The 478,928-nt window shown below is 39.9% G+C and overlaps 2 protein-coding genes and 1 pseudogene across 4 annotated transcripts; 2 read left to right on the forward strand and 1 right to left on the reverse strand.

Annotated features, from left to right (window-relative positions):
* The first annotated feature begins 41,880 nt into the window (after positions 1–41,880).
* HHLA2 (HERV-H LTR-associating 2) lies at positions 41,881–185,549 on the forward strand. 3 transcript variants are annotated; one of them, XM_049857807.1, is made up of 9 exons: positions 41,881–41,956; positions 146,702–146,834; positions 151,989–152,079; positions 155,288–155,641; positions 156,674–156,940; positions 166,874–167,191; positions 171,454–171,576; positions 184,187–184,242; positions 185,026–185,549. In XM_049857807.1, exons 3-9 carry the CDS (start codon positions 152,016–152,018, stop codon positions 185,071–185,073), a joined length of 1,230 nt encoding a protein of 409 aa, XP_049713764.1. In that variant the 5' UTR covers positions 41,881–41,956; positions 146,702–146,834; positions 151,989–152,015; the 3' UTR covers positions 185,074–185,549. The 3 variants fall into 3 exon arrangements, with proteins under 3 accessions (XP_049713764.1, XP_049713762.1, XP_049713765.1); XM_049857805.1 differs by lacking the exon at positions 41,881–41,956 and adding an exon at positions 42,158–42,339; XM_049857808.1 differs by lacking the exon at positions 41,881–41,956 and adding an exon at positions 145,633–145,677.
* Positions 70,014–150,668, forward strand: LOC126061385 (60S ribosomal protein L4-like; annotated as a pseudogene).
* Positions 185,550–188,865: 3,316 nt separating the features above from the next.
* Positions 188,866–397,255, reverse strand: MYH15 (myosin heavy chain 15). The gene is given in 60 exon segments (XM_049857882.1): positions 188,866–189,328; positions 191,085–191,161; positions 191,163–191,182; positions 196,297–196,357; positions 202,224–202,500; positions 202,972–203,066; positions 204,578–204,702; positions 208,817–208,940; positions 208,942–209,014; positions 210,712–210,892; positions 217,217–217,240; positions 220,181–220,282; positions 222,732–222,856; positions 225,252–225,414; positions 225,416–225,602; positions 229,163–229,263; positions 229,265–229,350; positions 230,683–230,822; positions 233,897–234,009; positions 244,470–244,536; positions 244,538–244,607; positions 244,610–244,635; positions 244,637–244,666; positions 244,668–244,828; positions 246,840–246,930; positions 250,058–250,132; positions 250,134–250,201; positions 252,873–252,943; positions 252,946–253,036; positions 254,502–254,582; positions 254,584–254,742; positions 258,137–258,255; positions 258,258–258,388; positions 263,633–263,735; positions 263,738–263,758; positions 265,015–265,027; positions 269,280–269,403; positions 270,484–270,509; positions 270,511–270,602; positions 273,708–273,795; positions 274,644–274,695; positions 287,807–287,907; positions 287,910–287,968; positions 288,962–289,145; positions 310,138–310,302; positions 310,734–310,782; positions 310,784–310,869; positions 316,113–316,214; positions 333,259–333,272; positions 337,266–337,404; positions 338,655–338,674; positions 338,677–338,757; positions 377,571–377,632; positions 385,059–385,121; positions 386,880–386,907; positions 387,542–387,697; positions 388,738–388,740; positions 389,111–389,250; positions 396,300–396,375; positions 397,222–397,255. Coding segments are annotated over 60 exon segments (5,562 nt in total). The 3' UTR covers positions 188,866–189,161.
* Positions 397,256–478,928: the final 81,673 nt, after the last annotated feature.

Raw genomic sequence — 478,928 nt, forward strand, 5'->3', positions numbered from 1 at the left:
GCACAGCACCAAGAGATCAGGCCTGGGGCACTGTGCGCCGGGCTCCACAACTGGCTGCTGCTTCCACGCAATCTTTCACTCCCCTGTCATTCAGGTCGATTCCTTAGTTCTGTGTTTGATGGTCAGAGTTCATAGGTTATCACGTATGTAATAGATTCACTTGTTTTTTCGGGTCTTTGTTGCAAGAGGGTTCAGTGGAAGCATCTGCCTAGTCAGCCATCTTGGCCCCGCTCCAGAGAGTATTTTATAAATAGAATTGATCTTCTAGTTTCTATAATAGAAAACAAAATTGGAATCAACTAACACATCCACTGGCACATACTTAATATTCTATTAGATAGATAGGCTCTAATTTAGTTAACATTGAAAAAGATGTTTGAAGATATTTAACAACATGGAAAAATGCTTATGTAGTTAAAAAGTATGCTTGAAAATTGTGCAAACTGCATATTATCAGTGCTGTAAAAATATATGAAAAATGAAAGATTGATCATCATTTTAACACAAATTCTTTTGTCATGGTGATTGTATTATCTGTGTTCCTTTTTAATTTTCCAAAGTCTCTATAATCATATACTACTCTAAAAATTAGGGGACATTATTAAACCATTTTTTAAAATCATATGTATACTTGTATCAGTGGTTGTCTATCTAGTTGGGGTCCTCTATCACTTTTGTACCTTGCCCTAGAATCTGTTCCACTTCCAAGACGGTCAGGAAGTGCAATCACTCCATTTGCCAAAACAAAACAGAGAGCCATAAATAGTCACAAAAATCACTAATACACTGCTTTCTGGCTACCTCGTATACAGCTCACTGTCCTTCCTGCAGGCAAAATATATTCACCCTTTTGCAAGGGACATAACCTAAAAGTCACTTCCAGTCAGGGCATCAAGCTCAAAGCCCAGGATCTCTGAGTGATAAATGGAACTCTTTATATGAGGTCAGGGTATGATTCTTCTCTATCTGGAAATCTGTGAATTAAAATGACAAGTTATTAGCTTCCCATGCACCTGATATACATTGGAGGAATAGGGGAAGGACACCTGCAATAAACAACTCCCTCCAGAAAGGAGAAGAAGGGATACTTGGGAGTCCATGTAATGTAGTGATTTCAAAATCTCCCTGGAAACCTGCTGTGAGGGGAGGTTTACTTTGAGAATGGGGATCAACTCTGCTTCCTGAAAAGGACTTCCCAGTCCATTGTTCTCCAAGACTTTGCCTTCATCCTTGGGGAGTTTATTACTTTTCCATTATTCTCTTTAACCACATCTGAGGAAGACATTGGAGAATATGCCCTCCTCAGGGATTGAGAAGTTTTCTCAGCCTGTGATTTTGGGTCCAAATGTCATTTTAAGTTGCAAATGGTGACCAAATTTTGGCCTAGTCTTGTGATTCTTTGGACTTCAACTACAAGTATAATTAGCTTCTCATCAGATGCCAATCACAAGCATGTACAAATAGTCACACCTACAATCATTTTCCAGATTGGGCTCCTTTCAACTAATCGCCCTCCTTGAGCCTACCTTTGTCTCTTTGCACTGAGCTGTTTTGTCCTCTTGAAAGGATACATGGCGTGTTATAATCCTAACTGGATCTTTACTTCAGATAGCTAAGTCTATTCAGAGGTTTTAAGCTTTGTCCTTGCCCTTGATTTGATGAATGGATGAATTGCTGTAAGGCTGAATTCTATTCAGCCTTTCTTTCTCAAAGGCCGTCTCATTTTTGTCTTTAACTAGTTGAGAATGAGAAGCAGAGTCTTTCCCAACCACAGAAGTCCTAAACTTTCTGGACTCTCTCTTTTCCCTTTCATTCTTGGTTGAAAGCCAGCCACTTCTTCTTGAATGAATCAATTTCTCGCTTGTTGTCGATATAACTGATGGCAACTAACATTTTCTTACCTCTTTCCTTACAGGTGCAAGTTCATCAAGAACATACATTCTCAGAGGTGAAGCCAACATGGCACTATGGACAAAAGCACCACGCTGTCCCTCTATGGTGAAGACCCGAAAAACTAAGTAAAACAGAGACAAATGCCAACCCTGGAACCCTAAGCATCAAATAAAGAGATAAAGAACTCAATCAAGCACCAAATGGAATGAGAAACTGACAGGGAATAGAGAGTGAGGAGAGATACAAGCTCAGGTCCGTTATCAGTTAATGCAGCACAGATTTGCCATTTTGGACTCCTGCTGGAGATCGTCAGACAAGGAGTACAGGAAAATACCTTCATGGAGCTCCCAGCAGGAAACAGAGCACATGGTAAACAGCGATACACACTTTCCCACCCCCCACTCTTCTTCCCCTTGCTTGGACTCTGCCATTACCCGGTGGGCCATGGTCGCTTGGCCAGGAGGTGTCAGCTCTAGGCTGCATGGTTTCACCACCTCCCCCATATTTGCTGGCTCCTTCAGTGCCATTTCTTTGTTGCTGATGTTGTTTTTGGCTTCTTTTGGTTTCTTCCCTGTCTCTCACCTCATTCCCCTACTTTCTCTTGAAAACCTGGCTCCATATGCCATCTTCGCTTCTCCTCGACAGGCTGTGAAGCACCTTTCAACTGGGGAACTGCTTCCCTAGTCTGAGCCACCATGCTGGTGGGACCCCTGGAGCCTTTCTTTTGTTTGTTTTGTTTTTTCCTTTCTGTTTTTCTTCATTTCTTGGTTTCTTGTCTCTCTCTACTTACCTTTTTTCCCGTCTTTTGAATACCTGGCGCTGTGTGCCATCTCCACCCCTTCTAGCAAGGCTGTACTGCACGCCTTGAGAGCCATTTCTCTGGTCTGCACAGCTGCACCAGTGGGATCCCTGGGGGCTTTTCTTTTTTCCTTTTTGTTTCTCTTTATTTCTAGTTTCTCATCTCTATCTATTTACTGTCTTTTCCTGTCTCCTGAATATCTGGTGCTATCTGCTATCTCCGCCCCTTATAGGCAGGTCATACTGCATGGCTTGGGATCCACTTCCCCAGTCTGCCCAGCACGTTGGCAGGATCCCTGGGAACATGTCTTTTCTTTCTTTTTTTTAAATTAATATTTTATTTTATTATCTATTCTTTTGCTTTTTTTCATTTCTCAGTTTCTCATCTCTCTCCACCTTGCTTTCTTTCCTGTCTCCTGAATACCTGGTGCTGTGTGCTGTCTCTGCCCCTTCAGAGCAGCTGTGCCCCAAGGCTTGGGAGCCACTTTGCTGATCAACAATGAGATCCCTGGGGGCATTTCTTTTTTCCTTCTTCCCTTAGTTTTCTTTTCTCTTTTTTCCTTTTTGTTTTTCTTCATTACTCAGTTTCTCATCTCTCTCTACTGTGCTTCTTCTCCTGTCTCCTGAATACCTGGTGCTGTGTGCCGTCTCCATCCCTTCTAGATGGGATGTGCCCCAAGGCCTGGGAGCCATTTTCCCAGTCACTGGTGGGATTCCTGGGGCAGTTTAAAATTATTTATTTATTTCCCTTTTTTCTTTTTCTTGATTTCTCAGTTTCTTATCTCTCCACTCCAATGGCAGAATCCCTCAGTACTTTTTTTTTTGCTCCTGTTTCTCATTCCCCTCTCTCCTCTTTCCCATACCAAAATTAGCTCCACACCTTACAACCTCTCCCCTCCCTCCTGCTTATCTGCATTGTGCACTGAACATTGCACCCCCCAAATAGTACAAACACAGCCTCCTGGGACCTGCCTTGCACTGACCCCCAGCTCACACTGTTGGCCCCAGTATGTGCCACAAACAACCTATCCCAGCCCCTTACCCTTCATCTGGACCTGCCCTGCTGCACCAGAGCCGAGTGACTGGCCCTTTCCATTAGACAAGGAGGTGAAAAGTATCATTTCCACAGCTGAGCAAAGAACAAAGAATGCAAAGCCTGCCTGCTCAGGCATAACAAAATAAAACAAAAAAAGCAGAATGAGATGAATAAATCTGCAATAAATAAATGAAGACAATAACTACTGAATGTCTCGAAGACAGCAGACAATATCATAACATAAAAAAAACAGGGGGGGATGGTTCCAGTAGATGTCCAAAATAAAACACCAGATCACTTTCCAGTAGAAGAAAAGGCACTAAAACTAAAAAAAAACTACCTGATTTAAAAAAAAAAAAAAAATTGCAAGTGATTGGATTTCTAGAACAGGGGAGAAAACAGAAAATGCAGAGAGGATCACTGAAGAATTACTGACAGAAAACTTTCTAATATCATGAAAGATGAAAAGCTGACCATCCAAGAAGCTTAATGAAACCCCAAAATAAAATCACCAATGCATATCACACTCACTAAAACCATAGGCAAAGAATGAATCCTGAGAGCATCTTGAAAAAAATGAAAAGTCACAGACAGAGGAAAACAATAAGACTAAGCTCTGATTACTCAGCATAAACCATGCAGGGAAGAAGGCAATGGGATGACATATATAAAATCTTGAAAGAAAAAAACTAAAAACAAAAAACTGCCAACCAAGAATAATATATTCTGGAAACTCTAGTTCAAATATGATGGTGAAATTAGGACAATTCCAGATAAACGGAAATTAAGGGAATATGTAAAAACCAAACTTACAAGAATTATTAAAGGAAGTCCTTTGGTTTGAGAGAAATAACATCAGATAACAGCCTGAATCTAGGACGCGAGACTGCACCAGCCAGATACCACCCTAGGAAATGAACTTCCAAGGAGTATTCAAAACCAAAAGATTTACAACAGGGAACCAAAGTGGTTAATCTGTAAATGACAACAACATCAAAATAATAAAAGAGGGAATAAACAGTGTAGATACAGAACTTTCTAATAGAGAGGAAGGCAAGGTGATACCAAGTAATAAAAGACTGATTCAAACCTAGGAAGATAAGGGTAAATTTCAAGGTAACCACAAAGAAAGTTAACAAAAGTACTCATCAAAATAAAGAAGCAAAACATGAAGTCTTAGTAAAAAGAAAATCTACAAAAATAAACAAAATGAAAAACAAATTCACAAACAAAAGGAACTCAGCACCGGAGAGTAAAAGGAACAACAACAACAAAAAAAAGTCAGCACTGCAAAAAAAAAAAAAAAAAAGAGCACTACAAAATGACAGCAATAAACTTACATCTATCAATAATTGCTCTGAATGTAAATGACCTAGATGCACCCATACAGAGACACAGAGTAACGGAATGGATTAAAAAAAAGCTGGATCCATCAATATGCTGTCTATAAGAGTCATGCCTTAGAAACAAGGCATAAATTTATTAAAAATCAAAGGATGGAAAAATGTATGAACCAAACAGCTACCAAAAAAGAGCAGGAGTGGCAATACTAATCTCAGTTAAAATAGACTTTAAAACAAAATCCACCATAAAAGACAAAGAAGGGTACTATATAATGATTAAAGGGACAATCCATCATGAAGACATAATCATAATAAATATCTAAGCACCAATGACAGGGCTCCAAAATACATAAAACGAACTCTAACAGCACTGAAAAGAGAAATTGACAGTTCCACAATAATAGTAGGAGATTTCAACACACCACCCTCGGTAAAAGACAGAACATCTAGAAAGAAACTCAACAAAGATACAGAAGAGCTAAAGGACACAGTCAGCCAACATGAACTCATAGACATATATAGAACACTCCATTCAGCAGCTGCAAAGTACCCATTCTTTTCGAATGCACATGGAACTTTCTCCAGAATAGACCATATCTTAGGCCACAAAGCAGACCTCAACAAAATCAAAACATTGAGATAATACAAAGTGTCGTCTCTGACCACAACACCATCAAAGTAGCAATTAACAACAGGAAGAGCAAGGGAAAAAAAAAAAAAAAAAAAACAATTACATGGAAACTGAATAAAACCCTGCTTAAAACACACTGGGTAATAGAAGAAGTCAAACATAGAATAAAAAATTCCTAGAATCAAATGACAGTGAAAACACATCATATTAAAACCTTTGGAACACAGCAAAGGCAGTGCTCACAGGTCAATTTATAGTAATAGATGCACTCATCAAAAAAGAAGAAAGGGACAAAATCAAAACATTAGCTACACAACTTGAATGAATAGAAAGAGAACAGGAAAAGAAGCCCACAGCCACCTGAAGAAAGGAAATAATAAAGGTCAGAGCAGATATTAATGAAATAAAGACTAGAGAAACACTAGAAAGAATCAACAAAACCAAAAGTTAGTTCTTTGAATGGATCCACAAAATAGCCAAACCACTGGCCAAACTGATAAAAGAAAAACAGAAGAGGATGCAGATAACCCAAATGAGAAATGAAATGGACATTACAACAGATCTAACTGAATTAAAAAGGATCATAATAGAGTATTATGAAAAACAATACTGCAGCAAATTTGAAAACTTAGAGGAAATGGACAAATTTCTAGAAACATGCTACCTACCCAAACTAACCAAAAATGAAATTGAAAATCTGAACAGACCCAGAACAAAAGAAGAGATTGAAAAAGTAATAAAAAGAATTCCCAACAACAACAAAAAAAAGCTCTGGCCCAGACGGCTTCACTGGAGAATTCTACCAAACATTCAGAGAAGAGCTTATGTCAGTACTACTCAAACTATTTCAGAACGTAGAAAAGGAAAGTATACTTCTGAATAAATGCTATGAAGTCAGCATAACCCTGATACCAAAACCAGGCAAAGGCACTACAAAAAAAGAAAATTACGGAGTAATATCTCTCATGAATACAGATGCAAAAATTCTCAACAAAATTCTAGCCAATAGAATTCAGCATGATATAAAAAATAATATACCATGACCAAGTGGGACTCATACCAGGTATGCAAAGATGGTTCAACATTAGAAAATCAATCAGCATAAACTATGCCACATAAATAGAACAAGAGAAAAGAATCACGTGATCATCTCAATCGATGCAGAAAAGGCTTTTGACAAAGTTCAACACCCATTCCTGATAAAAACTCTCAATAAAATAGGTATAGAAGGGAAATTTCCTCAACATAATGAAGGACATCTATACAAAACCAACAGCTAACATAATTTTTAATGGAGAGAGGCTGAAAATATTCCCCTTGGGAACAAGAACAAGGATGCCCTTTATTACCACTCCTATTTAACATTGTGCAGGAAGTCTTAGCTAGAGCAATAAGGCAAGAAAAAGAAATAAAGGCCATCCAAATTGGTAATGAAAAATAAAACTGTCCCTATTTGCAGATGATGTGATGCTACACATAGAAAACCCAAAAGACTCCATGAGAAAGCTACTGGAACCAATAGAAATATTCAGCAGAGTAGCAGGTTATAAGATAAACATACAAAAATCAGTTGGATTCTTATATACCAATGAATAGAATGATGAAAAGGAAATCAGGAAAACAATACCATTTATAAAAAAAAAAAAAAAAAAATTTTACCTCCTAAAAAAATAAAATGCTTAGGAATAAATCTAACCAGGGACGTACAAGACCTATTCAAAGAAAACTACATAACACCACTGCTAGAAACCAAAAGAGATCTACATAAATGGAAAAACATACCATGTTCATGGATAGGTAGACTTGACATTGTGAAAATGACAATTCTACCCAAAGCAATCTACAAATACAACGCAATTCTGATCCAAATACCAACAACCTTCTTTAAAGAGATGGAAAAAACTAATCATTAACTTTATATGGAAAGGAAAGAAGACCCAGATAATTAAAGCACTATTGAAGAAGAATAAAGTAGGTGGACTCACACTACCTGACCTTGGAAACTACTATACAGATACAGTAGTCAAAACAGCCTGGTACTGGTACAGCAACAGATACACTGATCAATGAAACAGAATTGAGAACCCAGATGTAAATCCATCCTCTGGTCACCAGATCTTCGATGAGGGCCCAAAGTTCATCAGATGGGGGAAAAGAATCTTTTTAACAAATAGTGCTGGCAAAACTGAATGTCTATCTGCAAAAAAAATGAAATAGGACCCATACTTCACATCATACATAAAAACTAATTAAAAATGGATCAAAGGCCTAAATATAAAACCAAAAACTATAAATATCAAAGAAGAAAAAATAGGATCAGTGCTACAGGCCCTAATATATGTCATTAACAGGATACAAACCATAACTAACAACACAAACACTCCAGAAGATAAGCTAGATAACTGGAATTTTCCTAAAATTAAATGCTTATGCTCATTAAAAGACTTCAACAAAAGAGTAAAAAGAGAACCTACAGACCGGGAAAAAATTTTTGGCTATTACAAATCAGACAAAGTTCTAATCTCTAAAATCTACAGGAAAATCCAACACCTCTACAACAAAAAGACAAATAATCCAATTAAAAAATGGGCAAACGAAATGAACAGACATTTAGCCAAAGAAGACATTCAAGTGGCTGACAGACATACAAGGAAATGCTCTTGAACACTAGCCATTACAGAAATGCAAATCAAAACCACAATGAGATACCATCTCTCCTTGGCATTACTGACATGCATCAAAAAAACAGAAAATAACAAATGTTGGAGAGTTACAGGGAGATTGGAACTTTGGAACTCTTATGCACTGCTGGTGGGAATGCAAAATGGCATAGCCATTTTGGAAAATGATATGGCACCTCCTTAGAAAGATAGAAATACCATTTGATCCAGCAAACCCACTCCTAGGAATATATCCTAGAGAAATAAGAGCTGTCATGTGAATAGACATATGCACGCTCATGTTCCTTGAAGCATTATTCACAATAGCAAAATGATGGAAACAACCCAGATGCCCGTCAACAGATGAATGGATAAACAAATGATGGTACATACACACATTGGAGTACTACTCAATGGTAAAGAACAACGATGAATCTGTGAAGCATCTCACAACATGGATGAATCTGGAGTGCATCATCCTGAGTGAAATAAGTCAATCATGAAAGGACAAATATTGTATGAGACCACTACTATAAAAACTCATTAAAATGTTTACACACAGAAATAAACAATCTTTGATGGCTACAAGGGAGGGGACATGTGGGAATGGAAAAACACTAAATAGACAATAGATAAGTGGTAACTTTGATGAAGGGTAAGACAGTACACAATACTGGGGAAGCCAGCACAACTCGTACAAGGGAAAGTCATGGAAGCTCCATAGTCATATCCAAACTCTCTGAGGGACTGAATTACTAGGCTGAGGGCTGTGGGGACCATGGACACAGGGAACAGCTATCTCAATTAGTATAACATAGTTTATAAAGACGGAAACCCTGGTGGCGTAGTGGTTAAGTGCTACAGCTGCTAATCAAAGGATCAGCAGTTCAAACCCACCAGGCGCTCCTTGGAAACTCTATGGGGCAGTTCTACTCTGTAGAACTATAGGGTCGCTATGAGTCGGAATCCACTCAACAGCACTGGGTTTGTTTTTTTTTTGGTCTTAGTTTATAAAGAAAATGTTCCACATTCTACTTTGGTGAGTAGCCTCTGGGGTCATAAAAGCCTGTGAGAGGCCACCTAAGATACTCTACTGGTCTCACCCTTTCAGGAGCAAAGAAGAATGAAGAAAACTGAAAATACAAGGGAAAGATCAGTCTAAAGGACTAATGGATCACAACTACCACAGCCTCCATCAGAATGAGCCCAGTACAACTAGATGATGCCTGGCTACCACCACTGACTTCTCTGACAGGAATCACACTAGAGGGTTCCAGACAGAGCTGGAGAAAAATGTAGAAGAAAATTCTAAGTCACAAAAAAGGATCAGACTTACCGGCCTGACAGAGACTGGAGAAACCGTGAGGGTATGGCCCCCAGACACCCTTTTAGCTCAGTAATGAAGTCACTCCTGAGGTTCATCCTTCAGCCAGATTGTTGTTGTTGTTAGGTGCCGTCGAGTCGGTTCTGACTCATAGCGACTCTATGCACAACAGGATGAAACACTGCCGGGTCCTGCGCCATCCTTACAATCGTTGTTATGCTTGAGCTCATTGTTGCAGCCACTGTGTCAATCCACCTCATTGAGGGTCTTCCTCTTTTCTGTTGACCCTGTACTCTGCCAAGCATGATGTCCTTCTCCAGGGACTGATCCGTCCTGACAACATGTCCAAAGTATGTAAGATGCAGTCTCGCCACCCTTGCTTCTAAGGAGCATTCTAGTTGTACTTCTCCTAAGACAGATTTGTTCGTTCTTTTGACAGTCCATGGTATATTCAATATTGTTCTCCAACACCACAATTCAAAGGCGTCAATTCTTCTTCGGTCTTCCTTTTTCATTGTCCAGCTTTCACATGCATATGATGCAATTGAAAATACCATGGCTTGGGTCAGTTGCACCTTAGTCTTCAGGGTGACATCTTTGCTCTTCAACACTTTGAAGAGGTCCTTTGCAGCAGATTTACCCAATGCAATGTGTCTTTTGATTTCCTGACTGCTGCTTTCATGGCTGTTGATTGTGGATCCAAGTAAAATGAAATCCTTGACAACTTCAATCTTTTCTCCATTTATCATGATGTTGCTCACTGGTCCAGTTGTGAGGATTTTTGTTTTCTTTATGTTGAGGTGTAATCCATACTGAAGGCTGTGGTCTTTGATCTTCATTAGTAAGTGCTTCAAGTCCTCTTCACTTTCAGCAAGCAAGGTTGTGTCATCTGCATAACGCAGGTTGTTAATGATTGTTCCTCCAAATCTTGATGCCCCGTTCTTCTTCATATAGTCCAGCTTCTCGTACTATTTGTTCAGCTTACAGATTAAATAGGTATGGTGAAAGAATACAACCCTGACGCATACCTTTCCTGACTTTAAACCAATCAGTATCCCCTTGTTCTGTCTGAACAACTGCCTCTTGATCTATGTAGAGGTTCCCCAGGAGCACAGTTAAGAGTTCTGGAATTTCCATTCTTCGCAATGTTATCCATAGTTTGTTATGGTCCACACAGTCAAATGCCTTTGCATAATCAACAAAACACAGGTAAACATCCTTCTGGTATTCTCTGCTTTCAGCCAGGATCCATCTGACATCAGCAATGATGTCCCTGGTTCCACGTCCTTTTATGAAACCAGCCTGAATTTCTCACACCTCCCTGTCGATATACTGCTGCAGCCATTTTTGAATGATCTTCAGCAAAATTTTGTTTGCTTGTGATATTAATGATGTTGTTCTATAATTTCCACATTTGGTTGAATCACCTTTCTTGGGAATAGGCATAAATATGGATCTCTTCCAATCAGTTGGCCAGGAAGCTGTCTTCCATATTTCTTGGCATAGATGAGTGAGCACCTCCAGCACTGAATCTGTTTGTTGAAACATCTCAATTGACATTCCATCAATTCCTGGAGCCTTGTTTTTCGCCAATGCCTTCAGGGCAGCTTGGACTTCTTCCTTCAGTACCATCAGTTCCTGATCATATGCCACCTCTTGAAATGGTTGAATATCGATTAATTCTTTTTGGTATAATGACTGTGTATTCCTTCCACCTTCTTTTGATGTTTCCTGTGTCATTTAATATTTTCCCTGTGGAATCCTTCACTATTGCAACTCGAGGCTTGAATTTTTTCTTCAGTTCTTTCAGCTTGAGAAACGCCGAGCGTGTTCTCCCCTTTTGGTTTTCCATCTCCAGCTGTTTGCATGTATCATTATAATACTTTATTTTTTCTTCTCAAGACGCCCTTTGAAATCTTCTGTTCAGTTCTTTTACTTCATCAATTCTTCCTTTTGCTTTAGCTGCTTGACGCTCAAGAGCAAGTTTCAGAGTCTCCTCTGACATCCACCTTGGTCTTTTCTTTCTTTCCTGTCTTTTCAGTGACCTCTTGCTACCTTCATGAATGATGTCCTTGATGTCATTCCACAACTCGTCTGGTCTTCAGTCACTAGTGTTCAATGTGTCAAATCTATTTTTGAGATGGTCTCTAAATTCAGGTGGGATATACTCAAGGTCATATTTTGGCTCTCGTGGACTTGCTCTGATTTTCTTCACTTTCAGCTTGAACTTGCATATGAGCAATTGATGGTCTGACCACAGTCGGCCCCTGGCCTTGTTCTGACTGATGATATTGAGCTTTTCCATCGTCTCTTTCCACAGATGTAGTCAATTCGATTTCTGTGTGTTCCCTCTGGCAAGGTCCATGTGTATAGTCGCCATTTATGTTGGTGAAAGAAGGTATTTGCAATGAAGAAGTCATTGGTCTTGCAAAATTCTATCATTCGATCTACAGCATTGTTTCTATCACCAAGGCCATATTTTCCAACTACTGATCCTTCTTCTTTGTTTCCAACTTTCGGATTCCAGTAGCCAGTAATTATCAATGCATCTTGATTGCATGTTCGATCAATTTCAGACTGCAGCAACTGATAAAAATCTTCTATTTCTTCATCTTTGGCCCTAGTGGTTGGTGCATAAATTTGAATAATATTCGTATTAACTGGTCGTCCTTGTAGGCGTATGGATATTGTCCTATCACTGACAATGTTGTACTTCAGGATAGATCTTGAAACGTTCTTTTTGACGATGAATGCCACACCATTCTTCTTCAAGTTGTCATTCCCAGCATAGTAGACTATATGATTGTCCAATTCAAAATGGGCAATACCAGTCCATTTCAGCTCACTAATGCCTAGGATATTGATGTTTATGCATTCCATTTCATTTTTGATGATTTCCAATTTTCCTAGATTCATACTTCATACATTCTAGGTTCCGATTCTTAATGGATATTTATTTACAGCTGTTTCTTCTCATTTTGAGTCGTGCCACATCAGCAAATGAAGGTCCTGAAAGCTTTATTCCATCCACATCATTAAGGTCAACTCTGCTTTGAGGAGGCAGCTCTTCCCCAGTCATCTTTTGAGTGCCTTCCAACCTGGGGGGCTCATCTTCCAGCACTATATCAGACAGTGTTCCACTGCTATTCATAAGGTTTTCGCTGGCTAATGCTTTTCAGAAGTAGACTGCTGGGTCCTTCTTCCTAGTCTGTCTTAGTCTGGAAGCTTAGCTGAAACCTGTCCTCCATGGGTGACTCTGCTGGTATCTGAATACTGGTGGCATATTTTCCAGCATCACAGCAACACACAAGGCCCCACAGTACAACAAACTGACAGACACATGCGGAAGCCAAAGATTAGACAGGCCCATAAAACAAAACAAGACTAAAGGGGCTCAACAGCTCAGGGGCAAGGACTGCAAGGCAGGAGGGGACAGGAAAGCCGGTAATAGGGAACCCAAGGTTGAGAAGGGAAAGTGTTGACATATTGTGTGGTTGTTAACCAATGTCATAAAACAATATGCATAAAAAAAAATGCATAGTAACTGTTTAATGAGAATGTGACCCCAATAATCCCCAGCATGTTTTCTCCTTTTTCAAAATGGGTGACTGAGAGCTTGACATAACTAATGCCATGATAAACCTATAAGTTGTTCTTCCTCTGCCTGCCTCCTTCACATACCTCTGTTAATCACTTTATTTTGACCAAATGTTAATGGCTTTGTTCTTTGTTTTAAACTAATACAAATAACCTTTTTTTCTCTCCAGACTACCTGTGGCATACAATCCCCACAGGAAAGTTAGAGCCCAGGTATCAGATGTATATATCTTTAGCCTAAAAAAAAAAAAAAAGTCTGACAAGAGACTACAAAGACACTTCTAACCCTTGTAGAATGTGATATAAACTCTAATGTAAAATTGCCCTTTGGGACTCCATAGACAGCCTGTGTTGCCGCTGGGTCCCTGGTGATGTACACATCTCCTTAATAAACTTTCTCACTGTTTCTGACTTGGAGTATGTTTCATTGGCTCGACTGCTCCAGAGCACGGACCCTAATCAGGTAACAAGAAGCTAGTTTGTTCTGTAAGCCTTCATCTAAAGTACAATAAAAATAAATATGTAAATAAAAAAGAACATACAGTCTCTACTGTCCGAAGTATCACATGCCTTAACTTTACCAAATGTTTCACCACTGTATAACGTGGGTTGTTTTTCTTCTAGCCTCTAAAATTTATTTACTTGCTATCTAGTCCCTAGGCCGATGCCAAATAACTTGGGATTTTTGTTACAGTGACACTGCCCTTTCTAAGTACTTATTTCCATCATGATCCCAGAAGTCTTCTCTTCAAGACAGATGATTAATACAGTATGTAACTGTTATGGTAACATGGACCATGATTTTGCCATGGTCTTTATTAGGGTTCTACTAAAACATATCTCAAAACTTCATCCAAATAACACAGGTGTAGAGGACAGTGGTGGTTCAGTGCTGAAATTCTTATCTTCCATGCAGAGACCCAGGTTTGATTCCCAGTCCGTGCTCCTCAAGCACAGCCATCACCCATCTGTCAGTGGAGGCTTGTATGTTGCTGTGATCCTTAACAGGCTAATTTTCAAACCAATTGTGATGAAGCCAGATCCATCAAAAGACATATCAAAGATTCCTTGATTAGGAAATAAATTAATACTAGGTACAAGAAAAAAATTTGGAAAGTTAAATCTGACCGTTGGAAACATTTAGACTTTTAATATATATCAAAAAGGATGATTATAAAGAAAATTTCAACATGATTATATACCTGCTCCTTGTAATTCTTGATGCTAGGATCTGTAGGACAAAGACGTCCTCAAATCTTGAGCTAATATCTATATAGGGTTATTTAGCTCTGTTGATACTTTATTTTTCTGGCCTAAGAAGTAGAAGCAATCATGAGCACTTTTGGAACAGTTGAACTCTGTGAATTATAGCTCTTGCACAGTAATCCTGGCGAAGGGCCTCTTACTCTGAGAAATCCTAGTACATATATGCCTTTGTTCTTCACCTTCTCCTGAAAGTCTTACTGAGCTTTTGGCCTGGTACCTTTTCACTCTACAGGCAGGCACATGTCAGAGCAGAGTTGTACAGAGCTTACGTCAGACTGGCATGTGGTGTAATCTAGGCTAGGCCTTAGGGAGTCCCCAGGCCAAGATAGACGGGAACCCAAAGGCTGGAGTATGACTACCAAGAGAGGGCGCACAGCAACTTTGTCGTTCTATTTTCTAAATCCCTACTCAGTTTGCTTCAACTAATCCCTTTAGTAATTGTTCCTTTGCTAATCTTTTACAGTTAACTTGATCATGTTGTTGTTAGTTGTGGTTGAGTAGGTTCCGACCCATGGAGACCCCATGCGTGCAGAGTAGATCTGCTCCATAGGTTTTCAAGGCTGTGATTTCCAGGCCTGTCTTCTGAGGTGCCTCTGGGTGGGTTTGAACTGCCAACCTTCAGTAGTAATGAAGCTCTTAACTGTACCACCCAGGGACCAATAACTTGGCCATATCTCTCTGGAAATAGTATCTGTTAGGATCTAATATGAAAGAGATTGCAGAGCTCCCTGGGATTTTCGAAAAGGCTTCTTAATGAAAGGACCATACATTGAAGTGTGGACATTATTAAGGGTTAACAAGCAAGTCCTATTTGGGGATTTAAGAACTAGTTGCCATGGGGTGCTATTTCCATCCATAGGCTAGGGTAAAACATGTTATTACTTGGGCCCGGTAAAAAGCTGGAACCACAGAAGACAACTTAGTAGGAGGCAGTGTCATAAAAAGATGCCGCCTAGGAGATCAGAGGGTTATCTGTATAACAATCACTGTGCCATGGAATAAAGCCTGGTTGCATGCCCTCTGTGCTGAAAGCCAACTACTAGGGCACAGGCAGCTGCAGTCAAAGCTAAGTGAATGGTATCCCAGATCAACTCAGGGAAAAGGCAGAAGAGGCCTGGAGAGACCTCTTTGAATGGGAATAGGATTAAATCACTCTTGCATTTGGCCCAAAGTACTGGAGTAGACTACATTTTCTTCAGCTGAGCAAAGGGAATAAATTATTGAGGAACAGATTTTCCCAAAAAGCACTTGACTGGACTCTATAAGTTCAGGGTTGCTTCTGATCTACTATGCTTTCTTAGTGCACATTGAGGATAAATTTAAGCATTCAGTAACACCTATGTTAGTCTAGATTCTCCAAGAAGCAGATACCATGACAGAATTCAACATGCAAGGATTTTTATTAGGGAAAATAGCTATGCGAAGGGAAATAGGGAAGGAACTGAGGACAGATGGGAGAGCTCTCAAACTGAGATGCAAATACAACCCTGAATGAAGGGGAGAGAGAGAGAGAAGTCTACGTAGAAGCATCCGAGACTCTTGTGCAGTCTAAGGAAGGTTGCTAAGGCACTGGTAAGTCTTCAAGCCAAATCTGACTGTCAGGGGAGTCCCAGAATCTCTAAGAAATTGATTTATTTTAATATCTCTTCCATTCTCAGTCACTGGCTGGGAGAAGCTTGTGGAAGGCATGGCCTCCATACAAATGCAGTGCAGGATTTCACAGTGCAGCACTTGGAGTCTGGTTAATTACATTCCCTGTAGTTGGATGTCTGTAATACCTCATTTTTATGTCAAAAGCCAATCATAGAAAATCATCACAGTCCATGATACTATGGATTAAACAATGAAGAACCTAAATAGATGCCCTTTCACCTCTAATATCCATCTCGCAAACCATATCCCAAATGTTCATCCTTTTATATCCCTTAGGAAGGCTGGTAGATAATTCCACTGCAGGTTCACCATTCAGATACTCCTAGAGAAGCAGAACAAATTCAGCTTTACTTAACCTTGTCATGATGCTGAGGTGAGAATGTTCAGTTACTCCAAGAGTGGCCCCAGTGGCCCTAGCAGGCCAGGACCAAAGCTTAAAGTCAGAGCCCAGAAACCAAAGGAAGGCAAACATTTTCCGTAACCTGTCCCAAGGTACCAAAAACCCTCATCCGCCAACTCGATTCTGACTCATAGCAACCATACAGGACAGAGTAGAACTGCCTCATATAGTTTCCAAGGAGCGGTTGGTGGATTTGAACTGCCAACTTTTTTGGTTAGCAGCTGAGCTTTTAACCACTGTACCACCAGGGTTCTATTCCAAAGCATAGAGGTGGTTTATTATACTACTTTGTTGTTCGTTGCCACTGAGCCAATTCTGACTTGGGTTACAAAAATGTGCTGTCAGTCTAAAAAGCCTGTACAGTTGTCTAGGAGAACAGAGATGTTGTCTCAGTACATTACATTTGACAGCGTCTCTGTTTGCCCCAGGGACTTCTAGAGCTTTAGCTGCCCCGGTCAGCTTTTGTCTACTACAGCTGGTCGTTGAAATATCCACCTTGCATAGGGAGGAAAGGCTTTGTTGGTTTCCTGACAAAAGCATTTTCCAGAAACCTTCACTGAGGAAGAAGTTGCATTGTGTCAAGGGATAAAACCCTTCATTGCTGACTGCAGGAAGAGTTATACTGGTCAGGTATTGTCTCATTTTTTTCTAGTGTTGTGTTGATTACAAAGGTGGGGATGGGTTGACATGAGCTTTAGAAACATGTTTTGTGTTGGTTGGAGGCAGGAGTGGGTTGATGTCAGAACTGTGCCCACTGGAACGAGTCTACCAAAGGTGCAGATGGTCTGAGGCTGGAGCCAGTCTACTGCAGATGCAGATGGCAGGAGGCAGTCACCATTTGGCTGGCTTTGACAGGCATCTTCTCTGAAGCAAGTTGTCACTGATCGATTAGTCAGGTTTAAAGCTTGTTCTGACAGTTATTTGTTACCACTTGTGATTATTAAGTTGTGTGTCAACTTGTCTGGGTCATGATTTTCAGAGGTTTGGCAGTTATGATGTAGTTTGGCAGTCATATAATGATATAACCACCTCCATGATGAGATCTGCTATGAGCAGCCAATCAGTTGAAAGGGAGTTTCCTTGGGGGTGTGGCTTGCATCAAATATATGTGGACTTTCTGGCAAAGCTCACTGGCTTTTGCTCTGCTCTGGATGTTGCATTCAGCTTGTCATCATCTGACCTTCTGTTCTTGGAACTTAGGCCAGCAGCTTGCTGTATTACCTGCTGATCTTAGATTCCTCAGCATTTGCAATCACGAGTAAGCAGTCTGCCTTCTGACCTGTGGGTCTTGGGTTCATCAGCCCCTACAGCTATGTTGGTCAGGAGAAGCCTCCAGCCTGATGCCTAACACCTGACCCATCGACTTGATACTTACCAGCCTCTACAACCACGTGAGCCATTTCCCTGAGATAAGTTTCTCTGTATATATGTATAATGTATGGCTGGAATAATTATCCTCAGGAGTCTGTCTAACCAGGCTTAGAATGAAGGCGTGGTGTGCTGAGTCTGTTAAAGAACCACACGTTTGGAATAGACTAATTGATAGGCCCTTAAAACAGCATTGATTCTGGGTTCTTATTGAAGAGCCTGTTTCTCCCATAGGAAAAAAATCTAGGAGTTGCATAAATTATGAGATCAGTCTGTAGATATGGTTTATCTGATTAATATCATGATAAACATTTACAGTTACATTCCAAGAATAGTGTATCTCCCACTTCCAGCACAAGGGAATTTTTCTTCATTTATATATTGTCTACAAAGAGTGTAATTATTAGTACGGTTAGGGTAACATAACATTAAAAAAATATTAATGTACCAGAAGTAGCTTGGGAAAGCTGAAACATAGCAGTTCCTAGTAGGGAGCCCTGGTGGTGTAGTGGTTAAGAGCCACACCTGCTAACCAAGAATGTCAGCAGTTTGAATCCACCAGCTGCTCCTTGGAAACCCTATGGGACAGTTCTACTCTGTCCTATGAGGTGTTCATCAGTCAGAATCGGCTCCACGGCAATGGTTTTTTTTTAGTAGTTAAGCCTGGACTTAGGCAAGCTGTTTTCAGTATGTCCAAAGTATAAACCTTAAACCAATAAAGAAGAAAATATGAACAAAATAAATAAACAGAAGTATGTAGGAGACAGTGTGACAATGAACGGTTATCAACATCTGTTCAGGTAGTTTTGGGAAGAAGTGTCTACTTCATGCAGTAGCCTGCTTCCTCTGAGGATCTTGAAGCAGCAATAGACTTATATCGGTCAGGATCTCTGGAGAATGTCATTTAAAGGTCTCCAATGGTTGTAACTTTCCATTGCTGTTAAGAATCTTTCCACTTTTCTAGAGGATTGGGATTAATAAGGACAGCGAAGCTTCTGAATAAAGCCTTGCACAATTCATAAATAATTGCCCCAGGAAAAGGGGCAATCACTGGATAGGATAGATAAGTTAAGATGGCCTAGCTTGAAATCATGAAGTCTTAGAGACGCTCCCTCTCTTTTTTTTTAATTATGCTGCTATCATTGCTATGGCTTTTTAATATGTGATTGCTATTGTTTAAATCCTTCTAGAAAATAAACATGCCATTACTACTACATATTTACCTAAGGAGGCAGGCAATTTTATAAAATGTATTTGACAACAAGCAATCTTACTCACAGTTTCAACCTGTCTCATCTTTACAGATTTTCCAACATTATGTTAGTTACAATGAATAAGGAAGATTGAAGAAGAATTACGGTGTTGGCTAAGAATACTGAACATACCATGAACTGCCAGAAGAACAAACAAATCTGTCCTGGAAAAAGTACGTCAAGAATGCCCATTAGGAGCAAGGATGGCAAGACTTCATCTCACATAATTTGGACATTATCAGAATGGAACAGTCCCTGGAAAAGGACAATATGCTCGGTAGAGTAGAGGGTCAGTGAAAAAGAGGAAGACCTTCAACAAGATGGACTGACACAGTGGCTGCAACAATGGGCTCAAGCATCGAAACAATTGTGAGGATGGCACAGGACCAGGCAGTGTTTCATTCTGTTGTACATAGGGTTGCTATGAGTTGTAACTGACTCGATGGTACCTAACAGCAACTACAACATGTTAGTTACAGATGAGGGATGAACTAGGTAGGATCCACTGCTGTCGAGTCGATTCCAACTCATAGTGACTCTACAGGACAGAGCAGAACTGCCGCATAGAGTTTCCAAGGAGCACCTGGCAGATTTGAACTGCTGACCTTTTGGTTAGCAGCTGTAGCACTTAACCTCTATGCCACCAGGGTTACCATGAACTAGGTATATCCTGTCTTATTCTATAAACGTTTCCCCATCAGTGTTTAGTATCAAAGCCGATTGTATCATCAAGAATTTTATCAAGGCCCATTTAACTTATCTGGTGACACCAGGCATCCTTCCTAGCTTTGACAGATCTAATCTTTATGAATTTTAAAACCTAGTGATTCTCATTGTTTATTTTCACAATTGAACACCTAATTTTATACTTGTATTAGGGACTTCTTGAACTTTTCCATGGATTTTTCTTTCTGTACTGTAAAGGGTCTTGGCATAAAGACTTTGGTCAAAGCAACCTGTTTATCGCAGTGACCTGCTATTGGTGTGTTTTTTACCGTGGTCCTCCATCTCAATGACAGCAACTTTCTTGGGTAGAAAACCTTTGTGTTTCTATAGTATTTCAAAGTCATAAACTACTTAAAACAATGACAGTGAATATATATATGAGTGTATATATAAGATTACCTTTGTATTTATTGACAATTTAACATTTCCTGGAGAAGGCCAATAATCATGAAGATGGCATACGACTGGGCAACACTTTACAGAATGTTGCCACAAATCATAGCTGACGCAACAGCAACTAAGAACAACAGACAAGGCCACAAGTTCAGCCACTCTATTTTATGTGACTTATGATGAGAGACTACAGTCTGTAAGGGAGCCTGGGATAGTTATCGCATATCCATCCTGGCATTATTCCTTGTCACCATTAAGATAAGACCAATCAATTAAATTAAAAAAGTCAGAATTTGGTATGGGCATGTCCAAAAGATCTATTCTAGGTTGGACACATCTCGGAGTGTAGGGGAAAAAAAAAAAAAATCATGAGATTCTCCTTCGTTAGGTAAAGGTAATTAAGTTGCTGAATAAAGAATTTTAGATCAGTGGATAATAATATGAAGAGGACAAAATAACAATATTTCACAATTAGACCATCCTTAACAGAAAATGCTGGGTGTTTTTTTTCGTTAACAGTAGGAATTTTACTGCTTGTGTTACCATTAGGTGAGTGTGTCACTTCAAGTCCTTTGGGAAAACAGATGTCAAGAAGAAGTTAGAAATGCAAGAGCTTTATTGGAAGCAAAGCCTGTGAAATGTAAAAGGAAGAGGGAGGAGCAGACTATTAAAGTGTCAGAGTGTGAAGCAGGCCTGACATTTGTGGAAGGAGAGAAAGAAGGAAGGAGAGTAGAGGAGGAGGCACCTCAAACTAAAGTGCAACTCAGAAAAAGTCATTTGATCATCCCAGTAGGGAGCTCCAGAGCAAAGATTACCCATTTACAGGATCCCACACTTGGACAAATGCAAGGTCCTAGTACCAGAGCTCTGCTCAGTCACTGGGTAGAAGTTGTCTGGGGATACTGTGTTCTTGACTGTGGCAAATCCCAAATGGGAAGCAGTTGGAAATTGTCAGCTGACTGCACTACTTCTGGTAGGCTTTTTTCTTTAAGGAATAGCTATATGGAAATTGTTGCCACAGTTCACATTTGGACAGTGGAGATCCATTTTTCTATACACTTTCAGAGAGCAGCTCCTCCAGGGTTCCTGTGGGTCTGTTTTCCTGAGGGGGCGGTCTTAGAAGTGAGAGGTTAATGGGAATAACTATAGCTCTGTCGATTGAGTTGGTCTTGTGGCTGCAGTTGATATGGTGAGTACTATCCAGTTGTCCAGATCTTTTTGACAGAGGCGAAATCCCAAGGCAAAGCTGTAAATGAATTTGTCTGTTCCGTGCAAAGGTTTCTGATTCTCATTCCTCACTGGGATAGAAAAGAAAGCATTTACTAAATCAGTGGTTGCATGTCTATACTGGAGGCTTTGTTGATCTATTCCAACAATGATAGCACATCTAGCACAATGGCTGTACAGGGGCTACTAATTAGTCAAGCCTGCAGTAGTTTTCAGTCATTCTCCAGGGTGCATTCAATTTCTTCAGGGCCAGAGTGGTGAGTTAAATGGAGATATGAGAAGAACCACCACTCTTGCATCCTTTATATGTGTAAAGGTAGTATTAGTCTCTACTAAAGGGACCCTGGTAGTACAATGGTTAAGTGACTGGCTGACAACCTAAAGTTGGGTGGTTTGAACCCACCCAGTGGCCTTGTGGGAGACAGACCTGGTGATCTGCTTCCTTAAAGATTACAGCCAAGAAAACCCTGTAGAGCACTTTTACTCTGTCACATGGGGTTGCTATGAGTTGGAATCAATTGATGGCAATTTTTTTTTTTTTTTTTAAGTTTCTGGTATTTAAGCACCACCACCTGGCCTTTATTGTCCGTTATTATCCCATTGCTATTTGTGAGCCAAACACCGAGATCACCTCCCTACTGTCAGTCCTTGCCTGAAAAGGAGAGCGATCACTGAACTTCTTAGAGATTCTGGTGCCACTCTCTCCAGTGCAATCCTAATGGCCTTCTTGAATGGTGCATTTTTTGGGCCTTCTCATGGAACATAATCCTTTGGTGCATCTCCTGGCCTCATGTAATATATCCATTCCAGCAAGTCCACTTCCCTAAGCATTTTAATCCATTTCTCCACTGTCTACCTCAGAAACTCCAGCAATTTTACTTTACTCAGTGTGGGCCAAAACTTCCCCATGTATCTAAGAGCCACTCTAGAAGCATGATCACTACAACTGCAGGGTCCTTGCCCGGTTATTCAGTCCCATATCCCAAGAAAGTACTCCCAAGTCAATGACCTCTTGTTTACCCAGCCTGTCATCCTTGATCAAGCACCCTCAAAATCCATTACCATGGTTATTCCCGCTAGTAAAAACTAGCTAATTCTTACAGTTCCCTTGGGATCTAATCTCTTTCTTACCTTAAGAAGCCCACCTTGTTGACTTGTACTGGGGTTTAATCCCAGTTATCTGGCTTCCTTTCCTATCAACTGGGACAGTCCTTTCCTAGTGGAAGTGCCTGGCATGGAAGCCCTTGGGAGCAAAGGAAGTATTGGGAGCAGAGTGTGGCTTCCTTAGGTACTGCAGTCTGGGTAGTGAGAGCTGTCTGTTGCTCCCAAGAGAGCAGGCCCCTGTCAGCACTTCCTGTAGTGTGTGTGTGTGTGTGTGTGTGTGTGTCTAGGGAAGGTGCTACTGAATGTATTTGTTAGGCCATGGACAGCTCACTTAATACAGCCAAGTTATAGTTGATGTCGGTGAGAAACTAGTTTGGCAGTTTCTGTCAGGATCCATTCATATGCTTTGACCCAGAGCCAAAAAAACAATATGGCAGCATCTCCTGAGGTGTATACTTGATGCCTTGGGAGGAAGAGGCGTCTGAAGTGTCTTCTTGCATGAAGTAAATGTTAACCCTTGATAGAGAGGCATGGTCTCCCTCTCTAGGTTCTAGTTTGGAGTGTCTACAGAATCATTCTTTAGAGATAGTCAACCAGGTGTCCCCCTATTAGACTTCCCCAAACTGGGCCTTGTCCTCAGCATAGCAGAGCCTGTCTGGGCTGAGCTTTCAATTGTCTTTGAAACTTCCCAATCTTAATTACCAGATTTGGAGAGTGTTGCTCAGCTGTGTCTGCTCTCCCCAAGAGGACAAGGACCTCTTTGTCCTTAGTTTTCAAGTTTGTAAGCGTCCAAACCAGTTGCCCTCGAGTCGATTCTGACTTGTCTCAGAATAAACTGTGTTCATAAGGTTTTTAATACTTGATTTTTCAGAAGTAGATTGCTGGGCCTTTCTTCTGAGGCATCTCTGGGTGGACTCAAACCTCCAGCCTTTTGGGTACTAGCCAGCTGTCTCACCGTTTGCATCATCCAGGGACTACCTTGAACTGTCCAGATTTTTGCATTTTCTCTCTGTAGTTCATCAATGTAACTTACCAATAAACAGCCAATTCTACTTTCCTTGTATGTACTGTACCCCTTATCTTTTAAATACATAAAGCATTTCTCTGGCAAAGGTTTGTTACTCCATCAGAATGTTTTCCCTGTGAAATTTGTAGCAAACGGGCCTCCACCTTGTGCTAAGGAGTATCCTTGTCCCACATACCCCTCAGGATCGTGTCCTCCTTGCCAGTGGGCAGTGATGGCCAGTCTTCAAATCTCATTTTATTGCCTGCTTTCTTGGACCACTCTGTGTTAGCTTGGGTCTTCCAGAAGCAGTCACCAACACAGAGATAAAACTGAAAGCATCTTTATTGGTGAAATGTGAAGGGGAAAATGAGTGAGAACAGGTAAGGAAAGCCTTCAGACTGTGATGCAGGTCTGACACCTATAAAAGAAGGAAGAGAAGAAAGGGAGATTGGATAGGAAGAACCTCACACTGGGGTGTAGCTTTGAGAGTCTCCTCAGCCTGGCAGGAAGCTCTAGAGAAAAGATTGCTTATCATAGGTGTCTTTCATTGGTTAGAAGCAACCAGACGGTAGCATCTGTGGTTCTAAGTGATTGGCTAGGAGCTGCCTGAGGAGGGATGTCCTTGGCTCAAACAGAGACAGATCCTGAAGGTGCTGCAGCTAGAGGCTGTCAGTGGACTACACTTTCCACTACAAGTTCTGCCTTAAAGAGAGATCTGGACAATGCACTTTCCTACTTTTATGATGCCAAATTAGGTGTGGGCTAGAGGCTAGGCATTACTTCTTTTATCTTAGATTCTTCATCTGGGATCATTTCCTTTCTGTTTGAAGAACTTTCCTTAGAGTTTACTTTGAAGTTCTTCTGGGTGTAAAAAAAAAAAAAAAAGAATTAATGCCTTTTTTCCTCAAGAATATCTCCAGGTATGGAATGCAAAGTTACTTTTTCTCCCCACTTTAAATATATATTTTCACTGTCTTCTGCCCTCCATAATTCTGTTAAGAATTGAGCCATCATTCTAAGGGCATTTATTTTACAGATTATCTCTCATTTCTCTCTGGCTACTTTTACAACCTGTCTTTCTTCAACATTTATGATGTGTTTCTGTGAAGTTTTATTTTTGCTTTTACTGCATTGGTTTTTAGGATTCATGAATTTTTAATTATTGTGAAAAATTCACATCCACTATTTTTGTGTGCTTCTGGCATTCCAGTTAGACATATGTTAGATTTTTCATTATATCTCCATGTCTCCTACTTTCTCTTTTATATTATATAAATCCTCCTGGGGTGCATTTTAGAAAATTTCTTTAAATTAGTCTTCTAATTTCGACAGAGCAAAAATAAAATTATCAACTTTTTAATTCATACTCTGAATTTTACTTTTTATATACTGTATTCTTCATTTCTATATATTTATTTGATTGTTTTAGTCTTCTGATTGTTATTTATGATCTCTTATCCATAGCTTCTTTTAAAGTGTTCATTTCTTTAAACATATTTGCATTTTATTCTGAATAATTCCAATATTTGAAATCTTTGAGGGTCTATTTCTGTGGGTTTTTTACTCATGATTATGTTTTCCTTATTATCTTGTGATTTGTATTTTGTTATGTGTATGGGGATGCTAAGGAGCCCTGGTAGCTCAGTGGTTAAGTGTTTGGCTGCTAACCAAAAGGTCAGCGGTTAGAACTCACCAACTGCCTAGAAAAAACCTGACCATCTGCTCCCATAAAGATTACAGCTCAGAAAACCCTATGGGGCAGTTCTACTCTGTCACATGGTGTTGCTAGGAGTTGGAATTGATTCACTGGCAATGGGTTTTACAGAGATGCTGAATTTCCTTGGAGACTTACTGGTGAAATCTTCGAGCTCTGGGTGGTCATTAAGTCCCTCAGAACAAATGGACATTTGGTTTCTCTCAGTAGCCTGAAAGCACGACTAGTTTGGGACAACTTCAAATTTAATTTTGTGCTTGGGGTTTTCTTGAACCATACAGGTAACTTAAATTCAGAGAGCAAAACTGTGTGAGGACTACTTTATGCTTTTTTTTTAGTCTTAGGAAAAAAATTCTATTCTTTTCCCCCTGCTTAGCACCCAGTTTGAGAAGGCATGTTTCCTTGATGTCATCTTTTGTGGAAGTGTTCTTTTCTTTTTTTATTTCTTGTATCATGAAGGGGTCAAAATTTTATGCAGGGATCTCCTAGTAGATTTTCCAACTGCATTTAATTCATAGGATTTAATTCTTCTTCATATTATCTCTCAAAAAAGAAGTTTAAAAATCTTCCGAGTTCAGCAGAAACTGATAGATCAAGAACTTGATTCGATACCTGCTTCTTTCCAGGGCTTCAGGTTTTAAATATTTTGAAAATTTTTCATATTTCTCACTGTTATCAAGTGCCCAGTGACACTGTAAGTTCTTTGTTTTTTTTTTTTTTTTTCAGTATGTATTTTATATACCCATCCTCTTAGATCCAGATCCAGCTGGGAGGGCTTGTTCAGCATATTGAACTCACCAAACTTCTGGGAAGGTAAATATTGAAACCTCCTTATCTGTTATGTTTTTCATGAAATCCCAATATTTTCAATGATTTCCTACTGGAAAGTAAGATTACATATTTTGATAGCTGGATATTTTAAATAAAACCAACTTTCAAGAAAAATCTAACTCACCAAAAGTACTCCTATGAGTAAATTCCCTGTTGAGAAGGAAAAAAGTCAGCATAGTTCAAGTTGGAAGCAAGAACCTGACTTTGTTGCCAAGGCTTTTTTTTTTTCTTCTTTCTTTTGTAAGTCAATTTACTGATTTACTGCTTGCCTTTTTTTTTGTTATCTGATACAACCATGATGTTAACAACATATACATCCCTTTCTGGTATTCTCATTTCTGTGATTCTGTTCTACTTCTAAAATCCCCATGTCTCTTTCTGTGGATTCTCTCTATTATACTCCCTTCCAGTCTCCACAGAGTTAAAATTCTAGGCTCTGCTTTTGATTGCTCTTGAGTTAAGGCACCATTCGAGTCATTGGAAAGTAGAAATATTCACTTCTAAGATTCCCATTTAAAGTATTTTTCTTGTTAAAGAGGAAGGACTGAGAATTTTCCACGGACTCTTGCAAGACCACAGCACCAATTGTTCCTCTTCATCTCTTACTAAATCCACCTGTCCCACAAATGGCTGCTAAACAGTGACCCCAGTCTTGCTGTCTCTACATCTTGCCCTTTGATTAACACAACCTCAGTTTCCCCATATCTTTCAAGAATTTGAACAATGAAGTTTGGTGCTTCTTCCTCAATCTAGCCTGCAAAATATTCCCTGTACTGCTCCCCCCCCAGAAGACTCAATCTGAGCACTCATCATATTGCAACATTATAGATGAATGTCAGAGCTAATGTCTTTTCTTTTTTGTTTTTCCACCTTCCACACCCCTTTTATTCAATAAATACGTATAGTTACTAGGCAATGACCTAGGTACTAGGGCAACAAAGGTGAATAATATGACCCATGTCCTCAAGGAGGCCTTTTGAATAGGTTATATAGAGAAGTAAACAGTTCCCTTGTGACCTGAGACATTCTTCACATCCCCTGGTAGCCAAGGAGAAATCCAATCCAAGGTCTAGGTAAACTTGGCCTCTACGGAATGAACAGGAAAGGTTTTCTAGGGAGAAAAGAATATGAGAGTATATCTGAATCATTCAGAGATGGCAAGCATATGTTTCTGGGAGTTTGTTCTATAACATCCAGAGATAAAATACATTCCCACAGAAAAAGACATCTGATTTTCACATAAAATAGTCTGGTCTTAAGGAATACTGTCTTTTAACTCCCCTTCAAAGTAGGGAAGCAGTCTCTAGTGAATTTCCACCATCTTCCAGAAAAACAAAACAAAAAACAAGAAAAATAGGTATTGAAAGTTAGATAGAATCATTTATTGTGCTTAAGGATAACTAAACATTTTAGAGACCACCGAGTGGCTATCAAATCACCATATGTGGAGTTCCTCAGAAGGCATGAGAGAATCCTCACCTTCAGGTCACTTTGACTTGTTAGACTCCGAAGTTGAGCCAGTTCACCTCAGGGTTATGACTGTATATCTTACAGTTGTCAGCAGCTCCAAAACTTTGAACTATTTACTAACTTTAGGAGCCTGTGGTTGTGCTCTTCACTGTTACTCCAGTTGCTGTGCAATCAATTCTGACTCATGACAACCTTATGTGTGTCAGAGTAGAACTGTGCTTCATAGGGTTTTCATGGCTGTGACCTTTTGGAAGCAGATCACCAGGGCTTTCTCTCGAGGTACCTCTGCGTGGGTTTGAACCTCCAATTTTTCAGTTAGCAGCTGAGCTCTTCATTGTTATCCAAACCAAAATCAAACCCAGTGCTGTCAAGCTGATTCTGGCTCATAGCGACCCTATAGGACAGAGTAGAACTGCCCCATAGAGTTTCCAAGGAGCGCCTGGCGGATTTGAACTGCTGACCCTTTGGTTAGCAGCTGTAGCACTTAACCACTACACCACCAGAGTTTCCTCATTGTTATCGAGGTCTAAAATTAATTCACTCAATAAATTATAATGCTTCTGAATGTTATAGTTTAGATTTGCTTCTGCATAGCTCTCATCTAAGAATTTAAAGTAGGAGAAATAAGGCTCTGTATCTCTCCGTTACACTAGTCATGTCCTATGTTGCTGTTTTTTAGTAAAGGAAAGCCTGATGTGTGACTCTACTAGAATGGTGTCTTAAGTTTCCCTGATGGTGGCTCTAACTCCTTTACAACACAGTCCTTGGTTCTGCTAACAACTGTCTTGTCCTCTGTTAGTGTCCTTCCTGCTGGCCACACTATTATTCTGCACCACCCTGCTGTGATTTTCACCTTCAATTTCATTGGGAAACTGGGAATAAATACAAAGAGAGACTGTGAGAATGGCATGATGTTATTACAGTAGCATGCCTTATTTTATTTATTTTTCATAAAAGGTGTAGGTATTGTTCAAAAGACAGCATTTGCTTCATACATGTCAGGTACCATTCCCATTTTGTTACTGAAGAAATGGCCTCGTTACTGAGGACTGGGCCAAAGACACATTGTAAGAATCACAATAATATAGGAGAAACTTGTATTTGAGTAGGCATTTGAGTGCCTACAATATGCTAGGGGCTTTGCTAAAGAAATCACATTGCCTATATAGAGCAAAATTGCTAGTTCCAAGTGGGAAAGTCAGGAATAGTCCTAATGGTTGTTATGGATTGAATTGTGTTTCCCAAAAATGTGTGTCAACTTGGCTAGGCCATGATTCCCAATATTGTATGGTTGTCCTCCATTTTGTGATCTGATGTATTTATCCCATGCACTGTAAATCCTGATCTCTATGATGTTAATGAGACAAGATTAGAGGCAGTTATGTTAATGAGACAGGACTCAATCTACAGGATGAGATTGTGTCTTGAGTCAATCTCTTTTGAGATATAAAAAAGAGAAGTGAACAGAGAGGAGAGGGGCCTCATACCATCAAGAAAGAAGAGCCAGGAGCATAGTGCGTCCTTTGGACCAGAAGTCCTTGAGCTAACAAACTCCTAGACCAGGGGAATATTGACGACAAGGGCCTTCCTCCAGAGCCAACAGAAAGCCTTCCCCTGGAGCTGGCATCCTGAATTCACACTTCTAGCCTCCTAAACTGTGAGAGAATAAATTTCTCTTTGTTAAAGCCATCTACTTGTGGTACTTCTGTTATACCAGCACTAGATGACTAAGACAATGGTACTGAGCAGTTCTGCAGGTCTGGAAAACATTGAGTCTCCGAGGAAGTAAAGGATTCAGAAGAAGTCTTGAAGACACACTTGAAGGGTCAGGAAACTGGTAGCATTGCTCCGTGTCAAAGAAAGGGAATCCAGTATGTCAGTGTTTACAATAGGCCCACTACCTTATTCTTGTTTAATCTTTCGCACTGCCCTACGGGTCAGGTTTTTGCACAGCTCACAGATGAGGGAACAGTGATATAAAAAGGTTAGGTAACTGTCTTAGACACCTAGTGCTGCTATAACAGAAATACCACAAGTGGGTGGCTTTAACAAAGAGAAATTTATTGCCTCATGGTAAAGTAGGCTAAAAGTCCAAATTCAAGGCATCAGCTCCAGCGGAAAGCTTTCTCTGTTGGCTCTGGAGGAAGGTCCTTGTCCTCAACCTTCCCATGGTTGAGGATCTTCTCAGGCACAGGAGCCCCAGGTCCATAGGACGTACTCTGCTCCTGGTGCAGCTTTCTTGGTGGTATAACATCCCCCAACTCTCTGCTTGCTTCCCTTTCCTTTTATCTCTTGAGAGATAAAAGCTGGTGCAGGCCACACCACAGGGAAACTCCCTTTACCTTGATCTGGGCATTGACTTGGGTAAGAGCGGTGTTACAATCCGACCCTAATCCTCTCAACATAAAATTACAATCACAAAATGGAGGACAACCACACAATACTGGGAATCATGGCCTGACCAAGTTGATACACACATTTTTTGGGGGGACATAATTCAGTCCATGACAGGTAACTAACTAAGATCAAATAGCTGTTTAAAAGTGACAGTAAAGGACTTTTCTTCCAGGAAGATCAAGTAGAAGCATTTGTCCCTATTCCTTCCATTTAATACAACTAAAAACCTGGACATTGAGTGTAAAACACAAGCATCTGAAAGGTGGAGGAAAGGCCAATAGGCTAGGGACTCTAGTACCTAAGAAACAACAGTGTAGTATGTTCCCTGGGTTTTCTTTTGGCCTCATATATCCCATACTTGGAGACGAAGATGACAGTAACCAGGAAATGCCAATAGGTGTAGACAAAAATAACCCGAGCTAAAGCCTTCTCTCTCTACTAGAAGACAAGGGAAGGGGCAGCCTAGCAAGACAGAAAACTTTCAACAGTTGCCTCTCTACTCCAGCCATACAGCACAGAAAAACTGTGGTGGAGATTGGACAACGTAGACTTCCAGCTTCTCAAAGTGGTAAGAAAGTGCCACACCCTCTTGTTGGGATGATGTCAGAGCAGTCTGAGCAGGGAGCTGGGAATTTTATCTCCCAGGTGATAGTGAGACCCCCTCCTTTCCACACAATGTCAATCAATGGAAACCACATGAGGAGTGTGTACTTTCAGCCCTACCTGGTAGTATAAAACAGCCTCTTTTTGTCCCCTGCCAGAGCTGTGTCAGAAAAAAGCAGCTAAAATAAAACATAAAAATAAAGATCTGGAGTCTCACAAATTAAAAACATTTGCTCTGGAAAATGCTCTGTTAATTCGAGGAAAAGGCAAGCTACGGTTTGGGACAAATATTTGCAAACCACGTATCTGACAAAAGACTTGTATCCAGAATATATCAAGGACTCTCAAAACTCAACAGTAAAAAAAAAATCCAGTTGGAAAAGTGGACAAAAGACATGAACATACATTTTACACAAGCAGATATACAGATAGTAAATAAGCACACGAAAAGGTGTTCAACATCATTGGGTATTAGGGAATGCAAATTAAAACCACAGTGAGGTATTACTAGACACCTATAAGAATGGTTAAAATGAAAAAAAAAATTGTGACAACACGAAATGTTTCTGAGGATGTGGAGAAACTGAATCAAGCATGCTTTGTTGATGGGAAGGTACAGCCACTCTGGAAAACAGTTTGGAAATTTCTTAAACACCTAAACCCCCCAGTAATTGTCTCCTGGGTATTTATCCCAGAGAAATAAAAATTACATTCATACAAGAACCGGTACATGTATGTTCATGGCAGCTTTATTTGCAATAACCAAAACTGGAAAACTGGAAACAACCCTGATGTTTAATAGTTAAACAAATGGTGGTACTTCCAAACCACTGAATATTATATCACAATAAAAAGAAACAAAGAACTTGGCTGAACTGGCAAAGAATTGTACTGAGTGAAAAAGCCAATCCCAAAAGGTTACACACTGTGTAATTTCATTTACATAACATTCTTCCAATGACAAAACTAATACAATAACTTATAGACAGCTTGGAGACAACAGTCAATATTAAGCCACATAAAGAAAAAGACGATGATAGCTTCAACAAGCTCGCAAAACAAAGAATCACAGGATCTTCTGGATGAAGGTGCCTTCCAGGAATTACCAGTTGCAGAATTCAAAAGATTATTTTGAATATATATTTTGAAAAAATATATATATTTCTATATATATAGAAATCTCCAAGAAATCAGGAAGGAGATCAGGCATATGCAGAACAAGCCAAGGAACACACAGATAAAACAGTTGAAGAAATTTTATTCAAGAACATAATGAAAATTTAATAAGCTGCAAGAATCCACAGAAAGACAGCAATCAGAAATTCAGAAGACTAACAATAAAATTACAGAATTAGACAACTCGGTAGAATGTCAGAGGAGCAGAATCAAGCAAGTGGAAGGAAGAATTGGTGACCCTGAAGAAAAAGCACTTGGCATCAATATAGCTGAAGAAAAATCAGATAAAAGAATTTTAAAAAATGAAGAAAACTTAACAATCAAAATTGATAAACCATTGATCAAACCGACAAAAGAAAAACCGGAAAAAAAGCAAATAACCAGAATAAGAAATGAGATGGGCGATATTAAAATGGACTCAATTGATATTAAAGAATCATATCAGATTACTATGAAAAATTGTACTCTAACAAATTTGAAAACCTAGGAGAAATGGATGAATTCCTAGAAATGCACTACCTACCTAAACTAACACAAACAGTGGTAGAACAACTAAATAGACCCATAACAAAAGAAGAGATTGAAAAGGTAATCAAAAACTCCCCCCCCCCCCCAAAAAAAAGCCCTGGTCTAGATGGCTTCACTGCAGAGTTCTACTAAACTTTCAGAGAAGAATTAACACAGCTACGACTAAAGGTATTTCAGAACATAGAAAAGGACGGAATACTCTCAAACTCATTCTATGAAGCCAGCATAACCCTGATACGAACATCAGGTAAAGATACCACAAAAAAAGAAAATTAAAGACCTATACCCCTTATGAACTTAGATGCAAAATCATCAAAAAATTCTAGCCAATAGAATTCAACAAAGTATCAAAAAAATAATTCACCATGACCAAGTGGGATTCATACCAGCTGTGCAGCGATGGTTCAACATTAGAAAAACGATTAACCTTATCCATCATAGAAATAAGACAAAAGACAAGAACCACATGATTCTATCAAGCGATGCAGAAAGGGCATTTGACAAAGTTCAACACCCATTCATGATAAAAATTCTCAGCAAAATAGGAATAGAAGGAAAATTCCTCAACATAAGCTAACGGCCAACATCATCGTAAATGGAGAGAGCCTGAAAGCATTCCCCTTGAGATCGGGAACCAGACAAAAAAAAAAAACTTGAGATCAGGAACCAGACAAGGATGCCCTTTATCACCACTCTTATTCAACGTTGTGCTGAAAGTCCCAGCCAGAGCAATTAGGCTGGATAAAGAAATAAAGGCCATCCAGATTGGTAAGGAAGAAGTAAAAGTATATCTATTTGCAGTTGACATGATCTTATACAGAGAAATCCTAAAGAATCCTCAAGAAAACTACTGAAACTAATAGAAGAGTTCAGCAGAGTATCGGGATACAAGATAAACATACAAGAATCAGTTGGATTCCTCTACACCAACAAAAAGAAGATCAAAGAGGAAATTACCAAATCAATACCAGTTACGGTAGCCACGAAGAAGATAAAATACTTAGGAATAAATCGTACCAGAGATGTAAAAGACCTATACATAGAAAACCACAAAACACTAGTGGAAGAAACCAGAAGAGACATACAGAAGTAGAAAAACATACTTTGCTCATGGATAGGAAGACTTAACATTGTAAAAATATCTATTCTACCCAAAGCAATCTATAGATACAAAGCAATTCCAATCCAAATTTCAACAACATTTTTTTAATGACATGGAGAAACAAATCGCCAAATTCATATAAAAGGGGAAGAGGCCCTGGATTATAAAGCATTACTGAAAAAGAAGAGCAAAGTGAGAGGCCTCACTCTACCCGATTTTAGAACCTATTATACCGCCACAGTAGTCAAAATAGCCTGGTATTGGTACAAAAACAGATACATGGACCAATGGAACAGAATTGAGAATCCAGACATAAATCCAACCACATATGAGGAGTTGATATTTGACAAAGGCCCCAAATCAGTTAAATGGGGGAAAAGACAGTTAAAGATAACAAATGGTGTTGGCATAACTGGATATCCATCTGCAAAAAATGAAACAAGACCCATACCTCACACCACACACAAAAGCTAACTCAAAATGGATCAAAGACCTAAATATAAAATCTAAAATGATAAAGATCATGGAAGAAAAAATAGGGACAACGTTAGGAACCCTAATACATGGTATAAACAGTATAAAAACATTACTAACAATGCAGAAGAGAAACCAGATAACTGGGCACTCCTAAAAATCAAGCACCTATGCTCAAGAAAGGCTTCACCAAAAGAGTAAAAAGATTACCTACACACTGGGAAAAAATTTTCAGCTATGACATTTCTGATCAGAATCTTGTTTCTAAAATCTACATGATACTGTAAAAACTCCATTCAAAAAAGACAAATAACCCAATTAGAAAACGGGCAAAAATATGACAGGCACTTCACTAAAGAAGGCATTCAGGTAATTAACAGATACATGAGGAAATGCTCATGATCATTAGCCATTAGAGAAATGCAGATCAAAACTACAATGAGATTCCATCTCACTCCAACAAGGCTGACATTAATCGAAAAAACAGAAAATAATAAATGTTGGAGAGGTTGTGGAAAGACTGGAACACTTCTACACTGCTGGTGAGAATGTAAAATGGTACAACCACTTTAGAAATCGATTTGGCACTTCCTTAAAAAACTAGAAATAGAACTACCATACAATCCAGCAATCCCACGCCTTGAAATATATCCTAGAGAATAAGAGCCTTTACATGAACAGATATATGCACACCCATGTTCATTGCAGCACTGTTTACAATAGCAAAAAGATGGAAGCAACCAGGGTGCCCATCAATCAATGATTGGATAAATAAATTATGGTATATTCACACAATGGAATATTATGCATCGATAAAGAACAATGATGAATCTGTGAAACATTTCATAACATGGAGGAACCTGGAAGGCATTATGCTCAGTGAAATTAGCTGCAAAAGGACAAATGTTGTGTAAGACCACTATTATAAGAACTCAAGAAATAGTTTAAACAGAGAAGAAAATATTCTTTGATGGTTATGAGATGGAGGAGGGAGGGAGAGAGGGAGAGGGGTTTTCACTAATTAGACGGTAGAAAAGAACTATTTTAGGTGAAGGGAAAGACAACACACAATACAGGAGATGTCAGCACAACTGGATTAAACTAAAAGCAAAGAAGTTTCCTGAATAAACTGAATGCTTTGAAGGCCAGCGTAGCAGGGGTAGGGGTTTGGGGACCATGGTTTCAGGGGACTTCTAAGTCAATTAGCATTATAAAATCTATTAAGAAAACATACTGCATCCCACTTTGGAGAGCGACATCTGGGGTCTTAAATGTAGCAAGCAGCCATCTAAGATGTATCAATAGGTCTCAACCCAGCTAGAGCAAAGGAGAATGAAAAACACCAAAGACACAGGGTAAGTATGAGCCCAAGAGGCAGAAAAGGCCACATAATGCAGAGACTACATTAGCCTGAGACCAGAAGAACTAGATGGTGTCTGGCTACAACCAAGGACTGTCCTAACGGGGAACACAACAGAGAACCCCCGAGGGAGCAGGAGAGCAGTGGGATGCAGACCCCAAATCCTCGTAAAAAGACCAGACTTAATGATGTGACTGAGACTAGAATGATCCCAAAGGCCATGTTCCTCAGACCTGCTGTTAGCCCAAGACAGGGACCGTTCCCAAAGCCAACTCTTCAGACACGGGTTGGACTGAACTATGGCATAGACAATGATACTGGTGAAGAATGAGCTTCTTGGATCAAGTAGACACTTGAGACTATGTTGTCATCTCCTGTCTGAAGGGGAGATGAGAGGGTAGAGAGGGTCAGAAGCTGGCAGAATGGATACGAAAACAGAGTGGAGGTAAGGGGTGTGCTGTCTCATTATGGGGAGAGCAATTAGGAGTATATAATAAGGTGTTTATAAATTTTTGTATGAGAGTCTAACTTGGTTTGTAAACTTTCACTTAAAGCTCAATAAAGTTAAAAAACAAAACAAAACTGAGCCTTAGGTTGAAATGTAGGTCTCTCTCTAAAAGCGTACTCTCAAAACTGACCCAAACTTTTGACTCAGTCCCTTGGTAGACATCCAATTCTGAGGCTGCGTCACACACCCAAACTCTAAACTCAGACTTAGGCCATTGGCGTGAGGTCTGACCTAGAATCTTAATGATGGTGTATCCCAAAGTAACATTTTGCCTGAGGATTTTCTGATTTTTTTTTTAATTGTGCATCAAGACTTTCTGCTTTCTTTCACACAGAAATGACCTACCTCACAGACTCAGAATTTAGGAGAGGGAGTCACCTTAAACGTGGTTGCTTTCATATGTAAGTAAAAACGCCTCACCAATCTCAAATGTAATTAAAGCCACACAATATCCTGTGACTTTCCAAAAGTTGTACTGCATAATTTTGAGTGCGATCACTTCATAGCGATTAGGAATATATTGTTTTTAAATAAATACTTTTGGTACCTCACAGCCCCTAAATGCAAGCCAGCAATGTTGGACTTAATTTGAAAAATAGTAATCTGAACTGAATAGTAATTTGTTGTCACGCTTAAAAAAAAAAGACAAGACACTGTTGAACTTGGATGTTTCTGTTTCTTAAGTAGTAAGAGATTTTCATAAGAAATTTTCATAGGTAATTTTCAGTTGGCGAGTCTATTGCTATATATGCTGACTTTAGAAATTAACCTCCTCATAAAATCCAATCCCACTTTGCTATTTTGACATTTCATTTGTCTGAAAGTATTCATTAACATTTCACATAATTGCCCTGTTTGCAGAGCAAGTATATAATTTCCTACAGAGTGAAGACTTCACGATGCGTATCCAGTAAAGTCCACTCTGTCTGCCACTAGTTGATGCTGCTGCCTTACCACGGGCTTGAAAAAGCTGTTCCGGTGGTCCCGTTGAAAGCTGTTGGCCATCTCCATCATTAAAAGGTGACCACATATCTTGGCCGTTAATAATGTCCACCATTTTTCATGCATTGCTGTCATTGATCTCTTGAACTCCTGGCTTTTGTCTGAATATATACCAATAGTGTTTATTGCCAGGTCAAAATACAGGATTTAAAGCAAATTGATTACTGTCATAATTTTGTCTCTACCAAGATAGTCATGTATGAACAATTTTGATAATAATATTAGAGAATATGAAAGGCCATGATTATGTACCTAAGAGAACTTATATTTTAGTGAAACGTGAAGTCAAGGGATGGGCTTATCTAAAAAAGATATTTTGTTTTCTGACCAAACAATACGTTGCAGAGCTTCAAGAGGAATATTTTTAAATCAAATATACACATTTTCTTTTCCTGAGGAATTAACAGCAATTATGGTAACAGTTTTCATTTTACCATTTTTTTCCAGCTGAGGTGACCTGTTCTTATTTTTTATACTCCAGCAAGCTACAAATTAAATGCTCGTTAATAATTTTATCAAGTTGTTAATCGTATGGATAATTAACTATATGAACAACAAGCCCATTGAATAGCAACTGATACAACTTTATAGCTATCTCTATTTTGTGTTCTGAAAGAAATGGATTAATTGTCCACGCTATATAGACCATATATATGTCCTTTAGGAAAGCCATGGAATGGACGCAATCTGTTGCTCCACAGCGATGGGCCTTCCAGCCAATATACCTAAGATCCGGAAGCTGAGTTTTCATTTCCTCACATTTGTAACTGAACGCACTGCATCTCAATCTTTAGTGACAAGCAATCAGAGCAATGTTTACATTCGGGCTGCCTAATTTCTTGTATCTGTCAAATATTATGAAATGATTCTTGTTGACTCTTAAATCAGAAGCTGCGTGACCAGCTGATCTGATACGCTGCATAAACTGAATAGAATTGCTCCCTTTGGACTTTGTTAATACCTAGACTAGTCCTCTTCGAATCAAGAATATTTTAATATTCACAGTTGTTTTTCTTCTTAAACTTAAGCTAGTATGATGCTGATCATGATATAGTACATCCATTCAGGGGGCTTCATTTACTTTTTCTCAATCTCCTTGTTGTACCAGAACCAAACAATTATGAATGACCATGTTCCTTCTTTATAAAATTCTCGAAAGACAAGTCCCTTTATTAAAGCATATATGAACTATGACTGGTAAATAACGACATTATCACTATTACAAGACTTCACTCTAATAAAGACATCATTCTGCTTTCTCCATTCAGTGAGGCTGTTTACAATAAATCATCAATTTATCTAAAATAAATAAGGAGCCATAAGAATAAAAACTTGACCTCTCTTTAAGATGACACAGAATGAAAATGAGCCAGCTGGTGCTATATAGAAGCTTTATAGAACGACCTCAGAAGAGTCACTAGGTAAAGATAGCTACTTCCAGTTCTCTCAAGTCATCTGTAGAAGGGCAACTCATAGATTTCTCTCTTCATATTTACATACGTATCCTTCTTCTTAAACAAATGCTACCTTAAAGGTAGCCACTATTTCTGATCATTAAGCAACTAATATGTGCAAGGCATTACATAAAGAGACTATATCTGGTATTTAAATATTAGATCATACAGCCTTTGTTCTGTCTGCAATTGTAAATGAAAAAAAAAGCTAAGTATTGGGTTTTAGGTCTGGTAATGAATAGGGTAGTAAAAAGAATGGAGGAGAAAATCGAAAGAATGTGTTTTTAACTTAGGTTTCGCCTAAAATTACAGCTCAAGACAAATCTTTTATTTAAGGGGTTTATTCTGGAAATCAAACCCAGGGAATAGGGAAAGTGACCCACACTTTTGGAGGGAAATCCAATCCAAAAGTGTGCGATTGAACTGATTATCACTGTGAGTAACTGGGACTCAGTCCTGGTGGGGACGCTCTAAGAACCATGTGGGGAACCCTTCAGAACTGTCGACCAGACACAGAAGAGGGAAGCAACCTAACCCTCATTAGTTAAAAGTAACACCGTAGGGTGTTAACATTCTTGCCTTTAAGAGTCTCCATGGGAAGCAGAGAATCCCTGGGACAAGAAGCAAGGCAGCTACACTGTGCACAACTAGTTGACTCAGTAGCAGCCAGAGCAAAAACATGGGCTGAGAAGATATGAGAGGGGTAGGGCGGAAGTCTACTGTGATGCCCAACTTTGACATTTATTCGTTAGGTGCATCTCTTGTTCAATCTTAGCACCTGTTTCCTCAACCTATAAAGAGGCAGGGAGATACCTAAGCTGCCTGTTTCCCAGAGTGATTGTTGAGGATGTTGTAAAAGCACTTCACAGTAACATAAATAACTTACTACAGAACTGAACGTAGCTGAGACTGTTCTAAAAGTGCGTGGAAAACAACGATGGAACAAGAAGGAAGACATACATAAATAACAAGCATCACAGTTATTATCTTGGAAAATAAATGTGAATTGAACAGATCAAATTATCTACTAGCTGTTATTTTAAGAGATTGTTTCTTACTAGAAATAAATAAATGTTGATTCAACTGATTTAGTAAATGCCTAATATATGAAGTCTCCCTTTCAGATCAATTTAGGATCGTCTACATTTTAATTATACCTGTCCACTCCTAAGCTTTAAAGTTCAAGTTCACTTTCTTCTGGAATGTTTCGACTATTGAAAGACTCCGGTTCGAATATTAATTTCAACCCTATTTGATCTCCAAGGATTAAGCAAGTAGGTACTCTCACATCCTTAAGTTACGTGACACTTATACTTCTATTTCTTCAGAACTTTTGCAAATTTAATAAATGCTAAATGCCAAAATTATTTTAAATTCTTCTCTGAGCCTTTGTGAGGTGCATATGCAGGACAGATATTATCAGGGTTAACAATATTCCATATACCCTCTTTCCTCCCAGCAACTTGAAGGCATTATAGAGGAAATTTGCAGAGGAGCCAAAATGGTATTTGAAGGGGAAATAGATCCCAGAAGAGTACCAACTGAGGCTGCATGCAGTGGCCATACAGGGTTCCCTAACGTAGGATCCTCATGGCTTATCCTACTTCCTTCCAGGTCGCCCTTTCCTGGAGCAGCGATGACAAATACATTGCAAGGGAAAAGTAAATAACTTAAAGCTGTTGATCTAGACTTCAATAGTGCCATACATTTTGTAGTAACTTTCTGTATGACATAAACCTCAGAGCAACTCTTATCTATTAGCCTTTGATATTCTTAAAAGCCCTAATTCTAATTTTACCTTTGGCTTAAACCATCTCTCTGTCTACATATTTCATCCTAAAACTTCAAAAACCTTCAAAGAATATCTAGTTGTTGTATTTCAAGCATCTGTGAAAGTCCGTTCTCCCCACGCACATGCTTTAGGATTTTAGGTATTTCCTTAAATTAACATTAGAGTGGCTGTGTGTACCAGAAGCTACGGGGCTCAGGGATTCAGAAGTAAAAGCTGGGGTTGCCTATAGCTTTTAAGTAAGTCCCCGTTTTATTTCATTTCATATAATGGATCTTATTAAACAATGATAAAAGTTGACATGGGTAACTTTGGGAATGCTGGAGGGGGATCAGAGGCATCTGACCTAGTTTCTGGTGGGTACAGAAGGCTTGTTGCAGATGACTTCTTGGTAGAATTTTAAGTACAAGTAGGAATTGGAAGAAGAGCAAGAATGAGATGGGGGAAAAGGAGATAGGAGTTCCCCAAATGTACCCTCTCCTCTTCGCTAAGTATCTCTGTGTGATGAGGAGATAAAGTGGATGCAGAGACTAGCATACAAAGGCTAGAAAGCTAGGGAGAGCCATGTTATCAAGGGATTTGTGTGTGTGCTGAGGCTGGAATGTGGCCTTTGATCCAGGCAGAAGGGTCTTGTTTATTGACTTCATGAAGAATCATTTTGTCCACTTTGTAACTTTTGTTCCCATGCATTCAACAATCAAATACTGATCACCTACTATGTGCTCCCTGGTATACATAATGCTTACAAATTCTTATAAAGCATACAGAGATGAGTAAAGCATGGTTCTCGTCTTAGGCTAGGTTCTCTAGAGAAGCAAAACCAGTGATGCATATGTATATATAAGGAACCCTGCTGGTGCAGTGGTTAAGAGTTTGGCTGTTAACCAAAAGACTGGCAGTCTGAATCTACCAGCTGCTCCGTAGAAACCCTATGGGGCAGTTCTACTCAACAGTAATGGCTTTGGTTTTGTGTATATATATACACAGAGAGAAAGAGACATTTATTTCAAGGAAATGACTCATGTGGTTATAGAGGCTGGTAAATCCCCAGTCTAAGTCATTTGTCAGGCTGGAGGTTTCTCCTGACTCATGTAGCTGCAGGGGCTAATGAACACAAGATCGGCAGGTCAGATCAGCCGCTGCAGAGGCTGACGAATCAAAGATCGGCAGGCAATATGGCAGACAGCTGGTTCAAGCCTCAAGAGCCGGAGGAGAAGATGATGATGAGCCAGATTCAAGATCCAACGCAAACCAGCGAGCTTTGCCAGAATGTCCATGTATACATATTGGATGCAAGCCACAACCTTGAAGAAACTTCACTTACAACTGGCTGGCTGATCACATCAGATCACACCATGGAGGATGACTACATCACTACATAACTGCCAAACCACCGAGAATCATGGCCCAGCCAAACTGACAACACAACCTTAACCATCACTGTCCGTTATCTATCTTATGAGTGTGTGTGTGTGTGTGTGTGTATGTGTGTGTGAGAGAGAGAGATTGAGAAATAAATTGAGATGGGGGAATGGAGAGATTGGGAGACAACAAAAGGGAGGGATTGGGAAAGAGAAATTGATAGGGTGGAACCACCCCCAAATTGTAACAGCGATCAGTAATATGATAGCATAAAGGAGAGACCGTTAAGGTCTCCCTGGAGAGTTCAGGGAAGTCTTTACAGAGAAGGCTTTTCTTTGAAGCTTTTCATGTTTGTTAAGCTTGGTGTTCTAGCAACCAGACGGCAAAGAGAATTGTAGGTGTGGATAACCTTTGACTTTGTGTAGGGTTATGGTTCTTTTTTCATGAAATTGTCAGCACCCACTAAAACCAACTACACGGTTTTCTTTACCACTCTGCAGGAAACCAGGTGGGTCTGTTGTGGACATAGAGCCATCCCACCCCAGGCAGCTGTCTGCATCCTGCTGATGGTGAGGAGTGGTTTAGATAGCATAGAAACCAGAGCACACTGCTCTCAGAGACCTACACTTAGCTGCTCTCTTACGTAATCTGTAAGCGGATAACCTGATTTCTGAACTCTTAAATTCTCTACTCACCTGAGCTGGGTGGGGTTGAGTTGGGAGGAGAGTGAACTGGGTGACATCACTGATTGTCTTTGGTCAATAATTAAATATACCCTAGACTTTACTCCCTGAGAATCATACAGCATTCCTCAGCCTTTCATTTCACACCTGAATTCAATGTTCATTCTGTGGATTACTCAGCATTTGACTACAAGGCATGGATTTCTAGGTAAGGCAAGAATTTTTTCTAAGCTGTTTACAGAGAACTTAAAATCAGGAATGAATGAATCAAACATGTATGGTTTTTTTTACTTGATGCTTTATTTTTCTATTGGAAAAACATTGTGATTGCTAATTTGAATTGATTCAGTGCAAATATGTATAGTGCATTTGCATAAACCAAATGCCGAATAAAAGGTTGTCTTCAAGGATAATGCTGAACAACTTAAAGTAAAAGAACTTACCAAGTGTGATAAAATGCAAAAAAGGAAAGTCCTAATATTTTGACAAGACAATAAAGGAGGGATGAGGAATGATGTTCTTTGATAGGTATTTGGAGATCTTAAGTCTGGGGGGAATAGCCTTCCTTAGAATCATTCATCTCGTTGTACCAACTCTACTTGTTCTCTGCATTAAGGATGCACTTTTGCCTATCTGTGAATTTGTTAGGACTTGGTACTGGTTTTTCTATCAGAAGAATCATATCTTTGAATTCTAAAATAAGAAAGTGAAAACTCTTCTAGAAATTTCCACTGTCACAAGAGAAAGTCATTAAGTTTATCTCATTTTTAATGACTAAGAAAGAATTCAGCAAGTTAGTATTTAGTTCCTATTGGATTTCTATTGCTTAGGTCTTTAAAGAAAAAAACAACAACCAAAAAAAGTAATTCAGATTTTCTGTGTTGCCGGTACCTGACAAAGCAAACTTGAGTTTCCTCATTTCCCAGAAACTTGGAGGAAATAACTGTCCAGAATAGTACACTGGTGTCATCCTCCATATTTAAAAGTGTATTTTAAGAAAAATTACAATATGTAGAGTAGTCAAGATCATAGCCTCCAGTTAGATAATTCTTGGTGTGAATACCAGCTCTACCGTTAACCAGTTGTGTATTTTTCTCTGAGCCTTAGTCTCCTAACCTGTAAAATGGGATAGACAGGATTTTCTAGGTTTTCTATGAAGATTACACAAAAAGCAATTAAAGTGCTTAGTAAGGTACCTGGCATGTAGAAAGTGTTCAATAAATATTGGCTATTATTTCAGAATATAGACGTAAAACGCAGTTTCCTATATCATAATACTGAGTGTCCTAAGACTTTGATAATTTTTAAAGTAAATTGAAGGCCTTGGATGAAGTTTCCACCCACATTCAGAATACGGCCCACCAGCATGCTCTGTCAGGTGGCCTGCATCTGGAAAGGAACTGTCTCCTGGATTTAGTTTTTCTCCAGGCACAGAGAAGACCACAGCTGCCTGAATATTCTGATTAGTAACAGGGCACCCCAGGCAGCTCCTCCCTCCTCTGGTAAGTAATCAGGTGACAGTTCTGTAATAAGGCAGTAAAGAAGGTGTTTTTCCTACTGAGGCTGTCAAATCAGCTAAATTCCCAGAGACACACCCAGGAGTAGAGACTTTGCCCTCTCTTTCATGAAGCCTTCTTGGAGGCTTTGAATGAATCTGTGTAACTGACCTTAAACGCCACAACACACGAAACTTTCTTCTCCCTAGTGGGAATGTATATTTCACTCCCCCTCCCCACCCTGTTCTAAGAGGGTACCCAAGGAACCTTGGTGGTGCAATGGTTAAGCACTTGGCTGCTAACTGAAAGTTTGACGGTTCCAACCCACTAGCCACACCACTTTTGTAAAGATTACAGCTTTGGAAACCCTCTGGGGCAATTCTACTCTGTCCTATAGGGTTGCTTTAAGTTGGAATCAATGGCAACAGGCAAGAGGCTAGCGAGCAGTGACCCAGGGACTTTCAAAGGGCCCAGTTATTTTCTGATTTATGTTAAGACCTGGGAAGACCAACTTGTCTGCTCAGGAGAACCCCATGTCCTTCTTGGAATTCTCCCAGGTGAGACTGGCCCTGGGTGTGCAGTCTCCAGGGCTCTTTCCTGGGCTTGCCTAGAACAGAAAGCTAGGGCCCAAGTCCATTCCACTTAATTGGTGCTATAAACACATGATCTTACCCTAAAAACCCTGCTATTCTGGTTGTCTTTAACTCTGGGTTACATTCCAACAAAATACTGTCTTCATAACATACATACACCTTTCGTTGGTATTTGGCTGTGGAATTTGTGTTCAAAATTCCTCTAATTTAGCTCAAATTAGGAGGCATTGGTGGTTCAGTGGTAGAATCCTCACATTCCGTGACTGAGAGCCAGGTCCGATTCTTGGCCGATGCCCCTCATGTGCAGCCACCACCCACCTGTCAGTAGAGGTTTATGCGTTGTTACGAAGCTGAATGGGTTTCAGGTGAGCTTCCAGACAAAGACAGGCTAGGAAGAAAGGGCTGGTGATCTACTTCTGAAAATCAGCCAATGAAAACCCTGTGGATCACGATGAGCTGATCTTTAACTGGTAATGGGATTGTGCTGGGCAGCGTTTTCTTCCTTGTGCGTGGGTTGCCATGAATTGCGGGCGGACTCGATGGCAGCTAACAACAACAAGGTTCCTGGCACATACTGTAGGGTTTGCACTCTCTGATCTTCACAGATAGGCATATTTCTTTCCATTGAGCATAGACTTAAACACTTGGACGCTTTCCTTTCTCTGGCTGCTCACCCCCAGCAGCCTCCGCGATGCTGCGCTCTGTCGCCTTCCTCTCTGCTGGAGAAGAGGGTGCAGCAGCCGTTGGAGCTTCGTGTTATCTTTCTTTCAGCTTCAGAGTTGTTCTCTGTAAACGCTGTTAAACGCCCTCCAGGGAAGCTCTTTCTCATTCTGATTAATGGGGATTGTTCTGTCTTCACGCTGGATCTCGGAATCTTCTAATCTGTAATTGTACATCGCTCCTTATCGGCCATTTAGACTTCAAGCTATTAATCCATAACAGTCGAGCTATTATGATACAAACAGAAGATACGGAAACGTATGTTCACACCGTTATTATTTTTCTTTATTGGTTTCTGTTTCAGATGGAACACCTAGTCCAGCAGCCACCTAGGCTCTTCTGTACACACCTTGTTTGAGAACTAGCGTCCTTTCTGTTTAAACTGACCTTGTTGTTTTTAGGTGCTGTCCAGTCAGTCCCGACTCATAGTGACCCTGTATAAAACAGAATGAAACACTGCCTGGGCCTGTACCATCCTCACAATCATTGTTATGTTTGAGCCCATCGTTGCAGCCACTGTGCCAATCCATTTCATTGAGGCTCTTCCTCTTTTTCAATGACCCTCTACTTTACCAAGCATAAAGTCCTTCTCCAGGGACTGGTCCCTCCTGATACGCAAGGGTATCAGGTATAAGCCTTGCTTCTAAGGAGCATTCTGGTTGTACTTCTTCCAAGACAGATTTGGTCATTCTTCTGGCAGTCTGGGGTATATTCAATATTCTTTGCCAACACCACAATTCTTCCACATTCATTGTTCAGTTTTTACATGCATATGAGGTGATTGGAAATACCATGGCTTGGCTCAGGTGTCCTTTAGTCTTCAATGTGACTTTCTTGCCTTTTAACTCTTCAAAGAGGTCTTTTGCAGCCGATTTGCCCAATGCAATGTGTCCTTTGATTTCTTGACTGCTGTTTCCATGGGTGTTGATTGTGGATCCAAGTAAAATGAAATTCTTGACAACTTCAGTATTTTCTCTGTTTATCATGATGTTGCTTATTGATCACCATTACTTGTGAGGATTTTCATTTTCTTTATGTTGAGGTGTAATCCATACATATGGTCACTACAAGTCGCAACTGATTTGACAGCACCTGACAACAACAACATGGTTTAACTGGGTACTCCACTTCATGCCACCTTATCCCACCCAATTCCCCAACTCCTGCCACAGTCTACATTCAAAACATTTTTAAAAACATCCTGTGTAACTGCCTTCCTACTCCAGACGTGTAAACCTTTCTCCACCCGAGTGGAAATGAATATTCCTCTCTAAGAGGCTACTCAGAAGCAGCCCAATGATTGTCAAAGAGCCCAGTTATTTTCTGATTCATGTTAAGTCCTGGGAAGACCAACATGCCTACTCACGAGAACACCACATCCTTCTCAGACTTCTCCCAGGTGAGACTGACCCTGGGAGTCTTAAACATCCTTACATAGACTAATTTATATATTCTTTGAACTCTTCATCTAGTCATCTATTCTCTAAAAAGTTTATTAAATCCTTTTTTAATCAGTGCTGTATTAAAAAACAAAACACTTAATGATCCTATAATTACGTGAGCAATCTTTACCATAACTTTTGATGATGTCATTGCAAAAATCCCCTGCAGCTGTGTTTCTAAGTGACACAGGAAACAAGCTGAAATATATAGCAAAGCTGTCACACTAAAACAATTAAAAATGCTAATTAACAAAAGGCCAAGATGCCCCTTTTTATTAGTAAGAAGTTAAAATACATAATGTTGGTGATCTTGTGGTATGGCAAGTATTTCCAAACATGTCTTGCAGCAATGCATATGATAAAAACTCTTTTGAAAGCTATTTCTCACTAACTATTTTATAGAGCCGATATAGTCCACAAGTCAATTTCAAATTCATACAATGCGAAGATACCAGTACAAAAAGCACCCTATTTCCAGACCTAGTAGGCTACTGGAGAGATCATCTCTTCGTGGATATATGGGAATGAGTTCTGAGGGCCAAGATTCTAGGCTGTTAACTTTTTTCCCTGATATTTGTTATTTACCTGTGGAACTGGTCTAAAAAATGTATATTTTTATTCCCAAGGCTTTAGCTCCATTCTGACTATAAGGCAAAAAGCCTTTGGTAACTTCTGTAACTTTATCTGGTAATCATTTGAAAGAGGATCTGATTTCTGAGTTCCAAGGCTTTTTTTTAACAGCTAAAGCTTATTGTATGTATATTATATGCCAGGCAGTGTTCTAAGTACTTTTATATAAAAAAGTACTTTTATACACATTAATTTATTGAATTTGCCAAACCACCCGAGAGGTCGTATCCCCATTTCTGTCCAACATCAGAGAGCTAAGTATCACAGCCAGGATCTGTGCCCAGGTAGTCTGATTCCTGATCACTCTTGCTCCACAAGACCAATTACAGCATGCTTATATCCTTTCTGGAGTCCATTGGTGGTACAAATGGTTAACATGATTAGCTACTAACCGTAAAGTAGGAAGTACAAGTCCCTGCAGAGATGCCTCACAAGAAAGGCCTAGAAATCAACTTCTGAAAAATCAAGCCATTGAAAACACTTTGGAGCACATATGTGAGCTTAGAAGTAGATGCTGCCCCATTAAGCCTTCAGATGAGACTGCCCTGGCCAATATCTTGAGTGCAACTGCGTGAGAGAACTTGAGCCAGAGGTGCCCAGCTAAGTTGTATCTGGATTGCTCGTCCACACAAAAAAATGTGAGCTAAGTATTTTTTGTTTCAAGTCACCACATTTTGGGGTAATTTTTGACACAGCAACAGATAACTAATACGCTAAGTGTACAATGTCTCTGAATTACACTCTAGGGTACAGTGATGTAATGAAAGGGAGGTCCATCCACAAAGGATAGGGTACAGTGATGTAATGAAAGGGAGGTCCATCCACAAAGGATAGGGTACAGTGATGTAATGAAAGGGAGGTCCATCCACAAAGGATAGGGTACAGTGATGTAATGAAAGGGAGGTCCATCCACAAAGGATAGGGTACAGTGATGTAATGAAAGGGAGGTCCATCCACAAAGGATAGGGTACAGTGATGTAATGAAAGGGAGGTCCATCCACAAAGGATAGGGTACAGTGATGTAATGAAAGGGAGGTCCATCCACAAAGGATAGGGTACAGTGATGTAATGAAAGGGAGGTCCATCCACAAAGGATAGGGTACAGTGATGTAATGAAAGGGAGGTCCATCCACAAAGGATAGGGTACAGTGATGTAATGAAAGGGAGGTCCATCCACAAAGGATAGGGTACAGTGATGTAATGAAAGGGAGGTCCATCCACAAAGGATAGGGTACAGTGATGTAATGAAAGGGAGGTCCATCCACAAAGGATAGGGTACAGTGATGTAATGAAAGGGAGGTCCATCCACAAAGGATAGGGTACAGTGATGTAATGAAAGGGAGGTCCATCCACAAAGGATAGGGTACAGTGATGTAATGAAAGGGAGGTCCATCCACAAAGGATAGGGTACAGTGATGTAATGAAAGGGAGGTCCATCCACAAAGGATAGGGTACAGTGATGTAATGAAAGGGAGGTCCATCCACAAAGGATAGGGTACAGTGATGTAATGAAAGGGAGGTCCATCCACAAAGGATAGGGTACAGTGATGTAATGAAAGGGAGGTCCATCCACAAAGGATAGGGTACAGTGATGTAATGAAAGGGAGGTCCATCCACAAAGGATAGGGTACAGTGATGTAATGAAAGGGAGGTCCATCCACAAAGGATAGGGTACAGTGATGTAATGAAAGGGAGGTCCATCCACAAAGGATAGGGTACAGTGATGTAATGAAAGGGAGGTCCATCCACAAAGGATAGGGTACAGTGATGTAATGAAAGGGAGGTCCATCCACAAAGGATAGGGTACAGTGATGTAATGAAAGGGAGGTCCATCCACAAAGGATAGGGTACAGTGATGTAATGAAAGGGAGGTCCATCCACAAAGGAGTACAAAAACTTTACCCATGACAAAGGTATGAAGAAAAAGGCTATACACAAATTGTTTATAGTTCAGAAGAGTTGAGCTTTCATTTTAGCTAAGAGTTTACAATCTGAGGGAATTCTAGAAAAGACTCATTACCAAATGTCCACTATCAAAAGAGAACTATCCATTCCCAGCTAGCTAACACAAGAACAATGGTTATCTGGGGGTAAAAAGGCTGGATATCAACCCACTCCAAGACTAACTTCTCCAGGGATATCTGTATATCTTAAGAAAATTAGCACCTAAATTTATCATTAACAATGTGCATTTTGTTTTAAAGACAGCCTATGGGAACAGCTTTGAGGATTTGACAGGCACTCCATAATTACAACTGCAAAGCAAGTTCTTTCTACATCTTGTGTTATTTAATTTAGACCTAGGAATTGGGGCTCCTCACTCCACGTGGGCCTTCATTTCGCCCTTGGCCAGTTCTGTCACTTTTAGCTTGACACACTATTTCTTAAATAGGAAGATGCAAGCAGAGGAAGAACTCCACTCTCTGTTAGCTGTGAATCACGTGCTGAGCAGTAGGGCCTACGCTTCCTTCAGTACAAACTCCAAATATGACTTACAAAGTCCTCTCTTCTCTTTAGCCTTCACTCAAACTGGAATTTTTCTTTACTAATATTTTAACAGTAACCTTTGTGCCTATCCTAATTTTGAAATTATTCTTGAGAATTTCTTTCTGACTTTAGTAATTCTCTTTTTAAAATCTGAGTTTAGAGAAATGAAGTCAGAGTTTTATTTAGCTTTTCCATCCTTTTCCTTCTTTTAGGGGATTATCTCTGATACTATGGTTTGTATTGAATTTGAGAGACTCCATCTATTGTACCATTTTTCATTTTAGGGTCTTTTGCCACAAAATAGTAACTAAATCCTTGGAAATGCTTAGAAGTCATTTTTTCCCCCTAAAGTCTGCAGCAAATGTCTATCTGTACCTAATATTTCTTTCCAAATAACGTGACTGCATTTTATAAGTCTCCCCAATAAACAGCCATGCTGTTCTTCCTCTTGTCTTGAATTTGTAAATAAACCAGGAGAGTGGCAGTGTACTGTGATTGGTTTAAGGACTGGCGCCATGTGTACCCTGTGAGGTAGTAGTTAGAACATTAGGTTTCCATCCTGTCAATCAAAGGTCCCAATATCTGAGTTTAAGCTCTTGTAGAGCAGAGGCTTTTAATGTTTGTAGCCACGTCCTCTAGACAATTCTTGATAAACAGTGGTAGATAGTTGGGAATGAATGGCTCCCTTTTTATAGTGGAAGTTTAGTAGTGAGACTTTTCGAGGACTCCCTCGGGTCATAAATTCCTAGCTTAAAAGAAAGATGAACTCTTCTGAACGATAAACAGTTTGCGTATAGCCTTTTTCTTTATACTTTTGTCATGCGTAAAGTTTTTGTACTCCATTGTGGATGGATCTTCCTTTCACTACATTACTGTACCCTAAAATATAATTCAGAGAATTGTACACTTATACCATATTAGTTATTTATTGCTGTGCAACAAATTACCCCAAAATGTAGTAACTTAAAACATAAAGCACTTAGCTCACTGTTTTTTTTTTTGTGAGTCAGGAATCCGGATACAATTTAGCTGAGTACCTCTGGCTCAAGGCTTCTCATGGGTTGTGGTCAGGTTGTTGGCCAGGGCTGCAGTCTCATCTAAAGGCTTGATGGGGCAGCATCTACTTCTAAGCTCACACATGTGGTTGTTGGAAGGATTCAGTTCCTTGTGGAGCATGGGACCGAGAGCCTTCATTCCTCTCTGGCTGTGGGCAAGAGGCCTCCCTCAGTTCCATGCCAGGTGGGCCTCTCCTTAGGGTATCTCACAATATGCCAGCTAGCTTCCCTCAGAGCAAGAGAGTAAGTGGATGTCCAACATGGAAGAGAGTCTTTTTGTAACCTAGTCACAGAGGTGACATTCCATCCTTTCTGCTGTATTCTGTTTGTTAGAAGTGAGTCACTAGGTCCAACTCATATTCAAGGGAACTGATTACGCAAGGTGTCAGTACTAGGAGGCAGATCACTGTGGCCTTCTTTGAGGTTCCGTGCATGTGAGTGTGTAAAGAAAAATTATTAATCATCCAAGGGCTTAATCTAAAAAGTTATAAGAGAACCAACCATAATAAGTGCTACAATAAAAGTAATGATATTGCTATGGGAGTGTAAGGAAAGTAGTTTGGGGGAGGATCTCAGAAAACTTTGTAGAAGATATGGCACTTATGTGTGGGATTTGAAAGATTGAAAAGGCTTTGGCAGGTGGGTGTTGGCATAAAGGACATCCCAGGTAGAGGAGGCAGCATGGACTAAGCACAAGGCACAACAAGGGGACAGATAAGGGACTGTGACAAGTTTTGAGGAGTGTGTAAAGAAGGAGAAGAAGGTAGACATTTTTTAAAGATAGCCTGGGATCAGATTATGAATATTTTAAATTTTGGTTTGAGGCGTTTGTGTTCTATGAGCATCATGAACCCACTGAGTACTTGAGGAGGGGGAAACGCAGATCAACCATGTGCCTGGGCCTTATTCTCTCTTTGCGACACGGAGTATGGAGTCAGTAGCAGTTGCTTAATAGTTAGGTCTTGCCACTTACTATGAAATTGGAATGAATTGTTTAATTCCTTATGCCACAGTCTACTCAGCTATAAAATGGACATCACAGTATGTACTTTACAGGGTTGTTGTAAGGATGGAATAAAGGAACGTTTACAAAATACTTAGCAAATTATCTACCATATTATTGAGTGAATTTTATTAAATATAAAGTAAACCACAAGAGAGCTTCTTATATGGGATGATGCAAGGGGTCTTTCTTATTGCTTAAACTGTCTACGCTTTGGCAGCACAAACAAGAGAGCTCTGTAAGATTTTGTTGCTGGCTTTATTTAGTTTATGTTTCCAGGTCTGAGTGTTTACCAGGAGGGCAAAAGCATCCAGAAAACACATTTCAGCTAAGACGCGTGGTTGAAATGGTCACATCTGCACATGTCCAAAAGCTGATTAGCTGCTCAGCCTCTTGAGAATGCTCGCAGCGTGGAGTAGAGGAAGACAGGCTTTGGAATGGGGCTCAAGTCCACTGCTTAACTCTCTTCGTGATTTTGAGCAATTTACTTACTCTCTGAACCTCCATTTTCTCATTTTACATGAGGATCAAATAGAGACTTAAATGAAGACTATTAGAGCTTATAACTAATTACCCAAGCTTTTAACATCTTTTCAAAGATGTATCTCCATAGAGAAGGCCCTTTTAACTCCTCATCTTTTTAAGGCTTCTAGGTGTTCTAATTGAGGTTATTTTTTTTTTTCTTCTTCTTCTGTATTATAGTTTATACCCCATTAACCCAGCCAGCTACAGAAGAGGGTAGGATTTCTGAGAGGGGAAAATCTCACTTATTCTTTCATGGCTTTTCCCAAAGAAAGAAAATAATCTGTAATTGATAAGTTTATTATAATAATATTTTGGATTCTGCCTACTTAGAATCTTATTTCTCCTTTTATTGTTTTACCCTTTGGTCAGTGTAGTAAAATACCTCAACTGCCACCTCCCTTCTCACACTGAGCTAGCAATATTTAATAGATCCAAGACTACTTGTTTCTCCAAACTTGTTCTTATCTAACTTTTTATGTCTCATCTCTTTAGATTAGAAAGATGGCTATCAGAAACATACTTCTGCTGCCTGGTCCAATTTAAAATCAGCATCTATGGAGGACGGGTATGAACTGGCATATGGTGTATGTAGAGCATGGGAAATATTACCCACTTTACTAGAGTTGGTGTCTGGTGAGAAATACAGAGGCTCAACCTAGAAAATAGGTGAGAAATGTGCCTCTTAAACCAGACCTATGTGGATGGTTACATAGAATACAGGAGAATAACGTCTTCCTCCTGTTTCTTGACTAGGGCTTGTGGTACTATTGGAGGAAGGGGACAAATCAATGGCTTCTACAGCATCATTTCAAAGAAGTTGTTGAGAGCTTCTTGCCCTATCCAGGTAGTTCTGAGAATTCTTACCTGTTCCTTTCCTTTTGAACACAGGAATGCTTTCCTGGGGTTTGCCTCAAGATTAACTGAAAAGAATCCCTGTCTCACACAATACTTTCCTGACACTTTCTCAGTTTCCTTAGTAATTGTGGGTCCATACCCAGCATGCAAATCTTCAGGATCATGGAAAGTGATCGTAATCTTTGATAACGGTCTAGTTTTTCAGCTTCAGAATGGGTACTTCTACTTTAATGAGTAATGGATAGTTTTTTCCAGACCTGGTGTTAAGCCATGAGCATGTTTTGCAGTATGGGAATGCTGGCTGTAGAAATGAGACCACTCTTCTCTCTTTGGCATCAAGACTGTGTAGCTCATTAAGACAAAAACAACCCAGGTTTTCTTGAAGAATTGTCAAGTTGTTATCAACAAGAGCCCATTTGTTTCAGTGACTCAGGTTTTGTTTAAATGCTGGTGATGACTAGATTGATCTCCAGTTCCGGATTGAAGATGGTACAGGCTAGGGAGTTTAAGGAAGAGGTGTGGGGAGCTTCCCTTCTTCTACTCTCTGTAAGAGGATACATGCTTAATGGCCTTGATGGAAATCATTTCTTTTTAATCTCCTCTTGGAATTCAAAATAATAAACACTAATGTTAATTTCAGGATACATTCCTTAAGTATACTATTTGACAACCCCTTTTTTTATCTTTGGTTGTATTCGTGCTAACTGGGAATAGTAGGCCTTTCTACCACATTTTTACTTTCTTGGGACAATAGAAAATCCAAAGCCTTACTGAAATCTAGAAGTGTTCTACCCAGTGTTCTTTCCTTCTTCGCAAGGCTAGTCTGGCTGTGAGAATCTAAATTTCTTCTAAAGTAACCATAGTAGTTGTGAAGCATTGTTCTTAGATAATTACAAATCAACAGATTGTATTACCCACCTAATTACAAGTAAGCAAAGCTGTGGCTCTGTAGTCGTAGTCATCAAGATCAACTTTAAAATAGGGAAAACAAACCTATCCTTTTACATGTTTGTTTTGTTTTGTTTTGTTAATTAAACTCAAAGAGTTTAAACCTTTTTTGGAAAAAAATGTTTTGAAATATATAATGTTTGAAGTATGTAATGACTTAGATAAAAATGGGAGCAGTTGATGGAGTCAGGGCTTGGAAATCTTAAGACTGCTAGTGTAGGAGGGGAGTAAGGAGAGGAAAATCAGAATGATAGGAGGTTGTGGTCAAGGTAGGATACTTTGAGTTTGGGGAGAATTCTAGGTGATAAAGACAGGGATTCATCTGTGTACATGTTTGGCTGAGTGGAGGAAAGGTGACCAGTTTTGGAGTTCTTGACATTTTTCTCACTAGTGTGTTGGATCCACCATCCACATGGGCGTCAAAATCACCCAGAATGTCATTAACTTTGGGGATGGAGAGGAAGACTGAGTTTTGGTGCTAGCCTCAAAATCCATGGGAGCTAATCAGCACTTCATAGATAACAGGTGAAGGGGGGTCATAGGAAGCCAAGGTAGATGACCTGTGACACAAGGGATTTGTTAAAAAGTATTTCATACCTATAAAAGATGTAAAGAATACTATAATGTAACCATATATGCCCCATTCAGTTTAAATACAATTGATATTCCCTAGGTACCCTCCCGTGTAGGAGCAAGGGTTACTTTAGAATAAATTTAGATTCTCACAGTGAGATATCCAAACCAAACCCATTGCCCTTGAGTCGATTCGGACTCGTAGTGACCCTACAGGACAGAGTAGAATTGCTCCGTATGGTTTCCAAGGAGTGCCTGGTAGATTTGAATGACCGACCTTTTGGTTAGCAGCCATGGCTCTTAGCCACTACACCACCAGGGTGATTTAGAAGTCCTAAATAAATAGAAAGGAGCCCTGGTGGTACAGTGGTTAAGTGCTTGGCTGCGAACCAAAAAGTCAGCCGTTCAAACCCACCAGATGCTTCCCAGGAGAAACATGGGGCAGTCTGCTTCCATAAAGATTACAACCTTGGAAACCCCAGGGGGCAGTTCTAGCTTGCCCTGTAGGGCCACTAGGAGTCAGAATTGACTTGATGGTAATAGGTTTTAGGGTTTAAATATATAGAAGTGATGGTTTAGAAAGAGCATTAGGTAGAAGACACAAGAAGATTGGCAGCTTAATGCCCAGAGTCCAATGTGGATAGAGGATTAAGAAAGAAGAAAAGGAAATGGTGCCTTTGGGCAAGAATTAGGTTTCAATTGACTCTGGAAGGTAGAGGAAATCTGAGTAGGTTATTGGGTAAAGGGCACTTTATTGTGGAATGGCATCTTCAGACCACTTAGTGAAGAGGAGCGGAAGAGGTAGGAGGCTGGGTCCGGGAAGAAGCTGCACAGAACAGGAGTATGTGAGAAGATAAATAAGCACTTGTTCACAGCATGAAGTGTCTGCCTTCACAGAGATGCAAGCACTGTGGGAAGGAACAGCTCAGGACTTTCAAGGATAACCCTGTTGTAGGATTTCAGTGTATTTGGCTGTGTCTTAGGAAGGATTTTACCACAAGCAGACCCTGAGCCAAAGATTCAGGTGCAAGTGATTTATTAAGATAGTGCTCCTAGGGGAAACTAGTCGGTGAGTGGGGGAAGCCAGAGAGATGGGTGGGATGGGGACATAACCCAGCTGGGCCAGTGACAGGCAGAAAGTTGTTTGCTGGCACGGTTGTGAAACAAGCTTCTCTCCTCAGCAAGAGGTGCTGGCGAACTCCCTGCTCTTTCCTTCTGGGCTTGATGGTGTGTGGATGTCAAGTCCAGGACTTGCGAAGACATTTTGTTACTACCAGGGAAGCCAGATTGTATATGAAGCAAACCCAGAGGAAGCAAAACAGAGACCTGGGTCCTGGTGTCATTATGTCCTGGATCGAGCAGTGCCTGAGGGTCTTAGAACCTTCAGTGATGTTACTCAGAAAATTTCCTTTCTTGTCTAAGCCAAAATTTTTATTGTGCTTTGGATGAAAGGAAATCCTGGTGGCACAGTGGTTAAGAGCCAAGTCTGCTAACCAAGAGGTTGGCAATTTGAATCCACCAGGTGCTCCTTGGAAGCCCTATGGGGCAGTTCTACTCTGTCCTATAGGTTTACTATGAGTCGGAATCGACTCGATGGCAATGGGTTTAGTGTTTTTTTTGTTTGTTTGTTTTAGGTGAAACTTTACAGAGCAAATTAGTTTCCCATTTAATAGTTTGTACATAAAGTGTTCCATAATGTTGGTTGCATACCCCTCAATGCGTCAGCGCTCTCCCCATTTCTTCCCTGGGTTTCCCATTTCCTTTCCTCTGGATTTTCTACCTCTTCTTGCCTTCTCATCTTTGCTTTTGGGCAAATTCTGTCCTTTTTAAAAAAATTTTATTGTGCTTTAGACATAGGTTTACAGAGCAAACTAGCTTCTTATTAAACTGTTAGTACACATATTGTTTTATGACATTGGTTAACAACCCCACGACATATCAACACTCTTCCTTCTTGACCTTGTGTTCCTTATTACCAGCATTCCTGTCCCCTCCTGCCTTCTAGTTCTTGCCGTGGGCTGGTGTTACCCTTTAGTCTCATTTTGTTTTATGGGCCTGTCTAATCTTTGGCTGAAGCGTAAACCTCAAAAGTGGCTTCATTACTGAGCTAAAAGGGTGTCTGGGGGCCATACTTTCAGGGTTTCTCCAGTCTCTGTCAGGCTAGTAAGTCTGGCCTTTTTTTGTCAGTTTGTGAATTTTGTTTTACATTTTTCTCCAGCTCTGTCTGGGACCCTCTATTGTGATTCCTGTCAGAGCAGTCAGTGGTGGTAGCTGGGCACCATCTAATTGTACTGGACTCAGTCTGGTGGAGGCCATGGTAGATGTGGTCCATCAGTCTTTTGGACTAATCCTTCCCTTGTGTCTTTAGTTGTCTTCATTCTCGCTTGTGAAGGGTTGAGACCAGTGAAGTAGCTTAGATGGCAGCTCACAGGCTTTTAAGACCCCAGATGCTACTTAGCAAAGTAGAATGTAGAACATTTTCTTTATAAAATATGTTATGCCAATTGAGCTAGATACTTCCCAACACCATGGTCCCCACAGCTCTCAGCCCAGTAGTTCGGTCCATCAGGAAATCAACCTTTGTCCTTCTGATCTCATGTAATTGATTGTTCTAAGAAACATTTTCCTTTTGGGTAGACTAATGTTTATTTGATGGGCCTGTCTATTGTTAGTAAGCCAAGAGTTTTTTTTTTTTTTTTTCATTTTTATTGCTTGCAACAGAATTTTAAAGTCTTAGATACTTCAAGAATTCTATCATATTTATCTAACTGTGCTTTAATCTTGGAATTGAGAATTAAAAAAAGACTAAAGACATTAAAATGTTTAGATTTACCTTGTAATATACAGCTGAGATATTTCATAGCATTACATTTAAATAAAAGGACATTACCTTTCACATTGGAAAGGAAAGGCAGGTAAGGCAGTGTTATATAAATATCTCTTAATTTGTATACACCCACTTCTCACTTATCATGGTTAGGTTCCAAAGACCAGGTCATTATGCAAAATTGGTGTTATGCAAAAGTGGAGGATGACCACATCACGTCACAAAATGGAGGATGGAGGGTGACTACATAATTACATGCTGCCAAACTATGTCATTACATTACTGCCAAATTACATCATTACATAACTGACAAAATACTGAGAATAAAGGCCCAGCCAAGTTGACCCATAACCTTAACCATCACAGTGAGCTTTACTCTCACCTTGCACCTTGGTGTTTGTTACTGCCAGACATACATCATTTATGCACAAAATAGTTGGATAGCAGATTTTTTACTATTGTCGTAAATGCAAAATATAGGATAACGAGATAGTTGATAAGTGAAGAGTAAGTGTATTCAGGTCCTGGCATTAGTCTTTTTAAAATTTGAGTGTAAAGAACTCTTTAGGGCAATTTTCCACGTTGAATTTAGCTTTTTATTTTATATGCAAAAACAACTTTAAGTCCTAAGACTGCTTCATTTCTAATTCTTGTACATTCTTCTGCTTTTAGTGTTGTATGCTCAAAGTTCTGTAAACTGTCTTTTAAGAGCTTTCTACGTCTTTTGTTCACTGTCCTTTCGTCTTGCCTGTGAATTCTAGAGTCATGAATGCAGAAATAGAGGATTGAATTCCAAGTCTACTCCCTCTTATTTTTTCACTCTTATTCATCTCCTCTTAGAGGATTCCAAGCAAATTTGTTGTTTCTGAGGCATTTGCTTTCCTCTGTTGTTAACTTTTTCCTGTTTCTTTTTTTTTCTTATCGTACCTCCTATTCAACTCAAAACTCTTTCCCATGTTTTTCTACCATCACAACCTGAACTATGCTGTATTTCCTTCCCCTACTCCAATTATTTCAAGTCTCCTTGTCTCTCTCTCTCTCTCTCAATAATATTTTGTTGTGTTTTTGGTGAAATTTTACACAGCAACTTAGGTTCCCTTTTGACAATTTCCACACAAATTACCAATGACATCAGTGACATTTTTCACTTTGTGTTAACATTCTCGTTAATAGTGTTCTGGTTATTCGATTTTCAGTGCTTTGGTTCCCTTGCCCCCTTATCTTCTTATCTTTGCTTTGAATTAAATGTTGACCTTTTGGACTCACACAGGGTTTTTTTTTTTAGTAGAGCATCGATCTAATGGGTAATATCCTTTGTTTTGTGTGTCACTCTGCGTTTCTGTTAAAAGGTGATCCTAGGGCAAAGCTTTGGTTCAAGGTTTAAGGAACATCTCAGGGCAATAGTCTCAGGGACTCCTCTGGTCTCAGGTGGTCCAGTTATTCTGGCCAATTTTTAAAATTTGAGTTTTGTTCTGCATTTTCTCCCAATCTAACCAGGATTATCTATTGTACCCCCGGTCAGGTAGGTCAGTCGTAGTAGCTGGGAACCATCTACCAGGTCTCAGGGTAGTTGAGGTCATGGCTCGTGTAGGCTTTCAGCCTTGTATGCTTGTTTCTTCTCTGTGATTTTGGTTATTTTCTTACACTTTTGCTCCTGATAAAAACCAGTAGTTGTATCCTAGATGGCTGTTTGCAAGCTTTTCAGACCCCAGGTGCTACTCGCTTCACTAGGATGTAGAACTTGAACTTTGTGAGCTATATTATGCCAGTTGACTGAGTTCCATGAAAGCATGGTCTTAAGCTTTCAAATCTGGAAGGCTGATCTGGGAAGTTGTTTGGTTATGTCTGAGGAACGTCTGTAGTTGTGTCTTCAATGAATATATGCATCTGTCTACTGTATTTACCCCTACGAATCTGTCAGTTTGTTGTACTGTGGGGACTTGTGTATTGCTGTGATGCTGAAAGCTGTGCCACCAGTCTTCAAATACCAGCAGGGTCACCTATGGCAGACAGGCTTCAGCTGAGCTTCCAGACTAAGACAGACTAGGAAGAAGGACCTGGCAGTCTACTTCTGAAAAGAATTAGCCAGTGAAAACCTTATGAATAGCAGTGGAACAATGTCTGATATAGTGCCAGAAAATGAGCCCCTCAGGTTGGCAGGGACTCAAAATATGACTGGGGAAGAATTGCCTCTTCAAGTACAGTAGCCCTTAATGATGTAGATAAAGTCAAGCTTTTGAGACCTTCATTTGCTGATGTGGCATAACTCAAAATGAGAAGAAACATCTGCAAACATCCATTAATAACTGGAATGTGGAATGTACAAAGTATGAATCTAAGAAAATCAAAAATAGTAAAAAATGAAATGGAATGCATAAACATCAATATCCTATGCATTAGTGAGCTGAAATGAACTGGTATTAGCCATTTTGAATGGGATAAACATATGGTCCACTATGCCAGGAATGACAATTTGAAAAGGAATGAAAAAGTTGGAAACGAAGAGGGAGGATCCATAGTTAGAAAATATGGCCTTGGTGACAGAAATGATGCCAGAGAATGCATGATAGAATTTTACAATACCAATGACTTCTTCATTGCAAATATCTTTTTTCAACAACATGAACGGTAACTATACATGTGGACCTCACCAGAAGAAGTACACAGAAATCAAATCCTCTACATTGTGGAAAGAGATAATAGAAAAGCTCAATATCATCAGTCAGAAGAAGGCCAGGGGCCAACTGTAGAACAGACCATCAATTGCTCCTGTACAAGTTCAAGTTGAAGCTTAATAAAATTAGAACACGTCCACGAGAGCCAAAGTATGACCTTGAGAATATCACACCTGCATTTAGAGAACATCTCAAGAATAGATTTGATGCCTTGAACACTAATGATCAAAGACCAGATGAGTTGTGGAATGACCATACCTGAAGAAAGCAAGAGGTCATTAAAAGTATAGGAAAGAAAGAAAAGTCCAAAATGGATGTCAGAAGAGACTCTGAAATTTGCTCTTGAACACTGAGTAACTAAAGGAAATGGAAGAAATGAAGAAGTAAAAGAGCTGAACAGAAGATTTCAAAGGGCAGTGTGAGAAGACAAAGTATTATAATGACATGTCCAAAGACCTGGAGTTAGAAAACCAAAAGGGAAGAACACATTCAGCGTTTCTCAAGCTGAAAGAACTGAAGAAAAAATTCAACCCTTGAGCTGCAATATTTAAGGATTTTTACAGAGAAAACATTAAACAATGCAGGAAGCATCAAAAGAAGATGAAGGGAATACACAGAGTCACTATACCAAAAAGAATTGCCCAACATTCATCCATTTCAGGAGGTAGCATATGTTCAGGAACTGATGGTACTGAAAGAAGAGGGCCAAGCTGCACTGAAGGCATTGGTGAAAAACAAGTCTCCAGGAATTGATGTAATACCAGTTGAGATGTTTCAACAAAAGGATGCAGTGCTGGAAGCACTCACTCATCTCTGCTAAGAAATTTGGAAGACAGCTACCTGACCAGCGGACTGTAAGAGATACATATTTGTGCTTGTTCCCAAGAAAGGTGATTCAACTGAATGTGGAAATTATCAAAAAGTATCATTAATATCACACGCAAGTAAAATTTTGCTGAAGATCATTCAAAAGTGGCTGCAGCAGTATATCAACAGGGAACTGGCAGAAATTCAAGCCGGATTCATAAGAGGATGTGAAACTAGGGATATCATCGCTGATGTCAGATGGATACTGGCTGAAAGCAGAAGATAGCAGAAGATGTTTAAAACCCAAACCAAACCAAACCCAGTGCCGTTGAGTCAATTCCGACTCATAGCAACCCTATACCTGTATCTTATTGACTGTGCAAAGGAATTCCACTGTGTGGATCATAACAAATTATGGATAACATTACAAAGAATGGGAATTCCTGAACACTTAATAGGAACCTATACACAGATCAAGAGGCAGTCGTTCGAACAGAACAAGGGGATACTGCGTGGTTTAAAGTCAGGAAATGTGTGCATCAGGATTGCATCCATTCACCATACTTATTCAATTTGTATGCTGAGCAAATAATACGAGAAGCTGGACTATATGAAGAAGAATGGGGCAACAGGATTGGAGGATGACTCATTGACAACCCGCATTATGCAGATGACACAACTTGCTTGCTGAAAGTGAAGAGGAATTGAAGCCCTTACTGATGCAGATCAAAGACCACAGCCTTCATTATGGATTACACCTCAACATAAAAAAACAAAAATCCTCACAACTGGACCAATAAGCGGCAATAGCAGCATCATGATAAAGAGAGAAAAGATTGAAGTTGTCAAGAACTTCATACTTCTTGGATCCACAATCAACACCCAAGGATGCAGCAGTCAGGAAATCAAATGACACATTGCATTTGGCAAAACTGCTGCAAAAGACCTCTTTAAAGTATTAAAAAGCAAAGATGTCACATTGAAGACTAAGGTACACCTGACCGAAGCCATGGTGTTTTCAGTCACCTCATATGCATGTGAAAGCTGGACAAGGAACAAGGAAGACCAAAGAAGTATTGACTCCTTTGAATTGTAGTGTTGGCAAAGAATATTGAATATACCGTGGACTGCCAAAAGAATGAACAAATCTGTCTTGGAAAGCACAGCCAGAATGCTCCTTAGAAGCAAGGATGGCAAAAGTACGTCTCACATACTTGGGACATGTTATCAGGAGGGATCAGTCCCTGGAGAAGGACATCGTGCCTGGCAAAGTAGAGGGTCAGTGAAAAAAAGGGAGACCCTCAATGAGGTGGATGGACACAGTGGCTGCAACAATGGGCTCAAGCATAAAAATGATTGTGAGGATGGCACAGGACAGGGCAGTGTTTTGTTCTGTTTTACATAGGGTTGCTGTGAGTCAGAACCAACTTGATGGCACCTAACAACAACTGTATCTACACATACACATAGATTCTTCTGTCCTCACATATGTGTACACCTAGACCTACCTGTATATGTAGATGGCTATACCCATCTGTATGTGTTCCTAGACTTGTTTTTTGTTCTTTGTTGAAGTTGTTGCCCTCTTCTATATGTCAAAGTCTTTGGTACAAGCATCCTTTTCTCATGAGTGCTTCTCAACAGCATCATTTACTTTGATCATGCTGTGCTTACTACACCCGTATTTGGTGCCACTTTTTTCCGTCACCAGCATTTAAACAAAACCTGAGTCACTGAAACAAATGGGCTCTTGTTGATAACGACTTGACAATTCTTCAAGAAAATCTGGGTTGTTTTTGTCTTAATGAGCTACACAATTCCCCAATCTTCTGTTTATCTGGAAAAGTGTGCTAATTTCACCTTCATATTTGAGAGACAGTTTTGCTGGCTATATGATTCTTGGCCGGCAGTTTTTTTCCTTCCATGCTTTATATAAGTCATCCAATTGCCTTCTTCCCTGAATGGTTTCTGCTGAATAATCTGAGTTTATTCCTATTGACTGTCCTCTGTAGGTTACTTTTCGTTCATCCCTAGCTGCTCTTTAAATTCTCTCTTTATCTTTGGTTTTGTCAAGTTTGATGATAATATGTCTTGGTGACTTTCTTTTAAAATCTACCTTATGTAGAATCCGATGAACATCTTGGATTGATATCTTCTCATCTTTCATGGTATCAGGGAAGATTTCTGCCAACAAATCTTCAACAATTCTCTTTGTATTTTCTGTTATCCCTCTCTGTTCTGGTACTTCAATCACTCATAGGTTATTTATCTTGATAGAGTCCCACATGATTCTCAAGGTCTCTTCATTTTTTTTTAATTCTTTTATCTGATTTTTCTTCAAATATATTGGTGCCAGGTGCTTTATCTTCAAAGTCATCTATTCTGCCTTCCATTTGCTCAACTCTGCTCCTCTGACTTTCTATTAAAAAAAATATATATATTGCGTTGTCTAATTCTATAATTTTATTGTTAATCTTCTGAGTTTCTGATTGCTGTCTCTCTGTGGATTCTTATATTAAATTTTTCATTATGTTCTTGAATAACCTTTTTAATTTCTTCAACTGTTTTATCTGTGTGTTCCTTGGCTTGTTCTGTGTATTGCCTGATCTCCTTCCTAATCTTGTTCCTGATATCTTGAAGAGTTCTATATATTAATCTTTTGAATTTTGCATCTGGTAATTCCAGGAAGGCACCTTCATCCAGAAGACCTGTTGATTATTTGTTATGAGAGGTTGTTGAGGTGATCATGGTCCATTTCTTTATGTGACTTGACATTGACTGTTGTCTCTGAGCCATCCTTAAGTTATCGTATTAGATTACCTTATGTTTAATTACTGTATCTTAGCTTCTTGCTTTGTTTTGTTTTGATATGCCCAAATGGGTTGCTTGAGTGAGCTAGCTTGATTATTTTTGCCTTTGAAGCTCTGATGTCCTGTCACCAGATGGCTAGAGCTGTTATCAGGTATATCAGTCTGGGAGTCCATTTACTTTTCTTATATGAGTTCAGCTCAGGTGTCCAGGTAGCTGATCATCAAGTGTGTGGTACAGGCTGTGTCCTACAGTCTTAGAGGGGCAGGGGTGTTTGGTGTCAGTACTGGTATCTGGTTGTAGCAGGGTGTCATGTTCTGAAAAAGGGAGAGGTCTGAGAACCATCCCCCAAATGTCTGTGAGGAATGCACATCCCTGTTCCCTGGAGCGTATACGTGGGTGGGTTCTGCAGATGGACCATGGGCACCCATTGCTTTTGGTCGTAAGGACTGGGAGGTACCAGTTATCCTTGGACCTCTGTCATGCATGGCTGGGCGACCTGAGTGGAGCCACCAGTCTTTATGCCCCTTATGTAAGTAGGTGAGGGCCCTGTTTAAAAGACAAAGCAGTATCAAATATCACACACCCACCTCTCCACTGCACAGCTGAAATGATTTTAGTCTGCTAACAAGTGCCTATTCTCCTGAAATAGGCCCCCACAGGCCCATGCGTGGGGGGAGGGAACTTATTCAAAGTCCATGGATCATTTATGCCTGGACAGGAGCTGCTTCTGTCCTGAGCTCCCCTAGTGGAACTGGCAAATTATCTTTTACCCCAGTTGTGAATTTATTCCTACTCCAAGGCTGGAAGGATGGCTTAGGGTGCTCAACAGGGCCTATCTCAGGCCCAGGGAAATCAACAGCCACCGAAGCCAGCTTGGGGGCTGGGGGGCACGGTAAAACATACACAAGCACTAAGATTTGCCAAGAGCACCGTTCTTCTCTGGTTCCAGGGGTGCCAGTAGGCTGTGTGGCTGGCTGCTTCTCCCTGAGGAAATTGCAACCAAATGCTACTACCAGCCCTCAGCAGCTGCTCCCGGGAATGATGTCTGAGGGATCCTGGGGATTCATGTCCAGTAACTCCTCTCCACTTTCGAACCATCTCTCCCTCTGCCTGCCACTCCATCCATTTTCTAACTTTGCCTTTGATGTTCAGGGCTCCTAGCTTGTCATAAATATAATCATTTCACTTATTTTTTTCAGGTCTTTTTTTTGTTGTTGTAAGAGGGATCGCAGGAAGTGTCTGGCTATTCTGCCATCTTGGCCCCACCTCTGGGTTTATATATTTGACTTAAAAAAATAGTGGGACATTGCTGTATTTGTGTTGAAACCCATATATACATTAACTATATTGTTGAGAATAGATTGAAACTAATTTGGCCATTTTACAACCAGCAGATAGACATCTATTGTCTCCAATGTTTAGATTATGTGGGAGAATGTTCACAGTCTATTAGGTGATTAATCTCAGCCTGACTTCTGCCATGCATACTATGATAGTGACAAAAATACTCAGTTCTCCTGCTACGAGGAGCATAATTGACTGAGAATGCCAGCTGTTGCCCCTCTGGATCTATTGCCCCATTTCTTTGGGTTATAATCGAATGCTAACATTTATTTTACTGATCACGGTTTCCTGCTGGCCTTTGGGAGCTTTTTGAGGTTAATTCTTGTGTCATTTTGACATACCCCCACTTTTCTTTTTTTAGAACTTTCTTATTTTCGCCTCTTTGCCACTACCCACATTTATATTCTTATGTCATTCATCCTTACCTAGACTAAACCAAAACCAAACCTGTTGCCGTCGAGTCATTTTGACTCATAGAGACCCTGTAGGACAGAGTAGAATTTCCCTGCAGAACTTCCAAGCAGTACCTGGTGGATTCAAACTGCTGACTTTTTGGTTAACAGCTGTAACACTTAACTGCTATGCCACCAGGGTTTCCCTTTACTAAGACTAGAGCCAATATATTTTTATGGATAGAAAGTTCAGGTAAATAATCAAAATATATGATTTTATCCCCAGTTTAAAATGTATTCATAAGAAAAGTGTTACATGGATAAAAATCAGTTATACATTTTATAAATTGCCTTCGTAGAAAAAAATACCTGAAGTACGCAAAATTCATCAAAACTGTCTTGTGTTATTTTCATCAATCATATTCTGTTGGAGTTAACAGCATATTGTTCCCCCCTTACTTGTTGGAAAAAATCAGCTGCTTAGTTGTTTAATTTGTTTTGAAATTTCTTGGCAAGTCAGAGTAATTCATTTGAATTATCAAGAGAAAGCATGTAGTATAATGGTCTAAATTCTGATTCTCAAAAGTTATTAATCACTGAAAATGATCTGCATCCCACATTCATATTGGCAGCGAGAATGAATTTGGTTGTTATGATTATGGGTTTGATTTCTCATCTCAGTAGGTACAGAACTTGATGTCCTCTGGGTCATCTCAAGATGATTTGAAAGCTTAAGAGACCATTTAAAATTGGGGTTACAGAAAGATATGAGTAGTTAGCATATTTATTATAAATATTTGACTCTATGTCATTTGTCTCAGTATGTAAGTTCCTTGAGGGCAGAATTTTTTTTTTTTTTTTAATCCTACATTTAACAAGCATACTCAATCATCACTTTTTTTTTTGGAACAAATGAAGTTTTAGTAACTGTGTGTTAATATGCCCACACACAAATACTGTTTCTTATATAAGCTTTTACCATTTACCAGAATGTACACAACTATATAGGCTAGGCTCAGTAAAGGGTTATAGTTTTATAGATCATCCAGTTTGTGTTAAAGTGGTATAGAACTGAGAATACCTACAGCATTCTATTGTTTATTTTTCTCACTTTACCAAATAGAAATGCGTGTGTCTGTGTGTGGCATATACACTCTGAATATTGTCCCACTCATAGTAAGCCTACATTTTCCCCCCAGCTCTTTGATTTGCAAGTGGTAGAGAACAACACCTGGGAGGATTGTCTTTATGTGTATCTTCATAAGCCTGTAATCACTTTGGAAAGCCCCTTGGGATAGCCATGGTCGAACCTGTCTCTTGAGTATCCCAAATACTGACACAAATTGACAAACAATAATTAAACACACGCTTAAGTGTGCCAACTAAATTTGGGCCTATGGTTAAATGCTACTTATGTTATTGAGTGCATGGTGAAGCATATAAAGTGATGGCTAACATTTTGAAAATATTGATTTAATCTCCAGCAGGTCAGTGTTACTCATTCAGATACATGAAGGAGAAAATAAAAAGTCAAGCAAAGGAAGGGTTCTGTCAAGTCAGTTTCGGCCAACGTCATGAATAGAATGGAACATAATCTTAATGCTACCTTCCAGATTCCTCAACTCTTTCTTATTCCTTTGCTTAGCCCTAATCTGCGGCTGGGAATAGGGATTAGGAAGAGTGTAACTTTCAGGGTTGGTATTTTCTACAGTTTGAGATCTAGGAACTGTTCTAGAAAAACTACACGTTATAAACTTGATTATACTAACTGGGATGCAGCATAAATTTGAGTACTTGTATTTTAATCTAAAGAGATATCTATGTCCCCAAACTAGTTTATGCCATATAATAGCAGAGAAAATGGATCCAACCCAACTGTTTGGGTAAGCACATAACTTGCTTGGTATTAGCAGATGTACGCAGATGTACAGCATCTGCCTTTTGGCTATTTTTTCACTTTCTGCCTTTACCCTATCTGCTGGGTTTCACAACAAGTTCCATTTCTAAGGCCTTTGTATCCTTTGGCTTCTTTGTAGGTTTGGCCAATGGAAGGTACAGGAAAAAAAAATGGAGTGTAGGGCAGAGGCTAGGTTATTCCCTTCCTATTCCACCTCTCGAGGTATCCTGGCAAAGAATACACCACATCTGCATCATTTCAGTGGGATGCAGCCCTTCTTCCTCTGGTCCCAGGCTGAGCGGTTGTAGCAGCTTCTTATTAGTGTTAATCACTGGATTGCCTCATTCTCCCATGTTGTTTCTCAACTCTCCCATGAAAAGAGCTGGCCAATTTTCTAGAATTAATTGATTCTTTTAAAAAGACGTATGGTTGTTCCTATTTCTTGACTGAGCCTTGTAGACTACTAGTTATGCCAATGGAAAGGTCTCAGTCTGAGCTGATTCCTAATGATTCCCACCCAGATCTCCTTTTTGGGACAGGTGCACCCAAACCTCAGCTGCTGTGAGTGTTGTCTGTGGCTCATGTATGCACTTTTCTCCAGAGGATTGTCCTTGCCCAGAGATGCCTGTGAGGCAGTGCTGCCCCTCCTGGAGGTGTTCCGTGACCAACAATTACTGTTTGGGGATACAAGCAGCTGGCCCACTGCCTCGTGGAGGAACTGATTGACAGTGCCATTCATGCTTCAGTCCTCTCCATGCCAATTACAAGAGATACGACTTCAGCTAAACCCATCTTGGCTTGGCTTCTTCCCCTTCCCCATCCTGTTTCCTTCACTTTCTTACAGCTTTCTCTTGAGAGAAAGCCCTCAGTAAATAAATCCCCATCTCAAGCTCTTTTCTAGGGAACCTAGCCTAAGGGGGTATATTTTACAGAAAGAATAGGGAGAACCTAATAATAATTTTATATATTAATATATTATGATTATTACAATTATTAATAATATTAATAAGGTGGAATGGTTAAACAGAGGTTGTAGACAGAGCTTTAATTACAGTTCCAAATAGCTAAGGTAGTGGTGGTGAGAATGAAAGAAGCAAAAGCCAAGTGTCTTTAGGAATGTATTGTTGTTGGAGGACTCAAAGTTTTAATATCTAGGAGCAAAAGTACTGGCCTTACCCAAATTAAGAAAGATTAGAGAGGCTAGATCTCATAGCAAAAATATGATATTGTGCCCTGACCAGTTGAGTCTGAAGCCCCAAGAGTTTTCAAGAGGAAAAATATTCAGGGATGATTAGAAGTGCAAGCCTAAGACTAGAAATATAAACTCTGAGAGACAATTATACTGTGTAGTATATATGTGAAGGCCTGTGTTGTTCAAACCCTACATATTCCAAAAAAAAGTTTGGCCCTTGCCAAGCTCCTGGGAATAATCTCTAAGCCTTTGGAATATCCTGCCTGATAAGAGTGTGGTTTTGTTTTTTTTTTTTTACCTGCGGTCTTGGACTATGCCAAATAGTTTATGCTAACAATATGTTTTATGGTAGTGTTCTTGGGCCACATGGTATCATCTTGACTTCTAGAGACACTGGAAACTGAGTGACTAAGGTCAGACCCCCAATAAAAATCCTGAACATCCAGGTTCCAGTGAGTTTCACCTGTTTAGCCACACATTATTGCTGGGAGAATTAAGTGCTGTTCATAAGACGTCCTTGGGAGAGCACAAGTAGAAGGTTACTCCCGGTCTCTCCTGAATCTGCCCTATGTACCTTTTACCTTTGCTGATTTAAATCTGTATTCTTCTGCTGTAGTGAACCGTAACCATGAATATAACAGCTTTCCTGATTTTTGTGAGCTCTTCTAGTGAATCATTGAAACTGAGGGTGAAGACAGTTCCTTTTTTTCAGTTGTAAGTACAGTAAGACTGGCAAAAGCCAGAGCATGTGTAAGGCAGAAACATGTCAGAGAGGGAAAACCTAAATATTTTCCACTAATAGAGAGCAATAGAAAAGTGGTAAGACTGCACCCTGTCAAAGACAGAAGAATTTCAAGACCTGGAAAAATAAGGCAGCCCCATCAAGTTCTGGGTCCCATAGTTTCACCCCAATATGTAAGCTCTCCTTTTTAGAAAAAACTCTTGTCTCCCCAGTGCTGATTAATAGGTTTTTAGTACAATATTACTTTTTACTAGTGGACGTATTAGTGACACCTCCATATGGTATGCCATTTGACCTTCAGTTGGTGAAAACATGTCACAAGATTTGCCTCTGCCATTTCCTCGTTAACCTGGGATAAAATGGTACAACTTGATGCCTAACAAGCAAAGCACTGAAAGTGAAATTGTTTAGCACCTTTTAACAGTGGTCACTCAGAAGATCCATAATATGCTCATTAACCTTATCACAGAAATGAAAATGAAGACTACATCTTGGATCAATAGGGGTGCAGGGTGGAAGGATGAAACCTTGAAAATGACCAGCTCAGCTCTGCTTTCAGGGAAACTCAGGCTACAGCAAGGCCTATGCAGGTGGTTCTCAATGTAGAGAACAGGATTGCAGTTCAGTGGTTGCAAGACCAGGAGAGAGGGAGGAAGGTCCACACAGACATGCATTAGGGATTAGGTCAGATCATCTGGGGACTAGCTCAACCTGTGGGACCTAAGGAGGAACATTAGGAAATGTGTTTCAGAACTGTTCACCAAGGGGAGGGACTTCTCCCCTTGGACATTACCTCCTGCGCATTTCTGGGTTCTTCGCGCATGTAGGAGAACTCTTGCGGCTCAGTGGTGTGGTCTCAGGCAAGGCGATGCGTGCTGCACTTGTGGAAAGCTGGCTGAAACCTTCACAGAGCAGACTGGTGCAGCATGGCTGGGGTGAGAGGTGAGCTGAACGGATGAAGTTGTGCTCATCAGTTGCCTGACACAGGCTACTCCGTGTGGCCGAAGCATAGCCGCAGGGTGGCAGAAGGACTTACTTGGAGTGGTATCTAGCTCTTTCCACACAGAAAGTAGTCTCTCTGACCTGGGGCAAATCAGTCGCATTTTCCTAATGTGGAAACTGAAGCTGAGAGCATTTAGGAACTGCCCTCTTGTTACCCCTTTACAGGGTTATAGTGACTTCACGGGAGCTCCTGCCTTCTCTCTCTCCCCAAAGCCCACTTAAATCCTCCTTATTTCGCAAGGCACAATTCAATTATTATTTTTAAGGGACTATGGATGGCTTCATAGAAAAGGTATCATTTTCTCTCTGCTTCCACTGTTCCCAGCTTGAGGCCGGCACACCCCTGTTGTGGTGTAATCAACTGTATATACCTTCACTTCTGCTGTACTAGACCGTGTGGGTCACAGGTCGCGTTTTATCTTTGTGCCCACAACACGTAGCAACTTGGCAATCAAACTGTTGTACCAACAAGTGCCTATGAAAATATACAGAGAAAGATATTAAAGGGAGGGAAAGCAGAGGAGCTGGAGGCAGTAGTCAGAGAACTGTATTTCACTTTCTGGTGCATACGTGTTCTCTTGTCAACTCCAGCAAAGCAAAACCGTGGCTCTATATTGTTTTTCTTTTTCAAAGAAAGCTTTTCCTCATCCTCACATTAGGCTTGCCTTTTGTCATCTGGTGGATCCCTGCCCCTTTTGAATCTGTTCTTGAAATGTTTCTCAATTTTTACATAGGGTAAGAATATCGTTGGGGACTGTGGGAAGTCAGCAAGGGAAGAGGAGGAGTGTGTCTTGGCCTCAGGTTTCATTCTTGGCCACAGCGCCTTTGTCCTTGTCTTCTGCAACTTCCCCCTGTCTGAAGAACAGTTGGGCAGACAATAGAAGGCAAGGGGGGGTGGGGAGGGTGAACAAATATTTGACTACTTACAAAGAATTAGGCATTTTGATTCATCAGGTTGTTGTAAGGATTAAAAAGACTCTGTGTACTTACCTTACCACCCTCTTACAGGTGAGGAACCAGATTAAAGGTTCTCATTTTATCAAAGTTATGTAACTAGTAAATTTTGGAGCTGGGAGTCAAAACCAGGCCTGATTCTGGACCCTGTGCTCTACCTCCACCTGCCTCTTGCTACAATGCCTACTGGTGTTGTACTATTTGGTATTGTACTACCTGGTATTGAGAAGGCTCAGTGTCCCTACTGTACAAGGAGACAGCTACTCTGAGTTGGGATTTTCTGCCCTACTTACCTAAGTACAAAAGTCACTGTGTCTACCAAGCAAGATGCCAGGCTTCATGCCAGACCTTCTCTCAGCTCTTCAGAAGAACGAACACCTTTGTTTTCCCAGATGGGCTGAAAATGATGCTTTTGTACTCACGCTAAGTCTTTCCTCAGAGACTCACCCTGAGAAATTAGATAAAATTAAAGGTGGTTCATCAAGTGTGTGCCGGTGGTAACTTCTCTGGCCTCCCTGCCCTCAGGAGAGCCTTAGGATCAAATTTTAGCCCAGGGTCTTCCATAAGAGTGTCATGCAGACTGATTGCCTATGCTCTGAGCTTGGAAACAACACTGGCAATTGGGGGATCTTCAAAGATGTCAGAGAGAAGGTGGTCCGTGTAGCACAGAATTGGAGCGGGGGGAGAGTAATAGTCTCTTGTAGCTTAAGCGTGTGCCCAGGGTATGTGTCAGCGAGCCATCCTGGAGCAGTTAACATCTGCTTTGCGCTTGACTCTTCCTCGGCTGATGCTTCCAGCTACCAGTATTCCCCACAGAGGCTGCAGGTGCACAGATGCTGTGGCTGTGCAGGAAAGGTCTCGGTCCTTGCTACCACTCACCTATTGTGTGGACTTTGGCAAACTCCAGCCAGAGGTTAAAAGTCTTACCTATCTGTTATGTGATAGGATAAGGGTGGCTAGCTTTCCAGGAGGCTTCTACTTTGACGATTCTAATCTGTTTGGGTAGGGCTGTGAAATAAACTATGGTAATTTTATTGTATGGCAGAACTTTTCTTTGTAGAAACGCAGGGGTTTTCTCTCTGAAATAAAACTATCCCAGATATGACAGGTGTCCTACTCCTTAAATGGGTAGTTAAACCAATTAGGGGTTATTAGCACCTATATATTTTGTGTTATATCCTCTTTATTAGAAATTAATGAAGAATTTGAAGTTTAATTGATATTTAGCCCAGTTTTAGGTACTATTTACCAAACTAGGTATAGCTAATCTGATCCGTTTTGAGTGTTAAGAGCAGACCTGCATAGGTGGTTTTCATGGCAGAAAAAAGTCTTGATGCTTCTTCAAAATCTTTGCAAAGTACCTCAGCTGACAGCTGGCTTTTCTTGATATTTTTAAAGGGCATATAATAATCATAAATAGAAGTGTATGTGGTAGTTTTCTTAAGGATGGTTGTTTGCTTTTAAAGTAGAATGCTATACCGTGCATTTTCCTTTCCTTTGATTTTCAAACATCTACCTATCCCTTAAAACCACGTCCATTCAAAAGCCTGATCTATTTAGGTGGTTTGCATGTGGTTGATGTTTATTTGGGTAATCTGAGGTACCAGAAGAGGAATATATTTAATCACCTAACCTTTAAGTAAGGCACATTTGAAATGTCAGCATTTTATTTCAGGAACAGGTGAGATATTGCATTATACGGCTTTTATTTATTTATTTACACCCCCCATCTCTCTGAAAAGGAATTTGAAACAGCTTAGAACAGCTTATGAAAAAGGGTAAAATAATAAGAACAACGAAAAAAAAGAAGCTGAAAGATGAACACAGTAAATACTCCAGCCAGAAGAGTCAACACAGTTGCTGTGACAGAGTATAAACCTGTCTCTAAGATTCTTGGAAACAGCAAGGTGAAAAACAAATTATATAATCTTTAATAGTCAAAAGAAGGGAATAGGTTTTTCTGCTTCAAAGCTCAGATCTCTCACAGAGAACATTATATAACGGACGTTGACTTAATCCATTCAACATATATGAGTACCTGGGATATAGTCAGATAGTGTGTCAGGTGCTGGAGGCAAAGCTATACAGGTGTGATCGCTACCAAGAGGGCAGTGGTGGGTCAGTGGGAGAATTCTCACCTTCCAGGGGGGAGACACAGGTTGGATTCCAGGCCAATGAGCCTCGTGCAGCCACCACCCGTCTGGCAGTGAAAGCTGTGTGGTGCTGTGACGCTAAACAGGTTTTAGAGGAACTTTCAGACTGAGATGGACTAGGAAGAAACGCCTGGTGATCTACTTCTGAAAATCAGCCAGTGAAAACCCCATGAATCGTAATGGTCCAATCTGCAACTGACCAGGCAGCACTTGGTCCCACTGTGCATGGGGTCACCGTGAGTCGGGGGCCAACTCAGTGACTTGCTGCATGAAGCTAGAAGCTAGGATTAAATATTAAACCTATTGATGTATAACCAATTATACTTTTCTTTTTGTATCATTTATTGAAACACCACTTCCTGGGTTTGCTCGAATGTCTCTGACTCAGAATCCTGCCCTAATTCACTCATCTGAGACATGGGCGATGATAGGCACCACCCAGGGTAAAAGAACAGGAGGAGAAGGGGCGGGGCCTGCTGGAGAACTTGAGAGCCAGCCTGTCTGGGAGGAAACCTGTGCGGAAGGGGACTGCAAAGGCATTCGGGGAACAGGACGGCTAGGTCAGCAGCTCCCCAGTGCCTGTCTGTGACTAAGCTGTACTTTATCAAAGTCACAATGAGGGTATAAGTAGACAGTTTTTATTTCTTGAGAAATATTGGCCTTTTATTTTAAAATTTTTGTTAATACATTGCATACTTTAAATCTATTGTTTTTCAGATAAAACTTGGCAATCCTCTGTCAATTTCCTAAATACCTTTTGTTGTTGTTTTTGTTTAAATTTAACTACTCCATGAAATCCAAAAAGCTGAGAAGCCTCAACAAAGTGGAAGGCAATTTTACTGACTGAAGAGACATGCAGACAGTAAGGGTTTAGAGCTGAAGCATGATTTCGTGACGGGAATGCCACACAGGACTAAGGTAACATCTTCTAGACACCTAAGTCATGGCTGCCCTGGACAATCATTCAGGCTAAACAATGTACTAGGGCATCCATCTCAGGGCTGAAACCAGTCCTGGCTCCCAAATGGTATAGGGCAGGTCTGCCTGGAGGAAGGAGAGCCTTTTTTTTTTTTTTAATTATTTCATAGGGAAATACTGTGTAGCTGGAGGTAACACACATTGTCTGCTTGCTGTCTAGCTTGATTGGTGTAGGACTGGATATGTGGCATGCAACTAAAACCTCTGTGGCATTCTCTCATCCAGATTTTTTTGTTTTTTAATGGATAGGAAGAAAAGTTGCCATTGAATTGATTTCAACTCATGGTGACCTCCTGTGTGTCAGATTAGAACTGTGCTCCATAGGGTTTTCAATGGCTGGTTTTTGGAAACAGATTGCCAGGACTTTCTTCTGAGGAGAATTGAACCTCCAACCTTTAGTTTGGCAGCTGAGCATGTTAATTGTTTGATCACCCAAGAACAATGGATAGAACTGTTCTACAATACCCTTTAGGAGGAGTAGAGAGTACTAGCTGTTGCTGATTAAAGATGGATCCATATGTTTTAGAAGTTAAGCTGGCAAGTGGGTTTTTTCCTAAGACCTCATTATAAAGCAAACAGTACATGGTTCTGGCCAAAAGCTTTCCAGAGAGGGTATAGCCTATCACTGTCAATACCAAACAACCAAGGCTGACTAACATGGTCTCCTAAACGTGCCTACTCGAATGCATTAACTTCAAAATGCATCCATGGGTTTCAGGATAAATTGACGTGTTCTTTGGGGTTCTTTTTTAGGTGATCAGTTATGTTGGAGACTGTGTTGAAAGTGATGGCTTTGCTGGCTTAGTCTAATTCCTGGCAATAAGCAATTACCCAAACTATTCCGCCCCCCCCATCGTGTTTTTCTTTATATTATACCAATTCATGTTTATTGTAGAAAAATTACAAAATACAGATAAGAAATCACCTGTACACCTATCAGGTAAAGAAATGCTAATATTTTTTTCATGCTGTCAAATCTTTTATTCGTGTCTGTGTATTTTTAACTAAGATGTCAGTTCTGGTGATTCTGTCTCTTACAGTCTATCTCAGATCAGCTTGTAATAACATCAAAGTCACATAGGAAAGTTAGTACACACCCCAAGATTCCTGTAATCTCTCAGTGACTCATATTTTTCTTTGTCAACCTTGGTTCATATTTCCCACTTCACCTTGTGATGTTTCCTTGTTCCCCTGGGCACACAGCTCCTTCTCCTTCATTCTCCCAGCACACACACACTCTCACTCACAAGGCAACTTTAGGTCCCCTGGCCACTCACACTCTTTTCTTTCTGCTGTCTTCACCCACCCCAAAGCGTTTATTTCTTATTCACATGCCCTAGGAAAATGTCTTGATAAGAGAGTAGGAGGGGTGATTGATTTATAACCTAAGGACCAGGTAGGAAGGAGATAACATCACTAAAAGGAATTCTAGTGCCAGCTAGTAAAATATTATTTAAACCCCACTATTTTGGTATTTTTTATATATATAATATATTTGAAAACCCTGGTGGCGTAGTGGTTAAGTGCTACGGCTGCTAACCAAAGGGTCGTCACTTTGAATCCACCAGGTGCTCCTTGGAAACTCTATGGGGCAGTTCTACTCTGTCCTGTAGGGTCACTATGAGTCAGAATCGACTCGACGGCACTGGTTTTTTTTAATATAATATATTGAGGGAAACCCTGGTGGTGTAGTGGTTAAGAGCTATGGCTGCTAATCAAAACATCAGTTCGAATCCATCAGGTGCTCCTCGAAAACTGTATGGGGCAGTTCTACTCTGTCCTATAGGGTAGCTATGAGCTGAAATTGACTTGGTGGCAAAGGTTTTTTTTTTTTTTTCAGTTTGTATATATATATTGGAGCTCTGTGGTGCCTTGGTTAAGAACTTGGCTGCCAGCTAAAAGGTCAACAGTTTGAATCCACCATCCGCTCCTTGGAAACCCTGTGGGGCAGTTGTACTCTGTCCTACAGGGTCACTATGAGTCATAAACGACTTGATGGCAACGGGTTTTTATAGAATGTATTGCAGGAGAAAGATGTGGCAGTCTGCGTCCATAAAGATTTATAGCCTTTGGGGGAATTTCCACTCTGTCCTGTAAGTCACAATGAGTTGGAATCAACTCTCTGGCAGTGGGTTGTGTATATAATGTATTAGGAGCCCTGGTGCCATGGTAGTTAAAGTGCTCGGCTACTAACTGAAAGGTTGGAGGTTTCAACCCACCAGCTGCTCTGCAGGAGAAAGATGTGGCAGTCTGCTTCCATAAAGATTACAGATTTGGAAACCTTATTGCACAGTTCTACTGTGTCCTGTTGGGTTGCTATGAGTTGGAATTGACTTGATGACAGTGGGGTGTTGGTGGATATACAATGTATTTGACTTAAAAAAAAAAAAAAAAGAATGGGATCATGTTATGTTTATGTTGAAATCCATGTACACACTTTCCTACATCGTTAAGAATAGATTTAAGCTAATTCTGTCATTTTACAACCATCAGGTTCTTTTTTATAGACATCTATTGTCTCCAATGATTGGATTATAGGGGGGCATGTTCACAATCTATTAGGTGGTTAATCTCAGCCTGAATTCAGCCACATGCTATGGTAGCCACAAAAATACTCAGGCCTCCTGCTATAGGAGCATAATTGACAGTGCCAGCTGTTTCTCTGCTGAATCTACCACTTCATTTGCACTGAGGCTGTGCTTCCCATGGCTGCACCTAGCCTGTAGCTGAAGTCTCTTAGGGAATTAATGCAGGTCCTTTCCTGCAACATGCGTGACTCCTTGGGGAGGGGGTTACTTTGGTTTAAGGATTCCCCATTGGTCTGGATGAAATTTTCTTGGAATCTCACTGTAATCCAAGACTCTTCCTACCAAACCCTCCTTCTTTCCCTCTCTCCTTCACAAGTGTAAGAACTTCATCACAGCCTGAAGGTTCTTCCTGCCTTTTCCTCATTTTTCCTTCATGGATACTTCCCTCAATAAATCTCTTGCAATAATCCTGTTTTGGCATTGGAAGGACCACAAATAACACATATACACACATTTAGTAAGTGACCATAAAGAATCATAAAACTGGTTCATGCAAGCTCAGTGAAGGCCTTGGTAGAGTCTAAATTTTTGCATGACAAGTTTGCTAGAGGCAGACACTAAAACATTCTAGTGCTAACTACTCTTGTGGGTATAGGCTTCTATTATACCCTTGTTCAAGCAAGAATAGGTGTGCTTGTAAATTTCACCAGTGAAGAAATATTTTGAACATCTCTTCTGTTAGCTAGCAAATCCTTCTTAAGTACAGACTCCTTGAGTGTATGCTCTCAACAAATACTAACCACCACAGGCAAGCAGATTAAACCAGTGAGTACACACATCACATGGTCTATGCTTAAGTATTTTAAAGTAAACTACAGTGTAATGTGAACTTTCTCATGTCAGTAAACAGCATCATATCAAATGACTACATAAAGGTCAAGTGCATGGGTATCCCACTTATTTTAAAAAATCCTTTATGGCTGGGTGATTTAGTTTTCTAATTTTTAACTGTTAGTTTCTAATTTAGCAATTTCTTTCTGTATGATTTGTACATTGTCCAATTTTTCAGATAATATTTTCTTAGAAGTAGAATTATTGGGTCAAAAATTATCCCCAAGTTTTTGGCTATTCATTGTCAAAAAGTCTTCCAGGAAGTGTGTTTCAGGGGATCAGAGCAAAGATGGTGGCCTAGTCACACACACCATAAGGTCTCCCTGCACCAAAGACTCCAAAAAAAACAGCAAAACAGAAGCAGATTACAATCTTAGGGCCCTGAATATCAAAAAAGGTCTAGGAACTGAACTGAACACTGGAAGGAAAAAGAAAGTGAAAGCAGCAAAAGGAGAGTGACACAGAACAGAGGAATTTAGCCAGCTGTTCCGCCCCAATGCAGCCAAATTAGGATAAAGCCAGCAGTGACCCCAGGTGAAGAAAACAAGGCAAATTCATGACTTTCCCGAAAGGAACAGAGAACCTCTATAGACACACATGGAAAGAAGCAGAGACAGGGAGGGTGCCAGGATCCAGAAGTGGAGATCCTCAGGAACAGGGGCCCTCGCCCTCAGAGATGAGTGGCACTCATGAGACAGTGGACCCGTGGAGTGCTGGTGGGAGCTCTCCCACCCAACCCATCCCCAGGTGGCCCCCTTCCTCACACTCAAGACAGGACAGGTTCTGCTTGCTGGCTGCAGTGAAATCGAGGTGCCCTGGCATGCCCATATCCTAGCAGGAAGAACACACTCCCCCCCACCCCATCCTCCTGATCAGAGGCAGCCGGAGGTCCCAACTCCGACCACCTTGCCTGTCTAAGGGACCACAACTCAAACCTATCCTCTTCCCCCCTACCCAACCTGAACCTGTCCACTCTCCCCCCGTGGCCACCTGATGAGCAAGACTAGGCACACCCCCATGTGTGTGCCGACCTGCCACTTACTCCTTCCCCCAAGGGTCTGGTAGATGGCAGCAGCAGTTGGACAGTAAGAGTTTGCCCTCCACTCTCTCCTCCTTCCCCTTTCCTGGCATGAGGTGACACTTCTGTGCATGCATGTGCCCGGTGTGACTCCATCCCTTAACCCACCCAGTGAGGGGCAGAGGAGCCACAACTGTGCACGCGTCTATCCACAGCCCCTTCTTCCCTCCCCTCAACCTGACTTGAGGCAGCACCTCTACAAGTGCATCCGCCAGGTTGGACTCCATCCCTTAGCCCACCTAGTGAGGGGCAGAGGAGACATGACTGTGCACACATCCTCCCACAACCTCTTCCTTGCTTCCCTTGCCTGATGTGAGGCAGCACCTCTGTGCATGCATCTACCAGGTTCAACTCCAACTCTTATCCCACCCAGTGAGGAGTAGAAGAGATGCAACTGTGCGTACATCCCTCTGTGGTCCCTTCCTCCCTTCCCTCACCTGACATGAGGCAGCACCACTGTGCACACATCCACCAGATGCGATCCCATCCCTTAACCCACCCAGCAAAGGGTAAAGGAGCTAAGACTATGTGCACAGCCCCCACTCCAGGCCCTTTCCTTCCTCTTCTTGCCCAATACAGGGCAGAAGAGGAGTGAGTGTGTGCATATTCACCACTGCACCTTCCTCCGTCTTCCCACCACTGACAAACAGTTGCGGTGTGACTGAGCAAACATCTGCCTGCTGTTCCTTCCTCCTACCCATGCCAAGGAGGAGGTGGAGGTAGATCAACTGAGTGAATGTCTGCCCACTGCCCCCACCACCACTTACACCCCCCAACCAACAAGAGGTGTCTAGTATGCCCCTACTCACCCACCATACCACCCTACACCAGCCACTCTACCTGCACAGACAGCATCATTCCCCCCTCCTGCAATACTGAACAGAAGACAGGTGGAGGCCAAAGCCTGACCAACCCACCCTCAGCTGCCCCACAAAACCAGTAAATAGAAACCTAAGCTCCCACACCTACCTGCCACTCCACTTGACCAAGTACAGGTCAGGAGCACTACAGCACAGCCAGTCCAGTGACCAGAGCACTAATCCAGCCACACCTGCTAGGAATCACCAAAACAAAAAACAAAACAAAAAAGGACACAGCAAACAATTATACAAATATAAAACAAATACAATAACTTCTTAATGTACCAGAGACAACAGACAATAGCAAACCAGCTAAAGAAGCTGTGCAAAATGGCCCCAACAAGTGACTGTAATAAAGAACCAGAAATCTTCCCTGAGGAAGAAAGGGTAATGGAGCATCCTGACAAAGAATTCAAAAGGCTTATGCATAGGGTCCTCAAAAGAATCAAAGAAAACACAGACAAAACTAAGGAAAACACAGACAAAACACTAGAAGAATTCAGGAAAACAATACAAGAACAAAATGTCAAAGTAAATAGACAAATGGAAACCATACAGAAACAACAACTAGAAATCCAGAAGCTTAACAATAAAATTGCAAAAATTGACAACTCAATGGAAAGTTATAGGTGTAGAATTGAAACAATGAAAGACAGGATAAACAGAATCCCTTGACACTAATCTGTTTGAGGAACAATTAAAAAAAAAAAAAAAAGAATAAAGAAAGCCTAGGAGCCCTGGTGGTGCAGTGGTTAAGAGCTAGAGCTGCTAACTAAAAAGTTGGCAGTTCAAAACTACCAGTCACTCTTTGGAAACCCTGTGGGGCAGTCTACTCTGTCCTAAAGGGTCTCTATGGGTCGAAATCAACTCAATGGCAACAAGTTTTTTGGTTTTAAGAGTTACATGGGACGCCATCAGGAGGAATAACTTATGTGTGATTGAAATTCCAGAAGGGGAGGAGTCAACAAAAAGCACAGAGAGAATCGAAGATATGCTGACAGAAAACTTCCATAATATCATGAAAGATGAGAAGATAACCATACGAGAAACACAACAAATCCCATACAGGATAGCTCCCAAAAGAACACCACCAAGACATATCATAATCAAACTTTCCAAAACCAAAGACTAGGAAAGAGTCCTGAAAGCAGCTTAGGAAAACTGAAAGCTCACCTACAAATGTGCATCAATAAGGCTAAGTTCTGCTTACATGGCAGAAACCATGCAGGAAAGAAGACAATATGATAATATATATAAAACTTTGAATGGAAAAAAAAAAAAAAAACTGCCAACCAAAATTATACATCCAGGAAAACTATCCCTCAAATATAATGGTGAAATTAGCATTTCCAGATAAACAGAAATTAAAATAATTTGTAAAAACCAGATCAACTTAACAAGAAATATTACAGGCAGTCCTTCAGACAGAAAACTAACAACACACCAGACAACAACCTGAGATTAAAACACACGACAACATCAGACAGATATCAACCCATAGAAAGAACTCTTGAAAATAAAATGAAACTAAAATATGTAACACAGGGAATGAAAGACATCAATTTCTACCTGACAACCACTTCAAAACATAAAGGAGGAATAAAAGCTGTAAGTTTAGAACTTCCATGTGGAGAGGAAGTCAAGGTGATATCAAGAAATAAATTTAGGAAGATAAAGGTAAATTTCAGGGTAACCACAAAAAAGTCAACAAACCTACTCATCAAAATATAAAAGAAGAAAATCATAAGGATTCAGTACACACGAAGCCAAAAGCAATGAAGGAAATGAAAAGACAAGTCACACATACACACACACGAAAACTTCAGCATGCAAAATGAAGCAGAACAAAGAAACTGTCAACACCACACACACACACACACACACATACAAAAAAAGCAGAAGAAAATGAGAGCAATAAACTCATGCCTATCAATAATCACACTCAAGGTAAATGGGCTAAATGCACCAGTAAAGAGAAGGAGAGTGGCAGAATGGATTAAAAAAATGACCCATCAATATGCTGTCTGCAAAAGACACACCTTAGACACAAAGATATAAATAAACTAAAACTTAAAGTATGGAAAAAGATATATCAAGCAAACAATAACCAAAAAAGAGCAACGGTGGCAATATTAATGTCTGATAAAATAGATTTTAAAGCAAAACACACTATAAAAGATAAAGAAGGACATTATACAATGATTAAAGGCTTAACCCACCAAGAGGACATAACCATAATAAATATATATGCACTCAATGGCAGAGCTCCAAAATACATAAAATGAACTTTAACAGCACTGAAAAGAGAAACAGATATTTACACAAAATACTAGGAGACTTCAACACACCACTCTTGGTGAAGGACACAACAACTAGAAAGAAAGTCAACAAACACACAGAAGATCTAAATACCACAATCGACCAACTTGACCTCATAGATATATACAGAGAACTTCTCCCAACAGAGGCAAAGTACACATTCTTCTCCAACATTCATGGATCATTCTCCAGAACAGACCACACTAAACCACACTAGGCCTCAGCAAATTAAAAAAATCAAAATAATGCAAAGTCTCTTCTCTGATCACAATTCTATAAAAGTAAAGATCAATAACAGGAAGAGGAAGGAAAAAAGGTAATAAATGGAAACTAAATACGCACTGCTTAAAAACTACTGGGTAATAGAAGAAATCAGGATAGAATAAAAAAATTCCTAGAATCAAATGAGGATGAAAATACAACATACCAAAACCTTTGGAACACAGCAAGAGCAGTGCTCAGAGGTCATTGTATAACAAACTTTCACATCAAAAAAAGAACAAAAATCAAAACATTAATCCTACAACTCGAACAGTTAGAAAAAGAGCAGCAAAAGAAGCCTGCACTTGCCAGAAGAAATGCAACCATGAAAATTAGAGCAGAAATAAATGAAACAGAGAATAGAAAAACAATAGAAAGAATCAACAAAACTAGAAGCTGTTTTTTTGAAAGGATTAATAAAATCAATAAACCACTGGCAAAAGAAAAACAGGAGAAGATGCAAACAACCCAAATAAGAAAAGAGATTGGTGACATTACAACAGGACCAAATGAAATATAAAAGGATCATAACAGAGCACTATAAAAAATTGTATTCCAACAAATTTGATAAATCTAGAGGAAATAGACAAATTTCTAGAAACATACCACCTACCTAAATTAAAACAAACTGAGGTAGGGAACTTGAACAAACCCATAACAAAAGAAGAAATTAAGGGTTCATAAAACACTCCCAACAACAAAAAGCCCTAGTCCAGACAGCTTCACTGGAGAATTCTGCCAAACATTCAAAGAAGAGTTGACACCGTTTCTACTCAAGCTATTCCAGAACATAGAAAAGGGAAGAATATCCCCAAATTCATTCTATGTGCCAGCACGACCCTAATAACAAAGCCAGGCAAAGACATAGTCTGAGTCATCTCGTGCTGCTATAGCAGAAACACCGCAAGTGGATGGCTTTAAGAAGGAGAAATTCATTCTCTCACAGCCTAGCAGGCTAGAAGTCCAAATTCAGGGTGTCAGCTCCAGGTGAAGTCTTTTTCTCTCTGTCAGCGCTGGAGTAGTCTTTCTTGTCAATCTTTGCCTGGACTAGGAGCTTCTCTGAGCAGGAATCCCGGGTCAAAAGGACACACGCTGTTCCTGGTGCCTCTTTCTTGGTGGTATGAAGTCCCCAACTCTGCTTGCTTCCCTTTCCTTTTCATCTCTTGAGAGATAAAAGGTGGTACAGGCCACACCCTGGGGAAACTCCCTTTACATTAGATCAGGGATGTGACCTGGGATGTGATTGGTACAGGTGTTGCAATCCCACCCTAATCCTCTTTAACATAAAATTACAATCATAAAATGGAGAACAACCACAGAATACTGCAAATCATGGCCTAACCAAATTGATACACACATTTTTTGGGGGGACAAAATTCAATCCATGACAAACATCATTAAAAAAGAAAAGTACAGACCAACAGCCCTCATGAATATAGATACAAAAATTCTCAACAAAATCCTAGCCAATAGAATTCAACAGCATATCAAAAAGTAATACATCACAACCAAGTTGGATTCATACCAGGCAGGCAAGGTTGGCACAACATTAGAAAATCAATCAAGGTAATCCACCACATAAATAAAGGAAAAGAATCACATGATCATCTCAATCGATGCAGAAAAGCCATTTGATAAAGCCCAACATCCATTCCTGATAAAAACTCTCAGCAAAATTGGAATAGAAGGGAAATTCCTCAACATATTTAAAGGGAATTTATACAAAACCAACAGCCAACATTGTCCTCGACAGAGAGAATCTGAAAGCATTTCCCTTGAAAATGGGAACTAGACAAGGATGTCACCACTCTTTATCACCTCTCTTATTCAACATTGTATTGGAAGTCCCGGTGAGAGCAATAAGGTAAGAAAAAGAAATAAAGGGCATCCAAGTTGGTAAGGAAGAGATAAAACTATTCCTATTTGCAGACGATATGATTTTATATATAGAAAACCCCAAAGAATCCTCAAGAAAACTACTGGTATTAATAGATTTCAGTAAAGTAACAGGATACAAGATTAACACACAAAAATCAGTTAGATTCCTCTACAACAACAAAGAGAACCGTGTAAAAGAAATTGGAATAACAATACCATTTAAAATAGCCCCCCAAAAGATAGAATGCTTAGGAAAAATCTAACCATGGACATAAAAGACTTATAAAATAAAACTAAAAACACTACTGCAAGAAATCAAAAGAGACCTACATAAATGGAAAAATATACCATGCTCTTGAACAGGAAAACTTAACATTGTGAAAATGTCAATACTACCCAAAGCAATATACAGATATAATACAATCGCAATACAATCCCAACAGCATTCTTCAATGAGATGGAAAAACTAAACACTACTTTATATGGAAGGGAAAGAAGCCCTGAACAAGTAAAGCTTTATTTAAAAAAGGAGTTTGTTTCAATTAACATTCCAAACATTACTGTTTCAGTAGGCTTATTTCTCCACCTCCCACCTGCCACGACTGTCATACTGTGGTGGTTTATGTGTTATAAGGCTGGAAGCCATGCTACCACCAGTATTTCAAACACCAGCAGGGTCACACGCATAGCGGACAGGTTTCAGCATAGCTTCCAGACTAAAACAGACTAGGAAGAAGAACCTGGCAAAGTGCTTCTGAAAAAATTGACCAGTGAAAACCTTATGAATAGAACAGAACATTGTGTAGTATAGTGCCAGAGGATGAGCCTCTCATGTTAGAAGATACTCAAAATACAACTGGGGAAGAGCTGCTTCCTGAAAGTAGAGTTGGCCTTAATGACGTGGATGGCATAAAGCTTTGGGGACCCTCATTTGCTGAGGTGGCCCAACTCAAAATGAGAAGAAACAGCTGCAAACATCCATTAATAATCAAAACATGGAAAGTACAAAGTATGAATCTAGGAAACTTGGAAGTCATCAAAAATGAAATGGAGAGATGAGCCAAGATGGTAGAATAGATGCTTTGTGAGGTCCCTCTTAAAACAAAGACCTGAAAAAACAAGTGAATCAGATATATACAATATTTTAGGAACCCTAAGTATCGAAGGCAGAGCTGAAGAATTGGACTGAGTGACAAATGGAAGGAGAGACAATTCAAAAACAGTGGAAAAGGGGAATTACGGATCACTGGATCGCCAGCGTCATGCTAGCTGAATCTCCACAGCACACACGTATCGAGACAAGTGGCAACATCCTGAGCTGAAACTCATCCCATCTGGTGCAGCTAAGCAGCAGTGAATCTGCACACACCTCCAGAACCAAACAGGAGTGATACGAGACTGGCAAAAGTTAAGTACAAGCTCCCAGCCCAACGTACACATACCATACCCCTTCCCCAACCAGAGCACCGTGGCTTAGGAGTACTCCCTTCTCCTCATTCATCCCCGTCCCTGCTCCAGCACCAGACCAGTGGCACTCAACACTGCCATGCCCCAAATCACAGCCTGGTCTGGTCTGGAGGTGCCTGCCCCTTGGCCCAGCCTCTAGTGTAGGAGGTCCATGGACTTGAAGTATCCCTCACCCCACTGGTCACCTCACCAGTGCCTTGCTGGCCAACCTGCACAGCCCACCTCCATTAGGACAAAACAGGCAGGGCTCCAGCTGAAGCCCATTTTCACCTGCAGCAACCAAGTGGGAGCTGCAGATTTGTGGCCTTGGACACTGCCCCGCCCCTTAAGAAGGGTACTCACCCACCCAAAGTGGGGGTCTGAGGACTGGCGGTACAACCCAATTCATCTGGTCACTAACAACAGGGGCCTGAGAATCAGTGTGGCCCCCCTAACTGCCTCAGCTGACAGTACCAGGCACCCAAGGACCAGCTCCACTACTGCCCCCACTACATGCCCTAGTGAACAGGGGCACATCCCCCAACTGGGCACCCAGGGGTAGCTGACATCCCCCTGCCTTGGTCCCCAAGTTCTCCCCACTGCAACCAAAGAAACGTGCCTACTCCAAACCCCACCATGCAGCCCTGTCTGCCCAAGACTGTAGGTGAGAGTTGCCACACCACACACTCAGTGGCAAATGACCTAGGCACTTGCACCCCAACAAACTGGCAAGCAGTGGAGCACACACACAACACCCAATACAACAACCAGGGAGAACACCCCCAGTACCCACGGCCAGGTGACCAGCAGAGCATATTCATTTCCTCAGCAAAAATGCCACCTACATCTTTAGCAGCCCTGCAAAAGCAGTGAACAGACTCCTGGGCTCACACGCCTAGTAGCTGCTCTGTCCATCTGGAGACAGGAGGTGAGAGCTTCAACGAAGCCAGATTAACCACCAGAATAGCACACTTGCCCCGCCTATTTGGACATATCAAAACAAAACAAAAATTCAGGACACAGTAAACAAAAATAAAATAAATATAATAACTTACTGATACCTCAGAGACAATAGTCAATATCGAATCACATACAGAAGCTGGAAGAGATGGCTCTAGCAAGTGAGCAAAATAAAGAACCAGAAAACCTTCCAGAGGAAGATAAAACAATGGAAATACCAGATAAAGAATTCAAAAGACTAATATACAGAGCTCTCCAAGAGATCAAGAAGGAGATCGGGCAAAACACAGAGCAAACTAAGGAACACACAGACAAAGCAATAGAATGATTTAGGAAAACAACACAATAACAAATGACAAATTACAGACTAAAAAGGCTTTTAGAAGCCATACAAAAACAGCAACTAGAAATCTAAAAGATTAACAATAAAATTTCAGAATTAGACAACTCAATAGAAAACTATAGGAGCAGAATTGAGACAATGGAAGTCAGAACTAGTAAGGTTGATGATAAAGCCTTTGGCACCAATTAGTTTGAAGAAAAATCAGAAAAAAGAATGAAGGAAGCCTAAGAATTATGTGGGATACCATCAAGAGGAAAAACGTATGCGTGATCGGAGTACCAGAATGGGGAGGGGAGGGGCTCACAGAAAACACAGAGAGAATTGTTGAAGATTTGCTGACAGAAAATGTCCCTAATAACGTGAAAGATATCTATCCAAGAAGCTCAATGAACATCATACAGGATAGACCCCAAAAGAAAGTCACCAAGACATATATCATAATCAAATTTGCCAAAACCAAAGAATCCTGAAAATAGCTAGGTACAAACAAAAAGCCACCTACAAAGGAGAACCAGTAAGACTAAGCTCTGATTACTCAAGAGAAACCACGTAGGCAAGGAGACAATGGGATGACATATATAAAGCCTTGAAAGTAAAAAATTGCTAGCCAAGAATTATATATCCAGCAAAATTGTTTCTCAAATATTATGGCAAAATTAGGCCATTTCCAGATGAACAGAAATTAAGGGAATATATAAAAACCAGACCAAAATTAGAAGAAATATTAAAGGGAGGCATCTGTTTAGAGAACCAACACCAGACTACAATCCAAGACTAGGATACAAGACAGCTCAAACAAATAAATGCGGACAGGGAATTCACAAAAACAAAAGAAAGCTGAAAGACTGAAAGACTGAAAATGGCAACCAGAGACATCAACATGTAGATGACAACAACATCAAAACAAAAAAGAGAGAATAAATGGTGTATTAAAAAAACTTCCATATGAGGAGGAAGTCAAGGTGATGCCAAGAAATAAAAGACTGGTTTAAACTTAGAAAAGTAAAGGTAAATTTCAAGGTAAACACAAAGGAAGCCATCAAACCTACCCATAAAAACAAACTAACAAAAAAAACAAAAACAAAAAAAAAAAACACTCAGCAAACACAAAATCAACAATAATGAAAGAGATGAAAAGAAAATACATAAACAAAAAGAACTCAGCGTGGAAAATTAAGAAACAAAGAAACTGTCAACACCACACACACACACACAAAACCAAAATGACAACAGTAAACTCATAAACCTATCAATAATTACACTGAATGTAAATGGCCTAAATGTGCCAGTAAAGAGACAGAGAGTGGCAAAATGGATAAAAGAAACCCCAGTCCATCTATAGGTTGTCTACAAGAGACACACCTTGCACACAAAGACATAAACTGAAACTCAAAGAATGGAAAAATATATATATATCAAAAAAGAGCAGGAGTGGCAATATTAATCTCTGATTAATCCACCACAAAGGATAAGGAAGGACACTATATAACGACTAAAGGGTCAATACACCAGAAGGACATAACCATAATAAATATATACATACCCAAAGACAGGGCTCCTAAATACATAAAACAAACTCTAACAGCATTGAAAAGAGAACTAGACAGTTCCACAATAATAGGACCAGACTTCAACACACCACTTTTGATGAAAGACAGACATCTAGAAAGAAATTCAATAAAGATACAGAAGATCAAATTGCCACAATCAAACAACTTGACCTCAAGACATATACAGACACTCCACCCAATAGTAGGAAAGTATACATTCTTTTCCAACCTGCATGGAATAGTTTCCAGAATAGATCACATTTTAGGCCATAAAGCAAGCCATAACACAATCCAAAACATCAAAATAATGCAAAACATCTTCTTTGATCATAATTGCATAAAAGTAGAAATAAATAACAGAAACAGCAAGGAAAAAAAAATCAAATACATGGAAACTAAATAATACCTTGCTTAAAAACTATGGGGTAATAGAAAAAGTCAAGGAAGGAATAAAAAAAAAATCAAAAGAGAATGAAAACACATCTTACCAAAACTTTTGGGACACAGCAAAAGCAGTGCTTAGAGGTCAATTTGTAGCAATAAATGCACATACCAAAAAGAAAAAGGACTAAAATCAAAACATTAACCCTGCAACTTAAACAAACAGGAAGAAAGTAACAAAAGGAGCCCTCAGGAACAGAAGAAATGAAATAAAGATTACAGCAGGAAGAAAATGAAATAGAGGACATAAAAACAATAGAATCAACAAGACCAAAAGGAATACTCCTGAACTCATTCTATGAATACAGCATAATCTTGATACCAAGCCAGGCAAAGACACCACAAAAGAAAAGAAAAGAAAAGAAAAACTACAGACCAATATCCCTCATGAACATGAAAAAACAAAAATCCAAACCTGCTGCCATCAAGCCAATTCCCACTCATAAGGACAGACAAAAACTGCCCCATAGGGTTTCCAGGGATTGGCTGGTGGATTTGAACTGCCAATATTTGACTAGCAGCAGAACTCTTAACCACTATGCCACCAGGGCTCTCTCATGGGCAAAGAAGCAAAAAAATTCCCAAAGAAATTCTAGTCAATGGAATTTAACAGCATATAAAAAAAAAAAAAAAAAAATCATGACCAAGTGGGATTCATACCAGGTATGCAGGGATGGTTCAACATTAGAAAATCAATCGACATAATCCACCACATAAATGAAACAAAGGAAGAAAATCACATGATCATATCAATTGATGCAGAAAAAGCACTTGACAAAGTCCAACACCCATTCCTGATAAAAACTCTTAGCAAAATAGGAATAGAACGGAAATTCTTCAACACAATAAAGGGCATATATACAAAACCAAGAGCCAACATCATTCTAAACAAAGAGAGAATGAAAGCATTCCCCTTGAGAATGGAAACCAGGTAAGAATGCCCTTTACCACTACTCTTATTCAATATTGTGCTGGAAGTCCTAGCCAGAGCAATAAGGCAAGAAAAAGAAATAGAGGGTATCCAAATTGGTAAGCAAAGAAAGAGGTAAAATTATCCCTATTTCCAGATGACACAATCTTATATACAGAAAACCCCAAAGAATCCACAAGAAAGGTAATGGAACTAATAGAAGATTTCAGCAAAGCTGCAGGATATACAATTAACATACAAAAAACAGTTGGATTCTTCTACACCAACGAAGAGAAATTCAAAAAGGAAATCACCAAATTGATATCATTTACAATAGCCCCCAAGAAGATAAAGTACCTAGGAACAAATCTAACCAGGGACATAAAAGGCCTGTACAGAAGAAAACTACAAAACACTGCTGCAAAAAAATCAAAAGAGACCTACATAAGTGGAAAAACACACCATGCTCATGGATAGGAAGACTCAACATTGTGAAAATGCCGATACAACCCAATGTGATTTGCAGATACAATGCAATAATGATCCAAATTCCAACAACATTCTTTAAGGAGATACAGAAGCAAACAATCAACTTTATGTGGAAGGGGAAGAACCCCCAGATAAACAAAGGATTGCTGAAGAAGAAAAAAGTGGAGGCCTTACATTTTCTGATTTTAGAATCTATTATACAACTAGGGTAATCAAAGCAGGCTGGTACTGGTACAACAACAGACACATAGATCAATGGAACGGAATTGAGAGCTCAGATGTAGATCTATCCATCTATGAGCAGTTGATATTTGACAAAAGGCCAAAGTCTGTTAACTGGGGAAAAGACAGTCTCTTTAACAAATAGTGTTGGCATAATTGGATGTACGTTTGTAAAAAAAAAAAGAAACAGGATGCATACCTTATACCATACACAATAACTAACTCAAACTATATCAAAGACCTAAATCTAAAATCATAAAGATCATGCTAGGGGCCCTAATACATGGCATAAATGGTATACAAGCCATAACTAGCAATGCATAACCACCAGAAGACAAACTAGATAACCGAGTGCTCCTAAAAATTAAACACTTAATGCTCATCAAAAGTCTTCACCAAAAGAGTAAAAAGAGAATCTACAGACTGGGAAAAAAAGTTGGCTTCGACATATCTGACAAGGGCCTAACCTCTAAAACCTACAAAATACTTCAATACCTCAATAACAAAAAGACAAAAATTCCATTAAAAAATGGACAAAGGATATGAACAGACACTTCAGCAAAGAAGACATTCAACTGGCTAACAGACACATGAAGAAATGCTCGCGATCACTAACCATTCCAAACAACAACAACCAAAAAAACCATTGCCATGGAATCAATTCTGACTTTTAGTGAACCTATAGGACAGAGTAGAAGGTGGATTCACGCTGCTGACCGTTTGGTTAGCAGCCATTGCTCTTAACCACTATGTCACCAGGGCTCCCACTAGCCATTAGAGAAATGCACATCAAAACTACAATGAGGTACCATCTCATTCTGACAATTCTGGCACTAATCCAAAAAAAAACACAAAGTAAGTATTGGAGAGGTTGTGGGGAGATTGAAATTCTTATGCACTGCTGCTGGGAATGTAAAATGGTACAAACACTTTGGAAAATGATACGGCACCTCCTTAAAAACTAGAAATAGAGATATCATATGATCCAGCAATCCCACTCCTAGGAATACACCCTAGAGAATTAAGAGCCATCACATGAATAGACATATGCACACTCATGTTCATTGCAGCACTATTCACAATAACAAAAAGATGGAAACAATCTAAACGCCCATCAACAGATAAATGGATAAAAAAAAATTATGGTACAAACACACAATGAAATACTACACAATGATAAAAAAACAATGATGAATCCATGAAGTGTCTCACAACATGGATGAATCTGGATGGCATTATGCTGAGTGAAACAAGTCAGTCACAAAAGGACAAGTGTATGAGATCACTATTATAAGACCTCAAGAAAAGGTCTACATGCAGAAAAAAGCATTCTTTGATGGGGGGGGGGGAATCACTAACTAGATGGTAGACACATGTCAACTTTGGTGAAGGGAAAGACAACACACAATATAGGGGAAGTCAGCACAACTGGACCAAAGCAAAAGCAGAGAAGTTTCTTAGACACATCCAAATACTTTTTTAGGGACCTAATTGCTGAGATTGTGGGCTGGGTACTGTAGTCGTGGGGGCCATCTAGGTCAGTTGGTATAACATAGTTCGTAAACAAAATGTTCTACATCTCACTTTGGCTAATAGTGTCTGGGGTCTTAAAAGCTTTCGAGCTGCCTTCTAAAACAAATCTGTTGGTCCCGTCTCGTCCAGAGCAAAGGAGAATGAAGAAAACCAAATACACAGGAAAATATTAGCCCAAAGGACTAAAGGACCACATGAACCACAGCCTCCACCAGCCTGAGCCTAGAAGAACTGTATGGTACCCAGATTCCACTACCAACTGCTCTTACAGAAATCACAACACAGAGTCCAAAAAGAATGGGAGAAAAATGTAGAACAGAATTAAAGTTCATGAAAAAAGACCAGACTTACTGGTCTGACAGAGACTAGAGGAACCTTCAAGAATATGGCCCATGGACACTCTGCTAACTCAGAACTGAAACTACTCCGAAAGCCCACTTTTCAAAGATTGTTGTTTTTAGGTGCTATTGAGTCGGTTCCGACCCATAGCAAACCCACTTACAACAGAACGGGACACTGCCTGCTCCTGCGCCATCCTCACAATCACTGTTATGCTTGAGACAATTGTTGGAGCCACTGTGTAAAGCTATCTTGTTGCCGGTCTTCCTCTTTTTGCTGACCCTCTACTTTGCCAAGCGTGATGTCCTTCTCCAGAGACTGATCCCTCCTCATAACATGTCCAAAGTATGTGAGACATAGTCTTGTCATCTTTGCTTCTAGGGGACATTCTGGTTGTACTTTTTTCAAGACAGATCGTCCATTCTTTGGCAGTCCATAGTATATTCAATATCCTTTGCTAACACCACAATTCAAGGGCGTGGATTCTTCTTCGGTCTCCCTTATTCATTGTCCAGCTTTCCCATGCATATGAAGCGACTGAAAACACCATGGCTCGGGTCAGGTCCACCTTAGTCTTCAAGGTGACATCTTTGTTTTTTGTTTTTTTTTTAACACTTTTAAGAGGTCTTTTGCAGCAGAGTTACCCAATGCAATGCGTCTTTTGATTTCTTGACTGCTGCTTCCATGAGCGTTGATTGTGGATCAAAGTAAAATGAAATCCTTGACAACTTCAATCTTTTGTCCGTTTATCATGATGTTGCTTATTAGTCAAGTTGCTTATTGATCCAGTTGTGAGGATTTTTGTTTTCTTTGTGTTGAGGTGCAATCCATACTGAAGGTTGTAGTCTTTGATCTTCATCAGTGTTTCAAGTCCTGTTCAACAAGCAAGGTTGTATCATTCTGCACAACGAAGGTTGTTAATGAGTCTTCCTCCAATCTTGACACCCCGTTCTCCCTCATATAGTCCAGCTTCTTGGATTATTTGCTCAGCATACAGATTGAATAAGTATGGTAAACGGATACAACACTGATGCACACCTTTTTTCTGACTTTAAACCATGCAGTATCTCCTTGTTCAGTTTGAGCAACTGACTCTTAGCATAGTTAGTAAAACTATGCTAAGTTAGTAAAAGGTAAACATCTTTTTGCTATTCTCTGCTTTCAGCCAGGATCTATCTGACATCAGCAGTGATATATCTGGTTTCACATTTTTTTCTGAATCCACTTTCAGTCTCTGGAAGTTCCCTGTGGATGTACTGCTGCAACTGCTTCTGTATGATCTTCAGCAAAATTTTACTTGGGTGTGGTATTTTAATGATATTGTTCTCTAATTTTCATATTCAGTTGGATCACCTTTCTTTGGAATATGCGTAAATACAGATCTCTTCCTGTCGGTTGGCCAGGTAGCTGTCTTCCAAATTCTTGGCATAGATGAGTGAGCACTTCCAGTACTCATTCGTTTGTTGAAACATCTCAGTTGGTATTCTGTCAATTCCTGGAGCTTTGTTTTTCACCAGTGCCTTCGCTGCAGCTTGGACCTCTTCTTTCCTGACCGTCAGTTCCTGACCATGTGCTACCTCCTGAAATAGTTGAATGTAGACCAATTCTTTTTGGTATTCTGACCCTGTGAATGCCTTCTATCTTCTTTTGATGCTTCCTACGTCATTTCATATTTTTCCTGTAGAATCCTTCAATATCACAACTCCAGGCTTAAATTTTTCCTTCAGTTCTTTCAGCTTGAAAAATGCCAAGCATATTCTTCCCTTTTGGTTTTCTATCTGCAGGTCTTTGCAGATGTCATTATAATACTTTAGTTTGTCTTCTGAAATCTTCTGTTCAGCTCTTATACTTCATCATTTCTTCTGTTTGGTTTACCTACTTGATATTTAAAAGCAAGTTTCAGAGTCTTTTCTGACACTCATTTTGGTCTTTTCTTTCTTTCCTGACTTTTTAATAACCTCTTGTTTTCTTCATGTGTGATGTCCTTGATGTCATTCTACAACTTGTCTGGTTTTCAGTCATTAGTGTTCAAATCTATTCTTGAGGTGGTCTCTAAATTCAGGTTGGATATACTCAAGGTCATACTTTGGCTCTCGTGGACTTGTTTTAATTTTCTTCAGATTCAACTTGAACTTGCATAGGAGCAATTGGTGGCCTGTTCTGCAGTTGGTCCCTGGTCTTGTTCTGACTGATGTTATTGAGCTTTTGTATCATCTCTTTCTATAGATGTAGTCACTTTGATTCTTGGGTATTCAATCTAGTGAGGTCCATGTGTATGGTCATCATTTATGTTGTTGAAAACAGGTGTCGCAATGAAGAAGAGAAATAGCGTTGCATTCATAGTCAAAAATAACATTTTAAGATCTATCCTGAAGTGCAATGTAGTCAATGATAGGGTAATATCCATACACCTACAAGGAAGACTAGTTAATACAAATATTATTCAAATTTATGCACCAACCACAAATGCCAAAGATGAAAATATTGAAGATTTTTACCTTCTGCAGTCTGAAATTGATTGAACATGCAATCAAAATGCATAGATAATTACTGGTGATTGGAATACAAAAGTTGGAAACAAAGAAGAATAGGTAGTTGAAAAATATGGCCTTTGGCGATAAAAATGATGTCAGAGATTGCATGATAGAATTTTGCAAGACAAAGATTAGACAGGCCTATAAAACAAAAAACAACACACGTGTGGAATGTGATTTTAGCTCAATCAAATAAATGCGACCAAATGGGCAACTTCTGTCCAAAACCAAGAGGAGAAAGCAGAATGGGACAGGAACTGGATGAATGGACACAGGGGACCTGGAGTGGAAAGGGGGAGCATGCTGTTACATTGTGAGGAGTGCAATCAATATCATAAAAGAATATGTGCATAATTTTTTGAATGAGAAATTAACTTCAGCTGTAAAATTTCACCTAGAGCACAATAATTTTTTTTTTTTTTTTTTAAAGAATACAATGATAACTAATACCTTTTGGTGCTGCTACCTTGAATCATACCAAAAGGCCAGCAGCTTAAGTCCCCATTGCTTTTGTGTGCTATAAGCTACAAAATGTTATATACTAACAAAGGCAAATAACATCTTAACATTATTGTGAAGATAGTTTTGACATCCGTGACCCAGGAGCTCAAAGATCCAGGGCTTTGAATGATTTTATTCCGGTTTGAACCCCTGCTGAAAACTTGCATTTCTAACAAGTTCCCAGGTGATGCTAATACTGCTGGTCGATGACGAATTCTGAAAATCACTAGTAGAGCAGTGGTTCTCAAATTTATTATACATGAGAATCACCTAGGGATTTGTTAAAATGCAGATTCTAACTCAGTATATCTGGGGTGGAAAAGTCCTGCAAAGATCACACTATGAGAACCACAGCTTAATCCAGTCAGGCTTTGAGCTGATTTGATTGGGCTGCAGTCTTTGTGAAGGCTGGTACATTTCATGTTTACCCTTATTCCTAGGGTGTCACCCCTCAGGGGCCCTAGCTTAATGTCCGGGCTATTTTTCAGGATGCCTTCAGCAGCTTTTGAATTGGCAAATGCCTTGCTGATGTCATGTATCACCAAACATTGGACTCATCTCTCTGGGCCTCCCTTTACCCTGGGATCTTGACTGATTGCAAAAATGAATGCAATTCTTCATCCACAATTTTTACAATGTGATTTTGCAACTCCTCCCATCAAGAAGAGAAGTATAGGAAGACATTTAGAGAAACAGAAGAAAAAAAAAGAGAGAGAAAAGAAGCGGCAACCACAGTAAACACTATAGCATATACAACCCTACAGCAACGTAAAAACAAATAATAACCCACGAGCAGAGACATAGGCAGATATGGATGCTGAACAGAAGAAGGAGGGCATATAGGAGTATGGCCACATACATGTATAGGTTAGGCTGTGGATATTCTTACACACATATTTGTATGTACAGAATGTATATTCGTATATATAATAGAGCACAAAGAGGGCATAGTCATAGAGGCTTCCTAGGCACATTCAAACACCTCGAGGGACTGAGTGACTGGGACTGAGGGCTGGGGACCATCATCTTGATGGGCATCTAAGTCAATTGGCATAATACAGTTCATAAAGAAAATGTTCTACATCCTACTTTGGTAAGTAGCATGTGGGGTCTTAAAAGCTATCGGATGGCCATGTGAGATACATCTACTGGTCCCATCCCATCAGGTGCATAGGAGAATGGAGAAAAACAAAGACACAAGGGAAATATTAGTCCAAAGGGCTAATGGGCCACATGAACCACAGGCTTCACCAGCCTGAGCACAGAATAACCAGATGGGGCCTGGCTACTACCACCGATGGTTCTGACAGGGAACACAGTAGAGGATCCTGGACAGAATGGGAGAAAAATGTAGAACAAAATTGCAATCCACAAAGAAGACCAGACTTACTGGGCTGAAAGAGACTGGGGAAACCACAGAGATTATGGCCCCGAGATACCCTTCTAACTCAGAATTGATGCCACTCCTGACATTCACCTTTCAGCCAAAGTTTATACAAGCCTATAAAACAAACAATAATAAGTGTGGAATGTACTTCTTAGATTAATCAAGTATACAAGGCCAAATGGGCAACACCTGCCTGAAAGCAAAGACGAGAAGTCAGGAAGGGATGGGAAAACTGGAAGAATGGATACTGGGAACTTGGAGTGGAAAGGGGGAGACTGCAACACATTGTGAGGAGTGCAACCAATGTCACAAAGCAATTTGTGTATAAAATTTTTGAATAAGAAACTAATCTTCTCTGTAAACTTTCACCTAAAGCACAATTTTTTTAAAAAAAAAAAAAGATGAAATGGACTGCGTAAAGATCAATATCCTAGGCGTTAGTGGACTGAAATTGCCATTTTCAATAAGACAATCATGTGGCCCATTATACCAGGAATGACAAATTAAAGACAAATGGTGTCTAATTTATCGTCAAAAATAACATTTCAAGGTCCATCCTGAAGTACAATGCTGTCAGTGATAGGATGATATCCATACACCTATAGGGAAGACCAGTTAATATGACTAGTATTCAAATTTATGCACCAACCACTAAGGCCAAAGTTGAGGTAATTGAAGATTTTTACCAACTTCTGCAGTCTGAAATTGATCAAACATGCAGTCAAGATGCACTGATAATTACTGGTGATTGGAATGTGAGAGTTAGAAGCAAAGAAGAAGGATTCGTGGTTGGAAAATATGGTTTTGGTTATAGAAACGATGCCAGAGATCAAAGGATAGAATTCTGAAAGACCAATGACTTCTTCACTGCAAATACTTTCCTTTAACAACATAAACGATGACTATAATGTGGATCTCGCAAGATGGAATATACAGGAATCAAATCTACTACATCTGTGAAAAGAGATGATGGAGAAGGCCAACATCATCAGTCAGAACAAGTCTAGGGGCTGACTTTGGAACAGACCATCAACTGCTCACGTGCAAGTTCACCTTGAAGCTGGAGAAAATTAAAACAAGTCTGTGACAGCCAAAATATGACTTTAAGTATATCCCAACTGAATTTAGAGACCATCTCAAGAATAAATTTGACACATTGAACATTAATGACTGAAAACCAGGCAAAGATGTGGAATGACATCAAGGACATCATACCTGAAGAAAGCACAAAATTATTAAAAAGACAATAGAGAAAGAAAAGGCCAAAATGGACGTCAGAAGAGACTCCGAAACTTGCTCTTGAACGTAGAATAGCTAAAGTGAACAGAAGAAATGATGATGAAAAAGAGTTGAAAAGAAAATTTCAAAGGGTAGCTCAAGAAGACAGTGAAATATTATAATGAAATGTGCAAAGACCTGGAATTAGAAAACCAAAAGGGAAGAAGATGCTCAGCATTTCTCAAGCTGAAAGAACTGAAGAAAAAATTCAAGCCTCAAGTTGCAATACTGAAGGATTCTACAGAGAAAATATTAAACGATGGCGGAAGCATCAAAAGAAGACGGAAGGAATACAGAGTCATTGTACCAAACAAAAAGGATTGGTTGGCTTTCAACAATTTCAGGAGGGTGCATGTGATCAAGAACCTGTGGTACTAAAGGAAGGTGGTTCAAGCTGCACTGAAGGCAATGGTGAAAAACAAGGCTCCAGGAATTGACGGAATACCAGCTGAGATGTTTCAACGAGTGGATGCAGCACTAGAGGTGCTCAGTGGTCTATGTCAAGAAATTTGGAAGACAGCCTCCTGGCCAACCAACTAGAAGAGATCCAGATGTGTGCCCATTTCAAAGCAAGGTGATCCAGTAGAATGCAGAATTTATCAAACAATATTATTAATATCACACACAAGTAAAGTTTTGCCAAAGAGCATTCAAAAGCGGTTACAGCGGTACGACAACAGGGAACTGCCAGTTCAAGCCTGATTCAAAACAGGATGTGGAATGAGGGATATCGTTACTGATGTCAGATGGCCCTTGACGAAAGCAGAGAGTACCAGAAAGATGTTTACTTGTGTTTTATTGACTATGCAAAGACACTGACTGTGTGAATCATAACAAATTATGGATAACATTATGAAGACTGGGAATTCCAGAACACTTAATTGTGCTCATAAGGAACCTGTGCATAGATCAAGAGGCAGTCTTTCGAACAGCACAAGGGAATACTGCATGGTTTCGAGTCAGGAAAGGTGTGTGTCAGGGTTGTATTCTTTCACCATACTTATTCAATATGTATGCTGAGCAAATAACCCGAGAAGCTGGAATATATAAGAAAAAGACTGTAACAAAGCAGTGGGGATCTTGGTTAAACAGCCAACAGGTGTTTGTCTGTGGAGACTTACACGCTACAACCCAGCCTAATTTTCAGCTGGCATCTTTGAATATCTCTTCTTCTTCTTTTTTTTTTTAATCCACTTAGGAATTTCTTCACTTCTTTCCTATTCTGGAACTCGTGTTTTCTATTTGTCTTCCTCTTTCTTTGTTTATATTCTCATTTTTTAAGTTGTTTTATTACTATTATATATATAAAACAAAACACTTGACAATTCAACATTTTTACAGATATAATTCAGTGACATTGATTAGAGTTATCATGTTGTACAATCATCACAGCTGTTTCCAAAATATTCCTCGTGCATGAATAGTCTCACTGCCCCCAACAGACTTCCCCCTCCCGCTCCTTCCCCGCCTACAGACTACTAACACACATTCGCCTATTTCATGAAATGGGATCCTGAAATATTTGTCCTTTTGTGACTGACTTATTTCATTTAGTATGACGTTTTCAAGATTCATTCACACTGTCACAAGTCAGTGATTCATTTCTCTTTATGGCCGAATGATAGCCCCTTGTATGTATATATCAGAGTTTGTTTACCCACTCATCTGTTGATGGACATTTAGGTTGTTTCCAGGTTTGAGTTATTGTGAGCAGCTCTGCGGTGAACATTGGCGTTCACGTTCCATTCGCATTTCTACTTTTAATCCCTTTGGGGTATATACCCGGAATTGGGATTGCTGAGTCCTATGGTAGTTTTATGTTTAACTTTTAGAGGAACCCTCAAATTGTTTTCTATTGCATTATACCATTTTGCATTCCCACCAGCAATGGATGAGGGTTTACATTTTCCTGTTGGTGGAGCACATTTTCCAGTAGCTTCTTGAGAAAAGGAGGGAGGGTAATAAATTCACTTTGAGACCATGCATATCTGAAAATGGCATTCTACTCATACAAGATTTGGGAGTCTAACTATAATTCTAGTTCAGAAGTGATTTTACTTTCGAATTCTGGACATTTCTCCATTTTTTTCTTGCTTGCTGTGATGCTGTTGCAAAGTCTGAAGCTGTTATGATTCCTATTCCTTTCCTACCTGCTTTTCTTTTTGGAAGTTGAAGGAATCTTCTTCCCCTGTGTTCTGAAATTTCTAAATACAGTGGCTTTGTGTTGGCATTTCTATTCACTTTATCCGTTCAATAGGCTTTTAATGGCGTCCCTGGGTGGTGCAAACGGTAAATGCTTGGCTGCTAACCTAAAGGTTGGAGGTTTGAGTCCACCCAGAGGCACCTGAGAAGAAAGTGTTGGCAATCTATTTCGGATAAATCGCCTATTGAAAATCCTATAGAGCACAGTTCTCCTCGGACACACATGGTGTCGCTGTGAGTTGGAATGGACTTGAAGGCAACAGGCTCCAGCTTTTCTCAGTATAACAGTTCACTTACTACGGTTCTGGGACATTTTCTCAAATAAATTGGTTTTGCTTCCTACTCTGTCCCCCCCCCCGCCCCTTTTTCTAGACTTTTTGGATTTGTCCTCTAACTTTAACTCTTTTTTTCCTGCTTTCTGTCTCTTTGTGTTTTTGGTCTACTTCCTAGAAAACGCCGTCCATCTTATTTTCTAAGCCTTCTAAAGAGTTCATTTCTGTTGTTCTGCTGTTTTCAATTGCAAGATCTCTTTTTCTGCTCTTTTATTATTATTTTTTTATAGCATCGTTTATGGATGTGACATTTTAACTCTTTGAAGAGAGTTTTATTTCATATGGTTTGTTGATGTCCCCCTTGTATTATCTATTTACCAAACTTTTTTTTTTTTGATAGGGAAGGTTGGTTTTGTTTTAATTTCTATCTTATAGCTTTCTTCAGGCACCTGGTAATCCTTGAATGCCTGCTTAATATTAAGTATGTTGCTGTTGTTATGTGGCATCTAGTCGATTCCAACTCATAGCTACCCTATAGGACAGAGTAGAACTGCCCCCATAGGGTTTCCAAGGAGTGCCTGGTCGATTCCAACTGCTAACCTTTTGATTGGCAGCCCAGCCCTTAAACATTGCCCCACGAGGCCTCCAAATATTAGGTATGTGGGAACTAAAAAGCTCATCAGAGGCTCTAAGGGTTTGGACTGGGGGCCATGCTTGTCAGCTGGGTTCGTTGTGGGGTGATGATCTAGGCTAGGGGTGGGGAGGGTCCGTGTCATCCATGTTATTATGAATCAGATCGCTTAGTCCCAAGTTTACCCTCGCTCTGATCTCCTCCTGGATCATCAGTCCAGAGATCTCTGTTGTTAGTCTCTTCGGAACAAGCCTCCAGATTTTCCCCAGAGTGGGAAGGGGCGGTTGCTCAGCAAATGGAGTACAGAAAGGAATCTGGGGGATCTAATTCTATAATAATGTAACAGAGTCTGACTCCATGTTTTGATGTTTGACTGCTGACAGCTTTCAGGTCCCAACTCCTCCTTCTCTCCCGCCTTATACTATCTAGGCAAGCTGATAATAAAACCAATCTTCTCCTTCCTTGGCACCAGCTGAAGTTCAAATCACTCTGGGGGTGCATTCTTCCCCAGTTCTACCCTCTAAATGCAATAAAGAACAGGGCTGCTCACTCCTGCTCTTTTTCAACACTCAATCAATTACACATCAGCTTAGATGCTTTCCTGCTCTACCCAGAAATCCCCATGATGAAAGTAATAAAATTTTTCCAAACCTCTTGGTGTGTATCAAGGAGCTGAGCTAAGCAAGTTGAACTGAGCTGTGAGATGGTCGAGCAGCCAGTTGGAACAGCTGGCCAAAATGAAAGTAACAGTCAAGACTTTAGTTTTTTACTGCAATCCTATAGGACGGAGTAAAACTGCCCCATAGGGTTTCCAAGGTGCACCTGGTGGATTCAAACTGCTGACATTTTGGTTAACAGCTCTAGCTCTTAACCACTTGCCACCAGGGTTTCCGTGATAGTATAAGCAAGGTTAAACCCAGAGAACAGGATCCTTCCTGTTCCATATATCCCCAGGAATGGCATCCAGATGAGGGTCAAGTCGATCAGTGCAGAGGTAGGGACCCGGTTCACTGCCAAGGGTGCCCTGAACACAAGGGCTCCTGCAGTTTTATGGCCCCTGGGGCTGGGGGTAGAAGGAGAGGGAGGGCTAGGCCTGAAAAAGTACCAAGTACTGTGTCAGAGTGAGGAAAAGTGTCTGCAAGCCCCTTTCCTCTGATAATGAGGCTTCAGCAGAGGCACCTGAGGAAGACCTCTGCCGAAGGCCTAGATAAAGGTGCCCCTGTATGGAGGCACCTGGGCTAGGAATGCAGCTACGTGAGAGAGACCCAGACGTGTGAGAGAGCATGGCCCAGTTGGGGGCATGGGGCTGACTCCTTCATCCCTGACTTACACCCTTCAGAAGCTACAGTACACCAAGTCTGGTTGGGAAGGGTGGCTTTCCCTTGTGGCCTGCCAGGAAAGGCTTTGTAATTGCCTACAGTCAGGCCTGAGAAATCACACATAGGTTTTTAGCCAGGTGCCAGATGTCTCGGTTGTGTGAGGTGTCATCAGTCTGGACACTCCACCTATTAATTGGGAGGGTGTCTATCCATCTGCTTTGGATGACTACAAGAAATAGCTTTCACATAAGACTTTCTTATCTTAGTCCCTGAAACTTAGACTCTGAAACTTTCTCTTGAATATCAAGTAGCTAAACCAAATGGAAGAAATGAGGAAGTAAAAGAGCTGAACAGATCATTTCAAGGGGCAACTAGAGAAGACAAAGTATTATAATGACATGTGCCAAGACCTGGAGTTAGAAAAATCAAAAGAGAAGAACACATTCAGCATTTCTCAAGCTGAAAGAACTAAGGAAAAAATTTAAGCCTAGAGTTGAAATAGCGAGGGATTCTATCGGCAAAATACTAAACGATGCAGGAAGTATCAAAAGAAGATAGAAGGAATACACGTGGTCACTGTACCAAAAAGAATTGGTCGATTTTCAGCCATTTCAGGAGGTAGAGTATGATCAAGAACAGATGGTACCGAAGGAAGAAGTCCAAAGTGCACTGAGGGCATTGGCAAAAAACAAGTCTCCAGGAATTGATGGAATACCAACTGAGATGTTTCAACAAATGGATGAAGCACTGGAAGCGCTCACTTGTCTATGCCAGGGAATTTGGAAGACAGCTCCCTGGTCAACTGACTGGAAAAGATCCATATTTGTACCCATTCCAAAGAAAGGTGATCCAACAGAATGTGGAAATTATTAAACAATAACACTAATATCACATGCAAGTGAAATTTTGCTGAAGATCATTCAAAAGTGGTTGCAGCAGTACAGCAACATGGAATGGGTAGAAATTCAAGTCAAATTCAGAAGAGGATGTGAAATGAGGGATATCATTGCTGATGTCAGATGGATGTTGGCTGAAAGTAGAGACTACCAGAAACATGTTTAAGTGTGTTTTATTGACTATGCAAAGGCATTCAACTGTGTGGATCATAACAAATTATGGATAGCATGTGAAGAATGAGAATTCCAGAACACTTAATTGTGCTCATGAGGAATGTGTACATAGATGGGAAGGCAGTTGTTCAAATAGAACAAGGGGATATTGTGTGGTTTAAAGTCAGGAAAGGCGTCAGGGTTGTATCCTTTCACCATATTTATTCAATCTGTATACTGAGCAAATAATCTCAGAAGCTGGACTATCTGAAGAAGAATGGGGCATCAGGTTTGGAGGAAGACTCATTAACAACCTATGCTATGCAGATGACACAACCTTGCCTGCTGAGAGTGAAGAGGACTTAAAGCACTTACTGATGAAGAGTGTTATCCGATTGGGGTCTGTGCCTTGGAGCAGTAGAGCCAATGAAATGTATTCCAAGTCAGAATGAGAAAGAAAATTTACTAGGAGTGACACCAACAGAGGAGACCCAACAACAACTCAGGCTGTCCTTTATGGAGTCACCCAAAAGCAATTTTTACATCAGAGCAAGGATTACCTAATGGATTTAAGCACGTAGCCCAAAGATGGTCATATACATCACAAAACAACTACAAAAAACTTTATTAAATTAAGGAGATGCATTTCGGACATCTGGACTCTAATCTATATGTTTGTAACAGGCTGAAAAACTTACGTAAGAATCTCTCAGCTAGTGGAACTGGCCTGCCCAGTCCACTCTGTCTAAGATAAAGAGCAAGAAAGAAAGTTGCAGAACAAAAGTGCCAGGCAGCCTCTCTAGCTGCCATTTCTCAAGAGAACAAAGAAGATGAGAGAGGCCAAGGCCATAGGGCCTGAGAGGGCTCTGCACCCCTTTGGAAAGAGACCGGTATAGCCAATGGAATACAAAAATGCTTATAGGTCACTTAGAGTATCATTATGGCATTAGTTATGTCAAGCTCTAAATCACCCATTTTGAAAAGGAGAAAACATGTTGTGAAGTATTACAAGATCAAAGACTACAGCCTTCGGTATGAATTACACCTCAACATATAGAAAACAAAAATCCTCACGACTGGACTAATAAGCAACATCATGAGGGCTGTGGGGACCATAGTCTCAAGGAATATCTAGCTCAACTGACATAAAATAATTTATAAAGAAATTGTTCTACATTCTACTTTGGTGAGTAGTGTCTGGGGTCTTAAAAGCTTACGATCAGCCATCTAAGATATTTCAATGTTCTCACCCCTTTGGGAGCAAGAGATAATGAAGAAAACTAAATATACAAGGGAAAGATTAGTCCAAAGGACTAATGGACCATAACTACCATGGCTTCCACCAGAGTGAGTCCAGTACTACTAGATGGTGCCCAGCTACCACCAGTGACTGCTCTGACAGGGATCAAAATAGAGGTCCCAGACAGAGCTGGAGAAAAACGTTGAACAAAGTTCTAACTCAAAAAGACCAGACTCAGTGGCCTGACAGAGACTGGAGAAGCCCCGAGAGTGTGGCCCCCAGATATCCTTTTAGCTCAGTAATGAAGTCACTCCCGAGGTAAACAAAATGAGATTAAAGGAGCACACCAGCCCAGGGACAAAGACTAGAAGGCAGGAGGGGACAGGAAAGCTGGTAATAGGGAACCCAAGGTGGAGAAGGGAGAGTGCTGACATGTCCTGGGGTTGTTAACCAATGTCATAAAACAATACATGTACTAACTGTTTAATGAGAAGCTAGTTTGTTCTGTAAACCTTCATCTAAAAAATAATAAAAAAAAAAAATCGAAGTCATCAAGGATTTCATTCTACTCGGATCCACAATAAACACTCATGGAAGCAGCAGTCAAGAAATCAAAAGATGCATTGCATTGGGCAAATATGCTGCAAAAGTCCTTTTAAAAGTGTTAGAAAGCAAAGAGGTCAACTGGAAGACTAAGATGCACCTGAACCAAGCTGTGGTGTTTTCAGTTGTCTTATATGCTTGGGAAAGCTGGACAATGAATAAGGAAGACTGAAGAAAAATTGACACCTTTCAGTTGTGACGTTGGTGAAGGATATCGAATACACCGTGCACTGCCAAAAGAACGAACAAATCTGTCTTGGAAGAAGTACCACCGGAATGCTCCTTAGAAGTAAGAATGGCAAGACTTCATATGACATGCTTTGGACATGTTATGAGGAGCGACCAGTTCTTAGAGAAGGACAACGTGCTTGGTAAAGTGGAGGGTCAGCAAAAAAGGGAAGACCCTCGACTAGATGGACTGACACACCAGCTACAACAATGGGCTCAAGCGTAGCAAGGTTTGTGAGGGTGGCACAGGACCAGGCAGTGTTTCAGTCTTTTGTCCATAGGGTCGCTATGAGTTGGAATCGACTTGACGGCACCTAACAACATCTTAGTCCCCTTTTACCACCATTTCCAAAGGCAGTTCTCATAACCTTTTGAGCATTCTGTGGTATAAATTAGTTGGCTCTTATTTTTTCCAGTATTAACTAGAGACTGAGGGCAGTGGTGGTTCAGTGTAGAATCCTCATCTTCCATATGGGACACTGGGTTCAGTTGCTGGTGCAGCCACCACCCGCCACTGGAGGCTTGTGTGTTACAATGATGCCAAATAAGTTTCACTGGAGCTTCCAGACTAAGACACACTGGAAAGAAAGGCCTGGTGATCAATTTCTGAAAAAATCACTGAAATGAAAACCCTGTGGATTGCAGTGGCTGGATCTGTTGTGCTTGAGTTCACCATGAGCCCAGGGCCAACTTGACGACAGGCAGTAACAACAAGCTAGAGGTTAGTTTCCTTGAGTCTGCTGAGTTATTACTTGCCCATTTTAACTCTAGCTTTCAAAATTTTGCTGATTTTTTTCTCTGTCCTGGTTTTTTTTGCTATGTCTCTCTGTCTTAAAAAAAAAAGCGTTTAGAAGCATATGTTCAAACTGCTGTCTTAACCCGGAAGTCCTGTGTAGATTAACTTCTTCACATCTTTTCAACAATGTGTATTATCTTTCCATTTATTGTTAAATTCCTGAAATACATCCTGCATTAAGTTCTAACTGCTCTAAGCCCTCGGGTTTTCCAGATTACTGGATTCCAATATAGCCCACTGTTCATATGACTAAAAGCCTGAAATGAATTTCCCGACTTGTGGCAGATTCTTCAGTTCATCATTCGGTGTACCCTAAGTTTGCTTCCTGTTTTTCGCAGCACTCCACTGCAGTGCAGTCAGAAAGCCTTCTACCAACATTCTAGAAGGAGACCGAAATGAAAATGAATTATCTACACCTCTCTCCACTCCGTTTGTATGAGGGAAATGGAAAGACAATCAATTGATGAGCATCTGTTTAGAATAAAAGCCACTCATCTGTTCTTCTTGGCTATGCAAATTCGATCCACCTTTTGAACAAATTTAGTAATGACTTATAATTCTTGGTTATATGTACCAGATTTAAGTTAGGGTTTCAAGATGGTGTTATTTACGGAAAACTGATTTCATCAAATGGTGCCCCTACTTTGTTTTCCTAGTTGATTTATAGGCTGGTGAAACTTCTTTTTATTATTAGAGAGTATATTTCAGAGGGTTGTTTTCACAGTAAAAGCATATAGGTAAAAATTAGCCCTCCCCCCACCCCCATACATGCTAGAGTCCCAGTCTCTCTAGAGGCCGTGTGCCAGGTTAAATTTATTGTATATGTCTTGAAAAACTACCTGTGCAAATACATACGTGAGTATGTGAGCTTTCTAAGTACCAATTAGGGCAATTTTTTATCTCTGCTGTTCTGTATCTTATCTTATTTAACCATATATTTCTGAAGATTGGAAACCCTGGTGGTGTAGTGGTTAAGTGCTACGGCTGCTAACCAAAGGGTCGGCAGGTCGAATTCGCCAGGTGCTCCTTGGTAACTCTATGGGGCAGTTCTACTCTGTCCTAGAGGGTCGCTATAAGTCGGAATCGACTCGACGGCACTGGGTTTGGTTTTTTTGTTTTTTTCTGAAGATTGTACAGTATCGGTATATTTAAATCTTCCTCAATTTTCTTTTAATTTTTGAAGCTAGAATAAAGACCCATGCACAAAATGAATATAGCTAAATGAATCAGCAGAAAACCAAAATTTACCCAGGTAAACTGAGAAACAGCACATTACCCACCTCCCACGAAGCCCTCTCCTACCCCTCCAAGTCATTGCATTTTCTCTCTCGCCCAAAGGAAACCACCACCTAACATTTATGGTTAACTTTTCTGGGCTTTCTTTATGGTCTTACTACCTAAGTATGCATCCCTGAACACTATAGTTCAGTTTTACGTGCTTTAGAATTTTTGGTAACTGGAATCATGAAGTATGAACTCTTTTGCGTCTGGCTTCTAACCATATACCACTTTGACCAGGGCTTTCTATTTTCTTTTTTTTTTCCCCTCAAAATTTACTTCTTTCTGGGTTTTATTGCAAATTTAATATTATATTTTCCCCTCTATTAGCTTGGAACACTCTCTTTTAAAGTTATTTTGGTAGTAAGAGTTCATGACATACATCTTTGGTTTTCAAAGTCTAATGTTAATTGGTATTTTACTTTCTCCATGGACAATTCAAGGACGTTAGAACATTACAACTCCTTTTAGCCCCTCTCAAGTTTTTTTTAGGGTCCATGTTGTGAACAGGTGTCAGGCTTACTTACAGAAATTGATTTGGTGAGAGATGATGCTGTTGAAGTGAACTTAGACATCCGGTATTATATTATTCAAGGAAATGACAAATTTTGGAATTATGCATGGGAAACAGTTAGAAGCGACACTTTTGACTTTGCCCAGTGATTAGAAATTTGAAAATCCATGAAGTATGTGTCACTTTGGTATGCTGCTGGGTGCTAGGGAGAAACTCACAATAGGACTTGTTACAGGGTTGAGGAGACTGCCTGAAGGGCTTCCTGATTTGGGTAAATTACTGCTGTGGCTGAGAATCTGGAGGCGGCAGAGTTGTGGGTGAAGCGTGGCTGGCGTCTGTACAGACTCCACTGTGTCACGAGCAGCTGGTGTGGAGAAACTGCATTTTAGAACTCAGAATCTTTACGTGATTTGTGCAGGGGTTTGTCCTCAAGGTGACTGCTCTGGCTGCTGTTGCAGGAAGACTTGGCTCAGTAGCCAAAGGGCATCTGATCAGCTAAGTGAGGAAGGAAAAGGCCGTGCACTATAGGGAAAATTTACCCAGAAGTAAGTAGCTCTTTTAGTGAAATTCCTATATTCTCAGTATGGTAAGGCTGCCCTGGGAGAAAATGCCATAAGAGCTTCGTCAGAAACACAGGTAAACAGAACTTCTTTTCCAGGGAACCTGAAAAGCGTGACCCAACACCTAATTCCGGACTAGCTAACATGACCTTGAAATAAAGATGCTATAAAAACGGAAATGACCACAGTGAGGCTGAAACCGATTCTGCAGAGGACTTGTATTAGTCAGGGCCTGGTTGCAGGTGACAGGAACCAGATACAAACCATCTCAAGCACAACCATCAAAAGGGGACAAGAGGAGTAAATGACTGTCTTGGGCCTGACCATATTGCATATAAGTATAAATGTACCCTGGCTGGAAGGATGAGAGAGGGACAAAAGGTTGGAGGTTCAAGTCCAGCCAGAGGTGCCTCTGAAGAGGCTTGGTGATCTACTGCTGAAAAATAAGTCGTTGAAAAAAAGCACAGTTTTACTCTGACACACATGGGGTTGTCAACAACAGCTGATAAACTTGCTTTGGAAGGCTCTCAGCTTAAAGGATCGATATATAGAAAGATAAGCAGATAAATAAATAGGTAGGTAGATGATAGATAGATAATAAACAATAAACAAATAAAAAAGGAATGTAGGGCTGATGATTCTAGGAACAACAGAAAAAACAAAACAAAACAAAAAAACCCAGTGCCCTGGAGTCGATTCCGACTCATAGCGACCCTATAGGATGGAGTAGAACTGCCCCATAGAGTTTCCAAGGAGCCCCTGGAGGATTCGAACTGCCAACCCTTTGGTTAGCAGCTGTAGCAATTAACCACTACGCCACCAGGGTTTCAGGAACAACAGAGGTGGCGTTAATTCAGGCCTGACCAGGTCCAGAGGCCAAAAAGATGAGACTGCTCCCTTGCACTATCCAACCTGCCTCTGGCTTGTGCTGCCCTTTTCATGGGCTCATTAACTCCTTCTATAAGTACTTCTCCCATGTTGCTAGGAAAGAGGGACCCAAACATCTTACATTACTCCCAGAGTAGCTAGGCCCGAGTCAGGTTTTGTACCAACTATCTATTGCAGCTTATCAAATTGCCCCCAAACAGCAGCTTAAAACCACAAACCCTCATCATCTCACACAGCTTCTGAGGGTCAGGAATTTGGGCACAGCTTATCTGGATGGTTCTAGCTCAGGATCTCTCATGGGATTGCAGTTATCTAAGGGGGCTGGGCAGGGACAGATGATCCAGTAAGCAAGGTAAGCCCAGGCCGACTTGTGCTTACTTAGTAATCTGTAATGAACAATTTCATGTGGGTTTCGCTACATCTCTGATGTGGTGAGAAAACATAAAATTGTTCACTACAGATGATCTGGTAAACAAAGCAAGCATGGTGCTTACCTGTCTGTCAGATCACCTGGCCCTGGGGTTGGAGGAAGTGCTTCCAAGCTCATTTATGTGGGTGCTGATAAAAGCTTCACAACCTTGCCATGTGGGTCTCTCCACAGGGCTGCTTGTATATGGCAACTGGCTTTTCCCCAGAGTGGGTGATCAGAGAGCAAGAAAAGTCAAAATGGAACCCATGGTGCTTTTTGTAACCTAATCTCAGAAGCTCATATCATTTGTGCAGTATTCCGTTCGTCATGGAGACCAACCCTGGTACAATGTAGGAGGGAACTACACCAGGATCTGAGTACCAGAAGGTGGCAGGGATCATTGATTGTCATCTTGGAGGCTAGCTAACACAGGCGCTGTGGTGGACAGAATTTTTAGAGGGCCTCCAAGATTCTTGTACCTCCGTGTACACATTCAGTGTAATTCCCTCCCCTTGGCTGTGGGCTGGACCTGTGAGTATAACTCACTCCCTTGAGTGAATTACATTATATGGCAAAAATGCAGGGATTTTGCAGATATAATTAAGGCCCCAAATCAGTTGACTTTGAGTTAATCAAAAAGGAGATTATTCTGGTGTGCCTGACAGAATCAGGCAAATCCTTTAAACTAGGATCTAGACGCCAGAGACTCAAGCAGCAGACACTTTTCTATTGTACTTGAAGAAGCAAACTGCCATATGGAGTGGGCCACATGACAAGGAACAGTAGGTGGCCTTGAGGAAAGTGAGAGCCTTTGCTAAAACGCAGTGAGGGTGATGCTGCTGGTCCATGGATCAAACTTTGAGGAGCAATACTCTAAAGAGTATTTTGAGGACTATTGGGAAAATTTAACTATATATTAGACAATATAGCAATGTTTGATTTCTTCAGCGTGGTAATGGTGTTGATCCAAGGTTGAATCAAGGATCACATTGCATTTAATTACCAGTGTTTTCTTTACTCTTTAACGTCTCTAAACTAGAATAGTCCATGTGTTTTCTATTTTTTTTTTTTTCCTGTCTCCCTCTGGTCCCTTCCTCCTTATCTCCCTTCTATCTCTCCCAGGAAAAACAATGTGAAGTTTGAAAACCTTTCCATGCTTTTGAAACTAACCACAGAAAAACTGTTTAAGGGCTTACTGAGTGTTTTAAACAAGATTTAGAGGAGTGTCATGGTAAACTAGGTCACTAGGAGTTGACTGAGGTTTCATGAAAAAAAGCCACTTCTGTGGACCTTGAAGTCATCAACATTGATGGCAAGGAACGTACTCGTGGGATAGCAGGGTGCATTTGGGAATACAAGTTAGTCAGTTTTCTCTAGAGCAGCTATTTCGAGAAACAAAGGCTATCAGTTTTGAATGGTAAGTTGGAGCTAACCAAGGACTTTGATTCATAAACGATCAGAAATCTTACTTAAAAATAATTTCCTGACTTTAATAAACTCCTAAAATAATGTAGGATACTTGACTGTGTATAGCTAAATTACCGTTGAGTTGTAGGACTAGTGAGTTTAAATTTTAAGTGTTTTTCCTGCCAGTCTTCTTTTTTTTTTTTACTTTAAGGAATTATTTTAAAATCCTGACATGCATTATAGGTTTCATTGGATATTACTTTATGAGTATTTTTCCATAGCATTAAATATCCATCTAGCACTTTAAACCACCTCATAAATAATGTGCATTTACATAAAAAAAATATTGTCATTGCAGTCGAGTTCATTCTGAGTCATAGTGATTGTATACGACAGAATAGAACTGCCCCCATAGGATTTCCAGGGCTATAAATCTTAACAGAAGCAGACTGCCCATCTTTCTCCTGTTGTGTGGCTGGCGAGTTCAAACTGCTGACCTTTCGGTTAGCAGCTGAGCGCTTAACCACTGCGTCACCAGGGCTCCCGTGCATTAAAAAAATAACCGTGCATTTACACACCACAATTTTACTTTTTCCCCTATTATTAGAGATTTCAGTTGCTTCCAGTTTTTAACCATTAAAAACAATACTGCAGTAAAAATCCTTATCTATACACTTATTATATTTCTATTTTTTTAAGAGTCCTAGGAGTAGGGTTACTGGGTCAGAATTTACAATAGACACAAACTGGGGTGTGAGCCCAGCTCACATCAGTTTCCTCAGTGAGTCTGGCCGTGTCATTACTCTGTCCTTGTTGCCAATCGTTCTGCTCCAAGAATAGGGAATCTGAATTCAATCTGGACTAAAAAGATCTGGAAACCTAACCGTATAGGTTTCCTAGAGCTTCTGTAACAAAACACCACAAACTGGGAGGCTTATATGAACAGAGATTTATTGTCTCACAATTCTGGAAGTTATAAGTCCAAATAAGTTTTTTGGCTGGGTCATGACCCCTCTGATCCCTTCTTATCTCTACTGGCTTCTGGTAGCCGCAGGCGGTCTGGGGCTGGCAGCTTCGGCATAGCTCCAACTCTGCCTCCATCATTACGTGCCCTCTTCTTCCTGTCTGTCTGTGTCTTTTCCCCTCTTCTATAAGGACACCACTCAGATTGGATCAAAACCCATGCTACTCCAGCATGACCTCATGTTAATGTAACTGATGACATCTTCAAAGACCCTGTTTCCAAACAATGTCACATTCACATGTACCAGGAGTTAGGACTACAATACATCTTTTGTAGACACAACTCAGTTTATACCTAACCAAAAAAACCAAACCCGTTGCCATCGAGTTGCTTCCGAGTCATAGTGACCCTGTAGAACAGAGTAAAACTGCCCCATAGGGTTTCCAAGGAGAGGCTGGTAGATTCGAACTGCCGATCTTTTGTTCAGCAGCCATAGCTCTTAACAACTGTGCCACCATACTACTGACTGAATACGGAGGCAGAAAATAGTGAGGTCAATTTAGGAAGGGACCCGGTGCAAAGACCTCAAAGTTCTGCAACTGGATTTGGCATTATACTTGTCCTGCTCCTGTCCTTCCTAAAACTGGGTCAGACATCTCTTCCTGAAGTCACGTGAGCAATCTCAGACTGCTTCCAATAAACTCCATGATTTGCTTGTTATTCTGAGTTCATTTCTATTCCTACTAAAAACAAACAAAACAAAAACAAAGCACCCTAACTGGCACCAGTGACGGGCTGCATACAGCAGACACTTAGGGAAAGATAATATTTGGAATTAGCCATTGGACATCAGTGGAGAAAAATGCCCCTGGGAGGGATATGTAAAAGCTCATATTAAGGAAAGGTCAAATAGCTAATCAAACTCTTACGCAAAGGCAGCTGAGATCTTGCACCCCTTGGAGTGACACTCTGTCTGTCTGGGTAGCTATGGCCAAAAATAAAGACAATGAAGGTTCATGAGGCCATGGGGTAAGGATATCCTCCTGACCGTTTTCCATTACTTCCATTTAAAGGACTGCTAGTATAAACCTCAAAATTTCTGGTTCAGTGCATGGAATAAAATTTAGGCTTTTACATAATATCACTAAAATCGTTTTACTTGTAGCTGTCAAGGTGGTATTATGCTCATTCTAAAATAAAATGAGATTTAAGGTGGGGTAAGCACTTGTCCAAAACCCGGCCAGCTTCTTGGGTGTGGGGTCGCACAGGGCCCCTGCTATCACTGAGTTGAAATTCTCAGTAATTTTTGAACAGGGGCCTTGCGTTTTTATTTTGCACTGGGCTCCACAAATTATGTAGCTGGCTCTGGTCCAAGTCCACACAGCCAAGATTCAAACCAAGGTAACCTCACTCCACAGCCTTGGTTTTTAACAGCCCTTTACAGTTTCTGCTAAAAACTGCCAATCGTCCTTTATAGGGAGACCCTCACCTGTAGAGTTGCCAGCTTTAGGAAATAAAATTAAAAATTTGATTTGAATTTCAGGTAAACAATAGATTATTTTCTTCCCCCCTTTTTAGCTTTTAAAAAGCAAACCATTACTGAATGCGACCTTCACTAGGTGATATTGAATCTTTCCTCCTCCATTATGCTTGGGTCTTTCTGGCTCTCAAAGGGTGCAAAAACTAGAAATATAAGTCTGGATCTATATGTGTGTGCCTGGCCCACCTACCTCTCACTCTGTTCCAGTCCAGGGCCTAGAAGAATCTGCTGTCCCATAAGAAATTGATTGCTGAGGCAGGCTCTAGAATCCTTTAAATATGTACCTCACTAACTGTTCTCCATAGACTAGGACCACTGGTGATAGGGATGAAATGAAAATGGAATTCCTGTGGAAATGTAAAACAATACAACAATTGTGGAAAACTGTACGGTGATTCCTCAAAAAACTAAAAATAGAACTACCCTGTGACCCAGAAATTCCTGTTCTAGGTATATGCCCTAAACCAAAAAACCAAAACTGATGATTTTGAGTTGACTCTAACTCATAGGGACCCTTGGGACCTAAAAGTAGTGACACAAGCAGATGCATGTACACCTACCTGTGTTCACTGCAGCACTATTTATAATAGCAAAAATATAGAAACAACCTTAAGTGCCCATCAACAGTTGAATGGATAAACAAAATGTGATATACACATGTAATGGAATACTATTCAGCCATGAAGAGAAATGAAGTGCTGATATATGCTACACCGTGGTTGCAGCTCAGAGTCATTATGTTAAGTGAAATAAGTCAATCACAAAATGACAAATACTTTATTACCTTCGTATACGAAAAGACAAGAATAACTAAATATATAGACACCAATGGCCTTCAGTGGTTATCTGAGGAGGGAAGGAGGAAGGAGAGGGAATTTGGGAAGTAGTGAGTTTGTGTTTATGGTGATAGGAAAATTGGTATTAATTAAAAGTAATTGAAAAGTAGTTCTGTTGGTTCAAAGGTACAGGGTTATGGCTTCGGGCAAATATGCTGTCAATTGGCCTAATATTGTTTTTAGAATTACTATTTCACTCCCTAGTTCAGTGAGTAGTGCCTGGAGACTTAAAAACTTGTGAATGGCCATTCAGTATACAACAATTGGTCTTATTTACCTGGAGCAACAGAGGAAGAAGGAGACCCAGGAAGTGGAGAAGAACTGGACTGCAGGTCTAAGTGCCTCCATGAACTACCGCCTCCTTAGCTGTGAGACCAGAAGAACTGGATGATGCTTAGTTACCATTCCCGAACATTCTCATCAAAGAATCAATAGATGAATCTTGATCAAAAGGGGAAGAATGTGGAACAGAATTTCAAATTCTTACAGAATCCAGACTTACTGGGCCTGTTTGGAACCCCCGAATCTATCGCTCTGAGAAAATCTTCAAACCATGAAACAAAATTATCCCCTGAAGCCATCTTTAAACTAAAGAACTCTTTACTTAAATTAGTAAAAAATGTTCAACATGAGTATTGTACTCTTTTAAAAAACTATCTATGTGAGATCAAATTGTCAACAGTAACTCTAAAGCACAGATGAGAAGTTCAGGGGGTAGGAAATCTAAGCCAATGGTGATGAAGTTACATGGGTGAAGATAGCAAGAATGGCGACACAGAGTGAAGAGTGTAGTGAGTGTTATGGAACTGTACATGCAGAAACTGATGAGTGAGTGTGTTTTGCTGTGTATATTTTCACTAAAATTAAAGAAAAAAAAAAAGTAATTCCTAAACTCAGCAAAGTTAGGAGGGGCCATGCAATTGCAGATTCCAAATGAATATGGTCATTGCAGTGCAAAGGCAGTGCAGTAATTAGGGCTCTGGAATCAGTTAGACATGCAGAGATATCTGGCTTAGACTAATTACTGAATCTTCAGGAATTAAATTTACGAGCCAGCTCTAAGGCCTGGCTGTGTTTTATTTTTGTTTTATACATATAAAACAAAACTTTCATTCACCAACTAGCATCAGTATTTTGTACCGGCCAAACCAAAGAACTGGGTGGGAATATGGTATAAATCTCCACACATACATCTTTCAAGCCTTTTAAAACATACTAGGGATGTGCTATTGCTTTTGATTAAATATTTTGAAAGCACGAGACATGCAAATAGCTGCCACTTGGATCTTATTACTATAAAAGCCTCTAAACAAGAGGTCAAGTAACTAAGTTTTGAACTCTGAAAGTTGCCAAGGATGGTCATGTCTGACATAGTCACAGAAAAATTGTGTTAATTATAGCTCCACAGGGACTAGTGTGAGTCAACTTAGCTGACCCAAGAAAATAGCATCCACTTCAAGTATTTACAGGAGGGATTTAGTGCAGGAAACCAGGCGATAGAGGAGCTTGGAATTCAAATAGAAGGTAGTGAGGAACCCAGACAAAGGTAAGAAGTCACTAGAGTTCTAGAAGGAAGTGATGCTATGGGATGCCAGACATTGGGGTCACCTCCTGGTAACTGGACGCCTGGCAGGTCTTCCTGTCAAGAACTTGAGCCATGAGAGAGGTGGAGCTGGTGCCAGGAAAGCTGCTCAGTATTTCATAATTTAATCAGGTCGTGATTCTCACTGCATCTGCCGTTCCATATGTTGGTTCCTCATTGGAGCAAATTCATGCAGTATCTGAGGCAGATCCTGATATTGATTGGTGCCTGTGGCAAATCCTAATAGATGAATTGCAATAAAAGATCCTAGGTTTCGCTCTACCAAGTAACTACAGACAGTTCCCAGGTTCCAAATGAGATCCTTTCCCGTGCTTTAAGTCTTTAAGGCGAATTTGTAGGTAAGTCAGAACAGGTGCATAAGGTTTTTATTTAGACTTACTTTCATGCAAGAAAGGGGCCCTGCTAGTACAGTGGTTAAGAGCTATGGTTGCTAACCAAACGGTTGGCAGTTCAAATCCACCAGCTGCTCCTTGGAAACCCTATGGGGTGATTCTACTCTGTCCTGTAGGGTCACTATGAGTCATAATCGACTTGATGGCAACAGGTTTGGTATTTGGCTTTTAGTGCAAGAAAAGGCTCAAAGCCTTTTCAATGATTTAAAAAGCTGAATGTGTAGCAAGTAAAGGTGATTGGAATAAAGAATTTGTTGTGCGTAGGGGCTAAGTCCATCGTTTCAAAGTGAGGGCAAATTTACATAACATTAAAGGGCAAATACAAGTTGTCCCTAAGTCAGATATTTGTAACCTGGAAACTGTCTGTATTCTTTTCTGTAATTGTGTGTAGGTGAATCAGATAGCACACAGTTAATGAAGAAAATGCCTGAGTTTTAGATTCTCTGATCAGGGATCCAGTATCAACAGCAAAGTAAGAGCACTGCTGAGTATGCCTGGCAGCATTCCATCAGCCCCAGATGAACAAAGAAGTTGCACGAGCAAACTGCTTGCATGTGTCTTAGTCTACCACGCTACTCTTCTATCCTCAACCTATGCTATGGCCTCATGGTGAGTTCCTTTAACAAAACTTTGGGTACTAAAGATGGCTTGCAGGTTGATGGCTGCCACCAACAGTAAGTAGACCCTATTGCATTAGAGTCCTAACAGGTGTAGCTCTGAAGGACAGTGGAGGAGGAAGAGCCTCCCGTTAGGTGGGATGTTGAGTAGTGCATCTCACTGTAACTTTGTCTAAATGAAGATGAGGTCTACAGTTAGGCTTTTTACCAGTTCTTGTACATGTTGTACATGTTGGTCAGGGGCATGGTAGGATGACTGGAGGATTGAGAAAGGGGATGTAAGCCTGGCACATTCAGAATGGATCTGGAGCAGGATACAGTTCATGAGGCCACCAGATGAGGCTGAGCTGACGTGACTGACGTCATTACCCATCCATGTGATTTACAGCCTCTTCTGCAGCCATGGGAGTATGGATAGAGGCTCTGTATAGGCCCCACTAAGTAGCCTTTTGCTCATCAAAGCAGACCAACTACTGTCATAGCTGGGTGCTCAATTTGACAGCCTTAGATATCAACCTGTGTCTCTGATATGGCATCATACCTACAGAAGGCAAGTCAGGTCTTGCTGGATATGTTTTGTTGTAGTAAGTATATATATAACAAAACATTTACCACTTCAACATTTTTTACTTGTACGACTCAGTGACATTAATCGTGTTCACCATGTTGTGCAACGATCCCCATTATCCAAGTTTTCCTATCACCCCTCAATGAAGCTCAGTGCCCCTGAGCAATGACTGCCTATTACTCCCTCCTTCCCATCTTTAGTAATCACTAATAAACATTTGCCTATTCTATATATTTCGTAACAATGGGACCATACAATATTTGTCCTTTTGTGACTGACTTATTTCACTCAGTATAATGTCTTCAAGATTCATTCATGTTTTAGCATGTATCAGAACTCCATTTTTCTTCTTCTGAAGAATAATACCCCATTGTATGTATGTGCCATATTTTGTTTATCCACTCAACCACTGAGAGACATTTAGGTTATTTCCATCTTTTGGCTATTACGAAAAGTGCTGCAACGAACACTGGAGTGCAAGTATCTGTGTATTATATTTGTTTCCATTTTAGAAGGGGACAGAGTTACCCTTTTGCTCTTCTTGCTGGCCATGTCTCTACCAGAACTATCAACTGTGAACTTACTCTATGCATCATACACCATCTTGTTATTCCATCCAAATTGTCTGTGAAGGGTGTTCCTTGATCAGAAACAAAGTATTAAGGCAACCGTCTAATTCCCATGTAACTCATTGTTTTATGTTCCCTATTAATGAAGCAACTTACTTTACTAAATGGTGGAATGGCCTCTTAAAGACTTAGCACTGCAATCACTCAGGGGATCTTCTTCTACCTGATGACTGAGCTCCTTTGAATAAAGCTGTTTAGGCTCTGAACCAATTCAATGATCAAAATAAGACACTGTTTCCCCATAGTTAAAACACTTGGGTTTAGGAACCAAGTAATGAGAAGAGACTGATGTCTCTAACCATTATACCTAATTAACCTGTTCTGAAAAGCGTTAGTCACTATTTCCACAACTGTGGGCTCTCTTTTAGTACCCAAAGGAAGAATGCTTTCATTATGAGATATAGTATTGTTCTACTGAATTGGAAGCTAAAACTGGTATTCAGTCTTTTCACAATGGGGTAAAAATGACAGGAAAGTGAGGTACTGTGTTGTCTGGGGTGACTGACCTTGCCTATTAAAGGGGAATGTGGCTACTGATGGACAACTGGATCTAGGAAGAATACGATAGGAGATTGGTGGACCCCTTTGTTGTTTCGATGTGCCCAGTGGGAAAGGCTAATGAAAGACTACTTTCCCTTTATGGGCAAGACCACTAAGAACTGAAACAGCTCAGGAGTCAAGGTTCAAGTTACCCACTGGGGAAATAGCTGAGGGGCTGGCAGAAGGTAAGGAGATCACAGAATGAGTAATAGAAAAGGGAAGATGTAAATACCACCTGGCTTAGGAAAAAAGTGGCAGAAAGAAAGACTGTTTTCTTGCTTGCTGTGTGACAACTTAAACAAAAGTTCTTTCTCTCTATAGTAGGTTGGTGGCAAAATACATCTTCTGGGCAATATATAAAAACAAAATTTGAGGAGGTATAAATATCATCTTGAGCAATGCTACTGTGAATTGTTTATTACTGGCTCATGATGAGAGAAGCATAGAAATAGAGTGTAAGTATTTAAAATTACTCTGTTAAATTGGTATCAAAATTATGCCTATTGAATCTAATAATAAAATATAGAGGCTTGCATTTTAAGTTAATTTTTCTAGCAATTCATTTTTATTGTATTTTCCTGATGAATTCGTATCTGACAGGTGGGGGGGATCAACTGGCTCTTTAATACAGACAGTTTGAGAAGCACTGATTGTAATGAGCGGTGCCCTGTGATACCTGTTATTATTCCTGGATGCAGTAGCTGTGTGCAATTTTGAACTGTTTCTTACTATGAATGAGGTGAGGGAGCTTGCCATTGTTCATAGGGTATTAGGGTGGTGAAAGGTGGAGGCATCTTTAGTTATAGGGGAACCTGTGTGTGTGTGTATAAGTATGTAAGCTGGGCAGCCAAAGATGAATGTATATAAACGTACCCATGAGTTGACTGCCCAGCTTATATCTTTGTGATCCTCTTTCTGTTCTCCCAATCACTGGATCTTACAGGCATGACTGACTTTCCCAAGGGTAGAAGTACCTAACCAAAGCTTGGTCTATTCAGGAAATTTGAAAAGTAGAACAGAGACCTACCCAGGTGGAAGTTTGTTGGAACTGAATCACTGTATTGTAGAACCCAAGTATCCAGGGTTCCTGAAGTTGACTTTCCTGGAATTGTCTGGGCCCCTGCACTTTTTGAAACTTGGCTGTGCTTCCTTCAACTTTTGGAGTTATTCCGTTTCTTTCTAATCAGTTTCCTCTTAAAACCAAAGTTAACTCGTTGCCATAGGGTCTATTCCAACTCATAGTGACCCTGTAGGACATAAGGTCTCCAAGGAGCGAGCGGCTGGTAGGTTTGAACTGCCAACCTTTTGGTTAGCAGCCAAGCTCTTAACAATTGAATCACTAGGACTCCAGTTTCCTCTTACAATTCTTTTTGTCATTTGTCACTAAATTTACCTTAAATGAGAAAAAGTGTCTTGTAGTTTTATAGGCATTTAATAAATATTGCCATATTGCTTTCCAGAAAGTTACATATCAATTTACACCACCACTAATGATATGAGTGTCTGTCTCCAAGTATCTCTCCAGGCTTTGAATAGAGTATGTATTCAAATATTATTATATGTAAATGTATATATATAAAATATTTGCCATTCTGCAAATATGTTTGGAAATGGAACCTTATTTAATATTTTTCATACCTTTAAAAACTATTGAATATGTTGGTAGATGGGGTGACAGGATATTTTTGTATGCAATTATAGAAACCAAATTCAAAAAAACTTAAGGAAAAAAGGGATTTTGCTAGAACACATAAAATGGAAAGGTACTGGGGTAGTTTATAGAATTCAGTTAAGAGGTATGAAAACCAAGGACATAAGGAAATTCTTATTGGCAGGAACTTCTGTTCTCTCTGGTGCACCTGCCTACTTGCCATCATGAACTTGCCCTCAGCCTATCTGTTAGCTTCTTATCTTAGCTCAATTTCCTTCTGTAGACCAGTTCTTTTTTCATGTGGCTGGAATTATTGCTGCCAACAGTTCAAAGTTCATATTACCAAAACCTAAGAGCCTAGACAAAAAGATCTCCTCACTTAATGTCCAGTAGTGCTCTGACCCTCCTTGGATCCATGCCATGATTAGCCACACCTGAATTATTAACCTCTCCTTGGTTGAAATGGTAGGTCAGGGCACATTGTGATTGATGGTGATTAAGAGTTTTTCTAAACCATAAACATAAGAAAATAGAGGTAAATTTCAAGATAACCACAAAGAAAGTTAACAAAACCTACTCATCAAAATACAGAAGAAAAACATAAAGTCTCAGTAAACACAAAATCTACAAAAATGAAAGAAAAAAAAAGTCCACAAACAAAAGAAATTCAGCACAGGAGAGTAAGAGGAACAAAGAAAATGCCACCACCACTAAAGAAAAAAGCACTACAAAACGACAGTAATAAACACACACCTGTCAATAATCCCACTGATCGTAATGGCTTACATGCACCCCTAAAGAGAAAGAGTAACAGAATGGATAAAAACAGGACCCATCAATAAGCTGTCTACAAGAGGCACACCTTAGAAACAAAGACATGAATACATTAAAAACCAAAGGATGGGGAAAAAAATGTATCAAGTGAACAGCCATGAAAAAAGAGCAGAAGTGGCAATACTAATAATCTCTGGTAAAACAGACTTTAAAACAAAATCTACCATAAAAACAAGGAAGAACATTATATAATGATTAAAGGAACAATCCACCATGAGGACACAACCATAATAAATATCTATGCACCCAATGACAGGGTTCCAAAATACATAAAACAAACTCAAACACCACTGAAAATAGAAGTTGATAGTTCCACAATAATAGTAGGAGACTTCGATACACGACTATTGATAAACAACAGAATATGTAGAAAGAAACTCAACAAAGGTACAGAAAATCTAAAGGCCACAATCAACCAACTTGACCTGATAGACATGTACGGAACACTCCACCCAATAGCTGCAAAGTACACATTCTTTGCCAACACACAGGGAAAATTCCTCAGAATAGACCACATCTTAGGCCACAAAGCAATCCTCAACAAAATCCAAAACATTAAGATAATAAAAAGCATCTTCTCTGATCACAACACCAAAAGCAGAAATTAATAACATGAAGAGCAAGGAAAAAAAAATCAAATATATAGAAAGTGAATAACACAATGCTTAAAAACTGCTGGGTAATAGAAGAAATTAAAGATGGAAAAAAAAAATTCCTAGAATCAAATGGGAATGAAAACATACCATAACAAAACATCTGGAACACTTTAAAGGCAGTGCTCAGAGGTCAATTTATAGCAACAGATGGACGCATCAAAAAAGAAGAAAGGGAAAAAGTCAATTAGCTATACAACTCAAACAAATAGAAAGAAAACAGAAAAAGGAGCCCACAGCCACCAGAAGAAAGGAAATAATAAAGATCAGAGCAGAAATAAATGAAACGAAGAACAGAAAAGCAATAAAAAGAATCAACAAAATCAAAAGTTGGTTCTTTGAACAAAATCAACAAACTATTGGCCAAACAGACAAAAGAAAATAGGAGAGGACACAAATAACCCAAATAAGAAACAAAATGGTGGACATGACAACATACCCATCTGAAATAAAAAGGATCATAACAGAGTACTATGAAAAACTATACTCTAACAAATTTGAGAACCTAAAGAAAATGGACAAATTTCTACAAACGCACTGCCAACCTAAACTAACACAAACTGAGGCCGAAAATCTGAACACACCCATAACAAAAGAAGAGATTGAAAAAAAAAAACAAAAAACCTTCCAACAACTAAAAAAAGCCCTCACTTAGATGGCTTCACTGGAGAATTCTACCAAACATTCAGAGAAGAGCTTGTACCAGAACTACTCAAACTATTTCAGAACATAAAAAAGAAAAGGATACTTCCGAATTCATTCTATGAAAGCCAGCATAACCCTGATACTAAAACCAGGCAAAGACACCACACAAAAAGAAAATTACAGACCAATATCTGTCATAAATATAGATGCAAAAATTCTCAACAAAATTCTAGCCAACAGAATTCAGCATCATATTAAAAAGATAATACACCCTGAAAAAGTGGGATTCATACCAGATATGCAAGGATGGTTCAACATTAGAAAATCAATCAGAGTGGAGTCAAGATGGTAGAATACACAGACACTTACGGCGAGCCCTCTTTACAACAAAGACCCCAAAACACGAGTGAAATGAGTAAATTTATGACAAGCTAGAAGCCCTGAACATCAAAGGCAAGCTTAGAAAATGAACTGAGGGGCAGGGTGAGGAAGAGACAGTTCAGGAGCAGAGAGGAGTTACCAGACCTGAATCGTGGGGAGCCCTCAGGCACCATTCCTGGGAGCGGTGGCAGCTGGCTAGTACTAGCATTCAGCCGCAGTTTACTCTGGGAGACACAGACAGCCACACAGCCTACTCACACCTCCAGAACCAGAGAATAATGGCGCTCTTGGCAAAAGTACTTGTGTGTATTTTACCGTCCCTCACCCCCGCCCCCCTGCTTCCAAGTCAGCTTCAGCAGCTGAATTCCCCAGGCCTGAGATAGGCCATGCTGAGTGCCTAGAGCCATCCTCCCGGCCTTGATGAAGGAATTAATTTGCAATTAGGGGAAAAGATAATTTGCCAGATCCACTAACCGGGGGAGCTCAGGACAAAAGCGGCTCCTGTCCAGGCATAAATGGTCCATGGACTTTGAGTACCTTTCCCTCTGCATGGACCTGTGTGGGCCTATTTCAGAAGAATAGGCCCTTGTTGGCAGACTCCAACATTTTCAGCTGTGGGCGGAAAGGAGGGTATTTGATGTTTGACATTGCTTTGCTTATTAAGTAGGGTCCTCATCTACCCACATCAGGGGCGTAAGGACTGGTAGCTCCACTCAGATGACACAGCCACCTGCGACAGGGGTCCAGGATAACTGGTACCTCCCAGTCCTTACAACCAAAAACATTAGGTTCCCATGGTCCATCTGCAGAACCCACTGACCTGTACACTCTAGGGAATAGGGACATGCTTTCCTCAGAGATACGGGGGGATGATTCTCAGCCCCCTGCCTTGTTCAGAGTGTGACCACATGCTGCAACCCCATACCGATACCCACACCAATTACCCCTTCCCCTCTAAGACTGTAGGACAGAGCCTGTACCAAACAGTTGATGATTAGCTACCTGGACACCAGAGCTGAATTCATACGAGAAAAGCGAGTGGACTCCCAGACTGATATATCCGATAACAGCTCTAGCCATCTAGGCACAAGACGTCAGAGCTCCAAAGGCGAAGATAGTCAAGCTAGCTCACTCAAGCAACCCATATGAACATATCAAAACAAAACAAAGCAAAAAGCTACAGCATGGTAAAACCCCCAGTGCCGTCGAGTCGATTCTGACTCATAGCGACCCTATAGGACAGAGTAGAAGCAAACATAAAATAAACTAATACAATAACTTATAGATGGCTTGGAGAAAACGGTCAATATCAAGTAATATAAAGAAACAGACCATGATCACCTCAACAAGCTCTCAGAACAAAAAATCCAGGGATCTTCTAGGTGAAAGTGCATTCCTGGAATTACCAGAGGCAGAATAAAAAAGATTAATATACAGAACCCTCCAAGACATCAGGAAGGAAATGAGGGAATACTCAGAACAAGCCAAGGGACACACAGATGAAGCAATTGAAGAAATCAAAAAGATTATTCAGGAACATAATGAAAAATTTAATAAGCTGGAAAAATCCATAGACGGCAAACAGAAATTCAGAATATTAACAATAAAATTACAGAAGTAGACAACTCAATAGAAAGTCAGAGAAGCAAATTTGAGCAAGTGTATGGCAGAATTTCTGAACTTGAAGGTAAAGAGCTTGACACTAATATATTTGAAGAAAAATAAGATGAAATAATTAAAAAAAAAAAAAGGAACCTTAAGAATCATGTGGGGCTCTATCAAGAGAAATAACATACGAGTGATTGGAGTACCAGAACAGGTAGGGTTAACAGAAAATACAGAGAGAATTGTTGAAGATTTGTTGGCAGAAAACTTCCCTGATATCATGAAAGATGAGAAGATATCTATCCAAGATGTTCATCGGACTCCACACAAGGCAGATGTTAAAAGAAAGTCACCAAGACATATTATCATCAAACTTGCCAAAAGCAAAGATAGAGAATTTTAAGAGCTGGTAGGGATAAATGAAAAGTCACCTACAAAGGAGAGCCAATAAGAATAAGCTCGGACTATTTGGCAGAAATCATGCAGGCAAGAAGGCAATGGGATGACTTACTTAAAAAATTGAAGGAAAAAATTTGCCAGCCAAGAATCATATATCCAGCAAAACTGTCTCTCAAATATGAAGGTGAAATTAGGACATTTCCAGGTAAACACAAGTTTAGGGAATTCATAAAAACCAAACCAAAACTACAAGAAATACTAAAGGGAGTTCTTTGGTTATAAAATCAATAATATCAGGTGTCAACCCAAGACTAGAACACTGGGCAGAGCAATCAGAAGTCAACCAAGACAGGGAAATAAAAAAAAAAATTAAGATTAAAAAAAAAAAAAATCCTCAAATTAGGGTAACAGTGATGATATTACATAAAAGAAGATGACATTAAAACAATAAAAAAGAGACTAAGAAATGCAGTTACAGATCTTCTATATGGAGAGGAAGATAAGGCGATACAAAGAAATAAAAGTTAGGTTTAAATTTAGAAAAATAGGGGTAAATAATGTAACCACAAAGGGGACACACTATCCTACTCATCAAAATAAAATACAAGAAAAAAAATAGAGACTCAGTAGAAATAAAATAAAAAACAACGAATATAAGGAAAGGACAATATATAAAGATAATCTACCCAGCACATAAAATTAAGTGGGAAAAAGAAACTGTCAACAACACACAAAAAAAGACATCAAAATGAGAGCACTAAATTCATATCTATCCATAATTATGCAGTATGTAAATGGCTAAATGCACCAATAAAGAGACAGAGAGTGGCACAATGGATTAGAAAACACTATCCATCTATATGCTGCCTACAAGAAACACACCTTAGACTTAAAAACACAAACAAACTAAAACTCAAAGGATGGAAAAAATATATCAAGCAAACAACAATCAAAAAAGAGCAGGAGTGGCAATATTAATTTCTGACAAAATAGACTTTAAACTTAAATCCATCATAAAGGATAAGGAAGGACACTATATAATGATTAAAGGGGCAATATACAAAGAGATATAACCATATTAAATATTTATGCACCCAACGACAGGCTGCAAGATACATAAAACAAACTCTATCAGCATTGAAAAGTGAGATAGGCAGCTCCACAATTATAGTAGGAGACTTCAACGCACCGCTTTTGGTGAAGGACAGGAAATCCAGAAAGAAGCTCAGTAAACACACAGAACATCTAAATGCCACAATAAACCAATTTGGCCTCATAGACATATACAGAACACTCCACCCAACAGCAACGAAGTATACTTTCTTTTCTAGTGCGCACGGAACATTCTCTAGAATAGACCACATATTAGGTCACAAAGCAAGCCTTAGCAGAATCCAAAACATTGAAATATTACACAGCATCTTCTGTGATCACAAGGCCATAAAAGTGGAAATCAATAACAGAAAAAGCAGGGAAAAGAATCAAACACTCGGAAACTGAACAATACCCAGCTCAAAAAAGACTGGATTATAGAAGACATTAGAGGTGAAGATGATGGAATAAAGAAATTTATAGAATCCAATGAGAATGAAAACACTTCCTATCAGAATCTTTGGGAAACAGCAAAAGCAGTGTTCAGAGGTCAATTTATATCAATAAACTCACACATACAAAAAGAAGAAAGGGCCAAAATCGAAGAATTATCTCTATAACTTGAATAGAAAGAGAAAAACGAAAGAAACCCTCAGGCACCAGAAGAAAACAAATAATAAAAATTAGAACAGAACTAAATGAAAAAGAATACAGAAAAACAATTGATAGAATTAACAAAATGAAGCAAATAACCCAAGTAAGAAATGAGATGGGTGATATTACAACATACCCAATTGAAATGAAAAGAATCATATCAGATTACTATGAAAAATTGTATTCTAACAAATTTGAAAACCTAGAAGAAATGAATGAATTCCAAGAAACACACTACCTACCTAAACTAACACAAACAGAGATAGAACAACTAAATAGACCCACAAAAAAGGAGAGATTGAAAAGGTAATCAAAAAACTCCCAACAACAACAAAAAAAGCCCTGGCATGGACACCTTCACTGCAGAGTTCTACCAAACTTTCAGAGAAGAATTAACACCACTATTACTAAAGGTATTTCAGAGCAAAAGGACAGATTACTCCAAAACTCATTCTATGAAGCCGGCATATCCCTGATACCAAAACCAGGTAAAGACACCACAAAAAAAAAAGAAAAGAAAATTACAGACCTATATCCCTCATAAACACAAACACAAAAATCCTCAATAAAATTCTAGCTAATAGAATTCAACAACATATCAAAAAAATAATTTACCATGACCAAGTGGGATTCATACCAGGTATGCAGGGATGGTTCAACATTAGAAAAACAATTAATGTAATTTTTATTACATAAATAAAAGACAAGAACTGCATGATCTTATCAATTCATGCAGAAAATGCATTTGACAAATTCCAACACCATTCATGATAAAAACTCTCAGCAAAATAGGAATAGAAGGAAAATTTCTCAACACAGTAAAGGGTATTTATACAAAGCAAGAGCCAGCATAATCCTAAATGGAGAGACCCTGAAAGCATTCCCCTTGAGATCGGGAACCAGACAAGGATGCCCTTTGTCACCACTCCTATTCAACATTGTGCTGGAGGCCCTAGTCAGAGCAATTAGGCAAGATAAAGAAATAAAGGGCATCCAGATTGGCAAGGAAGAAGTAAAAGAATCTCTATTTGCAGATGACATGATCTTATACACAGAAAACCCTAAGGGATCCTCAAGAAAACTACTGAAACTGATAGAAGGGTTCAGCAGAGTATCGGGATACAAGGTCAACATACAAAAATCAGTTGGATTCCTCTACACCAACAAAAAGAACATCGAAGAGGAAATCACCAAATCAATACCATTTACAGTAGCCCCCAAGAAAAACTACTTAGGAATAAATCTTACCAGAGTTGTAAAAGATTTATACAAAGAAAACTACAAAACACTTCTGTAAAAAACCGAAAGATACCTACATAAGTGGAGAAGCATACCTTGCTCATGGATAGGAAGACAATGTTATAAAAATATCTATTCTGCCAAAAGTGATCTATAGATTTAATGCAATCCCGATCCAAATTCCAACATTGTTTAATGAGATGGAGAAACAAATTACCAAGTTCATATGGAAGGGAAAGAGGCCCCGTATAAGTAAAGCATCACTGAAAAAGAAGAACAAAGTGGGAGGCCTTACTCTACCTGATTTTAGAACCTATTATACTGCCACAGTAGTCAAAACAGCCTGGTACTGGTACAACAAGAGATACATAGACCAATGGAACAGAATTGAGAATCCAGACATTAAACCATCCACATATGAGCAGTTGATATTTGACAAAGGCCCCAAAACAGTTAAATGGGGGAAAAGACAGTTTTTTTAACGAGTGGTGCTGGCATAACTGGGTGTCTGTCTGCAAAAAATGAAACAAGACGTATACCTCACTCCATGCACAAAAACAAGCTCAAAATGGATCAAAGACCTAAATATAAAATCTAAAACAATAAAGATCATGAAAGAAAAAAGAGGGACAACTTTAGGAGCCCTAATACATGGCATAAACAGTATATAAAACATTACTAACAATGCAGAAGATAAACTAGATAACTGGGTGCTCCTAAAAATCTATACTCATCCAAAGACTTCACCAAAAGGGTAAAAACATTACCTATAGATTGGGAAAAAGTTTTTAGCTATAACATTTCCCATCAGCACCTGATCTCTAAAATCTACATGATACCGCAAAAACTCCACTACAAAAAGACAAAGAACCCAATTAAAAAATGGGCAAGAGATATGAACAGACACTTCACTAAAGAAGACATTCAGGTAGACAACAGATACATGAGGAAATGCTCACAATCATTAGCCATTATAGAAATGCAAATCAAAACTACAATGAGATTTCATTTCACTCCAAAGAAGCTGGCATTAATCCAAAAAATACAAAATAATAAATGTTGGAGAGGCTGTGGAGAGACTGGAACACTTATACACTGCTGGTGGGAATGTAAAATGGTACAAACACTTTGGAAATCAATTTGGCGCTTCCTTAAAAAGCTAGAAATAGGAGGCGGAGCCAAGATGGCGGACTAGGCAGACGCTACCTCGGATCCCTCTTACAACAAAGACACGGAAAAACAAGTGAATCGATCACATACATAACAATCTACGAACCCTGAACAACAAACACAGATTTAGAGACGGAGAACGAACTAATACGGGGAAGCAGCGATTGTTTCCAGAGCCTGGAGCCAGCATACCAGTCAGGTACGGCACAAGCACAGAGACCTGCTCCACCCCCCTGAACTAACCCCGGGAGGGGGACTAGCCGGTTCCACGGGCGGCGTGGGACGCAGCCGTTAGGAGAAGTCCCCGGGAGGCAGTGACTGATCTTGGAGCAGAAAGAGCAGCACCCGAGCCGGGGAACCGTCCCACAGGGATTTGGACTGCACGCAGGTACGCCATAAACACGGAGAGTTGCTCCACCCCCTGAACTAACCCCGGGAAGGTGACCATCCGGGTCGCGCGGGCGGCGTGGGACGCAGCCGGTAGGAGAAGTCCCCGGGAGGCAGCGACTGGTATTGGAGCGGGGAGAACAGCGTTCCAGCCGGGACACTCGGTCGCGGCACAAGCACGGGGAGCTACTCCACCCATCTGAACTAACCCCGGGAGGGGGCCCACCTGGTTCACGGGGGCGGCACGGCCACGCGGCTGGAGGGACGAGAAGTCCCCGGGAGGCAGCGACTGATTTTGGAGTCGAGAGTGCACCGTCCCAGTAGGGGAGCCTTGACGCTGGGCGTGGGGCTGGAAGCGGAGGATCTGACCGTGACTCCAGCGGGCCAGACCCCCCGGGGGCAATCTCCACACAGACAGCACACATAGGCGATGCGCCCGCGGGAATCTCAGATATAATAGTCTTTCCAAGCAAGACAAGCAACTCTGGCTATATTCTGAGGTGCTACTCTCCTATCTCTCTCTTCCCTCCCCCACCCTCCCCAGGCGGCTTCATTAACATCTGAATAGCCTGAGCCAGAGGGAGAACTCTGATAGGGATCTGACTGCAGTTTTTTTTTAGCGGATTTTCTGGAAAAACTAGTTTCCCAGTGATGGCTCGGAGACAACAATCCATATCAAACCACTTAAAGAAGCAGACCGTGACAGCTTCTCCAACTCCCCAAACAAAAGAATCAAAATCTTTCCCAAATGAAGATACAATTTTGGAATTATCAGATACAGAATATAAAAAACTAATTTACAGAATGCTTAATGATATCACAAATGAAATTAGGATATCTGCAGAAAAAGCCAAGGAACACACTGATAAAACTGTTGAAGAACTCAAAAAGATTATTCAAGAACATACTGGAAAAATTAATAAGTTGCAAGAATCCATAGAGAGACAACATGTAGAAATCCAAAAGATTAACAATAAAATAACAGAATTAGACAACACACTAGGAAGTCAGAGGAGCAGACTCGAGCAATTAGAATGCAGACTGGGACATCTGGAGGACCAGGGAATCAACACCAACATAGCTGAAAAAAAATCAGATAAAAGAATTAAAAAAAATGAAGAAACCCTAAGAATTATGTGGGACTCTATCAAGAAGGATAACCTGCGGGTGATTGGAGTCCCAGAACAGGGAGGGGGGACAGAAAACACAGAGAAAATAGTTGAAGAACTTCTGACAGAAAACTTCCCTGACATCATGAAAGACGAAAGGATATCTATCCAAGATGCTCTTCGAACCCCATTTAAGATTGATCCAAAAAGAAAAACACCAAGACATATTATCATCAAACTCACCAAAACCAAAGATAAACAGAAAATTTTAAAAGCAGCCAGGGAGAAAAGAAAGGTTTCCTTCAAGGGAGAATCAATAAGAATATGTTCTGACTACTCAGCAGAAACCATGCAGGCAAGAAGGGAATGGGACGACATATACAGAACACTGAAGGAGAAGAACTGCCAACCAAGGATCATATATCCAGCAAAACTCTCTCTGAAATATGAAGGCGAAATTAAGATATTTACAGACAAACACAAGTTTAGAGAATTTGCAAAAACCAAACCAAAGCTACAAGAAATACTAAAGGATATTGTTTGGTCAGAGAACCAATAATATCAGATATCAGCACAACACAAGGTCACAAAACAGAACGTCCTGACATCAACTCAAATAGGGAAATCACAAAAACAAACAAATTAAGATTAATTAAAAAAAAATACACATAACAGGGAATCATGGAAGTCAATAGGTAAAAGATCACAATAATCAAAAAGAGGGACTAAATACAGGAGGCATTGAACTGCCATATGGAGAGTGATACAAGGCGATATAGAACAATACAAGTTAGGTTTTTACTTAGAAAAATAGGGGTATATAATGAGGTAACCACAAAAAGGTATAACAACTCTATAACTCAAGACAAAAACCAAGAAAAACGTAACGACTCAACTAACATAAAGTCAAACACTATGAAAGTGAGGATCTCACAATTTACTAAGAAAAACGCCTCAGCACAAAAAAGTATGTGGAAAAATGAAATTGTCAACAACACACATAAAAAGGCATCAAAATGACAGCACTAAAAACTTATTTATCTATAATTACCCTGAATGTAAATGGACTAAATGCACCAATAAAGAGACAGAGAGTCACAGACTGGATAAAGAAACACGATCCATCTATATGCTGCCTACAAGAGACACACCTTAGACTTAGAGACACAAACAAACTAAAACTCAAAGGATGGAAAAAAGTATATCAAGCAAACAATAAGCAAAAAAGAAGAAGAGTAGCAATATTAATTTCTGACAAAATAGACTTTAGACTTAAATCCACCACAAAGGATAAAGAAGGACACTATATAATGATAAAAGGGACAATTGATCAGGAAGACATAACCATATTAAATATTTACGCACCCAATGACAGGGCTGCAAGATATATAAATCAAATTTTAACAGAACTGAAAAGCGAGATAGATACCTCCACAATTATAGTAGGAGACTTCAACACACCCCTTTCGGAGAAGGACAGGACATCCAGTAAGAAGCTCAACAGAGACACGGAAGATCTAATTACAACAATCAACCAACTTGACCTCATTGACTTATACAGAACTCTCCACCCAACTGCTGCAAAATATACTTTTTTTTCTAGCGCACATGGAACATTCTCTAGAATAGACCACATATTAGGTCATAAAACAAACCTTTGCAGAGTCCAAAACATCGAAATATTACAAAGCATCTTCTCAGACCACAAGGCAATAAAACTAGAGATCAATAACAGAAGAACGAGGGAAAAGAAATCAAATACTTGGAAAATGAACAATACCCTCCTGAAAAAAGACTGGGTTATAGAAGACATCAAGGAGGGAATAAGGAAATTCATAGACAGCAACGAGAATGAAAATACTTCCTATCAAAACCTCTGGGACACAGCAAAAGCAGTGCTCAGAGGTCAATTTATATCAATAAATGCACACATACAAAAAGAAGAAAGAGCCAAAATCAGAGAACTGTCCCTACAACTTGAACAAATAGAAAGTGAGCAACAAAAGAATCCATCAGGCACCAGAAGAAAACAAATAATAAAAATTAGAGCTGAACTAAATGAATTAGAGAACAGAAAAACAATTGAAAGAATTAACAAAGCCAAAAGCTGGTTCTTTGAAAAAATTAACAAAATTGATAAACCATTGGCTAGACTGACTAAAGAAATACAGGAAAGGAAACAAATAACCCGAATAAGAAATGAGAAGGACCACATCACAACAGAACCAAATGAAATTAAAAGAATCATTTCAGATTATTATGAAAAATTGTACTCTAACAAATTTGCAAACCTAGAAGAAATGGATGAATTCCTTGAAAAACACTACCTACCTAAACTAACACATTCAGAAGCAGAACAACTAAATAGACCCATAACAAAAAAAGAGATTGAAACGGTAATCAAAAAACTCCCAACAAAAAAAAGCCCTGGCCCGGACGGCTTCACTGCAGAGTTCTACCAAATTTTCAGAGAAGAGTTAACACCACTACTACTAAAGGTATTCCAAAGCATAGAAAATGACGGAATACTACCCAACTCATTCTATGAAGCCACCATCTCCCTGATACCAAAACCAGGTAAAGACATTACAAAAAAAGAAAATTATAGACCTATATCCCTCATGAACATTGATGCAAAAATCCTCAACAAAATTCTAGCCAATAGAATCCAACAACACATCAAAAAAATAATTCACCCTGATCAAGTGGGATTTATACCAGGTATGCAAGGCTGGTTTAATATCAGAAAAACCATTAATGTAATCCATCACATAAATAAAACAAAAGACAAAAACCACATGATCTTATCAATTGATGCAGAAAAGGCATTTGACAAAGTCCAACACCCATTTATGATAAAAACTCTTACCAAAATAGGAATTGAAGGAAAATTCCTCAACATAATAAAGGGCATCTATGCAAAGCCAACAGCCAATATCACTCTAAATGGAGACAACCTGAAAGCATTTCCCTTGAGAACGGGAACCAGACAAGGATGCCCTTTATCACCGCTCTTATTCAACATCGTGTTGGAAGTCTTAGCCAGGGCAATCAGGCTAGACAAAGAAATAAAAGGTATCCTGATTGGCAAGGAAGAAGTAAAGTTATCACTATTTGCAGATGACATGATTATATACACAGAAAACCCTAAGGAATCCTCCAGAAAACTACTGAAACTAATAGAAGAGTTTGGCAGAGTCTCAGGTTATAAAATAAACATACAAAAATCACTTGGATTCCTCTACATCAACAAAAAGAACACCGAAGAGGAAATAACCAAATCAATACCATTCACGGTAGCCCCCAAGAAGATAAGATACTTAGGAATAAATCTTACCAAGGATGTAAAAGACCTATACAAAGAAAACTACAAAGCTCTACTACAAGAAATTCAAAAGGACATACTTAAGTGGAAAAACATACCTTGCTCATGGATAGGAAGACTTAACATAGTAAAAATGTCTATTCTACCAAAAGCCATCTATACATTTAACGCACTTCCGATCCAAATTCCAATGTCATATTTTAAGGGGATAGAGAAACAAATCACCAATTTCATATGGAAGGGAAAAAAGCCCCGGATAAGCAAAGCACTACTGAAAAAGAAGAAGAAAGTGGGAGGCCTCACCTTACCTGACTTCAGAACCTATTATACAGCCACAGTAGTCAAAACAGCCTGGTATTGGTACAACAACAGACACATAGACCAATGGAACAGAATTGAGAACCCAGACATAGATCCATCCACGTATGAGCAGCTGATATTTGACAAAGGACCAGTGTCAATTAACTGGGGAAAAGACAGCCTTTTTAACAAATGGTGCTGGCATAACTGGATATCCATTTGCAAAAAAATGAAACAGGACCCATACCTCACACCATGCACAAAAACTAACTCCAAGTGGATCAAAGACCTAAACATAAAGACTAAAACGATAAAGATCATGGAAGAAAAAATTGGGACAACCCTAGGAGCCCTAATACAAGGTATAAACAGAATACAAAACATTACCAAAAATGATGAAGAGAAACCCGATAACTGGGAGCTCCTAAAAATCAAACACCTATGCTCATCTAAAGACTTCACCAAAAGAGTAAAAAGACCACCTACAGATTGGGAAAGAATTTTCAGCTATGACATTTCCGACCAGCGCCTGATCTCTAAAATCTACATGATTCTGTCAAAACTCAACCACAAAAAGACAAACAACCCAATCAAGAAGTGGGCAAAGGATATGAACACACATTTCTCTAAAGAAGATATTCAGGCAGCCAACAGATACATGAGAAAATGCTCTCGATCATTAGCCATTAGAGAAATGCAAATTAAAACTACGATGAGATTCCATCTCACACCAGCAAGGCTGGCATTAATCCAAAAAACACAAAATAATAAATGTTGGAGAGGCTGCGGAGAGATTGGAACTCTCATACACTGCTGGTGGGAATGTAAAATGGTACAACCACTTTGGAAATCTATCTGGCGTTATCTTAAACAGTTAGAAATAGAACTACCATACAACCCAGAAATCCCACTCCTCGGAATATACCCTAGAGATACAAGAGCCTTCATACAAACAGATATATGCACACCCATGTTTATTGCAGCTCTGTTTACAATAGCAAAAAGTTGGAAGCAACCAAGGTGTCCATCAACGGATGAATGGGTAAATAAATTGTGGTATATTCACACAATGGAATACTACGCATCGATAAAGAACAGTGACGAATCTCTGAAACATTTCATAACATGGAGGAACCTGGAAGGCATTATGCTGAGCGAAATGAGTCAGAGGCAAAAGGACAAATACTGTATAAGACCACTATTATAAGATCTTGAGAAATAGTAAACCTGAGAAGAACACATACTTTTGTGGTTACGAGGGGGGGAGGGAGGGAGGGTGGGAGAGGGTTTTTTTATTGATTAATCAGTAGATAAGAACTGCTTTAGGTGAAGGGAAAGACAACACTCAATACATGGAAGGTCAGCTCAATTGGACTGGACCAAAAGCAAAGAAGTTTCTGGGATAAAATGAATGCTTCAAAGCTCAGCGGAGCAAGCGCGGGGGTCTGGGGAACATGGTTTGCGGGGACTTCTAAGTCAATTGGCAAAATAATTCTATTATGAAATCATTCTGCATCCCACTTTGAAATGTGGCGTCTGGGGTCTTAAATGCTAACAAGCAGCCATCTAAGATGCAGCAATTGGTCTCAACCCACCTGGAGCAAAGGAAAATGAAGAACACCAAGCCCACATGACAACTAAGAGCCCAAGAGACAGAAAGGGCCACATGAACCAGAGACCTACATCATCCTGAGACCAGAAGAACTAGTTGGTGCCCGGCCACAATCGATGACTGCCCTGACAGGGAGCTCAGCAGAGGACCCCTGAGGGAGCAGGAGAGCAGTGGGATGCAGACCCCAAATTCTCATAAGAAGACCAAACTTAATGGTCTGACTGAGACTGGAGGAATCCCGGCAGTCATGCTCTCCAGACCTTCTGTTGACACAGGACAGGAACCATCCCTGAAGACAACTCATCAGACATGAAAGGGACTGGTCAGCGGGTGGGAGAGAGACGCTGATGAAGAGTGAGCTAATTATATCAGGTGTACACTTGAGATTGTGTTGGCAACTCTTGTCTGGAGGGGGGATGGGAGGATAGAGAGAGAGGGAAGCCGGCAAAATTGTCAAGAAAGGAGAGACTGAAAGGGCTGACTCAAGACGGGGAGAGTAAGTGGGAGTAGGGAGTGAGATGTATGTAAACTTATATGTGACAGACTGATTGGATTTGTAAACGTTCACTTGAAGCTTAATAAAAGTTATTATTAAAAAAAAAAAAAAAAAAAAGCTAGAAATAGAAATACCCTATGATCCAGCAATCCCACTCCTTGGAATATATCCTAGAGAAATAAGAGCCTTTACACGAACAGATATATGCACACCCATGTTCACTGCAGCACTGTTAACAATAGCAAAAAGATGGAAGCAACTAAAGTGCCCATCAATGGATGAATGGATAAATAAATTATGTTATATTCACACAATGGAATACTATGCATCAATAAAGAACAGTGACGAATCTGCGAAACATTTCATAACATGGAGGAATGTGGAAGGCATTATGCTCAGTGAAATTAGTCAGCTGCAAAAGGACAAATATTGTATAAGACCACTATTATAAGAACTCGAGAAAATAGTTCAAACAGAGAAGAAACTATTCTTCGATGGTTATGAAAGCGGGGAGGGAGGAAGGGTGGGAGAGGAGTATTCGCTAATTAGATAGTAGATAAGAACTACTTTTGGTGATGGGAAAGACAACACACAATACAGGTGAGATCAGCACGACTGGACTAAACCAAAAGCAAAGAAGTTTCCTGAATAAACTGAATGCTTCAAAGGCCAGTGTAACAGGGGCAGGGGTTTGGGGATCACGGTCTCAGGGGGCATCTAAATCAATTGACATAATAAAATCTATTAAGAAAACATTCTGCATCCCACTTTGAAGAGTGGCATCTGGGGTCTTAAACGCTAGCAAGCAGCCATCTAAGATGCATCAATTGGTCTCAACCCACCTGGATCAACGGAGAATGAAGATCATCAAGGATACAAGGCAATTACGAGCCCAAGATACAGAAAGGGCCACATAAACCAGAGACTACCTCATCCTGAGACCAGAAGAACTAGATGGTGCCCGGCTACAACCCATGACTGCCCTGACAGGGAGCATAACAGAGAACCCCTGAGGGAGCAGGAGAGCAGTGGGATGCAGACCCCAAATTCTCATAAAAAGACCAGGCTTAATTATCTGACTGAGACTAGAAGGACCCCAGGGGTCATGGCCTCCAGACCTTCTGTCAGCCCAGGACAGGAACCATTCCCAAAGCCAACTCTTCAGACATGGATTGGACACAACAATGGGTTGGAGAGGGATGCTGGTGAGGAGTGAGCTTCTTGGATCAGGTGGACACTTGAGACTATGTTGGCATCTCCTCCCTGGAGGGCAGATGAGAGGGTAGAGGGGGTTAGAACCTGGCCAAATGGACATGAAAAGAGAGAGTCAAGGAAGGGAATGGGCTGTCTCATTTGGGGGAGAGTAATCAGGAGTATATAGCAAGATGTATATAAGTGTTTGTGTGAGAGACTGACTTGGTTTGTAAAATTTCACTTAAGGCACTAGAAAAATGATTAAAAAAAGAAAATCAATCAACATAATCTATGACACTAATAAAATAAGAGAATCACATGATCATCTGAATTGATGCATAAAAGGCATTTGATAATGGCCATCATGAATTCCTGATAAAAGCTCTTAATAAAATAGGTACAGAAGGGAAATTCCCTAACATAAAAGGGCATGTATACAAAACCAACAGCTAACATCATTCTTAATGGAGAAAGGCTGAAAACATTTCCTCTGAGAACAGGAACAAGACAAGGGTGCCCTTTGTCACCACTCCTATTTAACATTGTGCTGGAAGTCCTAGACAGAGCAATAAGGCAAGAAAAATAAGTAAAGAAATAAAGGGCATCCAGATTGGTAAGAAGTAAGACTAACCCTATTTGCAGATAATATACCTTGGAAACTCTATGGGGGCAGTTCTACTTTGTCCTGTAGGGTCGCTATGAGTTGGACTCGACTCAACGGCAATGGGTTTTTTTTTAATACATAGAAAACCCAAAAGTCTCCACAAGAAAACTACTGGAACTAATAGAAAGATTCAGCAGAGAAGCCGGATACAAGATCAACATAAAAAATTAGCTGGATTCCTATACACCAATAAAGAGAACGATGAAAAACAAATTAGGAAAACACTACAATTAAAAAAAAAAAAAAACTTAGAAATAAATCTAACCAGGCACATAAAGGACTGATACAAAGAAAACTACAAAACACTACTGCCAGAAACCAAAGGAGACCTACAGAGATGGAAAAACATACCGTGCTCAGGGATAGGTAGACTCAACCTTGTAAAAATGTCAGTTCTACTCAAAGCAATCTCCAAATACAATGTAATCCTGATCCAAATACCAAGAGCATTCTTTAATGAGGCAGAAAAACTAATCATTAACTTTATGGAAATGAAAGAGGCCCTGGATAAGTAAAGCACTACTGAAGGAGAAGAATGAGGTAGGGGGTCTCGCACTACCTGACCTCAGAACCTATCATACAGCTATGGTTGTAAAAACAGCCTGGTTCTGGTACAATGGCAGACACATTGACCAATGGAACAGAATCAAAAACCCATGTGTAAATCCATCCGCCTACAGTCACCTGATCTTCCACAAAGGCCCAAAGTCCATCAAATGCGGAAAAGACTGTTTTTTTAACAAATGATTCTGGCAAAACTGGATATCCATCTGCAAAAAAAAAAAAAAGAAACAGGACCCGTACATCACACCATATACAAAAACCAATTCAAAATGGATCAAAGACCTAAATACAAAGCTAAAAACTATAAAGACCACGGGAGAAAAAATAGGGTGAGTGCTAGAGGCCCTAATACACAGCATAAACAGGATACAAACCATAACTGACAACACACAAACACCAGAAGGAAAGTCAGATAAATGGGATCTTCTAAAAATTAAGCACTTACACTCATCAAAAGACTTCACCAAAAGAGTAAAAGGAGAACCTACAGCCTGGGAAAAAAATTTTGGCTATGGCAAATCTGACAAAGTTCTAATCTTTAAAATCTGTAGGAAAATCCAATGCTTCTACAACAAAAAGAGAAATAATCCAATTTTAAAAATGGGCAAAGAGTTCAAACAGACACTTCACCAAAGAAGACATTCAGGCAGCTAACAGACACAGGAGGAAATGCTTGTGATCACTAGCCATTAGAGAAAAGCAAGTCAAAGCTACAATGAGGTACCGTCTCACCCCAACATTGCTGGCATGAATCAAAAAAACAGAAAATAACAAATGTTGGAGAGGCTGCAGGGAGATTGGAACTCTTACGCACTGCTGGTTTAAATGTAAAATGGTACAAACAATTTGGAAAACAATATGACGTTTCTCTAAAAAGCTAGAAATGGAAATACCATAAGATCCAGCAGTCCCACTCCTAGGAATATAAGACAAACAAGAGTCATCACATGAATAGACATATGCACACCCATGTTCATAATTCACAATAACAAAACAATGGAAACAACCAAAGTGTCTATTAACAGATGAATGGATAAAAAAACTATGGTACCTGCACAAGATGGAATGCTATACCACAATAAAGAACAATGATGAATCCGCGAAACATTTCACAACATGGATGAATCTGGGGGGCATTATGAGGAGTGAAATAAGTCAGTCGCAAAAGGACAAATACTGTATGAGACCACTATTATAAAACCTTATGAAAAGGTTTACACACAGAAAGAAACAGTCTTTGATGGTTACGAGGGAGGGGAGGGGTGGGGATGGAAAAACACTAACTAGACAACAGATAAGTGGTAACTCTGGTGAAGGGTAAGACAGTACTCTGAACCCTGGTGGCAAAGACAGTATGCAAAACTGGAGAAGTCAGCACAACTTGACCGAGGTAAGGTCACGAAACCTTCATGGACACATTTAAACTCCCTGACGGGCTGAATTACTGGGCTGGGCTGGAGACCATGGTCTTGGGGAACATCTAGCTCAACTGGCATAAAATAATTTAGAAAGAAAATGTTCTACATCCTGCTTTGGTGAGTAGTGTCTTAACAGCTTGTGAGCAGCCATCTAAGATACTCCACTAGTCCCACCCCATCTGCAGCAATGGAGAATGCAGAAAACTAAAGACACAAGTGAAAGGTTAGTCCAAAGGACTAATGAACCACAACTACCACAGCCTCCATCAGGCTGAGTCCCACACAACTAGATGGTGCCTGGCTACCACCATGGACTGCTCTGACAGGGATCACAGTAGTGGGTCCTGGACAGGGCTGGAGAAAAATGTACAACAAAATTCTAGCTCACAAAAAAAGACCAGACTTATTGGTCTGACACAGTGTGGCCCCAGGACACCCTTTTAACTCAGTACTGAAGTCACTCCTGAGGTTCACTCTTCAGCCAAAGATTAGACAGTCCCGCAAAACAAAACTAAACTAAATGGGCACACCAGCCTAGAGGCAAACAAAACAAGGCAGGAGGGGACAGGAAAGGTGGTAATGGGAAACACAAGGTCGGGAAGGGGAGTGGTGACATGTTGTGGGGTTGGCAACCAATGTCACAAAACAATTTGTGCATTAATTGTTTAGTGAGAAACGAATTTGCACTGTAAAATTTCATCTAAATCACAATAAAGAAAAAAAAAGTTTTCCCACACCAAATGAGTGTGGAAGGAGGGATCCCTTGAAGGCAAGGCTTCTGGGTAGGCAGAAATGTTCTCTAAACAGTTAGCAGAAGCTCTTGATTTTTGAGCGGACGGATTGCATATTCCATTGCCTAACACAGCAATGGTGCAAAGGTATGGTGACCGTGTAATATATTCTAGACAGAGACACTTTTGAAAGTGAAAGACCACTATTAATAATTAATAAATACATGTTTACCCTTCCCATGGGAATACGGAGAAACTGGAATTAGAGAGACGACTTCGGAATTGTTGCACTAACCTCTTGCCTGATATGATAAAGGCAGGGTTTGGAACTGGTTTGTCCTGGTTTGAACCCCTGCTGAGAGTTTGCATTTCCATCCCGGGTATACTGAATCAGAATCCACATTTTAACAAGATCCCTAGGTGATTCTTATGCATGATAAATTTTGAGAATCACTGCTCTACTAGTGGAGCTCTGGTGGTGCAGTGGTTAAGAGTTTGGCTGCTAACCAAAAGGTCAGCAGTTTGAATTCACCAGCTGCTACTTGGAAACCCCATGGGGCAGTTCTACTCTGTCCTACAGGGTCGCTATGAGTTGGTATCAACTCAACGGCAATGGGTTTGGTTTGGTTTTTTGATATGGTTGCTATGAGTCAGAATCTACTCAGCGACAACGGGTTTTGGTTGGTGGCTCCACTAGAGGTTCTCAGAATTTGGCCCTAACCAGCAGCATTAGCTGCTGGGAACGTGTTAGAAGTGAAAATTGTGAGCAGGGGTTTGAACTGGAACCAGCCATTTGGAAGCCCTATTCAAAACTAATATTTCCAGAAGCTTTTCTTAACATCCTGAACCATGAAGCTCAAATATTTTTCTTCTGTTCTTCTATAGCTCTCAATGGGAGTGTTCATTACTACCCGAACCTTGCACTGTGATGTATTTGTGACATAATCCACCTGTAATCTCTTGGTACTATAGAGAATTTTTTGAGGTTAAGGACTGTCTGATTCATCTCTTTATAGTTCCTGACTCCTAGGTGATGCTGAAGAAAGTGTGTTTTTAAGAGATGTACTACAGTGTGCAGTGCTGTACAAAGAAAGATTTACTCCTTTTTCCTAGAGATTAGGATAAATTCGATGTATTTCATCCTCTCTTGTTTTTCTGAACTTCAATATTTTCTGCCTCTATCTTGGGAATGGATTGTGAGCAGAAGATAGGGCTGAAGCAATGGACCTTTGCAAACAGAAGTTGTTTGGCAGAATAGACTCCGAGCTGTTTGGGAAAGTCACCGGTACAAAGCAAACGTGATAACCCTGTACTTTGGAAGTGGCCCACTGAGCTGTGTACACCAAACCAGGCCAGCAGTCTTTTTTTCTTGTATACTTGCTGGTTGGGGTAGCCACAGCTTTAAATTCTAAGAACTGAAAGCCATTAAGTCATGTGCATATAGGCACAAACGTCTGCTAGAAAGCAACTCATTATAAAGCATCTTTAATAAAACCTCTAAGCTGTCTGTGCAGCTAGAAATAAGCCTTGTAAAGATTGGATTTTTTGCCTATTCTTCACGTCAAGTCCTTGATCCTGATACTCAGTTTCAGGTCACCCAATCCCACGGCCTTGATATATAGATACAAGGAGGTGTTATTTATTTCTGGATTAGAAAAAAGTTGACACAAGGATTGAGTAGGAATGACTAATCTCATATGAGAATGAGAAATACTAACTCTATCATTTATCATGCAATAGACTCATATTTAAGTATAACAACTGTGAACGTCATAGAATGGAATTCTGACACCAGAATTAGGTGATAACCCTAAACCAGCATTGGGAAGCGAGCCTTTTATTTCTGTCTAGCACAGATTCCTTGGCCTTTAGGAGTTGTTGATCCTCCTCTGTGCTCCACGTGTCTGCTCTCATGCCATCTGTGGTGAGAGTTCACAGTGTTATTTCAGAGATTTCATTATTTCAGTCAAAGCCCTTATTTATTTATTTATTTATTTTAGTGTTTGGTCTGATAAAAACAAAACAAAAGTTAGGTATCCAATTAATGTATTTTTGAATATATTTAAACTTAAAATATATAACTCTCTATCCATTTTCTAGTCTTTTGGGTGAGGTCAAGGCCTTGTTCTGAGTATGGGCCCACTGATTTTTCTGTATTATCTTTCTTGTATAAACTAAATAATGCATCATCCAATATTCCCAGTTCTTGTTTTTTTAAAAGTAGACAGAGAACACTGCACTAGAGTCTAACTCCTTCTAGGCTTTTACAACATGTTTTCAGTCTTTTGCAATTGTGGTTAAGAGCTCAGCTGCTAACCAAAAAGTCAGCAGTTCGAATACATCACTGCTCCTTGGAAACCTTATGGGGCAACTTTATTCTGTTCTATAGGGTTGCTATGAGTCAGAATCAACCCAATGGCAATGAGTTTGGTTTTGGTTTGGTTTTCTCCCACACCTAATCCAACTGGAAAAAAAAAAAAAACAGTTGCTGTGGACTTGATTCCAACTCATGGCGACCCCATGTGTTACAGAATTGAACTGTTCCATATGGTTTTCTTGGCTGTAATCTTTCTGTAGTGTTGCTGGATGGATTTGAACTGCCAACCTTTAGGTTAGTAACAAAGAGCAAGCCTCTTGGACCACCCAGGGATCTTACCTATCCCATAGCTGAAGTTTTTTTCCTTGTGTTGTATGACTTGCTTTTTTTGATTGTTTCTAAAGCATTCATCTTATTCAACTTAGTTGTTGGAGAAACATCAACTATTTTTCTTGTCCTCCCATTTAATCAATTAACACATTTAACACGATTCCAACTCATAGTGACCCTATAGGGCAGAGTAGAACTGCCCCATAGCGTTTCCAAGGGATGCCTAGTGGATTCAAACTGCTGACCTTTTGGTTAGCAGTTGAAGCTCTTGACTACTATGCTACCAGGGTTTCCAATACATTTAGTTAAATTATTTAATCATGATAATGCACCAAACTGGTAGAAGCATACAGGAACACCAGAGTGGCTTCCCAGGGGCATATGGTGTGCAACGGGCATCTATCAATATGTCTTACAGAGAAAGAGGAGAACACAGATTAGTCTGATGACCACATTTCCAGGAAGTCCTTGGCCTTACATCTGCAGACGTTCAAAATTCTCTTCACTTAATGGCGTCTTACTCAATTGATTACTACTTTTATGTGCTCCACAAAATGCCTACTATTTGCCTTGTTAACTCTGGCAATTTCTTGTCTGTTTTCTTGACTTTGCAGTATTCTTGCTAAAAAACAAAAATGAAAAAAAAAAAAAACCCACTCAGTCCAGCTATATTCTTTCTTGTATAGAGTGTTATTGAGGTGTATTATATAATCTACTCCTTTGGAAAGAGAAAAACATTTCTTGATTTGAGTCTGACCTAAAAAATTTCTTGGAGGCATTAGTAGTGCTGTGGTCCCTCCTATGTCATACGTACACCTTCTGGGGTATTCCCATACAGGTGCTTAGTTTCAGGCTCTGCTTCTAGGGACCAACCTCTTCTCACTCGCCACCCCCAGATCGGATTTGTGTGCAAGTAATGAAGGAGTGCTCTTAGGAGAAACCTATAAGGAACAAGGAAAGTAGAATGGGCCAGGAAAGAAGCTGAGCAAGGAAGTGGCTCTAGGTGAATTCTAGGCTCAGCCTGATCCCAGGAGAGCTCTGAAAGGCAGAATCTTTCTTTCCTTGAGGTCAGCACTGGGCTGGGAGCAGGGAAGAAGTATAACTCCCAGGGCCACCACTTTCATCACCTAAGGGCAACCTTTGGGAGAAAGGTGCAGTTATGTGAGCAGGTAGCAAAGCTCAGCTACGGACACATGAAAACTGAACTGATAAAAGTGACCCCATGCATCTGGGCAGTTGACTAGCTATTTGCTAATATAGAAAAATATCAGATATGAAATGTATGGCATTTTAAAAATAGGTACTTCTATTGAACCCAATTTATGAGACTTTCTGAATTTTCTTGGCCTCACCTGCCTCTAGGACCCTCAAACGCTTGCACAAACATAAGTCCCGACCCCAATGTCATTGTTCATTTCCAAACATCACCTGCTGTCTCTGCCTCTCCTGGGGAGGCTAACTTCAACAGGTCCTCCAGTGTGCCCACAGCAGTGGGAGCCACAGCAGCAGCAACAGCGTCTAGACCGGACCCAAGAAGACTCACAGAGGCTGCCGTTCCCCCCACCCATCTCCAGGCTCAGAAGGCCATACAGAAAGACATGAGAGCTGGCTTTCTTAGTGGCTGTCCTGAGGGGCCAGGTGACACACCCTGGAAGAGCATGGGAGTTAATGCCCCGTGGCCAAACCACTGACGAATGTGTGGAGGCTGCACACACATTCCTTTTCCTTCCTTCGTTTGATGGAGTGTTCTGAGATGCTATGGTTCCATAGAGCATGTCTGGAGTTGTCCCTTGTGACTGAACAAGTGCCTCTGTTTTCTATTCTGTTGCAGTGGCCATTAAGGTAACCACCACCTAGTATTTGCTTTCTCTTCTTTCACAGTTTCTCTTCTCTAATTCCTTCACTCATGCTGCCCTGTGACTGCAATTCTCCCCAAAATGTATTAGCACATAAGCTTAGCCTGGTTTAAAACAAAACAAACATAAAACAGAACCTGAGGCAAAGATAGTATCCCCAGGGATTCAGAGTTTTAACCCAGTTCACCCTGTTCTAAGGTCGATTCTGATTCATGGCAACCCTGTGTCAGAGTAGAACTGCATTCCACAGGGTTTTCAACGACTGTAATATTACATGAGTAAATCACCAGGCCTTTTTTCCAGTGTGCAGCTGGGTGGATTTGAACCACCAACCTTTTGGTTAGTTGCCAACTGCAAACTGTTTGTGCCGCTCAGGGATCTTCAATCCAATTTATGAATCCCCAGTTGGCAGAATTTCCCAGTAAAACATCAGGGGAGATTTTTTGAGTAAAAAGTAGGTAATCCTAAAATTGTTCTTTTTCTGTCTAAAGAAAGTCAATCCTATGAAAATCTAAGTGAATGCTAAGGAGAAATCCCCAGGATGCTATGAGGACTTTTCCTTTTGTTGTGACTTCATTTACCAATTGGCTTAGTGCCATGAGTACTGAATTTAACAAGGCAGAAGAGAATGGAGCACCCTGAAGCTGCTTTTCCTCAGAAGAATGGATCTGTTAGTGAACTGGTCTGATGCGTGCATGATGCGAAACATCCTTCTTTTCAAGAAAGAGGGTTGACTTGCTATGTGGCTCTGGTCAGATCTAGGTCAGCAGCTGGGGGGCCATAACCAGTCCTCAGTGTTACTGACGTCAGGCCAGAGAATCTGACCTAAACACAAGTGATGCTTCTTATGATCACAGTTGTGCTGATGGCTATAGCCAATTTGGTAAGTAGCTATTAAGATGGATACAGGGTAGAGCTGTTCTATTTATCCTGGTAGAATTGGCCTCAATTTTATCCCTTGTCTGATTAGTCTTAGCATCTGGATTTCTTTTTTCCATGTTTCATTACAGATGCTGCCTCTCTTTGCCTTTCTCCTCCACATCTGGAATCCAGCCAAAATGTACCAGAAGAAGATGCTTCTAACATTTGAGCCCTTTTGTAAGGGTGTTGATTGCAACTTGGGTAACTTCAGTTTAATCCAAGGTAGAAGATTTCTGCTGCTTTTGGGGAAGAAAATAAATGTCTAAAAATAAGACTAGGCATAAAAATAGGGCCAAATACTCATTAACTGCCTCACTTGGCTAAATGCTGAAATTATTTCAGTAGTGCTAAATCAAGGCTTTGTGTAGAAGAGGTTGAGTATGATTTTATTCACTGTACTTTATCCGAAATGATAAATGGATTACTGTAATTTCAAAATATCAATATCATTAATATCACAAGCAAGTAAGATGTTGCTGAAGATAATTCAAAAATGATTGCACCAGTACATTGGCAGGGGACTGCCAGAAATTGAAGCCAGATTCAGAAGAGGATATGGAAAGAGGAATATCATTGCTGATGTCAGATGGATCTTGGCTGAAAGCGGACAACACCGGGAAGATGCTCACCCGTGTTTTATTGAATATGCAAAGGCATTTGACTGTGTGGATTATAACGAACTATGGATAACTTTGTGAAAAATGAGAATTCCAGAACACCTAATTGTGCTCTTGAGGAACCTGTACGTAGACCAAGAGATGGTTCTTTGAACAGAACAAGAAAATACTGGGTGGTTTAAAGTCAGGAAAGGTGTACATCAGGGTTGTATCCTTTCACCATACTTATTCAATCTGTATGATGAGCAAATATTCAGAGAATCTGGACTATATGAAGAAGAACAGGGCATCAGGATTGGAGGAAGACACATTAACAACCTGAAATATGCAGTTGACACAGCCTTGCTTGCTGAAAGTGAAGAAGACTTGAAGATCAAAGTCTAATGGAAATCTAGGACTATAGTTTTCAGTATGAATTACACCTCAACATAAAGAAAACAAAAATCCTCACAACTGGGCTGATAAGCAACATCATGATAAATGGAGAAAAGATTGAAATTTGTCATGGATTTCATTTTATTTGGATCCAAAATCAATGCCTGCGGAAGTAGCAGTCAAGAAATCAAAAGACATATTGCATTGGGCAAATATGCTGCAAAAGACCTCTTTTAAGTGTCAAAAAGCAAAGATGTTACTTTGAAGACTAAGGTGTGCCATGGTATTTTCAATTGCCTCATATGCATGTGAAAGCTGGCCAATGAATAAGGAAGACCAAAGAAGAGTTGATTCCTTTGAATTATGGCATTAGCAAAGAATATTGAGTATACCATGGTCTGCCAGAAGAATGACCAAATCTCTCTTGGAAGAAATACAGCCAGAATGCTCCTTAGAAAAAAGCATAGGGAAACTTTGTCTCACATACTTTGAACATGTTTTCAGGAGGGACCAGCCCCTGGAGAAGGACATCATGCTTGGTAAAGTAGAGGGTCAGTGGAAAAGGCCCTCAATGAGATGGATTGACACAATGGCTGCAACAATGGGCTCAAACATAGCAATGATTGTGAGGATAGTGCAGTACCAGGCAGTGTTTTGTTCTGTTGTACATAGGATTGCTATGAGTTGGAACCAACTCAATGATACCTAATAACAGCAACAATAAATTTGGGTACTCCCTCATCCTCCTGCCACCAATTCAACCAATCTGTTAACAGCTATGTCCACTCTTTCTGCCTCACCTTCTTCTTCTATTCAAGGCCAAACCCTTCACTTATATTCTGTATCCTGAACTTTTTTGCATTCAAGGAGCTTTTCTTGCCATTAAAACTCCTTTCTTCTGTACCAAAAGGTTGTCTCTACTCTATCACTTCTATGAGCATAAATGCTCCAGTATCATTCATCTTAAGAACACGACAAAATTTTTTTTTTCCTCTTAGTCCTACCTTCTCATCTCATTACCTAGCAACCAATTTTTCAGCTCTATTACCTTCTTGAAGTAATTGTCTAAATAGCTGCCTCCATTTCCCCCTTTACTGTTTTCCCCTCAACCCACTTGAATGGGGCTCCTGTCTGTGTGATGCCCCTTAAACTGTCCTTTTCAGTGTCACCAAGAACTTCCACCTTGCCAAAAGTAGTGGATACTACTTGTCATCATCTTACTCCATCTCTCAGCAGCATTCACCATAAGTTGCTGTTTGCTTCCTCTTACAAGATTCCTCTTTTGGCTTCTGAGATACCACATTCTCCTAGTTTTTCCTTTTTTTTTGATGCTACACCTTAGTCCTTTCCTGGCCCTCTGGTTGCTTTCGTTTGTGGGAATATCAAAGGGCATGTTTCCAGGCCTTCTACTTTCCTTTACTCAGATCTATGTGAGCAAATCTAGTGCATGATCCCAAATGTCATATCTACATAAAGGATTCTCAAGCTGATCTCTTGACTTCTCTACTGAGTCAAGGTCATATATTCAACTTTCCAATTGATCTGGTTACTTTGACATCTCATAGGTAGGAGAAAGATTGGTGATCTGCTTCTGTAAAGATTACAGCCTTGGAAACCCTATGGGGCAGTTAATCATGACCAAGTCAATCATAGCTAACTGAGGATGATGTAGGACCAGGCAGTGTTTCATTCTGTTGTGCATACGGTCACTATGAGTTGGAACCGACTCAACAATACTTAACACAACACACACAAAATTAATGAAGCAAGAACGTTAGCTGAAAGGGATACAAGAAGAGAAGACATTGGAAGTTTCAAGAAGAGGCAGTGAATAGTAGTTTCACAGAATGGGGTGGTAAACCTATACTTGGCAATATAGTAGGACAGTGTGCAGAAAATGACCCAAAGTTACATTACGGTGTATTTGAGTTAATTTTCCCTTGGAAAGGGACTATGATTAAATCTTAAGGGCTTTTTGTTTTGTTTTTGATGGCCTATAAAGGTAAAAAGTATATAAGCAACACATTTTCATAGAAGAAAACTGTGTTTAATAACTACTTATAATCTTATCATTCAGAGATAAACGTTGTGATATCCAGGTATGCATCACTTAATGTCCATGACACATTCTGTGAAATAGGACGTTATGTGATTTGACATTGTGCGAGCACCATATTAAAGCCTGGCTGCCTCAGCCTTACCAACACTGGTCGTGTCTACAGGTCATTGCATTGAGGAAGTTCCTGAAAGTCCTTTGGTGGATGAAGATAAAGTTGAAGGCTACAAGAAGACCAAGGAGTCTGTTTTACTTCTTAAGAAACTTAAGGCCTGGAATGATATAAAAAATTCTATGCCTCTCAGCGACTGAGAGCTGGCAAGGACAAAATGAGAACCCGCCGTTGTACCCAGTACAGAAGACAGTGCCTTATCTATAATGAGGGCAATGGCATCATCAAGGCCAGCAGAAACATCTTGGAATTACTCTGGTTAATGTAAGCAAACTGAACATTAGAAAACTTGCTCTTGATGGGCATGTGGGACATTTCTGCATTTGGACTGAAAGTGCTTTTTGCAAGTTATATGAGCTGTATGGCACTTGGAGTAAAGCTACCTCCCACAAGAGTAACTATAACTTTCCCAGGCACAAGATGATTAATACAGATCTTAGCAGAATCTCGAAAAGCCCCAAGATTCAAAGAACGCTCTGAGCACCATGCAAGAAGATTCATCACAGAGTCCTGAGGAAGAACCCACTGAAAAACCTGAGAATCATGCTGAAGCTAAACTCATATGCAAAGATCATATGCCAAAGCACCGTTCTTCACCAGGCCAGGAATGACAAACTCAAGGGAGATAAAGCAGCCGCAACACTAGAGGCCAAATCAGATGAGAGGGGGACTCCAGGCAAGAAGACTGTGGTAGGGAATTGAGGAGGAAAGAACGCTGTTGATGTGAAGAAGCCTGTGGTGGGAAAGAGGGCCACAGCTACCAAGAAACCAGCAGCTGAGAAAAGCAGCCAGCAGAAAAGAAACCTACCACAGAAGAAAGGAAGCCTGTGGCATAAACCCTTACATTTGTTAATTCCATACAAATCAAATCATATGAATAGCTTATTTCAAATAAAGACCTGATCAAAAAAAAAAAAAAAAGACCCTCTTCCAAGATTGAAAATTCAATAATTTTCTTCTAGTATTTAAAAATGTAAAAATAAAACTACAGATCATTAATCTACCAGGTTTTATTTTGGTAGGATGTAATGAAGGAATCTAATATTGTGTTTTAATCATTCTTAAATCTCATGTCCCACAACAAATTTGGGATACATCCTTGTCAATAGTCGAGCTCTCAAATGATTTCTTAAAAATTTTCTTTTAGAGGTTTTAAAACTGATAATATACCATCCTTGTAAACAAGCTATGTTTTAAAGAGAAAAAATTACCTATAATCCCATCAGAGAAAATCAGTTACTTATTACTTACTTAAAATTATATTGTGTGTGTACTCATGGTTTGTCATCTATATTTTTTCACTTAAAATTTTTTTTTATTTTTATAAAAATATAAAGGACATATTCACCAAATCAACAGTTTTTCACATGTACAATTCATGAAAACCAATTATATCAATCATGTTGCACAACCATCACCAATATCCTTTGCCAAATTTTCCATCCCCATAAACCAAAACTCAGTACTACCTAAAGATTCTCACTTTTTAAGCTTTTAAAAACTCTTTGTAAAATTTGATTTTAATGACTGCCTTTGATTTACACTACCACTGTACATTTAAGAATATAAGGTGTACCTAGGTCCTGTTTTAATTGTTTATATCTGATTATAAATAGTGTCACACCATAGTCAACATCAATGGAACTTAATATTGAATTGAATCTGCTTTTAGTACTTTTTTTTAACTGTAAAAGCCATATACGCCCATTGTAGAAAGTTTTAAAAATAGCAAAGATCATTATTCAGAGAACCACTGTTGAACTACAGCAAATATTCATTCAACAAGTCATTATTCATTACAGTATGTAGCAGGCACCGCTGTAGATGTGGATCCTCCTCTTCGGAGTTAATATTCTAGGGTATATAGTGATACGGTATGTCTTGTCAGTCTCCTATGGTATATAAAAGTGTGCTTTTAAAAAGGAACTATGAAATTTAAAAGTTGTAATCTGATTTTCTCCTTATGAGCTTCCTTCCTTGCCATTGAACCATCTTTTACAATGTCATCTTCAGTGGCTGCAGAAGAGTTATTTGTGTGGATGCACAGTAGTTCATCTAACCAGTCTTCTATAGTCAGACACTTTATTTTTTTCCTTTTTCAATTCCTTTTTTGAATTTAAGGTGCATAACATACATGCTCGGTTTCTCTTTGACAGCATAATGAATTTGACCTTCACAAGACAATGAAGGATGAAGCAACGCTGTCTTTCTTCCTCATTTTCATACCATCTTTGAGAGGATTTCAAGGTAAGCTCCATTCATAATACAACTAAGTGTTGGTTATTTGTACTACCGGATAGGAACATAAGCACACATTCAAGGTGGCTGTCTCCTCTATAGCCACAGCATCTGTCTTAGGCTGGGTTCTCTAGAGAAGCAAACCAGTGAAGCATACATGTGCAAATATACATAAAGAGATTTGTCAAGGAAATGTCTCACATGGTTGTGGAGGCTGGCAAATCCCAAATCTGTAGGTCAAGCATTGGACTGGGGGCGCCTCCTGACTTATGTAGTTGCAGGGGCTGAGGAACTCAAACTGGCAGGTCAGATGACAGGCTGCTGGCCCATGGGGTTGCAGAATCTGGTGAATCAGGTCAGATGGCAGGCTGCTAGCTCCTAGTGCTGCAGAAGTAACAAATCCCAGAATCAGCAGGTCAGAAGGCAGGCTGCTGGCTAAAGTCCCAAGAACTAGAGGTCAGATGATGATGAGATAAAGGATTCACAGAAAGCAAGTGTGCTTTGCCAGGGCATTCATATATATTGGATGCAGGCCATACTCAAGGAAACTCCCCTTACATCAGATGCTTGAGTAATGCAGTGATTTGACTAAGGATGTGACTTGAATAAGACAATTGCCAGTCAATACATACAGATCTAACTTGTTCTTTTTAATGAATAGTATCACACGGTATGGACATGCTGTAATTGACACAACTATTTTCACTTTGGTGGATATCCAGATATTTCCAGGGTTTTGCATTACAACAATGTGGTAATGAATGCTTTATTGTTGTATTTAGTACTGGGAAATGATCTGAAAGAAAAGAGCCAGAAGTAGGATTTTAATGTTACTGCCACCAGCAGCATAAGAGTATCCATTTTCCCCCTAATCTGGCCAGCACAAAATATGATCAATCCTCAAAATTATTGACAGTATGATGGATGAAAAACAATACTGAATTATTGATTTAAGTTGTATTTTTCCTGTTTCATAATGAGTTTTTAAAATATCATATGCTTTCCTCTTTTCTGTATTATCCTTCTATGTTTTTGTTTTGTTTTGTGTTTTGCTTTTCTGTTTCCTAATGAGTGGTTTTATCCAGCATCTGTTCCTTCTTCCTCCGTCCCGTTTAGCAGCTTCAGACCTTAAGTCAGACATCTAAGTTCATTTGAATTATGTATAAACAAAGAGCCGAGTAGTCTCTGAATAAGAGTGTGACTTGACTAACAGAGTGACTTAAGTAAGAGTGTACTTGAGTAACGGCGTGGCTTCAGTAAAGGTATGACTTGAGTAAGGATGTGACTTTAGTAAGGGTGTGATGAGTAAAACAGTGACTTGAGTAAGGTGTAACTTGAGTAAGACAGTAACTTGAGCAAGGATGTGACTTGAATAAGAGTGATTTGCATAAGGGTGTGACTTGAGTAAGGCAGTGACTTAAGTAAGGCTGTGTCTTGAGTCATGCCCTGTCATAACTGTGTGACTTAAGATACACCCCACACTAATCCTGCATCATTAACATATATAGGTTTAGAATTTCCAACACATACGTGGAGGATAATTACACAATACCATAAACAGGAGGACAAGTACACAACCCTGGGGATCATGGCCCAGCCAAGTTGACACATAACATTAACCGTCATAGCATCATAACCTTTTCTAAAACATCAGTTAATGAGAAACAGGGAAGGGACTGGGAGCCCAAATGAAGTTTAAAAACCGTACATTGTTCTGCCCACTCTGATTAAAGCTCTTTCTAATATGTTATCTGCTACCACAAATAAAACCACTAGAAAGGCTAGTTTGATTTCTTTTTTTTAAGTTTTAGCTTCGTACTCAACACTTAACAGAAAGCATTATCAGCTTTGCCACCCTCTGAGACAGGAATCCTTAATTATCCATTGAAATATTAGAGGGGTTTAGTAGAGCAATTAGGGAAGTTGACAATCACGGCTTTTCTTCCCCACCTTCCCATGTCTTTCTCTCGGCATAGAACCCCATCCCTCTAGCTCCCTGTACAGAAATAAACTAATCCTATCTGTGAAAGGGGAGGCATGGCAGGATGGAAAAAGCCCTGAAGGAAGAGGAAAAGAAGTAAGACTGCAGCAATTCTCCCATCTTGGGTTTGCTTAGGGGGTGTTTACTCTATTGTCTGTAAGATAAAGTTCCTTCCAGCCCTGATATCTTAGAATCCGCAAAGAAATTCACAATGCTTTATGAATTGGGCAAAATAGTTGGATGCTACCTTTAATGATTATGAAGTAACTAGATGTGTTTTCTTTGCAAAAACCTGTATTGTGATGAATCTGCTGACTTTTCAAAATAAACTTCTGAAATTGACAGTTAAAAAGAAGCACATGAGGAGTATTGGACTTCCACATTTGTATCCAGAGTATTTCTTAACTATGTTTTGGCTGACTCATTGGCTATCCTGAGAGTGGTCCTAAGCCAAATTAAATGAGTCATTTTATCTCCCCTTTGGATTCCTCCTGCCCATATCCTCCCCTGCTTGAGACTGGCACCTGGATAGTCCTCATAGCATCCTTAGCCCAGCATTGTCTTCTACCTGCTCCAAATCTTTCCCAACCCAACCAAGATGAGTATGTTCTATTCTTTTAGGTACTGCTGGCTCTAGTATAGTGGTCGAGAGCTCAGGCTGTTAACCCAAAGGTCGGCCATTCAAATCCACTAGCCACTCCTTGGAAACCCTAGGGGGCAGTTCTACTCTGTCCTATACAGTTGCTGTGAGTTGGAATCAACTCAACGGCCACAGGCCTGGTTTTGGTTTTGGCTCTAGTTAGCTGGATAAACTAATCTATTACTGTTATAATAGGTGTTAAAAGTGAATGCATTCTGGGAATAAAAATCAACAGGAGTCTTTTACATACATAATATATATCATTTCCAGTACTGTGATAGGCCAGGGTGGGAGGCAAGATGAGACTATTTGATCAAGTGGGTAGCAAACCAGTGTTTCTATGCTTTGGGTGCTTTGGGCTCTTGTCAGTCATCGCAGTTAAACTGAATCAAACAAGCGTTCAATTAAAACTGTAGAAACTCAGAAGCAAGTCATGAAGATATGTTTAGTAATAAAACTACTAAGGGTTCTTGATAATGTGGTCTGTTAAGGATCAGGCTGCTGACCTAGGGTTATTCTTCTAGGCAGGTCCTGATAGAACCTTGACAAGCACCCATCACTAATTCTATTTATAACCTCTCTACTCTTAATTTTAGATCCATTCTTTTCAGCTTTCTTAGGCCGTTCTAGTATTGACAGCGAACTAACAGTCATTGGAAGACTTAATGAAGGTATAATTCTCCCTTGCTTATTTGAGAGTGGGCCTGAAGTTGTAATTCACTGGAAGATTCAAGACCACAATGTTCACAGCTACTACAAAGGCAGTGACCAATTAGAAAGGCAAGATCCCAGATATGCAAACAGGACAGCACTCTTCCATAGTGAAATTCGCAATGGGAATGCTTCTTTAACTCTCAGAAGGTTAAGCCTTCAGGATGAAGGAAGTTACATCTGCTATGCGGGAACAGCATTTGGAAAAACCACAAGCAAAGTAGTGCTAAAGATGGGAGGTGAGTGTGCATGTATAAGGTTTTTATAAAGCATAAAACTGGGATCCTTCCATGTTATTCCAAAATGTGTCTTTTTCTTAACCTAATATGCTATTGCTTCCTTGCCAGTCAATACATACAGATCTAACTTGTTCTTTTTAATGAATAGTATCACACGGTATGGACATGCTGTAATTGACACAACTATTTTCACTTTGGTGGATATCCAGATATTTCCAGGGTTTTGCATTACAACAATGTGGTAATGAATGCTTTATTGTTGTATTTAGTACTGGGAAATGATCTGAAAGAAAAGAGCCAGAAGTAGGATTTTAATGTTACTGCCACCAGCAGCATAAGAGTATCCATTTTCCCCCTAATCTGGCCAGCACAAAATATGATCAATCCTCAAAATTATTGACAGTATGATGGATGAAAAACAATACTGAATTATTGATTTAAGTTGTATTTTTCCTGTTTCATAATGAGTTTTTAAAATATCATATGCTTTCCTCTTTTCTGTATTATCCTTCTATGTTTTTGTTTTGTTTTGTGTTTTGCTTTTCTGTTTTCTAATGAGTGGTTTTATCCAGCATCTGTTCCTTCTTCCTCCGTCCCGTTTAGCAGCTTCAGACCTTAAGTCAGACATCTAAGTTCATTTGAATTATGTATAAACAAAGAGCCAAGTAGTCTCTGAAAAAGCCTCTGAGCAGTCAGGAGAGCTTCCTAAGCTCTCGTTGCTAGATTTGGACACCTACATTGTTTGCTCAGTGAGGCCATAAGGTGTCTTTCTCAGCTATGTTTCTAGAGAGTTGAGATTGCTAGTTGCTATGTATATATGTGTGCTCTTTTTTCCCCTTTTATGTAAGTACACTATATCTCACGTTTCTACAGCAAAAAAAAATCTTTTTTCCTTTCAGTAAATGCTGTGTTTTGCTCATAAAGCTTAGTTTTTCATACCATGGGCATAAAAATAATAAGTGTGCTGCACAGATGGTCTAAAAAGAAGCTAATGATATTACTTCCTCCTATGTCCTCCTTTCTCCCACATAGCTTTCCTCATGCCTATGATGAAGTATGAAACAAGGAACACAAGTGCCTTCCTAACATGTTATGTGCTAACGGTTTATCCTCGTCCAACTATCACATGGCAAGTGGGCAATACAACTGTCTTTGAAAGCACTACGGAAGAAATTGGGCCGTTGCCTCCCTTTTATATCAAAAGTACACTGAATATTACATTTTCAAATACATCTTATGAATGTGTCATTGAAAATTCACTGCTGAAGCAAACATGGAGAGGACGATGGATGATGAAAGGTAGGCTCTGTACAGCTTTCTGTAGGCAAGTGCTGTGTCAAGAGTTGGGAGGGGATGGGGCGTGATTTACAAAGGAAAAAAAGAAATGGAAAGAAACAAAAGAAAATGCTTTCCCTTCAGTTAGGAGACCAATTAGAGTCCCAGGGCCAATCTTACTGTTCGTATTACCTTAAGCAATCATTTTTCACTTCTGAGGTCTAGTTTCTCACTAATAAAATGGGAGCAACTCTTAGTTTGCTAGGCATTTATGAGTTAAATGAAAACATTCTTGAAATGGAAAGCAGAAAACCATCCATGAATATTCCTGTATTTCTGCCTAAGGCTTATGCTTCCGATGGGATTTCCTACCTACTTTTCACTTTAAAAAGATTAGAGGGGAAGGAAAGAGTGATTGCCTTTTAGCCGATCACAATATCCCACTTTTCCCAATCTTATAACTAAATAAGAATTAGCCTTAGTAAACCAGCTGCAGTCAAGTCAACTCTAATTCATAACAAACCCATGTGTTTCAAAGTAGAATTGTGTTCCACGGGGTTTTCAACAAATGACTTTTTTGGAAATACATCACCAAGCCTCTCTTCTTAGGCACCTCTGGGTAAACCCAAACCTCCAATCTTTCTGTTAGCAGCTGAAAGTGTTAACCCTTTGAACCACCCTAGAACATTGGTGGTTCGGTGGTAGAGCTCTCACCTTCCATGCAAGGGACCTAGGTTATATTCCCAGCCAATGTACCTCATGCACAGCCACCACCCATCTGTCAGTGGAAGCTTGCATGTTGTTATGATGCTGAACAGGTTTCAATGGAGCTTCCAGAGTTACATGGACTAGGAAGAAGACATGGTAATTTACTTCTGAAAATAAGCTCATGAATACCCTATGTATCACAACAGTCAATCCCCAACCAATCATGGGGATGGCGCAGAACTGGGTGATGTTTTGTTCTGTTGAGCATGGGGTTGTCATGAGTCGGCAGTAAACAATCACAAAAAAGAATCATAATTAGTATTACTGCTTCTGTTTTTTTAGTATTAGCCCTTTACTTTTTATTCAACCTCTATCATAGTATGACCAAGTTTCAGAACTCTTTCTCCTCATTTATTTCTACAAACACAAACTCTGATAAATGTCTAGATCTATAACCTAACGCTAAAGAAAAGATTAAGGGTAAAAATTAATTTGACACTTCCCTACCCAATTCTAAGGAAAATTATTGTTTTATATTTCATTAAAAGCAAAACACAATTTTTCTGTAAATCTCCCTTATGTGGGGAAGGTGGAGGGTAGCATCTTTTTTGGCCTTCTGTTCGCTGGGGTTTCATGTTCTCAGAGTGCCCACCTAGAAAGTATGGAAACTGTGAGAGACTCGCCATCTTTACATGGCTCTAGAGTTAAAGGCATGGGTACCCGATGTTCACTGGCCGTTTTTCAGGAGCCAGACAGGAAGAGAAATGTGAGAAATGTGAGAAACAGTTGAAAATGTTAATGTTAAATTGTCAATATTTTCTTTGGAAAATCATAATTTCTCGTGTTTATTCAAATTGAAGCACCAACTTTATCTTGTTAAAAATCTATTATGTGCCAAGCCTTTGTCTCCTCCCAGACTGTGGCTTAAGAACTTGGACTCTTACCCATCTCTGGATCCACGCATCTAGCACAAACATGTAAAACTAAACTGGGAAGGCAGCATAAAAAGGGAGTGATTGACCTTTCTTGGAGGCGGGGCCAAGATGGCAGAATAGCCAGATGCTTCTGGCAATCCCTTTTACAACAAAGACCCAAAGAATCAAATGAAACAATTATATTTATACTATGACAAGCTAGGAGCCCTGAACAACAAAGGCGAAGTTAGAAAATGGACTGAGTGGCAGGGGGAGAGAGACCTTCAGAAGCGGAGAGGAGTTGCCAGACCTGAATCACTGGAATCCCTCAGGCACCATTCCCGGAAGTGGCTGTGGTGAGCTGGTGGTAGCGTTCAGCTGCAGTTTTCCAAGGGAGAAGCAGCCAGCTACACAGCTTACTCACACCTCTGGAACCAAAGAAGAATGGTGCCCTCGGCAAAAGCTAAGTACTCGCATATGTTTTATCATACTCTTCACCCCCAAGCTGGCTTCAGTGGTTATTGATTTCCCTGGGCCTGAGATAGGCCTATTTGAGCACACTGAGCCATGCTCCCCGACTTGGAGAAGGAATAAAACTACAACGGGGGGAAAGATAAATTGCCAGCTCTACTAACCTGGGGATCTCAGGACAGAAGTGGCTCCTGTCCAGGCATAAATGGTCTGTGGACTTTGAATATCTTTCCCCCCAGCTTGGACCCGTGTGAGCCTATTCCAGGAGAATAGGCCCTTGCTGGCAGATTGCGACTATTTAAGCTGTGTGGTACAGAGGTGGGTGTTTGATATTTGACACGGTTTTGCCTATTAAACAGGGTCCTCACCTACCCACATCAAGGGCCTAAAAACTGGTGGCTCCACTCAGGTAACCCAGACACCGGAGACAGGGTACCAAGGATAAGTGATACCTCTTAGTCCTTAAAACCAAAATCATTGGCTGTGCATGGTCCATCTGCAGTATACACCCACTGTATGCTCTAGGGAACAGGGAGGCGCTTTCCTCAGAGACACTTGGGGAATGGACCTCAGCCCCCTGCCTTGTTCAGAGTGTGACCCCCTGCTGTAACCAGAATACCAGTACCTACACCAAATACCCCTGCCAATCTAAGACTGTAGGACAGAGCCTGTACCACGCAGGTGATGACCAGCTACTTGGACACCTGAGCTGAATCCACACAAGAAAAGTGAATAGAATCATAAGCTCATATACCTGATAACAGCTCTAGCCAGCGAGGCACAGGACTTCAGAGCCCCGAAGGTGAAAATAACCAAGCTAGCTCACTCAAGCAACCCATCTGGGCATATCAAAACAAAACAAAGCAAGAAATTAGGATACAGTAAGCAAACATAAAATAAACTAATAGAATAACTTTTAAATGGCTCAGAATCAACAGTCTATATCAAACCACATAAAGAAACAGACCATGATCGCTTCAACAAGTTTCAAAACAGAGAATCAAAGGATCTTCTGGATGAAGGTGCATTCCTGGAATTACCAGATGCAGAATTCAAAAGATTAATATACCGGACTCTTCAAGACACAAGGAAGGAGATCAGGCAATACACAAGAAAAAAATAGAGACTCAGCAGAAACAAAATCAACAACAACAATAAGAGGAAAAGACAATATATAATGATAAACTACTCAGCATAAAAAATTAAACGGGAAAAAAACTGTCAAAAACACACAAAAAAAGACATCAGAATGACAGCACTAAACTCATGAAAAGAAAAAAAAAACTCATACCTATCCATAATTACTCTGAATGTTAATGGACTAAATGCACCGATAAAAAGACAGAGTGGCAGAATGGATAAAAAAACACAATGCGTCTATATGCTGCCTACAAGAGACACACCTTAGACTTAGAGACACAAACAAAGTAAAACTCAAAGGATGGAAAAAATAGATCAAGCAAACTATAATCTAAAAAAAGCAGGAGTTGCAATGTTAATTTCTGACAAAATAGACTTTAAAGTTAAATCCATCAGAAAGGATAAGGAAAGACACTATATATTGATTAAAGGGACAATATACCATGAGGATATAACCATATTAAATATTTATGCACCCAGTGACAGGGCTACAAGATGCATAAAACAAATTCTAACAGCATTGAGGGGTGAGATAGACAGCTCCACAACCATAGCAGGAGACTTCAACACACCACTTTCGGTGAAGGACAGAATATCCAGAAGGAAGCTCAGTAAAGACACAGAAGGTCTAAATGCCAAAATCAACCAACTCGACCTTATAGATATATACAGAACAGTCCACCCAACAGCAGCCAAGTATACTTTCTTTTCTAGTGCACATGGAACCGTCTCTAGAATAGACCACATATTAGGTCACAAAGCAAGCCTTAGCAGAATCCAAAACATCGAAATATTACAAAGCATCTTCTCTGACTATAAGGCCATAAAAGTAGAAATCAGTAACAGAAAAAGCAGAGAAAAGAAATCAAACACTTGGGAACTGAACAATACCCTGCTCAAAAAAGACTGAGTTATAGAAAACATGAAGGGTGGAATAAAGAAATTCAAAGAATCCAATGAGAATGAAAACACTTCCTATCAGAATCTTTGGGACACAGTGAAAGCGGTGCTCAGAGGTCAATTTATATCAAGAAATGCATACATACAAAAAGAAGAAAGGGCCAAAATCAAAAAAGAAAGGGCAAAAATCAAATAGAAAGAGAGCAACAAAAGAAACCTTCAGGCACTAGAAGAAAGGAAATAATAAAAATTAGAGGAGAACTAAATGAAATACCAAAAAAAGAAAAAAAGAACCAGTGCCATCGAGTCGATTCTGACTCATAGTGACCCTACATGACAGAGTATAACTGCCTCATAGAGTTTTCAAGGAGAGCATGGCGGATTCGAACTGCCGACCCTTCGGTTAGCAGCCGTAGCACTTAACGACTATGCCACCAGGGTTTCCAAAAATAGAAAAACAATTGTAAGAGTTAACAAGATGAAAAACTGGTACTTTGAAAAAATTAACAAAGTTGATAAACCATTGGCCAAACTGACAAAAGAAAAACAGGAGAGGAAGCAAATAACCCAAATAAGAAATGAAACAGATGATACTACAACAGACCCAAATGAAATTAAAAGAATCATATCAGATTACTATGAAAAATTGTACTCTAACGAACTTGAAAACCTAGAAGAAATGGATGAATTCCTAGAAACACACTACCTACCTAAATTAACACAAACAGAGTTAGAACAACTAAATAGACACATAACAAAGGAAGAGGTTGAAAAGGTAATCAAAAAACTTCCAAGAAAAAAAAGCCCTGGCCCGGATGGCTTCAGTGCAGAGTTCTACCAAACATTCAGAGAAGAATTGCCACCACTACTACTAAAGGTATTTCAGAGCATAGAAAAGTTTGGAACACTCCCAAACTCATTTTATGAAGCCAGCATATCCCTAATACCAAAACCAGGTAAAGACACCACAAAAAAAGACAGTTACAAACCTATATCCCTCATGAACACAGATGCAAATATCCTCAACAAAATTCTACCCAATAGAAGTCAACAACATATCCAAAAAATAATTCACCATGATCGAGTGAAATTCATATCAGGTATGCAAGGATGGTTCAACATTAGAAAAACAATCAATGTAACCCATCATATAAATAAAACAAAAGATAAGAACTACATGATTTTGTCAATTGATGCAGAAAAGGCATTTGACAAAGTTCAACACTCATTCATGATAAAAACTCTCAGCAAAATAGGAATAGAAGGAAAATTCCTCAACATAATAAAGGGCATTTATACAAAGCCAACAGCCAACATCACCCTAAATGGAGAGAGTCTGAAAGCTTTCCCCTTGAGATCGGGAACCAGACAAGGATGCCCTTTATCACCACTCTTATTCCACATTGTGCTGGAGGCCCTAGTCAGAGCAATTAGGCAAGATAAAGAAATAAAGGGCATCCAGATTGGCAGGGAAGAAGTAAAAGAATCTCCATTTGCAGATGACATGATCTTATACACAGAAAACCCTAAGGGATCCTCAAGAAAACTACTGAAACTAATAGAAGAGTTCAGCAGAGTATCGGGATACAAGGTCAACATGCAAAAATCAGTTGGATTCCTCTACACCAACAAAAAGAACATCGAAGAGGAAATCACCAAATCAATACCATTTACAGTAGCCCCCAAGAATGAACTACTTAGGAATAAATCTTACCAGAGTTGTGAAAGACTTATACAAAGAAAACTACAAAACACTTCTGTAAAAAACCAAAAGATACCTACATAAGTAGAAAAGCATACCTTGCTCATGGATAGAAAGACTTAACATTATAAAAATATCTATTCTACCAAAAGCGATCTATAGATACAATGCAATTCTGATCCAAATTCCAATGACATTTTTTAATGAGATGGAGAAACAAATCACCAAGTTCATATGGAAGGGAAAGAAGGCCCAGGTAAGTAAAAAAAAAAAAAAAAAAAGTAAAGCATTACTGAAAAAAAAGAACAAAGTTTGAGGCCTCACTCTACCTGATTTTAGAACGTATTATATGGCCACAGTAGTCAAAACAGCCTAGTTCTGGTACAACAACAGATACGTAGACCAATGAAACAGAATTCAGAATCCAGACATAAATCCACCTACATATGAGCACCTGATACTTGACAAAGGCCCAAAGTCAGTTAAATTGGAAAAGACACTCTTTTTAACAAATGGTGCTGGCATAACTGGATATCCATCTGCAAAAAAATGAAAGAAGGCCCGTACTTCACGCCATGCACAAAATGAACTCAAAATGGACCAAAGACCTAAATATGAAACCTAAAATGATAAAAATTATGGAAGAAAAAATAGGGACAATGCTAGGAGTCCTAATACATGGCGTAAACAGAGTAGAAAACATTATTAACAATGCAGGAGAAATTAGATAACTGGGAGCTCCTGAAAATCACACACTTATGCTCATCCAAAGACTTCACCAAAAGAGTAAAAAGGTTACCTACAGACTGAGAAAAAGATTTTAGCTATGACATCTCTGATCAGCGTCTGAGCTCTCAAATCTACATGATACTACAAAAACTCAACTACAAAAAGACACCCCAATTAAAAAATGGGCAAAGGAAATGAACAGACACTTCACTAAAGAAGACATTCAGGTGGCTAACAGACACATGAGGAAATGCTCATGATCATTAACCATTAGAGAAATGCAAATCAAAACTACAATGAGATTCCATCTCACTCCAACAATACTGGCATTAATCCAAAAAATAAGAAATGTTGGAGAGGTTGTGGGGAGACTGGAACACTTATACACTGCTGGTGGGAATGTAAAATGGTACAACCACTTTGGAAATTGATTTGGCACTTCCTTAAAAAACTAGAAATAGAACTACCATACGATCCAGCAATTCCACTCCTTGGAATATATCCTAGAGAAATAAGAGTCTTTACACTAACAGATATATGCACACCCATGTTCATTGCAGCATTGTTACAACAACAACAAGGTGGAAGCAACCAAGGTGCCCGTCAAGGAATGAATGGATAAATTATGGTATATTTACACAATGGAATATTACACATTGATAGGGAACAATGATGAATCTGTGAAACATTTGATAACATGGAGGAATCTGTAAGGCATTATGCTGAGTGAAATTAGTCAGCTGCAAAAGGATAAATATTGTATAAGACCACTATTATAAGACCTCGAGAAATAGTTTAAACAGAGAAGAGAATATTCTTTGATGGTTACGAGAGGGGGGAGGGAGGGAGAGAAGGAGAGTGGTTTTCACTAATTAGATAGTACATAAGAGCTATTTTTGGTAAAGGGAAAGACAGTACACAATACAGGAGAGGTCAGCACAACTGTACTAAACCAAAAGCAAAGAAGTTTCCTGAATAAACTGAATGCTTCAAAGGTCAGCGTAGCAGGGGTAGGGGTTTGGAGAGACATAGTTTCAGGGGACATCTAAGTTAATTGGCATAATAAAATCTATTAAGAAAACATCCTGCTTCCCATTTTGGAGAGTGGTGTCTGGGGTCTTTAACACTAGCAAGTGGCCATCTAAGATGCACGCATTTCTCTTAACCCACCTGGAGCAAAAGAGAATGAAGAACACCAAAGATAAAGAGTAATTATGAGCCCAAGAGACAGAAAGGGCCACATAAACCAGAGACCACATCAGCCTGAGACCAAAACAACTAGATGGTGCCTGGCTACAACCGATGACTGCCTGACAGGGAACACAACAAAGAACCCCTGAGGGAGCAGGGGGCAGACGTAATGGTCTGACTGAGACTAGAAGGACCCTGGAGGTCATGGTCCCCAGACCTTCTGTTAGCCCAAGATAGGAACCATTCCTATATCTAACTCTTCAGACAGGAATTAGACTGGACTATGGGATAGACAATGATACTGGTGAAGAACGAGCTTCTTGGATCAAGTAGACACATGAGACTATGTTGGCATCTCCTGTCTGAAGAGGAGATTAGAGGGTAGAGAGGGTCAGAAGCTGACCAAATGGACACAAAGAGAGTGGAAGGAAGGAGTGTGCTATCTTATTAGGGGGAGAGCAATTAGGAATATATAGTAAGGTGTTTATAAATTTTTGCATGAGAGTCTCCGACTTGATTTGTAAACTTTCACTTAAAGCACAATAAAAAAAAAACAAAACAGAGTGATTAATTCTGTTTATGTGGACAGGGAAATGTTTAAGGAAGTTGCATAAAGACAGAGTTTTAAAAGATTTGGATGTTCAAAGAGAAGAAAAGTATTCCCGGCAACAGGTATATCATGTACAAAAACTCAGAGGAGTAAAGTCGCCCGGTTTTGTGGAAGTGTGGGGTGGCTGAGAGTGAAGCTAGAATATCAAGGGGTGCACCTGGAGAGGGACGCAAAAGCCAGTTCAAAGGCCTTCCACACCTTGGTAAGGTGTTTGAACTGGACCCTAACAGTAGAATGGAGCAAAAGAAAGACTTGAAGTATCAGAGAAATACTGGATTTTCTTGTTTTGGCATTACTCTTCAGCAGGTTGTCTAGAGGTTATGTGAGTCAAGAACCATGAAGACCAATCCATTGGTCGTCCATAGATGCCAGCCTACAGAAGTAAAGAACAGGAAGGATGGGGTGAAGCTGGGTCTGGAGGGGCAAACCAAGACCACCCAAAAGAGTTTCTGCTCTGCAAAAGCTAATACACTGTGGTAGTTGCCTGCAGACAGCCGCAAACATACTCTTTATGCGTGGAAAAGAGACTTTGTCTAGAGAGACTAGAAAGTGGTTGTGACCATAAACATCACAAAGACTACGAGGGAGTAGAGTATTAAGAGGGGAGTGCTGGGGAACACTGGCATTTGAGGGGTCAATAAAAGTATTGAGTTAAAACCACCATCTGTCTGTCAATATGTTGTACTGAGGTGGCTTGCGTGTTGCTACGATGCTGGAAGCTATGCTACGAGTATTCCAAATACCAGCAAGGTCACCCATGGCGGACAAATTTCAACAGTATTTCCACACTAAGACAGACTAGGAAGAAAGGCCTGGTGATATACTTCTGAAAATTAGAAGTAAATCAATGTGGTCAATGAAAACCCTAAGGACCTGAACAGAATATTGTCCAGTATAGGGCTAGAAAATGAACCCCTGGTTGGAAGGCACTCAAAATATAAATAGTACAACAATGGACTCAAACCATGACCATGAAGATAGGGAAGGATCAGGCAATGTTTTTGTTCTGTTGTACAAAAGATCTCTATGAATTGGAGGCAACTTGACAGCAACTAATAACAAATTGAGTTAAAAAAGCTAGTAACTGATAGCAACTTTGTTGAGTGCTCAGTGTCAGGTTGTGAGAATTGAAGCCGAGTTGCACCACCCCCCTAGCTGTCCCAGGCTTTAGGCACACTTACTAGGTGGTAAAATGGAAAATAGTGGTTTGTAAGGCTTTTCTTTTTTGGGTTTCTTGGGTAATGCAAATGGTTGAAAGGCTGGCAGTTAGAACCCACCCAGAGGCACCTTGGAAGACAGGCCTGGCAATCTGCTTCTAAATAGTCACAGCCTTGAAAACCCTATGAAACAGTTCTACTCTGCACACATGGGGTCGCCATGAGTTGGAATTGACTCAGTGACAAGTAACAGCAACAACAACAACAACAAGGCTTTTCTTTTAACAAAATCTACAGTACATCTAATTGCTTTTCAAAAAGGTATTTCCAAAGAAATTGATAATATAGTCTTCATTCCGTTTCCTAAGTTTAACTTAGAAAATTCATTTGAAAATATTATCTTCATTGACATTTTCTTGTTTATCCTATTGTTAGAACACCTTCATAAAATGCAAAGTGAAGACGTTTCACTCTCATGTCAGCTTACCAACAACTTTTCTCTACAAAATCAAGACTTCACAGTCACGTGGTCCAGAAAGAAAAGTGGGACTTCCTCGATGCTTGCTTACTTTTTGAGCTCTTCACAAAACACAATTATCAATGAACCCCGATTCTCATGGAACAAAGAGCGAATAAACCAGAATGACTTCTCTTCGACTTTGACAGATCTTGCTCTTTCAGACAGTGCAGAGTATTTATGTAATATTTCTTCAAGAAAATATGCTTTACTCATGGTGCACACACTGCGAGTAGGTAAGTAAGTTGCAGGGTTAGATCATGGGCTTTGGCTTTAGCAGTGAAGCTTCGTGAATATCAAACATAGAGCTTAGGTTAGCATTTAAGAACAGTCTTCCCTCTCTATCTGTGGAGGTCGATTCCAGGGCCCCTGCAGATACCAAAATCCAAGGACGCTCAAGTCCTTTTTACAGGCCGTAGTGCTCCCCATAGTTAGCCTTCCATCCCCTACTAGCCTGACACTCCTTCCTCTCACTCTCCTCACCCCCTCAAACTTAGCCTTTGGAGGATTGCTTTGACCACTTCATTGCTTTGTAGGAGCCATTTTTTCCCAGAAACAAAAGGTGCACCCAAGTAGAGAACAAAAGAGATGCGAGGAAGATGATGCTCAAACTGCGAGTGCTAAGTGCTGGAGAGAGACTGAGGATCTGGGAAATGGCGAGAGGCTACAGCAGGGATGCCCACACATCGCGTCACTCATGGGCGTCCAGCCTACTGCTCAGTGAACAGCAAATTCAAGTTTTACTTTTTGAAACTTTCTTTTTTTTTTTTTCCAAATATTTTCAATCTGCAGTTGATTGGATCCATGAATGTGGAACTTGCGGATTCAGAGGGCTGAATCTACCTTAGATTAGCGCTTCTCAAAACTTGATTTACAGGGACACTTCTGGTCAAAATGGTAGAAATCCCACCGTCCTTCAACCACATAAAAACACTGTATTGAAAAAGAAATTACTCCAAGAGGACTTCCCTCTCAGGGCTTCAGACATAAAGAGGAAACCTATAAGTTTTGATGCTTCTGTGGGCTAAGCAGCTTCAACTGCTCACCACTGCCCAATACATGCCTTAGGGACTAGGGGTTGTGGCGTTGAAGCTATAGGTGCAGTTGTCGTTGTTAGGTTGCTGTTGAGTCGTTCTAACTCATGGCTGCCCCATGTGTGCAGAGTAGAACTGCTCCATAGGGTTTCTAAGGCTGTGACCTTTCAGGTGACCTGTGACCTGAGGCACCTCTGGGTGGGTTTCAAAAAGCCAACCTTTTGGCTAGTAGTCAAGTGCTTAACTATTTGTGCCATTCAGGGACTCCTGCAGGCACATAGGAAATTAAATAAAGACTCTTTTGGATGCTGGAGAAACATAGCACCAACTCTGAATCTGGTGGAAATAGTCACCACAGAACATTTGAAGCACTAAGTGTATACCTGATTCAGCTCATTTTTTTTAACCTCTATTGGTAATTGGATTGAATTGTGGCCTCCCAAACTGAGTCAACTTGGCTAGGCCATGATTCTCAGTGGTTTGGCAGCTATTTAAAGATGTAATCATCCCCCATGATGTGGTTGGATGTAATTATCCTCCATCTGTGATGTGTTGTAAATCCTGACCTCTATGTGTTAACGAGGCAGGATTTAGGCTATTTTTTATGCTAATGAGGCAGGTTTAGGGTTACAATACCCTTATTCAGATCATATCCTTGATCCATGTAAGCGGAGTTTCCCTGGGGTGTGGTTTGCATCACCTTTTGTCTTACAAGAGATAAAAGAAGAAAGAAGTGAGCAGAGAGGGGGAGACCTCAGTGCCATCAAGAAAGAAGAGCCAGGAGCAGAGCATGTCCTTTTGCCCCAGGGTCCCTGTGATGAGGACGTCCTAGATCCAAGGGAAGATTGATGCCAAGACACATGGAGATCTCCAGGGGATGCTGGGCCTGCAGATGTTGAAAGGAGACCAGGACCTTCTCCCAGAGTCGATAGAGAAAGCCTCCCCCTAGAGCTAGAGCCCTGAATTTGGATTGATAGCCTCCTAAACTGAAATAGATTCATGAAATGTGTACCCATAAAGTCAGCTTTCTAGAGAACGAGGTGGCTGGTTGGACCCCACACCTGAAGCTACCAATTTGACATCATGGTAGACCATGGAAACTACCACCTTAATGAAGATATTCAAGTCAGTGGAGCATATGTTTTAGGAATATTTCTATCATTCTAGTTGTAAAAATTAAGAGGAATAACAGATCTTAGGTTTGCTGATACTATATAGTGAGATTTCAAGTGAGAGCACAGAGTTGTCCTTAGGTCATGTGGTCTGCAAATAGAAACTTCTAGACGCCTGTCAGTAACACTTTTTGCAGAGCTGCCACTTGGAGAGCACAGAACTAAAAACTGAAGGTGCATTTGACACTTATTTTTTCTCCAAAGTAAGAGCGTCAGACTTATATAAAATACAGTCAAGCCAGCTTTCTATTTTTACCAGTGTTGCCTCATGTTAGATTCATTTTGTAGCGTAGAAAAAATAATCAAGAAGAAATGGTCTAAAGGCCATATATTGCCCATCTTCTTAACCAGAGGTCTAATTATCAATTCACACATAGCATAAGCATCAGGACCATTCCACCTCTGACAAAGAAAACAGCTTTTCGGGGTCTCTCATTCCCAAGTAAACCCTGGTCGGTTGGGACTGAGGGAGGGTTCGCCCACACCCACTCTCAGGAAAAGGCCTGTAGTAGGAGCTGCCCTAGCAGGGCACAGCACAAGGCAAACATTACGCTACCCTAGACATCACTCTTTCAAGGACACTGGTGATTTTCTGCTCTGAATTACAATTTTCTACGTGGTGCCTTGCCCAAGGGAGCCTACAATCTTTGAAAAGGAGGTCTAGATGGGTGTGTTTTAGAGTCCTAGGGTCTGTATCTGTTCAATAAATGTCACACTCAGTTGAAAGAAATTAAATAATTTTTGCTAAATTTTGATGGTAAATCAGTTTGTGACCTCAGGCAGATTCCCTGACAAATGGGGGAACCAATGGCCACATATAAAATGGACAGAAGCTATATTTTGCAAGATTTTTTTCACGTGGAAAAAAATGCATATGAGAACACTTTAGAGAATCACCTTAACATTACTACTTAATCTCTCCTTCTTTGCATATGTATAGAATTTAAGAGTGACCAAAATATGTACAAAGATTAATGTTTTATTGGTTGTAAAACATTACTTCGTTAAGAGTATATTCATAAAAATTGACATCTGCTATTTTTTTTTTTTATATAAGTAGATATATATATATAGAGAGAGATTTGCATCAAGGAAATGGCACACAGTCACAGAGGTTGGAAATTCCCAAGTCAAGCTGTAGGCTTCTCCCAATCCACATAGCTATGGGGGTTGGTGAACCCAAGATCCAGATCACAGAGGCTGATGAATTCCAAGATTGGCAGGCAAGCTGCTAGTTCCAGTCCCAAGAACGAGAGGTCAGATGAACAGGAGTCAACTGCAGGATCCAGAGTGATCAAAGGCCTGCAACCCTTGCCAGAAAGTCCACCTATATTGGATGCGGGCCACACCCCTATGGAAACTCCCTTTCAACTGATTGGCTACTCACTGCATGTCCCCTCCTGGAGGTAATAGCGTTGTATCAGATCCCATCCTGGAGGTGATTACATTATTATTTGACTGCCAAACTACATCATAACTGCCAAACCACTGAGATCATGATCCAGCCAAGTTGACACACAACCTTAATGATCACAGCTTCCTTCCCACTATTCCATACAGCATAGATCACAAGATTAATAGGATTCTGACTTTGGTAACCTGAGATCTTTCCATGTTTCTGCTTTTTGGAGTCCCCACTTCCTTTACTACTAATTACAATAATTTTAGCCCCAACCCAAATGCTGGAGAAAGTTTAGGCTCCTCCAACTACCTACCATGCTGGTGGTCACCTGTCACCTCTCAGTCAGCTCCTCCCATCACCTCTAATCGCTGTTCACCACGATGCCGTTCTTTCCAAGCTGTGTGTGGGCTGCACCCTCCCTTTACTCTCCATGTAGAATGTTGGGCTGAACTAGCTTGTAGTCGTAATTATTCCTTTGTAAAAAATGTGCTAGTTTCCTTATTACAGTATAAAAAATAGAAACTTAAAATGCATAATAGACTCATTGTTCTGAAGTTTTCAGACTCCTTTTTCTCCTGCCTCTTTTCCCAGAATTCCCAAATCAGTTAACATTATTAAAGTGCCTATAAGTTTCTCATACTAGAGACATTGAGACTGGAAGATATTTATGATTGTATCAAACTCCTTCATCAAAACTGGGCTCTTGATCTTATCTCTAATGGGCTTTTTCATTATGTCAAGTGTTTTCACTAATAAATTCTACCTCCCAGCTAAGAATGCAGAGTTAATTAGTTTTAAAAATAACAAACATACTCCACACCCTCCCACATTTATCTTTTCTTTTTTGATAATTTTTCTTCCTGTTCACAGACTTTGTTTGTTTTATTTAGAACTGAGCCGAAGAATAGTTTCCCAGAAAATGATTATAATAATTTTGGTGGCTCTAAGTTTGCTGATTCTACTGATAATAGGTTGTCTAGTTCATCATTTAAGAAGATCCAACAAGGCCACAGGTAATATCTCATGGAGAATTTGGGCTTTGTTCCTGAGTGTGCAGGTACGAGTGTATTAAAAATGACAGGGAAATACGCAGTTAAAGCATTGATGGGCATGCAAAGGGACCAAAATTTTCTGGAGAATCATTCACAAAATGTATCAAAAATATTTTAGAACAGTCCTACATTTCCACCTGAGTAATCAAAAGGTCAGCAGTTCACGTCCCCCAGCTGCTCCTTGGAAACTCCGTGGGACAGCTCCACTCTGTCCTGTAGAGTCACTATGAGTCAGAATCGACCTGACAGCACTGGTTTGTTTGTTTGTTTTTTTTTTTTTTTTTTTTTGGAATTCTACTTGTAGGGGTTTATCCTGAGTAAATCATCAGAGGCACATCAAGCTTATACGCAAGCGCGTTCTTTGTGGCACACTGCCATTATTTCTATTTTATGATTAAATTAATTGAAAATCGCATTCTTTTTTCCACTAAAAAGGAGAAAAGAAAAATTTAAATTTAACATTAAAATGATGTACAGATGATCCCAATCATTCTGCATGAAAAAGTAGTTGGAAAGAAAAGGCCAAAGCTTTAAAAACAGTCACTTTGGGGACAATTGGAGTACGGGATTCCTCCCAGCAGCACACCTTCCCCAAACACTTTCCTAAGTCTCCAGGCTTCCCTCTCACTACTTCCATCCCTATCTCTTGCTCTGAACTTAGTCTATTCTTGGTGCTGCTCGAAAGTGCATTGTACTTATGAGCCATTTTATTTTAATTCTTGTGAGTTGTTTTTTAAAAAATGTTCTAAATTTTCTATACTTTATTACTTATAAAAACCATTACAGCTATTTAAAATGATACATTGAGGTGCTATGATCATAAAAATAAAAAAAAATCCATTGCCGTCGAGGCGATTCGGACTCATAGTGACCCTATAGGACAGAGGAGAACTGCCCCACAGTTTCCAAGGAGCACCTGGTGGATTCAAACTGCCGACCTTTTGGTTAGCAGCCTTAATACTTAACCGCTATGCCACCAGGGTTTCCACTATGATTATAGAACTTCTTAAAACATGTTCCTTTTATCAATAGAATTTGAAATAGAAGGTATTTGGCAAAACTTAGTTCTAGTTTATCTCCACATTTTACAGGAAGTTAACTCAAATGCTAAGTGGGCATATGAAACATGTGTACTGCCTAAGATCACCTGGTTAACTAGTGGAAGAAACAGGTCTAGCCCTAAAACACTCTCCCTTACTCCATTACTCTTCCTTATTCCATACTCCCCTTTATTCTATCTGGCTGTGTTCTGACTGCTCTGGGGGTTGAGATAGCTCCCATGCCCCTTTCTTATGTTCCTCTGGTTGATATTTGCCTATTTTCTCCACTAAAGTTAGGATATTTGGTCATAGCAGAAACTTTTTTTTTTTTTAGGCCATAATTTTTTTTTTTTTGTCCTTTAGGTGAAGGTTTACAGAACAAACTAGTTTCTCGTTAAATTGTACACATATTGTTTTATGACAACGGTTAACAACCCCACGACATGTCAACAATCTCCCTTCTCGACCTTGGGTTCCCTATTACCAGCTTTCCTGTTCCCTTCTGCCTTCTAGTCCTTGCCCCTGGGCTGCTATGCCGCTCTAGTCTAGTTTTGTTTTATGGGCCTGACTCATCTTCAGCTGAAAGGTGAGCCTCAGGAGCGACTGCATTACTGAGCTAAAAGAATCTCTAGGGGACGTACTCTCAGGGTTTCTCCTCTCTCTTCAGACTAGTAAGTCTGGTCTTTCTTTTTGAGTTAGAATTTTGTTCTACATTTTCCTCCAGCTCTGTCTGGGACCCTCTATTGTGATCCCTGTCAGAGCAGTCAGTGGTGGTAGTCGGGCACCATCTAGTTATATTGGACTCACTCTGGTGGAGGCTGTGGTAGATGTGGTCTATTAGTCCTCTGGACTAATCTTTCCCTTCTATCTTTAGTTTTCTTCATTCCCCCTTGCTCCCAAAGGCGAGAGACCAGTGTTGTATCTTAGATGGCTGCTCACAGGCTTTTAAGACCCCAGATGCTACTCACCAAAGTAGAATGTAGAACACTTTCTTTATAAACTATATTATGCCAGTTGAGCTAAATGTTCCTCAAGAACATGGTCCCCTCAGCCCTCAACATAGCAATTCAGTCCCTCAGGGAGTTTGGTGTATCTATGGAACTTCCATGACCTTGCCTTGTAGGAGTTGTGCTGGCTTCCCCAGTATCATGTACTCTCTTACCCTTCACCAAAGCTACCACTTATCTGTTGTCTAGTTGGTGTTTTTCCACCCCTACCCACCCCGCTGCCTCGTAACCATCAAAGATTGTTTCTTTTTGTATGTAAACCTTTTCAGAGTTTTTACAGTAGTGCCCTCATACAATATTTATCTTTTTGTAATTGACTTATTTCACTCATCATAATGCCCTCCAGATTTATCCATGTTATGAGATGCTTCACAAATTCATCATTTTTCTTTATTGTTGCATAACACTCCATTGTGTGTTAAGTACCACAGTTTGTTTATCCATTCATCTGTTGATGGGCATCTAGGCTATTTCCATCTTTTTGCAATTGTGAACAATGCTGCAATGAACATGGGTGTGCATATGTCTGTCCATGTGATGACGCTTATTCCTAGGATATATTCCTAGAAGTGGGATTGCTGGATCATATGGTATTTCTATTTCTAGCTTTCTAAGGAAGTGCCTTATCGTTTTCCAAAATGGTTGTATCATTTTGTACTCCCACCAGCAAAGCGTAAGAGTTCCGTTCTCCCCGCAGCCTCTCCAACATTTGTTATTTCCTGTTTTATTGATTCATGCCAGCCATGCTGGAGTGAGATGTTATCTCATTGTGGTTTTGACTTGCATTTCTCTAATGGCTAGGAGGGTGTTATTCAGTTTCCACGTAATTGATTTTTTTTCCTTACTCTTCCTGTTAATTTCTACTTTGATGGCATTGTGGTCAGACAAGATACTTTGTATTATTTCAATGTTTTGGATTTTGTTGAGGGTTGCTCTGTGGCCTAAGATGCGGTCTATTCAGAAGAGCGTTACATGTGTGTTAGAAAAGAACGTGTACTTTGCAGCTGTTGGGTGCAGTGTTCCATATATGTCTATGAGGTCAAGTTGGCTGATTGTGCTCTTTAGCTCTTCTGTATCTTTGTTTCTTTCTAGATGTTCTGTCTTTTATTGACAGTGGTGTGTTGAAGTCTCCTAGTATTATTGTGAAACTCAATTTCTCTTTTCAGTGCTGTGTAAGTTTTTTTTTAATGTATTTTGGAGCCCTGTCATTGGGTGCGTAGATGTTTATTATGGTTATGATGGATGATCCCTTTAATCGTTATATCATTATATACTGCCCTTTGTCTTTTCTGGTAGATTTTCTTTCAAAGTCTATTTTATCTGAGATTGGTATTGCCACTCTTGCTCTTTTTTGATACCTGTTTGCTTGATATATTTTTTCCATCTTTCATTTTAATAAATTTACATCTTTTTTTCTAAGGTGTGTCTCTTGTAGACAGCCTATTGATGGATCCTGTTTTTTTATCCAATCCATCACTCCCTATCTCTTTATGGGTGCATTTACATTTAGTGTAATTATTGATAAGTGTGAGTTTATTGCTGTCGTTTTGCAGTGCTTTTTTTTTTTTTTTTTGGTGCTGACATTTTCTTTGTTCCTCTTACTCTACTGTGCTGAATTCCTTTTACTTATGGGTGTTTTTTTTTCATTTCTTTTGTTTTTGTAGATTTTGTTTTTATTGAGACTTTATGTTTTTCTTCTTTATTCTGATGAGTAGATTTGTTAACTTTCTTTGTGTTACCATGAAATTTACCCTTATCTTCCTAGGTTTGAATCAGTGTATTCTTACTTGGTATCACCTTGCCTTCCTCTTCATTAGGAAGTTCTATACCTATACCATTTATTCCCTCTTTTATTGTTCTGAGGTTGTTGTCATTTGCAGATTAACATCTCTGGTTCCCTGCTGTAATTCTTTTAGTTTTGGATAGCCCCTGAGAGTTAATTTCCTAGGTTGGTATCTGGCTGGTGTGATCTTGTGTCCTAGCTTCAGTCTGTGGTCTGACGTTGTTTGTTCTTAGACTGAAGGACCTTCTTTAGTAATTATTTTAAGTTTGGTTTATTTTTTACATATTCTCTTAATTTGTGTTTATCGGGAAATGTCCTTTTCATAGATTGAATTATGTCCCTCCCAAAATTTGTGTATCAATTGGGCCAGGCCATGATTCCCAGTATTGTGTGATTTTCCTATATGTTGTAAATCCTGCATCTATGATGTTAATGAGGGAGGGTGGGTGGCAGTTGTTTTAGTGAGGCGGGACTCAACCTACAGGATTAGATTGTGTTTAAGGCAATCTTTCTTGAGATATAAAAAGAAGCAAGCAGAAAGACAGGGGGACCTCATACCACCAAGAAAGCAGCACCAGGAGCAGAGTGCGTCCTTTGGACACAGGGTCTCTGTGCCTGAGAAGCTCCTTGACCAGGGGAAGGCTTCCTCCAGAGCCAACAGAGAGAGAAAGACTTCCCCTGGAGCCAACGCCCCGAATTTGGGCTTGTAACCTACCAGACTGTGAGAAAATAAATTTCTCTATGTTAAAGCCATGCACTTGTGGTATCTCTGTTATGGCAGCACTAGATGACTAAAAAAAGACAGTCCTAATTTCACCATCATATTTGAACAAGAGTTTTGCAGAATATATTATTCTTGATTGGTAATTGTTTTCTTTCGAGGTTTTATATATGTCATCCCATTGCCTTCTTGCCTGCATGTTTTCTGGTGAATAATCAGAGCTTAGTCTTATTATTTCTCCTCTGTATGTGGCTTTTTGTTTTTCTCGACCTGCTCTCAGGATTCTTTCTTTGTCTTTGGTTTTAGTGAGTGTGATTATGATATGCCTTGGTGATTTTCTTTTGGGGCCTATCCTATATGGGGCTTGTCGAGCTTCTTGGATGGTCAGCTTTTCATTTTTCATGATATTAGGGAAGTTTCCTGTCAGCAACTCTTCAGTGATTCTCTCTGTGTTTTTCGTTTTCTCCCCCTGTTCTGGAACTCCGATCACTTGCAAATTTTTTGTTTTTGATTGTATCCCACATAATTCTCAGGGTTTCTTCATTCTTTTTTCTGATTTTTCATCAGAGTTGTACCCAAGTGTTTGTCTTGAGCTTCACAGATCCTGTTTTCCATCATTTCAAACCTGCTCCTAAGCCCTTCGACAACACTGTCCATTTCTGAAACTTTGATGTTTATCTTTTGGATTTCTAGTTTTTGTATGATTTCCAGTTGTGAATTCATTTTGGCCCTTTTTTCTTGTATTATTTTTCTGAATTTTTCCATTTTTTTGTCTTATTTTCCATGAATTTGTCTGTCTTTTCCAGGAATTTATCTATTTTTCATAATTTTTGCCTGCTTTTTGTTTCAACTATTGGATAGCTCTGAATATTAGAGATTTGAATTCCCTATCAGGCAGTTCTAGCGCCTTTTCCTCTACTGAAAAGTCATCTGGTATTTTATTATAGACACCAACTAGAATCACTCTATCCTTTTTTTATATATATGTTTTGATATTGTCTGCTATCTTCAGGACATTCAGTAGTTATTTTCTTCATTTACTGAATGTAGGTTTGTTTTTGTCCTGCTTTTTTATTTGGTTATGTCTGAGCAGAGGGCTATACATTCTTTGTTGTTTGCTCATCTGTATGCACAGTACTTCTAACCTCCTTTTCCAATGGGCAGGGCCATTTGCTCAGCTATGGTACAGTAGGGGAGGTCCAGCTGAAGGGGAGGGCTGGGATGGGTTGTTTGTGGCACATACTAGGGCCAACAGGGAGGGCTGGGAATCAGCGCAGGGCAGGTTCTGGTAGGCTGCACCTGTGCTGCTCAGGGGTGTGAGGTTCAGTGATCAGTGCAGACAGGCAGTTAGGAGGGGGGAGGTTGCAATGTGTGGAGCTAAGATGGGTATGGGAAAGAGGAGAGAGAAACAGGAGCCAAAATAAACAAACAAAAAAAAGTGCTAAAGGAGCTTTCCATTCAAGTGGAAAGATGAGAAACTGAGAAATGGAGAAAAACAAAAGAGGTGAGGGAAGACAAAGGAAATAAATAAATAAAAATTAGAAAAAGAAAAGCCTCCAGGGATCCCACGTAGCTGCAAATACTGGGGAAGTGGTTTCCAAGCCAAGTAGTACAGCCTGGCTAGAACGGGTGGAGATGTCACACGGTGCCAGGTATTCAGGAGACAAGATAAGAAGGTAAGTATAGAGAGATGAGAAACTGAGAAATGAAGAAAGACAAAAAAAAAAAAAAAAAAGAAGAAATACCCCCAGGGGTCCCACCAGTGCAGCTGTGCAGACTGGGCAAGTGGCTCCCAAGCCATACAGTACAGCTGGCTAGAAGGGGCTCCCAAGCCTCAAAAGAAAAAGGAAACAAACAAACAAAACAAATAAAAAACAAAAAGGCAAGCCCCAGGGATCCCACTAGTGTCGCAGCAGGCTAGGGAAGCTATTCCACAGCTGAGTAGTTTCACAGCCTTTCAAGAAGAAGCAAAGATGGCAGACAGAGCCAGGTGTTTGAGAGAAATGAGGGTGTGGTAGTGAGAGGCACGGAAGAAACCAAAAGAAGCGGGAAAAAGCAACATTAGCAACACACAAATGGCACTCTGGGAGCTGGCCAGTGTAGGTACAGTGAATCCAAGTGGAAGGGACCAAAGCCAGTGCCTCCTGCCCAAGAGACTGCAGCCAGTGCGAAGCAGAGGAGGCTGAGCAGCAGGGGGAAGGATGGGGGATGGGAAAGCGTATATTGCTGGTTACTGGGTGCTCTGTCTTCTACTGGAAGTGCCTGTAAGGTGCTTTCCTGTACTCCCTGTCCACTGATCTCTGACGTGGGTGGGGCAAATCCAAGGGGCACAGACCCTGGACTTTTCAGCTGGCTGAGCAACCACATCCAACTATGATGTGGGGGAGGTCGAGAAGAGAGGAGAAGGATGGGGGGAGTGAGAAAACATTTATCACTGGTTACTGGGTGTTCCGTCTCGTGCCAGGAGCTCCATGAAACTACTTTCTTATACTCCTTGTCTGCTGATCTCCAATAGGAGTCCAAGACGGTGAATCCATGCTGTGTTAGCCGATAGGAGACCTCAACACATAGCTCCCCTCACTCTCTTTGTCAGTTTCTTATTCTATTCAGTGCTTGGCTGAGTTCTTTATCTCTTCATTTAATGCTTAAGGTTCAAGGACTGAAGTTTGTCTCTGTTCTACTTAGTTTTTCAGATCTTTGTTGTGGAGGGATGGCGTGGTGTTTCTGTCTATAGTGCCATGTTGTGTGGAAGCTTATAAACAACAATTAAAGAAACGCTTTTAAAGGTGACAGCAAGAGTTTCACCACTTGTAGCCCTATGATTGTTTGTACTAGTAGGCAGGCTAGGCCCCTCACTGGTTGCTCCTGTCTCTTATCTGACCAGTAGAAAGAGATAAATGGTAGGTCATAGGCATTCTAGTTTGTTTTCTCAATTGCAACCCCTGACCTAATATAATGATATTTGTGATTGGATTAGGTTTAAATTGTAAGAGAGAGGTCATTGTATTTTGCTCAGGGATGATTGCTTAGTTTCTGTATTGAAAATATGCATAAGTCAAGTCCCAACAAAAAACACATGGCACACTCAAAATTGTACAAAAGGGAATGCAAATGAAGGGACAAAGAGAGGTGGCAGTTCTCAAAACCTGGAAGGATAAAGTCATGCAATGTCAGCTGCCTTGTAAGGAACGAAGGCCTTTAGTCAAGGGACAGTGGGATCACTATGGTTGGTGTCACCCAGTACAGTAACTCATGGTGTCACCCCCCCATGGATCTCCTCTGGTACTAGACCATACTGAATCCTTAGTAATGTTTTTTGTACTAATGTTATTTGTAAATTGTAATTCATGTATATCACTGAATGTAACGGCAATAGTAGTGACATAAACAACCAGCGAAATCAAAATTACACCTTTATATTACGATATCAGACACACCGCCTAAATTATTTATGTTTTGATTTTTCTCCTTTTCCTTTAATTACTACTTCTTTCTCAAAAAAGTTATTGGTATAGGTTCATAAATACTACTTACCACAATAATGCAGTTGAAACACCAGAAAACTTGACAAATCAGTAAATGTAAAGACACTGGCATCAACGAAAACAACAGCATGTACTTTTAGTGTGTGCGGAGGAAACCACATGATTTGGTGTCCTTATAGTTGGATAATAATGACAGCTCTGAAAGAAGCAAATTAAAAAGTTCAAAAAGTAGATTAACACACACTTTTAGCCTTGTAGATATATTGATAACATGTAACCTGGGCTTATGAAAAAAGTTTTTGTTTTTATAACTAACTTTTGTTGTTGTTAGGTACCATTGAGTTTGTTCCAATTCATAGTGACCCTCTGTACAACAGAAGGAAACACTGCCCAGTCCTGCACAATTTACACAACCTTTGTTGCGTTCGAGCCCATTGTTGCAGCCGCTGTGTCAATCCACTTCCTCGAGGGTCTTTCTCTTTTTTGCTGACTCTCTACTTTACTAAGTATGATGTACTTCTCCAGGTACTGTTCCCTCCAGATAACATGTCCAAAGTATGTAAGACGAAGTCTCGCCATCCTCACTTTTAAGGAGCATTCTGGCTGTACTTCTTCCAAGACAGATATATTTGTTCTTCTGTAAGTCCAGGGTATATTCGATATTCTTCACCAACACCATAATTCAAAGGCACCAATTCTTTGAGCTTCCTTATTTATCGTCCAGCTTTCCTATGCATAAGAGGCAATTGAAAACAGCATAGCCTGAGTCAGGCACAACTTAGTCCTCAAAGTGACATTCTTGCTTTTCAACACTTTAAAGAGGGCTTTTGCTGCAGATTTGTCCAGTGCAACACATCATCTCATTTCTCGACTGCTGCTTCCATGGTGCTATGGATCCAAAAAAAAAAAATCCAAGTAACATGAAATCCTTGACAACATTGGTATTTTCTCCATATATCATGATGTTGTTTATTGATCCAGTTGTGAGAATTTTTGTTTTATCCTGAGGTACAATCCATACTGAAGGCTGTGGTCTTTGATCTTCAATAAGTGTTTCAAGTCCTCTTCACTTTTAGCAAAGAAGATTGTGTCGCCTGCATATCACAGGTTGTTAATGTCTTCCTCCAATCTTGAAGCTGTATTCTTTATATAGTCTAGCTTCTCAGATTTGTTCAGCATACAGATCAAATAAGTATCGTGAAAAGATACAACCCCGATGCACACCCTTCCTGACTTTAAACCACTCAGTATCCCCTTTTTTAGTTTGAACGACTGCTTTTTGGTCTATGTACAGATTCCTCATGATTACGATTAAGTGTTCTGGAATTCCCATTCTTTGCAATGTTATCTATAATTTGTTATGATCCACAGAGTTGAATGCCTCTGCATAGTCAATAAAACACAGGTAAGCATCTTTCTGGTATTCTCTATTTTCAGCCAAGGTCCATGTGACATCAGCAATGATATCCCTCATTCAATGTCTTCTTCTGAATCGAGCCTGAACTTCTGGCAGTTCCCTGTTGATGTACTGCTGCAATTCCTCTTGAATGATTTTCAGCAAAATTTTATTTTTGTGTGATATTAAGGATGTCGTTCGATCATTTCTGCATTCTGTTGGATCACCTTTCTTTGGAATGGGCACAGATATGGATCTCTTCCAGTCAGTTGGCCAGGAAGCTATCTTCCAAATTTCTTGACATAGACAAGTACCTCCAGAGCTGCATCCATTTGTTGAGACATTTCAGTTGATATTTTGTCACTTCACGGAGCCTTGTTTTTCGCCAGTGCCTTCAATGCAGCTTGGACTTCTTCCTTAAGTACTGTCAGTTATCGATCACATGCTACCTTCTGAAGTGGTTGAAAGTCAACCAATTCTTTTTGGTACAGTGACTCTGTGTATTCCTTCCATTTTCATTTGATGCTTCCTGTGTCATTCAATATTTTCTCTGAAGATTCTTTCAATATTGCAACTCAAGGCTTGAATTTTTTTCTTCAGTGCTTTCAGCTTGAGAAATGCTGAGCATGTTCTTTCCTTTTATTTTTCTATCTCCAGGTCTTTGCACATTTCATTATAATACTTTCCTTGGTCTTCTCAAGCCCCCTTTGAATTCTTCCATTCAGCTCTTTTACTTCATCATTTCTTCTGTTTGCTTTAGCTACTATAAGTTCAAGAGCAAGTTTAAGAGTCTCTTCTGACGTCCATTTTCAGCTTTTCTCTCTTTTAAATGACCTTTTGCTTTCTTCCTGTATGATATCCCTGATGTCATTCCACAACTTGTCTGATCTTCAGTCATTAGTGTTCAATCCATCAAATCTATTCTTCAGTGGTCTCTAAATTCAGGTGGGATATATTCAAGGTAGTATTTTGGCTCTCCTGCACTTGCTTTGATTTTCTTCAGCTTCAGCTTGAACTTGCATATGAGCAATTGATGGTCTGTTCTGCAGTCAGCCCCTGGCCTTGTTCTGACTAATGATATTGAGCTTTTCCAATCTCTCTTTCTACAGATTTAGTCAATTTGATTCCTGTGCATTTCATCTGGCAAGTTCCACATGTACGGTCATTGTTAAAGTCATTGAAAAAAGTTATTTGCAATGAAGAAATCCTTGGTCTTGCAAAACTCTATCATGCAATTTTTGATGTCTTTTCTATCACCAAGGCCATGTTTTCCAACTACCGATCCTTCTTTGTTTCCAGCTTTCACATTCCAATCACCAGTAATTATCAATGCATCTTGATTGCAGGTTTGATCAATTTCAGACTGCAAAAGTTGGTAAAAGTCTTCAATTTCCTTGTCTTTGGCATTAGTTGTTGGTGCATAAATTTGAATAATAGCTGTATTAACTGATCTTTCTTGTAGATGTATGGATATTATCCTATCACTCACAGCACTGTACTTCAGGATAGATCTTGAAATGTTCTTTTTGATGATGAATGCGACACCATTCCTCTTCAAGTTGTCATTCCTGGCATAAGTAGACCATATGGTTGTCTGGTTCATAATGGCTAATACCAGTCCATTCCAGCCCACTAGTGCCTACGATATCGATCTTTGTGTGGTCCATTTAATTTTTGACAACTTCCAATTTTCCTAGATTTATACTTAGTACATCCTCTGTTCTGATTATTAATAGATGTTGCTTCATCTCAATTTGAGTCCCGCCACAACAATGAATGAAGGTCTCAAAATCTTTACTCCATCCATGTCATTAAGGTCAACTCTACTTTGAGGAGGCCGCTCCTCCCCAGTCGTATTTTGAGTGCCTTCCAACCTGAGGGGCTCATCTTCCAACACTATACTGGACAATATTTCACTGCTATTCATTAAGCATTCATCGGCCTATTTTTTTCAGCAGTAGACCATCAGGTCCTTCTTTCTAGACTGTCTTAGTCTGAAAGCTCTGCTGAAATCTGTCCATCACGGGTGATCCTGCTGGTAATTGAAGTACTGGTAGCATACTTTCCAGCATTACAACAACATGCAAACCACCACAGTATGACAAACTGACAGACGCATGGAGATGTAACTAAGTACAGGGATATTTTTGTAAAAAATAATAAATTTCTGCTGAAACACTGCACAAAAATTTTAAGGACAGTTATTTTGGTGTCACCCTCTCTGATAGTGTTACCCTGTACAATCAGCAGCCCCCTGTACTCCTCTAGCGGTGCCACTGTTAAGGGACCCAGCCAGTCAGGGTGACCTTAAAGGCAGGAGCTGGGGAATGACTCCCTGTTCTTTCTTTTCCCTCTCTCTGATCTCCCACCCACCTAGGACCTAAAAGGAACAGACAACTGCTAATGGAACCCATCTAGGTGAGCCTTCCATGGCAAAGAGCCAGATGAAAACTAGCTCTGGAGGATCAGAGGATATTGGCAAAAATTATATTACAGTATTGCCCACTTTAAAAAAGAAAAAAAAAAGTTCTATGGTCTGTGGTTTAAAAAAAACGGGCTTAAAATACAGATAAACCTGTTTTAATAAAAGCCACAAAACCTTGCCTACCTTCAGGTCCCTGATTGTAGTGTCATATGGCTATATATTTCAATGTGTTTTGTTTTTTTAATTCTCTTTTCTATTACTCTGTTTTAAAATGTTCTTAGCTTAGGAAATGTATAAAATGGTCAAATTTTGGTAAGGTCCAGTAGGAAGGCCTTCCTTGAGAAATAACACAGCATTGTTTATTCCTTAACCACTTCTTTCAGTGGCTCGTTGGCCATTGCTTTTCCATCGTTAGTAGTTGGTAGGTACCAGGTCGACATCCTTAAAGAGCCAGGGATGATGGTCTGGTCGAACTGCCTTGATTCCCCTTTGGAGCACCTGAGTCAGTCATAAGAGTTCCCTGCTGTTGCTGCTGATAATGTGTTTCTACAGTGACCGCATTTGTAATGCTGTTTGTGGGAAGAAGGGCATGAAAGAGGGAGCGACTAAGTGATTCTAATAACGTAATCATATTGAGATAGGAGAAGGGAGAACTTGAGTGTCTATAAAGAGATTTTTTTTTTTTTTTTAAGTTTCTTCTCTTTTATCCTCTAGAAAGTTGTAGTCCTGACTCTCCTGATGAGCATGCTGGTAATGCAGAGGGAAACGTGGTAAGGCATTTCCTTTATCAAACCATTTGTAGTATAAGAATGTGGCTGTTAAAATGTAGCCAAAGTTTTGACTGATTCACATATCATCATACAAGTCTTTTATAGAGAGAAGGAAAGGCAGAATGATTGCAGGATAGAATAGCAGGAAAAAAAAAATACAATTAGATCTTTTCCAACATCTGTAATTAAAGGGACACTACTTGCTTAAATAAACTGTTGCTCTTCTCGTCTCCTATTGTAATTTGTTGAGAAGATCTCAAATGGTATGTGTGTATGAAGCTGCTCCAATGTACTTACTCTTGATGGAAACATGGGATTGTATAGAAGTGGATACAGACATAGAGAAAGATAAAATAGAGCAAAGCAGATGACAGTTTCTGCCTATGCTCAGATATACTGGATTTCCACACTTTTGCCATCACCTTTTGATCCTTGGAGACTGATAATTCAGTTCACAAGTTATAGTTTGATTGTATACTTCCCTTTAGCTGCCTTACCTTTTATCATTTGTGAGTTCCATTAATCAGAATATGAATAAAGGCAAAGGGTAAAGTAAAACTCATTTTTCCACTCGTTAAAACTCAGGAAGATCTGACCAGGAGACTAAAATTGATGACAGCCAGATTTCATAACTACTTATTTCATAGTTGTGTCATGGATCTTTGATAATAGATGCAAGCAATCGCTTACAGCTCCCCTCCCCCAAAACACTAACATCATTAAATACTTAAGATATTCTGTCCTGGACAACAGCTATTTACAGTCAGTTTTTCTTGCTTCCAGCTTCTTTCAGATACCCAACCAGTAAGAGAAATGGAACCAGAAGCATGACAACACATGAGAAGCGTTCTTAATACCTAATGACTTCATCTCCCATTTCTTCACTGCTATTTTTTTTTTTTTTTTTTTTTATCCCGGACAATGGCTTTCAAGAGCTGATAATTCTACCCCTCCAAAGACTTTGCAACCATCCTGTTTTCCAGTATCTCTGCTGTATTCACACTTGGAGACCTAAGTACCATTCACTGACAACCCCAGCTCCATCAAAATCATAAATGCCTGGGCTAAGGATTCCAATTCAAAGAAGAAAGGAACTGTCTTTCTCAATTCCATTTCTGTTGTAACCTGTACAGAAGGCTAGAGAGAAGTTACCACCAAGAAGCCGGAAGTGATGTATCCTAAGAGGTGATTCAAACACAGATCAGCTGATGATGGGGAGACAGCAGGTAGGAGCAGAAGTCACTTTATTGAGAAGGTGAAATACCAGGACCTAGAAATAGAAGCTTGATTGATTTTATAAGATATTGCTTGTTAGTTTTATATGAATAATAATATCAGCTTACTCAGCAAGATTTAGTGGGGTTAGTCTTAGGGACCCCAGAGAGCAAGAATGTCAGTATCTTCAAGTTTTCCTAGGGCAGATGGCCCTATAGCCCAGTAATTCACCCTGCATCTCTGCAGTTGGGTTATATCTGCCAGAGTACATGCCTAGCTAAGTGACCCTAGCCATGAAGATAATTTGATTAACTCTCTGGCTTGTTCTAAGTCAGCCTTCTAGTAAATTTAGGTTTCCATGCAGATTTTTATGCAAAGATAGAACGCAAAGCCCAGCTGACTTGATGCTCTGTTCTCCTTAATTTTAGTCAATTCATGAGAAAGAGAAAGTCTACTGTTGTTAAGCGTATGAATTTGTTAGTGTACCAGCTTTTTTGTGACTGACTTAGCCAATCAAACTTTTGATTCATAGTATACAGGATAAAACAAACCCTGAACTGTGGTGATTCCACCACAGAATAATACCACCTGGTGCAATTTTCTCTTAGCTATCCTCTGGCCTCAGTTTCACAATCTCTTACCCGTACATAGTGTTGTTGACTTTAACTGTATTGATGTTTTCCATGATGCTGTAACAGGTCTTCATAAATAATAAAGAGCGTACTAAGGACTCCATAGTAAAGAAAAATGTCATTGAGTTAATGTTTATGTGTCTGGCATTTCTTCCTCCTAGTAATCTTGGTTCCTTCTATATGAATTTTGTCCAAGTGAGGGACTCTAATTTTAAAAATAAACCATAAAACAGGATTTATGTCCCCAAGATGAAGTTTGTTAATACTCTGACTTTACTGAATGTGTGTAGGGGGCATAGAAAAACAATAGCTCTCAGATTTCAGGATTGGCAATCTGCCAGTAGCAAATTTCTAAAAAAAGTTAGGAAAATAGAGATGTTTCTTGGATGTAAATATTGGCTTATTAAAGGATAATTTCCAACTTAATTTTAGAGAATTTTTTTTTTTTTAATTCATGTTGGGGGCAAGAACTTTAGGAAAGTTACATGTTAAATATTCTCTCTTTGGGTTAAGATTGATGAGAAAGGGGAGCCCAGTGTTTTAGATACAGCATGGTAGATGCCCAGTGACTAAAAACAAAAAAACCAAACCCATTGCTGCCAAGTCAATTCCGACTCATAGCAACCCTTTAGGACAGAGTAGAACTGCCGCATGGAGTTTCCAAGGATCATCTGGTGGATTCAAACTGCCGACCTTTTGGTTAGCAGCCGTAGCACTTAACCACTAAGCCACCAAGGTTTACTTTTCCCTGTGAATTGCAGAACCCCATTGCTTGGAGTAATACTGTCTTTCAAGGGGATCTGTCTGAACCAACCTTGGTGATTGGATTCCCCTTGTTACAAGATTGGTTTATCACAGACACATGAAGATAGATGGCCAATAGGATAGGAAGTATTGGAGAGCACTTCTGGGAAAATGTTTTCTTAATTTTAAAAAGGGGACACAGGACATTATATGAGAAGCCAATGCTCAAAACCGCTGTAGTCCTCTTGCATCTATGAGGGGAAAAATTTCAAGACCAAAACCAACGCACTGAGGATGGCAGATAATCTAATCCAGAACCATCTGCATGAGCTGGGGTTGCATCAGCAAAGCAAAACTGCGCAGAATGACATAGAATAAGGATTTCTCCTAGGGACTAAACCTTACACAATTGTGGGAGCTGGTGAAGGAGTCTATGAAGGACTGTGCCATCTGCAACTGGTGTTGGGTCAGCAGTCATGGAGGAGAGCTAGACATGAAGTGGGGAGAGTGAGGATGAACTGAAACCCCTAAGAACAACTGAAACCTGCATCTGTGTCCGGTGTTGATGCTGTGGGTGACCTGCCGGCAGCCTTTGCTGTGGCGCTAAGCTCACCTGGCCAGGAGTTTGCAAAGCTAAAGGAAGAGACCAGAGGCAGCTGGAAGGGCTGCGGGTCCAGGGAGCTGTCCCTGATCTACTAGCTCACTTTTTTGGCCTGGGGTAATTTATGTGAGCTGTCACAGTGCCTGGGGCTGTACACTGACCTCATAAGCATAAAAAATGTCTGTCCCTTCACTTCTGCTTTCCAAATCTGGTGCAAATTTCTCCTGTGACCAACTTCAACCAAGAACCAGAAAGAGAAGAAAATTCCAGGAAATGTACCTCTGACTTAGCTAAATTGACACAATACAAAGCCACCAGACCACCTATCAGAGAAGTTCTGGTGTGAGAAGTTGCCCCAGTGTTGAAAGTCTATGTACCAGCATGGATCCACATGTATGTCCATTAGAAGGGTTTTACCACAAGTTCAAAGTGTCTAACTGTGATTATATCTGTATCACAGAGCTAAGAGAAAACTTTATCAACTCCCACCCTTAGTGGCTAAAAACATAAAATAATAGATGTGGGGACCAAATGACCAAAGTTCACTATTTTCAGTTATAAATAAACATTTACCAACCCACCAATTTCTGAACATAATTGGAGTGAGGAGGTCTTACATTAGTACCACCCATTAAGAGGCAGTGTGGAGTAAAGGACAAGTATTAATTTATTTTTTAACACCAGCATTTAAAGGATTCTTGAATCTCTTTAATCTTTTGTGTGAAATGTTTAGAAGGCAGCCTACATGCATTTGAAGATCAAAAAATTCCCATTAACCTTGGAAGGAGGAGCCCTAGTGGCGCAGTGGTTAAAGCACTCAGCTACTAACCTACTTAACTTACAGGGTTATTAGTATTCCATTTACAATAAATAAGACTACCAGGCATGAACCAGATTTAAAAAAATAAATAAAACAATAGTGTCTGTCTGTGCTAGGCACTGTGCTGAGTGCTTTGCTGACATTCTATGAAAGGTGGCTAATATCACATTATCCAGGCTCCTGTAACTTGCTTTTCCTAAAGCCAGACCTCGATTAAAGGCTATGTGTTCATGGAAAAATCACAAGTAAGGAAGCTGTGGCTACCCTGGCCCTGCCAGTCAGCTCAGTATTCTTTGTCACTCTGTCGTTTGCCTATAAAAGTAGGAGTGGCTGGTATCCTTTGTCACTTTGCCTCTTTGCCTGGAAAAGTAGGAGGTGGTCTTTACCAAGAGATCAGAACAGCATGTTTATGGACTAGAGAGATGTAGAAATATGCATTTTCTGTGTTGGGACAGGACCAGAAATAAAGAAAAGACTTGTGTTTGTTCCCTCCACTGCCTCAGTTTTAACCCTCTCTCCCCACGTCTCCATATTGATACAGCACAAAGTCACCTGCTTGTCTACCATGGGAAAAGCTCATTCAAGATTTCAAGCAGACTCATTCATGCTTTTTTAATCATCTTTGCTCCCTGGGCTCCTGACTCTGTACACATAGATCTGGGCCTGGAGCTTAGAGCCTTCGATCTAACCTGGAACTGACCATTTGCGAAGTATGAATACAACATACGACATGCCTCCTACACAACTACTTAGCACTGCACTACCTGGACAAGTATAATGTAATAAATATGTGAAGATTTATTGGACCCTTGTTGGTTTGTGTTTTTTTAAGGTTTTTAGAGAGAGAAACAGGACACTTCTTGTTATACTGATCCTTGCCATGACGTAAGACCCAAATGCAGGTGCTTTAAAGCTCAGAGCTGAAGTGAGTGTCTGCTGTAACTTTTTCCCAAAACTCTTTTGCTTTAATCTTGAGGTTATTGACTTCAGATTCGGCTATTTCTGCTCTTTCTTTAGGTTCGTTCAGCTGGCGTTGTTGCTGCTTCTACTTGAAAAGATATTGATTGGCTTGTGCTCCCTATTAAAATAAAAAAAAAAAGGAAGGAAATCTCAGTGCCTACATAGTCATTTTTTTTTTTTCCCTGCTCTGACATGAGGAAGTTGAAACGTGTGTGAAAGGAATCCAAACTTCTGAGTATTGAATGGAATATCATATTTTGGTACGATGTACAGGCAGTCCCCAGGTTACGAACAAGATACGTTCCTAAGTATGTCTGTAAGTTGAATTTGTAGGTAGGTGGGAACAGGTGCATGTTCTTATTTAGCCTTAATTTAGTGCAGCCAGGAAACCCTGGTAGTGTAGTGGTTAGGAGCTATGGCTGCTAACCAAAAGGTCAGCAGTTCATATCCACCATGTGCTCTTTGGAAACCCCATGGGGCAGTTCTACTCTGTCCTAGAGGGTCACTATGAGTCAGAATCAACTCAACGGTAACAGGTTTTTTTTTTTTTTTTTTTTTTTTGGTTTTTAGAGCAGCCAAGCTCTTAACCACCGCCCAGGTGGTGTAGTGGTTAACAGCTCAACTGCCAACCAAAAAGGTCAGCAGTTCCAATCCACCAGGTGCTCCTTGGAAACTCTATGGGTCAGTTCTACCCTGTCCTATAGGGTTGCTGTAAGTCAGAATCAATTCGATACGGTGGGATTGGTTTTGGTTTTAGTGCCAGAAAAGGCTCGAAGCCTTTTGAACGGCAGGTACAGCAAGTGAAGGTGATTGTGATGAAGAATTTGCTGTGAGTAAGGGTAGGTTCAATCATTTCAACTCAGACTGACTCATAGCGACGTTATAGGACAGAGTAGAACTGCCCCATTGTGTTTCCAAGGAGCACCTGGTAGATTTGAACTGTCGACCTTTTGGTTAGCAGCCATAGCCCTTAACCACTATGCCACCAGGGCTTCAATCATTTCAGAGTCAGGGCACATTTACATAACATTAAAGGGCAAATATGAATTATTTATAAGTCAGACATTCATAACCCAGCAGACTGCCTATAGAGATTCAGACTTTCCAGTAAGCACTAGATCCATTTTATAACTGTTGTTCCCTGGAAATTCAGAACCTGGTCAGTACTTTCCACCAACTGGATATAGTACAGCTTTCACAGACTTGGTAGGTGGTAGAATAACCACAGTCATTTGTAGTCAGTTCAACACTCTATTCTACTTTTGGGTAGAAGGGGGCTTTTATTAAAATTGTATATGTCAATAGGTAATCACAGCAGTACTTTAACCCAAATTATTTTAAAAAATCAAGTCAAAACCTCTCAAGGGACATTATTAGGTATAACCCAATATTTATGGTACTTAGCAGTTATCATTCATGTGGATATGGACACTAGCTAGCAGGGCAAGTACATTTCAGGTGATGATAATGATTTTGTTCACAACCATGTCAAGGCTCATCAGGTGAAAAAAAACCGTGAACCTTGTTTTTGTTCACCCAAGGTTTTGGGATTGGGGAGGCTCCAGCGTGGCTACCTTGCCATAAACTTGCCGTCCTACATGACACCTGTCCTTACTTAGCTCATGTTTTGAAGCACACATGTTTGGGTGTAACCGCAAGGTCCAGGGAGAAAGCGCTGGCTCGCTGAAGGGAAAGTAGCTCAAACAATTTCTACTGTGCATGACAGCTCTAGCTTGAGAAAAACAGGGGACTGAGCAAACATCAAACCAAGATCATCCTTTCTGGCAAGCTGCTCACCTAGCTCAGGATCACTTAGCCCATTAATCAAAAATGGCTGAGAATCCATGGGGCTGCAACTGCCCCCATATACTTAACGCTGCCTCTACTTGCTGCTAGTAACTTTGCACTTTTAGTTTAAATTTACCCATCATAGTCTGTGTCCTGTTAGTTTTTCTTGTCTTCCTCTTCCTGAAAGTGCATAGGTATGCAAATGAATGTTGTTATGGATTGAATTGTGTACCCCAAATGTGTGTATCAACTAGGTCATGATTCCCAGTATTGGCTGGTTATCCTCCATTTTGTGATCTGATGTGATTATCCTACTCGTTGTAAATTCTAACCTCTATGATTTTTTATGATGTTAATGAGGCAGGGTTAGAGGTAGTTATGTTAATGAGGCAGGACACAATCTACAGGATTAGGTTGTATCTTGATTCAATTCCTTTTGAGATATAAAGAGAGAAGCAACTGGAAGGACCCCTGAAACTATGGTCCCCAGATGCACTGCTAACCCAGAATTAAAATCACTCCCGAAGCCCACTCTTCAGACAAAGATTAAACAGGACTATAAAACAAAAAATAATACACTAGAGGAATGTACTTCTTAGTTCAATCAGATATACAAGATCAAATGGGAAGCTCCTGTCCAAAAGCAAGATGAAAAGGCAGGAAGGGACAGGAAGTGGTCAAATGGACACAGGGAACCTGGAGTGGAAAGGGGGGAGTGTGCTGTCATGATTGTGGGTATTGCAACTAATGTTACAAAACAATATGTGTATAAATTTTTGTATGAGAAACTAACTTGAACTGTAAACTTTTACCCAAAGCACAGTTTAAAAAAAAAGAATAAGAAAAATAAATAAAAGAGAGAAGCAAGCAGGGAGACTGGGGGATCTCATTACCACCAAGCAAGAAGAGTCAGGAGCAGAGTGTGTCCATTGGGCCAGGGTCCCTGTGCTGAGAAGCTCCTAGACCAGGGGAATTGATGACGAGGACCTTCCTCCAGAACCAACGGATATAGAAAGGCTTCCCCTGGATCTGGTGGCCAGAATTTGGACTTCTAGCCTCCTAAACTATGAGAGAATAAATTTCTGTTTGTTGGAGCCACCTACTTGTGGTATTTCTCTTATACCAGCAGTAGATAACTAAGACAAAGATGATTTGAAAGATTCAGCACTCTACACTGGGGTAGCCTCACGTGAGGAAATAAGGACAAGGAAACATTCTTAAGCATTGATACAAAAGTTCGTGATTTGAAAAATGGCTTTAATTCAGGGCTTTGAACCAGTTCAACCCCTGAAGATAATTTTCATTTCCACCCCCAAATATACTGAATCTGAATCTATATTTTAACAAGATCCCCAAGTGATTCTTATGTATACATAAGATTCTTATGTATACACTCTCATGTAAACACACGAATCACCTGGGATCTTGTTAAAACATGGATTCTGATTCCATATGCAAATTCTTGGCAGAGGATCAAACCAGAATGAATCAGTTCGAAGGCCTGATTTAATTCTATTCATCTCCTAGTTCTGAGAAATTAATAACCACTGTTCTGAGCAATTACTGAGTGGCTCAGTTTGAGTCACTTCTCCTGATCTATCCACAGCATCTTACTAGCCTTTGCTGAGATGGAAGTTGAAGCCATTGGTCTTCATTGGGTCTCCAGTCCTCCCATTCCAGCTAAACTCATTCCCTACATTCTCACCTGCCTGTGGTTTCTCATTATGAATGAAGTGCCGTTATTACAAAAGCTACATTTGTAAAACATAAAACGAATCTTCTCCCTGACTCTTGGCTTTGAATAGTAGAAACATAGGAAAGACAAGATTTCTGGAATTCTGGCAAGGGCATCAGCACAGATGGTGATGAAAATCCCACAAGCTGTGGGAATTTAGTGTGACTATTCTCATTGCTTCCATTGGAGTTCAGGCTTGGGCTGGAGAAAGGAAATCTGGTGAGACAGTGTTTCTCAATTGGGTTTCATGGACCCTTGGACATTCTGCTGGGGAGAAAGAAGAGAAGCAGGCAGGTGGGCAGGGGCCCTATATACGCCCCCTTCTACACCCTTTAACTGATATATCTCCACTTCGGAACTGTTGGACTTCTCAAAGGAATAAAGGGTTCTGCCTACTAGCAATTGAGATACTGATTTAACTAAGACATACCACTTCTGCTCAAGTGTTTTCACACCCATTCCATCAAATATCAACTTCTTTGGTGCCTTTCGTGGTCCCCCCACTTAACTTCCACTGCCCCCACAAGCTCCTCCCATTCCAATGAGACTCATCTCCTAGTGTATCCCCACAGATTCCTTGCTTACTCCCTCCTCCATAAGTTTACCCAAACTGTTTTCATCACCTGGAATGCCCTCTCCTCCCTTAAGGTACAATCTGACAATAGATAATTACTAATGTTTAAGTTTACTTAGGCAGGGAAATGAGACAAGTCTGTGTTGTAAATAAAATTCCTTCTGTTATCATCTTCCTATCACTCTAACTCTCAGGTATGAAATTTGAAGATTTATGACATTATGTGTTTATTGGAAATTCTAAAACTAACGGAGACTTACTTGTTAATAACTGAGGACAGAGTTGGTCAGCAGGCCACATAGTAGAACGCTGAAAAAAGCTAAAAGTGGTTGCTTATGTTAATGATGTTCCTCCCACTTGGGAAACAAAGGCTTTGACATTAGGCCAAGGCTCACACCTCAGCTCTGAGGTAAGGATTTGTGAGGAATGAAGTAGCTGTGCAGCCCTGGTGGTACAGTGGTTAAGAACAGCTCGGCTGCTAACCAAAATTGTTGGCAGTTCAAATCCACCAGCTGCTCCTTGGAAGCCCTATGGGGCAGTTCTACTGTGTCTGAATAGGGTTGCCTATGAGTTGGAGTCAACTTGTCGGCAATGGGTTTGGTGTTTTGTTTTTTTTTTTTTTAAAGTAGTTGTGGAGCTCTGGTGGCACAGTGGGTAAGCACTCAGCTGCTAACTGAAAGGTTGGCAGTTTGAACCCAGCAGCTGCTCCATGGGAGAAAGATGTGGCAGTCTGCTTCCGTAAAGATTTACAGCCTTGGAAACCCTATGGGGCAGTTGGGGCAGTTCTGCTGTGTCCTACAGGGTCACTATGAGTCAGAATCAACTGGGCGGTAATGTGTTTTTGGAAGTAGCTGTGGTACCCACCGTTGTGCACTGCTTGGATTTCCTTTCAAGAAAAATATTACCAGTTAGCTGTGAGGAAGGCAGTTACTTCAGAGCCTCTAGCCACAGCATTTGAGCTGAGGCTACACACTTCCCTGGTAGCACCCAACCAATACCTGATCACGGCAGGGTTATGAGAGTCTGGTCATTTCATCCCAGCATGGGAGTCCTTAATCTTCGTGCGGAGACTTGCTCAGAGCTGCACTACAGCCTCAGGCTCTTTCTACCCCATATTCCTTCCTGTATCGTTTCTTTTCACAGGTGTCAGACTTCTGTTGTGATCTAAAGCCTTTCTCTGGCCAATCCTTCTTGCTCGCCCTTTTGTCTTTTACAGCTGTTACCTCCGATAATCTCTTTCATCTGGTTCCTGGAGAACCCAGCCAACACAGTGACTTAACCAAATTTTGTTTTCTTATCTCAAAATGTGGAGATACTATATTCATGATTGAATTTGTAAGGATTAAATAACATCCACACCCAGATTCTTGAATACAGGAAGCAGCAAAAGGTAAAATGGGGCAGGTGGGTAGAGAAGGGGGGGGCAGAGAAACTTTCTTAACCTTCTAAATAGTTACGAGTTCCTAATTTTACTTCCTACTTTACAGCATACTCTTCTAGGCACTGGGAGAGAATACAGTGGGTTTCCAAATGCTAGAGGGACCTAAGGGAGGAATAACTTAGTGAGGACTGGCCATGCAACTGTTGTTGGATCCCCTTTCCAATATAGTAGGATCTCCCCAGAGGATTTTTCCTAGGAAAGGCAAACTCTATTTGTGTCCCTTTCAAAATGACACTTACAATTGACACTATGAATGAGCTGTTGCAAAACTCCCCGCCTCATAGTGCTGATGGTTATTTGATATCAGAGGAGGACAGATTGGACTTACTCAGCATCTACCTTGAATATTTCAAAACCAGGTATTAATTTCAAGGAAAGGGGAGGGCCACTAATGTCTCTTTAGATTTACAGGGCCTAGCCTATTATGGTGCATTAAACAGATGCTCAATAGACATTATCTGATTTGAAGGCAGAAAATCATTGCATGATTGAACAGATCTACTGTAAGCATTGTGCAGACACTTGGAAGAAATCAAGAAATACACCTCCACGCTAGTGCATGAGAAACACTAAGATTACTGCTGTGAAGAAACAAAGATAAAACACACTAGAACAAGAGTCCACTCCTTGGAACAGCGAATACCAAAAAAGTGTAGCTTTGCAGTTTTGTTCTATAATGAAGTTATTTACAGAAGGGAACAATAAGAAAGATCAATGGGAAAATAAAATCAAGAAAAACCCAGGCATTATTAACCAGCAGTATTTCACTCCCTCAGCTAAGGCGGCTTCCCCCTCCCCTTCCAAGAGGAGGAAAACAGCACGTTTCACGTTCCGAGGTGCTTACTTAGCCGCACATACCCTGGGCTGGCTCCTCAGCGGCTTTGATATACCTGGCACGGTCGCCACAAGTGTCAGACTAACTCATCTTAGCAAAGAGCCATTTATTCGGTAAGGAAGAGCCGTGCAAGCAGCTCATTTCATCTTAATTAGCACAAGAGGAAGCTTCTGATGTGCTCCGTTTTCTCGTCAACACCATCCTTCCTGCTGCAAGGAAGACTCTGATGTCTTCGACAACAGCACAGCCTCAGGAACAACTGGGAGCGGCAGACCTCGCGTTGGTACTGTTGAAGGTGCTATAGAGATGGGTGCCTAAAATAAACGTGCCTTTTCTGGGAGCGGCAGACCTCGCGTTGGTACTGTTGAAGGTGCTATAGAGATGGCGGCCTAAAATAAACGTGCCTTTTCACCGGAATACACTATACTGCAAAGTGTGAAAAAACAAGGATGGTATAAATAGCTTTTCACTTCTAATTGCAACTTGCCACTCACATTCTGCTTCCTGAGTGCTCTGAAAAGGGACCATCCCAAACCACTAATAGCCTGGGAGCGCAGGATGGGTGAGTTAGCATCTACTGCTGAGGGAGAACAAAGATGGAGAGGGAACTGCACGGGACATAGAAGGCCGTTCATTTCAGGCTTGAAGGGGCACATTTCTTAGGGGGTGGAGCCCTGGCAGACAAACAGAGATTGCTTTCCCGGAGTACCTGATAAGTAGGTTCTTTGATGCATGTCTCAAGTCTGCAGGCTCCCGGCTGGGCCTCTGCACTGCCCAGGCTTTGCCCTCCAGTTCACCTTCCAGCTCATGGATGGGCAACCAAACCAGGATCTCAGACCACATGCTGGCCACAAGCTGGCATTGCATTTGCCATTTGGCATGATCATTTGAATTAGGTGAGAGGATTATGTGTAAGCAATCCTTCTGGTAGGGGTTAACAGGGTGACCTCTCTGAGAAAACTGCTTTGCCAAAAGTAAGTTGGTTAAACTTATGTAAGTTCATAAAAGGACTGCTTAGGCTCTGAAGGATGTGAAAAAATTAATCCATGCAGATGTGATAAGCTGCTCTTCTTAGATTACAAAATTACACACACACTTGTGTATGTGTGTACCCCCAAAAACAAACCTGTTGCCATCAAATTGATTCCGAATCACAGTGACCCTAGAGGACAGAGTAGAACTGCCCCTAGGGTTTCCATGGAGTGGCTAGTGGATTCGGACTGCTGACCTTTTGGTTAGCAGCTGTAGCTCTTAACTGCTTCCCCACCAGTGCTCCATGTGTATGAGTATGACTGTATGTATTGCAAATTGTATATAAAGAATGTCTTGGCCATCTAGTGCTTCTATCCCAGAAATACCACATGTGGATGGCTTTAACAAATTTATTTTCTCACAGTTTAGGAGGCTGGAAGCCTGAATTCAGAGCACTGGCTCTAGGCCAAGGCTTTCTCTCTCTGTTGGCTCTGGAGGAAGGTCCTTGTCTCTTCAGCTTCTGCCTCCTGGTTCCTTGGAGATCTCCATATGTCTGGGCATCTAATTTACCCCACTCCTCTGCTGGCTTCTTTAATCTCTTCTATATCTCATTAGCATAAAAAGACAACCCATTCCCAAATGGGATTAGCCACAGGCATAGAGGTTAGAATTTACAACACAGGCATTGGAGGGACATAATTCAATCCATAACAGAGAGTAAACTACAGATGGCACACTTTAAAGACTCAGCCAATACATTACTTAATGTTAAGCTTCCTTCTGGTTCAGCTCTGCCTCCTTAAATTAATCAGACCCTGAGTCTATGTTTGGTCACATGTACCCCTGCTTTGTGTGAGAGCCGTAGTCAAATGTGTTTGCAGCCTCATAGAGTTATACAAACAAGGTTAACATAACATTCATTCAAAATGTAAGAATACCCACTATGCACCAGATTTCAGCCTAACCAACCAACCCGTTGCCGTCGAGTTGATTCCGACTCATAGTGACCCTGTAGGACAGAGAACAACTGTCCCATAAGGCTTCCAAGGAGCAGCTGGTGGATTCGAACTGCCCACCTTTAGGTTAGTAGCCAAGCTCTTAACCACTATGTCACCAGAACTCCACAACTCCAGTCTAGGTGTTAGAAAGACAGCCTTGAATAAAACAGACAAAAATCTCTTCCCTGTATAAGCAAACATTCTAATGAGAGGAAGCAGACAAAATAAAGTAAAATGCAGAGTATGTTATAGATATCGATAAATGCATTGGAGCCCTGGTAGTACAGTGGTTAGAGCCATTGATTGCTAACCGAAAGGTCAGTGGTTCAAAACCACCAGTGGCCCTGTGGGAGAAAGATGAGGCAGTCTGCTTCCGTAAAGATTTACAGCCTTGGAAAGAAACCCCACGGGGCATTTCTACCCTGTCCCATAGGGTCACTATGAGTTGGAATCGACCCCTTGGCCCTGGGTTTGGTTTGGGTTTTTTACCGTGTTCACCGCACAGTTCTGTCAGTTGGGACTTGAGGCTAACAGAGGCCCCCACCTGCTTCTTTTAAGCACTTGTTAATCTTGTTTTTAAGTGATTAAAACACATGGGGAGAAAAAAAAATCACTTTATTAAAGCAAATCCTAGACGTAATTTCCCCTGTAAATACTTCATGTGCTTCTAACAGATAATGGTTTATACCGTATTTTACGCAAATAATGTGCACTTCCGTGTTTGTTTGCCTGCCATGCCCCCCACCCCCAGGTATTTTTGTAAGGGCCCACTAGGCCAGTTTTTTTTTTTACATACTGCTGTAAAAATTTAGCATAATGTGCTTACAAAATACCTCTGGAGGGAGGAATGGTTGGCAAACAAACATAGAAGGTATATGTTATTTGTGTAAAAAATACAGTGATAATGTTTTTAAGAAAATTAACCGTAATTCCTTAGCATCATCTGGTATTCTGAAGCTCATTGTTACTGAGCTATTGTTGATTTGGGGCCATAACTGGATGAATAACAATTGGAAAAAAAATCATACAATCTTAAATTTGAGTTGGAAATACGAGTATTACTGATGTATTTTTTTTTTTTTAGGGAAAAATATTATCAATTCTTTGATTTTATACTTACATGTGTTTCTCTTAAACTAAACATCTTAATTCTTAATGACAGTATTGTATATGTTGTTGGATAATTGTATTAGTCTAATTGTTAACAGCAATATTAAGATATTATTTTGAAACTACAAAACATGATTTTCTTTTCTTTTTTTTTTTTTGTCCTTAGAATATATGCTACTAGGGACGTTCAGACAGATCACTGTGTTTCAAAGCCACTGGAAACGAGTCTTCGTTGTACTTCCCTAACTTGGTATATACTTAGCCTCATTCATTTCCATTTATATTAAAATTTTAGCAGCGGCTTTATTTTTCTCTTTGATTTAAACTTATTTTTAAGTTATAAAGCCTGTCGATATTTTATATGACTCGACGGCACTGGGTTTGGTTTTTGGTTGGTTTTGTAGTCAAAAAGCTAAACAAGGTGCATCCAGAAGGTGCAGCATTCGTCTCTGTGTTGTCCTCCTGTAGGCGACCATTTTTTATTAATCCTGTCACCATTTCTTTTTGAAAATAAAAGCAAATATGTACAAGTCTTCGTATTTCTCCCCTTTATTACACAAAAAGATTTACATCCACCCCCATTGCCCTGTGCCTTTTATCATCGTTATGCTGTTAGGTATCATCTTTGGGACATATTACAGGCTTTGCCTCGTTCCTTTGTAATCAGCATGATATTCCATTGTATGAACGTACCATATACAGGTAGTTCCCGACTCACGAATGGGTTCTGTTCTGACGACTCCATCCTAAGTTGGTTCTGATGTAACTTTTCCTTTTTTTTAGTTTTCATTATTATTGCATTTTATTAGCAGTATTTGTCTTGATCATCTAGTGCTGCTATAACAGAAATACCACAAGTGGATGGCCTTAACAAAGAGAAATTTATTTCCTCATAATATAGTAGGCTAAGAGTCCAAATTCAATATGTCATCTCCAGGGGAAGGCTTTCTCTCTCTGTTGGCCTTCTCATCAATCTTCCCCCAGATTAGGAGCTTCTCCACACAGGGACCCTGGGTCCAAAGGATGCGCTCTGCTCCCAGCACTGCTTTCTTGGTGGTATGAGGTCCCCAACTCTCTTCCTGCTTCCCTTTCCTTTTATCTTTTGTGAGATAAAAGCTGGTACAGACCACACCCCAGGGAAATTCCCTTTACGTGGGATTAGGGATATGACCTGGTAAGAGTGTTACAATCCCACCCTATTCCTCTTTAACATAAAATTACAATCACAAAATGCAGGACAACCACAGAATACTGGGAATCATGGCTTAACCAAGTTGATATACACATTCTGGGGGGAAATAATTAATCTGTGACATTCCACTCTTTGGCACCCCAAAAATCACATCTTTGCAACAAGTAAAACATATTCATCCCATCATATCATAGCAAAGGTCTTAACTCCAAGTCCAAAATCCAAAAATTCCTCTTCATCTGTGAAATATAGAACACAAGTTATCTGCTTCCAAAGGCACAATGGCAGAACAGGCATAAACTAGACATTTCCATTACAAATGGGAGAAACTGGAGGAAAAGAAGGGATAACAGGCACCAAGGAAATCAGCAGAACACCTTACATTAGCCTTCAAGGCTTTGAAAATAATCCCGTGTTCTCTGAGATGATTTGCACAATGACCCTGCTCTCCAGACTCTAGGTATTGGACACACTCTCCGGATTCTGAGTGGAGGACGCTCGGCCCTGGGCTTCAGCTCTGCCTTCCAGGCCCACTGGGACAGCAACTCTGCTCTCTCAGCTTTAGGTACACAATTCTCCTAGTCCATCTGAGTAGTGACTCCACCCTTACAAACACCAGAGGCCACGGCTCCACCCTTTGAAACCCCCGAGGTCATGGCCATACCTTTTGGGACTGAGACAGCTCAGCTCCTTGTGTTCCTTGTCTCTTCAGGTTCTGCTTCCTGGTTTCTTGGCCTCTTGGCTCCTCTGGCCTCACGCCAGCATCTGCCCTGCTGGGGCAAGTGTTCCAAAGCTCTGTAGCTCTATCGATAAGTGCCTGGAGGCACCCCACTCTGCCAGGAAGCCTCCTGAGCACAGGCACTCAGCTCTCTTGCTCCGTGAGTTGTCTCCAGTGCTGTCTGGTGCTGGTCTCCTGGTTCTGCTGCTGGTTCTTTGCTGCTGAAGGTTCTCTGCTGCTGCCACTTCTCTGCCCCTGCAGGTTCTGTGCTGCTGCTGGCCCTTGGTTGCTGCTGCTCCTCTGTCCATTTGCAGTTTCAAAAACCACTTCCACATTTTAGTTATCTGTTAGAGCAGCAACCCACTCGTGGTGCCAAATTCTGTCTTGGTCATCTAGTGCTGGTATAACAGAAATACCGCAAGTAGATGGCTTTAACAAAGAGAAATTTATTTCTTCACAGTAAAGTAGGCTAAAATCTAAATTCAAGGTGTCAGCGCCAGGAGAAGGCTTTCTGTCTCTGTTGGCCTTCTCATCAATCTTCCCCCAGATTAGGAGCTTCTCTACTTAGGGATCTTGAGTCCAAAGGATATGCTCTGCTCCCGGTGCTGCTTTCTTGTTGGTATGAGGTCCCCCACTCTCTGCTTGCTTCCCTTTGGTTCTTATCTCTTGAGAGATAAAAGGTGGCACAGACCACACCCCAGGGAAACTCCCTTTACATTGGATCAGGGATGTGACCTAAGTAAGGGTGTTACAAACCCACACTATTCCTCTTTAACATAAAATTACAATCACAAAATGTAGGACAACCACAGAATCCTGGGAATCATGGCCTAACCAAGTTGATACACACATTTTGGGGGGGACATAATTCAATCCGTGACGGTATCTTTATAAATCCAATCTTTATTTGTCTTTGGGAATTGGAAACATTACATATAAACACCTGCAAATGAACATCTGAGAATAATAACATCAGCAAATTACATGCTGTAACATGTATGTAGTGCATGTTACTAACGACAAGATGTACAAAATAAAAAAGCAGATGGTGGTAAGTGTGGTTCATCTTAACTCGAGTATGTTGTAAGCCAGGAACTCCTGGACGGGCAAAGCTCTTATTTTTCAGAGACCTTTCTGAACCATCAAATCCCAATCAAATACTCTTTTCATCCTTGTAGCATTTATCATATGCCTGGTACAGAGTCACTGAAATTGTTTTAATAATAAATAATCCTATTTTCGAGACTAGTTTTCCTGTTTGTTTTTCAGCTCCCTGAAGGCAGGTACTATGTCATTTCTGTCAGCCCTTACTCCGTCTTCATCAAATCTTTCTTGATCTCTTACTCCTAGATTTAGTGTTTTCCCTCTCCCTTCTCTGGTGTTACGGAGTGGCAGTATCTGCAGAGGAAGTAACAGAACCAGAGGCACAGAAGTATAATTATAGGGGTGTGTTTGGAAACAGTGGGTAGCCCTAGCTGTGGGCAGCCCAGAGCAGGTGTGGGCAAGTGGGAGCAGACACATTCTTACTCAGCAGTAAGAGAAGGCAGATTCCATTCAGTCCAAAAAAAGGACCATTTGGTGGCCGGAAGTCAAGCAAAGATGAATGAATATGTTGAGGCCTGACATTCTCAAAGATCTGGAAGTGCTATAAGCAAAAGTGATGAGGGAGGAAAGAAGAGCTGGTGTTATGTTCCAGAACCATAAGGTCTTGGGAGGTTGTCAAGACTCTATCATTACTCTGGCAAACTCCTACCCTGGATTCTAGTTTCTGGAACTGCTTTCTACTCCCCTTCAAGAAAGTCTGCTTAGCTTCATCCAGCCTTTTTTTAAAGTCTTTAATTGTCTGCTCCATATTATTTCTTATCCTTTCCAAGTGGGCATTGGGGTCTTGCTCCTTCTTCAATTCTTCTGATATGTTTGCTGCTTAGAAAAGAAGGAAAGGCACAGAGCTAATCAAGCAACCAATTGATCTTAACTATTCTACTCACAATCTTCATCTCCTGTCTGATCGGATGTCCTACCTTTCCTCTGCATATACCATCTCTCCCTGTCACTCCCTCTCTAGCCTCTGACGCCCTCCAGTTTGTGAGCTATAAGGCAATAGAGTCAGCAGCAGCTATGAGAGAGACTGGAGTGGAGGTTAGGATGAAAACCAAAGATAACATACCCGTATGAACATTATCACACAACACCTGTATTGAAAGGAAGGTGACCAACTGATGCAACCGCTTTTAATTCGATAAAGCACCAGGATATCTCCTGTAACTGGTGTCACGTGATGCATCAGGAAAAGTGTAGAAAAGAGCCTAGGAAAATTTCTTTTTCCATCTCATTTCTATATTCCTATAATGCACAACTACACACAAGTTTAGGTTCTGGGAATTTGGCACCAACAGAGGCTCTCAGTGCCAATAATCTGCATGAAGAAGGTTACTTCTTGCTTGTGAAGTCTGCTCTTGGCTTCGGCTACATGTGCAAGGGCTTGGGATCTAGCGCAGTGATTAACAACTGTTCCATGAATCTCTGAGGTCATTTAATGTAAGAACAGTCCCCTCCTGGCCAAAACTTCTCTGTCAGGTTACCAACCATCTGTAAAACTTAAGTGAGAGACGTCTGTGCAGATGGTTAGGGCAGAGAATGAATTACAGAGGTGACTCTGGGTTCTGCTATGCAGAGTCGGGGCTCAGAGCTAAGCTATTGGAGGATGGGGCAGCAGGGAGTGGAGAGGCAGTAAGTTCATGCTTCAAAATTGCCAAGAAAATCTTATAACAGCAGAGTTAAGTGGATTGCTTCTTTATAATGTGTGACTGCATCAATTTATCAAGCAGCAGTAGAAGCTCTTTGTATTCCTTCCTATCTATGTGGATTTTCATAAGTGTTAAGCATATGATTTTTGCCTTGGCCACCAAACATTTTCAAGCATTCACACACCTCTCTTCTAGCGGTAGTAGTGTCTGCCTTGATACACAACAGCTGAGTGATGGGCACGCTCCTCCATTACTAGAATGGATCTGGGTTCTGCAACGCCCTGGCAGCAAGGATGTGGTGCGAAGGTTTTGTTTAGTTCCCCTAGTGCTAAATAACTTGAGCAAATATAGACACACTCTCTTCTCCTCTTTTGGAATTTTAAAAAGGCTAAAGTAAATCCTAATTGAATATCCTGCTCTCTAATTCTCAAACCCTTTGTAGCAAGGGGGTCAGCTTCCATTTGGAGCAGCATGGTCAGGCTGCTGCAATGGCTGTGGGTTTGATGGGCTGCACAGGGTACTTGCTGTGGGGAGTGGGGAGTAGAGGCTGACAACTCCAAACCTGGCTTCGCAGCCTCTGGGTCCTGCAAAGCCTCAGTCCTCCACGTTCAAACCTTCCCCCAACCCTAACAGTTTTTGCTCAGTGATGCCTTTGAGCCAAGTGCTACATCTGCCCAGAAGGGGTGCTCAGGAGGTGGCCTTTTCCCAGGTCCCACAAGGGTACAGTCAGGGCTGGCAGCCAACCCTGAGCTGAGTGTCATTTAGGAAAAGCACCATCATCAACAAGTTTAAATTTACAAATAAAGGAAGTATACCAGCCCTGAAGGCCTTCTTTATCAGCCTGATTTTGCTACTCAAGCAGTAGTATGGCTTGTAAAAATACGTGAAAGAAGCATTCTTTCCAGATCGTCGCCATGAAATCATTACAGACCTGAGGAAAACAGCTATCTGAAAGGAAACACAGGAAGCATTGTTTCTAGCCACTAGATATATTGATGCCCAAATGGAAATGGCATAACTCTCCCTGTTGTAAGGTTTTGATTACCACAATTCAACAGCTGCTTTTCATTGCCAGGGGAGGAGTGAATGGTCTAGTTTTGCAATAGGGGACAGAGGCAGAAGGCTGAGCTACCCTCCTCCTGGTAGTAGGGGAGGCAGTGGAATTGCTTTTGGCTGCAGATATGCCCCACCCCTTGGTCACTGCTCTGGTGAGGGCCGGAGGAGGGGAGTGGGCAGGCAGTCAGTGGGCCCACCTCGGCACTGCCTTCGTGGCCTTCTCTTCTGCGTTTTGACAACCAGGCTCCACCTCTTCCGCTTTTTTCTTCTCCTGAGCACCAGCAACCTGCAGTTTCTTTTTCTGGCTGAGGAGACTTGTGTTCTAAGGAGAAGAAGAATCCCCATCAGGGAAGTTGGGAGCCACAAGGCACATGTAAGCTGGCGGCAGCCGACTCTGGCCAAGAGAGTCTTATTCTAGTCAGTCACACTCAGTTAAGCAATAACTCCAACCCCAGGGAGCCACAAATCTGTCCTGGAAGAAGTACAGCCAGGACGCTCCTTAGAAGCAAGGATGGCGAGACCTTGTCTCAGCTAGTCTGGACATGTTATCAGGAGGGGCCAGTTCCTAGAGAAGAACATCATGCCTGTTAATGTAGAGGGTCAGTAGGAAAGAGGAAGACCCTCAACAAGATGGATTGACACAGTGGCTGCAACAATGGGCTCAAGCATAGCAATGATTGTGTGGATGGCACAGGACCAGGCAATGTCTTGTTCTGTCGTACATAGGGTCACTATGAGTCAGAACCGACTCTATGGCACCTAAAAACAGGAGGCCACATTAGAAAAACAACCTGTGCCATCAAAGGATACTTGAACCAAAGGAAATTCACTCATTAGAGGATCAGCATTAAAGAGATGGCAGCCTTAATCAGAAAGGAGAAATGGATCCCAGATAACCTACAAGTCCCAAATGTGTGTTTGGTTTTCAGCTGGTTGTGGGTTTCCCTTCTGCTCTTTGATGTGGTGGAAGTGTTCCAGGGCGGAAGTCAAAGTCAACTGCAGACATCTGGGGAGGAATAAAAACCACAGTTCCCAGCATGCTGCTCCGGGAAGAAAAAGAAACAACTTTATCCACCTCCCTTCCTATCTGGCTTTGCAGTGAGAAGGAGGTGGGAAAATCAGCCCAGAACGAGCCTCACTCCCCAGCCCTTAGGGACCCCCATTACAGGAGGGGATTCTTTGTGTCCCACTGCTGGTGTGCCCCAGTTCTTTCCATCCCGGGTTGTGACACTAGTGGCCAAAACGCCTTTAGCTGCTATTTGGTCCATGTTTGAAGCGCCGCTTTTCCGAGGTTGTAAAACCTTAGCATAGAGAGAGCACAGGCTTTCTGCATTTTATTGCTTCCCATTATCCTTTCACTCTCTTCCAGCCAGTGCCTCTTTCGGTGGCAGGCTTAAGCCTTGGAAACAGAAGGAAAGATACTCCTGCCTCCCCCAGGTCCTGCCCTGCTTTCTCTGTGGCATGAAGCATCTTCATCAAGCTTGTCATTTTCTGTCCTTGTGCAGAGCCAGGCATTGCACAGCCGGGCTTTCCATTGCCATGGGTGTGGCTGGGAGGGATAAATAAGTGTTTTTCTGGAAGTATTTTCTGGATGCTTACTGCACATACCTCCGTACAAGCCCTTTCTTTGTAAAGGAAAGTAGAAGTTTAAATACTGTTGTGTTTGTATACGGAATCATTTAAAATCTACTAGGAAGATAATATGGGGGCAGTGGTGATTCAGTGGTAGAATTCTTGACTTCCACGCGGGAGACCTGGGTTTGATTCCTGGCCAATGTACCTCATGCCCAGCCACCACTCATCTGTCAGTGGTGGTTTGCGTGTTGTTATGAAGCTGAACAGTTTTCAGTGGCACTTCCAGACTAAAATGGACTAGGAAGTAAGGCCTGGCAATCTACTTCCAAACATCAGCCAGTGATTTCCTATAGATCACAACAGTCTCATCTGCAACCCATCATGGGGGTGGCGCAGGACCAGGTAGTGTCTTGTTCCACTGTGCCTGGGGTGGCCATGAGTTAGAGGCCCACTGGACAGCAGCTAACAACAACAGGGAGATAAGAGTCACAACTGTTGCATGCTGAGCCACTCCGTAAGTGCTTCTTGTGGGGAGGAAAGTGGGAAGAAGATAGCATGAGGAAAAGTAATCCAGATGGTCACAGATCAGGTTTGAAAAAAGACACATGTGATCAGTGAAGGGAAGGTCAGCCTTGTGTCTGCCCTGGGCTAGAGGTCTGAGAATGTGGAAGGGATGAGAAGTCTCCATACAGACAACCTTATGTTCAGATTGTCTGCATTTTAGTAGTTTTGAAGTGACCTAGCATGGTCAAGGTGGGGGAGAGGTCCCTGTGAGCCACAGAATATCACCCAGACTAGTGCTGTTCAATGGACGGTCTCTGGACCAGCAGCATCACCTGAGAATTTGCTAGATTCCTGGGTCCCACACACAGAGATTCTCATTCAGTCAGCCCAGGGTCCAAAACTAAGCCCACTGCTGTTGAGTCGATTCCGACTCATAGTGACCCAATAGGACAGAGTAGAACTGCCCCCATAGAGCTTCCAAGGAGCGCCTGGAGGATTTGAACTACTAATCCTTTGGCTAGCAGGCGTAGCACTTAACCACTACCCCAGCAGGGTTTCCAGCCCGGGGTGGGACCTCAGAATTTACATTTTGTTTTAACAAGCCCTCCAAGATGATTCTTACAGAACTAATATTTGAGAAACTCTGCCTTAGAGACCAAGTTTTGCCAATTCTACCTCCTAAACATATATATAAATTTATCTTCTCCTCTCCGTACCTGCTGGTTTTGCTCTGGCTGATGCCTTCACCTCTCCCTGCTGCTGGTTTTGGCCATATTAGGACCCACCGGCTCACTATCAGTCACCATACGTGCAGCGAACGATTTGTTACCAAACAGCCATTAAACACCGCAGACGGTGGATGATCTACTCTGAAAAACATTCACTATCATACTTCTAAAACTCCAACTTGTTGTATTTAGATAACCTTTCCTGAGTGAGAAAAAAACGCTGAAGAGTTAGCCTGCTGGGCATTATGCGTAACCTAGAGGCTATTTTTTTTCTATCCCAAAGAGGGCCCAAATGAGATGTGTCATGCACTTGGACACGGAAGTCAAACTGTGGGCACAAACTAATTGCAGTGCCTTCCTGGTGCATCTCTGATTTGTATTTTCTCTAACCCAGTATTTCTCAGTGTGGCATAAGTGGCATTCTGGGAGGGGAAATTTGTCATACTGCACCTCGGAGGAGTTTCAGTACCCCTGACCACTAGATGCCAGTGGCACATCCAGCCCCTGGAGCAATCTAGCCCCAAATACCCGTAGTGTGGTAGCTCTGGCCCTAGTTGCTTTAATCCATCCTCCACAATAATCACATCAAAATCCTCAAATGAAAATATGACAACGTCACTCTCAGCTACTCAAAATTCTTAAGTGGCTCCCCATTATCTGAAGGATAAAATTGAAACTCCATTGGTATCAAACTTCAAGGATCCTGGGACCTGGCTCTACCTGCCTCTGAGCACTGTTTCTTCTGGTCTGTCCTACTTGTTCTTGCTCTGAGTACGGGAATTTCTCTGAACAGCCCAAGCCCCCCTCCTCTCCACGCTTCTGCCCTTGGCTCTCCCCTTTGCCTGGCTGACTTCTTACATGTCCTCCTTGACTTAGACAAAGCACACCGTGCATCTGCCGCGGTCCAGGTTGTTGGAGAAGACTTTCTGGAAGAGCTGTGCTTGCTGACATTATACACATGGCAGTGCACCACAGCTGTTTACCTGGGACTTTACCTTTTTAGAACAGTGGGGAGATTTTGAATCTATACCGTGTATGCCTGCACAGCTTATGGTGGATGCTCTACAAAGGTTGGTTGAATGAGTCATTTATTATGCACTTTTGTCCTAGCCACCCTGGCTCCAGCAGCTTCTTCCTGCTCCTCCTAATCCTCAGAAAATGAGAGGAGGATTTAAGAATTCTGGCCTCATGTCACTTATATGACCTTCATGAGAAGCCAGAGCTGTCACAGCTCATCACGTCTGTCAGCAGCCACTCAGAACTGTTAGAGACTGCCTAGCTCTCAGGTGGGGGATGCTGGGGGAACAAAGCTTGTATCTTGGAGGGAGCAACAGAACCAAGCAAGTGATTTTGGGCACTACTTAGGACACGGCGGGGTGGGGGGAATGTTGATCCCTCTCTCCCGAGCATCCTGGCTGTGGATGCCCTAACAGTCCACTCTCTGGCAGAATACATGAGAATGAATGAAAAGTGTGACCACTACTCCACTGTTAAAGGCTCTCCCTGTGCTTTTCAGGCCACAGCCAAGACTTGACATGGCAACCCTGCATAGTCTAAGGCTGGCCCAGTGTGGAATCCCCCGCCTTCAACCAGCTCACCCAGCTAACGGACAGAGTTTGGGGGTCCTACCTTGGAATGGAAAAGATGGATTCTTTCTGTGGCCTCCAGGAGCTCTTCTTCAGCCAGCCTGGGCCCATGTTCAGCTTACCTTTGCAAGGCCCTCAGTTCCTCTAGTTCAGACTGAAGTGCACCACTCAGCCACAGCCACCTGCTCCTTCAGATCACTGTCCAGGTGCATGCTGTCATCTAGTTGCACTTGAAGGCTCTATAAAATGAAACATGGGCCTGGGAAATCAATCCCTGAGTTTAGAGTAAAATGTGCAACTGTGCATGCATGCTCTGAGCAAAGCTCCACCACTAGGATATAAACCAGTTGTTGTTGTTAGGTGCCATCGAGTCAGTTCTGACTCACAGCAACCCTATGTACAACAGAACGAAACACTGCCCAGTCCTGCACCATTCTCACAATCATTGTTATGCTTAAGCCCATTGTTGCAACCACTGTGTCAATCTATCTCATTGAGGGTCTTCCTCTTTTTTGCTGGCCCTCCACTTTACCAAGGATGATGTCCTTCTCCAGGGACTGGTCCCTCCGGATAACATGCCCAAAGTAGGTGAGATGTTGTCTTGCTATCCTTGCTTCCAAAGAGCATCCTGGTTGTACTGCCTCCAAGAAAGAATCGTTCATTCTTTTGGCAGTCCATGGTATATTCAATATTCTTCTCTAACACCACAGTTTGAAGGCATCAATTCTCCTTCGGTCTTCCTCATTCATTGTCCAGCTTTCACATGCATATGAGGTGAATGAAAACACCACGGCTTGGGTCAGGCGCAACTTAGTCTTCGAGGTGACATTTTTGCTTTTCAACACTTTAAAGAGGTCTTTTGCAGCAGATTTGCTCAATGTAACATATCTTTTGATTTCTTGGCTGCTGCTTCCATGGGTATTGATTGTGGATCCAAGTAAAATGAAATCCTTGACAACTTCAATCTTTTCTCTATTGATCATGATGTGTATTGATCCAGTTGTGAGATTTTTGTTTTCTTTATGTTGAGGTACAATCCATACTGAATGCTGTGGTCTTTGGTCTTCATCAGTAAGTGCTTCAAGTCCTCTTCATCTTCAGCAAGCAAGGGTGTGTCATCTGCATACCACAGGTTGTTAATGTGTCTTCCTCCAATCTTGATGCCCCATTCTTCTTCATATAGTCCAGCTTCTGGGATTATTTACTCAGCATACAGATTGAATAAATACGGTGAAAGGATACAACCCTGATGAACACAATTTCTGACTTTAAGCCATACAGTATCCCCTTGTTCTGTTCAAACAACTGCCTCGATCTATATACAGGTTCCTCATGAGCACAATTAAGTGTTCTGGAATTCTTATTCTTCTCAATGTTATCCATAATTTGTTATGATCCACACAGTCGAATGCCTTTGCATAGTCAATAAAACACAAGAAAATATCTTTCTGGTATTCTCTGCTTTCAGCCAGGCTCCATCTGACATCAGCAATGATATCCCTGGTTCCATGTTCTCTTCTGAATCCAGCCTGAATTTCTGGCACTTCCCTGCTGATATACTGCTGCAGCTGCTTTTGAACGGCCTTCGGCAAAATTTTGCTTGTGTGTGATATTAATGATATTGTTCGATAATTTCCATGTTCAGTTGGATCATCTTTCTTTGGAATAGGCATAAGTACAGATCTCTTCTAGTCATTTGGCCAGGTAGCTGTCTTCCAAATTTCTTGTTTGAATACCATTGGCATAGCTTCCAGCATCATAGCAACATGTAAGCCCCCACAGTACAACAAACTGACAGACATGTGGGGGTTAAGCACGTTACCGGTCATTTAAAGGATTAAGTTTGCTGTCCTCACCTTTATTACTCAACACAATCTGCACTTAGTTTGCTTCTATATGCAGAGATATTTTTCCCCGTATTACAATTTGAAAATATCTTGGTTTGAACCTGAAACTGGCCTAGGGCTTTGGTTGCATCTGATGCCTGCCGGTGGAGTCAGCTCAACTAGTGTTCAATCTCGTTGAGGTCCCCTTCCACCTTCCTCTTCATTCAGGTAGCCTTGATTCTGCTCTTAGCTTCAGAATCCAGACTATACTGCAGGGAGTCAATAGCACACTGCTAGTTCCTCCTAATTTTAGAATAACATTCAGGGGAAAAATCATGCACCCAAATTAAGAATGGTTACCTGCTGTGTTCACAACAGTTTAGGAAACAGAAAAAATTAAAATAGATGAAAAATTCTGGGTAAATAACAAAACGGCTCCAAAGGGAATCTATGTTAAAAACATAGACATTGAGGGTGGTGAGTACATGTTCATTGTAAGAAATGAAGTAAGACTCCCAGAACAACTTCCAGGAAGAATAAAGGAAAACACTGGAATCTTTTTGGGTTTCTACAGGGCAGTTAATGCACTCAGCTGCTAACCAAAAGCTATAGGTTCAAGTCCACCCAGAGGCACCTCAGAAGAAAGGGCTGGTATTCTACTTCTGAAAAATCACCCACTGAAAACCCTTTGGAGCACATTCTACTCTGATACAAATAAAGTCACCATGAGTCAGAATTGACTTGACAGCCACTTGTTTTGTTATGGGACATCCTTAGCCAAATCTGAGACTTCCTAAAGGAAGGTGTAGGGCAAACATCTGGATCCTTAGAGTAGCTAAGAACAAAGAAAATACACCCTTTCAGACAGTCATAATATTTAAAACAATTCAAATGATGAGAAATGTCTAGACAAGGTAGGAAAGAGCCACCTAGTTTAAAACAAGTCCTGAGATCTAGCAATGCTGCTCTAATGGCCAGGAGATGCTAAACTCTCCTAGAAAAACATAGCTTTCTTTCTCCAGAAGATGGAGAGTACAACCAAAGACTGGCTGAGAAAATCAGTTGCTGAGTGACGTTGAGTTTACTTCAGTACTCCTTCCTAACACCAAAAACCCCATACTGAAACCAAATTCGCAGAATGGCAGAAGTGGAAGCAATAGCTATGTGTTCGGGAAGGCAGTGAGAAGACTGGGACCACAGCAAGCTTCCTTTCCCAGCCCTCCTGCAGTTAGGTTGCGGCCATACGTGTTCAGGAAGGCAGTGAGAAGACTGGGACCACAGCAAGCTTCCTTTCCCAGCCCTCTTGCAGTTAGGTTGCGGCCACACAACTGAATTCTGGCCAATGGACCATGGAAAGAACTGATGTGCACCGTTGCCATAAAATTTTTACTTGTGTGATCCTGCACTCATTTTTCCTGTCTGTGGCAAACTTGGTGGCATGTATGGAAGGCAGTGGCATCACAAGATAAAAGGAATCCAGGTTTTAATGACTCTGAAGAGAGGGACCATCCTGCATCCTAGTTGGATTGGGCCCAGCAATCCGACCACACTGGACTCTGACATGAGCCAAAAAAATCTTTCATTGTTCTAAGGCTCTGACTCTGTGGCACTGGGTTTGGCTTTTGGTTTTGGAGTCAGGACAGTTTAACTTCTGTAACTAATTCATGCCCTGTAAGCTCACCCCATGAAAGAGGGTCACGTGCTGGACAGGCAGACAAGGCTGAGGGAAGGAGAGCCTTCGATCCTTCTTCACACAGCCCATGAGCATAAGTAGCAAAAATGTATTTGTCTTGCGTCAGAATTAGATTTCACGTTGAATTGGCATTGAGAAGACTGTCATCAGCTTTGAGGCCAATCAGGAAGGTTTACAGCTTGCAGGGGGATAGGAATGTGGCCAGAGTTTGGAGAAGGGGGATAAGTAGAAGTGCCACTTTTCATGACCAGCTTCTTGTCAATGGTAGGGGGAGGTCCCAGAAGTAGCCATGGCAAATACCTCTTTCCAGTTCCAGAACCCAGGATTAGCACTTCTCCTCTGCCAGCTCCATCTACCAGCTCCACAACATGAGGCAGGTCTCTCATGCCTAGCCTCTGGCCCTAGGCTTTTGTTCAGCTCCCAGATCAGAACCCTATAGGGATGCTGGTATGTAAAGTTAATAGGCACACTCACACTCAATATCACCAGAAGCTTTACGACATTCCACTGTCTTAGGTTGGAGAAATTCTCATTTTTTTCACAGCTCATTCTCCCTATACAAAAACACTAAAACATGACTAAACCCAAGAAAGCCAAGCCTGTTGCCATCGAGTCAATTCTGACTCATAGCAACCCTATGGGGCAGAGTTGAACTGCCCCATAGGGTTTCCAAGGAGCACCTGCTGGATTTGAACTGCCGATCTTTCATTTAGCAGCCAAACTCTTAACCACTACACCACCAGAGATCCCTAGCCCATTCAAATCCTCTGCAAGAAATACATTTTACTTAAGGAGTCAAATGAATGTTTTGAACTGTACTTTTTCTTCAGTTGTTTATGAAACTTCATGAGTGCCTGCAAATAAGTAGAAAGTGCTATGGTTTAAGATGCATGGGTATAAAACAGGCCTGAAGAATGGCTGCTGGACAATCAACACATTTCATGCAGAGTCAAAAAATGAAAACTTCCTTGAGTGCTTTTTTTTTTAAGAAAAATGAAGCACTCCCAGCCAAGGACAATATAGTAAGAAGTTTCCTTTTTTTCTGAAATGGGAACCACAATTTGGGAAAAGAAACCAGATTGGGGGAAAAAAATCAGAATAGAAACTTACAATCAGAATAGAAACTTACAAATTAATTAATTTTAAATTAATAGTTCAATAGGTCATTTTTCTCTTGCAACACTGCTCATCTCTATTGGTGAAGTGTGGGATTTTTCTTAATTCTAATATATCTGACCCAGCTTTAAAATGATCAAAAAGACAAAAACCGATGGTCAACATCGTTCTCGATGGAGAGAGGCTGAAGACATTCCCCTTGAGAACAGGAACAAGACAAGGATGCCCTTTATCACCACTCCTATTTAACACTGTATTGGAAGTCTTAGCTAGAGCAATAAGGCAAGAAACAGAAATAAAGGGCATCCAAATTGGTAATGAGAAAGTTAAACTGTCCCTATTTGTGGATGATATGATACTAAGAAAAGTCAAAAGACTCCATGAGAAAACTACTGGAACTAATAGAAAGATTCAGCAGAGTAGCAGGATACAAGATAAACATAAAGAAATCAGCTGGATTCCTATACACCAGGAGAACAATGAAAAGGAAATCAGGAAAACAATACCATTTATAGTAGCCCCTAAAAAAATTAAATCCTTGGGAATAAAAGACCTATATAAAGAAAACTACAAAACACTACTGCAAGAAACCAAAAAAGATCTACAGAAATGGATAAACATACCACGCCCATGCATAGGTAAACTCAACAGAAAATGGCAATTCTACCCAAAGTGATTTACAAATACTATGCAATCCAATCCAAACACCAACAACATTCTTTAAAGAGATGGAAAACCTTATCATTAACTTCATATGGAAAGGGAAGAGGCCCCAGATAAGTAAAGTATTACTGAAGAAAAAGAATAAACTAGGACTCGCACTACCTGACCTCAGGGTCTCCTATACAGCTACCGCAATCAAAACAGCCTGATACTGGTACAATGGCAGATACATTGACCAAGGGAACAGAATTGAGAACCCAGATGTAAATCCATCCACCTATGGTCACCTGATCTTTGACAAGGGCCCAAAATCCATCAAATGGGGAAAAGATGATCTTTTTATCAAATGGTACTGCCAAAACTGGATGTCCACTGGCAAAAAAATGAAACAGGGCCCATACCTCACACCATATACAAAAACTAACTCAAAATGAATCAAAAACCTAAATATGAAGCCAAAAACTATGAAGTGCATAGAAGAAAAAATAGGATCAACATTAGAGGCCCTAATATATGGCATTAACAGGATACAAACTACAACCCACAACACACAAGCTCTAGACGATAAGCTAGATAACTGGGATCTTCTAAAAATTAAACACTTATGCTCATCAAAAGACTTCACCAAAAAAGTAAAAAGATAACCTACAAACTGGGGAAAAAAAATTTTGGCTGTTACAAATCAGACAAAGTTCTAATCTCTAAAATCTATAAGAAAATCCAACACCTCTACAACAAAAAGACAAATAATCCAATTAAAAAAACGGGCAAAGGAAATGAACACACAATTCACCAAAGAAGACATTCAAGTGGCCAACAGACACATGAGGAAATGCTCACGATCTCTAGCCATCAGAGAAATGCGAATCAAAACCACAATGACATAACATCTCACCCCAGCATTACTGGCACAAATTAACGAAACAGAAAATAACAAATGTTGGAGAGGCTGCGGGGAGATCACAACTCTCGTGCAGTGCTGGGAGGAATACAAAATGATACAATCATTTTGGAAAATGATATGGAGCTTCCTTAGAAATAGAAATACCATATGATCCAGCAATCCCACTCCTAGGAATATATCCTAGAGAAATGAGTCGTCACACGAATATATATATCGACTCGGCAGCACTGGGCTTATATATATATATATATATACACACACACACACCCATGTTCATTGCAGCATTGTCCACAATAGTAAAAAGATGGAAACAACCTAGTTGCCCGTCAACAGATGAATGGATAAACAAGCTGTGGTACCTACACAAAATGGAGTATTTCGCAATGCTAAAGAACGATGAATCTGTGAGGCATCTCATAACATGGATGCATCTGGAGGACATTTTGCTGAGTGAAATAAGTCAATCACAAAAGGACAAATATTGTATGATACCACCACTGTAAACATTCATGAAAAAATTTACATACAAAAAGAAGCAATCTTTGGTGGTTACCAGGAAGGGGATGGATGGGGATGGAAAAACACTTAATAGACAATAGATAAGTGGTAACTTTGGTGAAGGGTAAGACAGTGCACAGTACTGGGGAAGCCAGCATAGCCTGTACAAGGGAGGGCCATGGTAGCTGCATAGATATATCCAAACTCCCTGAGGGACCGAATTGCTGGGCGGGAGGCTGTGGGGACCATGGTCTCAGGGAACATCTAGCTCAATTGGCATAAAAGAGTTTATAAAGAAAATGTTCTACATTCTACTTTGGTAAGTAGCATCTGGAGTCGTAAAAGCCTGTGAGCGGCCATCTAGGATACTCCAACTGGCCTCACCCCTTAGAGAGTAAGGAAGAATGAAGAAAACTAAAGACATAAGGGAAAGATTAGTACAAAGGACTAATGGACCACATCTACCACGGCCTCCACCAGACTGAGTCCAGTACAACTAGATGGTACCTGGTTACACCACTGACTGCTCTGACAGGAATCACAATAGAGTGTCCTGGACAGAACTGAAGAAAAATGTAGAACAAAAATTCTAATTCATAAAGAAAGACCACGCTTGCTGGCCTGACAGACTGGAGAAGCCCTGAGAGTATGGCCCCCGGGCACACTTTTGGCTCAGTCATGAGGCCACTCCTGAGTTTTACACTTCAGCCAGAGATTGAACAGGCCCATAGAACAAAACAAGACTAAAGGGGCTCACCAGCCCTAGGGTAGGGACTGGAGGATAGGAAGGAACAGGAAAGTTGGTAACAGGGAACCCAGGGTTGAGAAGGGAGAGTGTTGACATGTCGTGGGGTTGTTAACCAATGCCATACAACAATGTGTGTACTAACTGTTTGATGAGAAACTAGTTCTGTAAATCTTCATCTAAAGTTCAATTAAGAAAAAAAAAAAGATTAACAAGATACTTTGCAAACTAAAATCCATGTCCAAATTTGAGATCTGACTTTTCAAAGACACACTAAAATATTTTACTTAGAAATGGGGAGAGATTTAAACACATTTTTCTCGCAGAGACTCAGACAATGAGGGAAATTAAGACAGATAACACATATAAGTTGTAAGCATGCAGCCAAGTTTGACCTTACTGAGTTCAGAGGAGCAGACTATATGGAAGGAAAAGATAACTGAGCTTACAGGTGTCCCCGACTTTTCCAGTGCTCGCTTTACGTCACTTCACTTTTAGGAGAGACCTACATTAGTATCTGTTTCGTCTAACAGAAAGAAATCTGAAGAGGATTTTTGCTTTTAAGAAAAAAAAAAAAAGGCAAAAAGCAGAATAGAATTCAGCCTTTGTTTTGCAGTGAGCCCTTGAAGAGACAGCACACTCTGAGCAGTGAGAGCGGCGTCTCAGACCTCCTTCCCCAGGAAGGACGCTCAGCATCTCAGCATCAAGTTGCCATAGTTTTGAACTGTGCCTGCGAGCATCTGTGCTTTACCTCGATTTATTTTGTGCTTCCGCTAGTAAGATGTGCCTAAGGGCTGGGAAAGCTCAGATGTTTTTCCCATCTAAATTAACGGTAATTGCTTCTTCGCTTCACGCCATTTTGGCTAAGGAAAGACTTCATAGGAACGTTCTACTTTAAGATAGCTGAGGAAACCTGTGCTAGATACCTGAGGCTGTAGGCCAGGTTGGGCAAACCATTAGCTGGTTTGGACCTAATCTGGCCACACCGATCAGTGTACCTATTGTCTATGGCTATTTTCCAGCTACAACTACAGAGTTGAGTAGTTGTGACACGACCATATGGCCCACAAAGTCGAAATATTTACTATCTGGCCCTTTGGAAGACAAGTTTTCCTAAGTCTTCTACAAGTAACAAACCAAAACAAACAAACAAACGTGTTATGACAGATTGAGTAATTTCAGTGCCTCTCTGGCTGAGTTCAGGGAGAGCAGATACAGGCCCCATGTACCCCGGCTCTGGGGCCAGCATGATGACCCTCACACATTTCAGCATTTTCTTGAATACCAGAGCTGGGGACAGTGGTATAGTTGGTGGCCCCTGAAGGTCAGGATGTACTTGGCTGACCTGTGTTCAGCCAGTTCTGAGCCTTGCAGTAGGGCAGTCACAGGCACCAGTTAGCTTCAAGCTTGCCACTGACATTCTTCCCCCTTTCCTGCATCTAGGATGGAGAGGATGAAGGCCAGTACCAATACTTCTCCTCACCTATTCTGTCCTATAGGATCTCTGTGAGTTGAAATCGACTCAACAGCAATAAGTTTGTTTTTTTGTTTTACCATCGTGACTGCACCATAACTTTTAGTTATGGTCACTATAACTATTGTGAAAATTAAAAAAAAAAGCTCTATCATTCATAAAAGTTTGAAAAGCCCTGATTAAGCTATCAGGCACAGCATCTGGCAAACATTGGTGCTCAAATAGTTGTTGACCAAATGAAGCACACCACACACACCAGCTCACACTGTCATCACCAACAGCGCTCTCAATCATCCTTACTCAGTGTGAGTCCTCACCAGAATGGATGGGAGATCTTGGCAGTAGAGAATGAGTTGCCCAGTTTGCTGCACTAGCAAGGTTTTGCTTTGGCCTCTATGTCAAATTTCTTGTGCTTTCTTGATTCCCTTCAACTTCCTGGGTGTCTGACCTGTCTTGCTGGGCTCCTTCAGTTTCTGAAGAGTTCTGGAAGTTTTATGCAGATGTAGGACCTCAAGCCTCATCTTGTCCTCAGGCAATATTTTTGTTCAGTCCTATAACTTACCTGGCTTCTGAAATCTTATCCTTTGCTCACCTTCTTTTTCCTGGAATTCTATTCAATTTCCTTAAGATCCCTTTTACCACTAGCTCTGATGTCTGATAAGTGCTTCCTCAGATTAAACCAAGGCAGTCTGACACAATCAGTACTCTCACAGGGCAGAAAGGGTCTGGGACAGAATCCGGGATGTTTTGTAAGATGTGTTCATCTCCCCTTTCCAGCTTACCATCATAGTTACTCTGAGTCATTAATTAAAACTCATGAATAGCTCAGCCCCTCCCTCCAGACCTCCCCTTCCTTTTTCAGCCTCTTCCCGGCTCCTGTCTCGTCTTCTATTCTCTCTTCTCCCAGCCCAAGCTGTTTGGATCTCTGGCTTCCTTTGCACTAAGATTATTATAATTGGCGAACTGCTCTCCAACATTCAGATGTACCTGACTAGACGCAGACTCTCTGAGGATTCATTTTTCCTCCGCTCAGTTTATTTATAGGCACAGATTTGATGTTACTGAAATCAGTTGGATTTTTTTTTTTTTTTAACTACACAAGGAGACATTCATTTTTGTTCCTCATGGAAGGTAGTAGGGCATATATCAAAACCCAAATGTTTCTGCCCTTCATCAAAAAAAAATCTTTTAGACACTGACTCCAAGGCTTAAGTAGACCTGAATTCCTCACCACAGTTAGTCTTTTAGGGGGAAGTGCAGGTGAATGAGAGCAAAGAGAACTCGCATACAGAGGACCGATTTGGCTTGACATCCTCATTAAAAAATTGACCCCCAAGGGACTTTTGTCTGAAAATAGGCTAAAAGAAAGAGGTCAGTTAAATTGGACACGCTAACAGATTTTTTTTAAAAGTTGTTTATCAAGCATTTGAGTTGCCAGTTGAACTACAGACTCAAAATTATTGTTGTTAGCTTGTGACATTGACTTAAGGGAACAGATGAGAGAGATGATATAATTATCATTAATTCCATGTATTTATCATTGTGCCTTTGATCTATGGAGCGCGAAGTGCTTTGCCAACATCAGCTGACTGATCTTCCTCACCACCTTCTGTGACGTGTAGCTGGCTGCTTTCATCCCTCACTTCACTGAGGAGCTAAGAAATGGAATGTCGAAAGTCATCAGCTTGTTATGATGAAGACAAGAAAAGATCCTGCAGCCCACGAGTCCTGTCTAATTCCATTTCCTGACTCTTAAGACTCAGTGACTTCAACAGGGATGCAATGAGTAGATCAGCTCTTGGCTTCTGCCCCTCTCCAAACGACCACAGGTAGGGGCAAGGAGTATGTGGAAACTTTACTCTCATCTGACATTAATTTTAGTGTATAACATCAAGTTTTTTTTAATTCTTTTCCTCCCCAGGGTTCAGCGTTATCAGTCAGTTTCTTGAATGCCCGAGAGAGACTTGATATAGGGAGACCCAGATAGTATACACAGTCCTTATGAGTAATTATGGTTTTCAGGTTTATTATCTTGAGCCTTACATGATGCTCAAATATAATAGAATCATAAAACTTGGCAGTAATTATATAGAGGTATTCCTTTATATTAAGAAGCCCTGGTGGCACAGTGGTTAAAGTGCTCAGCTGCTAATTGAAAGGTCAGCAGTTCAAATCCACCGGGCACTGTGGTGTGTGGCATTCTGCTTCCATAAAGATTTACAGCCTTGGAATCCATACAGGGCAGTTCTATTCTGTCCTATAGCATTGCTGTGAGTCAGAATCAACTCAATGGCAATGGCTTGAGTTATATTAATAATTGTGACTTTATTAGAAAGATTGTAGTACAGGTTAGAATGGTTACTTTTTTGGTAATGTTCCAACCGGGGTCATAAAACTAGCCAAACACAATGAGCTCTGTTCAGTCAAGGATTCTGAGATATGCAACTGTTGCTCTTTAACATAATTTTAAATATCAAAATTTTTATACTTCCTCATCTTTCTGTGAAAGCTTTCTTTGAAGTTCTGCTTTGGCATCCAAGAGTTTAAGCTGGAAACAAAGAATCTTACTTTTGTTACGTTCTAGAGCTCCCTGAAATACATACATAAAAACACTAAATTAAGTTCATTTTTGGACAAAAGTTTGTTTGTTTTTTTTTCTCTTCAAAATATATGTCACTGATATAGCTCTCTTTAAAGTTTCTGGGAGAGGTCTTTGGTTCAAAGTCAGGTCACTGAAAATTGGAACAAAACGAGAGACAAGCTATGACTTTAGTTTGTCATTTCACTTATAACTTTGAGATTCTTAGGGATTTCAACTCTAGTCAAAAAATCTAGAATTCTAAGCGTTTTTTAAGTAGGAAATTGCAATCTTGTCTGTGACTGTCTTTAAACTTTGCAATGATCTCTCTTGACTTTTTCTGATGTGTTCAAGCTTGAAGATGAATCAATAAAAATATCAAAGCTAGAGGAAGGAAAATGATAGATCCAACATGGAATCTTTTATTTAATTCTGAAGATCATACTTTAAGAGGAATAGAAGAAAAGTTGAATGAATTCAGAGAACAAGCAACACGATAGTGCTGAAATATTGTCATATGGAGAACAAATATGGGAATTAGAATGTGCTTGGCACACACTACTCCAAGTGAACAATTATCACCGTTATTGTTACTGCTACTACTACAGATGGACTTGCTTTGACACATAGGATGTCCGCTGCCCCTCTGAGCACTTAAATATACACAAAGCTATTATTACCACGGATGTTATAAAGGTGACTCAATTTAAAAGTGTAGGTTGTCTAAAGCTTTAAAGCCTGTTTCAAAGATAAAATTCATATAAAAGAAGAAACAAAAACACACACACACACACTTGGAGGATACTGAAGAAGATGCTTATGAAGGCCACAGGCGTGACGACAATCTCCTGGCCAGTTAACTATGGACAGTCCTGAGGGCAGGAGCAGCTTAGTCCACACCACCAGAAGTAAACACTAAGACTGAATAGCAATATTAAAAACAAGAAAGATGTTGGGAATTTTAATATGGCTTTAGGTATTCTTTGCTGTTTTCTCAACACTACCTTCAATGTAAAAGAAAATAAACCCACAAGAAATGCTAGGATAGCAATTTCCTCAGAGGGAATGGTGCAGTTCCTTTGGGGTAAACTGTCACCTCTAACTCTCTAGAATGCACTGAGAAAGTAAATCTTTGGAGAAAGTGACCTGAGGTACCTTGAGTTTTGTGGTTTAAAAAAATTCTGATAAGCTTTCTCATAAAGACTCGCCCAGGAAAAGAAATAACCCAATTTATAAATACATGTCCAAGCTGATTTAAGTATTTATAGATGTGAGTGAAGATAGAACTTGAGAGAATGTGAATAGAGTATATGCCATCTGGTGGTACTAAACAGTATGAGAGCTTTGGCCTTAATGTCATTCTTACCTTCTTAGATGTGGGTGTTGGTCAGTTTAATACGCTGCGATGCCTATATGTTATGCAGGACTCAAATTGTCTCTGCCCATCCTATTTCTCACTGGTTTCCTACGGCACCTGAAATTTCTACCATGAAAGTTACCTCTTTGCGTTCAGGCGTTGGCTTCAGAAAGTCCCTAGCTAAGACGGCTAGAGAACCAAAGGAACATTTGAAAAGTGACCAAGGAAATGAAAACAGTGTTCGCCAGTTTTACAAGGTTGGTAGGAGTCCCAGTGATACCAGTTGAAAGGATTCTGTGTAAAATGTAGAAGACCTCCAAAAACATTTATGAATAACAGGGTAAAAGCTGTGCCCAAAGCTGCCTACTTGACAGCTTTCTGTAGAGACGGTAATATGAACACCTCTCCTGCCTGGCAAGTTTCCTACAGACATTCAATGCTGACATCAGAGAGCCATCCTTTCGATCTTATTTTTCATTATTGTACCTTCGAAAAGCCTCCTGCCTAAAACTGACTACCCATGCCTTTTATTTTTATTTTTTTATTTATTTGTTGTTGTTGAACTCCCATGACTTTTAAAATTCATTTTCTCTCCTGGTGTGGGGCTGGGGGTAGGGGTGGACTGGATTTTAATGCGACTAGGTGCTTATTCCAAGGGTGGCTCAAGAAGATGAAATTCAGCTGTGAGAACGAGTCTTCGAAGGGTTTAACCATTTAATGAGCATGACAGTACAACATGTTTAGTAGTGAGGGTCTAGGCACTGGAGATAAATTGGCGAACGATTCAGACATGGTTCCTGTTTTCATTACCATCAAGAGATTTGTGTTCATTATTATTTATCTTATAGGGTCTATAGGGTCACTGTGAGTCGGAATCGACTTGACGGCACCGGGCTTATTATTTATTCTGGTCTTAGGGCCTCAATTTCCTCATTTGTAAAATGGGGACAATAGTTCTATTTACATAAAATAATGAATACCAAGCAGTTTGCATGTGCCTAGCATGTAGTAAACACTTGAATATGTGTCATTGTGTTGTTGTTGTCACTAGAATACAGAACTGCTTTGTCTTATGAATGAAAACATTTCTCTGGGAGATAATACCTCTGCTTCTTCCAGTACCACTTGGACTTCAGTCTTCTCTTGTTCCATCAGTTTCTTGACCTTTTCCATTTCACTTAAATTCTTGTTTCCTTTTTTAACCTGGTTTGTCAGGTCAGAAATCTCTTCTGGAGAGAAACAGGAGAAAAGTAGTGAAAGACACTGGTCTGTGACCCATTACCTCAGGTACAACATACTATTCCCAAAGGCCTGCTGGGACCATGGCCACATGGCCCTTGGTAACTTGACGCAGGGCCACCTCTAGCATATATAGAATTAGAAAAAAGCATCGCTTCTTTGATGCGTTTTTCTACCATCTGCCAAAACATTGTCTACAAGTGCCTCACGTGGTATTGTGCATTGGACAACCTGAACAACTCTACACAGTGGTCCTGCTCATCAGAGCCATGACAAATACTGCCAGTTTCACTCCAAGATACAGACTTGGAATCCCTGAAATTTCATGGTGAGTTCTTAGTGATCAACTCCACAAATGTCCTTCAGCTACCATGGTGTCAGCTACTGCTCCACACTGGGACAGGGGCTTAAAACATAAGCTGAGTCATTTCCTGCCAACACTCAAGGCATGAGCCCAGATATGACAAATTCGGAGGGGCTCAGGGAAGACAGTGGCTTTAGCTAAAGTACCTCATGGCTTGTGGCTAGTCTCTCCTGTAGACAAGCCTTTAGTCACAAAACCTCTGGCACCTAATATTGTTCCTGTCGGTTCTGGCGTTTCATGAAGGAAGCCTCTGGTACCTGGAATTACCCTATAGTCCATAGGCGGTGGAGTAGGCTCAAGGCTCACTACATTCCTCTGGCTCTAAGATCCTGGGTTATGACTTCCCTCACAGGGCTGTGATGTGATGTTACTAAACCCTATGGCTGTTGAATTGATTCTGACTCATAGTGACCCTACAGGACAGAGTAGAACTGCCCCCAAGCATTTCCAAGGAGCTAATGGTGGATTCAAACTGCCAACCTAATGGTTAGCAGCTGTAGGTCTTAACCACTACACCACCAGGGCACAATGATATGACTAGATTTTTACAAAAACAATTTAGATTACAATTATCGTGTGAGTAATAATCTTTCTCTAACAGGCCTTCTCCAGAAAAGAGGTTCCAAAAGAAAGCTGGTGCTGCTGGTTTTCAACACTGACTGCACCTTATAGTAACCTGGACAGCATCCGTGAGAGACCTCTGCCCCAGTCCCAGCCCGACCAAATTATTCACATAACTGACCCAGAAACTCTCGGGAGGGCCTGGCCAGCTGTGTTTACCAAGTCTTTCCGGTGGTTTGAGGAAGGTTAAGTTTCATAACCACTGTTCCAACACCTCTCACATGCCAAGTCAGGGACCTGATCATGCACCATGAAGGTCAACAGAGAAAGCGAGTTTCACTGATGCTTCCAGTAGTAATGAACTTGCTTCCAGGGTGTCTCAGGGTTTTAATGCATGTCACTGTGGGTAGTAGAATAAGTTGGCAACCTCTTTGAAAGTCTGTTTGACACTCAAGGTACAACGAACCTCAGTTAGGACTTTTTTTTTTTTAGTACATCTTATTGCAGTAAGTACTATGGAAAATGTTAAAATATATCTGTAAGTTTATATGTAATGTTTCCAACCCCCAAAGACAAGTAAAGATCGATTTTATAAAGATACTGATAATAAAAGGCAATAATAATGAACACTAAAAAAAAAAAAAAGTATTCAACTTACTTCAGAACCCACTTATGATGAAATCGCCACGGAACCCCATTGTAAGTTGGGGACTACCCATATACCAAAATTTAAAAATTCATTCCTTTAACCCAGCAATTTCATTTCTAGGGCTCTATCCTACTGAAATATTTTTACATGTGTACAAGTATATGTACAGGGGCGTATAATAATAGGCTGTTCATAATTGTGAAAAATTGGATATAAAATTAATAAGGTCTAGTTAAATGATGATAATCATCCTCATTACGAAATACTATATAGCTGTTCAAAAGCACGTGGTAGGTCTCCACATACAGGCATGCGAAGAACCACACGGGGAGGTGGCACAGCTCAGCAGCTAAGTGTATATCCTGGGGCCAAGCTGGCTGGGCTGGAGCCCCAGAACTGCAACTTATTGACTGTGAATTTGGACAAATTACCAAACTCTTTGTGACTCAGTATAACTTCCAGAGTAAAACAGTGAATAGTTGAATGCCTGGCATATAGAATGTGCTTTAGAAACATCTGTTAAGCTGGAAAATACACCATGTACTTACTACATTCTTAACAATGGCTTCCTTTAGAGAATAAAACAGGCTAGAGGTAGAAAAAGTCTTATTTTTGGAATTAATTTAACAAAAAAATAACTTCTGTGGTTAAAAAATTTCAAAAAGCATTGAAAATTGAAAAGTTAGAGCATGAGTGGGAACCTGCACTGACAACTCCAAGGCCCCTGCCCACAGAAGACAGCCATGCTCTTGTAGCCAGGCTCTCCCACAGTGCCTCGCTCTTGTCTCAGCCCCTGCTCAGCTCAGAGTGCCTTGGAGGTTCTTGTTCTCCCTCCTGAGTGTCTCCCAGCTCACAGTGCTCTCCTCATTTGCATGCTTGAGCTCAAGGAGTTCCTTGCTAAGGGCTTGGGCCTCCTTCTGAGAGATGTCCAGCAACATCTGAGCCTCCTCGTGCTTTTAGTTCCAGGCAGCCAAGGGCCTTGTCCGAACGCCACTGCTTCTGGACCAGCACCGCTGCTGGGGAGCGTGCCTTCCCAAGGTTAGGCAGGGCATCCCCAAGATGAAGCTGCAGTCAGTGCCTGGTGCTCTCCAGCGAGGCGTTTCTAGCATTGGCTACCTCTCTGGCTCCAGCAGACTCCTGCAACCTAATTGCCAGCTTCTTCCTGGGAAGAGGAGACCCAAAGGGCAAGTGAAGCAGCCTTCAGGGTCTACCCAGTATGTCCTTGATTAAAGACAGTGCTTGGGTACAAAACAGAGTGGCCTCTGAAGTTAGCTTCACAGGGGAAAGCAAAAGCAGCTCATGACTGCAAATGACCTCCTTGTGTCTACAGAGCTGAAATGTCTGCTCACCGTCGTCCTCTGGCTCCTGGGTCCACATGCATTTACCCCACCCTTTGGCAACCTGGACTTGGAATTCAAGGCCTCTTTGAGTTACTGTATTTGCTTACCCTAAACTTTTAATAAGCAATGCAGGTTTTATTATTGATGATTTCAGAAGAAATGGAAGAAAAAGGAAGTTTGTATTGACCAGCCCACAGTAAGCATATCCACAGGCACATCTAGTCTCTAAAAGGCCTCCTTGGCTGGGTTGCTTCCTTCCGAGGAATGCTCTCTCCCACTCATTCCCTCTCCCTCAAATGCAGATCCTAAACATTCTGGCAATACCCTTCTCTGAACATTTTTACTTCCTCCTCTACTCCCCCAATTGATGTGTCCAGATTCGTGCCATCAGTGTGCTCAATTATAGGTCCCACTGCTCTTAAAAAAGCATAAGCAGCAGGTATTTTAATCCCCGTTGTTTGTTACTCCAGCCTCTTTTGGGGTGGAGTGCTTTATTAAAGTGTTCCCTCTACCACTCACATAATGCAGTGCTCTTAGGAATTCTAACGGATGAAATATGTTTTCTCACTTACATTTCCTGCAGGGACAAGGGCAATCCCATTCTTACTCATTTCTATACTCCATAGATGAAAGGTACTGTATGTACCAAAGCTTTTTCTTTAATTTTTATTGTGGTGAAATATCTAACATTTTCCATGTCAACCGTTTTTAGCGTACAATTCAGTGACATTACGTTTGCCATGTTGTGCAGCCATCACCATGCGCTTTTCCGAAGTTTTCCAACATTCTTAACAGGAACTCAGTGCCTCTTAGGCAATATGCCCACCCCCCTTTCCTCTCCCACCCACCCTGTAACCACTAATGAAATTTATCTCTGTGCATTTGCATATTCTCCAATATTTCATGTTAAGTGGGATCATATTTGTCCTTTTGTAGCTGACTTATTTGACTTAGGGTGTTTTCAAAATTCAAGTCGGGTTCATTCCTCTTTGTGTTTGAGCAATATCCCATTGTATGTATATACCAATATTGTTTATCCATTCATTTGTTCACAGACACTTGTTCCCACCTTTTGGCTATTGTGAATAGTGCTGCAATGAATATTGGTGTACAAGTATCAGAGTCCCTGCCAAAGCTTTTTCTGATCCACTGTTATTAAGGAAACCCTGGTGGCATAGTGGTTAAGCACTATGGCTGCTAACTAAGAGGTCGGCAGTTCGAATCCGCCAGGTGCTCCTTGGAAACTCTATCGGGCAGTCCTACTCTGTCCTATAGGGTCGCTATGAGTTGGAATCAACTCGACAGCAGTGGGTTTGGTTGGTTTTACTGTTATTAAACAAGAAAAAGGTCCTCAGAATTAACATGTATCACAAAACTAGCCCAACAGAACAACGTAGTCATAAAGTGCATTTGTTGTAGAATCCTGCAAAAAACAATCTGTGCTCAGCCTCCAGGAAGGACCTGGGCTCTACCAACAATTCCTTGCTCACTAGTTTTCCAACCATGCTCACTTCACTTCTGTGATCCATTCCCTGAACTGTTAGGAGGAAATTCTGTTTACCACGGTCTCTGAAATTATTACACATATGTTAACTGCCTTAGGAATGTCTGATAGGTGCCAGATAATATGAGTGTTACTTCCGGTGACCAACTGTGCTGGTTTGTCTAGAAATGAGGGGTTTCCTCAGGGTATGGGACTTCCACTGCTAAAACTGTGAAAGACCTAGTCAAACTGGAATGAGTTGGTCACCCTCATTTCACTGGTAACTTTGTTCTAGATTTAATACCAGCAACTATTTAACTCCCCAACCGTAAGCACCTAGGATATGTGAGTGGATGTGGGAGGTTAAGAAACCAAAGCCCTATCTTTGGGGAATTCGGAATTTAGAGGCAGTAAATTGAGTTTACAGTGAACATGGTTCTGCTAAACTAACTCAATAGGTGAAGCCAAGCCTGAAAATCAAAGCAGGCAGAGCCTTAACCTTTTAACTTAAAATACAGGATCTTAGGATTATTTTTGTAGCTGTCTATCTCCCTGATGTGATTTACAGTAAAAGCATGATACAGACAGACCTTTATTTATCTGATGGTCAACTAATTTTAAAGAAGGGTGTTGCATATTGCCATATTTTGCTTTAGTTATCATTTACCGCAGAACTAGTTTGAACAAATCCATGTAGTCATAAAGCAGTCTATATTCTTCCCCTCTTTTTTATCCCCCAAAGAAACCATCCAACTGAATGACAGGTAGGCACTTTCACCTAAACGTTTCGATCATTAGAAGGAATTTTTTTTTTTTTTTTTTACTTTGGAAGCAAATGCCATATTTGGGTAGGAGGAGGCATTTCAGTTCAAAGCCCCACTTTTCAGGAGCCCAGAGTTTTTAAAACTGCAGGTATTTTTAGTGTCTGTCATCCCAAAGTCCTTTTTAAGTTACCTTGGATACAGAGTTGGATCACTTTGTACCCCTTCTGGGGCAGAACAGAGGGACTGTTTAACAACTGTACAGCAATGCCTCTCAAAGATTTAGGTAAAGAACTGAGAAACGGTATTTTTGGTTGAATCTAAAGAGAAGTATATTGATCTGCCCTGGATTTTTGCCAAGCTACCAAAGCCAGGGACACATTCTTTTGAGTAAACCTTTAATGATTATAAACTGGAGTTAGTTTGACACTCTCTATGATAGATACACAACTCCTTGACCTCTAAGCAAAATGTTTCAGTACTAACCTTTGTAACCAAGTCTTGATTCAGCTGGGCCCCAAACTTCTGTAGTTCCTGCAGAAAAAACTTCTGAAGGGTTCATGTGGAGCTGGCTATGAAGTTGATTGTCTAACCTTGGGGGTGGCCTGGGGATAATTCCTTCTCAAAGCAACACCTGTTCCACAAGGCGTGATGACAGATCCTAACATGTTTCTAGCTATCCCTCTCCATCTTTCATAGACCACTTTTTAGTCTGCAAGTTGTAGACTAGAGACACGATGACTTTAATGTACAGAGCCAAGGGCATACATAAATCCAATTATTTCAATGCCCCAAATGAAATATAGGATTTTAAGTGATAGCCCATTTTTAAGCCATAGCTCAAAATCACATCTATGAAAACTTCTCTTTTACTCCCAAGAAGGGCTTTCTTTCTCTCCTCAGGACTCCTTTATAGCACCTATCACTTTGAACTATTAATTTTTTTTTTCTTTTTTTAGCCCCTCTTGAATGTGCACTTCTTGTCAATGGTGACTATTGCAGCCTTGGGCTTGAACTTATTCATACACTAAGCAAAGATTGGTTAAGTACATACTACAAGGCTTTGGAGACATAGTCAGTGCTCTCATACTCCTCAGTGTAACTAATTCCAAGTTAAGGACAACCTTGCCCTACTCACTTGCTGTCCTCCAAGTCTTCAGTTCCCTGGATGGCATAGTTTTTGTACTTCTTTCTCCATGGCACCATTTCAGCATTTCTTCTAGAAGAGGCCAGTTCAGCTCAGCTTGGCCTCCTGCTCTTCATTGTATGGATCTCGAAACAGGTCACAGTCATACCTAGCTAACTGCAGGGCATGAGCCAGGGCACACACATGAGTAAGGCACCACCTCCATCAATAATGAAAGGCTTGAAAGTGGCAGGACTTTTTTCACATAAAGTTAGTAAGAACCTACCACAAGCTGAACATGAACTTAGTAAAATAATACCAGGGAGAGAATTTGAGACAAGGGGAGAAAGAGTAGAGAGTATCTGATTGCTGCTGTTAAAAGAGAGGAGAGAGTTCTATTTAAAGAAATGCCAGACTGACTATGTGGGCATCAACAAAAGACAGCCATAGAGTCCTAGAAAGAATGAAGCATGCAAAGGTAACAAAGAGATCATCCACTAACATTTAGACAATAAAATTTATATTTAGCAACACGTAAGGCTCAGATCTTGTTTGGACTGGAAAGAACCACTGAGGTTTAATCTAGTCTTTTCATTTATTCCATTGATGTGGAAAATTCAATCTTTTCTTTCACATGTGTCTTAGGCTGGGTTCTCTAGAGAAGCAAAACCAGTAAAGCATATATAGAGGCATATATATCAAGGAAAAGGCTCACACATTTGTAGAGGCTGGAACTTCCCAAGTCCGTGGGTCAGGATAGAGGCATCTCCTAATTCATGTAGCTGCAGGGGGCGGTGAACCCATGATCAGCAGGTCAGAGAGCAGGGTTCTTGCTCAAAGGCTGCGAAGATTGACAAATCCCAAGATTGGCAGGCAAGACTACAGATAAGCTGCTAGCTCAAGTCCCAAGAACTGGAGGTCAGATGAACAGGATCCAGAGCAAGCAAAAAGCCACAAGCCTTGCCAGAATGTCCACTTATATTCAGTGTAGGCCACATGCCCAAGGAAAACTCCCTTTCAACTGATTGGCTACTCACAGCAGATCCCATCATGGAAGTGATCATATTATATCCAATCTCATCATGACTGACTGAGACTACAAGGACTCCAGAGGTCATGGTCCCCAGACCCTCTGTTAGCCTAAGACAGGAACCATTCCCAAAGCCAAGTCTTCAGACAGGGATTGGACTGGACTACGGGATAGAAAATGATACTGTTGAGGAGTGAGCTTCTTGGATCAAGTAGACACATGAGACTATGTGGGCAGCTCCTGTCTGGAGAAGAGATGAGAGGGCAGAGGGGGTCAGAAGCTGCCCGAATGGACAAGAAAATAGAGAGTGGAGGGAAGGAGTGTGCTGTCTCATTAGAGGGAGAGCAACTAGGAGTATATAGCAAGGTGTATATAAGTTTTTGTATGAGAGACTGACTTGTTTTATAAACTTTCACTTAAAGCACAACAAAATTTTTTTACAAAAGAGATGGAATTAAATTAAAAGGCAGAATTAGTAATTGCTAATTTTTTTTTAATAGAATTATTACTTTGGTCTCCTTTTCCAGTTGCCCTCTAAATTCTTCAATCTGCTGAGCAAAGATGCTCTTTTCCCTGGAAAGTTGATTTATCGGAACCTCCTTTTCTTCCAGTCTCCTTCTAAATTTCCCTACAGAAAGATTTCACAAAATAAGTTTATCATGGTCTTCCTCCTTATCTATTGCCTCTCTCACTTGATTATTGACTTTAAAGGCAACCAGAATGGCTCCTGCCCACATGTTTTTGATATTTAGAAAGGGCAAGAATCCAGTTATAAGCAGAACCAAGGCTAAGGCTCCAGCAGTGCTAACTGTCACTGCTTTTACACCATCAGTACCAACTACAACAGAATGAAAAAAAGCAAACAGCATCTCAGTGTTAGGAGGAGGCCCAGAGTCCATGGGTCACATTTTGAGAATCTCTAAGTGAAAACCTTGTATTTAAAAAGATTCTGAAGCATTGCAAATTTATTAGGGAGTTGAAGCTAATATACCACATATCTTATAGAACCAGAACCCACTTAATGTGGTTTTAATTGATCAGATTTACTCTCTGCCCCCTTTGAAAGCTAAGTAAAATAAATTGATGAAGTGTGAGAAAGAAACATTGGTTTTAGGAGCAAAAAAGAAGTAAAATCTGAAGCATAGCTCCAATTAGAGAAGAGGGGGCTTGGGTAGGCATATAGTTAAATTTTAATTTACATAAAAGCTAGAAGGTAAGGATAAGAATTAAGGCAGGAAGAAAAAGGTCCTGTATTCTATGCAGAATTATCATCACAGACCCACTTTCATTCCACTCACTTACCCACCAATTTCCTCATCAAAAAAGTGAGTAGAAAATTAATGCTAGTAACAAGGGGGAGGCAGGCAATGCCTATCAGAACAGTTTTTTCTGCTACACTTCCTTCAGGGCCAACATATAGACATTCCCCAGCTTTGTTTCTGGGCTGTGGAGTCCACACACAGGCTACACCCTAAATGGCACAAGAGATAAAATTGGAAGTTTTTATAACAAGGCAAAGTGTCACACAGCCTGTTGGCAGCATAAGACAAGTCCTATTTAGTGTCCTGTTAGAACAAAAAATACATCCCTCTTTATAGAGTTTTTTTTTTTTTTAATTTTTCCAACTCTTGTGAATTTAGCTTCTTTTTCAGATTTAGCATCTAGGGGCAGAGGAGGTGTCCACTGGTAGAGGGTGGCATGCAGTCCAAATGGTCATCCTCACTTTAAATTTCGTGCCTATGAGCACCAAGCTCATATTGCTTATTTTCTTTGACCTGTGGGTTCCACCTCTGAGAATATATTACTGAAAATAATTCTAAATACAGAAAAGTGTCTAGTTACATGCTTTTCATAGCAGAGAAACAAGTCAAGTAACAGGGCATGGTTAAGTACAGTCCATCTAGTTGAGGGCCTAGATGCAGCCATTATAAATCACTTTGAGTATGCAAGATACAAAAGGGATTATGACAAACTGAAAAACTGCAAATAGATTGCCACAAGGTGAAAATATTGGATAAATTTACAGAAGCTATCAACAGTGGTCACTATGAGTTGGAATTGACTCAATGGCAGTGGGTTTGGTTTTTGGTTTGATCAACAGTGTGTGGATAGTTAAGATCAAACATGGAACAATTTTCTACTTTTCATTTATTTATCAAATACTTATTGAGTAATGATAAGCACCAGGCATTGTTCTAGGTGATTGAAATAGATCAGTGAACAAAACAAAAACCCCTGCCCTCCTGGAGCTTATATTTTGGCAGTTGGAGACAAACATTTATTGTGTTAAACATGTAGTTTGATTGATTGTAATAAATGCTGCACAAAAAGAAGTATACTGAGCAAAAAAGGCTTGAAAGTACTCAAAGTCACCTTCTCAAGAAGGCCTATCCTGACTTTTCCCAGATATCCACTTGATTAATCCTCACCTCCAAGTCTTTGAAGAATTAATAGGTTGTTTCACATCAAGGAAATAAATAGGGAAAGACTCTAGGGTGGGAGTGTGTCTGGTGTTTTTAAAACACAGCAAAAAGGTCATGTGGCTAAAGCAGAATGAGGGAAGGGGAAGGTAGTAGAAGGGGTCAGAGAGTAATGGGGGACCTGATCATGTAGGCCTATGTAGGCCATTGTATGGATTATGGCTTTTAGTGAATGTAAAGGGAGGTATAGGTTCGTAACTGAAAATTAGAAAAAATGCCCATTTCAATGAGTAGAAGTTGTAAAAAGTTGTGTCTAGTAGACTGTGCATATGACTTCTACTACTCATTGATCTGACTACAAAGTGTCTTCCTCATCATTGAAGGGAGCTTTAAAGGTCTTCCAAAGCTGCAAAGAGGTAACCCTTCTGTGATGGTTAAGATTGTGTGTCAAGACTTCTGGCTAACATGGTGCCATAGACGGAAGCACCATACTGTCTCTCCACAGCAAAGACCCAAAAAACTAAGTAAAACAGAGACAAACATCATTCTGGGCCATGATTCTCAGTGTTTATATATGATCACTCCTATGATGGGATCTGCTGTGAGTAACCAATCAGTTGAAAGGGAATTTCCTTGGACTTGTAGCCTGCATCCGAATATAAGTAGACGTTGTGGCTTTTGCCTGCTCTGGATCCTGCAGCTGCCTCCTGTTCATCTGACCTCTGCTTCTTGGGACTTGAGCTAGCAGCTTATCTGCTGATGTTGGGATTCATCCACCTTCACAGCCTATGAGCAAGAGTCCTGGTCTCTGACCTGCCGATCTTGGGTTTGCCAACCCAAGTAGCTATGTGAATCAGGAGCAGTCTTGCTGTCTTGCCTGACAATCTTGGGATTCGTTGATCCTCACAGTCTGTGAACAAGAGCCCTGCTCTCTGACCTGCTGATCTTGGGTTCACCAGCCCATGTGGCTACGTGAAGTAGAAGCCTCTATCCTGATCCACGGACTTGGGACATTCCAGCCTCTACAATCATGTGAACCATTTCCTTAATATAAATCTGTCTCTCTCTCTATATATGTATACGCTTTACTCTTTTGCTTCTCTAGAGAACACAGCCTAAGACACCTTCTCAGATAAGAAGCAGTCCATAGATGAGGGTATCTCAAAGGCTGTATCCTTCCCTAGAATCTTTAAATGCCCACCTGGGCTCTATGATTTAGTTCATCATCTCAGCCATCCCTCCACCAGTCAGCTTGGATTGGGGCTCATTCACTAAGATAGTTGAATATTTACTTACTTCGTAGCATTGTCTTCCGTGTTGTCATTTACCAGCTGATTCACCTCACCCAGTTTTGCATTTGCTTCATTCAAATGCTCTCCATACAGTCTACAGTGCTTCTTGGCATTAGCCTATGAATTGAGAAAGAAGGGTTGGTCATGGTTTATACAGGCCACATATGGTAGAAGGGGAGGGTGGCTCCCAGAACCTGCATGTTCTCTTCTGACCTAAAGATCATGGCCTGCATGGGAGACCATGTCTTCTAATTTAAGCAACTACAGTACTCTCTAGGATCTAGGCTTCCATGAGGCCTAAACTTTTCAGACTACAGGTATCCACAGAGAAAGCCAGCCCCCTGGGTATTGGGGCCCTTTCTAGAATTCTGTGTCCTTCTGAAGGAGAAAATTCAAACATTGCTGAAGGATATAATTACTTCTCAACATTATATATTTAAAGTTTCTCTTCCACTAGAATATAAGTTTCATGAGGTTTAGATTCTGTTTGATTCACAGATACCCCCCACTCCTGGCCCTGTGCTTACAATAGTGTCTAGCACATACTGTGAGCTTAATAAATAATTGTACAGGGGTGGAAAGAAAGGGGGCTTAGAGGGAGAAAAGAGAGGGAGAGAGGAAGAAGAAAGGAAATCCAGAGGGCTGACCAAGTTGAATAAGAGAAAGTAGATGGATCTGAGCTGATGTAGCTTAATAACACAAATTCCAGCTGTCAAAGCAACAGTTTTAGATTAACTCTTCAACTTCAAAGTCTAGTTTCTCAGAAATGGTTTTATATGCTTGGAGAAAAGTATATGCCATTTGTCTTTGTACTTCCTGGCTTCATGTATACAATCTAATCACCAAATTCTTGCCACATTCTGAAAACTTGCGTTAGTGACTTTGAGACCCAAGATCTTCAGGTAGGACCAAGATCTAAGTTTTACCAAATGCAAGATGTGGGTATCCTCTTTATCTGAGAATTGGCTGGTGGTTTACATTTCCGTTATTACTAGGGCCAGAAATGGCAAAAGGACATTGGTAGACTTCCATGGTCCTACAGATTTTATACTCAATATTCTGTTTATTACAATTTTTTTCAAAATGCCTGCCATCTGCCCCATTTTTGATGATGATGATAATAATGATAATGAAAGTAATAAAAATAATAATAAGAGCAGTTAACATTTATTGTGTGCTTATCATATATCTAGATCTCTTTTCTAGACTGTTTAAATGTATTAAATCTCAATCCACCAGCAGCCCTATGAGGCCGTTGTCTCTACAAATAAAGAATGCTATGAAAATGGAAGAATAAGGAGACAGCAAGGGATCACCATCTGGCAAAACGGTGAAATCTGGTGGTGAACCTAACAGTATCAGTATTAACCTAGTTTTTGTGATACTGTCATGACCAAAGACCAGGGACACTTAAAAGGTGATGCCAGACTTAATCCTCTTGGAAACTTCTGAATCAGCAATAGCCTTTGAGATCTCCAGCTGGAGTCTATGCTAAATTGAAGACTGTTCTGTTTAAACTTACAATAGTGATTATTCTAAATTCCCTAATGAAAAACTAGATTATATCTTCCTTATATCCTCAGGGCCTACAGCAGTGCTTGACACATTATAGGCACTTCATAAATGTCTAAAACACTCAAATTTCTCCAGACTTCGGTGAAAAGTCGGCCAACACAATGACTAAAGTTTACTAAGATCACATTCAAGCCTTCTTCATAAACTCCCACCTCCAAAATTTGTTTTTTAACCTGGGTAGGATATTATATACTGATCAGTAAACAAATAAAGAGCCAAATCAGGTGTATGTTCTTTAGGAGGCCGACAAGGAATGCCATGTGGTTCTAGCTCACAGTTGTTGCAGGCTTGGTGGTTGTGAAACCCAGCCTGGCAGAGATTCGCTGGCCAGTTTTTCGGACAATTCCACTGGTGTCACCTAAGTCAGGGTATTAGTGTTAAATGGCAGGCGCACTCACTTACCCACGCCTCACTTAAGACTAGAAGAAAGCCACTAAAAGAAATTGCTGTGGAGCCAACTTCGACTCACAGCAGCCCTACAGGGCAGAGCAGAACTGCCCCATAGGGTCTCCAAGGAGCGGCTGGTGGATTCTGTCAGTCTTATGGCTCACAGCCACCCTCTTAACCACTGCACCATCAGGGCTCCAGAAGATAATGATAAATGTAACGGTTTAGATTGTCTGCAAAATTACTAATTTTACCTTGAATGTTGAATATGTTTGCTCTAACAGCCAACTATCAACAGCGATAGTTGACATTGGCACACTCCTTTTTTTCCCTCACAATATCCCTCAAGAATTTGGTCAGCTCTGTTTCATGAATGAGCATGTGAAAGGCTAAATAACTTGCCCAAATTTACACAGCTAGTAAGTATTGAAATTAGGATTTGAACTGATATTTTCCTGTGCAGATGCAAAAACAAAGTCAAATACTAGATTCCCCAGAATCCATTGTATGAAAATAAGGATTAATTGATTGATGTCCTACATCCTAGTTGGCTCAGACACCACTCCTGAGTTCCAAGATAAACTGGATAAAAATATGGATGACTAAGTGAACCATCTTTATTTTATAGCATCTCCAATAATAAATGACCCATAAACTGGGCTAGGAGGAACACGTCTAGGTATGAGAAACCATAGTTCTGTTTATGACCTGTAATATGCTATGTTGTACACGTGTTTGCTGAGGGTGACCAAGCATAGATTTCTATGAGACAACTTGGGTCAGCGGTGTGTGGAAACAGCAAGGAAAGGAGCCAGAGTCCTAATTTTTGGCAGAGGCCTGTGTTATGAAACCCACCAAGGCAGAGTGTGCAGCCTGCCTAGGCAGACAGAAAAGGCATCTGTCCTAAGGCATAGCTTCAAGTGGTAGGTATCCATGGACACTGCTAACCTCTGGTAAAGTGTTTTCAGTTTACAAAGGATTTTCATAAGCAGAATGTGCAAAAGACTATGAGGTTGCTTATCTAAAAGGATGAGCAGGGAATGAACGGCAAACCTTTTAGGAACGCCTCCAAGTTTCTGAAGAAATTCTACATTTTTCTTGCCACAGTCCACTTTATTGTTGGTTCCTCTTCCCAGATGACTTTACTAATTTGGCTCATGAGGAGTACAGGTTAGGGCAATTAATCATTCACTCTCATTAACCTAAGGCACGAACCTAAAGAGTGAAAAAATCGGTCTTGGAAGAAGTATGACCAGAATGCTCCTTAGAAGCAAAGATGGCAAGACTATATCTCACATAGTTTGGACATGTTATCAGGAGGGATCAGTCCCTGGAGAAGGCCATCATGCTTGGTAAAGTAGAGGGTCAATGAAAAAGAGGAAGACCCTCAACAATATGGATTGACACAGTGGCTGTAACAATGGGCTTAAGCATAACAGTGATGTGAGCATGGCACAGGACCACGCAGTGTTTCATTCTCTTGTACACAGGGTCACTACGAGTCAGAATCGACTTGATGGCACCTAACAACAACCACCACCTAAAGCAAGCCTTCTCTCAACTACCAGAAGGTAGGGTCACCACTACCCACGATATCAAACTATCCATTTAAAAAGGGAGCTTGCGAGAGGCGGGGCCAAGATGGCAGACTAGGTGGACGCTACCGCGGATCCCTCTTGCAACAAAGACTCAGAAAAACAAGTGAATCGATCACATAAATAACAATCTACGAACTCTGAACAACAAACACAGATTTAGAGACGGAGAACGAACAAATACGGGGAGGCAGCGATTGTTTTCAGAGCCTGGAGCCAGTGTACCAGCCAGCGGATTTTCTGGAAAAACTAGTTTCCCAGTGATGGCTCGGAGACAGCAGTCCATATCAAACCACCTAAAGAAGCAGACCATGACAGCTTCTCCAACCCCCCAAACAAAAGAATCAAAATCTTTCCCAAACGAAGATACAATCCTGGAATTATCAGATACAGAATATAAAAAACTAATTTACAGAATGCTTAAAGACATCACAAATGAAATAAGGCAGACTGCAGAAAAAGCCAAGGAACACACTGATAAAACTGTTGAAGAACTCAAAAAGATTATTCAAGAACATAGTGGAAAAATTAATAAGTTGCAAGAATCCATAGAGAGATAGCATGTAGAAATCCAAAAGATTAACAATAAAATTACAGAATTAGACAATGCAATAGGAAGTCAGAGGAGCAGACTCGAGCAATTAGAATGCAGACTGGGACATCTGGAGGACCAGGGAATCAACATCAACATAGCTGAAAAAAAATCAGATAAAAGAATTAAAAAAAATGAAGAAACCCTAAGAATCATGTGGGACTCTATCAAGAAGGATAACTTGCGAGTGATTGGAGTCCCAGAACAGGGAGGGGGGACAGAAAACACAGAGAAAATAGTTGAAGAACCCCTGACACAAAACTTCCCTGACATCATGAAAGACGAAAGGATATCTATCCAGGATGCTCATCGAACCCCATTTAAGATTGATCCAAAAAGAAAAACACCAAGACATATTATCATCAAACTTGCCAAAAACAAAGATAAACAGAAAATTTTAAAAGCAGCCAGGGAGAAAAGAAAGGTTTCCTTCAAGGGAGAATCAATAAGAAGAAGTTCAGACTACTTAGCAGAAACCATGCAGGCAAGAAGGGAATGGGACGACGTATACAGAGCACTGAAGGAGAAAAACTGCCAACCAAGGATCATATATCCAGCAAAACTCTCTCTGAAATATGAAGGCGAAATTAAGATATTTACAGATAAACACAAGTTTAGAGAATTCGCAAAAACCAAACCAAAGCTACAAGAAATGCTAAAGGAGATTGGTCAGAAAACCAATAATATCAGGTACCAGCACAATACAAGGTCACAAAACAGAACGTCCTGATATCAACTCAAATAGGGAAATCACAAAAACAAACAAATTAAGATTAATTTTAAAAAATAAATAAATAAAATAATACACATAACAGGGAATCATGGAAGTCAACAGGTAAAAGATCACAATAATTAAAAAGAGGGACTAAATACAGGAGGCATTGAACTGCCAGATGGAGAGTGATACAAGGCGATATAGAATGATACAAGTTAGGTTTTTACTTAGAAAAATGGGGGTAAATAATAAGGTAACCACAAAAAGGAATATCAACTCCATAATTCAGGATAAAAGCCAAGAAAAACGTAACGACTCAACTAACATAAAGTCAAACACTATGACAATGAGGATCTCACAATTTAATAAGAAAAACGTCTCAGCACAAAAAAGTATGTGGAAAAATGAAATGGCCAACAACACACATGAAAAGGCATCAAAATGACAGCACTAAAAACTTATTTATCTATAATTACGCTGAATGTAAATGGACTAAATGCACCAATAAAGAGACAGAGAGTCACGGACTGGATAAAGAAACACGATCCATCTATATGTTGCCTACAAGAGACACACCTTAGACTTAGAGACACAAACAAACTAAAACTCAAAGAATGGAAAAAAATATATCAAGCAAAAAAGAAGAGGAGCAGCAATATTAATTTCTGACAAAATAGACTTTAGACTTAAATCCACCACAAAGGATAAAGAAGGACACTACATAATGATAAAAGGGACAATTGATCAGGAAGACATAACCATATTAAATATTTATGCACCCAATGACAGGGCTGCAAGATACATAAATCAAATTTTAACAGAATTGAAAAGTGAGAGAGACACCTCCACAATTATAGTAGGAGACTTCAACACACCACTTTCGGAGAAGGACAGGACATCCAGTAAGAAGCTCAATAGAGACACGGAAGACCTACTTACAACAATCAACCAACTTGACCTCATTGACTTATACAGAACTCTCCACCCAACTGCTGCAAAGTATACTTTTTTTCTAGCTCACATGGAACATTCTCTAGAATAGACCACATATTAGGTCATAAAACAAACCTTTGCAGAATCCAAAACATCGAAATATTACAAAGCATCTTCTCAGACCACAAGGCAATGAAGCTAGAAATCAATAACAGAAAAACTAGGGAAAAGAAATCAAATACTTGGAAAATGAACAATACCCTCCTGAAAAAAGACTGGGTTATAGAAGACATCAAGGAGGGAATAAGGAAATTCATAGAAAGCAACGAGAATGAAAATACTTCCTATCAAAACCTCTGGGACACAGCAAAAGCAGTGCTCAGAGGCCAATTCATATCGATAAATGCACACATACAAAAAGAAGAAAGAGCCAAAATCAGAGAACTGTCCCTACAACTTGAACAAATAGAAAGTGAGCAACAAAAGAATCCATCAGGCAGCAGAAGAAAACAAATAATAAAAATTAGAGCTGAACTAAATGAATTAGAGAACAGAAAAACAATTGAAAGAATTAACAAAGCCAAAAGCTGGTTCTTTGAAAAAATTAACAAAATTGATAAACCATTGGCTAGACTGACTAAAGAAATACAGGAAAGGAAACAAATAACCCGAATAAGAAACGAGAAGGACCACATCACAACAGAACCAAATGAAATTAAAAGAATCATTTCAGATTACTACGAAAAATTGTACTCTAACAAATTTGAAAACCTAGAAGAAATGGATGAATTCTTGGAAAAACACTACCTACCTAAACTAACACATTCAGAAGTAGAACAACTAAATAGACCCATAACAAAAAAAGAGATTGAAACAGTAATAACAAAACTTCCAACAAAAAAAAGCCCTGGCCTGGACGGCTTCACTGCAGAGTTCTACCAAACTTTCAGAGAAGACTTAACACCACTACTACTGAAGGTATTTCAAAGCATAGAAAATGATGGAATACTACCCAACTCATTCTATGAAGCTACCATCTCCCTGATACCAAAACCAGGTAAAGACATTACAAAAAAAGAAAATTTTAGACCTATATCCCTCATGAACATAGATGCAAAAATCCTTAACAAAATTCTAGCCAATAGAATCCAACAACACATCAAAAAAATAATTCACCCTGATCAAGTGGGATTTATACCAGGTATGCAAGGCTGGTTTAATATCAGAAAAACCATTAATCTAATCCATCACATAAATAAAACAAAAGATAAAAATCAAATGATCTTATCAACTGATGCAGAAAAGGCATTTGACAAAGTTCAACACCCATTTATGATAAAAACTCTTACCAAAATAGGAATTGAAGGAAAATTCCTCAACATAATAAAGGGCATCTATGCAAAGCCAACTCTTTTTTTATGCAAAGCCAACAGCCAATATCACTCTAAATGGAGAGAACCTGAAAGCATTTCCCTTGAGAACGGGAACCAGACAAGGATGCCCTTTATCACCACCTTATTCAACATTGTACTTGAAGTCCTAGCCAGGGCAATTAGGCTAGACAAAGAAATAAAGGGTATCCGGATTGGCAAGGAGGAAGTAAAGTTATCACTATTTGCAGATGACATGATCTTATACACAGAAAACCCTAAGGAATACTCCAGAAAACTACTGAAACTAATGGAAGAGTTTGGAAGAGTCTCAGGTTATAAAATAAACATACAAAAATCACTTGGATTCCTCTACATCAACAAAAAGAACACCGAAGAGGAAATAACCAAATCAATACCATTCACAGTAGCCCCCAAGAAGATAAAATACTTAGGAATAAATCTTACCAAGGATGTAAAAGACCTATACAAAGAAAACTACAAAGCTCTACTACAAGAAATTCAAAAGGACATACTTAAGTGGAAAAACATACCTTGCTCATGGATAGGAAGACTTAACATAGTAAAAATGTCTATTCTACCAAAAGCCATCTATACATATAACGCACTTCCAACCCAAATTCCAATGTCATATTTTAAGGGGCTAGAGAAACAAATCACCAATTTCATATGGAAGGGAAAGAACCCCCGGATAAGCAAAGCATTACTGAAAAAGAAGAAGAAAGTGGGAGGCCTCACTCTACCTGATTTCAGAACCTATTATACAGCCACAGTAGACAAAACAGCCTGGTATTGGTACAATAACAGGCACATAGACCAATGGAACAGAATTGAGAACCCAGATATAAATCCATCCATGTATGAGCAGCTGATATTTGACAAAGGACCAGTGTCAGTTAATTGGGGAAAAGATAGTCTTTTTAACAAATGGTGCTGGCATAACTGGATATCCATTTGCAAAAAAATGAAACAGGACCCATACCTCACACCATGCACAAAAACTAACTCCAAGTGGATCAAAGACCTAAACATAAAGACTAAAACGATGAAGATCATGGAAGAAAAAATAGGGACAACCCTAGGAGCCCTAATACAAGGCATAAACAGAATACAAAACATTACCAAAAATGACGAAGAGAAACCAGATAACTGGGAGCTCCTAAAAATCAAACACCTATGCTCATCTAAAGACTTTACCAAAAGAGTAAAAAGACCACCTACAGACTGGGAAAGAATTTTCAGCTATGACGTCTCAGACCAGCGCCTGATCTCTAAAATCTACATGATTCTGTCAAAACTCAACCACAAAAAGACAAACAACCCAATCAAGAAGTGGGCAAAGGATATGAACACACATTTCACTAAAGAAGATATTCAGGCAGCCAACAGATACATGAGAAAATGCTCTCGATCATTAGCCATTAGAAAAATGCAAATTAAAACTATGATGAGATTCCATCTCACTCCAACTAGACTGGCATTAATCCAAAAAACACAAAATAATAAATGTTGGAGAGGCTGCGGAGAGACTGGAACTCTTATACACTGCTGGTGGGAATGTAAAATGGTACAACCACTTTGGAAATCTATCTGGCGTTATCTTAAACAGTTAGAAATAGAACTACCATACAACCCAGAAATCCCACTCCTCGGAATATACCCTAGAGATACAAGAGCCTTCACACAAACAGATATATGCACACTCATGTTTATTGCAGCTCTGTTTACAATAGCAAAAAGCTGGAAGCAACCAAGGTGTCCGTCAACGGATGAATGGGTAAATAAATTGTGGTATATTCACACAATGGAATACGACGCATCGATAAAGAACAGTGACGAATCTGTGAAACATTTCATAACATGGAGGAACCTGGAAGGCATTATGCTGAGCGAAATCAGTCAGAGGCAAAAGGACAAATATTGTATAAGACCACTATTATAAGATCTTGAGAAATAGTATAAACTGAGAAGAACACATACTTTTGTGGTTACGAAGGGGGGAGGGAGGGAGGGTGGGAGAGGGTTTTTTATTGAATAATCAGTAGATAAGAACTGCTTTGGGTGAAGGGAAAGACAACACTCAATACATGGAAGGTCAGCTCAATTGGACTGGACTAAAAGCAAAGAAGTTTCCGGGATAAAATAAATACTTCAAAGCTCAGCGGAGCAGGGGCGGGGGTCTGGGGAACATGGTTTGAGGGGACTTCTAAGTCAATTGGCAAAATAATTCTGTTATGAAAACATTCTGCATCCCACTTTGAAATGTGGCGTCTGGGGTCTTAAATGCTAACAAGCGGCCATCTAAGATGCATCAATTGGTCTCAACCCACCTGGAGCAAAGGAAAATGAAGAACACCAAGGTCACACGACAACTAAGAGCCCAAGAGACAGAAAGGGCCACATGAACCAGAGACCTACATCATCCTGAGACCAGAAGAACTAGTTGGTGCCCGGCCACAGTCGATGACTGCCCTGTCAGGGAGCACAACGGAGAACTCCTGAGGGAGCAGGAGATCAGTGGGATGCAGACCCCAAATTCTCATAAAAAGACCATACTTAAGGGTCTGACTGCGACTGGAGGAATCCCGGCGGCCATGCTCCCCAGACCTTCTGTTGGCACAGGACAGGAACCATTCCCGAAGACAACTCATCAGACATGAAAGGGACTGGTCAGCGTGGGGGGGGGGGCGGGGGGGGAGAGATGCTGATGAAGAGTGAGCTAATTAAATCAGGTGGACACTTGAGAGCGTGTTGGCAACTCTTGTCTGGAGAGGGAATGGGAAGATAGAGAGAGAGGGAAGCTGGCAAAATTGTCACGAAACGAGAGACTGAAAGGGCTGACTCAATAGGGGGAGAGCAAGTGGGAGATGGGAGTAAGATGTATGTAAACTTACGTGTGACAGACTGATTGGATTTGTAAATGTTCACTTGAAGCTTAATAAAAATTCATTAAAAAAAAAGGGAGCTTGCAGTGTATAGATTAATGGGCTCAGTGAAGAAAGAAATTTCTTCTGGTGCTGGCTGGTTAAAGAGGTGCCAGAGGACACCAGGGAGAAAAAGTTCCTCTTCTCAGCAAAGCTGCTTGTGTTGGCCATTTGTTCAAAAGGTTCTATTCACTTACTTATGCTATTATGAAAAAAGCCCATAGGAGTACAGACTGGAATTCCAATAAAACCCAAAGCAACCATCAGGCCACTTTTAGGTGACAGCTGTGTGACCTTAACAACAACTGCTGTTCTACTAATACTAATCTAGCAAACCTGAAAAGCTATGGCCTTCATTAGCAGATACCTCAGGTCACCCATCTGGTTGTTTTTTTTTCCCTCTCCTCCTCTCCCTACTCCCATGTTAAGTTAAGAAATCCACCAGAAGGGCTTGAGATCACCTACCTCAGCTCTGGCGGTCTGCTCAGTATGGGTCAGGAGGTCAGCCACTTCTAGCTGCAAATTACTCTGTCTTTTCCAGTTTCTGCCTGACCCACTGTAGATTTTCTACCTGGCCCTCAAGCACAGTGAGGCTGTCAGCAAAGAGGCAGAGGTTGCCTCAAAGTGCAGTGTCTTGGTGAAGCTTCTGGAATTTTGTTTCGTTTCTTACTTACCTCCAGCTGAGCCAAGTTGGCACCTTCTGCCTCGTCTAGCCTCTATTCAAAGTCTTCCAGTTCTTAAGTGTGGTCAGCTGTTTCCCTCTCCACCTTGGCTCGAGTGGTCCTTTCGGATTCCAGCTCTTCTTTCAAATCCTGTATCTGAGTCTGTAGCAACAAATAATTTCTGTGTTTACCAAGCCCTTGCAGCACATTTTCTGTTCAAGAGCTTTACCTTATTATTTTTTTTCATTTATTTCTCAAAACTAAGAAAGATGACATGACACTTTTGATTCCTATTTTATAGTAAAAGAAAACAGAATATACAAACAGAAGTGCTTTGCCCTAATTTAGTGCCAAGGCCAGAATTAGGATTTGTAGTTCCTCCAGATGCACCAGCCCTTGCTGCTATGCAGCTTCATCGCAGTATGCACATGAAGGCAAAACTCAGCAAAGAACACTGCCCAAGGGAATACGAAAACATCTTTCATGCATCAAGAAAACCCTACAGAGAAATTATTTTATATATATACACATATCATGATGGATTTCACATATAACGCCTCACTCATCTGGAGTTTTTTACCTGACAACCTCAACTATCAGGAACTCAGGCAGAAATCTGATCAAGGGAATGAGTATCTCGAAGTTCTAAGCTCAAACAACATACTCATAAGAAACGACGTTAATTTTAAACACAATTCTTAGAAACTTGGTTTTCTAGTCTGCAGGAGATTTTCAGTAGCAGATCTGAAGTGATACATTGGAGTTGGTGGAGAAACGGGGACTACTAAAGTGAGGAATAACCTGACACAATTAGAGGATGAAGAATTACTAGGGGGAAAAAAGGTAGTGGCAAGAACCCTCAGAGCAAACAGCCCTTTTAGGGTAGAGAAAAACAGCACTATAAATCCAGAGAGCATCATTGTATTACAGAACATGAAGCCATTGACATTCATTAACTTCACCTCAAGTAATTAGGAATAGGTTAGGGCAGGAGGAAAAATGAGAGAATCTATTTTAGGATATCTTTTTCTTTGCAGTAATTAAGAGTGCTATGACTTAAAAAAAAATGACTTAGAGGAAGCTAATTTCTGGATCGTACCAAACAAGTAGGCTATCAGCTCTCTGTATGAAATGTGACAGAGAAGGTGCTCAAAAAGGAATGATTTCCACATCCGAATAAACGTTGTCCTCTTTCAACTAGTTAGTTACCTTGAGATCCAATATATTTATCTCAAACAATACTGTCATTGAACCAAACATTTCCGAAACATTTATTTGGAAATAATCTTTAGAGCAACACTTAAAGACATCAAGGTAAGAAAATTTGTCTTTTGGATAAACTGAGGACTTGACTTTTTTTATTTTTGAAAAAGCTATCATTTGAAGGTAAGTCTGGTGAATACGATGGGTAATCACTTGATTAATAACGTGTCTGAAAATAAAGCATGTCCATAAAGCAGTGAGATTGGTTTTATTTGGCTCAAAATGTCTTAGAAGTTAATTATCAGAAAGGAGTTCCAAAACCATTTTAAGTAATGCTTACATTATTGAGATAAAAATTTAGCTCCAAAGGAGAAACACATCCATCTGGATGTATAGAGATAGAGAGATACAGAAAGAGATAGATATAGATATATGTGTGTGTGTGTTATTTTATAACATGCTCAAAGAGTATAAAACAGTTACATGGTCTAAGACTTATAGTTATTCATTATAAAATAATGTTTTGAGGCGACAAATAGCTACAGAATTGAGTGATTTTCAGCATAACTGCCTTCTAAGAATAATCATCATAAAAAATTAATCTGCTAAGACCAAATGCTTACCACAGCTCAGGCTCCATGTTTAGCATTCTCAATGTACCCTTGCACAATATGAGCTCAAAGGTTGTTGGGAGGGTTAATGAGTGAAAATATACTCATTTGGGATTTTAGCCAATGCCAAGTTAGCAATTCATTTTTATTATCCTCATGATAAGGAAATTTAAGCTTAAAATTTCATTTTCCCAGAGTCAAACATCCAGAAAGTGGTAGATAAAAGTTGGAACACCACAGTTTTCCCTCTTAACCACTGTGCTTTTGTTGTGCTGTCTATGGCTAGAAGGGCATTTACCAGGGAAGCACCAATCATCACCCGTCTTGGCCTAAATACACACAGATATTTGGTAAATTACCTGAAGCTCTTTAACCATCTTTTGAAGCTAAGCTGCTAAACCTTTCTCATTTGCCACCTTTGAACTCATCTGGCTCATTTCTAATTCTTTCCTGTTGGGAAAAGGTAACTAGTGGAATTGTTTGTAATAGTAATGTTTTGTTTAAATATTTTTTAATTATATAAATGATGCATGGACTTATTCTCATTAAAAAAAAAATTAACTATTATGGCTACATTTGAAGTCTCCTTGTCTTTACACCCAGTCCTGTTCCCTCTCTAAAGGTAATCACCATTATCAGTTTGACGTCCATCCTTCCAGACATTCATTTTTCTAAGCATTTACATTTGTTTGTGTTAATATGTGTGTGTGGAAAGTTTCATTTTCTTGACTGTAAAAGGTATAAAACCAAAAAACCAAATCCATTGCCATCAAGTCGATTCTGATTCATAGCGACCCTGTAGGTCAGAGACCCATGGGGTTTCCAAAGCTGTAAATCGTTACAGAAGCAGATTGCCACATTTTTCTTCTGTGGAATGGTTGATGGGTTTGAATCACCGACCTTTTGTTTAGCAGCTGAGTGCTTAACAACTGTACCACCAGGGCTCCTCGTAAAAGGTATAAGATTGCATATATTTGTATAAAACCCATAGTTCTATAATTTATTTTTAACCCAATAACATATTGGAGATTTTTCTATGCTGGCCCACAGATACATGTTTTTCATTTAAAAATTTTAACTGTGGCATGATTAACAAAGTGCATGATTTGAACATAATGTTGTTGTTATGTGCCATCAAGTCGGTTCCAATTCATAGTGACACTATGTACAATAGAACGAAACACCGTCTGGTCCTGCAACATCCTCACAATCGTTGTTATGCTTAAGCCCATTGTTGCAGCCACTGTGTGGATCCATCTCTTTGAGGGTCTTCCTCTTTTTCACTGACCCTCTACTACACATGATGTCCTTCTCCAGGGACTGATCCCTCCCAGTAACATGTCCAAAGTATGTGAGACATACTCTAGCCATCTTTTCTTCTAATGAGCATTCTGGTGGTACTTCTGTCTTCAGTCATTAGTGTTTGACCCGTCAAATCTATTCTTGAGATGGTCTCTAAATTGAGGTGGGATGTACTCAAGGTCATACTTTAGTTCTTGTGGAATTGTTCTTATTTTCTTCAGTTTCAACTTGAACTTGCACGTTAGCAGTTGATGATCTTTTCTGCAGTTGGCCCCTGGCCTTGTTCAGGTTGATGAACATTGTAGTTTATCCATTTTCCTATTAATAATCGCTTAGGTTTTTCCCAATATTTTGCATTTCCAAATAACACTGTTCATACACTTGCCTCCTTGTGTACATGTTAGTGTTTCTCTGTGTGGACACTGAGCAGGTAAATTCCTGGATCGTGTATAGGTATATACTTTAAAATACAATAGCCTTGCCATTTGCCCTCCAGTAGCAATATGCTATTGTTATTTTCCTATATTTACCCTTAGCATTATCATACTTCCTGATTTTTCTTAACCCATTTTTTATTTTGAACTCTCTTGTTCACCAGTGATGAAAGCATCTTGTCAACGCTGAGGAATTAGCAACAGTCAATAAACCAAATGATTTGCCTGTTTGTGTCCTTTTGTCATTTTTTTCTATTAGATTGTTTGTCTTATTATTGAATTACACATTTTCTTTTAAGTCTAGATATTAATTTTTATATATGTTACAATATTTTCTCCCATTTCATTATCTTGTCTCAACTTTATATAATTCTTTTTCTCATACACACACAAGTTTAAAAACTTGATGTAGTCAAACATCAATATTTTTCTTTTATGTTTTTGGCTTTTTTGTGACTTAAGAAGACTTCTCCTGTCAATTACCTAAAACTTATCACCTATATTTTCTTTTAATGGTTTTATAGCTTTGTTTTTACATTCAATTGTTTAATGTAACTGGATTTTGTACATGTGAACAGTTCGAGGTAGGGATTTAACTTTTACCTCAGAAAATTAAATAGCTACTAATCCCAACTCCATTTATTAAGTATTATATCCTGTCCTCACTAATTTGAAATGTCACCTTTATCACATATTAAATTTTCATATATACATAGGTCAATTTGGGCAAAAAGGTTTTACAAAAAAAGTTATAACTTACTGAAAACATGCATTTCTTAAGCATCAGAACTCTTTAAACTGTGGCCTACAAGGACTTGGAGTATCATTTTTCCTCTGAGCTAAACAGTCTTCAAAATTGAATCCGTTTTGCCTTTCACTATTGTTACTTATTTCACTTTCCCAAACATCTCTTAAATTCAGTAACTTAATAGTAGAATATTAGCCAAGCCTCACCAAGGAGATCCTGTATAATGACAACATATGTACACAACAAGAAAACCAGAACCTCATAGCTGCTCACTTGAGTATTTTCTTTTCCTGTGGGCCCTAATCATTCATATGCTTCCAGCTTTAATCTGGCCTTATCACACTCTTGGACCTCACAGTTTTCCCTTTTTATTTGGACTATTCCGAATAACTTGAAAACCTGTAAATGGGAAGAAGGAAGTTGAGCTAAATCAGAAAAAGACAAAAAGTGAGATAATCCATTTCTCTGAGCAATGAAACCAAACCGAGAGAGCCATCTTGCTTTGAGTTCCTTAAGAGTATAAGGAATTCATATGATTTGGAAGTTCCACTAATTTTAATCATTGTCATGTTTGCTTTCAACTTTAAGTTTTAATATTTATGCAGTAGTAAAAAAAAAAAAAAAAACTTACGTAGTAAATTATTTGACAAAAAAAGCTGTGTAAATGATAATGAAATCGTGTGTGACAAGTATTTCTGAAGTAATCAGACTTTGAATCAAGGTCTTTTTTTTTTTTAATTTTTATGCCATTGTTTTTACCATGAGTTAAAAGAAGTGAGCTATTTTCATTCTATTGGTTTGCAGCCTCTAATTCCCAATAATTTAATTCATATTTCATATGCCTTATACCTTTTATTCGTATCTGCTAGTCAGATGCCCTCTAGGTTACATTCTTCTAGATTTACTCTTTTTTATAACTATATTTTTTTTATATAATAAAGTCCAGGAAAAAAAAAAAATCACATACTTGTTATCCTGCTCTTCAGATTTTGAGATACCCGGCCCTAGAGTCTTGAGAATAAATGAAATGAGAGAGCTGCTGCTTCCAGTATAAAGTTCCCCAGAATCTCATGTCAACAGAAAGGTGGCTTACTTCCTCAGGTTGTCTGCTAGTTGCAGCTGGCTGCTCTCCAGGTTCTCCATACTTTCCTGGTTCAGCTTTAAATCTCTCCAATTTGCACTTTTCTCTTTCACAGTGCATTCTCGCTTTTCTTTCCTGCTCAAGGGCATTCTCGATCTGACAAAAGGAAACACTATTCAGCCAAATAAGTAGCTAAAGTTTATGCCTCCCTAGGTGTGTTCATTAACCACTATCTCTGGGAAAAGAAAAGTAGAAGCAGATTTTGTAAATGATACCTAGCTACACAGATATTTAAAATAAATATTGCATGCATCAATAGGTTAACAAAAGAATATACAGTCACAGTGAAGTAAGAAAACTTTAGAGGCAATGGAATAAGAGCTTTGTCCTAGGGAGGAACCAATAATAAATGGCCAGTGAGCTCTAGTTTGATCACTTCCCAGTAATGAGAAACTCGCTTCTTCACATGGCAGCTCATTTCACGGGTGGATAAGTCCATTTATTCAGAAGTGCTTCTTCCTAGAAGCCAAAATATCCTCTATGAATTCTACCCACAAGTCCAAGCTCTGGCTCTGTTCTCTGGAGCAACACCAAGCAAATCTTTCTCCGTGTTGTAACGTGATGAGGGTGGGTCCTGCCTGATGTGACCCCTTGAGTCATTGAGAGACACCAGGCCTTTGAGAAAGAGAAAGTGGACTTTATTACAAACTGGTAAGCAAGGAGCTCAGAGACTAAGTCTCAGATCAGTTCCCTGAGGTTGGGGCTTCCAGGGTAGATATACGTTTTGGGATAGGGAAGTTATGCATAATTCATGAAGCTTCTGAGAATAGGCTAATTGGAATAGAAACTAATTAACACGTGTGGGGGTGCAGTGTCATGGCGGCTAGGGGTGTGTTTTTTGGGGTATGACGCATGAAGTTCATCTAAGGATGGCTCTGCAGCTTACTGCACATGTCTGAATGGAGGGAGAGCAGTGAAGTGACCTTGGGCCACTACCCAGGATGCCTTATCAGGAACTCACAGACAGGGGTGTGATGGAGGGAGGGGAACAGTTTAACCCTGTTGGTTATGAAGTGACCATTATGAATATTTAGCACCTTCCATGGGCCTGGGCCAGGACAAACATGTCTCAAACATCAAATCATGGGTCCTTTCAAACATGTCTCACATGGCATGATTTCCATACCTCCTTCACCATCTTGGTAACCCCTTCCAGTCCATAACATCATGTCACAGTCTGGTGCCTCACCAAGGTGGTCAGAACATTCCAGCTTTGTTTAGTTGAGCAGTAGGCTTGGTAACAGCGACAATATAGCTTTTGATCATTGTCATGTTTACTTTTCAGCAATGGAAGATACTTTCTGTAAGCAGCAAAAGACAAAATTCAAATGAAAGGAGAATTCTGGAAGGTATACATAAAAACCTGAAAGTAGGTGAATTTTAGGAGAGAGTGAGCATTCATGTGTATGTATGTATGCAAATGTGCACAGCACTCATAAATCCGCATACAGAGGCTTTGGGAAATAAGCATCAGTGGGAATAGGAAGAGAGGTGACGACAATTAACAGGTAATAGAGAAAACTGATAGAGACACAGTAGGAGAAAGCACATAACAACAGTAACAAACCTGACCACCCTGTCAGCAGTTTTATAATGGCCAAACTTTAGGGGGAAATAAAAGAAGGAATGCTTGTACTGTGTCAGCTGTAGAGGGAAAAAAAGAAGAATGATGAACTCATCCCTTGAACCTGGTCTGAAACATCCTTACCTCACAGGGTTACTGAAGGCAGAGCAGGAGCACCATCTTTAGACTCCTATAAGTATTGTCCAATAGTGTGGGTAGAACGCAGCTTGTGGCTTGCATACTGTAAATAAATCTCAACCACTGGAGACAAAACAGGGCCAGCCTTTAAACCAATTCCTCTGCACCATGTATGGAGATGTCCAGTTTTTACTTAGTTAATTTCTGTTGACAGATTCAGGAGAACTTGGTAGCATAGCTTATTTCCTTCATTATTTAGATGTGGAGGCCTTTTTTTCCCCTCCTTAGCATACACTGAACCACTACAGGCAAAGCAGGACCCCAGCAAATAATCTGTCATATATGGGTTTTAAATGTAACTTTCACATTTAGGGGAGGAACACTGAGATGAAGGGTAAAGGGTTATCTCTCAAAGTGACTGACTTTCCCCTATAGCTCCCAAAGAACCTGGTATTTTGCTCCAGGGGTATATCAAACAGGGTTATGAACGAGATCTGTTCCAGTGTCTATAAGTTGAGTTTGTAATTAAGTAAGAACAGGTACATAAGGTTCTTATTTAGCCTTATCTTATTTATAGTGCTCTGAGTTGGAATCTACCCAATGATCAGGGGTTTGGTAGAAGAGAACGCTCAAAGCCTTTTTAACGATTTAGAAGCTGCGCGTGCAGCAAGTGAAGGCGATTGTGATGAATTTCTCTAAACACGGGTTGGTTCAATTGTTTCAAAGTGAGGGCAAATTTACATAACATTAAAGAGCAAGTACAAGCTGTCAGTTAAGTGGGACGTTCATAACCTGGGGACTGCCTGCTATCAACATACCCCTGGAGCAAAATGAAAGTTACATTTAAAACCCATACATGACAGATTATTTGCTGGGGTCCTGCTTTGCCTGTAGTGGTTCACTGTACATTAAGGAGGGAAAAAAAGGCCTCTTTTTTAATATCTAAGTAATGAAGGAAATAAGCTATGCTACCAAGTTCTCCTGAATCTGTCAACAGAAATTAACTAAGTAAAAACTGGACATCTCCATACACATGGACAGATAGCTCGCTAAATCACTATTTACCTAATGAACTTGCTGTTCCAATTTCCCCTCTGCTTTGCTCAGGTTTCCCTCCTCTGCCTGCAGGTCACCCAGGTTTGCTGGTGGGCCCCTGCACAATCTTGGTCACTGTGAAGTTTGCTGAGATCCTCTTTTAGAGACTCTAGTTCCTCGGTCAGTTTCTTGACCTCAGGGAAGAAGACAATGAAGCCTTTATTAGCACTGCTACGGAAAGGTTGGACATAAGGCTAAGAAAGGTCACCGTGTCTCTTTTCTACTACAGAAATTCAAAAAGTATCCACTGTCATAAAGACGCTAATTTATCCCAATTCCTGATACACTTTTAAAAACTCTAAATTCACTTTTTCTTCCACAAAAAATAATCCGTTATCTGTCATGGGCAGGGATTGAGACATTTTGGTTAATGAAATGTTATTAATAGAGTTATGACTTATGAGTGGCCCATTTTCAGAGTGTTGTACATATTATTGTATAACAATAACACCACTAGAGGTAATCTGGAGTCCCTAGTGGCACAAATGATTAATGTGCTCAGCTGCTAACCAAAAGGTTGGAGGTTTGAGTCCAGTTAGAGGTACCTTGGTAGAGAGGGGCCTGGCAATCCGCTTCGGAAAAATCAGCCAATGAAAACCCTATGAACCACAACGGTCTGCATGAGGTTACCAAGAGTTCGGGGCCAACTCAATGGCAGTTAACAACAGCGACAAAGATAACTTAGCACTTTCTTTTGAGGATTTAGGAGGCGTATACTGATTTTGGAAACCCTGGTGGCGTAGTGGTTAAATGCTATAGCTGCTAACCAAAAGGTTGGCAGTTCAAATCCACCAGGCGCTCCTTGGAAACTTTATGGGTCAGTTCTACTCTGTCCTATAGGGTCTCTGTGAGTTGGAATCAACTGGACAGCAATGGATTTGGTTTTTGGTTTTTTATACCAACTTTATACCTAAGTGTCCTAAGCAAGTTCAAGAAGAATTCCAGCTGATCGAGTGTGTGATAACGGAAACTGGCTATCCCAGGCCCACTTGCTTTTTATGGAAAGGAATCAGTAGCACAAGGGCCACTAGGTAACCTTCTGTCAACATTAGGGTATCATTTTGTAGTGTAATTATTATCTGAGATCTGATACAGACTCCTCAGCTACTCTCAATCCATATGCAGACACACAAGTTGAAACCCTCACCTAAAACAAACAAAAAACCAAAATCCTTAACTGGAATTAAAGTGACATCAGCAAGGTCAAATTCCAAATCAATGTCAGAGCTGGGGATTCAGAAACATCCCAAATCACCTTTTAGTAAACTGTAACATGCTTGCTCTCCTTCCAAAAAAAAAGCATACTTAGTGTCCCAATGAAACCATTTCACTCTTTCTATTAGATTTCTGATGCAATAAGATTGGAGTAAATGAAAACATTTCACTTGGGAGATTAAGTGGTGTGCCATAACTTCAAATGTGAAACTTGACTTGGGGTAACGCAGTTCATCAGACTATTTTATGTGGCTCTGATTCACCGTGTTGTAAAAAGCTGCAGGCCACTGTGTTAATTAACTTAAACAGAGCAAGTCTGGTACCAAAGCCTGATTTGAGTGGAATTCAGGGATCTAGTCCTTCCAAACATCATAGAAAAAGTACCTTGTGGTGTGTAGCATGCTTCTCCTTTTCTGACTTCACCAATATTGTTTCCAGGTCATTGATTTCTTTCTGCAAATACAGAGCATTCATCTTCCAGTTTCCACCCCCTGGCAGTCTGCTCAGAATTTATCCCCTCTTCTTCCTCCACCCGCTCAGACAGCTCCTTGACTCTGGCCTCCAGCTGGATCTTGGATTTAATCAGCGACAGGCACTGCTCTTCAACATTTGCCAGGGTCTCTTGCTCCCGCCATGATGAGGAGAAAATTGTTGCCAACAGCTGGAAGTAATTTATGAGCTAGGCGAGAATGCTGCTTAACACATAGCAAAGAGATAATTGTCTGCCCTCTGCCCAGCACTTTTCACCTACCTTTCCTAAAAAAAAAAAAAAATCCTAGGCAGCTGAAATAGTATTCCCAGCTCCCTGATCTATTGTTGAGAAGTGGAGGAGTTGCTTGTGTTTGGAGGGCTTTCGATCTTTCAGGCACATTCAGAAGATTAGATTACCTCTTCTGAAGCACTTAATAGAATCCTGGTGGCCTAAAGGAGCTAATACCCCCAAAAAAACCAGTTCCGTCGAGTCGATTCTGACCTATAACGACCCTCTAGGACAGAGCAGAACTGCCTCATAGAGTTTCCAAGGAGCACCTGGCAGATTCGATCTGCTGACCCTTTGGTTAGCAGCTGTAGCACTTAACGACTATGCCACCAGGGTTTATAGGCCCCCCCAAATCAGTGGTGTGGCTGCTTAAATTGCAGTTTCTGGAAGCATTCATATGGGTACACAGTTTGAGGTTGATGCCTGCTCTCTGATGAAAGCAGTGTTCCCTCAGACAACAGAATATTGATGATATTATAAGTGCCTCGAAAATACTTGTCATATATATGGTTATATACGTACAGAGAGAGACCATGGAGCTGTATTTTTGGTGTTGTTGTTCATTGGCTGAATTTAAAATTCCTGAGATTACTTGCAATTCTCTAATAAGATTTCACTATGATTTTTGACTAAAATTTTTTCCTCAGTGATTCTGCCTGAAGTAAACTCCCCAAGTGACAAACATAGAGCATAAAAACTATTTCCTTTTATCTAATTCAAATGTGCTTCCTCCAGCTCTCACCGAGTGACCCATTGTTCCTGTGCTATGGGTCAAGTTAAAAAAGAAGGGGCTTATTGCTTTTTACTATAAAACATCTTTCATAGCTTTGAACCCCTCCGATTTGGTCTCCACAGAAGCTAAACAAAGCCTCTTCTTTGTGAGCAGGTTCCTAATTGCTTCAGATCTTGTTGCTCTTGTTGCACCCTAAGGCCACATTCCTCTTCATTTCCCATCTCTAGACCTCATGCATTCCCCACTATGTGCCAGTTTGGACACTGTGTTAACTACCACTTGCCTCGCTTAAGTTGTCTCAGCTAATTAGATCAAGAGCAGAAAAATCTGGGCTCTTGGCCTCCAGCTAACTCCTGGCAACAGAATGCCTGTCTGCCCAACAAACGAGGCGTATTGGTGGGAGGCAAGGGGAATGGAACAAGTGTCCACCTTCACTGAGGACCACAAAGAGAGGGGCTAAAATTTAAAAAAAAAAAAAAAAAAGGCAAGGCATTTAGAAAGGGACTATGCAAATCAAAGAAGCTTCGAACACGTAGGAAATAATGGGGACTTTTCGATACCTCAGTTCACCCAGGTTGACAAGCTAAACAGTTGTTTGCTCCCTTCCATTCAGCCTGTGTAGGAGACTTGGCACCAACACAGAATGAAGAGAACAGTCCAATCAACCATCACTGAGCCCTTCATTAAACAAGACAGCAGGATTCGGGGCCAGCTGAGCGCTGGTGTGGCACTTTAATGGTAGGGAGAGCCTTTCCTCAATTGTAGTTCTTTCGCAGGTTCACAATGTCAGTTGAAGTGAGCTCACTCAGTTTTGCTGGCATTTTGAGTACATGAATGATTTTAAAGAAATCCTATTTCTATGATCTGTATTGGTTTTAGCTCTGTTCTTTAGAAATAAATTATGATAAAATACCCCAGAGCTCTGCTAACTTTTTAATCACACAATTTGAACTCGTGTAAATCCAGGCTTATCTCAGTCTGCCTGGGTTTGTCCTGGAATTTGCGTCCCTGTGCTCCCCAAAATGTATCCCCAGCTTTAACCTCCCACTAAGTGGTGCTGGCTGCTCTCCAGGAAGGGTAATGGAGGGGGACAGGTTTCATCCAAAGCTGCCTCTCCCTAAATCAGACAAACACCATGTTACAAACTACGACTCTTACACTGTGCAACTCAAAGTTGGTTTCCAGCAGGGCCCAGGAATTGGTATTTTTAATTAGCATCCCAGGTAAGGCTGATATTTACTGAAGTTCTAGAAACACTGCTATGTTAAATATGTATTAACGAGGTGGATTGGGTATAAATTCTCATATGAAATATGGCCTGTAGGAAAACTGGCAGACAGCAAGACCCCCAAATAAAAGAATAACTTGAGTTGATCTAAAATTACTAAATTTTTCTGTTTCCAGTAAGCTGAAAAAAGCAGGAAAAAACATGTCTTATTTCTATAATCGTATTTGAACCCAGTATTTCTCAAGTCAGCATTGCACAGAGAGGGGTGAAGAGTATAATCAAGGTGGAGAAGGTCTGACCCCTGCCCTTTAGGATATTTGGGGATAAGAACAGTCCAGGTGGCTGGCGAAGAAGAATGTGAGAGGGATGGGGTAATGGCACATTGTCATTATATTGAGGGGACTTGAATGACAGGACCAAGGGATCTGATTTTATCCTGCAGACGGTGCAGGATCTGAAGGTTGGCCATCAAAGAAGGAACGTGATTTTTTTTTTAAGACTATGTATCAGAATCACTCACACAGATTCTTGGGCTTCAATGTTGTTGTTGTGTGCGGTCAAGTCGATTCCCAATCATAGTGACCCTATATGACAGAGTAGAACTGCCCCATAGGGTTTCCTGGGCTGTAATCTTTAGGGGAGCAGATTTCTAGGCCTTTTCTCCTGCTGAGCAGCTGGTGGGTTCGAACCTCAGACCTTTTGGTTAGCAGTTGAGCACTTAACCATTGTGCCACCAGGGCTCCCTTTTCATACAAAGCCTGCTTAATCAAAATATCTGAGAATGGAGCCTAGACATTTTTTTTTCTTTTTTAATTCTTCATAAACAAGTTTGCTGCAGAGCCCAGGTTGGGAACCACTGTTCTGAGAAACTCAATTCATTAGTAATGTTAATTTGGACTGGGGAAGGGGAAGTGGAGAGACCAAAATCTGGAATAACCCTTAAGATTTCAGTACAGCTTTCCTCTGGACCTAGTGAAATCTTGTCTGTCAATTTGCTAATGGCTCAGGGCAACATGCAGATTTAAAATTAGAAGCTCAGAGCTTCCTGGCCCTCATAGTAGATGGTAGTAATTTTACATGGTAAACCTCATCTGGTAGTTTGTCCCTTTTTAAGGCACATTGCCAGTGAAAGCACTTGGATGTGAAATAGTGTCTCTTTAAATGTTTTCATTGTCTGTGTTTGAGGAAATTCTATGGTATTTGAAAATCACATGCCTATATTTTTCCCAAGTCAACTGCCTACAAAACAAGGGAGTCTAATGAAAAACTGGATTTTAAAGAACAAATGGTGAGGCCACTCTGCAGCTGAAGAAGCCATCATTCTTTTCCCAGATGAGAGAGACTTGCTCTGCTTTCAATTCCCCTCTCTGAGATTCTGATTTCTCCAAGGCTTTCCACAGTTGCACATACTCTTCTTCAGTCTGGCCATCTCCTTTCCCACTTGGACAGACTTAACAGAAGGCTTGATTTTGAAGAAAAGCCTCATCCAGGGCCTGTTCTTCACAGCCATGAAAGCTTGTATGTTCCACTAGATCAAAATAAGTGCATCCCTAAATCAAGAGAGAAAAAAGATAAGCAAGTTAACCCAAGCTATAAGAGAGTTAAGATCTTTAAAAAACACATCTTTTTAGAAGTTATAATGAATCCTTATTAGTTTTCAAAGCACTTCTACATTTGGGCTCTCATTTGAATCTGGCACAAACCTAAGAGGGGCTTCTGAGGCTACTGATATTGTAGAGTGGATATCCTGAAAATGCTCCCACCATATACAGCCTTTAAATGAGACCTGAGCCTTAAAGAGAGTAAGACGTAAAGAGGGAGATAAAAACCTGAGCAATAAGTAAATGTCTGCATACCTTGGCCATCTTCATGGAAAGAGGAAGTCAGTCTTGGTATTGTAGGGATTTACCTTTTTATCTTTTCCTTTTTTTTTTTTTTTTTTTTTAATAAGGAGTCCTGGTGATAGTGGTTGAAGAGCTTGGCTGCTAACTGAAAGGTCAGCAGTTGGAACCCACCAGGCACTCTGGGGGAGAAAGATGTGGCAGTCTGTGGTCACCCTAGGTGGCCATTCTTATAGGGTCACTATGAGTTGGAATTGACTCGATGGCAACAGGTTTGGTTTTGGTGTTTTTATATTCACATGCATAGAAAGAAGGCTGAGGTTTTCAAAATACTTCACCATTAACGAAAGAGTAAATAAAAAAATTCACTCACTTCCATGGAGAGATGCCAAAAAGAAGTACGTTTGTTTTGGTCTTGGTGAAAGAATTCTTCGGTACAAACACCACTGAAATATTTGTGAAATATTTGATTGGTGGAGAACTAAGGCAAAATTAGCATTTTTTTTTTTTACACTGTATCATTTTGGGCCTTTTGGGGAAAACAAATACAAAAGTGAGCTGAACAAAACACCCTAAAATCAAGCACTGGATTTTCTCTTAGATAAGCCCCACCAAAGATGAGTTTATAATCCAAAATTACACAATACATATAGGAAAATAATCAACCATCAGTGAGGGTGAGTGTATACAATAAAAAGCTTGATTAAATCCCTAAGAATTTCAGATAATTAAAGAAACTGATGAAGACAATAAAATAAGTTAGTTAAAAATCAATAAAGGTATAAAGAAAAGAAAAACAAAAAAAAGAAAGAAATGAGCCACTGTGATCAAAGGGCAGATGGATTGGAAAAGACACCAAATAAAAAGTCTAGAAATGAAAAATACAGTTGTTAAAATTAAACACTCAGTGGAAGAATTAAGCAGCTAATTAGACACACTGAAGGAAAACTAGTGAAATGGAAAATGAATCTGTGGAATTTATTTGGAACTAAGAAAAGAATAAACCCAAAGCAAGTGAAAAGAATAAAAATGTGATCAGAAAGTAATGAACGTGAAAACAATAAAGTAAATTTTAAAAACTGGTTTATTAAGTGCAGCTACTAAATAAACATCTGCCATAAACGATCAAGAGAAAGGGAAGAAAACACAAATAAATACTATTACGACCACACACACACACACACACACAAAAAAACACAACCATTGCTGTCAAGTCAATCCCAACTCATAGCAACAATATTCCAAAAAAACCCAAAACCACTGCGATCGAGTCGATTCCGACTCATAAAGACCCTATAGGGCAGAGTAGAACGGCCCCATAGAGTCTCCAAGGAGCACGTGGCAGATTTGAACTGCTGGCCTTTTGGTTAGCAGCTGTAGCACTTAACCACTATGCCACCAGGGTTTCCAAGCAACAATATTAGGAATTATAATATTATAGGAACATAACTATAGATATAACACAGATTAAAAAATCATAATCTAGTAAATTGGAAAATTCAAAAGTAAAATTTCTTTAAAAAAGAAAACTTACCTAAAGTGATTCAAGAAGAAATCTAAAAATCTAATATGTCTATAACCATTATATAAATTGAATCAAAACTGAAAAATCTACCACAAAATAGTAATCAAGTTCAGATGGTTTTATAGATAAGTTCTACCAAATGTTCAAGGAACAGATAATTTCAATAAACTGTTTCATGTTTTAAAAAGAGGAAACATTCCCCAACTTCCTTATGAGGCTAGGGTAACCTTGATCCCCAATTAAATAACGTAGCAGAAGAAAGAAAAGCTACAGGCTAATCTTGTTAGCAAACAATGATGTAATAATCCTCATGATAATATTACAGTTAAAACCATCAATTCATGAAAAAGATAATATTTTATGCCCAAAGTGAAAATCATGTGAGAATCCCAACTGATGCAGAAAAAGCACTTAACCCCTATTTGCAATAAAAGCACTTAACAAAATAAAATGGAAGAGAAATTTTCCACACAATAAATCATACCTACAGAAAACTCCATTCTTAAAATACAAATGTTAGCTTTCCCAAAACAGTCAGAAGCATGACAAAATTTGGCAAATTTTTTTCAAATCTGAAATACCATGAGTTGGTGAGAATGTGGGACAAAGGGGTCCTCATATACTTCTGGTAGAAAGTAAATTGAAAAGCTTTCAGGAAATATCTAGTAAAGTTGACATTGTTTATAGCCTACAACTTGCTACTTCTTACCCTAGAGAAGTGCCATTCCAAGTGCAGACTTGGACCAGCCACTGGTCAACAAAGCGTTATCAGTGCATGGGAGACAGTCACAAAAATGTTCACTGCAGAACTGCTCATAATAGCAAAAATTGGAAATGGCTTAAGTTTACATGAGCTGGGGAACGCATAAATAAGTGTATGCTCACACAAAGGAATACAACACAGCAGTTAAAATCAATAATCTAGTCCTAGATTTATCAACGTGGATAAATTTTAAAGATAATATTGAGTATAAGAAACAAATTTCAGAATAATAGATCCGGAATATTATTTATGTGAAGACTAAAACTATTTCGTATATTTAAGGACATCTGCATATCTAGTAAGGATATGAACACATACACAGGAATGCTAAATACAAATTCCGGATCTGGGGAGGGAAGAATAGGACTTGAATCAAGGGAGAAATACCCAAACGGCTTTACGGTACCTGTTAATTTATTTAGTTTTTTTAAAAAATGAGTCATGACCACTATTAAAAGAACTCAAGAAAAGGTTTAAAAACAGAAGAAAACATTCTTCTATGGTGGGAAGGAAGGGAGAAGGGTATTCACTAACTAGATGATAAAGATAGACAAGAATTATTTTAGGTGAAGGGAAGGACAACACACAATATAGGGGAATTCAGCACAACTGGTCTAAACCAAAAGCTAAAAAGTTTCCTGAATACAGCCAAACACTCTGAGGGACAGAGGAGCAGGGGCTGGGGTCTGGGGACCATAGTTTCAGGGGACATCTAGGTCAACTGGCATAACAAAGTTTATTAAGAAAATGTTCTGCATGGCACTTTGGTGAGTGGCGTCTGGGGTCTTAAAAGCTAGCAAGCGGCCATCTGAGATGCATCAATTGGTCCCAACCCACCTGAAGCAAAGGAGAATGAAGAACACCAAAGACAAAAGAAAATATTAGCTCAAGAGACAAAAAGGGTTATATAAACCAGAGACTACTTCAGACTTGGGCTAGAAGAGCTAGATGGTGCCCAGCTACCACCAATGACTGCCCTGACAGGGACCACAAGAGAAAGTCCCTGACGGAGCAGGAGATAAGTGGGGTGCAGAACTTGAATTCATGTAAAAAGACCAGACTTAATGGTCTGACTGAGACTAGAGGAACCCTAGAAGGCATGGCCCCTGAACTCTCAGTTAACCCAGAACTAAAACCATTCCCGAAGCCAACTCTTCAGACATAGATCAGACTGAACTATAAGACATGATGCTCATGAAGAGTGTGCTTCTTAGTTCAAGTAGAGACATGAGACTAAATGCCCAGCTCCTGTCCAGAGGCGAGATGAGAAGACAGAAAGGGACAGGAGCTGGCAGTATGGGCACAGGAAATCCAGGGTGGAAAGGAGGAATGTACTGTCACGTTATAGGGATAGCAACTAGGATCACATAACAATGTGTGTATAAATGTATGAGAAACTAACTGAGCTGTAAACTTTCACTTAAAGCACCAGAAAAAAAAAAAAAAATGAGTCATGAACAACAGAAAAATGTTAAGAATTTATATACCTTCATGGTGATTCTATAAATGCTCATTATATTTTCCTGTATGTTTGAAACATTTCATCATAAGTTTCTTTCAATATCCTTCTATGATTTAGAGAGGATGGATGTTAAAAGCCTTATTTTTAGAGATGAAGAAAGTGAACTATGGTGAAATTATGTCTTACCTAAACTCACCAAACTGGTCCTAGAAGCCATGTCCCGTGATCCCCAAACTCTGTACCATATTGAGGACATATGAGGAGTCACACAAGACCTCTACAAGATGTTTTTCTAATATTTTTGACATCACCATGTAATGATTTTTTTTCTTCTTTTGGGAAATAGATGAAATTTAAAAATCGTCTATTAGGCAAGTTATAACAAGACCAGTGGACCTCTTTCCAGAAGATAAACTCTATCAAGGAAAAAAAGAATATAACAACTGTTGAATCCCTCTCAAAGTCCCTTTGTTTATAGATTTTGTTAGCTTTGCTTTCCATGATTCTATTAAAGAATAGATAGAACCTGTATGTTAACGTCCAAAATGTGGTAATAAATGTCTCTAGTGAACCTGTCCCAAATGAGGTAAGAGAGTTGTGATTACATGTCATCAACAGCCAGTTTCTGTCCCAAGAGAGGTAATAAAACAGTCAGAACACCTCCCCACTTTGAAGCAAACTTCTGCAGTGTTGTCTGTGGAATACATGCAAACCCTTACAGGTCTGCTTATGATATAAATTGTGAGTCACAACATCCTCAGAGGTCCAGACATCTCAGACTATAAAGGGAAGGCTGGAAGCAATGTAAGAAATATCTGAATCATGCTTATACTCAATTGTCTGTGACAATAAAAGTCCTTTGTCCTCGGTCTTTTTTGGCACACCGTGATTAAAAGAATTTTAAGTAAGACTTGGCCAAGGCAGAGGAAGTAGCCCTTAACCATGGCCTATCATAAGACAGGAGCCCTGGTGGCGCAGCAGATAAGAACTTTGGCTGCTAACCAAAAGGTCAGCAGTTTGAATCTACCAGCTGCTCCTTATAAACCCTATGGGGCAGTTCTACTCTGTCCTACAGGGTTGCAATGAGTTGGAATTGACTCGATGGCAACAGGTTTGGTTCTGGTTTTTTATCATAAAACAATGAGATAGGGCCACATTGGTTGAGGCACACCATGATTCTACTGGTAGAAATGTGGGCTAGGCGTATTATATCTCTTTTCTAGCACCTTTTGGAATTTAATTCATATCGATTTGCCCTGTGGTCCAACTTGGAACAATGTGAAGACTTTAAGTAGTCTCTCATTGTTTCCAGATGGTCCAGAAAGCCAACTCTGAATAACGCTTGAAGGAAATAAGCCAGATGTTAGATCTACTCATTATGAATATTTGGCAAATCTACTGTATTTCTTGTTAAGTTTTGTTGAATGTGTAAAAGGAACATTCTAGAAAGTTTGGTTTTATAAATTTAAACTTTTGCAAAAATATTTAATTGATTGCTGAAGAATTTAGACTCTTATCTCCGTTTCCTATTAATGTTGTCTAGGTTGAGCAGGGAACCAGGTTTAAGTTTTAAGATAGGTCCAGGTAGACAGTGCTCCAAAGTGGCAGGCAAACATAAGCAAACTTTTTCTGTAAAGAGTCAGATAGCAAATATCTTTAGACTTTACAGACCATATATCATCTCTGTAAAATCTTCTTCCTTCTTTCTTCTCCTTCTTCTCCTTTTTTCCTCTTTTTTTTTTTAAACAAATATTTAAAAATGTAAAGCCTTTCTTAGTTCACAGGCCGAGTTAAAAAAAGACTAGACCACAACCTGGATATGGCCCTCCAGCCATAATTTGCTGACCCCACTCTAGAAGAAGGTATTTTTATCTTAGGCATCAAAGAATGCACACACATATTTTTCCCAAAAATAATTAATCAGGGCCAAGATGAGATGAGTAAGGCACACATTTTACTCACTTTCAGGATTGCACAAGTCAGCACTTGCACAACCCTGAGAGTAAGTGCCTGCTTGAATTTTGTGCCTTAGTCACCTCCCTTGCCTCATGCTAGCCCTGGTCCAGATGAGTCCTATACAGTAAAACTAAATGAACACACAGGGAAACAGGAAATCATTAATGAAAATCACCAGAAACAACAGAAAGCAAAAACTGATTCTCAGGTACTCAAAATAAGGAGTCAAGTAACAATATACAACCATGTCATACAGAGTTCTTCTTCAATGAGCTCTTCATCCTGGACTTTCCAAATTTCCTTCAAATAATTTGCAATTATATGGATGTCATTAGGAATAATCTGATGTTGACTTCTAGATAAAACTAAATCTATGCCTTAAAAGTTTCCCAAGATATACGGGTCATACAAAGATCATCTAAGATGAGGCAGAATTTAGAAAGCAACTGAGGTGTAAATGAATTACTTAATATGGCCCTTCTAGTTATGTCCTTGTAACCCACCAAATGATTGGGTGTGGCCATGCTAATAATGTATATGGAAACCTAATGGAGGGATTGGTCAATTTTGCCATCCAGCTAGGCTTCAGATGAGCCATCCCAGAGGAGGGAAGAGGATCTTACCACTACCAAGAAAGAAGAGCTAGGAGTGGATCATGTCCTTTGGAACCAGGATCCTTGCACTGAGAAGCAACTGGAATAAGAAGACCAAGATAAAGAGAGTGCTGTAACAGTGAAGATGAAGAGAAGCAGTGGCAGAGAAATAGCAGCAGGAGAGACCAGCAGGCAAGACTGGCAAGAGATGGTGCAGTGCTTTCTTGGCCCGTGGATGGACAGAACTTAGTGCCTTTGAACAGGAGGCTTGTTAAAGGAGTAGAGTGCCTCCAGGCACGTGGTGGAGCTAGGTTTGCTGAACCACAGAGCTATAGCTGAGCACCTTCAGACCAAGGCTCACTGGCAGAGTGGGGTACCTCAGGGTACTTATCAGTAGAGCTAAAAGAACTTTGTAATACTTGCCCAAGTAGGGCAGGGGCTGAGGGGCCAGAAAGAGGCGTGCCTATGGGCATAGCTGAGAAGAGGCTGTCCTGATGGAATAGCTATATCCCAAGCATACTTAAACTTGAATCGTAACCCATTATTTCCCTGAGAAATCCCAAAACTGTGAGTATGGTCTGTGAGTTCCACGTGGCCATTGCAATAAATTATCGAACTCAGCAAAGAAGTAGAGAGTGCCATGGGAGGGATGGCTGGTGTCAGAACTGGTACAGATGAGGCATGTCTGACCTCCACCTAGTAGGAATTAGCCTTGGGGTCTTGATCTGGATTCTCCTCCCGCTTTGTGAATTTAGAGAAGGTCAGACCCCGCCCTCATGACTTTTTACATTTGGCTTCAAAAGCAGGGTTCTTTGCAATGGTTCCAGACTCATGAAGGCATGGAACTTTGTAAGAGAAAGAATGAAGGGGCTTGGAAAGTGAAACTTTTGATTCTTAGATAGTTATTTTGGTTGTTGTTACCTGTAATGACTGAAAGGAAAGTCATGCTGCAGCCCAGAGGAGAAAAGCCTCATTTGGAATGGCTTGGAGCAAAAGCCAGGCTGGATAAGCAAGATGATTGATAGGGGACCAGGGCCTGCTGGTTCCAACCAGCCAGAGGCCCAAGGCCATATGCATATGAATGGGAAGATAGTCAAGGGTGGGGAGAAGATGAAACTGGAATGCTTTAAAAAGGGTTATGTATTTAGGATTATGTGGTTATCTGAATGTACTATGGATATTGAATGTTTTTCATGCCTAGTGTTATAAATCAGACCTAAGTGTATAACAGAAATGAAAACTAGATATTATAGATTAAAGGAAGCCTATAACTCTGCCTTCAGCCAATACTTGATTGGCTATGCTAAAAGGGGAGCTAGGATTTTCCCCCAGAGAAACACAGGCTGTTTGAATACAGTGGCCTTATACAGAGTGGGAGCCTTAGGCTCAAAACCTGAGCCTCACCCAGGTTTTGTATTTGAAAAGACACGCAGACCTACCCAGAACTGATAGAGAACATGAGATTTGCCTTTGAAGGAAGGACATGCAGAAAAAAAATAACTCTTTTGCTTTTTGAATTTTAAGGAAGCAGTTTGCCCCTGGGTGCACGGAAGCAGGAAAATCAGTGCCCATCAGAAGGAAACCCCTTCCAGGACAGGAAGCTGGCAAGTAGACACCTTGGTATGCTCACCTGTGGTGACCACCTGGGTCCACTTGTGAGTGGAAGTGGGGGGAGTACGGCAATGAAGAGTTGGGCTGAGTTTGGACATGTTCCTTTTGTACCTTTTGACCTAGCCCACGGGGTATAGGAATGAGAGAGTGAGCGGAAGGAAGGACAGGCTGGTCAGAAGTTCAGGGAGTTGTGCAGACTCCTGAGTATATAGGTGGGGCCTGCTGACCTAGCCCAAGGAGGCTAGAGATGAGAGAGAGAGAAGGGGCTCCCCATTGTGACCTATCTTGGATGGTTAGGGATGAGCTGACTAGAACCTAACCGAATGAAGAGAAGGATATTTGATACTGTGAACTGGTGTAGATTGCTGCAAGTTGATGGCTTGCTCTGGACTGGACTTTGCTAATGGATGCAGATGCTCAAAGTTCCAACTGGAACAGAAGATTCTTCAAGACCAAGGAATGTGCTTGTCTCCTCAGAGTACAGGTTTAATAGGGATGGGCAATTTAGAAATTGGCTATCTAAAGCAGGGGGCAGATAAAGGCATGAAGTGACTGGCTTACATGCTTTCCTGGATGTGCTTACATTAAACAAGGGTGACAACAGAGGATCCCCACTGAATAGATTCCTCTTTTCCTGATAGGTTTGGGGGAGAGAGGGGGGGAGAGATGCTAATAGGGTTATATGATTTAGTTGTGTCGATTGTTAACAGGGTTAATTGTGATTGTAAAAACTATACTTGTAGAAGCTATGTGAAAGAGTGGACTAAGGGAGAAGCACTGCTGGACTGGAGTCCAGGGCTTAACCTAACATCCCTTAAAGGTTTTGTTACATTGATACCTCATGAGGCTCAGAGCAAGGGAATGATCTTCTCTCAGATTTTATCAGACACCAGTAAGTGTGAAGCTGAGATGACTTTTGGAGAACCTGACCCCATCAGATGGACACCTGCAGCAGACCTGAATGGCTGGTACCTGAGTAATCTCACCTTTAGGATTCTTTATCCTACAGAAGGACTAACTGTTTTGGACTGGTAAAATGGTTGGGAGGGGGAAATTAATCCTTCAGGTATGAAAGGGTCAATGGCTAAAAGAGCCAGGGGTGGCCTGTGGTGCAATGAATTACTTAATATGGCCCTTCTAGCCCTAGTCTTTGTAACTCCCACCACATGATGAGGTGGGACCATGATAATAATGTATATTGACCCCTAATGAAGGAATTGGTCAGTTTTGCCATCCTGCTAGGCTCTAAATGAGCCATCCCAGAGATGGGAAGAAGAGGATCTTACCACCACCAAGGAAGAAAAGCCAGGAGTTGGGCTCTGGGATCCCTGTACTCAGAAGCTTCTGGAACCAGGAGACCTAAAGAGAGATAAAGCTGTAATACAGAAGATAGCAAGAAGCAGTGGCAGAGAAACAGCAGAAGAAGAGACCAGCAGGAGACAGTGTGGTGGGCTTCCCAGCCTAGGGGCGAGAAAGCTGAGTGCCTTCAGGCAGCAGTCTTGCTGGAGGAGTAGGGTGCCTCTGGACACTTGGTGGAGCTAGGTTTGCTGGCCCACAGAGCTATAGTTGAGCACCTTCGAGCCAAGGCTCACTGGCAGAGAGGAGTGCACTGGGGTACTTATCAGCAGAGCTAAAAGAGCTTTGAAATACTTGCCCAAGCAGGACAAAGGCCCAAAGGGCCAGAGAGAGGCATGCCTGTGAGCACATTTGAGAAGGGACTGCCCCGATGGAAGAACTGTATCCTGAGCATTCTGGAACCTGAATTGTAATCTGTTACTTCCCTAATAAACCCCATAACTGTGAGTATGGTCTGTGAGTTCTGTGTGGCCATTGCCATGAATTATCGAACCCAGTAGAGAAGTAGAGAGTGCCATGGGAGGAACGGTTGGTGTCAGTATTGATCAAGATGGTGGAGAGAGGAGGCATGTCTGACCTCTGTCTCATAGAAATCAGCCTTGGGCTGTTGATCTTGATTTTCCTTCCCTTATGTGAAGTTAGAAGAGGTCAAGTAATGCCCTCATGCCATTTTTGCAGCAACATTTAAGGAAGTTGACTTTGGATTAATTTTTGAGTGCTGGGATTGACCTTAAAATTGTTAAATTACTCAGGCAAACCAAAAAAAAAAAAAACAAACCTGCTGCCGTCGAGTTGATTCTGACTCATAGTGATCCTATAGGACAGAGTAGAACTGCCCCATAGAGTTTCCAAGGAGCACCTGGTGGATTCAAACTGCTGACCTTTTGGTTAGCAGCCATAGCACTTAACCACTACGCCACCAGGCTTTCCAGACAGTCTTCTAGAATTCATTCCCTACAAGAGCACTTGTGGATGAATCAGTTCATATGCAGAGAAGCAGTAAACTCCAGAAAATTAATCCCCACTTTCTGACTCTATGTGCATATATATTTCCTAGCACCCTAAGGTTGACTCACTATTTTATATTTTGGCACAAACTTGTTTAGATGAATAATTATAAAAATGCAAATGTAGTTAAGACTGAGGTTTAAGAAGAATTAAATTTTCTCTCTCACAATGCTGAAGTTTCTACTTTCAACTGAGCTCTATTTGTGGTGTTTGTGGCCATAAGAGCTGTAAGAATGCCTTATAATTATGCTTTCATAGGTATTTGAAGATACAGACTCTTTCCTCCCCCTCTTCTCCAGATGCATTCCTTGCAGTTTTCTGGTTACCTTAGGGATTCTGAAGTAGTGCTGGGTATGGTCTGTCTCCAAGGAGCCAAGTTGTTCTTCAACTGCTTTTCGGCTGCTCACAAACTTGCTCTCTGGAAAGGCCTTCGGGTTCAGCATACTGTAACTAATTTAAAATGGGTAAAGAATAAATACTGGGGGCAAACGATCATGTGAGTCAAATAAAGAATAATTGGACAAGTGAGGTGAAAGGATATCCTCCTACCAATTTTGACAAAACTCTTGGCAGTGATAATGAGGAGGAAGCAATAATCCCTCACATTGGTGTGTTGTACTTTCTCGGGACTGTAGAGACAACTTTGATTCTCTGCTTTATTAGGGAGAAAAGAAATGACAGGGGTAAGGGAGGGATAAAGGCAAGCTTTAGCATCTCTGTTGTAGAGATAAGGAACCCCAGTGGCGTAGTTCCTAACCGAAAGGCTGGCCGTTCAAACTCACCAATTCCAAACTGCCAGCTTCTCTGCAGGAGGAAGATGTGGTAGTTGGCTTCTGTAAAGTTTACAGCCTTGGAAACCCTATGGGTAGTTTTACTCTGTCCTGTATGGTCTCTACAAGTCAAAATTGTCTTGGCAACAACAGATTTATTATAGAGATAACAAAAATGAAAACCAGAAACATTAAATGTCTTTTCCAAGATTCCTTCACTCTAACAGTGATTTGGCAGAGAACTAGAAATATGCTTCCTAATTCTGAGAGAGGTGTTCTTTGTGTTTCATCATAATTTGCACCGATTTGCTTGATGACCTATAATTTATACTTTTAGAATTCAGTAAATAGCAAAGATGCCTCTCCTGCCTTCAGAAATATCCTTACCACACATCTTGCTAGCTTCCTTCCTTTCATAGCTTACTTGTATAGCAACAGCCTGCTCAGATGGCAGCTAAGATTAAGTACACACATTTCAGAGATTCAATTCAGCCTCCATATCCTTCTTCTGTATATATTTCTTCCACATGTGGGTCTATTATCCATTAATAGAGATTTAAGGATATTACAGCTACATGGACGAGGGGTTCAAGAGGAAATAATAATGATGGAACTCTGTCGTCCTATGTCTCACCACCACCAAAACACATCGATCTGTGGCCTGGGGGGCAGCAACCAAAAAAACAATATGTGCCTAAGCTCAAGAGGAAAAACAGAATGGACTGCCTCAGGCTTCTTGGATCCTGGGACGTATGTTTACCTTTGTTTAAAGCCGGCTTTATACAGCAGTCCTCTGGAAATCTTCCCAGCATATCCTAATTTCTTCCAAGACACCACTATACCACAGCTGCTGCAGAAAAAAGGAAGTGTCCATTACACCTGAAAGGAGGATCAAGTTTGTTTCTTTCCCTAGAAAAAATATTACTCCAGATTTTGTGCAAATTGGTGCATCTTGGGTTAAAAAGAAAAAGCCTGAATTTGGTGCTCTCTGTATGGTAGGTAAGTGAGTTTCCTCATGGCCAGCCTGATGGCACTCACAGTATCCACCTTAGACATAAGGGGCTCCAAATATAAAATGATTTACCTGAAATTCCTTTAACATGGTAAACACCCTTTATTTCACAGTTAGATGAGATTTTATGAGTAAATACTCCTCGAAATAAAAAAAAAAGACATTTTTGCTAGAATGTAAACAGCGAGTATCACATCTATTCACCTATTAAAATCAGCGAGGGAGAGGGACAAAAACACAAAAGGGAATATCTATCTCCAAGTACATGGGGGACAGGGGAATGAAAAGAAAGGGGCAGATGGGGCCACTGTTGTTGTCAGGTGCCTTCCAGTCAGTTCCAATTCATAGCAACCCTATGTACAACAGAACAAAATACCGCCTAGTTCTGCACCATCTTCACAATTGTTATTGTGCTTAAGTCCATTGTTGCAGCCACTGTGTCAATCCATCTCATTGAGGGTCTTCCTCTCTTTCACTGACCCTCTACCAAGCATGATGTAATTTTCCAGATACTTGTCCCTCCTGATAACATGGCCAAAGTACATGAGACAAAATCTCACCATGCTTCTAAGGAGCATTCTGCTGTACTTCCAAGACTGACATATTCATTCTTCTTGTAGTCCATGGTACACTCAATATTCTTTGCCAACACCATAATTCAAAGGCCTCAATTCTTCAGTCTTCCTTATACCAAAGCTTGGGTCAGGTGTACCTTGGTCCTCAAAGTGGGGGATGGGGAAATGAAAATTCTGTTTTACAGTTTTGCCTCTAGGAGGAATCGATGGCATCCCCTCTATTATCTCGAGAGCTCCTGTTTTATTCTGTAGTCTAATCACCTCCTGTCACCTTCCGTTCATCAGAAGAAGCCCCACTACAGCCGTGTGCAGCAATCTCTGATAGAGCCTTTGCAAAACCATCCAAGAAGCCACTGCATCTGGCTCTCAGCACGTCTTCCGGAAGCAGCCAAGCAGCAGTCCTCCTAACACAAAGGCCTGCTGTGGTCCTACAAGGAAAATGGGGCAGAGGTGACTCTCCACCTGTGCCCAGGGTCATAGATACCCACCCTAAACCACATACCCATACGCCTTCCCCCAGTCCCTTTCACGAACAGAAGCAGATGGTGCAGTCCTATGACATCTGAAGATCAAGCATGTTCTTTCCCTTTAAGTACATATGAAAAACCTTTCTAATTAGATCATGAAGCTTTTCTTATGTCTTTGTCTCTTGGCTTAAAAAAAAAAAAAACTGATTAAATCAGGGCTAACTCAATTGGAAGCAACTCTAATAGGGAACAGAATCGCTCCAAAATAGAGGCAGCTAATTAGATTCCTTGCAAGATGGAAGCAGTGTCCCTGGGTGCGTTCAGAAATCCAGCCGGTGGAAAGCAGTGAGGTAAAAACATACAGCAGTGAATGAACATGAAGGATTTACACGCTAAAACTCAAACTGCAGCATCATTGTTTAGCATCACACTTTCCCAAAATAGACCACAGACTGTCAAGATTGGGGTCTTAATTACAGGAAGTTAATAAAAATGCAAGATACTACAATCCTCAGAAACCAGAATCGGCAATGTCTGGCTACATGTTCCCAGGGTGATTGGTGCTCTGGAGACGTAAGTGCTTGTCATACACATTCCTCTGGGGCTGACAGCCTCCCACCAAAGAGCTACACCCAGTGCTGTCGAGTCGATTTCGACTCATAGCAACCCCATAGGGTTTCCAAGGCTGTAAACCTCTGCAGAAACAGGTTGCCACATCTTTCTCCCTTGGAGCTGCTGGTGGTTTCAAACCACCAACCTTTTGGTTAGCGATGGATTACTTGGAATTTCATAGAAATCGCAGGAATCTTCAAACCCATGATATAAGAAAAGCAATGCATGTAATCAATGTCTGTAAAAATTTTGTCTTGGCAGTAAAAAACATAAAAATAAATCTCACTTTCACCCTCCAACCTCATCATACTATTTACTCATCAAAAGTACCCATAGCCCAGAATTATATGACTAATGAAATGGGTATGGAAACCCTGGTGGCGTAGTGGTTAAGCGCTATGACTGCTAACCAAAGGGTAGGCAGTTCAAATCCACCAGGTGCTCCTTGGAAACTCTATGGGCCAGTTCTACTCTGTCCTATAGTGTCGCTATGAGTCAAAATCAACTCGATGGCACTGGGTTTGGAAATGGGTATATTAGGGAGAGGGGAGATGTTAGAATTAAGAAGGAAGGCCAGAGGGAGTTCTTAACACTTACATACTGATTTAGAAATATCTTTATGGTCAATTTAGATAGCTTCAACCAAATAACTGCCCTAGTCTGAGATAGAAGTCCCCGATGGTATAAATGGTTAACTTGCTTGCTGCTAACTGAAAGGTTGGCAGTTCAAGGAAACCCAGAGGCATCTCAGAAGAAAGGCGTGGCGAGCACTCCTGAGGAATCAGCTATTGGAAACCCTGTGGAACACGGCCATACTCGGACACACGCGGGGTGGAACGCGGCCGTGCTCCGACACACGGGGGGTGCAACGCGGCCGTGCTCTGACACACGCGGGGTGGAACGCGGCCGCGCTCCGACACACGCGGGGTGGCCATGAGCGCCAGCTCGGCAACTAGCACTAATCCTCGAGAAGATGATTCAGTCACTTTTGATTATACTTTGCCCTTATAGACAGTGGCTTAGGAACTTATCTACGCTTTAGCATGAAATTCAAGGAGGATTTAAATGGTAAAATCAAGCAGTCTTATGTTATCCAGTTGAGTCTGCTTTGTGAAATCTTTCTGTGCATCCACTTCAATCTCAATTCAAAGACAATCTTGAGGTTCTGAAGACCTCGCTTTTAGCTTACTTTCATTTTTCTATCTGAAAATCTGCCCTTTTATAAAAGGAACCAGAAAATGCTTCTTGAAAAGACATTTAACATAGCTGAAATCAAATATATTTCCTAGTGTGGGTTACAAAGAAGTTTAGATCCTACCTCATATTTTGTTCACTTCGGGATTTATGCATCTCAGGAAATGAGGTGCTGTTCATTTCAGATTATTTCTTAGTTTATTTAGGTTTCCCTAAAATGGAGACCATAATAAACAAAATAATTTGGCAAATCACTATAGCACCAGTCTACCTACAAATGCCTCCAAATCTCTCAGTTTAACCTTATAGCCAAGTTGCATACCAATAGTAAAATGAGGAATTCTACGTTTGTTCCTGCTTACCAATTACAGTATGTCTTTTCTATGGCAAGTCGATATTTATCTGACAGACACAGTGCTGTTGTGAATCATCTCTGTGTTTTGAATTTGATAGCAATAACTTATGGCTGGGCAATAAAACAGCTTGAAGAAAGAAATTGTTCCTCAAGCTTCCTGTCTGTGGAAAACCTTTATCTTAGGTCAAACTCTCTAGAAGTGGAAGCAGAGATGGGGATTCTGGTTCAAGAGATTTATTTGATGAAGGAAGCAGGTGAGGGCAGGGGGTTAGAAATCCAAGCAATGTTGTGGACTCAGCTAGAAACTAGCTTTAGTCTGATCCCTTAGGGAGCTTTGAGCATAGGAACACCAATAGCACAGCAGTTGACCCCACCTTGAGGTAAGATAGGGGTCAAAGTCTGGAGGGAAGCTCAAGGAGACAGCTTAGCTTCCCATTTGTCCAAGGACAACTTTAGGCAGCTGTGAAAGGCTGTGCCAAGATTCACGTCAGCTGCAGGATGAGTACACTACTGGTAAAGTAGACCCAGTGGGGCACCAACAGTGTCCATAAAGCCCTTGGTGATACCAAGAGCATAATTCAACTTCCCCAACTTGGCTAGTTTCAGATAGTTTATCCCTATTTGAAAATGTAAAATTTCAAATAAGCGGCAACACATGCAGATTTCGAGACAGTTAATATATAAACAGACATAATTAAAAACTACTTTATGCAGAGATGCAGCCATTTGGAATGAAGCTTCTTTTTTTGCGTTTCTTCTCCCCAAATTGTAAAATGAAAAAAAAAAAAAAGGAAAAAGCATTTAAAAAGTACTTTTTTGTCACAGTCTCATACCCCGCTGATGGAAGCGTAAATTTGTCAATGTTCTGAAAAGCACTATGGCAATATCTATCAAAAGATTTAAAAATATTTATATCTTTTGACACAAAAAGTCTATTCCTAATGCCTTTCCTTAAGAAATAATCAGACAACTGTGCAAAGACACTCACTGCAGCATAGTTTATTCAAAGCCAAAAATTAAGCAAAAGTAAGTTATCAATAAATGTCCACAATAGGAGATTGCTTAATTAAATTACGAAGGAGTGTGTGTAAAGGGTCAGTGAAAGCGAGGGAAGCCCTCAGTGGGATGGGTGGACACAACAGCCACAGCAGTGACCTTACGTACGCCCGTGATCATGAAGGTGGCACAGACTGGGCAAAATTTCACTGTCATACAAAAGGTCTCCGTGAGTCAGAGCCAACTCAATAGCAACTACGAACAGCAGTGTATATACTGGACCACTGCAGCCTTTTAAAGCAATGATACACATCCATATAATTGGCACAGAAAATTTTCTAGGATTTATTTTAACTGAAAATATAGGCTAAAAAACAGTTTGCATATTATGATCCTGAGCGTCTGTTCTTGTTTTGAAGTGTGGATATGTTATAGATAAGGAGCCCTGGTGACGCAGTGGTCAAGCGCTAGGCTGCTTCAGAGGTTCAAACCCACCAGCCGCTCCATGGGAAAAAGATGTGGCAGTCTGCTTCCATAAAGATTGCAGTCCTGGAAACATTATGGGGCAGTTCTGCTCTGTCCTATAGGGTTGCTATGAGTCAGAATAGACTCAACGGCAACAAGTATGTTATAGATGACTATGTACATAGAAAATATTGAGACAAAATGTTGAGTTATCTCTGTATGTGAAATTGTAGGCATTTTTTATGTTCTTTTCAATGTCTGTATTTTTACAACATTTATGTATTATTTTTATAATTTATTAAAAAACAATACATCTATTCTCATTTTCTTGAAGTAAAAGACCCTATGGTAAGCCAATCTGCTTTATAAACATCTGTGAAGTTGCTAACTCACTAAGATGTACAACCACAAGAGTAACAACAAAACCCATGAGCAACTTAGAGAAAATGGACCAGCTATCAATACGGAAAACTAATCAAATATTCTCTGGGCTTTAGTGGCAGCTGAGCTGAGCCAGATGACATGTGCCAGGCCCTCTAGTGAATCACTTGACCTCTTTGCACTTCAGTTTTTCCACCCACGGAAAGGAATAATACTATTGTCCATTAATTTTTTTAAAAAGAGTTGTAACTCTAGTCAAAGTATTTGAATTCCCCAGGGAAAACATGGTTATTAAATGAGCAATTCAATGTTTGGATGAGTCAGAAACTTGAAGGCAAATATTTTCCAGAGGTGCTTTAAAGAATTATGAAAAAAGACATTCTGGACAATTCACTTCTAGTTCCAAAGAATGCAGCACACACCCTGAAGAGTTAGAAGATTATTTTCTCTCTAACTCTCTGGATAAACCACTGTCTTATCTCTTATGACCAGAGAATTACTTAGCTGGGAGCCATAAGTTTATGTGGCCACTGCCTAAGAGACGTCTCAGGACCACTTTAGAAACTATTAGAATCAGGCAAATGCACTGCCTGAAAATTATCAGGGTTCAAACACAACAGCTTCCAATTGTCAACCTCGTCTTGAGGCAGGCCTATGAGATTTAAGGCACTTTCCTGAATTATGTTAACATGTGCTGAAGTAACCAACCCAAACCAACCCCAAAATTCTCTGTTTCCTGATGGTCTCAGTCAAGTGACCCAAGTCAGCCTACAGGTGCCAGACTTAACACAAAGGAGGGGAGTTGGATGTAAGATAATAGGAGGGTGGGATTGTGAGGAAGGAAGAGCACATCCACTGGATTTTGAAACCAGGGAGACCAGATTTTCTGTTTTCCCAGAATTTCCATTTTTCAAGGAATAAAGGAAATGCAAATTTGTATGTAAAATCTTCTGATTTTCTTAACCTGTATAGATCAAACAAAAACTGTTTGGAGGCCAGGTTCAGGTCATGGCTGCCAGTTTGTGACTTGCAGCAGAAAAGGTAAAGAGCTTTCCTCCTACGTAGCATTAGCACAATTATGAGGCTGATCTTATCAACCTGGGCTCAGTGTCTTCAAGCCCTTTGTACTGTATAGTGGTGCAAAAGCTTTAATGGTATCCTAAACGTGTGTAGCCTATCTCTGTTTGTTTGTCTCTGAGACAAGGAAGTTAAAATAGAATAGGCACTAGACTAAGAACCAAAAGTCCTGCTTCATACCCAAGCTTTGCCACCTAATTTGTGAAATTGGGGATGCCACTTAACTCCTCTGTATTGGTTCCTATAAGATATGGAGATGTTGTTGTTAGGTGCCATTGAGTCGGTTCCAACTCATAACAACCTAATGCACAGCAGAATGAAATGGAGATATCCCTCCTGAATTTATCTGAAAGGGTCATGGCAAGGATTGATTGAGATGATGTACCTAAAAGTACCTTGTAAATTACAAAATGTTTTACAAGATTAGTTGTCAGCTGGTCACTAAATATTTATCAAGTGCCTCCTAACCAATCATTTGCTAGATACTAAGTTTTTTTTTTTTTTTTTTTAAGTCTATGGTTGAACAAGTTAGGCATAGTCCTTACCCTTGTGGAGCTTATAATAACTGCAAGAGCATAGAGTGCTGTGAGGAGGAATTAAAAATTATTTTGAAAATATGTATTAAAGGGGCTTATTATTTTCCCCAAATTATTTACTAAAACACAATTTTATGTTCCACTGAAACCTGTTCAACATCCTAACAACACGCAAGCCTCCACTGACAGGTGGGTGGTGGCTGCGCATGAGGGACTTTGGCCAGGAATCAAACCCAGGTCTCTGACGGGAAATCAGGCTTTGCGAGGCTGAATATGAGCACCCTCATGCGTTCTGCTAGTTCACTAAAGTTTGCTAAGTTGTTCTTCTGTAAACCCCTGGCACGCAGCCACTATTGTCCACCACTGCTATAAAACCTCTGCCTTCCCACTGTGAAGTGCGGAGATCTGCTTGGTCCTGTGGCCGCCCAGGACTCATCTTGTATGTAAGTCTGCCTAATAAACTTCTTTGCAGCCACCCTGGAGTTGCCCACATCTTTTTTCAGTCTTTCAGCAGCCTCCAATTTGTGTGTGCGTGTGTAATTTAGATGAAGGTTTACAGAACTAGCTAGCTTCTCGTTAAACAGTTCACTTATTGTTCTATGACACTGGTCAGCAGCCCCACGACATGTCAGCACTCTCCCTTCTGGACCTTGGGTTTCCTATTACCAGCTTTCCTGTCCCCTCCTGCCTTCTAGCCCTTGGCCCTGGCTGGTGTGCCCCTTTAGTCTCATTTTGTTTTATATGCCTGTCTAATCTTTGGATGAAGGGCGAACCTCAGGAGTGACTTCATTTCTGAGCTAAAAGTGTATCTGTCAGGCCAGTAAATCTGGTCTTGTGTGTGTGTGTGTGTGAGTTAGATTTTTGTTCTACGTTTTTCTCCAGCTCTGTCCAGGACCTCTATTGTCATCCCTGTCAGAGCAGTCAGTGGTGGTAGCTGGGCACCATCTGGTTGTACTTGGACTCGGTCTGGTGGAGGCCATGGTAGCTGTGGTCCATTAGTTCTTTGGACTAATCTTTCCCTTGAGTCTTTAGTTTTTTTCATTCTCCCTTGCTCCTGAAGGAGTAAGACCAGTGGAGTATCTTAGATGGCCATGCACAGGCTTTTAAGACCCCAGATGCTACTCACCAAAGTAGAATGTAGAACATTTTCTTTATAAACTATTTTATGTCAGTTGAGTTAGATATTCCCCAAGACCATGGTCCTCACAGCCCTCAGCCCAGAAATTTGGTCCCTCAGGGAGTCTGGATGTCTCTACGGAGCTTCTATGACCTTGCCTTGTACAGGTTGTGCTGGCTTCCCCAGTATTGTGTACTGTCCTACCCTTCACCAGAGTAACGCTTTACCTATTTCTGTTTAGTGCTTTTCTATCCCCACCTCTCCCTTCCCTCATAACCATCAGATTGTTTCTTTTTGTGTGTAAATCTTTTTGTGAATTTTATAATAGTGGTCTTGTACAATATTTGTCCTTTTGTGATTGACTTATTTCACTTGGCATAATGCCCTCCAGATTTATTCTTGTTGTGAGATGCTTCACAGATTCATCATTGTTCTTTATCATTGTATAAGTACCCCATTGTGTGTATGCACCATAGTTTGCATATCCATTCATCTGTTGATGGGCATCTAGGTTGCTTCCATCTTTTTACTATTGTGAACAATGCTGCAATGAACATGGGTATGCATACGTCTATTTGTGTGACGGCTCTTATTCCTCTAGGACATATTCCTAGAAGTGGGATTGCTGGATCATATGGTATTTCTATTCCTAGCCTTTTAAGGAAGAGCCATATTGTTTCCCAAAACGGTTGTACCATTTTGCACTCCCACCAGCAGTGCATAAGAGTTCCAGTTTCCCCCAGCCTCTCCAACGTTTTTAATTTTTTGTTTTTTTTGATTCATGCCAGTAATGCTAGGGTGAGATGGCATCTCACTGTGGTTTTGATTTGCCTTTCTCTAATAACTGGTGATCATGAGCATTTCCTCATGTGTCTGTTAGCCACTTGAATGTCTTCACTGGTAAAGTGTCTGTTCATTTCCTTTGCGCATTTTATAATTGCATTGTCTTTTTGTTGTAGAGGTGTTGGATTTTCCTGTAGATGTTAGAGATTAGACCTTTGTCAGATCTGTAATAGTCAAAAATTTTTTTCCCAGTATGTAGGTTCTGTTTTTACTCTTTTGATGAATGTAAGTATTTAATTTTTAGAAGATCCCAGTAATCTAGCTTATCTTCTGGTGTTTGTGTATTGTTTGTTATGATTCGTATCCTATGTATGCCATGTATTAGTCCCTGTAGTTTTGGTTCTATTTTATCTTTGATCTTTATAGCTTTCGGTTTTATATTTAGGTCTTTGATCCATTTTGAACTAGTTTTTGTGTATGGTGTGAGGTATGGGTTCTGTTTCATTTTTTTGCAGATGGACTTCAAGTTTTGCCAGCATCATTTGTTAAAGAGACTGTCTTTTCCCCACTTGATGCACTTTGGGCCCTTGTTGAAGATCAGGTGACCATAGGTGGTTGGATTTACATCTGGGTTCACAATTCTGTTCCATGGGTCAATGTATCTGTCGTTATACCAGTACCAGGCTGTTTCGACTACTGTAGCCGTATAGTAGGTTCTGAGGTCAGGTAGTGCAAGTTCACCTACTTTATTCTTCTTCTTCAATAGTGCTTTACTTATCCGGGGTCTCTTCCCTTTCCATATAAAGTTGATGAATGGTTTTTCCATCTCTTTAAAGAATGTTGTTGGTATTTGGATTGGAATTGCATTGTATTTGTAAATTACTTTGGGTAGAATTGTCATTTTCACAATCTAGTCTACCTATCCATGAGCATGTTATGTTTTTCCATTCATGTAGATCTCTTTTGGTTTCTAGCAGCAGTGTTTTGTAGTTTTCTTTGTGTAGGTCTTGTACATCTCTGGTTAGGCTTATTCCTAAGAATTTTTTTTGGGGGGGTGGGGGGCTGTTATAAATGGTATTGTTTTCCTGATTTCCTTTTCATTGTTCTCTTTATTGATGTACGGGAATCCAACTTATTTTTGTATGTCAACCTCGTATCCTGCTACTCTGCTGAATCTTTCCATTAGTTCCAGTAGTTTTCTCATGGAGTCTTTTGGGTTTGCTAAGTATAGTAACAAATCAACGGCAAATAGGGACAGTTTTACTTCTTCATTACCAATCTGGATGCTCTTTTTTTTTTTTGCCTTATTGCTTTAGCTAGGACTTCCAGCACAATGTCTTGTCTTATTGTCTTATTCCTTCTCAAGGGGAATGTTTTCAGCCTCTTTCCATTAAGAATGATGTTGGCTAGTGGTTTTGTATAGACGTCCTTTATTATGTTGAGGAATTTTCCTTCTACACCTATTTTATTGAGAGTTTTTATCAGCAATCGGTGTTGGGCTTCGTCAAATACCTTTTCTGCATGAATTGAAATAATCATGTTGTCGAATTCTATTGGCTAGAATTATGTCAAGAATTTTTGCATCATATTCATGAGAGATATTGGTCTGTAACTTTCTTTTTTTGTGGTGTCTTTGCCTGGTTTGATTATCAGGGTTATGCTAGCTTCATAGAATGAATTTAGGAGTACCCCTTCCTTTTCTATGCTTTGAAATAGTTTAAGTAGTACTGGTGTATGCTTGTCTTTGAATGTTTGATAGAATTCTCAGGTGAAGATATCTGGGCCACACCTTTTTTTGGGGGGGGGTGGGAGTTTTTAAATTACGTTTTCAATTTCTTCTCTTTTTATGAGTCTGTTCAGATTTTCAACATCATTTTGTGTTAGGTAGGTAGTGTGTTTCTAAAAAATTTGTCCATTTCCTCTAGGTTTTCAAGTTTGTTGGAGTATAGTTTTTCATAATACTCTGTTATGATCCTTTTTATTTTAGTTGGGTCTGTTGTAATGTCTCCCATTTCATTTCTTATTTGGGTTATTTGCATCCTCTCCTGTTTTTCTTTTGTCGATTTGGCCAGTGTTTCTTCTCTTTTATTTATATGGTGGATTACATTGATTGATTTTTTTAACATTGAACCATCCTTGCATACCTGATATGAATTCTAGTTGGTCATGGTGTATCGTTTTTTTGATATGTTGTTAATTTCTACTTTGATGGCATCGTGGTCAGGGAAGATACTTTGTATTATCTCACTGTTTTGGATTTTGTTGAGGGTTGCTCTGTGGCCTAAGATGTAGTCTATTCTGGAGAACATTCCGTGTGTGTTGGAAAAGAATGTGTACTTTGTAGCTTTTGGGTGGAGTGTTCTATATATGTCTGTGAGTTCAAGTTGGCTGACTGTGGCCTTTAGATCTTCCGTATCTTTGTTGAGTTTCTTTCTGGATGTTCTGTCCTTTACTGAGAGTGTTGTGTTGAAGTCTCCTATTATTGTGGAACTATCAATTTCTCTTTTCAGTGCTTTTAGAGTTTGTTTTATGTATGTTGGAGTCCTGTCTTTGGGTGTATAGATATTTATTATGGTTAAGTCCTCATGATGGATTGTCGCTTTAATCATGATATAGTGCCCTTTTATGGTGGATTGTGCTTTAAAGTCTATTTTATCTGAGATTAGTATTGCCACTCCTGTTTTTTTTTTCCTTTTGGTAGCTGTTCGCTTGATATATTATTTTCCATCCTTTGATTTTTTTAATACATTTCTGTCTGTGTCTCTAAGATGTGTCTCTTGTAGACAGCATGTTGATGGGTCCCGTTTTTTTCTGTCCGTTCTGTCACTCTGTCTTTATTGATGCATTTAAGCTATTTATGTTCAGTGTAATTATTGATAGGCGTTGAGTTTATTGCTGTCATTTTGTAGTGCTTTTTTTGTGGCGCTGATGTTTTCTTTGTTCCTTTTACTCTTCTGTGCTGTATTTCTTTTGTTTGTGGATTTTTTTTTCATTTCTTTTGTTTTTGTAGATTTTGTTTTTACTGAGGCTTTGTTTTTCTTCTTTATTTTGATGAGTAGGTTTGTTAACTTTCTTTGTGGTTACTTTGAAATTTACTAGTATCTTCCTACATTTGAACAAGTCTATTATTACTTGGTTTTGCCTTGCCTTCCTCTCCATTAGAATGTTCTAGACCTATGCCATTTATTCCCTCTTTTATTGTTCTGATGTTGTTGTCATTTGCAGATTAGCCTCTCTGGTTCCCTGTTGTAAATCTTTTGGTTTTGAATAGTCCTTGACAGTTCATTTCCGAGGTTGGTGTCTGGCTGGTGTGATCTCTTGTCCTAGATTCAGGCTGTGGTCTGATATTATTTGTTCTCAAACTGGACTCCCTTTAATAATTCTTGTAAGTGTGGTTTGGTTTTTACATTTCCCTTAATTTCTGTTTATCTGGAAGTGTCCTAATTTCACCATCATATTAGAATGAGAGCTTTGCAGGATATATTATTCTTGGTTGACAATTTTTTTCTTTTAAGGTTTTATATATGTCACCCCAATGCCTTCTTGCCTGCATAGTTTCTGTCAAATAATCAGAGTTATTGTTTCCCCTCTGTATGTGAGTTTTTGTTTTTCTCAAGCTGTTCTCAGGATTCTTTCTTTGTCTTTGGTTTTAGTGAGTGTGATTATGATAGGAGCTTCTTGGATGGTCAGCTTTTCATCTTTCGTTATATCAGATAAGTTTTCTGTCAGCAGTTTTTCAATAATTCTCTCTGTGTTTTCCATTTTCTCCCTGTTCTGGAACTCTGGTCACTCAAAAATTTTTGCTTTTGATTGTATCCCACATCATTCTCAGAGTTTTTTTTTTTTCATTTTTCTTTTTCTAGTTTTTCCTCAAAAAAAGGAGTATCCAAGTATTTGTCTTCAGTTTCACTGATCGTATCTCCCAGTGTTTCAAACCTGCTCCACAGACCTTCTATGACACTGTCCATTTCTGAAATCTTGTTTATCTTTTGGATTTCTCATTGTTGTTTCTGTATGATTTCTAGTTGTGAATTTATTTTGATATTTTGTTCCTGTATTATTTTCCTGAATTCTTCCATTGTTTTGTCTGTATTTTCCATGAATTTGTCTGCCTTTTCCATGAATTTGTCTGTTTTTTCCTCATTTTTGTCTGCTTTTTGTTCCAACCCTTGGATAGCTCTGAACTTTAGAGATTTGAATTCCCTGTCAGGTAGTTTTGGTGCCTTTTCTTCTACTGGAAAGTCACCTGGTGTTTTATTTTGGACACCAACTGGAACCATCTTGTCCTGTTTCTTTTTTTTAATATGCCTTGATGTTGTCTGCTGTCTTCTGGACATTCAGTAGTTATTTCTCTCATTTATTGATTGTAGATTTGTGTGTTTCATCCTGCTTTTTTCTTTTATTTGGTTATGTCTGAACAGACACACTGTGCATTCTTTGCTGCTTGCTCCTTTCTAGATATGATACTTTTCACCTCCTTTTCCAATGGGCAAGGCCAGTCCCTCAGCTATGCTGTAACAAAGCAGGTCCAGCTGAAGGTGGTAGCTGGGATGGGTTGTTTGTGGCATGTACTGGGGCCAACAAGGTGGGCCGGGGTCAGCACAGGGCAGGTTCTAGTAGGCCATGCCTGTGCTGCTTGGGGGTGCAATGTTCAGCACATGGTACAGATAGGCAGGAGGGAGGGGGTGGTTATGATGTGTGGAGCTGAGTTGGGATTGGGAAAGAAGAGAGATAGGAGAGAGAAACAAGAGCCAAAAAACCCAAAAAGAGTGCTGAGGGAGTCTGCCATTGGAGTGGAGAGATGAGAAACAGAGAAATGAAGAAAAACAAAAAGGAAAAGAGAAAAAAATAAATATAAATTTTAAGAAAAAGAAAAGAAACACCCCCAGAGATCCTACCAGTGACTGGGAAGGTGGCTCCCAGGCCTCTGGGCATGGCCTGTCTAGAAGGGGTGGGGATGACACACAGTACCAGGTATTCAGGAGACAGAAAAAGAAAGAGAGAGAGATGAGAAACTGAGAAATGAAGAAAAGCAAAAAGGAAAAGAAAAATAAATAAATACAAAGAAAGGCCCCCAGGGATCCCACCAATCACCCTCCATTTTTGGAGGTAAGTTTCACATTACAAGTCCATGCCAGGACAATTGGCTAGCCAGCCAGGAGACTGAGGAAATTGCAAGTGGGAGTGAGGCCTCTGTGGGGGAAATCCCAGGTTGCCCAGCAGCCTCCAGGAGGGGAGGTCTGACCTGTATGCTTGATGTATGTGCAACACTATGTGAGTATGGAGATGCCCCCAAAACACCAAGCAGCATAGCACGATCGTGGGAAGACACACACCTTCATAAGTATGGAAAGGAAGCTAGGAAACCAGCGGCAGCTGTAGGGTGGCCGCTGCTCTGGGCCATTCAGCTGGCCACCAACACCCAGATAGCTGCTGAAGCATGCATAAAAGCTTTGCAGAAAAAGTTACATTTGGAAAGGAATGTGCAGCAGTAGTGTGTGGTCATGACTGACACATTGAGCAGCCATGTCCACGAACAAGATGAGCAACTAGAAACACTTGCCTGCAGGTTTGTAGAGATGGGGGAAGGAGAGGAGGATCCTGGCTTTGCAGAGTGGCCCCTCTGGGCACAGCCGCTCATTACTCATAAGATGAAAGTCACCAGCCCCTGCCCTAGCTCTGCCTCAGTCACAGGAGCCTGCAGCTGGCCCCTCTACCCCTTTAGAGCTCAAGGAGAGCAGGCCAGCACTTCAGAGACTGCTAGTGCTGCTGCAGGAGGAGGAGGAAGTGAACAAGGAGGAGGTGGTGGTGAGCAGCAGGGAGGAGGAAAGAGAAGAAGAGGAGGAGACCAGGGTATGCTGTCATCTTATCCCTTAACACCCAGAGCCAAAGTCAGGCCCCCACCACCTGTGGCCCACCAGGACCCCCCCCCCAAGCCCCGGGGGACTAGGATTGGGGCTAAGGTCACCTGCAGCTCAGGGCCCTGCAGAAAAACCAAACACCCCATGTAGAGGTCACAATACTTTGGTCAAAAACAAATAAGCAGTAGATGATGCTCTGGTTGATACAGGGGCAGAATGCACCCTCATCTTTGGAAACCCTGAACAGTTTTGAGGACCACTCGCTTGGCAATTGATAGACATGGCAGAAAGTCCATCTATGTAAGTCAAGTATTCCTGACTCTCCAAATAAGACATACCCCCCACAAAACCATGGCAAGTTTATATTTCCCCCATACCAGAATACATTCTATGGGTGGATGTCCTCATGAGGCTGACTTTGACCATATCTGTGGGAGAAATTCAATTGCAGCTGGCAATCGTAAAAGCAATCTTAAGAGGGAATGCAGCATGGGAACCAGTGCCCTACCACGAAGAGTGGTAGACATCAAGGTTGTCTGGAGGACATACTACTTTGGAATTGAAAAGAGTAGACATCCTCCAGGAAGCCCAAAGTGCCTTTAATATCCCTGTGTGGTCTGTGAAGAAAGCAGATGGGTCCTGGTGCATGACCGTGGACTATAGAGAACTTAACAAGGTGATCCCCCCTAATCTTTTCCCCTTGCCTGCTACTTTCCATTGGTTTCATTATATTGATGATGTCGTGTTAACTGCTGAAGATGTTTCTCTGTTACAGGAGTGTCTAGACACCCTAGTCATCTACCTACCAGGGAGAGTATGGGCTGTGAATCCCCAAAATGTGCAGATGCTGGGAACGTAGTAAAATTCCTAGGGGTTTTCTGATCAGGTAAGACCCCGTGTTGCCTGAAGCCGTAGTCCAAGGCTTCCCCGGTGAGGCAGACTAGGGTGCTGCCTGAGGCTTTGAGGTTGATAAATTTGGCTCCCACTGAGGCTTTAGCCCCATATGCCAGACTAGGAGCCCCAAATGACCCTCCAACAAAAATGCGAGTGACACCATAGGCTCCAGAAACATATTCACCAAGATTGTTACCAGAACAAAACAGCAAGGTCGTCCTGACACCTCAGGATCTGGCAATGGGACGTGGAACCACCTACTGGCACTTGTCTCCCTCTAATTCTTCCTCCAGTGTAGTGGGCCAGAAGCCTGTGTCCCACTGCTGACAGGTGATGACACCTAATCCCACTGAATGGTTTCTGCTTAAAAACCCCAACAGGACTGCAGGAGCCTACCTCACTCCTCATGCCACTCAATGGCTGTGTGGCCCTACTTGTGGCCCTGGTTGCTATATGATTGGATAGGGCACTGCACTTTGAGGTTATCCTATGCTGCAGGAACTGTTAGAAAAACTATACCCAAACCTCTGAATTACCCCATTTTTTTTTTTTTTTTTTTTTTAAAGCCAGGTGGACCAAGCCTAGGTTTTTCCACTGGCATGATCTCCTTTTAACTGTTTTGGTTCTCCCCCACCCCCACCCCCATTAGCTCCTTAGAAGTAATGGGACAAATTGAAGCTCTAACTAATTTTACTAAATAGGCCCTCAACGATAGCAGAGAAAGCTTGTGGCTACTAGCTGCCAAAACCACCAAATGAAGAAGGTAGTCTTCAGAAGCAAATGGCTGCAGAAGTTCTATCAGCCACTCAAGGAAGGCCATGTTCCACAGTAAAAACTGAGTGTTGTGCCTATATATCTATATACCAGACTACTATCAGAGCATAAGTGATTTGCTAGGCCGTATGAACAAACAGAGCTTTGGACACACCTGATGTCTGGTCTGCTGTGGTCACCTGGTTTTCCCCTTTCCCTTCTGGTTGGCAAGGTTTTTGTTAGACCTGGGTCTTTCCCTGGGTATAGGGGTTTTTTGCTGTGTTTGTCTATATTGCTGGTGTGGTCTGTGCCTCCAACTACAGTAAAGCTGCTTGTCCCTATCTGCAAAGGTGTAACGCCTCCTTTTGGGGCCCTTAAGGACTTTGTGGAAGAAGGGGAACATGCTAGACTGCAAGGGCTAGCCTCAAAGGTGGACTGAAGGGTAACCAGGCTTTGTGAGGCTGAACATGAGTGTCCCACTAATTCACTACAGTTTGCTAGGTCATTCCTTCGTAAATCCCTGGCATGTAGCCACTATTGTCCAACACTGCTATCAAGCCTCTGTCCTCCCACTGTAGAGAGTGGAGACCTGGTTGGTCCTGTGGCCACCCAGGACTTACCTTGTATGTAATTCTCCCAATAAACTCCTTTGCTGCCACTCTGGAGTTGCCCACCTCTTTCTTTGTTTTCTCAGCACCCTCCATTTTTGGAGGCAACTTTCATATTACAAGTCCATGCTGGGACAGTTTCCCACGTGGAAGGGGAAAATTCTAGCACTGAACCACCACTGTCCCCATAGACCAGGAGTAGAGTGCTTAAAATATGTCTACCTTAGAGCACTAGTACCATTTCCTTGAAGAAACACCAGACTGGTAGAAAGACTAAGAGTCTCAGTCCACAGGGAGCAGAAGCTGATATCATGGGAAAGAGGCAAGGATTTTTGTAAAAGCTGAGGCAGTCATCAGATCCATTCTGAGGCTGAAAAATCAAGGATGACTGTTTAACTCAGTACTGTTGGTACTCATGAAATTTTCAGAAAGGCTCCGTAAGAGTCTGTTGAAAGACTTCTGAAATATAGCCAGCACTGTTTCATTAACAGCGTCTTTTTTTTGTTGTTGTTGTTCTTTTCAAGCTAACCACTGAAGTTATAAGGCACCTTTGGAAAGGCTGCGGTTCAGGTAACAAAAGGGGAAAATGGATAAATTAGCATAGCAAATTGTGCATTCCTTGGGAAAACATCACAAATTGTGTAGGTCATTTAATTTTCCATCAGTTTGATGTAACAGTGTGAACAATCTCTAGAAGCCCATTGTGCAGCCTAAAGAAATTCTCAGGCTTTACCATTAGCAGAAAGAGAAGAGAAGGGAAGGAGAAAGGGAAAGGAAGGGAAAAAGAAGGAAAGCGGAGGGGAGAGGAGGAAGAGGAAAGGGAAGGTGGGAGGAAGGATAAGGTGGTATTTCCAATAGAAACAATTTACATCATAGGCAAGAATAGCTAAAATAATCCAAGTAAGCTGTCCCTGGTGTACAGTGAGCACTCAAAAGAGTTAGCAATTATGATATTTTACTATAATTATCATTATAATAATCTAGGATACCAAAGAAGAGAACTATAAACATATTTGTGTACAGTGGCAGGTCATTTTTAGGTTGAAGTATTATTCTTTATCAGTTCTCTCTCTTTTCCAACCAGAGTCACTAGCCAGAAGCATAAAGGCAGGAAAAAAGGGGGCACGCACACCAGCTGAGGAGTCAGTGTGGGTCATGAGAAACCTTTGTTGGCCGTAGTTTAGAGAATATCACTTCACATTGGCTATTTCTTTATGGGAAGATTAAAAAAAAAAAAAAAAAAACTTCAATAAAAAGATCAATTGAAATCACTCATTCACACAATGTTAAGTTAAAAGAAAGGACAAATATGGGAAAAATCTGGGACTTTGATGGTCTAGGACTGTCTGGCTTTAGAGCTGGGGTGACAAAGTCAATTTTGAGATTTTTAACTCCTGTGCTCATGGAATGTTATCACAGTCTGGGTATTTCTTTTGCTAAGTGCTGAGATTTATTTTCTTTATCTTTATTTAATTTAAACTTTACTTACATATAAAGATTTTGGTTAAGTGAATTTGAAACAGAGTCAGGATAATTCAGGCCCGGGGGTAACTTATCACTCCTGCATAGCGGACAAGTTCAGAGTGAGCTTCCTATTTTCTCCTCTTGTTGGGCTTGGGCTTCAGGAGATGAACCAATTTTCCTAAATTGTTGTCAGAGAGCTTAGTCTTGAAAGTCCCGTCTGTAGCCCTAGGGAACATATACTCCTCTTCAAGGATAGAAAGGGTACCCATTGGCTGTTGGCGATACATATGGGCAGCATATAGAAACACCAGGAAACAGTATTTTCAGTAGGGAGTCAGAGTAAATTCTTCCCCAGAGACCTAATCAGTTGATAAGGGAAAGGGACATTCACTGCACATAACTAGTCAATCACCCATTCAAACAAACATTTGTTAAATACATGCTAGGTGCAAGAGTTGGCAATGCAGCACTGAGACACATATACAAAGTGTCTGCCCTTATGGTTCTTATGTTCTGGTGGTGCAGACAGACAATAAGCAAGGAAACAAAAACAAATAACTTAGTTTCACATACCACCACCCATCTGTCAGTTTGATATACTGCGGTGGCTTGCATCTTGCTATGATGCTGAAAACTATGCCACAGGTATTTCAAATATGAGTAGGGTCACCCATGGTGGACAAGTTTCAGCAAAGCTTCTAGACTAAGACAGACTAGGAAGAAAGGCCTGGCAATCAACTTCTGAAAATTAGCCAATGAAAACTGTGTGGATCATAATAGAATGCTATCTGATATAGTGCTAGAAGATGGGTCCCCTAGGTTGTAAGGCACTCAAAATACACAGTGGCTGCAACAAGAGGCTTGATCATGCCGGCTATCATCAGGATGGCACAGGACGTGGCAACATTTCATTCTGTTGTACATGGGGTTTCCACGAGTTGGAGCAGACGCGACGGCAACAAACAACAGTTTCACACAAGTGCTCTGAAAACCAAAACCAAAACTGTTGCCATTGAGTAGATTCCAATTCATAATGATCCTATAGGCCAGAGTTGAACTGCCCCATAAGCTTTTCGACGTTGTAAATCTTTACAGAAGCAGACTGCCACATCTTTCTCCTGTGAAGCAGCTGGTGGGTTCAAACTGCCAACCTTTCAGTTAGCAGCTGAGCACTTAACTGCTGTGCCAGCAGCTCCTTAAATGCTCTGAAGTATCCTGCAAATTAAAGAGATAGAGAGTAACTGGGGCTTGGGTGTGGGCTGTTTTAGGTGGGGTAGTCAGGTAAGACCCTTCTGACCAAGAACCTAAATGAGAAGAGCAAACCCCGATGAGATCTAGGTGACTAGCATTCTGGCAGTGAGAGGAAGAATGTAGAGCCCCTGAGGCGGGAATGTACTTGGCGAGTTTGAGGTTCTGCAGGAAGACAAGTTCGGACACAGCAAAGCTAGTCAGGTGGAGCACACTGCATGAGATAACATCGGCCTTATAGGTCATAGTGAAAACTTTAGGTTTTATTTGAAGTATGATTGAAAGCCTTTGGAGATGCTTAACAAAGAGTGATGTGATTTTATCTATGCTTCAAAGGAATGATTGGTCTAGAAGACGAGAACAGAGGTTGGTGGAATAGAGCCCATAGGCCAAACCCTGCCTGTGACTGGTATTGGAAAGCCAGTGAGCTAAGAATGCTTTATACATTTAAAGGGTTGTGAAAGCACAATAACAAACGAAAACAAAGAAGAATATGTAACAAGAGACTGTATGACCCCTATCAGCAACTTTTTTCTCTGCAGGGCTATACAGTAAATATTTCAGGTTTTGTGGTCCATATCTGTTTCACCTGGCATTGTTCTGCTGAAAGCAGCAATCAGTGATATATAAACAAAATAGGTGTGGCTATTTTCCAATAAAGGTTTATTTATAAAAACAGGCTGCAGGCTGGATTTGGCCCACAGGACCATAGTTTGCAGAAACTGATCTAGAGTAGTGGTAGAGTTGGCATTGCAAGAAATCTTTGGAAAAGTGATATATATTGAAAGTCAAGCTAGGACACAATTGCTATTGGCCCGAACGGGTGTGGGGAATAAGAGAAAAAGGAATCAAGGATGACCAGGTTTTTGTCCTGAACTACTAGGTGATGGATGCTGCCACTATCCAATATGGGGTACGTGCACCAGTGAAAAACAAGTTTTGGGGGGAAAATCAAGGATTCTTAATATTTGCACATATATGTATGTATTTGTTTATTCATTTATCTACTCCACAAATATTTTTGAATTTCCTCGTGTGAACAAATCACTGTACCAGTAACTTTGAGTTATACCAAGGTGAATCAGACATGGGTGCTGGCTCCAGGTCATCTAGCCGAGAAGACAAGTCATACATATAACACAAAGCCAACTGCTGTTGAATCAGTTCTGACTCATGGTGACCCCACGCATGTCAGAGTGGAACCATGCTCCCTCTGTAGAATTTTCAATGGCTGACATTTCAGAAGGAGATCACCAGGCCTTTCTTCCAAGGTGCCTCTGAGTAGACTCAAACCTCCAACTTCTCAGTTAGCAGCCAAGCATATTATCTGTTTGCATCACCCAGGAACTCCGTACATAATATATAGACTACAAAACAGGCAAAATAGAGGTACAGATAAAATGCCATGAGAATTCCAAGATAGAACAAGATAGCTTTCCCCAACAACATAGATTTTGTGATGTTCTACCCATCCTTTATACCTAAGAATCATAGACTTGTAGGTTAGGAGGGACACTGGAGGTCTGGTACAACTCACCTAAAAGATCCTCAAATCCCTTCACAAATTCCCTTAAAAGGCAGGTTAGATTCTGCTGGAACATTTTCGTGGAGAAAGAACCCACCAACTCTAAGTCAAGACTCTATCCTGTTGTCTTCAAGTAAAATTGCAACTCATAGCCACCCTATAGGACAGAGTAGAGTGGCCCCATAGGGTTTAACAGGAGGGGCTGGTGGATTCAAACTATCAGCCTTTTGGTTAGTAGCCAAGCTCTTAACCCCTGCACCATCAGGGCTCCCAAGTCAAGGCTCTAGATGGGTGATGTATTAGCGGAAAATTTGTTTGTCGTTCAGAGTTCTTTGTTCCAAATTACCCCATTTAAGCCATGTAAATAGGTCTAATTCTTCTTCCACGTGCTGGTTTGCCAGGTATGTGAAAAGCATGTTTTTGATCCACCTGAGTCTATTATTTTAATATATGGACTATGGTTTCCTACCTCTTTTGTATAGTCTCATAGGCTTAGACCTGCGTTTTATAGAAAATTTCCTGAGTAACATTCCACCAGCAACTGTTGTAATGAAGAATTCTGGAACACCTGCCCTTCATCCCAAGCACCTAAGAGGGGAAGGATGCAAAAATTAGGGATATGAAGTGTTCTAGACGAAACCAACGTCTGTCTTGTTCCTGACGGCACTGACCTTGTAGGTCGTTGGCAAAATGAGGCATAAGGAGGAGAAAGAGTCTGGTAAATGAAAAACTGATTCATTGGTGTAAGCTCCGGGAGCACATGGACTCTATCTTGTACCGTGTATTTTCCTACCGTGCCTATAGTCAACCTTCGATAAAAGTTGGAATGAATCATTTAAAAAAGTAAGCATCTCCTGGGGTGGTACCTGTTAAAATTGTGGCAAAATTTCACTAGGAGCCACAGAGTTCCCCACACAAGGACCACATAGGCCTCTAGTGATGTCAACTTCCATTTTGGAAGGAATGAAGTTTTATGTAAAGCAAGTAGATTTCATGATTCAAAATGTAACAACTAAACTCAGGAGGGGGAAAAACACAGCTTTCTTCATGGTCTTCTCTTGACAAGTGCTCAGGCTTGCTAAAGCTTCAAAGAAATATGGGGTCCTCCAGCAAAATAATTTCCAAATAGGTCAGGAAAAAAAGTAATTACTTTCTGCCCCATAGCATCAGCTGCCCTGATTCAGAGCATTAGCACTCTGATCTCTCTTCAAATATTACCAGTTCTGCCTTCCTCTCTCTTGTATCTATCACTTTCTTACTGTTTCCATTTCTACTGTCCTCGTTCAAGGTCTTTTTATTTCTCAGCTGGACTGCTATGACAGCTTTCTAACTGCCTTAACTTCAGTCTTTCCTCCCATCTGAGATATCCAACACGAACCCACCAGATTAAACATGAGCAGCGCTGACTACTCCATTGATCAAAAACAGCTCAGAAGTCTCTTTGGCTCCTCAGTGCCTAAAATAATATTTAAACTCTTCAAGATGTAATTAAAATCCCTCACAACCTGACATTCCTATTTTTCTTCCCACTACTTCTTCTGTGTATTCTATGCTGCAACTAGACCTCCTAACATTTCTGAGCATATTCTTTGCCTTTGATCTTGCCAGTCGCTTCACCTACAACATGTCTCTTCCCAGCTTCACCTGCTGAAATCACACCCAGTCCTTAAGACCCAGCTGAAATTTACCCCCTCCCCACCAGGCCTTCCTAGATCCCTGCAGACAGGGCTAAACTCTGCTCTTCTGGTCTCTTAAGGCCTTTGTCTGTACCTTTTTACACTTATATTGACTCATATTTTTATATGTATTAGACTTACAAGTCCCCTAACTAACTGCATATTTCCTAAGGGCGAGACCTATTCGTAACAAATGCTTCACTGTTTCACATTGTGAATGTTGGAAAAATATCACAAATTATTTGTGTCCTTTAACTTTAAATGGGTTTGATGTAACAGTGTGAATAATACTCCAGAAACCCATTGTGTAGCCTAAAGAGAGTCTCAGGCTTTACCATTTACAGGAAGAGAAGAGAAAAGAAGAAGAAGAAAGGTAAGGGAGAAGAAGGAAAAGAAAGGAAGGGAAGGGAAAGGGAGGAAGGGGAGAAGGAGACTGTGTGTAAGTTGAGGTATGTGACCGGACAGCATATAAATTCAAAGTTTTATACACAGTAGCTGCTAAACAAATTTACTTGTTTGCTTGCTAAAAACCAATAAAAGGTTTTGTTTTCAGACATCTTTCCGATTACACCTTAAGTTCTTTGAGTCCCAGAATAGTGTCTCCTGGGATATGCATTTTTCATAACCCTTATCATAATGAGTTTCAAGGTAACTAAAATGAAGTTCTTTAATAAATTTCTGATAATCAATTAACAGGTGAACACTAAGACGTGCAGATTTAAGCTTCGGGACCTGGGCTATTTTGTTGAGGCCAATAGTCAGATAAAAATTAAGAGTTGCCAACAAAAAATCACAGAGTTATATGTTTAATGAAAAATTCCTATGCACACATGATGTAGCTAGATATTAAAAATATACATTTTATAATAAAAATACCAGAATCAGCACATCCAAAGAGTTCCTCTTTAGAGGCAACAACACTTATTTCCACAATACCACCAGGATTTAAAATATTTTAGAACCCTTCTTTGGGATATCTGACGCCATTGCCTGCTGGCACATAGAAAATTCCTATTTTGGGGAGGCATTTTTTATACCATCGTATGGAAACAATCAAATGTTATTAAGACCAAGGCAGGTAAATAAGGTAAATAATATGATCAAGCAGTTTGGACTCAAAAACAGATAAGATAATAAGTACTGAAACCGGGAGGCAGGCCCAAGATGACCAAATAGTCAGACATTTCATGTTGTCCCTTTTATAATAAAGACACACAAAAAAACAAGTGAATCAAATATATATGACAATCTAGGAATCCTAATCATCAAAGACAAAGCTGAAAAATCAGACTGAGAGGCAGGTGGAAGGAGAGACATTTCAAAAACAGCATAAAAGAGGAACTACAGATTGTGGGATTGCCTGCATCCCACTAGCTGAACCTGCACAGCACACATAGGCTGAAGAAAATAGCAACAACCCAAAGCAACACCCACCCCACCTGGTGCAGCCAAGCAGAAACTAATCTGCGCACACCGCTAGAATTAAACAGGAGCAATACCAGACCTGTGAAAGTTAAGTGCAAGTTCCCAACCCACTGTGTGCACTGACACCATAACCCATCTCCCCACCAGAGTTCCATGGCCAAGGAACACTCCCTTCCCCTCGTCCATCCGCCACCCTGCTTTGGCACCAGTGCTGCTGCATTCAGCAATGCCACACCCCTTAAGCCAGGAACTCACAGCAGGTCCAGAGGTACCTGCCCCTCCACCCAACCATGGCATAGGGGGTCCGTGGACTTACAGTGCTCTCCATCCCTACCCCTCAACCCTGTCCCAGTGGCTTGCAGACCAATCCAACACCACATGCCCTCATTAGCATAAAACAGGCAGGACATCCACCTGAAGCCCATTTTCACCCTCAGCAGCCAAGTGGGAGTTGCAGATTTGTGACATTAAACACCACCTTGTCCCCTAAGAAGAGGCTTCATCCACCCACACTGGGGGGCCTGAGGGCCAGTAGTACCGCCCACTTCATAGAGCAACCCATGACAGGGGCCTGAGAATTCGTAGTGCCTCTCAACCCCTCCAGCCAACACCACCAGGTGCCCAAAGGGGCTACCTATCCCCCACTACACAGAAAGGGACAGGGACACACCCTCCATCCAGGCACCTGTGAGCAGCTGAAAGCCCCCTGCCTTGCCTCACACATCCTCACCCCACACTGCAACCAGAGACCTGTGTCTGCTCCAAACACCCCTATGCAGCCCTGCCCACCTAGCACTGTAGTTGAGAGTCTCCACACTGCACACTCAGTGACCAATGACCCAAACACCTGCACCCCAAACAACTGCACCCTGCAAGAACAGTGGACAGACTCCTGAGCTCACACACCTAGTAGCTGTTCTGATCACCTGGAGACAAGAGGTGAGAGCTTAATGACACCAACAACCAGAGTAGCACATATGTGCAGCCTGATTGTACATACCAAAACAATAATACAGGATGCAGTAAACAAAAATCAAATATACAAATATAATAACTTACTGATGCCTCAGAGACAACAGACAAGTCAAATCACATAAAGAAGCAGGACAAAATGGTTCCAGCAAGTGACTAAAACAAAGAGCCAAAAAACCTTCCATAGGAAGATAAGGCAATGGAACTACCTGAAAAGAATTCAAAAGACTAATATACAGAATTCTCCAAGAGATAAGGAAGGAGATCAGGCAAGACTCAGACCAAACCATGCAACACAGGGACAAAGCAATAGAAGAATTCAGGAAAACAACACAAGAGCAAAATGACAGAATAAACAGGCTGCTAGAAACCATTCAGAAACAGCAACTAGAAATCTAAAAGATTAATAATAAAATTTCATAATTAGATAATTCAATAGAAGGTCATAGGAGCAGAATTGAGACAAGGGAAGTCAGAATTAGTGAAGTTGAAGATAAATCCCTTGAGACCAATTTGTCTGAGGAAAAATCAGGAAAAAAAAAAAAAACGAAAAGAAGAAGAAAGCCTAAGAATTATGTGGGATACTATCAAGAATAAAAACCTACGAGTGATACAAGTACCAGGAAGCGGAGGAGGGGTTAAAGGAAAACACAGAGAGAATTGTTGGAGATTTTCCGTCAATATCATGATGACAAGACAATATCTATCTAAGAAGCAAAATGAATACTATATAGGATAGGCCCCAAAAGAAAGTCACCAAGACATATCACAATCAAATTTGCCAAAATCAAAGACAAAGAAAGAATTCTGAGAGCAGCTAGGGGTAAGCAAAAAGTAACCTACAAAGGAGAACCAATAACACTAAGCTTAGGTTACTCAACAGAAACCACTCAGGCAAGAAGGCAATGGGATGACATATATAAAGCCTTGAAAGAAAAAAATTGCCAGCCAAGAATTATATATCCAGCAAAACAGTCTCTCACATAAGATGATGAAATCAGGTCATTTCCACATAAACAGAAATTAAGAGAATTTGTAAAAACCAGATAAAAATTACAAGAAGTATTAAAGGGACCCCTCTGGTTAGAGAACCAACAACACCAGACAATAATCAAAGACTACGACACAGGAGAGATCAACCAGGCACCAACTCAGATAGGGAATTCTCAAAAATAGAACAAAGTTAAAAGACTGAAAATGAAGAATCAGAGACAGCAATATGTAAACTGCAACAACATCAAAACAAAAAAGATGGAATAAACGAGGAAGTCATAGAACTTCCACATAAAGAGGAAGTCAAGGCAATATCAAGAACTAAAGACTGATTTAAACTTAGAAAAATAAAGGCAAATTTCCAGGTAACCACAAAAGAAGCTTACAAACCCACCCATCGAAATAAAAAGAAAAACAAAAAAGATTCAGCAAACACAAAATCAACAATAATGAAAGAGATGAAAAGAAAATACATAAACAAGAAGAACTCAGTGCAGAAAATTAAATAGAACGAAGAAAGGGTCAGTACCAAAAAAAAATCAAAATGACAGCAGTAAGCTGATACCTACCAATAATTATACTGGATGTAAATGGATTAAATGCAAAGAGACAGAGGGTGGCAGAATGGATTTAAAAAAAAAAAAAAGATCCATCTATATACTGTCTACAAGAGACACACTTTGCACAGAAAGACATAAACAAACTAAAACTCAAAGGATGGAAAAAAATATATCAACTAAACAATAACCAAAAAAGAACAGAAGTGGCAACATTAACCTCTGATGAAATAGACTTGAAAGTAAAATCCACGATAAAGGAAGGACATTGTATAATGATTGAAAGGTCAATACACCAGGAGGACATAACCATAGTAAATATACGCACATCCAATGACAGGGCCCAAAATACATAAACTCTAACAGCACTGAAAAGAAAAAGAGACAGTTTCACAATAGTAGGAGACTTCAACATCAAGAAAGAAACTCAATAATGACACGGAAGGTCTAAATGCCACAATCAACCAACTCAGCCTCATAGACATATACAGAACACTCCACCCAACAGCAGCAAAGTATACATCCTTTTCGAACACACATGGAACATTCTCCAGCATAGGCCACATTTTAGGCCACAAACCGAGCCTTAACAAAATCCAAACCATCAAAATAACACAAAGCATCTCTGATCATAATATCATAAAAGTAGAAATCAATAACAGAAACAGCAAGGAAAAAAATCAAATACATGGAAATTGAACAAAACCTGGTTTAAAAACTCCTGGGTAATAGAAGAAATCAAGGATGGAATAAAAACATTCAGAGAATCAAATGAGAATGAAAACACATCCTACCAATATCTTCAGGACACAGCAAAAACAGTGCATAGAGGCCAATCTATAGCAATAAACACACATCAAAATAGAAGAAAAGGACAAAATCCAAACATTAACCCTACAACTTGAACAAATAGAAAGAGAGCAGCAAAAGAAGCCCTGAGGCACCAGAAGAAAGGAAATAATAAAGATGAGAGCAGAAATCAATGAAATAAAGAACAGAAAAACAACTGAAAGAATCAACAAGACCAAAAGCTGGTTCTTTGAAAAAATAAGCAAAAGCAACAAACCATTGGCCAAACTGACAAAAGAAAAACAGAAGAAGAAACATATAACCTGAATAAGAAATGAGATGGGTAATATCACAACAGATCCAACAGAAATAAAAAGGATCATAACAGAACACTATGAAAAATTATACTCCACAAATTTGAAAGCCCAGAGGAAATGGACAAATTTCTAGAAACACACTGCCTACCTAAATTAACACAAACAGGTAGAAAAATTAACAGGCCCATAACAAAGGAAGAGATTGAAGAGATTTAAAAAAACTCTGTCTCAGTCAGCTTCACTGAAGAATTCTACCAAACTTTCAGAGAAGAGCTAACACCAATACTACTAAAGCTATTTCAGAACATAGAAAAGGAAGGAATACTCCCGAACTCATTCTATGAATCCAGCATAACCTCAATACCAAAGCCAGGTAAAGATACCACAGAAAAAGAAAACTGCAGTCCAATATCCCTCATGAACACATATGTAAAAATTCTCAACAAAATTCTAGCCAACAGAACTCAATAGCATACCAAAAAATAATATGTCATGACCAAGTGGGATTCATATCAGGCGTGCAGGGATGGTTCAACATTAGAAAATCAATCGATGTAATCCGCCACACAAATAAAAGAACCACATGATCTTATCAATCAGTGCAGAAAAGGCATCTGACAAATCCAACACCCATTCCTGATAAAATCTCTCAGAAAATAGGAATAGAAATCCCCCCATAATAAAGGACATTTATATAAAGCCAACATCTTTCTAAATGAAGAGAGACTGAAAGCATTTCTGTTGAGAACGGGAACCAGACAAGGATGCCCTTTATTACCACTCTCATTCAAAAGCATGCTGGAAGTCCTAGCCAGAGAAATAAGGCAAGAAAAAGGGTATCCAAATTGGTAAGGAAGAGGTAAATCCTTCCCTATTCACAGGTGATATGATCTTATACACAGAAAACCCCCAAAGAATTCACAATAAACATTCTGGAACTAAGAGAAAATTTCAGCAAAGTAGCAGGATATAAGATTAACATACAAAAATCAGTAGGATTCCTCTACACCAATGGCTTAGTCATCTAGTCCTGCTATAACAGAAATATCACAAGTGGATGGCTTTAACAAAGAGAAGTTTATTCTTTCACAGTGCAGTAGGCTAGAAGTCCTAATTCAGGGTGCCGGCTCTGGTGGAAGGCTTTCTCTGTCACCTCTGGAGGAAGGTGCTTGTCATCAGTCTTCCCTTGGTCTACGAGCGTCTCAGTGCAGGAACCTCAGGTCCAAAGGACATGCTCTGTTCCCGGCACTGCTTTCTTGGTGGTATGATGTTCCCAACTCTCTACTTACTTTCCTTTCCTTTTATCTCTTGAGAGATAAAAGGTGGTGGAGGTCACAACCCAGGGAAACTCCCTTTATATTGGATCAGTGATGTGACCTGGCAAGGGTGTTACAATCTCACCCTAATCCTCTTTAACAGAAGATTACAATCACAAAATAGAGGACAAGCACAGAATACTGGGAATCATGGCCTAGCCAAGTTAATACACACATTTTTGGTGGGACATAATTCAATCCATGACGATCAACAAAGAGAACTTCAAAAAGGAAATGACCAAATCAATACCATTTACAATAGCCCCCAAGAAGATACTTGGGAACAAATCTAAGCAGGGACATAAAAGAACTACACAAAGAAAACTACAGAACACTACTGCAGGAAACCAAAGAGACCTACGTAAATGGAAAAAACAATAACATGCCTGTGGGTAGGAAGACTCAACATTGTGTAAATGTCAACTCTACCCAAAGCGATCTACAGATACAATGCTGTACTGATCCAAATACCAACAGCATTCTTCAATGAGATGGAGAAAAAAACCACCAATATTATAAGGAAAGGGAAAAGACTTCAGATAAGTAAAGCTTTACTGAAGAAGAAGAACAAAGTGGGAGGCCTCACATTACCTGGTTTTAGAACCTATTATACAGCAATGGTAGTCAAAACAGCTTGGTACTGGTACAATGACAGACACATAGACCAATGGAACAAAATTGAGAACCCAAACATAAATCCATCCATCTGTGGTCAGCTGATCTTTGACAAAAGACCAACATCCATTAAATGGGGGAAAGACAATCTTTTTAACAAATGATGCTGGCATAACTGGATGTCCATTTGTGAAAAAATGAAACAGGACCCATACCTCACACCATACACAAAAACTGTTTCAAAATGGATTAAAGACCTAAATATAAAAGCTAAAACAATAAAGATCGTGGAAGGAAAAATAGTGACAATGCTAGGGACCCTAATTCATGGCATAAATAGGATAGAAGCCATAGCTAACAATGTGCAAACACCAGAAGAGAAGACAACCGGGAGCTCCTAAAAATTAAACACTCATGCTCTTCCAAAGCCTTCTCCAAAAGAGTAAAAACAGAACCCACAGACAGGGAAAAAACTTTTTGCTACAACATATCCAACAAGGGTCTAACCTCTAAAATCTGTGAGATACTGCAACACCTCAACAACAAAAAGACAAATAATTCAATTAAAAGTGGGCAAAGGATTTGAACTTGGAAACTGAACAACACCCTGCTCAAAAAAGACTGGGTTACAGAAGACATCAAGGAGGGAATAAAGAAACTCATAGAAAGCAATGAGAATGAAAACATTTCCTATCAAAACCTCTGGGACACAACAAAAGCAGTGCTCAGAGGTCAATTTATATCGATAAATGCACACATACAAAAAAAAGAAAGAGCCAAAATCAGAGAACTTTCCCTACAACTTGAACAAATAGAAAGCGAGCAACAAAAGAATCCATCAGGCACCAGAAGAAAACAAATAATAAAAATTAGAGCTGAACTAAATGAATTAAAAAAAAAACAGAACAGAAAAACAATTGAAAGAATTAACAAAGCCAAAAGCTGGTTTTTTGAAAAAATTAACAAAATTGATAAACCATTGGCCAGACTGACTAAAGAAATACAGGAAAGGAAACAAATAACCCGAATAAGAAACAAGATGGGCCATATCACAACAGATCCAACTGAAATTAAAAGAATCATATCAGATTATTACAAAAAATTGTACTCTACCAAATTTGCAAACCTAGAAGAAATGGATGAATTCCTGGAAAAACACTACCTACCTAAACTAACACAATCAGAAGTAGAACAACTAAACAGACCCATAACAAAAAAAGAGATTGAAAAGGTAATCAAAAAACTCCCAACAAAAAAAAAGCCCTGGCCCGGACGACTTCACCACAGAGTTCTACCAAATTTTCAGAGAAGAGTTAACACCACTACTACTAAAGGTATTTCAAAGCATAGAAAATGATGGAATACTACCTAACTCATTCTATGAAGCCACCATATCCCTGATACCAAAACCAGATAAAGACATCACAAAAAAAGGAAATTACAGACCTATATCCCTCATGAACATAGATGCAAAAATCCTCAACAAAATTCTAGCCAATAGAATTCAACAATATATCAAAAAGATAATCCACCACGACCAAGTGGGATTTATACCAGGTATGCAAGGTTGGTTTAATATTAAAAAAAAAAAAAATTAATGTAATCCACCATATAAATAAAACAAAAGACAAAAACCACATGATCTTATCAATTGATGCAGAAAAGGCATTTGACAAAGTCCAACACCCATTCATGATAAAAACTCTCAGCAAAATAGGAATAGAAGGAAAATTCCTCAACATAATAAAGGGCATCTATACAAAGCCAACAGCCAACATCACTCTAAATGGAGACAGCCCGAAAGCATTTCCCTTGAGAACCAGAACCAGACAAAGATGCCCTTTATCACTGCTCTTATTCAACATTGTGCTAGAGGTCCTAGCCAGAGCAATCAGCCTAGACAAAGAAATGAAGGGCATCTGGATTGGCAAGGAGGAAGTAAAATTATCTCTATTTGCAGATGACATGATCTTATACACAGAAAATCCTAAGGAATACTCCAGAAAACTACTGAAGCTAATAGAAGAGTTCGGCAGAGTCTCAGGTTATAAGATAAATATACAAAAATCACTTGGATTCCTCTACATCAACAAAAAGAACATCGAAGAGGAAATCACCAAATCAATACCATTCACAGTAGCCCCCAAGAAGATAAAATACTTAGGAATAAATCTTACCAAAGATGTAAAAGACCTATACAAAGAAAACTACAAAGTACTAGTGCAAGAAACTAAAAAGGACCTACATACGTGGAAAAACATACCTTGCTCATGGATAGGAAGAAGACTTAACATAGTAAAAATGTCTATTTTACCAAAAGCCATCTATACATACAATGCACTTCCGATCCAAATTCCAATGACATTTTTTAATGTGATGGAGAAACAAATCACCAACTTCATATGGAAGGGAAAGAAGCCTCGGATAACTAAAGCATTACTGAAAAAGAAGAAGAAAGTGGGAGGCCTCACTCTATGTGATTTTAGAATATATTATACAGCCACAGTAGTCAAAACAGCCTGGTACTGGTACAACAACAGGCACATAGACCAACAGAACAGAATTGAGAACCCCGATATAAATCCATCCACATATGAGCAGCTGATATTTGACAAAGGCCCAGTGTCAGTTAATTGGAGAAAAGATAGTCTTTTTAACAAATGGTGCTGGCATAACTGGATATCCATTTGCAAAAAAATGAAACAGGACCCATACCTCACACCATGCACAAAAACTAATTCCAAGTGGATCAAAGACCTAAACATAAAGACTAAAACGATAAAGGTCATGGAAGAAAAAATAGAGAAAACGTTAGGAGCCCTAATACACGGCATAAACAGAACACAAAATATTACCAAAAATGACAAAGAGAAACCAGATAACTAGGAAAATCAAACACCTATGCTCATCCAAAGACTTCACCAAAAGAGTAAAAAGACCACCTACAGACGGGGAAAGAATTTTCAGCTATGACATCTCCAACCAGCACCTGATCTCTAAAATCTATATGATTCTGTTAAAACTCAACCACAAAAAGACAAACAACCCAATCAAAAAGTGGGCAAAGGATATGAACACGCACTTCACTAAGGAAAATATTCAGGCAGCTAACAGTTACATGAGAAAATGCTCTTGATCATTAGCCATTAGAGAAATGCAAATTAAAACTACGATGAGATTCCATCTCACTCCAACAAGGCTGGCATTAATCCAAAAAACACAAAATAAGAAATGTTGGAGGGGCTGCGGAGAGATTGGAACTCTTATACACTGCTGGTGGGAATGTAAAATGGTACAACCACTTTGGAAATTTATCTGGCATTTTCTTAAAAAGTTAGAAATAGAACTACCATACAACTCAGAAATCCCACTCCTCGGAATATACCCTAGAGCAATAAGAGCCTTCACACGAACAGATATATGCACACCCATGTTTATTGCAGCTCTGTTTACAATAGCAAAAAGCTGGAAGCAACCAAGGTGTCCATCAACGGATGAATGGTTAAATAAATTATGGTATATTCACACAATGGAATACTACGCATCGATAAAGAACAGTGATGAATCTGTGAAACATTTCATAACATGGAGGAAGCTGGAAGGCATCATGCTGAGCAAAATTAGTCAGAGGCAAAAGGACAAATATTGTATAAGACCACTATTATAAGATCTTGAGAAATAGTAAAAACTGAGAACACATACTTTTGTGGTTACGAAGGGGGGAGGGAGGGAGGGTGGGAAAGGGTTATTTACTGATTAGTTAGTAGATAAGAACTACTTTAGGTGAAGGGAAGGACAATACTCAATACAGAGAAGGTCAGCTCAACTGGACTGGACCAAAAGCAAAGAAGTTTCCGGGATAAACTGAATGCTTCAAAGGTCAGCGGAGGAAGGGCAGGGGTTTGGGGACTATGGCTTAAGAGGACTTCTAAGTCAATTGGCAAAATAAATTCTATTATGAGAACATTCTGCATCCCACTTTGAAGTGTGGCGTCTGGGGTATTAAATGCTAACAAGCGGCCATCTAAGATGCATCAATTGGTCTCAACACATCTGGATCAAAGGAAAATGAAGAACAGCAAGGTCATATGATAACTATGAGCCCAAGAGACAGAAAGGGCCACAGGAACCAGAGACTTACATCATCCTGAGACCAGAAGAACTAGATGGTGCCCGGCCACAACCGATGACTGCCCTGACAGGGAGCATGACAGAGAACCCCTGAGGGAGCAGGAGAACAGTGGGATGCAGACCCCAAATTCTCATAAAAAGACCAGACTTAATGGTCTGACTAAAACTAGAAGAATCCCAGTGGTCATGGTCCCCAAAACTTCTGTTGGCCCAGGACAGGAACCATTCCTGAAGACAACTCATCAGACATGGAAGGGACTGGACAATGGGCTGAAGAGAGATGCTGATGAAGAGTGAGCTACTTGTATCAGGTGGACACTTGAGACTGTGTTGCTATCTCCTGTCTGGAGGGGAGATGGGAGGGTAGAGAGGGTTAGAAACTGGCAAAACGGTCATGAAAGGGGAGACTGGAAGGAGGGAGCGGGTTGACTCATTAGGGGGAAAGTAAATGGGAGTATGTAGTAAGGTGTGTGTGACAGACTGACTTGATTTGTAAACTTTCACTTAAAGCACAAGAAAAATTATTTAAAAAAAAAATGGGCAAAGGATTTGAACAGATGCTTCCCCAAAGAAGACATTCAACTGGCTAACAGACACATGAGGAAATGCTTTCGATCATTAGAGAAATGTAAATCAAAACTACATTGAGATGCCATCTTACCCCCACAGTACTGACACTAATCCCAAAAACACAAAACAACAAATGCTGGAGAGGTTGTGGGGATATTAGAACGCTTGTGCAATGTTCCTGGGGGTGTAAAATGATACTACTTTGGAAAACAATGTGGTGCTTCCTTTAAAAAGCTAGAAATACCACACAATCCAGCAATCCCACTCCTAGGAATATACCTTAGAGAAATAAGAGCCATCACACAAATAGACATATGCACAACCATGTTCATTGCAACACTGTTCACAATAACAAAATCATGGAAACAACCTAAATGCCCATCAACAGATGAATGGATAAACAAATTATGGTACATACACACAACAGAATACTATGCAACAATAAAGAACAATGATGAATTCACAAAATGTCTCACAATATGGATGAATCTGGAGTACATTAGGCTGAGTGAAATAAGTTAAAAACAACAAATATTGTATGACACCATTATTATAAGAACTCGAGAAAAGGCTTGCACATACAGAAAAAGCATTCTTTGATGGTTACGAGGATGTGCAGGGAGGGGGAGGGGAAATCACTAACTAGATAGTAGACAAGTGTCAACTTCAGTGAAGGGAAGAACAACACACAATGTAAGAGAAGTCAACACAACTGAACCAAAGCAAAAGCATAGAAGTTTTCTAGATACATCCAAACACCTTGAGAGATTGAGTACCTGGGGCTGGGGTCTAGGAACCTTAGTCTCGGGGGACGCCTAGGCCAATTGGTATAACATAGTCCATAAAGAAAATGTTCTACATCCCACTTTGGTGAGTAGTGTCTGGGGTCTTAAAAGCTTGAGAACGTCCATCTAAGATACATCTATTGGTCCGATCACGTACAGAGCAAAGGAGAATGAAGAAAACCAAAGACACAAGGAAAATATTAGCTCAGATGGCTAAAGGATGACTTGAACCAGAGACTCCACCAGCCTGAGACCAGAACTAGATTGTACCCAGCTACCCCCAACAACCAATTTGACAGGGATTACAACAGACAGTCTTGGACAGAGTTAGAGAAAAATGTAGAATAGAATTCAAATTCACAAAAAATATCAGACTTAATGGTCTGACAGAGAGACTGGAGGAACCCCTGTAACTATAGCCCCATACACTCTGCTAATCCAGAACTGAAACTGTTCCCAAATCCCACTTTTCAGACAAAGATTGATAGTCATAGGATATAGGCAAGGAAGTCCAAACCCATTGCTGTTAAGTCAATTCTGATTCAAAGAGACAGTATAGGACAGAGTAGAACTGCCCCATAGTGTTTCCAAGGCTATAAATCTTCACAGAAGCAGAATGTCACATTCTTCTCCCATGGAGTGGCTGGTGGGTTCAAATTTTTGGTTAGCAACTGAGCATGTTAACCACTGTGCTACCAGGGCTTCTTCAACAAAGATTAAGGAGGCCTATAAAACAAAAAATAACACACATGAGGAATGTGCTTCTTAGTTCAATCAAATACACAAGCCCAAATGGGCAGCTCCTGTCCAAACACAAGAGGAGAAGGTAGGAAATGACAAGAACTGGACAAATGAACACAGGGAACCTGGGGTGGAAAGGAAGGAGTGCTGTTACATTGTGGGGACTGCAACCCAAAGTCACAAAACAATATGTGTATAAATATTTGATTGAGAAATCAACTTGAGCTGTAAACCTTCACCTAAAGCACAATAAAATGAAATAAAAATAAATATTGAAGCCAATTTTCTCTCAAAACTGGCAAACTCGTTCTAAATCCTTACCTTAATCCCCCTCCTCTGATGGACTTTCCAAAACGGCTAAATTATTGAAAGAAGGGCATAGTCTCCCAGGGTGACTACACTCAAGGGGGAACAACTTTTTAAATGTATAACTTTTGGTGTATCTGTTAAAAAGATAATAGAAAAAAATCTCTTTACCAGTGCCTTATGTATATCCATAAACATATAAAAAAAAAATTTATACATTAATACTCCAATAAGTAAATTATTGATGCTCAAGTTCTAAACAAACTAGAATATTTCAAGAAACGAAAAAAGTGTGAGCAAATTCTGTCAGATTCAGTCACAGCGTATATTTAGAAGGAGGTCTTTGTATACATGAAGACCAAATTAACAATTAAAGTTGGTGTTAAAATGCATTTTTAATTTTAGTTTAACATAAGGTTTTTCTGTAAACATAAAATATGATACTTTTCCAGATGAAAATCCATTTCCTTATACATATATGCTCAGATGCATGCTATTAGACATTTTATACATATTGATAAATTTTAGTCCTTTTGAATTTTGAAAACTTTCCACAAGTCATTCTATGTCAAGGAGTGAGTGTGATTATTTAATATTTACTATAAATTTTCCTCAGCCTGAACCAACATAATGGGTGTTTTCAAAATACAGAGTCTTTTTAGGAAAGGTTTTATATTCCTCATTTGTTGGGCCTGAAAAACCTTGAAATCATTCATAAGACACCAAAGAGTTATCTTTTTCTACCATCAGCTGTTAAGTTTTTTTTTTTCCCTCATTTATCATATCAGTAGAAAATACAACAGGAAATTACATCCACGTTGCTAGAGCGTCATTTGGAGGCAACATCAATGAGGCTTCGGATCAACTAAAAAACAGTAACATTTACAGACCTATTTGTGTTGGGACAATGCCTATGTGGCACCTTCCCACCTGAAAATAGTATCTTGCCGTAATCAAAGTAAGTAGACATTACAGGTGTCAATTGCCAGAAGCTGAATCTGTCCCTCTGATGGGCTCCAGCTCTTTTGTTTCATTTCTAATCAGAAAGCTACATCTTTTATAATACCAGGAAACATTTACCAAAACATGGTTGAATTTGTTACCTGATTGGGTTCCGTGCCCTAGAGCAGTCAAGCCAATGAAACGTACTCCAAGTCAGAAAGAGAGAAGGTTTTATTATGAAGCGACACCAGTGGGAGGGCCCCGACTGCAACGCAGGCTGTCCTTTATGGAGTCCCCCAAAAGCAATTTTTACATCAGAGCTTATATATCATTTTGGCAAGGATTACCTAATGTTTTCAAGCATGTAACCCTTAAATGGTTGTATACATCACAAAACAACTACAAAAAACTCTTTATTAAACTGCATGCCGGACATCTGTACTCTAACCTATATGTTTATAACAGGATGAAAAAAAACAAGAATCACTCATCTAGTAGAACTAGCCTGCCAAGTCTACTCTGTCTGAGATAAGGAGCAAGAAAGAAAGTTGCCAACTAAAAGCACCAGGAAAACTTCCTAGCTGCCGTCTTGCAGGCTGAAGGCCATTTCTCAAGAGAACAAAGAAGAGGAGATAGACCAAGGCCACAGGAGTCAAGAGGGCTCTGCAGCCCTTTGGAAAGAGACCAGTGCAGCTGGTGCAACAAAAAAATGCTTGTAGATTATGTCAGGGGACAGCCCCAGCAAGGAAAGACCCTCACTGTGCATCCTGGCAGATAATCTGAAGAACTGACACATAGCCCTTTCCAGATTCATGAGTTTAGGGAAACTTACTGACACCGGCAAGCAGTTGCTCTCCAGTGGTGGCCAGATGGAGTATTTTCCACAACCACCTAGCAAGGGACCCAAGCTTATATACCATTCCAGCTGGGACCAAGGCTCACTGTTTTCTCCCACATCCTTTGGCAGTCAGTGTTCCCAGGGACTTCCCATCCAGACCCAGATGTTTTCCTTGTCATCGCTGAGGTATTCTTCTGCCTTGGCCACTGGCCCAGTCATGCAACTCCTGGACTTGTACCTTATCCAGAGTCCATCCCGAATTCATCCCCAGCATGCTTCAGGGAATAGCAAAGCTGATTCCATTAGGGAAGGGATGCATATAGCTGAATAGCATTACCCTATATTGCTTAGGATATCATTACAGTATTAGTCATGTCGAGCTCTCGATCACCCATTTTGAAAAGGAGAAAACATGTTGCGAGGTATTAGGGTCACAGTTTATTACTAGTAGTAGTAGTAGTAGCAGTAATATTTTAAATCAGCTTATAGTTGATACATTACTATTTTTTAGCAGCCTGTCCTCCCCCAGGAACTTTGCTGATTATAAAATAAAATCAATTTGATGTCCATTCCTGTTAGAAATAGTGGCTATTTTCAAGGCAGCTTTTGTTTTCATCTAAACCCTAATAAATAAAAGTATTGAGACACTGATTGATAAAATCTGAGGTCTGGGCAGGCCAAGGCCTGAGCTGCTTCCTGACAGGGTTGTTGAGAACCAAATGTGACAGAATAGCTGAAGAGAGCTTTCTGAAAGCTAAATGCACTAGGTCTCGGCCTGCCCAGACCTGTCTCTAGAATTCACTGAATCCACAGATGTAGCAAGACACAGGGGCAAGTATTTGGTAACATACCACTACAGCTGCTGCCATGGACAAAGCCACTGAAAAGAACATATAGAACTCCCCCTGCAAGCCCTGTGAATCTTTCCCAGAGCACGCAGCAAGATTTCAGAGTACAGGGACATCGCTGAATTCAGAAACCGTACACTTCAGCTGATTTACTAATAAGCCATGAAGCATTGTCATAAATTACTTAAACTAAGTGGCACTTGTCCAATTAAATGAACAAACTATGTCCTGCAAGGTAGTGGCCTTGAGGATTTATGGCAGTTGTTTGTTTGCATGCTAATTTGCCAAATTTCGTTAAGCTGCTCTGGGTCTACTAATTCACTTTATGTTAATCAGCTAGGCCTACAGAGCTCATATTTTCAGCTCTGTGTTTTTCCAGTAGAGAGCATGACCATTTTTAATCTTGACAAGGATCCCGGTGCATTAACAGTGGAGACCACATATAAGCAGCAAATGCACAGTGACAGTGTGCATTACAGGTGATGGAGTAGGGTAACTGACACGAGAGTTTAGTTAGAAATGCCACGGGTGCTGCACACAGAGACCGTTAGGAAGAAATTTGCTCCATTCCCCATCCCCTTCCAGAGCCTGGTTCCTGACATAGATCAACATGGCAAGCAGGGACAGATCTCCATAAATGAAACTGGGAGAGGAAAAGAGTACACATTACCTTCTCAACAAGATCTGTGCAGGCTTGCAAACCCAGCCCAAAGTCAATGAACACCCAGTCAATGCCTTCTTTCTAATAGTCCTCTTGTTCCAGAGCAAATATGTGCTGACTGAAGAACTGCTGTAATTTTTCATTGGTAAAATTAATGAGAAGCTGCACAAGGCTGTGAATAGGTAAGAACACAAGATAAAAACAAAACTGAGTTCTACCTGGAAGAATGCGTAGTAAAGAGAAAACCATAACCATCGTCATATGATGGCAAACACACCCAATGAGTAGCAAATGCTCAATTAAATTTTGACCCCTTCAGATATACCCACCAACTAAAGATTATTCTGGTAAAATAACACATAATGGTATTAATATCCAAAACCATAAAAAAAATTCCTTTTACCTTTATTTAAAGTTTAATTGTATAAATAATAATTAATAATTTCTTAATACCATTAACTAATTACTAGCTCTTTTCCAACCACATTAGCTGTGAAGGTTTAAACAGAATGATTCCAATCATGCTTTGACCATGCATTCCAACTTTCAAGTCACACTTGGTAAACTCCTTGTAAGTGTGCATTGACTTTACTCTTACCACGTATGCTTATATCAAGGATTTCAAAACGAGTCATGTCAAGAATGCCTTGGCGGCTTGGCATCCAGAGCCCTGTGAATACATGCCGCCAGCCACTTAAACATCGCTTTTGACTTGAACAGGGCACCAGTAACACAGGTTACCTGGAAAGCACATTGAAAACACTCCCTCGTTTGAAAGCAGTGTTAATTTTAATCTTGGACATTCTCTATCAGCAAAGACCTTCCAGTCAAATCAGGGTGTATTTATTGACCTTTTGTTGTTCTAGCATTTTGCTGAGCTCAATGAGAAAAAAAATTCAGAAAAGGGCAAAGAGAAGAAAAGGGAGAAGAGAAGTAGGAAGAGAAAGGGAGGAGGAGGAGGAGGAGAAGGGTAAGAGAATGGAGTTGAGTTGGCCTGATGCCTCCCTACCAAAAACTCATGTGAGAGAATTACGTTCCCATTATTAAAGGTCTAATAAAGGATAGAAGAATTGATGTGTTCAAACTGTGGTGCTGGCAAAGAATACTGAATATGCCGTTGAACTGCCAAAAGAACAAGTCAGTCATAGAAGAAATAGAACTAGAATGTTCCTTAGAAGCAAGGATGGTGAGACTGCAGCTTACTTACTTTGAACTTGTCATCAGGAAAGATCAATCACTAGAAAAGGACATCATGTTTAGTAAAGTAGAGGGTCAGGGAAAACCTCCATGAGATGGATTGACAAATAGTTGCAACAATGGACTCAAACATACCAAGGATCATGAGGATAGCCCAGGACTCTTCTGTTATACATAAGGTCATCATGAATCAGAGCCAACTCAACAGCAATTAAAACACAATAAAATCCTAGGATGTGGTTCTAGAACTTTCTGTTTGAAGTCAGTCCTAAGACCAGCAGCATAGGTATCACCTAGGAGCTTGGTAAAGATGCAAACTCTCAGGCCTCACCCCAGGCTTAGTGAATCAGAATCTGCATTGTAACAAGACACCCAGCAGATTCCTAAGCATAATGAAGTTTGAAAAGCACCGGCGTAGTAGATACCGGCGTAGTAGATTAGGGATCTAGAGCCCCTAGTCCTTTCCTGCTGTTGCTGCTGCTAACAAACTGTGTGACCTTTGGAAATGACTCAACCTCTCTGGGCTGCAGCACCTTCATCTGAGTAACGCTTTTGAAAGTCCTAACTAGCCCCAGCATTGCTTCCTTGTGTTAGTTCTGAGCGTTGCTCTCAACTTCCTGTAGAGAGAATGGCTATTTGGTGTATCACTCTGACTCAGATTCTCCTACTGTAAAGCCAAAGCTGCATTTTCCTTCCCTGACGGGGCGTGGTAAAGCCTTTCAGGTGGCCTGCGAGGTCCTCCTGCCTGGAACACGCTGCACAAACGCAGATCCTGCTTCCCTAATACAAAGGCACTGCGGGAGTAGCAGGTTTTTGACAGACTCCGAGTAGGAGTGGGTTTCAGCTGGACGTTCTCCAACCCTGGAAGCCAAATGCGCTCCAACTACTTAATATTTAAAACAGGACCAACACATCCATCCCTCAGCTGCCCTGGGGTGAGCACTCAGCAGAAACCAGTTGGTGTCTGGTGGTGATTTAGTTGTGAGTCACCTGCTCTCTGATCAGTTATCTTGAGTCACTTCCACAGTAATCCATAAGCCGGATGGAATCTCATTTTTTTATTATCAGCATCAAGAGCACACCCGTACAAATAAAGCACCAGGAATGATTTTCGTCTTCTGTAACACTGAGGAAATCACTCTATGTCCCTGGCAGTCACTTTGAAACTTAAAAAAGAACATGACTAACTTGTTCACTGCCTTTTAATTCCCTAAATACTGTAGAAGTGGGGGTGGGAAAGAAACTGTTTGGCCAGGGTGGGGAGTGGTGAAGAAATGCGGAAAGCAAGCCTGAAGAGTAGGTGGAGGGAAGAGTAGATGGTTTCATGTTAGCCAAATGAGTTAACAAAGCCAATATACTGCTCATTAATTAATCATTCTAATCATTTTCATCATTTCACATCCAATGAAAGAGAAATGAGGCAGCTAAACCTGCACTTCCACTTTTCAGGGACTAAATGGACCCATCTCTTAACTTTTCTTAAAAGTAGCTTCACATAGCTGTTATTGTTTTTAGTTGCTATCCCGTCAATTCCAACTGATGGAGACCCCATGTGTGCAGAGTAGAACTGCTCCACAGGGTTTTAAGACTGTGACTTTTTGGAAGCAAATCATCGGGCCTGTCTTTCAAAGGCACTTCTGGGTGGGTTTGAACCGCCAACCTTTCGGTTAGCAGTAGTGTGCTTAACCATTTGTGCCACCCAGGGACTCCATCCTCATATAAGGCCCTACTGGGGACAGCAGTGCATGGCAGAAAAAAAAATGAAAACAAAAAAATGGAGTCAAGTAGCCAAATTTTTAGCCACTTTGAACCCTGATTTTCTCTTCTGTAAAATAGCAACAATAAAATATGCAAATCTCAGGGTAGTTGTCAGAGATTCAATGAGACAGAGTCTGTAAACACACATAGCATAGCAGCTGGCACTCAGAATTCAGCAAACATTAGTCCCCTTTCCATTCTGTCACTTCCTTTCCCTCGCCTCAGTGCCTATGGCTATGCCAGCTTGAGCTGTTGGTTAGTGTCTCTAAGGTACACTGCCTATTACTGTGAAATGGCAATGGTGATAAGACCTACATTGCAGGCTTGTTGCTAAATTGAATGAGATAATCCACATAAACCACTTAGCACAGTGCCCATAGTAAGTACGGAAAGATATTGGCTTTATTATCATTTTGTCATCATCATTAACCTTTTTAAAATTAAAATAACTGATTTCTAATAGGCATAGTTAGAACTCTCGGAGAATAAAATAGACCTAAAGAACTTTAGTTCTTGATAATCGTGCATAGAGCCTTTTGATTCAGGATGGCGCTGTTTTCCGGTTGTCACAATTACTGAGAGTGCTACCGGCACTTAGTACCTGCAGCCTGAAATGTGCAGGACACTCTCATACATGAAGAATGGTCCCCCTCAGGTGTCAATCATCCTTCCACTGAGAAACACAGAGGAGTTCAACCTTTTCACTGGGCAGCTCAGAGAAATGAAGGTATTTGGCCAAGGTTTTGTAGTTAGCATTAGAGCTAGAACTAAATTTGTAAAGAGCGTTAACACTGCAAGAGTTGTCCCATCTTTGCGACTGTCATCACAGAGCATACACATCTCTATTCTTAGCAGTGGCAATTGTCTCCATAAAGTCAGTAAAATTCCAAAGAAAAGAAAAGCCTTACAGTGTGCTTTCTTACTCTGTCTCCTGGAGAGAAATGGGGAGAGGGAGGCTGAGATGTTTTTCTTTTTTTTTTATGTTGAATAATAATACATTAGTTTGCTTCACTGGTTCTGTTATAGTAAAGGCTGGAGTGGTAACTAGGCCCTTAGAACACAGCATTAGGCAGTGAAGTTTTGATTTCAGTCCTCCTATGGCCTTGTTAGTTTTATAAAAAGAACTGTTCTATAATCATAACATGTCATACAAGCTTTTTGTGAGAAATGTCTAAGAAAACAGAACTGCCACACAGCTCTGATCCCACTACCCAGAAATAGCTCAACTACTTGTCCTGCTGATCATGACTGAAGTTCAGCTCAATTTAGTTTAACATTTATGGGACATACGGTTTCGAGGGCACTGCGCTAGGTGCTAGGGATCATAAGATGAATTAGACACAGTCCATGCCCTAAAGGAGCTTAGGTTACCAGGAAAAACAAGAATATAAACAGATAAGTTCAATATAGTAGTATTAAGGAGAGCTGGTGAAGGAACAATTAAGCGCTTGGCTGCTAACTGAAAGGCTGGGGGTTTGAGCCCACCCAGTGGCTCTGAGGGAGAAAGACCTGGCAATCTGCTTCCATAAAGATTATAGCCTAGGAAACCCTTTGGGGCAGTTCCACTCTTTCACTTAGGGTTTCTATGAGCTGGAATCAACGTGATGGCATCCAACAATAACAACATAGTGAGTATGATGGCAAAGGTAAAATTACCGATTTAAGTAAGTTAAACTAGAAAACCTCGATTAATTGTTTGAAATACCACACGTCAGATACCTTATTATGCCAAGGAAATACAGTGTATGGTAGTAAAAATGACACTGTCTTCTACCACTATTTTGTGCATTTATCTCTCTTTTTCAGAATTAGGAAGTAACTGAGTAAGACAATCTGAGTGCCACCTGAATACTATGAAAGCTTACTTATGTTCTCAAAGCCTCAGTTTCCTCAGCTGGAAAAACATAAATTAAGCATTCCTGTCTTACCTTAGAGTGCTGTTGTAAGAATCAAAGGAGTTAACGCTTGTGAATGCTTTACACATATGAAGTGTAGCATAGGCAAGGCTCTGTCTTAGCCAGGCCACTTTCTCTTCCCAGAAAGACATTTCCCAGCCCCCCACCCCCGTAGCTAAAGGGATAATTTGACTAATTCTCACCAATGTTAATGAAAGTGATATCACTTCTAGCCCCAACAAGTTGAGAGTGGATGTGCTTTCTCCACAAATTCTATTTTCCCCACGTATGATTTTGGAGGCCAAGTGTTCCAGATAATATAACTATAAAATGAAAGAAGGATGTCAAATCTGTATTGGGTTCACGTAAAAAATAAATCTTTATTTTGTTGTCATTTTTTTTTTTTAAGATTTTAGTGTGTATGTGTTACTGCACACAGTCTATCTCATATTGACTAATACATTTGCAGATGTGAACTATCATTTTGTAATGTACTAGCATAATTAGATGGTCTCAGTACCCAGCAGTCCTGGGAATATTTGCACTAAGGCAAAGCCCCAAGATCAGCTGTCTAAAAGAGTCATTATTCTATAATTATAACATTCTCCCAGATGCTGAATGAAACCTACAAAACCTTCTGTCTTTCATTTCTCTTCTCAATCTTCCCTTCCATACAAATACTAACAGTATAATATGCTCTGAAGTTCTTTCTCAACTAATGTATCCCCACGGTCTGTTACACTAAGAAATTCGATATTCCAAATAGCTGAGGGATGTTAATTTTCCAATATTACTCATATTAGGAACTAAAAGCTTTGAAAACTTCTTAGCTGGATAACAAAGATATTCAGCAGAACAAGTGAAGAGCTTACCTTGCAGCTGCAAAGAGACTTATTACCTAAGGGAAGCTGTCAAAATGGTATATTTCAGACTTGAAAGACTCTTAACACAAGAGTGCCTGTTGTGGTGCACCCAAGTGAAAACATCTGGAGTACTCTTTACAGTAGCAGTCCTTTGCTTTTGTATAAAAGCTCTTGCTGCAGACACCGTCAGTAATTAAAAAATATACATATATAATATGTATACATTATTATAAGATCACAGAATCATAAAGCCTATGAAATGCCACCTTACCTGTTCTACAGTTTGACCTCTGGTAACATATTCATTGCCAATTTTGATTCTAGTTAATATCAAATCACATAAAGAAACAGACCATGATCCCTTCAACAAGCTCTCAAAACAAGAATCAAGAGATCTTCTGGATGAAGGTCCCTTCCTGGAATTACCAGATGCAGAATACTAAAGATTAACATACAGAACTCTTCAGGACATCAGGAACAAGATCAGGAAGGAAAATAGGCAACAAGCAGAACAAGCCAAGGAACACACAGATAAAGCAGTTGAAGAAATTAAAAAGGTTATTCAAGAACATAACAAAAACTTAATAAGCTGCAGGAATCCATAGAGAGACAGCAATCGGAAATTCAAAAGATTAATAATAAAATTACAGAATTAGACAACTCAATAGAAAGTTAGAGGAGCAGAATTGAGCAAGAGGAAGGCAGAATTGGTGAGATTGAACATAAATCATGTGGCATCAATATATTCGAAAAAAAATCAGATAAAAAAATTAAAAAAAATGAAGAAACCCTAAGAATCATGTGGGACTCCATTAAGAGAAATAACATACAAGTGATTGGAGTACAAGAAGCGGTGGGGGGGGGGACAGAAAATACAGAGAGAATTGTTGAAGATTTGTTGGCAGAAAATTTCCCTGATGTCATGAAAAATGAGAAGATACCTATCCAAGATGCTCATCGAACTCTACATAACGTAGATCTTAAAAGAAAGTTACCAAGACATATTATAATCAAACTTGCCAAAACCAAAGATGAAGAGAGAATTTTAAGAGCAGCTAGGGATAAACAAAAAGTCACCAACAAAGGACAGTCAATAAGAATAAGTTTGGACTACTCGGCAGAAACCATGCAGGCAAGAAGGCAATGGGCTGACTTATATAAAGCGTTGAAGGAAAAAAATTGCCAACCACGAATCATATATCCAGCAAAACTGTCTCTCAAATATGAAGGTGAAATTAGGAGATTTCCAGATAAATGGAAGTTTAGGGAATTCGTAAAAAACAAACCAAAACTACAAGAAATACTAAGGGAGTTCTCTGGTTAGAAAATCAGTAATATCAGACATCAACCTAAGACTAGAACACTGGACAGAGCACTCAGATGTCAACCGAGATAGGGAAATCACGAAAATAAATCAAGATAAAAAAAAAAAGCTTAAAACGGGGAACAAGCAATGTTATTATGTAAAAGAAGACAACACTGAAACAATGAAGATGGACTAAGAAACATAGCCTTAGATCTTTCATGTGGAGAGGAAGACAAGGTGATATAAACAAAGAAAAGTTAGGTTTAAACTTAGAAAAATAGGGGTAAATATTAAGGTAACCACGAAGAAGACTAACAAACCTACTTATCGAAATAAAATACAAGAAAAAAATAGAGAATCAGCAGAAGCAAAATCAAGAACAACGAATAAGAGGAAAAGACAATATATAGAGATAAACTACTCAGCACAAAAAATTAAGTGGAAAAAAGAAACGTTCAACAACACACGAAAAAAGACATCAAAATGACAGAACTAAACTCATACCTATCCATAATTATGCTGAATGTAAATGGATTAAATGCCCCAATAAAGAGACAGAGAGTGGCAAAATGGATTAAAAAAACACGATCCACCTACATGCTGCCTACAAGGGACACACCTTAGCCTTAGAGACACAAACAAACTAAAACTCAAAGGATGGAAAAAAAATATATCAAGCTAACAACAATCAAAAAGAGCAGGAGGGGCAATATTAATTTCTGACAAAATAGACTTTAAACTTAAATCCACCATAAAGGATAAGGAAGGACACTATATAATGATTAAAGGAACAATATACCAGGAGGATATAATCATATTAAATACTTATGCAACTAATGACAGAGCTTCAAGATACATAAAACAAACTCTAACAGCATCGATAAGTGAGATAGACAGCTCCACAATTACAGTAGGAGACTTCAACACACCATTTTCAGTGAAGGACAGAACATCTAGAAAGAAGCTCAATAAAGACACGGAAGACCTAAATGCCACAATCAACCAAATTGACCTCACAGATATATACAGAACACTCCACCCAACACCAGCCAAGTATACTTTTTTTTCTAGTGCACATGGAACATTCTCTAGAATAGACCACATATTAGGTCATTAAGCAAGCCTTAGCAGAATCCCAAACATTGAAATACTACAAAGCATCTTCTCTGACCATAAGGCCATAAAAGTAGAAATCAGTAACAGAAAAAGCAGGGAAAAGAAAGCCAATACGTGGAAACTAAACAATAAAAAAAAATACCCTGCTCAAAAACAACTGGATTATAAAACACATGAAGAATGGAACAAAGAAATTTTTAGAATCCAATGAGAATGGAAACACTTCCTATCAGAACCTTTGGGACACAGCGAAAGCAGTGCTCAGAGGTCAATTTATATCAATAAATGCACACATACAAAAAGAAGAAAGGGCCAAAATCAAAGAATTATCCCTACAACTTGAACAAATAGAAAGAGAGCAACAAAAGAAATCCTCAGGCACCAGAGAAAGCAAATAACAAAAATCAGAGCAGAATTACATGAAATGGAGAACAGAAAAACAATTGAAAGAGTTAACAAGACCAAAAGCTGGTTCTTCAAAAAAAAATTAACAAAATTGATAAACCATTGGCCAAAGTGACAAAAGAAAAACAGGAGATGAAGCAAATAACCTGAATAAGAAATGAGATGGGCGATATCACAACAGACCCAACTGAAATTAAAAGAATCATATCAGATTACTATGAAAAATTGTACTCTAACAAATTTGAAAACCTAGAAGAAATGGATGAATATCTAAAAACACACTACCTACCTAAAATAACACAAACAGAGGCACCCATACCCATTGCCGTTGAGTTGATTCCGACTCATAGCAACCCTATAGGACTGAGTAGAACTGCCCCATAGAGTTTCCAAGGAGTGCCTGGTGGATTTGAACTGCCAACCGTTTTAGGTTAGCAGCTTTAGCACTTAGCTACTATGCCACCAGGGTTTCCATACAGAGGTAGGGTAATCAAAAAACTCAAAACAAAAAAGCCCTGGCCCAGAAGGCTTCACTGGAGAGTTCTACCAAACTTTTAGAGAAGAGTTAACACCACTATTTCAGAGCATAGAAGAGGACGAAATTCTCCCAAACTCATTCTATGAAGCCAGCACATCCCTGATAGCAAAACCAGGTAAAAGCACCACAAAAAAAGAAAATTACAGACCTATATCCCTCATGAACTTAGATGCAAAAATCCTCAACAAAATTCTAGCCAACAGAATTCAACAACGTATGAAAAAAGTAAGTCACCAAGGACAAGTGGAATCTATACCAGGTTATAGATCAACCTTAGAAAAACAATTAATGTAATCCATCATATAAATAAAACAAAAGACAAGAACCACATGATCTTTTCAATTGAAGCAGAAAAGGCATTTGACAAAGTTCAAATATAAAATCCCTCAGCAAAATAGGAATAGAAGGGAAATTCCTCAACATAATAAAGGGCATCTGTCCTTTGTACAAAGGCAGGAAACCCTGGTGGCATAGTGGTTAAGTGCTTCAGCTGCTAACCAAAAAGGCCAGCAGTTCAAATACACCAGGAGCTCCTTGGAAACTCAATGGGACAGTTCTACTCTGGCGCATAAGGTCGCTATGACTCGGAATCGACTCAACGGCAATGGGTTTGGTTGGTTCTATACAAAGCCAACAGCCAACATCATCCTAAATGGAGAGAGCCTGAAAGCATTCCCCTTAAGATCAGAAACCAGATAAGGATGCCCTTTATCACCACTGTTATGCAACACTGCACTGGAGGCCCTAGCCAGAGTAATTAGGCTAGATAAAGAAATAAAGGGCAACCAGATTGGTAAGGAAAAAGTAAAAGTATCTCTATTTGTAGATGACATGATCTTACACACAGAAAACCCTAAAGAATCCTCAAGACAACTACTGAAACTAATAGAAGAGTTCAGCAGAGTATCGGAATTCAAGAAAAACAATCAAAAACCAGTTGGATCAAAAAGAACATTAAAGAGGAAATCACCAAATCAATACCATTTACAATAATCCCCAAGAAGATAAAACAGTTAGGAATAAATCTTGCCAGAGATGTAAAAGACCTACACAAAGAAAACTACAAGACACTACTTCAAGAAACCAATAAAGTGGAAAAACATACCTTGTTCATGGATAGGAAGGCTTAACACTGTAAAAATGCCTTTCCTACCAAAAGTGATCTATAGATACAAAGTAATTCCGATCCAAATTCCAATCGCATTTTTAATGACATGGAGAAACAAATCACCAACTTCATATGGAAGGGAAAGAGGCCCCCAATAAGCAAAGCATTACTGAAAAAGAAGAACTAAGTGGGAAGCCTCACACTACCTGATTTTAGGGCCTGTTATACGGCCACAGTAGTCAAAACAGCCTGGACTGGTACAACAACAGGTACATTGACCAATGGAACAGAATTGAGAATCCAGCCATAAATCCATCTACATATGAGCAGTTGATATTTTACAAAGCCCAAAATCTGTTAAATGGGAAAAAGACGGTCTCTTTAACAAATAGTGCTAGCATAACTTGATATTCATCTGCAAAAAAATGAAACAAGACCCATACCTCACACCATGCACAAAAACGAACTCAAAATGGATCAAATACCTAAATATAAAATCTAAAATGATAAAGATCATGGAACAAAAAATAGAGACAATGCTAGGAGCCCCAATACATGGCATAAACAGTATACAAAACCTTACTAACAACGCACAAACACCAGAAGAGAAACTACATAACTGGCAGCTCCTAAGAATGAAACACCTATACTCATTCAAAGACTTCACCAAAAGAGTATAAAGATCACCTAGAGAACGGGAAAAATTTTTTAGCAATGAGATTTCCAATCAGCTTCTGATCTCTAAAATCTACACGATACTGCAAAACTCAACTACAAAAAGACAAATAACCCAATTAAAAAATGGGCAAAGGATATGAACAGGCACTTCATTAAAGAAGACATTCCGGTAGCTAACAGATACATGAGGAAATGCTCACGATCATTAGCCATTAGAGAAATGCAAATCAAAACTACGATGACAAACCCGTAAAACATTTCATAACGTGGAGAAATCTGGAAGGCATTATGCTGAGTGAAATTAGTCAGTTGCAAAAGGACAAATACTGTATGAGACCACTATTATAAGAATTCAAGAAACGGTTTAAACAGAGAAGAAAATGTTCTTTTACGAGAGTGGGGAGGGAGGGAGGGAGAGGGGTATTCACTAATTAGATAGTAGATAAGAACTATTTTAGGTAAAGGGAAAGACAACACACAATACAGGGGAGGTCAGCACAACTGGACTAAACCAAACGCAAAGAAGTCTCCTATATATATACTGAACACTTTGAAGGCCAGCGTAGCAGAGGCAGGAGTTTGGTGACCATGGTTTCAGGAGACATCTAGATCTATTGGCATAATAAAATCTATTATGATAACATTCTGCATCCTACTTTGGACAGTGGCTCCTGGGGTCTTAAATGCTAGCAAGCAGCCATCTAAGACGCATCAATTAGTCTTAACCCACCTGGATCAAAGGAGAATGAAGAACGCCAAAGACACAAGGTAATTATGAGCCCGAGAGACAGAAAGGGCCACATAAACCAGAGACTACATCAGCCTGAGACCAGAAGAACTAGATGGTTCCCAGCTACAACCAATGACTGCCGTGATGGGTGACACAACAGAAAACCCCAGTGGGAGCAGGAAAGCAGTGGGATGCAGACTCCAAATTCTCGTAAAAAGACCAGACTTAATGGTCTAACTGAGACTAGAAGGACCCCGGAGGTCATGGTCCCCAGACCTTCTGTTAGCCCAAGACAGGAACCATTCCCAAAGCCAAGTCTTCAGACAGGGATTGGACTGGACTATGGGATAGAAAATGATACTAGTGAAGAGTGAGCTTCTTGGATCAAGTAGACACATGAAACTACGTGGGCAGCTCCTGTCTGGAGGGGAGATGAGAGGGCAGAGGGGGTCAGAAGCTGGCTGAATGGACACGAAAATAGTGGAGGGGAGTGTGCTGTCTCATTAGCGGGAGAGCAACTAGTAGTATATAGCAAGGTGTATATAAATTTTTGTACGAGAGACTGACTTGATTTGTAAACTTTGACTTAAAGCACAATAAAAATTAAAAAAAAAAAAGAAAAGAGTTAAACATAAAGTTACTCCATGACCCACCAATTCCGCTCCTCCTTGTTGTTTTTAGGTGCCTTCAAGTCAGTTCTGGTCCATAGAGACCCTATGTACAACAGAACAAAACACTGACTGCTCCTGCTCCATCCTCACAAATATTGTTATGCTTAAGCTCATCGTTGCAGCCACTGTGCCAATCCATCTTGTTGAGGATCTTCCTCCCTTTTGCTAACCCTCTACTTTACCAAGCATGATGTCCTTCTCCAGGGACTAGTCTCTCCTGATGACATGTCCAAAGTCTGTGAAACGAAGTCTCTCCATCTTTGTCTGTAATGAGCATTCTGGCTGTACTTCTTCCAAGACTGATTTGTTTGTTCTTCTGTCAGTCCATAGTATTTTCAATATTCTTCACCAACACCATAATTCAAAGGCATCAATTCTTCTTCAATCTTACTTTTATATACCAAAAATTTGAAAGCAGGATTTCAAACAGACATAAGTACATCAATGTTCATTGCAAGTTTATTCACAATAGTGAAAAGGTGAAGACAACCCAAGCGTTCATCAACAGATGAATGGTTAAACAAAATGTGGTTTATACATACAATGGAATATTATTCAGCCATAAAAAGGAATGAATACTAATGCATGCTGTGACATGCATGAACCTTGTAAACATTATGCTTAGTGAAAAAATCCCAACGCAAAAGGCCATAAATTATATAATTGCATTTATATGAAATGCACAGAATAGACAAATCCATAGAGACAAAAAGTCGATTCATGGCGGCCAGGGGCTGGGGAGAAGGGGAAATGGGAATAACTGCCAATGGTCCAGGATTTTTGGAATGAGACAGTGATGGCTGCACAACATTGTGAATATACTAAAAAGCACTGAATTGTACGCTTCTAAGTTTTTTTTTTTTTAAGGAGTGGATTTTATGGTATGTGAATTATATCTCAATAAAAATTATAAAAGAATCTCTTTTCTGATACAGATTCTTTTCTAAAAAGAACTATTTATTTTAAGGTCATGGAAAATGCCATCTTTATCATTTGCCAATTTTCTCCTTCTGTGTATATAGTTGTAGATTCTTTCAATGAAGCAGGGACTTGGACCATGTAATTTTATAAGTCAAGACAACCATCAATCAGGACCGTTGCCAAGTGTCAGTCAAAATCCCTTCCTCTTCCTGTGAAGTCTTTGTTGACTCCACAGTGCCCTCTGCTGTCCAATGAAAATACTTACACTCCACAAAAATGTTTTGCAACACAAAACTTCTGTTTTCAAGGGAAAAAACAAGGAAGAACTAGCGTTACAAGGCGGAAAAATAAATATGTATGCATCATCTCAGGTGTTTAAAAATGACAATAACACAAAATAATTTCATAGGCAAAAAGTTTTAAGCATATTTCAAATCATAGAGCACTTCTGCTACGAAATAAAACAGATACTCCACTCCTGTGAAAACTCTCTGCTACTTCTTCCACTTTAAAGGAATCCTGAGGTATGCTGGTTTACCTGAGTATTCATCCTGCAGAATAATGTCTTACAATAGAAGGCAATGCAGTCTTTCCTCACTGGAATAAAAAAGTTTATTTCCTGAGCAATAACCATAAACAGAGACTAAAATAATCATAAAACATAACTAGAGACCTGTATGTCATTTGTATTAGTAATATCAATTTCCTTTCTGTGGGCCTTTAAATTTTTCACAGGGGCTTAAAAAGCTTGAAATGTTTGATTTCCTTGTTAACTAAAATTGATATACATGACACATCTATTTCTACATGCTATACACCCACTGTATATCAGTTGATTTATATTGATAATGGCCTAGGTGCTCAATTGCTATGAAACCTTTCAAAGCCAAAGCCTATTTGGAAAAATAAATGGAAAATCAGAAGTAGAGCGGATATGCCAATCCTTTGCTGAGGTATCCCTGCTAAGAGTGCAATGTTAGGAGACAAAAGCCTGATTATTTCAAGTCGAGAATCCAGGGGGTCAGAATCATAGCCTTTTGAACTGGAGAATTTAGAGACCATCTAATCCAATGCAAAGATACTTAAAAGAGAAGAAGAAATGCTACATGCCTGACCAGTCTGAGTGAAGATGAATAGTAACTGACAGGGTGAAAAAAGAACAATTCCACAGTATCTGTCCAGGAAAAAAAAAAAAGACATAAGTTTGGTTTTCTAGGCTTTGGGAGCATTCAAATGGACAGTACAGGCAATAATAGTCTCAAATAATTGTTTTCAACACCAAAAGTCTTCACACAGCCTTTTTCCAGTATTAAGGTCAGTCCTTTGACTTTATTATTATACATGAACAAAGGAAACCCAAATTCTCAGTATAGGATCCCATCTTCAGCTGTACCAGAAATAGCATCGATGTTATGGAATGATTTCTCACTATTCCAGTCAAGTTCCTACAGACAGAGGACGGCTCTGGCCTGGATTTATTGTGCAGGCACACATTATATATACCACATTCTTTCCCCATTATATTTTTTTTGTAGAAAACAGTAGTGAACAGTATTTCCCACAAATGAATTTCTTCATTTGTACAATCAAGATGAAAAAAGCTTAAACCTTTGAATAAATAATCTGTCTGACATTCAGGAAATACTATAGCTAACACATTTTTACCATGTTACATGATCTTTCCAAAGCACCTTTATGAATCTTGCACCAATAAGTATTCTTCCCTCAGGACCCTGTCAACGAACCCTTGCCTTTTAACTAGGCTGTATCGTCTTACATGGGAGAGATAACACACAAACATTAGTATTGCATCAGAATAGTCTCGAGAGCTAATAAAGCACACAGAGGTCCAGGCTGGTTGAAGTAGGACCTGGGCCTCTCTCTTTTTATAATGTTTCCCAGGTGATTCTGATACACATGAAAGTTTGAGAACAGAGCCATTATTGCAGTGGTCCTCAACCTTGGCTGCACAATGGAATCACTTGGCAAGTTGGGAAAACAAATACAGAAGCCTGCAACCCACCTCCAGCGATCTGTGTTCTTTGTTCTGGATGAAGCCTGAGTATCAGGAATTGAAAAGCTCTCTACATAATTCTGATGTGCAGCTAAGTTGGAGAACTACCATCTAGAGGAACGTGAGGTTGGGATTCATGACAGCGGCAAAGGCTAAAAACCAAAGCCAAACCCATTGCCATGGAGTCAATTCTGGCTCATAGAAACCCTACAGGACAGAGTAGAACTGTCCCATAGCGTTTCCAAGGAGCAGCTGGTGGATCCGAACTGCCAACTGTTTTGGTTAGCAGCTGAGCTCTAACTGCTAGGATGCCACATGCTTGGGTCTCCTTCCTCTTTCCATTTTCACCTTTCTCCTCCAACTGCCCAATCCAGTAAACCCAGTGCCGTCGGGTCGGGCAGAGTAGAACTGCCCCATAGAGTTTCCAAGGAGCGCCTGGTGGATTTGAACTGCTGACCCTTTAGTTAGCAGCCGTAGCACTTAATCACTACGCCACCAGGGTTTCCTCCAGCTGTCCAGCTCTGTCAATTCTTCCACAAATGATTAACCGGAGAAAAAATTACCAAAGCTGAATATATTAAGAGAATCAACTGTACAATAAGTAGGAGAAGAAGGAGAAATTAAGAATCTTAAGAAATCACCTAGAAAAATTTAGCATACCAATTTTAAAATGGACTAAGGATAGAAACTAAAAAGTCAAAAAAGAAACAATACAAATAAGTAATAACACAAAAATTAATTGTATTAATGCCTTAAAGGAATTAAATATAAAACAAACCCTCGATAATTGTCAAAGTAAAATTAATTGCAAGTACTGGTGAGGATAGTGAAACGTCACCATAGTTTTCATCATCATAACAAAAATCTGGAAATACATTAAATATTCCATAATAAGAGATGTCTTAAAAGATGTTCACATATAACGAAGTAAAAAAGTCTGCTACAAAACAACTTGAAGAGTGTGATTACATATTTTTTGTTTAAAAAAAAATGTTATTTGTTGACATTCAATTAGAAAATGATCTGAAATACATGTCCTGTGGTATTGTCCCTGGATAAATAGGATTCATTTAACAAATAATTATCCACTATACTTGCCACTGCCACACGGCTGTCAGTTTGTCATGCTGTGGTGGATTGCGTGTTACTATAATGCTGTAAGATCTGCCATTGGTATTTCACATATCATAAGGGCTACCCATGGTGCACAGGTTTTGGTGGAGCTTCCAGACTAAGACAGACTAGGAAGAAAGGCCTGGCCATCTCCTTCTGAAAATTAGCCATTGAAAACTCTATGGATCACAATAGAATATTATTTGATACAGTGCTGATAATGAACCTCCCAGGTTGGAAGACAACAATGGACTCAAGCATGCTGCCGATCATGAGAATGGTGCAGGACCAGGCAGTGTTTTGTTGTCATGCGTAAGATCACCATAATAACAATTACGTACCAGCACTACTGTAGTACCTGGGTATACAGCAGTGAGCACACCAAATTAGGTCCGTGCTCTATGGAGCTTACATTCTGGTGGGAGCTGAGGGGTGGGTAGAACAGTCAATAAAAAATAGTTATATAAATGATATGAAGAAAAACATTCAGAGTAAGGGAATAGAGCAATGGGAAGTAGGTTAGGGTGATTAGGGAAGGCTTTTCTGATCAGGTAACCTTCAAGAATTCACCTTAATAAAACAAAGGAGTAAGCCATGATGCCGTCTAGGAAAAGAGAATTCTGGGAGCCCTGTTGGAACAATAGCTAAGCACTCAGCTGTTAGCCAAAAGATTGGCAGTTCGAACCCACCCAGTGGCTCCACAGGAGAAAGAACTGGTGACCTGCTTTCGTAAAGATCATGGCCTAGGAAATCCTATGGGGCAATTCTACTCTTTCACATGGGGTCACTATGAGTCAAAATCGACACCTAACAACAACAGGTAGAAGAAAGAGTTGGTAAAAGTCCTGAAACAAGACCGCTTACTTGCTCCAAGAAAAGCCAAGGGGTCAGTGGTGCTGAGGGAATGAGAAGTGGTAGGAGATGAGATTAGAAGGATGGATTAGAGAGATATCTTATAGGACAAGAAGGTCATGAAGAGGACTTTGGGTTTTATTTTGGGTAAGATGAGAGCCTTTGATGGGTTTAGAGCAGAGGATGGATATGTCCTGACTTACACTGATTGATGCTTGCTGCTAGGTGCAGAACTATCTGTACTGGGGCAATCTGGAGGCAAAGAGCCCTATTAGGAGGCTATTGTAATAATCTAGGCAAGAAATGATGGTGGCTCAGACTAGGTGGTGGCAGTGGACATAGTTATGGTGAGAAGTTGTGAGATTTAAGATATATTTCAAATGAAAAGACAACAGGAATGAAAAGGGCTCAGGATGACTCCAAGGTTTTATTCAGGGCGACTGGAAGACACCAGCTGGCATTTAAGAATGAGAAGGTTAAGCGTTGGTGGAAAGAGCAGGGTGGGGTGAGCAGTTCAATTTTACACATGTTGAGTTTGAGATGGTGACCTAAGAAATGAGTATAGAAAGAAAATAAATGGTTCAATGTTTGAGCCCTGCAGTCCTGTACCAATTAGAAATAGGGAAAATAAGAAGGCTTTATCAGAGAACCTGAAAAGGAACCACCAGGAAGACTGGATGAGATTATGTACTTCGTTTGCTCATCTGTGTTTTCTAATTTATTAAAAAATATGCATTGCTTTTGTAAAAAAGGTTTTTTTTTTTTTAAAGGCTTTGTTTCAGAAGGTGGAAAACACAAGAAAACACCAAAAAAAACCAGCAAAATAAGGTAGCAAAATAATATACCATAAAGGCATATAGAGTTGATTCTTGTTATTTGTAGTTATTATTTTCTATAAAGTCATCACAAACACTGAATTGATGCGTACTGAACCATTGCTTCTAGGGGAAATACGAGGTTAGGTTACTGCAAGCCTCTGGTCACAATATTCTCATCAACCAATCAATACTTAGCCTTGTTTTATGTGTTTCTGTTTAAAGACATCTTATTTAGTATATATTGTGGTTCATTAACATTGAACTCGTGGCCAAGAACACTGTAAAGTCATGGCTGAACAAAGCTTATCTAACACAGGTATTTTCTCCATAAGGCACATCACATCCTTCTTGTACTTAGGAACACTAGAAAGCACTGCAGCACTACATCTGAGGGCCATTTTAAACAGAAAAATCACTACTAAAAAGCACAAAAATGTGAAAACGAGGCACTAAACAGACCATGAGAAGGACACTTGTGTACGGTATGAGAGGTGAAAGAAGAAGGCAGAGCATCGCCTTGTACAGTCTCAGCTGGGAACGTGCATGTTGGACAACTCAAATTTTTTGCTTCTCTGCACACATCTGCAAATGACAGTGAAAGCACCACGAGTGTTGATTTTGGGGTAACAAATAAATCTTAGTGAGTAGGTAAATTCGCAAATACAGGATCCGCAAATAATGAGGATCAACTGCGTTCATATGCCAATATATAAGATGATTATACGGTCTTTACATCACAACTCCTCACTTCATTCACCTCTGTGCTCAAGTGCCTTTTCTGAGAGGACTTTCTGACTACCCCACCTACAACAACCCCCTGATTCCTATTGCTCTTTATTCATTTACTATGCTTTTTTTTTTTTCATTTTGACTTGATGCTATATTGTGTATTTGTCAGTTTATGTATTTATATCTCCCATACTAGCCTGTTGATATATCTTGTTCTCAATTGTATCCCCAACACCAAGAATAGTCCCTGGCACAGACTGGGCTCAAAAATTTTTTGTTGAGTGATTTGGATGGATGGATTTTCTCATTTTGTTTCAATTGCCAGGAATTTTAATATTAAATTAAATAATTATAATAACCATGTTTCTTTCTTTTCATAAATGTGGCTTTCTGTTTTAGTTATCACTCTACACAGATCATTCACTGAAAGATGGTTCAAATCTTTCTGGTAAGTAGGACCTGTAGATTTTTAAGATGTGAATTAAAAACAAAAGGAACAGGCAAAAAAACCAAATACTGAGGAACACTGGGAAATTTAATACCCTCAAAAATTCCAATGTCCCAAGAAAAAATTACAAGACATGCAAAGAACAGAGAAACAATGGCTCATCCAAACGAACATGACAAAGGAAGTGAAAGTGTATGTAGGAATGACCAAATAATGGAAAAATATAATACAATGACATTAAGTGTAAGTGAAAAACTAAGGGAAAATGTAGACAAAGATTCAAAAGACATGAAGAAAACAATGCAAGAACAAAATGAGGATCTAAAAAAGAGATATTTGCAAGAGAAAGGGACAAAAACTGAAATGCGAAACACAACAGGACTTAGCAAAAGATTTAATGAGACAGAAGAAAGAATCAGTGAATTAGAGACTAAGATTATTAAAATTACAAACCCTGAAGAGCAGCAAGAACAGAAGCTCAAGATGTCTAAGCACAGTTTAATGGAATTATGGGACAACAATAAAAGACTTAATATACGCATCATGGGAATTCCAGGAGAAGAAGGATTATTTGAAGAAATAATAACAGAAAGCTTCCCCAATCTAACTAAGGGCACAAATCTACAAATCCAAGAAGCTCAAAGAATCCCAAGCAGGATAAACCCAAAGAGATCTACACCAAGACACATCATAGTTTAAAAAAAAAAAACCCATTGCTGTTGAGTCAATTCCAATTCATAATGACCCTACAGGGCAAAGTAGAACTGCCCCACAGAGTTTCCAAGGAGCACCTGGTGGATTCGAACTGCAAACCTTTCTGTTAGCAGCTGTAACACTTAACCACTATACCACCAGGGTTTCCAGATCATAGTAACGTTCTCAAAAATTAATGGTAAAGAGAGAATCCTGAAAGCAGTAAGAGAGAAGCGAACAGTCACATACAAAGGAGCCCTAATAAGATGAAGTGCTGATTTTTCCTCAGACACATTGGCAGCCAGAAGGCAATGGAATGATTTACTTAAATTGCTGAAAGAAAAAAAAAAGAAACTGTCAACCAAGAATACTATACCCAGAGAAAGTATCCTTCAAGAATGAGGGTGAAATTAAAACATCCCCAGACAAACAGAAGATGAGAGAGTTCATATCCACCAGACCAGTCCTACAAAAAACTCTAATGGGAGTTCTGTACATGAAAAGGAAAAGACACTAGAAAGTAATTCAAAGTTATACATAAAAAGAAAGATCCGTAATAAAGAGAAATGCATGGACAAGTATAAGGGCTAGTGATAAAGTATTTATGCTTGATAACTCTAAATGTTTTGTCCTTCATGTTTTTTAATAGCAAATATATAAAAGGCAAGGATAAAATTATGTTCCAGGACACGTGAAATATAAAGAGATAATTAATGATAACTACAACAAAAAAGGGGAGAGAGGAATGGTATAGATACAGAATTTCTTGTATGTTACTAAAGTTAAGTTGGTACCAACTTATCCTTAAATGATATAAATACAAGTTCTTAAATGTAATATAGTAACCACTAAGAAAATATATAAAAGACATACAGAAAAAAGAAAAGAGAAGGGAACCAAAAAGCCTCACTATAATAAACCAACAAAACATAAAAGCAAGCAGTAGTAAAGGACAAAGACAAAGAAAGCTCAACCCATTGAATAAACCAAATACACTCCTGTCTATTTCAACTCCTAGTGATCCTATAGGACACAGACGAAGTGCCCTATAGGGTTTCCAAGGAGCGGCTGGTAGATTCCAACTGCTGATGTTTTGGTTAACAGCCAAGTTCTTACTACACCACCGGAGCTTCAAAAAAAAAAAAAAAAAGCTTAAGACACACAAAAAAAACAAATAACAAAATGGCAAAAGTAAGTTTCTTCTTGTCAGTAATCACAGTGAATGTAAATGGACTAAATACTCCAATCAAAAGGCAGAGGGTAGAAGAATGAATAGAAAAAACATGATCTAACTATATGATGTTTATAAGAGACATGTCTTAAACCCAAGGAAACAAATAGGTTGAAAGTGAAAGGCTGGAAAAAAATATACCATGCAAATAATAACCACAAGAGAGCTGGGGTGGCAATCTTAATATCAGACAAAGTAGGCTTTAAGACAAAATCTGTCAGAAGAGGTAAAGAAGAACATTATATAGTGATAAAACTTTCAATTAAGAAGATTTAACAATCATAAATATATATGCACCCAACATCAGGGCACCTAAATATGTAAAGCAAACACTAATAGAATTGGAGGGAGAAATAGTACTACAATAATGATTGGAGACTTCAAAACACCACTTTCAATATTGGACAGAACATCTAAAAAGAAGATCAACAAGGAAACAGGGAACGCAAATGACGTTATAAACCATCTAGACTTAACAGACATATATAGAACGCTCCATGCAAGAACAGCACAATATACATTCTACTTCAGTGCACATGGGTCATTCTCCAGGATAAACCACATTTTAGGTCACAAAGCAAGTCTTGATAAATTTTAAAAAGATTGAAATCCTACAAAGTATTTTCTCTTACCACAATGGAGTGAAGCTAGAAATCAGTAACAAAAAAAACCTGGAAAATACACAAACATATGGAAATTAAACAACATGCTATTAAACTACCAATAAATCAAAGAAGAAATCATAAATTTCTTAGAATCCAATGAAAATAAAAGCACAGTATACCAGAACATATGGAATGCAGCAAAGGCAGTACTCAGACGGAAAATTATAGTAATAAAAGACTACATAGAAAAAGAAGATCTTGAATTAACAGCCTAACTTGATAACTCCAGGAACAAGAAAAAGAAGAGCAAACTAAGTCTAAGCCTACCAGAAGAAAGGAAATAACAAGATCAGAGCAGACATAAATAAAATCGAAAACAGAAAACAATAGAGAGAATCAATAAAAACCATAAGTTGGTTATTTGAAAAGATCAATAAAAGTAGCAAACTTTTAGCTAGTCTGACAAAGAAAAGAAGAAAAAAGATGCAAATAACCAAAATGAGAAATGATATAGGGGACATTACAACTGACCTGATGGAAATAAAGAGAATTATGACAGAACATTATGAACAATTGTATGGCAACAAACTGGATAACTCAGACGAAATGGGAGAATTCCTAGAAGCATACAGCCTACCCAAACTGACTCAAGAGGAAACAGAAAGTCTCGACAGGCCCATAACAAGTAAAGATGTTGATCGAATCAGTGCTCAAAATTATCCCCCCAAAAAAGTCCCAGACAAGCTGGCTTCACTAGGGAACTCTACCAAACATTTAGAGAAAAGCTGACACCAGTACTGTTCAAATTCCTCCAAAAGATAGAGGAGGAAGGAACACTCCCTAATTCATTCTATAAAGCAAACATAACTGTTGTGGATTGAATAGTGTCCCCCCAAAAATGTGTGTCAACTTGGCTAGGCTATGATTCCCAGTACTGTGTAGTTGTCTTCCATTTTGTGATCTGATATGATTATCCTATGTGTTGTAAACCTAACCTCTATGATGTTAATGAGGCAGGATTAGAGGAAGTTATGTTAACGAGGTAGGACTCAATCTATAGGATTAGGTTGTATCTTGAGTCAATCTGTTTTGAGATATAAAAGAGAGAAGCAAGCAGAGACAAGAGGTACCTCCTACCACCAAGAAAGCAAAGCTGGGAGCAGAGTACATCCTTTGGACCCAGAGTCCCTGTACTAAGAAGCCCCTAGTCAAGGGGAAGATTGATGACAAGGACCTTCCTCCAGAGCTGACAGAGAGAGAAAGCCTCCCTCTGGGGCTGGAGCCCTGAATTCGGACTTCTAGAATCCTAGAATGTGAGAAAATAAACTTCTGTATGTCGAAGCCATCTACTTGTGGTATTTCTGTTATAGCAGCACTAGATAACTAAGACAATATTACCCTGATACCCAAACCAGACAAAGATACCACAATAAAAGAAAACTGCAGGGTCAATATCTCTTATGATATTTTGATGCAAAAATCCTCAACAAAATACTAGTTAACAGAATCCAACAGCATATTAAAAGAGTCATACACCATGACCAAGTGGAATTTATTCCAGGAATGCAGGGATGGTTCAACTTTAGAAAATCAATCAACATAATGCACCACATCAATGGAAGAAAAGAATCTCATGATCATCTCTATGGATGCAGAAAAAGCATTTGATGAAATCCAACATCCTTTTTTTGAAGAAAACCCTAAAGAAGACTGGGATAGAAGGAAAATTACTCAATATGATTCAGGGCATATATAAAAAGCCAATAGCCAACACTGTACTTAATGAAGAAAGACGGAGAGCTTTCCCCTTGAAACTGGGAACAAGACAAGGGTGCTCGCTCTTATCACTTTTATTTAATATTGTATTAGAAATCCTAGACAGAGCAATAAGACAATAAAAAGAAATAAAAGGTATCCATATTGGAAAAGAAGACGTCAAACTATCTCTATTTGAGTATATGATACTATATATAGAAAATCCCAAAGAGGTCACAAAAAAACTTCTAGAGCTAATAGAGGAATTTAGCAAAGTTGCAGGGTATGAGGTCAACAAATAAAAATCAGTTGGGTTTCTATACACCAGCAATGAGGAATCCGAAAGGGAAATGAGGGAAACATTTTCATTTACAATAGCATCTAAGAGAATAAAATACCTAGGAATAAATATAACCAGGGGTGTGAAGGACTTCTACAATGAAAACTATAAAACACCACTGAAAGAGATTAAATAAGACTTAAACAAGTGGAAAAATGTGCTATGGATTGGAAGACTCGATATTGTTAAGATGGAATACTAGCCAAAGCAATCTGTAGATTCAATGCAGTGCCAATCAAAATTCCTTACACAAATAGAAAAAGGAGTCCTTAACTTTATAGAGAATGGCAAGAGGCCCCAGTAGCTAAAACAATGTTGAAAGAGAAGAACAAACTGGGAGAACTCACACTTCCTGGTTTTAAAACATATTATACAGCTATAGTAATCAAAACAGCCTGGTACTGGCATAAAAATAGACCAGTGGAACAGAATTGAGAATTTGGAAATAAACTTACACATCTATGGTAAACTGATTTTGGACAAAAGTGCTAAGTCCATTTGATGGGGAAAAAAGAGTCTCTTCAGTAAATGGGCCTGGGAAAATTGGACTGCCACATGAAGAAGAATAAAATAGGATCCATGCTCACACCATACACAAAAACAAATTCAAAATGAATTAAGGACCTAAGTGTGCAAACTAAAACCATAAAAAAGACAAGCAGGGGAACTCTGTCAGGCCTAGCTTTCAACAATGGATTATCTAATACAATAATAAAAGTACAAACAGCAAAAGATAAAATAAACAAATGAGGCTTCATAAAAGTTAAAAAACTTTTGTTCATCAAAAGACTTTACCAAAAAAGTGAAAAGATAAGCTACCAACTGGGAGAATATGTTCTAAGACCATATATCTGACAAGAATCTAACAACAAAACTATATATAAAACTTTGACAACTTAACAACAAAAAGACAACCCAATCATAAAATGGGCAAAGGGCTTGAATAGACATTTCACCAAAGAGGACATTCAAATTGCCACCTAACACATGAAAAGATCCTCAGTGTCATTATCCATCAGAGAGATGCAAATAAAAACCACTGTGAGATACCATTTCATTTCCACTAGGATAAAAAAAAATAAGATTAAAAAATAAAATATTATATGTTGGTGAGATGTGGGGAAATTGGAACACTTATCCATTGCTGGTGGGAATGCCATTGTGGAAAACAGTGTGGTGGTTCCTCAGAAAATTAAAAATAGAACAACCATATGAACCGGCAATTCTATTCTTAAGTATATACCCAAAAGACTTGAAAGCAGAGACTCAAAAAGAGACTTGTACACCAATGTTCACTGCAGCACTATTCACAACTGCCAAAAGGTGGAAAAAATCTAAATGCCCATCAAGAGATGAACGGATAAACAAAATATGGCACATACAGTACGGGTGGAGCTTGAAGACATTATGCTGAGCAAAATAAGCCAATCACAAAAGGACACATATTGTATGACCTCACATGTATAAAAATATAAGAAAAAGCAAATGTATAGAGACCAAAGTTTATTAGTGGCTACCGGGGCAGGAGGGAGGGGGAAAACGGGGTTAACGATGATAGAAAAAATCACATTGATTAAGGATAGGGTTGCACAGCCAATTAATGTAATTGCTTCAAGTTGTACACCTGTAAAAAGTTGAACTGGCAAAAGTTGTGTGATATATTGCCATTTGAGAACAATGACAAAAAAAAAAAGAGTAGATGCTGAGGCTGCTTATGTACAACCAAACACCTCATGGTATTTGATTTCTTGGTTTGGAAGTTTAGAGTCATCATGGTTCCATGGGACATCCCAGTTAATTGACCTAATAACATGTATAGTGCTTCTGTTCTACCTCGTATTTCACTGAGTAGTGTTTGGGGTCTTAAAAGTTTGCAGCCAACCATCCAAGACACAACAATTGGTCTCTATTCACCTGAAGCAATAGAACAAGAAGCAGAGTCAGGAGTAGGAAGAGGATATGGGATGTGTGGCTACTTGCCTTCATGAATAACTGCCTCCTTTGCCATGAGACCAGAACTGGGTGATGCCCGGCTACCACTACTGAACATTTTGATCAAAGATTCTATAGAAGAATCCTGATCAAAAGGGGGAAAATGCAGAAGAGAATTTCAAATTATCATGGACTCTAGACTTTCTGGTGCCATGCAAGGTGGATGAACCCCTGAAGCTATTGCCCTGATATAATCTTTAAATCTTAAACCAAAAATACCCCCTTAAGTTATCTTAAAATCAAACAACAGTTTAGCTTAACTAGTAAAAAAGTTCTGCCACGAGCATTGTGCTCTTTTAAGAACCATCTATATGGGATCAAATTGACAACAATAACTTCAAAGATTAGACATGAGCCTTACAGGACAGTGACTTTATGTTAATGAGGAAGGAATAACTCCGAAAGGAGGGTGAGAATGGTTGCACAACTTGAATAATGTAATCAACGTCACTAAATTGTACATGTAGAAACTGTTCAATTGGTGTAGGTTTTGCTGTGTCTATTCTCAACAAAAACAAAACAAATAAAATTTAGGAAAAAAAAAGGGAATGAAGTCTTTATGGTCTCATCCGATGGAGTTAGTCCCTCTGCCTTTGGAATTTTATGAATTTCTGTCCACATCTCCATTATGTCACTTAATAAATCTTACAGTAATTTGTCTGCTCCTTTCTCTGTTTTTCTCAGTAGTTGATGTCGTAAAGGTAGGCTACGTCTTAGTCAATCCCATACCACCCATGTGTAGCAAATTTACTGGCACTACCAATAATTAAGTGAGCCCTGGTAGTGCAGCAGTTAAAGTGCTCAGCTGCTAACCACAAGGTTGGGGGTTGGAAACCATCAGCCACTCCACATGAGAATGATGTGGCAGTCTGCTTCTGTAAGTATTTACAGCCTTGGAAACCCTGTGGGGCAGCTCTACTCTGTCCTATAGGGTTGCTATGAGCCAGAATCGACTTGACAGTAACAGGCTCTAACTGTGAGATATGAGGAAGAGCAGTGGTTAAGCCCTTGGATGCTAACCAAAAGGTCAGGTGTTCAAATCCTCCAGCTGCTCCATGCAGAAAGATGTGGCAGTCAGTCTGCTCCCATAAAGATTACAGCCTTGGAAGCCTTATGGAGCATTTCCACACTGTATATATGGTCACTGTGAATCAGAATCCACTTGCTGGCAGTGGGTTTGGTTTTTGGATTATCAGAATAGTGGTTGAGAAAATAATTTTGAGGTAAGGCAACTACATGGTATTGAATACTTTTAATATTTTCTAAAACCAAGAGGTGAAGTCAACATAAGGAAAAGGGGAGCAGGCCTGGGATCAGGGATTTAAAGAGAGGTATATGCCACGCCTTCAAAGTAGTCTTACTTTCTGTGCCATCTGCTTTCACTTGCTCTTTTCTGGGTTTCTGCTTAAAGTTCACGTTTCCAAAGTACATGATGGCTCCAGTGAGTCTATAGGATCTATACCTCCCATCAGAAAGAAAGCCCAAGGTGTCCATGGCTTCCTGTAAAAAAGAAACAGATGACCGTGTCTTCATTTGCCTAATGGCTGCAGTAAGCCCCTGACCCCCGCAGCAGCATGAAGCATCTGCCCACAAGCTGGGCCCTGGGCTGCTGGAAGAGGATGAGACAGATAAGTATAGACCTGAGGGGCGGCAGCTCCAGCTCCGTTCAAAGCAATGCAAATTGGCCCTGTGGCCACTGGGTCACACACAGTTTGCACATCCTTTTTAAAAAAGAATTAGAAAGTCATAGGTCTTGGCTTGTTTAATTTCTGGTAGTTCTAGGACTTTCCTTACATGTTCGGCACCTCTCCTCTCCCTTCCAACAATAATTAACTGACTACATGCTGTAAATTATTTTGCTTTCATGCTTACAGCGGAAAGTAGCACCATATTCGATGGGTTGTTGTTTCTGTGAACCTATATGTTATCCCTTCTTCATTCTCTTCCAGAGTAGACACATTTCAAAGACTGGCAAAAAGGAAGTGTCTAAGAAAAAAAAAGCAAGTCACCAAAGAATTGTACCATAAGAAGCCCTGGCACATGGTAAGATGTGTGTTCTGTTCCCATACACTCTAGCAGGGTGAAAATTGGTACAATCTTTCTAGGGGTTAATGTAGAATATATATCAAGAGACTCTAAACATTTCATAATCCTTATCTAATAATTTCACTTCTAGGACTCTAGCATAAGGTGAGTCTGACATACAGAAACAGCTTTTTACCTACAAAGATATTTTAAAAAAATTTAAGAAGGCTTGAGTCTAACAATAGAAGAATGGCTAAAGAAACTATTGGACAAATGCCTGATTAAATATTAAGTATTCCTTTAAATGTTTATGAAGTGTTTGTAATGGCACTGAAAATGTTTATAAGATTAAAAGAAAAAGCAAGCTCCATGTATCAAATAGTATATTCTATATAATTACATCTTTTGTTTTAAAAAGCACCCCCAAATATAAAAATGAAATAAAGTAAGACTTTAAATACATACATCAAATAAAAGTGGTAATTTCCATTGAGTTGAAACATCTTTCTAACTTTCCACGTGTTCCAAAGTTACTATGCTGGTGATATGCACTTGTAAAATAAGTAAATAAACTTGGCAAAGCTGCAGCTGTCCACGCCCTCCATCCCCCATGGAGGGGAGGTTGCCTCTCCTGGTCCCTTCAGAAGAGCAGAGCTCTAAGATGCCTCCTTTCATTTCTCACTGCCCTCGGCTAACTTCACGCTGCTAAAACTAGTGAGCATTACATCGGTGGCCAGCAATTCTCAGTGTCCTCTGAGCTCTCCACAGCAACCACTCCTTGAAAGCAAATGTGAAAGGCAGAGGGATTTACAGACAACAGGAGCACATCTACAGAGGAAAACCGTCAGTTAGACAGCTTTAAAAAATCCACAAGCCTGTAGAAAATAATTGGCCAGTGTTCACAGTTTATTCTTACAGCTTATAGAATACTTGTAAACAAACCAAAATAAAATCCATATTCTAGACCCAAACCTCTGCAATCAATTTTTGCCTCTATTAACTTGTCAGTCATGCGTTAATGCCTCCTAAGGGAAGACAGGGCAGGCCAAATCCAAAATCAGATTCAACTGCAGCAGCTTGAATTGGTGTGAAAACACAGATAATGTGTGTTGGCAAAACTTTGAAAACAGGAATTTGGCCTAGATATATGACTGAGGGCTGGAGGACAAAATTATGCTTTGTCAAGTTAAAAGCATAACGGGCCTCAGCTTCAAAGGCTAGGAAGCAGCCAGGCCTTGGGGTCTGCGCACAGGGAACTTTAGTGGTGTAATCCTGTCACATCACATTCTCCCCATTGGGAGGCTGAGTCCATTCTTCAATGGATCCACAAATCAGCTACTGTGTTCAACACTGCACCACTGATATGTCTAAGACTCTTGACAGGATTCACTTAGTCAAAAAACATACACAATGCAGACCGAAGCCAAGGCAACTGTCAGTAGGCCATCATCGACTGACTTGGCAGAATCACATTAACCCCTTACTGCCTAACGTGTGCTCCAAATCAAGTTTGGTTGAACTGGTCTTGTTTTTTCTGTTTGTCACTCAATGAAGTGAAGAGTTTTTGTCCTGAAACTCAAATATCAGAAAAAAAGGAATTAGGAGGTATGAATGTTCATAGCAGCTTCATTTCAAAACAACCCAAATGTCCATTAAAAGTTGAACAGATTAACACACTCTGGTATGTCTACACTATGCACCCAACGGATTGTTACTCAGCAAACAAAGGAATGAACTTGTAATATACACTACAACATGGTTGAGTCTCAAAATAATTATGCTGAGTGAAATGAACCAGACCAAAAAAAAAAAAAAATACACACTATATGATACCATCTTATAAAATTCTAGAAAATACAATCTAATCTATAGTAACAGAAAGCATGTAAGTGGTTGCCTGGAGACTGACTTCGGGAGGCAACAGATCCAGGGAGTAAGAAGAGGCAGGAAGGAGAGATTATAAAAGGTTACAAGGAAACTTTTGAATAGATACGCTCATTATCTTGACCGTGATGTTTGTTTCACATGTTATGGACATATGTCAACACTTACCAAATTGCACGCTTAAATATGTGCATTTTATTTTATGTCAGTAATACTTAAATAAAGCTGTTTTATAAAAGTTAAAAATAAATAAATAAATAGAACAAGTCCAAAGGAAATCAGGCTAAAGGCAAGTATGATATATACATACCAAACCAAACCCAGAGCCATCGAGTTGATTCCAACTCATAGCGACCCTATAGGACAGAGTAGAACTGCCCCATAGAGCTTCCAGGGAGCACCTGGTGGATTTGAACTGCCGACCCTTTGGTTAGCAGCCAAAGCACTTAACCACTATGCCACCAGGGTTTCCATATATATATATATTTAATAGAAATATAAAATTGCAATCCAATACCTCTTCTTTCACTGGCTAATGCTTTTCAGAAGTAGACTGCCAGTTCCTTCTTCCTAGTCTCTCTTAGTCTGGAAGCTCAGCTGAAACCTGTCCTCTATGGGTGACCCTGCTGGTGTCTGAACACCAGAGGCATAACTGCCAGCATCACAGAAACACACAAGGCCCCACAGTATGACAAACTGACAGACACCAATATGGATGTCAGAAGAGACTCTGAAACTTGCTCACGAAAGTTGAGCAGCTAAAGCAAAAGGAAGAAATGATGAAGTAAAAGAACTGAACAGAAGATTTCAAAGGGTGACTTGAGAAGACAAAGTATTATAATGAAATGTGCAAAGAGCTGGAGATAGAAAACCAAAAGGGAAGAACACGTTCGGCGTTTCTCAAGCTGAAAGAACTAAAGAAAAAATTCAAGCGTCGAGTTGTAATAGTGAAGGATTCCATGGGGAAAATATTAAATGATGCAGGAAGCATCAAAAGAAGATTGAAGGAATACAGAATTAGTCGATGTTCAACTATTTCAAGAGGGAGCATATGATCAAGAACTGATGGTACTGAAGGAAGAAGTTCAAGCTTCTTTGAAGGCGTTGGTGAAAAACAAGGCTCCAGGAATTGATGGACTATCAATTGAGATGCTTCAACAAATGCATGCAGCACTGGAGGTGCTCAATTGTCTATGCTAAGAAATACGGAAGACAGAGCTTCCTGGCCAACTGACTGCCTATTCCCAAGAAAGACAATCCAACTGAATGTAGAAATTATAGAACAATATCATTAATATCACACACAAGCAAAATTTTGATGAAGATCATTAAAAAACGGCTGCAGCAGTATATCAACAGGGAATTGCCAGAAATTCAGACTGGTTTCAGAAGAGGATGTGGAACCAGGGATATCATTGCTGATGTCAGATGGATCCTGGCTGAAAGCAGAGAATACCAGAAGGATGTTTACCTGTGTTTTATATGACTATGCAAAGGCATTCGACTGTGTGGATCATAACAAATTATGGATAACGTTGTGAAGAATGGGAATTCCAGGACACTTAATTGTGCTCATGAGGAATCTTCACATAGATAAAGAGGCAGTTGTTCCGAAAGACGAAGGGGATACTGATTGGTTTAAAGTCAGGAAAGATGTGCATCAGGGTTGTATTCTTTCACCATACCTATTCAATCTGTATGCCGAGCAAATAATCTGAGAAGCTAGACTATATGAAGAAGAATGGGGCATCAGGATTGGAGGAAGACTTATTAACAAGCTGCATTATGCAGATGACACAACCCTGCTTGCTGAAAGTGAAGAGGACTTGAAGCACTTACTACTGAAAACCAAAGACCACAGCTTTCAGTATGGATTGCATCTCAACATAAAGAAAACAAAAATCCTCACAGCTGGACCAATGAGTAACATCATAATAAACGGAGAAAGGATTGAAGTTGTGAGGGATTTCATTTTACTTGGATCTACAATCAACGGCCATGGAAGCAGCAGTCAAGAAATCAAAAGTTGCATTGCATTGGGTAAATCTGCTACAAAGGCTCTCTTTAAAGTGTTGAAGAGCAAAGACGTTACCTTGAAGACTAAGGTGCGCCTAGCCCAAGCCATGGTATTTTGAATCGCATCATGTGCATGTGAAAACTGGACAATGAATAAAGAAAACCAAAGAAGAAATGATGCCTCTGAATTATTGTGTTGGCGAAGAATATTGAATATACCATGGACTGCCAAAAGAATGAAAAAACCTATCCTGGAAGAAGTACAACCATAATGCTCCTTAGAATTGAGGATGGCGAGACTGCATCTTACACACTTAGGTCATGTTTTCAGGAGGGATCAGTCCCTGGAGAAGGACATTATGCTTGGCAAAGTACAGGGTCAGCAAAAAAGAGGAAGATCCTTAACAAGGTGGATTGACCCAGTGGCTGCTACAATGAGCTCAAGCATTGAGCTCATTACAACAATTGTAAGGATGGTGCAGGACTGGGCAGTGTTTCATTCTGTTGTGCATAGGGAGGCTATCAGTTAGAACCAACTCGATGCCACCTAACAAAAACAACAACACAATACCTTTTTTTTTCTCTTTTCCTGCTTTATTTTTAGTAACAGAACTTATTATCTTACATGTCACATATTTTTGTGATGGTTAAGGCTGTGTGTCAACTTGGCGGGGCCATGATTCTCAGTGGTTTGGCAAGAATTATGTAATCATCCTCCATCAACAGAACAGCCAATCTCCTGAAAGGGAAGTTTTCTTAGGAGTGTGGCCTGCATCCAACATATATGGATGTTCTGGCAAAGTTTGCCCTCTCTCAATCCTGTATCCAACTCATCATCCTCTGACCTCTGGTTCTTGGGATGTGAGCTGGTCGATTTTGGCTTCATCAGCCCCTCCAACCATGAGTCAGGAGAAACCTCCAGCCTGACACCTAACCCACAAATTTGGGACTTGACAGCCTCCACAATTGCATGAGCCATTTCCTTGAAATAAATCATACTTCACTGGGTTTGCACCTCTAGAGAACCCAGCCTAAGACATTTGTTAACAAGAGAGATTATAGAGGCATAAAATCACAAGGATGAGTTTTTTTTAATTGGTTCTCAAGTCTGGCTAGTCTTAAAGGCTCTGATGAGTTTATTTCCAGTAATAAAGACAGTATTGCTAATCCATGGCATGAGGTGGCCATAGAAATAGGCAAAATATCGCCACCATAGGATCAAATATTTGTGAAACAAAGCTTTGGGTCATTTGATACTTTTCTACAATTTTGTGAGAGTTAGAAGTGTAAGGAAGCTGGCTGGGTGGTCCTACTTTCACTAGACAAAGTTGTGAAAGAAAGGAATGAGATCAAGGCTTCAGAGTCAGATCTCAAGCACCACATACGAGACCTAAAATTTCTCACTTGTGCTTTGAAAGAAAGCCTTATTTCTTGTAGTAACAGAGCTGATATTGCCAAAAACCAAACCCAGAGTCTTATTATAACAGTGGCTGAATTACAATGCCCACTGAATTTCTAACATCAAATGATGTCTGAAGAGGCAGGGCCAAGATGGCAGAGTAGTCAGAAGCTTCTGGTGATCCCTTTTACAACAAAGACCCAAAAAGACAAGTGAAACAATTGTATTTATGACAAGCTAGGAGCTCTGAACATCAAAGGCAAAATTGGAAAATGGACTGAGCAGCAGGAGGAGGGAGAGATGGTTTGGAAGTGGAGAGGAGTGGCTGGACCTGAATCACCAGGAACCTCAGGCGCCATTCTAGGCAGCAACTGTGGCAAGCTGGTGGTAGTATTAAGCCGCAGTTTCCTCAGGTAGAAACAACCAGCCGCACAGCCTACTCACACCTCTGGAACCAGAGAAGAATAGCACTCTTGCCAAAAGCTAAGTATTTGCGTATATTTTACCATGCCCCCAGCCGCCGAGCTGGCTTCAGTCACTGTTGATTTCCCTGGGCCTGACATACGTCCTGCTGAGCACCTCCCGGCCTTGGAGAAGGACTAAATTCACAGATGGGGGAAAAAAGATAATCTGCCAACTCCACTAACCTGGACAGCTCAGGACAAAAGCAGCTCCTGTCCAGGCATAAATGGTCTGTAGACTTTGAATAACTTTCCCCTCTGCATGGATCTGTGTGGGCCTATTTCAGGAGAATAGGCCCTTGTTGGCAGACTACAACTGTTTCAGCTGTGCGGTGGAGAGGTGGGTGTTTGATGTTTGACACTGCTTTGCCTATTAAACAGGGGCCTTACCTACCCACAACAGGGGCATGAGGACTGGTGGCTCCACTCAGGTACCAAGCCACCTGCGACAGTGGTCCAAGGATAACTGGTACCTGCCAGTCCTTACAACCAAAAGCATTGTGTGCCCACAGTGCGTCTGCAGAACCCACCAGCCTGTGTGCTCTAGGGAGCAGGGATGGACTTTCCTCACAGACACTCGGGGGATGATTGTCAGCCCCCTGCCTTGTTCAGAGCATGACCACCTGCTGCAACCAGATACCGGTACCTACACCAATCACCCCTGCCCCTCTACGTCTGTAGGACAGAGTCTGTACCACACACTTGATGACCAGCTACCTGGACACCTGAGCTGAACCCATACAAGAAAAGTGAATGGACTGCTAGGATAGTATACCTGAAAACAGCTCTAACCATCTGGCAACAGGAAGATAGAGCTTCAAAGGCAAAAATAATCAAGTCAGCTCACTCAAGAAACCTATTTGGGCATATCAAAATAAAACAAAGCAAGAAGCTATGACACAGTAAGTAAACACAAAATAAACTAATACAATAACTTACAGATGGCTTGGAGACAACAGTCAATATCAAATCACATAAAGAAGCAGACCATGCTCACTTCAACAAGCTCTCAAAACAAAGAATCCAGGGATTTTCTGGATGAAGGTGGCTTCCTGAAAATACTGGATGCAGAATACAAGAAATTAATATACAGACCTCCTCAAGACATCAGGAAGGAGATTAGGCAACACGCGGAACAAGCTAAGGAACACACAGATATAGAGTTGAAGAAATTAAAAATGTTACTCAGGAACATAATGAAAAATTTAGTAAACTGCAAGAATCCATAGAAAGACAGCAATCAGAAATTCAAAAGATTACCAATAAAATTACAGAATTAGACAACTCAATAGCAAGTCAGAGGAGCAGAATTGAGGCAATAGAAGTCAGAATTAGTGAGACTGAAGATAAAACACTTGGCACAAAAATATTCAAAGAAAAATCAGATAAAAGAATTTAAAAAAATGAAGAAACCCTAAGAATCATGTGAGGCTCTATCAAGAGAAATCACCTACTAGTGATTGGAGTTCCAGAACAGGAAGGGAAAACAGAAAATACAGAGAGAATTGCTGAAGATTTATTGGCAGGAAACTTCCCTGATATCACGAAAGATGAGAAGATATCTATCCAAGATGTTCATCAAATTCCACATAAGGTAGATCTCAAAAGAAAGTCACCAAGACATATTATAATCAAACTTGCCAAAACCAAAGATGAAGAGAGAATTTTAAGAATAGCTAGGGATAAACAAAAAGTCACCTACAAAGGAGAGTCAATAAGTTCAGACTAATCGACAGAAACCATGCAGGCAGGAAGGCAATGGGATGACTTATATAAGGCATTGAAGGGAAAAAATTGGCAGCCAAGAATCATATATCCAGCAAAACTGTCTCTCAAATATGAAGGTGAAATTAGGATATTTCCAGATAAATAGATTAGGGAATTCATAAAAACCAAACCAAAACTACAAGAAATTCTAAAGGGAGTTCTCTGGTTAGAAAATCAATAATATCGGATATCAACCCAAGACTAGAACACTGGACAGAGCAATCAGACGTCAACCCATATACAGAAATCACAAAAATAAACGAAGATTAAAAAAAAAAGCTCAAAACGGAACGAGCGATGTCATTATGTAAAAGAAGACAACATAAAAACAATAAAGAGGGACAAAGAAATATAGTCATAGATCTTTCCTATGGAGAGGAAGACAAGGCAATATAAACAAAGAAAACTTACGTTTAAACTTAGAAAAATAGGAGTAAATATTAAGGTAACCACAAAGGAGACTAACAGTCCTACTCATCAAGATAAAATACAAGAAAAAAAATAGAGAATTGGCAGACACAAAATCAACAACAACTAATAAAAGGAAAAGACAACATATAAACTACTCAGCAGAAAAAATTAAGTGGGAAAAAGAAACTGTCAACAACACACAAAAAAAGACATCGAAATGACAGCACTAAACTTATACCTATCCATAATTACACTGAATGTAAACAGATTAAATGCACCAATAAGTGACAGAGAGTGGCAGAATGGACAAAAAAAAAACAAAACACGATCCGTCTATATACTGCCTACAAAAGACACGCTTTAGACTTAGAGACACGAACAAACTAAAATTCAAAAGACTGAAAAAAATATTTCAAGCAAACAACAATCAAAAAGAGCAGGGGTGGCAATACTAATTTCTGACAAAATAGACTTTAAAGTTAAATCCACCACAAAGGATAAGGAAGGACACTATATAATGATTGAGGGGACAATAAATATTATGACTCAATGACAGGGCTTCAAGATACATAAAACAAACTCTAACAGCATTGAAAAGTGAGATAGACAGCTCCACATTAACAGTAGGAGACTTCAATACACCACTTTCGGTGCAGGACAGAACATCCAGAAAGAAGCTCAATAAAGACACAGAAGATCTAAATACCACAATCAAGCAACTTGACCTCCCAGACATATACAGAACACTCCACCCAACAGCAGCCAAGTATACTTTCTTTTCCAACACACGTGGAACATTCTCTAGAACAGACAACATATTAGGTCGTAAAGCCAGCCTTAGAATCCAAAACATCAAAATATTACAAAGCATCTTCTTTGACCATAAGGCCATTAAAGCAGAAATCAATAACAGAAAAAAGCAGGGAAAAGAAATCAAACACTTGGAAACTGAACAATACCCTGCTCAAAAATGACTGGGTTATAGAAGACATCAAGGATGGAATAAATAAATTCATAGCATCCAATGAGAATGAAAACACTTCCTATCAGAACTTTTGGGACACAGCTAAAGCAGTGCCCAGAGGTCAATTTATTTAAATAAATGCACATACATAAAAAGAATAAAGGACCAAAATCAAAGAATTATCCCTACAACTTGAACAAATAGAAAAAGAGCAACAAAAGAAACCCTTAGGAACCAGAAGTGAGAAAAAAAAAAAAAAAATAGAGCAGAATTAAATGAAATAGAGAACAGAAGAAGAATTGAGTTAACAAGACCAAAAGCTGGTTGCTTTGAAAAAATTAACAAAATCAATAAACCACTGGCCAAACTGAAAAAATAAAAAAGAGGAGAGGAAGCAAATGATGTGAATAAGAAATGAGATGAGCAATATTACAACAGACCCAACTGAAATCAAAAGAATGATATTAGATTACTAAGAAAAATTGTACTCTAACAAATTTGAAAACCTGGAAGAAATGGATGAATTTCTAGAAACACACTACCTACCTAAACTTACACAAACAGAGATAGGAAAACTAAATACACCCATAACAAAAGAAAAGATTGAAAAGATAATCAAAAAACTCCCAACAACAAAAAAAATCCTGGCCTAGACAGCTTCACTGCAGAGTTCTACCAAATTTTCAGAGAAGAGTTATCACCACTACTTCTAAATGTATTTCAGAGCATAGAAAATGACAGAAAACTCCCAAACTAATTCTAGGAAGCCAGCATGTCCCTGATACCAAAGCCAGGTAAAGATGCCACAAAAAAGAAAATTACAGACCTATATCCCTCATGAACTCAGGTGCAAAAATCCTCAACAAAATTCTAGCCAATAGCATTCGACAACATATCAAAAAAATAATTCACCATTACCAAGTGCGATTCATACCAGATATACAGGGATGTTTCAACGTTAGAAAACCAATTAATGTAATCTGTCATATACATAAAACAAAAGTCAAAAACCACATGATCTTATCAATTGATGCAGAAAAGGCATTTGACAAAGTTCAACACTCATTCTTGATTAAAAAAAAAACTCTCAGCAAAATAGAAATAGAAGGAAAATTCCTCAACATAATAAATGATGTTTCTACAAAGCCAACAGCATCATCCTAAATGGAGAGAGTCAGAAAGCATTGAGATTGGGAACCAGACAAGGATGTCCTTTATCACTGTTCTTATTCAACATTGTGCTGGAGGTCCTAGCCAGAGCAATTAAGCTAAATAAAGAAATAAATGGCATCCAGATTGGTAAAGAAGAAGTAAAAATATCTCTGTTTGCAGATGACATGATCTTATACACAGAAAACCCTAAAGAATCCTCAAGAAAACTACTGAACCTAATAGAAGAGTTCATCAGAGTATCAGGATACAAGATAAACATGCAAAAATCAGTTGGATTCCTCTACACCAACAAAAAGAACATTTAAGAGGAAATCACCAAATGAATACCATTTATGGTAGCCCCCAAGAAGATAAAATACTTAGGAATAAATCTTACCAGAGATGTAAAGGACCTATACAAAGAAAACTACAAGCCACTACTGCAAGAAACCAAAAGAGACCTACATAAGTGGAAAAACATACCTTGCTCATGGATAGGAAGACTTAACATTATAAAAATGTCTATTCTACCAAAGGCAATCTAAAGATACAATGCAATTCCGATCCAAATTCCAACACATTTTTAATGAGATGGAGAAACAAATCACCAACTTCGTATAGAAGGGAAAAAGGTCCCAGATAAGTAAAGCATTACTAAAAAGAAGAACAAAGTGGGAGGCCTCAGTCTACCTGATTTTAGAACCTATTATACCGCCACAGTAGTCAAAACAGCCTGGTACTTGTGCAACAACAGATACATAGACCAATGGAACAGAATTGAGAATCCAGACCTAAATCCATCCACATATGAGCAGCTGATATTTAACAAAGGCTGTAAGTCAGTTAGATGGGGAAAAGATAGTCTCTTTAACAAATGGTGCTGGCATAACTGGATATCCATCTGCAAAAAAATGAAACAAGACCTATACCTCACCCCATGCAAAAAAACTAACTCAAAATGGATCAAAGACCTAAATATAAAATCTGAAACGATAAAGATCATGGAAGAAAAAAGAGGGACAATGTTAGGAGCCCTAATACACGGCATAAATAATATACAAAACATTACTATCAATTTAGAACAGAAACGAGATAACCGGGAGCTCCTAAAAATCAAACACTTATGCTCATCCAAAGACTTCACCAAAAGAGTAAAAAGATTACTTACAGGCTGGGAAAAAAAATTTGGCTATGACAAATCTGATCAGCATCTGATCTCTAAAATCTATAGGATACTGTAAAACCTCAACACTAATTAGATAGTAGACAAGAACGATTTTAGGGGAAAGGAAAGACAACACACAATACAGGGGAGGTCAACACAACTGGACTAAACCAAAGGCAAAGAAGTTTCCTGAAAAAACTGATCACTTTGAAGGCCAGCATAGTAGGGGTGGGGGTTTGGGGACCATGGTTTCAGGAGACATCTAAGTCAATTGACATAATAAATTCTATTAAGAAACATTCTGGATCTTACTTTGGAGAGTGGTATCTGGGGTCTTAAACGCTAGCAAGCAGCCATCTAAAATGCATCAATTGGCCTCAACCTACCTGGAGCAAAGGAGAATGAAGAACACCAAAGACACAAAGTAATTATAAGCCCACGAGACAGAAAGGGCCACATAAACCAGGGAAACCCTGGTGGCATAGTGGTTAAGTGCTATGGCTGCTAACCAAGAGGTTGGCAGTTCAAATCCGCCAGCTGCTCCTTGGAAACTCTATGGGGCAGTTCTACTCTGTACTATAGGGTCGCTTTGAGTTAGAATCTACTCGATGGCACTGGGTTTTGGGTTACATAAGCCTGAGACCAGAAGAACTAGATGGTGCCCAGCTACAACCAGTGACTGCCCTGACAGGGAACACAACAGAGAACCCCTGAGGGAGCAGAAGAGCAGTGGGATGCAGACTTCAAATTTCGTAAAAAGACCAGACTTAATGGTCTAAGACCGGAAGGACCCCGGAGGTCATGGTCCCCAGACATTCTGTTAGCCTAAAACAGGAACCATTCCCAAAATCAACTCTTCAGACAGGGATTGGACTGGACTATGGGATAGAAAATGAATGATACTAATGAAGAGTGAGCTTCTTGGAAGAAGTAGACACATGAGACTATGTGGGCAGCTCCTGTCTGGAGGAGAGATGAGAGGGCAGAGGGGGTCAGAAGCTGGCCGAATGGACTCAAAAGTAGAGAGTGGAGGGAAGGAGTGTACTGTCTTATTGCGGGGAGAGTAACTAGGAGTATATAGCAAGGTGTATATAAGTTTTTGTATGATGGACTGACTTGATTTGTAAACTTTCACCTAAAGCACAATAAAAATTTTTAAAAAACAGTCTTGTAAAAAGATAAAAAAAAAGATGTCTGAAGTTAAAGTGAAGGCACTGATTAGGGAAAAAATGAGATCCTGAAACTTGGAATGTGGACACATGGGCAGATAATCTGGAAGCTGGGGCCACCGGGCCCCTAAATTCCACTGAATCACTACTACCAACAGAACCAGTCCTCTTAGTTCCACTTGAAGAGATTATTCCATCTTTGTCTGCTAAACCACCCTCCCCAGTAAAAGCTTTCCACCTCCATCTGATGAGATTAGCCTAGCTGTGCCTAAGGAGTCTTTGTCTGAGGTATTGCCTGGGGTAGCACCTGGGGCATTACGTGGGGCATCACCTGAAGCAGATGCCTTATAAGACATTGATAAATGTCTCCAAGACCACACCCACCACCCATTTTTGCTTCTAGACCTATAACTAGACTTAAGTCCCAGCAAGCCCCAAGAGCTGAAGTACAAGTTTGACCCAAATGAAGTACACGACGCTCCAAAAGAACTGCCTGACTTTTCTAACATATACAAATAGAAACCTGGGGAATATGTGTGGGAATGGCTATTAAGGGTGTAGGATAATGGTACGAGAAATATAAAGTAAGATCAGTCTGAGTTTATTGACATGGGCACACTAAGCACAGATTCTTCCTTCGATGTTTCAGGTTAAGATGTTAGAAAAGGATCTAATAGTTTATTTGGTTGGTTCACTGAAGCATGGATTAAGTGGTGGTCCAAACTAAATCTAGTTGAAATTCCAGACCTGCCTTGGTATATTGTAGGGAAAAGTATCCAAAGCCTTAGGGAAATTGGCATATTAGAGTGAATTTATCAGGTTGGATCCACAGACCCACCCATGGAGTGCCCAATGGACACACCTTTCACCACAATGGTGAGGAACAAATTTGTCAAGGGAGTCCCAGCATCCTTGAAGACTGCTATGATTGCTATTTCACATAAGTCAGATTTGACAGTGGGAACTGTCTTAACTGAATTAAGACACCTAACTACAATGGGGCTCACTGGACTCTGGGTTGGTAGGAGCTAAGCTGCAGCACTTAATTGCCAAAGACAAGGTGGGCGTGGTTACCATAATGGACAGCAGAACCAAAGCAGTAATCAGAATAGTTTGACACATATTGATTTGTCATTGCTACTTAGTCATTGTGTCCCCTGTGAAATAGATGGGAAATGTACTAAATATTTGATTTGTACAAGTGAAAGAATTCCAAGTCCAGTGAACAGTAGTCTAACTTGAATTACCAGATAGAGAGTCACACCCCTCAATCAATTCCCAGACTTAAGCCAGTTTACAGACTCACAGCCCCTTGAATGTAAGGGAGGCTGGGTCCCCTTGAGGAAGGACCCCACTACACCGACAAAAATTTATGCTACTATCCTTTCTCCCAGCTTTTCCCATAGGAATCTACCATCTTTATGAGAGTGACAGTTCACTGGGGAAAAGGAAATAATCAGACTTTGGGGGATTACTGGATACTGGCTCTGAACTGACACTAATTCCAGGAGACCTAAAACATCACTGTGGCCCACCAGTCAGAGTAGAGGCATATGGAGGTCAGGTTATTAATGGAGTTTTAGCTCAAGACCATCTCACAGTGGGTCCAGTGGATCCCCAAACCCATCCTGTAGTGATTTCTCCAGTTTCTGTACGCATAATTTGAAGAGACATACTCAGCAACTGACAGAAACCCTACATTGGATTCCTGACATGTGAAGTAAGGGCTATTATGGTAGGCAAAGCCAAGTGGAAGCCATTAGACCTGCCTCTGCCTAGGAAAATAGTAAACCAAAAACAATATCACATTTCTGGAGGTATTGCAGAGGTTAGTACCACCATTAAAATCTTGAAGGATACAGGGGTGGTAATTCCAGGCACATCCACATTCAACTCACCTATCTGGCCTGTTCAAAAAACAGGTGGATATTGGAGAATCACAGTGAATTATCGAAAGCTTAACCAGGTGGTGACTCCAATTGCAGCTGCTGTTCCAGACGTGGTTTCATTGCTTGAGCAAATTCATACATCTCCTGGTAGCTGGTACGCAGCTATTGGTCTGGCCAATGCCTTTTTCTCCATTTTTGCTCCAGAAGACCATCAGAAGCAGTTTGCATTCAGCTGGCAAGGCCAGCAATAAAACGTCACTGTCCTGCCTCAGGGGTCTATCAACCTTCCAGCCCTATGTCATAATTCAGTCTTCAGGGACTTCGATTACCTTTCCCTTTCACAAGACACCACACTGGACATCACAAACGACATCGCACATTATATTGATGACATCATGCTGATTGGACCTACCTAGTAAGGAAGCAGTATCAATGACTCTAGACTTACTGGTAAAACATTTGCATACTAGAAGACGGGAAATTAATCTCACAAAAATTCAGGTACCTTCCACCTCAGTGAAATTTCTAGGGGTCCAGTGGTATGGGGCATGTTCAGATATTCCTTCTAAAGTGAAAGATAAGTTGTTGTATCTGGCCCCTCCTACAACTTAAAATGAAGTACAATGCCTTTTGGGCCTTTTCAGATTTTAAAGGCAACATATCCCTCATTTGGGTGTGCTACTCTGGCCTATTTACCAAATGACTCGAAAAGCTAGTTTTGAGTGGGGCTGAGAATGACAGAAGGCTCTGTAGCGGGTACAGGATACCATGCAAGCTGCTCTGCCACTTGGGCCATATGATCCAGCTGATCCAATGGTGCTTAAGTGTCAATGGCAGATAAAGATGCTGTTTGGGGTCTTGGTAGGCCCCTATCGGTGAATCACAGTGCAGAACCTTAGGATTTTGGAGCAAAGCCCTGCCATCCTCTGCAGACAGCTACTCTCATTTTGAGAAACAGCTTTTGGCTTGTTACTGAGTCTTAGTAGAGACTAAATGCTTAACCATGGGCCACCAAGTCACCATGCGACCTGAGCTGCCCATGATGAACTGAGTGTTGTCTGACCCAAAAAGTTATAAAATTGGACATGCAGAGCAAACCTCCTTCATTAAATGGAAGATTGGGCTCCAGCAAGACCTGAAAGTACAAGTAAGTTACATGAAGAAATGGCCCAAATTCTAATAGCCCCCACATTACCTCCCTTCTCCAGTCTGTACCTATGGCCTCGTAAGCAGTTCCTTACAATCACCTGACTGAGGAAGAGAAAACTGCCTGGTTTACAAATGGTTCAGCATGATATGCAGGCACCACTCGAAAGTGAACAGCGGCAACACTACAGCTCCTTTCTGGGGCCTCCCTGAAGGACAGTGGTGAAGGGAAATCCTCCTAGTGGGCAGAACTTCGAGCAGTGCATCTGGCTGTTCATTTTGCTTGGAAGGAAAGATAGTCAGATGTGAGTCTGTATACTGATATATAGACTGTGACCAATGGTTTTCAGGATGGTCAGGGCCTTGGAAGGAACATGATTGGAAAATTGGCGTCAAGGAGATATGGAGAAGAGGCATGTGGCCAAAGAAATGAAGATATTTGTGTCTCATGTGAATGTTCACAAAAGGGTGACCTCAGCAGAGGAGAATTTTAACAATCAAGTGGATAGAATGATGAGTTCTGTGAATTCCAGTCAGCCTCTTTCCCCAGCCACTCCTGTCATTGCCCAATGGTCTTGTGAACAAAGTGGCCATGGTGGCAGGAATGGAGGTTATGCCTGGGCCCAGCAACATGGACTTCCACTCACCAAAGCCAACTTGACTAAAGCCACTGCTGAGTGCCCAATCTGCCAGCAGCAGACAACACCACTGAGTCCCTGATAGAGCACCATTCCTAGCGGTGATCAGCCAGCAACCTGGTGCCAGGTTGGTTACATTGGACCACTTCTATCATGGAAAGGGCAGCATTTTGTTCTTACTGGGTGTCATGGATTGAATCGTGTCCCCCAAAAATATGTGTATCAATTTGGCTAGGCCATGATTTCCAGTATTGTGTGATTGTCCATCATTTTGTCATCTGATGCATTTTTCCTGTGTGTTGTAAATCTTATCTCTATGATGTTAATGAGGTGGGATTAGCAGAAGTTATGTTAATGAGGCAGGACTCAATCTGTAAGATTAGATTGTGTTTTAAGCCAATCTCTTTTGAGATATAAAAGAGAGAAGCGAGCAGAGAGACAGGGGGACCTCATACCACCAAAAAACAAGACCTAGGACAGTAGTGTGTCCTTTGGACCCAGGGTCCCTGCTTGGAGAAGCTCCTAGTCCAGGGGAAGACTGATGACAAGGATCTTCCTCCAGAGCTGACAGAGAGAGAAAGCCTTCTCCTGTAACCGATGCCCTAAATGTGTGGACTTTTAGCCTACTAGACTGGGAGAGAATAAACTTGTTTGTTGAAGCCATCAACTTGTATTTCTGCTATAGCAACACTAGATAACTAACATAATGGAATAGACACTCTAGATATAGATTTGCCTTTCCTACATGCAATGTTTCTGCCAAAAGTACCATCTGTGTACTTATAGAATGCCTTACCCATTGTCATGGTATCCTACACTGCTTGGCCTCAGGTCAAGGAACTCATTTCACAGCAACTGAAGTGTGGAAATGGACCCATGCTCATGGAATTCACTGTCTTTACTGTGTTCCACATCATCCTCAAACAGCTGGCTTGATAGAACAGTGGAATGACCTTTTAAAGATACAATTACAGCTGCAGCTAGGCAGCAATGACTTGAAGAGTTGGGCCAATGTTCTCTGGGATGCTGTTATATGCTTTAAACCAGTGTCCAATATACAGTGTTGTTTCTCCTATAGCCGTGAGTCATGGGTCCAGGAATCAATGGATGGAAATGGGAGTGGCACCACTCACTATTACCCCTGATTACCCACTCACAAAATTTACTCCCTGTCCCCTCCACCCTATGCTCTGAGGGCTTAGAGGCCTTAATTCCAAAGGAAGGGATGTTCCTACCAGGAGACACATCACTGATTCCCTTGAACTAAAAGTTAATGCCACCTGGCCACTATGGACTCCTTGTACCTCTGGGTCAACAGGCAAAGAAGGGAGTTACCATATTGGCTGGTGTGACTGATCCTGATTACCAAGGGGAAATCATATTGATATTACATAATGGAGGTAAAGAAGAGTATGGCTGGAATACAGGAGATCCCTTAGGGCTTCTCTTAGTATTACCGTGCCCTGTGATTAAAGTCAACGGGAAACTACAGCAACCTAATGGCCCAGAATGAAGGTTTGGGTCACCCCACCAAAGAACCACAACCATGTGAGGTGCTTACTGAGGGTAAAAGGAATATGGAATGAGTGGGTGTCATGATTGAATTGTGTCCCCACAAAATATCTGTTAACTTGGCTTGGCCACGATTCCCAGTCTTGTTATCTACCATTTTATCATCTGATGTGATTTTCCTATGTGTTGTAAATCCTGTTTCTATGATGTTAATGAGATGGGATTAGCAACAGTTATGTAAACTCAATCCACAAAATTAATGTCCAATTTAAGCCAAAAGAGAGAAGTGAGCAGAGAGACAGAAGGACTTTATACCACCAAGAAAGCAGCGCCAGGAGCAGAGCACGTCCCTTGGACCTGGGGCAACTGCACCTGAGAAACTCCTTGACTGGGGAAGATTAATGAAAATGACCTTCCTCCAGAGCTGACACAGAGAGAAAGCCTTCCCCTGAAGGTGGCACCCTGAATTTGGACTTCCAGTTTACTAGACTGTGAGAGAATAAATTTCTCTTTGTTAAAGCCATCCACTTGTGGTATTTCTGTTATAGCAACACTAGGTAACTAAGACAGTGGTAGAAGAAGGTAGTTCTAAATACCAGTTATAACCACGTAACCAGTTGCAGAAACAAGGACTGTAGCTGCTGGGAGTATTTTTTCGTTGTCTTGTTTTACGTGTGTGTACACGCGTGCACGCACACGTGTGTGTGTGTAGGGTCACTATGAGTCAGAATTGACTTCACAGCAATGGATTTGGTTTAGATTATGGCCGGAAGCCCTAGTGACACTGTGGTAAAGAGCTACAGCTGTTAACAAAAAGGTCGGCTGTTCAAATCCACCAGTCACACCTTAGATACATATGGGGCAGTTCTACTCTGCCCTACAGGGTTGCTATGAGTCAGAATTGACTTGATGGCAATGGATTTGGTTTTTGTTTTATTATGGATAAAATGGCGACCCAGGCCTGTGAGGTCCACGCAGAAGATTCTTGAACAGGCTATGGGCACGTGGAGGAAAGGGGGTGCTTGTCAGGGAACAGTGAAGATGGGCAGCATCGAGAAGAAGGATGAGAGGACAAGGAAGGCAAAAGTCAATTGCTTCACAATTTCAAAAGGTACCAGTGTCAGCCTTTGTGCAGGCTCATTTCTAATGCCCATTAAGAGTGAATATTTTATCATCCAAGGCTTTGTTTTACGTGTCATCCTAATATTAAATTTTACTTTCTGCATGGCTGAGTATGTTCAGAAACTCAGCTGTATCCTATGAAAAGAAATGAAGTTGATATTGGGCCAAAAAGAGTTTAAGATCCAAATTAAAGTTCTGTAGCGAACGCCCCTTTTGCTACATCATCCCTCATTACCTGCTCCTCAGAGCTGCCACATACATCTGAGGAGGCTGTGCACTGCCCAACTCCTGGGAACCAATTCATATAGCCTACAGTTAGAGTAGCGTCTTCTGTAGTTGGGCAGTGCACAATCTGTACAGCCGTACGCACATCCTGCGCCCTCTGTAAACCAGTGGGGAGGAAGTGAGTAAAGACACAAGACTCATTAGAGAGACCTAACAGGTAAAGGGGGTTCAATGGAACATGCTCCAGTATATGAGATCTAGATGCTGCACATTTCTTTTCCAGCCCCCAGTATGCCTACCCAGGTGTGCCTCTTGGCAATTCCCGTTATGCATTATAACCCCATACTCTATGGAGTGATTACTCATGGCACTAGGGAAGGTGTCAAGGATTTCAAGAGGCAAGGACATGTTCCATGACTTCTCCTTGAGTTTATACACCAGTTGAATACTAAGGATGGTCACAATAAATAAATAGGGAGAGAAAAAAAGAAAGATATATGGAGGACCAAGCTATACAGATGAAAATAAATGCTCTTAGGATTTCAGAAGGAGCCACATCTGCGGGGACTGAGGACTTAGCCATGCCTTGGAACAAGTCAGATGTAACAGACAGGAAAGGGAGAAGGGCCATTCCTGTGTACTTGGAGTCATGGAGAGTCTATATGGGGGCTGACTCTGAGGTAACACATCACCCCATTTCCTCAGCTCCTTCAGTGGTGGTCAGTCTCCCTTCTGTGATTTTTCCATACCTGATTCTTCTGTACTGTAGACAAAAAGTTCATATTTTAGAATATCTCAGTATAATTATATATTACTAATATATACCCTTCTGCATCCAATCCAGGGTATCCTGAAGCTCTACTTTGGCAAAAATGGATGAAAACTGTTCCAGGCCATCTTAAAACTGCTACCAAAGCGTGACAAAGAGTGCCAGTGTGGACCACCAGATGTCAGTCTTTGCACAGCAATCAGTCTCAGCAGCCTTCAAGGACTCAGCAAGATAAGCATGGAATTTTCCACAGCAGCCATAGCCTTCCAATGGTTCTAAAGTAAAGACAGATGCTCCAAAACAAACTTTGAGGTAGCAGCTAATACCCACATCAGAACCCATGAGTCAGATGACCTACAAAGCCTAGAAATTTATGTCAAGACTGTTAGATTTGACAGGATTAATCAATAGAAAAAGTACTTAGGTGACACAAAAGATTTGTGCTCAACTGCTAACTTAAAAGTTGGTGGTTCAAACACACCCAGCAGTACCGTGGGATAAAAGCCTCACTATCTGCTTCTGCGAAGATTACAGCCAAGAAAACCCTATGTAACCCACGGGGTCACCATGAGTCAGAATTGACTTGACTGTAACTAACAACAATATAACTGGAAGACGAAAAAAACCTTATTCCCAGTTTAGGTGGAGAGAAAGTGGGAAGAATAGTCACTGCTTGAATATCACCAATTACATTCACCGTGAAAATTACCCAGTTTGCAGCACTTTCTCCATCTGATGCGGTCACTTTGACCATGTGGCCGAAACGCTGCCAGATTTATACCACACTTAATCTAAGTGTTATGTGCTAAGTAAATTGTTCCCACCAGAAGGAATGGCGGCAGTTTTCTAACCTGGATCTGCAATCTCATCCCATGTCAACTCCTATAGAAGCACTGCTGTCCTCAGTGGCTCATTTCAAATGCAATAAAATCAGATTGTCATTTTCATCATCCAACAACTTCCCATAATACTCAGAATTAAGCTTAAACTCACTTCCATAAAAACCAAAAACTCACTTCCATAGCCTGCAAAATTCTGAGTAGTCTGGTCCCTGCCTACCTCCCTCTACATTGCCCTCTCCACACAACCACCCCAATGGTATTTTTGCTATTCCAAGAATAAGCCAAATGCATTTCTGCCTCAAGGCCTTTGCACGCACTGTTCCCTCCTCCTGGAACTTCATTTCTGGAAATCTTTGCCTGCTTGCTCCCTCACTCATTCAGGTGTCTGCAAAAATATTGCCTTTTCAGATAGAACTTGCCTGCCTATTCTATGTACATTATAGCCCCCATCATAGGAGTCCCTGGGTGGTGCAAATGGCTAATGCGCTTGGCTGCTAACTGAAAGATTAGAGCTTGAAGTTCACCCTTGGGAGAAAGGCTTGTCAATTTACTTCTGAGAAATCAGCCACTGAAAACCCTATGGAGTACAGGTCTAGTCTGACACACATGGGTCGCTATGAGTCAGAATCAACTCAATAGCAGCTGCTTTTTTTTTTTTCTTGTTTGTTTTTTACCTTACTAAATAAACCCCAATTCTCTCTATCCCCTCACACTGCTTTATTTTTCTTTACAGACCTACCACTATCTGAAATTATGTATTTCTTTCTTTACTTGTTTGTTACCTGTCTTTATGCTAGAATGTAAGCTCCATGAGGGCAGGGACCTTGTCTGTCTCGTTCACACTCCATTCCTCCATGCATAAAGCAGTGCCTGGTGCACACACAGCAGCCCCACAATAAATATTTGTTGAATGAATTCATGAAATTCATTCTCTTGACCCACAATTTGCTTTTATATTTCTGTTCATGGCACTGCCATTATTCTAGTAAAATCACAATGATTAGGGGTATTTTTGGCTCCTTACACTCGACGACATGGATTTGACACAGTGGCTGCAGTAATGGGCTCAAACACAGCAAAGATTGTGAGGATGGAGCAGGACTGGGCAGTGTTTTATTCTGTTGTGCACTGGGTCACTATGAGTTAAAACTGAGTCAATGGCACCAAACAACAACACTCTCCCTCATCTCTACATTCAATCATTAGCCAAGATCTGTCCATTCTTCCATGAGTCCATCCCTCTTTTCTTATGGACATTACCATCTCATTCCACAGACATTTCTGTAGATAAGTACCTTGTAATCTCATACTAGGACTGTTGCAGTTATTGCCCTCTAGTATTTCTACCTCTAGGCCATCCCAATGTCATACCCGCTTAACCATTCTAAAATACTGCCTTCAACTGATCACAACTTCCTACTATACCACCCCACCTACAACACCCCCCCCCAAACTTCCCTAGTTTAGAAACCATCAGTGTATAAAATGGCTGCAGAATAAAATCTATACTACTCCTCCGTACAAATCTTGTTCTCCAGTCAACCTGCTCTCTCTGTTCTCTGCCCTTGGCTTGATCTTTCCTGCCTTTGTACAAACTATTTCACCTACCTGAAATATCTTCCCCTCTTTTCCCTACCCAGTTAAATCCACCTCCTATTCTTCATATGCCACCCCAAATTCCCCCATCTTTATAAAACCCATATTGACCACCACATACCGTGGTGATGTCTCTCTCCCTTCTCTGCCCCCTTGTTCATATCAGCCATTTGGCTGTAATCATATAAGGCCTCAAGTTGTTATCTAACTTTTTTTTAATTAAAAATATATGTATTAACTCTACTAAGTCTCCTACCCATCTCCGCTCTTATTACCAAATTGAACAGAAGTGTTACCATTTACTTTTTACCCACATAAAATTATAAAACACTAGAGACCACCCAGTTAAGTTCTCTAAGTTTTAGGCTGAGTAAACTGAGGTCTAGAAAGCCTAAAAGGTCAGAAGAAAACTGGATGCTGCCTGGCTACCACTACTGAACATTTTGATCAAAGGTTCTATAGAAGAGAGGACTTCCGGCCGACATGTGCCATAGACAGAAGCACCATGATATCCCTCCACAGCAAAGGGCCGAAAAACTAAGTAAAACAGACACAAATGTCATTCTTGGAACCCAAAGTGTGAAATGAAGCGATAAAGAACTCCTCCAAACACCAAATAGAATAAGAAATTGACACAGAACAGAGAGCAAGGAAAGATATGAGCGGATGTTCCCTATCAGCACAGATTCACCATCTTGGACTTCTGTTGGAGACTGGCAGACAGGGAGTGCAGGAAAGCAGCTTCATGGAGCCCCCAGCATGAGTCAGAGCACCTTGTAACCACCAATACATACTTTCCCACCCCCCATCCTCTCCCTGCTGCTGTACCTCCATGCTTCCGGGTTGGCAGTGGTAACTTGATCTGCTGGGAAGTGCAGTGTCTGTGCTGCTTGGATTCGCCTCTCCCACATCAGAGATTGATGGACAGGAAGTAGGGGAAAGCAGCTTCATGACGTTCCCAGCAGGAGACAGAGAACCCAGTCAGTAACCAGCTATATAAACTTTCCTAAACCACATCCTTCTTCCCACCCCCTTCAGTCTCCTCTGCTTCCCACAGGCCACAGTCTCTTGGCAGGGAGACAACTGTTTCAGCCCCAGGCTGCTTGGATTCACCTTGCACACACTGGCCAGCTCCCCCAGTGCCATTTGTCAGTTGCTGATGTTGCTTTTTTCTGTTTCTTTTGGTTTCTTCCATGCCTCCCACGACCGCCCCCTCCTTTCTCTTGAAAAACTGTCTCCTTGTGCCATCTTTGCTTCTTCTTGACAGGCTGTGAAGCACTGCTGACTGGGGATCCACCCTCCTGGCCCTCAACTCCACCATAGTGGGATACTCAGGGCTTTGTCTTTTTCCCCCCCTTTGTTTTGTTTTGCTTTGTTCTGTTTGTTTCTTTTCTTTTTCTTTTCTCTTATTGGGACCCCCTTCCAGCCAGGTTACACTGCACAGCTTAGGAGCCACCTCCCCAATCTGTGCAGCCCATGAGGGAATTTCTTTTTTCTTTCTTTTTTTCCTTTCCGTCTTTCTTAATTTCTCAATTCTCTTCTCTCTATACTTACTTTCTTTTCCTGTCTCCTGAATAGCTGTGTGACATCTATACTCCTCTAGCCAGGCCATACTGTGCAACCTGGGAGCCACACCCCCAGTCTTTGCAGCTACACCAGTGGGACCCTTTGGGGCTTTTCTTTTTTTCCCCAATTTTTGTCTAGTTATTTTTCTTTCTCTTTTTCACTTTTTCTTTCTTTTTGTTTTTCCCGTTTCTCAGTTTATCATCTCTACACTCCAACAGAAAGCTCCCTTGGCACTCTTTTTTTGTTTGTCTCTTTGTTTTTGGCTCCTGTTTCTCTCTCCTCTTTCCCATACCCATATTAGGACCAAACATCACAGCCTCCCCCCTTCTAACTGCCTACCTGCAACATGCACTGAACATTACATCCCTGAGTGGCACAGGCATGGCCTAATGGAACCTACCCAGAACTGACTCCCATCCCACCCTGTCAGCACTAGTATGTACCACAAACAACCCATACCAGCCCCTCCCCTTCAGCTGGACCTGCCCTGCTGCACCACAGCTGAGCAACTGGCCCTGCGCATTAGACAAGGAGGTGAAAATTATCGCAACCACACATGAGCAAACAACAAAGAATGAGCAGCATGCCTGCTCAAACATAATCAAATAAAACAAAAAAGCAGGACAAAACAAACAGATCTACAATCGATATATGAAGAAAATAACTACTGAATGCTCAGAAGACAGCAGACAATATCAAAACATAAAAAAAAAAAAAAAAAGGAAAGGATGGTTCCAGTAGGTATCCAATGACTTTCCAGTAGAAGAGAAGGTACTAGAGCTACCTGACAGGGAATTCAAATCTCTAATATTCAGAGCTATGCAAGAGTTGAAGCAAAAAGCAAACAAAAATGAGGAAAAAATAGACAAATTCATGGAAAAGGCAGACAAATTTATGAAAAATACAGAAAAAAATGGAAGAATTCAAGAAAACAATACAGGAACAAAATGCCAAAATAAATTCACATCTAGAAATCATACAAAAACAACAATTAGAAATCCAAAAGATAAACAACAAGATTTCAGAAATGGGCAGTCTCTTAGAAGGACTGGGGGACAGGTTTGAAATGATGGAAGACAGAATCAGTGAAATTGAAGGCAAAAACATGGATACAACTCTGGGGAGAAATCAGAAAAAACAAAAATGAATAAACCCTGAGAATTATGTGAGATACAATCAAAAGCAAATATTTGTGAGCAATTGGACTTCCAGAACAGGTGGAGAAAATGGAAAACACAGAGAGGATAATTGAAGAACTGCTGACAGGAAGCTTCCCTAATATCATGAAAGATGAAACGCTGACCATCCAAGAAGCTCAACAAACCCCATATAGGATAGACCCCAAAAGAAAATCACGAATGCATATCATACTCACAGTCGCTAAAACCAAAGACAAAGAAAGAACCCTGAGAACAGCTCGTGAAAAAAAAAAAAAAGTAACATACAAAGGAGACACAATAAGACTTAGCTCTCATTATGTGGCAAAAATCACACAGGCAAGAAGGCAATGGGATGACATATATAAAACCTTGAAAGAAAAACTTTGCCAACCAAGGATAATACATCCTGCAAAACTCACACTCAAATATGATGGTGAAATTAGGACATTTCCAGATAAACAGAAATTAAGGGAATATGTAAAAACCAAACCAAACTTACAAGAATTATTAAAGGGAGGTCTTCAGTCTGAGAACAAACAACATCACACCATAGCCTGAACCTAGGATGAAAGATTGTAACAGCCAGATACCAACCTAGGAAATGAACCCTCAAGGACTACACAAAACCAGAAGGATTGCAACACAGAACCAGAGAGGTTAATCTGTAAATGACAACATCAGAACAATAAAAGAAGGAATAAATGGTGTAGGTACAGATTTTTCTAATGGAAAGAAAGGTAAGGCTATACCAAGTAATAATAGACTGGTTCAAACCTAGGAAAATAAGAGTAAATATCAAGGTAACCACAAAGAAAGTTAACAAACCTACTCATCAAAATAAAAAAGAAAAACATAAAAACAAAATCTACAAAAAAAAAGAAAGAAATTCACAAACAAAAGGAACTCAGCATAGTAAAGTAAGACAAACCACTGACCAAAATAACAAAAGAATGATGCAAATAACCCAAATAAGGAATGAAATGAGGGACTTTAAAACAGACCCAACTGAACTAAAAAGGATCATAACAGTATTATGAAAAAGTATACTCCAAAAATTTTGAAAACCTAGAGGAAATTGACAAATTTTTAGAAACACACTATCTACCCAAACTAACACAACATGATGCTGAAAATCTGAACAGACCCATAACAAGAGAAGAGATGGAAAAGGTAATTAAAAAAAAACAAAAAAAAAACCCTGGCCCAGATGGCTTCACTGGAAAATTTTACCAAACATTCAGAGAAGAGCTTATGCCAGTACTACTCAAACTGTTTCAGAACATAGAAAAGGAAGTGATACTTCTGAATTCACTCTATGAAGCCAGCATAACCCAGATACCTAAACCAGGTAAAGACACCACAAAAAAAGAAAATTACACACCAATATCTCTCATGAATATAGAAGCAAAAATTCTCAACAAAATTCTAGCCAATAGAATTCAGCATCATATCAAAAAAATAATACACAACTACCAAGTAAGATTCATACCAGATATGCAAGAATGGTTCAACATTAGAAAATCAATCAATGTAATCCACCACATAAAAAAAAGGAAAAAAAAAGAATCACTTGATCATCTCAACCGACACTGAAAAGACATTCGACAATGTCTAACACCCCCTCCTGATAAAAACTTGCAATAAAATAGTATAGAAGGAAAATTTCTCAACATAATAAAGGGCATCTATGCAAAACAAATGGCCAACATCATTCTCAATGGAGAGAGGCTGAAAACATTCCCCTTGAGGACAGGAACGAGATAAGGATGCCATTTATCACCGCTTCTCTTTAACAGTGTGCTGAAAGTTCTAGCTAGAGCAATAAGGTAAGACAAAGAAATAAAGGGCATCAAAATTGGTAATGAAGAAGTTAAACTGTCCCTATTTGTGGATGATATGATACTATACAGAGAAAACCCAAAAGGCTCCACAAGAAAACTACTGGAACTAATAGAAAGATTCAGCAGACTGGCAAGATACAAGATAAACATACAAAAATCAGTTGAATTCTTATACACCAATAAGGAGAACGATGAAAAGGAAATCAGAAAACAATGCCATTTATAATAGCCCCTCCCCCCAAAATAAAATACTGAGGAATAAATCTAATAAGAGATGTAAAAGACCTACACAAAGAAAACAAAACACTACTGCAAGAAACCAAAAAAGATCTACATGAATGGAAGAACATACCATGCTCATGGATAGGTAGATTCAACTTTGTGAAAATGACAATTCTACCAGAAGAGATTTACAAATACAATGCAATCCAAATCCAAATACCAACAACATTCTTTAAAGAGATGGAAAAACTATTCGTCAACTTTGTATGGAAAGAGAAGAAGCCCCGGATTAATAAAGCACCATTGAAGAAGAATAAAGTAGGAGAAAACGCACTACCTGATGTCAGAACCTACTATACAGCTATGGTAGACAAAATAGCCTGGTATTGGTACAATGGCAGATACATTGAACAATGGAAGAGAATTCAGAACGCAGATGTAAATCCACCCACCTATGTTCACCTGATCCTTGACAAGTGTCCAAAGTCCATCAAATGGGGAAAAGGCATTCTTTTTAACAAATGGTGCTGGCAAAACTGGATGTCCATTTGCAAAAAAAATGAAACAGGACCCAAACCTCATGCCATATACAAAACTAATTCAAAATTGACCAAAGACCTAAGTATAAAGCCAAAAACTATGAATTTCATAAAAGAAAAAAACAGGATCAAAGTTAGAGGCCCCAATACACAGCATTAACAGGATAAAAACCACAACCAACAACATACAGACTCCAGAACATGAGCTAGATAATTTGGATCTTCTAAAAATTAAAACACTTATGATCATCAAAAAACTTCACCAAAAGAGTAAAAAGAGACCCTACAGACTGGGGAAAAAAAATTCTGATATTACATATCAAACAAAGGTCTAATCTCTAAAATCTACAAGAAAATTCAACACCTCTACAACAAAAAGACAAATAATCAAATTAAAAACTGGGCAAAGGAAATGAACAGGCACTTCACCAAAGAAGACATTTAAGTGGACAACGGACACATGAGGAAATGATTGTGATCAGTAGCCATTAGAAAAATGGAAATCAAAACCACAATGAGATACCATCTCAGCCCAGCATTACTGGCAAGAATAAAAAAAAAAAAAAACAAGAAATAACAAATGTTGGAGAGGGTGCAGGAAGACTGGAACACTTAGGCACTGCTGGTGGGAATGCAAAGTGGGGCAACCATTTTGAAAAATGATGTGGCACTTCCTTAGAAAGCTAGAAATAGAAATACCGTATGATCCAGCCACCTCACTTCTAGGAATATATCCTAGAGAAATAAGAGTTGTCACATGAATAGACATATACACATCCATGTTCATAGCAACACTGTTCACAACAGCAAAAAGATGGAAACAACTTAGATGCCCATCAACAGATGAATAGAAAAACAAACTATGGTACACACACACAATGGAGTATTATGCAATGATAAAGAACAATGATGAATCTGTGAAGTATCACATAACATGGAAGAATCCAGAGGGCATCATGTTGACTGAAATAAATCAATCACAAAAGGACAAATACTGTGTGACACCACTACTGTACTGAAAAGGTTTACACACAGAAAGAAACAGTCTTTGATGGTTTCAAGGAAGGGGAGGGGTGAGGATGGAAAAACAGTAAATAGACAATAGATAAGTGGTAACTCTGGTGAAGGGTAAGACAATAAATAGACAATAGATAAGTGGTAACTGTGGTGAAGGGTAAGACAGTACACAATACTGGGGAAGCTAGCATAACTTGTACAAGGCAAGGCCATGGAAGCTCCATAGACACATCCAAACTACCTGATGGACTGAACTGCTGGGCTGAGGACTGTGGGGACCATGGTCTCAGGGAACACCTCGCTGACATAACATCGTTATAAAAAAAAAATGTTCTGGGAGGCAGGGTCAAGATGTTGGAGTAGTCAGATGTGTCCAGTGATCCCTCTTACAACAAAGACCCAAAAAAACAAGTGAAGCTATTATATACACGAAGAGCTAGGAGCCCTGAACATCGAAAGCAATGGGCAATTCTCTGGTGCGACCACGATGGGGCTGGTGGTAGCATTTGGGACGTCATTTCTTCAGGGAGAGACAGAAAGCTGCATAGTATACTCACATCTCTGGAATCAGAGAACAGTGCTCTCAGCAAAAGCTAAGTACTTGCCTCTAATTTACCATGCCCCAAGTCGGCTTCAGTGGCTGTTGATTGCTCTGGGCCAGAGAGGTTCTGCTGCACATCCTGAGCCATTCTCCCAGCCTTGGAGAAGGAATAAATTAACAACTGGGGAAAAAGATAATCTATCGGCTCCCTAAGCTGCAAACTCAGGGCAGAAGGGGCTCCTATCCAGGTATAAAAGGTTCACAGACTTGAATGCCTTTCAAACCTGCATTGACTTGTGTGGGCCCATTTCAAAAGCTTAGGCCCTTGTTGGCAGACTGCAACAGTGTATGTGACTGGGATCTGAACTCAACTGTTTCAACTGTGCAGTGGAGAGGCAGGCTTTTGATATTTGACACTGCTCTGCCTATTAAACAGGGTCTTCACCTAAATCAGGGGCCTGAGGACCAGTGGCTCCACCCGACCACATAGCCACCCATGACAGGAGTCCAAGGAAAAGTGGTTCCTCCCAGTCCTCACAACCAAAAGCATTGGGTGACTATGGTCTGGCTGCAGAACCCAACCACCTGTGTACTCTAGGGAACAGGGAAGCACTTTCCTCACAGACACTTAGAGGACAGCCATAAACCCCCTGCCTTACTCAGAGCATGACCCTCTGCTGCAACCAGATACCTGTTCCTATACCAATCACCCCTGCCCTTCTAAGACTGTAGGACAGAACCTACACCACACACTTGGTAACCGACTACCTGGACACCTGAGCTGAATGCATACAAGAAAAGTGAATGCACTCCTAGACGCATATATCAGGTAGCAGCTCTAGCCATCTGCTGACAGGACATTATAGCTTCAAAGGCACAAATAGTCAAGCTAGCTCACTCAAGCAGTCTACTTGGGCATGTCAAAACAAAACAAAGCAAGAAGCTAGGGTACAGTAAGCAAACATAAATTACTACAATAACTTATAGATGGCTCGGAGACAACAGTCAATATCAAATCACATAAAGAAGCAGAACATGCTCACTTCAACAAGCTCTCAGAACAAAGAATCAAGGAATCTTCCAGACAAAGAAGTCTTCCTGGAATTACCAGAGGTAGAATAAAAAAGATTAATATACAGAACTTGTCAAGAGATCAGGAAGATCAGGCAATATGCAGAACAAGCCAAGGAACACACAGATAAAGCAATTGAGGAAATTAGGAAAGTTATTCAAGAGCATAATGAAAAATTTAATAGGCTGCAAGGATCCATAGAGAGACAGCAATCAAGAAGTAAAGAAGATTAACAATAAAATTTCAGATTGAGACAACTCAGTGGAAAGTCAGAGGAGCAGAATTGAGGCAATAGAAGTCAGAATTAGTGAGACTGAATATAAAACAGTTGGCACAAATATATCAAAGAAAAATCAGATAAAAGAATTTTAAAAAATGAAGAAACCCTAAGAATCATGTGGGACCCTATCAAAAGAAATAATCTACAAGCAATTGGAGTACCAGAACAGGGAGGGTTAACAGAAAATACAGAGAGAATTGTTGAAGATTTGTTGGCAGGAAACTTTGCTGATATTGTGAAAGATGAGAAGATATCTATCAAAGATGCTCATCAAACTCCACATAAGGTAGATCTCAAAAGAAAGTCACCAAGACATATTATAATCAAACTTACCAAAACCAAAGATAAAAGAGAACTTTAAGAACATCTAGGGATAAATCAAAACTCACCTACAAAGGAGAGTCAATAAGAATAAGCTCAGACTACTCGGCAGAAACCATGCAGGCAAGATGGCAATGGGATGACTTACTTAAAAAACTGAAGGAAAAAAATTGCCAGCTAAGAATCATATATCCAGCAAAACTGTCTCTCTAATATGAAGGTGAATAAATTAGGACATTTCCAGATAAACAGAAGCTTAGGGAATTTACAAAAAAACAAACCAAAACTTCAAGAAATACTAAAGAGAGTTCTCTGGCTAGAAAATCAATAATATCACCTATCAATCCAAGATTAGAACACAGGACAGAGCAACCAGATATCAACCCAGATATGGAAATCACAAAAATACATCAAGATTAAAAAAATGCTCAAAACAGGGAAACAGCAATATCATTACGGAAAAGATGAAAACATTAAATCAATAAAGAGAGACTAAAAAATGTAGTCATAGATCTTTCATATGGAGAGGAAGTCAAGACAACATAAAGAGATAAAGTTTGGTTTAAACTTAGAAAAATACAGGTAAATATTAAGGTAACCACAAAGGAGACTAACAATCCTAAACAACAAAATAAAACACAAGAAAAACATAAAGACTCAGCAAAAACAAAATCAATGATAAGGAAAAAGAGGAAAAGACAATATACAAACAAAAACGACTCAGAACAAAAAATTAAGTGGAAAAAAGAATCTGTCAACAACACGCAAAAAAGACATCAAAATAACAGCACTAAACTCATACCTGTATGCTGAATGTAAATGGACTAAATGCACGAGTAAAGAGATAAAAAGTGGCAGATTAGATAAAACACAATCCATCTATATGCTGCCTACAAGAGACACACCTTAGACTTAAAGACACAAACAAACTAAAACTCAAAGGATGGAAAAAATCATATCAAGCAAACAACAGTCAAAAAAGAGCAGGAGTAGAAATATTAATTTCTGACAAAATAGACTTTAAAGTTAAATCCACCACAATGGATAAGGAAGGACACTAAATAATGATTAAAGGGACAATATACCAAGGGGATATAATTATATTCAATATTAACATGATAAATGACAGGGCTTCAAGATAAATAAACTCTAACAGCATTGAAAAGCAAGATAGACAGCTCCACAATAATAGTAGGGAACTTCAACACACCACTTTCAGTGAAGTACAGGACACACAGAAAGAAGCTCAATAAAGACACGGAGGATCTAAATGCTGCAGTAAACCAACTTGATCTCAAAGACCTATACAGAACACTCCATCCAACAGGATCCAAGTATATTTTCTTTTCCAGCACACATGTAACATTCTTCAGAATAGGCCACATATTAGGCCACAAAGCAAGCCTTAAGAGAATCCAAAATATTGAAATATTACAAAGCACCTTTTCTGACCACAAAGCCATAAAAGTAGAAATCAATAACAGAATAAGCAAGGAAAAAACCCAAATGCATGGAAACTGAACAACACCTTGCTCAAAAACTACTGGGCTATAGAAGAAATTAAGCATGGAAGAAAAAAATTCATAGAATCAAATGAGAACAAAAACACATCCTACCAGAACCTTTGAGACAAAGCAAAAGCTGTGCTCAAAGTCAATTTATACTAACAAACACACACATCCAAAAAGAAGAAAAGGCCAAAATCAAAGAATTATCACTACAACTTGAACAAATAGAAAGAGAACAATGAAAGAAACTCTTAGGCACTAGAAGAAAGCAAATAATAATAATTAGATGACAATTAAATGAAATAGAGAACAGTAAAAGAACTGAAGGAGTTAACACGACCAAAAGCTGATTCTTTGAAAAAATTACCAAAATCAATAAACTGTTGGCCAACCAATAAAAGAAAAACAGGAGAAGAAGCAAATAACCTGAATAAGAAATGAGGTGGGTGATATTACAACAGACCCAATCGAAATTAAAAGAATCACATCAGATTACTATGAAAAATTGTACTCTAACAAATTTGAAAACCTAGAAGAAATGGATGAATTCCAAGAAACACACTACCTACCCAAACTAACACAAACAGAGGTAGAACAACTATATAAACCCATAACAAAAGAAGAGATTGAAAAGGTAATTTAAAAACTCCCAACAAGAAAAAAGCCCTGGCCCTGACAGCTTCACTGAAGAATTCTACCAAACTTTCAGAAAAGAGTTAACATCACTACTACTAAAGGTATTTCAGAGCATAGAAAAGATAGAATACTCCCAAACTCTCCAAACTCCAATAAGCCAGCATATCCCTGATACCAAAGCCAGGCAAATGTACCACAAAAAAAGAAAATTACAGACCTATATCCCTCATGAATGTAGATGCAAAAATCCTCAACAAAATTCTAGCCAGCAGAATTCTACAACATATCAAAAAATAATCCACCACGACTAAGTGGGATTCATACCAGGTATGCAGGGATGGTTCAACATTAGAAAAATAATCAATGTAACCCATCATATAAATAAAACAAAAGACAAGAGCCACATGATCTTATCAATTGATGCAGAAAAGGCATTTGACAAAGTCCAACATTCATTCATGATAAAAACTCTCAGCAAAATGGGAATAGAAGGAAAATTTCTCAACATAATAAAGGGCATTTATACAAAGCCAACAGCCAACATCACCCTAAATGGAGAGAGTCTAAAAGCATTCCCCTTAAGAATGGGAACCTGACAAGGATGCCCTTTATCACCATTCTTATTCAACATTGTGCTGGAGGTCCTAGCCAGAGCAATTAGGCTAGATAAAGAAATAAAGTGCATCAGGTTGGTAAGGAAGAAGAAAAAGTATCTCTATTTGAAGATGACATGATCTTATACACAGAAGACCCTAAATAATCCTTCATAAAACTACTGAAACTAATAGTAGAGCTCAGTAGAGTATCAGTATACAAGAGAAACATACAAAAATCAGTTGGATTCCTCTATGCCAACAAACAGAATGTTGAAGTGGAAATCACCAAATCAATACCACTTACAGTAGCCCCCAAGAAAATAAAATACTTAGAGATAAATCTAACCAGAGACGTAAAAGACCAAAGAAAACTACAAGACACTACTGCAAGAAACCAAAAGAGACCTACATAAGTGCAAAAGATTCAACATTGTAAAAATGTCTATTCTACCCAAAGCGATCTATAGATACAATGCAATTCCAATCCAAATTCCAGTAACATTTTTCAGTGAGATGGAGAAACAAATTACCAACTTCATATAGAAGGGAAAGAGGCCCTGGATAAGTGAAGCATTACTGAAAAAGAAGAACAAAGTAGGAGGTCTCATACTGCCTGATTTTAGAGCATATTAACCCCAACAGTAGTCAAAACAGCCTGGTATTGGTGAAAGAACAGACACATAGACTAACGGAACAGAGTTGAGAATCCAGACATAAATTCATCCATATATGAGCAGCTGATATTTGACAAAGGCCCCAAATCTGTTAAATGGGGAAAAGACAGTCTCTTTAATAAATGGTGCTGGAATAACTGGATATTCGTCTCCAAAAAAAAATGAAACAAGACCCACACCTCACACCATGCACAAAAACTAACTCAAAATGGATCGAGGACTAAATATAAAATCTAAAATGATAAAGATCATGGAAGAAAAAATAGGGACAACACTCAAAACCCAGTGTCATCGAGTTGATCCCGACTCATAGGAGCCCTAATACATGGCATAAACAGTATACATAACATTACTAACAATCCACAAACACCAGAAGAGAAGCTAGATAACTGGGAGCTCCTAAAAATCAAACACTTACACTCATCCAAAGACTTCACCAAAAGAGTAAAAGGATTACTTATGGGCTGGGAAAAAAATTTTGGCTGTGACAAATCTGATCAGCGTCTGATGTCTAAAATCTATAGGATACTGTAAAAACTCAACAACAAAAAGACAAATAACCCAATTAAAAAATTGTAAAGAATATGAACAGGCACTTCACCAAAGAAGAAATTCAGGCAGTTAACAGATACATGAGGAAATGCTTGTGATCATTAGTCATTAGAGAAATGCAAATCAAAACTGCAATGAGACGCCATTTCACCCCAACAAGGCTGGCATTAATCCAAAAAACACAAAATAATAAATGTTGGAGAGGTTGTGGAGAGACTGGAACACTTATACACTGCTGGTGGGAATGTAAAATGGTACAACCACTTTGGATATTGATTTGGCACTTCCTTAAAAACCTAGAAATAGAAGAAGTACCACACAATCCAGCTATCCCAGTTCTTGGAATATACCCTAGAGAAATAAGAGCCTTCACACAAACAGACATATGCACACTCATGTTCACTGCAGCACTGTTTACAATAGCAAAAAGATGGAGGCAACCGAGGTGCCCATCAACGGATGAGTGAATAAATAAATTATGGTATAGTCACACAGTTGCAAAAGGACAAATATTGTATAAGACCACTATTAGAAGAACTCAAGAAATAGTTTAAATGCAGAAGAAAATATTCTTTGATGGTTAAGAGGGTGAGGAAGGAGGAAGGGAGGGGGTATTCACTAATTAGGTAGTAGACAAGAACTATTTTAGGCAAAGGGAAACAGAACACACATTACAGGAGAGGTCAGCACAACTGGACTAAACCAAAAGCAAAGAAGTTTCCCGAATACAACCAAATGCTTCGAAGGCCAGAGTAGCAGGGGTGGGGTTATGGGGACTGTGGTTTCAGGGGACATCTAGGTCAACTGGTATAACAAAATATATTAAGAAATCATTGTGTGTCCCACTTTGGTGAGTGGCGTCTGGGGTCTTAAACACTAGAATGTGGCCATCTAAGATGCATCAATTGGTCTCAACCCACCTGGAGCAAAGAAGAATGAAGAACAGCAAAGGCACAAAGTAATTATGAGCCAAAGAGTCAGAAAGAGCCACATAACCAGAAACTACAACAGCCTGAGACCAGAAGAACAAGATGGTGCCTGGCTACAACTGATGACTGCCCTGACGGGGAAAAAAAAATAGAGAATCCCAACATTAGAAAAACAATTAACGTAAATGAAACAAGACCCATGCCTTACTCCACGCACAAAAACTAACTCAAAATGGATCAAAGACCTAAATATAAAATCTAAAACGATAAAGATCATGGAAGAAAAAATAGGGACAACGTTAGGAGCCCTAATACATGGCATAAACAGTATAAAATATACAAAACATTATAAAGAATGTAAAAGAAAAACTAGATAACTGGGAGCTTCTAAAAATCAAACACCTATGCTCATCCAAAGACTTCACCAAAAGAGTAAAAAGACTACCTACAGACTGGGAAAAAGTTTTTAGCTATGACATTTCTGATCAGCGCCTGATCTCTAAAATCTACATGATACTGCAAAAACTCAACTGCAAAAAGACAAATAACCCAATTAAAAAATGGGCAAAAGATATGAATAGACACTTCACTAAAGAAGACATTCAGGTAGCTAACATATGAGGAAATGTTCACGATCATTAGCCATTAGAGAAATGCAGATCGAAACTACAATGAGATTTCATCTCACTCCAACAGGCTGGCATTAATCCAAAACACACAAAATAATAAATGTTGGAGAGGCTGTGGAGAGATTGGAACACTTCTACACTGCTGGTGGGAACGTAAAACGGTAAAACCCCTTTGGAAATTGATTTGGCGCTTCCTTAAAAAGCTAGAAATAGAACTACCATAAAATTTTTTTTTTTTTTTTACCATAGGATCTAGCAATTCCACTCCTTGGAATATATCCTAGAGAAATAAGAGCCTTTACATGAACAGATATATGCACACCCATGTTTGTTGCAGCACTGTTTACAATAGCAAAAAGATGGAGGCAACCAATGTGCCCATCAATGGATGAATGGATAAATAAATTATGTTATATCCACACAATGGAACACTACGCATCGATAAAGAACAGTGAGGAATCTGTGAAATATTTCATAACATGGAGGATCCTGGAAAGCATTATGCTGAGTGAAATGAGTCAGTTGCAAAAGGACAAATATTGTATAAGACCACTATTATAAGAACTTGAGAAATAGTTTAAACTGAGAAGAAAACATTCTTTTGTGGTTACGAGAGGAACGTGGGAGGGAGGGTGAGAGGGGGCATTCACTAATTAGATAGTAGATAAGAACTACTTTAGGTGAAGGGAAAGACAGCACATAATACAGGGGAGGTCAGCACAATTGGACTAAACCAAGAGCAAAGAAATTTCCTGAATAAACTGAATGCTTCGAAGGCCAGCGTAGCAGGGGCAGGGGTCTGGGGACCATGGTTTCGAGGGACATCTAAGTCAATTGGCATAATAAAATCTATTAAGAAAACATTCTGGATTCCACTTTGAAGAGTGGCGTCTGGGATCTTAAACGCTAGCAAGCAGCCATCTAAGATGCATCAATTGGTCTCAACCCACCTGGATCAAAGGAGAATGAAAAACACCAAGGACACAAGGTGATTATGAGCCCAAGAGACAGAAAGGGCCACATGAACCAGAGACTACATCATCCTGAGACCAGAAGAACTAGATGGTGGCCGGCTACAACTGATGACTGCTCTGACAGGGAACACAACAGAGAACCCCTGAGGGAGCAGGAGAGCAGTGGGATGCAGACCCCAAATTCTCTTAAGACCAGACTTAATGGTCTGACTGAGACTAGAAGGACCCCAGTGATCATGGACCCCGTACCTTCTGTTGGCCCAGGACAGGAACCATTCCCAAAGCCAACTCTTCAGATATGGATTGGACTGGGCAGTGGGTTGGAGAGGGATGCTGATGAGGAGTGATCTTCTTGGGTCAGGTGGACACTTGAGACTATGCTGGCATCTCCTGCCTGGAGGGGAGATGAGAGGGTAGAGGGGGTTAGAAGCTTACAAAATGGACACGAAAAGAGAGGGTGGAGGGAGAGAGCTGGCTGTCTCATTAGGGGGACAGTAATTGGGAGTGTGTAGCAAGGTGTATATGGGTTTTTGTGTGAGAGACTGACTTGATTTGTAAACTTGCACTTAAAGCACAATAAAAACTATTAAAAACAAAACAGAGAATCCCCGATGGAGCAGGAGAACAGTGGGATGCAGACCTCAATTTCTCATAAAAAGACCAGACTTAATGGTCTAACTACAAGGACTGCAGATGTCACGGTCCCTGGACCTTCTGTTAGCCCAAGACTGGTACCATTCGTAAAGCCAACTCTTCAGACAGGGATTGGACTGGACTATAAGACAGAAAACGATACTGGTGAGGCATGAGCTTCTTGTCTCAAGTAGACATATGAGACTATGTGGGCAGGTCCTGTTGGAGGTAAGATGAGAAGGCAGAGGGGGACAGGTGCTGGTTGAATGGATGCAGGGAATACAGGGTGGAGAAGAGGAGTGTGCTGTTTCATTAGAAGGAGAGCGACTAGGAGTACATAGCAAGGTGTATATAAGTTTTTGTATGAGAGACTGATTTGATTTGTAAACTTTCACTTAAAGCATAATAGAAAAAATAGAAAATGTTCTACATTCTACTTTGGTGCACAGTGCCTGGGGTCTTAAAAGCCTGTGAGTCGCCATCTAGGATACTCCACTGGTCTCACCCCTTCAGGAGCAAGGAAGAATGAAGAAAATTAAAGATATAAGGAAAAGATTTGCCCAAAGGATTAAGGGACCACACGTACCACAGCCTCCACCAGACTGAGTCCAGCACAACTAGATGGTGACCAGCTACCACCATGATGGCTCTAACAGGGATCACAATAGAGGGTCCTAGACAGAGCTGGAGAAAAATGTAGAACAAAATTCTAACTCAAAAAGAAGCACCAGACTTGCTGGCCTGACAGAGACTGGAGAAACCCTGACAGTATGGCCCCTGGACACACTTTCAGCTCAGTAATGAAGTCACTCCTGAGATTCACCCTTCAGGCAAAAATTGGACAGGCCCATAAAACAAAAGGAGACTAAGGGGCACACCAGCCCTGGGGAAAGGACTAGAAGTCAGGAAGGAACAGGGAAGCTGGTAATAGGGAACCCAAGGTTGAGAAGGGAGAGTGTTGACATGTCGTGGGGTTGTTAACCAATGTCATAAAATAATATGTGTACTAACTGTTTAATGTGGAACTAATTTGTTCTCTAAAACTTCATCTAAAGTATGATACCAAAAAAAAGAAAAAAAAAAAAAAGATTCTGTAGAAGAATCCTGATCCAAAGGGGGGAGATATAGAACAGAATTTCAAATTCTCATGGACTCCAAACTTTCTGGAGCCACGGAAGCTGGATGAACCCTGAAACTATTGCCCTGAGATAATCTGTACACTTTAAACCAATAATATCCCCTGAAGTCTTCTTAAAATCAAACAATAGTTCAGCTTAACTGGTAAGAATTCCTGCCTTGAGCATTGTGCTTTTTTAAGAACTACCTATATGGAATCAAACCGACAACAGAAACTCCAAAGAGTAGACAGGAAGCTTAGGGGGTAGTGAGTTTATAGGAGAGGAACAATTCAGAAACAGAGGGTGAGAATGACTGTACAACTTAAGGAATGTAATAAATGTCACCAAATTGTACATGTAGAAATTGCTGAATTGGTGTATGTTCTTCTGTGTATTCTCAACAACAATAACAAAAATAATATAAATTAAAAGACAAAATTTAAAGAGGCTAAGAGACTTACTAAAACATCACTTTTTCAGCTCCTCCATACTGACTTCTGTCTTCTCTATTTTTGGCATGACCCGTGTCTCTGAATCTTACACTTATCTTGAAGGTTTTTTTTTTTTTTTTAGACAGAATTTGGTAGTTCCCCTCTCCAGGCTGCTGGGATTTTTCCTGCAAATCAGAATGATGAGAAATGGAGAAAGGTTCATACCTAATGTGCTCTTGTAAAACATAGAAGAAAACTATCAAATGGTTACTTACAGATATTGATGCCTGTAGATGACAGCTTGCCTCTGATGCCAAACTGCATGCTGATAAATTTGCTCCAAGTGGACACAGAATACATTTAAACATTCCAAGCATTAGTGTGGTCGTTAATGGTGTGTGTCAACCTGGTTGGGCCATGTTTCTCAATGGTCTGGCAGTTATGATGTAATTCGGCAGTCATATAATGACGTAATCACCTCCATGATGGGATTTACTGTAAGCAGCCAATGAGTTGAAAGGGAGTTTCCTTGGGAGTGTGGCCTCCATCCAATACAGGTGAACGTTCTGCTGAGGCTTTCAGGCTTTTGCTCGCTCTGAATCCTGCAGCTCGTTCCTGTTCATCTGACCTCTGGTTCTTGGGACTTGAGCTAGAAGCTCACCTGCCAATCTTGGAATTTGTGGGCCTCTGTAGCCAGTGAGCCAGAGGCCTACTGTCTGACCTACCAGTCTTGGGTTGGCCAACCCCTGCAGCTACCCCATGAATCAGTAGAAGCCTCCAGCCTGACTCACAAACTTAGGACTTTCCAGCCTCTAGCATCAAGCTGAATCTGACTCATAGCAACCCTGTAGGGCAGAGTGGAAGAGCTTCATAGGATCTCCAAGGAGCGGTTGGTAGATTCAAACTGCTAACCGAGAGGCTAGCCGCCGTAGCTCTTAACCACTGTGCCACCAGGGCTTCCTGTATACATATGTGTGTGTATAGATGCTTCACTGGTTTTGCTTCTCTAGAGAACCTAGACTAAGATAACTAGCAAGAACTTGTGATACATCTTACTTTCAAAGTGACTACCTTTCAAAGAGTAAAAAATGTCACATGGTTTTGAAATGTCACCCGTTACTGTCTGGAGGGACCCAGAATGATTGATAGGACTTGCCCTGGATGATCTGCCGATTGCTAGATGTGTATACTTATGTGTGTTACTGACTCTCTCTGTGCCTTAGTATTCTTATCTGAAAATGGGAAAAATAATATCTGCTTAGACTATTCCTTCATTCATTCAACAAAGATTTTTTTGAGTGTCTACAATGATCCAGGAGCCCTGCTAGGCACTGGGGTTTCAAATCTAAGACAAAGACACAGTCCCTCTTCTTATGAAACTTGTATTCTAGTGGATAAATGGCTTTAATGCAAGGACTATAATGTAGGAACAAGTTTGTCATGTTTTGAAACCAAAAGAAAAGCCAGTGGTACTGAATCTTAGTGAGTAAGAGAAAGACAGGCATAAAACAAATTCTGAAAGAGACAGGTACCAGATAAAGTAAGTCATGTAAGCCATGGTAAGGAGTAGGGTTTTATTTTATGTGTATTCTGGAGACATTGGAAAGTCTTAAGTAGAGTAGAGATGTGATCTTACTTATGTTTTCAAAACACCACTGTTTTAAATAATAGATGGTCCTGTCTCCCTCTTTCCTTCCTCTGTCCTTCTCTTCCTCCCTTCCTTCCTTCTCAATAAAAAGCTTTAAAGCAGACTCTAGTGGGGCAGTAAGGCTGCCCAGAGGCAGCAGGGGCCCATGCAAGAATACCAGATGTAGCCAAGAATGTGGTCAGCTAAGGGGCAGCTAGGCTTTGCGGGGTAAGGGTGATGGAGCAGGATGGAAAGCAGCCTGGCAGAGGTGAGAGCGTATCAGACCAGGACCACAACCTAACTAGGCAAGGAGAGTGGCCACAATCAGGGCGACTGAGCAATTAAGTAAAAATGTAGGATAATGGGAGCTGGGTTTCTCACTATTAGAGAGGGGGAAAGGCTAGAATAAACCCTATGGTGTTAGATTGGAATTGAAGATATCAGATGCAAATGTGTATGTATGTATATACATACATACACATATACACATACATATGCATACAAATTATATGGAAATATAAGTATTGACTTGCCAGCAATGGGTTGGTTTTTTTGGTTATACATACATAAAAAAAAAAAAAAAAAGTACATAAAAAAAAAATTTTTTTTTAAATGTAGGTTTTATTTTTAACCCTTTTTCTTTTTTCCTTCTCCCTTCCCTTCTCCTTTCTGTCTATCCCTTCTCCTTTCCTTCTTCTTTCTATCTATCCATCTTTATGTTTATTTTGCTTCTCTATTTTTTTTCTTCTATCTTTCCAACTTTTTTATTGTTCCATTTCATTTGCTTTCTTTCTTCTTTTTCTTTCCACTTGCTGTTCTTCCCTTTTCTTTCCTTCCCTTTTATCTTTCTTTTTTCCCCCCTCCCTATTCTTTCTTTACCTTTTCCCCTCTCTTACTTCTTTACAGCTTTCATATCTCAGCAGCAAATCCCTTAACATTCTAACAAATCCAAAGCCTAGCAGCTGTTTTATGGGCCAGTATTAGCACTTATTATGTCCAGTCAGACGTCACAAGCAGATGTCTAAAGTGTGGAAAGAGTGGCTCTAAGGCCTTAGATGGAAACTAGCCAATACATCATGAGGCTATTCTTTAAGTACGCCCAGAGAATCAAAGAGGACACCTTCTACAAATTTCCTTATAAATTATACAGTGGCTCCCTGTCTTCTCATTCTTGGCATAAAATGGATTTGTGAAGCTAGATTTTGAAATTCAAATTCTTCCTCCATCATGGGACTGCTAGTCATCAAACCTACTTAAGAAATAACTTTCTTCCTGTAAAAAAATCCCCGGTGAGAAATATGCAGAGTTAAGGGGAACCATAGCCAAGAGTAGAAACAGTAGTTGTAGTATATTAAGTATACTAAGTATATTAAGAAGTGCCTGCTAAATTAATTTATTATAAGAAGTATAGGAAATTACAAAGGAAAAAGTACTTTCAAATCTGTAAAATGTAACAAAACATAAGACAGTACTATAATTTGCTGGTAAGCTTCCCTACGGGGAGTAGAAAGGAATTTGGAATGATTAAGATAAATATTTTCTTCTTGAAATTGACCAAACAGTAGAAGCTTCTCAGATACATATCTATATGTACTTTTAATTGTCTTAGTGATGAGGCTGGTAAAATTTTTTTGAGAAATCCAACAATATTATAGGACCTTCTCTGATGCTATAGAGACATTTTTCATCCCCAGGTGCTCAGATGGCACTCTGGTGGTGCAGTAGTTAAGAACTTGACTGCACCAAAAGATCAACAGTTCAAATCCACCAGCCACTCCTTGAAAACCCTATAAGGCAGTTCTACTCTGTCCTATAGGGTCACTATGAGTCAGAATTGACTCAACGACAATGGGTTGGCTTGGTTTTGGTATGTGCTCAGATATCAATTTTACCATTTGTTTAAAAATAAAAGATTCTGATATACTGCTGAATCACACTACTTATAAATGAGAGAAGTTGTAATTGCTTGGGATTTTGGCATTTCCAAATGCTTTCAAGACAGGATTCACTTGCATAGTTGATCTTCTAAAGTCCCCTGAGACACATGCAGAAGACATACCACTAATTAAGTGTTTAACAGAACTCTGTAATGTGGCAAGCCTTCCATCCCCAAAACAAACCCCTATCCTCCTTCTGATAACCAGTAGCCAAAACCTGCTTCTAAATTTGGCTATAAGGTATAATTTGGAATGAAATATCAGAAGAATAAATAGATGAGAGAGACTGACAATATATGATATTAATTGGGAATATATGAATATGTGTGGGAGCTCACTTATTTGCAATGCTTCTTTTTTGGTTGACATTGGCTTAAGTGGGAAAAGGAAATGGTTATGTATCTTCCAGAGCACTATAGCCTATTTTCAGACATACTTCCTATATAGCGCCCCCCACCCCCATTGTTAACAACCCTCTCTTTTCATCTAATCCTTACAGTTGGAAATTTATCCTATGATAATAAAGCAGACTCTTGGCATTATTCAATTTTATTTTTGCTTGCTGTTATTCCTAAGTAATCCTAGAGACCCATGTCAAGTGATCAATCATATTGGTCATGAATTTGAACCATGCACACTCAAATCAATGGGCCAAAATGGACCATCTACACAGAGAGTTAGTCTAGATGGCCACCCAGAACCCACATTTCACCATGGCTTTGTTTCTTTCCACTCAGCCTCAAAGTCCCATTTTATGGGGAAATATATATATATATATTATATGGTGTTAAAAATTTACAGATTTACAAATATTATACCCCTTCTTTTTTTTTTTTTCCTAACTACCATGGATCTCCGGTCTTTCAAATCAGTAAAAGGGCTTTATGAACAAAGATTTGCATAAAAATGTTACAAATTATCATGAAAGACTAAAGCCTAAATATCTGACAATGAGAAAATACTAAGTAATTGTACAAAGTAACAATAGAAAGTTAAATGAAAACCAGAATGACAAAAGTTATACTGATTAATACTAACAAAATACGTACTCATTTCCAAAAGTTAAAAATTAAACATAAAGTATGTGGAGAAATTGGAGCCCTCATCCATTGCTGGTGGGAATGGTAAAGCCACTGTGGAAAACTCCGATGGTTCCTCAAAAAGTTAAACACAGAACTGTCATGTGACCTATCAATTCCATTCCTAGGCATGTACTCAGAATAACTGAAAGCAGGAATGCAACCAGAAACCTGTACACCAATGTTCATTGCATCACTCTTCTTAATAGCCAAGGGGAGGAAACAATCTAAATGTCCATCATCAGAGGAATGGATAAACAAAATGGGGTATACTCATACAATGGAATATAACTCAGCCATAAAAAGAACTGGAGTCCTGATACACACTACGATATGGATGAACTCATTATGCTGAGTGAAATAAATTAGTAATAAAAGGACAAATACTGTATAACCCCACTTTATGAAACAGCAAATGTATAGAGACCAAAGCTTATTATTTGTTATCAGGAGATAGGGAGGGAGGAGGGGGAGCCACTGCTTCAGGGGGCACTGAGTTCCTGTTAATTGTGGTGGAATAATTTGGAAAAGAATAGTGGTAATGGTTGTACAACACAATGAATGTAATTAATGTCACTAAATTATACACGTAAAAATTGTTGAATTTGCAAATGCTTTGTTATACATATTTTTTACCACAATTAAAAAAAAGGTTCAAAAAATATAACAAAAAATAAAGTTGCCTTTAAGGGGATAGGAGATGGTCTTAATGTATTAATAACATAATAATTTGTTTTAATAATTATAGATATACATACACAAATAGATAGGAAGATACAAAAATAATCAAATAACTGAAGCTAAATAAACACAGAACTGTTAAATAAAAGGAATAGAACTAAGTGCAAAGTTAATAGGCTAAGATTGTAAATGCGATGAACATTACGTAATTCTGACAATACAGACTAAGGAAAGCAGAGAAAGTTTCATGGAAAGTGAGGCGTAAGTTGAAACTTAAAGGAACTGTAGATACGCAATTGGTTGGGAGAAGGGGAAGAACATTTCAGGCTGGAAAAACAGCATGGGCAAAGATCTGGAGTTAAAAACAGAAGAGCTTTGGCTGGAAGACATAAGGTTAATTGAGAAGCAATGGAGGAAAAGGTTGAATAGGCAGTATGGAGTTATTTAATAAAGAACTCTAAGTTCCAGGTGATGAGTTTGAATTGTATTAAAAAGATGATTGCAAATCCTTAAAGGTTTGGAAACATAGAATTGAAACGGTCCTGCTAGTACATTAGGAAGATTAATCTGGCAGTGGTGTCAAAGACAGATTAGAGAAAAGAGAAATTAAAGACAGAGTGTCAGGGGAGGAGGTTATTGTTTTTCAAGCTTGGTTTCTGCAGTAATTCCATAATTAAACACTTACCCACCAAAAAACCAAACCCACTACCGTCAAGTCGATTCCGACTATGAGTAGAACTGCCCCATAGGGTTTCCAAGGACCACCCAATGGATTCAAACTGCTGGCCTTTTGGTTAGCAGCCGCAGCTCTTAACCACGGGTTTCCTCAAACACTTAGAAGGGTTTTCTTAAGCACAAGCTATTAATTGATACCATTATCTCCCCCGCCACATTCGTTAATCCACCAGAAATTACTCCCCAAATTTTCCTTCACCCTGTTACTGTGGTCTCATTCTTGCTCCTGCTGAGTGGCCAGGACAAAGACGCCATGGACTGGCAGGTAGAGCCAGGAACCATACAGAGGCATCATGAGCATAAACATTGTCCTGCATAATAATAATAATAAAAATGCATAATAGGTGCTCCCAATTCAGTGTAGATAACCACAGAAAGACAAAAAGGACACTTGACTTCGGCATTATTATTAGAGCTTTGTTGTCATATCTTTGTTGTTGCTGTTCTTGTTGTTGTTAATGGATCAGTATAAGAGCTACCACCTTATCTCAGGGTCAATGGCTATATATATAAAAAAAAAAAAAACAGAAAACTTAAAACACATGCAAAAAATGAAGCTATATCTAGTGAATAACAGAGTTCAGAGACACCTAAAAAAAAAAATCAATCCATTTCAGTAATATGGCTGTTAGAAAAGAAACTTTCTGTGGTTTGAAAATTGGATAAGATTGCTATTTTCAAATACTTCTTACCTTGCAAAGACAGCAGGAAGTGTTCAGGATTAAATTTAAAAAGCAAATAATAACACCAGGCACAAAAAGATGAGACGGTCCAACACTCAGTACGCATTGATTTGCAGTGCCATTCAGCCTTATCTAATTTCATTTTACATATCTACTTTTAGGGTCTAAAACCTATTGCCATCGAGTCAGTTCCAACTCTTAGCGACCCTACTTGGTCTAATTGCCCTCAAATTACCTTAAAGCCCACTAACCTGTTAAAGGAGCTAAACAAAGTAAGCTAAGTTAAAAACCATCAAGGATAAAAAGAATAGAATAGAGAGAGAAGGTAAAGTTTTTCGGAATCTGGGATATGATTACACTTGAGGGTATGTCCTTCAGGAGCAGGACATGATCCAGGAGTTAGGGCAAAAGGATCAGGCTTTTAGTAGCCCATATTTGTGGGAGTCTGACATCTTATCAGAATCCCTGGTGGTGTAATGGTTGAGTCTGGCTGCTAACCAAAAGGTCAGCAGTTCAAATCCACCAGGCACTCCTTGGAAACCCTATGGGGTCGTTCTACTTTGTCCTATAGGGTCGCTATGAGTCAGAATCGACTCCATGGCAACAGGTTTGGTTTTTTGTTTGTGTTTTTTGTTGTTGTTTGTTTGTTTGACATCCAACAGTAGTTAAGGGATTTGGAAATATCAAAAGCTGTTATCAAGGCACCTTAGCCCTTTGTTAAAATGGTATGGATCTTAATGGGCCACATAATTAAAGGTATAATTCTCAGTGCATCCAACCAACCAAGACTATGCCAGTAAATGCCCCTCAAAGCAGGTTCGAATCAAATTATGTGACTTCATGTTTGTCAGGTTACTAGTTTGGAGTTCTGTGTCTCTAGTTACCTCCTTACTCCTCCTAAGCAGTTGTGGAAGAGCCTCCAGGACCCAATGGATACAGCCACTCCACCTTTCCTGCCAAAGTAAATGAAATAGTTCTCATGAACAGTTACCAGCTTTTTCTTGTATTCACCCATGGCTGCTATGTGGCAAAATACTAGATAACGTGTTTGATGTTCACATTCTTTCTAGCGCCAGATTCACCACTGTGATTGGAAATTCAATGACACAGTTAGCTGGTTCAGAACATAAACACAATGAAAGTTCAGTAATTCTGACCACGTAGGTTAAGGCAAACAAGGAAGGTTTTATGGAAAAGTGGAACTTAAGATGGAACTTGAAGGAGACGTAGGTATCTAATTGGTCAAGAGAAAGGGAAGGACATCTCAGGCCGTGAAAACAGCACGAGAAAGAATTTGGGGTTGAGCGTGAACAAGGACTTTTGTAAAACCAAGAAGGCAGTTCTTCACAGTCCTGTTAAAAAAAGCAGAGAGCACCTCTACTGATTAGAGATAGGTCTCCTCATTACCAACTGCTCAAAAGATTTTTCACTTATCAAAGCTGCCACATGGTCAAATTCAACCTTTTCCTCATTTTCACCAGGTAATAGGGCTTATGCTTCTTCCTTTGATAATTAGCATACTTTGTAACATGGGAAGAATGTTTTTGTTAGTTGTCATCGAGTCAATTCCAGCTCATGGTAACACCATGTTACAGAGTAGAACTGCTCCATAAGGTTTCTTTGGCTGTAATCTTAACAGAAGCAGATCACCAGGGCTTTTCTTCTGTACTGCTGGGTGGGTTTGAACCACCAACCTTTAGGTTGGCAGTCACATATGCAAAACATTTGCACCACCTAGGGCACTTACATGGGAAGAATACAGCTATGAAATTATAACCTCATCACCCAAATAATCTTAGAGTCAAATTCTGCCTTTATCTGTATAACCAGTTGCCATCAAGTTGATTCTGACTCATGGCTACCCTGTGGGTGCCAGAGTGGAAAAGTGCTCCACAGGGTTTTGAATGGTTGATTTTTCAGAAGTAGATCACCCAGGACTTTCCCCCAAGGCACCCCTGGGTGGACTCGAACCTCCAACCTTTCAGTTAGCAGCTGAGCACTTACCTGTTTGTACCACCCAGGGCCCTATTATCTGTATACTCCAGAAAACAGTCTGTCCTCTTTGAATAGGGCTAAACTCTAACACTCCTCTAGCTCTAAGCTCCTTAGACCTTAGGATTCCTCTTGGTGTGACTGATGCCAGTGGAGGGCCTAACACATAAAGTGCACCATCACTGCATAGGAAGACCAAGGGCTTCAGTACTCCACAGCTCTCGGGTCTCATTCTGTCCCCTCAGACACTGGGCTGACAGTTCAAGTGGCCTGTCAGTGCTCTTTCCATCAAAATTAACATACAACGTTACATCACCAAGGTTCTTTCCTTCCTTCTGCTTCTTCCCCTTTCTTTTCCCTCCAAGCCTCAGTTCCCACTACTTAATGTACTGTTTAATGTACTTTCACTGCTCATACAGCATGTTTTCTGCCCCATGGTCATACCCATTGGACATCCAGCCTCTGTCTAATTAACTACCAGTCCAGAGGCTTGTGAAGACGAAGATTTGGGACACTGGAGCTCTCTCCGCCAAGAAGGTGATTAAAAACATCTTGTGCACTGAGGGCTCTAAAGCGTCTCCTAAAATGGAGGAGGCAGGCTAGTTGGTGCCATATTTGGAGTAATCACCAACTAAAGTGTTAGTCGGAATCGACTCGACGGCACTGGGGTTTTTTTTGGGTTAAAGTGTTATGACGATATCCTGAGTATCCCATTCTTGCCCAGAATGTACTCTGCATATAAAGAGCAAGAAATTCAAAAACAGTGAATTTATGTTTTATTCTCAGTGAAATGTAGGTGTTTCCATTGAAACTCTCACTGCTGGTCAAAAAGAAAAAGCAAGACAAACACGTGAAGAGCTGAGACCGATTCTCTTGGCCTACAAAACAAAGGAAAATGTCAGAATAGTCTTATGCCAGAGCTTCTACATATTGGCATGAACTTATTCAAAATTTCCTTGGCTACAATTTGAAGTCAGACATAAGGGAAAGGGTTTGCTCCGTTTACAGTTAGAAAAAATATCACTTAAATGGCGCAAAGTAAAAGAGATATTCTCTTGCCCATATTTATATCAGTCATAAGAACATATCAGTTCTAGGCCTATTTCTCTGTTCCAAATACAAATGATAACCAACTAATAGTTGACATTTTTGTCATTTTAAGAATCACGGTGTAGTGATAGCTATAGAATAACTTCTTTGTACCAGACACTACAGCAGACGATTTATATAATGGTAGGTGCCATCCACAGGGGGCTTAGACTGGGCTAGCCAACATGCCAAACCCTTTAAAGGCATTATTTCACTTAGGTTCATGTGTGAACTAATCTTCCCGATAACCCTAAGAGGTGGGGACCGTTTTGCCCATATTTTATCCAGAAGGAAACAGAGGCTTCAAGTGATTAGGTACCTGCAAAGGCCAGACTCTCCTCACAGTGCCTAACTGCCTCTGAGTGACCCAGAGAAAAAGTAGATAGATATTTTTACTTTTCATTTTGTAGGGCAGCTACTTACTGTGAAGCATATCCTGAAAGGTGTTATAAGCAACAGCAGAGATGTGAAGGGGAACCTCTGATGCCCTCTGCCTTTTGTAGCCAGCCACAACTTCTTTCTGATACACTGGAAGCCACTTGTCAGGGTTTATGGTCATGCAGAAAAGACCTGAATACTCTGAGGGAAGATCAGAAAAGACACCAGGAAATAGAATAGAAATACCCCTAGATTTGTCAGCTCTTCTACTGTCAGGTAATATTTGCTTAGATAGTTACTTAAAAAGAAACTAAAAAGAGGAGAGCTTTTGGACTCTTGTAAAGAATGGACTTCAAACAGGAAGAGACAGAATCAGGGTACAGGGACAACAGGACCTGGGATTACCTCTTCCCCAGGAGATCCGCGGACTGTTAGCACGTCAGACACGTTTAGCTTTGAAGACACAGGGGATGCAGCAGCAGTCCGGCAGAGATCTCAGGAACAGCGTCAGGCAGTTGGGGCCAGGAGGGAATCAGTGCCTCTGCAAAATTAGGAACATGATTTCTAGGGCATTCAGGCCTCACGAGTGTTATCCAGTGACTGTGGTGATTTGAATTGTGGCTCCCAAAAAGACCTGCCCATGTCCTAATCCCTGAAACCTGTAGATATGGCCTTATTTGAAAAAAGGGTCTTTGCGGATGTAATGTCAAGATGAGATCCTCCTGAATTATCTTCTTGGGCCATAAATCCACTGATTAATGTCCTTATAACAGACACAGAGGAGAGATACACAGACAGAAGAAGACATGACACTCAGAAGAGAAGGTCATGTGAAGACCAAGGCAGAGAATGCAGAGATGCAGCCACAAGAAGCCACCAGAAGCTGTAAGAGGCAAGGGAGTGTTCTCGCCTAGAGCCTCCAGGGGGAGTACAGCCAGGCTGACACCTCGATTTCATAATTCTGGCTTCTTGTGGTAATTTGTTACAGCATCCCTAGAAAACTAATACAGTCACACAGGGAACCGGATAGCTGGGGAACATGCTGCTGCAGGCCGTGGCTTCTGGGGCAATGGATCCCAGTTGCCACCATCTGCGTCTAATCTACTCAGTGCTGCTTCTGCTGCATAGATGGACAGTAAACCAGAGAATCCAAGCAACCAACCATCACCAATTTAATGATGATGGAAAAAAAAAAAAGCCCATTCCATTTACTGAGTACAACTAGGTGACAGGCACTGAACTATCTGCTTTACCTACATTCTTTTATTGACTTCTCCCAGGTACCCTGAAGAAGCTGGCACTATTATCCCACTTCATGCGCAAATAACCCATGGTCACTCAATTTGCAAGTGAGAGCTGGCATTTGGACACTGGTCTACCAGGCTTCAAGCCTCGTGCTCTTAATTTAGCTTGGCAACCTATGGCAAGGGTTAGAATATTGACAAAATAAAATTGGTATGCTAAAATAAAGTCTCTCCCCAGTGGGCGTGCCTCAAGGACTATCCCCAAGTAAGTATGCTTAAATTCCATGTAAGATATCACCCAGGAAAGGCCTGGAACATCGTCAATATGAGTTCCAGCCTGATCTTCCAGTAGTAAAGCATCTGTACACACAGATCATCCAGTGGTCATAGTGCCTTTTCAGGTTATACAGCACAGGTGCTTCACTGAGGTGAGTCAGTATGGCCATGTCTTCAATCATTTCAAACTCTGGAGGGCTTATCACCTGGACTTTGTGCTCCTTGACACTGACTCTGCAGAAAGGAGAGAAATGCAACATATATTCTCCTATTTGCCCTATACGCATTCATTTTTCTATGCATTAGAAAGAATTTTCAGAGTCAAGAAGATGTCTCATTAAGGATAGGACAAGAAGAAATTAAACCAACCTTAATGGAAGAAATAGGTGTTCCTCCTACCCACTCCTTCCCTGAAGATGAGGTTAAAATACGTGTGTGTGTGTGTGTATATATATATATATATACACACACACCCAGTATATATAAAAACAATATATATGTATATAAACCCACTAACCCACTGCCTTCGAGTTGATTCCGACTCATAGTGACCCCATCGGGCAGAGTAGAACTGCCCCAGAGGGTTTCCAAGGAGTGCCTGGTGGATTTGAACTGCCGACCTCTTGTTTGGCAGCCATAGTACTTAACCACTACGCCACCAGGGTATCCATATATATATATATATATATATTTTATATATATATATATATAATTAAATGTTTCTGTCCTGCAATGCCCTAATCCTATGGCTCCTCACTGACTGATTACCTCTGAGAGTTCATGGTTAATATCATGCATGATCTGCTCCCTTTTGCCATCACAACATATTTCAGAAGTTTATAAGAAGTTGGTGTGAAGGGTCAAGGAGACGGACTTCATTCTTCCAGGTTTATTTCAAAACCTATCGTCTCCTTCAAGCCTTCCCCAACTACTCCAGCTCATTATTATTATTTTTTTTTCTGCCTTAAGCCTTTAATCACGTATACAACCTGTATGTACTATCTTGATATTATTAACTCCTGGATATGTTTTAATAATTGACTAAGTCATACTTATTTCCAAAAGAAATTATAAACACCTTAAGGAGTTTTGAGGTTTTCTTCTTCTATAGTCTCTAAAGTACCTCTCACATGGTAGGTACTCAATAAATATTGATACCTTGATTAATATGAATTCATTACTATTATCAAATAGATGCTGGGAGTTCCTCTCAAAAGTTTCCTAACACCATTTTCCATGGCCCTTTTCTTAAATTAATAAATACTACGGTGTTAACAATCATCCCCATTTAACCCCAGTTGGTGACGGCTTCTTCTTTCTAAGGCTCCCATAGCCTCTGTGTTCTTGTGTTCTTGATCTAATTCCTACCCACGGTCTTCTTGACATTGTTACAACAGCAATTTTTTTTTTTTTTTGAGCCCCTTCAATTACCATACTTCAAGGACTCCTTCTCTTCTACCTTCAAAGACATGTAGAACATAATAAGGTCTCTTAAATCTTCAAAAACTTCATTTTTACCCTGATTCTGTTTTTCTCTCTTTTACTAACAACTAGCTTCAATAAGTAATACTCTATATAGGGTCACTATGAGTCAGAATTGACACGACGGCAATGGGTTTGGGTTTTGGTTTGGTATACCCACTGGTTTGATTATCTCTGATGATGTTACAAAGATCAAAGGAGATCAGAAGTGTAGCCACTTCTAACATCAGGAGGAGGAAGACTGGGGCGGAGTCATGCAGAGGGTGGCTGGGGGAATGGGACTGTCATAAGAAGGAAGGAGAATAAGCAAGACAAAACCCAACATTTCTAGATAGCTCTTTCTACATGCATTAACTTAACGTGTTCACACTCTTCCTCCCACGATTTCTTTTCTAAATCATAGTTGTAACCGCATTATATCCACCAGACTGACAACAACAACAAAAACAGTTGCTGCAGAGTCAATTACAACTCACGACAACCCCACGTGTGCCAGAGTAGAACTGTGCTCTGTAGGGTTTTATCACTGGCTGATTTTTCAAAAGTACATCACTAGGCCTTTCTTCTAAGATATCTTCGGATGGACTGGAACCACCAACCTTTCAGTTAACAGAAAGCACATTCATTATATCCACAAATCACCTTAAACATTGTTAAAAGACAGCAGTGTTGAAAAATGTGCTCAGAAGAGCAAGTTTCTCATCAGGAAGCCTAATGAAATTGAGTTGGACACTACCAAGAAAGGGAAAAGTCAGCCCACCTACGGGGAAAATTATTTGCAAATAATGTTTCTGATAAGGAATTTGGACCTAGAATACATAAAGAATTATTATAACTCAATAATAAAAGTTAAAAAATAATCCAATTAAAAAATAGGCAAAGAGTTTGTACAGACATTTTTCCAAAGAGGATATACAAATAGCCAATAAACCCATGAAAAGATGCCTAACATCATTGTCATTATGGAAATGCAAATCAAAACCACCATAGCACTTCTCACCCACTAGGATGGCTATAATCCATAAGACAGATAATAGCAAGTGTTGGTGAGGATGCAGAGAAACTGGAGCACTCATTCATCGCTGGTAGTAGTGTAAAATGATACAGCCCCTTTGGAAAACAGTTTGGCAGTTCCTCAAAATGCTAAACAAAGAGCTACTATATGACCCAGCAATTCTACTCCTAGATATGTATCCAAGAGAAATGAAAACATACATTCATACAGAACCTGTACACAAATATTCATAGTATCATTATTCATAGCTGCCAAAAAGTAGAAACAACTCATATGTCCATCAACTGATGAATGTATAAACAAATGTGGTCTATCCATACAATGGAATATTATTTGACCATAATATTATTTGACCATAAAAAAGAACGAAGTACTTGTACATACTACGATACGAATGAACCTCAAAAACACTGCGCAAAATGAAAGAAGCAAGACATGGAAAACCTCATGTATATGAAATGGCTCGGGAAAATTAGGCTCTAGGCAAATTACACAGACAGAAAGTAGATTAGTAGTTGCCTATAGCTGGTAGAGGAGAAGTGAAAGGGAAAGGTACGAAAATGTCCTAAAATTAGATTATGGTGATCATTGCACAACTCTGTAAAAACATTAAAAACCATTTAACTATGCACTTTAAAGAGGTGAACTATATGGTTCATAAATTATATCTAAATAATGTTGTTTAAAAAAAGTTGGCATGAATAATGATGGAAAAGAGACATTGAAATCTGCTTGCTCTTTTCTAGCAAAAGATTATTAATCAAGGTTCAATGGCCCTAATTGAGTCCCTATGTTGCCATTAAATTACTAATTTAGAACATTCTGAATTTTCGCTTGCCTACCCATTTATTTTTTACCCATTTATGTAGGAATCCCCGGGTGGTGCAAATGATAAAGTGCTAGACTACTAACTGAAAGGTTGGTGGTTCTAACTCACCCAGAAATGCCTTTGGAGAAAGCCCTGGTGATCTGTTTCCAAAAGGTCACAGCCTTGAAAATCCTATGGAGTGCAGTTCTACTCTCCATGAGTCAGAATTAACTCCATGGCAACTGTTTCATTTATTTATTGTCTTTGTTTTTTAACCATTATGTTAGTTATATAAAACATACCTAATTTAGGATTTCTTTTTTAGGCAAATACTATCAAAAAGGCATACTAAGGCATTTTAAGTGAGAATTTGCGGTTACCAGAATTTTACAACTCAAATGCTTTAGGTCATAAATTGTATAAAAACAAAGATAAGGATGTGAAGAAGACAAACTTTGCTGATAATGACTATACCCATTTGTTGTAGGATGTGGTTTTTTACTGAATTGGAAGGAAACTGGAAAGCTGAAACAGAGCCAAACACTGTCGGTCCCATGCCACTCTCACAATTCTTGTTATGCTTGAGGCCATTGTTGCAGCTACTGTGTCAATCCATCTCATTGTGGGTCTTCCTCTCTTTCATTGACCCTCTCCTTTACCAAGCATGATGTCCTTTTCCAGGGACTGATCCCTCCTGACAAAATGTCCAAAGTATGTAAGATGCAGTCTCGTCACCCTTGTTTCTAAGGAGCACTTTGGCTGTGCTTCTTCCAAGACAGATTTGTTCCTTCTTTTGGCAGTCCATGGTATACTCAATATTCTTCCCCAATATCACAATTCGAAGACATCAATTCTTCTTCAGCACTCCTTGTTCATAGTCCAGCTTTCATGTGCATATGAGATGATTGAGAACACCATGACTTGGGTCAGGCACACCTTAGTCTTCAAGGTGGCATCTTTGTTTTACAGCATTTTACGGAGGTCTTTTGCAGCAGATTTGCCCAATGCAATGCGTCTTTTGATTTCTTCACTGCCGCTTCCATGGGTGTTGATTGTGGATTGAAGTAAAATGAAATCCTTGGCAACTTCAAGCTCTTCCCTGTTTATCAAAAAGTTGCTTATTGGTCCAGTTGTAGGGATTTTTGTTTTCTTTATGTCGAGGTGTAATCCATACTGAAGGCTGTGGTCTTTGATCTTCACCAGTAAGTGCTTCAAGTCCTCTTCACTTTCAGCAAGCAAGATTGTGTCATCTGCATATCACAGGTTGTTAATGAGTCTTCCTCCATTCCTGATGAGAGTTCTCATTTATATAGACCAGCTTCTCAGATTATTTGCTCATCATACAGATCGAATAGATATGGTGAAAGGATACAACCCTAATGCACATCTTTCCTGACTTTAAACCACACAGTAACCCCTTGTTCTGTTTAAATGACTGCCTTTTGGTCTATGTGCAGGTTCCTACTGAGCAAAATTAAGTGTTCTGGAATTCCCATTCTTCACAATGTTATCCATAATTTGTTATGATCCACACAATTGAATGCCTTTGCATAGTCAATAAAACACAGGTAAACAGCTTTGGTATTCTCTGCTTTCAGTCAGGGTTCATCTGACATCAGCAATGATATCCCTAGTTCCACGTCCTTTGCTGAATCTGGCTTGAATTTCTGGCAGTTTCCTGTCGATACAGTGCCGCAGCCGCTTTTGAATGGTCTTCAGCAAAATTTTACTTACGTGTTATATTAATGATATTGTTTGATAATTTATGCTTTCATTGGGATCACCTTTCTCCTTGGAAACTCTATGGTGCAATTATACTCTGTCCTATAGGTCCGCTATCCGTCACAATCGACTCAACGGCAGCGGGTTTGGTTCCAGTCGGTTGGCCAGGTAGCTGTCTTCCAAATTTCTTGGCATACATGAGTGAGCACTTCCAGAATTGCATCCAATTGGAAGGAGATTTGTTGAAACATCTCAGTCGGTACTCCATCAATTCCTGGAGTCTTGTTTTTCACCAATGCTTTCAGTGCAGCTTGGACTTCTTCATTTGGTACCATCGGTTCCTGATCATATGCTACCTCCTGAAATGGTTGAATGTAGACCAACTCTTTTTGGTATAGTGACTCTGTGTATTCCTTCCCTCTTCTTTGGCTGCTTCCTGCATCATGTAATATTTTTGCCATACCAAAAACCCACTGCCGGCAAGTTGATTCTGACTCATAGGAATCCTATAGAACAGAGTAGAACTTACCCATAGGGTTTCCAAAGAGCACCTGGTGGATTCGAACTGCCGACCTTTTGGTTAGCAGCCATAGCTCTTAATCACTGCACCACCAGGGTTTCCTTTTCTCCATAGGATCCTTCAATATTGCAACTCAAGGCCTGAATTTTTTCTTCAGTTCCTTCAGCTGGAGAAATGTTGAGCATATTCTTCCCTTATAGTTTTCCACCTCCAGGTCTTTGCACATGTCGTTGTAATACTATACTTTGTCTTCTCAAGCCACCCTTTGAAATCTTCTGTTCAACTCTTTTACTTCACAATTACTTCCTTTCACTTTAGCTACTCGAGCTTCAAGAGCAAATTTCAGAGTCACTTCTGACATCCATTTTGGTCTTTTCTTTCTTTCCTGTATTTCTAACGACCTCTTGCTTCGTTCATGTATGATGTTCTTGATGCCATTCCGTAACTCGTCCGGTCTCGGTCATTAGTGTTCAATGCATCAAATCTATTCTTGAGATGGCCTCTAAATTCATGTGGGATATACTCAAAGTTGTGCTTTGGCTCTTGTTGACTTGTTCTAATTTTCTTCAGTTTCAGCTTGAACTTGCATATGAGCAATTGATGGTCTGTTCCACAGTCAGTCCCTGGCCTTGCTCTGACTGATGATATTGAGTTTTTCCATCATTTGTTTCCACGGATGTAGTCGCATTTGATTCCTGTGTACTCCATCTGCAAGGTCCACGTGTACAGTTGCCATTTATGTTGGTGAAAAAAGGTATTTGCAATGAAGAAGTCATTGGTCTGAAAAAATTCTATACTGCAAAGTTCTAACATGAAATTTCCAGCATCGTTTCTATCACCAAGGCCATATTTTCCAATTACTGATCCTTCCTCTTGTTTCCAACTTCCACATACTAATCACCAGTAATTAGCAATGCATCCTAATAGCATGTTCAATCAATTTCAGACTGCAGAAGTTGGTAAAATTCTTCATATTTGGCCTTAGTGGTCGGTTTATAAATTTGAATAATCTTCCTATTAACTGGTCTTCTTTGTAGGCTTAAGGATATTATCCTATTATTGACAGCATTGTGCTTCAGAATTGATCTTGAAATGTTCTTTTTGACAGTGAATATGATGACATTCTTCTTCAATTTGCCATTCCCAGTGAAGCAGACCATACGATTGTGTGATTTAAAATGGCCAATACCAGTCCAATACCAGTATTATCCTATCACTCACAGTGTTGTACTTCAGGATAGATCTTGAAATGTTCTTTTTGACAATGAATGCAATGCCATTCCTCTTCATGTTGTCATTCCCAGCATAGTAGACCATACCATCCCCAACCCCAGTGCTGTCAAGTCGATTCTGACTCATAGCGACCCTATAGGACAGAGTAGATCTGCCCCATAGAGTTTCCAAGGAGCACCTGGCAGATTCAAATTGCCAACCCTTTGGTTAGCAGCCGTAGCACTCATTACACCACCAGGGTTTCCAATCATATGATAGTCTGATTCAAAATGACAAATACCAGTCTGTTTCAGCTCAGCAATGCCTAGGATATTAATGTTTATGCGTTCCATTTCATTTTTGATGACTTCCAGTTTTCCTAGGTTTGTACTTCATACACTCCAGGTCCCAATTATTAATGGATGCTTGCAGATGTTTCTTCTCATTTTGAGTCATGCCACATCAGAAAATGAAGATCCCTTTACCTTTTTATCTGTAGTTTCAACAACTATTTTGACATACACCCATTATCTCCACTCCCTTTATCCTCAGCCTCAACATAACCATACTTGCCCTTATAAACGTAGCATTTCTTTTTCTCTACAGAGGAAAAATAGATTATAACTACAGTACTTGTAGGAAAAATATATTGGGTACTTTTCATACAGATACACATGATTATGTTTCTGCTAACTCAGCAGGTTTATTTGGGCTCATCAATATAGGAAGTTGCAAAGTTGGATAAAATCATGAACCCTCACTCTGAAGGTACACCCACACAATGTCTGCATAGGAACAAGAAACATCTCAGGAAGCAGAGACTGGGAACATCACAGAACATCTTGCTACAAGAAAATTACCTTCCAGCACCTACCAAAACCTTATCCATCCCTTCCGACCTGAACCCTTACCACCCACTCAATACCCAATGTCATTGGCAGTTGTCCTAGTGCTCTTACCCCTACCCAAATCCTCTAAAAAACCTTCCCTCGGAAATGTCTGGTTACAACTAAGTAAAATTTTGAGACTTCTGTTGGAAAGATCACATCCTTGAGGGTTTCTTTAGGCACTATTTTTAATTTTGGAATGAAAGTCTGGTAAAATAATTACGTGGTAGAATTAGAGTGTGGAGGATTAAGGAGAGAAAATATGGGTTATTTTTGTTATATAGCATGACTGACTCATATTATTTTCCCCATATATTATTTTTTTCTCTCCCCAGCCTCCCCAAGCCCATGCCCTCCACAAAGCAATTTACCAATGAGAGGTTTTGAGTGGGCTGAACCAGAACTCTTATGAACACCTGAGGCAGCTTCTCTTGGCCTCACTTAAACATTTAGAGCATCTGGCTAGAAAAGGGAAAATTCCAATCTTTGATACTGGAGAAAAGTGAGAGTTGCCCACGACTAGGAGATACACAGGAAAAAACCCCATTGCAACCATTACCACTGGTGGGTAATACCCACTCAACCACCACCATCACCACCCCAGGGGCAGAAAGCTTGGCCTTAGTAGTGTGTATTTACTAGTCTGTAGTGAACAATTTCACTTGTTTTTCACATCGAAAATAGTTCTCCACAGATGAGTAAGTAAACATAATTCAGCCCTTATGAACTTCGCTTACTGGTTAATCTGCCCCTGACCACCACCACCTCCTCTAGTGCATCACAAGAGCCAGAGGGGAGTCCTTGGTGCAGGACGGGTTGCTCTCGGCAGATGCTTTCCCCAGAGCTAGGTAACAGGGCTGGAGATGGAGTGCAAACAAAGAATGGGAAGTTGGGCACCATCGTCTCCGTTCTTCCATCAGGCTTGCCTCTGCCAAGAATTTTGTGGCTCGCTACTTTCTTGTTATCACAATGTGTTTCTTTTTCAGTTTTCCTGATTTACACCCATTTTGCCACTAAAACTGCTTGGCAAGAGGATTTTGTAATCCTAACTGATTTTGCGTTTGCTTTCTACTCGTAGTTTGCATTTTAAATACTGGTTTTGAGTTGTGTTTATATTTTTGTTTTTTTGCAAAAGCTGATTTTGCTTTGTGTTATATCTATGAAAATATGCTTGTTTTTGAAAAGCATTTATTTAGCATGGATTTTCTGTGTGTATGGTTAAGGTAAACGCCCTGCATTTTAAATCAGATGTTGTGGCTTGAAATTAATCAACTGTTGTAGCCTAAAGATCACCTGGCAGTCTTCTTGTTTTTGAAAAAGAAACTGAGAAGAGAAATGAAGCAAGTCGCCCATAGTCAGATAGCTAATGAGCGGCAGCCATTAGAATAACGGCTCTATAAACGAGATCACTCCCTTCCTACTCAGTGCCTGTCCCGTCATAACATCCTGCCTCTAGTTCACGTACCTCAGTTTCCTCCTCCATTTCTTCTAATATAGTTTCACCACCCACCTCACGTTTAGCTTTTTCCGTCATCATCTCTGGAAACAGTTACTGGGAGGTAAGAATTTTCGACCTTCCCCTAATGACTAATCACGAAGGTGGACGTGCAGATGGCACTGGCTTTGAGTCAGGCAACCTGGGTTCTAGTACTGGCGTGGCTTGTAACAGATGTAAACCAGTTTCCACATCGAGGATGAACCTTGGTTTTCTCGCCTGTAAAGTGAGGACATTTAGCCTACATGATTTCTTATTTTTAGGTGGCTAAATATTTTTCCAGTACAAAGTAGCATGTGTTTCTTGGAGAAACCTTGAAAGCAGAGAAATGTATAAGTAAGATTAAAAAAAAAAAATCACCCGTAATCCAACAACTCAGAGATAATCACTATTATATATCTGAAGCATTTCTTTCCATTTTTTTTCTTATGATAATGGTCAAAATGGGGGTTATACTATATTCAGTTTTATAGTTATTTTAAATATGATTATTTATCTATTCTAATACAAAAATCATTTAAGTTTGGCTTTGGAATGGTCTTTTGTCCTTTAAGAATATGCTTTCTTCCTGACACCTAGCAATTCTACTTCTCTTTCTTGTTGTTATTGCTGGGTGCCATGGAATCTATTCTGACTCCTACTGACCCCATGTGCTAGAGTAGAACTGCCCTGTAGGGCTTTCCTGGCTGTTATCTTTATGGAAGCAGATTGTCAGGTCTTTCTTCAGGAGTGCCACTGGGTGAGTTTGAATCACCAACCTTTCTGTTAGCAGCTGAGTGCTTAATTGTTGCACCACCAGGGCTCCTTTTTCTTTTGTAGGTATAATAATAATGCATTATGGTTTTCATTCACTGAGTCATCTGGCTCTCACAGCAATGTAGGAAGAAGGCAGTCAGGGCCAGTAATATTATTCCCAATTGACAGATGAGGGAACGGAGGCTCAGAAAGGTGATGTGATTTGCTCTAGTCATGCAGCTAACAGAGTTAATGACAGGGAATTTGAACCCAAACTACTTGCTAAATACTCTCTATTACACTGCTTTCATTCGGCCTAAGTTCAAAAAAGCAAACTCCATTGTCAACTAGCTCGGAGGAATGAAAAACCTTTGCTGACTCTGGTCTTTGCTGCTCGTGCATTTCTATGAGGAAGGAAATTTTGGCCAATAAAATTTAATTAAGAATTATGCGGATTGTTACATTTTTAAGTAATTATTTACAGTGCTGACTCTACTAACCGTAGCACCCAACTATCTCTAACGCTCTGGCACAGCTTTAATTTTCTCCCCGGCACCACCACCATCTTGTCCTCAGTTATCTACCTGTGATAAGCCACTGTATGACCAGGTATGACCTCAGGGATGGTCCTGTTATTGCATTTGATTTGATGGATTATAATTAGCCCCACTAAAATGCAATCAGAGACATGAAATCCAATGGCTGGAAACTGGGAACTGATCCAGTCCTGGTCTGTGATGGAAATATAATGTCCTACATAACTGGCTTAGATTATAATTGGTCATATTAAACCCTAATGATGACTAATTCTGAGTAGTAGAGCAATGTTCAATCTGTATTTATGTTGCACTGTTGAATAATTTTGAAATTAAAAAAATGTAGGTGGCTTGATGCTAAATCAGACCGTGAATCTGACTTCTAAATATTCAATGAGCTAAAATTCACAATGTGGCAATGCAACCCAGACATTTAAAAGGAGGGGGGAAATGTAACATTTACTTAGGGATTTTAATATAAAACTCATCCTTTTCCTTCAGGCTAAATCCTCACTAACCTTTTCCTCACCTGTAACTACCAAGAAATTCTGAATCAGGGTGAGAAAAATCTCCCAATCAGCTTGTTTAGTGTTGGCTGAGTGAATTGTCTGACCAAGAAGAAGGCCAAGGGGAAAAGTACCAACGTTAGGAAATTGTGAAGAGGGCTGGAGACAGCATCCATTTCTCCAGTCTTCCTGGAAGCCCTTTCTTTTCCACTTTCTCACAGTGCACAAACCAACTGAAATCTAAGCCACAGCTGCCTCTTTTTACTATGGAAATTATCCATGGAAGCAGCAGTCAAGAAATCAAATGACATCTTACACTGGGCAGGTTTACTACAAAAGACATCTTTTAAAATTTTAAAAAGCAAAGTTGTCACTTTGATGACTAAGGTGAACTTGACCCAAGCTATAATCTTTTCATTTGGCTCATATGCCTGTGAAAGCTGGACAATGAAAAAGGAAGACATAAGAACTGATGCATTGGAATTGTGGCATTGGTGAAGAATACTGAATATTCCAGAAAAAGAAACAAATCTGTCTTAGAAGAAATACAAGAATATTCCTTAGAAGTGAGGATAGTGAAACTTCAGCTCACTTACTTTAGACACATTTTCATGAAAGACCAGTCCCTAGAAAAGGACATCATATTTGGTAGAGTCAGCAAAAATGAGGGAAAACCTCAATGAGATACACAGACACATAGCCACAAAAATGGACTCAGATATATCAATGATCACGAAGATGTCACAGGACTGGGCAACACTTTGTCCTGTTATACGTAAGACCACCATGAGTCGGAGCTGATTCGACAGCAACTAACAGCAATAAATAACAAGATCTTTCTGAGAAAGGTGTTATCCGTAGCCATTCCTGGGGTTGCCTTTATTGTAGTAATTGTTTCATGTCTTAGGGCCAAGTAAGTGGGGACAGGGCCTGAACTGCCTCGCAGCCGTCCTCCTCTTTCTTACGAACTTCCTTCCATTCCTACACTAGGTACTTGGAGCACCTCAATTGCTCTGAGTCTAAGGTTTTTAGAGGCTGATTGCACCCCAGGCAAACAAGTTAGCCTCTAGAACGGAAGGCTCCTTACAACCAATCAAATACCTCAGCTGCCACCTTGAAACAGAAAAATAAAGTAAGGCAAGAAGCCACCACAAGTCTTACCATCAAAGGCTGTCGCTCAACTTCACTCCTTCTGAGGAAGATTACAGCCTCTCCAATCTCTGATAGATTCATCCTTCTTAAAGCGATCCACCAAGAAAGGGTTAGACCTAAAAACAAACTGAAAGAATACACTCTGCAAAAGATTAAGTAAAGGGAAGAAAAAATGGAGATAAGGAACCAAGCTCTAAAGTGAGAAACCATTCACTATGTTAGGTTCCATCCAGTCATTTCCGACTCAGAGCGACCCTATGTACAACAGATGAAAACGCTACCCGGTCCTGAACCATCCTCACAATAATTGTTTGAGCCCATTCTTGTAGCCACTGTGCCAGTCCACCTCGCTGAGAGTCTTCCTTTTTTTCGATGACCCTCTACCTTGCCAAGCATGATGTCCTTCTCCAGGGACTGGTCCCTCCTGATAACATGTCCCAAGTATGTAAGACTAAGTCTTGCCATCTTCACTTCTAAGGAGCATTCTGGCAGTACTTCTTCCAAGACAGATTTGTTCCTTCTTCTGGCAGGCTGTGGTATATTAAATATTTTTTGCCACCACAATAGTTCAAAGGCATCAATTCTTTTTTCTTCCTTATTCATTGTCCAGCTTTCACACGCATATGAGGTAATTGAAAATACCATGGCTTGGATCAGGCACACCTTAATCCTCAGAGTGAAATCTTTGCTTTTTAACACTTTAAAGAGGTCTTTTGCAGCAGATTTGCCCAATGCAATTATGTTATTTGATTTCTTTACTGCTGCTCCCATGGGCGTTGATTGTAGATTCCAATAAAATGAAATCCTTGACAACTTCAATCTTTTCTCCATTTATCATGATATTGCTTACTGGTCCAGTTTTGAGGATTTTTGTTTTCTTTAAGTTGAGTTGTAATCCATACTGAAGGCTGTAGTCTTTTATCTTCATCAGTTAGTGCTTCAAGTCCTCTTCACTTTCAGCAAGCAAGGTTGTGTCATCTGCATAATGCAGGTTGTTAATGAGCCTTCCTCCAATCCTGATGCTGCATTCTTACTCATACAGTCCACCTTCTCAGATTATCTGCTCACCATACAGATAGAATAAATATGGTGAAATGGTACAACCCTGATGCACACCTTTACTGATTTTAAACCATACAGTATCCCCTTGTTCTGTTGAAACAACTGCCTCTTGGTCTATGTAGAGGTTCCACATGAGCACAATTAAGTGTTCTAGAATTCCCATTCTTTGTAATGTTATACGTAATTTGTTATGATCCACACAGTCAAATGTCTTCAAAAACCAAAACCACTGTTGTCAAGTCAATTCTGACTCATCCTTTACATAGTGAATACAACACAGGTAAACATCTACTCACAAAAAGTAGACCAAAGAGGGTTATTTTCTTTTTTAACTGCATTTACTCATCCTCCCTTTCCACCAAGTCTCAAGTTTAGAACAAAATTGAACTCAAGAATATCTGGCTCTAGCAGGACTGACTCGTCCACTCATGACGAAAGGCAGTACCTAGGGCCCACAATACTTTTAGGGGCACATGAAAATGCTTTAGTGTTAATTTCTTTTAAAATAAGAAGAAAATGTGAATATAATATTAACGAATACATTATAATGAATGTAACCTGGATTCTAATTGTCTTTAACATAGTCATAATCTATGATTTTAATGTTTTTTTTAAGGAGGAAGGGGCTCATGAAGACAAAGTACCTAGGGTCTATAAAAGTCAGAATGCAATTCTGAACCACAGAGTTTTGACCCTGGCAGGTGGTAGAAGGGGCCAGACTGAGAGATATCAAGATCTGTGACCGGAGAGGAGGAAAGGCTTGGGAGTATCTACTTGCAACCATGTAAACAGAGCACGGTAATCAGAACATAGTAACAACGTAAACAGAGCACGGTAGTCAGAACATAGTGACAACAGGGAGAAGTTATTCAGAAAAATGTTCAAAATTGGAGAGTAAAAGGATAAAAAGACGAGTACCCTGGCAGCTACACGTGTCAGTGGAGCAGACAGGTACATAATTACAGGTAGACAGGTGTCATGGAGCAGACAGGTACAGAATTACAGGCAGACGGGCACTCAGGAAGACTGGCAGAGGGCAGCAGTGGGGAAGCCCAGCCTGGAGGAGGTGTGGTGAAGGTGGTAAAATGGGTATGAGCGAAGGAGTTCACTGGCATTAAGGATTGAATTGTGTACCCAAAAAGTTATGCTGAAGTTCCACCTCCTGTACCTGTAAATATGACCCTGTTTGGAAAGAGGTTCTCTTTTGTTATGTTAACAAGGTCATGCTGGAGTTGGGTGTGTCCTAAACCTAATCTCTTTTGATTGGTGTCTTATAAAAAAATAAAAAAGACACTGGGGGAAGATACCACATAAAAATGGAGGCAGATGAATCTACAAGGCCAGAAATACGAAGAATTGCTGGCAGTTACTGGAAGCTGAAAGAGATAAAGAAGGACCTTCCCTGAGAGCTGACACCCTGAATTTAGACCTCTAGACCCAGGACTGTGAGAAAATAAATAGTCTGTTCTTTGAAACCACTCACTTGTGGTATTTTTTATTAAGGCAACACTAGGTACCTAAGACAATTGGCTAGAACAAGGCAAGTTTCCAATCTGGGAGGAAGTGATTTGTGGGGAGATTACCAAGGCTAAATTCACTGAGCAGTCACTCTATACCAAACACTACATATTTCATCTTTAACATTCACTCTTGACATTTGATAACAGAAAGAAGAAATAGAAATGGGGGCACCATGATCCAAAATGAAAGGCCATTCTCTTTATTTGGACAAAATAATCTTAGGGGTTTTGCTCTCCACTTAATCTTGAAAAGCCAGTATTATTTTCCCGACTTTACAGATGAGACTATAGAGAAGAACTGGCCAAGTTTGCTTAGATCCAGGTGCCTCATATCAGGTCTGATTAGCACCGTGATTTACCAACTCTGGGGTGAACTATAATCACTATCTCACACACGTGGGTGGTAAAATGGTTAGTTTTATGCATCAGCTGTACTGTGTTAAAAAAAAGTGCCCAGTTATTTAATAAAACACTAATCTAGGTGTTGCTGTGAAGGTATTTTACAGATGTGGTTAACATCTACAATCTATTGACTTTAAGGAGATTACCTGTAATAATGAAGGTGGGTCTCATCCAATCATTTGAAGACTTTTAGAGCAAAAACTGAGGTTTCTCAGAGAAATGAAAATTCTGACTCAAGACTTCACATAATCTTGTACTCTTTGTGGTGGCTTGGTGGGTACAGTGATACGTCCCCTGAAATCTAGCTTAAAGGAGTATGGTTAAAGCAAAGAAAATGGTCCAGGCAGAGAGTTAGTTTTATAACTGACAGAAAATAGGCATGTGACTCGGAGGGAATCGCTTAACCTCCCTAGGTTCAGTTTCCTCTGTGCACATACAAGGACTAGTATGTTCTTGCATGTCCATACATTGCCCTTAGTGGAGAGGAAAAGGAGGTATTTAGGACAGGCAACACAATCAAAGACCTGGAGATGGGATTAAGAATGGCTTTTCCCAGAGAAGGCAAAATTGACCTTTTGCAGGTGAGCATTCAGATTTAGTATTTATAATAATTATAATAAGAATATTATTAAACATTTGAACAGATAGAACGGAGGAAGATCAAGAAAAGCTCTGAAAGTTAGGTGGAGAAATTTAGAAATAGGCTGTAGGAAACTTTGTAGACTCTTTGGGGGCAGAGACATGGTGAAAACAGTGTATTTTAGGAAAACACCTCTGGCAGCTTATTTGGGCAGGATTGGAACAGGGAGAATTTGTAGTCAGGGAGATAAGTTGTGAATCTGTATTTGTGAGAAAATTGAAATGTATCCTTTTCCTCTCACTGGGCGTTACTTCCTAGTGACTTGTGCTCAGTAGGCAGTAGAGCTCGGGGAATATTTTTTCGGCTATAGAAGAGATCCATGAATGTGTGTGTGTGTGTGTGTGTGTGTGTGTGTGTGTGTGTGCTCAAATTTCTTGGAAAGTCATCTAGGGAATTGGTGTCTGGGGAGTGGAGACAGGAGCTGGTTGGAGGAGACTATTACCTTTCATTTTGTACCATTCTGGTCTGTTGAAACTTGTGCCATGTGCATGTACCATCATAATTAACAGATTTTTTAAAGCAGTTCTTATTATAACATCCAGGGATAAAAAAGATCACATTAAGATTCAGAGTACACAGCTGTGTAAGTCTCTTTCCTAGTCTAGACTAAAAAGCATATTTCAAGAAATGCACTGAAGAGTACGTGTAGAAAGCAGACACTAGACAGTAAGACACTGTATGCACTAGGAGTGTAGTGGACCTGGCAGGTGTTTAAATGTAGGTAACCGGGGCCAAGAGGACGACCCACCTCAACAAATGAAGATCATAAATCTCCTTCCTCTTTGTCTTCCTTCAGTCTCCACTAGCCCCTAATGTCGGTGCTATCCTATGGGTCCCTTTAGGTTCAAGTTGCTTACATGGCTTTGGGACTTTATATAAATAACACACTTGTCAGAATCAAATCACATCAATGCCTTAAAATAGAAAATGAAAGAGCCCAAACAACTAAGTAAGCAAATTAATCTTGCCCGAAAAACAAACCAAAGGTATATTTTAATCTTGATAGAAAAACATACATAGATGAATTCAGAGGAAGGTATTTTTTTTAGAAGGAAGAAAAAATCTACACATTGAGATGAAAGTAATCTTTTTATCAAAAGATTCTGAGATGCATTATAAACTTTTATCTGTTGTTAAATTGTTGCAAATACCTCGCATCTAGGACTCAGTGTCCCATGTGAACCTTCAGGAGCTTTGTTTATCAATTCATACTGGAATGATTAGCCTCTGGGAATCACACGACTATGCTCTATAAGGGTGACAACCAGATAATTTATCACCCAAACTGGAACATTTTTTTCATATGGGACACTTTTGAGAGTGAAAGAGGATACAATTAATAATTAAAACAGGACAACAGACATAAACTGAGACTGTCCCAATCAAATAATGGTATATAGTCACCCTACTCATAAAAGACAATTGAGGACTTTGAATGACAATTTACAAATCAATGACTATACACATTTTCCCTAACTATAAAGTCCAGATTACTTGTGGCCCTTATTCACTGTGTACACAGGGAACAACATAACTATCTGAAAACTGGACTCAGAGAGAGGTGTTAGATAATCGTCTCAGTCTTATCATTTAGTTTTTAGTACAGCCAAGACACTAAAAGATATACTACAGTATACCTTTTCAGGGACTGGGTACTATATAAGCCACCACTCTTCCGTTTTCATTGACAGGATACAACTTCCAGAATTAAATGTATGCTAGTTACCTAGTTAACAAGGTAAAGACAAGGAGTGAGAAGGCCTTAAGTGGAAGGGAGCATTGGGATATGATCATGTCCCCGTGGTCTGGAAAGAATCATGTTAGTCGTAACCTAGCTGCCACCTGAGAAGTGGCACCAGCCTAGGTGACTGATCTTCCCAGTGTCTCCAGGATTGAGGCATTTTCCAGAATGTGGATTTCAATCCCAAACTCAGGAAAGTCCTCAGCAAACTGGATCAAGTTGGTCACCCTACTTTTAGGTCTAGAAAGTGTAGTTATTTTAAGAATAAAATCTCTTATGTTGGAACTTAGCTTCTTTTATGCTGGTTGTATTTTCTGTGATTACCTCCCTCCCCAGGTATTTTGAAAACGTCTACTTATTTTCTCATTCAATAGATAGATATTGACCGTTCATTTTTGCCTGTGCTAGGCCCAGGGGGTACAATGATGTGCAGGGTAAATACACTCCTTATTACTTCCCTTCTAGAGTGATAAATTGACGCAGGGAGAGGGACTCCTTCTGTGGCTACACTTTAGGCAAATTTGTAGAGTTCAGTTACAGCCTGGGGAGGAGGGTGCTGGTCACAGAAGCAGAAGTCAGAACAGGAAGCACAGAGGAGACTGCGGAAGTCATGGGAAGCTGTGAGCTTGTGCAGCCATGACTCTCAGCTCACCGTTCTGAGCTAAAATCTTAGGATTGTGCTTTTCTTAACACGAGAGGCCTTTTCCTCACATTGTTCTCTCACAGGCTCCTTCGTTCCCTTGTCATCCTCTGCCCGCCACTACAAGGTAAGTGTTCGCATCCTTGACCCTCATGGTCATCCAACGTAGAAACCTTGGGCTCATCTCCAATTTCTCCTTCTCTCTTGTGTCCACATTCAACCAATCACTAAGTACTATTGATTCTATAGTTATCAATTCTTACCATTTTTAGCAGACACAGTCTGAGGTGTCTCTGGGGCCCACACTCCTCTTCTCTGAGATGTGACTGCCTTCTATTCACAGGTATGAGCCACAGGCAGCCATGTTTTTGAGGTGGTACTGGTTTCCTGGCCTAGCTGACTAGACCAGGTATGAGTACTGGTCCCATCAGGGACAATCAGAGTTTCTTTCTCTGGGATATGGATTTGGGACTCAGGTATCATTCTTAGTCTGGGATGTTTGCTTGGACTGAATGACACATGTGGAGGCTGAGGCTGCCTTTGAGGTGTGGTTATGTGGTTCTATTTGCATAACAATCTGCAAAAGTATCAGTAGAGAGGGAGTCACAAGAATGAGGAGCAGCAGCAATGAGAGACCAAAGAGAGAGAGAAATTGTTTGCAAATGTTCCATTTTCTGCCTTTGTGTTCCAAACTCTCTCTCAATAGCCTTCCAGTAAATGTCCTTATTATTTCTCTACTTTAAATTATCTTGAGTGTCTGTTTTTTGCCATCAAAGTGTCCTTAGCTAAGGCATAACACCCCACAGTCTTTGCCTTAATATAGGTTTTTATTTTCTCTTGTGAAGATCATGTGTAAAACTCAACACAGTACGTGGCACATAGTAAAATCTCAGTCAATATAAACTACTCTTATTACTATTCAGCAAGCATTTATGCAGTCTTTGAACACTGTGTTAAACATGTAGGAGGGTAGCTTTGCTTTCTAAATTTTCTGAGATGTGCAAAGACCACTATACAAAACAGTACCAGAGGGAAGTTAAGAGGGAAATTTGCAAAGGCAGCTGTGGCTGGATAGATGAAGATGATAAAGGGAATCCTCTACTTGGGTGATGAACTATTCTGGGAGGTCACACTTACTCTAGTCCCCTCACCGTTGGACACAGTAAATCCATCATTGGTTTTCTTGAGAAGTCAACACTGATTTACAGGGACCCTTACAGGTGCTTACATTAAGCAAGGTACACGCTGCTTTACTTGTATTTACTTACTAATTAATCTGTAGTGAGCAATTTCACATGGTGAAATAGGTAAAATTGTTCACTACAGATTAGTAAATACACACGAGTAGGGCCACGCGTACCTTGCTTATTGGGTAATCTGGCCCTGCCCGCCCCTATAGGACAGAGTACGACTGCCCCCGTATGTTTTCTAAGCTGAAATCTTTACAAAAGCAGATTGCCACATCTTTCTCCCATGAAGTGGCTGGTGGGTTCAAACCATTGAAGCCAAGCTTTTTAACCACTGTGCCACCAAACCCGCTGCCATAGAGTCGATTCCAACATATATGAACCCTGTGAAGGAGCAGAACTGCCCCATAAGGTTTCCAAAACTGTAAATCTTTATGGAAGCAGACTGCCACATCTTTCTCTCACAGAGCTGCTGGTGGGTTTGTACCGCTAACCTTTCAGTTAGCAGCCAAGCACTTAACCACTGCACCACCAGAGCTCCTTAAATCCATCACTAGGAAACCTTATCTCTTTCAATCAGTGCCTGACAAATTCTGGAGTTAGGGAATGCAGAGACTGTCTCCTTTAAAGTGGTGCTTCCTTAGCATTTTAGTGCCTTTTCTGTAAGGGGAAGCTCAATGAATGCCTATCAGATAAATTGTTAAAAGAGTTACATTATTTTCATATTAGCCACCTCAACAGCTGTTCAAGTTGGTTTCATCATAATTAGATTCATGTGAGTTCTTCATCAAATTAGGTTATAATGCATGTTTATTTTCAAAGGCTTCTACTGCTGGGAAGCCATGATGCAAGTAAAAAGATGAAATATTAATATTCTTCTGAGTAAACAAATACTACACATCTCTTGACAAAACCTTGCCCATTATTAAAATTGGAGACAAAGTGACTGGAAATGAGAATGGATTTATCCAGATGTCAACAGAGGAAAGAAAATTACCAAGCACTTAAATGATTCCAGACTGGGCATATATCTTGAGGCAGTAAATGAAACACATTTGAGTTACAAGGCTCTGTGACACCACAAATCTGGGGAAGTGCTGCAAGATGCTCTTAATTAGGGGCACTACTGAGTAGAACAATGGAGCTGGTGTCTCCTGGCATCCATGCTGCTGGGATAAGTATGCTGCGTGCCTTAACTCAGCAAGGTTTACTCAGTAGAAGCTGCCAAGCGCTTAGTCTTTATGCACAGATCGACCTCCCTTTAACCAGCTACGGCACCTGCATTTTATTTATTTACATGAAGTGTAGCTCTCTATAAAAGCAGGGGCTTTAGGCAGGTAAACTCCTTAAAATAAGAATGTTTAAATTGCTGAACCAAATTGAATTGCAAATCAAGAGTGTTGCACGTATTGTTGGTTATTTGAAGCATTCTCTTCAGAGTGATGATTATTACGACTACAGGTCCCCTGGTAACGCGGTTCTCCCGCCTCGATTCTGCTTCATTTTCTGCTCTTATCTCCCAGCCTGTTGCAACCTTGGTTTTCTTCCCATCACCCCACTGAAACTGTCCTTTCTAATGATCTCCTGAAGACAAACCTTAGTGGGTATTTTTCTGTTTCCTAATCCTACTCATACCCCCTGCAACATTTTACATTCTTTAGCACACCCTAGTTTCTGAGTGAAGCCCCTGGGTGGGGCAAAAGGTTAAAATGCTGTCCTACAACCAAAAGATTAGCAGTCAGAGTCTACCCAGAGGTGCCTCACAAGAAAGGCCTGGCAATCTAGCCATTGAAAACCCTATTGAGCACAGTTCTACCCTGACATACATAGTCACCATGAATTGGAGTTGACTCAATGGCGACTTGTACTGGTCTTGTTTCTGAGCTTGCTCTCTCTTTTTCTTTGTTTCCCCAGTGGTTCCTTTACTAATTAAAGGCCCATCCCCAATCAGAATTGTGAATATGAGTGACTTTTCTCTTCATCTCTCTCCTTCTACTAGTTCCCCTCACCTAGCCTCTGGTGGCCCTTCTAGCCTGTCCAGAACTACCTCTTCCTACTCCTTCCCCTCTCCCATTCTCTAATCAAAATGCCAGCTCTCTGAGCTCAGCTATTTGCTGTTTATCCAGAGGAAAACTTGTGATTTAATTCTCTCATGCATACCTTTTAGAACCAGCCCTCGTAGGCTCTGTGGGTTGTAGGCAATAAGACATCAAAAGGTTTCTACTCAAGTTGGGGCTGGGCTACAGAGAAGTCAGCCATTGCAATCCAATTTGAGGAATGCTGGGATAGAGCTATGAAAGGGATGATACAGGCTGCGGAGGCATAACCCTCGCACACATATTTGTATTTTTTAAAATAACAGTTTGCATCAGGTCCCATCAGGGGCAATCAGAGGTTGTCCTTGAGGAAAGAATCTTTTAACATCACAGTAGCTCCATGAGGCACAGGCACATATGTAATAATCCACATTATATAAGATTTTGAGAGCTAGTCAACTGGGTTGGTTTAGCAAGTAGTGCCCCCGGTTTTGAATCCAGAGACATGAAAATCATACTTGATTCCTACTTTTCCTCTTCCCTCATATCCAATCAGTTGCCAAGCCCTGCTAAGTCTTTATCTCACCCCATAAATATCACTCAGAATCATCAGTTTTTCCATTCCCCTGCAAACTTCCTGATCAAAACCATCATCTTTTCTCTCCTGGCTTATTGCTTTACTTTCAGCTGGTATCTTGACAGCAGCCAATCCAGAGATAGCTTCTAAAGAGTGGAACACAATCATATTACTGTCTCATTTTAAAACTTTTCCACATCTTTACTTAATACAAAACCCAACACATTAGCAGGGTCTTCAGAGATCTTGCCTGCCTAACATCCCCACCTCTTCTCTTTTGCTCTCTCATCACCAGGCACGACCCAACTGCATGCATTACTAGTAGGTGCCAAGAGCACTCTCTCTCCTGTATGCCTGGACACGTGATGTGCCCTCTCTGCCTGGGACATCCTGTTCTGTCCCTTGTCTTGTGGCTAATTCCTAATTATCCTTTGGGTCTCCATGAAGCAACATTTCTACAGGAAGGTGTTCTGTAGGTCAGGTCTCTCTCTAAGTGCATTCTTAGATCCCTTTATTACTCCTATTGTGATACTCTTCATTCTGTGTTAATATTTGTTTAATTGTCCATCTTCCTAACTAAATATAACCAAACTTAGGCAGGCACTAGCTCTGCCATATTCAGAACAGACCAGAGTCCTTTGGCAGCGCGGGCCTTAATAACACTTAGGAAATAAGCCGACATGCAAAGAGTCCCACCAGTCAGTCTCCTGTCCATATTCTTAAGCATGATGCAATATATACAACCTTCTAGCTGTACTCCAGCTTAGGAGGGATCATGTCCTTTGTTAAAAAGCATCTAACCATGACACAACATGTTCTTAGGGACAAAATGTCCTCGGTTAAAAATCATCACCACCTCATCCTCTAAGATGTGCATTGGAAATGAAACTCTAGATCTGTGGTTGAAACGGGTATGGTGAGGATAAAAATCAACTGACTGACTACATCCAGAAAACTGAAGTTAGAGTTTATATTTATATGCAGTTTTCTTTAAAAGTATTTATTTAAATTTCAGCCTAATAAATCTAAATTGTATTATCCCAAGATTTTTGAATCCATAAATTTTAGACCTAAAAGTCCATTAGAATCAGTTAGTTCAATGTTCCATGATTTATAGATGAATATAACAGTAACGAGCAGGATAAAAGGATTGGCCGAAGTTCACCAGCCAATGACAGTAGAGACAGGCTGAAGGTATGGACTGTTTTAAGCAGAGTTTAGAAAAAAAAAAGAAAAATACTGATGATGGGTCTGTGAAGAGGGGGTAAAGAAAACCAAGATTGGGAGTATATCTTTGTGGTTCAGCATTGAACACAAATATACTCCCTCAGAAAATACTAGTTACTATCACAGTTAGAGAGTAAATATTAGATGGAATGGCACATTCTTATAATCTAGTATAATATTCCTTAGCATCAGTGACCCATAAACTATATAATAGAGTAACATCTAGTTTAGTACTGTTTTTGCTTACGATAAAATCCAACATGTTAACGGGGTTCACAGAGCTCTCCTGCTGTGTGATATCCACCAGTATAAGTGCTTCTGTTATTCTTCAGCATAAATTACACACATCTAATACAGTTAGTGATTCTAAAAGGTGATGTGTAATATAAATTTGTATTATTACTATATATATTATGATATTATTTGTATTATCCTCATTGCATTTGTACTTCTCTGAATAATATGACCTTAACCCAGGCTAATTATATGAGTTTTAATTAGGTACAACTATAAGCAACATCTTCACATGATATTCAAAAATATACCTTTCTAAAATAGAACTGGAATATTATGTTACTCTAGTTCAATAAAGTTCAACAAACACTTTTTGAACACCCAATAAATGCCAAAAATTGGTACAATACATGGAATATCAGAATAATAAAGACATGACTTCTGCTTTCAAGATTCATGTTCGATGAAGGGATAAGACTTGTCAACAAATAATTTTCAGTACGGTGAGTGCAATAATGGAAATCATTCTCCAAAATATTATAATAAAGTCAAGACAAATTGTTAAAATTCTTACCTCAGAACAACAATTCCACTCTATAAATATGTTGTTTTCCCTTAAAGTATTTCATTTCATGTAATGGATAACCCCAAAGAAAAAAAATACTACTAAACATAGTAAATTATCTACCATACCTGCCGTTCAATGTGTTGGTGGAAAAGGGAGAGATAAAAACATACCTTTGTTTATACTTAGAAAAATAGGCAAAAATATTAAGGTAACCACAAAGAAGACTAACAATCCCATACTTCAAAATAAAAACCAAGATAAACAGAGTCAGCAAAAACAAATTCGACTACAATGAAAAAGAGGAAAACACAATTTATAAATAAAAACTCAGCACAAAAAAAGTAAGTGGAAAAATGAAACTGTCAACAACACACAAAAAAAGGCATCAAAATGACAGCACTAAACTCATACCTGTCTATAACTATGCTGAATGTAAATGGACTAAATGCACCAAAAAAGAGACAGAAAGTTGCAGACTGGATTAAAAAAACATAATTCAACTATATGACGCCTACAAGTGACGCACCTTAGACTTAGAGACTCAAACAAACTAAACCTCAAAGAATGGAAAAAAAATGTATCAAGCAAACAACAATCAAAACCAAGCAGGAGTGACAATGTTCATTTCCGACGAAATAGACTAAAGTTAAATCCACCACAAAGGATAAGGAAGGGCACTATATAATGATTAAAGGGACAATTTACCAGGAAGATATAGCCCTATGAAATATTTATGCACCCAATGACGGGGCTGCAAGACACATAAAACAAACTCTAACAGCATTGAAAAGTGAGATAGACAGCTCCACAATTATAGTAGGAGACTTTAACACACCACTTCCAGTGAAGGACAGGACATCCAGTAAGAAGCTCAATAAAGACAGAGAAGATCGAGATGCCACAATAAACCAACTTGACCTCACAGACATATAGAGAACACTCCACCCAATAGCTGCCAAGTATACTTTCTTTTCTAGTGCACATGGAACATTCTCTAAAATAGACCACGTATTAGGTCATAAAGCAAGCCTTAGCAGAATCTAAAACACTGAAATATTACAAAGCATCTTCTCTGACCATAAGGCCATAAGAGTAGAAATCAATAACAGAAAAATCAGGGAAAAGAAATCAAATACTTGGAAACTGAACAATGCCCTCCTTAAAAAAGACTGGGTTATAGAAGACATTAAGGATGGAATAAAGAAATTCATAGACTCCAATAAGAATGAAAACACTTCCTAACAGAACATTTGGGACACAGCAAAAGCAGTGCTCAGAGGTCAATTTATATCAAAAAATGCACACATACAAAAAGAAGATGGGGCCAAAATCAAAGAAATATCCCTACTACTTGAACAAATAGAAAGAGCAACAAAAGAAACCCTCAGGCACCAGAAGAAAGCAAATAATAAAAATTAGGGCAGAATTAAATGAATTAGAGAACAGAAAAACAGTTGAAAGAGTTAACAAAACCAAAAGCCGATTGCCTTGAAAAAATTAACAAAATTGATAAACCATTGGCCAGACTGACTAAAGAAAAATATGAAAGGAAGCAATAATCCAACGAGAAATGAGATGGGCGATATCACAACAGACCCAACTGAAATTAAAAGAATCATATCATATTACTATGAAAAATTGTATTCTTAACAAATCTGAAAACCTAGAAGAAAAGGATGAATTCCTAGGAACACAATACCTACTCAAACTAACACAAACAGAGGTAGAACAACTAAATAGACCCATAACAAAAGAAGAGATTGAAAAGGTAATCAAAAAATTCCCAACAAAAAAAGTTCTGGCCCTCACGGCTTCCCTGCAGAGTTCTACCAAACTTCAGAGAAGAGTTAACACCACTACTACTAAAGGTATTTCAGAGCATAGAAAAGGATGGAATACTACCAAACTAATTCTATGAAGCCAGCCTATCCCTCATACCAAAACCAAGTAAAGACCCCACGAAAAAGAAAATTACTGACCCATATCCCTCATGAATGTAGATGCAAAAATCCTCAACAAAATTCTAGCCAATAGAACTCAACAACATACCAAAAAAATAATTCACCATGACCAAGTGGGATTCATACCAGGTATGCAGGGATGGTTCAACATTAGAAAAACAATAAATGTAATCCCTCATATAAATAAAACAAAAGACAAGAACCACATGATTTTATCAATTGATGCAGAAAAATCATTTGACAAAGTCCAACACCCATTCATGATAACAACTCTCAGCAAAATAGGAATAGAAGGAAAATTCCTCAACATAGTAAAGGGCATTTATACGAAGCCAACAGCCAACATCATCCTAAATGGAGAAAGCCTGCAAGCATTCCCCTGGAGATCGGGAGCCAGACAAGGATGCCCTTTATCACCACTCTTATTCAACACTGTGCTGGAGGTCCTAGCCAGAGCAATTAGGCTAAATAAATAAAGGGCATACAGATTGGTAAGGAGGAAGTAAAAGTATCTCTATTTGCAGATGACATGATCTTATACACAGAAAACCCAAAAGAATCCTCAAAAAAAAAACTACTGAACCTAATAGAAGAGTTCAGCAGAGTATCACAATACAAGATAAACATACAAAAATCAGTTGGATTTCCCTACGCCAACAAAAAGTACATCGAAGAAGAAATGACCAAATCAATACCATATTCAAGAAGATAAAATACTTAGGAATAAATCTTATCAGAGATGTAAAGGACCTATACAAAGAAAACTACAAGACACTACTGAAGAAACCAAGAGACCTACATAAGTGGAAAAACATACCTTGCTCATGGATAGGAAGACTTAACGTTGTAAAAATGACTATTCTACCAAAAGCCATCTATAGATAGAATGCAATTCCAATCCAAATTCCAGCAACACTTTTAAATAACATGGAAAAACAAATCACCAACTTCATATGGAAGGACAAGAGACCCTGGATAAGTAAAGCATTACTGGAAAAAAAAGAACAAAGTGAGAGGCCTCACACTACCTGATTTTAGAACACATTTCACTGGCACAGTAGTCAAAACAGCCTGGTACTGGTACAAGAACAGATACATAGATCGATGTAACAGAATTGAGAATCCAGACCTAAATCCATCCACATATGAACAGCTGATATTTGACAAAGGCCCCAAATCAGCTAACTGGGGAAAAGACAGTCTCTTTGACAAATGGTGCTGGCATAACTGGATATCCATCTGAAAAAAATGTAACAAGACCTACACCTCACACCATGCACAAAAACTAACTCAAAATGGATCAAAGACCTAAATATAAAATCTAAAACGATAAAGATAATGAAAGAAAAAATAGAGACAATGTTAGGAGCCCTAATATGTGGCATAAATAGTATACAAAACTACTAAAAATGCAGAAGAGAAACCAGATAACTGTGAGCTCCTAAAAATCAAACACCTATGCTCATCCAAAGACTTCACCAAAAGAGTAAAAAGACTACCTACAGACTGGAAAAAGTTTTTAGCTATAACATTTCCCATCAGTACCTGATCTCTAAAATCTACATGATACTGCAAAAACTCAACTACAAAAAGACAAATAACCCAATTAAAAAATGGGCAAAGGATATGAACATGCACTTTACTAAAGAAGACATTCAGGTAGCCAACAGATACATGAGGAAATGCTCACTATCATTAGCCATTAGAGAAATGCAAATCAAAACTATAATGAGATTCCATCTCACTCCAACAAGGTTGGCATTAATCCAAAAAACACATAATAACAAATGTTGGAGACATTGTGGGGAGATTGGAACACTTATACACTGCTGGTGGGAATGTAAAATGGTACATCGACTTTGGAAATCGATATGGCACTTCCTTAAAAAGCTAGAAATAGAACTACCATACGATCCAGCAATCCCACTCCTTGGAATATATCCTAGAGAAATAAGAGCCTTTACACAAACAGATATATGCACACCCATGTTCACTGCAGCGTAGTTTACAATAGCAAAAAGATGGAAGCAACCAAGATGCCCACCAATGAAGGAATGGATAAATAAATTATGGTATATTCATGCACTGGAATACTACACATCGATAAAGAGCAATGATGAATCCGTGAAACATTTCATAACATGGCAGAATCTGGAAGGCATCATGGTGAGTGAAATTAGTCATTTGCAAAAGGACAAATATTGTATGAGACCACTATTACAAGAACTGGAGTAATTGTTTAAACAGAGAAGAAAATATTCTTTGATGGTTACAAGGAGGGGGAGGGAAGGAGGGAGAGGGGTTTTCACTAATTAGATAGTAGATAAGAACTATTTTAGGTGAAGGGAAAGATAACACACAATATAGGAGACTCGGTCAACGCTTCTGGACTATACCAAAAGCAAAGAAGTTTCCTGAATAAACCGAACGCTTCGAAGGCCAGTGTAGCAGTGGTGGGGGTTTGGGGACCATGGTTTCAGGGGACATTTAAGTCAATTGGCATAATAAAATCTATTAAGAAATCATTCTGCATCGCACTTTGGAGAGTGGTGTCTGGGGTCTTCAACGCTAGCAAGCGGCCATCTAAGATGCATCAATTGGTCTCAACTCACCTGGAGCAAGGAAGAATGAAGAAAACAAAAGACACAAGGTAATTATGAGCCCAAGAGACAGAAAGGGCCACATAAGCCAGAGACTACATTAGCTTGAGACCAGAAGAACTAGATGGTGCCCAGCCACAACTGATGACTGCCCTGACAGGGAACACAACAAAGAACCCCGAGGGAGCAGGAGAGCAGTAGGATGCAGACCCTAAATTCTCATAAAATGACCAGAGTTAATGGCAGATTGGGACTAGAAGGACCCCGGAGGCCATGGTCCCCAGACCTTCTGTTAGCCCAGGACAAGAACCATTCCCAAAGCTAACTCTTCAGATAGGGTTTGGATTGGAATATGGGATGGAAAATGATACTGGTGAAGAACGAGCTTCTAAGATCAAGTAGACACATGAGACTCTGTTGGCATCTCCTGTCTGGAGGAGAGGTGAGAGGGCAGAGGGGGCCAGAAGCTGCCTGAATGGTCATGAGGAAAAAAAGTGGAGGGGGGGGGAGTGTGCTGTCTCAGGGGGAGAGCAATTTGGAGTGTATAGCAAGGTATATATAAATTTTTGTACGAGAGCCTGACTTTATTTGTAAACTTTCACTTAAAGCACAATAAAAATTAATTTAAAAAAAACCTCCCTTTGAAAGAGCAAAAGAAATGAATGGATCAGTACTGAATCAAGACTTTATACAGTTTCATCAAGGTCAACGGTGACAACCTGAAGCAATTTTGCCATTGTTTCTAAACTTGCCTACTGGCTTTTGAGAAGTCAAGCCCATGGATCTGGATTTGGCACCCAAAATGTCTCTGAGGCTAGGGTGTGAGGTGACAGAAAACTCCTCCATTTCTATAATCCAAATCTGAAGACTATTTTAACTCATTCCAAACACTTGCAGCATAATAGGATTAAAAAACCAAAGCAAACCTGGTGCCATTGAGGCAATTCCAATTTACAGTGATTAGACAATATTAATGAGAAGTGGCAACATCCCCTCTGATGGTACCACCTTTGGAGGCCTGGTCTCCAGTGCTATCTTGCCAGTAATTTTAAGCAATTAAGGTAAGGGTCTCAGTAGTTTCCACATCACCAAGAATACAGTTAATAATAGTTATCTCCTACTTATTTACGACATTCTGAGGACAATGACCACCAGCCATCTGTCAGTGTGTTGTATTGTGGTGGCTTGCTTGTTGCTCTGATGCTGGAAGCTATGTCACAGCTATTTCAAATACCAGTAATGTCACCCATAGTGGACAGGTTTCAATGGAGCTTCCAGGCTAAGACAGACTAGAAAGAAAAGCCTTGTGATCTTCCAAAAATTAGCCAATGAAACCCTATGAGTCACAACAGAATGATGTTCAAGAGAATTTTGGAAGATGAGCTCCCTAGGTTGGAAGGCACTCAAAATACACTGTGACTCCAACAATGGACTGGCATACTAATGATCATGAAGATGGCACAGGACTAGGCAATCTTTTGTTTTGTTGTACATGGGGTCACCATGAGTTGGAGCCAACTTGACTGCAACTAATAACCACGATAAAAAGAAAGACTATTTATTATAGATATAGTAAGTTCCAAGCACTGTTCTAAGCACTTTGTATATGTGAATTAGTATAAGCCTAATAACTGGCCATATAAGTTAAGACTATTATTTCCATTTTACAAATGAGGAAACAGGTAGAAGCGATAAGGTAGCAATTTTCAGAGCCAAGTGTTGAACCTAGAAAGTTGGACTCCAAAATCTATTTCTGTAAGCACTAGCACATACAATTACTAGTTCATAATTCTGATAACATCTTTAAAAAGTGTCCTTTCTATCCAAGGAAATTCATTCCTATTTTCTTCTTCCAGCGGCCAGGAAATTTTCTTTCACTGCAATCTCTAGGTGAAGCAAATAGCTAATGGGTTTCTATAAAAGGAGAGACATAACCAATCAAGGCCCTTGGCTTTGAATCACTTTTCCAGGACTTGAAAGCCTTTTGCAAAATCTGAAAATGTCTCCCCGGAGCAATGCACTTCCTGAGCTATGTTTAAAATAATTTTTGGAAGTGATACAAAATGTGAAACTTTTTGGGGTTATAGGAAACAGCTCATACAGCAAGTTCTCACTAGTGATAGGACAGTTATGTATAACTATTCCCCCAAACAAATTAATACACTTCTCATTGGAGAAAAAAAGAGAAGCTAGTAGAGATTCACGTATACTGGAGGCTGTTACGACAACATTGCAGGAAGACCTGGGCTAATGACAAATGCTTAAGCAAGTACTACATGATTATAACTAATAAGTTATGCTAAAATGAACCAATATGGCACCCTAATTAAGGATGGTTTTTGTTGCTTTTTACACTAATGTGATTTAATTAGCAAGGGTAAACTGAGAGCAGTAACCTCACAGAATACCAGGCAGTATGAGATGAAGCAACAGAAATACCACTCTGGTTGGCTTTCAGTTGTAGGAAATGGACATTAAAACTGTCCATTTGGCAGGTGGGAGACTGGAAGCCATATTTCATGTGTGCTTAGGGCCAGAGAAAAACGGTGTTTTGTTGTGTTTGGACTTTTTCAAAAGAATCAGTTCAGATAAAGCAGACAAAACAGTTTAACTTGTATTTCAAGAAGTTCTGAGGATTCAGGAGGCAGAGCCAAGATGGCAGAATAGACAGACGCTTCCGTCAAGCCCTCTTTACAACAAAGACCAGAAAAAACAAGTGAAACGAGTATATTTGTGACAAGCTGGGAGCCCTGAGGATCAAAGGTAAGCTTAGACAACGAACTGAGAGGCAGGGGGAGGAGGAGGCAGTTCAAAAGTGGAGAGGAGTTACCAGACCTGAATCATGGGGAGCCCTCAGGCACCATTCCTGGAGTGGCAGCGGTGGCGGTGGGCTGGTCCTAGCATTTGGCTGCAGTTTCCTCAGGGAGAAGCAGCGAGCCACACAGCCCACTCACACCTCTGGAACCTGAGGAGAAGGGCGCTCTGGCAAAATATAAGTACTTGCATATATTTTACTGCCCCGCCCGCCCCCCACACAAATCAGCTTCAGCTGCTGAATCCCTGGGCCTGAGATAGACCCTGGTGAGCACCTAGAGCCATCCTCCCAGCCTTGGGGAAGGAAAAAATTTGCAGCTGGGGGGAAATATCATTTACTAGCTCCATTAACCAGGGGAGCTCAGGACAGAAGTGGCTTCTGTCAAGGCATAAAATGTCCATGGACATTGAGCACCTTTCCCTTCTGCATGGACCTGTGTGGGCCCATTTTGGGAGAAGAGGCCCTTGCTGGCAAACTCCAACCATTTCAGCTGTGCGGTGGAGAGGTGGGTGTTTGATGTTTGACATTGCTTTGCCTATTAAACAAGGTCCTCACCTACTCACAACAGGAACCTAAGGACTGGTAGCTCCACTCAGGTCACCAAGCCACCCGTGACAGGGGTCCAAAGATAACTGGTACCTCCCGGTCCTTACAACCAAAAACTTTGGGTGCCTGTGGTCCCTCTGCAGAACCCACCCACCAGCACATTCTAGGGAACAGAGACACGTTTTCCTCAGAGACACTTGGGGGTTGGTTCTCAGCCCCCTGCCTTCTTCAAAGCATGACTCCCTGCTGCAATTAGATACCAGTATATATGCCAATCACCCCTGCCCCTCTAAGACTGTAGGACAGAGCCTGTACCACACACTTGATATCAGCTACCTGGAAACCTGAGCTGAATTCATACAAGAAAACTGAATGGATTCCTAGACTGATATACCTGATAACAGCTCTAGCCAGCTGGGGACAAGACACCAGAGCTCCAAAGGTAAAAATTATCAAGCTACCTCACTCAAGCAACCCATAGGGGTATACCAAAATAAAACAAAGCAAGCAGCTATGACATAGTAAGCAAGCATAAACTAATACAATAACTTATAGATGGCTTGCAGACATCAGACAATATAAAGTCACATAAAGAAACAGACCATGATCACCTCAACAGGCTCTGAAAACAAAGAATCCAGGGGTCTTCTACATGAAAGTACATTCCTGGAATTACCAGAGGCAGAACACAAAAGTTTAATATACAGAACCCTTCAAGACATCAGGAAGGAAATGAGGCAATATGCAGAACAAGCCAAGGGACACACAGGTAAAGCAACTGAAGAAATTAGAAAGATTATTCAGGAACACAATGAAAAGTTTAATAAGTTGGAAAAATCCATAGACAGCAATCAGAAATTCAGAAGATTAACAATAAAATTACAGAATTGGATAATTCGATAGAAAGTCAGAGGAGCAGAACTGAGCAAGTAGAAGCTAGAATTTCTGAACCTGAAGATAAATCACTTGGCACTAATACATCTGAAGAAAAATCAGATAAAAGAATTTTAAAAAATGAAGAAAACTTAAGAATCATGTGGGACTCTATCAAGAGAAATAACCTACGAGTGATTGGAGTACCAGAACAGGGAGGGATAACAGAAAATACAGAGAGAATTGTTGAAGATTTGTTGGCAGGAAACTTTGCTGATATTGTGAAAGATGAGAAGATATCTATCAAAGATGCTCATCAAACTCCACATAAGGTAGATCTCAAAAGAAAGTCACCAAGACATATTATAATCAAACTTACCAAAACCAAAGATAAAGAGAGAACTTTAAGAACAGCTAGGGATAAATGAAAACTCACCTACAAAGGAGAGTCAATAAGAATGAGCTCGGACTACTCGACAGAAACCATGCAGGCAAGAAGGCAATGGGATGACATATTTAAAAAATTGAAGGAAAAAAATTGCCTGCCAAGAATCCATCAAAACTGTCTCTTAAATATGAAGGTTAAATTAAGACATTTCCAGATAAACTCAAATTGAGGGAATTTGTAAAAACCAAACCAAAACTACAAGAAAGACTAAAGGGACTTCTTTGGTTAGAAAATCAATAATATCAGGTATCAATCCAAGATTAGAACACTGGGCAGAGCAACCAGAAGTCAACCCAGATACGGAAATCCAAAAAAACAAAGCAAGATTAAAAAAAAAAAAAAAAAGCCCAACGCAGGGTAATGGTGATGTTATTATATAAAAGAAGACAACATTAAAATAATAAAGAGGAACTAAGAAATGTAATCATACACCTTCCACATGGAGAGGAAGATATAGTGATGCAAAGAAATAAAAGTTAGTTATAAATTTAGAGAAATTAAAAAAATAAATACATAAATTTAGAAAAATAGGGGTAAATAATAAGGTAACCACAAAAGGGACAAACTATCCTACTCATCAAAATAAAATACAATGGAAAAATACAGACTCAGCAGAACCAAAATCAAGAACAACAAATATGAGGAAAGGACAATATATAAAGAAAATCTACTCAGCACATAAAATCAAGTGGGGAAAAGAAACCGTCAACACACAAAGAAAGACATCAAAATGATAGCACTAAATTCATGCCTATTCATAATTACCCTGAATGTCAATGGACTAAATGCACCAATAAAGAGACACTGGCAGAATGGATTAAAAAACAAGATCCATCTATATGCTGCCTACAAGAGACACACCTTAGACTTAGAGACACAAACAAGCTAAAACTCAAAGGATGGAAAAAAATATATCAAGCAAACAACAATCAAAAAAGAGCAGGAGTGGCATTATTAATTTCTGACAAAATAGACTTTAAAGTTAAATCCATCATAAAGGATAAGGAAGGGCACTATATAATGATTAAAGGGACAATACACCAAGAAGATATAAACATTAAATATTTATGTACCCAATGACAGGCCTGCAAGATACATAAAACAAACTCTATCAGCATTGAAAAGTGAGATAGATAGCTCCACAATAATAATAGGAGACTTCAACACACCACTTTCGGTGAAGGACAGGACATCCAGAAAGAAGCTCAATAAAGACATGGAAGATCTAAATGCCACAATCAGCCAACTTGACCTCATAGACATATACAGAACACTCCACCCTGCACCAACCAACTATACTTTCTTTTCTAGTGCACATGGAACATTTTCTAAAATAGACCACGTATTAGGTCATAAAGCAAGCCTTAGCAGAATCCAAAACATTGAAATATTACAAAGCATCTTCTCTGACCATAAGGCCATAAAAGCGGAAATCAGTAACAGCAAAAGCAGGGAAAAGAAATCAAACACTTGGAAACTGAACAATACCCTGCTCAAAAATGACCAGGTTATAGATGACATTAAGGATGGAAAAAAGAAATTCAGAGAACCCAATGAGAATAAAAACACTTCCTATCAGAATGAAAACAATTCCTATTCGAATCGGAATTGACTCGACGGCACTGGGTGTTTACTGCTTTTATCAGAACCTTTGGGAAACAACAAAAGCAGTGCTCAGAGGCCAATTTATATCAATAAATGCACACATCCAAAAAGAAGATAGGGCCAAAATCAAACAATTATCCCTACAACTTGAACAAATAGAAAGAGAGCAACAAAAGAAACCCACAGGCACCAGAAAAAAACAAATAATAAAAATTAGAGCTGAACTAAATGAAATAGAAAACAGAAAAACAATTCAAAGAATTAACAAGACCAAAAGCTGTTTTTTTGAAAAACTCAACAAAATTGGTAAACCATTGTCCAAACTGACAAAAGAAAAACAGGAGAGGAAGCAAATAACCCGAACAAGAAATGAGATGTGCGATATTACAACAGACCCAACTGAAATTAAAAGAATCATATCAGATTACTATGAAAAACTATACTCAAATTTGAAAACCTAGAAGACACGGATGAATTCCTAGAAACACACTACCTACATAAACTAGCACAAACAGAGGTAGAACAACTAAATAGACCCATAACAAAAGAAGAGATTGAAAAGGTAATCAAAAAACTCCCAGCAAAAAAAAAGTCCTGGTCAGGACGGCTTCACTGCAGAGTTCTACCAAAGTTTCAGAGAAGAGTTAACAACACTACTACTAAAGGTATTTCAGAGCATACAAAAGGATGGAATACTACCAAACTCATTCTATGAAGCCACCATATCCCTGATACCAAAACCAGGTAAAGACGCCACAAGAAAAGAAAATTATAGACCTATATCCTTCATGAATGTAGATGCAAAATTCCTGAAGAAAATTCTAGCCAATAGAATTCAACAACGTATCAAAAAAATAATTCACCATGACCAAGTGGGATTCATAGCAGGTATGCAGGGATGGTTCAACATTAGAAAAAAAACTAATGTAATCCACCACATAAATAAAACAAAAGACAAGGATCACATGATTTTATCAATTGATGCAGAAAAGGCATTTGACAAAGTTCAAAACTCATTCATGATAAAAACTCTCGGCAAAATAGGAATAGAAGGAAAATTTCTCAACATAATAAAGGACATTTATACAAAGCCAACAGCCAACATCACCCTAAATGGAGAAAGCTTGAAAACTTTCCCACTGAGATCAGGAACCAGACAAGGATGCCCTTTATCACCGCTCTTATTCAACATTGTGCTGGAAGTCCTAGCCAGAGCAGTTAGGCTAGATAAAGAAATAAAGGGCATCCAGATTGGCAAGGAAGAAGTCAAAGTATCTCTATTTGCAGATGACATGATCTTATACCCAAAAAACCCTAAGGAATCCTCCAGAAAACTACTGGATAAATAAGGGCATTACTGAGGGGCCCCGGATAAATAAGGCATTACTGAAAAAGAAGAACAAAGTGGGAGGCCTTACTTTACCTGATTTTAGAACCTATTATACCGCCACAGTAGTCAAAACAGCCTGGCACTGGTACAAGAACAGATACATAGACCAATGGAACAGAACTGAGAATCCAGACATAAATCCATCCACATATGAGGAGTTGATATTTGACAAAGACCCCGAAACATTTAAATGGGGGAAAAGACAGTCTTTTTAACAAATGGTGCTGGCATAACTGGATATCCATTTGCAAAAAAATGAAACAAGACCCATACCTCACTCCATGCACAAAAACTAACTCAAAATGGATCAAAGATCTGGGACACAGTAAAAGCAGTGCTCAAAAAAAAAAAAAAAAAGCGGTGCTCAGAGGCCAATTTATATCGATAAATGCACACATACAAAAAGAAGAAAGAGCCAAAATCAGAGAACTGTCCCGACAACTTGAACAAATAGAAACTGAGCAACAAAAGAATCCATCAGGCACCAGAAGAAAACAAAAAATAAAAATTAGAGCTGAACTAAATGAATTAGAGAACAGAAAAACAATTGAAAGAATTAACAAAGCCAAAAGCTGGTTCTTTGAAAAAATTAACAAAATTGATAAACCATTAGCCAGAATGACTAAAGAAATTCAGGAAAGGAAACAAATAACCCGAATAAGAAACGAGATGGGCCACATCACAACAGACCCAACTGCAATTAAAAGAATCATATCAGATTATTACGAAAAATTGTACTCTAACAAATTCGCAAACCTAAAAGAAATGGATGAAATCCTGGAAAAACACTACCTACCTAAACTAACGCAATCAGAAGTAGAACAACTAAATAGACCCATAACAAAAAAAGAGATTGAAACGGTAATCAAAAAACTCCCAACAAAAAAAAAGCCCTGGCCCAGATGGCTTTACTGCAGAGTTCTACCAAACTTTCAGAGAAGAGTTAACACCACTACTACTAAAGGTATTTTAAAGCACAGAAAATGACGGAATACTGCCTAACTAATTCTATGAAGCCACCATAACCCTGATACCAAAACCAGGTAAAGACATTACAAAAAAAGAAAATTACAGACCTATATCCCTCATGAACATAGATGCAAATATCCTCAAAAAAATTCTAGCCAATAGAATTCAACAACATACCAAAAAAATAATCTACCACAACCAAGTGGGATTTATACCAGGTATGCAAGGCTGGTTTAATATTAGAAAAACCATTAATGTAATCCACCATATAAATAAAACAAAAGACAAAAACCACATGATCTTATCAATTGATGCAGAAAAGGCATTTGACAAAGTCCAACACCCATTTATGATAAAAACTCTCAGCAAAATAGGAATTGAAGGAAAATTCCTCAACATAATAAAGGGCATCTATACAAAGCCAACAGCCAACATCACTCTAAATGGAGAGAGCCTGAAAGCATTTCCCTTGAGAACGGGAAGCAGACAAGGATGCCCTTTATCACCGCTCTTATTCAGCATCGTGCTAGAGGTCCTAGCCAGAGCAATTAGTCTAGACAAAGAAATAAAGGGCATCCGGATTGGCAAGGAGGTAGTAAAAGTATCTCTATTTGCAGATGACATGATCTTATACACAGAAAACCCCAAGGAATACTCCAGAAAACTACTGAAACTAATAGAAGAGTTTGGCAGAGTCTCAGGTTATAAGATAAACATACAAAAATCACTTGGATTCCTCTACATCAACAAAAAGAACACCGAAGAGGAAATAACCAAAACAATACCATTCACAGTAGCCCCCAAGAAGATAAAATACTTAGGAATAATTCTTACCAAAGATGTAAAAGACCTATATAAAGAAAACTACAAAGTACTACTACAAGAAACTAAAAAGGACCTACTTAAGTGGAAAAACATGCCTTGCTCATGGATAGGAAGACTTAATATAGTAAAAATGTCTATTCTACTAAAAGCCATCTATACATACAATGCACTTCCGATCCAAATTCCAATGAATTTTTTAATGCGATGGAGAAACAAATCACCAACTTCTTATGGAAGGGAAAGAAGCCCCAGATAAGTAAAGCATTACTGAAAAAGAAGAAGAAAGTGGGAGGCCTCACTCTACCTGATTTCAGAACCTATTATACAGCCACAGTAGTCAAAACAGCCTGGTATTGGTACAACAACAGGCACATAGACCAATGGAAGAGAATTGAGAACCCAGATATAAATCCATCCATATATGAGCAGCTGATATTTGACAAAGGCCCAGTGTCAGTTAATTGGGGAAAAGATGGTCTTTTTAACAAATGGTGTTGGCACAACTGGATATCCATTTGCAAAAAAATGAAACAGGACCCATACCTCACACCATGCACAGAAACTAACTCCAAGTGGATCAAAGACCTAAACATAAAGACTAAAACGATAAAGATCATGGAAGAAAAAATAGGGACAACGTTAGGAGCCCTAATACAAGGCATAAACAATACAAAATATTACCAAAAATGATGAAGAGAAACCCTATAACTAGGAGCTCCTAAAATCAAACACCTATGCTCATCTAAAGACTTCGCCAAAAGAGTAAAAAGACCACCTACAGACTGGGAAAGAATTTTCAGCTATGACATCTCTGACCAGCGCCTGATCTCTAAAATCTATATGATTCTGTTAAAACTCAACCACAAAAAGACAAACAACCCAATCAAGAAGTGGGCAAAGGATATGAACACACACTTCACTAAAGAAGATATTCAGGCAGCTAACAGATACATGAGAAAATGCTCTCGATCATTAGCCATTAGAGAAATGCAAATTAAAACTACGATGAGATTCCATCTCACTCCAACAAGGCTGGCATTAATCCAAAAAACACAAAATAATAAATAAATGTTGGAGAGGCTGCGGAGAGATTGGAACTCTTATACACTGCTGGTGGGAATGTTAAATGGTACAACCACTTTGGAAATCTATCTGGCGTTTTCTTAAAAACTTAGAAATAGAACTACCATACAACTCAGAAATCCCACTCCTCGGAATATACCCTAGAGATACAAGAGCCTTCACACAAACAGATATATGCACACCCATGTTTATTGCAGCTCTGTTTACAATAGCAAAAAGCTGGAAACAACCAAGGTGTCCATCAACGGATGAATGGTTAAATAAATTATGGTATATTCACACAATGGAATACTACGCATCGATAAACAACAGTGACGAATATGTGAAACATTTCATAACATGGAGGAACCTGGAAGGCATTATGCTGAGCGAAATTAGTCAGAGGCAAAAGGACAAATATTGTATAAGACCACTATTATAAGATATTGAGAAATAGTATAAACTGAGAACACATACTTTTGTGGTTACGAGGAGGGGAGGGAGGGAGGGTGGGAGAGGGTTATTTACTGATTAGTTAGTAGATAAGAACTACTTTAGGTGAAGGGAAGGACAATACTCAATACACGGAAGGTCAGCTCAACTGGACTGGACCAAAAGCAAAGAAGTTTCCGGGATAAACTGAATGCTTCAAAGGGCAGCGGAGCAAGGGCGGGGGTTTGGGGACTATGGCTTAAGGGGACTTCTAAGTTAATTGGCAAAATAGTTCTATTATGAAAACATTCTGCATCCCACTTTGAAATGTGGCATCTGGGGTCTTAAATGCTAACAAGTGGCCATCTAAGATGCATCAGTTGGTCTCAGCCCACCTGGATCAAAGGAGAATGAAGAATACCAAGGTCACACGATAACTATAAGCCCAAGAGACAGAAAGGGCCACAGGAACCAGAGACTTACATCATCCTGAGACAAGAAGAACTAGATGGTGCCCGGCCACAACCAATGACTGCCCTGACAGGGAGCACAATAGAGAACCCCTGAGGGAGCAGGAGAGCAGTGGGATGCAGACCCCAAATTCTCATAAAAATACCATACTTAATGGTCTGACTGAGACTAGAGGAATCCCGGCGGTCATGGTCCCCAAACCTTCTGTTGGCCCAGGACAGGAACCATTCCCGAAGACAACTCATCAGACATGGAAGGGACTGGACAATGGGTAGGAGAGAGATGCTGATGAAGAGTGAGCTACTTGTATCAGGTGGACACTTGAGACTGTGTTGCTATCTCCTGTCTGGAGGGGAGATGGGAGGGTAGAGAGGGTTAGAAACTGGCAAAATTGTCACGAAAGGAGAGACTGGAAGGGCTGACTCATTAGGGGGAGAGTAAGTGGGAGTATGGAGTAAGGTATATATAAGCTTATATGTGACAGACTGACTTGATTTGTAAATGTTCACTTAAAGCTCAATAAAAATTATTTAAAAAAAAAAAAAAAACTCCTAAAACTCAAAAAAGGTATTTCCAAGAAACCAATAAATGATTTAGAAACTATAAGAATAATTTGGTAAACAATCTCTGCTACATCCTATGTGACTTAGAAGGTAGTCTTACAACAAATAAACCAAAATATAAACCATATGGCTAGTTTATATAGAAAGGAAATTTTAATTTAAAACTTAAAAATTTATATATTAATTTCTCTCACTGTACTAGTCATTAAATATTTTGAGTGTCATCCCTGTGGTATTGTTATAAGGACTATTGAAGGAATTAAATATATTTAAGAGTGTGCCTGGCACACACACACAAAAAAAATGGATCAAAGACCTAAATATAAAATCTAAAACGATAAAGATCATGGAAGAAAAAATAGGGACAACGTTAGGAGCCCTAATACATGGCATAAACAGTATACAAAACATTGTAAAGAATGTAGAAGAAAAACTAAGTAACTGGGAGCTCCTAAAAATCAAACACCTATGCTCATCTAAAGACTTCACCAAAAGAGTAAAAAGACTACCTACAGACTGGGAAAAAGTTTTTAGCTATAACATTTCTAATCAGCGCCTGATCTCTAAAATCTACATGATACTGCAAAAACTCAACTGCAAAAAGACAAATAACCCAATTAAAAAATGGGCAAAAGATATGAATAGACACTTCACTAAAGAAGACATTCAGGTAGCTAACATATGAGGAAATGTTCATGATCATTAGCCATTAGAGAAATGCAGATCAAAACTACAATGAGATTTCATCTCACTCCAACAGGCTGGCATTAATCCAAAACACACAAAATAATAAATGTTGGAGAGGCTGTGGAGAGATTGGAACACTTCTACACTGTTGGTGGGAATGTCAAATGGTACAATCACTTTGGAAATCGATGTGGCACTTCCTTAAAAAGCTAGAAATAGAACTACCATAGGATCCAGCAATTCCACTCCTTGGAATATATCCTAGAGAAATAAGAGCCTTTACATGAACAGATATATGCACACCCATGTTTATTGCAGCACTGTTTACAATAGCAAAAAGATGGAAGCAACCAAGGTGCCCATCAATGGATGAATGGATAAATAAATTATGGTATATTCACACAATGGAATACTACGTATCGATAAAGAACAGTGATGAATCTGTGAAACATTTCATAACATGGAGAAACCTGGAAGGCATTATGCTGAGTGAAATTAGTCAGAGGCAAAAGGACAAATATTGTATAAGACCACTATTATAAGAACTTGAGAAATAGTTTAAGAAGAAAACGTTCTTTCGTGGTTACGAGAGAGGGGAGGGAGGGAGGGTGGGAGAGTGGCATTCACTAATTAGATAATAGATAAGAACTACTTTAGGTGAAGCGAAAGACAGCACACAATACAGGGGAGGTCAGCACCATTGCACTAAACCAAAAGCAAAGAAGTTTCTGGAATAAACTGAATGCTTCGAAGGCCAGCATAGCAGGGGCGGGGGCCTGGGGACCATTGTTTCAGGGGACATCTAAGTCAATTGGCATAATAAAATCTATTAAGAAAACATTCTGCATCCCACTTTGAAGAGTGATGTCTGGGGTCTTAAACACTAGGAAGCAGCGATCTAAGATGCATCAATTGGTCTCAACCCACCTGGATCAAAGGAGAATGAAGAACACCAAGGACACAAGGCGATTACAAGCCCAAGAGACAGAGAGGGCCTCATGAACTGGAGATTACATCCTGAGACCAGAAAAACTAGATGGTGGCCGGCTACAACCGATGACTGCCCTGACAAGGAACACAACAGAGAACCCCTGAGGGAGCAGGACAGCAGTGGGATGCAGACCCCAAATTCTCATAAGACCAGACTTAATTGTCTGACTGAGACTAGAAGGACCCCGGTGGTTATGGCCTCCAGACCTTCTGTTGCCCTAGGACAGGAACCATTCCCGAAGCCAACTCTTCAGACATGGATTGGGCTGGACAATGGGTTGGAAAGGGATGTTGGTGAGGAGTGAGGCTCTTGGATCAGGTGGACACTTGAGACTATGTTGGCATCTCCTGCCCGGAGGAGAGATAAGAGGGTGGAGGGGGTTAGAAGCTGACGAAATGGACACGAAAAGAGAGAATGGAGGGAGTGGGCTATCTCATTAGGGGGAGAGTCATTGGGAGTGTGTAGCAAGGTGTATACGGGTTTTTGTATGAGAGACTGACTTGATTTGTAAACTTTCACTTAAAGCACAATAAAAATGATTAAAAAAAAAAAAAGTTCTCAGGATTCAAAATGCCCAAATGCAGGGAAAACTAACAAGACTGGGTTTTCAGAGGGGCCTAATTTGGAATAAAATGAGAGGCAGCTTTTAAAACTAATAACCCTGTTTCCATTTCTGAATGGGCAGGAGGAAAAGCACATACCAGAATACTCTGAGGGCAAGGGGGTGTGAAGGGGGAAATGGAAGCAAGGGGAGGTGCATTGGTGGGAGATAGTGTGACTCTGTCCATTAAAAAAAAAAAAAGAAAATCCCAGGAAAGGGTGGCACCAGACAGATGCTGATGTGGCTTAGTTGGTATTTGGTTGCCGATAAATCGGCAGGGTACCCTAAAAAAACAAAACCAAACCCAGTGCCATCGAGTGGGCTGCCCTACAGGCAGAGTAGAACTGCCCCAGAGGGTTTCTGAGGCTGTAAATCTTTACGGAAACAGACTGCTACATCTTTCTCTTGAGGAGCACCTGGTGAGTTCAAACCTCTGACCTTTCGGTTAGCAGCCAAGTGCTTTAACCACTATACCACCAGACAGCCCTGTCCTAGAGGCTTAAATTTGGTTTGTGATATCAACATTGTAACCCCAGGCAGGTTATTTTTCCCTAAGTTAAATAGAGAATGGGCATCAAAACAAGGCCCTTAATGTAATGTCTTTAAAAAATGAAGAAAATGAGAGCTAAATTCTGTCAACAGCTGCTATATTCAGTGATCAAATCCCACAGATAATTGGCTTGGCAATAAAATTAACTATTCCCAACATGGAAACCCTGGTGGTTCAGTGGGTAAGAGTTTGGCTGCTAACCAAAATGTTGGCAGTTCGAATTTCCAATGTAGAAGATGCTCGGAAGATTTGTCATATACAGGTAGTCCCCGACCTAAGACAGGGTTCTAAGTTAGTTCTGATGTAAACTGAATAAGTCACCCCTTGGTATTTGTGGGTTCCGCAACCATATTCAACCAACCACTGATCCGGAATATTCAGGTGGAAGAAAAAAGTTACATTGCTGCTGACGTGTACTAGGTAGTTAGGCATACAATGATTGAGTCTGTGCTGAACATATACAGGCTTTTTCTTCTTGTCATTATTCCCTGAACAATACAGTATAACAACTATTTACATTGTGTTAGGTATTACAAATAATCTAGAAATGATTTAAAGTATACCAGAAAGGTGTGTAGGTTACACGCAAACACTATGCCATTTTATATCAGGAACCAGAGCATCCTCAGATTCTGGTATCCTCGGAGCTCCTGGAAACAGTCCCCCAAAAATGCCAAGGAATAACTGAACCTAATTTTTTTTTAGTTTTCATTATTATTGTCTTGTATTATCAGTATCTTTATAAATCCAATCTTTATTTGTCTTTGGGGGTTGGAAATCTCATATAATCTGCTCTGGTAGGTATTCTTCATTTTGTATTATCTTGTCCAACCCATCCTTGAATTTTTCAGCAGCTTCAACATTGGCACTTTCTACACCTAGAGTTATACACACATTATGTAAGCCAAATCTGTATTTGAAGCCACGAAGCCAGCCCTTGCTGGCATTAAAGTACTAGCGGCAGTCTTCTCCTTGCTGTTCCTTCAGGTTTTCAAAAAGGTTCTGTACTTTTGTTTGAATCATCAGTAAAGTCACAGGAATCCTCTTCTGGATTTGGTCTTCTATGCAAATCATCAATCGCTTCTCCATCTTGTGGACTGGCCCTTGCCTTTTCTTTGTTAAATTCTCAATTTTATGCCAGTCGCTCCTTTAACTGCCTCCAAAATCCTATTCTTATCTTTAATGATTGTCAGTCACGCTATAGGCCTGGTCTACAATGAAGTTGTAGTAGTTAGAGTTGAACATTGCTCAACTTTCTCCCCGTTAAGACTCTTGATGCGAAAATCTACTTCATTGTTGACCAGGACATACCCTGCTATACAGCAGTGTTTTGAACAGTAAATTGTAACACTGAACATCTGTGAGTGAACATCTGAGAATGATAACACCAGCAAATTACACGCTGAAACACTGTATGTAGTACATATCACTAATATACTCACCCACTGCCATCGAGTCGATAAAGATGTACAAAAAAAAAAGGCAGTTGTTAAGTGTGGTTCATTGTAACTGGAATACATCGTAAGTAGAGGACTACCTGTATTAATGACCACAAATTGTTCTACTTAAAATGCAGTTTATAAAGTACTTCAATAAATAGAACCAAAAGTCAAATATTACTACCAACCAACTAACCAGTTTGCCCTGTAGTCAATTCTGACTCATGGTGACACCTTGAGTTTCGGAGTAGAACCACTGTTGTTGTTGTTAGGTGCCATCGAGTCAGTTCTGACTCATAGCGGCCCTGTGCACAACAGAACAAAACACTGCCCGGTCCTGTGCCATCCTTACAATCATTGTTATGCTTTAGCTCATCATTGCAGCTACTGTGTCAATCCACCTCGTTGAGGGTCTTCCTCTTTTCCACTGACCCTGTACTTTACCAGGCATGATGTCCTTCTCCAGGGACTGATCCCTCCTGACAACATGTCCAAAGTATGTGAGATGTAGTCTTGCTATCCTTGCTTCTAAGGAGCATTCTGGTTGTACTTCTTCTAAGACAGATTTGTTCGTTCTCTTGGCAGTCCACGGTATATTCAATACTCTTCACCAACACCACAATTTGAAGGTGTCAGTTCTTCTTCAGTCTTCCTCATTCAATGTCCAGCTTTCACATGCATATGCATATGATGCAACTGAAAATACCGTGGCTTGGGTTAGCTGCACCTTAGTCTTCAAGGTGACATCTTTGCTTTTCAACACTTTAAAGAAGTCTTTTGCAGCAGATTTGCCCGATGCAATGCATCTTTTGATTTCTTGACTGCTACTTCCATGGAGGTTGATTGTGGAGCCAAGTAAAATGAAATCCTTGATAACTTCAGTATTTTCTCCATGTATCATGATGTTGCTCATTGGTTCAGTTGTGATGATTTTTGTTTGTGTCTTTTGATTTCTTGACTGGGGCTTCCATGGGTGTTGATTGTGGAACCAAGTAAAATGAAATCCTTGATAACTTTAATATTTTCTGCATTTATCATGATGTTGGTTATTGGTCCAGTTGTGAGGATTTTTGTTTTCTTTATGTTGAGGCGTAATCCATACTGAAGGCTGCGGTCTTCAATCTTCATCAGTAAATGCTTCAAGTCCGTTTCACTTTCAGCAAGCAATGTTGTGTCATCTACATATCACAGGTTGTTAATGAGTCTTCCTCCAATTCTGATGCCCCATTCTTCTTCATATAGTCCAGCCTTTCAGATTATGTGCTCAGCATATAGATTGAATAAGTATGATGAAAGAATACACACTCTTCCTGACTTTAAACTACACAGTACCCCCTTGTTTTGTTTGAATGACTGCCTCTTGATCTATGTACAGGTCCCTCATAAAACCAAAAAATCAAACCCACTGCCGTTGATTCGATTCCAACTCATAGCAACCCTATAGGACAGAGTAGAACTGCCCCATAGAGTTTCCAAGGGGTGCCTGGTGGATTCAAACTGCCGACCTCTTGGTTAGCAGGTGTAGCACTTAACCACTATGCCACCAGGGTTTCCACAGGTCCCTCATGGAGAGAGGTAAATAATGGGTCTTCCAAATGGGTTTGCTGCAAATTTAGAAAGAAGGAAAAAAGCAGAACTTTTAAATCATTTCCAGGGTGCCCAACGTCTCTTTTTCCTAGTATTATCAGTGTGATTTGAGGATTTGAACATCTGTGAAAGAACTTTGACAAAAAGATTAAATGATATGTGGTTACAGGACGATGGTTTCATATTTGTTAGAAAATAAGATCATACATTTAACCCTACCTCTTTCATGCTGTTGTTGTGTGCTATTGAGTTGATTCCAACTCATAGCATCTCTATATGACAGAATAGAACTGCCCATAGGGTTTCCTAGGCTATAATCTTTATGGGAGCAGATTGCCAGGTCATTTCTCCCACTGAGCAGCTGCCAATCTTTCAATTAGCAGCCAAGTGCTTAACCATTGTGCCACCAGGGCTGATTAATTTTTGAAGATACCTTTGTGGTATTTAAAAGTGAATTATAAAACATTATCTATGGTATGTTTAAGAATTATGAAAACATTTCGAAGTGGCTATCTCTGGGTGGTGGGATTATAGATTTAGAAATATTTTTCATATCTATGTTTTCTAATTTTCATATAATAAACATGGAATTTTTGTGTAATAAACATTATCTTAAAATAAAATAAGATGCTGATTGGTATTTCTGGATATAAATAATGGTCAGAACTGAGCATATGTCTTTTTTTTTTTTTTTGCACATGTGTCAAATGTTTTATTTCAGTCCTTACTTAAATGAGGAAACTAGTAAGATGTTATAGCTGGTTCAAAGAGGAAATCACAACGAACCATCAATCTATGCAAACTAAAGGAATGTTGAATTTATAAAAATATGCAAAAGTGGCCTTTTTTTCAGGTGGGGGCCAGTTAATCTCAATCAGACATATTACAGACACATCTACAGGCAGAATTTATTTTGTGCTGATAACTCTACAACTCACAGGTTTTCACAATAGCCCAAAGGCCGTATAAGTGGAAGGGTGCACTCTGAAAAATGCAGTATTCCTCTGCAGACACCAGTATCCTTTTTTGCTTGTTCCAAACTCTCCTATACCTCTTCTCCATCTGGCAGAGCTTGCTTTTAGAAGATGACTCAGGTGGGGAATCCAGAAGAGCCAATTCCTCAAGGAGAAGAGTGGAACCTGGGTAAGGGTCTGACACCTGGGGGCAGGGGGTCTAGGGCACTGGCTGCTCTCAGAAGCAAATGGCTGGCCCAAGCCCTGCTTGCTGCCATGGTGTCAGCAAATCTGCTCTAGGCCTGTCTCCCCCTCTGATCCTATAGGCACCTCAACACACCGTGTCCAAAACTGAATTTGTCTTCTCTCCCACCAGGCCCCAATCCCTCCCACAGCCCAACCTGCTCCTCCTCGCCCCATCTCACCCATCTCGGCCGAGGGTGCTCCATCTTCTGGGTACTGAATCCAGAAATATGGATATTTCCTGGGCCTGATGTTGAAATCATTTCTCCGTGGTCAAAAGAACATCTCAGCACCTACTCTATCCATTGTGCCACTTTCTGTCTCTTTTTTGGTGCATTTAGTCCATTTACATTCAGTGTAATTATGGATAGGTATGAGTTTAGTGCTGTCATTTTGATGTCTTTATATTGCCTTGTCTTCCTCGCCATATGAAAGATCTATGACTACATTTCTTAGTCCCTCTTTATTGTTTTAATGTTGTCTTCTTTTACATAATATAGCTGTTTCCCTGTTTTGAGTGGTTTTTTATCTTAATTTATTTTTGTGATTTCCCTGTCTGAGTTAACATCTGATTGCTCTGTCCAGTGTTCTAATCTTGGGTTGATACCTGATATTATTGATTTCCTAATCAGAGAACTCCCTTTAGTATTTCTTGTAGTTTTGGTTTGGTTTTTACGAATTCCCCAAGCTTCTGTTTATCTGGAAATGTCCAAATTTACTCACTTTCATATTTGAGAGACACTTTTACTGGATATATGATTCTTGGCTGGCAATTTTTTTTCCTTCAATGCTTTATATAAGTCATCCCACTGCCTTCTTGCCTGCGTGGTTTCTGCTGAGTAGTCCAAGCTTATTCTTATTGACTCTCCTTTGTAGGTGACTTTTTGTTTATCCCTAACTGCTCTTAAAATTCTCTCTTTACCTTTGGTTTTGGTAAGTTTGATTAAAATATGTGTTGGTGACTTTCTTTCAAGATCTACCTTATGTGGAGTTCAATGAGCATCTTGGATAGATATCTTCTCATCTTTCACGATATCAGGGAAGTTTCTTGCCAATAAATCTTCAACAATTCTCTCTGTATTTTCTGTTATCCCTCCCCATTCCGGTACTCCAATCACTCATAGGACATTTCCTTTGATAGAGTCCCACATGATTCTTAGGGTTTCTTCATTTTTTTAAAATTTTTTATCTGATTTTTCTTCAAATATATTGATGCCAAGTGCTTTATCTTCAATCTCACGAAGAATTGGGTATATGTCTTTTTATATACATATATGCATATACAATACACATATATACATATGCATATATAATTCATTTTACATATAAATAATAACCAATCAGTTGCCATCCAGTCAATTTAGATCATGGTGACCCCATGTGTATCAGAGTAGAACTGTGCTTCATTGGGTTTTCAATGATTTTTTAGTAATAGATCACCAGGCATTTCTTCTAAGGCACCTCTAGGTGGACTCAAACCTCCAACCTTTCCTTTAGCAGCTGAGCACATTAACCATTTACATCACCTAGGGACTGACTCCTTCCATATGAGTAAGACTAACATATGATAAAACTTTTTTTTTTTTGCTTGCCTTTGCCCTATTCCTACAATACACATCAGCTCTTGCATTCTCTTACCTTGTCAATGACAACACCCCCCTTGCCTTCATCCACCCCACAGATGAGCCAAGTTAACAATTTAGAATATAGCCTCATACGTTTTTCTCCATACTTGTATACTCACAGAGACACACAAACACATCGCAGATTGCCATTGTTTGTTTTACAAGATGGGATCATATTGTATATAGTTCTTCACTCCTTGCCTTTCTCATTCAATAATACCTCATTGAAAACCTGCCAAATCAATAGCTACACTCTCATTTATTATTTTAATGGCTGTATGAATATTCCATGGCGTAGCTGTACCGTAATTTATTCAGTTATTCCTCTATTGATGTTTCCAGTTTTTTGCCATGGATGTTGCAGTCAGCATCCTTGTACATATGTCATTACTCATGGCTTCATTGCTTTGGGAAAGTGTCCCAGAAGTGGGACTGTTAAAGAAATTAGCATTTAAAATTTTAATAGATGTTGCCAAATTGCTTTCCAAAAAGGCAGTAACAATTAACAATTTCACCAGGCATCTATGAAAGTGATCTTTTTCCACGTCCCTGACAGTAATAGACATTCTCATTCTTTTTAATCTTAGGCATCTGACAGGCATAGAGTAACAACTCCTTGCTGCTTTAATTTCATTTCCCTTACTATTAAAGAATTTGAACATTTTTTCAAATGTTATTGGTCATTCCAGTTGGTTCTTCTCTGAGTTGTTTATTTCTATTTTTGCCTATTTTTCTATGTGGGTATTTGTGTTTTAAATTTGAAGTATTTTTATACATTATGGATCCCAATACTTTGCCTCACATCTGTATTATTAATTTCCTAAATATTAATTTCCTAAATTAATTTCCTAAATCACTTTTGTCTTCTTAATTTGCTTATGGTAACTTTTTTCTTATATTTTGGTGTCAAATGTGTGTATCTTTTCTGTTTATAATTTTTTTCTAGTTTTGGAGAATTACAAATGGTTATATTTAGTATTTCTTGTTAGTCCCAGTATTCGTTCTTAAAGACAACAATAACGAAATTGCCCATTGCAAGTGGACAAGTTAGGAACTGAAAAACCCAAAGTAAGAATGACTTCAACAAGATAGAGGGTAGAAGACCATTTATTTCACGAAGTCTGGAGGGAGCCGACCCAGGGATCCTGCGGCCTAGCCCAGTGGAAGGGGTCAGGTTCCTCCTATCTTGATGATCTGCTGTGTATGGCTTCCATTCCCTAGGCCAGCTTGTGACCCAAAATTCCGTTAGAGACCTAGTCATTTTATCCATTTTCACTCAAGAAGAAGGAAAAAAAAGGGGAAGGGGGACATGTCCTTTAAGGATATTTCCCAGAAATTGCCCCATTTACATTGATATCACATTAACAAGAACATAATTACATGGCTAAACATAGTTGCAAAAGATGCTTACACATCTCTAACCATCAGTGGGGACTATGACAAGGTCTTTATTCCAGGTAGCCTTGTGCTCAATTACATATTGGGGGTTCCCGGACTTTGGAAATAAGGAGCTCTGGTTCAATGGCGAAGTGCTCAGCTGCTAACTGAAAGGTTGGCAGTTTGAACCCACCCAGCAGCTCCATGGAAGAAAGGCCTGGAAATCTGCTCCTGGAAAGATTATAGCCTAGAAAGCCCTATGGGGAAGTTGTACTCTGTCACAAAAGGTCATTATGAGTTGAAAATTGAATCGAGGGCACCTAACAACAACATACTCTGGAGAATCAGGAAAATAGATACAGGGTCACCACAAAAGATCTTCATGACAAAAATTATTGGGGTACTTTGAGACTAAAGATTTTGGGAAAAAATATGTATTTTAGGAAGATTTTGTATTACTCTAAATAAATAAATGATGAATAAATGAATAACTCAATTCAAATATTTTTCCATAGCTCTTTTACATTTTCTAACTTCTATATGGAAGAAAAGATTGGCAATCTACTTCTAAAAATGAGCTAACTGGATCACAATGGTCTGACCCACAACTGCCCACGGGGATGGCACAGCACCAGGCAGCTTTCCTTTCGTTGTGCGTGGGTTGCCACGAGTCGGGGTCGACGCAAGGGCAGCTAAAAACAACACCGTTTATATTCCAACACAGGGACTCCCCAATCGTCTTTTTTTTTCCCCCCTCTAGCCAGTTTTTTTTTAGCCAGATGTTTTAACAGATAATGCCTATTTGGAAATCTGTTATCAGTCAGAAGTGACCCAACATGACCACGTAAGGAAGAGACTTTTCCTCCTATGCACAGCTCAAGCTCGTCAGTTGTTCATCCTACAGGCCTAATGCACGATCTGAACTTGTGTGTGAGTGTGCATGTGTGTGTTTGATAAAACAATCAAAGGAAGAATCCCTGGGGCACTTTTCAGCTGCACCGTTTAATGCCGATGGATGTTATTTAATGAGCTGCTAAATTCAAAGGAGTAACATTTGTTTGAAAGCCCTCACGTCTAACCTATTTTCAAAAAGGTCATACACTGCAAAAGAATGTAATAATGTTTATCTTTAAGAGGCAAAGATAGAGGGTAAGCAGATGCCAGGGCTGATAGTGTGGATTTGTTACCTGGCTGCCTTTTGAACCTAAAAGATCAACTTAAAAATACATTTCACTAATGCCTGTTGTATAGTAAAAATAATTTAGAGATGTTTGAGCAAATCAGTTCTCTAATTTTGAAATAAAATATCTGTCTTAGTAAAGAAATGATCTGGAATTAGAATTATGGGTGCATGATAGACGGACATGTACCTTTTGATTTTATTCTTTGATCATGTCTGGTAATAAAAAGAAATACCTGGCTCTGTGCTGCTCATTTACAATTCCAAAATCTCTGAAGACGCCTGGGTCCGTCATTCAGCAGGATGGCTTCTTCCCTCATGACTGAAACTGAGCTCAAAGGCACCAAATAGGCCAAGAAAGCTAGGCTCTTGTGCAGTGAGGCCTCGACAAACTCTCCTTGCAGCCCTTTATCAATCAATGCATGCCACCAACAAGCATGTTAAAATTGTAAATCACGTAAATCAGATCTACCTGATTTTGCAGCTGTGAGGCATGTCCTTCTCTGCGGAGCTTCTATTTGTCTTTACTAAACTGAGGAAGACTAAGTTGTCAAGTCTGAAATTTGTTTTTCCTGTTCCCAGTCTCCCTGCTTGGCTTCCTTTTCCCATCTCGGTTCTCACTTGTGAGGTTAATGCCTCTGATCTTTTCACTCATTTCCACTCAGTTCAGCTGAACGTGAAGAATGTTAAAAAGGCAAACAATTTATTACATACATATTTATCACAATAAAAAATGTAACAAAAAAATTCACACATTAACATGTTTCATGTGCTGACAAGCGAGTTTTCTCCGGTGGAATAGACTGCCATGGACCCAGCTTGCTGACCCTGGTCATGACCTGCAGCCCGACTGACGTGTGCCCCAAGTCCTAAGCCTGGATTTTGGGAACATAGTTACAGGTGTGGTTGAGGAAAAAGGTGAAAGTTGATGTTCTGGTGATCTCAGTCAAAAAGAATTTGAAAACAGGTCATTTATATTTGCTGCCAGATACAATGGCTCAGAATTTATTTACATTTACCTGTCACTAATGCACCTTAAGGAGCCTTCGGCCAGGTGCTTACATTGTACTACTCTTGTTTCTAATTGTGCAGCTGAAATGTTTCACGCTGGTAGGGATTCTTAAACTTGAACGTGCCTCAGAATTACCTGAAGGGTTTGTTAAATTGTTTGATTCAGCAGGTCTAGGGTGGGGCCTAAGAATTTGCGTTTCTAAAAAGCTCCCAGGTAATGCTGATGTTGCTGGTCTAAGGGTCTTACTTTAAGAGCTACTGGTTGTGCAGTGACTGAGTGCTCAGCTGCTAACCAAAGGGTCAGCAGTTGGAGCCACTGTGCTGTACTAAAACAGCCCGGGTTGTGCAGTGGTTGAGTGCTCAGCTGCTAACCAAAGGGTCAGCAGTTGGAGCCACTGTGCTGTACTAAAACAGCTCTGGTTGTGCAGTGGTTGAGTGCTCAGCTGCTAACCAAAGGGTCAGCAGTTGGAGCCACTGTGCTGTACTAAAACAGCCCGGGTTGTGCAGTGGTTGAATGCTCAGCTGCTAACCAAAGGGTCAGCAGTTGGAGCCACTGTGCTGTACTAAAACAGCTCTGGTTGTGCAGTGGTTGAATGCTCAGCTGCTAACCAAAGGGTCAGCAGTTGGAGCCACTGTGCTGTACTAAAACAGCTCTGGTTGTATAGTGGTTGAGTGCTCAGCTGCTAACCAAAGGGTCAGCAGTTGGAGCCACTGTGCTGTACTAAAACAGCCCTGGTTGTGCACTGGTTGAATGCTCAGCTGCTAACCAAAGGGTCAGCAGTTGGAGCCACTGTGCTGTACTAAAACAGCCCGGGTTGTGCAGTGGTTGAGTGCTCAGCTGCTAACCAAAGGGTCAGCAGTTGGACCCACTGTGCTGTACTAAAACAGCCCTGGTTGTGCAGTGGTTGAGTGCTCAGCTGCTAAACAAAGGGTCAGCAGTTGGAACCCACCAGCCTCTTGGAGGGAGAAAGATATGGCAGTCTGCTTCAGTAAAGATTCAGTAAAGATTACAGCCTTGGAAACCCTATAGGGTCACTATGACTTGGAATTGTCTTGATGGCAGTGGGGTTTTGGGTGCCATGCTAGAAGGAGCTCTGGTGGTGCAGTGGTTAAAGTGTTTGACTGTTACTTGAAAGGCTAGTGGTCCCACCAGCTGCTACACAGGAGAAAGATGTGGCACTCTGCTTCAGTGAAGATTAGAGCCTGGAAACCCTATGGGGCATGTCTTAGGCTGGGTTCTCTAGAAAAGCAAAACCAGTAAAGCATATAAATATCTATATATAGAGAGAGATTTATACTAAGGAAATGGCTCACACAGTTGAAGAGACTGGAATGTGGGTCAGGCTGGATGCTTCTCCTGATTCATGTAGCCATAGGGGCTGGTGAACCCAAGATCAGCAAGTCAGACAGCAGGACTCTTACTCACAGGCTGGAAAGACCAATGAATCCCAAGATCGGCAGGCAAGACAGCAGGTAAGCTGCTAGCTCAAGTCCCAAGAACTGGAGGTCAGACAAACAGGAGCCAGCTGCAGGATCCAGAGGAAGCAGAAGCCCATGAGCCTTGCCAGAAAGACCACACCCCCAAGAAAGCTCCCTTTTAATTGATTGGCTACTCACAGCAGATCCCATCATGGAGGTGATCACAATATATCAAATCTCATCATGGAAGTGATCATATCATCACATGACAGCCGAATTATATCTTCACTGCCAAACCACTGAGAATCAAGGCCCAGCAAAGTTGACACACAGCCTTAACAATCACAGGGCAGTTCCGCTCTGTCCTGTGAGTTAGAATCGACTCAATGGTAGTGGGCTTGATTTAGGTTGGTGCTATACTAGAGGAATTTCCTATGACAATAAGTAAGTGGGGTGATTGTGTTAAACCATGAGAGACTACTGAATTCATATACCCACCTCCCAACCAGCCCTGAAAGCCAGCCTCAATTCGCCTCTCTCTGGTGACCTAGACATTCACTCACCAGCGTGTCTCCATACTCAGAAGAGGTAGGGCTTCCTTTCCATGTGGATCCTGGCCTAACACAGGTCTACTGGAAAACACCCTTCACCAATCTCTCACTGCAGAGGACTCTGAGCTGTAAAGTCCATGTTTTCTGAGACAATTTATATTATTCTAAATAGCTTTGAATGATTTTTTAAAATGTCTTCACCCATCTCCACCTCAAAGTAATGTCTGTATTGCATTTCCAAGACTCCTATAGTAGCATTGACCATGTCTCAGGCTTTCTCAATATCTACACTTTTCAGTCCAAAATATGTCACCACAGACAATGTCTTAGCTTATCAGAAGCACAAAGTGGTTAAATGGTGGGCTCTGAAGTCAGGCTGACTGGGTGTGAATTCCAACTCTTGTTTAACCATGTGGCAATGAGCAAGTTCTTTATACTTTCTGTGTCTCAGTTTTCTCATCCGTATTATGCCTACATCTTAAGTTTTAATTTTATATGAAAAAATATCCAAAAATTGCTTAGAACAGTACCTGGAACCCAGAAGGTATTCAGTAAATGTCAGCAGTTATTATTAGGGGAAAAAAACTGTAGTTATATTGGGGTATATATGAGTAAAATTTAATTCAGGTTCTCCCTAATTGTTGTCATTAGGTCCTGTCGAGTCAATTCCAACTCATAGCGATCCCATAGGACTGAGTAGAACTGCCCCATAGGGCTTCCAAGGAGTGCCTGGTGGATTCGAACTGCTAACCTTTTGGTTGGCAACCAGCCTCTTAACCCCTACGCCACTAGGGCTCCTCTCACTAGTGAAGAATGTCCCAATCCTCACGAGACCAATAAGCAGGCATCAACCAGTTGCCGCGGCGTCAGCTCTAACTCATGGCAAGCCTACGTGTGCTAGAGAAAATGTGTGCTCCATACGGCTTTCAGTGGCTAAGTTTTCAGAAGCAGATCACCAGGCTTTCTTCTGAGGTGCCTCTGGGTGGACTAGAACCTCTAACCTTTTGGTTAGCAGCCAAGTATGTTAACCATTTGCATTACCCAGGGACTCTACCAGGTCTGATGTATTTCCTTGGATCTTAAAGTTCTTGCAATAGTCTACTTAGTGAAACACGTTGAGCTCACAGACACACTATGGGACAATGGCTGTATCTCTCTGCACTCAGTCATTGCTGCTGGCTTGGAACAGTTTGGTAAGGAATTTTGCCCTTAAAGCAATTTAGGAGTTTGAGTTATGTACCTCAATTCATTTTAAAAGCACTAAACTCCCACTGAGTATGGTAAGAAGATCTAAGTTCCTGTGTTACCCAGGGCTCTATGTGCTGGTCCTATTATCTTCTGTTTGTAGGTGAGGAAACTGAAGCTGGAGGAGGTAAAATTACTGCATGAAGTCACAGTGCTAATATTCAGCAGAACCAGTACTCACACTCAGGCAGTCTGACACCAACAGCCATGCTCTTAAACATTCTGTCTTCTTGCTTCTGTACTGGTCTTAGAAACAATTACTCTCAGTAAATCAATGAATTCATGCACTTTGGTGTCAGTAAAAATAGAGAAGTTGACTCTTCATACTCTGACTCACCAGGTACAGAAAAGAGGCCTGGTTTGGAAGCAATTTTCAGCAGTTTTCGGAAGAAAAATTGAAGTCCTGTTACCCATGACGACCCTTGGTGTCTGAGAAAAGAGGAGTGAGAAATCGTGTATTGTTGAGTCAGACAGAGGAGCACGTAAAAGGAAATCACATAGAATGTCTTACCATCTGCCTGGATTTTAAAGAAGTAGGCCAGCTACATTTATAATGTCATATAATAATAACTAAGAAATATAATATCACAGCCTATTTTTATTCTGTCATATACTAATTTTTTGGCTGGTGATTAAAACCAGCAAGATTAAAACCCGAGGCTCCTACTGTCAAGGATACTTGCCATTCTGTTAGAAGAATTACAAATACATGTTGAGTGTCCACTCACTGCCTAGTCTTTGTGCTAAGCCTTTGGAAAAAATACAGGGCATATCAGATGACAAAGTGCCTGTCCTAAAAGAGCATACAGTCCTGTTAGTAAGGATCGTGACGGTGTTTTCCTCCCCCGAGCTGTGAGTATACGTGACTAATAAACTGCTATAATCTCATCTGTCAGTGTTGTGTGTGTGACCATCTTGTACTGTTTAGGACAGGGGGTCCCTCCCTCACCAACAGCATGGATAGAAAGGGACAAAACAGTTTCTCACTGTTGATCTCGAAAGTACTAAAGTCCTTCAAGACAGGGTCAGGGGTATACACCCTTGTTGTTTAGGAGAACGCAGATAAATTAGAGGTCAGAAGTGTTCAGAAGAACAAAGTTGTAAAGCTTAAGGTCATGCCCATGTGGGTAATGAATTCAATAAGAATAATTGTACTGTAAAGCCAACACTTTACTGACTACTGAGGCTATAGTTCTGCTTTATCAATGTTCCAACAATTGGTAGCTTTAAACTCTCATGTATTTGGAAATGAATAATGATGATGATGATAGAATTAAATCAAATAAAGTTTTTCAGGGGCCAGGGACATATTTTGGAGACAAATTTATGTTTTGGGTGAATTGTTCTTCCTAATCTCCAATCATGTATCTTTATGGCTGTATTTTAATTCAATTCAGATATACTAAACAATAAAATATTTAAGAGGATAATAGAACTTTTTTCTAGTGCTTCTCAAGAGTTTTGAGTAGGAGGATAGGTAAAATAGACAAGACCAGGTTTAATCTGGATACCAGACTGCCCCAGATAAAGTCCCAACAGCAAGCGGTGAAAAGTTCAGGCATGAAAAGTGCCAGAAATTCAGAGAAGTCTGGCACGAATGGAGGGTAAGAAAACTGTGCTGAATTTATGCTTCGAAGACCTGATCTCAAATTACTATTATTTACTAGCTCTAGGTAGTTTATAAAATCCTTCTAAGCCTTAAGTGGAGTTCTGGTGGCACAGTGGTCAAGAGCTACGGCTGCTAACCAAAAAGTTCGACAGTTCAAACCTACTAGCCACTCCTTGGAAACCCTATGGGGCAGTTCTACCCTGTCCTGTAGGGTTGCTATGGAGTCATAATCGAATCAATGGCAACGGGTTACAGGTCAAGGCTTAGATTTCCTATAATTAAGTTAAATATTAAATAAAACTGAAGTACTACCAACAGGCCCACTTGATTATTTCTTTCTCTTTTAATTGCGCTTTCTGTGAAAGTTTACAGAGCAAATGAGTTTGTCATTAAACAGTTATTATACAAATTGTTTTGTGACATTGGCTTCGAGCCTCTTGATGTATCAACACTCTTCCCCTTTTCAGCCACTTGTCTGCCGTGGATCAACACTCTCCCCCTTCTCAGCCACTTGTCTGCCCTGGGTTCCATGTTTCCATTCATCCATTTTTTCTGTCCCTCTCTGCCTTCTCATCTTTGCTTTTGGGCTGGTATGCCCATTAATCTCCTATGCATGAACTGAACTACAAAGCTATTCCTCACGTGTGTTATTGTGGCCCTATAACCCTGTCTAATCTTTGGCTGAATGATGAACCTCAAGAGTGACTTCAGTACTGAGTTAAAAGGATGTCTGGGGGCCATACCTTCAGGGTTTCTCCAATATCTGTCAGACCAGCAAGGCTTGTCTTTTTGTGTGTGTGTGTGAATTTGAATTTTGTTCTACATTCTCCTGCTCTGCCTGGGACCCTCTATTGTGATCCCTGCCAGAGCACTCAGAGGTGGTAACCAGGTGCCATCTAGTTGTTCTGGGCTCAGTCTGGTGGAGGATGTGATCCGTTAAGCTAATGTGGTCCATTAGTTCTTTGGACTAATCTTTCCCTTGTGTTTTTGGTCTTCATTCTCCATTCCTACAGACAGGATAGGACCAGTAGATGTATGTTAGATGGCTGCTCACAGGCTTTTAAGACCCAAGATGCTACTCACCACAGTGGGATGTAGAATAATTTCTTTATAGGCTATGGTATGCCAGTTGAGCTAGATGTGCCTCCAGACCATGGGCCCCAACCCTCAGCCCAGCAGCTTGGTTTCTCAGGGTGTTCGGGTTTGTCTGTGAAGCTTCTGTTAAGTTTTCCTTGTTCAAGTAGTGCTGACTTTTCCAGCATTGTGTACTGTCTTTCCCTTCACCAAAGTTACCACTTATCTACGATCTATTAGTGTGTTTACTTCCCTACCCTTCCCCTCCTTTGTAACCATCAAAGATTTTTTTCTTTCTGTGTGGAAACATATTCCTGAGTTTTTATAATAGTGATCTCAAAAAGCATTTGTCTTTCTATGATTGATTTATTTCACTCAGCATAACGCCCTCCAGAATCAACCAAGTTGTGACATGCTTCTCAGGATCATCATTGTTCTTTATTGTTGAGTACTATTCCATTGTGTATATGTACCATAGTTTTTCCAGTCATCTGTTGATGAACAGTTAGGTTGTTTCTATCTTTTTGCTATTATGAATAATGCTGCAGTGAACATTGGTGTGCATATGTCTATTTGTGACAGTTCTTAGTCCTCTAGGATATATTCCTGGAGTGGGATTGTCAGATCATATGATATTTCTATTTCTAACTTCTAAATGGAGCACCATATTGTTTTCCAAAATGGTTGTACAATTTTGCATTCCCACCAGCAGTGCATAAGAGTTCCAATCTCCCCACAGCCTATTCAAAAACTGTTGTTTTGTTTTTTTGATTCCTGCCAGTAATGTCGGGGTGAGATGATATCTCATTGTAGTTTTGATTTGCATTTTTCTAATGGCTAGTAATTGGATTTCCTCAAGTGCCTGTTAGCTGTCTGAATGTCTTCTTTGGTGAAATGTCTGTGCATGTCCTTTGGCCATTTTTAATTGGATTGTCTTTCTGTTGTGGAGGTGTTAGATTTTCTTATAGATTTCAGAGACTAAACCTTTGTCTACCTGTGTTATATTGAATATGCAAAGGCATTCGACTGTGAGGATCATAACAAATTATGGATAACATTGCAAAGAATGGGAATTCCAGAACACTGAATTGTGCTTATGAGGAAACTTTACATTGATCAAGAGGCAGTTGTTCGGATAGAACAAAGGGATACTGATTGGTTTAAAGTCAGGACAGGTGTGCATCAGGGTTGTATTCTTTCACCATACCTATTCAGTCTGTATGCTGAGTGAATAATACGAGAAGCTGGACTATATGAAGAAGAATGGGGCATCAGGATTGGAGGAAGACTCTTTAACAGCCTGCATTATGCAGATGACACAACCTTGCTTGCTGAAAGTGAAGAGGATTTGAAGCACTTACTAATGATAATCATAAAGAAAACAAAAATCCTCACAACTGGACCAATGAGCAACATCATGATAAACGGAGAAAAGATTGAAGTTGTTAAGGATTTCTTTTGACTTGGATTCACAATCAACAGCCATGGAAGCTGCAGCCAAGAAATCAAAAGATGCATTGCATTGGGTAAATCTGCTACAAAGGACCTCTTTAAAGTGTTGAAGAGCCAATATGTCACCTTGAAGACTAAGGTGCGCCTGACCCAAGCCATGGTATTTTCAATCGCATCATATTCATGTGAAAGCTGGACAGTAAATAAAGAAGACCGAAGAAGAACTGACGCCTTTGAATTGTTGTGTTGGCGAAGAATATTGAATATACCATGGACTGCCAAAAGAACGAAGAAATCTGTCTTAGAAGAAGTACAACCAGAATGCTCCTTAGAAGCAAGGATGGCAAGACTGCATCTTACATGCTTTGGACATGTTGTCAGGAGGGATCAGTCCCTGAAGAAGGACATCATGCTTGGTAAGGTACAGGGTCAGCAGAAAAGAGGAAGACCCTCAACGAGGTGGATTGACACAGTGGCTGCAACAATGAGCTCAAGCATAACAATGATTGTAAGGATGGCTCAGGACAGGGCAGTGTTTCGTGCTGTTGTGCAAAGGGTCGCTATAAGTCGGAACCGACTTGGTGGCACCTAACAACAACAAACCTTCGTCAGATTTGTCATAGCCAAACATTTTTTCTTAGTCCATAGGTTCTCTTTTTACTCTTTTTGGTGAAGTCTTTTGAAGAGTGTAACTGTTACATTGTTAGAAGATTCCATATCTAGCATATCTTCTGGTGTTTGTGTATTTGTAATTATGGTTTATATCCTGTTTATGCCATATTTTTTTTTTTTTTTTTTAGTTTTAGTGTTGACCCTATTTTTTCTTCCATAATCATTATGGTTTTTGGTTTTATATTTAGGTCTTTGATCCATTTTGAATCACTTTTTTGGTATGGTGTGATGTATGGATCCTGTTTTATTTTTTTACAGATGGACATCTAGTTTGCCAGCATCATTTGTTAAAAAGACTGTCTTTTCCCCCATTTAGTGGACTTTGGGCCTTTGCCGAAGATCAGGTGGCTGTAGGTAGGTGGGTTTACATCTGGCTTCTTGACTCTATTCATTGGTCAATGCATCTGTCCTTGTACAAGTACCAGGCTGTTTTAACTACCATAGCTGTATAGTCGGTTCTGAGATCAGGTAGTGCGAGTCCTCCCACTTTGTTCTTCTTTTTCAGTAGTGCTTTACTTATCTGGGGAAACCCTGGTGGAGTAGTGGTTAAGAACTATGGCTGCTAACCAAAGGGTCAGCAGTTCGAATCCACCAGGTGCTCCTTATAAACCCTATGAGGCAGTTCTACTCTGTCCTATAGGGTCACTATGAGTCAGAATTGACTCAGTGGCAATGGGTTTTTGGTTACTTATCTGGGGCCTCTTTTCTTTCTATATAAATTTAAAGATTAGTTTTTCCATCTCATTGAAAAATGCTGTCGGAATGTGGATCAGGATTGTGTTGTATTTGTAGATTGCTTTCGGTAGAACTGACATTTTCACAATGTTGAGTCTACATATCCATGAGCATGGTACGTTTTTCCATTTATGTTTCTTTTGGTTTCTTGCAGTAGTATTTTGTAGTTTTCTTTATATAGGTCCTTTATGTCCCTGGTTAGATTTATTCCTATTTTATTTTTTTAGGGGATATTATAAATGGTATTATTTCCTGGTTTCGATTTCATAGTTCTGTTTATTGGTGTAGAGGAATCCAACTGATTTTTGTATGTTGATCCTGTATCCTGCTACTCTGCTGAATCTATTCATTCCAGTAGTTTTCTTGTGGAATCGTTTGGATTCAGATCTATGTATGTGTTACTTCTTCCTTACTCATTTGGATGCCCTTTATTTCTTTTTCTTGCCTTATTGCTCTAGCTAGGACTCCAGCACAACGTTAAATAGGAGTGGTGATAAAGGGCATCCTTGACATGTTCCTGTTCTCAAGGAAATGTTTTCAGCCTCTCTCCACTGAGAGTGATGTTAGCTGTTGGTTTTGTATAAAACCAAAACCAAGCCCGCTGCTGTCGAGTTGATTCCGACTCATCGAGACCCTGTAAGACAGAGTAGAACTGCCTCATAGAGTTTCCAAGGAGCACCTTTTGGTTAGCAGCCATAGGTCTTAACCACTATGCCACCAGGGTTTCTGTTGGTTTTGTATAGATGCCCTTTATAACGTTGAGGATTTTCCCTTCCGTTCCTATCTTATGGATAATTTTTATCAGGAAAGAGTGTTGGACTTTATCAAATGCCTTTTCTGCATTGATTGAGATGATCATTTTATTTTCTTTCATTTCATTTATGTGGTGGATTATGTTGATTGATTCTCTAATGTTGAACCATCTTTGCATACCTGGTATGAATCCCACTTGGTTGTGGTGTATTATTTTTTTTAATATGGTGCTGAATTCTATTGGCTAGTATTTTGTTGAGAATTTTTGCACCTATACTCATGAGAGATATTGGTTTATAATTTTTTTTCTTTCCTTTTTAAAATTTATTTTAGTGTCTTTGCCTGGTTTTGGTATCAGGGTTATGCTGGCTTCATAGAATGAATTTGGAGGCATCCCTTCATTTTCTATATTCTGAAATAGTTTGATTAGTACTGATGTGAGCTCTTCTCTGAATATTTGGTAGGATTCTCCATTGAAGCCATCCAGTAGTTTTTTTTTGTTAGGAGATTTTTTTTTAATTTTATTTTTTATTAACTTTTATTGAGCTTCAAGTGAACATTTACAAGTCAAGTCAGTCTGTCACATATAAGTTTATATACATCTTACTCCTTACTCCCACTTGCTCTCCCCCTAATGAGTCAGCCCTTCCAGTCTCTCCTTTCGTGACGATTTTGCCAGCTTCCAACTCTCTCTATCCTCCCATCTCCCCTCCAGACAGGAGATGCCAACACAGTCTCAAGTGTCCACCTGATATAATTAGCTCACTCTTCATCAGCATCTCTCTCCTACCCTCTGTCCAGTCCCTTTCATGTCTGATGAGTTGTCTTCGGGGATGGTTCCTGTCCTGTGCCAACAGAAGGTTTGGGGACCATGACCGCCGGCATTCCTCTAGTCACAGTCAGACCATTAAGTATGGTCTTTTTATGAGAATTTGGGGTCTGCATCCCACTGCTCTCCTGCTCCCTCAGGGGTTCTCTATTGTGCTCCCTGTCAGGGCAGTCATCGATTGTGGCCGGGCACCAACTAGTTCTTCTGGTCTCAGGATGATGTAGGTCTCTGGTTCATGTGGCCCTTTCTGACTCTTGGGCTCTTAGTTGTCCTGTGACCTTGGTGTTCTTCATTCTCCTTTGCTGCAGGTGGATTGAGACCAATTGATGCATCTTAGATGGCAGCTTGTTAGCATTTAAGACCCCAGATGCCATATTTCAAAGTGGGATGCAGAATGTTTTCATAATAGAATTATTTTGCCAATTGACTTAGAAGTCCCCTTAAGCCATGGTTCCTAAACCCCCGCCCTTGCTCCGCTGACCTTTGAAGCATTCATTTTATCCCGGAAACTTCTTTGCTTTTGGTCCAGTCGAGCTGACCTTCCGTGTATTGAGTGTTGTCCTTCCCTTCACCTAAAGCAGATCTTATCTACTAATTAATCAGTAAAAAGCCCTCTCCCTCCCTTCCTCCCTTGCCCCCCCGTAACCAAAAAAGTATGTGTTCTTCTCAGTTTATACTATTTCTCAAGATCTTATAATAGTGGTCTTATACAATATTTGACCTTTTGCCTCTGACTGATTTCGCTCAGCATAATGCCTTCCAGGTTCCTCCATGTTATGAAATGTTTCATAGATTCGTCACTGTTCTTTATCGATGCGTAGTATTCCATTGTGTGAATATACCACAATTTATTTACCCTTTCATCCCGTTGATGGACACCTTGGTTGCTTCCAGCTTTTTGCTATTGTAAACAGAGCTGCAATAAACATGGGTGTGCATATATCTGTTTGTGTGAAGGCTCTTGTTTCTCTAGGGTATATTCCGAGGAGTGGGATTTCTGGGTTATATGGTAGTTCTATTTCTAACTGTTTAAGGTAGCGCCAGATAGATTTCCAAAGTGGTTGTACCATTTTACGTTCCCACCAGCAGTGTATAAGAGTTCCAATCTCTCCGAAGCCTCTCCAACATTTATTATTTTGTGTTTTTTGGATTAATGCCAGCCTTGTTGGAGTGAGATGGAATCTCATCGTAGTTTTAATTTGCATTTCTCTAATGGCTAATGATCGAGAGCATTTTCTCATGTATCTGTTAGCTGCCTGAATATCTTCTTTAGTGAAGTGTGTGTTCATATCCTTTGCCCACTTCTTGATTGGGTTGTTTGTCTTTTTGTGGTTGAGTTTTAACAGAATCATATAGATTTTAGAAATCAGGCACTGGTCGGAGACGTCATAGCTGAAAATTCTTTCCCAGTCTGTAGGTGGTCTTTTTACTCTTTTGGTGAAGTCTTTAGATGAGCATAGGTGTTTGATTTTTAGGAGCTCCCAGTTATCTGGTTTCTCTTCGTCATTTTTGGTAATGTTTTGTATTCTGTTTATGCCTTGTATTAGGGCTCCTAGGGTTGTCCCTATTTTTTCGTCCATGATCTTTATCGTTTTAGTCTTTATGTTTAGGTCTTTGATCCACTTGGAGTTAGTTTCTGTGCATGGTGTGAGGTATGGGTCCTGTTTCATTTTTTTGCAAATGGATATCCAGTTATGCCAGCATCATTTGTTAAAAAGACTATCTTTTCCCCAATTAATTGACACTGGGCCTTTGTCAAATATCAGCTGCTCATATATGGATGGATTTGTATCTGGGTTCTCAATTCTGTTCCACTGGTCTATGTGCCTGTTGTTGTACCAATACCAGGCTGTTTTGACTACTGTGGCTGTATAATAGGTTCTGAAATCAGGTAGAGTGAGGCCTCCCACTTTCTTCTTCTTTTTCAGTAATGCTTTGCTTATCCGAGGCTTCTTTCCCTTCCATATGAAGTTGGTGATTTGTTTCTCTATCACCTTAAAAAATGACATTGGAATTTGGATCGGAAGTGCATTGTGTGTATAGATGGCTTTTGGTAGAATAGACATTTTTACTATGTTAAGTCTTCCTATCCATGAGCAAGGTATGTTTTTCCACTTAAGTATGTCCTTTTTAATTTCTTGTAGTAGAGCTTTGTAGTTTTCTTTGTATAGGTCTTTTACATCCTTGGTAAGAATTATTCCTAAGTATTTTATCTTCTTGGGGGCTACTGTGAATGGTATTGTTTTGGTTATTTCCTCTTCGATGTTCTTTTTGTTGATGTAGAGGAATCCAAGTGATTTTTGTATGTTTATCTTATAACCTGAGACTCTGCCAAACTCTTCTATTAGTTTCAGTAGTTTTCTGGAGGATTCCTTAGGGTTTTCTGTGTATAAGATCATGTCATCTGCAAATAGAGATAGTTTTACTTCCTCCTTGCCGATCTGGATGCCTTTTATTTCTTTGTCTAGCCTAATTGCCCTGGCTAGGACTATTAGCACGATGTTGAATAAGAGCGGTGATAAAGGGCATCCTTGTCTGGTTCCCATTCCCAAGGGAAATGCTTTCAGGTTCTCTCCATTTAGAGTGATGTTGGCTGATGGCTTTGTATAGATGCCCTTTATTATGTTGAGGAATTTTCCTTCAATTCCTATTTTGCTGAGAGTTTTTATCATAAATGGGTGTTGGACTTTGTCAAATGCCTTTTCTGCATCAATTGATAAGATCATGTGGTTTTTGTCTTTTGTTTTATTTATATGGTGGATTACATTAATGGTTTTTCTGATATTAAACCAGCCTTGCATACCTGGTATGAATCCCACTTGGTTACAGTGAATTATTTTTTTTTTTTTGATATGTTGCTGAATTCTATTGGCTAGAATTTTGTTGAGGATTTTTGCATCTATGTTCATGAGGGATATAGGTCTGTAATTTTCTTTTTTTGTAATGTCTTTACCTGGTTTTGGTATCAGAGAGATGGTGGCTTCATAGAATGAGTTGGGTAGTATTCCGTCATTTTCTATGCTTTGAAATACCTTTAGTAGTAGTGGTGTTATGTCTTCTCTGAAAGTTTGGTAGAACCCTGCAGTGAAGCCGTCCGGGCCAGGGCTTTTTTTTGTTGGGAGTTTTTTGATTGCCGTTTCAATCTCTTTTTTTGTTATGGGTCTATTTAGTTGTTCTACTTCTGAATGTGTTAGTTTAGGTAGGTAGTGTTTTTCCAGGAATTCATCCATTTCTTCTAGGTTTGCAAATTTGTTAGAGTACAAATTTTCATAATAATCTGATATGATTCTTTTAACTTCAGTTGGGTCTGTTGTGATGTGGCCCTTCTCATTTCTTATTCGGGTTATTTGTTTCCTTTCCTGTATTTCTTTAGTCAGTCTAGCCAAAGGTTTATCAATTTTGTTAATTTTTTCGAAGAACCAGCTTTTGGCTTTGTTAATTCTTTCAATTGCTTTTCTGTTCTCTAATTCATTTAGTTCAGCTCTAATTTTTATTATTTGTTTTCTTCTGCTGCCTGATGGATTCTTTTGTTGCTCACTTTCTATTTGTTCAAGTTGTTGGGACAGTTCTCTGATTTTGGCTCTTTCTTCTTTTTGTATGTGTGCATTTATTGATATAAATTGGCCTCTGAGCACTGCTTTTGCTGTGTCCCAGAGGTTTTGATAGGAAGTATTTTCATTCTCGTTGCGTTCTATGAATTTCCTTACTCCCTCCTTGATGTCTTCTATAACCCAGTCTTTTTTCAGGAGGGTATTGTTCGTTTTCCAAGTATTTGATTTCTTTTCCCTAGTTTTTCTGTTATTGATTTCTAGTTTTATTGCCTTGTGGTCTGAGAAGATGCTTTGTAATATTTCGATGTTTTAGATTCTGCAAAGGTTCGTTTTATGACCTAATATGTGGTCTATTCTAGAGAATGTTCCATGGGCGCTAGAAAAAAAAGTATACTTTGCAGCAGTTGGGTGGAGAGTTCTGTGTAAGTCAATGAGGTCAAGTTGGTTGATTGTTGTAATTAGGTCTTCCGTGTCTCTATTGAGCTCCTTACTGGATGTCCTATCCTTCTCTGAAAGTGGTGTGTTGAAGTCTCCTACTATAATTGTGGAGGTGTCTCTCTCACTTTTCAATTCTGTTAAAATTTGATTTATGTATCTTGCAGCCCTGTCATTGGGTGCATAAATATTTAATATGGTTATGTCTTCCTGATCAATTGTCCCTTTTATCATTATGTAGTGTCCTTCTTTATCCTTTGTGGTGGATTTAAGTCTAAAGTCTATTTTGTCAGAAATTAATATTGCTACTCCTCTTCTTTTTTGCTTATTGTTTGCTTGATATATTTTTTTCCGTCCTTTGAGTTTTAGTTTGGTTGTGTCTCTAAGTCTAAGGTGTGTCTCTTGTAGGCAGCATATAGACGGATCGTGTTTCTTTATCCAGTCTGTGACTCTCTGTCTCTTTATTGGTGCATTTAGTCCATTTACATTCAGCGTAATTATAGATAAATAAGTGTTTAGTGTTGTCATTTTGATGCCTTTTTATGTGTGTTGTTGACAATTTCATTTTTCCACACATTTTTTTGTGCTGAGATGTTTTTCTTAGTAAATTGTGAGATCCTCATTTTCGTAGTGTTTGACTTTATGTTTGTTGAGTCGTTACGTCTTTCTTGGCTTTTATCTTGAGTTATGGAGTTGTTATACCTCTTTGTGGTTACCTTAATATTTACCCCTATTTTTCTAAGTAAAAACCTAACTTGTATTGTTCTATATCGCCTTGTATCACTCTCCATATGGCAGTTCTATGCCACCTGTATTTAGTCCCTCTTTTTGATTATTGTGATCTTTTACATATTGACTTCAGTGATTCCCTGTTATGAGCATTTTTTTTAATTAATCTTAATTTGTTTTTGTGATTTCCCTATTTGAGTTGGTATCAGGATGTTCTGTTTTGTGACCTTGTGTTGTGCTGGTATCTGATATTATTGGTTTTCTGACCAAACAATATCCTTTAGTATTTCTTGTAGCTTTGGTTTGGTTTTTGCAAATTCTCTAAACTTGTGTTTATCTGTAAATATCTTAATTTCGCCTTCATATTTCAGAGAGAGTTTTGCTGGATATATGATCCTTGGTTGGCAGTTTTTCTCCTTCAGTGCTCTGTATATGTCGTCCCATTGCCTTCTTGCCTGCATGGTTTCTGCTGAGTAGTCTGAACTTATTCTTATTGAGTCTCCCTTGAAGGAGGCCCTTCTTTTCTCCCTGGCTGCTTTTAAAATTTTCTCTTTATCTTTGGTTTTGGCAAGTTTGATGATAATATGTCTTGGTGTTTTTCTTTTTGGATCAATCTTAAATGGGGTTCAATGAGCATCTTGGATAGATATCCTTTCGTCTTTCATGATGTCAGGGAAGTTTTCTGTCAGATCTTCAACTATTTTCTCTGTGTTTTCTGTCCTCCCTCCCTGTTCTGGGACTCCAATCACACGCAAGTTATCCTTCTTGATAGAGTCCCACATGATTCTTAGGGTTTCTTCATTTTTTTAAATTCTTTTCTCTGATTTTTTTTCAGCTATGTTGGTGTTAATTCCCTGGTCCTCCAGATTTCCCAGTCTGCATTCTAATTGCTCGAGTCTGCTCCTCTGACTTCCTATTGCGTTGTCTAATTCTGTAATTTTATTGTTAATCTTTTGGATTTCTACATGCTGTCTCTCTATGGATTCTTGCAACTTATTAATTTTTCCACTATGTTCTTGAATAATCTTTTTGAGTTCTTCAACTGTTTTATCAGTGTGTTCCTTGGCTCTTTCTGCAGTTTGCCTTATTTCGTTTCTGATGTCTTGAAGCATTCTGTAAATTAGTTTTTTATATTCTGTATCTGATAATTCCAGGATTGTATCTTCATTTGGGAAAGATTTTGGTTCTTTTGTTTGGGGGGTTGTAGAAGCTGTCATGGTCTGCTTCTTTATGTGGTTTGATATCGACTGCTGTCTCCGAGCCATCACTGGGAAACTTGTTTTTCCAGAAAATCCGCTAAAAAAAAAATGCAGTCAGATCCCTATCAGAACTGCCTTTGGATTATAACTGCCACCTTGTTCCCTGTAAGGATGAAAGTCCGAGATTTGGATCATATACTCTTGGCTGTAGCTGGTTCTGTGTTTTTAGTCCAATTAGGGATGGATTTTTGGTCCCTGGGTTTTTTGTGGTTCCTTCTCTCAGGCCGGAAGAGTGGGTTATGAAAAGACCAAAAGAAAAAAAAAAAAAGGCGGAGGGAAGCCAAGTCGCTGCGGAGCTGGAGCCGTTCTCCCTCTGGCTCAGGAAATTCCAATGTTAATGAAGCCACCTGGGGAGGGTGGGGGAGGGATCAGAGAGATAGGAGAGTAGCACCTCAGAATATAGCCAGAGTTGCTTGTCTTGCTTGGAATGACTATTTTATCTGAGATTCCCGAGGGGGCGTGTCGCCTGTTTGTGCAGGCTGTGTGGAGATTGCCCCCGGGGGTCTGGCCTGCTGAAGCCGCGATCAGATCCTCCGCTGCCAATCCAAAGCTCAGCGTCAAGGTTCCCCTGCTGGGACGCTGCTCTCCCGACTCCAAAATCAGTCGCTGCCTCCCGGGGACTTCCCGTCCCGCCAGCTGCGTGGCCGCACTGCCCCTGAAGACTGGCTGGGCCCCCTCCTGGGGTTAGTTCAGGGTAGTAGAGCTGTGCCCCGTGCTTGCGCCGTGACAGCATCCAGTCAAAGCCAAGTTTCCCCGGCTGGTACGCTGCACTCCCGGCTCCAAAACCAGTCACTGCCTCCCGGGGACTTCTCCCACCAGCCGCGTCGCCGTGCCGCCTGTGCGGACCCGCTGGGCCCCCTCCCGGGTTCAGTTCAGGGGAGTAGGGCTGCGCCCCTTGTTTGCGCCGTCATAAGATTTATGAGTTCAGCTCCCCTGGGCCCAGACCTAATCTTGGCGCCAAGGTTACCTGGCTGGGATGCTGGCTCCAGGCTCCGAAAACAGTCGCTGCTTCCCCGTATTTGTTTGTTTTCCGTCTCTAAATCTGTGTTTGTTGTTCAGGGTTCGTAGATTGTTATGTCTGTGATTGATTCACTTGTTTTTCCGAGTCTTTGTTGCAAGAGGGATCCGAGGTAGCGTCTACCTAGTCCGCCATCTTGGCCCCGCCCTAGAAGATTTTTTTATTATCTTTTCAACCTCTTCTCTTTTTATGGGTCTATTCGGATTTTCTGCCTCAGTTTGTGCTATTTTACGTTTATAGAAATTTGTCCACTTGTAGGTTTTCAAATTTGTTGGAGTACAGTTTTTCATGGTGCTCTGTTATGATTCTTTTTATTTCAGTTGGGTCTGTTGTAATGTCCCCCATTTCATTTCTCATTTGAACTATTTTCTTTCCCTCCTGTTTTTCATTTCTCAATTTGGCCAGTAGTTTGTCGATTTTGTTGATCCTTTCAAAGAACAAACTTTTGGTTTTGTTGATTCTTTCTATTGTTTTCCTGTTTTCTATTTCATTTATTTCTGCTCTGATCTTTATTATTTCCTTTCTTCTGGTGGCTGTGGGCTCCTTTTGCTGTTCTCTATTTGTTCGAGTTGTGTAGCTAATGTTTTGATTTTGTCCCTTTCTTTTTTGATATGCTCATCTATTGCTATAATTTGACCTCTGAGCACTGCCTTTGTTTTTGTCCCAAAGGCTCTGGTATGATGTGTTTTCATTCTCATTTGATTCTAGGAATTTTTTGATTGCATCTTTGATTTCTTCTACCACACAGTGGTTTTTAGTCAAGGTTTTATTCAGTTTCTATGTATTTGATTTTTTTCCCTTGCTCTTTCTGCTATTAATTCTGGTTATTAATTTCTACTTTTTGTGTTATGATCAGAGAAGATGCTTTGTATTACCTTGGATTTTGTTGAGGGTTGCTTTGTGGCATAAGATGTGGTTTATCCTGCATTGGAAAAGAAAGTATACTTTGCTGCGATTGGGTGGACTGTTCTATGTAAGTCTGTGAAGTCAAGCTGGTTGATTGTGGTGTTTAGATATTCTGTATTTTTGCTGAGTTTCTTCCAAGATGTTTTGTCCTTTACTGAGAGTGGTGTGTTAAAGTCCTCTACTATTATTGTGGAACTGCCAGTATCTCTTTGCAGTGTTGTTAGAGTTTGTTTTATGTATTTTGGAGCTCTCTTCTCGAGTGCATCGTATTTATTATGGTTATGTTATCATTGTTGATTGTCTCTTTAATCATTATATAATGTTCTTCCTTGTCTTTTACGGTGGATTTTGTTTGAAATCTATTTTATCTGAGATTAGTATTGCCACTCCTGCTCTTTTTTGGTTGCTGTTTGCTTGGCATTTTTTTTCCATCCTTTGATTTTTAATAATTTATATCTTTGTGTCTCGGGTGTGTCTCTTGAAGACAGCATATTGATGGGTCCTGTTTTTTATTCATTCTGTCACTCTCTGTCTTTTTACAGGTGCATTTAAACCATTTTCACTCAGTGTGATTATCAGTAGGTATGAGATTATTGCTGTCATTTTGTAGTTTTTTTTTTTTTTGTGGTGCTGACATTTTTGTTATTGTTGTTCCTCTTACTCTCCTGTGCTGAGTTCTTTTTGTTTGTGGAATTTCTTTTCATTTCTTTTTTTATTGTAGACTTTGTGTTTACTAAGGCTCAGACTGAGGAGGAAGTCAGTCTTGCACTTCTTTGAAGACATGGGGTCTTGAGAGGGCCCCAATGATGGAAGAACTGAAGTTCTGGACAGAGGGCTAGAATACACATAGGAATCCATTTATTAGGACTTGGTTTTAAGTCTTTAAGTAAGTGACAAAAGCTTAGGTTGTAGAATCTGGACATGCAATTAGAGCTGGTTGTTAGCATGTTGGGCAATGTGAAACCACTCTGTCCCTCTTTGCAAGATTTTTAAATGCCACCTGACCAAAGCCTGGGCTGATCTCAGAGTCTTTTGTAGAGCTGAATCTACAGGTGGAGAGAGACAATACATTCCTAGATTTGGAGGTAAAGAGAGATACTGGGTAGAGAGTCAAGAAGATCTTTACTATAAGCATTGTTTTTTAATGCCTACTCTGAAAAACCTACGCTTGTAAATTTGAAGAGCTTTTTTTAAAGATTCACGGGTCACTACCAGAGGCTTTCTGGTCATTAATCCAAGGATACTGTGAAATACAAGACCTTTCTCCAGCTGCTGCATGAGTGATCAAGCTGCTCAGTAACTAATGAGATGCCAAGGTTCTTTGAAGAATGCTCAATAATAGTAATCACCAATGTACACATCAGAAAACTTCCATTGCATATGATGATAAAATACAATATTGGCTGTATTAATTCATTTAACTCGTAAGTAGGAAATTAGACCTGTCTATTTTATTTATTTTTTTTATTTATTAGTACATTCTCTTCCAAAAGGTTTTACCTTGAGAGGATGCCTGATGAAAGCTCTGTCAAACTAATGGCACTCAAAATTAAAATCATTTGGTCTTCCATAGATTCAGAAGAAAGGGAAATATTCAATTATTATTATAATGAAATGTTTAATTTTCTCTCTTAATTTTTATCAAAAAGTTATATGATAAGACATACTATTTATTAATAGTCTTTAGAAATCATTCCTAACATTTAAAGAGATTGGTACAAGAAATTTTATGAGGTGAAAAGAAAATTATTTTCTGTTCAAGAAGGTAATTGTGATGAAACATTTCGGGCACTGGAATAACTTTAGCATTCGACTTCATCAAAATGTATAATATGACTCCACACAGCAACAAACAGAAATTAACTGGGGTTTATTATCTAAAAATAGATGTGGGAGAAGACAACACAGCCTTGACATCAAGACAGCAAATTTCAAATCCTTGTCTGTGGGTCAACACCATTAGCATCACCTGGGAACCTGTTAGAAATGCAAATTCTTGGGCCCCATTTTAGACCAAATGAAACAGAAATTCAGAGGGTGGAGCTCACCAATCTGTTTTAGCAAACCCTCCAAGTGATTGTGATTTTCATGTACACCTAAGTTTAGAAACCACTATCTATGCAGATGCTTCAAGTGGTCATGGTGTGTGGCATGCTAGGGTGATTCAATTTGTCATTTCTAAAAGGTTGACATCATTAGCAATCCTGCCTGTACTGGGTTAATGCAATTTTCCATTATTTTTTATCACAGACACAGGAGTACTAACAGGCAGCCCAGAGGGTTTCCTGTGTTCCACTCTGCTCCCTGCCCCCATTGTGGAGTAGTCAGGATCAATCATCTCAGTACACTAGCCCCTTTTCTTTGCCCTGATGGTTCACTGCCATTATAAAGGCAAAGTGGCCAGTTGGCAGTGTCAACTTCCAATTTAATGGAACAATTGTTGTGTCCCTTGGTGGAAACATTTCTTACTCTGGGAACCAGAAACTCAAATCCAGCAGCACCTAAGAGAATAGAAACAGAAATTACCAATTCTGCTGGATCAATGGAAATAGCGCAGACCATTCTACTTATATCCCTTGCACAGAAAGCATTCAATAAAACTTTTTAAATTACTTCAGACTAAAAATAGAAGTAAATTCCTTTAATACAATATTCCTCAAAGAACTTATAGCAATCATACTTAGTGGTGAATATTAAAATCTTACCCTTCAAGATTGGGAAGGAGATAAGAATATCCATTCTATTCAACATTTTATTGAGGCCCTAGGGTCACTATGAGTCCTAATCGACTTTACAGCAATGGGATTATCTCTTAGGCTGGATTATCTAGAGAAGAAAAACCAGTAAAGCCTATAAGTATATATACAGAGAGAGATTTATGTCAAGGAAATGGCTCACGTGGTTGTAGAGGCTGCAATGTCCCAACTCCATGGGTCAGGCTAGAGGATTCTCCTGATTCACCTAGCTGCAGGGAACTCAAGATTGGCAAGTCAGACAGCAGAGCTCTGGTTCACAGGCTGTGAATACTGATGAATCCCAAGATCGGCAAGCAAGACAGCAGGTAAGCTCCTAGCTCAAGTTCCAAGAACCAGAAGCCAGAGAAACAGAAGCCAACTGCTGGATTCAGTGTGAGCAGAAGCCCATGAGCCTTGACAGAAGGTCCATCTATACTGGATGCAGGCCACATCCCCAAGGCAACTCCTTTTCAACTGATTGGATACTCACAGCTGATCTCACTGTGGAGGCTATCACATTATATCAAATCGTATCATGGAGGTGATCACATCGCTACATGACTGCCAAACTACATCATAACTGCCAAACTGCTGAGAACCATGGCCCAGCCAAGTTGATGCATGATCTCAACAGTCACAGTTTGGTATTTTGGGGGGTTTGCCAATGCAATAAAGCAACAAAGAGAAATGAAAAGTATAAGAATTGGAAAGAAAGAAATAAAAATACCATTGTTTTGCAGACAATATGACATGCATATAAAAATCCAAGAAAATAGATAAATTATGAGAATGTGTATATAGCAAATTGGCTGAATACAAGGTTAATATAAAAAAATCAATTATGTTTCAATATCCAAAACAAAACCCAGTGACGTCGAGTCGATTCCAACTCATAGCGACCCTATAGGACAGAGTAGAACTGCCCAATAGAGTTTCCAAGGAGTGCCTGGCGGATCTGAACTGCCAGCCCTTTCATATATAAAAAAATAGGTACAAATTTAGAAAATGAAATTAAAAAAAGATCTTGTAAACGTAATATTGAATAACAGAAGAAAAATACAAATGAAAACATACTTTATGATTCCATTCATATTAAGTTCAAACCCAGGTGTGGTGAAACTAGTGTTAGCATGATAGAGCTTGCCTTTGAAGAGGAGGGAAGAGTTGAAATTGAGAAGGTGCACAACATGGACTTTTGACATAGCCAGTGGTTCACTAATGCTTACTTTGCTATATCTAATGGACTAACATTATGATTTGTGCACTTCTCTACCTATGTCTATTCTTCACAATTAAAAAAAACTAAATAATAGAGTGATGAATTATATATTAGTAAACAGAAAAACAGTGGAACTAATAAATATATATCAAAGAGTTGGTACTTTGAAACACATAAACAGATAAACTTCTAATCTGAAGCTGGACAAAAGTGAAAATTTCAAACACATAAAATAGAAAAAGATAATGAATGATAATCACAAATGCAAAGGAAGTTAAAAACATAGTAGGGAGCAACTGCTAATGCTACTCATGTGCAGCCAGATACCTCACGAGGTTTTTTTTCTTGGTTTAGGGTCACAGCCTCATGGGGTGTCTCAGTCAATCGGCCTGATACTGCTTTTCAGTGCTTCTGTCTACCTCCTAGTTTGTTCTGTAGTGCCTGGGGGTGTTCAAAGCTTGCAGGCGGCCATCCAAGCTGTAATAATAGGTCTTCATTCACCTGGTGTAGCAGAGGAAGGAGAATGAGGAATCAGAAGAGGAAACAATGCCACCATGAATATCTACCTCCTCTGCCATGAGACCAGAAGAACTGGATGATGCCCAGCTACTTTTACTAAACATTTTGATCTAAGATTCCACAGAAAAATCCTGATCAAAAGGGGAGGAGGGATGGAACAGGATTTCAAATTCTCAATGGAGTCCAGAACTTCTGGAGCCATTGCAGCTGGACAAACACCTGAAACTATTGCCCTGAGATAATCTTTAAACCTTAAACCTCAAACCAGAACTTTCCTCAGAAGTCTGCTTTGAACCAAACAATAGTTTAGCTTAGTTAGTAAGGTATGTCTGGCTTGAGCATTGAGCTCTTTCAAAGGTTTATCTGTGTGGGATAAATTGACAAAAGCACTTCAAAAGGTTCGATGAGAAGCTTAGGGGGTTACACAACTCAAAGAATGTAAACATTGTCAATTCTACATGCAAAATTTGTTGAAATGATGTATTCTTTGCCATGTATAGTTCCGCTAAAAAATAAGAAAAAATAAACTATCAGGATATTTCTTTGCTCAAGATAATTGAAGACATGGAATGAAAATGAAAAATATTTTTCAGAAAATATAAATTATTAAAATTGAATCCAGAAAAGAGAAAAAAATAACAGATCCATTAACATAGAAGAAGTATAGAAAGCCATCTTAGCACTACCTCCCCCAAAGAGCAGAATACGTAGGTGGTTTCACAGGTCAATTTTACTGTACCTTTAAGAAACATAAAACTCCAATTCTGCTTAAATTATATAGAAGCATAAAAAATAAAACACTCTTAATACATGTACAAAGCTAGAATAATATAGATACCAAATCCTCACAAGGATTGTACACATGAGGACGTTAAAATTTTATCAAAGGTCATTAATAAAAAACTTGATTAAATGCAAAGATGTCAATTCTTCCTAAAATAATGTATAAATCTAACAGAGTCCAAAAAAAATAGTTGTTTTTGTTGTTTTTACTAGACAAGATGATTCTAAATTAATATGAAAAAAATGAGCAAATATATTCGGGAAAATTCTTAATTAAAAAATGAGGGGATATCAGTTCTACAAGATATTAAAACGTCATCAACCTGCAACAATAAAAAAGTAGAAAAGACAAGAAACTTACAAATGGAAATTCTTCAGAGAAAAAATACACCATAAACAAAGTCAAAAGACAGTAAAAAAACTGGGAAAAATATTTGCAACTTTTACCAAGGACAAATTAAATAAATTACTTATTACTTAAAGGCCCCTTGCAACTCAGTAAGAAAAAGATTAATAAACCGAGATAAAAATAGGAAAGTGATATTGTTGGGAAGGCAGTCTGTTGTGTAGCCTTGGGACCCTCACCTGGACTACCTACTTAGAATCCTTGGGCCCAGAACATTCCCTAATAATGGAGGCTGGGAACTGAGCCTCCTTCTGATCATGTCTTATCCCTTCTCAGGGAAACTCCTTCCTTGTTCTGGGTACAGACTGCTTACTGCTTATGTGTGTGCATCATATGTCACCTGGCCAACCCTACTTCCATATGGTATCTGTTTCCAGAGGGGAGGGAATGAGGTCCATTTCTTCTGTGGCACAGAACGGGTGCAGGCAGACCATCCCTGTGTCAGCTGCTGCAGCGAGTGACCTACTGGCCATGGGACTGATGCCCACTGTTGAAGCTGACTTTGCTCTATCTCTTTGTGAGTAAAGCATTGTTCCATCCAATCCCTGTGTATGAGTTGTGTCTTTCTTGATGGTCTCAGATCTTGGCTCGACAGGTATAAGCAGCTCACAGAAAAGGCAACAGAGATAATTTTTACACAGTCATCAAAAATTTTGATAATACCATACTGGTTCATAGTTTGATTATAATGGGATGATAAGGATGTGGGAAAACAAAAATTGCTGTCAAGAGATTTTAAAATACACATACACTTTGACCAAGGAATCCTACTTTAAATGCCATCAGTATAAGAATGTTAATTATGGCATCTTTATTATAGTAAAAGACAGAAACAATGTAAGTGTTCATTATTAAGTTAAATAAATTGTGGTATATCTATACAGTGGAATATTATAAAGCATTAAAAAACGATAAGTGTACAGGTATCCTGGAATTTACTACCTAGAGTGTCAGGGAAAAGGGAAGGTATGAAATATATATACAATGCTTTCATTTCTGTAACCCACCCAAAACACATATATGCATATACTTATGTATTACACAATATCTCTTAAGGATACATAAACTGGTAAGAGTCATTGGGTCAGTGGGGGAGAAGGACGAGATGGCTAGGAGAGGTGACAGTGAAACAACTGTCAGCATGTACCCTTTTTTTCTTTTAATTTTTATTGTGCTTGAAGTGAAAGTTTACAAATCAAGTCAGTCTCTCACACAAAAACTTATATACACCTCGCTACACACTCCCAATTACTCTCCCCCCTAATGAGACAGCCCACTCCCTCCACTCTCTCTTTTCGTGTCCACTTCGCTAGCTTCTAACCCCCTCCACCCTCTCATCTCCCCTCCAGGCAGGAGAAGCCAACATAGTTTCAAGTGTCCACCTGATCCAAGAGCCTCACTCCTCACCAGCATCCCTCTCCAATCCATTGTCCAGTCCAATCCATGTCTGAAGAGTTGGCTTCGGGAATGGTTCCTGTCCTAGGGCAACAGAAGGTCTGGGGGCCATGACCACCGGGGTCCTTCTAGTCTCAGTCAGACCATTAAGTCTGGTCTTATGAGAATTTGGGGTCTGCATCCCACTGCTCTCCTGCTCCCTCAGGTGTTCTCTGTTGTGTTCCTTGTCAGTCATCGGTTGTAGCCAGGCACCATCTAGTTCTTCTGGTCTCAGGATGATGTAGTCTCTGGTTGATGTGGCCCTTTCTGTCTCTTGGGCACGTAATTACCTTGTGTCCTTGGTGTTCTTCATTCTCCTCTGATCCAGGTGGATTGAGACTCGTTGACGCATCTTAGATGGCTGCTTGCTAGCATATAAGACTCCAGGCGCCACTCTCCAAAGTGGGATGCAGAACGTTTTAATAGATTTTATTATGCCAATTGACTTAGATGTACCCTGAAACCATGGTCCTCAACCCCTGTCCCTGCTATGTTGGCCTTCAAAGCATTCAGTTTATTCAGGAAACATCTTTGCATTTTGTTTAATCCAGTTTTGCTGACCTCCCCTGTATTGTGTGCTCTTTCCCTTCATCTAAAGTAGTTCTTTTCTACTGTCTAATTAGTGAACACCGCTCTCGAACCCTCCTCCCCCCTCTCGTAAGCACAGAAGAATGTTTCCTTTTCAGTTTAGATTATTTCTCAAGCTCTTATAGTAGTGGTCTTATAGAATATTTGTCCTTTTGCAACTAATTTCACTCAGCATAATGCCTTCCAGTTTCCTCCATGTTATGAAGTGTTTCACAGATTCGTCACTGTTCTTTATCGATGCGTAGCATTCTATTGTATGTATATACCATAATTTATCCATTCATCCATTGATGGGCACATTGGTTGCTTCCATCTTTTTGCTGTTGTAAACAGTGCTGCAATAAACATGGGTGTGCATACATCTGTTCATGTAAAGGCTCTTATTTCTCTAGAATATATTCCGAGGAGTGGGATTGCTGGAACGTATGGTAGTTTTATTTCTAATTTTTTAAGGAAGTGCCAAATTGATTTCCAAAATGGTTGTACCATTTTACATTCCCACCAGCAGTGTAGCAGTGTTCCAATCTCTCCACAGCCTCTCCAACATTTACTATTTTATGTTTTTTGGATTAATGCCAGCCTCTTTGGAGTGAGACGAAATCTCATTGTAGTTTTGATCTGCATTTCTCTAATGGCTATGGATCATAAGCATTTTCTCATGTATCTGTTGGCTACCTGAATGTCTTCTTTAGTGAAGTGTCTGTTCGTATCTTTTGCCCATTTTTTAATTGGGTGTCTTTTTGTAGTTGAGTTTTTGCAGTATCATGTAGATTTTAGAGGTCAGGCACTGCTCGGAAATGTCATAGGTAAAAACTTTTTCCCAGTCTGTAAGAAGTCTTTTTACTCTTTCGTTGAAGTCTTTGGGTGAGCATAGGTGTTTGATTTTTAGGAGCTCCCAGTTATCTAGTTTTTCTTCTGCATTCTTAATAATGTTTTGTATACTGTTTATGCCATGAAATAGGGTTCCTAACGTTGTCCCTATTCTTTCTTCCATGATCTTTATCATTTTAGGTTTCAAATTTAGGTCTTTGATCCATTTTGAGCTCATTTTTGTGCATGGAGTGAGGTGTGGGTCTTGTTTCCTTTCTGTGCACATGGACATCCAGTTATGCCAGCACCATTTGTTAAAAAGACTGTCTTTTCCCCCATTTAACTATTTTGGGACCTTTGTCAAATATCAACTGCTCATATGTGAATGGATTTATGTCTGGATTCTCAATTCTGTTCCATTGGTCTATGTACCTGTTGTTTTACCAGTAGCAGGCTGTTTTGATGACTGTGGCAGTATAATAGGTTCTAAAATCAGGTAAAGTCAGGTCTCCCACTTTGTTCTTCTTTTTCAGTAACGCCTTATTTATCCGGGGTCTCTTTCCTTTCCATGTGAAGTTGGTGATTTGTTTCTCCATCTCCTTAAAGAATGCCGTTGGAATTTGAATCAGAATTGCATTAAATGTATAAATTGCCTTTGGCAGAATAGACATTCTTGTAATGTTAAGTCTTCCTATCCATGAGCAAGGTATGTTCTTCCACTCATGTAAGTCTCTTTTGGTTTCTTGCAGAAGTGTACTGTAGTTTTCTTTGTATAAGTCTTTCACATCTCTGGTAAGATTTATTCCTAAGTATTTTATTTTTGGGGGGCTACTGTAAATGGCATTGATTTGGTGATTTCCTCTTTGATTTTTTTTTTTTGTTGTTGTTGTTGGTGTAGAGGAATCTAACTGATTTTTGTATGTTTATCTTATATCCCAATACTCTGCTGAACTCTTAGTTTCAGTAGTTTTCTGGAGGATTCCTTAGGTTTTTCTGTGTATAAGATCATGTCATCTGCAAATACAGATACTTTTACCTCTTCCTTGCCAATCTGGATGCCCTTTATTTCTTTATCTAGCCTAATTGCCCTGGCTAGGACCTCCAACTCAATGTTGAATAAGAGCGGTGATAAAGGGCATCCTCCTCTGGTTCCCTATTTCAGTGGGAATGCTTTCAGACTCTGTCCATTTAGGATGCTGTTGGCTTTCCATAAATGCCCTTTATTATGTTGAGGGATTTTCCTTCTATTCCTATTTCCTGAGAGTTTTTATCATGAGCGGGTGTTGGACTTTGTCAAATGCCTTTTCTGCATCAATTGATAAAATCACTTGATTCTTGTCTTTTATTTATATGATGGATTACATTACTGTTTTTTCTAATGTTCAGCCACCCCTGCATACCTGGTATGAATCCCACTTGGTTACAGTGAATTATTATTATTATTTTTTGATATGTTGTTGAATTCTATTGGCTAGAATTTTGTTGAGAATTTTTGCATCTAAGTTCATGAGGGATATAGGTCTACAATTTTCTTTTTTTGTGGTGTCTCTGCCTGGTTTGGAAACCCTGGTGGCGTAGTGGTTAAGTGCTACAGCTGCTAACCAAGAGGTCAGCAGTTCAAATCCGCCAGGCACTCCTTGGAAACTCTATGGGGCAGTTCTACTCTGTCCTATAGGATTGGTATTGGAATTGACTCGACAGCAGTGGGTTTTTACCTGGTTTTGGTATCAGGGATATGCCGGCTTCATACAATGAGTTTGTGAGTATTCCGTCCTTTTTTATGCTCTGAAATACGTTTAGTAGTAGTGGTGTTAACTCTTCTCTGAAAGTTTGGTAGAACTCTGCAGTGAAGCCGTCCTGACCACGGCTTTTTTTGTTGGGAGCGTTTTGATTACCTTCTTAATCTCTTCTTTCGTTACGGGTCTACTGTTTGTGTTAGTTTAGGTAGATAGTGTGTTTCTAGGAATTCATCCATTTCTTCTAGGTTTTCAAATTTGTTAGAGTACAATTTTTCATAGTAATCTGATATGATTCTTTTAATTTCGTTGGGTCTGTTGTAATATCACCCATCTTATTTCTTATTCAGGTTATTTGCTTCCTCTCTTGTCTTTCTTTTGTCAGTTTGGCCAGTGGCTTATCAATTTTTGTTGATTTTTTTCAAAGAATCAGCTTTTGGTCTTGTTAATTCTTTCAATTGTTATTCTGTTTTCTATTTCATTGAGTTCTGCTCTAATTATTGTTTTCTTCTGATGCCTGAGGGTTTTTTTGTTGTTGTTGTTGCTCTCTGTTTATTTGTTCAAGTTGCAGGGATAATTCTTTGATTTTGGCCCTTTCTTCTTTTTGGATATGTGTATTTATTGATATAAATTGGCCTCTGAGCACTGCTTTTGCTGTATCCCAAAAGTTCTGATAGGAAGTGTTTTCATTCTCATTGGATTCTCTGACTTTCTTTGTTCCATCCTTAATGCCTTCTATAATCCAGTCTTTTTTGAGCAAGGTATTTATTGCTCAGTCTCTAAGTGTTTGATTTCTTTTCTCTGCTTTTTCTGGTATTGATTTCTACTTTTATGGCCTTATGGTCAGAGAATATGCTTTGTAATAGTTCAGTGTTTTGGATTCTGCTGAGGTTTGTTTTATGACCTAATATGTGGTCTATTCTAGAGAATGTTCCATATGCACTAGAAAAGAAAGTATACTTGGTTGCTGTTGGGTGGAGTGTTCTGTATGTCTGTGAGGTCACATTGGTTGATTGCTGCATTTAGATCTTCCGTGTCTTTATCGAGCTTCTTTCTAGATGCTGTCCTTCACTGAAAATGGTGTGTTGAAGTCTCCTACTATTATTGTGGAGCTGTCTATCTCACTTTTCAATGCTGATAAGGATTGTCTTATGTATCTTGCAGCCCTGTCATTGGGTGCGTAAATATTTAATATGGTTATATCTTCTTGGTATATTGTCCCTTTAATCAGTATATAGTGTCCTTCCTTATCTTTTATGATGAATTTAACTTTAAAGTCTGTTTTGTCAGAAATTAATATTGCTACTTCTGCTCTTTTTTGATTGTTTGCTCGATATATTTTTTTCCATCCTTTGAGTTTTAGTTTGTGTCTTTAAGTGTAAGGTGTGTCTCCTGTAGGCAGCATACAGACAGATCTTGTAACCCATTCTGCCACTCTCATTATTGGTCTATTTAGTCCATTTACATTCTTCATAACCATGGATAGGTGTGAATTTAGTGCTATCATTTTGATATCTCTTTTTGCATGTTGACAGTTTCTCTTTCCCACTTAATTTTATGTGCTGAGTAGATTATCTTTATTTACTGTTCTTTCCTCATATTCGTTGTTGATTTTGTCTCTGTTGAGTCTCTATTTTTGTCTTGAATTTTATTTTGTTGCGTAGGATAGTTTGTCTCCTTTGTGGTTACCTTATTATTCACCTATTTTTCTAAATTTAAAACTTTTATTTCTTTGTATCGCTCTATCTTCCTCTCCATATGGAAGATTTATGATTGCAGTTCTTAGTCCCTCTTTATTGTTTTAATGCTGCTTTCTTTTATATAATTACGTCGCTGTTACCCTGTTTTGAGGATTTTTTTTTTTTTTTTCCCCTATCTGGGTTGACTTCTGATTGCTCTGCCCGGTGTTCTAGTCTTGGGTTGATACCTGATATTATTGATTTTCTAACCAAAGAACTCCCTTTAGTATTTCTTGTAGTTTTGGTTTGGTTTTTACAAATTCCCTCAACTTGAGTTTATCTGGAAATGTCTTAATTTCACCTTCATATTTAAGAGACTGTTTTGATGGATATATGATTCTTGGCAGGCAATTTTTTTCCTTCAACTTTTAAAATATTTCATCCCATTGCCTTCTTGCCTGCATGGTTTCTGCCGAGTAGTCCGAGCTTATTCTTATTGGCTCTCCTTTGTAGGTGACTTTTCTTTTATCCCTTGCTGCTTTTATAATTGTCTCTTTATCTTTGGTTTTGGCAAGCTTGATTACGTCTTGGTGACCTTCTTTTAACATCTACCTTACGTGGAGTTCGATGAGCATTGTGGATAGATATCTTCTCATTTTTCATGATACCAGGGAAGTTTTCTGCCAACAAATCTTCGATTCTCTCTGTATTTTCTGTTATCCATCCCTGTTCAGGTACTTCAATCTCTCATAGGATATTTCTCTTGATAGGGTCCCACATGATTCTTAGGTTTCTTCACTTTTTTAAAATTCTTTCATCTGATGTTTCTTCAAATATATTAGTGCCAAGTGATTTATCTTCGAGTTCAGAAATTCTGGCTTCTACTTGCTCAGTTCTGCTCTTCTTTTGAGTTGTCTACTTCTATAATTTTATTGTTAGTCTTCTGAATTTCTGATTGCTGTCTATGGATTTTTCCAGCTTATTAAATTTTTCATTATGTTCCTGAATAATCTTTCTAATTTCTTCAATTGCTTTATCTGTGTGTTCCTTGGCTTGTTCTGTGTATTGCCTCATTTCCTTCCTGATGTCTTGAATGGTTCTGTATATTAATTTTTTGTATTCTGGCTCTGGTAATTCCAGGAATGAACTTTCATCTAGAAGATTCTTGGATTCTTTGTTTTGAGAGCTTGCCGAGGTGATCATGGGCTGTTTCTTTATGTGACTTGATACTGACTATTGTCCCCAAGTCATCTACAAGTTATTGTATTAGTTTATGCTTGCTTATTGTGTTGTAGCTTCTTGCTTTGTTTTGATATACCCAAATGGGTTGCTTGAGTGAGCTAGCTTATTTTTGCCTTTGGAGCTCTGAAATCCTGTCCCCAGATGGCTAGAGCTGTTATTAGGTCTATTTGTTTAGCAGTCCATTCACTTTTCTTGTATGAATTCAGCTCAGGTGTCCAGGTAGCTGATCATCAAGTGTGTGGTACAGGCTTTGTCCTAGAGTCTTAGAGGGGCGGGGGTGGTTGGTGTAGGTACCAGTATCTAGTTGTAGCAGGGTGTCACACTCTGAATGAGGCAGGGGAGTGAGAATCTTCCCCCATGTGTCTCTGATGCAAGTGTGTTTCTGTTCCCCAGAGTGTATAGGTGGGTAGGTTCTGCAGATGGACCATGGGCACCCAATGTTTTTGGTTGTGAGGACTGGAAGGTACCAGTTATCCTTGAATCCCTGTTGCAGGTGGCTGGGTGACCTGAGTGGAGCTACAGGTCCTTAGGCCCTTGATGTGGGTAGGTGAGAATGCTGCTCAATAGGCAAAACAATGTCAAACACCACACATCCACCTCTCCGCCGCACAGCTGAAATGGTTGGAGTCTGCCAACAAGGGCCTATTCTCCCGAAATAGGCCCACACAGGTCCATGCATAAGGGAAAGGTGCTCAAAGTCCACGGACCGTTTATGCCTGGACAGGAGCCGCGTCTGACCTGAGCTCCCCCAGTTAGTAAAAAAAACCTGGCAAATTATGTTTTGCCCCACGTACAAATTTTTTACTTCTCCAAGGCCAGGAGGATGGCTCTAGGTGCTCAACAGGGCCTATCTCAAGCCCAGGGAATTCAGCTGCTAAAGCAGGCTTGGGGGTGGGGGGGCGTGGTAAAATATACACAAGCAGTTAGCTTTTCCGAGAGCGCCGTTCTTCTCTGGCTCCAGAGGTGTGAGAAGGCCGTGTCGCTGGCTGCTTCTCCGTGAGGAAACTGGCTGAACGCTAGTGCCAGCCCACTGCCACTGCTCCGGAATGGTGCCTGAGAGCTCCCTGCAATTCAGGTTCGGTAACTCCTCTCCCCTTCTGAATGGTCTCTTCTACTCCCTGCCCCTCAGTTCGTTTTCTAAGCTTGCCTTTGAAGCTCAGGGCTCCCAGCTTCTCACAAATACACTCGTTTCACTTGTTTTTTGGGGTCTTTGTTGTAAAGAGTGCTCGCGGGAAGCATCTATTCCGCCATCTTGGCTCCGTCTCCACATCTTTGCTTTTAAGAAGGACTTTTGCAGATTTGCCCAATGCAATATGTCATTTGATTTCTTGACTGCTGCTTCCATGGGCATTGATTGTGGATTCAAGTAAAATTAAATCCTTGGCAACTTCAAGGACTTGAATTAGGTAACTAAAAAAGTGCATTTAGTTTTCTTCTCATATTTAATGAAGAGTTATTTGTAGCTCAATGTGCAAAAAAAACTGGCTATTGAGAACTGATACCTCTCATTTACGGTAATGTGATAATTAAGTTTCCTCTAGGGTATTTCTGAAATGTTTAGAACACAAGTATAAACAAAACAGGCCTAACAATCTCTGAATGACAGGATCAGTCCGTCCAAAATAAAGTGAAGAACAGAGCAAGACTTTCTAAGACTTTGAAGTAATTTGCAGATCGAAAAGACCCCCTGTTCTTGTGATTTTACAAGATTTCCTCTCAATTTATGGATTAAAGTGGCATACAATTTTAGGTACTTATCAGACTCATTATCCACATTATAAAAATCAAATTAAATCTCCCTTTTTAAAGGATACACCTTTTTAAAATTGTGCTTTAGATGAAGGTTTACAGAGCAAAAGTTCTGCATTAAACAATTAATACATGTTGTCCTGTGACAGTCATTGCCAACCCCATGATGTGTCAACACTCTCCCCCTCTCAACCTTGGGTTTCCCATTTCCATTGGTCCAGCTTTCCTGTCCCCTCCTGGCTTCTTGTCCTTGCCCCTGAACTGGTGCATCTGTTTAGTCTCATATACGTGGTTCAGCTACATGTATTATTGTTTTATGGGCCTGTCTAATCACTGGCTCAAAGGTGAACCTCAGGAGTGATTTCAGTTCTGAGTTAAAATGGTATACAGGGAGCACAGGCTGTTTTTTAATTTTGTTCAATTATTTTTTTGTTATCTTGACTGTGAATGCTAAAAAATGTACAATTATTTTCTTAATCCAAATGACTAATCTATCATTATGGACAACATGCACTTTATATTTATTGGTGATCATGGAGGAAGTCAGGCCAAGGGATGACACACGCAAATACAGGTAACTCCTGACTTACGACAGGGTTCCCTTCTGAGGACTCCATTGTAAGTCGGTTTTAAGTCGAATACCTCATTTTTTTCTTTTTAGCTTTCATTATTATTGCCTTTTCTTATCAGTATCTTTATAAACCCAAGCTTTGTCTTTGTCACTTTATTTACCAAAGTGATCAGCTTTTGGTTCGTTCTCAAACTGAAGCCCCTGATTTAATTTAGAAATAACTTCAGCTAATCCTTTCATTATAAAGTTTTTTGACAACTTCTCTCCTTCTTCCTCATTATTTCTTCCTTCTTCAGCACTTCCTCTTCAAAATTCAGTAAGTCCTGATCTGTAAATTCCCCTCCTTCATGATCTATGAGCTGTTCCCCATTGGTGATAACAAGTTCTAAATTCAGGGCTCTTGTCATGTGGGCACTGATCTTTCCCATCATATTATCCTGATCAAATGCTTGCAGTGTGTTCACATAACTCAGCAATTTTTTCCAATCCTCCTGCATACATTCTCCCATAACTTCTCCCCGGAGGATGCAATGTTCCGCATACACTGGAGAGTATTATAATTTTTCCAGAAATCACGTATCACTGTACCTCCAGCTGTTGCAGCTATTGCCTGAGCAAACGTAGCGCATAGGTAATATGTCTTGAAAGTGTTGATTGCACCTTGATCCATAAGCTGAATCACAGCTGTGGTACTGGGAGGTAGATATACCAATTTGACATCTTGATTTAGATCATCTATGTGAGGAGGATGTCTTGGGGCATTATCAAGTAGCAGCAGAACTTGAAAGAAATGCTCTTTTCAGGGCAGTAGGCACACACTTCTGGGGTGAAGCAATTTAAAAACCAGTCTCTGAATCACACAGTTGTCATTCAGGTCTTGGAGTTACTCCTGTAGTAGATCAGCAGCTTCTTGTCAATGTTTTTCACTGCTTGGGGGTTTTCAGAATGGTAACCAAGAGGGGGTTTTAATTTAAATCCAGCAGCATTTCCTCCAAGCAGCAGCATGACTGTCTTAAATGCCTTCAAACCAGGCATCGACTTGGCCTCTTTGTGAACATAGGTCTGTACCACATATTACTAATGATAAGATGTACCAAAAAAAAAAAAAAAAAAGACAGTTGTAACTTGAATACACTGTAAGTTGGGGCCTACCTGTATTGGAATCTCACGATCTAAATAAGCAATTCTTAAATTATGGGGTTTGGGTAGTGAGAATCATTTCCAAAGGGCCCCTGCAGTTTGAAAAAATGTTCAATACACTTGCCATACCTAATATTCATTTTCTTAAACTACAAAACGCAATACTGAAATTCTTGGCTTTGAAAATATGTACCAAAAAATGAAGAAGCATGTGCTATATTATAGAATTATGAATATTTTCATTTTGTCAATGACATGTAATAAATGATGCAATTTAGACTGCTATTCCTAGCATATTATAGAACATTACAAAAATGTTCAGTTCCCTCTCATAAAAAAGTAAAATAACCATCTGGCGACCATCAAAATAATAACTGATTCAGGCAGTGGATAAAAGTCAGAAGAGGAAAAGGAGATTTGCAGCATTTCTGTACATATCACTTATTAATTTCAAAGGGCAAACAGTAATGTTACATTAAAGAAGCTGCTCTGTAAGTAGTATAGCATGCAGATAGGTAAATATATTGGTGATGTTGGAGGCCAAGGTATCTCCATATTACCATTTAAAGAAGAAATTTTAACAGTTAGTTTTGGGGATCAGTAACATAAACAGGGAGTCCCTGGTATTCTAAATGGTTAACGAACCTGGCAGCTAACTGAAAAGCTGGAGGTTCAAGTCCACCCAGAGGTGCCTGTGAAAAAGGCCTCGTGATCTACCTTTTAAAAATCAGCCATTGAAAATCCTTTGGAGCAGTTTTCTTCTGACACACATCAGGCCCCCATAAGTTGGAACCAATCTGATGACTGGACTGGAAAGTATATAGATATAATATATACGACAACAATAACAAAGGGTAAGAGGAGAAATGGACCTATACAATCATAGGTTTCTACATTTTATCTTAAGTGATACAAGAGTAAGTCTAAATGGATAGTGGAAAGTTAAGGAAGTATACTGTCAACATAAATAAAAAAGACCCCACTGTATGGTGTCTATAAAACATGCATTTTATATGTAGAGGCACAGGTTAAAAGTAAATCAATATAAAAAGACATACCATGCTAACAAAAAACATAAAAAGGCTGGAGTGGCAACCTCAACGTAGATCTCAAGACAAAGATTATTACTAAAGTGGCACATTTCTTAAGGATAAGAACTAATTAATAAGTAAGATCTAACATTCATAAATATTTATGCACCCAATAGGAAAGCTTTGGTTATTTTTATAAATCAAGTTTTATTGGCACACGGTCATGCCCATTGATTTACACTCTATTATGGCTGCTTCTGTGCTACAATGGCTGACTTAAGTAGCTGTGACAGAGACCCTATAACCTGCAGAGAAATCAGGTCATGCACAGGACATGTCTAGCCCAACAGAATGTAAGTCAAAGGCACAAATGTAAATGCATTCCACACCTGTTTGAAAGGAGGAAAGCAAGAATCACATCAATATATGGCTATGACTTTTAGAGAACATATCTTGATCAGAGGTACCCGTAACATACGCACGAGCCTCAGGAATAAGTTGAAATCCAAAAACATTTTCATTTAACTTACTGTTGTAACTCAAGACAATCTATTGTTACATTATTAAAATAACTGGTCTTTATTATTTATAACATACAATAGAACTAAAAAGGTACTAGTTTGCTAATTTTCTCCCAAGATACAGCATTAAGTTTTAATGAGTATTTCCTTTGCTCTGCCATTAAATTAAGACAGGTAAGTATAAACTCTAATTGGTTAAATTTTAAGAGGCATTTTAAGAGAAAATATCTGTTCAAGTGTTAAGAGTAAATGGTAAAACAACTTCTGTTAATGTCTACTGAAGAAAAACTCTACCTAGTAAAACTGCTGAGAGTCTGAAGAATCCCAGTATACGGGTGCATTTACTAAGTTTTGTTTTTACCTTAGAAAACAGACACACACACAAATCATTTGTAAAATCCTAACTGTGGTGGTGGCTCGAAGTTCCTTAAAATAACATTTCTTTTTTTTAATCAAAGGAAAAAACCATACACACAAGCATGCTTATGTTTTCTTTAATCTCAGGCACACAAAATCAAAAAGCAAAAATAGAAGTACTCATTATACTAGGGTTATTAGGAAAAACAATATGAAAGGTGCTACAAGAGAGAAAGATAGGAAAAATAGAAGTGATAGTACTCACCTTCAAAACTTACATACACTTTTCCCTCTTCAGAAAGAAGAGGTCGGGAAGAAAGTTATAGCTGTATTCAAAACAAGGCTACAGGAAATACATGGAGTCTCTGCCTGTAGAGGTTTCTAAGAGGCACATACATTCAAATAAATGCGTACTTGCAAGAATGGGCTAGATCTGTATTAACTAGC

This window comes from Elephas maximus, chromosome 18, assembly GCF_024166365.1.
Source record: "Elephas maximus indicus isolate mEleMax1 chromosome 18, mEleMax1 primary haplotype, whole genome shotgun sequence".
NCBI classification, from domain to species: Eukaryota; Metazoa; Chordata; class Mammalia; order Proboscidea; family Elephantidae; genus Elephas; species Elephas maximus.

What these genes read in the sequence shown, in the direction of transcription:
- HHLA2 (XM_049857807.1), top strand. Translation starts at nt 152,016, where the DNA reads ATGAAGGATGAAGCAACGCTGTCTTTCTTCCTCATTTTCATACCATCT. An exon ending in GGTGCACACACTGCGAGTAG is followed by an intron (nt 167,192 to 171,453) that starts GTAAGTAAGTTG and finishes TGTTTTATTTAG; the next exon opens with AACTGAGCCGAAGAATAGTT. An exon ending in AAGATCCAACAAGGCCACAG is followed by an intron (nt 171,577 to 184,186) that starts GTAATATCTCAT and finishes TTTATCCTCTAG; the next exon opens with AAAGTTGTAGTCCTGACTCT.